Source organism: Seriola dumerili, unplaced genomic scaffold, assembly GCF_002260705.1.
Source record: "Seriola dumerili isolate Sdu_G_001 unplaced genomic scaffold, Sdu_1.0 BDQW01000066.1, whole genome shotgun sequence".
Lineage (NCBI taxonomy): Eukaryota > Metazoa > Chordata > Actinopteri > Carangiformes > Carangidae > Seriola > Seriola dumerili.
Genome location: NW_019174321.1, coordinates 1,247,685 through 1,820,184, shown reverse-complemented (window position 1 = coordinate 1,820,184; position 572,500 = coordinate 1,247,685). Strand labels below are relative to the sequence as shown.

Genomic DNA, 572,500 nt, shown 5'->3' with positions numbered 1-572,500 from the left:
TCCCCTATGAGCAGCACCTGGTGACTGTGGCAAATAATAAAACCTTTAACGGTTAGAAAAATCTACAAATAATATTTTAGCAAGAAAATATATTATTGAAATGAATTTTTTTTGCATTTCTCTCCCTTATCTTTGCACTTTTCACATTTTCCATGTAGCTTTTCAACCTAAATTTGTCAGTTCATAATCCAATTTATTTTTGCAGTTTCCTTTTTCTTTCTAACATTTATTTATGGTCTGATTATCTTGAGTACCACAATAAGATTTTATTCCTGGTTATAATTAGAGTGAATGTATATGAAATGTTGAATATCTCCAGTTGGAGCATAGCTATATGCACATTTGGACTATACAGTATATCTATTTCATTTTTTATGGAACATTTCACAGATTATCTTTCAATTATTATCTTTGGGAATAAACCGCAATTTCTTTCACGGTTCTGTACAAGTAGTTGTTGTCCAAAATAGGTAGTAATAATGATGAATTTGGCCTTCCGAAGCCCAGCAGAGTGGATTCTCAGTGAGATCATTCTGTTTATCTGACATTACACTGACAAATGAATGATAGCGAATATTCAAAACCTACAGAGAAGAGTTCATGATGTAAAACTCAGAGGTTTTGTTGGAAGGTCTGAACCTAAAGGGCTGTTTGAACCGAATGTTGACGGACATGTAATCAATAGTATGTCTTCAGTCTCTGGGTTTCACTGATGTTTGTGTGTTTGGTTTTCTCACTATGTGAACTGGTAGCGGTACTCATACAGTATTTAAAGCATGTATCTGAGTGAACAGAGTGTTTGTGATGCAGGTTTACAGAGAGCTGCTGCTGCTGAGGGGGTTTTACAGGCTGCACTGAGCAATATTACAGCCACTGTTCATTTGTTGTTTCTGTTTACACATTTACCTTGTTTAGGGGATGAGGGAGGGAGCAGATGATGCCGGGGGTGGACGAACTTATTGCTTTCCATTTCTCCTTTGTGAGTGAGAGTGCACATATATTGATAATGTAACTGCATTAAATTATTTATCCTAAACCAACAACTCTGCTTTGTGTGCTATTTTGTCTTGGAGGGGGATGAAATCAAATCAAAGACGGATGTTTATTCATCATTCTGTGCTAGTGTTTTTCTTTCAGATTTTGATATACTTTATTTAGTTCTCTTAATCAAAGTAAATATAGTATTCGGTAGAACATATTTGAAACTCATCGTTCATGCCAATAAAGACTATTTGATAGAGAGACATTGAAGGTTTTCTGAAAGTTGTGTAAGTTTTTACAGATTTAGTTTTTTCCTTGTTTGAGAAAATATTGTTGAAAAGGTGATCCTGTCGAATTGTAAAAACCATCAAAGTGTTGAAGAAAAAAACCTGCAGATGATAACAGCTGTAAACACAAAGAAGCTAACAACAACAATAACAGAACATAAGGAAACTGCTGTGAAGAGAGCTCTTCTTTTCTTTGTTCAAAACAAAAAGACATTTCTTGAGTTCAGAAGAGCCTGTGACTTCAAAAGTAAAGGTAAGCTAACCAGCTAAAACAACAACATCCTGTGAAGGATGGAGGAGCGCTGCTAAAATGTAATAAGGGATAAAATATGACGTTTTTATCCTGTAACTTTTTATGCCTTACTATACTATAACGTTTTACGACTATACTATGACGTTTTTGTGCCTTACTATACAATGACGTTTTTATGCCTTACAATACTATGACGTTTAATGACATTTTTATACATTTCTTGAATATGACGTTTTATGACATTTTTATGCCTTATTATACTATGACATTTTTATTCCTTACTTTACTTTGACGTTTAATTACATTTTTATACCATACGATACTATGACTTTTTTTGCCAGACAATACTATAACGTTTAATGACATTTTTATGCCTTACTATACTATGACGTTTTTTTGCCTTACTATACGATGACATTTTGTTGCCATACAATACAATGATGATTTTATGCCTTACTATACTATGACGTTTAATGACATTTTTATGCCTTACTATACTATGATGTTTTTTTGCCATATACTATGACGTTTAATGACGTTTTGTTTGCCATACTATACTATGACGTTTTTAAGCCTTACTATACTATGACGTTTTTTTGCCATACTATACTATGACATTTGATGACATTTTTTTATCTTATTATACTATAACATTTTTATTCTTATTATACTATGACATTTTTGTGCCTTCCTATAATATGTTTTTTTGCCTTACTATACGATGAGGTTTTTATGCCTTACTATACTATGATGTTTAATGACATTATTATGCCTTACTATACTATGACTTTTTTTTGCCATACATATGACGTTTGATGAAATTTTTTGTCCCTTTTATGCCTTAATATAGTATGATGTATTTTTGATGTTTTATGCCATACTATTATGCCTATTATGCCTTTTATGCCATATATATCATTTTGTCTCATGCCTTGCAATACTATGACGTTTTTATGACCTTTCATGCCTTAATATACTATGATGTTTTTTTGACATTTTATGCCATGCTATACTATGACGTTTTTTGGCATTTTTATGACTTACTTTGCATTGACGTTTTTTGGCATTTTTATGCATAATTATATTGTTTCGTTCCATGCCTTGCCATACTATGACGTTTTTATGACCTTTCATGCCTTAATATACTATGAAGTTTTTTTGACATTTTATGCCATGCTATACTATGACGTTTTTTGGCATTTTTATGACTAACTTCGCATTGATATTTTTTGGCATTTTTCTGCCTTACTATACCATCTCCTTTGATGCCTGACCATACTATGACGTTTTTATGACCTTTCATGCCTTAATATACTATGATGTTTTTTTGACATTTTATGCCATGCTACACTATGACAATTTTTGGCATTTTTATGACTCACTGTCTTTTGACGTTTTTTGGCATTTTTATGCATAATTATATTGTTTCGTCTCATGCCTTGCCATACTATGACGTTTTTATGACCTTTCATGACTTAATATACTATGACGTTTTTTGGACATTTTATGCCATGCTATACTATGACGTTTTTTGGCATTTTTATGACTCACTTTCTTTTGACGTTTTTTGGCATTTTTATGCGTAATTATATTGTTTCGTCTCATGCCTTGCCATACTATGACGTTTTTATGACCTTTCATGACTTAATATACTATGACGTTTTTTGGCATTTTTATGACTTACTTTGCATTGATTTTTTTGGCATTTTTCTGCCTTACTATACTACCTCCTTTGATGCCTAACCATACTATGACGTTTTTATGACCTTTTATGGACGTTTTTATGACCTTTCATGCCTTAATATACTATGATGTTATTTTGACATTTTATGCCATGCTATACTATGACGTTTTTTGGCATTTTTATGACTTACTTTGCATTGATGTTTTTTGGCATTTTTCTGCCTTACTATACTATCTCCTTTGATGCCTGACCATACTATGACATTTTTATGACCTTTTATGCCTTAATATACTATGATGTTTTTGTGACATTTTATGCCATGCAATACTATGACGATTTTTGGCATTTTTATGACTCACTTTCTTTTGACGTTTTTTGGCATTTTTATGCTCAATTATATTGTTTCGTCTCATGCCTTGCCATACTATGACGTTTTTATGACCTTTTATGCCTTAATATACTATGATGTTTTTTTGACATTTTATGCCATGCTATACTATGACGATTTTTGGCATTTTTATGACTCACTTTCTTTTGACGTTTTTTGGCATTTTTATGCGTAATTATATTGTTTCGTCTCATGCCTTGCCATACTATGACGTTTTTATGACCTTTCATGCCTTAATATACTATGATGTTTTTTTGACATTTTATGCCATGCTATACTATGACGTTTTTTGGCATTTTTATGACTTACTTTCTTTTGACGTTTTTTGGCATTTTTATGCATAATTATATTGTTTCGTCCCATGCCTTGCCATACTATGACGTTTTTATGACCTTTTATGCCTTAATATACTATGATGTTTTTTTGACATTTTATGCCATGCTATACTATGACGATTTTTGGCATTTTTATGACTCACTTTCTTTTGACGTTTTTTGGCATTTTTATGCGTAATTATATTGTTTCGTCTCATGCCTTGCCATACTATGACGTTTTTATGACCTTTTATGCCTTAATATACTATGATGTTTTTTTGACATTTTATGCCATGCTATACTATGACGATTTTTGGCATTTTTATGACTCACTTTCTATTGACGTTTTTTGGCATTTTTATGCGTAATTATATTGTTTCGTCTCATGCCTTGCCATACTATGACGTTTTTATGACCTTTCATGCCTTAATATACTATGATGTTTTTTTGACATTTTATGCCATGCTATACTATGACGTTTTTTGGCATTTTTATGACTTACTTTGCATTGATGTTTTTTGGCATTTTTCTGCCTTACTATACTATCTCCTTTGATGCCTGACCATACTATGACGTTTTTATGACCTTTTATGCCTTAATATACTATGATGTTTTTTTGACATTTTATGCCATGCTATACTATGATGTTTTTTGGCATTTTTATGACTTACTTTCTTTTGACGTTTTTTGGCATTTTTATGCATAATTATATTGTTTCGTTCCATGCCTTGCCATACTATGACGTTTTTATGACCTTTTATGCCTTAATATACTATGATGTTTTTTTGACATTTTATGCCATGCTATACTATGACGATTTTTGGCATTTTTATGACTCACTTTCTTTTGACGTTTTTTGGCATTTTTATGCGTAATTATATTGTTTCGTCTCATGCCTTGCCATACTATGACGTTTTTATGACCTTTCATGCCTTAATATACTATGATGTTTTTTTGACATTTTATGCCATGCTATACTATGACGTTTTTTGGCATTTTTATGACTTACTTTGCATTGATGTTTTTTGGCATTTTTCTGCCTTACTATACTATCTCCTTTGATGCCTGACCATACTATGACGTTTTTATGACCTTTTATGCCTTAATATACTATGATGTTTTTTTGACATTTTATGCCATGCTATACTATGAGGTTTTTTGGCATTTTTATGACTCACTTTCTTTTGACGTTTTTTGGCATTTTTATGCATAATTATATTGTTTCGTCTCATGCCTTGCCATACTATGACGTTTTTATGACCTTTCATGCCTTAATATACTATGATGTTATTTTGACATTTTATGCCATGCTATACTATGACGTTTTTTGGCATTTTTATGACTTACTTTGCATTGATGTTTTTTGGCATTTTTCTGCCTTACTATACTATCTCCTTTGATGCCTGACCATACTATGACATTTTTATGACCTTTTATGCCTTAATATACTATGATGTTTTTGTGACATTTTATGCCATGCTATACTATGACGATTTTTGGTATTTTTATGACTCACTTTCTTTTGACGTTTTTTGGCATTTTTATGCTTAATTATATTGTTTCGTCTCATGCCTTGCCATTCTATGACGTTTTTATGACCTTTAATGCCTTAATATACTATGATGTTTTTTTGACATTTTATGCCATGCTATACTATGACGTTTTTTGGCATTTTTCTGCCTTAATATACTACCTCCTTTGATGCCTAGCCATACTATGACGTTTTTATGACCTTTTATGCCTTAATATACTATGACGTTTTTTGGCATTTTTATGATGAAGGAGCTTTTGCTGTTTGCAGAAAAAAACTCTCACCCCCCACGGGGTGAGTGCAGTGTTCAAAATACTAAAAAGACCAGTGAATGTCCACACCAAAGAAGTTAGTTAAATTTGTTTAGTAAATCTTTTCAGCAAGCAATGAACAATTACAGAATTCTGGATCAGATGTGCCTTGTCCTAACCAATAACAAGTGTTGGTCAGTCCACGGTCTGACAAACCTACTTTCCCTGATCCAGTGTATTTATACAAGTACAAACAAAGAAATGTGTACGGGCGTTTTGTCGTCTTCTGATTGGCTCTTCTGGCTTCCTCCTTCCCGTCTGACTCCGACCTTAAGTGTAACCTAAAACTCAGCGCGCTCAAAGGAAGACAGTTAATGTTTACACATAAATTACCACTTATCTCTACCTCTGTCTTCTTCCGGCTGCCCCCTACCCATGCCCATAGAGTGATCTTTATCAGTGGTTGTAAATAGTTTCCCTGAGGCAGATGTTTAAACAACAACTCACCCTTAGCACCTAATTATCCACTAGCATAAATCATTAAACAGTTTTAGCTTTAATATCCTGGAATACTCCAACAATGACTTACTTTACATTGACGTTTTTTGGCATTTTTCTGCCTTACTATACTATCTCCTTTGTTGCCTGACCATACTATGACGTTTTTATGACCCTTTATGCCTTAATATACTATGACGTTTTTTGGCATTTTTACGACTTACTTTGCATTGATGTTTTTTGGCATTCTTATGCTTAATTATATTGTTTCGTCTCATGCCTTGCCATACTATGACGTTTTTATGACCTTTCATGCCTTAATATACTATGATGTTTTTTTGACATTTTATGCCATACTATACTATGACGTTTTTATGACCTTTTATGCCTTAATATACTATGATGTTTTTTTGACATTTTATGCCATACTATACTATGACGTTTTTATGACCTTTTATGCCTTAATATACTATGATGTTTTTTTGACATTTTATGCCATACTATACTATGACGTTTTTATGACCTTTTATGCCTTAATATACTATGATGTTTTTTTGACATTTTATGCCATACTATACTATGACGTTTTTATGACCTTTTATGCCTTAATATACTATGATGTTTTTTTGACATTTTATGCCATACTATACTATGACGTTTTTATGACCTTTTATGCCTTAATATACTATGATGTTTTTTTGACATTTTATGCCATACTATACTATGACGTTTTTATGACCTTTTATGCCTTAATATACTATGATGTTTTTTTGACATTTTATGCCATACTATACTATGACGTTTTTATGACCTTTTATGCCTTAATATACTATGTTTTTTTGCCTTAATATACTATGATGTTGAATGACATTTTTATGTCTTGCTATACTATGACGTTTTTTTTGCCAAACTATACTATGACGTTTAATGACATTTTTTTGCCTTACTATACTATGACACTTTTATGCCTTACTATACGATGACGTTTTTATGCATTACTATACTATGATGCTTAATGACATTTTTCTGCCATACTGTACTATGACGTTTGCTGAAATTTTTTTGCGTTACTATACTATGACGTTTTTTTGCCATACTATACGATGACGATTTCATGCCTTACTATACTATGACGTTTCATGACATTTTTATGACTTACTTTCTTTTGACGTTTTTTGACATTTTTATGCATAATTATATTGTTTCGTCTCATGCCTTGCCATACTATGACGTTTTTATGACCTTTCATGCCTTAAAATAATATGATGTTTTTTTGACATTTTATGCCATTTTATACTATGACGTTTTTTGGCACTTTTATGCTTAATTATATTTTTTCGTCTCATGCCATGCCATACTATGACGTTTTTATGACCTTTTATGCCTTAATATACTATAATGTTTTTTTGACATTTTATGCCATGCTATACTATGACGTTTTTTGGCATTTTTATGCTTAATTATATTGTTTCATCTCATGCCTTGCCATACTATGACATTTTTATGACCTTTCATGCCTTACTATACTATGATGTTTAATGACATTTTTCTGCCATACTATACTATGACGTTTGCTGAAATTTTTTTGCGTTACTATACTATGACGTTTTTTTGCCATACTATACGATGACGATTTTATGCCTTACTATACTATGACGTTTAATGACATTTTTATGACTTACTTTCTTCTGACGTTTTTTGGCATTTTTATGCTTAATTATATTGTTTCGTTCCATGCCTTGCCATACTATGACGTTTTTATGACCTTTTATGCCTTAATATACTATGATGTTTTTTTTTTACATTTTATACCATGCTAGACTATGACGTTTTTTGGCATTTTTCTGCCTTACTATACTATTTCCTTTGATGCCTGACCATACTATGACGTTTTTATAACCTTTTATGCCTTAATACACTATGACGTTTTAATGCCTTACTCTACTATGATGTTGAATTACATTTTTATGCCTTGCTATTCTATGACGTTTTTTTTGCCATACTATACTATGACGTTTAATGACATTTTTAAGCCGTACTATACTATGACGTTCTTTTTGCCATACAATAAAATGACGTTTAATGACATTTTTTTGCCTGACTATACTATGATGTTTTATGACATTTTTATGCCTTACTATACTATGACGTTTTTTTGCCATACTATATTGACGTTTTTCTGCCTTACTATACTATGACGTTTTTTTGCCATACTATACTATGACGTTTTATGATGTTTTATGCCTTACTATACTATGACGTTTAATGACATTTTTATGCCTTACTATACTATGACGTTTTTATGCCTTACTATACTATGACGTTTTATGATGTTTTTATCCCTTACTATAATATGACGTTTAATGACATTTTTATGCCTTACTATACTATGACGTTTTTTTTGCCATAATATGCTATGACATTTTTTTGCCTTACTATATATATTATGACGTTTTTATGCCTTACTATACTATGATGTTTTTATGCCTTACAATACTATGATGCTTAATGACATTTTTATGCCTTACTATACTATGACGTTTTATGACGTTTTTATGCCTTACTATATTATGACGTTCTATGATGTTTTTTTGCCATACTATACTATGACGTTTTTATGCCTTACTATACTATGACATTTTTATGCCTTACTATACTATGACATTTTTATGCCTTACTATACTATGACATTTTTATGCCTTACTATATTATGACGTTCTATGATGTTGTTTTGCCATACTATACTATGACGTTTTTATGACCTTTTATGCCTTAATATACTATGATGTTTTTTTTGTCATAGTATACTATCACTTTTTTTGCCATACAATACTATAACGTTTAATGAAATTTTTATGCCTTACTATACTATGACATTTTTATGCCTCACTATACTATGATGTTTTCATGCCTTACTTTACTATGACGTTAAATGACATTTTATGCCTTTCTACACTATGAAGCTTTAATGAAGTTTTTATGCTCTACTTTACTGTGACGTTTTTTTCCCATCCAATACTATGACGTATTAATGCCATACTTTACTATGACGTTCAATGACATTTTTATGACTTACTACACTATGACGTTTTTATGATGTTTTTATGCTTTATTATACTATGACGTTTTTATGCCTTATTGTACTATGACGTTTTCATGCTTTACTGTACTGTGACATTTTGTCGTTTTAATGCCTCACTATAGTATGACGTTTTAATGCCTTACTGTACTATGACGTTTTTATTCCTTACTATACTGTGACATTTCATGACGTTTTAATGCCTTACTATACTATGATGTTTTTATGCCTTACTATAATATGACATTTGTATGCTTTACTATACTGTGACATTTTATGATGTTTTAATGCCTTACTATACTATGACGTTTTTATGCCTTACTATATAATGATGTTTCATGACGTTTTTATTCCTCACTACACTATGGCGCTTTTATGCTTTAGAATAGTATGAGGTTTTATGACGTTTTTATGCCTTAATTTATTATTGGTTTTTTATGCTTTAGTGTACTATGACATTTTATCACGTTTTAATGCCTTACTGAACTATGACATTTTATGACGTTTTTATGCCTTACCATAGTATGAGTTATTTATGCCTTAGTATCATACGGCAAAAAAAAAAAACATCATTGTATAGTAAGGCATAAAAAGCCATAGCATAAAAAAGATAAATAATTAAATAAATCAAAATAAATCAAAATAAAATAATAGTTATAATATAAATATTTTTCATTCATATTACATAACATAAATAATATCTCAAATATCATAGAGGACCAGGCCCCTCCATGGGATGTATCGTCGCTTGATAATGAGGCTGACGTGAAGAAAAACGCAAGCCTGACGGACAGCACAGAGGCTCTGATCATGGCAGCCAAAGAACAGGTCCTGACCACAAGGTCCATGGAGGCAGAGATCTACCACAGTAGACAGAACCTAGGGTGCAGACCCCTGAGACAGTCCAGCACATAGTGGCGGGTTGTAAGATGCAAGCTGGGACAGCATACTCTGAAAGGCATTACCAAGTAGCTGAGATAGTGTAGAGGACCGTCTGTGCTGTGTATGGATTAGAAATCGTGATGGCAAGCAGCTGCTTGTGACTCAACCAGACGAAGAGCAGAAGAGGATCCCAGCTGATTGTAACATCAGAAAGGAGATCATGGACATGTTGTACACTGTGTGTAGAACTTCAATTGCATTTCATATATTTTAGGACGACAGTAAAAATGAACCTTTAAATAGATGAGCTAATTTTAAATGTCCAACTCAGCAAGTATAAAAGCAGCTGACAAATAAATATGAAATATGTAATTTCCTCATTTGTGTGTCTGTGTGTATGTGAGTATGTGTGAGTGTGTATCACCTGTTGGTCCGTCCAGCAACCTGACACCAGGCTGAGTGGACAGAGTTTATAGATTAAGACAGGAATAACTGGAGAAAGCAGAGAGGGACAGAAAGATGACGAGGAGGAGGAGGAAGAAGAGGAGGAGGAAAAGATGGAGGAGAACAGCACAAGGGCACTGATCACACCGAGTGTATTTATAGAGGAACATGAGCCGTCTTTTTTCCCCTGATCGATGGAGAAGCAGAACAGCACATGACCTGTCCATTAATGGCAGCCTGCTGTGTGTGTGTGTGTGTGTGTGTGTGTGTATGTGTGTGTGTGTGTGTGTGTGTGTGTAAAAGAATAAATGGGTCAATGAGAAAGAAAGAACAAAGACAGAAAATTGCACTTGTCCACAGAAGCTTGAACCTGCAACAAACACATCCAGACCCAGTGTGTTTCACTGTGAATGTTTCAGGAGTAATGTAAAGTGATTTCAAAGAGACACTGCATTTACATTATATCCAAACCACTTTGCCATCAGTATGTGTGGATGAGAGGAACATGGTAGAGAGCTGCAGTACAAGCTGCTGTCTGAGCACCAGGAGCAATTAAGGGCTCAGTGTCTTGCCCAAGGACACTTTGACATGTGGACAGGTGGAGCTGGGGATCGAACCACCAACCCTGTGATTAGTGGACAACCGCAGCAAAACATCAAAGCTTGGCAATAAACCTCATTGTGATTCTGCTCTACCTGCTGAGACACAGTCGTCCCTCTCATCCTATTTTCATTAAGCTTCAGAATCTTTTTTTCCCTCTTCAAACACTGTGTTCCACAGGGATCGGTGCTTTTGTTCTGTGTGTACTCTGTGTGTGTGTTGTGTGTGTGTGTACTCTGTGTGTGCTCCAACTCACTCACATATTTAAAAAATACAACATGAACTATCATCCCTATGCAGATGACACACAAATCTATATCTAAAACAGCAGCGCTCCTTCCTTCCTCTATCTGTGTACCAAAAGACTGACCTGTGGCCACACAAAGACATGAAGCAGTGAAACTGTCAATGTAGTTTAAACTACAGCATGTCAGTAAATGCATGCTACAGTTCGGCTGTTTTTCTTCCTATCTGCAGAGTAAACCTGATGTTAGCAGCAGTTTTGGCTCAGAGTGTCCGAACCGCCGTCTGAAAGCTGAAGCAGGAACAGGCAACACAACGTCATAATCACTACGAGTCAAAACATTCTCAAAAATCAGTGACTTGTATTCGATTAAATGACGATGTCTTTTCTGAAGAAGTCCGACTCCAGTCCTGGGGCCGGTTGCACAAAACACCTTAAGTTCTCTACTTAAGTATGACACTTAGAGTTTAATTGTCCAGCTTATCTGTTGCGTAGCTAACATTTATTTGAATATTTAATATAAAAAATATTGAACACTTCTTAAAAATTTTGTTTGTTTTCAGTCTTACTAACTAGAATTTTATCTTGTTTGAGAAAGAAAACAGGGAGTTGCAAGTTACGTCCCGCTTTATGAAACACTATATTATCTATGAAACATTAAATAAGTCACAGCTGAAGTCTCAAGCTTGTCTGCAACAAAAAACAATAAAGACCTAACAAAGACATAACTGTGATATTAGCTGCACTACATGAGCACAGTGTGTGTATGTGTGTGTACAGTGAATGATGGTTTCTATCATGGTAATCTAACAGGAGTGTGTCTCCACCCAGTGGCCTGAACCTGCTCACACACCATTTTTCCAATGGAACAAATTGCTTACCATAAAAGTTTAAATATTTAAATAAAATTTATTATTATTTTTAAATTAAATTATTATATTATTAAATTACCAAAATAAGGAACTGAACTGTTCTTTTCCACCATAAGGAACCAGTTATGTTATGATTAAAGGCCTCACATTGTATATAATGTGTATATGTATATGTGAGATTTCCATGTATTTTTTAATTATAGATCAGGTCTAGGTTCTATATTAATACTGTGAAAGTATCAAAGCACTCAGTCCACAGAGAAATGCACACAGCCTGTATTCAGAAACTGAGCTTCAAAATGAGCCGTCAGGACTTCTGCAACTTTGTGATGTTACAACGAAGCAGTCACTGCTCTCAGTCAGTGTTTACCTGAAATCTGCTATATTTTTTATCAGTGATCCAATCAGAAGAGAGGCTCAGGGCCTCTCCTATTTATAAGTATTTATCAATGTAATTTTTACAAATTCCACATGTAATTTTAAAGCCTATGGCCTTTGATTGTTTTTAGTTTTGTGATCATCAAATTTTCTTTTCCTCTCTGCTCTGTGGGGAGAAATAAAGATGTATTAAAATGAGATTAAACTGACATGGCAGAGTCAGTAAACCTGTACTTCTTCTTCTCTGTTGTTCTTTTCACTGACAGATTGAACAAATGGTGGAGAGGACAGAGGTACTCATATGCAAACAAGTGATTAAGGTCATGCTTACATCCATGTCTGACTGTGGGAGGTGAAATGAGGCTCATACTCATGCATCCACCTCCACAAAGCTTCAGATGTCTGAGATAGAAGCAATGTGGAAAGGAAAACAATATGTCTGTGCACACACCTTTGGTCGAGAAGCATTTGAGCCCAGCTCCTGTGTCTGACAGACAGCTGCTGCCTCCTACAGGACTAGATCTGCACAACAAGTGGTCTGAACAACAGACCTGAACCCTGCTGGAGTGCACATCATGTAATCCTCAGATTATAAAATCAGATTACACCATGGAGGATTACAGGAAACAAACATAGTTCTAAAATGTGCCACTGATATTGTGACCTGACTTATGGAGAAAATTTAATAGAAACTGACTCACAAATATGGAAATCCCAGATTTACAGAGTTTAGATAATTCGTAATTGTCTGTATCTGCTGATAAGATTCTCATTCACATTTTCACTGCACCACATGTATCTGCTTCACCGATTTACAAAGATTTTACGATAAAAAAAACACGATAAACTTATAAAATATGATGAATTTCTGTACATTAAACTATCCAACAGTATAGTGTGTAGTGGAAATGATCTCCACATTAGAATGCTGTGTAGTGCATTAGTAATAATAATCCAATAATATAACATGATGAAAGTTGCCAATCTGTTCCTTAATGAGGGCTTTGACTTTTTGATAGTTTAAGTAAATTTTGTTATTAACACTTTTGTACTTTTAGTTAAGTGGAGTCACAAAGTCATGTTTTTTTTAGTATGAGTATTTAGTATATTTAGTTGAGTGTTTTTATAAGGTGGTATTATTACTGAAGTAAAAGAATTGAACACTGCTCATTGCAAAATAAAGATGGTTTTTAATTAAAAAAATGAAGAAGCTGAATGAAAACCAGAACCATTTCATCTTATTCAACAAGAATGATGAGTATTGTACTTTTTTTATTATTAAAAAGCTCAATAAACACTAGTATTTACTCCAAATGTTTGATCACTCTTCATACAGTACAAGTGTTATTAAGTCTTATTGACACAGATATCAGGTTGTCATGGTGCTCAGCTGAATCCAGATCAGATTCCAGTCTGCTTGTTTTCATCAGGACAGAAATATTGTTAGGTACACCTGTCGTTCATCCACCTGTGTGGTGATCTGTACTTAAATGTAGTGATGTAATTATTAGTTGTCATGCATCTTGACTTTGTTTACAAGCTGTTGTTTGAACCACTAACTGATATTACTGAATGTCATGTGTTATTTGACTGTGTTATCAGGAGCTGCTTATCTTTTCATGCACTTGTTTTCATTATCGTAGTAGGTTTTTTATTTTTTATTTTTACTGTGTCAGGCCGCAGATTAAAAACTGGTCCAATAACTGATCCCCTCACATCACATGACCAAAAACATATAGTAAGACAACAACGTCTGTCAATACGATCAGTTTATCCCTGAGGATATCAGCTCTGTCACGATAAAATCCTCTGGTGATATGAGAGATGATCTGACCTGAAATGGTTTAATGGTAATGAAACACAGCGATAATATGATGAGAGTGGCTTTTACATCTGAACACACACAGCTGAGGCTCCGCATTTTTATACTCTTCATTATGATCAAGCAGTATGATGAAGTCAGACTGCCGCTAATGAATATTTTCATTAGTATCTCAATTAATCCTTTCGTCTATAATATATCAGAAAACCTCTCAGTGCCCAGAAATAATCGTTTCACTATAATAAAAACTCAACCACATGAAAAAACAAAGAAAAGGCAGCAATTTAGAAGCTGGAATCAGCAAATGTTTGTGTTTGTTTTGCCTGAAAATGACTCAAACTATTAACTTTAATGTGTGGTGGAAATAAGAGGAAGGGCTGAGCAACATTAGAAAAGACCGAGTTAGTACCACATCTGAAGGCAGAAATGTTTATAGCCATTCAGGTGGAGGTAAAAACCAACAATGACAGGGAGGGGGAAGATGTTATAATCATTTAAACATGGAAATCATAGAAACTGAAACATAGATATCGCATTGGCCACTGCTGAGTCAGTGCATCTGCCAATTATAGCACTACACTCTTCTCCCAGTTATGCTGATGACAAACATAATCTCTGACTGGATCATGTTCAGAGAAAACTTTTTTGGAATGAATGAAGCTGCATTTATCAGCAGCAGAGTCACCAGCAGGTGGTTGTGGTGGATGGAGGACATCTGAAGTTCAGGACTGTGACACCAGAGACCAGGTTCACATCCAGAGTCCAGAGTCTCTTTGGTTAAGGTTGGTGGAAGATGGTGGTTTTGGTTAAATTAAAAATGAAAATTAAATTGAACCATAAATGCTGAAGTCACAACAAGTGCAGCGTGTTGTCTTCAAACATTTCACTTATGCAATCAGTATCAAGGTATTTGCAGTTTGTCAGACAGGCTTAATATATTAACAACATTTCCTCATCAAGTTAACAGAGAATGTAATCTGGTTGCAGTGTGTGTGTTTCCTTCAGCCAAATACTATAAACGAAGGAGCTCCTCTTCCTGTTGTCGGATCATCACCTGTACATTCATCATGTACAACATGAGATAAACGTGGTAAATTCTCACATTTGGGAAGCATGAAAAATTGAATCTATCATCAAAGTCGGTGTTCACTGGGAAAAAAACAGAATAATTAAAAAAGAGGCTCCAGCTGATCAACAGCTTGTGTAGAAAGTAAAGGAAACAGAGACTGTGGTTCATAATAAAACGGTTAAATCTGTGTTTAAAATAACAGATTCATCCAGTTTCTCCACTTTGATCCAACACTGTCGGACTTCATCTCCTTTCTTCTCTTTCGGCTGCTGTAGTTCATCTCTACATGTTTCCCTCAGACAGTTGTGTGTATGATGGTTCACACATTAACCCCTCACCGCTCTGAAATGCTCCTCTCCTCCCTCCCTCCACCTCTGATCTCCATCACTTCTCCCCCTATTATCTGTTGTCACAGGCGGAACAGCCTCAGGGCTTTAACACACTGCTTCTTATATATATACTGTATATATATATATATATATATGTTTATTGCATCCCTTTAGAAACTGCAGTTAGAGCAGGCTGTATCAGATCCATCATGTTACAGGCAGCTCTGACTCTGAAACCTCATTACACGCCAGTATTTTCCTGCAGGCTCTGTGCTGTCATGTCCTGTATGTCCAGTTCTATGTTTTCTTCCCCTGACTGAATTGTGTTTCCCAGGTTTAGGGGATATTTCAGCCAGGCTGTTGACAAACAATGTGCTTTTTCACACAGATTGAATGCTATCATTTTTTAACCCCCCCTCCCGGTGCGTCCTTCTGTCTGTCCAGGTCTTTGTTGAAGCATTTCTGCATCGGTGAAAACACAAAGACTGTTCTTCACCTGGAGGGTCTGTGCACAGGTTGACCAACCTCATGCTTCATGTTGCTGTTCGTGTCAACCAGCAACAGTGAACACAGCAGGAGAGCTGCTTTATTCTGTATCCTCCACACAATATCCACAGATTTCTATGAGAAGCTTTGAAACTGGAAACAGACACAGCCTCAATGATTCTAAATGACAGATGAGACATTGAATTTTCTAACATTAACAATGAATCTGTCTCATCCTGGCCAGGACCTGATCAATGAACACCTACATTTGAGTTTTTTGAAATGTCAATAATACAACATAAAGATTTCTGCAGTCTGAAAACAGCTGAAGCCACAGTTTATTGTGCCAAACACTTTTTTTTTAATCCTGTCATAAAGCCAGCCTGACTTTCTGATCAAACAATTTTATATTTGTTCAATAAAATATGTTTTTTACTTTTTTAACTTACCAAGTTTTAAAAAATGACTCAGACATAAAATATTTAGTTTACTGTGAGAAAAATGCAGTAAATCTTTACATATTTTTGAGTCTGGAACCGAGCCGTGAATTTTAACTTGATAAATGACTTAATTTTTGTTTTTAATTTTTAATTTTATCTATGATGAAAACTGTGGATTCATTTTCTTTTGGCTAATCATTTCAGCACTGGAACTCATTATAAAACTTCAGAAAGAGAGTTGGAGCAGTAAACTTGAGTCATTGCTTAAAACAGTCAGGGAGCTTTGGTTCCTGCTTCCATTCGGTTTCTGTTCACACATCAGTCCCATGTCTGCACCGGTGAAACAGCATCAGGCTGCACAATGAGGCTCTGGAGGAGCTTTGACAAGTCTGAGAAAATCACTCAAGTGACATCACCATCACCGTCATTGGCTGAAACTAATGATTGTTTTCATTATTGATTAATCTGCTGATTATTTTAATAGTGAAAAATGCCTTTTTTAATTTCCAACAGACTAAGGTGACATCCTCAACTGCCTAGTCGTTGCAGATTAATTTTCTGTTGATGGACTAATTAATTAATTGACTAATCGTTGCAGCTGAATATCTCAGGCGGGAGACAAAAGTTTTTAACTGAGAACCCAGAGCAGAATCTGGGGTTGTGGAGTTTGAAAGAGACATTGAGGTGACAGGGAGCGTGTCCTCCTTGTTAACTACAACTCCCATGGTGCATTTAGGCACCTAAACTCCTCTAACGTGACACTAATGGCAGGTAGGGTTTATAGTAGAATTTAGATTTTTCTGTGAGAAAAGTGACAGAGAGTCAGCAGCTCTGAAGCCACATATGTTGCCACAACTGCAACAACAAAGAGGTTTGAATTCACCACCACGCTGATTCACACCTCTGACTGGCTTCTTCTCCATGACAACAACAGCTAAGGCTCATGGGTACTGTAACAAAACCTGCTTTCTCAGAAACAAAGCGGAAATAATTCAAACTGGTGTCAGAGCACAAAACCCGCAGAGAGACTGCTGTGTGTCTGTTCAGCTTAAAAGGTAAAAACCACAACCATTAATACAAATCTGTAACCATCTCACTCCTTGTACTTCCTCCCTGGTACCTGGGACGTGATTAGTGGACACGCAATAAGCACGTCCCTGAGTTATACGTACCGAATGTTAACACCGTCATTCGCAGGCTGTAAACTGAAGTGCAGTCTAACGTGGTTTACAATTAGGCTGAAGTAATCAAGAGTGCTTCGCTGAGATCCAATGTAATAAGTTTGTCATTTGTTGGATATTAAACTGTGCAAATGAGAAAATCTCAAATCTCACTGTAGTGTTTAAACTGAATCGATATTTAAATAACTCAGTGAAGGGAAAGTTATGGTGTAAATGAACTGTAGATACGGTGTGAACTTCACAGAACCTATGACATCTGATTGATAATGGACATAAAACATTAACAAAACTAAAAAAAAGTTCCGTCCTCTTCTTGTCCTCCCTCCCGTGCAGCTGCAGTTCTCTGCTCTGACACCAGATGGGGCTGTTGTGCTTCACTGAGACAGAAAAACCTCTTTCCTTTTTTCTGAACGACTCATCACGACGCGTCACTGCTTGGGTGTTAGTGTTGGTGTTTGTGTGCCTCCCTCACCTCTGAGTGTGTCTCAACATGTACATACTTGATTGTTGCGTGTTGCCATGTTTGTGTCTAAAGAGAGAGGGAGGGGGGCGAACAACCCAATCAACACATCTGTCACCCGATGATCTCATCAGGTGGATTCTCATTGTACATATCTGTGCTGTATGCTGCGTATGTGTGTGTGTGTGTGTGTGTGTGTGCTGTCACTAAGTTTGATGTCTTTTCATTTTTGCATTCCTTCCTCCGCTGAGCACCTTAAAATGACATATTGACAGCTCATTTCATTCTGTTTTGAAGAGGACACACACACACACACACACACACTGTGTGACAGGATTAAGTGTGTGTGTGTGTGTGCGTCTGTGTTTGTATGACTTATGTGTGTATGAGAAAGACTGTTTGTGATTCATTTTCAGCTCTGAATCCTGATTACGTTCTCCAAGGCCACTGATGTAATGAGGTGGATAGAAACACACACACACACACACACACACACACACAGAATTGGCTACAGGCGTGACCTTGGTGTGTTAAACTCTGCAGCAAATCAGGGCTCAAAAAGCCAACCAATCATGGAGGTGTGTGTGTATGTGTGTGTGTGTGTGTCTGTAAGAGTCACAACAGTCATGCATGTATGAACATGTACGAACAGTGGAGGGACATAATAGTTGCATTTAGGGATCAGTTGGTTTTGAATTTCCTGTAGTGAATAAAATCACACGCTGTTTTGACTGATACTGTTTTTGATTATTCTAATTTTAATGCTTTCGCCACCTGTTGTTCTCACCCAGATTATGCAGAACAAGCAGAAACACATATCAGGTATCCTGAAGCAGAACATCACCTGCATACTGAAGCACATTCCCTACAAAACTCATTTTTATCTCATGAATTTCTCTTATTAATGGAATTTATTGAATAATTTTAAATCGTTTTATCTTGTAGCTTTGGGATTTCTTTTTGCATTCATTGCTTGTTAAAGCACTTTGAATCTTTATTTTGAAGTGTTCTACAGAAATAGTTACAGTCAACATTTTTTCTTCTACTCTGGAGATTGTCATGTTAATTTCTTTACATTGAGAGGAACAGTGCTGCAGCCTAGACAGAGCTGTCAGCAGTGTGTGTGCTGTATGACACATTTTTCACTGTTTACAGCATCACATCAGTGTCATCACTTTTTGTTGTTGTTCAGTGGGAGAAAGCGGGCGCGGCTGCTTCGCCTCAGCCGCTCTGCCTTCTTCTGTTGAGTGGTGCATTCAGGGGTCCATTTAGTTTTCAACATACAGTGACGCGCTGGGCAGCGTTGAGCTCATTTTTTACCCCCCAGTGCCTCCACCACACGAGGAGAACAGATGCTGTCACTGCTGGATGAGGTGAAAACTAATGTTTGTGCTATTTCTCCTCTAACTGCACCCTGGGCTTCATTAATCTTACTTACACAAACTTTTTTTTTAGGTCTAATCATCTAAACATCTCAGTCACACGCTGGAATTAGGATTCTGTGTTTAACTAACCTGAACTGAGTCACAATTAGCAGAAAATAGAAGTATGTATGAGGAGTTTAGCCTCATGTGTTTAAATCTATCCCCTGGCAGAGTTTACAAAGTGCTTAAAAAAATAAAGCTTTGACAATCAACTAAAACATCGATTTAAACCTGCAGTGGAGCTGAAGATCTCAGAACCTCAGTGATGAGTCACTGTCCTTTTTTATTTCTGCCATCACAACCTGCCGCTGAATAACCTTAAATTACTTGGTAATTTGTGAAACACTGATTAACAAGAGTCTGGAGAAGCTTGTCATTATGTAAGATTCACTTCTGTGGTTTGAATGAAGCAGAGGTCAGAGGATCATCACTTTGGCAGATTTGCAGTGGCTTCATAAAGTATTTAGACTCCTTTACTTTTTTCACAATTAATTGTGTCGTAGATTTTATTATAAATGGATAAATCTGCCATTCATGCCCATCAGGCCACAGTCAATAACCCATAACTTGTAATTGATGGTTTTCTTCCTGCAGGAAGAAAGTGAATCTTTAGTCAGCGACTTAAACAGTATGGTTTCAGGAATGGCTTCTTTCTTCATCTCTGCACTAACATACTTCTTTCTTTATTGTACTCTACTGTTTCTTCACTGCACTCTGCTGTGTCTTTCCTGTAGTCTACTGTGTTTCTTGACCGCAGCAGCTTCTCATGTTTACCTGGCGCTAACCGTCACTTTCACCGCTTAAAATGAAAAACACCTCCCTGTCGCTAATTAATGTTAATTATTTCAGTGACTTGACGACAGAACAAAATGAAACTTGTTCGTTTTGTGAGTCTAAACTTGAGCAAAGATCCTTCGTGAGGGAAGAGGCTCCACTCCATCACACCACTGTAGAATCAGTTTGTTCGAGTGGCTTGTTAACACTTGATTTTTGGAAAAAGCGACAGACCTATTTCACGTTAGTTTGAGTCACATTCTCCAGTTAAATGGTCACATCTTACCGATTATTTAAACTGATCAATTTAATCGTTTTAAATCAGAACCTTCAGTATTAGCATCAAGCAGCTCATAAGGAATAAGCAGTGTCAGATTTAGCATTTACAGATGATATTACAATGTGTCATACATATTTAATCCGTAGCACATTCAGATTTCTTTGTTGTTCAACTTGGGAACAAAAAAATCCACATCAGAGTTTCCTGCTACTTGCCAAAGGGATCTTTAGTGATTATGTGTGTTTTCAAATTTGTATTGAGACAGTCTGGTATTCTGATTTTCTAAAACAGTTAGTCATGTTGTGAACTAATGATCCATGCCAGTCACTTTACGTGGTCTGTGTGGAAAATGAATAGGACTTTGCATCAAATTTAAAGTGTCTCTCCTGTGATTATAAACAGACCGCTCTCCTGTCACACTGAACTCCGACAGGTTTCCCTCTGTTTGTTGTGTCTCTGGTTCTCTGAGTTGGAGTGCTAAGGTCCACGTCAGTCATCGACTGGACGCGCAGACAGACAAAGCCACATCGATTTCCCACATGCTTCTGCTTGTTCTCCGGTTATCAGCACAGCTTCCTAGTGGAACAATCAATAGGTCTCACTAATGATGAGTACAGTGTGGCGGAGGGCTTCAGCTGTGTGTCTCGCACTGAAAGGAACGCCCAGTGACGCCAGTGGAGCCATTTTGGAAAGTGGAAGATTATTGATCAAATGAAATGTGTGTTATTTTTCGAAATTAATCACTTAATCTATAAAATGTTACAAAACTACTCAAAGTGACGCCTTTAAAAGTCTGAGCACATAGACAGAACATACATAAAACAAACGCATAAAACAGAGAAAATTTTAAAATCCCAACAACTGAAAAGCTACAACCAATATTACCAATCAAATCTCTGTCAATAGATCATTTCATTAAATCAATTAATTGTGTCAGCTCTGACACATGCAAATGTTTCTTCAACCCTGTCTCTCAGAAATTGTTTATATAGGCAACTACTAATTTGCAACAGTAAATACGTTTCAGAGGACATGTAGTTAATTAATGTATCTGGCAAGTAGCAAAATGTTGATACTGGACGTATCGGTAAAATGTTCACTGATGATGTATTTCATTTGTTTTCCACCTGATGTTTCACTACAATGTCCCCTCTGAAGAGCTAAAGCTGTGTTAAACTGTTAGGGGTCGGTTTGGACGCTCACTGTAACAGATCACGGTCTGGTTTAACACAAAGAAAGTCTGCAGTGATTTGAACACATTAACATCGAGCCACCATCTTGCCTTTGTTGCCACCAGAACACAATTAGGAAAACAATTTAGTGACATATAAACAGGGTTGGTTTGTGCCTCGGAGACAGTTTCCGTCTGTAACATGCACAGAATAAACCTCAGGGGTAAACCTGTATATGTCAAAGTCTTTATTCATCAACCTTGCAGTTCAGATCAATCAGGTTGATTGACAAACTGACCACCTGGCTACTAGTCAATACAACGGCCCGCTGGGGGCTCTGCTGTTCTCTAAAATGAGATGAAAATTAAGTCTCTGGGCCTTTTGTTCTTCAGAGAAAACGCTGAGATTGGCGTCAGTGATTTAAGGTGGAACAGAGGGCTTCACAATAACAGCCACGGGATCATATCTGAAATCGATCACACCTCTGGAAGGTATGTGGAATCCCATTAAAGAAACCTTTGGGTCTCAATTTGTTTGTGGGTTTTGTATGCCTGTGTGTGTGGATATTTGTGTGTCTGCCTCGGGGGCATGATCTGCATCACAACATATAAACTACCGTATATGACACTGAAGAAAATCTATTATCTGTTTTATGAGATATACTGTTTCTATTTTTATGTTTGGTTATAAAGTGTTCTGCAGAAAATGTGTTTTCTGTTTTTCTTCCGACGCAGCAATAATCCTTCCCTCCCTCCAGAATGAATCCAGGTTGCCGTAGATTCAATGAGTCACACTGTGGGCTACAACTTGTGTAGCCTGTATTGGTTTCCATTTAGTCAAACTGGCCCAGTAAAAGTAGCTGAATCAGCTGTGATCAGCTCCTGTTTGCAGTGTAGTCATGGATGTAAAGACAACTCTCACTGGATTACTGTGATACTGAAGAAAACTTAAAAACATGAAGATTCTGAATGAAGTTCTGCAGTTGGATGGAGCGTCTTTTCTTCTATGATTTTAAAGTGGATTTCTTGACTTTTTTTTTTGTTAGACATCACAGATAATGATAACCTTAGAAAGTGGAACTCACACTGAATCTAAAAATATGTCTCATGTCTGTGTCTTCAGATTTAACCGGGCGACAAGTGTTCGCACAATCCATTAAAGAGCCATAAACAAACAGGAACAGCTGTCTGACCTTAAAACGAATGTTTCTTCCTCACCAGGTTCTGTGCATCACTTCTAATCCACCACTTTTTAAAAAAAAAAAATCCAGGTCTCTGCTGAGAACATTGGAACGGTCAGTTCTGCGGGTTAATGAACATTTTCTACCAAATACGTTTGTGATTGAGACACAGAAACAACTGCATAAAGCTCCAAGTCATTCTGGTGTTGTGTTTCCCCAACCTTACCTTACACCGAATGGTCAAATCCATGCAAATGATATAAGTCTAGTTAACGGTGTTTTTTTCTCGTCCCCTCTCCTTGACATTAATACAACCGTCTTTAAAACTTTAGCACAACTCTCCTCTTCTTCATTATTGCTTCTGTTTCTGTTTTTTTCCCTCCGTCCTTTAATGCATTCAACAGATTTACTGTTAAACTCGTCTCTGAACTCTCCATGTTATAATACTTTACACCTTTAATGCAGCTCTACCTCACTTCTGTCATTATCTCACCTCCTCCTGGAAGTACAGTTCAACACGTCTGGATTACAATTGATGAGCTATTACCTCGTGAAAATCCCAATTTGAATCTCCTCTGAAGAGACTGTCTTACCATCGTAGCACCTTCACAAACATGTTCCAAACTTTATTCTTACACCCACTGAAACGAAGAATATCATTGTAACATCAAAGTGGATTCTGCACCAGTTAAATCATTGGAGATAATGAACTGAACCATCTTCAGAAAGCAGTGAAGTATGAGTCAGACTGTGATACATGGCATTTTCAAATCTCCCATAATTACCCACATCCCTTAAATAAGAAAAATAGTGGAAAAACATATTACTGATTCGGTTTGATCTGAAAACAGTGCAGAGAAAGTTGATTGCAGTGAAGATTGAGTGGACCTCCTGGGAACGCTCAATCACTGCACTTATTTTCTTATTGACATGAATAATGTGTGCGTGCGTGTGCGTGCGTGTGTGCATACAATCTGCTGCAGGAGGAAGTGCGGTTGTATTGTGTTTTAGCTGGAAGTTTGATTTGTCATTACTGCCATCCAAACAATGTCGTCTTCTGGACATGACAACATCGGTAAAACATCACAGATTTAGAGGGACGGATTAATTATTTGTGTATTGAACCGGAGAAGAAACAAAAAGGAGATGTGTGTATCTGCAGCATACTGTAAGTACACTTTGTGTAAAAACAGTCGTGCAAAAAATACTGTGACTTTGTAAACAATCTTTCCAGCCAGCCGTGTCTGACACCAAGTGGCAGTTTTCCATTTAACCCACAGAGCGCAGAGCGGAGGTGGGTAAGATACAGACGGGTGACAAATGAAAGGAAAAACCTGATAAATGAGTGGAGAAACAGGATCACAGTGCCACTATCCACAGGGTCTGAACGGTTTGATGAGTATGAAAATGATGTGAATCCATTGCTTCGCAGTCCCCACATCTAAACCTATTTGAACACCTATGGGAGATATGGGACCGACCACCACCACCATCATCAAAACAACATATGAGGGAATAACTTTTAGAAGAATGGTGTCCCTCTCTCCAGTATGTTGGTTTTTCCCTTAATTTTTTCCATCTGAACAGATTTGCCGCAATTTATAATTCAGAATCTTCATGTTTTTAAGTTTTCTGTCTGGGGAGGTGTCAAACTTTGAAAAGTCTTGATCTAAAGAAGGATAATGTGTTGTTTTGCCAACTATGTTAACAAATTCAAACTTCGACTCAGCCAGTCAAATGATATTCAAATCAGATTTATATTTAGTTAAAAGTATCAATGCACATCTCATACATACATGACACGTTTCCTATGTATTGGCTCGTCAAACAGAAACAAAGTATTACTCAGCCTATACTCACACAGATCCGTGCTGAATAGTAAAAAAAAACTGAACACTGAAACCTTCATATGTCTAGGAGTTTACGTTCACATCAAAAAGCATGAATGGTCATATCATGTGCACGACTTAAACACACATGAGTGACACAGTGCAACACACAGGCAGCAGCTTTAAACGAAACAAACCATCACATCTCTCAGCTCTGCCTCCTCATGCTACACTAAAGTGTCTAACTCTAGTTTTGTTTCACTACAAAGCTGTTTTCACTTTCTGCTGACCGGGCACTGACCCTGACCAACTGGTGACCCATAATGCTCCTCTCCCCCTTCTTCTCCCCCCTCTTTTATCTCCCTCCCAGACACATAAAGGCTGCAGCGCTCTCAGTCTTTTTTACTTCCTCTGCAGAACACACACACAGTGTGTGTTGTGTTGAGTGTTCCTTCATCAGAGTGAGAGGTTAATCACAGCCTGCAGGTGGCTGCTACAGTCAGAGCAAACGCACACATACACACAGGTACACAGGCGCACATAGCTGCAAACATCAACACACACAAACACACACGCAGACAAACAGGATGCAATCATGATCCTGCCATGTCCAAGGCTGAGGTGTGTGATGGATGGTCACAGAGGTGCTGTGAGTTTCAGCAGAAACACTTTGTCTCACTCTCTGTGACAAAATACTGGACACAGATACAGATGATGGACATAAAGGATTGTGAATGTGTAAAACACATTTTTGTAACAAGTTAAAATGAGATTGCATTAGTTTTGCAGGTTATTTTGTAATAAACCAAAGTAAACATCAGCTATTTATGATCAGTTTCAGAAGAAATAAAGCAATGTCCACAGAGCCATGAACCTCCAGCTGTTTGTGTTTCCTGACAGACAGCTGTTAGCTAATGTTAACTACCCAGCAGGTAGAGACACTGAACGAAGCTCAATCTGAACACTGATCAGGTGAGTCAGCTCTCGTAAACACAGATAATCACTGTCAACAAACACAAGTGGAGCGGAAATCCGTGTCAAGAGTCATTCTCAAGAGTCAGCTGACACCTTGAGTCGCTGCAGTCCTCTCACCTGCAGCAGGTTCACATCACAGTTTACAGGACCACCAAGAATGAATAGTTAATGACATCTACCATCCCGTCTGTGTGGCTGACAGACAACTTTTAGTGCACTTACACACAGTGTGGAAACCAAAACTCACAACCAAACTAACCAACCAGTGGAAGTGTCAGAGGATCACCAGAACATCGGACCCACGTTTCATCACAATCCATCCAACAGCTGTAGAAATGTTTCATTCAAAACCACAAATGTGAACCTCATGGTGGCACTAGAGGAAAAAAATCAAAGGATCAGCAAACACAGTCGGATTCATCCTCTAGGGTGGCTTCAATATTCATTACTAATCTGATCCCAATCTAGGCTATATTTGCAGAGACATTTCGGTTTGGACCACACAAATTATATTCATCTGGCGACTCATGTGGGTGAAGGTTTATTTGAAGTCCAAGGTCAGACAGCAGCCTTTAACAGAGCACACGGCAGAATTACAAAGGACTTCTCAAATATCTGGTTCTGAGCTCATTAAACTACACTGATGTTACAATATCTGAGTCTCTGGGAACCCGTCTCCTCCTCCTCAGCTGATACTACCTGTGAGCTTCCTGAAGCTTTCATTGTAGGTCACACTTCTTTACTCCCCTCTCTTTGTTGACCACATTAAACATGACATCAGGAAATTCAGACGACCACTTTGAGAAGTGAAAAAAAGAAAAAAGAAAAAAAGAACAGATGAAAATCAGATGTTCTCTGAATAATAAAGTCCTGTTCAGCGTCTGTCAGCAGAAATCCAGGCGGCTGACGGGATCTTGTGATTCATCTTTAATGCTGACCTTACCTTTGAAGTTGCAGTAAAGGTAATTGCACCATTCTGTTTGATTCAGTTAAGAAACACGTTCCTACTTTTATTTGCTCTAACGCCGACAACTGGAGCTCTCTCTCTCTCTCGCTATTCCTGCCTGAAAAAAAAAATCCTCCATGTTCAACCTGAACACGGCAGCAGCTTTATTTCTAACCCCTGCTTTGTGACCTTGGTGGAAACACACACACACACACACACAATCCTTACACAACATAAATCCCTCTAGTGTATGTTCGGCTTACTGTAACTTCACACATAAATTCTTCACCCAGCACAAACACACAAACACACACACACACACACACACTCAGGTGTAATTATAATGTGAGTAATAGTCTGATGTAAATTAGGTTCTATAATGAGTGAAAGATTCTGTCAAAGAGGGAGCCGGACATACAAGCAGCCCTGCAGTTTGACCCAAAGCAGCTCAGTACCTGCAGAACACCTGACCGAGGTTTCACCACAGCTTAAAGGACCAGCTCACAGATTTTGAACACTGATACTGAAGTTCAGTTTGCAAGAAACTGAATCGAGGGCAACTGGACTTGATTGAACCAACACAAACAGACGCACATTCATTACAACCAGGTTCAGTTTCCCTGGATTCAACTTTTCTTGGATAACCCTAACCTGAAGGACTGAGAAGCTTCACACATATTTTCAATATTGATTCATCTGCTGATTATACTTTCAATGAATCATTTAGCTTAAAATAAACAGCGAACATAACATCCCAGAGTCCAAGGTGGTAACACAATAAATGTTCATTCAACCAGACAATGTTTGACATTCACTTCTGCTTTAAAAATGACTGAAATTTTATAATTGTAGATTATTTTTTCAGGTGACTCATCAAATAATTGATTTCAGCTCTATTCATAAGCAAAGCAAGGATGAAAAACTTCCGACCACAAACCGCCAGACCTGCGCAAGCAACAAGCAACAAGCAACACAAATCACACACAGCTGAACGGGTGACCTGCCAACTAACATGATCAATGTCGAATTAGCCCCCAGCTGGCCCGCTCCCTGCTGATGACGGTCTGTGCAGACAAACTTGGCCACCAGGCACAACACAAACAAGACACATTCATTCGTTACAGTTCACACAACCACTGACACAGTGGCCAGCAGAGAGAGTAAAGGTCTGTCTGACTCACCCAGGGCGTGTGAAGTCCACTGTCCTTCACGTCCTGTAAGGTCCCACCGGACCGGCCGAGGGTGTCAGAATATTACAGACACCTGTGAGACAACAGATCTGATTAACAACACAAACTGAACATTACAGTCAACTTCAAGGCAGAACAGTTATACAGGATTAGACTGTACAGGTGTACCTAATAAAATGCACACTGAGTGTAGAGCTGTGTTGTACAGAAGTGAATAACTGTGCCTTTGTGACATTCAACAGTGGTGACACATGGTAATATTGCATTGTAGTATTTAATTGTGCATGTGCATGTTAGAAATTGAAGCTTGTGTCAAAGTTTGTGTTTAAAGAGTAAAAAGAAGTGAACGGAAAAATAAATAATGAAATGAAAATGTTTCATTGTGGTAGTAACAAAGTGAAACTGTCAAGGATCCTTTGTCTCTAAGCAAAGAGTTGAAACATTAGTCTTATTGAGCACTGAGTCCTGAACATTTAATTGATTGTCAGTCAAACACTTTAGAAGGAGTTGGTTACCTCCTGTGCTTGTTCACAGGGTTATAGGTCTAAATGACTGTGTATTGATTGTTGTGGTGCTGTGCCTGGCAGCGATTCAGCTTCAACACACACTCAGTCGGTGATGTATCTGAGAGTGACAGATGATGGAGTCACAGCTTGAGGGACGCTGCACAAGAACCACTTTATGGTAAATTTCAGCATGTTATGATTGAGTGTGGCTCTTCGCCCACTCTCCTGCTGACACGCCGCTCCTCCACCTCCCTGGCTGCCGCCACAAGGAGCGCCAAGTCCGACTCTCCAGTCCTGGACACCAATTACACCTGCAGCACGGTACATGCACACCTGAAGAGCTATCATCTGGCACAGCTGTGATTGTATATGAGCAGCTCACCATGTGTCTCATGTAAACTATAACTGCTTCTCTGATTCTGAGGATCTTGATTGGCTACCTGTGGACTGGGCCGGAGACGGGCATGTTGAAAAAACAGTGTCATCCTGAGAGGAACATGAACCACATTTGATCTCAATCCATCCAATAGATGTCGAGATGTTTCAGTCTGGACCCAAGAGGGTGACTGAGATCTGTAGAGCCATGCAGCTACTAAGGATTCAAATTGAATGAATGATTTAAATTTGAGATAATGAGTTCAGTTTCAAAAGGACATTTTCTTCTGTCACCTCAAAACAACAGAACTTGGAAGCCTAAATTTCAGAGAGGACGAGCGCTTCACTGTATGTTCTGTCAAAAAATGACATTTAATTTTGCTTCAAAATCAATACAGATTTATTTTCCTTAAAACAGATCTAAGATGTGTCCTTAGTTCTCAGTTCATTTTTAATCTATCTCTACCTGGAAAACAAACGCTCTAATTTATAAGTTAAGGGGTCAGTTCTGGATTACAAAAATGAGTCGGTGTCCACTGAACAGAAACCAAACCAAATTCCCAGAGGGCACAAATTAGGGCGGCTAACTTTTGTTGTAAATTCACATCTTTGTTTGACATGGTTTGAAGATTTAAAATAATTAATAAAAAACGGGGGAGGACAGTTGTGAGCAGAGCCAGGCTGACTGGATAATCAGACAGCGAAGCATCTGAGAAGCCGTGTGTGGAAGTATTCTGGGTTCTGCACTGTAGATGGTAAAATGATCGACCAACACGAGGCTGTCGTGTCTTCGTGACTTCGGAGGACATTACATTGACTTACTCTAACCTTAACTACCTTGCCATAACCTCATCCTTAAGTTAAATCCCCTGTTCAGACTTGACCAACCAGCATGAAAGGAAGATGGCCAAAAGACATCAGACCAAAGACAGTATAGTTAAAAAAAAAAGGGAGTGAAGAAATAAGCTAAAACAAGGGTGAAGCCAAGGGAGTTGAGAGTCAGTTGGATAAAGGGGGAATAGGACGTTTGTGGCCTGGTGTGCTCAACTTCTCTTTCCTTCACCGAGGACTGTTGTGCTGTTGCTGGTCACCGCAACAATTGACCGACTGACCAGCTGCTGCTCTGCACCATCCGGACACCGACCCACCCACCCGTTCCACATTCTATATACTGGACACCGAAAGCAAACTTCAGCACCTAACCTTAAAAATCACGTCTTCACTCTAAAATTTAATGACTTGCATTATGCAGACTTGCTTTGTCGCTATATGAGATGGACAAGTCCCCATAATGTGACTGTGTAAACAGATTTAGGTCCCCAAAACATGAGTAATACCTGGACCATACACACACACACACACACACATCTCTAGAAGAGGGAAAAAGTAAACTTAAACATAAAGCAGAGTCTGAACCTAATCAGACCCAATCATCCACGTAAAGTGGTGTGTGTGTGTGTGTGTGTGTGTGTGTGTGTATGTGCGTTCCAAGTGTGTCTAAGCTTGTGTAAATGTGTGTGTGTGTGTGTATGTGCGTTCCAAGTGTGTCTAAGCTTGTGTAAATGTGTGTGAGTGGGTGTGTGTGTCGTGAGGCAGAGAAAGGTCTGACGGTGCAGATAAGTGATGGTAGATGGTATCTGTTTCTTGGATCACCTCTGAAGCAGCTCATTGATCCACTGCAGGGAAAGAGCAGCAGAGCCAATCCTTTTATTTCTGTTTCTTTACCTTGCTGTCCGTTATCTGACACGAAGGAGACTGCAAACCCATTACAGGCTTCTTCAGACGAAACCCAAACTATTTAGTTCATCGGGTTCACTATTTGGAGTTTGGCCTACACGTCACTGCTGAGTCACACATGCCAACCTGATGCAAAAACAAATTTTATGGGTAACATTTGTATTTTTAGTGAAAGACTTTCTTATTTAACCATGACTGATCAACTTTCAAAAAGTAGAGTAGCAGCTCAGAGTAGCATCGATAGATAAAAACTATGAAATACATCAGTCGGACTCATATCTCCTTACCTTTTTGTAAAGCAAGGACCAGGGGTGGGTGCCAGGGATTACATGGAAAGATTGTATTTTTTCCCCTGTTGACAGTCAAAGTGATCGCCGTAAAGGTTATTTTGGATCCACGCACTTGGAAACTGAAAGAAAAACAAAATTAAAATCAAAAGGAGGCAGCGTCCCGAGGAGATATGCGTTAGGAATAGTGTGCAGCAGTTTCTACTCTTCATGTTTCCGTGTGCTGTTGGTCACCGCGCTTTGCTGTTGTGTGCTGTGGAGGAAACACAGATGATAGTCATAACAAAAGGTAGGTTATGTCATTGCCATCTGGCTGCACAATGTTTCCTGACACAACAGTGTCATACAGAGAGGCGGGTGGTGATGTCTGGTCACAACACACCGTCTCTGCAATCTCCTTCTCTGTGCTCCCCTGCTGTGAACTGCTGTAGACATCTGCTCCGCTGCACAGACCTCCAAACCTGCTGATTCTCACACATATCTTTGTAGATCTGTTCACACACATACCTCTTTATATGTTTTGGCCCACATGCCATACATATTTCAGTCCCTCTGTCAATGTTTAACAAGGTACAGTACATTTACATTTTCATCACCTCCATCTGAATATTTTATAAGCAGATTGTTAACGACCTGGTTATTTCTGTACATATTCTACCTTCGTCTTTGCTTGCATCATAATAACTTCAGTATGTGGAATTTATCAGCAAGTATGAACAGTCAAAACAGTCCAATATCACAGAAGCAAAAAATATGTTTCATATGCTGGACTGTTTAAGTAACTAAATAAAATGAAGATATAAATAACGGAGAGGCTGGATTCAAACAGTGCAGGTTGACGGGGTAGACTGTGATTGGACTATAGAAGCTGGGAATATAATAAATTACTAGTACCTGTAATGTAATGACTGAATTTTAAACTGTCATTTTTGTCCTGTTATATTTTTCCGCAGAAAAAAACTGTGTTTCAACACAGAGATCGTTGCATAAATCCCCCCCCACCCCCCAAAGCAGTCGTCTACTTATTCAACAGGCCAACAGGGTTTTTATATAATGGAAAAGTAACGCACAGCAAGGGTTGCAGTGGAGTCATCTGTCTTAATAAAAGAGAAATACATATGGAGCCTGAGTGCTCTCTTTCATCAGACCCATCTCATGACTTCTGAGTTTGTGCTAATGAAACATTAATCTGTCCCTCGACCACTTCGGCTTTTTAATGGGCAGCTCCTGGAGGACAGACAGAAGGGCAGGGAGGCACTCAGATAATTGCAGTTTTTCACTCTGTTTGTTTGTCGGTATGTGATTACTGAGGTGTGTTTACTTACAGATGTATGCCTTAATACTCTTGTGGTTTTTACCTTGAGGAATGTTTTTACCTCAGGTCAATGTTCACATGGATGTTCTTATTTAATGTGTTTTACTGTGATGTTTGGTTTCTATGACACAATTCCCTTTAATCTGAGGCAAATCTCTCCTGTGGGAGACAATAAACGTTACCTTGGCCCAATATAATAAATATATATATATATATGGTCATTTAGAAACAGTGTCTACCAGAGAGCAATGACAAGATGGTTTTTACACTGCAAAATGTCACGCAGTGTGTAACTGGGTCACATGTATTTAACAAACAACACATCCACGTGATCTGATTCAAGATTCTTCACATATCAATATCAGCCTCAAAAGTCATGCATTAGTCAGGCTATATCATGTTTCATGGATATATCACCCTCCATTTGCCAACACTCTCTCCTCACAGTGCAAAACATTCTTAAAAGGTGAAAAATGCCTCAGCTGCACCTCTGACTCGGGGCAACACTTTCTTCACACTGACTGGTCTCTTAGTGCAGCCTCCCACCATCAGTGGACGGATCATTAGCTCTCTCTATGAAACCGAGCCCTCCCAGGACTCCACTGTCACCTCTCTGACACCTGTGATGAGCCATGCTGGCACTGAAGCAGTTAAAAAAAAAGAAAGAACCGCAGGCCAGTTAAAGGAGATAAATACGCCCGCTGCCCCGTGGACAATAACTGTATTTCTTTTCTCACCGTAAATACCTCTGTAAGAGGAATCAATACGAGGAGGACCTGATAACTATCTGTCTCTTGGTGCTGCCTGATTGGTGCCAACATGGGTGAGTGTATATATGTGTGTGTGTGTGTGTGTGTGTGTGTGTGTGTGTGTGTGTGTGTGTGTGTGTGTGTGTGTGTGCGTGTGTGTGAGTGTGTGCGTGCATTTGTTGGCTGGTGCTTCTCCCTTTGGTGCCTATTATGGAGGATTCTTGTTCAGGAACCGCTGTGAGGCACTGCAGCCCTCATCGACCCAAACATCTATCTGGAGCATGAAAGTGATTTTGTCTCAGCACAACAGAAGATTGTAAGTCTCTCTCTCTCTCTCTCTTCCTCGGTGTATTCCACCTCTCTTTGAAACTCCACCCTCCCTACACACTGCATCTTCTCCTCCTCGTCACTTTCTCTCTGCAGCTTCCTCCGTTCTTTCTTCTCTTAATTACTAACTTTACAAGATTAGATTTTCTGTCTTAATTGGCAAAAGAAAGTTCAATAACAACAAAAACAAAAAAGAACAGAAATCATCATGAGGAAAACTGCACTGCCTTTAGCAAAAGAGGAAGCCTGGAGAACATCTCAGTTCCCCTTATTGTGTCTTTACCTTGTATCTTAGTCTGTCCCAGTGAAGACCAGAGAAGAGAGGAATCGAGGAATCAAGGAATCGAGGAAACACGTCTATAGAGAAATGAGATGTCCTGTCCTCTGACCCGTTGTCTGAAGCAGCGCCAGTTTCTGATGAAGACAGCTCAGCTTGATCAGCTGATTTTACAGCTCTGTGGCAACTTCTGTTGATCTGGAGTTTGTATTTGTATTATGTACTGTCCAAATAATAACAAAGGTTGCACAGTAACCTCTGCAGCACAGCAATGTTTTAGTCTTTCTTACAACAGTAGGACACAATTTTATACTGATAATGATGTTCTGTTCATAAATTCATCATAAAATAGTCCAAGTGATGAGTAGCATGTCTTATAACTTCAAGAAATTACTTCATGGTCCAAATGTTTTATTGAAGGTGGGTGATATGTAAGTAGATCTCACATCCAACTAGTTTCCACCCAACAAACAAAGATTTTCAGCCACATGTGACTGAACACAAAGAAAAAAGTCTTTGTGTCCTTTCCATTTCATTTTTCACCCTTTTTAACCTAAACTATTCATTTTATCGTCAGATATTTCACCCGTTCTTTGTACTTTTAGACGCCTGATTCTGTTAAATTTTAATGTGCTGAATTGTTTTATCTAGATTTCCCAATGTAAAGCATCATTTGCTTCTTCTGAAAATACCTGGATTGACAGGAGATGAATCAACTACTCAGCTCCGGGTCGAACTCCGCCATCAGGATCTTTGGCTATGACAAGCATCCTGAGGTCATGAGCGGCCGGCAGGTACTCGTCCCTCTGCTGATCATACAGCTGAGTCCGATGGTTGCCTGCAGAGAGAGAAACAAATTCACAAAAATTATTCATGTGTTAGAGCTGAAACAAGTAGTCGATAGACGAAATGAACTGACAACTATGGTGGTAATTAATTAATTATCCTTTCGGCTGTCTCAGCTCTTTAGTAACAGTCTCTCTGCAGCTTTGTGAAAAGGTCTCCTCAGGACACTCAGGAGACCTTAGAAACTTTAATGTCATTTAGTTGGATTCATTGATTGCTCCTAATCACCTTATTTCACATCTCCTCGCTCCTCAGGTGAATCTGAAATCGATCTTGTCCACCTTCATGACGGACTTCTAAATTCGCTTAGACCACCCTTCACCTAAGTCTTTATCAGACCGACACACACCTTTAGTAGAAATCTGTCAATGATTTGAGTCTGCAGCTGATCAGACTGATCTGATACATTACCACAGTTTAACACCGGGACAAATGACAGATCAACTTCGCTAACCAAACTTTAACCACAGCATCATCACATCATAACATTTATTTTTCAACAGTGTTTCTAAGATAGAAGCAGATTCATAGAAGTCACAGACAAAATAATGACCTACCAATAAATACCAGAAAACACTTGTATATATTGCACTAGGGGGAAGTAACGAAAAATGAATTCACCGTTTAATTTCGAGGACTATTTCCTCCGTGCAGCTGCAGCACAAATTGGTAATAGTCAACCCTGTGACTTCAAGCGCAGATTTTGTTTTTAACATTTAACTAAAACTGTTGTTCTTCCCTAACTTTAACCTTTTGCCTAAATCTTACAACTTGCAGGAATAACAGAACAGACCAACCGGTCCAGGCAGCGATTATGTTTCAAATATGAACATTGGAAACATGATTTCTAACAGACAGAGCTGCAGTAGGTGGGATGTTAAAATGTAGGAAAAGGAAACTAAACTGACAAGAAGCAGACATGCACACAACTACCACAAGTCGACATGAACACGCCTTTCTATTTCTCCTTTACTTCACCTTCCATCTCTCTTTCACCTCTCCGTAGCTCCCTCTCTTTTCTATCCTGCAGGCTGTCCTTGGCCCGTAGATGAGATTAAGAGTCTTTCCTGAAAACCTCCTGTGTCTCTGTCTGCCTCTCCTCTGATTCTCTCCTCCAAGTCATTGATCCACTGAGACTGTCCCATTACTGTGTCTGGGCAACACACTGAGAGGACAGAGGAGTTGGAAGGACAGAGGGGAGAAGGAAGAGAGTGACAAAGACTGAGAGAGAGAAAAAAGAAACATAAAAGCTAAATAAAGCGCTGGAGACAGAGATGCAGACAGGAGATGGAGGGACAGAATGGATGCTGCAGAGGAGAGAGAGAGTGATGAATTGATGAAGTTGTGAAGGACATGTGGACCTTTAATAAATAAAAAAACATCCTATATTTTAAACCCAGCTTTTAAAATTCAAATCTGCTCAGCAGCCTAAGAAAAATACTTTTGGGTGATCCACAGGTTAATTCTGCCTAAATAACTATTTGCGAGCTGCATGATGCACCTTGACTGTTTGCCAGCGGCAGAGAGTCTTGACAATGCTAATTCCTCAAGAAACTGTCTTAAACAACAACTGAGGAGTGTGCATGAAAAATGGGCCCAAAAAAAAAACGCCTGCTGGCGCCGAATGTTGATGCTCCTCTTCCATTTTCTAGGGAAAAGAAGAAGGAAGTGTTGGCAGGGAGAGGCTCCATATTTGCATTAGAAAATGTTCAGAATAACAAAGTGGAGCACACACAGTTTTGTCAGTAGAATACACTTGTTGCAGAGGTGAGACAGAGGAGGGCTCACCACCTGCTTTTTGTCGCTGTGCTGTTTTATTCTGACAGAGTGGGCAATCTGCCCCAGAGCCTGTCTTTGGTATTTTGACTCAGCAGAAAAGGTCCATGCCTGTATTTATCAAAAAAAAAAAAAATATATATATATATATTTATTATATATGAGACATAAAAAGGAAAAACATTGCATAATGAATGCAACACTTACATACACTCTGTTTATCATGTAGTTAGGGTGGGTGTTCTGACAGATAGATGTCAGAAGATAAGTCATCACATTATGGCTGAATCACAGTACATCACTCTGACATTGTAATTATATTGGGAAGGAATATCTTAATGCCCAATATGGAGAGAATGGATGACTGCAGCATCCGCCATCTCTTTCAATGCACAGCGCAGATCGGCATTGAAATATTGTTTTAAGAAAAAAGTGAACCTATCCTTTGACCTGTAAATTATAAAGCAATCCCACTTTCACCAGTCTGATGTCACATGAGAATAATACATCAGTAGTCTCAGAATCTGAACTGTCAAGTGCACCTGTATTATTCCCTCATTCAGACCACTCCTTGGTCTTTGATCATTGGATTTTAACATGATCAATATGAAAGAGTGACACATTTTCAATAGCTGTGAAAAGCTTAAGATTCTCACTGAAAGAAAAGGTACTTTCTAAACCGACAAAGTCTTTTTTCAGATGCTCTAAGAGTCAGTTTAGTCCTAGTGCAGCAGTGTGGAAAGATTCCTGGAGCAACATGACTCATTCTTCTGTTTCAGACAAAGAGGCTAAAAGACATTTCTTCCAAATAGGAGTCTCTACTAATCCTAAGCACTCACTGCTTGTTTAGCATGCTCAAATAAGACTCAAGGTTGCGTTGAGCAGCGCAGCAGAGGCGTCGACACGGAGCACTCTGGTACAAAAAAAGATGAACCTGTCCCCACTGTCTCAAGTGATGCAATATGACATCTGGTAAGACGCTGTGATGGCCAATCAAATACATAAATGGTAGGTTACTTTGTAATGAGAACGTCATATTCAGCCTACCTCGCACACTAAATTTGGCAACAACAAAACTGTTTTTATGTGCATCTCATTAAACTTCAAACGCAAGGATCTGTCACTGAAACTGACTTTCCTGGTTCAGATTTTTTTCTCTCACCTGTACCTGAAACAACACATCCACACCTGTGGTGTTTTAACACAGGGCTGATTTGGTCTGAACACCCACACTACAAGTCAAGTCAAGTCAAGTCAATTTTTATTTGTATAGCGCCAATTCACAACATAAGTTATCTCAAGGCACTTTCCAAATACAGCAGGTATAGGCCTCCTCTTTATAATATTATTTACAGAGATCCAACAATTCCCAACAAGAGCAAGCGCTAGGCAACAGTGGCGAGGAAAAACCTCGAGCAGAACCGGAGTCAGGGTGGGCGGCCATCTGCCTCGACTACAGTCATGTTTGTGACTTTCTTTGAGGAACTTGCTGCTGGCATCAGCAAGTATTTCATCATAAACCAAAGTATTGGACAAATCGAAACTTTGACCCTAATGATGGTACCAAATAAAAAGTAAACTGGGCATCCATCAATACCGATTGAAGATTTCATGACAATTAATCCAAAACTTGTTGAGATATTTCGGTCTGAACCAACTGTAGGCACGACTGACATTTTCATCCATGAAGCTAAAACTACAACATGCACTTTGCTCACGCTTTATGAAAAACAAAAGTAAAACGACAGATCATGCACAGCTGTTTCTACATGCCAACAGTCTCAATGCATGCAGCAATAACAACTGAAAACTGAAAACACAGCTTCCCTGCACCTCTTAGTGTAGTGCAGTTTATCTTTAAAAGCTCAAGTCTGAATACAAGATAAAGGATTGAGGAGATGGTACTTGACAGTATGTGTCAGACTTTACTAAAAGTCTTTGAGCTCCACTCCTGGCAGCATCTTCAATATGTGCTCAGTGATTAGAATAATTCTGACATGATATACAGCTGTTTTTCTCTCTACTGATGCGCTTTATGAAGTGGGTGCTTATAAGCGCTCTAAACACTCACTATTGACTAAAATCTGAAACAGATTCCCTTACACTTTATATTTTAAATAAAAAGAAAGGACATAAAGAGAGATAGTGTTTCCATGAAAACTCTCCACACTTGGGCCGGTGTGAATTTTCTGTCTTCCTTTTCTCACTAAAAGACAAATAAAACATAGTCTACATGTTGTGGTCATGATGTCCTTCTTTGAGCTGAAATGACAAGAGCGGTTCGTCATCAGCACCAGTTCATCATCAACGCTTCAGGCTGTATTTTCTGAATGTCAGCAGCACAGTTTGGTGTCGCTCTGAAAATGCTAGTTTCACACCTCAGGAGGCGGCGTGGTAAATACCGTGACCCAATCAACCTTGAGCAACATTTGGCTGGTGTGCTGGAGGAGGTGATTTTCATCTCATCTCTGTTTAAATTATCAGCAGACTAATAAAAACCTGTGACTGAAGCTGTCACAGTTCTGGGTATCCAGAGACTCAGCAGGGTTTAGGGATGTTAATGGGCAGTTCGCGGGCAAACAAATCTGAAAGGCTGAGGGGAGGAAAGGCATGAAATAGCAGGAGGGCAGCTGGTACAGGATTCAGACAAAGAGGACTTGAACATTAAATCTAGCAGACTACTACTGAGTAAACCTGGCTGTATTCATAACGGGAGGTTCATGAGGAAATGAGGGGACACGGTTGAGCGGGTCAGGTGATCTGAGAAGTACAACTAGAAGGTAGATAAGGTGTAACAGGGTCTGGAAACTACCTACGACTACTGTGTTTATCAAGTATCTCAGAGCAGGAAATCAAAACTAACTGGCTACAACTTCTCAGAGTAGCGCATTTTTGGCTCTGATATTAGCAGCTCAATAATTTTTATCAACTTTGTTACCCTGTGAAATGACTCCTGTCTGTATATTACTTTATACTGTATATCTGAGCTTCAGAGGAGCTGGAGGTCTGACAAAAACAACCCATGAGAGAAGATATGCTTTGCAAACACTCGATGACAAGCGAATTTGTTAAGATCACTTCAATAAAACTGAAAAAGTCTGATTTACATTATTTTTTAAACAAGGAAAAACGCAGCTGTTGATTCAACAGTGATGATTCTGTCAGAAACAACTATTTCAGCAAAGGGAAATCATGACCATATATTCACCTAGGTATGCTGGTGGAGAGCAAATCTATCTCAGGCTAGAACAACAGGACATCAGACCACTACTGCTGTTAATACACTGTGAGACTTATTGTCCTGTTAGTGACTGAGCTAAGCCAACAAGCTACAACTTTTATAGAACAATAAAAAATATAATCAATAATAAGATATAAACTTACTTTTTTAAAGTCTTAACAGACTCTGAGTGTATTGCCTTTTAACTTGTCAATGACAACTTAGAAATACGTCCCAGCATTTTCTTTGACAGTATTTCAGTGTTCCTGAAGCAGGACAGAAAACTGTACTCACTGTGGAATCGTCAGCAGCTAAAATCACAAAATTAAAAAAAAATTTGCTTTGAAATATAATGTTTATGTGTTTGAATCTGACAAAAAGCTGCACGAGAAAGGTTTTATAAGTCAAACTCCTTTACAGGAATCCAAGAGTCCAACCCAGTGATTTCTCTTTCCTGCTGTTGGTGTTCCAGCCTCATTATACACCGCAAAATTAATTTCTTTAAACTTATGTGCATATGATCCACACTCAATGGTGCTGTTTAAAATGCAGGTGGAGGTGAATTTTCCAATTACTATAGCTGCTAACTGGGATAATTGGAAAACATTGGGTACTAAAAACAAGATTAACACTGATACTGCCACATCAACTCTGCAAAAGACACTAAAAACTGGTCTTGTACCTTCCATAACAATAGTAGTATAACCTGTTTTGTCAGTATCATTAGTGGCTGAAATCTACTGAAAGATTAATGGTAAGTTAAAACAACAATACATTTTCATTTTTAACCAAATACCAGTTCTTGTATGAAGAGCACTATCCTTTACACCTTCATCTTTCATTGATTATCTATTGTGGCGTCTTTTTTTGGGATGATAATATAAATTCACGTCATCCACTGTAAATCAAAACTTACATGGTCAATCCAAAAACATTGCAGAAGACATCACTTTACTCTGTTGGCCCTACCAGGTGCTCCATGACGTGCCGTCGACTTCACACTCTCAGCAACAAGTCACACAGGCCACTTCCCAAAGCAATTCCCAGGCATCTCGTTGGCATGTCCACATCCTGACTGAGGAGCCTGTCCACAACCAGCTGGCTCTCCTGGAGGCCATGAAGGACTCAGTGACTGACATAAAAGACATTAAACAATGAAACAATTATTAGATAATACCTCAATAATAAATGAGTGCATATTTTAAAGTGGTGTGTTTCATTTGCCTCAGAAAAATGTAGATATGCTCCAGATACGGTGTGGTACAGTACGATACTCCAAGACTCGGACGTTCAGTTTTTATAACTGAATATTTTAATTATGACAATAATTAATGAGGATGGAAAGGGTGTCACGTTCATGATTATTTAATACATTTAGCCAATGCCTTCATGAATTAATTGCTTTAAAAATGATTGTCTATTAAAGCATTTCTTAATGAACATGGTTTTAATATGTGAAAAGGTGTGTGTTTACATTTTCTACGAAAGTCGGGCCTTCGTCTTTTGTGCGTACGCTTGGCCTGAGGTGGTCCAGAGTGCGAACAAAATCAGGTAAGAAAATATTGATTAATACCAGAATACCTACCAGATTCCTCACACTTCACAACTCTATAGAGAAATCTGAATTTAACTTGAAGGAAGAGATGCTCTATAATCTGTAGATATCATTTATTCTGAATTCTGAAGATCCATTGTATCTGTACAGGAATACCTGACTACATTCAGCCAATTATTCACAAAAATGAGAAGACGCCAACCAATACCAAGAACAAAATGAGCCAGAGGTGTGAAGGACTGTCCCAAGAGCTGTTTATGTTCATAATACCAATACTCTAATACCATTAGAGTGATTTATATTGTGTTTTTTTTTCTGTCACTGAACTGGAAGAGAACTGAGTGATAATAGTTTGTCTCCAGGTTTTCTCTGCAGATGAGCTATTTTTAAACCACACTTTATCAGATCCTCCCAATGTACCCACATAATCATTGCTTTGTTCTGTCTCGACTCGACTTATATAACTCACTTCATACCATTTTTTTCTTATTGTATTAAATGTAGTTGACTTTGACCTATGTTTGTAGAAAAATGTAAAAAGAAGAAGAAAAAAAAACCCTTTCACTCTGACCTTGCCAACACCATTTATCCATTATGCTACATTAATGTGATTTGCATTGAAGGGAATTTTTTTAACCCTCAATTTATCATGCGACTTGGTTAAATATTGTCATTAAAGCAGACATCCTGTAGGACAGTTGCCAGGGAACAGAGGTTTTCAGAGATGGTTATTAACAACACAGTCTCATCTGGTTTGGCACAGAGATCTCACTGGTGTAGGTGGAAGTTAAAAATGAAGGACATTTGATCAGTAGATGGTGAGGGACTGTACAGCGTCTGTTTCTCCTTTATTTAATGTATCAATACATCTCTGCCTTGGAAAACCCTCCAGGTAAACCAAAATTGTATGTGTTGTTCTCTACACATAATCCCTCCCAAGCAAAAATGACTATGATAGAAAATCGTCAATATTAGTTAATAATGAAAATAAGTTCCAAGTTCCAAATTTATTTCACTTAATCAGATATTTTAAACACGTAGTTTCACCTGGTGATCAGACTGAGATTTCTAGTGTAGAAATAAATGAGAGGGATGTAAGCAAGAAACGTTGCCATGGAATCAGTGAGTTATCTGTGGGCTACATATTGTTTTTAGTCTACGTTTCCATGTAGTCATCCTGTCCCTTTACAAGTAGCTCAGCTGTGATCTGCTCCTGTTCGCAGTGTAGTCATGGATGTACAGACAGCTCTCACTGGATTACTGTGATACAGAAGAAAACTTAAAAACATGATGATTCTGAATGAATGTTTTGTAAGTGCATTTCTGGAGGTTTATTGTGTGATTTTAAAGCACCTGCATGCACCTGTTCCAATTGCCTCACACAGTAGTTTTGCCTCACATCTCTCCCGCCACACCGCCTTGAAACTCTCCTGCACCCCACTGGGGATGAACAGCACAGTTTAAAAACCTCTGGACTGTATTGTTGCTGGATTGTGTACAACAAATTACGCTATCTGCAACAACAGTGTTTGGCTTTACTGCAGTTAATTGGTTTTCTTTTCATGCATTTGCCCACTGCTCCCTCTTCCATTGTCGTTCTTGTTTTTGTTCAGATTGTGAGACACTTTACATTCAGCATTGACAACTTCCCAGTTAACAATTCACTAACAGGGTTTGTTGCTTCATGACAATGAGAAATTTATTTTTCCAGTCTTTAATTGTAGATGTTCAAAGATAGCATCATAATTCGGCTAGCGGCAGGAGCTAACTCAGCAGTATTCAACTGAAAATGGATTTGTTGTCCCTCCTTATCTCCATCAGAGGATGGAGTGACTGATCTGGAGAGCTGCTGTTGGTTTGCTGCTCCTGACTCAGATGTTTTACTCTGAGACTTTTCCAGCGTCTGATGGTCAATTACGCTCTGCCTGCTGGGACTGGTACAACAAATCTATTTAGATCAGTTTCCACGCCGAGAACTGACAGTGAAGGATTATATTGACACAAATATGCTGCAAGGAATTATGTACATGATCATAGTCCTACACACACACACACTTATACACAAAAAGAGAAATATAGTCGACACACTGAAGACACATAGAAATGTTTTACATCTCAAAAGACTTGTTGTGGTTTTCTGGACTTCTTTCATTTGTTTGCTAATGACACATAAAATACTATTCCAAATAATACTATAACACTATATACACATCCACTGAATGAATTCCAACAGGGAATTTATCACATTTACAACACACCAAATTTAATGAAAATTGATTCAGAATGAAGTGAGTTACAGTCGATTATATATGCATGTATGTAAAATGTTGAATTTCTTTTGTTTTTTTGTTTACTGGCGGATTTCTCCAATATGGCGGACGCGCAGACTCAACGTCACACCATTGAACGCGGTATCAACTACAGTATACTAATTTAACACCACACACAATATCCTGACTGGTCCTTGCTCGATGAAATAAAATTCCTGAAATAAAATAACAGTGAACTCTTTTAAAACAAAAATGTAATGCTAATCAACTAGCTCGAGGGGAGCAAACTCACCGGGATACTTAGTTGGAAGGAATCGCCAGACAGAGTTTCTCCCGCTGATAACTTCTCTCAGATAATTTTCTCCCCCCGGTGATACTTCAGCTTCAGTTAGAACCACTTTAACTCTTGGAAATGTTACACACATTATTTAATTTCTCTCCAGACCCGACTGAGTGTGTCATACGCCTGTCTGTCTCAGCTACGTGGGGGGGCTTATTTGACAAGTAGCAGCGCTAGCTAGCAGGCGATGCATTCAAGGAACTTCTGTAAATTGTGTAAACTACAGAATTTAACTCACTTACACTTTGTCCTATCTCTTTAAAAAATAATAATATTATGTCAGTACACGTGTGTGTGTGTGTGTGTGTGTGTGTGTGTGTGTGTGTGTGTGTGTGTGGTGTGTAGTGTGTGTACTCACATGAATATTACTTAGTGTGGGGTTTTAAAATAGCTCATTGGCAGAGGAAATTTGGAGACAAACTGTCGTCCATTTCTTTCCAGGCCTCTCAGTTCTCTTTCACGTAAGTCGCTGGAAAAAAAAAAACACAATTTATTATGAAAATATTAGGACAGTACGTCAAGTATTGACCCCTATAAATTAGGTTTCGACACAACTAAACTGCACTAGCAAATATGCTTTCTAATAACACAATCTCTGGCTGGATCATGTTCAGAGGCAACTGATTTTTTGAATTAATGAAGCTACATTTATTAACAACAGCCGAGGCACCAAGAGAAGGTACAGATGCAATTGATCTTCACAATTAAAAAATGAGTATATCTACAGATTTTAGTGGACCTTAAAGTGGAGTTTCCCTTCAAGTTCAATTCAGATTTCGTCATAGAGTTGTGAAGTGTGAGGAGTTATCTCTGCCGCTCCAGGTTCATACAGTAAAAGTCTCATGCAGTTTTCTCATAGACAATGTCAGTGAATCACAGTTCCTCTGCAATTTCTCGTTCAAAGGCACTTAGGCACTGATCTATGCGATATTAAAAGAATCCAATTTGTGGTTATTCAATTAACACCTGGGAAGTTAATGAGACTGTCTAAATGAGAAAGAAACTATCCCCAGAACTAACAAGGTTTATATATATATATATATATATATATATGTATTCTTTTTTTTTATTACAAAGAGCCCCCAGTGAAATGTCTTTCACAAAAGGGAATGGAGACATAAAAAGAGACAAGACAGATGAACTTGAGCAGACTCATTATTTAGCGCGCTGGCATACACGTCTCCCTGTGGCAAAGCACAAAAAGCCACAGCAGAAGCCAAGAAGACTTGGAGCTGTTGACACACCTGACAGGCCCTTTTGAGTGCTTTGAACCAGCTACACATTTCACTGTTGGATGGTTCACTGATACTCATTCAGTCAGTACTTCAATGAAGGTAAGCCGGGCTCAGACTACAGGTGTTTTAAAATCTGAACAGATTTTGAAATCAGGTTGCATCACACACATAAAGAGAAACTTCACAGACGATCTTCTCTCTAATTTCAAACATAGTCACACTACAAGATATTTAACGTGCCAGAAGGATTCAGCACAATCCAGGACCAATGTACCACCTCATGTGATCTCATGTGATATTATGGGAAAATGGTCGGGGAGATGCAATCAAGGTGAGATTTTGAGGAGGTTTGAGGCTGGATCTGTGAACCCCTCACATTACCAGATAATCTGGGCTGAACATCGCTACAGACCTAAATGCCAGACCAGATTTCTTGATTGTCATAAGGGGTGAATCAGGGTTAAATCAGCCCAAAACTCCTGTAGTCTGAGCCCAGATTTGAGAATTTTCATAAAGTGAAAAATAGTGTATTTAAAGAATAATGCCTGGAGTGAGTGACTCTTCCAAACCTTAGTATTCTGTTGGCTTGTAAAATGAAAGCATAAAATTTACAGAAAATGTTAAAAAATAAAACATGAGTGAAATCTTGCTCTCCATTCACTGCCATTAAACCACTGCACAAGAAGATGAGGTCATTAAAAACAGCTCTAATCAAAGGTCAAACAAAAGGAAACCAGGTGGAAAACATGATGAAAATCTAACATTTCTGTTAGTTTCATGGATTTTATCATCGCTCCACGCAGATCTGATGTTTTCCTCTCTTCATGTTTCATGTACATCAGCATGTATTCACTCAGGCTGTCTCACTTTGGCTTTTATCAACACAACAATGACACTGAACACACCACCAAACACTTTTTACACTGATTTTCCTTCTTTCTTTCTTTTTTTACGCACAAATTGAAAACCAGCATTAAAACAGGTGAGTGGAAACGCATTCACAGATTTCAAACCAGATTATATTAGACCCATTTTTTGCACAGTGTGACATAACTCACACCATTGTTGTGTTGCCTTTTGTTCTGTGAGAGTGATACTGAATCCAGAGACTCATGTGAGCTCATGTGACTACAGTCTGTCAACAACCTGTGGCATATGATGATAGTATTTACTTCTTCCACTGACAGACTGTTGGCGTATTTATCACAAAAATACTGTTTAAATTTCTTGTAGAAAAAGACTAAAATCCATTGTAAGTGCTCTCCATAGTAGCTTGTGAACAGCAGCGCTGTAAACACAGACTGGGGATTAATTTTCCTCCACTGTTACAGAGATCAGGCCCACAGGCAGCTGAACAAAGCTTGTGCACTTGCTGCACTCAAAGATAATTTCAAACTTGTGTTTCTTTTCTCTGTCATTTATTTTTCTGACAGGTACATCAAGCCTTCCTGTATTACTACCAGCGAGACGTATTAATCTCGGGGAACAATGACTGTTTCATTTGAAATGTATGGATTTCAGTGGCCTGTCTGTGCCACAGCTTTTCAAAAAGTGGTGGGGGGAAGATTGGTGGCCAGCTGGGATCAAGGTGGCAATCATTTATTTCTTGACATCCTTTTTTCCCCTCGTTTTTCCTCCAGCTAAGGTGAACTTGTTGTGACAAATGGCTTTCTCCACCATTACGAGCAACAAAGGAAATACAGCTGAGCAGCCTGTTCAATAAGTCATAAAGAAAAGATGGCGTAGTGCTTCGGCAGCAGTGCTGTGATGGACTGCCAACACATCAGGACTCATTTGTGTTTGTAGAACAGCAGAAAACATTACAATATGCCACAGAGGAGAAGATACAGAACTGAAGATGTTTAGCGAGACACTGGAGACTATGTTGTGGGAGCAAAATGAGCGAATGAATTTTAGAGCACAGCAGGAATGTTTAGATCTTTCTGTCTGATTTACAGAGCTGGCTGCTGATGTGGGCAGTGGCAGGCAAAGGCTCGGGGCCTGAAGGGGCCCACACTGTGGGGAAGGAAAGAAGGAACAGTGATACATTCAAACAGTGGAGGCAAAATCAGCCTTTGTGTTGTGAGAAGATAAAGATGACAAACAATTTTCTTGATGGCTGAGGCGCCTCTCCAGTTTTGTCGTTATCATTTTGATAAGCCTATAATACTAATACTCTCACCTGTTGTATAAAGTTGTTTCCTGTTAAATCTGTAGCCACCAGCAGCAGGAATATGTGCTTTGCATCCGCAGGCTTCAGGTTTTGTGATGTGGGCCTACAGTGCATCATTTCATGCATCGTGACTTCATTAATTATCTAAATCTTCCGACTAAAGGGATCAGACAGCAACTTTTCTACACAGTTTCACTCATATTTCAAGTTTATACAGTGAGATTATTGTTAAACCAGTCACCATTACAAGCAAATCTCTAAACCACATCTCCTCTGGATAATTAAAATCTGTCAGCAGAATATTACAAGAGGTTTATTTGTGTGGCAGGTTGATTTTCTCACAGTATTTACAAAAAAAGAATTGTTATACACATACAGCATCCTCATACAACCTTTTAAATTAAATAATTAAAAAACATAACATGCAGTAAAAATATATTTAGATGCAGATTTAATTGGCTTCTGAATCACTTCCACACTGGAGGAGTCGTTCTCTTTTGAAATGTGAATTCAGCATCGTCTGCCCTTGAAAGCAGATTTGGGATCCTGCACAATACATTTGGGATGATGTAAATTCATATTTTATGTTCAGTATAATATGCCAGGTATTGGAGTTTTTAACAGGTAGTAGCACTCGCTTCCATGAATCTTTAAGTTTACAGTGAAGTCTGGGAGCTGTCTCTGACTGTGACAGAATCACTTTCTTTGTATTGAATTTGGTTCTCCGTGGCTGAACTGACAAATTTGGAAGATATCATTGTCAGCTTTTTTTACAGTCTGTGAAGCGCGTTTAAAGCATTTGTTATCAGAACAACTGCAGGCAGCTGGTGGATGTCAGTCTCCGGATGAAAACACTGAAAACTCTGCTTTTCTCTCTGACTCTGAGTCACACTGGACAAAATGTGTCTGTCATTACTTTAACTCTGAAGAGTTTTCTGAATAACCCTCGTGACTCTACAGCTGGAGGTAACATCAGGCCCAGGGCCTCCTGCTCCTGTCAGGTTGTGCTCATCTGTTAGCAAACCCTGCTGTACACCAGCTCGTTAGCTGTTTGTGTGTGTGTGTGTGTGTGTGTGTGTGTGTGGGGAGGATTGTCCCTGACTGGACCCATCTGTTTCTCAGGACCTGACAGCTGGGAGTCCCACATACAGAACACACACACACACACACACACACACACGCACACACATATGCACACACATTACATTACAGTATTACTGTAGCAATATCATTTTTCAGTCTGTGTGGAGAGTTGTGTAACTGTACAGTGCACATTATAATAAATTAGTACATGATTCAGGTAAATACATCATAAAACATACAATAAAAACTATTTGAAAGTGAAATTTAGACTTAGATAAGAAACAAAGAAAATCATAATTTAAGCAATCTTTACGGACTTATGCAAACAGGGTTTAATTATTCAACTGTGGGTGAATGAAAATAGCTGGTTTTAAGTCTAAAAGTTTCAGTGGTGTCTAGCCCCTGTGATTAAGGGGGGTAAAATTATTCCACAGTAGTGGAGCTCAGTATGAAAATGCTCTGCTGCCAATAGACGGCTTGTTAATCTCTGGGATGTGTTGTAACAGTTCAGTTTTGGACCCAAATGCAAACACAGACCAGGAGGCAGAGAGCGGTTAAATGGCAGTTAATTGTAAACGCGAATGGAGGATGGATCTGGCGATGAGGCCGGACTGTGGCTCTGGCCTGGGAGAGTGACTGGGAAAGGAGGAGTAGAACAGGTGGTTGAGCAGGGCGATGGAGTGAAGCAGGCTTGGGGAGGGGGGGGAGGGGGGGGCTGATGGCGGAGCAGGGCAGACAGTGAATCAGCAATCCAAGCGGTGGACAGCAGGCGAGGACAGAGCCGGACAAGGCCGGAGCACAGGTGAGCAGGAGTAATGAAGCCGAGGCACAGGCTCACAGGGTCAGCAGGACTCAGCCGAAAACACAAGGAAAAACTGGCAGCAAACAAAGAAGTTGGCCGTGGCGTCTGTCTGTACCGCACTGAACAATCTGGCAGAGGCTGGATGGACGAGCCGGGGCTTTGTACTGCAAGAGGCTTGTCGAGTTAGAGTGAGGAGAGACACACGCACACACACACACAAAGAGAGAGAGTCAGTCAGACTAGGGACAAACATGAACCACAAGGATGGGGAAACACACGGAAAACACAGGATAAAAGTGGGAAGCAGAGCTGATACCCCGACAGGATGGTTGACCAGCCGGTGACCTGAGTGAGTGCGGGGGATGCAGGAACTGAGAGGTTCTGCCGGAGTGAAGTACACGCACCCAGAAGCAGGCACATTTCTCCAGGAATTTTTCTAGTTACTTTATATTGTTCTTAAATATTAATATAATATGTACATCATGTTGAAGCTCGTGTGTCTTTGTGTTTCTTTTCTATTGACTGCGATAACCCATCGATAATCTGTCAACTATCAGATTACAGTAACGCTCACAGTAAAGCTCTGGAGGGAACTGGTCTTTAACTCAAAGATTAGTGTACATTCAGGCAGTTTGTTTTTTGTTTTAAACTGAAAAACAACAAAAACAATTTTTTTTTATTTTTATTCTTTTTACACCAAAAATGACTAAAACAGTAGTTTTTCTGTTTTTTCTTAGAATAATTAAAAAATGGAAGAAGAGATTGGAAACGATCCAATTCTGGTGATTGCAACTTCCTTTTTTTGTTTTTTTTCTTGTTGAATAAAGAAAGTTAGTCAGGCCACACGGAAGTAAAGGTAAATATTTCAAAATAAAAGCCAAGAAGACAGAATGTCTATTGTATAAAAGTGTAACATTATGCAAGTACAGATACAGTAGATCTTCTTTACTTTGCATTAAGACATCAGAAATATTTTATCTAAAGTGTGTGATGTGTGACCCTCGTGATTTACACTGTACATTTTTGGCACACTGATCATATTCCTGTGACTTGTGGTGGTGCTTTAATTAACAACATGTCTGTCTTGATTATGATGTTGTCTTAAAGGAACAAGTTAATCATTTGAAATTTTAGAAATTAATAAAATTGCAGAGTCATTGTAAATCAGCAGGAGTCGGAATTTGTTTTGTTTAAAAGTCATCCAGTTTTTGAAATATTTAGTTTTATGAGAAGCATTCTTGAACAAAATGACAACAGACCACATGACGCAGGAAGAAGAGCCCAGGTGGATTTGTGTGGAGTCTTTGGTCTGTTTGAAAGTATGAATGGGCTCAAGTCCTTGGCAGCAGAAGAACCAGCACAGAAAAAAATATTAGTTTCATTCATTGGATTTTGAAAGTTTTGATAGGCCTTTTCATCGGAGTGAATTCAAACTCATTTCGATTTTTAGGAAGGTTAGTTTTTTGCACAACACAGCGGCTCTCATGGTCATAACTCAGAGGTGAGGGTTGGCATTTTGTTACTCTCTCATAGCCAAACCATGTTCTGACTGCTCCTGTTTTCATTCTGCTATTGGAGAAAAAAATGCTCTGACATTGTTTGCATTTCTTTAAACCAGTCACAATCATCTTGGGCAGTGCTGAGCCCAGGATGCAGCGACGGTGCCCCTGTCGGAGGGGAATTTGTTTTGTTGTATGTTGCTACCTCGGAGGTTCTTGATTTTGAAAACGGTTACGGGCAAGGGAAGCAGAGAGGAAGGAGAACGCTGCCTGGAATGGGTGCCCAATGGCAGGCTCTATATCCTCAGCCTTCATCCGGTGAGTCGGACTAATAGTTTTGTCAATATCACCAATCAAATTGAGCCAAAACATGTAAGAACCGGCTTTAGGCTTTAAAATCAAAAACGCCTTCATCTGATCGAATTTGTGTTTCACTGAAATGAACAGTGGTGGAGAAAGTGTTCACATCCTTTACTAAAGGAAAAAGAATACTACAAAGTAAAGTTTCAAGTTACAAAGTAAAAGTACGTGAGTATTGGTTTCAAAAGTCACTGTTGAAACCTGGCTGAGGTGGAGTTGAACTACACAGGACTGCATCTAATGATTCTCACTGTTTGCAGAGGATAGTAACACATTCCCTTCACAATAACCCAGAGCCCAGAGTGACATCTTCAGCTGCTTTTGTCCAAACCCCGAAATGATTCTGTTTACTTTAACTAGCTCTAAAGGTTTCTAATGGGCAGTTTAATCTGTAACAGGATGCCAATTTCCTGAGACATTCTTTAGATTTTAATGGTGTATTGTGGCAACTTCTGCTTCAGAGTCTGTCTGCAGGTCTCTGTCCAGGTGAACATCCTCCTTATACCAGCTGACAGTGTCACATCACCTGCAACTCCTTCCCTCCATCTCCATAGCATCATACTTCATGTCAAACCATTCAAACTTTATTTCTGTCTCTAACATGACACTGAATCTCTTCTGCTTTTGTCAGGCCTGAAGACAAACCTGAAGCTCAGCTGTTCCTGTTTTTCCTCTATTATTTTCATGAATGAATTGTGTCCACACAAAGCTTCAGGCAGCCTCATTTGGTGATATCTATTATGCTAATGTGTTTTTGTTTTAAAGACTCCCTCTGATGATCAACTTTTTAACCTTGTTATCATCCATTTGATGTTTTTTTATACAAGACATATCATCAAACTAGTGCAAGCAGCTGTGGTGGGTGGAACCAAAGGCCTAATCCAGTAGTGTGTCACACAGTTAAGTGTCACTTTTTATGTGGGAAAACCATGTTAAACAAAATATTAATCATAGAGTATTTTATTTTTTTGACATAGTTTAAAACTTCAATATTTGAAAACTTTATTTGTACAGTTCGTTTAATTCATAAGATGCAGCTTAAAGTGCTTCTGTAATGGGTGAGGTTTGGACCCAAAAGCAGCACCGACTAGAACCGATGGATTGGTAATGACTTTTATTGTTAGCAGAAGCAGGTAAATAAGCACAGTTCAATTCAAAAGGGGAATGGCAGTCTTTGAGGGGCTTGGGGAAAATCCGAGGGCCCAGAATGAAGCTGTTGATGAGGCAGCCGTACCAGGCAGAGGGTAGGTCGGAACCAGGCAGAGGACCAAAGAACCAGCAGGTAAGTTCACACAAGGAACACTCACGATGGTCGAAACGATGACACTGTCCCAGCCATGATCAATGGGGGAACGAGGAGAAATCACACGCTGCAGCAGTGGAGGTGGAGGACTCAGAGCAGCCCCGAGAACAGGCAGACGAAGACCAGGAAGTGGCAAGGCAGATTCGTGGTCAAAAACAGAAGGGCTGAAGTATTTACCAGGGCAGAGACAAGGCGGGTAGGTCGGGAGCAGGCAGGGTCGGAACCGGGAGATCAGATGAAGGGTAATCGCTGGAAAGTTTTTCATGGGAACAAAGAACAATCTGGCAGTGAGTGTGGAGGAGAGTGGAGCTTTTAACCAGGCTTGATTGCTGAAGAGCTGCAGCTGAGTGAACAGGTGAATGGAGTGACTGACGAGGTGGGTGTGGCTGGCAGATGGGGTGAGCAAGGGAGTGGTGAGTGGAAAACTACTGAAGGCAGGTATGTATGGAGGACAAACCATGACAACTTCACATAGAATTGCAACAAAAATTGAAATAAATAGTGAAAAAATATTTAAATAAATGAATATGTTGCAAAAAACAATAAAATACATTAAAACTTAAAAAAATTCAAATGGAATAGTCAACTTGAAAGGGTGACGTGACTGTTGAATGTCACACATCTCCTCATCCAAGCTGGCATCTACCAGGCTGAAACAGGTTATTTACAAGTCGGTGCATTAAAGCGACCTGATGAATGTTTGTTAAGTTACAGACTCACAGTCTAACAGATCTGTGTTATACCGCTCTCAGTACAAGAAAGTGGATTCTTACAGAACAGAGGCGCAGCTGAACTGAATCAGTCAATACTGTTTTAAAGTGGTATGGATTTTATTTTGTTTAGTTGAGTTAACATTTGCAATACAAGCTTCTTCTCTGTAGAAAACAGCATCAAGCTCAAGCCCATCCTGAAATTCTGGAAGTTATAAATAAATATAATTATACACGTTTCCTCTGTGGAACGAGACATTTTGAAATGTTCTGCGGCTGATGCATGTTGTTTCCTGAAATAAAACCAGCGTTGTGCAGCTGGTAGGACACAGAGCGATGATGTTGCTCCTCTCACAGCTCTGTTGATGTCAGCACTGTAAAGCTTCCTGTTGGTTTCTCTCTTCTGTTAAATTGATGGCTGTGTTTGTGTCCTCGCTGTTCACTCGCAGTAATTCACCTTTTTGGGGTAAGATGTTTATTTTCCTCTTCGTGGAGTGTGCGTGTGTGTGTGTATATGTGTGTGTGTGTGTGTGTGTGTGTGCTCTCTGGTTTCTCTCTGGTTATTTAAGCTGCTGTCATGTGAACAGGGCAGAACATGTTTGTTGTGTGATGGATCGTCTTCTTGGGACTGAACAATTGGAGCTGTACTGCCACGGTCACATGTTGCTCACTGTGCATGTACTCTACAAACACATCTATAACGTGAACCCACCAACAACAACACACTGACAGACACTGGAGCACCACATGAAACATAAATATATTTGGCACCAGTGTAGCGGTTTAAATGACTCCTCTCAGCAGCGCTGTGGTAACATTACTGTTTTCTGAATCAAACATCTTGTCAGTAGTGAAGCTCTTTTATTGATCCTGTGGCGCAGCGGTCGTCCACACAAGCTGCATTTTCCCGTCAGCGGTCCTGAAGCTGAAGCACAGCGGATCTCTCTGCTGCAGTCTGAAATAAAACGAAGGATCAGCACATGATGCCGCCGCCATCTCTGAGACATTATTTGCACAAATGTTTTTCCATGTATATGCGAAGCACGTCAATATGATCTGAACCAATCCTTGGGCTGAAGCCTGGAGGAAATAGATGGCAGAGGGACACACACACACACACACACACACACACACACACACGCACACACATAAAATCAAAACTTTTTTTGTCTTTATGTCCACAGGTTTTATTACATAATAATAAATTATTACATAATAAACATAAACAAGGACACTGTCAGTGTTCCATGAATATATGAACCCTGCTGATGAGATGTTCTGAGTTGTGGTGATGATGTAGTCAAGGATGTTGTGTGGGGATTTGAATCAGCAGCCTTCAGGTCAGAGGCCCATCACTGTAACCTTCAGCCTGCTGCTTTTTAAATTGTTTTTTTTATTTTTTTTATTGTGAACTGTCACAGAAACAAATGAAACACTTTATGAACTGCAGGACCGACTGTCTGCTCACTTCAGAAATGTGAGAAATGTTAGACCTTGGGATTTTCCACAGGAAATGTTAACACATGCTGTCTTCTTTACATCCGCTGGTCCCGTGTGAGCACATTCTACCAGCCTGTCGTCCTGTCAGCTATTTTGCACTTGGACTTATGTTTTTTTTTTTTCTTTACATAATTTTTTCACTGTGTGTGTTAGGACATGAATACAGAATATGCCTGCACTCTGGGCTGTGTGTATTTCTATGCTTGCGCGTGTGTGTGTGTGTATATAGCCTCCGAACTCCACATACTGTAGCAGTCAAACGGAGGCCGATATATCTGCAGTGACAGGCCTTAAACAACAGGCGAGGAAGATAAGTGAGGTCGGCGTGAAATATGATTAAAGCACAGCCTTCCCCTCGCCTTTGATTTAAAGGAGCATGGCATAAACAACTCATCTCTTCCACCCACCCATATACACACACACATACACACACACACACACACACACACATGAACATCACAAAGTCAGCCACTTTAGAGGAAAAGCATGGAAACCAAAAAAAGGGCAAATGAGAAGAGGGAGGAAGAAGACGATGGAGGAAAACCGCCTCTTCAGCAGTCTGAGAGGAAGTTTGAGTTCGGGGGCAGATTCCATCTTCAAGTTTTTGCTGTTGCTTCTAAAACTAGAAGAAAATGTCCTGCTGGAATTAACAACTTGGACAAATGCAGTGTTTGACCATCTCAACAATGTCACCAAAAACTGAGTCAGCTCTGAAATCACTTTCATGTGTCTGTTGACGGAATGAAAATCTAGTAGCTTTGACTGATCTCAGAAATATGAAACACAAAAGGGCCGTGTCGTGTAAGCCGGCAGCCAAACACCCATTCATTAACATATGTGGCAAATAGCAAAATGTAGAGTATCTGATCTTGCAGCACAATATCCACATTGACTCCAGCATCATCAAAGTGTTTTATGGTTCTGTTCAGACTCTCACAGCTCCTGGTTCAGGTTAGAGGAAAGTCCTGGTTTAATACAGAAACAGTTCACAGTGACTTCAGACACAACCTGTTTATTCACATTCAACCACAACCACCATCTTTCACTAACCTCAACCAAAGAGCTTTTGTTGTCTCAACCACAAATCCCGGGGGTAATAATCGCTTTTAACTATATTTCCATCCAGTTACACAATGACAGACTATTTTGATCATGGGTTTGAAACACTTTCTGTAATAAAACATGTAAAAATAAAGATTTTTATGAGGTGGGGGTCTGTGGTGTCATTTGTGTCAGTTTATGGGTCTTTGATGTGAGAAAGTTTGAGACCCACCTGGCCTAGACCACAGACGGGGCTCTGGATGTGAAGCTAGTCTCTGCTGTCACAACTACATGAATAAAAACTGAAAGGTGCAGACGCCACACTCCACACATCTTTACACCTCCATTTGAATGCTGATATATGTACGTGCTACATTGTCCGTGAAATCAAGAGCGAAGAAGAAGAAGAGGTGCAGCTTTACCCACTGATGCATTGGTGAGGATTTCCGACAGAACAGCTGACATTACACACAGCTGTGTCTGTTTATTACGCCCCTACCACTAATTCATGTATCAATGTATCTGTGAAACATCATCACAGTGATACTTCAGTCATCATCGTTAAACAGAAAGATGATTAACAATTAATTTATAGAGCTCATATCGACACAGACAGTTCAGGATAAGATGAAAAAAAATCATTAATCATGGCGAACACAATCAGAGAAATAAAACAAATAACCTAAACATACAATCTTTTATTATTTAAGGTTACATCTCTCACATTATATTTAATCTCCTGGTCACATCCTCCCCTTTCTTTTATAATTGCCAGTTAATGTGTGGGAAAAGGGGTATGAACGGTGCTTGCACCTACTTATTGTCTGCACACACGTGGCCCCTGGAGACGAATCTCACGTCTGCAAAAGACAACGAGAAAATGTACAGACTGTGGCAGAGAAGGGAGATGTTTCTGCTCTGTTTGTTTTTCATGCTGTTTCTTCAGGCAGGTTGGCGTACGATGAAGCAGAGTGTAAAAATGCCCTCAGCAACAAACAGCCAACATCACAAATATTGCAAATCCTTAGCAAAGGTTTTATCAGCAAATATTTATCTCTTTTCCTCCTGAGATGTTTCCCTCACCTCACTTCACCATTCTGTACTCTAAATATTGGCATTTACAGTTAATCAGTCGTTTTTTTTTTCCTTGAGACATGTATTTCCTCCTCTGCTCTCTCTCATTTGCAGTAAATATTTTATAGAGAGATCTCCCTGCTCTCCCTGCTGCCTCACTTCTCAAACCCAGAGTCAGCAGAAACTGGTTCATCTAAAGAACTCAGGTAAGTCTGCTGCCGTAACTGTGTCCTTGTCTCTTCTTTTTTCGCCTGAATCGTTCCTTAATAATCCCTGAATCTCACCTCAGCACAGTTAATAGATGAGCTGAGAGCACACGCTACACAACAGGTCTGAAGCAACAGTTCAGGAGTGAAAGTTTCTGCAAGAACCTTTGCACATATCTACCACAGCTCAGCCGCAGTGTACACTATGTAAGTCTTTTATTTATTTTACCGTATGCAGCAGAGCTCTGTTGAATTTTTTGGGTCTTTGTTATTTAATGAATGACAGAAACTGCTGGTTATTGCTGAGCAATCATTTTTACTGTCCTTCTGTATGTGGATCTCCAAGAGGAACAGAGATGGTCCTCACTTGTAATGGATCCAGAGGACATCTCTCTGAGATCCGCGGGGAGCTCGGAGAAGAGCTGCTGCTCCTTCACGTCAGAAGAGAATCTCAGCTGGTCTGGAGACGCCTCTGGATCCCCCACGAGGAGCTGGGAAACGTTGCTGGGGAGAGAGATGTCTGGACATCTTTACTTGACCTGCTGCCACTGTGACCAGCAGAAAATGGATGGATGGATGAATGGATAGACGGACCCAAAGTAAGCTTCTTCTTTCTGCAACTGTTGGTGTTTTACTGCATTTTCCTTTCAATCGTCCCCTGACTATCCTCCTGTGAAAAACAACAGCATCGTTCTCTCAGATATTGCTGGTTTAGGTTCATTCAGGAAGACACTGACAACCTCTTTTGTCCTTTAGGTACGATGACTGATTGGTCGTGTTGTGGTTGGAGTGAAAGGGATAAAAAACAGTGAAAGAAAAAGAATGATAGAGTTGCAACGAGAGAAATGAAATGACCTTTGAGTTTGTCATCACAGGGTTAAAATGGGCGTCCAATCACCTGCCATGCATGTGTACTCATCCTCTCCCTCTGCACACTTTTTATATTTCTCCTTCCCTTTTTTATTCCTGCTCTTTGTCCCTCACATATTTCCAACCCTCCTCTCTGTGTCTCTTGCTCTCTCTCCCCACCTCCCGTCTATCCTGTGGGGATGTTCCCAGCGAGCCAGTGCAGGGTGAGGATGATTGAGATGGATGCCCCGCTGGTCGGTTGAAGGACGGAGACACAGATAGACCCTGCTGGGATCCCTATGGCAGCAGCTCCGAGCCAATGCTCTGTTAAGCAGTCTTTTGTCAAATCAGCCGCTGATTGATGCTGTTTGACAAAAGCGTGAAAAGGTTTGAAGACAGCGGGCAGGTGTGTTGTCCAGCGCGGGACAAACTGAGAGGCGACAGACAGACAGATGCCACATTAAGATGACTTCATTAAGATATTACAGAATCAATGTTTCACTACATTTTGTCTTGTTATTGCCAATCAATAAATAAACGTTTAACAATCCAGTATCATGGCTGTAGCTCTGTGACTCATCACTCATCATGAGAAGAGGTTGCTTAATGACACACGTTTCATTTTAAGCAGCTGAATGAATGTCCTGTGTTGGGTCCTAAAAATAAAGTTTTTTCCTAGGAAGGAAGCAATATATTCTCATACTACACGCATGTCGTAGGGAAACAAGTCTAATAAGCATACAGGTCGTTTTGTTCAACCCTCTGGTACGACCCATTGGAGTGTCTCCTGAAGTACTGCCTTGGCTGTCATGGTTACAATAATAACAGCCATGGCGTGTTTAGGTTCAGGCACAAAACCTACTTAGGTTTAGGAAAAGATTGTGATTTAGTTGGTGAAAGACTGTGGTTTCAGTTAAATGTTTATAGGTTGAATATGTTGTTCTTGGGGCAGAAGCCCAGAGAGGGCAACTGTCTCTGCACCTTCATACCAGGACTTAGTCTAAGACCTCAGGGTTAGCTTGGATTGTCTTTGAAACATTGCTATGGTTAGACCACAACTGTCTCCGGCTGACAGAAAAACGAATGCATGCTTTTATAACCTCTGAGCTCGACTATCACGATCCTCTCTCGTTCTTGTTCTTCCTACAAAAAGCTATTAGCTGCCTACGACTTGTTCAGATCGCAGCAGCCCGAGTACAGACGAAGACCAGACAGAAAGCACATAGAACACCTGTTTTAAATCACTGCACTGGTTTACTATCAATTTTACAATTGATTTATAGGTGGGTGGGTGGTTGGGGGAAGATGGGAAGGTGGAGTTTTCATTCACTTTTATTATTATTATTATTCTCATATTTTTCTTTTCTCTTCCTTCTTTTTCTTTACTTTTTATGAAGTGAGCATTTCCAATGTATTGGAAATAATAATGATAATAATAGATAATTGATATCAAAACAAACAAACAAAAATCGATATATCATTAAAATAAAAAATAAACAACAAAAATTTCAGCTTTTAGTTAGTTTTAGGTGAACGAAAAATGGGCTGGAATTCAGTTTTCCTGCACAAATGTCAACATATACAGTCTTATGTACAGTATGTGTGTATGTTCGTGTGCATGCTCTTGCGTTTGTTCATTTTTTAAGCTGACACAGTGTTTTCTTGCCCTCCCTCTTCACTGCTCAGTGAGACAGATCCAGTAACACTCATGTTAAACACTCCTTTACATAAATACATATTGGCAGTTTCCACTTTGACCATTTACATGTTTTCACTTCACATCCTCCTCACTGCTCTGAAACTCGGTAAAGTCTGTTTGAGCTGCTGCTCCATTCAAATGTAAAAATAGCTGCTTTAACATTCAACATGCAGCTGAAGGCAACCACACATTATTTAATCAACGGCGAGTCAAAGAGTTGGATGTTCGTTAAAGTAACAGATCACACAAGAGGAAAAGGAAAATCACTTTTATGTGTAGATGAGAGTACAGGTTTACACAGGAGCTTTCATACATGTCATACAGCATGTTGTGGTTGTATTTGTTTGTAGATGCACCATGAGTGAAACTTTAAAGATAAAATTGCACAGATTATGAGGTAAATGTCTCAAAATGAGAACCACTGCAGAGGCGTTTTTTCATAATTAGGAATCTGCTGTAAATCTAGATGTTTGCTCCGTGAATGACAGCTGTCAAAAAGCAACACTGTGCTGTGTTAAACCCACGGTGCTGTGAGACAGTGACACACTGAGCCAGAAAAAAAGTTTCCAGGAAATGTCACTTCTCGTCCTCCATTAAGGCCCTTTAATGTTTCATGTTGATTTTCTTCCTCTCCTGACATTTAATCTGTGGTGACGGCGTGTCGTCATCAGGCAGCTGACTGACTGACCTTGAGGACTGTTGACTGGTGAAAACACTGAGGCTGTCATGGAGAATCATGGAAAAAAACAAACATCACCGTCTGTGATAAAAAGTCAGAAACACAGTGATTTATCAAGTTGCTGCAGGTAATTTCTCTTCTACTTATGCACCACAACCCAACAGTACTTACAGCTTTTATTCTGGCAACAAGTAATAAATGAAACATAGATTAAATGTTTGTTTTTTTCTGTAGCCCACCCACTCAATTCTAATTTTGTGACAGGATTGTCATGGCGTGATCCCTTCATGTCTGATAATCCTTTTGCATGGGAGGTGAATTGGTGAGGGTCTACTAAAACGTGAATTAGGATGTGCGTACCATAACTAACAAATTTGGCATATGACTCTGACTAAGGTGCAGAGGCCTGGTTAGCTTATTGTATTGCTATACTGTTAATGTCAGGTTAAAACTCCCATGCATATACTTAAACTATTGTCCTTTCTTTTACCACATGACTCCCATTTCTACCAAACATAAACAGTGAAACACAAAAAAAATAACCAGCTGCCCACCCCTCTCTCTCTCTCTCTCTCTCTCTCTCTCTCTCTCTCTCTATATATATATATATATATATATATATATATATACATCTGTTTTCCATCCCGGAGTAGGGTCTGCAGCGCTCCCCCAACCAAACTCCAGCAAGTATCCTGCAGAGCTGTAGACGTGCGTGTGGCTACATTCATACTGTAGTTGAGGTCAACGTCAGTCTGGCGTTCCACACATATGCATATAGGAGATAATGCAAGAGAATAGGAGGGCTATGAGTTCAACGCCATTTTGCTCTTTGTATTGTTTCAAAGAAGATTCTTATAAATATGGGTGACAACAAAAACAGTTCTCTTTTGTGATTTTTCATTTAGATTTCTCTCTCTGCACATGAAAGATCTCATTTATTTTCATTGTTTATTGGTTTACAAATAGCTGCGGGAAACTTGATGTGCAAACTTTGCTCAATCTGAGTGACCCATCTTTTCTTAAATCACACTTTTATCTTACATGGCCAATTTCCAGGGAACTCTGGGCTGAGAAACCATATGAAAGATTTATTTTGTCTGGAAAAACATAAAGTGATGAGCCAACCTCTCTGAACCTGAGCCAGGGAAAAGGCAGCAGCAGCTCAGAGGAATCACTGATAGGATCATTCCTGTTCCAGTCCTGAACTCAGAGGGGGTTGCCTTTAGAAATACCTCTGAACTTTTCACATCCAATTTAAATCTGACCTTTGATTCAATCACATACACAAATACATTTGAATCAGCATGCATGGCAGGTATTTTGTTATTCAAACAGGAACTGTGCTGCATCATAACCAAATGATTTTAGTTGCTGTGTTAAATGTTCAGTTTTCAGGCTTACTTACCCACCTAACAAAGCAGTGAGCAGCAGATGCAGACTATTTCACTCCTCAGTGGCTTTTAGTTGCTGCTGTTCATTGTGTGAGTTCTCTCATAATCACTTTTTAATGATATTTGGTGCCATCTCAGCCGCGAGGCCGACCTGAGGTCCTGCCGTTTCCCGCACCTGCATGTTGTCCATATGGGAAAAATGAGGATTACAGAGATGTGGGTCAAATCGTGTTACTGAAGAGCTGAGAACAGTTCACTCTGACGGGGGCAGCTGATCAGAGTCTGGGTCCAGACTGAAGTGAAGAGGAAACACTCTATCTATCTATCTACACTATCATGTCTAAAAACAAGCCGGTGATTGTTTGTAGAAAACCACAAAAAGAGGCCCTCATATTGGCACATTTTACAATGATAACTATAAACCCACTTATGAGGCACAACACAGTTCACTACTGCTGCCCAAACCCCCTCTAAACTGTGGCCTCTGATGATGTGTGCTATAGCTAGCATCTACTGACAGCCAGCATGCGAGGAGTTCAGGGAACATTGGTAAATCGTACATCTTACATTTAAACAGATGGTTTTCAAAGTAAAATATTTCAGTGCTACAGTTTAGTGTTTAAATTTCATAATCATGTATTCAGTTGCTTAAACAATTTAAATCTTTATGGCCATTATTCGTTCCATACACCTGCTGCTGTTGTGTTGATGATGCAGGATGATCGTAATGTGATATATTGTTCATTTATTTTTAATTTTTTTTTTTTGTGTGTGAACATTCTCAAAACCTGTGTGTAATATTCTTTGTCATAAAGTTGGAGTGACATTGTTTTTCTGGCTCAATTTTGAATTGATTTGTTTTATAGTGTCTGTTTACCCGTTGTAGCAAGGGGGGCTTTAAGTGTGAGTGACGTAGCTGGAAGCTGGAAAACTGTTGTGCTGTGGAGACCCGGCGCGGTGGTCTCTTTCCCTTTGGTAAGCTAGCACTAAACTGCTTTAAAATTATTCTGTAGATATTATTTGTGTGTAGCTGAGTTTTACAGTTAGTTTTGCTCGTAAAAAAACTCCTATTTTTCTTAAATCTGTCTGAGATTTGTCCTCTGTGGCATTCTGTCGGACTCGCTGCAGGAGTCAGTGTGTTGACGGTCCCCCTTGCTGCTCTTCTAGGTGCGTAATGGTGTTTGATTGTTATTTGTAATGTTCTTGTGTACTATTATTATTGTGTGTTACTGTAGGATTGCACTGAATGAGTAGCCTCATAATTTAATAAACAAGCTTTTTTATTTAATGTGAACTTTATTTTTATTTTTTTAATGTGATGCCCATATTTATATATAGATTTGAGATTGAGGCGTCAGCTAAAGCCAGTGAATTTTGTTTACGTGAATATTTATTTTGCTAATTTTCATTTTTGCTTTTAATATAACTACTGTGAAGGCATTCATTATTTTTTGTGCACACTTTATTTATTTATATTACATATATGTATGAATTTTAATGTACATACATACATACATACAAAAAAAAAAGAGAACATGTGAGGACAGGGAGGAGCGCTGACTCAGCAGCATCACTGATGAAATCCTGCTCACTCATCTCACCTAATTTAATAAGTTTACTCGACATCAGCATTTCAGTTAAGTGGGCGCTGACAGGAGTGAAGCAGCAGCATGTTAAAGGGTTGGACTGTGTTAAACTGAGAATCATGGTCAGATGTCAAACACACAGTTCGTTATAAAGGGAAACTCAATAACCGAACAGCATCTTGTTTCACCTCATTGTTGTCTTTATTCTGATGGAGTACTGGCTGGCTGTGTGAGGTAGAAGGTGGGTGAAGTATTGGAACAGCTGATTGGTATATTAATCACTTACAGGTTGATAATTTGATTCAGATGAGGAGGTTTTAGGCTCATTAACTGAAAGATTTAATACAAATTGCAGTCTGTTCAGTGTATACAAGAATACATAGAGACCATAGTGACATGTTTTTCTATAAAAATGTTTGAACAAGAATCCCTACCTTGTGGTTGTATGACTTTGCCAACCAGTCAAGTTGCAGGAAATATGATCACAATCTCCCCTTCCTGAGTTACTGCATGAAATAACAACCAGAAGTGTTTTTGCAGAACGTTGTGATGTCACAGTGAAGTTGACCTTTTGGATGTAAAATGTCATCACTACATCATTTTATCCTATTAGACATTTGTGATAAACTGAGCCATAAATGACCAAAGTCGTGTTTTGTGAGGTCACCATGACCTTTGAACTTTGACCACCAAGTTCTAATTAGTTGAGTCCAACTGCCCGATATGAAGAAATTCCCTCAAGGCGTTCCTAATATAGATCACATTCAGAAGGTCAGTGTGACATTCACCTTTGACATTTGACCAGCAAACTCTAATCAATTCATCCTTCAGTCCAAATGGACATTTGTACCAAATTTGAAGGGATTCACTTGAGGAGTTCCCAAGATATTGTGTTCAAGAGAAAGGGATGGACAGGCTGAAAACATAAAGCTGTCGCTGGTGCGTAGGCATAAAAAGTATAGCTCACATTTTATGTTGAGGACTAGACAGTTACACGTTCACAATATCTGATCATCATTTTAAATGGATAGAGTACCATTGTAAACCAGCTCCTAGTGTTAGAGTTAAATCATATGCTGTTTTCAGTATTAATGCTGAGATTCTGTGAGTATTTTTATGATTTATCTGTTTGAGCTAAAAGTGTCTCATTAGCTCAGTTTAACCTCACAATAGTTTCCGATGGCTTGTATAACATGTTGCTGCCACAGACGTCACCCTGGGTTTCAAAAATGATAAAAAAAAAAATTGCCTGTTAAATGAACTTTACAAATAAATAAAAAAAAACAGTAATTGTGTCATGTGCAGAATGTTCAGACCTGCTTTTTCAGAGTTCAGCTGATGGTAACTGAATGGAAAAAAAACATTTCATAAATGTAGTTAAGCTGCTAAAAGAAACACAAACAGAGCTTTGGAGTAATGAGGCAGCAGGAGGACAGGTGCAGCTTCACCCCTTAAATTCACTGACTTTTCCCTTTAATACATAAACAACATTATAAATATAATCATCCTCTTTATCTCTAACTGCTCTGTTCCACTGTCACAGAGATCTTCAGTGGTGAGATCTTCAGTTTATCAACAGTTCTAATGAATGGAAACAGCTTCTCAGTGGAAGTGTGTGTGATGGTGTGTATGTGTGTGTTAGTATCAGGATCAGAGAACGACAAACTTCCTCTGTTCCAGTCCAGATTCACTCTGATCCTCTGGAGCTTCTTCTGCACTGACAGATCAGTGGATAAAGCTTGTGGTGAATATGCTGAGTATTTACCTCCACAAAACCTTATTCTCCAGAATCCAGACTGTATGTCTCTCTTCCTCTGGACGGACTCTGCAAACACACCCAGTGACCAGTTTGTATTGTCTCCAACCTCGACATCCCAGCTGTGAGTCCCTGAGTTAAAACCCTCAGAGCTCAGGACAATGAGGTAATCATCAAACCTCTCTGGATTGTCAGGAAGCTTCTGTCTCTGTACTCGTCTCACACTGGTCAGATCCTCAGACAGGATGAGTTCTGGATGAGCAGTGTTTGGATCCAGAACCACAGGACTGTAGGAGACCATGTCCTTCATCTTGTTCCAGATGTTGAAGGTCAGGTTGCCCAGATGTTTGGCCTGGTCTATCAGAGCTCCTGAGTCCAGCTGTGGATCATCCAGCAGGGGGCGCTGCTGGACTCTTTCCACTGTAACCTTGTAGTTCTTCAGGAATGAGACGTCTTCAGCTCTCAGCTCGTCCTCTGTGGCTCTGACTGTGTGTGACAGAGCTGCTATCTCTCTGCTCAGAGCCTCCATCTTCTCCTTCATCATCTGACTCTTCTGCTCCTCTTCCTCCCTCAGAGCAGTGATCCTGGCCTCCTCTTCCTCCTCTAGAAACTGGTGAAGCTTCTTAAACTGCTCCTTAATCAGCCTCTCTGTGTGTTGGGCCTGGACCTTAATGTGTTCTGCTGATTGATCAAACTCCTCTTTAATTTGTTCACAACCCTTTAACTTCTTCTTTAAGGGCTCCAGAGTTTCCTGAAGTTCCTTCTTGTGTTGTGGAGCAGCTTCATCGATGGGTCTGAATCTGTGGTTGGTGTGTTTTTCTGAATCTCTGCAGACGAGACAAACTGGCTGCTGATGGTCCAGACAGAAGAGTTTGAGTCTCTCAGAGTGCAGACTGCAGAGAGACTCTGAAGATCTCTGATCTCTCTCCTGTTTGAAGGCCTCACACAGGTTTTTTAAAGCCAGGTTTAAAGGTGGGTGTTCTCTTGAGGATCTTCTCTTACAAACTGGACACTCACGTGTTGGTCTCTCTCTCCACCAGCTCTTCAGACAGTCTTTACAGAAGCTGTGGCTACATGACAGAACAACAGGATCTCTAAAGACCTCATGACAGACAGGACAGCAGAAATCCTCCTCTGACCTGGAAGCCATTTAGTCTGTGAGTGAAACTGAAAACACAGCAGACAGAAAGTACAGTCAGTCCTCTACTAACTTCACTGAGATGTACTTTCACTTTGAGTCGTGGTTTTTGTCAAACTCACCTTCAGTGTGGAGTTTCAGCAGGTTGAAGCAGCAGTGTTGTAGTTTCCCACGTCTCTCTCCTGTAGCTGGACTCACTCAGAGGAAGTTGTTGGTTTGGTCTGAAGGTGAATCTGATCGTCTGTTTTTCAGTCTGTGTCTCTTGAGTGAAGAAGAACAAACTGTTTCTTGGTTTGTCTCAGGTGAGTCAGGTGAGGGGTGGAGCTTCGTCAGACTTCCTCTGATAAATATTGTTGCTCCACCAGTTATACAGGGGTGTGTTTCATTTCAAACTAGTGACTCATTGGTTGAAATATAGACTGATAATGTGCAGCAGGCTGCATTACATGTTTATAATCAAACCAGAGGTGTAATGTTGTGTATACACAGGTACACACTGTACACCCCCTCCTGAGCAGGGGGGGTCTGCATATACCTATCTTAACAAAAGCTACAGATGTGTATCAGTGAGCATCTTACAGTCTCTCATGCACAGTATCCATGGTGTTAATACAGACAAGAGACTTTTGTTTGGCAGAGCCCTGCCACAGGAAACACAAGTGCAAGTGTGACTGTTACACTATATATTTATATTATGAATTATTCTTACTGACATATTAATGTGTAAGTAGCATTTTACTGTTGTAGTTGGTGCTGGTTTTCTACAGCAGTGCATCCGAATTTATCAGCTCATCACTTTTGTTTGTAAAATGTTCATCAGTGAAGAAGATAATAAGTAAAGCTGTCACATAAATGTTGACCAGACTGGAAACATTGAAGTAAAGTACAATACGTTTAATTTATTCTTCAGTACAAGACTTCAGTAAATGTACATAGTTACAATATGTTACTTTCAAATTAAAGGTCCCATATTTTACACCTTTCCAGTGTTTTATTTGAAGTGTTGATCCATAAGAAGATATATTTGTGGTTTTAAGAACCAAAAACCATCTCAGTGTAGTTTTACATCTCCTCTCAATGGCTTCTTGCTGGAGCTCTAGTAAAAACAGGTTGCTTAGCCAATCAGAAGAGAGGAGGCTCTGAGCATCTCTTCTGATTGGGCTTGGGGCATGGCTGAGTGTGGTGACTGCTTTGTTGTGACATCACAAAGTTCCAGAAGTCCTGACGGCTGGTTTTAAGGCTCAGTTTCTGAATACAGGCTGTGTGCATTTCTCTGTGGACTGAGGCTTTGATACTTTCACAGTATTAATATAGAACCTAGACCTGCTTTATAATAAAAAAAGACATGGAAATCTCACTTAACACAATATGGGACCTTTAAAGTTGTGTGGTGGTCCACTGGAGCTAGAGTATACCCACCTACCGAGACACCACTGGTTCAAATGTAGCCTGAAAGTAGCTTGAACGTAGGTGAGAGTTTCACATATAACGTAATACAATCATAAGAATATTCTGAACTGATACATAACCTATTACTCCAAATTCTCCCAGATTCCTTGCTTTATTGCTCATTATTGCTCAGTGGGTCAAACTGTACCCAGATATATTAGAATAGGTAACTTGTGCTTAAAGTATATATATTATAAATTATTTTTAAGTTCCCAGACTGTTAACCCTTTATTCCCCGACTTTAGATTTTCTTCCCTTGTATCTATATTTATGTGTTAGTACATACTTTACTAGGATAAAAAAAGTGATGCTGTGCATTTTGAGCCATAATGTAAAACATTAACAAAATTAGCAACAATGTAAATTTGCATAGCATTGATAAAAAGAGAAAAGGCCAAATGAACCAAACATAAAGACCTGAAGCTAAGTAAATCATTTTACATGTTAAAAGGTTGACAGTAGAAATAAAGTGCAAATTGTCAAATTGAATAGCAACAGGAAGAAAACATAGTTTTTTTTTTTGGAAACATTAACAACTAAAACAAAAATAAAGGCATATGACAGTATGAGGGGACTGATACAGTTTAAGCAGTTTAATTCACTGACTTTTCCCTTCAAGAAAAAACTATTACAGATATAATCATCCTCTTTATCTCCTCTGTTCCAACCTGACAAACCGATTGTTTGTCTTTGTATATAGGCTTCTTGATCGATCAGCTATAAGTTAAGGAAATAGGCGATCCATACATTCGCCCGATATCATCCCGTATCGTCCCAGAACCTCTGCGACGAAGAGAAGGGTAGCGTAGAAGCGTAGAAGGGTTGTTCATGTGTCGATGGGTAGTCTGTTCCATTGTCACAGAGACCTTCACTGGTAAGATTTTAAATGGGTGTTTATGCCAAGGTTCAATGTATGGAAACAGCTTTCAGTGAAAGTGAGTGTGGATGTCTGAATGTGTGAGTTAGTATCAGCATCAGAGAACGACAAGTTTCCTCTATTTCAGTCCAGATTCACTCTGATCCTCCGGAGTATCATTTGCTACCGGAGAGCATTGCTTCAAACTATAACATTGCTAAGTATTTCGCTTCATCATAACTTGTTTCCGAGAATCCAGACTGAATGTATCTCTTCTTCTGGTCAGACTTTGCTAACACACCCCGTTTGTATGCACGGGCTCTAACTTGAGTTTCAGTGTTGAATTACCCTCGCCTCCCTTGTGTGTATTTAGTCTCTGTGCTCCCTGTTGCCCTTGTTATTTCATCTGTTGATCTGTTGTACTTGTGTTTGCTTCTGTTTTTTTTGCTCCCATGTTTGACTTTTCCACTTTGTTTTGCCTGTTTAGTTTCCATTGTTTTTGTTGGATTGGTCATAAGTGTCTTTTTTGTTTTAAAATGTGGGACCTTAACACTCCCAAAACTGACAAAATGCAGAATAAATACTTATTTTAAGCCTAAGAACAAGCCATGAAGAGAAAGTCATCAAGACTGATCAGGTGAAAATATCCTTCCATTACCCATACCGCTTAGACCTATGGGGTCACGGGGGACTGGAGCCAATCCCAGCTGACACTGGGTGAGGGCGGGGGACATCTCTTTAGAGGACATGTAAGGATTGTTGTGACGGCCTTTACTCACATTCACAAATTTGCCATGATGCATGCCCAACATGGAAGTTCGGACAGGCCAAGTGCTTAAAAATACCTAAAATATAAATTCTTTAAGCTCCTACATTGTTAACCCATTATTCCCTAACTTTAGATTTACAGGTACAATTAAAAAGATCCTTTGTGAATATGGTCTGTGGTGTTTCTCTGCTGTTTGTCTAGGATATGCGAGAATATACCACAGTCACTCTGGTGAAACAGGGAATAACTTCAACTCTTTATTGAAAGCCAACTCAGGGCATCCACCTATGTGCTTTCCAAAGCCTCTTTACCCTCTGATCATAGTTCACTCATTCAGAGTCAGTGATGTTCAGATGTTCCCAGTCCAAATAGAACTAGTACACTTAGAGAAATCCAGATCAGTTTCAGACCTGCAGACCTTCAGATACAATAATCCTCCTCTCCTACCTCTCTGTGAAGTGTGACAACCTCTTTGTTCTTTATCCTGTGGAAGTGTGTGAATCTATCGCCCCCCTCACGCTGCAGGCTTTCACAGATAACATGACACACTCACCACCCAGCTCTTCATATGTAATTGTAAAGGTTTAACACAAAAGCCAGATGGAGCGATTGAGTGAGTGAAATAGAGATAAGGTGTTTCTGAGAGGGACAAGGAGAGCACCTGACTGTTTCACTGTCTGACAAATGTTTTCATGTGGGAATAAAAAAATCAAGTGTAAGGGTATTATCACAGAGTCGTAATGAAGGTCCCTCTTTCTATGAGCAACACAGAGTCAGTATGAAGACCAGACTTTGCAGTTTCATTCTGACACTGGTGAAGTGTTTCAGTCTGTACTGATATCAAAGTCTCTCAGACTGAATCCGTTTTGAAATTTACGAAGCAACCAGTTTTTACATCTAACTTAAACCAGATGTAAACAGATGAGTTTGGATGGATGCTATTTACAAGTCAGAAACTTGTAATTATGATAACTTTGACATGACGTGAGCACAGCAGCATACTTTATCAGAACTTTGTCAGATGATGGGTGTGGGTATGGAAACGCCCTCTCCCTACACCTTTCCCATTTCTGTTACTTTTCATGTGAACAACTGAGGTCAACACTGTCTTCAGAAAAGGTTGATTATCATGTCTCCTTCCCTCCCTATGATGAGAGACTTTTTGTCTCCTGCTTGGTTCGCCTACCACTTTGCTCCAGACTTGGTATTCCTAGCTACAGACATTCATGGTCCACAGAGGAAGACTTCTACAGACTTTGGCGATCCTCTGACCTTTTCTCTGTAGTGCTACCATTTAGGTTGATTTGTGCTTTAAAGTGAAATACCTCAACAATTGTTGGATGGATTGTGATGAAATGTGGTTCAGACGTTCATGATAATTCAGAAACTTAGAAGGTAAGAAAGTAATGTGTATTAAACAATTTTTAGCTCTTGCTACTTATATTTAGCTTCACTGTCTGTGTAATGCATGTGAGCAGAGATTTGAGGGCGTGAGCCACTGATGGGAGTGAGGCAGGCAGATGAGATGCTAAGCTAACGTCAAGGTTAAGAAATGGTTTGGCCCAATGGTATGTACCAGGGCGCTTTGGAAAATTTGCAATATACATTATTGGACCAGGATCAGTTATAATGGCAGACCATATTACGCGCTACATTAAGATGGAGATGGGGAAAAAGGAGATTTAATCCCTCTTCAGTCTCCCTACAGGTTCAACACATGATGCAATCCCTCTGTACCCTCACAGTCTGTCCTGAGATACAGTTCCTGCTCTTCTCTTTAGCTCTGCCTGTAACCAGTCTACCTGGAGCTCCTACTGACCGAGTCCTCCCAGCTGATTGCGTCCGGCCTGATCTGTGTGTGGATCACAGACTCTCTGACAGACAGGAAACAGCATGTGAGAATGAGCGAGGCTGAGCAGACTCACTGTACGGCACAGAGCTTCCTCCTCTCCTCTGTCCATGGAAATTTAGCTATGATGGTGAAATCTCTTCAACCGTTGTTCAGTCTGAAGCTGGCATTAGTTAGCATCAATCACACTGCTTATCCTCAGCTTGTGGTTTCAGAACCTTTAACTTTAATGCTGTGCTCCCTCCTCTGGGACGGGGGCGTAACATATTAAAACTAAACCTGAAGATTAGTCAATTGTCTGATTAGTTTATTGCCAAAAAGTATTATATTTTGAAAATCAAATAATCATTTTAGTCATTTTTAAGGCAAAATTTTGCAAAAGCTTCTCGTGTGAGGATGTGCAGCTTCTATGTGAGAGTAAACTGATTATCTTTCGCTGCTGTTTGGAAAAGAAAGCTGTCTGAGGACACCACATTGCTATTTGGGAAATTGTGATGGGCCTCTTTCACGATCTTTTACCATTTCATGTCCAAAGCAGTCAGTTGTTTTATTGGAAAAATAATCTGCTGATTGATTAACAATTAAAATAATTGATAGTTGCAACAAATTCATTCATTATTTTTTGCTTCTTTCATCACGCAGCTAAACACCACAGCATGTTTGTTTTACATACAAACTCACTGCCCCTGCACAGCTTCCTCTTATTTGAGGAAACAGTTGACTGTATCTCACTTAAACCTCCCCACAGTGTGTTTCCTGGAGCTCCTCACAGTTACAGTTAACAAGCCGAGAAAAAAACCCCAAAAAACTTAACACTCGATGTCTCTTCTATATCCTCATAGAAAAACGACATGTGGTGTTAGGGTGCAGAGGTTTCTGGAGATCACAGCCGTGGCTGTTTTTGTGGAAGAAAGTTTTTTATTTTCTTTATGTAGTCTAGTTTGTGACGGATCACTTTTATCAATAGATAATAAAAAAAATCTTCTAAATGGCCCTGGCCCCTCTTTCTCTCTGTTGCAGCAACGTGAACCTGTGTGACCTCACAGTAAACTGCACTTTAGATGGAAAAAGGTTTCTGTCTGAGTTCAGGGACTCTGAACCGTGTATATACATTTTCTTTGTAGAATAACTGTGAAAGATCTGAATTAGCAGAATGTGTAGACTGCGGCATTGAGAAAAAAAAAAACAAACACTCTGCACTGACCTTTATTTCAGCGTGTTAAATGAGGAGCTGTTTGTTCTTTCTTCATCCACATCGTTTCATCTTTGCTTTGTTAAGAACTGTTTGATTTTGTGCTTCATGATCTCCATCTCCTCTTCACGTTGGATGTTTTTTTTTTTTGTTGTGTTTTTTTTACTGGGTTTTGTATCATCAGAAACCTTTTGCGATATATAAACAAGTTATATTCACTGGAGGCGACAGTAGTTTCAAAACAAAGCCCATGTGGAATTAAAGATGCAACACTTTCTCAAGCATGAAATTGTATCTGAGGGAGCTGAATTAAAGACTCGCGGCAGAAAACCTTTCAGGCAACAATCAGCCGTGGCTGCTGAATCCCACTGAACAAAGTGGGAGGAATACGTTTAAGTAACTGGTGGTTAACTGGAAAATATTTATACATTTGTAGCAATGAAAGTAGATTTTAGTGTTTAGTGTTACAGCAAATTATGTCACTTTAAACAAATTACCTCCAAACCAGCAGTGCACACACTAGCAGCAGAAAATATACCAAGAGATAATGTAGCCTAATTAAAATAGTAAATGAACCATCCATCATGAATGTACTAGAAACAGATTTAATTTATGTTTCTGTGAATCTGATGTAAAATTATGTGAATCCATTTTTTAACACATGTATATTTGTATATTTAAGAAAATGTGGTCAGATGTTTATAACTATAATTGCTTCATACATAAATGCAAATATGCCAAACCACCGCCTACATGAATATATCTCATGAAGTAAATGTAATCTGAAATGACCCCTTCTTTCTCCCTGTGTTTCACTGTAAGCACCTACCAAGCTGGGAGGATGTGCTGGCCGCCGCCTTGCCAGGACCCTGTTTTATAGTCAGAACATGTGGATGCAGGAGATCAAAGCCTGGACCTGAACACATCAACTCCTGCCCCCCCCCCCCGTTACAGCGGCTCAGTGTGGTGCCTTATCTGGGCCGAGCAGGGAAAAGTGGGTTCCTCCCTGTGAACTGCAGCCTGAGCTGTGCAGGAAAATACAGCAGCATTTATCTGTAGATGTTTGGCAGCTGCATCAGGAACGTTCAGCAGCAGCTCACAGAGGTGGTCCAATACTTATATATATATACTTATACTTATTCTATACAGTGTGCTGTAGATTGGAAATGTAACAACTACCAGAAATGAACAGAGGGAATACACCTGGATGGAGAAGCTTGTAGTCTGAATGTAGGTCAGTTTAATACAAAGATGCACATATATGTTTTCAAAGTCAAGTAATAGTGACAACTCAGCTTCACATTTAGAAAAAAACAGGTTGGTGAGAGAATCTCAGAGCCTCTCCTCTGATTGGCTGACTGTTTTCTGAGGGATCGAATAAAAATATAACAGATTTCAGGTAAACGCTCAGAGAAACCAAATCCTGCAATGTTGGATGGTGGGTCCAGGTGGGCGGGGCTTGGGGCATGGCTGAGAGCGGTGACTGCTTTGTTGTGACATCACAAAGTTCCAGAAGTCCTGACTGCTCGTTTTAAGGCTCAGTTTCTGAATATAGGCTGTGAGTATTTCTCCGTGGACTGACTTTGATACTTTCACAGTATTAATATAGAACCTAGACCTGCTTTATAATCAAAAAAGTCATGGAAATCTCAATATGGGACCTTTAACATGTCATGCTCACCTGACTGAAACACTGCAGGTGAGAGTAGAGGCAAAGAAGACCTGCTGGTAGACCTGGGAGTACATCTTCACCTCCAACTTTATCAACACTGCTCCAGCTGCTGACAGAGAATTTGATGTCTCTGTCATTGTAAAGTCTGTAAATAAGTCATCCAGACTAGCCTGGTTTATAATGTCATTCTCTTGTACTGTAAATCTCCTTTTAAAGGCCAGCAAAAAATCCCTGCCGATCACAAAGCCATGAGCAAAAGTGTTATCAAACTTCTAAGCTGTTCAGGCCATCTGTTTGTAATCGTCAACAGTCATCTGGCTGTCTCACTTCTCCTCACTGATGCACACTTCTTTACCCAGAGAGAGAGAGAGAGAGAGAGAGAGAGAGAGAGAGAGAGAGAGAGAGAAAAAACCTCAGTTTTGTTCTAAAACAGAGGAGTCATCAGTCTCTGCTGAATCCCAGGATGTCATTTTTCAACAGCAGAATTTATCTAACAGACGCTGAGGTGATATGGGAGACTGCAAAGGATGGATGGATGGATGGGAGGGAGGGAGTGCCGTGTTGATTATTGTAACCATGACAACCAAAGTCCCGTACCATAAGGGCACTATTTCTGGAGACACTCCTATAGAGGCTTGAAAAAAAATGACCTGTAGCTATGGTTGTTCAGGTTGGAGGACTCATTTCACCAGGTTTAAAATGATGAGTTAAATTATCATCATTTCCCTCCTCCTGTAAAGTTCCTTCTGTCTGAACAGGGCTTTGGTCAACAAAACCTAAAGACATTTTAGTCAAGTTTTCCTCCATTACAGCAGAGATATATGGTAGTTTTACCAATCAGGAGCTGCAAGTCATTAGACATTATTCTGCATTCAAACAGTAATTTTTGTTTAATTTGTATTTGCTGAAGGAAACTGTAAACCATTTAATCATTGCTCTCTTTTAATCTAATCTCCTCTAATTTCATTTTAGTTTTTGTCAAGAAAAAGGGTTGTCAGTGCATATTTTTCATCCAAGTTTTGACAAACGAAGTGAACAGTGGGAGGAAGGAGGGAAGAGCAGCAGGGAAACAGAGAGGAAACACGTCCTGTTGACAAGTGTCAAGTAGTTTGTGATTGAAGCTCCGGCCATGATGGTGTTACATCTAATGTTAGACATGCCTGGTGGGCTGAGAAGACACACACACACACACACACACACACACAGTCACACACACACAGTCACAAAAGCACAACAGAACACACTTAAGACATCTAGATCTCATGGATAGTACATGGGATAGAATATGGAGAAACATCTGGAGCTGTTTGTCCTCGTTCTTTTAATGACACAGACAAAAACTGCTTTCAGCCTCACTTTACTGAAACTTCAGCTGCTGTTACCACAAGAGGAGACAGACCATGAACGTACAGTCAGTAGAAATATTTCCACACACTGTTAACTGACACTGACACTAGAAGAGGAGGAAAGATTACATTATGTATTTACACTTTTTCAACATCTGCATCTCAAACCTGCACCAGAGATGATTTGAGTGACCAGATATCAGTTGGTCTGGAATGATTCTTGGATGGCTTTACACTGAGTTTGTTGGAGATCAGACGGCACTGTTACACTGAGTCACTTCATGTGTCTTGGGCAGATCAGACAGATCAGGGTCAATGGCAATCCTAGACTCTGCGGGGCCTCAGGCAAAGAAGCCCATCGAAGAACCACAGAGAGAGGCTCACACATCCCCACACACACACACACACACACACACACACACACACACAATAGACACAAACACAAGTGCAGACAGTGTAAAATCTCCTACTGCGAAACTTGGTAGACTTTTATGTTTTTTTAATTCCTTTTTTATAATTTAAGTGCTGAATATACAGTTTTGGACAGAATATATTGCAAGATTCCCCTGAAATTTTATTTGGTCAAGTCAAATTCTACCACAAATACACTATTCAGATATGCACAGTCAATGGGCTCTGAAGCGATATGAAAAGCACCTGAATTTTTACATTAATATTTATGAAGATACAGTATGTGTTATTTTTTTTACCCTATTTTCCACTATTAAAGCTGAGAGAGAGAAACTGAGGTGATGAAGTTAGTGCCCGTCTCAATAGAGCAGAAAGTGGGTAGAAAAAGGTGACAGTAGTGACAGTGGTGCTATGATGGGAGATGTTTCTGATCTACTCTCATTGATATAAACATGGAGGACAAACCACTAAAAATACATGTAATTCAACAGCAGTGATCATAAAGTTGAATGAACAGTTCTCTGAAACAGTTTCATCAAAAACCATCATGAAAGAGGATTTACAGGACAGTTGGATCTGACTGATTTAAAGCCTTTTCCACTGCACGGTACTGGCTCAACTTGACTCGACTCTACTTGGCTTGTGGGTATTACCTGGCACCTGTTACTTTTTTTGGCATCACCTCTGCCGAGGTTCCAAGTGAGCTGAGGTGATACCAAAATGTGACGTGAAAACACTGCAGACTACTGATTGGTTCGAAGTGAATCGCCAATACTGCGTCACCATTGTGCAAGATGGGACATTCTGAACAAACCCGCCATTTTTAAACAGCCAAGCAACTGTACACCGCTCACTGTAGCCCGTTACATTTCTGTAAGTTATTGTACTATACTTATATTGCAAAACTGCAAAAACTGAGTGAGAAGGTGCAGATGTTTCTCTATGTGGTATACCTTTAATATCCTCCATTGTTCATGTGTGCATTTTGTTGAAGATGACGCTATATTGACAATGCTGCATCCGTTGCTATATTGACAATGCTACATTGGGGGGTTTCTATCTGCATTGGAAAAAGAAATACGCAAGATGAGTCGAGTCACTACCATGCAGTGGAAAAACACAAAGTATTAGCTTAGTGTTCCTAATAAACTGAACACTGGATGTGTGTATAATTAGGTACCGTGTTAAACTGACAACACTAGTTGAGAAGACGGTGACACTAAGCACATCTTTAAAACAAACTTAACTTTCATCTCAACAGTAGCAGCAAAAGAAAACTGGGAAAGGACATTTAATGAAAATCCGTCCTTTTCTCTGGCGAGAATTTCTCTCGTCAGCAACCTGTTCTGACACTGTGACCCATTTCTGTGCCGCTTTGTTTTCCATTCAGTGGGAGAACTCGAGTGACAATTATATGAGCTGTTCCCTTGGAGGGTAATGCACCTGACCTTGGACTGCAGGAAACCTTGAGAAAGCTTAATGGCTTATGTCATGTTTCTTTCTTGTTTGTCACATGAATAAACAATGCTCATCTCCTCAGCACCTCATAGATATTCAGGGAGAAACCTGATGGCATTTTAGAATGGCACATGATGAAAGGAGGGTCTGTCTGTCAACAATGCAGCCATCAGTGCTGTTCAGCCAACAATACATGACTGCGACAAAGAGTTGGTCGTTTAAATATTAATGTAAAACAGGTCACAGTCAAATCTTCCTTTCACAAGCTGTCAGTCCATCCATCACCATCACCTTGTGGTCTTGTATCTAAAGCTTGAATTGACAGGGAAGAATAAAAGCCTCGTTTGTAATGAATTATTATAATTTAGGTTCAAGTCAAGTTTATTTGTAGAGCACATTTAGATGCAGCCTAAGCTGACCAAAGTATTGTACAAAAGAGATTAAAACATATAACAGTAAAACAAAAAATAAATAAAAAGCTCAAGAAAACATAATAAATTTACCACATTCAGAAACATAATAAACATACCAATAAAAACAAGAAAAACAACAAGGAGCAAATAGAGAATAATGAACATGACGATGGGTTAAAAGGTTAAAGCTGAGTGTCTTTAGCCTAGATTTAAAAATAGAGATGGAGGGAGCACATCGAATATCTAATGGAAAATGGCTCCGTATTTTTGGAGCAGCAACTTCAAAGGCTCTGTCATCTTTTAGTTTTAGCTGTGACCGTGGGACATACAAGAGAGACAAGCTTTCAGATCTAACAGACCGAGGAGCTGAGTGACGATGAATAAGTTCTGAGGTGTAGGGTGGGGCCTGACCATTAAGAGCCCTGAAAGTAATCACCAAGGTCTTCAACTGAATTCTTAACTGAATAGGGAGCCAGTAAAGAGAGGCTAAGACTGGAGTGATAGACTCACGCTTTTTTTAGTGCAAGTCAGCATCCTTGCAGCTGCATTCTGGACCAACTACAGGCGAGATAATGATGAGCAGGAATTACAATAGTCCAGCTGTGTTGTAATAAAGGCGTGGATTACTTTCTCCATATCATGGAAGGACAGAATTAAGTTTGGAAATGAGTCTTAACTGATAGTATTTTCAACAAGAGAAGTGATGTGTTCATGAAGTACTTTGGTTTTGTTGTTGTTTAACTGAAAGAAAATCTTTGCCATCCAGCCCTTAATGTCATGGAGAAGAGAGTTTGAAGGGAATCCCTTGATTTCAGTGGGAGGAACAGCTGTGAATCATCAGCATAGAAGTGAGGGGAGATGTTATACTTAATACCAAAGATGTTTCCAAGACGGTGCATGCACAGGTTAAATAGGACAGGGGCAGAGGAGGACGAAAACTAACCTAACGCCACTGAGAATGTCATGGTGCAGAGACCTGTCAAAAAGATATCATGGATCTAGTAAAAGTAGGATTGCATATTCCCTAGTGTCAGCAGAGTTACCTTTAACAGATGTGGATGGCTTTGAACTGATTCTGACGAATCTAGGATATTGTTGGTATTCGGAAATGGTTGCAGTTGCGACGGGACAATTTTTTCATATTATTTTTTAAATAAATGGCAACTTGGACTTGGGTCTAAAATTGTTTAAACATTTACGAACAAGGTTGTGATTTTTGAGCAGAGGCTGGAAAACAGCCTGTTTAAAACATGTAGGGACACTGACAGAGGCTAAGGAAGATGATGACTAGATCACTAGGTTCATTTTCAACCCCCATCCAATCCTCAGCTCATCCCTCTCACACTCGACCCCAACAACTACCTCTGGATTATTGTGACAATGAAGGAAACTTAAAAATATGATGAGTCTCACTAAAGTTCTGCTGTAAAAAAGTGGCATTTTTTTCTGTCTATGATTTCTAAGCAGGTTTATGGACATTTATTCACAGAAATAATGGGAAGTGCAAGTCACACTGGGTCTAAAAATGTATATCATGTCTGTGTGTTCAGATTTGAGTCATGACTCATGATTTTTGAAACCAATTACGCCACTAAGTGTTTTAGCTGCCATTGTTGCTTGGTGATAAATAGCCACATTATAATAATAATCTATTTAGAATACATGCACCTGTCACTTTCACCTCTCACACTAAAGTCCAACGTTAACACTGATGCAATCCATTCAGCTCATTTTAATGCAGCTGCACGCAGTTTGTTTGGATCTGGTTTCACTTGGTAACAAACTGCTACAAATACCTAACACAACACAAGAAGCTCATTCAGGCTATTTATCTGCTGTGAATACAACGTTAGCACCGGGGCTAACCAGCTCGGAGTAATGTGTCTGTCACAGCTGGTGCAAACAACATTACAAAACAGGGGAAGGACCGAAATGCAGACAGTAAGCAGAGGAAATGCAGTTCACTGATTTATTGAACAAAGGACTCAAAGGCTTACAAGATGTTGAGGTAGTCTGGAGTCCAAAACCAGCAAAGGCAGCCTGAATTAGGCTAACAACTCCAGAAAACCAGAGGCAAGAATCCCAAGTCCAGACTCCAGGTTAAAGTCAAGAATTCATGCACAAAGATCCAGGACACGAAGCACAGTTTATTACTCAACATAACGTTCTGGCAAACACAAAATACACAAGGAACTAATTGAGTCACATTACTTTGTGTTGAATATATGAAAATAACTGGTTGAAAATGGGAAACTATTGCTTCCATCAGTCCTCTGAGTGTCTTTGGCACTGGCGCTGTTTCCTCTCAAATTCACCTAAAATACTGGACTCCCACTGTCGTAAAAGCAAAGTACATTCTGTGTGTGTATCCTTTATTGAATCAGATCTAGTATACACACTTCAACCAGTGCTGCTCTTTCCTCCGTGCTGCTGCATCATGTAATGTTTCGTGGTCCATCAGCAGTGTTTGCACAAACTGGATTGACAGGCTCGGGGTGACCGCCGTTTTCCCAGTGGGCCGAGCGTTATCAGGCGACGAGTTCTTGCTGAAGTCAGTGGAGTCGCTCTGTGACTTTAACATCGACTGGAACAGAGTTGTTTCTCCCGGAGCGATTGCTGCAAGCTGTCTATCAAATATTGTGGTATGGGCTAAAATAACTACCCTGTGAAGATGTATATCGTCATGGTTACAATAATAAATCCACAGTTCAGGATGTGGAACTTCAGACTCGTATGTGTTTTGTCGGCTCATCCATCCACCTCAGACTTTGTTGCAGTCTCATAATAAACCGTCATGTTCATAAAATACCCACAAGTACTTATATTTATTTATTTGTTCTTGCTAATTTAAGAATACAAGTATCATAAAAGATATAACATATACAAAAACACACTCACACACACATGAATTCAAACAAAGAATAAGAGCCCGTGCAGGAAGGTGAAAGCTTTAACAAAGACCTCCCAAGGTCTCGAGGCAACAGAACAGAATCACATATAACAATAATAATAATGGGTAGAAGGAAGAAAAATGAAGAGAAAAAATATACTGTGCTTAAAAGTAAACAAAGCTAATACATGATGAACAACATGCAAACAGCTTGTCTGTATCTACTTTAGTCCCCCTAACTGATCTAATAATTTAACTATTTTAATTTTGTTAATTAATTCAGTTGATTTAAGATGTTTGATATTTTGGTAAAAGAGACAGATTTCTGGGATTTTCTTTGCAAATCACTCAGAATAGATTCTGTTTCTTATTTGATAACAAAGAAAGTATCTGATCATTTGTAAGAAGAACTGGTTGATTCCCTTCCTCCAGCTCAGTCACACATGAAACAACCCATAATATCAGCCTGTTAAACAGCTGTCCTCCTTCACCCTTCCAACGCAGGCAGTGGTATTATATATGCAAATGTATCCATGATTTTCACTTTGCACTGGTTGGCTGGGAAAGTAGAACTTGCCCTTTTCTTGCCTGAGTAATGCCGTTCTGATTCACTGAAATACCTTTACCCCAAAACTTTTTCCCTTCAAAGAATGTTGGAGCATTTTTTCCTATTTGCCCTTATCAGCGTTAAATATCAGAGCGAAGGTTGGCAGAAAAATTGAGTGAGGATCCTGCATGTTTTTGAAGTGAGTTCTCCCAAAGTTTTTTTTAGGGGCAACAAAGTCAAGAAACAGAGTAGGTGTAAAGGGGAAATCAGGACAAAGAGGAAATGCATTTGTATGCCAGCTTTCACAGCGTCTAGTTTAACGTGGGAGTTGGAGACGCACTCGATCACCCAGCAGAGGGAAGCCTACACTATGTTGTGTGCCAGCCATCATAAATTGTGTACATAACACACATGCTGATACACACATACCAACTGTGAAGATATACATACACAGGTTAATGTTATTTCAGTGGATGACACCAAAATTTAATGGATACAATGTTATTATGTCAATGCACATCATATGACCACTCCTTCTCAGCTGTCTCATCAATTCATTAGCATGGGAATCTTTCTGTTCTCTATATCATGTGAACACAGCATTACTAGGGTGTTGTGGTCTTATGAGATGTATGGACTACAAACATGGAAGCTAAGGCTAATAATACACCAGCCAGCCAAGAAACACATGAAACATACATTTATTACAGTCAGACAGTCCAGAGACAACAGAAAACTGGAGAGGGATGCAACAAAGGTCCTTGACAGGACATAATTTTTAATGTCATAGTTCAACATTTTGGGAAATTTGCTTCTTCTCTTTGTTGCTTAGAGACAGATGTTCAGATTAATCTCACTCTCATGTCTCTACTGTCAATATAAATCTACAGCCAACAGCTGCTTAGCTTATCTTAGCATAAGGAGTATAAAAAGCATAAACTCTCGTAAAATAAAGAACATTATTAAAACTAAAGATTACAAATCAAATTGTGTTTAGCTCAAAGTTGTACATTGCTCTGTAACCTGTTACAAACACAGAAATGTTACGGCAATTGTGTTAGCATGTCAATGGAGATTTCAGTGTCATGTTAGTATCATGCTAATCTCCAGTCAGTTCATGTTAAACATTGAGCTGGTGTGGACATATAATACATATTTACACATGTAGCTTTGCACAGACACTTGAATATTTTTTGAACATGTATGTAAAAGTATTTATTATATTAATGTTGATTTATTTTTGCTACAATTTCAGTGTTTTTTTCCCATTTTCATTCATTCAATAGCCATACCATTTATCCTTTTAGTGTCACAGGGGGGCTGGAGCTCATCCCAGCTCACATTGTTTTGTTTGTTAATAGTGAATAATGCTTGATATAATTTTTGTTATAATTTCTAACAGCTTAATCCAAGCCCAGAGACCCCCAGGGCCTATGTATTGGGGGATTCTGGGTGACTTGGTTTAAAACTATAGTTTGAAATGTCACCACATGTATTGTTCAAAACACTTTGTTGATTCCCCAGCCTCAGGTCGATGAACTCCTTTTCTTGGTAACAGCGTTAGAACAAGAACAGCCACAGTCAGAATGGCCATCTTCTGTGGTCCACTGAGACAAATCCTGTTCAACTCTCAGCATCAATGTGAGTATTTCTGTAGTTCAACAACTCTGAAAAAGTGAGAGGTCTTCTCTAATAAAACCATGAGCTGATGTCACATCAGTTTCAGGAGTCAGACTGTCCCAGTTAAACTTTTATTCATGGCTGTAGATCAGGACCTTCAGTATTTGGAACAAGTGGCTTTTGAAAAATAAGGTGAGCCAGCATCAGTAGGCTGGTTATTTCACTGTGCAAATACATATTTAATCAACATTTGATGTCTTCTACTGCTATGCACATATTTATTTTTGTTATGTACACTGAACATTTTGGGCACAGAATTCCTTTGAGGATGAATTAAGTTTTATCTGATCCCATTCTCAGCTTGTAGCTGGGGGTTGTGAACATTAAGCTGCCACTCAAAACTGTGCCTGTCCGCTCAACCTGCGGATTTCAGATTGAGTTTTAGTCATTCATAGTTTCAGTAACTTTCAGAAGTTGAACAGTAAACATGAACTGTTTCACTTCAAATCAAGACACTTGAAAGGATTCAGGATAAGTAAATGGACTTCAGAATTGATAAACTGCTACACAAGCCTAAAAGAATTAGTAGTTAGAAAGGGGATGTGCAGGTCCCAATAACATTATATGTTTAAAGATTCTTACTATTCTTGTAGTTAAGTCACATAGCCCCTGTGTGTTATGCATACTGTTCATTTAATGTTGAATATTTAATTATTAAAACACAGATTCATTAATGCTATGTCTTTAAAAAAATATGCACTTGTGTCCTTAAAAATAAATCTAAGTGTAGAGTCCTGCAGCATTCAGTTCCTACTTGTGTCGTGTTGAAAGTGATATGGAAATGTTAAAGGTCTGACAGTAAAATTGTAGCCGTGACTTTTACATAAAAGCATTTATTTGTACAGTAAACCAAGATGGTGCTGTAAGATTAATGTAAAGGGGTGCAGGTCTGAAAGGGTCTTGAGAGACCAGCTTCAACAGTGTTAATTGGAGGAACTTGTTGGGTACTGTATCTGTCAAGCTAGAGACAACACGCCACATTAGAAAGGGCACAATGTTCACATTAATTATCAGCATTTACTTATTTTTGTTTGTATATACAGTCTGTCTGCACTTCTCATGTCCCTTGGTGCCACACGAGGACAGAAACCCTGAGGATGTGAACTTTCGTCTGAACACTTGAATCCCTTCCCGACTCTGTCTCTTAGTATGATATGAGTTGTGCCACTTCTCACGCTGCACTAACATCAGCAGAATTCAAAGTATTTACCAATCAGTTAGTAATACTCCCTGTAATACCCCTTGAGCCTGTATGAGGAAAAACATCAGAGTCTCTAAGCCTGTTGGCAGCAGACGGCGAGAAACCTGAAACAACCTCAGCCCAGAGTCCTCACTTATGTAAACATGCACACTTATATTTGTTAAAAAAAAATTGTGCCTCCAAGATCAAATGGATGCACTTTTCTGAGCTCTGAAATAGTTGTTGCATTCAAGTTAAAGTGACATTTCTTCTCACCTTTTGTGTAAGAAAAATTAACTACAGTGATATCACAGCTATTGTGCAGATATTTATCAGTTTTAAAAGAGGATAAAACCATCCATGGGAAAAAAGGGGAACGATTGATTAGCAGACTAAAATAGTTCAAACAGATCAACGTTTCAACATGAGTGTGTCTTCATCAGAATCAAAGTGAACAGAGACATAAAGCAAACACACATATTTAGTCAAACTCAAAGAGGTGTACAGTTGTCATGGGATAAATGGTTAATCAAGATTTTAAATCTATTGGATAATGGATCCAGGGGTTTGAGTTACCAGAGCTGATGTCCAGGTGCCACAGATCATTCACCACATCAAAAACAGAACAACACATACAGGTGAAACTCAAAAAATTTGAATATTGTGCAAAGGTTCGTTTATTCCAGCAATTAGATTTACAAGGTGAAACTAATGTATGACATAGGTTCATAACATGCAACTCAAGATATTTCAAGCCTTCATTGGATATAATTTAGATGATTATGGCTTACAACTTATGAAAACCTCAAATTGAAAATCTCCAAAAATTAGAATATCACATACAATTAATAGAAAGGGGATTTTAAACAGAGAAATATTGGCCCTCTGAAAGGTTTAATCTTGCATATGTACTTAGTACTTGGTTTGGGCCCCTTTTGCATGAATTACTGCCTCAATGTGGTGTGGCATGGATGCTATCAGCCTGTGGTACTGCTCAGGTGTTATGGAAGACCAGGATGCTTTGATAGCGGCCTTCAGCTCTGCTGCATTGTTCGGTCTCATGTCTCTCATCTTTCTCTTGGCAATGCCCCATAAATTCTCTATGGGGTTCAGGTCTGGCGAGTTTGCTGGCCAATCAAGCACCGTTATCTGATGGTTATTTAACCAGGTTTTGGTACTTTTGGCAGTGTGGGCAGGTGCCATATCCTGTTGGAAGATGAAGTCAGCATCTCCATAAAGCTTGTCTGCTGAAGGAACCATGAAGTGTTCTAAAATCTCCTGATAGACAGCTGCGTTGACTCTGGACTCAATAAAGCACAGTGGACCAACACCAGCAGATGACATGGCTCCCCAAACCAACACAGACTAAGGAAACTTCACACTGGACTTCAAGCATCTTGGATTGTGTGCATCTCCATTCTTCCTCCAGACTCTGGGACCTTGGTTTCCAAATGAGATGCAAAATTTGCTCTCATCGGAAAAGAGGACTTTGGACCACTGAGCAATGGACCAGTTCTTTTTGTCTTTAGCCCAGGTAAGACGCTTCTGACGTTGTTTGTTGTTCAGGAGCGGCTTGATAAGAGGAATACGACATTTGAAGCTCATTTGCAGGATCCGTCTGTGTGTGGTGGCTCTTGATGTATTAACTCTAGCCTCGGTCCACTCCCTATTCCAATTCCCCCACACTTTTGAATGGCCTTTTCCTGACAATCCTCTCCAGACTCTGGTCATCCCTGCAGCTTGTGCAACTTTTTCTTCCACACTTTTCCCTTCCAGCTAACTTTCTATTAATGTGCTTTGATACAGCACTTTGAGAACATCCAACTTCTTTTGCAATTACCTTTTGAGGCTTTCCCTCCTTGTGGAGGGTGTCAATGATGGTTTTCTGCACAACTGTCAGGTCAGCAGTCTTCCCCATGATTGTGAATTCTACTGAACCAGACTGAGAGACCATTTAAAGACTCAGGAACCCTTCACAGGTGTTTTGGATTAATTAGCTGATGAGCGTGTGACACTTTGAGCCTATAGTATTGAACCTTTTCCAAATATTCTAATTTTCTGAGATTTGGAATTTGGGGTTTTCAAAAACTGTAAGCCATGATCATCAAGATTATAACAAATAAAGCCTTGATAGTTTATATCACATGTTAGTTTCACATTTGAAGTTGAATTGCTGACTTGAATGAACTTTTGCATGATATTCCAATTTTTTGAGTTTCACCTGTATACTATGTCTTACAGTTGCAAACAAGGCTGCAACTAGTGATTACTTTCATTATTGATTATTCATCAGTAAGTAACATTTTTTTTCCAGTCATCTACTGTGACATTCTGGTATTTGCAAGTCCACCCCAAGCATTTGGACTTGTTTCGCCTCCTGAGTAGAAGGTTTAGAAACTTCTACTCGTCCTCCGAGACCACTTCAGGACAGCTTTTCTTTTGACAGTACTTTTACTGATTGCCTTCTTTATTTAGTAAATTCTGTATCTGTGATGAAGTTGCTTTTATATCCCTCAGGAAACTAAGCCTGATGCATTGATCTTCTGATGGCCTGGTCACTTTTGGTCTGCCTGACCATGTTCTTCATACAACTGATCCAGTTTCTGCAAAGTGTTTCAGAGTTCCATGCACTGACACCTTAGAAACCTTTAGTCAAACATGATCTGACGCTGAGAAAGTGCCTCTTTGCTGAGAATAATAATCTGACTTTCATTTATTTCCCATCTGCATTTGTGCAGAGTAACACAGGTCAACAAGTGTCAACCAATTAACCATGCTAGCATTTGATGGACTGAAAGGGGCGGAGTCAATCTGAAGTCTCAAGTCATGTGAGAATATAACATAGCGTACCTAACATGACCTAAAACGTTAGCTTTGACTAGCAAGCTAACTCTGGTTTCTGTCTTCTTTAGGCTAGCAGTCAGGTTGCTAACAAGAGTAAACATAGAATGGTGGATATATCAAAATATGAGTTTAATTTCTGTCTAAAAATCCCACGAAAACGTGACCATGAATACGATGACTTTTTTTGTGACTTATGACGTTTTATGACATTTTTATGTCTTAATATACTATAATGTTTTTATGATGTTTTTATGCCTCACTATACGGTAACATTTGTTGACATTTTGATGTTGTTTTTAGACCTTACTATACTGTGATGTTTTTGACGTTTGTATGCTTTCTATACTGTGAAATTTATTGCCATTTTTCATGAGGCAAGTTTATTGCCTTACCATACTATACTGTTTTTATGACGTTTTTATGCCTTACTATACTATTACATTTTATGCCTTATTATTCTGCCTTATTATGTTTTTCACTTTTTACGCCTTACTATTCCATGGCGTTTTTATACCTTTATGCCTTAATATACTATGTCGTTTTTATGCCTTAATATACTATGTCATTTTTCATGATGTTTTATGCCTTACTATACTATGTAATTTTCATGCTTTTTATGCCTTAATATACTATGTCTTTTTTTTTTACTTTTTTGCCTTACTATACTGTGACATTTTTATGCCTTAATATAAATTGACTTTTTATGTCTTTCTATACTATGACTTTTTATGCCTTACTATACTATGATGTTTCTATGACTTTTTACGCCATATTATACAATGACGTTTATATGTCCTACTATACTATGACTTTTCATGCCTTACTATAATATGACTTTTTATGCCTTACTATACCGTGATGTTTTTATGACTTTTTATGCCTTACTATACTATGACGTTTTTATGACTTTTTATTCCTTACTATACTATGACATTTTTATGACTTTTTATGCCTTACTATATTATGACTTTTTTATGACTTTTTTATGCCTTACTATACTGTGACTTTTTATGCCTTACTATACTATGACTTTTTATGCCTTACTATAATATGACTTTTTATGCCTTATTATACTATGTCGTTTTCATGACTTTTTATGCCTTACTATGCTATGAAATTTTCATGTCTTACTGTATATTACATTTTTTTGATTTGTATGTCGTTTTTTAGATTTTTTATCCCTTACTATACTATGGCGTTTTCATGCCTTTTATGCAATACATACTATGTTGTTTTTATGTCTTACTATACTATGACTCTTTTTTTTACTTTTTATGCCTCACTATACTATGACGTTTTTATGACTTTTATGCCTTACTATAGAATGTCATTTTTATGCGTAACTATAATATGATATATTTGAAGTTTTTATGCTTAAATATACTATGATGTTTTTTTTTTACATTTTCATGCCTTACTAGCCCCTGACGTATTTTAATATTTTCATGCTTTTCATGTCTTACAATACTGTGACGTTTTTTGACATTTCTGTGCCTTAGTATACTATGACATTTTTCTTTCTTATTATATTATAAAGTTTTCATGCAGTTTTTATGCAGTGTTTTATTATGATGTTTTTTTGACAATTTCATGCCTTGCTATTGTATTATGTTTTTGTGCCTTAGTATACTATGATGTTCTTATGCCTTATTATGCTATGTCATTTTCATGACATTTTTATGCCTTATTATACTTCAGTGAAGTGAGTAGTGAAGACTCTTTGGCGGTTAGACCTTGTTCTGATGTCATCTATCTGGAAGGAGAGGGAAGATGCTGCACATCGTGTAGCAAATCCCCCTGTGGTCTAGATACTGGTTGTGGTCGTAGTGATGAAGTGAGTATTTGGATGAAGAGGAATGGCTTCTGATGAGCTGCACCTAGGCAGTGGACATAAGGCTAGGAGGTGAAAGTAGTGGAGGGGGGTCACAGCAATCTGCCTGAAATGACAGCTGATAGGAAGAGAAAGAACAAATATAAAGTTTGACAGCAAAAACATGACTGAGGTTGTGGCGATATATGAGAAGTTAAACGATTACGCCCACATCAGCTGATTACAGGGAGTGAGAGAGAAAATTGGTTGTGAATGAGATTGAGCCTAAAGATAATCTTCCTGATTGAATTTAAGCTAAACTTCATTATGATGTTTTTTTGACATTTTTATGCCTCACTATATAATTAAGTTTTATGACATTTTTATGCATTACTATACCAGCAATACTATACCATTTGTTTCCCAATTATGTTGTATTGATGAATGTAATCGCTGCCTGGATTATGTTCAGAAGCAATGCTTTTCTGATTGAGTAAAGTTGCATTTATGTAGCGCACGTAAGGAAAATACCAATGCAATGTAAAATACTCCACTACAAGTCCTGCATTAAAATTCCTACTGAAATGAAAGAGTATCAGTATTAAAGGTGCTCCGATCAGGAAAACAAAATACTAATTTATTCATTTTCAGAAATCAGAATCAGCCACTTTTGTCAGTAACTTAGGCCAAAGCTAGGCATTCATGCAGTATGAATTGGGGAGCCCACTGAAGTTGCCAAAAATATTTATTTTCCTTGATGGTGAATTGAAAACTATGCTATGAGAGCAACACAGCTGGATACACACACACACATACACACACACACAGAATTCGATGACTGTGTTTTCCCACTTTGCATCGAGGACTGTAGCAATGATTGACAGGCGGTCAGATTCAATGTCACAGAATATACTCTGGACCAATTCAACCCACATCACTTTCAAAATTTTTGGATGGACTGCATTTGCGGGGCCAGCCCTATGACCAGGTCTGTCGCTGACTGACTGAGTGATCAGGTTACACCATTGGTCAGCTGCGATGCTGCCAACATTGCACCTTTGAATCTTCTGTAGCTGATGCAGCTGTTGAGCTGATCTGTTGTGTGAGCTCCTGAAAGGAGGCGAGCAGGGACATCATATTTCCACTGGCTGCCAATTAACAAGGGAAGGGAACTCATAGTCATCTCCAAAGCACACAGGGCACATTTCTGTTCCAGTGGACTGTAGTGTAAGCAGTGTTTCACCTGCTGGGTACATCTTGCTGTAGCTTTTCGATAAGCTTGCCCAGTTGTTTCTGAAGTCTTTGAAGTCGGGAGTGGGCATGCTGGGAGTGTTTGAAATGACAGAAGATGTGTCTTCCAGAGGCGAGTAGATAAGTGATGCTGCTCTGTGACGAAACTCCCTTGGCCACAGTGAGTTGGATTGTATGTGTGTGTAAAATCTTAACATGAAAATAAACTAGCAACTGTAAAAAGTATAATATTTCCCTCTGAAATGTAGTGGAGTAGAAGTATAAACTAGAATTACATGGATATTCTTGTGTGCGTCTGTAAGTGGTCATATTATACTTTTCTATCCGCATCTCAGACCTCTTCATGCCAGTATTGTTAAACATTAGCAGTGACCAGAGTGGCCTCTCCGGTTAAAAGTGGAGAATAATGACAGTCAGTCTGTGTTGCTCCGTCATCAGCTCTTGAAAGAATCCCACTCTCTCTTTTTTGTGTGCGGTCCCCATCCATCACCGGCAGCCGGTGGGTGCCCGGGCGACATTGTGTTTATGCAACTTAAAGAGCTTTTCTCTGCCCCGCCACAGTGATGTATCGCCCAGGAGCCCAAAACAGATGATGTGTGCAGTGGGAGGATAGGAGAATGGATGAGGGGGCTGCGACTCTTGGCGAGCTGGGTGCACCTCGCTGGGAGAATCTGTCGATATTCATGTTAATAACAGCAGCAGAAAGTGGAGTGTTTGGGATGAAATGGGGTTGGCTGATGCTGTTGTTGTTTTTGTTGAGAGATTTAAAGGCTTTTGCGGGGATTGTGGGCCGTTGGTTTGCTTGATATTGCACAGTGGGAAAATCTGTCAATATTAATGTTGATAACAAAAAAGAGTGGAGTGTGTGGAATGAATGTGTGGCGCTTTAATGTGATGTGGGTTTGGTTTGGGGTTTTCAAGGTTTTTTTGGGATGTTGCGAGACATCGAAAGTGACAGCAGTGACTGCCGAGGCTGAAGGGAGAATTACGTCTGTTACAGGTTCTACACTCAAAGTGGAAAGATTGGTTCTGAAAATCTGAAAATGCTTCTGAACATGTCAGTGATGTGACTTCATGTTTACAGCATGTTTGTTTGAAAAAAAAAAAGTCAGTGTGAATAAGAACTAAAAGACAAAAATGGATGACTTTTTTTTCTTGTCCAGACCAAATGAACCAGTTGTTATCACGACTTGTCAGACATAACGAACAGATAAATATTCTTTCAGCCCTTCAAAGTCAGTGTCCTAATGGTAACAATAAGTCAGATGTTTTCAGGCTTTCAGCCATGTTTCCTCCACTCTCACTGCGTCTCTGACAGATACTAATTGCGTTGTATTGAGACAATATGGCACTAGAGCATCAGCTGAGCAGCAGGTTGTCTGACATTTCATATGCACACAATACACCTGTAAGTCATTAACGTTAATAAGTTCAACACGGAAAATGAATATTTGGCTGTCACATTAGGCTGTACACCTTCCACATGTCTTCAGAAAACAGTATATATTTAGGGATGTGCTGATCAGGTGTCGTGATCCAGATCTGAGTCCTGTAATACTATACTGATACCAAGGCCCATCAACACATTTATCACAGTAATATTACTTAATGATTTCATAATTCATCAGCTTTATGGAACAAACAGGAATAATGACTCATTTTGTTTTACGTCCATCCCTCCTGATATGGTTGTTATGTAAGTTGATTTTCTGAGTTGTGCATGGACAGAGAACTATTATGTCAGTCACAGAGACTTGGCAATGCCATTTGAAGGACACAAGCATGTCTCTCCATCCTCTGTACATCATACGCTCTCTCCCTCCCTGCGGCTGTATCTCCTCCTCTAGGAAGCTTCCGGTCTTTCGGTCTTTGACTTGAACATTTAACTCGAACATTTACAAAGGCAAAATGTCAAATGACTAATCTACTTCTTAAACCACTATTTGAGCCTCTCAGTCTTCCTCCGCTCTTCCTCTCTCTTTCTCTCTCTCTCTTTTACACAATCCTCCTCCCAAAATACAGAGGAGTGAGAAAGAAAGAAGGGGGGGATGGGGAGGGTAACAATTCTTTGGCAGGCGGGTTAATAACTTGCTTTGCTCTGGACGCTTTAAATTGGTTTGCATTGACACCTGCTATCTCTCAGCAGATAGCAGAGAGGACCTCATTAAGTATAAAGACGCTGGTGGTGGGGAGCCAAATAACCCGCTGTAGAGCAATAACTTCCATTCCACATACACGCAGCTTTTATTGTTGCCATGTCAAACTCCTGAGTTTTGTTCCTCGTCCGGTGATGATGTCGCCTTTCAGCTCTGTGTCTCTGTCACTTTTCAGCCACCCTCGATGCCTTCTTAAGATAAACCATTCATTTCCATTCACGCTTTTTAATTGCCTTGCCACGAGGTTGGGCTTATCTCAAATTAGATGTTCAAATATTGAAATATTTGTCATTACCAGGCCACTTTCTTTGTCAGAAAAGGAAGATAATCCAGTACAGCAAAAGAAATGACGGGTATTTGGTGAAAGAGAGAGAAAGTAAAAAAAAAAAAAAGACAAAAAGTAGAAAACTAAAGTACAGAAAACTAAAAATTCTGAATTCATAGTTTAATATGTGTTAATTATATATGTTCTCAGAAATGCCAAGATTTACTGGTAATTGCTTCTGTGTTGTGAAATCTTTATCTTTCTTTCCTAGTTAAACCATTTTTTCAGTGTTTTCTCACCTGGATTTCCTATTTTATTGTGTGATTGACAGTGAGTCTCATTTTCTTCTGTGATGAACAAATTATAATGATTTAACACAGTTTACTTTTGAGGAAATAGCCTGACAACCCTGAAATATTCTGATGTTACTGATTATCAAAATTTGAAATGGCTGTTTACTTTTGACACATTTAAGTTTGCTAAGTTTGTCTCTAAAGCCTGGGAAAAGAAGGCAAGATGGATTATTTAATTAGTATTTACTCTGTAATAGTCTGCACGACACAGTGATAAAGACAGTCATTCATTGGTCTAATTAATGTTGACAGAAGGTGACAAGCTGACATATGAGAAGTGCAGGACTATTACAGGTGAAACAGGATTGCTCATTGTAAAAGGTCCACAAAGTTTATAACAAATTACAAAGAAGTAAAAGTTTTGCAGAGCTCCGTAAAAGATGAGAGCAAAAAACTTTTCATTTGGTTTCTTGTTGGTTTGAACTTTGTGAAGCTGCTCTCTTTTTAGTTCTGGTCATAGGGGTGGATGATCTGACGATGTCATATCGCGGATGATCTTAATTTGTGATATGATCTACTTTTCAGATGAATCATACACATCGTGTCATTATAATGTGCTATATTTAGATATTTAATTTTAAAGGTTCAATCGCTGCTAAACAGACCAGCTCCTAAATAGCTAGCCCGCTAACAGCTGGCGGCGGCAGTCTTTGTTCTGCTCTGCAGCCTCAGCGAACTTGTGCGATAATGGGGAAAGGTGGTTCGTTAAGGCTTTTGTCAAGGCTGGTTTTGTGTGTCCTGGCTTGTCAGCTGACAAGGACAGTTTCCAAGTTACATGAGGAGTGAGGGACTTGGCATGGTACCCCCAGATATGAAAGACAGGTGATTGTAAATCAGGTTTCCTCCAGCTTTGAGTGAGAAAGATAGAGGAGAAAGAGTGTGTGAGGGAGGGAAGTGAAAGTGATGGGGTGAACCAGACCTGCAATTTGCCACCTAAGCAGAAGTGCAAGGTAATGGAGTGAGGAGTCCTCAACATTTTGCCCTCATATCCTCACCTCCTCCTCCTCCATCCATTCCCACTGTATCCCCTCTGCTGTTACTTTCTCCAATCAGTCTGTGACAGTTCCAGCTGTGTAGATGGACAATCAGAGAGTGAATGGGTTTGTCTGTGAAGCCTCCCATTGTTCACTGACTGTAGCATGAGAGAAAAGAGACAGGGAGAATTTTATGGCATGTGCCTCAATAACAGTCTATCTAGTAATTCAGAACATGGATTTTATTACACTGTCTTAGTGTCTTTCTTCTTGTCTGCAGTCTGTGAGAATCTGTCTCTTTTTTCTGACTTTTCTTAGTTTTCAAATTAGGTTGATTTTGGGCCCACTATTATTCAACCTGTGCATGCTTCCTTTTATGCAGATGATACCCAGATTTATTTTGCTTTCTCACCAAGTGACTAGTGTCCCTTAGACTTACTGTATCAATGCTTAGATCAAGTGAGAAGCTGGAAGCAAATAATGTCTTTTAGTTGTATTATAACTCTAACAACCCACATGGACTGCATAGTTAACTCTGAGGTACTTCTGTACTATAATGACTAAAGCTGATTTTTCATGTATACATGCTGTGTTTGAGAGATCTTTCTAGAAAACTGGCAGGGGCAAAGATAGAATTGGCTGAGGCAACAAAAATGACCCTAAACATAGTTGGAAATGAGTTGACACTCTAAACAAATAGGTTTCTTTGCTAGATTGAGCATTTTAAACAATGTAATATGCAATATGCAAATACACTAACAGGCTTGAACAATACTGTAATACATTAACCTGATGCTCTGATTTGTGTTTCCACCCAGCTTTTGCTTACAGCTGTTGTTTTCACAGTACAGGAAATGCATCTGAGATATTTTTTTGCAGAACCTCTAATTAATTAATGCCAAAGTTTACAGCTCTACCCAAATATTTTCTGTGCAGTATTTTTGTTCCAAGTTCAAAAACTTTTTTTTCTATTATTATGTGAGCAGAGAGAGACTGCATTTTCCACTGCAGTGGCTATTGAAGAGCTTTGTCAGCATGTTTTCCTGCTGCTAGGATATCAGAGCCCTAATACGACTACTGGCATCTCATCCTTTCTCCCAGAAACACTAATTGGTTTGGCGGCGACTAATCTAATTGGACACTGAAGGTTAGTTATGTGAATCCACACAGAGCCGGCCCTCCCAAAAACCCCTCTTATCTATTGCTCAGAAAGAGGCTCAGAGACTGAGGAGGAGGAAGAGATGGAGGACAACAATCCTGCTGTATCATTATTTCCAGGGGAGAGAGGGAAAGAGGGTGAGGGGGGTGAGGATGAGTGAGGAATGGGGAGAGTAATTGAACAGCGATGCGGAGAGACGGTCATGAGACAGACAGGAATGTAAAAGTTTGTTTAAGGCAGCTTTCATGAACACATAGTCGTATTAATCCCCCTGGATAAATTCATCCTCTGCATTTGTGTCATTTTTTGTGCTGTGCTCTTTACTCTTCATCTCACTAATTCTTGTTGTTATTCTGTATTAATGCAGGTGATTTTTTTTTTCAACAATGCACAAACTCTGGAAAAAAAAGTTTTTGCAGCTCAGACAAGCTTGTGTGTGTCTCTATAGAGCTGAAAGGTCAGTTTATGCTGCAGTTAAGATGCAGGGTTTGTGTCTTTTTGTAGTTGTTTTTAGTGTCATTCGAGTCATTTTGTTTCTCTTCGTGATTGTTTTGTGTCTCTGTCATTTTGCATCTTTTTGTGAAAACTTTGCATCTCATTGAAGCTTTTGGTCGTGGTTTAGTGTTTCTCTGTGTCACTCAATTTGTTTTGTGTCTCTTTGTAGTTGTTTTGAGTTTCTATGTTGTGTGTCTGTGATGTAGTAGTTTTGCATATCTGCATATTTTCTAGTTGTTTTGTGTATCTTTGTAGTCATTTAGTAGTTTGTAGTCACTTTGTGGTAAATTTTCATCTCCTTGTGTCTGTGTTCTGGCTCTTTGAGGTGATTTGTGTCTCTCCGTCTTTTTGTGTCAGAGTGTCAGAGTGGTCATTTTAGTCTCTTTGTTGTCGTCATTCAGACCATACTGTGGGATCACTTTAGTATTTTGATGTGAAGATTTTATACTTCCAGTATTAACGTTGTGTATTTCAGTTTTGTCATTGATACATTGACCTTTAATTTGCTAATTTATGAGGTTACAGCAAAGCATTTTTTTTTAAAATTTAGTTCAACCCAGAAACTTGAAAGAGTCATGTTTGCTGCAACGGGACATTGACTCTACAGCTGACACTGAACCCTCCTCCCTGTTTCATTTTTTTCCACATAGCAACCTTAGACGAATGCCTCCAAGTCTCTTGAGTGTGATTAATTATCGGGCACACTGCCGAGTGCATCGCTGAAATTTTGGCAAGCCATCAGCAGATCAGGGGGACGAACATCGTGTCAAAGACAAGGTGAAACTATGGGAGTAATTTCAGTTTACACAGGACATCAGTTTACCATTGGCAGAGGTGAAAGTGATGAACTACATTTACACTTGTTACTGTAACATCACTGTCAGACATTTTACTTTTACTCAACTGACGCCATCTTTCTGTGAAAGAAACTCACTGGGATGAGACACTGTACCAATGTTGATCAATGTCATTTGAAGGTTGCAGGTTCTGGTTTCCCACTGAACAGGTTCAGGAGAAGAGTTTATTCTTTTGTGATTATTTATTCTTTTTGTGATGTTTAGCAGTGACTGTTGCAGTATGAGCTGCGGTGGTAAATGACAGATAAATGGCTGACAAGGATCTGAAGCACTGTAGCGATTTGGATCTATAAACAGTGTTTTGTGTATTTGGAGTGTATGAAAAGTGTTACTTTTGGTAAAAGGCAGACTTCTAGCAGATTTAAACATGTCAGCCTGCAGAGAACTGGTCAGATAGGTTATAAAGCTGGGTTTTTGCATCACCCAGCCAGTAGAAGTAAGCAGAGCAACCAGTAAATGCAGTTAACGGTGCAATACAAGGATTTCAAGGCAGACAGAATTTTACTCATGGGTTTGAAAATTAAATATTGTTAAAGTTCAACTGAAATGACATTTATCATCCCCTTTTGAGATGATGAGATCATGTTAGTGTGTTTTTTTAATGTATTGTTAATAGATTTTGATTGACAGCAGCTGGCTGTGCTGTAGCTACATATCATATAGCAGACAGCGTGTGGTTACTGGTAATGAAGGGATAGAACCACAGCTGGATCTGACCAGAGCTAATTGACATCTACAGGTACCGTATGTACGTTTACCTGCTGTTTAATGTGCTGCTAATTAATTCGCTGTGCAGCTAATTAGCTATCTATCCTGCAAACTGACAATATGGGGTCACTTTTCCCTGCTGAGTGTTTGTTTGGTGGTTGGTTCAACAAGCTAAGGTGCAAAACAAGATGCGTTTGTGTTTGTAAGTTTGATGAAGAGGATTTAGACTTTAGCAGAGAAGCTAATTGTTCTGTAGCTGCTGTTGTGTAGCAGCTACTGAGATACAATGCTGATGTCACTGCTTTAAGCAACATTTGATTATAATTGCCAAATTGGGGGGCAGGGGGTGCCATCATGAAACCAATAAATGCCATAAATATTGAACTATAAATTTCTCCCTTTTGGTTCCAGCTTTTTTCTTCTCAAAGGAGAAAACAGGTCAAGAGATTTACAGACATGTGTAGCTAGCAGACTTTAAAGGTACCATATTGTATAAAGTGCGATTTCCATGTCTTTTTTTTATTATAAAGCAGGTCCAGCTTCTATATTAATACTGTGAAAGTATTAAAGTGCTCGGTCCACAGAGAAATGCACACAGCCTGTATAAATGAGCTGTCAGGACTTCTGTAACTATGTGATGTCACAACAAAGTAGTCACTCCTCCCAGTAATGCTGAAAGCCCCGCCCACCTGGACCCACCATCCAGCCTTGGTTTCTCTGAGTGTTTACCTGAAATCTACAAAAAATTTTATCAATCACTCAGAAAACAGTCAACAGCCAATCAGAAGAGAAGCTCAGAACCTCCCTTCTGATTGGCTCACTGAACTGTTGCTAGAGCTCCAGAGAGAAGCCTGAGAGAGGAGATGTAAAACTACAGTACATTGAGATAGTTCTTGGTACTTAAAACCACAAATATATCTTCTTATGGATATCAAAAGATGGGACCTTTAAGTTCCTTTTCTGTCCCTGACCTCTGGAAATAATGATTTTCTTCTTGCTGTGGATGCCTCCGAACCTCCGTGTTTGGCAGATGGCCAGTGCGAGGGAACGGCGAAGGGCAAACAGATACACTCATTTCACGGACCTCCTCTCCCCTCTATGCAGTTATTCCACTCATGAACCAGCAACTTATCTCAATGTAGGAGATAACGATTTTTGTAATAGTACAAGAGGCAGGTGAGTGTGGCGAACACTGCAGTGTTATCTGTGCCGTGCGTTCAGGATCTGTAGATTTTAGTTTTATTGATGATATTCAATGAAATCCTCATGAAAAAAAAAACAAGCTGCTCAGGGATTGAGATAGAGCGGTTCATTTTCTGAAATCACCCATGCACTTCAGATATTCTCTCTCTTATTTTTTTTATTCCCAACAGTTTTTTTTTTCACTGCCCATTTTCTCCACAAAAGGAACCATGTTAAATCTCCATAAGAGCAAAGAAAAGGAAGAAAGAAAATGGAGACAAGACTCTTTTTTTTTTTTTTTTTTTCAGGCAAATCATGATATTCTACAAATCAAGAAGAGCACATTGATTTCATTGTTTCATTGTTCCGATGGACGTCCATGTGAAATAAATATTATAAATAAATATTTCTCAAGGCCATTCATGTGAAAATAGCTTTCTATGAGTAAGACACAATACCAAACTGCTTTTTCCTCAGGGAATATATATAAAAAATAAAATAAAAATAACCAAATGTTTTTTTTTATTTCATGTTGATACATTCTTGGACAACACCACAGAATAGTTGCATGAGTGGCCAAATGTAAATCTCTCCCACAACATTGGCACATAAGCAGCAAGGGCAACATGAATATACCTAGTACAAACAGTAAAAAACATACATGCTTCCTTTGTTTGTTTTTTTTTTTTTAAGTATTTTGTTTTTTTAAATATATATTCATCTTTTTCTCCATTTCCCATAGTTTCCAGGAAAATAAGAAACCAATCAAAGCCATATTCTGCTGTGTGAGAAAGTATCAGAGGAAGTTAATGGTAAAATAAAACAGAAAGTAAATAAAAAACAGTACAATTCAGAGCAGACAGGTGGAGTCAACTGTGTTGTGAGAATTTCATTATTTTAAAAGTTTTTTTTTCAGTTTCAACATCGAACATATCAGGCATGCATTGACAACCTCGACATCAACACCTTTTTTGTTGTATCAGCAAGTCCGTGAAAATCACCAGCACAAATCCAGCGACGACCCCCCCCCGCCCCCCCCCCCACCCGGACTGAAGCAGGTTCTCATTAAGTCAGCTAACAACACAGTTAAGGCTCATCATCATCATCATCATCATCATCATCATCATCATCATCATCATCATCATACACCTATGAAACACTGCAGAAGTCGTCATGTATGTGTGTGTATGTATGTGTGTGTGTGTGTGTGTGTGTGTGTGTGTGTGTGTGTGTGTGTGTGTGTGTGTGTGTGTGTGGAGAAGGTACACTCGTGTTGGATGGGAATGCTTTCATTGTGGGACCACAAACATTTCAAACAGTTCAAACAAAAAGGTCACGATTTTTTTTTTTTTTTTTTTCCAAGCTTTATGTTCACGGCCAGCTGAGGAATCTGGTTTTTCTACCATGTCGGGCGACTGATTTTTGGACTCACAAAACAACAACATCTATCCAACATAAACTCTGATGTTTTGCTCGCTGTCTCATCCCTTTTTGGACGACCATGATAAAAACTCACAGCCTTAACGTTTTTACAAGTGTCTGATAAAACAAGGTGACTTCAGATCTTATTCCCAGTCACAGACTCGAGAGATCCGCTTCATAGGCACCCTGGTCTTATGATCACATTCCTAATGTTGGATAGTTAAAGACCTAGAAAACTTCAGATCTCAAGTATCTCTCTACAGCAGAGGTTTTCAAACTGTGAGAGACGTGAGCGAGTGAGGTGAAAGGGACGGGTGCATGCAGGTGCTCTGAAACAGCAGTTATATGCTATTGGCAGTATCCTATTGTAGTTAGGATACTGATTTGACCGCTCTCCAACAACGCGGTTCAGCAGCAGAAGCTACAGCAGAGGCTGATGTGGCTCATGGAGGAGCTCAGTTGCCACAATTTGAATCACAATGATTGTAACTCAGTCAGATCTGACCACACAGCTGACGGCTGATGTCTCAATTTTGTCTTGTGTCTTTGAAAACCTCTCTACTAAATAAGCACACTGTAATTCAGGGCTGTAATCTAATCTGTTACCAATGATAGTTTGTTTCAGATGTAGAGGTGATTCAGAGGGTGTTTTTTTTATTTTTAAGGATGTCTGGATTTTTGTGCCACATGACATTTAAGTGACAAAAATCAGATTCCAGGTGGCAGCATGAGCAAAGCCCTCGTAATCTCAAAGCGAAGAATATGGCTTTAATAAAGAAACAAAACAAAAAAACAATGTGCATCCAAGAAGCAAGAGCAAAAGAGATAAACCACCGTCATAATCATCTTAAAAATGAAAACCAAAAATAAAACCAACAACTGAAGTATAGGCCAACATATAAGCCATAAAGAACTACACACGGGTCGACAGGAAGGTTGGGAAACTTGCAGTTTGGAAGGACATTTAAGAGACAGGAGGAGGCAGGCTCTGTAGAAAGGGTCATATCAGGGGTCGAGACGGCTGCTTCGCTTGACATCAACGGCAGAGAGACGCGTCATGGAGCCCCGTGAGCTACGCCGACTGTTCACGAAAAAACCCAGAGGTTGCGAGATGTCTGCTGATGCATCCCGTTTGTTCGTTCTCAGTATGATCATCACAAACAAACAAAAAAAAGATTCTGGGTTTTATTTTTTTTTAATTTTCGGACCAATTTCCCCAACAACATCACCCGTCGCTGTCTTTTTTTTTTTTTTTTTCTTCTTTTTTTAAACACTTCTTTACCTTAGTCTCTTTGCTTTCTTGCTACTTTTTCACTGACCGAGTGAATATCTATGTGCCTGAATTCTTTGTTCAAAGGAAACTCCCACAAGGCTTTGCTTCAGAGTCTGAAAGTCTGTGGTGGGCAGTGAAGCACATGAGACCAAAAAAAGAAAAAAAAAAAACTTAAAACATCCTTTTCTTCTTTTTTTTCCCCATTTCTTGTTTTAACCCAGCAGGGCGGGAGACCAGATATCTACTGTTATCACTCTCTTTCCTCTTTTTTTCCCTTTTCCAGTCTGTCATTCTTATGGAGGATTGCCTTTAGATCACAAGGTCGTTGTAGCTCACGTATTTCTTCTTTGCTGCTGGACCTAAAAAGGGAGGAGAAAACGAACAGAAGAGATCAGCTTTGGTTCTTGCGGCTGTTACTTCAGATGACGGGTGATGGTGAAATGACAGTTTAATGACAGGTATATGAAATTATCCATAAGTTTTTAAATAAGGCTTGAATTATGAACTCTCATTGCATTTCTTGAGTTGACTGACAGCAGACTCATTTCAAAGAGAATTGCCCCTTCTTCTTTTTTTTTAAATTGGAGTCGTGTGTTTTGTAGGTGTTGAGAGGTCATAACTCAGAGGCAAACAGAAGAAAACACAATGGAAATACTACGATATATATCAGCTTCTGCAAAAATAAGAACCTCAATCTGGAAAAAAGAATATCCCACACACTGTATACTCCACATACATCTATATGTCTATTATACACACAAATCAATGCCAATGATTGGAAGACACTCCTACGGTGGAGTGTCCCACACCTGCGCACACAAGATGGGTGGAGTATTATCTATTTAAAGTGATTGTTGGATTATTTGACATGGGGTGTGACTACTGCACACACTGTATTACTCCACTGATCAGACAGAGCTAACGCCAGGAACACACGGCCTGCGTGTCTACTGTGTCGCTGCTACTGCCAGATCTGTCGTTCTACATAGAGTTTTCAGGGTACTGGAATCTCGAATTTCTTATTCTTATAAATCAATAACATAATCATTCACCTAAACTGCTTTTAAAGTGGCTACAGCCACAGCAACACATCACTCCACTTCTGTCCCAGTGCTCCCGGGTGTTTCTCTATAAACTGGGAGCTCAGAATCTCCTACAGTTAATACAATGACTATAGATAACTACCTCAGACAACCCCATGTCAAATCACCCGAACTACCACTTTAAGATCGTGGATGTAAGAACTTTTTAATATACTTCCGATGAAGATCTACAGAGACCGAAACGGTGGGTGGTCAGTCATTTGTGATGCTGAGAAGTGCAGGATATTCTTTTTTCAAGACTGAAGTGACACTTTCCAACGCACCTGCATCTCAGACATTTGGATGTGCGCATATTTTAATCAGGAAAATAAGAACCTAAAATTAAAGTCTAGTTCAGAGCTCTTTAGTTAAGGACCTTATTTTCATCAAACAAGCACAACAACCAGCACAAAGCAGAAGTTCTCAGTCTCACAGACTGTGTGGGCGTCTCCACCTGTTCTGGTTCATGTAGGAGCAGCAGCACAGAGAGGAGTTTAAGGGCTGGGAGGAGATGAATACAGGTGATTAGTAAATTCACTGTCAGCCAGTAACATTATCGGTCTCATAGCCCCGAGACAGACGAGCCAATCACAGTAAGCCATGACGTCATGAGGACACAGGTTGTTGCTTTTTCTCCTTCGTCTCCCTCAAACAGCAGAATCATGAGTTAAAACAGACTAGTGTGGGCTATTGTTCAGCTCCATGCTGCTGTTCTCAGGTGATTTGAATGAAGGTATAAACAGTGAACCGGTTGTGTTATGGCGCTACAGTCTGATACTGTATGTGAGGGTTTCTGCTTTAACCACATTAAAAGTTCATATTTGATATTGATTTGCATCCATCAACCAGTTGGAGAGAGTTAAATTAAATATTATTATTGTTGTTATTCTGTTATTGCTGCACATTTGCTCTTGTCACTGAAGTGGCAGCAGATTGATGTTGCACCAGAAACAGTTGTGGTTTTAAACGTCTTTTCTCACCACAGAGGTCAATCCACAAAGTAAGTGTTTGTGTTTTTTAAGCATTTTTGACATCTATCACTCACCTGGCTTGTGAGACAGATACACTTGTATTTATCAAATGTATTAATCCACACTGACACTAAGACTTTTTTTTTTGTATGGTGTGCTAAAGGCAGATTGAGTAAGCGGGGAAATAAAATCAGTGACAATGCGTTTCCCTCCTCTTCACTCATCAGGTAGCCCACTTTAATAACATTTTTGTCCTGTCGGTGCCTGATATCACTTGATAGAGCTGTTCTGAGGACAGAGACGGCTGAATAAAGGTCAGAGTCTGTGTGGACTGGACGGTCTGAACGGTTCAGTAGTGCTTATGTGTGGATTCCCAGTAAGACCCTGCTCCGTCTCATTTGAATGAACCTCTCATGGTCAAGGTTTGTGCTGGTCGTTGCGTGGACGTGAAAATAAGGCCCTCAAATGCATCAAATGAGAAGGTAGAAGAGGTGTCATCTGTGGTGTTCCTTTTAGTTATGACCACCTCCCTATCTCCCCCCTGCAGCTCTGCCTCCCTCCTCCCGTCTCTTGGCGACCACTTGGCCTTCAGTGTTCATCCAATGACAAATGGCTTCAAGCCAAAAGCCCATCATCAATCATGCAAGAAAGATAAAAGAGAAAATGGCAGAGTTCGCATATTAAGGCCTGAACGTGTCACTGAACCTCCCTGACTTTGTCATAATGTGTCTCATTCATACAGTAAGTAGTCAGTTATGGTCTGACAGGGCCGACTGTTCAGTATCAATACAGTTAATACAGCGCTACGTGGTATACTACAAAGGGTTTTTCCTTTTTTTTAGCAACAGGCTGAATTTATTGGTCACAGTTGTGTGACGCACATTTACATATATCCACTGAGATGCAGAGCAGCCTCAGGTCTGGATTTCAGTAGATGTTCAGTGTAACGTCTTTTCTTTTAGGATGAACAGGTGAAGGTGCCACTAAAGTTAATGTTGTGTACGTGCAGTAACAGCTGTTATTCCTAAACGACCATCTGACTTTCCTCCGATATGTGTCAACAGATTTTATTTAATCACTAAAACTGCATCATAATTTATAAATAATATTATATATATAAATTTATAATTTATAAAATCGAATTGTCTCCTTTAGATTCTTTCTTCTTTATATTAGAGAGAATTACATTTAACGCTGTACTAACAACTGACCCTGAAAACTGTATGATATGCAATATTTTTCATGATACTGAATTTTTTTTATATTATAAAAATCTCCAATTGCTTTTTATCATTCATGATGACGATGACCTGAACAGATCCTCACAAACACTGAAACGAGTGATTTACGACACGTACAGTTAAGAGAATTTGATAATCGGACTTGAAACAGTCTAACGTCACAGCAAAGACTAAAAGGAAATTAGATAAGAATATGAAAATGTTCTTAAGGCATCTTCCTCTACATGTGGAATATTTGAATACTACAGATACATGACTGTTGGGACAATTTTTGCCAGATTTATGCTCTAATAATATTTGTCAAATAAACTTAAAAAGACTTACAAAGACAGTATTGAGGTAAAAAAAAAAAGAAGTGCCAAATTAATTCATTGACATCTTCAACTCACTTGTGAATTTCCACATTCATTCTCAAGGCAAGATTTCAAGGGGCGGGTTACATATGTGGAAGTGTTAGAAAGGCTAATCCCCAGAGAAATGAATGTAGTAGAAGTATTTCACTTCTGCAGGCACCCAGGGCAACGCTAAGAAAAGGAAAGTACTGCTTGTAAGGATTCTTTTTGAGAGCAGCCATGGCTATATGAGTTTTAAGAGATATAGAGAAGCCTTTGTTGTATAAGGAATAAGCCTTTGCAGAGAGGCAGAGAGGTCTATAAAAGTCAAATCAGAGAGATTTGGCCTTTGAAGAGCTGCTGAAACCAGAAGAACAGCGAGAGATAGAAGTCTTTGTTGTCTGAGAATCAGCTGTAGCAGCGGAGAGGACGGAGAAGGGGAGAGCGTCATAAGTGCAGAGAAGAGATGAAGCCATCTGAAGTGACTGAGGGCTATTATGGTGTCATGAAAGAGAGAGAGAAACGAGGGGGGGGGGCAGCAGGTGAGGAGGAGGCGAGAGAGCGAGATTGAAAAGAGAGAGGATTTAAAAATCGAGTGAGGGGAAAACCAGTAAACCTGAGGCTGAGTGAGCAGACGGGGGAGAAAGAGAGAAATGGAGTGAGAAATGAGGGGGGAGTCGTGCGAATGGATCGTCCCAGGCCAACAGATGGCTCTGCTGGTCTTCGGGGAGTCCTGACTGAGCTGCAGTCTTCCTGCACAGCTCCACTACTGCTCTGCCTTCTCTACCATGAACTCACCCTGAATAGTAAAACAGGGTGGGGTCCAGAGTCCCTGCACTGTTGATAACACTCCAGGAAGCCTCCCCCCAATGTGTATTAACAAAAGGGATTGATTTATGAGCTGTGACTATCAAGATCGTAGAGGCTGCAGAGACTTTTTCCTGCTGGGGCCTCATTATGTCTGTGTGGGGCTCCAGAATTTAAATATACGAATAAACAAGTAGTTGGCATTTGAATGTCAATTTCAAGTAGCACTCTGAAGCAAGGTTTTCATCTGAAATTAGTGCAAATTTTAACTGAACTTCCAGAAAATCGTCAAATGAACAGAATATCCAAAACTTTTTTTCCACCAATTTTACTCAGGTTTTGTATGCACAAATCGAAAGTGCACATAAAAGCATGAAAAAGAAGTCAGGCATATTCAGAAAGAGACAAGAGTCTACTTTGTAAAATTTGGCAAAATGACTTGAGAAGGGTGAACTGCACTGACTCAGAAACTGCCAACAAAGAGCTAAAACTTTGCTATTTCGGCCAGGATGATGGCTAACGTTGCTGACAGCAGGCTAACCGTTGTATCATAGGGTTGGGCGTTCTCTTTTTAGACGAATTGTACAGATCACATCATTAAAATGTGTTTATTTATATATTTAATTAAAAGAGTTCAGTCACTGTTAACCAGCCCATTGTTAACAGCTAAACAGCTAGCCGCCAAGAACAAGGACTGCAGCTGGCGACTGCAGTTCTTGTTCTGCTCTGCAGCTTTCGCAAGCTTGGCGTAGCAGAACATCTAGCTACCAGTTCTCCACCAGAACAAGATCCACCGTCACAGGCTGCAGTCCAAGACGGTGGAGTCACAGTCCATCTGCAGGACGAGAGACATGTCTGCAGTGCAGGGAAACATGAAGCGGGACGAGCCGGGGCTAGCTAGCAACTGAGCTTTCAAATCAAAACACTTATATTTAGCACCTCATGAATAAATAACAGAGCTGCCAGAACAAATTCTCCATATGAACTAAGCAAAAAGCGTGATTGGTTTTGCGAATGGCGAATGGCAAGAAGTGAGTGAAAGATATACATCTCACATCCTCCAGTCAGGATTTACTTATACATAATAAAGTCACAATAAAACCAGATCGTAAACAGGACGCAGATCATGATTCAGGTCGTGGATTGTGATCAGAGCTTCTGGTTCCTCTTGATGAGGAGCTGAACAACAGTTTATTTAAGTAAAGACGTCACGTGTGACGTGAGCATCGTGCAATCACTCAGGTGAAACCAGTGCTCCGGAGGCTGACTGAGGAGGACTGGGGAGAAATCTAATCTCTTAGATTAGACTAATCTCTGGGTGCAGCCTTGCCGTAGCACAGCTGATCAAAGATCCACAGATGAATATCTCAACAGGTTTGTTCTTTCTCTCTCTGTCTCTTTCTTGTGATATCGCTCACAAGTGTTGAATAAGCGGTTTTCCAGCCTGCCACATGCACAGTTTATGTCCCGATGAGCGCAGGAGCCGTGCAGCAAAAATCTGAGGTCTTGGGGGGTCAAACGTTCTGTTAAAGTGCCACCCACTATAGCATGCACACCGCACCAGAGAAAGACTGTAAATCTGCCACTCAAATAGTCGTATTATGCTCTCCTCTCCCTCCTCATGTAAAAGTTATAAGTCAATTGAAAGATGGCGATAAAGAGCTGTAGAAGTATACTTAACATTCCCTCCACACACTCCCTCCTCTCTCCCACTCGAATGCATTCCCCCTCATCTCTCTCTCTCTCTCTCTCTCTAGACGAGCTCTCTCCCCCTCTCCTCAAACCTCCACAAGAAAATGGATCAAGGTCAGGACAGCAAAGCAGGAGAAGATTAATTTGCTCTTACCTCTGATAAATTATGAAATTAGCCTGTCAGGGGGAGAAAAACATGATTTGGTGAGTTGTCCCTGAGAGCCCCAAAGAGAAACCCACAGCAAGGTGTGGGTAGTAGTTTGATCACATTGCCATGTAATTTGTGAATTAATTCATTAATTTGAGAACTGTGGTGTATGTATATATATATATATATATATACACATATCACAGTTCTGGTGGTTTCCTGTGGAGCAACAACACAAGCAAATGATGTCTCTGCATGCTTGTTATGCTCTTGCTGAAATGCAGGGTCTTTGTCATGGATGTTCAGCACTAAAATGAGTTGAGCATCGCAGAGCAAAATACGAGGTTCATGGAGACAAAGAGTAAATGGAAATTGGATAGAAGTAAATTTCTATCCCATATGTACCATGGGTAAAAATTCCATATGATGCTGTTTTTCAAATTCTAAAAAGCAAAAATGGTTCAAACTCAAATCAACCTGCAGGACATGGACATCACCTTGTCCTTTGCTGAATGAATTTACAAGGTTTTCACAAATCCTCACTGACCATAAACAATACAGAGAAGCGTTACCTGTAGAGTGTGACCATGGGCTCTGCTGACAGCTCACATACTGTTTTTATACAATTTATTTATTGATATTTATTTATCAATTTAGTTATTTTAACTCACTAAATTCTATTTGTACTGAGATTAACATCAATGATGGCTTCCTGCATTAATCCAACTACAGATGACAAGCTCTTCATTTATTTTACCATGGCCACAGAAAATTCTGGATTCTGATTGGTTGTTCAATGTGAGAATTCAAGAAAGTTAAGTGATAAATTAAGTGTAATTTGGCCGATTTGTTAATTAAACAAGTTTCCTAATGGCAGCATTATATTTCTAGCACAACGTGTTTGCTGTTGCAGATGAGCTTAGAAACATTATTTGTACAAGACAGGGTTGTAATAATTTTAAAAGCAACTTATTCAAATACACATCAAAAGCAGCTGTGGTCATGCATGAATAAAATAAACATGGAAAGTAGTTCTTTTTTCTTTTAAAGGACTTGTTTGACTTTTAGTGAAATTCTCTTCTCTTTCTCTCAGAGTCAGATTTTCAGATTGACACCACTCCCACATCTCTAGAGTAATTATGAAGCTACAGCCAGCAGCTGCTTAGTTTAGCTTAGCATAAAGATTGGAAACGGGGGACACATCTAGCCTAGCTCTGTCTACAGGAAACAAAATATTAACAATAACATGTTTTTTAAGGCTGTACAAAAACTGGAGTGTAAATACAACAATTTTCTGCTTTGTAGTTGGTTATGTGAGCGACTTTTTCTTGCCATTGTATTTACTGTACGGACATGATGAATATGAACACCTGACTCTCAGAGAGAAGGAGAGGAAGAGAAACAACATGGTGGTATGTGGACTGTGTTAAAAGAAATATCACCTGGATTCAATGGGTCACCTTCCACCACCAAGACAGAGAAGTGTCACATTTATTATGATGCTTATTAGCAACCGTAACTTGTAATAGTTGCTTGAATCAGCTGCAACATGTTTCTGTGACAAGGTGTTTTCATTGTCTCAGTGGAGGAAACTGGCACAGCATCAAGCCTCATCCTTCAGTCAGTGACATTAAATCCAGTCAGTTCAGGAGGTGAAGTACATGCATGGTTGGATGAGTAAAATAATAACATGCTTTATTACATTTCAATTGATTTTAGGTTTGAGTTTTACACTTCATTTAATACAATTTATGCGTTTGCAGCAGGAACAGTGAGGAGTTAATATACACCGTTTTACACGGAGTACTTACTGTTGGGGTCCACGTTCTCACAAAGCTCCGTCTTGGCCTCTCCGTTGGGCCGGTCGCTGGCCTTGTGGGAGAGTCGGGATGACATGGTGGCAGCTGTGACGACGGCTTTGAAGGAACGTTTCCTCTTCTGCACATTGAGCTCCGGGTGGAAGATGATGACGTAGACTTTGGGCATGTAGAGCATCCCGAGGGCCACAGACGCACTCAGGTTCATGGAGATGGTCAGCGTGGTCGTCTGGATGTACAGCTGGAAGGGAAGGGGATAAATGGGAGTTAGACAAAAAGGCAGAGGGGGAGTTAAGGTGCTTATACAGCTCGTCTTTTAGTTCTGGTCTGGCTCACGTTCACACTGACTTTTTATGAACCAGCCAAGAGGAGTTAACATGAAATCACATGACTGACAGGTAAGGCCACTATCCTCTCTGCATTAAGAGTTTATTTTTAAAGGCCCCATATAGTATAAAAGTAGATATCCATGTGTTTTTTGATTATAGATCAGGTCTAGGTTCTATATTAATACTGTGAAAGTATCAAAGCGCTCAGTCCACAGAGAAACACACACAGCCTGTATTCAGAAACTGATCCTTAAAACAAGTCGTCAGGAGTTCTGTAACTTTGTGATGTCACAACAAAGCAGTCTCCGTTCTCAGCCACACCCCAAGCCTCGCCCACCTGGACCCACCATCTAACCTCACAGGATTTGGTTTCTTTGAGTGTTTTCCCTGATCACTCAGAAAACAGTCAGCCAATCAGAGGTTAGAGGCTCAGAGCCTCCTCTCTTCTGATTGGCTCATCGACCCGTTGTTACTAGAGCTCCAGAGAGAAGCCTGAGAGAGGAGATATGAAACTACACTGAGATGGTTTTTGGTTCTAAATATATCAAAAGGTAAAATAAAACACAGGGAAAGTATAAGATATGGGACCTTCAACGAACTCGGTGCATTTGTTGGCTATGTGTAGCTGAATAAAAGTGCCCGACTGACTGAGGAAACACGACCTATAATAAGCCTGGAAAGAGATTTGTTAGCGAACCAAACTCTTGACATGTTTCATGAGCTGGTGAAGGATGTTTTTTATTATCCAGTGTGTTCTCGACCCTCACCTACAGGAGAGAGCAGCAGCAGACAGCTGGGCCACAGCGTAAATGTTTTATGCACTGTGTATATTGCACTTGCGTCCGGAGCCGCGGCCCTCTGAACCCAATAGAGGGCTAATATCGGGCCGGGATGAATGCATAAAGAGGCCCGGCCGCGCTGTAATGGGCTTCCCAGAGTGGCTTTCACAGAGTTCAGCCCCACTGTCTTTATGTGTTATGGTCCTGCTGTCACAGTCTGATGTATACCATTTACAGAGAGAAGTCACAGGCTGAGTCACAGGGGGCTGAGGGGGGAGGAGGAGAAGAGGAAGGGATGAGAGAGACAGGAAGGAAAGAAAAGAGGATGGTGGGGAAATAGGAAAGCAGCAGGAGGGTATTTACACTGGAGTAAACCAGCCGAAATGATCAGATGTTTTCTCTCCCGATATCTGTACATGTTTTGGTTAATGTGTTAAATTAAGAGGAAACACTAATCTGCTGTCCCTGTTACAAACAACTAACACACAACCCCTCCCGAGAGAAAGCTACACCAGCGGGAGTAAAAAAAAAAAGAAGCTAAATACACAATTATATTTTACAAGTGTGCAACATTTTCCAACAGTGGACCAAAAGGAAAGAGGGAGGTGAACATCTCACACTCTGCTCAGATTTATACGGTCTCAAGTATTTTAATAAAGCACCAGTGTCGCATCTTGTTCTTTAGTTTTCTTTCAATTATTAGTTAATTACTGTTTGGACTTTGTTCAAGGGACGTGTTCTTCATCTTTCTATCAGTCACTACGTTTGCATTTACTCAAGTAACCAGGTGACAGGTGATTGGAGGACTCGTTGGCATGCACTGTAGTAACCTGGTTACTGTAAACGTGCAGTAATCAGATCTTATTTTGGATGGCTTCTTATTTTTAACATTAGTGAAGACGGACTCTTATTTTGGTGTGTGTCTGCGTCGGAGGGTGCTGGTGGTGCAGTGAGAGGACGGACACACCAGATCTAGTTCCTCTTGTTATATTCCAAGTGAATCGTTCTCTCTCTTTCCAGGACCATTACTCATCTGCCCGCCTGCCTGTCTGTCTGTCTGTCTGTCTGTCTGTCTGTCTGTCTGTCTGTCTGTCTGTCTGTCTGCTGACTGGCTCCCCAATCCACGACCACCTGCTTCCTCCAGCCTGCCATGTTATTCTCGCTCATTCATCTACCCATGTCCAGCCGGTCCAGTAACCTCTCCACTTATTCCACCTCCATTCCCTGCTACCCTTCCAATAAAACCTCTTCATTCCTCTACTCCAAACTCTGTGTCTGTGCCATCAGGTCCACACTGCAGTTCATGTCTCTGTTAACAACTCTATCTCCTCCTGTGGACACACATCAGTGGAGGCTGCTGTATAAACAGTTACAATATAGTAAAAGACAGCTGGAATAATATAAAGTAGGTCTGTGTCTTCAGCGTAGTCTGTTATAAACCAGTATGTGATGGCTTATAGTCATGTGTTTTCTGAAGCTGCAGTGCATTGACTTCTCAGGGCCACTGTAATAATTAATATATAAACTAATTAAATGTTTGAATATTGATTATAAAAGCTAAATGGGGGGTAAAGTGTTCTACGAAAAACATGAACTATTCTTGATAACCACAACTTCACTGTAATTGCTAAGTGATTAGGGAAAGCCACGCCCCCTGCCAAATAGGAAGCAACAGATTTCTGGCTGATTAATGAAATAAAAACAAACTAATATCTCAGTCTGAATATCAGGCGGAGTTATTATTTTTGTTCATAATTAAGATGTCTGTGTGATGCACGCACGCACACATGCGCACACACACACACACACACACACACACACACACACACACACACACACACACACACACACACACACACACACACACACACACACACACACAAGCTTGTGACTCCGTCTGATATAAACCAGGGAGATAAGCATGTGATAAGACAGCAGCTCTCTGATAAGATGACATGTCAGATAAGAAGCAGCAGACGTATCCAGAGGTCTGTTACTGAAGATTAATCTGATCACATCTGATCCTTTTTCCGTTTGTGCTGTGAGTCCGCCCCCGGCTGTGTGTCTCTGCATTTGTTTTGTATGTGTGTGCATGTTTTAAGGCACGTCGGTTCAAAGTTTTGAGTGAGGCCATTTTTAAGAAAGCAAGAAAAGAGGAAAAAGTGGAGAATCCTGATGAAGACGGAGACTCTAACCGGGCGGGGAGGAAGAGATCTGACGCAGCACGACTAATGATCAGAGGGGAAACACGGACGTGATCTTAGTGTTTTTTTGTTACTGGACAATAAAGGCGATGTGAGATTGTAGATTAAACTTGGAGCCGGACCACAGGCGAGGTTAAGTGGATAATTTATCTTCTTAAATTGAAAAACAGTTTCCTTTGAGCTACTCAGATCCTACATTTATCAAGAAACACAGAGCAAGGCTACAGGTCTGCAGTTCTTATCTACAGAGGCTGTGAAATATTAAATATCATGTTCTCCTTTGTTAAAGAGACTAAAAACCAACTAAAAACATTCCCAGTGGTGGAAACATTTACTCCAGTGGTACGTTTTACTTCTACTCCACTACATTTCAGGGATTTTGTTTTAATAAAGCAGTAAACAATAAAAAATCAAACAGATAAATCATTAACATTAACATCATCATTAAAACTCTATTGCACTTTTGATACAGAGACACTGATGAATATATTTAATTAACTCACTGATAACAAATTCAGAAAAAGAATTCATACAGATCTGAGAAATGTGAATCTGTTTTGTTGAATGTTTTTTAAATTAGTTTCAAAACGTTAATATATTTCAATGGTAATAATTTGAGCCTGAGGTTTTTAAAGTTACACGTTCTCAGATTGTTAAATGATTCAGTGAACAATCATCAGTAATAATGATCCAATAATCAAACATATTCATAACACATGGGCAGGTTTCCTGCAGAATAAGGACTTTAACGTTACTTTAATGCAGGACTTTTACTTGTAACAAAGTATTTGACATTACTACTTGTAAAGGTTGTGAGCTCTTCCACCTCCACTGAACATTTCACACCTGAAGCACCTGCCCTGTTCTTTCCCTCAGTCTTATCAGTTCAATCCACAAGTTCTGTGGATCTGTGACTAAATGTCCATCGTTTTTTTTTATGAACAGATCACCTCATATCTGTGGATGTCTGGAAAGAGACAACTTGATTTTCAAGTTCCTTTGGGCTGTGAGACAAAGTCCAGCACTAATTAAAGATCTACTTACATTTTCCCATTTTGCAAAAGGGAGATAAGGATATTGCTGACTAAACTGACGCTACTTCTTATCTTATAATAAACTTAAACACTTAGCGGACGTCCACATTAAGGTGGTCAAATTGAACACACTTCCTCCTCTCAGACTAAAACTGGATGGAGCTGAAAATGGAGCTTTTTCCAAAACCCTCTCCAGAGTGTGTAGATGTTGAACTGCAGCTTTTTTCACACATTTTCAAAAAAAAAAAAGCAAAAAAAAAAAAAAAAAGCTCAATGTTCATGTAGTTTAAAAAACAGATCTTTTTAAATTCATTCCTGTATTAAAACACAGACAAACAGAACAATGACCTGATGAAAACAAAGCTCAGCAGTGTTTGATTCAGCGTCACACCTCAGAGGAACGTCCACGAGCCCGCAGACATCTCTGATGTGATTTCAAAGAGGCTGAAGACAGGTTCGTTTGTTAACTGTTGATAAAGGCAGAGTTTGTTCAGACCTCACATCGTCAAAGGCTTTCATATCTTTTCTCATCATCTGTGTTTGTAGAGTTTGTGTGTCAAATGGTCCCAGCGGGGAGCCAGGGCGTGGGTGTAAATAAAGTCCATTAATTAGACTTCCCTGGGATCTCTAAACAGGGGGGGGGGGGCTCATTATGACTTTGCTCTGAAAGATATGAGTCAGTGTTGAAGGAGAAAACGCTGGCACTCAATTGGTCTGCTGCATGCTGGGAAAGTGCGCAAAAGTTGTTGTTTATAATCAGCAATAGTTACACACAGATTTTTCTTTTTAGAGCAAACAAACTTCTGTTCAGTGAAGCAGCTTTGGGCTAAAATAAATCCTTTTCTGTTTTCGTCACATTCATATCGGATGAATCTCCTCGCAGGAGGACAGCGTGTCATTGTATGAAAGCAGCAGAAGCAAAAGAGCACGTGGCCCCATATGGAGGCAAACAGACTATAGTAACAACAATTATGTAACAGCACAGTATCAGTGCTGTGGGGAATGTAACGATGTGTGTGCTCAGCTGGATTTCAGAAACATAAGGACGATATGCGCGAAGAAAAAAGACTCAACACTCATTGAGTGCGGGGGTCTTTTAATTTGGCTTCAAGGAAAACCACTCAATGACAATGGCATGGATGGAGGTAAATAATGTGAGATGGGACAAGATGTGAAGTAGAAAGCAAACAGTGAGGAAAGAATATGCGGCTTAAGAAAAACTAGAAAGAAGGGAGAAATGTAGTGCAGAGGAAATTAAATACATACAAATTACAGTGAGTGACAAGATGTGGAAGCGTCAAAGATGTGGTAGAGACAAGAGTTAACATTGCTGTTGCTTTCCACCTCTGGAGACAGCTCTTGGAGAGTAAAGGAATGAAGTTTGATGCTGAACTCGCAACATTTCTTCTAGACTGGTGAGTAACCTAGCTGTTAATGCTAACGTTAGCTATGTAGCAAAAGCAGAACTTGCTCCTTTAATCATCATGAAAATAACAATTAGTTGCAGCCTTTGAAAATAAGTCCACAGCTACAGCAGTGACAAATTCCTGCATCATTTTTCTACATTTACTACTCTTACTATAACAATACGTTTCTTTCTGATTACATTTGCTTAGGTTACACCATGAAGGCAAGACTGCAGTATCTTTACAGTGTGGTAATTTTACTTAAGTAGCCTAAAGGATCTAAATACGTCTTCCACCACTGAGCATAAGTTAAAAGAAGACCCTCAAATATCTGCTCAGAAGGAGAATACATTTCTGCTCGGGTGGAAACAGAGCCAGATGTGCAACAAGGAGACAGCTGTGGCAGAGCGACAGCCTGATTTCATGTGTGACAGAGAGAAAGAGGAACATCCAGAAGAGAGAGAGAAAGAAATGAGGGCAAAGACAGAACAATGCAGAGGTATGTTTGCTCTCAGGCCTGGTCACATGAACGTTTATGAAATTTAATTCTTTCTGCCATCAGGGGGATTCACAGAGGTCAGATAAACCCACACAGTGTTAGTGTCGACTTCATCAGTCGGGGGGGGGGGTATCTTTCTTGAACAGAATGAATCTGTTAATTATATGAGGAGCTGTATGAATGCAGTGCTGGAAAGCTACGCCAATGTTAACTCTTGTCTCTATCATGTCTGTTCTTCTACTGAAGTTAGCATGCTAACCAGTTAGCCCACTTTCCGACTGCGACTCACTGTAGCCTCCAATCTGCCCTGAAGATTGCACAGCCATGAAACCTGAAGACAACACTTAGAGCTGCTTACTCGGACTGATATATTATCATATCAATATATTAATATTATTAGGATGAGGTGTTGAAGCTATCTGGCAGCTGTGGTTTGAAACATTAGACATCAGGGAATCTTTGGTCAACTCGGGGGTTGATTTTCTACTCTGAGCTGCAGGATAAATACAGGTCCAGGTTTATTTTCTGTTAACACAGACAGAACCTTCCATGTGCAGTTTGCCGATACTGACAGTCATGATGAAAGTCTATATTTTATACTCTTATGTCTCTTATGCAGTTTTGGGGCTGTGAAAGTATGAAAATGCCATGTGTGAACCATGGTATCTACTACACTGTTTTAAAGGATAATGAGGATTATCTCATCTATTTGTTCATCTCATGGGGGGGGGGGGTCCATGCTGCTCTGAATGTACCAGCCTCTCTGTCTGGGTGTCGAGTAAAGCCTTGAGACAGTATTAGACTCCTGGAGCTGCAGTGGAGGCTTTGCATGAATCCGTGCATTGATTTTTTTTTTTTTTTTTTTTTATAGTTGAGTGAATTCTGCTGCAGGTCAGAGCTCCGACTGTCTGTCAACGTGACGAGCTCTGCATGCTTTATGGATGCTTGGATTGAATTTACATAAAGGAACCTGTGTTCACTGACCTAAATACACACAGTCCTGCTCCAACAGCAGATGACTAATGTAATGTTCCCGCGTTGATATGCATGTGCAGGTCACGCGTGGGTCAAGGACCGAGCGCAATATTATTATTCAGATTCAAAAAAACATATTGTGTGTTAAATGGAAATTATGAAGACAGAAATGAACAAAGGCTAAAAGCACTGAATTAAATGGTAAAAATTTGTGGATAAAAACATGAATATAAATGAATACAAATTTAATACATACAGACTTTTGACCCCACTTCCAATTTTCTTTATTGTGTTTTATTATAATTCGTTTATTTCAGTAGTAGAATGTATTTAGGTATATTTACTCAATAGTATTTAAAGAGTATTCACGTTTTTTTTTCAGTTTACATTTCTACTGCACCACGTCTTTTTACTGCACTACATTAACTTCACAGCTTCAGCTACTTTTATTGATATTACATTAAAGCATATTTTGAATGTAAAACTGTCATTTATTATAATAATATGATGATGAATTTCTTTGGATTAAACTACCCAGTGATATATAAATGTGTTAAAATGTCACTTGCACATTCATACATCACTGTTAATAATCCATTAATGAAAGTAGAAAGTTTTAAATGCAGGATTTCTACTTGAATCTATTCCTTACATTCCTGGAGTTTGTGTATATTTCCAAATGCTTTAAACATCAACACTAGAGGGCGACATGATGACTTCCCATCAGCTCCTGCCTGCTCAGGGGCCTTAACTGGGCTCTGAGCTCCGTCCCTGATGGGTAATAAGTGGGATGACGATGCTGTGCCTGGTCTCAGCTGACGTTAAGTGACGCTCCCTGCTGTACCGCAGGGCAGAGTTCCCGTCCCTGAGGTCCACGCAGTGTGTCCCCGTGGGCTCTCAGTGACATATAATGGCTGTGCCTGTTGGGTGCTTATTGCCCCTGTTCGTCACTCTGTGGCTTTAGATGGTCGCCCATCAGTGGCCCCCGGTCGGTTAATGATCAGTTTTTACATTTATTGCAGTCATTTTAGATACTTTACAGTGAATATATGTGTCTAATAGCTCCACTTTAATATTGTTACCCTCTTTTAGTCATCTGGCATTAAATATAAAGACTATATATAAACTCAGGGGCAGGAGACAGTAGCCTATAAACGAGCTCTCTGATCAAGCTGAAAGCTCCACAGTCTCTGACAGTATCTATATGAGAACAAGAGGCAGAAATATAAAACTTGTTTATTATAAACTGTGTGTCAGAGTGAGCAAAGCAACAGAGCCGTTACTCTGTGTCACACTCACTTGTGATGTTTAAAGAGGTTTAAAGAGAGTTCAGAGATAAGACGGCTGCAGGTTTGGGAGCGGTGCGGGTGACACTGACAACAACAACATCAACAAAACACCAAAGAGCGACACTAAGTCGACCACAGAGGCTCCACGACGTGACTTGGAGAAACTTATTTTCTTTGTAATAAACAGTATAGTTTAATAATTTAGTTTAGATTTCGTACTGTAGTTATCTGTGTTTGTGAGTATGAACTCAGCTAAAGATGGCGGAGGGTGCAGTGAGACATTTCGTCTGTGAATCCAGTGACTGATGGTGTTCAAAACATTTAGCACGAAAAGACAAAATGCCATAAAAACAAGTGAAGCAGTGACATGATTCGAGTCTGTTGCTGTTGTCAGTGGAGGATGTCAGATATCACGCCCCACTTGTCTGGAATAATTCACAGAGCAGACTGAAACCTTTTAAGCTGATACCGATAGACCAATTCAAAAAATTTGGTTAGACGTCTCACTGACATGGGGTGTAACTGTTTTACATAATCTCTTTATTAACTACTCTTGTTTTTTGAAAAACTTTTAAAACTCTTTTGTAACTAGTATTACAGAATGTGTATAATTTGTCATCTTATTGTCTACCTGGTTGCGTATTTGAATGCATATTTAAAAATACACTCTGATTGTTGTTGATATAAATACATATCTGCTTGTTTATATGAATACATGTATGAATATATATTTAAATCACTGAAATTTTGTATCTCTGGTGTTAACATTTCTTTCTGTTCTTCATTTGATTTTCTATAAAATCGTAAGGACACGGCCAGGAAAATAAAATAAAATTCACTCCACTGATTAAAAACTTTCTTCAAAGTAACGAGTACTTCACAGTAAATGTAGTGGAGTCAAAAGTACAATATTCATCTTTTACTGTAAGTGCAAGTGTAAAAGTCATTAGTTTCCAAGAAAACAAGTTAAGTACAAATACTCCAAAAATATGGTTAAGTTATTGGCCACCTCTGCATTTAATCATTTCTTTCTGTGGTTTCCCGCTTTGTTACTCATAACACTTGTGTCTCATTCCAACAGACAATCAGGCAAAAATTCAAATTAATACAAAGTTTCTGCCAAAATAATTGATCTTGAAACACACCGTCCACTCATATCAACTCCAGTATTAAACTGTTTATCTGAGTCTCTGCTCTGTGGGTATGAGAAGTGTGAGATACAACCTGTTTATTTACATTCAGCCAAAACCACCATCTTTCAATAATATTAATTGAAGAGGTTTTGTTGCCTAAACCACAGTGGGGACTCTGGATGTGGACCTGGTCTCTGCTGTCTGAGTCTCTGTGCTTTGTGTGGCGCTACGTAAATATAGCATTCATTCATTTATTTATTCAAACAAATGCTGCCTGTGCACATAATCTGGGCAGTGATTACATTTAGCAGCATAATGTAATTGTGAAATCACTTTAGTGAGATAGAAATGTAATTTCTCAGGCGTCCTGCTGACACTCAACCAGAACCGTAACCAGATTTCTACTGGTCACCAGAGGTTGATAAAAGTTGTGCTAATGCCATGTTAGCACCACATGTACAGCAGGATTAAATTAGTGTAAAGTGGTGAACGCTGGGTTTGAATGGGAGCGTTGGTGCGGGAGCAGTGGATTTTTAACACAGCCTGAAAGCAGGAGAGATTTAATAAAAATGGCAAAGGACAGAAAGTTGTGACTGAGGTGGGAAAGAAAGACAGGTGAGAGGAGAGTGATGGCAAGAGAAAGACGAATAAAAGAAAGAGGGAGGTAAAAAGGATGACAGGGCTGAGATAGGGAGAGAAAGGTTGGCAGAGCCGCACGGAAGAGTGGGAGAAAAGGAGGAGGAGAGACGAGCGTGAGAGTGGTGAGAAAAGGTTAAGTGGGATGAGACAGCCGGAGAATAGTGAGTGCAAAGACAGGTATGGTGAGAGAGCTGTAAATGATGAATGAAAGAAAGAATAGGTGAGGAGTGAAAGAAAAGGAGAGAGGAGAGAGAGAGAGAGGTTGGAAAGTTTTAAGAGGCTTCGGACAGCGGCAGAAGATTGATGGTGAAGTTACAGAGTGCGGTTATGGTAAAAAAAAAAAAAAAAAAGATGTTGGGGAGAGTCGAGAGAGACAGATGAGAGGAGTGGAGGAGGTGTTAAAGGTTGGGAGAGAGGGAGAGGGAGAGGGAGAGGGGAGTGATGGTACTGTAGAGGAATGTTGGAGCGAGGTGAGGAGAGGGTTTAACACAAAGAAAAGAAATGGACGGCAAAAGGTGGGCAAAGAGAGAGGACGATAATAGATTGAGAGGAAAGTGGAGGAGAGAAAAAAGGTCCATCAGTTTCTACACGTGAGTAACGTGCGGTCTGAGTGTGACAGGAAGATCAGCTCCTGTCAGCAACACCTCGTCCTCTGTGGGTGACGTCACGACTGTTGCACATCGCTGCGGGGAAATATATCACCTGTATGATAAAGGTTTGACAGGGAGAGTTTGCATTCGAACAGTCACTAACACCGTGTCAGCAAACGCCAAGCTACAAGCTAACAAACAAAATTAAAAAAATTAAAAGACGCTAACAGCGCTAACCACTCTGGAACGTCTGCTAGTCGCTGATTTTGTGTCACCTCATCTGAGGAGTTTCACTGGTCAGCGAAACCTTGTCAGTACAAAGAGCAAGAGTTTGCATTAGCACAGCCGCTAACACTGTGTCAGCCACAGCCAGTTACGGAGTAACAAACAACATAACCATCCTGATTCTCTCTGCTCTTTCACCGATCAACCTGGAGACAGTAGCGGTGGTGGGCGGGGCACAAGGCCTGATTCAGAATTTCTCAATGAGGAAGTAAATGAGCTTTCAGCCACAGTTTTCCATTTTTACTTTCTCAGCTTTTTATGTGGGAAAACCATGTTTAACAAAATATTAATCATTGAATCACAGTATTGTTACATAGTTTAAAACATATCTGGAGAGGAACTTTAAAAGAGATCATGCTTTAGGTTAAAACAAGTGCTCCGTTAAGGTGAGGGGAGCGTTTGTCGTCATGGTTACAATAATAATCAGTGTCGTCCTGCTGATGGGGCAACAGAGTGTGTGGTTTAATTTGGATGACAAAACACACTCAAACTCACATCTACAGTAACTTCAACTTCACGTAACCTGCCACCCAGACAATGGCGTCAACCTCTCTTTACACGGTCATAAATCAACCTCAGAGGACTGTATTCAGCTCCTCCTGTGTCTGAGGTGAATACACACTTTTCATTTGGTGAAAACACACCATTTATAAAATAATAAATAAATTAAACTCTTGCCATTAACTGCACGTGAGTGTTGGGAGCAGCACACAGCTGTTACATCACAGGAACTTTTTGATCTATTGTGGGTGAACAGCCATCACTGTTTGTCTGCACAGAGCCATTTGTGTAATCGACTCCATTGAAAATGCAATAAAGGCTCCGTCGGAGAAGGAGTTCGCTTTCATTAATGGAACAGATTTCAGGCATGTTCAATCGTATCTTCCTGTAATCAGCTGACATGAAAACCACAACAGAGCTTCATCTGGTCACCTTTGACTGGACGCTTCAGTCCGCAGAAAAACCTGGATGTAGCAGCTACACCACCGCCTACAGTTTTCTGAATGGACCTCCTTCAGTCGAGTGTAGACAAACAGGAAAATAAGAGATGTGTATGATTTCCTGCAGAAGATGGTTTGAGTGTTTCAATTGCAGGTTTAGTCTTTAAATCTCCTAGAAAGCCTCGCACTCCCTTCCCCACCCACACCCGTCTCTGCTGGAGCTTCCTTACCACCCACCCACACACACACACACACACACACAGCACATTGTGTTTGTACAGGCAGCACCATGATTGATGGGATGGTCAAATATAGCTGCTGGATGTGCGTGTGTGTGTGTGTGTTTACGTACATACGAAGTGGAAGAAGTTATTTGTGTTGAATTGTACTCTCTAAGATTATTAGATTTTTAATATAAACTCTTATTCTGAAAGGAGAAGCAGTAGATCAACAGTAAAGTCAGATAAAACAGAAAAAGTGAAGAACCTCTCCACCTCTGACATTGGCTCTTGTGTGTGCGTATTTGTATTAGCATTTTAACTAATAACACCAGGCTCGTGTGGATCTGAAACAATCAATTGATGGACTGACAGAAAATCAAACAGCAACTATCCTGATAATTGATTAATTATCAATCTTAATTATATTAATTATGATCTTCAGTTTGTGCTCTTTCACTGTGATCCTAAGTCCTAAGTTTCCTACCTGATCTTATGTATTTAAATATTTTTATTTATTCAAATTTGTTTTTATTGTTTTTAAATGCTATTTTAAGATCATCTTAATGTAGTATTTTGAATGTATTTCTATGCCTCTGTAAAGCACTCTGAATTGCCTTGTGTCTGAATGGTGCTGTATAAATAAACGTGCCTTGCTTTTGCATCGTATTAAACTGAATGTTTGTATGTGATCAGACCAAACGAGCTGTCTTTGCAAATGAAACAATTAATTGTGATTATATTCAGCAGGTTAATCGATGTTGAAAATAATCTTTAGCTGCAGCGCAATGTGTGTATTTTCTAAACTGGAGCTTGCAGAGGCTGTGCGCACGTGTTTGTGTGTGTGTGTGTGTGTGTGTGTGTGCTTGATGGACCGTGTCTGTGTGCCAGATCAAGAGTGCCTGCATTGGTACATGTGTGTGTTTGTGTGTGTATTGTAAACCAAGTTTATACTGCATTAAGTGCCAGAGCAGAAACCTCAGAGGAAACAGAGAATCCCAAATGCACTACAGACCACGCACACACACGCATGCACGCACACACACACACACATGCACGCACGCACGCATGCACGCACACCGTGGCATATAATCAATAGACCGTAGTTAGAGAAAGTCAGGGGGATGATGTTGATGGGCTGCGTTTAACAGGATTACACGGTGTTGGATAGCAGGTCGATCTGACACCAGCGGACCCTGCTTGTGTCGATTCGTGTGTTACAGCAGGAGGTCATCTGATGGGGGCTCAGGGGGACGCCAACACCTTTGTTAGCTCGACATATCTGATGCAACACTCCTGCATTTGCATTTCAAACATTTTGCTCGTCCTTGTTTTGTTTTTTTTGTAAACATAATTTAACACTGAGTGGAATAAAATGAACAAACCTCGGACATAATCTGTTTAAACAGTATGTTGCAAGTGTCTGAACCGTTTGGTAATTTTCATTATTATCATTATTAATGTAAGTTAAATTGTGTAATAAAGAACAATTCACAATACAGCTGTCTACACACTCAGTGTAAGGACTCATGTTTTACTGAGGACTACAAGTCTGAAAATTTTTTAAAAAAGGATCCAGGATACATTAGCTGCTACTAGCATAACACACCACCATCTAGCACCCAACTGTCAGAGGTCCAGGTGCACTGAAGGGAATGTAGGCACCAAGTTTTTGACAGTGAAGAAGAACGTGTGGAAAAAAAAAGAAGATGCATCTCTGGTTCTGCTGCACTGAGTTTGATCTTTTTTTTTTTTTTTTAACTGTCCATCATGAGTCTGACAGTCACAGAAGAGTGACGATAAATCTGTGGAGGGCTCTTTATCATTAGCTCTGATGACAGCAGTCCTTACGAGGAAGCTGAAGGGTTCACACGCTCTCCACTGGAAAAAAAACAGCTGATGTTTGCATTTAGGCTAATATAAGCTAACGTAGGCGAACAACAGCCTCAGCTTTCTCTTTCATTTTAATTTACCATTAATCTCTCTGTGAAAAGCTGTTTTTCCCCATTGAATTTGAACAAACAGATGAAGACTCATCTCTCAGTTCACTCAAGGGGACTGATGGAGTTGTGTTCCCTGACCCGGGGTCATGCACACATCACTGACAAAAACACTGAACCACTCAGTCAGTGAAGAAACACCAATTCGTCGCACAATCAAGACGCATTTAAACGAAGAAGGGAAAACGAAAACTCTCACTGACAAAGACTTAGCTGCGCTGTAATAATTCTGAACTACCCTTCAACGTATTTCATGGGTTGCTTAACTTTTATAATTGAGAACGAAGCAATGAAAAGCCAGTGCTACGTAGATTACAGAAGACAGTGTAGACAGTTTACCCTCCGGGTTTGGTATCGAGGTACACCAGACTGTTCTGGAGTCGGCCTCTCTTTGTGTGCGTCGTGATTGACAGCGTTAGAAGTTGACTTTGGAACGACTGCTGCATACTGACACCTCAGCACAAGAGGGCCACAACTATCACTCCTTCTCTTCACTCTCTCCTCTATCTTCCAACTTTCCTGCGATCTTTCCAAGTCTCTCCATCGCTCTGATTCCCTTCACGTTTTCATCTCCGTTACATCAGAATTAATCTTCATCTCGTGCCAGCCCGTGAGCCACGATCACTGGATCTGCTCTTGAGGAACTTGGCCGCTGCGTCTTCCTCTTCTCCAACCCTCTGATTGCATTTTAAATATTCCTTTTAAACTATAAAATGCATGCACAGCAGGGTGTCCAATATATTGTAAGTACTGCTCTATTTTGTATGCAAAATAGTCAAGTCACTTTTATTTATATAACTCAGTATTAAAGGGTTTTACAACCTGTACAGCATACGCAATAGTTTTAACAGCATAAACCAAGATATTCAACAGTAAAATTACAAATAATAAAAAAAGGAAAATATTAGATATCACTTCCACAGTCTGAGAGCTTCAATGTGACAATGCGGTCTCTCTCTTCTTTTTTTTTAAATTTTGTGACAATATGTGATGATAAGCATCGTTGGTGTGATGATGGGATGCGCTGCTGGTGTTCCCTTAACTGTGATGTCTCTTCCCAGGAGTTTCACATAAACTACTTCACTGAGCAACGGAACAGAAGAAAAATTGAATTTTGTTCTCGGCACAATCGTCCTGCTCGTCTTCATCTTTCCTTTCAGACGCTCGTAAAACAGAGAAGCCGCTCGACACCTCAGACAACAGAGAGACACGACGGCCCGGCACATGTGCAGCAGCAGCAGCAGCAGCAGCAGCAGAGTCCAGACTGTGTCTTCAGAGATGAATAACTCTGTGACTTACGTCAGGCTGCTTGCACAGCTGGGCCCCGACAAAGAGGTCGTGTTCCTTACCTCTGCAATAATATTAAATACAACCTCGGACCACAGGCAGCAGCTGCACCCCATACAGTGAGAGTATGTGTGTGTGTGTGTGTGTGTGTGCACTCTCTTCAGTTTCCAGCGGTGGCCCTGAGAGCTCAAGATGCTGCAGCTTCAGAAAATAAACAAAATACACAACACAAAGAAAAACACAAACAGATATAGAAACGCTGGAAGTCTCTGAATCAGCGGTTTACAGTTGAGTTTCTCTCGTGTGTTCCTGTTGGTCCTCGACACATCAGCCTTATTGTTACTGTTTACTGATCAGCGTCAGAGCTGCGTTCACCAACGTTTTCCTGCTGTTGATGCTTCACATTAAAAACTTTCCACTGAAGAAATCATAGGAAAAGCAAAAGTGCGCGTCACCAAGTCAGCGGAGCTTCATTACGTCTAATCAAACCCAGATATGGACGTATCCTGCTCCGTGGTTAGTGGATCAGTTTCAACTTTGTAGTTCATTATCTGTTTATACAGCCGCCTCCACTCCTGCGTGTCCACAGGAGGAGTTACAGTTATAATGCACGTGTTACAAATGTTGTTGGTCGTTCAGCTACATAGAATAAACAGTATTCTGGCAAATTAATGCAAAGATTGGGATGCACCAATAAAACAAACAAAAAAAAAAAATCATTTTGCACTAAATGTGATTTACAGAGCAGTAAACCTGTAAAGATTTGCAGAAAACGATTTAATTTTAGTTGCACTGTTTTCTTCGAAGCAAATATAAAATTATCTCATTATTTATCATAAAAGTTTCAGGTTTCTATAAAAGAAACTAGTTATTCTACCATTATTATTAAAAGCCCCCCCCCCCGAGCAGAGCAGCAGCACTGCTCACCGTGGAAGACCGGAAGGAGTGGGAGGAGCAGAGAGGAGAGGATAGGGGTAAAAGGAGGCACAACACATGAGAAAAATAAGAAGTGATGACAAGCGAGGAAGGAGGAGGAGAGACAGGTGGAAAACACAAACATTAATGGATGCCATAAAATGCATGCTGCGTGAAGAAGTGATATTAGAATTGCAAATATCCCCCCACCCCACATTCTCGTCCTCCCTCCTCTCCTCCACCCTACACACTCTGCCCTCTGTCCTGTCTCTGAACACAAGAGGATCCACCCGGAAAACACACGGTTAAATCAAGATGGACGGTGGCCGTTTACGCCCTAATGACAAGAACAACTCTCTGCTGTTTGACCTTGGCATTTTGCATAAGGAGATGTACAACTCTCCTGGGAAATGAGCTGTTCTGTGGGTTGAAGAAACCACTTTTCCCCCCACTGATTTATTCATGAAGTGCTAACATGTCACCGTAGATTCAGTCTTTACATCTCTATGCATGAGACAAAAGCATGATGCAGACACTGAAACAGCATTTGGGACATCACGGCATACAAGAAGTCTCCATTAAAAGCCCATCCTAATGAAACTCTGACACTGGTGACCAGATTCTTAAAGGGCAAACCTTCCATGATAAAACGCTTCTCATTTCCGTTTTCATAAATGATGTGTGTAGATGGTCTTTTCACAAAGCTACAGTGGAGTTTGAGAGCAGCCATTTTTCAGCTATACCTAAAATATCAAAAGGAAGCAGACAGACCGCTGTGTCATGGGCAGCCTCGGTATTCAAATATTTCTTTGTTTATCTGCACATACAATATGTTAGGGTGTAGGAAATCAATTGCTACAGAGACACAATGTCCATAGAGGGAGGCAGTCGGGAGGGTGGTGGTGGTGGTGGGGGGAGAGTACTTCATACTGCAACACCAGAGAGTGCTGTTTACTTCCTGTTTCCTACCAACACTCAACATTGGTTTCTTCTAACCATGACCAACATCTTATATAGCGCCACTTAAAGCGCTTAAAACTACATTCCACATCTATCCATTCACGCAGCGCTTCAACAATACACACTCATACACAGATGGAACAGCCATCAGAGGCAATTTGGGGTTCAGTATCTTGCCCACGCACACCGGAGGAGCCAGGGATCGAACCACCGACCTTATGATGTGTGGAAGGCCCCCCACGCGATCTCCTGAGCTGCAGCAGCCCATTAAAAACATGGTTATTGCTGTAACCATGACGATGAAGCTCCTTTCACATTAGCCATGTACTCGTCTTAACTCAAACCACGATCATTCCCTGACCAAACATTAACCACTCGTGCTGCACAATATGTCGCTTCAGCAACATTCACTACTCGTGCTACTCGTTTTCTATGAGTCATCAAGAGAAATCTGTCGGATAGAACATAATCTCCTGACGAGTAAAGCAATGAAGTCTTGATGCTGAACTCACAGCTGTTTATACTAACGTTGGCTATGTAGCAATTCAGTAAAACTTACAAACAGCTCTTTGCACGTTTCATCTTTAGAGATGAGGACTTTCTTCTCCTTGGGAGAAATGATACTTCTGAAAAAATCAATTTTCTTTTTTCCGATAGCGGAACATGAGGAATAAACCAGGGTGATCTTTTGCCTCTATGACCCAAACATTAATGAACCCTTTTCTTAACTATAATATCTTATTTTGATGTACAATATTAAAGTTGTTTATGAAGTTTTATATGAACATTTTTATAAATAAATGTTGCCATTTGATAAAAATACCAATTCAAATTAATGTTGTGAAAACTGTGACTTTTTGTAGAATATGAGCAGAAACTTATATTTATGAATCTCAATATGAATGAACTTGAGTGTACTTGAAAACATGTCAATCGGAGGACTGTGGAAGGAAGATTTAATTCTCATACTCAAACACATCACCTATCCATTGTACATGCTGCAAGTCACCTGGGACCCTGAACTTAAAGCTAATTCTCTGTGCACCAAATCCTGAATGAGTCTGCCATTGCATTCATATCAGAGAATACACACAATATACCTCTGTTACATTTAGATACAGCAAATCCCTTGTCAGGATACAGCAAACAGCTTTTTATCAATATGAGAATGGGACGCTGTTAAGCACACAGAGGCTAATCCCTCTGCATTATTTGATATTACAAAACCTGCACTGTTGCAAAGAGATGTGGTTATATATGTGTTTGTGTGAGTGTGCAAACGTTTCTGTGTTTCACAGAGGAATAAAAAAATTAAAAAAAGTTGACTTTTGTGTAAAAAGAAAAAATAAGGTGCAAAAGTTTGTTTGAGGCTTAGGAAGCTAGAGAAATAAAAAATGTATGAGCCACTTATCGAAGATGAAACGGTCGTATGTGGGCGCACAAGCTCTATATCTTATGATTAAAATTTAACCGATATTGCTGCCTGTGTGTGTGTGTGTGTGTGTGATTCAAATATTCAATAACTCACCTCCTGTTATCGTCACAGCCAGAGCACTTTACCCTTTCAGATCCTCTAACAAAGGAGAGATACGTCAGATGTCTGTACCGGTAAATAAAATGACACATCACCTCTAACCCACCTGAAAATAGAGACCCAGGCTCAGAGGAAGAAACCAGTGACTCACGGTCTCCTCGTGTTTATGAGGGAAAAATATTTGGCAGCTACACTTACATTTGACATTTTAGCCATTTAACTAAAGTAGCTCAGTATCTTAGTCAGAAGGATGACTGGTGAAGTTTTATCATGCTGATCTCTCATTCAAGAAATAAATACTGTCTGTGTGTATTTGTTGTACAGCTGCAGGTGAAATGATGCAAGCCGCAGATAAGAAGGGACACTGTTTGGCTGCAGTGAGACCAGTGGCGATTGCTCTAAGACTGCAAGGGAAGCTCAGCTTCCCCTAAAGTGTCAACAAAATAAGTGGTCAAATATGTGCTGTTGTGTGTACATTTCATTGACTAAATATGCGCTAGAACACGTTCATCTTTTGTTCAGAATCAGCTACTTATCACAGGAAACCGACACGACTTCCTTCTCATTCATCCCCACAGTGCTTTAGTGCTTTACAGTGTAGACACCGAGCGTATACTGACTTCAACGGGGAAGCACAGAGTGGGTTGTTCCACTGCAGCGAAACTAGACGGTCATTGGATAAATGCTGGGCTTCGTCCCGCCCATCGGGGGTCTGGGGGTCTTTGGGGCAGTGGGCTGGCCCGGACGCTCGGCTTCTGCATGATGATTGGATGATCTGTCTGAGGCTGAGTCCCTTTTTGATTGACAGCGAAATGAGTGAATCAGCGATCTTGAAGTATAAGCATCCACCGGAGCATTTTTCAAGTTTTTCATTCCGTTGTTCGGAGTTGATCTGGAGACGTTACTGATCCTCAGCGACTTTGTCTTTGTTAAAAACGACTAGCGTTGTGTTTGGCGACTCTCTTCTGTCACTCTGCGAATTTACATATAAATAAACGGACACATTTTATGATGTAGGCCGAAAATGAGCTTCCCCTCCTTATAAGACCAGCAGCCGCCACTGGGTGAGACAGACGTGGACTGCTGTTGCCTTGCTAGCTAGATGAAGCGCATTTATACACAGCGTTCATCTGAAGCGCTTCACAGTTTGACTTTCATTCACACACCAGTGGCTGTGAGCTACGATGCAAGGTGCTGGCCCAGAGTTCAGCAGCCTGACCCGTCGTGTTGGGTAAAGCTTTGGGTTTGTGTTGAATCACTGTCAAATGTAATTCATTAAGAAAATTCCCTCTTTCTCACTGTGACTCTGCCAATCGGAGACTGTCCTCCTGGAAAAAAAAACGATCCCACGGGTCACCTGTTCTGCAGGTTTTTACCACCGAATCTTACGTTTTGCTTTGTTGTAATTATGACAGGAGCGAAGGAGAAAGTCTGGTCACGTAATGTAATATGCAACAAAGTCCACGTCAGGAGGAAGTTGAGGTGGAAACAGTGTGGAGACTGCAACACTGTTCTGACATCTCTCTGTGGAGACACACCTGTGTGTGGGAGGGAATGATGGTGGGGGAAGAAATTCAGCCGTATGCTGCAACAACCCTTAATGAGCCTTACTGGGTTGGTGGAAACGCCACAGGACAACAGGTATGTCGTGTTTGTTGACATCATGTCATTTCCAGCACAGATCAGCCCAACGTCAAACTGGGCGGAGGTCTAATCAGAATAAATGAAAACGCGTTTGGGTTTGCAGGTGCTCACATTAGACAGCTAAGGGGAAGTTAGGTCTGTAAGGCGGTAACATTTAAAGGAACCATTTGTTGGTTTTGCCATAGCCAACATTAGCATTAACAGTCACTTACGAATCTAGAGTTCAGCATCAAGCTTCATTCCTTTACTCACCAACAGCTGTCTCGATAGCTTTGGAAAGCAACGTCAATCCTGACTCTTGTTTTGCTTCTGTTTTTTTGCCTCTATTTCATTTCTTCTACTGAAGTTAGCATGCTAACCCACTAGCCCCAACCCAGCCGGCCAGTCCCATCATGGACTAACTGCAGCGTCCAGTCTGCCCTGAAGAGGTAGTGCTGCTCAGAGACAGTATTATACCGTATTATATTAACATTTCCTGTTGATACAATGCATGAATCCAAATATCACAGCTCACATTTCAGAACATTGTTAAATGCACCACTAAGTGTATTTGTCTTTGCCAACAACTGTATTCAGTGGAAGTAAAACAAATAAAAAATAAATAAAAGCAATAGTTCGTTCACTCTGATACAAAGATTCACGCACACACACACACACACACACACACACACACACACACACACACGTGTATGAGAGCCAAAGTAAACTTACGACCTGGACCACCATCATCAGGATCTGTTACAATGCGATCAATAGACCTGCAGTGTTACTATCTTTGCAGAGTCACCACCAATAATGTGAATCTAATTAAAGTTCATCTCATGCTTTTATGTTTTGTTTCAGCGCTGCTGTGCTGATACGAAATAAAACTCACGCAGCAGATAGACAACAACTACACACTGTTGTTGCTGTGTTTACCTTCATTCAATATCTGAACCCTGTGCTCCTTAAATCACCTTTATCACGACTCAAGGCTAGTTTTGCATCTATTTTTATAAATGTACATGCTCATGTACGTGTGTGTGTGTGTGTGTGTGTGTGTGTTTGTGTGTGTGTGTACATGAGTACATTCTACCTCCATGTGCTCATTCATTAGTGTCAGTTCTAAGTGTTGCACTTGTGTTGCGTGGGAAGATATTTGTGCCTCCTTTTCCTTCCCCTGTTTGTATTTGTCTTTTGTGTTCTTCAAACTGGCCTCCTGAACATAGCAACAGCCTCCTTCACATCCTCCTCTCCTCATCCTCCCTCCCCCCCTCCCCTGTGCCTTCATTGCATCACTCCCCCTCTTCCTTCCATGTTGTCTGCCTCTTTCTCACTCTTCCTTCGTGGTTGCACTGCTCTCTGCCTCGCCGCCTGCCAGTGTTCATGTTTGCATGTGTAAGTTATGCGCTTCACTGTGCCCATGCATTTGTGTGTGTGTGTGTGTGGGTGGGTATATTCTGCGTGCGTGTGTATGTGTGTGTGTGTCTGTGTGTGTGCAGGGCGAGCAGCTTCTTCCTCTTTCCCCATTTGTATTCTGCTCATCTTTGGACAGGTGGGTAATGACAAGCAGCAAAGGCCAGGATGTCACCTCTCCACTCAGCTGCTGGCTGCCTGCTGACGTCAACACACACACACACACACACACACACTGATGCATGTCTCTTTGTGGGTTCTGTTTTCCTCTATATTTTTTAGATTGTTGGTGAATGTGTCTCCGTGCTGAAGGACAGATTGTGTCTGTATGACGGAGATACACTAAGAATCATATTCTGCACTTCAGTAAAGTCAAAATAGTGTAAATATTGATTGTGCAACACAAAAAAGCTACTACTGATTATTATCCTTTGTCTTCTGTTTGATTGATAATCATGTTCTGGGTTTTGCAACTACAATTCCCACATTTTGGGGGTTTGGCAGGATGTAAAGAGGTAGAATTAATGTTGCCATGGTTTCAGTGAATTAAGCTGTGGGCTGCAACTTGTGTCAAATTATGTGCCCTGTAATTGTTTCCATTCAGTCAAACTGTCTCCATTCGAAGTAGCTGAATCAGCTCCTGATCGCAGTGGCTCACCCGTGGATGTACAGACGACTCTCACTGGATTACTGTGACACTGAAGAAAAGCTAAAAACATGAAGACTCTGAAAGGAAATCTGCAGTTAGAAGGAGCGTCTTATTTCTGTGCGTCCCGAGTGAATTTATGGATGTTTATTGACGACGGTAAAGAAAACATCCTCATGGTGTAAGTCACACTGAGTCTAAAAATGTGTGTTACTGACTCTGAGAATAAGGAGCGTGATTTTAGACACAAACTGCAGCAATCAAGTGGAATGGTAAATGGGCTGCACTTATCTAGCGCTTTTTAGTCTTAACAACCAATGAAAGTGCTTTATACTACAAGTCACATTCACCCACTCACACAACACTTTCTCTATGCACGGTGCCTCTCTAACACACACACACACACACACACACACACACACACACATACAGAGCGATGGTACATCATCAGGAGCAATTTGGTGTTCAGTATCTTGCACTTGGGCTGCAGGAGCCCGGGATCGAACCACCGACAGTCCAATTAGTGGACAGCCTGCTCTGCGTCCTGCTAATCTCCTCCATGGACTGCACTTTTATTGCACTTTTGCAGTGTAATCGACCACTCAGCACTTTACACTACAAGCCACATTCACCCATTCACTCACACTCTCATACAGCCCATGTGTTTTTCTGTACACGCCGATGATGCAATTCGGGGGTTCAGTATCTCGCCCAAGGACACTTCCACATGCAGACTGGAGGGGCTCAGACTGCTGGGTGGTCAGAAACTCACTTCCTGATGTTCGTACACTCGTATCTTTACTTCACCTCACATTTCCGCCTCTGCCTCCCCCTGTGGGAGGCGCCTCACAGATTGAAAGTCTCTCTATTGTGTGGATTTTGATGCAGACACAGTTGTTTTGTTGAAAACAGGTTAATTTCAGCTGGATATCTAAGTATATTTAAGTATCTTTATAATCTTATTTATAATTCTTTATTCTTTGCTGTTACATTTCCATTCTTGAGGGAGCAATTTTAACACAACCTAATTTTCCCCCTGGGGATCAGTAAAGTATTCTGATCGATTGCCTGATCTTATATCGATCAGTTATGTCTATGAGGTGTGGTGGAGGGACAGTAACACAGGGAACCCTGGTCAGAAATGAGACAGAGAAAAACAACACCAGTGATTTCCAGCTTAGAGAGGACATTTGTTTATGTTGAAGACGCAGCGCCCTCCAGCAGCCGGAGGGAGAACGACTCCTGCCTGTCAGGAGCAAACGAGGAAACAGTGTGACGTTGTTCTGGGGGGGGGGGGGCGAGGGAGAGGGAGGAAGTCAGGGTGGTTTTTGTTTTCGTCGGTTGGTGATGTGATAAAAGCAAATAAAGATTGTTTGAACCCCCCCGCCCACCACCACTCACCCTCTCTGTTTTCATCTCTCTCTCTCTCTCTCCCTCTCCACATCAGACCTCCTTAATGATGCAGCCTCTCTGCCTCCACCTTGAATTCGACATCACTCTCAGCCTGCAGCTCCGCGGGGCTGAGGGGAAAAAGCCTTGGGGCCATCTGAATGCCTGTCTGACATTTCCACATATATCTCTCCTCTTTCAATCTCCGTCTCTCCTGTTCTATGTTGTCCTCTCTGCTTCTCTTCCTCTCCCTGTCATCCTCGTCTTCTCCACACCCCCCCCCTCTCTTTTTTCCTCCGACCACAGTTCACACTGTGCTTTCCTTCTCTTCCTCCCCAGTCTCCCAATTTACTCGGCTGCAGATCACTCTGTGCTTTCCTGCTTTATCTCTCACTTCCCCACAGATTTCTTATCTCTCTGCTGCTCTCTCTGTCTTCTGCAAAGTCTTTTATGATCCTTTTCCATTACCGATCCAACTCCTCCTTAACATAAAGTAACTTATCTTATTTATGTGACCTGTTCATAAAGAAACCCAGAATATCACTAATACTGAGCTTTTATTCTCCTCCTTCATGCAGCTGTAGTTTATTGTTTTATGATTATTTCTTCTAACTCTTTTAAAATGTTATGGTAGAAGTGTATTGTATTGAGGGATGTTTCAAACAACTCAGCGTTAATGTAATCTTCCATGTATGTAACTGAACTGTTAAAACATTTTTCTCCTTCTTCAATCATTTAAAACATTTTTCTCCTTCTTTTATTATATATGCCTCAATATTCTCCTTCTTTTTGTTCCTCATGATCCTAATTTATATTTTATCACCTTTCCGTCTTCAGCTGAGTGATTCATGGAGATTTGATGAGATTTGTTTTTTTATCTCGGGGGGTGTCCGTGCTCCCCCTGGTCCACAGCGTGTGTTTTGTAATAATCTGAGATGAGATGAGATTGGACAGTTTTGGTGATGTCATCCTGCATCATCAGAGCTACATGGACCCAGGTGGGGAAATTAAATAGTGGTGACTGACACCGGGTCAGTCTGCACTTCACTGAGCCTGATGTGCTCTCTGGTGGCTAGGCTTTTGCAGATATTCAATAATATAGTTATATCTGTGCTGGACTGTATTGAGATATTAACTCACCCAAGCTGACTGGTGACACAAAGAGCTATACTAATTATCCGCGTTATTAGCCCAGACTGCAAGACGACCTCGCGTCAAACACGGTGAACAAGCAAACAGAAACAGAACAAAGAGGTGTTTTGTCACATAACATTAAGGGAGGATAGTGTCTGCGTCTCTCTCACTTTCTATTGAGGAACCACCAATGCTGTAGTGATGCACTTACATGTCGTCGTGGCTACAAAATTGCCTTGAATACATATATCTACAGCTGTGTACCAATATAGGGGCCGCATCCTTCGGCACTTGTCTACGAGGGTGTGGCCCTTTGTAGCTGTCGCAGACCATGAAGGCCGAACCGAAATGAGACGGTCTGACCTGTGGAGGATTTTTCGCTTTTGCCTCACTGTTGTGTCGCAAAATGTGGCTCATGTTGCCTAGCAACCGTGGAAACACGTTACTATTTTTTTCCTACAAAGACACATTATTTATGTTTTAATGTGTGTCTCCCTGTCTGCATTCTTTACTGCAATATTATTTTCATTACCTGTGCACGATGAATCTTTGGATAGATTGGCCCATGAAGGATCCACCTATTGGATCCTCTGTTGACCAGGAAAACAAAGACGCATTTCTCAGCCATAGCCTTCGAAGTGTGACAGCCTAGTCGCACCGCCCTCTTTAAATGCAGCGTCCGGAGGATACGGCCCCTGAACTGGACAGGGCTTACATCTCTGAAACAGATCAGTAAGACTGCTTTGGCTTTCTTATCAGCTCACAATCAGCTGCTGGGTTTAATAGTAGTTTAGATTAAAACAGAGCTGTGGTTGGTCTGGCTTGTTTTCATACCACAAACTATGTGCGCCACAGTCCACTTGAAGGAAGCCTGAGGGCCTTATTTAAACCTGCATTGTTTAATCCATTGCGTTTCTCTTGATTTTTTTCTTTTCTTTTACAAGAAACTCACCCACTGATTCAGAGCTGAGCAAAAAAACTAAACTACAGGTTTGTAAACACCCTCGGAGCATCTTATTTGGAAAGCTGCCTAGAACACCTTCGCATCCAGAAAAACACCTGTAGATCATCCCACTTACATCAAACGTAAGTTAGTAATAGATGTTAAAGTCTTTCTTGATTAACTGTGTGGTGTTGTTTTGCCATAGGCGGCAGGACTCCCCTCACTGTGCCTGACACTGTTAAGCAGCTCAGAGTCCTGGAGCTTATCAGCTGCCTCTGTGGCCTGAAGCATTTTTGGTGGACAAGTGTATCCCTGTGCACAGGACACAAGTCCATCACAGGGGTTTACCCCAGTCCATCTCTTTAATGCTGAGTGCCGAGCAGAGAGGCTTAGTCTTTCCAATGACTCTGCCAAAGATCAAACCCCAGGGCCCACAGTGTCAGGCCGGACACTCACCTAGGCTGCTGATAACACACATATGTCCTCCTCCTCCTCCTCCTCCTCCTCCTCCGGGATGTAGGGAACAGCAGAACCCTCTTAATCTCTGCCTCTGGCTGTAGCTTTAGAGCTCCATACCAAAAAACTTCAATCACTGGCAACTTAGGTATTAGAAGGATATTTGTACTTAATCAAAATGCAATTTAAATGCACTGTGCTGGTAATGCAGAGGGAGCTCATCACATCAAGAAAAGCTGTAAGTCTGCCCTGATACAGTCCCTTTTTTTTCTTACAGATTTTTGAGTTCACTTTTTCAAAACTCTCCACACAGTCTGCACAGTCAGCGGTCAGAGTGGACTCAACAGACGAGAACTTTTCACTGCTCTGACAAACACCAAACTAAATCACCATCAAACATCTGTGTATTTATATATTTACACGCCGTTTTAAACATATAAAACGGTGGGGGGGGGGGGGGCATAAGGTGGATTGATGATGATAATGCAGAAAGACAGAGCACTGTATGTGCAGTTAACACACTGCAAATTCTTATATAAAAGCAGGTATTAAAGTAATAGCTGGGGCGTGGCCAAATGGAGGGGGGATTACCACAACTCAAGACAACAGGTAAACATATTATATTATATTAAGTCTCACATTAAAGCTTATTAACACCACTCAGTAGACTGCACGTGTACAGACTCATTTTATTCAGCACTAGTTTTCATAAAGTTGTGATAAGATGTAAAGGTCAACCAATTATTGTGAGAACCTTTTCTAACAAGTTTCCTATAACATTCTCTTTCAGCTTCAGATCTTTGGTGAAAAATGAGCTTTTACAACCTGTTATGACCCAAGAACAACAGCGGTAACACTGAGTCTCTGAGGAGCGTGGCCACCTATTCTAACACAATTTAACACCTGGGGAATGGATCTGTTGTCCTTTATTAAAGGTCCCATATTATATATTTTCTCAGTGGTTCATTTGATGTTTTGATATCCATAAGAAGACATATTTGTGGTTTTAAGAACCAAAAAAAACATCTCAATATAGTTTTACATCTCCTCTCTCAGGCTTCTGCCTGGAGCTCTAGTAACAGCACTTGGCTGACTGTTTTCTGAATGATGGAATAAAAACCAGCAGATTTCAGGTAAAACACTCAGAGAAACCAAATCCTGCAAGGTTGGACGGTGGGTCCAGGTGGTTTTGACATCAAAAAGTAACAGAAGTCCTGACGGCTGGTTTTAAGGCTCAGTTTCTGAATACAGGCTGTGTGTGTTTCTCTGTGGACTGAGCGCTTTGATACCTTCACAGTATTAATATAGAACCTAAAAAAAGACAAAAAGCCGACCATATATAACGTGGGACCTTTAAATTTCCACACTGTAACTGCTTCATCAGGACCAAGTAGCTGATGAGAACAAATAACTCCTGAAATATGTCACTCTCTTAATGCAATATTTTACCAGCAACACTGTGGCATTAAATTTCATCTGGATTCTGCACTAGTAAAAATAAAACAAGAACATCTTAACTGTCTGGTTTATATATGTGTTATTGTCCCTTTTTTTTTCAGTTCACTGCAAAATGTGGCTCATTGAGTTTCATATGAAAGCCTTCGTGTCTCAGCACGAATGCGACTGAGATTATTTTCCAGTGGCAGATCAGGCTCGTCTGGAAGCCTTCAGGCTGATAAAGTGGGACACAACAGTGATAGTCACCCATTATGAATGATGCAGTAATGCTCCGCTTACATGGATTTTTGCTATATTGGCGATTTGTAATTGCAGTGTAACAGAAAGTTTCCCTTTTTTAAGACTTTTTTTTGAACTGTCTGTGTTTTTAACGCTGATATTTTCTTTGGAAAAGCTGTGGAACAAACTCCATAAACGAGATTAACACTTTTTCTCCACTGATTTGATGCATTGCTGCCCACTATGTTTTAAACTGCAAACGCATTCATTTAACTTTTCAGGGCTGGATGAAGCCGGTCTGGCCTGAGGGTCCAGTAAAAATGTCAGGGGGGCAAACTGTTAAAGTCAACATAAGGTTTTATCCGTGCACTCTTAAGTGTACTCAAAGTGGCGTTAAGTGTTTTGGTGCTTTGTGTATCTTTGTATGTCTATTTTTGTACATCCAGGCTGCAAATTAATTTCTCTGTAAGGGACAATAAAGATACTTTGTAAGTAAGTTTTTTTTTTTACCTCTTTGTTCCTCTCCAGCCTTGATGAGAAATGTATATATTTCAGCTGACATCCTGTATGTTATTTAAATACAATAACAATGAAACTGAACGTAGTAGACCCTGAATATGTTTTAATTCAATGTGAGTTCATTTTTTATCTTGTCAATGCTGTTTCACGTTCACTCACAACTGACCAAGAGATATGAGAAGATCATTTCAGGAAGTCATTCGGTTCACTTGGATCAATGAAAAACGTTCACGCAATTGCCAACTACTCAAGTTCATTGAACCCAAACATGCAGTTATACCAATGGTATGAATAATGTTCTTTCCGCTGTCTGACATTTCCTCGGTTCTGTCTTTTTCTTTTCTTTCTTACTTTCAGAGACGCAGATGTAGCTATAATTTAGTTGTGGGTTATTGCCTTAACATAAGGTGACAGTTTGTTACAGAAAACACCTTCTGGAGAATAAATTTGCTGTTTTGCAAATTGAAAAACAGCTTTGGTTTTTGTGTCACCTATTCTCAAAACTGCGCTTTCGTTTCTGAGGATGTATCAAAATAAAAAGTAAAAAGGTTTCTGTAACAAAACAATTGGCAAGCATATGACACAGTTTTTTCCATCATCCAAAAAATTCATCCATCCTGCAGTTCACCCACACTGTATCTTTTATCCCTTCATCTCTACTTATTGTTCATCCACCCATTCACCCATTGGTTCTTACCTTTTCTGCAGATTGGGCCGTGCCAAAGAAGATGGGTATAAAAGCCAGCCATACGATGCAGGTGGTGTACATGGTGAACCCGATGGGCTTGGCCTCGTTAAAATTCTCCGGGACCCCACGGGTCTTTATGGCATAAACAGTACACGTCACCATCAGTAAGATACTGTAACCCAACGAGCAGATGATCTGAAGATCCGTGATGTCGCATTTCAACACCCCTCGTGCCAGATCCGGGTTGATGGTCTTCTGCTCGTCATAGTCTATGATGGTGTTGGGCGGATCCACCCCGAACCAGATTAGCACCCCCAACAGCTGCACCGAGATGAGGCTGGAGGTGATTGCTAGCTGTGAGGTGGGACTGATCAGCCTGGGCGCCGTAACCGACTTCTTCCCCTGTTCGAAGATTCGGTAGATGCGGTTGGTTTTGGTGAGGAGGGCGGCATAGCTGATGCACATACCCAGACCCAGGAAAATCCTTCTGAACGAGCACACACCAACATCTGGCTTGGCGATCATGAGGAATGTGATGATATAACACAGAAATATCCCAGTCAGCAGAACGTAGCTCAGCTCCCTGCCCGACGCTCGGACAATCGGCGTGTCGTTGTACCGTATGAAGGTAGCCATGACGAATATTGTCGCGATGATGCCAAGCATTGCCAGGAAAACTGGAATCACCGCCCAGGGTGAGTGCCACTCCAGTTTTATGATGGGTATAGGCTGGCAGGATGTGCGGTTGGCATTGGGTCTCATGTTGTAGGAGCAGAGTTTGCAGGTGAACTCATTGTACTGGTACTGGTAGCCGTCGCAGGGCTCGCAGTGCCAGCAGCAGGGCATGCCTTTCACCACCTTCTTCCTCTCGCCGGTTTTACAGGGAAGGCTGCAGACAGAGCTGGGAATCTCCTGCTCGCCCCGAGGCCACTGCATGTCCTCGATCTGGGGAGAGAGCATGGGAGACAACAGACGGTTATAGTCAATGGCTGAACAGGTAAAATAAAGTTCAGCAAACTATTCACTCCAGTCATTGATTAACAAAAGAAAAACTGCCCAATATAAAACCATAAATCAGAGTCATTAGAATCTGACATATCTGGCACCCATGGTTTTTGACTTTGAAAATGAAACTCATCTTGGGAATATAAAGCTCTTACTTACTTCCCTAAAGTTACCTTGGATTATTAATCATCATTTTCGTTATCTTTAACCTGAGGGAAGGGAGAAAAACATCCGAAACCAAAACGTTTTCTCAGTGTGTGAGTGCATCCCAAGGTGGAACTTCAAACTTCATCACGCTGCGAAATCCATTTTAAACGACTCCAAGGTTATGACGTTTCAGTCTCGGTGTCAGTCTCAGATTTATAGCCCTGATTTGATTGTCTAGTTTGTATTGCCGATGCTAAACAAGGGGTTTGCTTTGGCTCTGGCTTGTTACTAAAGCAAAGGTCTCATTGATTTGACAGCTTGACTGCTGCTAATGAGTAATGAATACTCTATTAGAGGAACATCAATATGGATGAATTCCACCTGGATCATAGCTCTGCTCTGAACAGACATCTTACTTATCTGCAATATATGTATATATTATAGTGAGCAGGAGGACTACTCTACAGGGCTGGGTTGATAGTTTTAAAACCCCTCCCAGCTTTGAAGTCCTTGAGCAAGGCATGAAGTTTAACTGTGAAACTTTAATGAGGAAGCAGCATATGCAAATTTGAGGTACTTGTACTTAGTTTACTCAAGTTTCAATAATGTACTTTGTAATAATGACACTGTTTTTTTCTGACTGAATAGTTCACTCCTGATGAATTTTAAGTAAGGATGGAGTACTGCAGTGATGCTGCTGTCAGGATCATATTTTCTCCTCTGCTAATGAACACACACCCCTGTTGCCTCTCAGCTGACGATGTCACTTCATGTCTAACATACTCCTGCCTCGGTGTCATTGTTGTCGAAAGAAAATCCTGTTGACAAAGTCTTAAACATGAAGCCTTGGTGTGTTGGCTCCATGTTTGTAGTTTAATGTGCTCAATTAGCTTTGAAGCCGGCAGGAGAAGGAGCTTTTCTGACAGAGACAGAGATCCTCTCCAGGCGTAGTGCCATTTCGCCCAGGTACTTCATGGATGTGTTAAAAAGGGTTGATACAGCGCTGCCTTTGTTACTACTGGTACTGCAGCAAAAAAAAAAAAGAAAAAGAAAAAACCCCTGCAACCCAAATATCATTTTCCCTGTAGACCTCCATTATAAGAGGGACATTTGTAAAACTGTTGACAGGACACGTCGAACTGCAAACAAGGTCATGTATTACTCTTTGATTTAGATCTTTTTACTACGTGAAGGTTTTACATTTGCAAAAAAGTGTGTGACGTCATCCCAGTGTAAAGACACCCAAGCTTGGCCAGCAGGAGAAATGTTAAGAGCGTGTGCGGTGGGCCACACAACCCAACTTTCATTCAAGTGAGTGGGTGCCATCTTTGAGTACAGTGTCCAGTTATTTTTGCCTGGGGGAGAGGTTAAAAGGCTAAATTTAGGCTAAACAATCTAGTGCAGTTACCACCACAGATGACATGACGGACTGATTGCCTGTGGTCTTACTCTGCAACATGCAAACTGATACGTATCTGTAGATATCTGTCAGTAGTTACACGGTAAACCTCCTGCCGAGAGGATGGTATATTTCATATTCTGTTTGAAAGTGGACGGATCAGATTAGTCAGAAGTATCCTGAATGTTTAATTTTCATTATGCTGTTATATGAAATGAGCTACACTGTAAAAAAGCCCTGTCGTGAAACTCTGCCTGGACCTGGGAAGGACTGCTGCAGACTGACGGAGGCCAAAAACCCTGTTATGATGTATTGATGTTGATTTTTTTTTTTTTTTTTTTTTTTTTTTTTTGCCAGATAGCTGGTTTGTGTTTGAAGGATTTGAAAAGGACCTGGAGGGATTTCAAATGCTACTATGACCCAGAGCAGATCAATTACACAGTGCTAAGGACATCCTAAAACACATTATCTACAAAGACCAATATGAATCAGTCTTTGGTTCCAGACACCAAAGGCTACGCTTGAGAAAAAAGTAAAAAAAAATGTTACTGAATGTTATCACCACCCACCATCAACCAAGCTCTCCCCGGGCTCCCTGCATGCTACCAAAAAGCCAAGTTGATAACCTGGGATAGTTGTGGATAAAAGGCTGCATCAAGCTAACAGCCTGAGTCAGCCGAAGGCTTGTATTTGGCCACGGTGAGAATTCAGAACCACAACAAAAAGGCAAACTCCAAACAGTCCTCTAATCTTCCTCCCTCCCAAAGGCAGCAGGCCAACTCTGAAGAAAAGGAAAAGAAAAGCATTTCTTCCCTCCCACACATCTCCTGCATATGTCACACTCTTTCTCGTACTTCATTTCTTTGCTATTATGGTTTTCCGATCATATTCATCAGTCTCTGCTTCAACACATCCATCCATCACTCCCACATTTTTGTCCACTTCACGCTTGGGTTTTTATTGCACGCTGAGCACAACAAAGCGACACATGGACCATCAAAATTACATGACCGGCTGACACAAATCCCTGCTGCTCCTCCTCGGTAATAGCTCATAGGCAGGTGAATATGTTACCCCATTTAGCATATGAAATGTATTAAAATCTGACTTGTCATGTAAGAAACAAGCTTTACTATACAGAATTGATGAGTGGCAGAGCTGTGCCTGGTTGTAGAATGACTCACGGCTTCACAAATCCAAAAGGATTTCAGACTGGAGATTCAAATGGGATTCAAAATGCCAGGAGCAACGTCGGGTCAATCATTTAGTAGAAACGCCATCTGTCTTCTTGCCTCCGCTGTGGTCAGGAGGGCTGCCAGCCACCGTGCAGTGTTCAATAATTCACTCAGGTCTTTGAAGAGGTGTCACAGCTGGCAGAGAGATCTGCACAAGAGGTCTTCCTGGTCTTAAATCTCTGACTATGTGCTCCTACAAAAGTCCACATGTTCCTCTTTCCCTCCACCTGAAGATCCGCCTTAGCAAGTGATTAACTCCCAGGGTCCTAAACACAGCCTACTATCTGACGGTTACTGTTGAAGAAATGAAATAAAATGAGGAGAACTCTATGCAGCAGCATGGACTTCATCGAAAAAGGTTAAAGAAGATACATACAAGGAGCACAAAAAAAGCTGCTGTATTTGGTTTGAACAGCTTGCTATATCAGAGGTCGTAATGGGTCCTTTCCATTCTAGTAACCAAGATTTGGTTCAGGGAAAGTCAACTTACTTGCAACAGGAAATGTAGTGACATCCAGATTATGTTTTCTATCAATGTTTTCAGGAAAGGTTACAATTAAGGTCCTGTATATTGATAGTGAACCAAGTGAACGCGTCAGTAAATTTCCACTTGCAGCAACGAAAGCATGATGACACATCCTTATACGATGATGTTGAGATACTCACAGCACTTGATGATTTCGCTTTGTGCACCCACAATCCAACCCATCTGCCATCGACTCCAAAAACATTCTTTCTGAACATCAACCTGGCACTGATCAAACTTCTCACCTCAACATGATTAGGGAAAACCAACTAGCAGCTAATAAGCTTCATTTCTAGGAGACGGGGTTGTGGGTCTGGGCATGATGCTGTTCTGTGGCTTGTGGCCTGAGTGGATTCGCTGTATTAGTGGAGCATGGTGTGTCTGAGTGTAAGTACGTTTAGACACAACATGTTTACTGCATTGTCATTTGAAGCTGCAGATGTGGTATTGCAAGATTTTTGGTTTTAAAACAAATGAGCTGTCAGAGAACATTTTATCGGTACGTTCAGCATCAACATTTTGCAATTTGTCAGATATGTCAATTAGCATTTTCTCATCATGTTGATAACAAAATAAATTGTGAACATGACTGTTCTGTTCCCTTCTAGATTAGGTTTCTTTTTTGAAATTGAATTCATATATGTGTTCAGGTACAATCCAAATGGTCCATTTATAGTAAATTTTCTCTGCCACTGAACATGGTTTCTTGCCAGGAGCAGGTGGTGACGATTGTCGTTTGACAGGAGCTTCGGCCATTGTTGCGTTTACAAGACAATAGGTTATAATACGCTGTCTGAGGAGCTTTACGACATCAGGGCAGAGTGGGGGCTACCGTGAGTTGCTATCGGAAAGTGGGCTAGCTGCTTAGCGTGCTAACTTCAGTAGAAGAAAAGATATGATAGTGACAAGAGTTAACATTAGCGTTGCTGTCCACTGCCTGAGACAGCTCTTGGCGAAAGGAATGAAGCTTGAAGCTGAATTCTCATTGTTTCCTCTGGTAGCAAAAGCAAAAGTTACAAATAGCTCCTTTTAAGAACAGAGGGGAAGTGACATTTACACTGTGAGAGAAACTGGATGTAGGAATAGAGTTTGGTCAAGCAACAACTCCTCCAAACTAACTGACTAAACGCATCATCCACCACAGAAACATTTCCTAATCCAATTTCCCTAATACACCAGTCTCCTGGACTTGTGTCTTCCGGCCACAATAAGCTCCAGGTTCACTTCATGTTAACTGCTTTTGGTCATTTGATTGGCTGAAAATGTATCTGCATCCCTAATCCGCATCACCTATAGCAGGTTATTCCTTAATCTGGTGGCCCCCGTCAGTTTTACAAATCACTAACATCTTAGTTAGGTTTAGATAAAGATCATGGTTTGTTTTCAGATGACTTTCGTCGCCATGGTTACAATAATAATAAGCAGGCGGTTGAGGTTAGCGAATGATGGTGGTCACGGTTAAAAAAAAACGTGTGTTTAATGTTTCCTCATTTGCTCCCACTAAACAAGAGTCATAACTCCTACAGCTGCTGGCGTCACTCACAGCAAATGACTGATGCTGTCATTATTTCTCAGGAGGGCAGTCTCCTGATTATTGTAGGGTTGTTGACAGCATTTAACTTCAGATTGGAAAACAAAAACGATGCAGGGGAGTAACAGATTAAGAAATCAAGACAGTATGAACAAGAAAACTAAAAAAAAAAGAAAGAGCAAGACAACAAGAGCAGATTATTTATTTCTTTCGGCAGTATTCTGTAGAGGATGAGAAGAAAGGGAAGAAGAGGGGGCGAGATTTCTCTATGACCACAACCGCCTCCTCATCTCTCTCACTGTCTTTGTCTATTTCTGTCTGCCTCTCTCTACCTCCGTTCCCTTGGTTTTCTTATCAGTCCAAGGCAGACCTTTGCTCCTCTGCCTGCCTCTGCTCCGCTGTCAGACTCCACCGTCGATAAACCGTCTGCCCACTTTGATGTCATTGTAGGCTGCGGGTCAGGTGAACACTTTAAATGGCCTGACATTAGCTTCGGTCTGAATAAATGCCCTGTAAACCGTCCAAAACCAACACATCGCCTGTGAGGAAACAGAGAGGGAAATCTGTGCTGCCTCTGCAGATACAGGAGGAGGTTCAGCTTCTCTTGTAGCAGCGCTTTCATTGCATTTGTGCGACGTTCAACAATATCGTGTCACACATTTCCCTGCCTCTGTCTTCTCTTTTCATGTACTCGTGCTCCCCCTTTCTCTGAAAGTATTATCCAGGGATCCCACATTTGTTTGCCCATAAAATTCAATAATTAACCAATAATAACAGAAATCTTCCCATAAGGGTCCCTGGGATTAAATTTAATCAAATAGAGGTTATGTTTAGAGCATGTGGGCGGGTGTTTTCCATCCACGGACTGTTAGCTGGGAGCAGTTAATCCATGCGCTCATTAGCTCCCTCCTCCTCCTCCGTCCTTCCCACAGTGTAACAGTGGCCGCCCGACACTTATTCCACTTTAGGGGGCCCCGGTCCCCTAAAGGCGGGAAATTATGGGATTTATGCTCTGTTGCCATGGTTATAATGCAGGATCTATCTCGTTTTTTTTTTTTGGCCTTGGGTCTCAACCGCCCCACACCTCCACTGCCTCACACTCTGCCTTCTTCCTCTCTGTTTTGATCCATATGCTGTCGGTTCATTATGTTGCCACTGCAGTATACTGCTTTTAAAAATATGGCTTCTGCTGGCTGTGACTCTTTGGTTTCTTCTCTTCCTGCCCTTCTACCTTTCCTTTGTCCACACATGCCGTAGCGTTATTTCATTTCTTTTTTTTTTCGATCATAGATATTTCTTCCTCCCTCTGCCCTCTTTCCATCTGTACTCTGTGGTAACATTCTTCACTTTCACCCAGAAGTAACACAACAACAGATGACAAAAAGCCTTTCCACTCTCCAAAACTTCCTCACTGACAAATCTGGGGTCGGACTTTCAATCATTGATAAATCAGCTGATTATTTTCTTGATTAATCAATTAGTATTTTTGTTTCTATCACAAACTATATCACAACTTGTAGGCAGTGACTTCAGATATGACAGAACCCAAACATAATTAGGTTTCAGTTTATTGATGATCAAAACAGTAGCCAATTAAAATTCAGATTTTTCAGGAATCAAATAAATGATTGACTAATTACTGTAGCTGTAGTTAAAGTTTCCCTGTAGCACTGAAGCTGTTTTTCTATGGTGCCAGATTTATCTCATGATCATGCACGTGATCCAGTCCTACCAATGGTCACATGCTATTTCACCGACCTACAGGTGGCAGTAACACACCAAGATGTGATTTAATGCACCAAGAAAGGGAGTGAAGAGGAAGACTGCAAACTAGTGAACATGGACGTAAACAATGCTGGATTTAAATCAGTTTGGCAAATGTTTTGTGATGCGCTCGGCACTTTTGTTAGACCTAGGCATTGGTGAGAAACACTGGATGTAAACAGAAGTTTTGTTTGTTGACAAGAAAACACCGGAGGGCTCTTTAAATCAGCAAACTCCAAAACTTCACAAACATCCACAAAAAAAGTTTCCAAATGTTCCCAAAATGTCTGAAAAAACTCAACCACTTCCTGCTGGAGCGTTGGAGGGCACAGAGAGATTTGAAACGATATGTATGACACAGGGGTTCGACTCAGGAGACTGGTGTTTGATTCTTGTGTGAAACCAGCAGTTAATGTTTGTTTCTTTTATCCATGACTGTTCGACAAGCTTAACCATGTTGTTACTATTGTAACCATGACAACAAAGAGCGTCTGATCTTAAGGGAGTACTTACTTTAACCCAAACTATGATTACTAAAACTAACCAAGCCATGACGTTTCTTATTGTAACCGTGGCGACGAAGGTCCAGCACACCACTGTCGTTGCTCTCCGCGTGTTCATTAGTGTAACTGTTGCTCAGGTTGGGGGACTTGTTGGGATGGTCCTGGTCTCCAACGGTTGAACCCTAATGACTTTGATGAACCTCTGACTTTTCCTCTGGCGCCATCATCAGGTCACATTTTAATTTGTCCAATACTTTGGTTTATCACCAGGTGCCTGCAGAACTAACGACATTCCCATCAGCCTCAGCTGGACTTTGTTTTACTACTACTACTAGCGAATTTCTAGCATGCTAACACACTAAATTGAGATGATGAGCCTTATACCTGCTAAACTTTAGTATGTTAGCATTCTGATGCTAGCATTTAGTTCAGAGCACCACTGTGTCGAAGCACAGCCTCACAGAGCTGCTGCTAGGCTGAAACTCATTTCAGTATTTCAGCTGTTACAAATCACTCATGCCCTCAGAACAGAGCAGAGGAGACAGGTTTTCTATGTATATGTAAATATATAAATCCACCTTCATGTTCAGTGCAGCAGTCATTCACTGTGCGTAATGGCTCCTATCACTTGTGACTAACTGTCTCTGTTAATTATAAAAGCCTTCAAAACTCAAGCATCTCTCAGCTAAGTCAACTGAGATCTCACCACCATGCAGATGCAGACACACACACACACACACACACACACACACACACACACACACACACACACACACACACACACACATAGTCTGGTTTCCTTCCCATTAATGTGTGCCACAGTCATTAACTTGGTGGCTGTGGATCATGATTAAATTGATTAATTGAATGGAAAAGGAAATAAGTCCCCTGGATTCCTGGAAGGCCATGTGCAGCTGAATGTACGCAGTTAGCAGATTAGCCGATTAGCAGATTAGCAGCAAGCCCGAGTGACAGGAACCAATTGAGAAATAGAAGCAAAAAAACAGACTAATCAGACAACCACCACTGCCCGAACAGCATATAACTGCGGCGACTGCATCATCTCTGACTCCAACAACATGTTTTAATACAGTACCACTGCATTCAGATGACAAATGCACGATGCAAAAACCAGTTTTCTTCCAAGCAGATGCCACATTTTGATGAACTGTGAAAGCATTCAGTATGCTCATTAAAGAGTGTTTGGAAGGAACAGTGTGAGACTGTTGGATGACCAGGGAGACATCTGTCCTGGCTGAATTAATGATGGAAGAAAATAAGACAGGAGTTGTACCAGACTCAAATCATTAAAAAATCATCCAAGTACATTGATTATGACTCACTGTAATTTTTAAAAGGGCAGTACCACTCTCATCAAATTGTTCAGTTCAGTGATTCCAGAGGATTTTATTTTATCATTCTGGGTTTGTGTGTGTGTGTGTGTGTGTGTGTGTGCGCACTTTCTTCTAGCCGTCCCTTCTACTTCTACTTCAGCAAGTGTTTTTGTTCAAATGTATAGTTGGATCAAGACTGACTTCTGTCATGGTGAGAATGACAGAATACAAGAAGCCAGAGAACCGTAAAGTCAAGACTGTTTCACAGAATACAATATTTATGGGCCGCCACCATGTAATGCATTTGAACGTGGAGAGAAAATGAGGCTACATATTTGAACTGTAGTGTCCTGGACAAAGTCAAACTTTACAGTGTATAAACTCAGCAGAAGTTTGAAGTTGTTTGCCTCGTGGTCCAGCAGAGGGCGCTCCTGAAAGTCACTAACAGCTTGACCAATTTCTGTCCTGTTGACATGTCAGTAAACTAAGCTAATCAATAAAAATGATAGATGCATCATAATTATATGTAATAGCAAATGGCTCTTGAGTGATTGTCTAGACCAGCGTTTCCAAAGATAATTTCTTTTTAAAACATTTAAAAACATTATTTATATTTTTATTTTAATTTTTTCACTAACATTGTACTGGTTCGCAAATAATTTGTTGTCCCACTTGCACTTGAACAAAGGCTCCCCTCCTCCCAAACCCAGTGTGACCCTTGGACATATGTACAAAAGCTATATTTAGCCACGTTAGCAGCACGGCAATGACAGTTGTAACTGTACAGACATTCATGTTCCCCAGAGGGTGAAGCTAATGACTTTGGTGATCTCCTAAATTTCCCTCTAGCGCCACCAGCAGGTTGAAGTTTTCACTTATCCCATGAAGTATCTCAACATCTACAGGATGGATCGTGATGAAATGTGGTTCAGACGTTCATGTTCCCCGTCAGGATGAACTGTAGTAACTCTGGTGATGTCGATGGTGATGCAGCTAATTTAAATATTCCCGACTCTACTGTTGTACTCCAGCACTAAAAAGGAACTGAAGTTGCTTTTGAAGATTGGATGTACAAAGAGTTTAAAACTTGCTACAACTATTTGTTATGCTTAAACAAGAGATAACAAAACACTCTCTTCTTCACTATGATGAGACTTTCTGTGCAGAGGCAAGGATTAAAACTGATTTAAAACTGAGAGCAAAGTATCTTCAGTTCAGTTAAGCCTTTATCGTAATCCCAGGGGCAACATGTGGGGTGCACTTCACAGTAGCTTTTTTTTATTTTTTTATTTCACCATTATTTTTTAATTCTTGAATGTTGCAGTCTTTTGTGACCTGCTGTGACTCAGGATTATTTAAAAGGAAATAATGAAAACATTGTGTACATTAACTGGGCGGGAGAGCAGTGTTTTCCCACCACAGGTGAGGAATTGACTGCCTTTGTTCTCTCATTCGGGTGTTGAATAAATCTGAATAAAACACACTTCTAACCCTTCTTCAAAGAAAAGTTACAGTGGGGAAAAAAACAAGGAAATTTGAATAATTATATTCCTTTCAGCTGTGTTCCCAAGACACAGCGGAGTAAGACAAACTCCGGTAAGAGCAGCACGCTATTATATATCTGAGACAGTATACATCACTGAAAACAGACAGTGGCAAGAGTAAACAATTCCCGCTCAATTTATCTTTGAAACAAATGGTTCCCTTGGTGTTCATATAGTATGTATGAGGAAACAGAGGGAATCTGCTGCTTTGTCAACCAACTGGGCATAAGCCAACCACCAGAACACAAGTGTAAGAGATATATCAGACTTCATTTTCAGACAATGGGAGTCAATGGTATGTGGAGGGAAACAGCCACAGCGCTGAATATAGTTCCCTGGAGCTGCTTCTTTCAGTGGTTCACTGAACTTAAATGCACGCCAGAGAACTAAACAGTGCTGTTGTTCCTAGAAAACTCCAGCACTGACTTCAACAGGCACTCCTACAGTAAGCTATCTGCTGTTTCTGCGTAACGATGAATTGTGTTTCCAGGCCGTTTTCACAGAGACCTCTGCCCACAGAGAGTCAGCTAAATCTCCTCCTCTTGTTTCTTATTTCAGTTGCCAAACAATGAGGAGGACAGTCATGACCACAGTTGTGTGTGTGTGACCAGATATAAAGTTCATGTTTAAAAATTAGTGATCACTGACAAAGAAAGCGGCTGCCTTACAGTCGACCGTGAGTGTCTAGTAGGATTAGATGTGGCAACGTGTTGTCTGAAGCTACGAGTAGTTCTGATGAAGTGTACTGGCTGGGGCTGAATAATGAGGCCAACGCAGAAGTGCCAAAAATGCAGTTACTCAAATGGCCACTTGAGGCTGGCTTCAAAAGCAAGTCGATCCCCATAGACTCTAATGCTAAAATCTACAACTTTACAGCAGAAATAAACATATTTACAGCCTGGTACAAATTTTCTATACAAATCTCTATAGCTTATTTCCTCCTTCATGACAACTGTGCAAGGGGTGAATTTTTATATAAATCACCCATTTAAATTTTATTAAGGCTTAAAGTTTTGCGTAATTAAGGACATGGTTGCTTTGAGTGACAGGTGGGTGAGCGTATGCTTGCCACAAACTGCCACGTACCATTTTTGGATTAGCCAGGAGTTATAGGCGGAGTCAGGCACTGCCAAGATGGCGACCGCGGCGCAGCCCACTCTGAGCTTCAAAACCACTCTTGAGAAACCTGTGGGTGACATCACAGAGGCTATGTTCGTCTTTATTTACAGTCTATGGGTTTAATGCGGCTGCATTCACCATACAGTGTCAGACAGACTGAACCAGGATGAAATACTTAATTGTGGCTCATTCACCATCAGTCATTCTAAAGCTGCTGCTGATAAAATCACTATTTCATAATCGTGACATCATCTGACGACATCAGCATAAACACAGGCTCATGATAACAGCTGTCCTGTGTGTTCAGCTCATGGATTTATTGTAAGAACTGGATACTTTAACCAGACAGTCACACAGCCCCTGACACTGGCTGTGCAGCTTACATTATCATGCTGTAAAAGCTCAGTTTTCCACACGGAAACACCAAGTTGGAATTTTAAATTTTATACAGTCTGGAGATCTTTTTTGCAAAAGCTCAGTTTTGAGGTGAGAAAAGTTTTTTATGGATGGAGAACATGAGAGAAAAAGAGGTATTTTACAAATTTGAACTGACTTCATGTGAACTATGCTGATACATAAATGAGGGAAGAGGGAGCAACATTGAAACATTTCTGCCTGTTAATCAGTCTGAGGATTTGAACCAGCACCACGCAGCTACCAGACAAGGCTTTGTTAACCCTTGGTGCTCGTGAGCTGCCTCTGCCCGCAAAGGCGCCGCCGCTGTCCGCAGCAAATCTCTCCATCTGACTCATAATACGGCTGGAAGGGGCTGTGAGGGATTGCTCTCACAGAGATCAAGGTCAAATTTCATTACTCCTAATGAGGCCTAGCACCCATCAGAATCTCTCTCCTCCATCTCTCTCCGGCTCTCAGACATGAAAGACAAGCAGCAGCAGATTTCTGAGTCGAGCAGAGAGATTTCTGAGCCATTACAGATAAGACTGCGGGAGAAAAGAGACGCTATCTTCTCCCTCGCTGCTGCTGGGTCAGATTCACCTTTAATTTTCAAGAACATTCCACTGGAGACTTTTTTTTTTTTTTTTTTACCCCTTCTGAGAATTGTTTTTGATATTTTTCACCTCAAAAAAACAGAACATGGCAACAATAAAGAGGGAGAGATTTTCAGGTTTTCTGCAGCAACATTAGCTTGTTGAGATCTTGTGTCTGTAAGGAAAAAAAAAAAGGCCTGAACCCTTTAAAAGAAAATTGTAATATCAAGCAAATGAGATTTTGTGTAATTTCAGGAGTAATATAATGTGTTTCCGCTCGGCACGGAGATGAAATGTGCAGCATTAGCGACTAAATGTACCTCCTCCCTTTCTCAATCAAAGCATGAAAACTGTACCATCACCGCCTGGAAGCTGTCATCTTTTTTTTTTTTTTTTTTTTTTTTAAATGTGTGCTTTGTGTATTTTCACACCTTGGGCTGTGTGTGTATTTGTAAATGCGCGCCTATGTGCATGTATACATATGTATATGTGTGAGAGCTTGTCTATTATCTTGTCTCACCCTGCTGGGCTCCAGCGCTTCTCTTTGACAGATGCTATAATCATCTTGTCAGATCACTGAGCTGTTTCATGTATTTTTGAAGAGTGGAGAATGTGCTTCCATCCCTGGCCGTGCACAGCGACATTATGGAGACACAGGCGACTGGAAGCTCTCACGACAACACAGAGATCAACATGTGCAACGTGTGCTGCCTCGTCCTTTCACTTCATTCTTTAGTCTTTTACTCACTCACATTATAGACGTGTAGCTTCAGAAAGCAACAGTGTGCTGTTGCTGTCTTTGTGCTTCTTTCTCTAAACAGTGCCAGCTCTAAGATCCGAAAATAATATTAATACACACACACACATACATATATATATATATATATTTATATATACAGCTCTCTGTTAGTGTTGAGAATATTATATTCATCTAAAACATCCCAAATTTGCTTTCAGGGGAAGATGATGTTGAACTAGAGATATCAGATATCAGATTGTATGAAGACAATAAATATTAGCCGATACATTGTTAACTCTCAAATATCAACCTCCAAAATCCAGTATACCAAAAACCTCTCACTACTGGTGTGTTGAAATTTTTCATATTTTTAATGATTTGATAAATGATCAGTGAGTCATATCAGGATACATCTCACACGGGAATGTGTCTCGACTGTAGCTACTGTCAGAAAATCAACCTGTGTGTTCCTCAAACACGCACAGAATCTGATACTGACAGTGTCGTGTTCAGTTGCTTTCATTACAATGTATAGACAAAATCAGTCAGGATGTGATTAAATAACGTTTTTGTTTCTGTCTTCTGATTTCTCGTCTCATTTCTTTTGCCGCTTTTTGTCATCTCTCGTTTGTCCAAGTGACATCCAGAGAAATGTTAATTTTTCTATTTGTTAACTGACAGTACAGAGAGACACGTATGATTATAGAAAGACAAGTTTCCATCTGTCTGTGTGACTGTTTATAGTCTGCCTTTGCTTTCCAATCGTAGACACTGCCATTCATTTCTCCAGGTATTCAGTATTACAATCCTTGGTGTCAGTCAGTTGTTTCAGTAAATGTCTAAAATTATATTAGTTTTTCTTTTACAAGTGACAAACATCTGTAGCAGTTGTAGGAAATATGAAGGAAGGAAACAGTGCGACATTGTTATCTCTGACATTCGTTAATAATAATGTCATTAAATCCACTTAGAAATCAGAGAAAAATATACTCCTTATTACTGCAGAACTTCGTCATGGTTTCTACATCCATGGTGCAAACAGGAGCTGATCACAGCTGATTCAGCTACTTCTAACTTTTAATGGGGACAACTGGGCAGAGATAAATGGAAACACATACAGGCTAAAAATAATTGCAGCCCACGGTGTTCAGTCGCTAACTCAGTCCATGGCAACAATATACTTCCTGTTCACGTCTCTTAAAGCATTATGGAAACTGTAGTTCCTAAATTTAACAAATGATTATTCAAACAGAATAATAATCAGAATAATATAACAGTTTCATAAAAATTTGCTTGTCTAATTGTCAATGGGGGATTATTCCACATATACAGATATTTGCCCTGTGTTTAAAACCTGTAGACATACTGACAAAAAAAACCTTTGTGCAATTTCAATTACATAAAATGCTCTTTTTTTCTCATTTTAAAAAAATGCCCTGAAACATGTGTAGTAAACTCAGTGGCAAAGTGGTGGCGTTTCTGAGCCTGTAAATAAAAGAAAGAAGAAAGGAGCAGGTTGTAGCAGCTGTGGTGTCATTACAGTTTATATGTATTTACAGAATAATTTACAGAAAATTCTCCTTTCGCTTTGAATTACGTAGCTTCTCTTTCTTTTCCATTAAGTAATGCACAGTGGAATAGAGGATAATGTGTGCCTGTGTGCAGGCTTTTAGGGTCATAAAAACACATGATTCCACTGTCTTTCCCTCTCTTCGTACACTTTCAGTGACTATTTCATTGCTTTCATTTTCCATTTCCAGCCCTGCTCTCTGCACTTGTTGGGAGACGAGTTCATCGTATGTCTCTCTCTTTTCTATCTTTTTCTCCACTTCTTTCCCACTGTCTGTTTGGTGGCATTTGCTTTCAGTGACCTTCCTTTCTTGAAGTGACACTGATGTGCCATCGTGACAGCAGCCGTCTCCTGTAGCTACATTACAAATAGAGGGCATACAGCGAAGGAAAGGACAAGATCCAGATATGTTTCCCTCTGTGTGTGTCTCGCTTGTCTGATCTCTGTCTGTGTTTTATTTTCTCTTGGACACAGTCTCACACTATACTCTGCACTGCTCTATGATATCTGGGCTTCACAATATTTATTGTGTTTTTGACAGTTTACACTGAAATGAAACCATGTGACAGGTTTAGAGGGGAGATGTCTGTCAAGTTTACATCTAAATTTAGGGCAAATTTTAACTGAGTTATCACAAAGTGGTGAAACACAAAAGACGAGTGAAGTCTTGTTTCCCTCCACTGCTGCTGTGTGAATATACTGTATCTTGACTGACTGATGGAGGTAAACAGCTGGTGGACCTGATTCACTGCAGAAGAAGATGAGGTCATTATAAGGTTTCCAGCCTCATCATCACATGTACGTCAGCGTTTACTCCTGAGGTCTGTTTCACACAACAAACAAGGTTGTGAAACGTCGGTTTAATCTTTAACAATGTGTCATATTTTATTAACTTACATGTGTTTTTTATTTAAATTGTTAATCTAAAAAAATAACCGGTAACTGTAGCTGCCAAATAAATGTAGAGCGGTAGAAGTATAATGTAGCGTAATGTGAAAAACCTGAGCTGAAACTGAAGTACAAATTGACATGTTGAACTTGTAATCAAACACTTGCTTATTTCCACACTCAGCAATTACAGAGCGACATGATGATTCATGTGGAGAGGTGTTGGTGTCCACCTGGTGAATCTAAGTCCAGTATTCCCTCTTTTTTTAGCTCTGTTTTTGGTCTCCACCAGCTCCTGTGGGAAATATGATCAAACATTATCAAAGGCTAATTTAGGAAAATGATAAGAATGCAAATGGAATTTGCTTTGTTACTGTTCAGATGTGTGAGACTTTCTTGTGCTTTTATTTTATAGGCACAATCGCTGAAAGGAGGCGAATCTGTTAGTAACTAACTGTCGCTGCCGTGACGAAGATCTATTTTAGCACCAGGCGCTATGCACTGACAGCGCAGCCCGCAGCAATATTCGGCCAGTTGCCGAACACTGTGTTAAATGCCCCACTATATGTTCACCAGCTGCTCTCTGACTGTGTCTGTCTGCTGTCTGCTGCTGAGCAGGTAGTGGACAGTGGCTTTTTACAGCTGTTTCTCTCTAAACATCTGCCTGCTGAGGCCAAAAACGACACTACGAGTGCAGTGAGAGTGAACCAGAACATGGAAGTTGTGTCTGGACAGACAAACAATGAGCTGACACTCACTGTAAAGCTCCATAAAGCTGCCGCTATAATTCTCTGTAGGGTCAGCACTTCCAGAGACGCGTGTCACACCGTCTCTGTCACATTGTTATTGTACAACCATACATTATAGCCACTAAGTACCATACAGTAAACTGGACCCAGGCAAAACACATGACACACAGGACTACAGTGAACAGGGGGCCAACACTCTCAGAGAGTTATTTGTGACTCATCCACAGAGATGCACACACACAACAACCAGCCATGTGAAAGACTTCCTCCCACCTCGCGGGCCTCTCCGCTTCTCACGACATGTGTATACCCTGAAGGCACAAAGTATCACGTAGCATGCAGAATCAATTTGGCCCTCTGAAAAGACCAACTGCCAGGCTAATATACAAGGCGTTTACTAAAGGGAAAAAAGAAATTACAAGTGATAAATTGAATTAATCTCAATCGGGGCTGGGAATGGGATGAAACGGGGTCTCCTGCCTGGAGAGGATTAGCAGCAGATGTCAAGTGAGAGGAGGGGGAGACGGGAGGAAATGAAGGAGGGAGAAATATTGTCTGTGTCCTGTGGTGTCCTTGCCTTTAATGCTAAAAAATAACATCCTCTCTTAAGTCTTTGGCACCAAGATATGATATTAAGAAAGGCTTGTAAATTGACAGAAATGCATTATGATTGAAGGGTAGGTGAATTTGGTGCAGTCCCAAGCCTGAGTCTGTGGATATTAAACACAGTTTTGCAGGGATTTTGTTGTGTCAGTGGGAGTTTGCAGAGTCATCACCAGAAAGTGCCATTTTCTAAATGAAGCTGGTAATCCCATATCATGGATATGAACAATTTAATCCACCCATAGGAATTCAACAGTGGGATCACATTGTGGTGCCGCTTTGAATTCATAATCCAAACATTTTCCAGTTGTTTTTGTGTGTATGTTTGACCCCACAACTCCAAACTCTAACTTACTGTATGTCCTTCAATACGCGTGTTTGGTGTCTGGGTTCAGGGGGCAGCCAGGTGCAAGATCAGAGTTAGTGTTGAGGTGTTGGGTATTAAATCAGGAAAGCTGTGACTTCAGGTAATTCCAAGTCATTTTTCTTCATTAAATGTGTGTTTTTGAGTAATGTGGTAGATGTTACCTCCGTTTACCTCGGAGGGGGGCCTCAATGAGCTTCTGAAGAGCTGTGTGCAGCCACTGAGGCTAATGCTAAGCTAGCTGCTGCTGGATGATCAGTAAATCCCTCCAATCTGTAACTGCTGCCTGTTTGTTAAACTGCACTGTCCTTGCAGCCCTGTGAGCTTGTTTGGATTTTAGGAGTGCAGAGTAAGTATTTATGCTCATTGTGCGCCTTCTAAATTAGCAGCACAAAGTTTCTGGGGGGCATGAGCTCGTTCACATTCCCCTGCTGCCTGAAACTCGCAGCAAGCAGCTGAAACTTCCAGAAATAATGCAGTTAATGTGCTGACCAAGTAGTAGCTAGGACACAGTACACAGTAATAAAGTATCTCTGAATAAGCAGGTGTGTAAAATTACAAGTTCTCAAGTACAAGTGAAAAATGGGCAAAATAAATGGTGATAATATCATATGATAAAACTATGAAACTGAAGAACATCTTTGGGCTACAGGTACATATGCACTGGGATTTCATTGCATGTATTTTCTGTTCGCAGGTGAGAACTGCACTTTGCAGCCTGTTCATACAAGTGATGATTACAATATACACTCAGTTGGCATTTTATTGGGAAGACCTAGCTGAAACGAATGCAGTCTAACAACATAGTTCTACAGTTGCAATATTGTTCATTGTTAGAGAGAGTGTTCATGGTGGTCTCCTACCATCCACTAATAGTGTAACACTCCAAATATTTTATTTACAAAGATCTAAACTCAACATCACCACCAGAACGAACTGCCACACTGACTCTTCGGCTATACGGGCGGATAAGGGCCGAGCACCCAGCAGCTCATGTCATATCGCTCACAGGTGATTTGGACCCAGACACATCCTGCAGGTTGAGCCTGATAAACGGCTGAAGCATCAAGCGCACAAATCTCTCGTTAAACAAGTCTGTGTCAGTGTCGATGTCAACCTGTCTCTCCACACACCACGACAGCAAGATACTCCATTTGACTGTGAAAGATGAAGTGATGGACCGGCAGGCCAGGGCAAATACACGAGCGACTGTTGCTGAATCAACAGACTTCTAGTACAGGGGAACTGGGGGCTGCCTGGTGCCAGGAACAGTCATCTCCACATTGCTCTGGGTTCCCATGGTGACAACCAGCTTCTCCTCCAAAACCTTGTCCAACAACAGCAGGATCAGATGGAAGAGGATGAAGACACAGAAGACAGATCCTTTTGTCCATGTCCACCCACAGGAGCGCAGTGGAGTGTGTGTGATCTCCAACTGACAAACAGATCTGCCTCCACCTATGCAGGCTTCACTTGACCACCGGAGGCCCGTCTGTCGACATAATTTCAGCTCTGGCACTGTGCAGGGGCGTCCCAGTGATTCATGACTGCAGGTCTTGCTGTCGATGTCGATCAAAAGTGGCCTGTTTAACCACATATGCCACAACAAATTTTAATTTACACAGCCTGATTTCACAAATCATGAATATGCCTCAAGGGGAGCTCGTCTAAAACATCACAGGAGATTTGTTGTTTTAGGTAGAAAAGTTTTACAGATTTAGAAAAATAACACACGTCAGAAACAGAAAGACAGTGGGAGTAAGTGACATTGCTATCAGGGATCCAGCAGCTCATGCTGCTAATAAATAACAGCCTTCGTACAAATAATGCACTCAGCCATCACAGAGAGCCAGATTTACAAGAAAATGGTGCAGATGTGCACAATTCATCAAATTTGTGTCTGCAATCTGCTTGTATTTAGCTCCTGATTTACTAAGACTGCAGCTCATTAGACAGTCGCCTCCTGGACTGAACCTGGGACTCAGTCTGAGAGGGAAGTGGAGGATTTCTCTGACATCATCCTCAGGCAATAAATGTTCATGTAGTGATCTTGAGTCTCAAATATTTACATTGACTGCAGTTCAAATTCACCAAAGAAAAAAAAAACAGTTACTATTACTCATACTGTATTATTATTATGTTTATATAAAATGGAGGTACTACATATGTTCATGGAAAAACAAAAAGGGCATGGAGTGACTTAAACAAACAAATCAAAGATTCACAAAATAGACACAAGCCACCAAAAATGAAGCTTAGCAAAAGTTCAGTCAGGAAGACTATCTCCTCCCGCATGCCTTCGAGGTCACAATCACTGTTCCCTGCTCTCTCTAAGCTCCACCTGCTCATTCTCGTCTTCATCCAATCACAACCTGACACGCTGGCCTTTAGCCAATCATTTGTAAGCCCTTCACTTCCTCAACTGTGGGTGCCTGACCATCACCAATCAAACCCTCCAATCAGAAGTTTCCCTCATGACGACGTCCCATCCTCCAGCTCCACTCCTCATCCCCACCACCAGTGTCCAGGGGAAGTTTCCTCTATTTGGAAGGATCCTAAACGTATGGACCACTTTCCACTGTCATCCACTTCCTGCCGGGGTCGCAAACTTCTATTCCTCGTCTACACAATAAATGTCATTTTACTTCAAATTTCCTTTTATCAGTTTCTCCTGATTGAACTGGAGGAGAAAGAAGGAGAAGGACGGAGCAGCAGGTGCAGCAGTAGAGAGGAGGTGTAGACGGCGTTGATAGGTCTGATGTTTAATACTGAGATAAATTCAGTCAAACACTCTTCCTTATATTTCTTCTCTTCACTACCACCTTACTTCTGGCTTGGGTTGATCCCAGTTGCACTTTGTTTACAGCCTGCTCTTCGGAGGCCGAGAGTTTTCCCCAAAAAACTGGCTGCTGCAAAGAGCTTGACCTCAGTAAATCCAGCAGAATACACAGCAAAACCAGTGTTAACACGTTTTCAACCTGTTCTTTGTGCGATCTACCCTTAAATGTAGGTATATTCAATGAAGAGGGAGATGCACCTTAGTTACACTAACAGCAAAATGGAATATGCCAGCGGTGATTCCAGTCTGCTGAGACTGTTCGATTGGGCAGAGGTTGTCACATCTGCACCTGGTAAACAGCTGCAAAAGCTGCAGTGAATCTGACCCCCAGCATCTTGGCGAGGGCTAAGTTTTTTTTTTGCTCTAAAACCTGAGTGAAACTTCTCCACAATATAGTTTTCATTTCTTTCTATGGCAGCACCTGTAGAGTGAATATCCATTCTGCACGTTCCTGCAGATTTCCAGTGTGTAAATGAGCAGAGATGGAGGAGCTGCAGAAAAGTAATAAGGTCTAAAATACTGCAACACTATGATTATTTGACACCAGGAGCGTTTTTTTCTATGAATCACACAGTCTAAGTGAAAAAAAAACCAACAAGATGTGTGTATACTGCTAAATGTGATTTGTCGCGAGGAGTTTTTCAGTTGCAAAGTTAACAGAGAGGTCCTGCGGTGCCGTGCACGAGTTGTCCCGGTGCAGATTATGGCCACATAAACCCTGACAGAGACCCCATCAGACCGAAACACTTTCTGATTGACCCATTACGCCACGGCGAAGCAGCTGTGCCAGCGGGGAACTAAAGACAGACAAAAGAAGAAGAAGAAGAAAATGGCAGAAATAAAATGCGGCTGACTTCATTTTTCTTTGTTCACAAAAAACATCTACCTGTGGTTTTCTAGGACTATAAGCTTGTCATGTGTGGAATCATTTGAATGGGTTTGTACCTCTCCTCCCTTTATTCACACACCAGACCTGTGATGTACGGGGACAGGTAGGGCAGATCATGTATGTCGGTATGGCACATTAAGGTAACTAATCCATACATAACATGGCAGACACGCCCCCCCCGCGGCCAAGGATTTGTCTTCGTCTCCGGCTCTGTTAACAGCAGCAAGTTCAAACACAGGTGACTAATCTTCTAAATATGCTTATTACTCTCCCGCGCCTTGATCTCTGAATTGCCTAAGTAAATCAGTGTACATGCACCTTGGTTAAATCATATTAGGTCTGACTGTCACGCTTGAACATATACTTTCGGTAATAGCTCCCCTTAGACGTGTGGAGAGTGACACACACCACAAAATACACACAAAGGAATTATGAGGATAGAGGGAAAGAAGCAATAATGGGAGGCCTAATAGCAACAGCTCTGCCACATCTGGCTTACCAGGGGCTATTGAGGTGAATAATTTAGTGTTGTGAAGAAGCAGAGACATGGCCTTGAATGCAGAAGCAGGGGAATGCTGCAGATCAAACCCAGAGCTACAGTGTTGGAAAACATGTCTGATTTCTACCTGCTGAGGACAGAAGAAGGAAAAGGAGGGATCGTCTGAGGGACATGTGGACCACATGTAACAGTATATTTTTTCAGCACTGTGAGAAACTGGAGAGGAAATAAGGAACTGCAAATCAACATTTTAATGCAAAATCTTGAAGCGATATCCCTCCTTACATCTGATCTCAGAACAGCATTCTGTCCCATAAAGGATCTCATATTGCCACTTTACATTCATCTTGCAATTTATTGCCTCCCTGTGGCAGCAGCAGGCTATTGTCTCTGGAAGCTAGCTTGACTTCCAGCTGTCGTATCTATAGTTTCTGTCATTTTTGTGCCAGTGTCCCGTTGACAAAGGCTGGGACTCGTCAAGCAGAGATGGGAGCAGCATTCTTTGGACATTTTCACATTGATGATAATCCAGGGATTACGGATGGATGACTAGCTATAGCTAGCTACAGACAAGTGTGCTTGTCAAGCTGCCTTTGACTCGGCTTCTACCGTTCAAGCGTAGACACGTGTGGAAACTAAACTTGCGCGATAGAAAATGACTTCTCTTTTCTTCCTTAGTGTTAAAAGGCAGCAGTGGCAGGTGAACCAGCGAATCACACTGTGATTTATCATCAGAAATCAGTGTAAGTTCTCGATATAATCACCTTAGCCAACATGTGTGACGACAAGTTAGGGTGTTTGCTTTTATTTCACAGATCTATCTATTCAGTGTACATATTTATAGGCAGGAGACAAACATAAGGGCGAGAGGTTGAATATGGTCATATATACATATCAGCATTAGAAATGGCAGTAGAAAACTCTTTATATTTGATAAACCTAGCTGTATATAAATATTCAACTTGAGCTCAGTGTTTTAGCCTGTTTGTTTACACTTTGGCACATTTGCATCATTGCATCAAGTCCTGCTGCTTTGGCTGCGAGCAGTTTCTTTTCACACAGACGACAATCAGAAGGATCATTTTTAATACTGAAAGAAAGAGTCTGAATCTTGTGAATACGAGCCGAGATCTTTGCCGATCTAATTGCAGAGATAATGGTGAATTCTAAATGAACTTGTGGATCTTCATAATTGATAGACATCAGACATCCGAATTATAAAGAGTGAATTCTGCTGATTGTACCTGTGGAGAGGGGTAAGAAAGGAGGGAGATGAATTAATATTCTCTCTCTCTCTCTCTCTCTCTCTCTCTCTCTATCTATCTATCTGAATTACCGTCTGGGATGGGATGCACTTGTTATTCAATGCTTTTAACTTCAAAAGTCACAATTGGACATTGAACAACAAGTTCCAGCCAGGTTCACCCCTTTTTCATGTCCCTTGGAAACACCTCCGTTGTATTGTGTGAATTTGCAGCGCATGTGTTGTCAAATTGACGAAGATGTTTTCTGAGTTTGCGGCACGTTTGTGTATTTGCATGTGTTTTCTTTAGTTGCAGTGCATTGAGCTCACAGGGCCTCCGTAGTTTACAGCTCATTATCTGTTCATATCTGAATAATGTATTTCTATTCATTCACACTCATTCATTAGATGGACATCTACAATATACATGGTGAAATGTAGAAAATAAGCAGGGTGAACATGTTTGTGACCTGAAGACCTTTTCCACTAGGAACTCAAAAGACACTTGCGGCTTGAAGGTGCAGCAATAATCACCTCTGATTCAACACAGTGTAAACTCTTGCAAGGATCAGACATACACTCATATCCAAACCTGTCAGATCCTGCAGTGCACTGAGCCGGAGTCATGAATGATGCTTGTGAGATTTAATTCTCGGGAGCAACAGTGTTTTAGCAACACTGTGACTTGACCCAACTTTCCAGAAAGCAGCGTCTGTTATAACACTGGTTAATAATTCAACATCACTTTGCTCTTCAGAATAAAGTGTCTGTAGAAAGGAAAAGCGATCTCAGGACACCAGCTTGTGAATAGAATAATGAAACACACACATTAGTGAGTGTACGGAAGATTAAGATAAGTTACTCCACGGATGAGAAAATGACAGGTCTTCGTAATTCAGACTTCACCTTCATGACAGCAGAGATCTGTTGTCTCTTTAACAGTTTGCACTTGTTAATTACCAGTTTGAGTCAGTTGAGCTTCAGCCATAATGAGACGTTTTAACATGTTCACTCATTATACAGTTCACAAGAATTCACTCTGCTTCATTTGCATTTCTGTCAATGCATGAAACAAACGTCACATAAGAGTCTACAGCTGTACTATCAGAGGAACACCAGAGTTATCAGGGTTCATCGTCCGGGGACCGTGAATGTCTGTACAAAGATTTGACCTGCTGGTGGCATCCATCCATCCATCTATCCACTGACTTTCTTCCGCTTATCTGAGGCCATGTCATGGTGGCAGCAAGTCAAGCAAAGTACTCCAGACGTCCTTCTCGCCAGCAAAGTTTTCCAGCTCCTCCTGAGGAATCCTGATGTGTCCCAGGTCAGATGAGATATATAATCTCTCCAGCATGTTCTGGGTCTGCCCCGAGACCTCCTACCAGTTGGACATGCTTGGAAAACCTCCAGTGGAAGTTGACCACAGGATGCATCCTAACCTCAAGTGGCTTCTTTGGATGCAAGGGAGCAGCGGCTCTACTCCAAGATCAACCGGTAATTTTAGGAGAGCTGAGCCGGAAGTCACCACAACAGTCTGGTATGACGCCTGCTTTACTTTTGATTCTGCTGGTGACGCTAGATTTCATCTTCTGGGCAACATGAACCCATGAGACTTTTTGGAAAACAATCCAAAAGTTGTTGAGATACTTCTGTCGGGATGAAAGTGGTGGTCCGTCAGAGACCGACTGACTGCATGGCTAAATACCCTCTCTAAAGTCACAATCTAAATCAGATTTATGCTTTCACTCCCTTTTGTTGTCGAACACATCCCTTTAGTGTGGTCCATTTGGCTCCGCTGCGCCAGGCCGGATCAAACGGCCTAATAAATCTCAGAACCTCTCACACCATCAGATAATCTTCTCTGACTATCAGTCCTGAACCAGCCTCCAATTAGGAATCCCTCGTCAGATTGTGAGGACGGACAAATCTGGTGTATATTGGCTTGAAAATCCTCCAGTGTATCCGAGATACAAATACATTTCCAGGCAGAGTGAATGTAACAACAGTGGCCACTATTTCAATGGGATTTATTAAAACAGCTGGATGCAAATTGTTGAAATCTTATTCATGCTCAGGGAAGATGAGCTGAGAGATTGTTTGTGGTGTTCTAGTTGCATTCAATTGTGAATAAGCCAAGTCCAAAACAATCTCCAGCTCCCCTCCTCATCCTCACCACAAACTCTTCTTCACGGCTCATGTAAATTTAATTTGTACAATCAGTAAGAAACAGGAGTTTTCACCTGGATTCACCCCAGACTCAGTTTGTGTTTTGTGCCCTCACTTCATGTACCATTCATACCAGCCAGCACAGGCAGTGCTGTTGTGCGTCTGACTCACGTTGAGCTGCAGGTTCTCTGTCCACTGTCCGATCACCCTGTAGCCCGGCCCGCTGATGTTGTTCCACTGGTACTGAAACAGATCGTAGCGTCCGGGAGCGTCGCCGTTACGGTTGAACGTCACTGAAGTACCAGCACTTCCTGTGGAGGACAAACAAACAGTCACTCAGTCAGTCAGTCACTTGGTCAATCAATCAGTCAATACATCAATCAAACTACATTTTAATGCTACCCACATTACATTTGTTAAATGGTAACTGGTTTGCATTTGTGTAGCCACACACACACACAGCAGTGAGCTAGCATGCAAGCTGCTGCTCTGATCGTAAGCAGCAGGTTGTGGTTGAAGTTTCCATCCAAATTTAAAGCAAATTTTAACCAAATTTTCCAAAGTAAAATGAGTGAAGTCTTTTTTCCCTCCACTGCTGCTGCATGAATATGAGTTGACTGGTTGATGGAGGTAAACAGCTGGCGAAGCTGATTCTCCAGGCGCTGCCATCAAACCTCCGCAGAAGAAGATGAGGTCATTAAGAAGAGCTCCAGTCAAAGGTCAAACGATGGGAAACATGATGGAAATTTCTGTTTGTTTCATGTGTAAATGTCACTTCACACAGATCAGATGTTTTCATCTCTCCATGCTTCATATACATCAGTGTTTTTTTTTTTGTCTGTTCTTTTTTTGCAATATTCCAACTTTTTTTATTTCAAAATTTCTGGCGTTTACACTCACACACACAAAAAAATGCATAAAATCGTGACTGGAAAGGTCTAAATATTACAATTCCCCCGAAGAAGAAGAGGTCAGTGGTGTGAATCAGAGACTTAGCAAATTCAAAAGAATTGCTCGTGAAGCGCTGTGATTGGATGTTTCTTGCTGAAATGCACTTAGGTAGTTGTAGGTGAATTCTCTCCTTCTTGTATTTTTCACTCTTTATGAGAGGACCAGATATTTTCAACACAGTTGTTCATCTTTTGCACTGATGATTGAGGCACCAGAGAGAGAACCGTCACCTAAAACTGTCTGTGAGAAACACAAATGGGACTTTGGTAAAAACGTTGAATGAAAGTAAAAACGTGACTTTGACACGTTCTCTGAGACAGCATCCTCTCTCTCTCTCGCCGACCTCCCTGAGCTCTCTCCTCTTTTCTTATCCCTCTGTTCCTCTCTTCTGTTCCGTGATGCTGGGAGGCCCCCCTCAAAGACACTAGTGTTTATTTACTTTGGCTCATCTTGCTCTGGCGGGGGCCAGGAGTCCCTTTCATGTCTATATTCAATTTAGAGTGAAATGGAGGGAGACAGAGAGAAAAACAGAAAAGTGGTGAAGGGAGAAGGACTAGAAGAGGGGCTGACAGACGGAGGAGAGGGGACAGATATAGTTGGCCTTCCTCTCCTCAATATGAACTACAAAGAGAAGAGAATACACAGATATCCCCAGGTTAGAAACAACTGTTTTGGCAGAAAACTCGACTGGTTATTGCGGCTTCTTTTTCTTTTTTTTCCTCTCGAAGTTTAAAGCCTCCTCTGTAGCTAAAGACTGCAGCTGCTTTCTTGCAGTTTTTCTTATTTGTAATACTTTGCCATGTTTCCATTTACCACTGAAACACATCACATTCGAGTTGCGCAAAGCTTTTGTCTTCCTCTTACACAAATCTTTATTTATAACATTTTAATGTAACACAGAACCACACAGCCCGTCAGTTTCACTGTATAATGATACATGCTAAGAAGCAGCCATGACTCGATTTGTGTGTGTGTGTGTGTGTGTGTGAGTGTGTGTGTGTGTGTGTTTGTGCATGAGTTATTATTCATCTAAGCAACAGTGTATCAGAGCATGCATGCATGTATTAGCGTGGCTCCGTGCTTGCGTGTTTGGTGGGATGACTGTGTTATCCTCAGCTGAATGAGAAGGCTCTGCATTAATGTCGGCAAACTGCCACTTCACATAACACAGGGCTGCAGTCTCAGTGTGTGGGCACAGAGTTTAGCCCGATCTGATCCTGTTCAGCCAGTTAACTGTCCCAACACGTCAGTTTTCTATTGCACTTTGTCACATTTTGTTTTCTTTTATTTTTTTTCCCACCTCAGCCAAGTGTAAAAACATTTTTTCCTATTTTTCTCTTCAAATTGCCACCCGTTCTCCACAGATTTATTTATTCTCTTTTTTGCAAACTTACAATTTGCATAAAAACAACTGTACGGAAACATGCTGAATGATCCTGCTCAGCCACAGTATATAAGAATCATTTTTTGACACACAAACAACAAACATCAGCGAGAAAAAGCCGCATGAAAGAATGATGTAAATACTCATATTCTCATATCAAAGCCAGCATGTTTGACTTTATTTTGAGACGTGTTAAAAAGACATAAGTAACAAATTCTCCGTAAACGAACCAGTGAATGTCACATGTCTGGCAAGAAGCAGAGGAAGTTAAAACTTAATTACAAATAATTTCCTGTTTACTCTCCAATATATTTATCTGATGATCAATGACGACAAATACAACAATTACAGGATCCACCACGCCCCCTTCTCGTCCCTGAACCTCTTAAAAAACATTTTTTGTACCTGTTTTTGAACTAACTTACTTCTACTTTCTTTGGGTTCATCATCCCCCTCAATCCACAGATTCACCCCAAAATTTGAAATACACATATTAAAAAAGAAAAAGAAAAACAAAAAAAAGGAAGGCACTTGTTCAATGCTTTGTGACTTTTGAGTTTACAAGTGTCTCTTGTGAACACTACCATTGTCGTCTGTGCTACTTGCAGGGCGTCTTTCTGTTTGGTTGTGTTGTGAGTATATTTTGCAGCGCATGTGTTGTCAAACTGATGAAGATGTTTTCTGAATTTGCTTTTGTTTTTGTGTTTTCTTAAGTTGCGGTGCGTTGAGCTCTCAGGGCCACCGTAGCTTAGCAACTTGTCACCTGCAAACTAACAACTGATTTAACAGATAGTTAAAAAAAAAACAAAAAAAACCCCCACAATTCACAAAGGTTGTAGATGCAGCAACCTGATCCCAAACTGCTACTTAATTTTGCTCTTTACTTCTTTCTTTCTGAGCAGTTTCTCTCAAAGCTGAAACAGCTAAACTAAATAGCTTCATCCGGTCCTCTGACGTAAAAGCACAGCTAATATTCAAATCCTCAAATCTCATCCAGGACTGGAAAATTTAAAGCAATTATCTTCCAGGAAGTGGAGCACTTATCTGGATTAACAGGTACAAGCAAACTGGCCCACGTCAGCTCACACGTCTCAATTCCAGACGCCGTCACAGCCCATGGCGCTGCTGAGGAGGAGGAAGATGAAGATGATGGTCTGTACGTAGAGTATGTAAGTGCTTCTCAGAGTGAAGGTATGCGGCACGCTTGGTGGCAACTAAAGTGAAAAGCAATAATGGAACATGAGTGGGTGCTGTACACGCAGGTAATGGTGGCACAGATCTTCAAAACGGGAAGTTAGGGGGAAAAAAAGCAGAAAAATATTGGCTCTCATAAAGCTTTTAAGCCGTTCATTGGTTCTCCTCTGGTCTGGGCTGTCCAGATAATTTCAGTAAACCTTTGAAAAAGTGACTTTGACTTTGGGTTAAAAAAAATAAAAGTGAAGTTCTTATTTTATACTTATTTTATGTCAGAACTGAATCCTAAATATTGAGAGAAACAACGGCAGAGGCTAGGAAAAGTAAGAAAATAAATACAAAAAACTGAATGTGCTTAAAAAAGTCTTTCATAACTTTAGAATTTATGGGTAAAAAGAATCATGAAAATATGACACATATTTCATAAAGAATCTGAGCCTCGTGATAAAAGTTTCTCCTTCCTCATAGCTTTGTGTCTAATACACAAACAGTTGGTTTAGTTTATTATGCTTTCAATAAAGAAAAAAAAAAGAAAACCTGACTGCTTTTAAATCAGCGGTCTTAGTTTCTCCACAACTGGGATCACAAACAGATAGATTCTCGATTTGAAAGATGTTTTCAGCAGCAGAGATTTTAAAGCGCTAAAAGCCGATGACAGTCTATCTGGTCTCTGTTTGGAGTCGAGCGGCTCAATTAGTCATTCCTCCCATCACCAGACAACTGCTTCAGATCAATACTTGGGTTAATAGCTACCAAAGGCAACACAGACCAACCTCTTGATATAAAATGGATTTTGTTTCTCAATCGATATTTGGCTCATGTTTGTTTCAATAGGGAAGCTGGAAAAAACATTGGAAAGAAATATTTTGTCTCTGGAAGTAAAATGGAGAGAGAGTGTGTGTGTGTAACGTGAATCCTTTTTTCTCTCTCTTTTCATGGACATCAATTTTTTAATCAGACTGAAATACATTTTACATCAGAATTATTATATTATTATCTATTTCTTAAGAGAAGAAGCATGAAATATTCAGGATTTAAATGGACCACCACTAACTGCTGAAAGCGCAGAAATGGTGGGGGTTGATTCCTTTCACCTCTCTCTCTCTCTCTCTCTCTCTCTCTCTCTGTCTTTTCTTTATTGGAATTATTAAGACTCTTATATACGATGAGTGAGCAGTTCAACTGCCACATTCATTTTAAATTAGCCCATTGGAGGCTTTGCTAATTACCTGATAAAAAATCTCTCTGGAGGGGCAGATTTCTCATGCAGCCTCTGTCTCGTGCATTAAAACTATGAAACTATGCAAATAATACTATAAATACCACAGGTAAAAATGCAAACACTCATTATGAAAATGGAGTCATGTAATATTTACACAAGTAGCTAAACAGCCGCTCTAGTGAGTGTTAAACACATTGCATGATTCATATTTAAGTCACATTATCACCCAGGTGAAGAGAATGAAATTGTTTCTAATGAGTATATGAGTATACATTTATTTGTTTTATTTATTTACTTTGTGTTTCCTACTCTATAAAGGGACCTTGGGTACCTTGAAAAGCTCTATACAAATCTAAGTTATTATTCTTATTCTTATTCTTCTTCTTCTTATTATTATATACACATACACGTGTGTGCATGTATTCACAGGTGTACACTATTTATTTGTGTTTATGTGTATATTACCAGTCCTTTTTCCTGAATTAGTTCTTGCTATTTGACTTAAAACCTCTGCTCTTTATTTTTTTTAATTATTTTTTATTTATATTTGCTTTTCATAAAGAAATTTCCAATTGCTGTACTTTATAGCAAAGCATTTTTTATACCAAATGATCTATTGTTAACATATGTGTGGCACTCTAATGCATGTTGGGTATTAACAGTACTTAGTTTTACCAAAGGTTCATATTGTACACTTCTGTGTTTCATCTGAAGTGTTGATCCATAAGAAGATATATTTGGGGTTTTAAGAACCAAAAACCATCTCAGTGCAGTTTTACATCTCCTCCCTCAGGCTTCTCTCTGGAGCTCTAGTAACAACAGGTCGTTGAGCCAATCAGAAGAGAGGAGGCTCTGAGCCTCTCATCTGATTGGCTGATGGTTTTCTGAGAGCTCAAATAAGAATATAACAGATTTCAGGTAAAAACACTCAGAGAAACCAAATTCTGTAAGGTGGGTCCAGATGGGCGGGGCTTGGTGAATGGTGACTGCTTTGTTGTGACATCACAAAGTTACAGAGGTCCTGATGGCTCGTTTTAAGGCTCAGTTTCTGAATACAGGCTGTGTGTGTTTCTCTGTGGACTGAGTGTTTTGATGCTTGCACAGTATTAATATAGAACCTAAACCCACTTTATAATCAAAAAAGACATGGAAATCTCTCTTCATACAGAATAGGACCTTCTAGTTTAAGTAACAAGTAGCATAAGCAATTACTTATTAAATTAATTTGAAATTCTGTCATTACATCACACCTAATCCCAATAACTCTCCATTATTTTGACATTTTGGGGTTCAGTTTGTTCTCTGCTAAATGCTCCACTATATGTAAACCATGCTGCTCTCTAACTGTGTTTGTCTGCTGCGGCTGAAAACGACCCAATGAGAGCGGTGACAGTGAACCAGAACAGTGAAGTTGTCACTCCATTAAAGAGAAAATGAGTAATCTGTGTCCTTCATCAGCCAGTAATGGTGACTACCAGGAGTGTCCGTTTAAAACACACACGCACACGCATACACACACACACACACACACACACACACACACACACACACACAGACACACACACACACAGACACACACACACACCTCACCCCTTCAGTCCCCCTCACCTCAAGGCTGCCAGAGTATAGACAATAATATCACGCTGCAGAATACTATTATAATAACATAATAACACTGCATTTCATTTGCATTTTGGCAGCAGAGTGAAATGTCTTCCAAGGCCAACTGCTTCGCTCATAAAGTCGCTTCCATTATTGGACGTTTGAAAAGAGGAGTAGGATGATGAAATTCCTCAGGCAGTTTATGTTCCTAAACAGTGAACTGGATGGAAAGTAAATTTTGAAAAGCCAGAAATCTTAGCACCTGGCACAGTCAGCCCCTGACTTCAATGAGAGCAGTCATTTTGTGCTATGGGGCAATAAAAGTCTTAATTATTGCCCCTTTAAGACCAGGACCGTATATCACCTCACCTTTAACACCTGTTCCCTTTGTCTCAGCTGATTCTCCAGCATAGCAGAACATCCTCATGGGTTAAGACTCAAGTTATAGATCTGGAAGTGGAATTTTTAATTGCCATTTGAATCAGGTCACAAAAGCACCAACCCGGAGATGAAACAGGACAGACCCCTTTTACCAGTCTGCACGGCAGCTAGCAGCTCACTCTCTCTCCCCTGCTGTCTGTGTGTGTGTGTGTGTGTGTGTGTGTGTGTGTGCTCTGTAACTGCATGTCATGACATTCCCTGCAGTTGTGTGTCTGTGTCCCCTCGGGCAAACTCGGCTGGCAGTGTAAAGGGATTTATTAACGGTATTTTAACGGTTTTACCCCTGTTTAAAAAAACCTGCTTACATGCGCTTGTTGTGGTGTAAAAAGTGCATGATTCTATACAGGACTGAAATCATTAGAGAAGAGAACATGTTAGTCCACTCCGGTGACCCTGTATTGACTAGATTAATTGAGAGGCGGGGCTTCTGTGATGGTGATGGCAAAGTGTGCAGTTGCTTGGACAAACAATCACGGAGGAGAAACACATGGAGCTGTGTGACTTCACTAACTGAAGTGACTAACACAAACAGCCTGGAGGGAAGCTAATGCTGATCTTGATACTTTGGGTAAGTTGTTTTCATTCATCTTAACTGTACTAATAGTCAACCGGTACTGTTGTTGATTGGTGTTAAGCTAACGTTTTAACGTCTCTCTCATTAAGCTGTAAGACGTATATGAACAAATTCGTCTCAACTTTCTAACGTTAAGGTTTGATGTTAAGCAATTTACTAGCTGTGAGTTAACATCCCTGTCAGCCAGCGTTGTTGAGGAGGAAAGCAGAAAGCCAAAAACGTCAGACAAACATTTGAAAGAAAGGAGGCCAGAGAAGGAAGAGTGGGGCAATCACAAGAGGTGGAAGTTTCTGGCTATTATGTCATTTTCGGTGTTAAAAAAAAAAAAAAACTCTGCTCTACTTTCTTTTCTTTTCTTTTCTTCTTTTTTTTTTTTTAAAAAGTGTAGACTTCAGAAAAATCCAGCACGGTACACCAGCTGTCTGATCAGGGCCTTAAATAACCTGCACCTTCCTACATCAGTGACTTTTTATTTTATGTTCCAACAAAAACTCTCAGATCTTCCACTGCCTCTCTTTTTCTTTTTTCTTTTTTTTTTTTAAGAAGTTTTTATTGTTCCCACAAGGAATCTGCTGAGGCTGCTTTCTGTTTGTATGGATCATCCTCCCTCAGGATCTTAAAACAACAAACGCTCTCGTTATCAGACTTACCTCTTTAATATGGCTTTTAATTTGGGGTAATTTGATCTCGTTAGATTGTTATCTTTTGTTTGTTTTATGCTTTTTTTACAAAACAAATAATTATTATTACTTTTACAAATTAGATCAGTGCACCACGAGACTCTTATCATATATTTTAAGCTCTGTTGTTATGTACCCCAAAAGTAATTATGCTGTTTTCAGGTACTACAGGCGACATATTTTGCCATCTTTGTTTTGTGCATTTCACAGGGTGAAGAAAATGTATGATGAGTCTTTTGTGTGTGATACCAGTATGTGCATGTATTTTCATTTTTCTACAGTCCACTGCATCATACACTCTACATAAGGCTCACAGCATCTCACATGATTTGAATTAGTTCAGTTCCATACAGGCCCATCGCTTCAAGCATTATTGTGACCTAAATTCAGTTTATACTTTTCTTTTTGTCTGAGGAAACAATAAGCAACTGCACTCACTGGCACCCACAGATGCTGTAATAAAATACATTAATTTAACAGATAAAGGTAAAGTTGACCATTCTGATTTGATGCTTCAGGCCAGTGGTGTCCAAACCTTTCATGCCTGGGGCCACATGGAGAAACTAGAATTAGCCCTTCGTGGTTATAATTTTGAGGATAACTGGACCAAAATGCTTACAGCCACAGACGAAAGCGAGGAGGTGCAAAGAGGAGTTTTAATAAACACAAAAGTCCAAAAGTTTCAGGAAGATGGTAAAAACTGATGCTCAGGTAGGAACACAAAACAATGAAAACTTCAACTAAGGTAATTTGTTCTACTGGCAAAACAGGAACGTGAATGGGAACGAAATACGGTAGAAACACCGGGGGAAACTGAACAGAAGCAAAACAGACGAACAGACAAAGACAGAGGGGAAGACACAGGTGAAAAACATTCAATCACAGAGACAAAGACAAAGACAGGAAGTAAAGTAACACAAACAGGAAATCATAAACACAAAGTACAAACATGAAGTCCATAGGAAGTTGTTTTGGGGAGGAAATAAAAAACATAATCCAAACAAAGTCACTACAGAAGCAGATCATGTTCCAGACTCATATATATATATATATATATATATGTAGTGAAGACACTGAAGGGATTTAATAAGAGTCATAAAGAGCATTTGAAGTCTTTAGTTATGGCCAAAAACGTGTTTTGTGAGGTCACAGTCACCTTGACCTTTGACCTTTGACAACAGGAATTCTAATCAGTTCATCCTTGTGTCCGAGCAGACGTTTGTACCTGAAAACATAATGCCTCTGGCTGTGGCTGTTGCCAGCACTCACATGTGGATGTAGAGCCAAATAAACTGAGCATCATTTTGGCACGGAGCCTCGTCTTTGGAAACGTGCAGCTGCTGCTGGACACTCGAGAGAGAATCATCATATTTCAATAACTGCACGCCCTCCTGTCCCGCGTCCACATCAGCAGAGACAGGCTTCGGGAACAGGTTCGTATCCTGCTCAAAAGCAGCCAAATCTTGAACGTGCTTGTTTGTCCATTCTCTCAGAAATGTTTGAGTTTGGAAACCTGGAGATTTCATCACAAAAAGCTGAAGATTCACACCAAATGATTTCACATGCGCAGACCCGAGCCCATCTCTTCCTGGCGGGCTTTCGTTCAATATGTTCAGGTAGATCAACTGAATACACAAGCTCTGCCAACCACTCAGATTTGCTCTGTTCAATAAGGCTGTGACCTCTTTCAGTCAGTCTCAGATCTCAGCCAGACCTAAGCCAGTCCACATCAGAGTGGTAGATTATGTCCCCGTATTGCATCCAGTTCTCCGGGCCCTGGTTTGGACACAAACACGAGGCCGAAGGACTAAAGCATATAAAGACAGACGTGTTGAGTTTGACTTTTACTGGACTTATTGCTGCTTCAGAGACACCACTTCCTGTGGCGATAGATCCCTCACAGCAGAGTTTGTTTTATGTATTTCTACTTGGGGACACTTTTGAATTTACTCTTGTACATCAGGACTCTCTGTGCATCTTCTTAACTTGATGTTTGTAAAATCCTCCATCTTTTTCTCTTAAAACCAGTTCTGATTTTTAGTGTTACATAATGCAGTAGCAGCACCGTGAGAGTAAACAGTAATATGTGGTTCAAAAACACAGACACGGCCATATAAGGCCTTGTTTTTCCTTCACTCTGCGCTGGGACCCGAAATAGATCCTGAGCCCTGACCTGTACGGTCTGCACTCCAGTCTACATTAAGGTGTTTTAATGTTTTGATGTAATTGCATCACAACGGAGAGGACGGACAAAAACCTTTATGAAACAGCTCTATACAAAGCATGATGAAGAGCAAGATTATGATGGAAAATAAAAAAAAAACTTACAACCAAGATATGGAGGCAATTTTAGGAGGCAGTCTAAACCATTTAATGCACTTTCATAACCAGGAGTGCTTTTTATGTTCATGGTTACATTGTTACTTGGGTTGGTTTCGATTTCTTTCCCCCTGAAGCTGCTTTTGTCTCGGAGATTCTCTCATGTATTTTGGCCTTGGAGCACAAAGCACAGCACACATCGTAACAGTTCATTTTATCACCTGCAGAAGGACGGCACCATCAGTCTACTCACCATTGAAGCTGACGCTGCGGATGTACTTGAGCAGTTTCTTCCCTCCGGCCAGGTCCATCTCCGGGCAGATGCCGGAGTTCTCTGGGCACAGGTCTCTCTGCATGTTGTGGAGGGCGTGAGCCATCGCGTACACCGCATCAATCACGAACTGGACCTTTCCCTCCTGCTCGTACTTGGAATCGATGCCGATCCGCTCCTGACCTGAGAGAGAGAGAGAGGGGGAGGAGACAGTGACTGAGGTGAACCAGGGTTTGGGATTTTCTTCTTTTCAAAAGAAAAAGAAATTATAAAATGTAGCCGAAAATGGAAATATTATAAGCACATGGACCCTACAATTGTTCTTAAGAACAGTGGATGAGTAAATGCAGGCCTACTTAGTTACTTTCCTGTGTATTACTTAGATACTCAATATGTGCAGAGCAATAACAGAAATTAAAACCATTAAAATCTTTCCTCAGATTTCTAACATTAGTATATTCTCCTGCCTTTATGTTAGCACAAAGCCGCTCTGAGTAAAAGTGAAACGTTTAGTAATATTGCTGTTATATGGTGCGTGGGGGTGAGGCGGAGCATGGAGCGAGAGAGAGAGAGAGAGAGAGAGAGAGAGAGAGAGGGCCGAGCAGCCCCGGTGGGGGCGACGACCGGTCCCGGCTCCCATTAAAGCTCTTTTATCTGAGTGCTGTTCTCCCGGTTGGTGGCGAAGCCTCAGGGAGTGAAACCTGAGCCTGTCTCAGCAGAAAAAGACGAGCGTGTCCAAAGTTATGTGCTCCCAAAACAGCAGCAGTTTGCATCCATTTAGAGCACGATAACGGGATTATGGCGACTGCTGGATCAGTCTGCCAATAACATGGGAGGATACTGGCCTTTTTTTTAATTAAATGCTGGATGGCGGCTGGACATGTGGCCCATGCTGATATGATGGAGGTGCCTCTCTGGCTCCAGCTAAGAAACTGAGTGTTGAAAAGGCTGAATAATAAGTATGTTTTGTTTAAATGAAACAGATCAGTAGTTCATGTCAGTTTCACTGCCCAGTGAATATAGAGGTCACACCTCTTTAAGTTTTATTTTTCTACAACAGGAAGTGACGGCTTTTTACACAGCAGATCACTGTAGAGAAGCGTTGCCTGAGAGTCACTATGTCAAACAGGTAATCAGACTTAGAATCGGAGTTTTTTCTTGCTGGAGCGAGTCAGTGAAGAATCATTTATTAGTGGTGTTGGGGAACTTAAATACACAAATAAACAAGGCTAGGTGAATATTTTCAAACCTTCAAAATGATCTGAACTTTACGTAAAACAGACAACACAACAATATTTTTCTAAACTTTTAGTTCAAAATGGGCAATATCATATCATTGTATCGTATAAGAAAATACAAACAAGTTATTTTTGATAATTTTTCTCTTTTTTTAAATTCCTATTTTAAAATTTTTTATCTATAGTGTTCAGGGTCAAATTTGACCTGGAAGTAATTATGGGTTGTTTATGTTGAAAATACGTAGTAAACGTTGCCAAACCATCATGAATGACAAAAACTACAGCAAAACAAAAATGATAGTATAAATCCTCAAATAATCTAATGGTCTAATAACTGTGTAATATTAAAAAGCTTATTGTCTTGAATTCAATTGTAGATTATCTATCTATCTCACTCCGCAGCTGGGACAGTGCGAACACACACACACACACACACACACACACACACACACACACACACACACACACACACACACAGTGTGTGGACACTCTCCTTTGAACTGTCACTTTCTATACTTTTCCGTTGTCATCATTTTTGACCCGTAACAAATGTTTGGGACAAATGGTCGGAGCACTTGATACAGTTCAGGACCCGAGTTCACGGTAGATGAACGTCTGACACAACTGGACATTTCAGTTATGAACCCTCCAGCTCACAACCACTTTGTTCTACAACTTCTGAACTTGTGCACAATCCAAACAGAGCCCGTTATAGTTCAAACCTTCAAAATGATCTAAACTTTGCGTAATCAAAAAGAAAAAAATCAAAACAATGAAGGTGGTGTGATGATGAAGTTAAATACGCTTGATGACAATGAGAAGAAAAGATGCAAATACATTCAGACAATCACAAAGACAGCAGGGCAGATTGTAACTTAGTGAAACCGCAGCACATATCACTGTGATGTATGGTTACTTAGGATTGTTCTCATGGTGTTTCATGAGTCTGGAGGAAAACATTATGCAGCAAAATGCTAAATAACCAAAGCAGTTTAAACGGCAGCAGCTGCAGGGCCGCGGCTTACACAGAGTGTTTGGCTTCTAAAAAAGAAAAGAGACTCCAAAGACTTTGATATTTCACACTTTAAAACAGGACAGTTTTCTTCTGTGGCCTCGCTGTGCTCAGAGATGCTTCAATAAATCTGAATTTCTTCTTCTTTTTTCCTGCATCTGAAAAATACTATTTAAGTTCATTTTTATTTTGTCATTTACAAAGTGAGCGGACATGAAGTCTGACTCAGGTTCATCTGAGCAGTTTAAGAGAAATACGTTTCTTTTGCATAGCTAAATTCTTTTGCTACTCTCAAACAATGATGGCCAAAAGCAAGGTTCATAAACAACAGATATTGAATTGATGTGAGTCTGTGTCTCACATAAAACCACTCAGTCTTTATGAAATGCATTCATCAATAATAGTTTAGCCGTGAATATAACTCCTTAAACTGGCAAAAATGCAGCTTGTTGTACCCAGGAAAACGACACTGGTATTTTCCTGACAGCTCTTGCGTTTGCGCTGTTATTACAGATGTCTACGGTTGCCATTGTTTTAGCAATAGCGATTTAAGGTATTCATGTTCAGTAGCTTCCTCTTTCCATTGTCAGGGACTGACAGGAAATGATGCAGCCTGTGATCCAGTGCTGAGGCACAGACAGGCTGAACACCTTCCACTGGCTGTGTGTGCAGCATGAAATCAGATGGAGGTGGTTTTCATTATTATTAACTCACTCACTTCATTATAATAACAGCCTGGGTTTGTTTGGCTGCAGTGGAACAGATAAATCAGCTGCTGGACGTCTCTAACCCATTGTTTGCTATAGTATTAAATCATGCCTGCTGTTACCACGGTAACCATGGGTGTCACCATATCAATAAAACTCGGATATAAGTAAGCACCTCCGGTTCCCTTGTCCTGAGGTCGATGGGTTTTTGAGTAGATGATGTCTGTGGTTACAAGCTCAAGATATTTTCATGTTTTATTCTGTGACATGAAATACGTCAGTAAATACCCCAATCATCTTTTTTTTATTTTAAGCATTTACGTCATCATGCGAAACATGAAAACCGATCTGCTCACCTGTCCACCTTTACAGCCTCGATGTGTTTATACTTGAGCTCTTACAAAGTGTTACTAAGTAAAGATTGTACAAGACGTAAGAGCTAAATCACGTCACTTTATTTAGAGCTTAACATTAGCTTTTCACTTCTGGTGATTGTATTTAGGCTAAGTGGTGTTCATTAGTGAAAATGATCTTGCTGAACAAAATGTATCATAAACTTTTGTTTGTCTCGGATCTTATTTTCTGCAATAATCCTAAAGCCAGTGGAAAAATCCCATTGGCATTTTGTTTATGGAACCAGGGTGATGCTAACATCCTGGGTTGGCGTACAAAAATACATCATCCCTGCATCACACTCTATTTGGACTGGAATTTTAAAGATTATAACTTTTAACTTTGGTTTCTTTTCCTAAAACTTAATTAAAGTAGTTTTTTTCTTTAACCAGTCGGCAGATAAAAAACAAACAAACAAAAAAACTCTTCAGTCCCTTTTGTATCATTTATGTATGAAAACCTGTTGTACCGCAGTACAAACAGTTTGAATTTCTCCGACTCTTCCCCTGCAGAAACTGTAGGTGCGAGCAGAACTGGCATCTTACCTAATCACTTAAATATGAAACAAATTAAAGAAGAAGAATCATTTAGACATCTCTCAATGTCACAAGTCGACGGTGCATTAAAAGAACATGCTGTAAATTATGCCTTATAAATAGTTTCAGGCCTTCGAAGCCAGGGAATGTGCAGACCCCATCCACATCTCCATGGCAGTGTGCCCCCCACCCATCCCCCCATCCCCCATCCCCAATCCCCCATCCCAACGTTCCCTTTGATCTTCTGAATACCCAACAGGCCTTTCAGGGTTAATTAGCATGCAGTGTTCATGTAACACAGGGACCGAATGCTGAAGACAAAGAAAATGAGCAGCGCAGCAGCATTCGCATGTTTATGTGTCGGACTAAATCATCGCTGGTGTTTGGTGGCAGAGCAAATATACAGCTTGTGTTCATTATGACCATGTGAAAGGCACAGGCAGAGAGCAGCAGAGGCTGCTGGGATTTTTGATTCACCCCATTAACTTTCTTGTACGTCTCTGCCTTCTTTCCAGTTTTAATTTGCTTTCATGCGACAGTATCTCTTCATCGCTCCTGCTCTTTATGCGCCAGTCGCTCTCTCTCTCTCTTTCTCTGTCTCTATCATGCAACCTGTTTTTATTCTGTCCTTGTCTTCCTCCTCTTTCTCTCTCTTTAACCCTCAACACACACCAACGTCACACTGCTGTTTACTTATTTTAGTATTTAACAAATATGTTCTTAAGTGGCCCATTTCAGTCTTTTACAGTGGCTTTAATATATAATATTTAACACACCTGTATGGAATGACAATGTGGAGGGAGTCTGTGGTAGTGATGCACCTACAGAGAATTATCAGCTGTTTCTGCAGCTCCCCTCAGCTTTATGGAGCTTTATAGTGAGTTTCAGCTCATTGTTTATCTGTCCGGACCACAACTTCACAGTTCTGGTTCACTCTCACCGCTCTCATAGCGTCGTTTTGGGCCTCAGCAGACAAGTCAGTAAAAGGTCACCGTCCACTATCTGCTGAGCAGAAGACTGGCGACTGACACAGTTAGAGAGCGGCTGGTGAACATAGTGAAGATTGTGAGTCCTCACGGTTCATGACGACTGCGAAACACTGTGGATACAGTTCATAAAAAAGTGAAGTTTAATGCAGGTTGGTGATAGAAGGTGAAATCCAGTCTCCTGTGTGAAAGTGATGTGAGCCACACCAGCCTCCATAGTTATAGGACGTTATTCAAGCTTTCATTTGCTGCAGTTCACTGTAACTCTTTACATACGCAGCAGATACGTCCCGTCTGTAACCTCCACACTCCGAAACAAGAGCTGCTGGTCTCCTTACTAGCAACAAAGAGGTGGACCACAGCTTTCCTGACCTGGTCTCAAGCAGACTCAGAGGACACTTGGGACAAACTGAGGATGCAACTTTAAGTTCAGTTAATCTTTTAAGCCAAACAAAATATATGAAAAAACTGATGATGACATGAGTTTGTGCAGAAAAGTGTTGTTGTACAAAGTTCACCCTCCCCTGGGATCTCATTAACTGACACTGTCACCTATGCAGTTAACTCAATCTAAATAAACTATGGATATTTCTTGAATAATCACATATCATCTAAATTATGTATGTAACCCCCGCCCCTGCTCCAAACAAGAAAATCCCACTTTAACCTCTGTTCATCTCACAAACACAGAAGGAGCCACATTTTCCTCCTCAGTCCCCTGAGGTTAAACTTGACTCAGGACTGAGGGTCGGGGCTGAATTTCTTCTTCTGTCTTACATTTTCAGCGACACCCAGCGTCCTCCCCTCCCAAAGCATCAAACTGTTTCCTGTCATAGACAACCCACACTCCCTGACATGGCCATGGTGATGATGAAAGGACACACCAGAGATCAGATTCCACACACAAACTGGTATTTCGAAAAGAAGAGAGCGGTGAGCATGTGTCACCTCACACAGACTTCAGACCGGTTTTCTGAAGCCAGCTGCAGGTGATATGATGAGGTGGAGATGAACAGTAAGCTGAGCGACAAATTCAATTCAGTTCAGCACAGTTCAACAACTTTATTTATCCCTGCTGCCACCGCCCAGATCAACAGAAACTATTGTTTTCCAACTACGGTATGTTTGCTGTCTTGCAGTTTGCTTTTACACTGCATTTGTGTTTGGGACATTGCTGCACTTCCTTGTTTGTTACTGCCTCAGTGTAACAGCAGCCGAACAGCACAAATGTGCTGGATACAACTAAATTGCAACAGCAAATACATTTTGTAGGAAAAATAATTGCAAGCGGATTTTGTTTATCTCAAATATGTTGATACTGAACTTATCGGTAAAATCCAAACTGTTGCTCCAACAGTGCAGTCAGGAAACACGAGTCGACTCTGGGCAGAGTACAAGTTATACATATGGTCAGTCAGTGACATTCACCCTTATAGTGCTGGTCCAGCACAAAAGGTAAAAGACGTAACCACCACAGGCACACAAAAGACTATTTACCCAAAATAATAAACATCTATTTATGTCAAAGCGTATCTCTACAACAATTAATCCTCCATTGTCTCACTGCTCATGACTGAACACCAGTGTCTGTTGAAATAGATAATATATGACATTTTACGGTGGTAATGAAATGCCAAGCCAACATTGAAAATGAAAGGGCACGCTATCAGCTAGCGAACATTAGTTAGCTAAACTGTAACTTAAGCAAAAGTTAGATATTAGCTTACATTAGTGTCCATCTGCGGATACGTGACAATCTAATTCAGAAACTCAGAGGTTAATAAAGTAAAGTGTAGTAAACAAGCTAGACAGTTAGCTACTGCTACTTATATTTGGCCACACTGTCTGCGTAATGCATGGGAGCAGAGATTCGAGGGCGCGAGCCACTGATGGAGTGAAGCAGGCAGATGAGACGCTCAGCTAATGTCAAGGTTAAGAAATGGTATGGTCCGCTTTAGGGGTGTCTGAAATCCTAGTACAAGATTCTTCCAAACGTGAATTAGGGAAATATAGTGTAATATTTACAATTAGCAGTAAGTAAAATATATAAATGTTTCAACGCCCCTGAACTGTTGTTTTTACTTCTTTTTTTTTTTTTTGGGGGGGGGGGGGCCAAGCCTTAATTGGGGGGGGCAGACCCGGCCCCCAATCCCCAATCCCCGCCATAATTCCGACTCTGACTCTGTCAACTCAACTGATGCATCAACGCATCGACCTTACACTACTAAACTGCCTCATTTTTCTGCACATAGCTACATGTACAGGTCGTGTGAATAAAGATCACTCGCACTTCACAACAGAAAAAAACTTGCTGTGTTTTAATGTGAAAACTTTCCACACAGACGTTTGTTATTCAGAGCGACTGCCGCTCTGGCAATCAAGCGAGATTTTCCATGCAGGAATCTGAGGTCGGAGAAAGCTCCAATTATACAGGATTAATTCTAGTTTACAGACACTATTTATTCCTGCAGTTGGTGAGGAAGGAAGTTTTTCTTCGACAGTGTATTTTTAGAAGACTTGTTTTCACCACAGCACGATCTGCATACTTTTTTTTTTTTTTTTACGGGAAAAAAAACAAAGATTTTACACTATTACTCAAGCAACCCGAATACAAAACTAAAGACAAAGAAGCAGATTACACACACAGAGCATTCCCACAATGTTTATCTCAGTGTTCCCCAAGTTAGATCAACATCCCTTGTAAACTGTTCAGCACAAAATTCCCATGAGAACAGCTTTCCATCACTCATCATGTAATGTGCCTCGCTGCAACTTTTAGTTGAAAAGCAACAAACTGTAAACAAACCAGTGCTGTTTTCTGAGAGGGATGTTCTCCTTCGTCTGCCTGACTGATGTGCAAGGCGTGTGTCTGTAAGATCATTATTTTGAGACAGATACTTGACCTGCATGCTACGCATATCATCCTCTGTGTCTCTGTTGCAGGAACTCTCCAGGATTTGTTCTAAAATGAAGCATGAACCTGGGAACATACTGTGACACCACAGTGCTCCGTTAATGCCTGTATAACAACAGCAGCATTGTGTGAGAGAGCGGGATCTGTACGGCTGGGTAAAAGAGATATACACGGTGTCACAATGTGTGGATAGACATGTGAAGGATGGTATAAATGGAACCAGGTCAAACATGTGAATACAGAGCAGAAATACACAGACTCTCACAGATCTACAGCAGTTGGAGCAGAAACGTTGTTCAGGTGCAGATGTGACGCAGGCTGAGGCAAATGCAGCGGATTTATCAAACCGATGCAGTGGGCAAGGTACGTCTTTCTCCTTATTGCATCAGCATTTAAGGGAGGATCTCACAACTAACAGGAGGAGACGTGTTAACAGAGGCTGATTATTCATTTTGCTGAATTTACAAAGATCAAGCAGTTTGTGACAGACAGCTTTGCTAGAAGATTCTTGCTTGTGAAAGGTAGGTGAAAACAAAATGTACAGACAGACAGACAGACAGACAGACAGACAGACAGACAGACAGACAGACAGACAGACAGACAGACAGACAGACAGACAGACAGACAGACAGACAGACAGTCAGAACAATGATAACCTGTAAGTCTCTTTCTGCTGTCTCTTCAGTGTTTTCATGGAGGGGAGGGGGGAGGGATGGATTGTCCATGATGGAGAGCAGTTTGTCCAGTGACCTAATGTTCCCCACTGACTCAAATGTCACCAGGTTCTAACCAATGACGGTCCTGGCCTTGTGAATGAGCTCACTGATCCTGCTGGCATCTCTGGCACAGATGATGCTCCCCCAGCAGACCGCAGCACATTAGATGGCACTCACTACCACAGGCTGGTGGAGGATCTCCAGCATTTTGCGTCATACATTGACAGATTTGAGCTTGATCTGTGATGTTACTGTTAATATATGACGATCCCATTCTTAGAAATAAAACAGAGCAATAACAATATAACTGTGCTGTAAAATCCCTACCGGCTGCAACAGCACATTCACTGCACTATTTTTCTGAAACATCAGCTGTAAAAATTCCCTGTCTACCATTAATTTCCTCATCAAAAACTATGATGAACAATGTAATGGCGTCCCATTTTCCTTGACAAAAGCAGGTCTAAACCTAAATTAGAAAGTTACCTTTGAAATCGAGAACTATGACAAATATTTTACATTTTTCATCAGCATCAAATTAATATTTTAATCCTGCAGCATCACAGAGTAACTCCATGGTAACTATGGTAACTGTGCACAACAGAGACAGTGACATCTGTAACCATGGTAACTGTGCACAACAGAGATGGTGACTGTAACAGTGTTAACTGTACATCAGCAATGGTGGCAGCTGTAAATGATACAACTGTACACAACGGAGTTTGGGACAGCTGTAACCATGGTGACTGTACACAGCAGAGATGTGACAGCTGTAACCATGGTGACTGTAGACAGCAGACACCTGTCAGCTGTAACCATGGTGACTGTACACGGCAGAGATGTTGACTGAACATTTCAAGTTAAATCAAAATCAGGTTCTAAACTACAGTAACGCTGCTGTGCTGCAGCTAATACAGGGATCTTTTTGGAAATGGCAGGACGTAGAATGTAATATTTTTATACTTTAGATAAATGAATGCATAGTGGATACAATCCACTTTGTGACATTTAAAAAAAATTCATTTTACCAATTTCTAAAGTTTATATTCAACTGTTGGATCCAAGGGAGATGGTAGAAATATTTTAATTACTTTATATATAAAGAATATAAAACATTATAATAAAAGATTTTCAAGAGAGAGTGAAGGCAGTGTAGTGGACAGAGGAAGTCTGAAAGAAAAAATGTGAAAAAGAAAACCAGTCTGAAAACATAAAGACTTTTATTTTTATCATTTTAGTGAAAAACACTAGATGTCTGCTGCTGTGTGAATTATTCAGTTTATATTGAAGGAGGCTGGGATGGTCAAAGGGGGCTGGAACAGATACGGCAGCGAAACAACCTGCATTTACATTCAATTCCACTTCACTCACAACTTTCACCCTCCATCAGACAGGTTGAATGAAAACGGCCTCACGGGGTCCACGGGAAGAGCAACAAACAAAGCGACAACAAAATAAGAGGCCAAGTGGCGAAGCGGCGTCCGGAGTTTCTGTTCTTTATTTGTCTCTGGTGTCGAGTCTCATAATAAATAATGTGGGAATAAAATGGGAGAAGCAGTTTGAGTGAAACACAGACAGAGTCATGGTATCACTACTACTCCCAGATAGTCTCATTACAGGCAGAGGAGCAGCTGAGCTAGCCAGGCAGCTAAAAGCACAACATCATGAGCCTGTTACCGCCACAAATCACGGCTCCTACAGGGAGCTCCAACTGACACACGCACATTTCAATACTGAATGAACAACAACCAGGACGTCTGGTTTGTTGGTTTTAAGAGGTTTTGATTTTCACTAAGGCGTAAGAACTGTTTTTGAAACTACAACCTGTGGGTAAAGCAACTGCGACCATGATCCAGTCCAAATAACACAAGCAACTCCATATATATTACCACAGTGGGGTCCAACAGTCTGAAGCCACATATGGGAAATTGTAGTTACTTGAAATAATCTCCAGTTCTTGTTACTGTAAAGACGAGTTTCCAGCCCTGGAGCATAAATGTAAATTGAATACTACCTTGTTATTCAATAATGTCATTCCACTCCGAATAACAAAATGTCATGAAGTCTGTGGAGAATACAAATATAATAAGACTCTTATTGGCAACTGAGAAACTTGAAACATAAAAAGGAGAAAACCAACACTACCCAGCTCAGTCTGGGTCTAACACCAGAAACAGATGTTCTCTAACCACTCCAGCTCCGTCTGCTCTCAGCACTAAGTGTTGTCCTCTCACAGCCAGGGCATGTGAAAAAATGATTCCTGACCTGTGAGTGCCTTGTGCCGTGACATTGTTAGATGCTGTTTTAGTTAAACTGTGAGGGAAGCGGACTGTTCTCAGCTCAGCTATCACCGGGCTCCCTGCACTGACAGCACCAATTATTACCCCCGGGGTATCTGCTGCCATGCGGCTGCAGCTCCGAGCAGACGGTGATGGGAGTCTTCCTATCTCTTTTTTAGAAAGCCTCTGGAGGCACTGACTATAGTCTCTAAAACCTTCTCTATTTCCTTGCCTGTGGCAAAGGGACCCGCAGCTTAATGTTATCTCATAAACAGGAGTCCCTCAGTCCCCCTCTCCTCTCTATGACCTACTCATATCTCTCTCTCTAACACACACAAACACACCCTAAACACGACCACCATCGCACCCCATCGGCATAATTTTATCTCGACTCCAGCCTTCAAAGGCATCATGAGCGTAATGTTTTCCTGACAGCAGAGCTGCTGCTTGTCACAGCCCCCAGCTCCTGCCCTCGCTCGCTCGCTCGCTCGCTGCAGGGTGTTAGCGCTCCAGGAATAACCAACAGAAACTTTATGTGTATCCATTGTCTCTGGATCTGATTTTGTTTCCCCCGTTCTCTCCCACTTTTGGGGGCGAGTTCCTGAACATGAGTACCGGCTCTGCTCAGGAGGTCCTACTGAATCCAGTTTTGAGAACTGATTTATCATTGAACCCTCATCAGACTCATGATGCACGGATTCAAAAATAGGCTGAAAATCGAAGCAGCAGAAGCAGAGATATGGTCTATCGTATTCCACAAATTCTTCTTCCTCATCAAAACCTGGCAACTATGTTACCTGCAGTGCAGCTGGACCTCTGACAGTTGGGTGGTAGATTTGGGTGTTATGCTAGTAGCAGCTAATGTATCCTGCTGCATGTAGCCTGCAGCAGAGATATTACTTTTCAGACTTGTAGTCTTCAGACCCGACGCATGCTGACACAGGTGAGATCACCTGAGGACATTTATCAAACTTCACACAGCTCCCTCTGGAGAGGGATGTAGTCTGATTCTGAATATCCGACAAGTGTGTTGTGCTGCATTTGTTGGTCTAACCTGCAGCTTGTTTGCAGTGTTGTAAGTTACTAATTCAATTACATTCCCCAATCAACAATCAACCTTTTCCTGAACGACTGAGCCGGCTCTATTGAGAGCTGGTCAGCTGTGTGGGAGCTGGTCTGGAGTCAGTTTCATGTCCTCTCTGCAGGTGGGACTGTCCTCCCATGAAGAACGACACCATCAGTCATATCAGCACAGAGAAATGCTCACAGCCTGTATTCACAAACTGAGCCTCACAACGAGCCGCCAGGACTTCTAAGCCCTCTAAGCCAAGCCCCAAGCCCCGCCCACCTGGACCCACCATCCAACCTTGCAGGATTTGGTTTCTCTGAGTGTTTACCTTAAATCTGCTATATTTTTATTCCATCACTCAGACAAACAGAGAGACTCTCTTCTGATTGGCTCCAGAGAGAAGCCTGAGAGAGGAGATGTAAGACAACATGGAGATGGTTTTTGAAAAGATTTTTGGAACCATGACAACAAAACCCCCAACCTCAACAAATAATAGTCATCATAATAATAGTCATAATAACCAAAACTACGATCTTTCACTAAACCAAGTCATTTGGTTTTATTAGCAGTTACAAAGACGGATGGGGACGCCACATCAGCAAATACCTCCATATGTTGTTGAAGGTACAAACCACATATTGTTTTACTTTGGTGGGCTCTTCTATTAATTTAATGATGCTGACATTTAAAAGTCAGCACAAACAAAATCTATATTAGTGCCACGTTTTCCATAATTGTCTGAACTCTGTTACCACACACAACATGAACATGAAAATGATGACATCTGTGTTTGTGTTTTTGATGAGGTTCTGATCTGTAAAACAAACAAACAAACAAACAAACACAAAGGTAGAACCTCAAACTAAGACTTCACAGGTTCTTCCAGGCTCGCGTCGTGCGAAGCTCCAGGTTACAGGTTGGTTAGTCCCCGTAAAGGAAACGACTTAAACGGCTCCAGCACCAAAACACCAGAGAGAGAGACTCTCGATTGAGGCTGTGCCTTTTGCTGATCTGGTGCCGAGTGATTTACAACTAATTTCAGGAAATTATCATTTGTATTAGAGGCTAAATTGAAAGCAGCTGTTTCAAGAGTTTTAGTTGTCAGAGAATTACTGTGAAAATGAGCAAATCTAATAAATTAGAGAACGGGATTGAGTGAAAGGAGCGTAAAAGTGCAACAGCTTGACAATCACATCTGACTTTTTTTACTATTGATACCAGAAAGCATGTATTCACTGGATTATAAGCATACAGTACATTCAGTAACCTAAAGCAATAACTAATTCATAGTTTTTACTGGCTTAATTTGAGGATTCATTTCCTGTCTTATCATAAGTGAAACCAGGCATGTAATGAACACAAAAACACAATATCAACTAATGAAGAAGACGTCAGTGGCTAGAGAGTGAAATGATTTGAACCAGATGTCACATTAATTTTTAGTTCTACATCACCCTCTCCACAGTTCTGCTAAATGGGTTAATAACACAAATAGTTGCCCTAGTTGTTGTAGAGAAATTATGTTTGGGGCATTAGTTAAAAAAACAGGTCACCCTGAGGAAAAACGCTGCTGCATGTCATTGCTAGTGGGACCCTCACCCTGCTGTGCATCACCCCCTTTCCCCTTTTATAACGAGCTTTCAGAGCAGAGAGATGAATTAGTTTGAATACTGAAATCAGACATTAACAGTGATCATCTTTAACTTTCATAAACAGAAGCAGTTAGGGGACAATTAATCCAAACGTCAAGGTAAAGTGAAAGTAGAAATACCGTCACAGAATATCTGTTTAGTAAAACTTTAACGTCAGATGTCAGCAAAGGTAATTTTGTGGATGGGTACATCTTCAATACTTCTGCAGAGAGGCTGGAGGGTGTTTTCATATTTGCTATTGTACAAATCTGTTCAACTTTCTATAATTAATAGTATCGTTTATGATTTGTTCATGTTCTCAAAATCATTTTTATTCCAGTGAAAAAAAAGCCGGGGAATCGTTCGGTTAAAGAATTTATTATTAAAACAGTGTGATAGTCTGAGTCGAACTGAGCAGAAGCTGATTGTTTCCTGTTTCCTACAATAGTCAGAGACTTTTAACAAAGATGTGTTTTTTATTGTAACCATGACAATGCTTATATGTGTCCTTCTGGGGGACATGGAGCAGCAATTTATTTTGTCATTTCATTAGGAGGAACCTGTTGTGATGGCAGCTAGAGCTAAAACAGCTCAACACTCTAACTTTTTATTATTACTGTAATAAAACTGTAATTTTTCTCAGTTTATCTCATTTTATGTCCTTGTGCATAAACATGTATCTGCATGAAGTGAGTAAGACCCGTCATTACTAACAAGCACCACTGCACGGGCCTGCGGTCCACCAGGATCATTATGGACAGTGGTTGGATCTATTGGCTTCCTGGATTTCATTGTTGTTTTCTTGTGATTAGAGCAGAAAGTAGCAGATGGAGAAGTCTTTGTGCTCTATCACATATTTTACAAGCCAAACAGTCCTAACGACTTCCTGACTGACAGAAATCACATGCTATTTAATTAAATAATTATAATTCCAGTTCTTAATCCTTGACAGTTGAGATCGTAAACACAATTATAAAATATAAAATATCATCATATTGGAAAATATAATTACTTCTCCATCTTTTCAAATGGATATAAACACCAGCGCAATCAAGCAACATAAAACCACTCAGTGTGACAAACGGTTGATTGTAAAGTAGCCACTGAGTAAACCTCCTGTAAACAAACCAAAAGCCAGTCTAATGCTGCAGCATGTGGCAGCTTTATTACAGCAATAACAGCTGATAGACTGTTCCTTACTGAGATTACGTGCATGATGGAGATGTGTGCAGCCACACACTCGGCATCGTCATGAGGACACATAAAACAGCACCGTTGAGGATGTCAGCTTTCTGTTCTACAGCGCTTATAAAATCATGTGGAGTGTTTTCAAGGTGGGACGGATCCAGCCATTCATCCTGCTCAGGGTCACAGAGGGCTGGAGCGTATCCCAGCATGCACTGGGAGAGAGTAAAGGTTACACACGGTAGACACAGGGCCAGCACACATTCAGATTCACGCCTGAAGTTCAGCCTGAAGTCACAGATTCACCTAAAATGCATGGCTCTATACTGTGGGAGGAAACCAACACTTAGATGGGGAGAATACACAAACTCTACACAAAAGGTCATAAGCAATAATAATAAACCAGGAATCTCTTTCTACAAATATTTGCACCTGTATCTGTTTATTTTGCAAAAAATATCTGCATTTGGATTTAATCAGATATTTGTTTAAACTTCCTGCCTTCAGTTGTTTTCTATGCATAATGTTTCTGCACACAAATATACCAAATGCCATCTGTAATATAACAACTGAAACATGTACCTAAATAATAAACTACAGCATTAAATGTAAATCTAACCAGTCTAAATAAAAGTTGTGTTTTGTTAATAGTCTAGGTGGAAATGAATAATGGAAACAGAGCAGGAAGTTTTAAAACAAGTCAGAACTGCACTGGGACTTAGTGCATTATTTATCTTTAGAAACTGGAGTAAAAACTGAAAGTTGTGTTTATGATGGGAGGAGGCTCAGACGAATTTAAAGTGTCTGATTAAAAGGAAAAAAAAGACATGAAAGGGTCATATTGCATCATTTTAAAAGGATGGGGTGCGTGCAGTGGCAGTAGGTGCAGGTGATAATAAAGTTGGTCTGAAGTGTTGATGAAAGAATCAGGCTCATGAGGAATAAGTAACACCTCTCTAACATCAGCCAAGCTTCCTCCTGCACTGCTCAGCTAATCTGATGAAAAACAAAAATATATATCCTTCCCGAGCATACATGTTGAAATGCAAGAGGACACAAACCAATCCAGACGTTTGTTTTCATCATAAATGTTAGAATAAATACACTATATAACCTCCTGTATTCATTTTGCTTGTAGCTTGCTAATGCTACAATTTACAGATGTTCCCTGAATGCCTCACATGCAAGCAATAGGTAGGTGCTACCTACAGCACACACCATCAGAGGCCCCTGTTAGGGGGGTTTTGGGGAAGCAGCACTGCACTGTATAGTAGTACATATGGAAGGTTTAGGGGGGGGGGTTTATGGTTCTCACAGAAAAATGTACCCATATGAGGGGCCTCAGGGGCCCGTTTGCCCCTGGCGTGGCCCCAAACATTTGCCTGGTTTGTCTCTCTTGATGGTGCGCCTCTGGAGGAAACTGGAGAGAAAATCCAGATACATATGCAAAAATCCCCATGTGATGGCACTTCATTTAAATAATGTGGTAATCTTCAGACATTTTGGGCAGATGCCCCCCCCACCCCCACCCCTCTCTCGGCATGCTGATTGTAACTGTAGGCAGTGAACAGATGATTTCTGTTTATTTGTTTCTGAGGATTCACCGGCCAAACTGGAGCCGAGCGTGTTGATTCATTATCACTTCCACACAGCTATGATACGGGCGGAGATTTGAACCCTCTTGCTGGGAGGCGACAGTGCTCACCACTGACACACTGAGCTTCACAGAGCTCTGGATGTTTTATTCATGCTTTTCACAGAAGACTGAAAAATGCCCAGACATAATGAGCACCAGTCACACACATGAAAGTGTGTTTTTGGCTTACAGCAAAGTAGTTACATGAAACCCAGATAATGACAGCAAATATCTAACAGGTCATTAGTGAAGACGTGACGTCATAACTGATAATCATACATGGAACTACTCCTTTGGCTTGTTTTAGGACACATGCTGTTGCCTGCTTTGAAATCTTCCACGTCTCAAATTGTCTTTTTTTCTCAGAAACATGCAGCCCACAAAATTATAAATGAATTACTGAACAGACCAGGGGCCAAAAGGGACAAGGGCCCCTCTCTAGTGTGAACACTGATGATCATAGACAGAGACCGAGAGATGCACGATTGCTGCAAAGATACACAAAATGATGAGAAAGAGACTCAAAGAAACTACAGACACTAAACAAATGCAAAGAGAAACAAAACAGAAACAAAGATGCAAACGAACTACAAAGAGAAGCAAAAAGAGACATGAAATAATGGTTTGTGATTCTTTCAGTCTGCTGTCTTGCTCGTATGTAGGAGCCATGTGAGGCTTATTACATGTTGCTGCCCAGGGGCATGTTGTCCCATAATCTGCCCACATCTAAAATAACAAACCACCATACCCTACATGTCCATTTAACAAACAAACCCTGACCTCCTCTGTCTGTTTTAACCAGACAGTGAGTTAGCTTGAACTTTTCCCTGTCTGAGTCTTTAGGGGAGCTTCATGGAATACAGTTGCCTGCTGGTGTGTTTTGTCCTCATGCCTGCTGCTGTGAGGGCACAGAGGAAGTCAGTCATCCTGAAGTGGCACAAAGGACGTGTACATTATGTAATTAAAGCTTCAGTTCTGGGGGGGGCACAGATAATCCCAGAGTCTCTGTGGTTCAAACTCTACTGCATGAGGGCGGGGTGGGTGGGTGGGGGGCACAGCAAAGAAAGGAGAACAAACTATAATTAGGCAAATTTACTTAGAAGAGTTTTTGTTTGTAAATCAAATATCAATCAGATAAGTATCATTAATCAGAGCATCAGAGGGTGAAAGGAAACAGACATGCAATGAGACAAATCTGGAAAAATATGTGAGACAAGATAATAAGTTCTTTTCTGGCTTCAATCAATACTCAATTGAACAGGTTCATTAGTGTTCAAGGTCTTTTCACAATATCATATTTGGGCACTAATTGCTATGCATTATTGATTGTCGACCAGACGGACTTATGAGTTTCTGTCTTTAATTGCAAATGCATCTATACTTTCCCAACAACCTCCGCAAGAGAAGACCAAGTGTATGCAAAAAGTCAGTATGCAATGATAGTGTTCATTAGAAGTGGGATATCGGCGTTGGATTCTTTTCTCTCTCTGAGCGTTTCTTCTGTCTGCAGCTCAGCAGCGCTGTGGTGAATTTCAAATCGTGAAGTAGCATTCACGTACACTTTCTACCATCAGTGCGCTCAAAGTGGCCTCTCTCACATTGTATCTTCACATCAGCACCACTGAAGTCTGTTATCATGGACCATTGTACTGAGGCAAGCAGGCAGGCAAGTTGGTGCTTCGGTCAAAACCAAATGGAAACAGATTTACGTCGGCCTTACACCAAACGACAAGCGATTTCACTGTCACAGACAAGTTTCCAGTGTTGGAATAAAATCATCAGAGTTTTGCTAGAGTTGTTCCCGTCATCTTAATCGTTTGGTGTGTGGTAGTCGTCAAACTTTCTTAAGTCAGTCTTTTTTTTTTGTCTTGACGTTCTGATAAAATCAAACATGTAAGTACGTAAGTTTTTAGTCTTGGCTCATGTAAATAGTGACGTTCAATGACGTGACCGCTTCTCCAGCATCAAACAGGAAACACCAAAACTGAGTTGATAGTGAGCATGGAGGCGACTCCGGGGGGGCACAAGAATGTGAGTCATTTGGTGTGAGGCTAGCAAGAAATACATAAGAGAGGCGAGGACGACTGGACAGGAGGAAAATAATTTCAAAATAAAACAGGAAATCCTAAATACAAAGTCCAAACAGTCATTTTAGAGGCAAATCATGACAATCAAAGTGTTAACTGTTAGTGATTAACTACCTTATATAATAATAATACTGTCGAATTTTAAACAGTCTGGACAAAAACAGTTTTTCTTCCTGTAAAAGTCCCCCAGGAGCATGATGGGAAATCTCAAAGCCCAAAGGAATGTATCCGTAGTCTTGGAAATAGTAACCCTGCAAGATCCTTAGTCTTTACAAAATGTTATAGTGTGAGACTAAAACTCTGTGGCTTATGACACATTGTGTTTAGATGTTAGAGGGTGTCGGACTTCACTCCTTTAACAGTCTTTTCAAAGTCCTCTGGTGTGTGTTCAGCATTAGTAAGTACACAACCCTCACAAGCAGAAGGGTTTACTGGACCACTCCACATACTCTATTTACGTATTTGTAGACGTACAAGGTTGCATTAAGGTATTTTCAAGAGTACACATCCACATGCACACACATAAACATTGCAGTAGGTTATTATGGACACACACACACACACAAACTTACCTGTGCACTTTCTGCTGCTCTCGTCTTTCTTGGAGGAGCTCATCAGCTTGCAGTTGAAGTTCTCCTCCCAGTACTCGGCAAACCACACGTTCCTCCTGTTGTTCTCCAGAGTCCGTGATGTGAAGTACGCATCGAACCCTAAAAGGGTCAACAAAACAAAGGAGGTTTGCTCATTAGGCTGTAACAATCACAGAGCAGATCATGCAAGCACTGAAGGTGACAGCAGCACTCATGTGTGAAGAATCACAACAAACAAGATGTGTTCCCTAATGCATGATTGTTTATCTGCTTGTCTATTCTGCTCTTAAATCACTGCTTTTATGCAAATACATTCAAAGTGCTCTCAGACGCAAGTTCACTTCTTCAGGAGTGACTTCAATCTGCCACTGCTGTTAATGAGGCAAATAACATGTAAACATCAGCAGATAATGACAAAGGTGAGTTTGGGGGCCATTTACAGTAGATGTTCAAACTGGAAAGCAACAAAAAAAAACAAAACCCCATCAAAGTCTAAAAATGTATTCTAAAAACAAACCCTCTGTTGAATCAGAACCTCGGGCACTCCTGCCAGTTAACCCAGTTCAAAAACGTTGCCTTGTGCATCACTGCCCAAACATATGCCAAGACAAAAACAAACCCCTTGCATGTAGCAATAAAATTCTTGGCAAGGAAAGAAAACTCCACTGGGATGAATGGAAACTGGATCTTGGATCACCAGAAACAGCTTGATACATATAACCTATGCACAAATCACAAAGGGCTCAGAGATGTGGAAGGTGGTGTGTAGGTTTCTAATCACATTAAGAGATTATCATTAACTGTGAGGATAAACAGACTTCAAAATAGGAAATGGGTAAAAGGCAAAAGGAAAAAAAAAAAAAAACCTACAACACAAATAATACAAGTTATAAAATCATCTAAACAAACCAAGATTAGTATAAAAAACAACATTACACAATACATTAGTGGGGCCAGTTGGTAGCCAAATTAACACGGTCTCTACACTACAGTAATTTACACTGTTGCTCATAAAGTGGGAATAAAATATTTTTTTCCTTTTTCCATGAAATGATTGTGACAATGTGATTTATTTCTTTTCACCTGGGTAATTGGTATACATAATGTTATCATTGCACCTGGTCAAAAGTGATTACTGATGCATTTAAATAGGAATAAACAGAGGATTGTGTCTGAAAACAAATAAATATAAGTATTTAGTAGCAGTATAGGTATAAGTGACCTTAAAGTATTTTTTATTACACCATAAAAATGTATGCTACAAAAAGAGGGTATACTTGCTTTGTCTGATAAAAGTCATTGATAGCCAGAATAATAAAACTGTATGCTATCCTACATAGTGAGGTAAATAATGATACTACAATCAGTTAGACCCATCCATCCATACATCCAGGTCTCTGAGAACCCAAACAGAAGTAAGAAAGGATTTTGTTCAAAGTCATGTTCATTTCTCTAAACTTAGGAAAAGTGAGGAAGTAACAAGACAACAACGTTAAGTGTTTTTATTTGAGGGTACACAGGGTCTTGAGGACCTCATTGAGTTTAAAAGGTTTTTGCGAATATTCCATGCACAGGAAGGCTTTACTATTTGTGACAAAATAAGTTCAGTGTTGTCATCAACCAGAACAAACATCCAGTCATACTGACTGAAGTTTTTAAAAAGCCTACAGAGAAGTAAGTGACAGTATCATCAGCATAGAGGTGAACATTTGCATCAGTTGCATTTTGATTAGACTGTTTTTATGTATATAGAATAATACTTGTTGGACCATTGACTTGGCAGTTGACCAGCTACTACCTCAGAAATGTTGGTAAGTGTAGCCAAGTAGGCTGAAAGGGCTTGAGAGAAACCTCAATCAATCATTTAGGAAATAAACATCAATTAGTTATGTTTATTTAAGAAGGAAGGAAGTATCATATATCAAGATATTTTACATTTATACTTTAGCAAATACATGACATAAAGGCTGATTAAGTCCCAGATTTGGCTCTGGTGATCTCAGAAAGTCTGTACCAGTCTTAAAATGTTAATTTATTCACCATGGAAAACTGACAGTTGGTATTGGACAGTTAAGCATCCAGACTGGTACTTTCCAACAGACATGTCACAATCACAGATTATATGAAAACTATCGGATTTTTTCAACTGGGTTCTGGACTAATCTGAACATGTTCATACAGCCTGATCTGCTGAAATCAAAGGGAGATCTGAATGGAGATGCCTAGCTATAAACTTTGGACCAGTGATGAAAGACTCGAAACCTACTCTCTAATGTACAGTTTCAAACCCAATCCTTATCAAATCACTCAGTAATATAATATCAAGGAAAAAAAAAGAGCAATAGAGTCAGAATTCACTTATTTCTTTGTTGACAGCTTCATCTCCTCCAATCTATCACTCAGATCCTCACAATAGTCAGTTCAGGAAATTGAGTTATTAGGAGAGAAGTCTGCACTTAATCATCTCCCCACTCTCCCTATAAGTATTGTCTTCAGAATGACAGGCACATGAGCCCTTTCTATCTGTCACTGATACCGGTGAGATGTCCTTGACACCCTCTGATGATGTCACTGGCGCATACATTTTAATAATTTCTGACAGGCTGAAATTAGGATCTTGACCTCTAAGTTTCTTTGCATAGACTTGGTTTGTGAAAGAGGTGGTGGAGATGGGGGTTAAAGGGAGACATAAAAGAGCTGGGGAAAAATAGAATCGACGACAAGAGGATAAAACTTGAAAAGAGTCTATTACAGTCAGAGATCTAATTCATAATTCACTCAGTGATGTGATCTCGCTGTGAGATGGGCTGATGGCCTTTTGCTCAGAGTGACTCTGGGAGGGAAGATACTGAGCCGGTGGAGCCTGAAGATGTCGGCCTCTTCCTGCCAGGGGCAGATATTTCATCTGAGGGAGTCTCACTCGGCAGAGCTCTGAGTTTCCTTTGCATAACAAACAGGGTGTGTTACAAAGAGTGGTGCCTCTCTTAGTGTACATCACTGGTTCACAACCTTTTTTTGTCAGATTTACCCCCACAGCCCTGTCAGATGAACTCAAGTAACTCAAGAACTCATTTATCATTTATCATTTGTAATAAACAGTGCTTTATCTTTTGGACAATGGCTTTCTTTTTAATGTGGAGAGTCAGGCCTTTTTGCTCACCCATCACAGTGCTTATCAGTGGGACAAAAATGAACCACTACACTGGATGTCAAGACAACTAACTATAAAACATGATACTTTTTACAATTTTGTTTTTGATGACCATTCATCAGTGACTCTTACATCAGATATAAGACTTTTATTGGTATCATTCTATCCTTGCTACCTGCTCCCACAAAATTCAGAAACCGCAGTCGATTTCACCTGAAGCACACAGAGAGGCAGAGGATGCTTTGCACTTTGCTTATCTTCCTTGTTAAACACTTGGAGGGAAATTATTGTCATGCTAGAGTTGATTTTGTTGATTTGTCCTCTTTTTTCAACACAGTTCAACCCCATATTTTAACCAGCAGGCTTCCTTTTTTGACTTCGGTAACAATCTTCTGTCTGACCAAGTTTGCTCTTCAACTGGCTTCCCACAAGGATGGGTGCTGCCGCCCCTATTATTTATCCTCTATACAAATATGTCATGGCAGGAGTGTTAGATAGGATCATCTTAAAGTATGCATGTGATCTCTAGTTGGCTCCAGAACAATGAGACCAGCTATGGCCTGGTCATCGACGACTTTGTCAAGTAGTGTCTGGAGTCCTACCTTCAATTAAACATGTCCAAGATAAAAAGAAGTGGTCATTGATTTTAGAATACAATGTCATATAGACAGTTGAGTGTGTACAATCTCGGGAAAGTATTGACTCAAAACTGTACTTTGAAGTAAATTGTGAAGCAGCAGTGTTTGTTTTGTTTGAGGAAACCGTCCAATTTCCACACTGACAACACTCTGACGACCTCATTGTGTCCCGCTTTTATTGAATCGATTCTTTCTCTTTCGTGTTGGGGTTTGGAAACCTATCGTTAAAGAACAGAAACTCTCTGAATCAAATTGTTAAATAGTCTAGTAGGCTGATTGGTGAGTCACAGCTTAACCCAGCGTCTTACAGCGTATAGCTGGCTTGATTTTAAATGATGACTCCCACCCTTTGCACAGTGAATTTCAGCTTCTTCCTTCTGGTGTATAGTTCCAAAGTGCAGAACAAAGCGGTGCAAAAAAGGCTTTGTTCCCCCAGCCATCACTCAGATGAACCAGTTGTAGCAACATTTCACAGATGCTACAGAAGCAACATCTTTTTTAATTCTTATTTTTAGTGACTTAGTGATGATTAGAACCATGAGTACTTTTATTTTGTTTGTCTATTGTCTGCGTTGTTTGTAGAATCTACCTATAGGTACAAATGAAGTAATCTAAACCTGAACCTAAACCTGATGCCCCCCTGATCTTTACAGTTTCAGCTGATTTTTTTTGCTACAGTCTCTCTGTCTCTATCTGGAGCCCAATGAACAGGAACGAGTCATGTCATAAGTCCTTTGTGGACTTTTTTGCCCTGGGTCTTCCCTGTTAGGCTACATACAGACTGCTCTACTATACTCATGGAGGTTGTTGAGGCTCTGTGCAGCCTGAATGAATGAATACCTGCTGACACTGCAGGAACATTAAATGTACCATAGCGTGACTTCTATTGCTCCATTGCATGTAACCAAATGCTCAAATTGCTTTTTGTTCGTGCTTGTCAGACCGTGCCCCCTCTGATTTTACCTCTCACCTCTGTAATGTCATGTGATTCTATGTTGTCACGATTTAACTGCCTGTGCTGATTATCTGCTTAACATTGTTCTGCATTATTAACTGCCTGCATTGTAAATGAAAACTTCTTGGCACTGAAAATGATTCTTTGAGCTAAGTTTTTTTTAGGTTCAATTTTAATTTAAGTCGCTGCTAACCAGCCCATTGTTAACGGTTTTACAGCTACCCCACTAACTGCAGCTGATGACAGCAGTCTTTGTTCCCCGCGGTGGCCTTGGCAAGCTTTGCATGGCGCCGCATGTACCAGTTCTCCACCTGAGCAGAACAAGAACCACCATCACCAGCTGCAGTCCAACACAAACTCAAGCCGGTACAAGCTGAGGCTAGCTGGTTAACAGCAACTGAACTGTGATTGGTTGTGACACAAAAAAAAGACAGCATTGTGAGTGAAGAGCGGCGGCGAGCGCACAAACAAATCAACTTCTGGTCAGGACTTTTAGAATAAAATTAGAGCGTAAAGACGATGCAGACATTTGTGAGTTGGGCCTGTAGACTTGGTGTCCAGGCAACCATATGCACAACTAATCATGTGACCATGAGTTCTAGCACTGACCATTAGTCACCGACGAGGCAGCTCAGAGCTCTTTGTAGTAAAAATACAAATACTACAGTTACTACCAGAAAGTATATAGCATCTATAAAGGAAACTAACAACAATTTACAGTTACAATACAGAGGATTAATCAACATTTCTAATCTTTGTTATACTACCATTACTATGAAAAACACAACAACCAATTTGAGCGTAATTCGTTTTTTGCCCAATTCAGTTAAATGGTTTTCTATTTTATTATTTTTTATTATTTTTTTCATTGTGCCCACAGTGCTGTGGTTCTCCACCAGCTTTGCATCTGTTATTCATCAGTCAAAACAAATCTTCTGTGCATCTGCTGCATCACTAATGCAGGATTTTCACCTACTGTATATTCCTTCTGTGAGTGGAGCCACAGTGCAACAGAAAGGCAGTGTGGATGCTAAAACTAGGGCGAAGCCATGACTGACAAGCAGAGTCTGATTTTCAGGCCCCGTCTCTATGGGCTGCAGAGGGACAGCTGTGCTGCTACCATCTATTTAAAGACTTCTTTTTTCTTTGAGATGTCGTGTAATGAATAAAAACAGAAACACTCACTTGTTATTTCTCACATTGATATATTCTGATGCATGCAATAAAAGCGCACAAGTGCTTTATATAAATAATAAATACTATAATACGATATATAATAATACTTTAACAGTTTAAGTAGTCTATATGCATTTACTCTCCGTCAGTTCTGGAAGAAGCTATTCTCTCCTCAAAGCAACATCGAACAAAAGAACACACATTAAATTGTGTCTGAGTGAAGGGCAGATTATTCCTGCGGCATCTCCCCGCAGCTTGAAAGAAAACTAAATTAGAAATGTCCTTGTAATTACTCTTTGGAAAGAAGCATTAGTGCAACAGTATGCAGGGCATACATCTGAAAAAAGTGGGGATTCGACAATAATTGCAGCTGGATGTAACCTCAAGGGCGAACACTGTGTTTGATCTTAATTTATATGAATCCCTGATGGGACTTAGCCTACTTTATGGAGCATATAATGTCAGATCTGAGTTTGTCTTTGGGTCCTGAGGAGAAGCTGCAGTGCCACTGAACGGAATAACAACCACCCCCTCCATTGTTTGATAAACACAAAGAACAGACTGTTATATTAATGTGCAGCACGACTCAGGTTTCCCTGCTCTTGTTTAGTTATTCAGATTTCCCCGTTGTCTGTATCAGAACGGCTTCATATCTGTCAGCACACGAAAACTGACTCATACGTGTGTGTTCCTGCAAGGCGCACAACCCTTATTATGAATAAATAAAAGCAATCTTTTTTTATTCATGTGTCATAGACCTAAAGGTGCCCAGCCCACATGGGCTTACAAGACTCCATATTATATAACCTTCAGAGGCAAGACAGAAAGTAAGAAAGAAAGTTAGTACTGTATACATGTGTCAGACACATTATATCAGATAAAACTTAAACATTCAGTGCTGTCATATGCTGGTGAAAGGCATTTAACAAAGTAATATACAAACTAAATTTGTATTGTAAAGCAAATCTAGAGAGCAAAGTTTACTTGGACGATATGCAAAATTTAGTATCTTGATACGGTCGGCCCATAATATATATACGATATACGATTTTATTGCAAATATTGTATTTTATTTTGTATTTTATGTTTCAGGTATGTCACATACCAAGGTACAACGTACAGTAAGAAAAGCAGTGAAAAGAGGGTTTGACTTGGCAGCAGGGCAGACTGTGAAAAACAACTGCAAAAACGATATTGCTATATCATTTACAAGCTGTATTATTATCATCCTGATTGTCCATACTGTAAATCAACTACGTGCTCTACTCTGTGCACACAACATCTATTGCATGATTTTTTTTGGAAGTATTTCCTTATATGATTTGAGGATCTAAGGACAGAGTGTTATATGATGTACACACTGTAAAGCCCCTTGAGGCAAGTCTGAGATTTGTGATATTGGGCTGTATACGTAGAATTTGACGACTTTTTTCTGTATTAAACCAGACCATGTTCTTCCCTTAATTCCCTTGATATTTTAGCTGAAACAAACACGTTTGCCCGTGAACATTTCACTGATACCTTCAGTATCAACATATTTGTCAAATTAATTAACAACATATCATCATTATTACAGTAATAGAGAACCTGATTGCAGTGACATTGCTGTTGCAGTTTAGATGAGTGAAAACATTCCTTGGAGACAGGGCTGGAAAACAGAAGCGAAGTCCACAAAACATGGGACAAAACAAGCCACAGTACACCGCTGTTAACCTCCTGTTTCCTACCGACAATCAGCGTTGGTTTAACCACCAAGTGTTTGGTGTCAGATTTGTATAAAGTGATGAGGAGACTGTTGCACTCCTGTCAGATCTCCATCATGTTTTCCACATGGTTCATTTGAGCTTCGACTGGAGCTCTTCTTAATGACTTCATCTTCTCCTGCAGTGGTTTAATGGCAGCGAGTGGAGAATCAGCTCCACCAGCTTGTTTACCTCCATCAACCAGTCACACAGCTGCAGTGGAGGGAAACAAGACTTCTCTGATCATTTTCTGTAAATTCACTTAAAAGTTGTGTGGAAATTTGACTGGAGATTTGTAAAAGTTTTTGGAGGGCACTAACAAATGATTTTGTTCTGCAGAAATGACAAACGCTGTATTTTGTCATTATAATTTGGCAGACTCATTGCCTTTCACTGTGCCCAGAATCCTTCACATGCTTTGTTAAGGGCTGAAACACAACATTGTAAAGGGCAGTTGGCCAAAAGCATGACTGAACATTAATTACTTAGGAACACAACACACAGTGTGTATTTGTTTCTATCGGTCTTGCTGGGTGAAAACTAATTTAGTGGCTTGACGATGTAAGCCCACTGCTCTCACCTTTTGAGTCAGCCTGGTGCAGCGTGTTGTTAAAAATAACTGTAACTGCCCTCAGCTGTAACAATTTCCTAATAAGCAACACTGCGCCAATCCATCCATCATTATTCCAGCCATGTGCTTCTCCAGAATGCTGCACCTATGTTTCCCAAACGCTGAAGATAATAGAAAAGCTAATTACTGTAAGTAGATCCACTACAAAAATAAAGCAATGTTTTGATATCAAGGTTTTATCAGGCCTGGCTTGTTCAGCGGGGGTGAGCGGGAGAGTTGAAGGCAGAGACAAAGACACTGCGTCAGGTGAAACGGACAGGTGCATGCAGCAGTTCTGATTTGACCACTCACCAACAATGGTCAACAGTTGGAGCTGGTGTGATTCTGGTACTGGCACTTTACCTCCAAATCACCACAATTTAAATAAATCTGAATTGAAATCACAGGGAAAAAAATAGACTGCAGAACTGCAGAAATATCGCCATATTACCCACCATATGCAATATTTTTCATAATATTGTGGTAACCCTCTGGGTTTGGGATCCTTTATTAATCTGTGTCTTTGTCTGCAGGCAGCTGATTGGTACATCTGGAACACCTGTGGTGCCCAGTGTGATGCACACCACACACTAGCGAGTTTACTGATTTTCACACCTCATAATCTTAAAATTAAATTTTGCATTCTAATTTGGTTTGATAGAACTATTATTTATTAATCCTGACCAAGAAAAAAAAATTCACTGCTTTGCTTGCTATGCATTGTACCTTGGCATGTGACGAATAAAACTTTGAACTGCTGCTTAGTGGCAGCGTCACTGGTACTTGAAACAGTTCATTCAAAATAAAATACAACAATATTTGCAATAATATCGCATTTTGCGATATTTGGGCCGGACTGTATTAAGATATTACATTTTGGAAATTGCACAACCTAATATGAAGTCTATCATCCAGGATCACTGTATTGCTTACAGTACATTTTGCATTGGCAAGTGAAAACTTTGAACTCCTGTTTAGTGGCAGCATCGCTTATACCTGAAACATAGAATAGAATAATATTATTATGTATTATTAGAAAAACAAAAACAACTGAAACATAAAACACGAGAATATAATTATAAAAAAATATATAAATATATTATAATCTCCCTCACCTCCAAACAGCCATGGCTACACTGCAGACAGGAGCTGATCACAGCTGATTCAGCCACTTCTAATGAGGACAATTTAAAACGCAGGGCTCAAATTGTAACCCACAGTGCTACTCACTGAATCGATGACATTAACCCCCCCCCCCCAAAAAAAAAGAAAAGAAAAAAAAGCATCTTGTTGTACGTAGTACGTAGTTATGTAGGAGAAGGTATTTATCACAGCTGTCAGCTCGGTTTAAAAGAGAAGCACAGCAAACGTTGTTGTGAGAGGAAACTTGTGACAGAAATAATGAGGAAATCCACACAGTGGAAAGTGAAGGTTAGCGGCTTCCACTCTCTGGGGTTCGGTCGTGCAGTTCTTGTTCACTGAAAAACATCTGACATTTTCTGGGTCAGGGATTTTACAGACAGCGCGATGTAAAGAGTGTCAGGCTATTGTGACATGTTATCTCAGTGAATTACCACTGCCACACAGTCAGCCACTGCAGAGACCAAAGTCTGAGTTTTTCAGGGTCAGGTGCTGTGGTGTGGGTTTGTGAAGCAGAGTCTGTCACTGTTTGTGACAACAATGTTGTGTTCGATTGGTTTTTTTTGTTTTTTTATCATGTCAACATTAAAGTAGAGTCAGTTTTGGAGTACATTTAGTTTTATTTTAAAGCAGTGTCAGCGTGAGAGCAAATCTCTGTTTAATTCCAGCTGACATAGAAAAACTAAAACTCAATCAGCCGCTGATTTTAACAGGAGACCCTGAGAAAGAGTTAAAAGTATCAACCAAAAAAAAAAGAGACATTTTCTAAAATTGATAATTAATAGCTGCAAGTGAAAGATGTTGTATTAAACGTCCTATTATCAACCAATCCTGAAACAGCTGATAATTGATAACTGACTGACTCAGCTGACAGGCCTATCAGCAGCCAATCAGGAGAGAGGATTTTATCACCAAACTACTTCCTATTTATCTGACACATCTTCACATCACACACGATGAAGACAGAAAGACATCAACTCAGAGGTCATGCAGGTAAAACATGAGACCTGACATGTAGAATAATGATATAATAGCAGGTGTGTTGTAGAAAAACAACAGTTATAATGTTGAGTTTGAGATTTATAGAAAAATATAAACATCTATCCAACACTGACTTATGCTGTGTACAAAAATAAGAATGTATTGAAACACATATTGAGCTACTGTATTATTAGTCTTGCTCTGACTGATGGCCCTGCGTTCCTCTGGTTGCTGTGATGTGACTGCACCAACCTCTGTGCTGCCAAATCTCTGAGACTTACTGGGTCAGATTTTCTTTTCTGAGCTGCTTCTAGTGCCATCAATGTGACGGCAGTGCTGTGTCTTCTTGATTCACTCAGTAAACTTTGTTAGGAAACAATGATATTAGGTACCACCACAAAAATGTGAATAATCATAAAACGATATGAGAAATCTATAAAACCACTAATGAAAACTCTGACAGTTCCTCTGAACTGCTTGTGTTGGTCCCCTCACACTAACCTGACACCGCTTCATTACAGCTCCCACCACAAACTCAATATTTTATACTTATTACATTTGAGTAAGTGGTGTTTATGCTGAGAGAGGAAACAAACCAGTAAGAGTTTATTTACTTCCCCTCCGTACTTGATTCAAATCTTTATGTGAATGATTATCTCTTAAAGATGCCATCCAATGAAAATCAAGTTTTCAACCACGTTAACATGTCCATATGATGAGCCAGTTGCAATCAAAGATGCTAACTACGCTAACCATTCTGATACGTCTGCTAGTCACTGATCAGGGTTTGACTGAGGCTCAAACATGTGGCTGACTCTCTCCAATGTTTCCTCTGCTAACCATCTTGATATGCATTGCTCTTTCCCCTGCTAGGGCCAGGCTAGGGAGTTAGCAGTTAGCTCACCAACAATTGCAGTTCACCAGTCTCCTCTTTCAATCTCCTCACAGGGGGAGAATTTTACCAGTAAAATTGACCATCATAAACATAAACCATGAGACCTTAGTAAAGCCAAAGGAATACATATTAGCACAAGTCTCCCTTAAATGCATATGCAATAAAAAGAGAGATAAAACTTTTGAAAACTCATATAGATTAAATGCAAACTGTGTGATAAGTACAGCATGTGCAAATCTTCAGCAGAAAAAGCTGCAGTAAATCTGACCCTCTGTTTTTACAGTGTTTAACAATCTGCAGCAAGAAGAAGAAGAAAAGAGAGGTCAGTGATAACAGATACATACTATGCCTCAGCAGATAACAAGTGAGGATCACCTCCAGTTATTAAGTCAGACGTGTGTGTCTGCAGACGGCAGTGTTGAGAGGAGCTGTCACTCTGACCCTGTGATTGCAGTAACTAATCAGAGTGTCATTTGGTGCGGTGCGTTTCCTCACAGACGTCAGGTAATTGCTGCACATGCATAATGAAGAAGGCTTTGAAGAGAACCAGGAGGAGTTTCCTCTGGTCTCTCTGCTATTGATCTAATACCCAAGCTGAAATCTCACTCTACCTGCACCTCTCTCTCTCCCTCTCTCTCACACACACACACACACACACACACCCTACACTTCTTGGCGTCACTTTTTAATGAACTGGGTAACCCCTTTAGCATCATTTTTCAATGTGCAGGTTACGCTGCAGCAATATTAAAGCGTTTTATGGTTCTGTTTAGACTCTCACGGCACTTGGTTAAGTGTTTCGGACTATCCTGCATGTTGAAAAATGACCCTGAAGTGGTTCCCAGTGCGTTAAAAAGTAACGCCAAGGCGTCCTGACCGATTATCTGTATGTGACGGGTTGGGAGTGAGACCGCCCTGATACATCTTCCTGTGAAAACCCATCGCCTGCCTTTTAATGACGCCATCAATCTGCCTTTTCCCTCTTTGACTCCTCTTTTGGCTCGTCTCTCTGTCTCTTTCACTCTAACTGCCGCCTTCCCGTCCTGTCCTCTGTCAAGAGGGCTTTTCATCCTCCTAATTGGGACACACACACAACAACACATAATGACTTTAAAGCCCTGCTCCTTGAAAACACATTGATGTCTTGACACCGGACTTATTGTCTTCAAAGTGATATATTTTCAGCATATTAACACCCCCTTCTGTTGACTATTCATGTGAGGGACAGGTGGGATCAGGCCCTGGAGGACACACAGCAAAACAAAAACAAACCAGACAAACACATAAGTTTTCTGAAGCCAACTTTTCTTTTCATGGGGGAAGTGAAGCAATGAAGTCAGTTAGTTAGCTGTGAGCGACAACTCTTTTTTTTTTTTAAGCCTACATTTGTTTACATGTTGTCAAACTGTCCCCATTGGAAGCTAAAAGTGTGAGCTATGATCAGTTCCTGTTTGCAGTGTACCTGCAGTAAAGGCCCAATTCCAATCCAGAAACAGGCCCTCATTATATTCAATGCATAGGAAGCTTGTGAAATCATTAAGTGAATAAATAAAAACTCACTCCCATGCATCTTTGGCAGCATTTCTTTTGACTTTCTTTGTCATTTTAATTTGATTATTAATTGTGATAGTTCTTGAAGTTATCAAGTCGAATAAATAAACACATTTACTGTTTTCTTGGGTACATAGCGGCATATTCATTCAAAAATACATTGTGACCTATAATTTCACATCTATCTATCTATCTATCTATCTAAAAACACGATGAAGTGTTTTTTTCTAGAATTTCTAAGCATATTTATGGACATTTATTTAAAATGAACAGAAAAGATAAATATACTAAAGTGTAATTCACACTGAATTTAAACATGTGTTTCATGTCTGTGTTCAGATTGACTGAGTTATGACTCGGAGAAGGACGAGTGCAGAAAGAGTCCCAGAATACCTTCAGTATTTTAGATGACTTACTGTGACCTTCTAACATATTTAGCTTTCCCTGCCCTGCCTTCTCCTCTCTTTATATTTTACGGTTATACCTAATGAAGTAAAACGACTTCAACAAAGCTTCAGACTTGAAAAGGCAAAGTGGAGACACACACAGACGAAAAGACCTTGTGAGCTGAGGACACTCCTGGGCAGCAGCGAGTGTGAGGTGGGAATCCTGGAATAGGTTATGACGTGTGTGTGCGCCGTTATCGCCGGTGTGTAGCAACCTGCTGCGTTAGCCCTCTCACCTCAGGGCCACAGGGCAGCGTTAAACCGTTTCCATCCCACCGTAACCACGGCACGTTAATGTGTAATGTACGGCGTGTGTGTGTGCATCACGTCAAATCCCTGCCACAACATGTTCACGCCATGCTGTGGCTAGCTTCATGAGCAGCCATCTGGTGCTCAGAGGTCGTGTTTGAAGCCAACCGGTTTCCATTCTGCCTGTCCAACTTTACGCTCTGCAAACCACAACTGATGTGACGGTGTGCTCTAACGGAGGCTGTAGTTTGGGGTTTAATGCAGGGATTTCAACCATAATATCTCTGAGAAAGGGTCTGAGCATGTGTGGAGTGGTTATACAGTTTTCTTATGTGTATGCAAAAAGTGGGCTACAACACAAAGCCATAACCTGGACCCATGTTTTTACAGATAAAAGCATTAATGTCACACGTGACTATTTCTGCCTCCACTGGATGAGAATGGTGCCTGTTGCCATGGTGAATCGTAGTATCAGAGCTTCATTGATTACTTTTTTCATTCATCACCTTAACTCAGAGTGAGCATCCTCAGTGTTGACTGAACTGACCCTGATCAGCTGATCTCCAACCAAAAACTCTAAATTCCTCATCTCAGGTTTAGATGTTCAAATGGATAGACACTAACCTGGATTTATGCAGTAAAATAAATGTGATCTGATCTTTGTCTTAGTCACAAATACATACAAACACAATGTACTTATGCTAATAATAAAGTTTGTTTGTGGACAGATGAATACGTAAACGCTTTGAAATGACTCTGTAACTCTTTCAGCGTTATACAAATCAACAATTCTTGATCGTAAGTCTTATAAGATCTTTTTCTGAGGCCTGGTTCCCATCACAGATGTTTCTTGTGAATATCAAACTCAAAATGTTTAAGTGTTTTTTCTGTCTTTTCTTAAGAGTTTGATTAACTCCTGACTCCAGTTAGCTTTTGTTGAGGCTATCAGCCAAGTGTTTCACATGTTACTGTGTGTGTTATTAGTTAAAATAGGTTGTGTTTGTTCATTATTGTAACTTATGAAGATCTGCTCATATTTTGAGACAGATTTATTAAGAAATGCAGATAATTTTAAAAGGATCAATTTATTTTTTCTTGACACGGTAATTCTTCAAGTGTTTTACAGCAACAGAAAAGTCTGATTTCAGACTCATCACGAGCTCTGGACGTTTGAGTGCATCTCAATAGCTGCAGAGGTTGCAGAGTTTCTGATTGAATCACTGAACATTTTTGTCATTTCACAACACACATTACACAGTGTCTCAGCCACTCAGCTATCAACACTGAAGACTATATTATACCACTTACAGTTTCTAAAACTAATTTATGTGCAGACGTGCTCAGTGTGCTGCTTTTGGACGTGAAGAATTTGAACATCATCATGAATCTGTGGAAATCTTTGCTAAGGGCTCGTTTTGCTCGCCGTGCGGCTCCCACTAGCTGAGGCTGCAATCATCGGTAAGCACCAGCATGCCCCAGCACTCCTGGTCTGAGCATGAGTGTAGATAAGAGGATATGGTGTGTGAGAGTGTGTATGTGTGAGTGGTCATTATTTTGTGTGTCTTTAAATTTTAAAACCTTTTTTTTTCATGAAAGCAAAACATTACACTGAGGGAGCAGTTAGTGCCGGGTAGCTGTGCCAATATGGGGTACTACAGTGTGTTGAGAGTGCAGTGTGTGTGTGCGTGTGTTTGTGTGTGTGTGTGCTAATGCACTGTTGTTTTTAAGGAGGTGATACTGTGTGTGTATGTGTGTTTAGGTGAAGTGATCACAGATACCAGGACCAGGAGACTGTGTGGGTCTGCAGGGACTACATCAACCTTACAAGGGAAACACAAAGTGAACTGGGTAATTAAGTAATGATGACTGTATTCAACAACAATGAAATACTGATAAAGGGGCGTTGTTTCCCAAAAGCATTTTATGGGTAAAATCCCTCCTAACTGAAGACCCCTCAGGTTCCTGTAGGATTACATTTTCATTCCTTTTGTTCATTCTTTATCATGAACGCTCTTTTCTTTTGATGTCTCATGTAAAATGATTTAATATATACAAATTTTAAATACATTTAAAAATAAAACTAAAGCAGCACTAGCACACACACACATTTATTCAATAACTGAGCTATGGGTTTCTGTCATCGTTTCCATTCCCGATTGGATATTATCAGGTTACACATCTTAGTTTTGCTGTTTACTGCTGTGTATGTTGCTTGTCACAATGTTCATACACAGCAGGTTTGATACAGTAGTGATGACAGCATGACATTTACAATAGACAACATTCTTAATAAGGAAACTGTCGCTGCGTCATTCAGTGTGAGGTTGAGTTGAGAAACTTCTGCCTCTAGCAGCAGATCAATCGATGAGAGTTCACTTTCTTCCATCCAGGAACATGAGAGATAAAGCTGCAGACTGTTTACTGCACATTAAGCTTCATTTTCATATTGACTAACTTCACATGTAGAACACCTACCCTTTGTGTTTGCATTATTGATCTACAGCGGCATACAGACAGTTATAGGAAAGTTACAGTACTTTAAAGTGTATTTAGCATCGTACTCGGCCCCACAGATGGTTGTGTGCGCTTGTTCTTAAGTTCTGCTTTGGGAAAAAACGTACAAATGTAAGAGTATTCATAATGATTCCCTCTTAACTGCTACAATCGATCGTTATCAGGAAAAACAATTCTGAAAACAGCTTTTTCTCAAATTAAATGGTTCCTCTGGAAGTAAACTATGTTAAGAGTATTGCACCAAAGTTGTTTTTCAATATGTTTAAATTCCCTCATTTAACCACTTTTCTCTCTTTTCTGTTGCTGGTTGTCTGCACAGCAAAGATAACACACTCCCCTCGAGGGGTCTACTCCAAGTTGTCATTGGAGTGAGAAGAAGAAAAATGCAACAGGAAGGTGATTAATAGAATTACCATAGCTGGTTTAAAACATGGTTTTTACTTGGATGAATTGTTTCTTCAATCTCGTTCATATCTTCATCCTGTACCTTTCTTTTATTAAGAGTACCCAAATTCTCTTCACTTTTTGTCTGAATTCTTAAAATATTCATGAAGTTTACTCCTTAATGAAGCTAAAGTAATTATAGTAGGTGATTTTAATATTCATGTGGATGTTGGCAATGATAGCCTTAGCTCTGCAGCTCTCACTGTTTACACCACACCCTCGACCTTGTTCGAGTTTATGGCATCAAAACTGAACATTTAATGTTCTTCCCACAGAATCATCTTTTATCAAAACACTATTTAGTTACTTCTGAATTCCTTGAAGAATTTCAGAACTACCCACCATTAGACACACACGTCTTCAGTAGGCGACTATCTGATTGTGCTGTAGCAAAATTTAAGGAAGTGATTCAATCAGCATTTAATTCAATGCCACGTCTCAATTTAACAAAGGACTGTGTTAACTTTAGACGCTCCCAATTTGATGATCTTGATGATAGTGGTGCAGGCTCAATGCGGAGGACCCTCAACTCTACTGCCACTCTAAAATAAGGAGATAATAAGACGAAGGAGGATAGCTCCACGGTTTAACTCTAAGACTCACAAATTAAGGCAAATGTTGTGAAAACTTGAAAGGAGATGGTGTTCCACCAAACTGGAAGAATCTCACTTGGTCTGGCACGATAGTGTTAGGAAGGCCCTGTGTAATGCTAGAGAAGATTATTACTCATCATTCATAGAGGAAAATAAAGATAGCTCCAGGTTTCTTTTCAGCACTGTAGCCAGGCTCTATTGATCCATGTATTCCTGTAGATCTCAGTAGTAACGACTTCATAAGCTTTTTTAATGATAAAATTCCCCACATCCTGCCATCAACCAGCAACCAATTTATCCTTGAACACATGTAAAACCTGATATACTGTATATCTGATATATATCTATCTAATATATAACTAACATCAAGGATTTCTTTATCAAAAGCAGCAACCTGTCTTCTAGGCCACATCCCATAGGCTGCTTAAGGTAGTTTTCCTCTTAACTATTCTTTACCAGATATGACCAATCTGTCTTTATCAACAGGCTATGTACCAAAATCCTTTCAAACAGCTGTAATTAAACTTCTTCTTAAAAAGCCTAACCTTCCCTTTCTCCCTAGGATCCTTGAAAAAGCAGTCGCCAATCAGCCGTGTGACTTTCTACAGAACAATAGTTTATTTGAGGAGTTTCAGTCAGGATTTATGGCCCAGAGAAAACACTGGTGAAACTTAAAAATGACCTTCTAATTGCATCAGATGAAGGACTTGTCTCTGTACTTGTCTTGTTAGATCTTAGTTCTGCCATTGATACCATTGACCATCACATCCTATTAAAGAGACTGGAATTGACATGACAGGAACCACACTAAGCTGGTCCTAATTATCAAATTGATTTCAGTTTGTACACATTAACGATGAATCCTAAAGTTAGACACGGAGTTCCACAAGGTTCTGTGCTTGGGTTAGTTCTATTCTCTGTATATATGCTTCATTTAGGCAATATCATTAGGAAACACTCCATGAACGTCCATTGTTATGCAGATGAAATGCAATTATATCAGTGAAGCCAGATGAAACTAGGCAGTTAGCTACACTTCGAGCACGCCTCAAGGAAATTTTCTGTGATTAAATTTTATTGTACTTGATCAGGATACGTTCCACATAAAACAGCCTTTTTCATCTACGTAACATCGCAACAATCAGACACATCCTGACTCAAAAAGATGCAAAAAAACCTAGTCCATGCATTACAATCAAAAAATCACAATGGAATTAAAATCCTCCTCCTCACCTACAAAGCCATTAATGGTCAGACACACCCATATCATAAAAAGCTCATAGAACCATTACCCCACTTTATCACTGCGCTCCCAGTATATAGGTTTACTTGTGTTTCCTAGAGTTTCCAAAAGTAGAATGGCCAGGCAGTGCCTTCAGCTGTCAAACTCCTCTTCTGTGGAACCAGTTCCCAGTTTGGGTCTGGGAGGCAGACACCCTCTCCACATGTAAGAGTAGCCTTCAAACTTCACTTTTTGATAAAGCTTATAGGTAAGGCTGGTTCAGGTTTGCCTGAAACATCCCTTAGTTAAGCTGCTACAGGCCTGGACTGCCGGTGGGACCTCCCATGATGCACCGAGCTCCTCTCTCCACCTCTCCCTCTGTATTCATATCCCATAAATACATGTTACTAACTCGGCTTTTCTCTCTCTGGTCACTCTCTACAGGTGTTACTGCCTCTGGAGCTGTAGAGTCTGGATGTGTGACTGCAGACCACCTGCTGCTCACTGCAATTATTATTATTGTCATCATTATGCACCTCTATGTGAAACTTACATTGTACTCTTTTCCATTTCCTCCTGCTCCCTCCTTACCCCCCTCTCTCTCTCTCTCTCTCTCTCTCTCTCTCAACCCAACTGGTCAAGGCAGATGGCCACCCACCATGAGCCTGACTCTGCTCGAGGTTTCTACCTATTAGAGGGAGTTTTTTCTTGCCACTGTCACCAGATGAAGCTCATGGGGGGATGTTGGTTTCTGTGAATAATATTATAAAGCGATGCCCTGAGATAACTTTGTTGTTGTGATTGAGCGCTGTATAAATAAAGCTGAACTGACATGACATTGAGAAAATAATGTTGTGCTTAAACACTGCCTTAGTTTTAGAAGGGTGAAGTGCATAGGTATTTTTTCTTGCCTCTCCTGCATTTTACCAGATAAACACTGATCCATAAAAGCTGATGTATTTATACCTGATACACACTTGTTCAGCATATGTGAGGTTCGCAGTTCAGTATCAAAGACAAAGTGGTGAGATGAGAGTTGTGGTAAGATCCAAATGTTGCACTGAGGTTTTGTGAAGTGTTTGGGGGGAATCTACAACTGGGTGCATATTTTTGTTCACACAGTATTTGGTGCTGCAGGGTAAGCGATTTATCTCTCAGGGTATGTGCTGCATGTGTTACAGGATACAGAACACTTGTGAAGTGGTGGGGGAATACACACAGAGGTGCAAAAAGTGCAGGTATCACAGCACTTGCCACCACCACAAGCCGTGTAGCTGCTGATGTCACTCCGATCCACAAAGTGTTAGACAAATGTTTTAAAAGGCCGTAGCGGTGTCTTTAAAATTAAAATATACCTCACTCTGAGTCATGTTACCATCTTCTTCCTTCATTTTATTTTTAACGTATATACTGCCTCTGAATATGGGAGCCTTGAGTGAACAGCATGATCTATGACACCTGGGAGACTTCTTTTCTTAGCGGGGTGCTAATGAAAGATCCTGTGGAAACATTTCCACCCACAGGTCCTCCTTGGGAGAAGCCTTTTTCCTTCCGGCTCAGCTGAGACTAGCTAAATATGACGAAGGCAAGCTTCGGGTCGCAGAGTTCATTTGAAGCGAACTGGAAAATATGTGCTTTGCAAACATATATCATACGTGACACACTTGTGCTGCTCGATACGCGTACTGGTGAATGTGGTGTTTGCTCAGGGGCAGTAAAAGGCCCCTGGGTCTACAGACCCTGTGCTCTGTGAGTTTTACAGCAGAGCTAATTTACAAGTTTCAGGACTGTGCCTGAGAGAAAAAATGGAGACATGTAGAATTTTCAGCAGAAAACACCTCTGCATATGTATGCCAGCTTCTCATCACAGGGTGTGTCCACCTCTGTGTTCACATGTGCATGTTAGCACATAAATGCACATATTACTGGGATGTGAGCAGATATGAACAGACTCCAAATGATTCTTATTCATCAGTCATGACTCAGTCCCAAACCCTGCTCCAATCAGCAGAAAACACACTTTAAGTGGTGTCAGGATCCACTTAAATATTAACATCCATAAATTTGTTTAGAAAGAATATTAACAAAAGTGCCTCTTATAATTTATAATCCAGTAAATAATTCAAGTAGTTGCAACCAAAGCAGCAGGATGTTTCTTCTGACTTTAGAATCCCAGACACTTAAACTGACCCTCCTTCCCCGACATGCAGTTAGTTTTTATAAGAAATGCAATAAGGCCTAAATAATTACTCTGGCCTGCTTTTTGTCAACATTTTGTCAGATCATTCATCTGGGTCTCCTCATATTGTTTCTGAAGAAGCATGGCACCATTTAAACCTCCTGTTCTTATTAAATTTTCTTTTCCAACAGTCACTCAGCTTTTATTTACACTCAGGTTAAACTTTCTCTTTCATATTTGGAAGGTGGGGTTCAAAAACAAATCATATTTTATGTATAATTTCTGGTACATGGCTCAAGTATTATGCTCTTTGGTATTTTCTGTCAACAACTCTGAAAATGAGGCAGTCCAGATGGTTTCCAACAAGTTCTGATATATATCCAAACACAGATACTTTTAGTGCATAATCACATACAGTAGCAGACTGGTGGGGTCTTGCTCTGAGTCTTCAAAGATCAGATTGATGACCACGCCACACAAACACACACACACACACACACACACACACACACACACACACACACACACACACACACACACCTGTTAACTTGTGTGCTCAATCCACCAGTCCAATCAGCTGAAATATGAAAACCTATTCCTCCGACTAAGACAAAAGCGTTAGCAGAACTGCCAACCTGGTTGTTCACTCCTGTTGCTCAACAGTCAGCCAAAACTAAAGGTTAGATTTTCTGAGAGATAGAAATTAGGCCATATAGTACCTCACAGCAGCTGATTTGATCATTGGCCCCAGCAATCTTAATCAACCCTATAGATAATTAACTCAGCAGGACTCAACAGTCACCTGAAAACAAAATACACCCTTCGTTCCTCTCTGATGAAACAATCGATCACCTCCTCGAGCAGTCTGTTCGCTTTCTTCAGATGAAGTAATACATTCAGTTCATCTGGTGAGATCGTTCTGAAGCTGCGCTGGTAAAAACAGGAACTGTGGCCAAGTGTTAACGTAGGTCAGCATCATTGATTTGATTCAACAAATCAATGTCTTTGTTGTATCCTCTAAAGGGCAACTCCCGCTGTCCCCAAAAAACACCTCACAGTCGATGAGACACTTCAATATCTCCTGATTCTTCGTCACCTTCTCTTTGTGCATGTTGTTTCTCTTCTCCTCTGCTCAGCTCTAAGTCCACTAGAAGTCTTTAACTGAACCACAGCTCTGGTGTTGCCTTGGTTGAGGTTTTCAGACCCCCAAAACCAAAAGTATTCCATAGACAACTTTCTGAGATGATGAACACAACAGTCTGTTTTTTCTGCACTTTGCCGCCAGCCAGCTGGAGCGGTCATAGTTAGCTTTGGTAAAGCACCTCGCACAGCAGGTGATGCTTGTGTGAGCCCTTTGAGCTTCAGTCTTGGTCTCTCCCTTTCACATATTTCTTTTTTATCTTGAAAACTTCACCAACAAAATGAATGAAATCAGCCACAGTGGCTGTGTTTGGACTGTCAGCTTCTTTGCTACATAGAAGACTCACTAAGGGATAAGTGCAAACAGCAGTTGACATATAACACGGATATTAAATTGCTACATAATTTCATAAATAAATGCAAGACCATCTGCATCACATATGTGGCACACATTAAAATACATGCTATGTTACAAGACGTGCAGGTTTTAATTTGTGTCGACAGAGGAATCTTTATCCTGTTTTTGTCAGTTAGGGTTGTTTTCGTATGTGATCCTGACCGGTGTTTTAACAACAACTGTTGAGACGTCTGAGGAGGATTATACTCGCCAGGCACTCTCGACATAAAATCACATCACACATTACAAGCAAGATTACTTCTTCTTCTGCAGGACAAGGAGCAATGCATGATGATCTGGCTTGATTTTGGCGTGTTTCGCGCTATTTTTGTTGTGCTCCATAAAGTGGAGAAAATTTACAGTTGAAGGTTCGAACAGCACTAAAAAACGGCTGATTCACTATATAGTGGAATACAGATTAAGCGAGTGGATGTTCCAAACAGGGCCAGTGTCAATGTCATTGTTAGCCGCCACTCTCCTCGGTTCCCAACAGACGCAGTCTAGCTAGATAGCATTACGTTCCTCAAAGAAATACCTACGCTTATGACATCAAAGCAGGCCCTGAAGGCCTTAGTGGACCTCCTCAAATTTAGATAGAAGGTTTGGTGTTACACCCTAGTATGTATGTGCATAGTAATGCCACTTCAGAGAAGCTACCTCAAGAATATAATCACCTGCTGTTGGATTATGAGTTCTTGCTTCCATTTGGACAATCTGTGTTTTGAAACCTCACATGGAATAAAATGTTTCCTGGTCAGACACATTTCTTCTCTGCTGGACTGAATTGTCCAAAAGCTACAGAAAACAAGTAGCCAAACAAACAGAAGCCACCGAGGGTCACAGCTAAAACTGGAGCCAAGCTCTGACTCTAATGGTCAAAATTAAAACTAACTGCCAAGGGCTCATGTAACAGCCAAAACTGCTGCCGGGACCAGAGCCAGTAAACAAGAAAAAAAGTCAATTAGCAGCCCTTATTTAGCTGTGCCTTGAGTGGGGAAAACAATTGGAAAAAGTCACTTAATGCCCTTATTTAAGATAAGACTAATCCTTAATTTGAAAAGAAAGTAGAGGCTTGTGAGGTGAAAGTGGTTTCACACGGGGGCTTGAGGAGGAGATGCAGACATGTTGAAGCACACAAAAAAAAAAAGAAAACAAGTGATAAAAGCTTTCTTGGACAGAATTAATAAGCTTCACCCGAGGCTTATCTCAATGAACGTGACGGTTGGGATACACCATCGTCCAAAATAAGGTGTGAAATTCATATTTTCATGGCATTTGAACAAACAATCTACAAGAAATGATGCTAAATACACACAGAGAGTGCCATCATGCTCTTCGGGCTCCTTCGACAAACTTGGGCATGCAGCCTCTCTTGTACCTGAGGTTTCTGATTTTTTCTTTCATCATTTCACCTTGTTTTTTCTTTATATCCCTGACAAGGACCGCTGAAAAGATTATGATTTTACTCACAGTTTTAAAATGAGTAGAAAATGTGTTAATACTCCAATTTAAAAAACCTGAATCTTGGCAATAATAAACTGTACATTATTAATAGTTACACTGTTATCAAATAATACCAATTAATCATCAAGTCATTCAACCCAAACAACCATAAAGGTTTGTTCCAAACCTCTGGTTCCAAGAAGAAACAGTCATGGCTTGGTTTGGTTTCGGCACAAAAACTACTTGGTTAGGTTTAGGAAACGGTAGTGGTTTTGGTTCAAATGAGAACTGCCTCAACATTTGACGCAATCTGTGTTGTCATGGTTACAATAATAACAATGTGCTTAACTTTGTCGAATGGTCGTGAATAAAAGAAACAATGTGAAAGTAGCAAAATAAACTGCTAATTTCAAATGGACTTTCCTTTGCTGCTGTCATAAGTACTATGGACACTAGATGTCGCCTAACAACAAAACGTAACTATGGGTCATAACAACCTGCTGCACAAATGACCTATGGGTATTTTAATAGCTGCCCTGTTCAACTACAAATAGCCATCTGTCATGGACAATTGGTTTGAGTGTCTCTGTGGTCGTTTGGAGTCACTTTGTTGTCATTTTGCGTTCATATTATGCCTCTTTATAGAGGTGTGTGTCTCTGTGGTCATTTCATGTCTCTCTGAAGGCATTTTGTGAGTTATTAAAGAACATATAAATATATAGTATGTTTTATAATGTTTTATATCTACACATCGTGGCATAATGCAGCTGTCACTATTAGGGACCCTCTAAGTCGCATCAGCAAATGGAAGAGCAAAAAGGTCATCGCTTTCTCAAACTACCCAGAGGAGACTGTAGGGGAAGGCGGAGATGTGGGGGGACATTTTCAGCACAGACGGAGATAAAGAAACAGTGAGAAGTGTGGTTGAATGAGTGCACCCAACAAGTGACAAAGAAGGAAATAAGAAAGAAAAAGACAAGCAGAGAGGAAAAGAAGACAAATACTTTGGTGTGAAGCATGCGAAAGGATGATTAGCATGATCAGTGTCAGCGGCCCCGTCTCTTTGCTGTTTGTCAGATCAGTGTTCAGTCTCACACCCCGGCCTAAAGAATACATAGTGACAGGCTGCCGGAGAGCATTCCCACTGAATTAGTTAAGTACTCCAGGAAACAGCCACGCAGACATCCACACACTGCCGGTAATGCAGGGCTACACACAGGCCTGCAAGTGAGACAAATACCCAAGGGCCATATACATTATCTTAACCATGAAGGGCATTTTCCACTGTTATCTATTATCAAGGGCATCACTTTGTGAGGAAAAGTGGTGGGGACATAAGAACACAGATGAAAAAAAAAAAAAAACCTTTTTAAACGGTCTTCAACATACAGACGAGTGATAAAGGAAAAACCAATATAAAGTGTCTTAGTAAGAACAGCTTCAGTGCTCCTTGGCATTGATTCTCCAAGGCCCTGTTCAGACCTGCGTCTTCAGTGATCCGATCCAACTGGTCAGCTCTAAGTACATCAGTTCACACCTGGCTTTCAAATGTGTCTCCACGTGTCTCGAGTGACCACTTGTGATCGGATTTTTACTCCCCCGCTTTATATGGAAATAAATATGCATGCATTGTTGCTTTTAGCCAATCCGTTGTTGTTGTTAATACCAGGTCTGAACAAGGCTCAAGTCTCTGAACTCTACCTGAGGAGTTCACACCATTCTTCCTAAAGATATTTCCCTCATTGGGTGTTTGGATGCTGGAGGTGGAGAGAGTCCAACACGTCGGTCCAACATCTCCCATAGGAGTTCAGCTGGGTCTCGATCGGGTGACTGTAAAGGCCACGACATATGATTCACATGATTTTCATACTCCTCAAACGATCCAGTGACCCCCTCGTGTTCCTGGGGCTGCAGCCACTGTGACCGCTCACTGATCACTCAGAATCACTTTGTATTGATTTTCAGTGCCAATCAATTGTTCATAAGCAAATCACTTATGAACAAGATGTATTTTTACTTAGTTTCAGACCATTTTCAGTGGATCACCACTGTGGACACTTCACACCGGGGTTCAAATTACCCTGTGGTGGAGGGATGGAGGTCTTTATGAATTTCTTAAATCATTCATTGTAGCTTTAGAAATGTTGATGCTTATTTTTCGAGGACTCCAATCAATTTTTTGTTGCTTTTGAGAAAGCTCAGGTCTGTTTTGGGGGTAGTCAAATCGCCCCCAGCTTCCCCTGTAATTTGAACACTGGGTGAGAAGTGGTTTTACATGTAAGAAGAGAAGAGCTGCACTGAGGCAACGTTTGCAGGAGACCGTTATAAATTTTGCAGGAAGACAACAAGTTTGCAGCAGTTTGAACTCTTCAGCTGTGTGAATACAGCTGAACAGTTCAAGTATCTCTCTCTCTGGCTCAAAATAAATACATAAATACATTTAAAAAAAAAAAGCAAAACGTGGAGATGTGGGATTGATGAGTAAAAGGCTGTTGAACTAAATTAGGACAGTTTTTAGTTTCTTGTTCTTTTTGGCTACATCACACTGCAGACACAGATCAGAACTGTTGCAGTAGTGAGTGTGAATCCTACACTGGCTGTCTGGATATAACAACCTCTCCAATGCACTTGCTAATGCCACATTACAGGATTGTTGCAACAGCACCAGGGTACATTCAGCTGAAACAGATAAATAACAGAGATGCAGACTGCAGAGGCAGCAGCGCGTGATAAATAATCTGTAATTATAAAGCATCATTTATAATGTGTAGCCCTGTCACACTGAGGGGATCATTGTTTGGAGGAATATCAAACCGGGAAACAACAGTATCATATAATTTGTCTATCATATTCAATATATATTTTCTCTGTAAAATGGTTTTGTTCCTGCTGCATCTCCTGTGAGGAATTTGTATGAGCTTACTGTATATTATTCTGCAATTTTTTTCTCTTATATCCAAAAATAAACTGCTCAGTTATCAAAGCAAACAGACGGCGAGACACCTGGGTGACTGCACAATGCACAGAGAATATATTTTAAAAAGAGCAGTATAAATATATAAGTAGTAATATATAGGCTCTGTTCTGACTCAAATACACGTTTCTTTGTTCATAAGTGCATCTGAAGTCTACAGCCGTGAAAAGTTTCGTACCTTTCATACATAATATAAAGAATGTGTCTGTTCTCTGTGCCAACTGTGAGCTCCCAGTCATTTCCTGCCTTCTCAGGCAAATGTGTGCAGGAGGACATCCATCTTGGCGGATACTGATCATGTTTTAAACATAGAGGCAGATTAAAATCCACACTCTCCTATCAGCCGTACGCACACACACACGGGTACACTGAACCCACCAGCTCTGAATTCCAAACAAAAGAGGATGGTGAGGGGTGGGGGGGTGGGGGCGACGTGTAGGCAGGCTTCTCTCCTCATTTCCCTCTGCCTAAGAAAATCAGACCCACAGTCGTTTTTTTTTTTCTCTGGACTGCAGCTGCAGAGGGGAAAGTTTGCTTTTGCTTTGGTGCATTTTAGATGAGTTTAGTCTTTGTTCAAACTGACATGAATGTGAAGTGAGGCTTGAAAACAAAAGTCACACGGGGTCACGGGTTGAGACGCTGCCACCCCGAGAGGTCATGATTCTGAAGGAGTCAGAACAAATCATTCCAGCTTCCTAGATGCAGCTACACGGGCGCTTTGTGACCGATCAATCATATTTATACTGTAATGTGGATTAGTTGCACAGTTAAAGAAAAAGATTGATGTTTCTCTGACGGTCAGATCCACACCACTGTCATGTGCGTATGGTAAAGACGAAGCTACAGCCTGCAGCTGTAACATAAATCCAGCTATATATTTATTTGTGACCAACTTGCTATGTTTATGTTTAGTGTTAACTCCTCTTTCTGGCTTTGTACAGTGCATTGGTTTAACGGTTTCTCAGAGGTCTGACATCAAATGCCTGAGTTTTGTAGATTAGAGGGTGTAATTGACTCTGGGAAGTGGATCCATCTCAGCTGGAGGCTGCAGACTCAGCAGGTGTCCTCTGCCGCAGAAGCAAAACTTCCCTCAGCCCATAGCCTCATTTTCAGCTCTCTCTCCACCTCTCTCTTTCTTGCTTTCTTTCTTTCTTTCTTTAACTTTGCTCTATCATATTTTCTCATCTCTCTTTTGTTCATCCCATGTTTTTCATTCTCCATCCCATATGTCCCACCTTTCTCTCGCTCCCTCCCTCTCTTTCGGGTTCGGTTTCAGTAATTAACAGCTACTGTACCAGGGCTGTGTTCAGACAGGCAGCTCAGATTTACATTTACATGACAAACACTGGAGCTGGACATAAATTTTCTGGGGTCTGAGAAGACAATAAAAAGAAATCTGACCTTTTCAGTTTGGATCAAACTCACAGGAGATCTGAAATGAGTTTTTGATTTATGCTGAACCAGACACAGTGCAGTTTTTTTTCTTTTTTAACATGTAGGCCTATGTGATATCACATTGTGATAAAAAACAGGTACGTTTTCATTCTTCTAACCTGCTGAAGCCACCAGACCTCTGCATCATTTTTAGAGGTTGACAGTGTTCATTTCTAAACACATCAAATCAATCTAGTGTCACGAAAGCTGTCATATCAGCATTTAAATGAGCTATTTGTAAGTTTTGCTATTGCTACATAGCCAGTGTTAGCATTAACGGCTGTTTACTTGCCATTACTTGCTGTCTTTCCAAAAGCTCCAGCTGTCATTGCGTTCATGATACAACAGGTTATAATATGCCCTCTGAGCAGATACTTCTTCATGGCAGACTGGATACTACAGTGACTCGGTATCGGAAAGTGACAAGACAGGCCGGCAGGGCCCAATCTAGCTGGAGCTTGCTAACTTAAGTAGCCTAGAGGAAAAGTGATAGAAATAGAATCAGAACAAGGGTTTTGCTTTCCACCACAGGAGACAGCTCTTGGCAAGTAGAGGAATGAAGTTTCTTCTAGACTGGTAAGTAAACAGCTGTTAATGCTTACATTGGCTATGTAGCAATAGCAAAACTTACAAATAGCTCCTTCGTGTTATATACATGTAGCTTACATGTATGTGTTTATGAGTGAGAAGTTTGTTAGTTCTCTTGTATGAAGATACACATGCAGGTGATGGGATACACATTGCTGCCATGGTTTCAACTACTGATCTACAGTAGTTTAGTTATAAACTATATAGTCAATTATATTGCAAATAAATCTATAAATGAAACAGTTATGTTTATAAATATAGTTATATTTAGTTCAGTAGTGGCATGGTAACAAATAAAGGCAGGGAGGAAGAAAACTGCAACCTAGTAATGAAGAAAATTGCCAATATTTAATAAGGAAAGAAACAAATTCAGTTATGGTGAAAAAAAAAGAATGTAAACTTCAACTTTGGTTTGTTTACAAGAAAACTAGACGAGGAGCTCTAAGGGTTTATTACAAGCAGCGCAATAGGGAGGGCCTTCGGGTGGGTTCTGCTTCGCTGCCTCTTAGTGGTTTTGTTGTATATGTTTCATCAGTGTGAATGGATGCATTAAACTGAATTGGCTACACTCAGTCACCATTGTCATGGAGGATATAATCTGCAGATGAATCAATAGTGAAAATCATTGTTAGCTGCCGCCTTAGTTAGGTTGAACCAAGCTCAATGTATTTCTAATATCAGGTTAAAGACCTTCATTATCACTCTTGTGCTGACATGGTGCATATTCATGAACCTAGTTTGTATCTAATCAAATTAGCACACAGCGTGTGGTTCTTGGTAATACTCATGCATAAAAATAACTGTAGACAATGCTCAGAGAGTGGGAGGAATGAGGAGTGCATAAGGGCCCTGCAGCAGGTTAATCTGACCATGACTCTCCCTCCCATCGCTAGAGCACACCCTCTGATGTAATGAGTCTGCTTCCCTCATACCTGAGTAACCCAGACTGCCCGTCACGCCCGGGTATTCTCCTACTAGAAAATCTCCATTTCCATAAATAATTTGTCAGAAAAATAGGGGACAAAAGAGCACATGGAACGAGACAATGTTTATTAGGGCATCAACCAAGGTTACACTCACACCGACTTCCTCTCCTATAGTTTGCATCTACTGACAGAACGTGTGTTTTTGAAGATGCACTGCATGCCACTTAAAATGTTTTCGGGGGAAAGAAAAGGTCAGAAATTGATGCAGCAGCTAAAACACTGGCAATAAGATTACAGAGGCTTTCCTATGTGTGCGGGAGGATTTAGAGTCCAAAAAAGAAAATCAGATTTGGTTGTTTCCCATTAAGCTTCTCACTGCAGTGTTTGTGTCATCAAGAAAAATAAGAAAAGAACAAAGGATTCATGTTTTATTTGAAGTTAAAACTCTTAGAACTGGCAACAACAAACGCAGTTTTAAACCTTTGTCAACGTCTTTTTCATGCTCCAACTTATTGGTAGTTACTGTACAACGCTGTAATACTAATGCATCTCAATGTAACGGCTGTCATCGGCATGAAGAAGGCAGACAGTACTGTCAGCCTCCCTCACCCTGACTTACGTTTCCCCTGATCAGCATTTTGTGCATCTTTATGTTGTCAGAGCTGTCAGAGGGGGAGAGACAGTACTTCCTGAAATTTAGTAATCTGCGTGGTTCAGCATTGTGGGCAAAGATCAATAGGACAAGCAGCTGGTTATCTTAGCTTAGCATAAAGACTGGGTAGCCTCGCTCTGTCCAAAGGAAACTAAATCCACCTACCAGCTCCTCTAAGGCTCATGCATTATTAACATTAGTGTAAAAATTATGTTGCTGTTTTACAAGCGTCCAGAAGAAAAATCCCACCCTACAACTTCATGTTTTTTACACTTCAAGCCAAGGAGTGAACCTAGTTTGTTTCTCTCATTTTCATTGATGCAATTTAGAGTGATGCATTACACACATACACAAAGAGACACTCGAAAAAAACTATCGAACTGTGAATGAAAAGTTTACTTTGGCGCCTCGCATTTGGTTTGTTCAGAATTCACACGTCTGCAGTTTGTGAAGTGAAGCTTGAAAACAAAAAAGTCAGACAGGGTGTCAGCTTTTCGTGCGCTGCCTTTCTGCGACGTTTCAAGAATTCTGGAGGTGGAGGAGTCAAAACAAATCAAAACTGCAGTGGCTCAGTATTCATACTGTAATGTCGATTACTTCAACAGTTAAAGGAACCTTTTGACAATGTGGGAAATACACTTATTCTCTTTAAAGCAAGGAGTTAGATGAAGGTGAATTCCATTCTTTTATTCGGCCATGTCTCATAGATACAAGAGCAGCAAGCAGCTGGTATAGTCCAGCACATCATCCCAGTAAAACAGCAAACTGTCACTTTGGGACTTGGTGGTGGTTTGGCCTGTTTCTGGATGGCTACACTCCCTATGGACAGATTTCATTATGTTTCTGATTTTATGTTCACATCAGGCATTTACAGATGACCATTTTAATCTTTAATCTTACAAATGCTCAACATCTGGCTCCGTATGAGACACAGTTCAACAACAAAGACGCCCCGAACCACCGACCTTCTGATCTGTATCTTGTGGCTGAAATTGTATTTTGAACATGCTGTGACTGGGCCCCTATCCACAAGCTTCTGAAGCTTGCCGGGGTGTCCCATTTTCACCCACTGTTATGTGTATTCTATTCCTGATTTGAATGAATGAATTCATTAATGCATCAGGGGGCGACTGGGCCTCCCTTCTGAGCCAAAGCCACCCAAAGGCAATTCCACAAAACAAAAACTATGATGAAATTAAAATTGAGAACCTTATTTTATTCTTGACTATAACGAGACTAAATGTGAACAAAACGTAACCTTTGAAGACAACCACTGCAACTTCTTTCCCACCCACTCAAGCAGTCAGCCATTTGTAGAAAGATATTGTACTTCAGTTGCTTCAACGTCACCGTAACTGAATCCCCACATAACATACAGCAATGATCCTGGTCAGACATGGGCAGATGATGCTTATTGACTGAATCAGACCGAGCGCCAACATGGAAGAGGACAGATCATACAGGGATAGAGGGACAACTTCTTCTCTTCATGCTTGATTATGGAAGGTCTGATAAAATCTTTGGGACTGACTGTGATATTGAAGCACAGCAGATACAGTAGTGCTGATGCTGGCTCTCTGGCAGGATGATGATCATACATCATCATCAAAAGGGTTTTTATTCAATTTTATCGCAGGAAACTGAGAAATTGAGTGAGTGTTCTCACTGATGATTTTTTTCTGCTCAATCAGAAAAGAGGACGATGTGTAAAGCCGTCACGTCCAGCACAAGCAACCCTAAATAAAAGCTTTATAAAAAGGAACTTACCGCTGATGGTGGCTCTCTTTGGCAGTATGGTGACGGCTCCGACGGCAGCATCCTCCAGCTGGTGGATGGGACTGTTTTTGGCCCCCCAGCTGTCAGAGCCAATCCACATGAAGTGACCAACCTGGTCAGCTCGCTTACTGGCATTCAGGATCCCCCTGCATTCAAACATACGCCATCAATGAGTCACATGCTGTGCGTATGTGTGTTTGTGTCTATGACAACAGTTGTATTCATGGTGCAGAACTGAACATGTAGCTACTTCAGGGCAGATTGGAGGCTGCAGCGAGTCGCTATATTACAAGATGGGCTGGGGCTAGCTGGTTAGCATGCTAACTTCAGTAGAAGAAAACACATGATAGAGACAAGAGTTAACACTGGCGTTGGTTTCCACCGCTGGGGACAGCTGTTGGTGAGTAAAAGAATGAAGTTTGATGCCGAACTTGCAGCGTTTCTTCTAGACTGGTAAATAAACAGCTGTTAATGCTAACAGTGGCTATGTAGCAATAGCAAAAAATGGCATTCAACAGAAGTCGAATTAATGCAAAACCAAGGGGTGCATCAGTTTTGTGTGTCGGCTTCATGAAAACAGGAAATGCAGCCAAAAGAAAAACCAAAAAAAAAAAAAAAACAATAACCCAAAAAACACACACAACATTTAACATTAACCTGAATATCTTACATATGACATTAAACATTAAAGTGGATGGTGTTTAAAGAAAGCGTGTTCGCTTACCTGATGTCCTCATCAGAAGCGAACAGGATGACTGCCCTGGCGTACCGAGTGTCCAGCAGCAGGCGGATGATTTTATCAAAGTCAGAGGGTTTGTGGTCATGAGGGATCTTCAGTGACTGAGCTATACAGATTCCACCTGAGGAGGCACAGACCAAAGGGCAACATTAATATACTGGAACTTGATGTATTCCCTGTTCTGAAGGAAAAAAGGGTTATTTATTGATTTTACTGTCAATGACTGTAATCGTTAAAAAAACATCCTCAAAAAAGGTTTTTCCGAGAGTCTTGTCAAAAAAGTTAAAAGTCGCAGTAAAAGTTACGGCAATTGAAGAACCTAAAAGAGGGGAAAACGCAGCAGGCTTTAATGGAGCGCCAGAAGAAAGAGAGCTCTGCTTCTCTCTCTCTCTCTCTCTCGCTCTCTCTCTCTCTCTCTCTCTCTGCCGCCTGACATTTCATGAAACCACCTACATTTCTGCTCTCAGCCATCTTAAAAGTACGAGGAAAAAGACTGTTAGAGTTCCAGGCTGAGACGTTGCTAGTTTCAATAAATGTCACTCAACTGCACAAAAAGTGTGCAGGTTTTTTTTTTTTTTTTTAAACTTTACTTTGCTCAACATGCACCATTTGCCAGAACTCAGTTGGGTGCAAAGGCGTTGTCCTTTTACTGATTCACATTCTATAGTAGTGAATCCAAACTACATGCATGATGAATATTTCACTATAGATGAACCTGAGTTGTAGGTGGAAGTAAAGTATCCTCCATCACTGCAGTGAACCTCTGTAAAACACTGTGACGTATGGAAAGGATTTCACTTTTGAATTAGACGTCTTTTCTTATTTGATGCTCTTACTTTAGAAAAAAAAAAAAAACAGAGACTGAGGCCCACAATCCTCTGCTTCATGAATTCAATTATACTTTTATAAATCTCCATTAATATCCTCATGTTTCAGTGGCATTATGAGTGGCATGCCAACTAACTGGTCTGTCAACATGGGGCCCGATGGTGAGTCATCAGCCTGCTGATCTCTGAGCCGACGTTTCCTGACCCACAATCCACTTTGACTGAATCATTTTTATTCAACGATGATTACAATTCTAGACATAAGCTTGCCAGTAATGCAGAGCTGGTCTAATGCCTCGAGCACGTCCATGTTCAAAATCTCATGACAATCCATTCAGTAGCTGATGAAGTCAGTCATTTCTATCCACAGAGCCACGGTGCTACTACGACTAGAAACATTTTTGATTTACCATTTTAAAAGGCTGCTATAGCACCCAGGTGAATAAGAGGAAGTCCTGGTCATACACATTTAAATACAATGATTACTTCCCACAGATTTGTAAGAGCAGTTATGCAAATCAATTTTCTGAGCCGTTCACAAACCTTCCGACACCAACTTCAAGAGTTTGGCCTTTAAGAGTGTCTGCTGTCATTACAGTGAGACAAGGGTAAAACCAGCGAGGTCAGAGGTTTTTCAGTCTTCCTTGTATCACAAATTAGATCAGATATTATGCCAGTTACAAAAGGCTCTTCAGGGCAAGCCTGCAGCTTGTGGGAGTGAGTGTGGATAAGCTGAGGTCATCAGGTCACATACTACTCTTGTTTTCAGGAGCTCTTTTGCACCAAAGCTTGATGTTTTTTTGAATGCAATTAAAACCTTTTCTCAGCTCAGGCTGTCACATGCAACATTAATGAAACTGGACCTAAACATAAATAAAACACTTGAATCACAAGGACAATTTGAATTTTGAAGATTGTTAACACCACAGAAGAATTGTGATACAGTGTCGTGTCTTTATGAAAATGCTGGAACAAGCAGATACAGAATATATGATTTTGTCAAACTGTAAAAAAAAAAAAAAAGTTTTATCTAATTATTAAAGAGAGGAAATGGAAGGGGAATAGAGTGCTGAATGTTTTTTAACATTGATGTAGATCTTTTGAATTTAAAGGCTTTACATCCACACGGCCTTGTTCATATCTTTAAATACCATAGGCCCACAAATGAGAAGAGTCAACCCCGACTTTTAAAGGTCCCATATTTTACATTCTTCCAGTGTTTTATTTGAAGTGTTGATCCATTAGAAGATATATTTATAGTTTTAAGAACTAAAAACCATCTCAATGTAGTTTTATATCTCCTCTCCCAGGCTTCTCTCTGGAACTCAAGTAACAACAGGTCGGTGAGCCAATCAGAAGAGAGGCACTGACGCTTTCCTTTGACTGGCCGACTCTTTTCTTAGTAATTGAATAAAACTATAGCAGATTTCAGGTAAACACGCAAAATGGTGCAAGGTTGGATGGTGGTTGCAGGTGGGCAGGGCTTGGGGCGTGGCAGAGAGCGGTGACCGTTTTGCTGTGACATCACAAAGTTACAGAAGTCTTGACGGCTCATCTTAAGGCTCAGTTTTTGAATACAGGCTGTGTGCATTTCTCTGTGGACTGAGCGCTTTGATACTTTCACAGTAAAGAACTTAGACCTGCTTTATAATCAAAAAAGAGATCGAAATCTCAGTTTATACAGCATGGGACCTTTAAATCCCTGGCTCCGCCCAGGCTGTAATATCACAGTCCTTCATCTCAGCGTGGTCCATGTGAATGTGACAAATCAAACTCACAAACATCTGAGAAAATCAACACTGAGATTCTTTCAGAGGAGCAGAAAATGTTTATTTCTCTAACCTTTTCACCTCAGCTCCGCCATCCATGCTCTATCAGTAATGTGGACTGTACTGTACGACCCAGTAGACGGCAATGAGCCTCCAGCTGGGAACTCAATTCCAGTGTTCAGAGGTTAATACAGTCTTCACAGGAAGCCCATGTTTTTATCACACTAAATCACTGAGTTTATCACTAAACTCAGCAATGTGAAACAAACACAACACGACTCAGGGTTTCTTTTTATCTCCTTTTTCTTTCTGCCCTTCTTCAGTTTTTTTTTCTGGCCTATCTGAATGGTCTTTCTTCCTGTACTTCTTTCATATGAGTTCCTTCATTCATTTCCTGCCTTCTCTCCTTCCTTGCTGTTTCTTTATGTTAGTTGCTTCATTCTGTCCTTGTTTTATGTTACGTCTTTATTTCTCTTGCTTCTATTATTTCCAAGGATTGAATCATTTCTGCATTACTTTTTTACCACCACTGATTAAATTTTCTAGTGTTTTACCATCCTCTGATTAATACAGTAATTCAAAGTGTTGCAGTCGCATCTCTGTGTTGCACAGAGAGCATCCCAGTTCAGCCTGACGATACATGAAGCCTTTTCTCTCATCGCTGCAGATAAACTGAGCTGAGGAATGTGAAGCTTCTCTTATATTTTGGAGGACAATAAGAGGAAAGGAAACTTCCTGGCTCAGATGTTTGTTTAGTAAAAGCTGAATTCAAATTCTGGTGCAGTATATGAAGTACAGGAGGTAGTTTTCCTGGCCTGTCAGTAGCGGGTCTTGATGATGGTGTTAATCTGACAGGCTGTCCATACAGGGAGGAGCAGGGATATCCGGATGTCTATCTGATGCCCGAGGAATAAATACACTGATCAATGTGCTTATTTGTTGTGATGATCAAACATAGGCTGTCTGTATTGAGTACAGTCTCACAGCTACCACTGCAAAGTTCGAGTCTGTGTCTGTTGGAGCGGCTCATCATCTCCTGTTGCGCGAAGACCATCATCGAGTTTTTCTCAGAGCCAGGCTCTTTACCTCCTGCTCCTCCTGCTGTGGAGCTTCTTCAGTCTCAGAAACAACAGGTGAGTGGACTTTAAGGACATATGGTTATTATTTTGTACTGCTGCAACATTAAAACACTGTTATTTAAACATTATTATTCGTCACTGAGGTTGGTAATGACATCCGCTTCTTTAAAAATGCATCTACAAATCAAGACAACAGCCATTTCAGTCAGTTTTTTGTCAGCGGATCAATTTGAAGTATTGCAGCGAGTAATGAGACGAGAAGGAGCGGCCACAATGGTCCACTTCCCTCATTGGCATCATTACATCTAATATAATGTAATCTAATTTACATTTATATATGAAAGGGTAAGTAGGAGTTCAGTGTGGTGCTTAAGATAAATGGATGTCGATAAGCACATAATGAGGATGTGGTGATCAAATGTGACCTTCTTGTTAAACAGCGCAATCTGATAAACAATTCACTCACAACAAACGTCACAAATAATTGAACCTTTTTCTGTGAAAGAATGTCTGTAATGTGGGGCCTCCGCCGGCCATGTTTTCTTTTGTGGCGACCTGATGTGCTTTATTTGACATATCAACCATAATTAGTCAGCCAATTAGTGGCCTCCTGATGCCGGCCAGAGAGCAGCGGAAAACAAGAATGAATGAAAAGAAGGAACGTGAATGTCTGAACCAAATTCCTTGACTTTGTTGTCGAGTTATTTCCCTTAACAACGGCCTCATGGTGGCGCTAGAGGAAAAGTCAGAGGATCATCAAAGTGGGTAGGATTCATCCTGAGTGAAACATTCATTTCCGAACAAAATGACATGACGATCCGCCCAATAGTTGTTGAGATATTTGAGTTCAGAACCAAAATGGTGGACAGGTGATTTTACCAACCATCGAGCCACACTGCTAACATACCCATGACTTCTAAATAGAGTAGGGGACACTGGAGACGGTTGCGACACTTTTTGCAATTCTGTCAGAAACTTTTTGGATTAGACCAACCAAACCTTTATGTATTAAACTTACATCTATCTGCTAGTTACACATGTCATTTAAAGATGATTAGATATGACATGTCATTCGCAATATTTATTTGAATGGAAGAATGCAGATGTTGCAAGTGACTACAAACCTGGGGGCATTTGCAATATATTAAAAATACATTCAATTTCACGAAACTTTCTGTTTTGATCTGGCTGCTGAACTTGGGGACAGTGGCAATAACTTGTTACAACTGTTCTCACCCCACCAGCCGTGACAGAACATTGTGTAATAGCGAGATACCTTGACACATGCTAACCATGTCACTTAGAAGTCAACAAAACAATGTTTTGATTCATTCAAAGGAAATATGTAATAATGATGCAATAAATGCAACAGCATATGTTCAATGTGTCTTCTGTCTACCTGGCAGGGGGAGGGTCTAACTGACCCTGTTTCTGATTGGAGGAATAAGACTTGTTGCAACCGTCACCCGGTCTCTTATCTGACAGTTAATTGTCATCCACTATCAAAAAACTACCTGTTCGTTGATGACTGCCACTCACGAGGAGCTTATTGTACATCAGACTTTATTATCTGATACGATACGCCGCACACCACTGTGCAGTACTGAACAGAGCTTATCTGTTAATGCAGGGAAGACACAGAAATTTACAGCCCTCGAGTAGCTCACAGTGAAGTGAGAGACAAACATTAAGTTGATAGACAACCTTCCTTAATTAGGTTCTTCAGCGGCTGGTGATGTATCACTTTATCACGGAGCTTTAGGAGCGATCAGAGTGCTCCCCTGAAAATAAATGTTTGTGACGCCGGATACTTCTCATCATTACCGGCTGATATATTTCCTCTGCGCGCACATTGGGTGGTTCTACACCGAAAGCTGAGGTACATTAGATTCAGAGCTACATGCATCATGGCGTATACATGGAAATCAATCGAGGCAATAGGAAGCTGCTGGCAGCAGCAAAACAAAGGAGGAGCCTTTGGACTGTCACTGCTTTTTTCACCTGAAGGCAAAGACAACAAGTTGTGTGCTTCTTCAAAATATCGTTCATGGCTATCAAACGACATGTTCTTACTTGCAATGGACTATTTTGTATTGTTGTATTGGTACTTTTACTGGGTACTGAGTACTTTCTAGGCCACCCCTGAAGTTCTGCTTAATTTACATCATCTGGCAGATTAATGAGTTCTGAGGTTTCACATTGAAAATTGTAAATCCTGCCTTTTCTGAGCTGAGCTCATTACATGCCATATCAGTTTTCATTGTTAATACTATTGATAATATGCATTATGTGCTTCCAAATCATTCATCTGGCTTCATGAAGGCCAAGGACAAAGAAGCTTGCATATCCATCTCATCTGTTGAAAAGTCCATAACGTACTGCCATGACTGCTCATCTCAAATTCACCTGCAGAACCGCAGTGTGCGAGATCAAATATATGTATGATGAAAGGGTACTCTGTGTTGGCCCCACATTTTATTCAACAAATGAATAAAACATTTGGCATTGGGTATGCAGTGGTCAACACTGCAGTATTCCCCCTGGATCTCATACTTATACTGTATCTATGGATTTACATGTCGCTGCTTCAGGTCTAAATTACCTTCACACCTCCTGACAATATGAACATGTTACACGGTAGATTGAATTTTAAAAGGGGTTACTGAATTTTCAAAAAACAATGACTGTGGTTCTGTGATTGTTAATTATGTCTCTGTGTTATAATATAATACAGGTTTAATAATGGTAAGTTCAGGGATTCCAGTCAGAATATTGTCATTTTGCTCTCCAGAGTCAGGGTTAATGGTCATCGACACAATAAAACAATGCTCTTAGTAATAAAGTACCAGAGAAAAAATACTATCAAATAGTCTACTATTAGTAACACTCCATTAATTCAGTATTCTACTCCTACAACACATGATGGACTGTTTAAAAAAAAAAAAAAAGGATGAAAATCGAAGTAGCAGAACCAGAGATATCATCTGGTTTTATTCCACACATTCTTCTTCCTTGTTGAAACCTGCTGCCTACATTACCCACAATGCACTTGAACCACTGACAGTTGGGTGGGTAGATCAGGGTGTGTTATGCTAGTAGCAGCTTATATATCCTGGAGCCTGGAGTAGAGATAAGGAGGGGGCTAGTGAGTTCACTCTCCAACTTCACACCCCTGAGAAGTTCAAGTTTTTAAAAAAATGTCATCAGAAAAATTAAATAGCAAAAGTCTTGCACCATGAGGGGCATCCTGTTGGAGCAGGGGTGTAAAGCACCGGCCATCAATGGCAGCGTCTCTGGTTCCATTCAAGGAGCTTTGTTGAAGGTCATTCCCCATCTACAAATCCCCTCACGTCCTGTCATCTCTCTGCTGTTGACTCTCGACTGACGCATACAAACAGCCACACACACCAACAAACACAACTCCTCATAGCCAAAAAGGCAAAACAGTCAGCGCCCTCCAAAATGAACTGTGAGTGTTTTGAAACCTGTTGTCTCTTTGGTGAAGATACTGACTGTTAGAAGACGGGATGCAAACCGACGTCTCCGGTGATGAAGCAACACAATTTGTTCACCAAAACATAAAACCTGACCTTAATATAAAGTTCAGTAGGATCATTACACCACGTCCACCTTTGTCTCTGAACATAAACTCTGCCACATTATTGGACTGTCTGTTCATGTCTGTTCAGAGGCAAACAGGGCAAATGCTTGGTGCCCACAATGGGAAAAGGGGTCCCTATAAACAACTATAAACCCCCTTAAACCTCGCATTAAGACACAGATACAGTGCACTGCTGCTGCCCCAGAACCGCCTTAATTGCGGCCCCTGATGATGTGTGCTGTGGCTCACATCTACCTACTGCCTGCATTGTAATGTCCACTGATAATCTGCACGTAAGGTGTTTAGGGGACATCTGTAAATTGCAGCATCTGCCAATAGTCAGCATGTGTTGGAGGCGGGGGGAAGGGGGGGGGGGGGGGGGATTTCTCGATGTGCTTCAATGGGCTTATTTGCCTGGGGACTCCCAGAGTCTCGGATCACCATCGTGTCTGTTATCATCTCATTCATGCTCATGTCAAACGAGTGACATCAAAACGACTCAGGCTTTTTAATCCTTTGCCTTGATTACACTCCTTTTTAACCCAAAATTTAACTTGACTCTATTTTAACTGTTTTACATTATATAATGATTTCTGATGAAGAACTAGTAAAAAATTTTGAAATTCTCCCTTTGGCACCAATATGTCAATTACATGTGCATAACGACGTCTGCGCCACATTAGGCAACTTTCATGTCACCAGACGAGCAAATGATGCACACCTCATGACGACTGCTGCGACAAAGATGTTATAACAGAGGAGCTTTGAACATCGCTGCCTCATGTGCAGGGGGACCAATTCAAGAACAGACTGATTTTTAACAAGACGTTTCTGCTCTGTGTAGTGAATTAATTAAAGAAGCCGCTGGACCGTATAGAAACTGTGTTCACTTCTAAGCAGCTCAGCTGGAATAGTTCCACATGCTGGCTGAGCGAGGCTGAAGTCAGGGAAGCAAACAGGAAGGTTTTCATCTCGCGTTCTTAAATGACATCAGAGAACACAGCACTCAAAACAGGCACACTTTGGCGCCTGCAGTTGATTAGTCTTGTGAGACTGACCGGACCGACTGCAGTTGGTGTTGAAGGAGGCTATTTACTTGTGTTATGTATTATTTTTTTGAGGCTTTAATTTTGCTGCAGAGACAATTTGCATAGATGGTTCTCCTGTCCGAGCAGCTGTAGTGTAAATAAAGGCATGGATTGCTTTTACAGATTTATCTTAGAAGATATATTTGTGGTTTTAAGTTCCAAAAGCCATCTCACTGTAGTTTTACATCTCCTCTCTCAGGCTTCTCTCTGCAGCTCTAGTAACAACAGGTCGGTGAGCCAATCAGAAGAGAGGAGGCTCTGAACCTCTCATATATTATACAACTGGTAGGTGCTGAGTCGTTCTGGCTCAACAGCAGAAGCACAAATAACAGTGAAGGTTTACGATGAAGTGGATCTATATGAAGTGAGATTAAATTATAAGTATAATGATTTAATTTCTACAGTCTGGGTTCAGTTCACCACCTCGCCGTTTGCGTCTCCATCTGTTCGTACGCACGGGTCAGAGTGTCTGTACAAGTTTGGTTTTTTACAGATACCAACTTTTGCGTGGGAAGCACTGTGTGTGCAATGGTTATAAATAAGGCCCCTTGCCTGATGAAACCAGGTTTTCTTCATGTGCGGAGGAAACCAGGCACTGCTCATCACCATCCCAACAGTGAAGCATGGTGGTGGTGGCAGCATCATGCTGTGGGGGTGTTTTTCAGTGGCAGGGACAGGGAGACTGGTCAGGGTCGAGGGGAAAGCTGAACAGAGCAAAGCACAGAGATATCCTTAATGGAAACCTGGTCCAGAGCGCTCGGGACCCCCACACTGGGCCGGAGCTTCACCTTCCAACGGGACAAGGACCCCAATCACAGCCAAGACGACGCAGGAGCGGTTTAGTTACAAGCAGCTAGAGGTAAAGATTCACCTGATGTCACTAAAACTTTTATTTCTCAGCGTCTGAAGCAGATAGAGGCATGGAATAAAAAAAACATTTTTCTTTTATTGTAAATTATTGCCTTTACACTGATGTTCATCAACATTTTTTTTTAAAAAACTTGATAAACGTTATAAAGAATTGAACTGAAAATGTTGCCAAATGTGCTTGTTTTTCCAGCCATTTCCAGATTCAAAGGCAAAGGCAGTGATTTACAGTAAGAGTCAGAATTTTTACTGAATGTCAAGCTTTTCAGAAAACCCTCAGGTTTCAGGAGGTTGTTTTCAGACAAAGCTGAGGTTTTTAGAGGGAGCCTTAGGTCTTAATGGATAAGGACAGCAGGTAAACACGGGGGAGGGTTGCATTTGCGTTAAAGGTTAAATGCATCCTGAGCAGAAAAAGACCTGTAGCCCACTTGGTCCCATGTCGTACCGTACAGAGAGAGACTTATGAGGTTGTGATAAGCTCCTCTGGATCCCGACACTGTGCTCGCTTCCAGCAGTCGTTCTGACCGCTCAGCCTTGACAACTCCCTGGCAGCGCCTCACACTTCGACCTTGCAAGTTTTGACACTCGCAGCCATAACTCCCAACACTCGGTGGTTGGAGCGGGAATGAGGCCATAACTCAGTCTGAGGCGTGGCCTTACTACACACACACACACACACACACACCTACCCGTGCTCGCACAACGATATGGACATACTTTAAGCAAAGAATGATTACCTGGATCAATATTTAGTCATGAGTAATACAGAAAAATCCAAAGGTTGGCTCTGAGCGGAGGTGTCGTTAGTTGGGGGAGGGGGCTGCAGAGTAATTTGTTGGTCCATGTGAACGCTGTCTAGCTGGGATTCTCTGGATTGCAGAGCACAGTAGGAGCAATCAGCTGCTATTTAATGACAGACATGAAAGACTGAGAAGGTCGATTAAGATTCATGACGCTTGCTCGAAACCTTACACGACTTTGAGAGACTTTAATGCACTTGTGCCATGCTCTTGTCATGTGGGAGGGGAAGTAATGATGGAAGAGATTTATGTCTTTGACTTCCATACTTTCTGGGGCTGAGATATAGTTTCCCAGTCATGATTACGACTTAGATTTTTTAGATCTACAAGTGGGAAAAACATAATTATGTTAACGCCAATATGATGTGAATGCAGCATTAAGTGCCTGGTTGCAGTCGGCTTTCTCTAGTGATCTTAAATAAAAACGAAAAACCTGGTTTCCATTATTGTGGTCAGAGATTAGATATTTCCCAGCTACATTTCTGCTGGAAACATCTATTTCTTGAACATTTATTCGTGTAAACACGTTTATAACCTGCTCTCACGGGTGCACCTGTGCAGGACCAAGACTGCACGGAGACCCGGAAATTAACAGCTGGGCGGATGGGTGAATTTGTTGAACTTGCAGGGGTCATGAGACCGACTGAAAGGTGAGAGGGCGGTTAGAACGCCACCATGATGAACAGTTACATTATTAAAAAACTGACATGAAATAAAAGTGTCATTGGGAAAATGGCTTTAATGAAATAATGTTTTATTAATAATATATTTTCATTATATTTTATTTTTTATTATATTATATTACGATAAAACTCTCATTATGAAAATGAAAATGATGAAATAAGTTATTCATACACCAATTTATTTTACAATTACTTTTTTATTTATTTAATACCAACTCTTTGGGACTGACGGACCCAGGGGATTTTTGGCGGGGGGTGGTGTGTGTGTGTGTGTGTGTGTGTGTGTGTGGGGGGGGGGGTGGGGTGGTGGGGGGGTGGGTGTGGGGGGGGGGGGGGGGTTAATACACTCCAACAAATTTGATCAGGCTGTGTTACCTTCAAGTAATTCTTCAACAAAATCTCTATCAATAAATCCTGAAGAAAAAAAAAATGTTTTGAGTCGTCTTTGTCTCTTCTGAGTACATTCAGCATTTTGTATCAGAAATGACACTTTTCTTGCAAAGGTTTGATTTTTGTTTTTTTTTGTTTTTTTGAAATCCAAGATGTCATTTGAAGTGAAGAACCCAAGATGTGTAAAATCCTTTCAAGAAAAAAAAAAAAAGCACATAAAAAGGGATTTTGAGGCAGTAAGTTAGAAGACAGAGTTCACAGACTTCAAAACCAAAGGTGGGACAGAGAGCAGCCATTTAAGTCTTTATAGTGTAAGTCGAGGAGGGAACTCTAAATGCCAACGTGGACTTGGGCGCGTTGGAGTCAGAGACAACTGGGTCTCACAGTTATGGCTGCTCTGGTCCCAAAGGAGCGCGTTTCAAAGGAACGATCCTCTGACCGCAAGTCCTACTTTTTTTTTTTTTTTTAAATCTTCTTTTCTGATCCAAAAGGAAGTTTGACTTTGCGGTGAAAAAAAAAAAAAAAAAACAAGAGAAGACTTCAACCAAATCCTGAGCAGAAAAAGTGAATCTGTCACTCTGTGTTTCAGTCATTCTCTCTCTGTCTCTGAGTCTGTTTTACCAAGCACACACACATACACACACACACACACAAATGCACACTGTAGACAGATACTTATCTATGACGCAGCCTTTCAGTGTGGACTGGGAAAGCTCTTAAAACTTTCCCTCTGATGTACTTTCTGTGTTTCAGGGAACGTAACTGGTAAAGTTTTCTGCTGGAAACATTAAGAAGTCTTTCACAGAGAAGGGGATATCAGTCTGACAGTAGAAGGAGCTCTTACTTTGAAAGGAAAAACGGGGTGGGATACAGTCTGAGAAAGTCTTATGCAAAAGAAAGCAAACTGTACAAATGCAGAAGAACACAGATGAGGTTTGGCGAGCAGAGACTTTGATGTGGTGAATCTGTGACTCGCAGACACAGAAAGGAAGAGGAATAACAAAGAAGTGGTAGAAAGTGAAGGACGCACTTTAACTTTTATGATTTGAATAACTCACATTTTGCTGTTTTTACAGCACCTGTGTGCACCTGTCCCTTTCACCTAACCACACTGCCCAGCCTCCATTTTGAAAACCCCCCTGTTATAGTGAAATACTTTAGCTTTTGAAAGCGAGTTTTCAGAAGCTTTCAGTCCCGACAAAACTCCCCTTTGACTAGATCACTCAGATCAGGATCCGCACTGATTGAATTCAGCTGAGAAAAAATGATTTCAGATGAGATTACTATTACAACACCATAACCCAACAAAACACACGAAGATTTGCTTCGGGGTCGTGTTTAAATTGTATTTGATAGAGATGATTGGATTAAACCGAGACAGAATTCAGTCCAGCATGCGGACATTATCCCCGAAACCATGTAATTTAAGAAGTCTGTAGCGTTTCGCTCTTTAAAAATGTAGAAATATGTAGAAACATCATGCATATTTTACAGGGTTTGATCAAATAAGTTATAAATGGTTTGCTTTGAGAGTGGATGAATCAGAAAGAGAGGGAGAGCTTTCATCATCAGAGCCATTTTACACTCAGGCCATCAGCAGAATATCAAAGCGCTGCATTTGTATTCACACGGAGGGAGAGAATACATAACAGGCTGACTGTGCTTGTTAGTGATACGCCAGCAATGGCAGTGGTCAACTCCAGGTCACACACATTTGCATACTGCACTTCACAGCATTTGGTGACAATTTACCAAATGTCAAAACACTGGGGTTTTTTTCGAGGCCCTAAAAGAAAGTGGTGGCTGTGATAGTTCCCATCATTTCTGTACAATGCGCTGAGCAGAAAAGGGCACTGACTGATCTCAGCTGTAAACACAGATGTTGTGTTGAAGCTGTTTATGTGAGGACCTCGTGCAACATGAAGGTTTCACACAAATATCAGAAGCATCAGTTGCACATGAAAGCGGCGGGAAAAATCCATTCTGCCTTGTTGATTTCTTTTAATCAAATGAATCCCTGTGCAGGACCTTCGCCGATAAAAAGAAGATGAAGATAAGATGCAGAAGACTTCGAGAAAGCGTTTTGAGACTTTAAGACATAAACAGAGAGATTCCTTCAATATTCTACATGTTAGTGTTTCCAATGCAGAAGATATGTGCTTGGCCAAACGTACATGCCTCACCCAAAAGTTTTTTAGTTTAATATATTAGTACCTGTGGTGCATTTTTTTTCTCTCCTTCTCAAAAATAAACAAGAAAGTGACACAGTGAGATATGTTTCATCACAGTGCACAAATAATGATTATATAAAGTCAGTTTTATTTATATAACCCGAGAGCAGAAATCTATACTGCACACACAACGCTGTCTCTTAGAAATCACGTTTGTGTCACTAAATTTGTTTTCCAATTATTTTGTGGTAACAAAAATATTCTCTGGCTGAATTATAACTTAAGAAAGTGAAGCTCAATGTTTATGTACTAAATAAACACCAGAATTCAGTGTCGACATCCTGAGCGCATAATCATTAGCTCTGTGGTCAATAGTATTATTGAACAACGTGTTATTAGTAACTCTTGTTTCATACTGTATTTTATATGTAGTTTAAATAGAGCGTCTTCATTTGTGAACATTGTGAACGACTTCCTGTGTTTTTAAAAAACACAATGTATTAGACCTGATGATGGTGCAACATAAAAAGTCAGAGGATCACAGTTAATTCATCCTGAGGAGAACATTAATGACTGAATTAGGGGCGGGTGATCTGGCCAAAAGATCATATGACATCATCATGTTAGGAAGAATCACAATCCACAATCTGGATCACGATTCTCGCCACAGATTTAGTTGATGCTCACATGACTAGTTGTGCATATGCTAAGCCTGTCACTTCAACTCACAAATCTCAGCATCCTGTTTCCGCTCAGATTTTATTGTGAAAGTCCAGACTGGAAGTTGTGATTTGTATCTTTCTGGCGCTTTGATGCTTCTTTCAGATGTTTCTCTACTTGCTGCTCCTCTTTGTCCACAATGCTGTTTTCTGTTTAGGCCTACCTGTGGAGTATTCGTTTGAACAGCGCTTTTTTATTTATTTATGAGGTAATACATCTCGGTACTTTAATTTGAAAGTTCAATCGGGACCCTAGCACCTCCCACCTCATGTTTCCCATGGATTGACTGTAACTCCATCGTGTTGAACTGCAGCTTGTGACAGTGGTTCTTGTTCTGCTCTGGTGGAAAACTTGCACATGTGCTACTAGGCAAAGCTCGCAGAGGCTGCAGAGCAGAACAAGCTGCTGTTGCCAGCTGCAGTGAGTGCGCTAGCTGTTTAACCGTTGGGCTGATTAGATATTTAATTTCAAAAGTTACTGCTAAATATAGCACCTTTTAATGACGCAATCTGTACAATTAATCTGAAAAGTAGATCACACGACAAAGTAAGATTGTCCATTGAACAGATGTTGAGAAGTGGAGGACTGACATGAGCCACCCTGTTAGCATGCCCAATAGCAAAGCTGTCGTAGAACCATTCTCCCTCTACAACTCTAGAAAAGTTGTCTGCATCGCCACGTTTGTTGGCTTGAAAAAGTTATATCAGCTCCCATCAAAAGTCCCAAAGTCCATTAGCATTTTTCGTGGCTGCCACTGAAATATCACCGGTGCTCCATTGAGCAATCAGCAAGCTTAAATTACTCACCAGAAATCACAGCACTGTGGGTGAGGGTGGTCTGAACGTGCAATTATGCCCATTTACTTGTCAGTAAAAAGTGCCTGTGATTCTCATTTTCTTCTCCAACTGAACCCTCCTTTTCCAAACTGGAATGAATTCATTCTGCCATCTTCAAATCAGTATAAAATGGTAGTCAATGTCAGAGTGCAAGACAAGAGGGACCTGCACAAAGAGAAAGTTTTACTGAAAGTAATTTACCTCGACACATTAGACTGAGCTGCTGTGGTGGCAGGATAGAAGGAGGAGATGTGAAGACAAAACAACAAGCAATAAAGTCAAGGAGAGAATCTGGGTGATTGGAAAATAAATTACAAGCTGGGGCGCCAGTAAATCAAAGATATTGGCTTAAGTGGGTCAGAGTGTCTAAATACAACTGAGGGTGTAACAAAACCTCATGAGACAGACAGAGAGACATAAGACAGAGGCTGGGATGAGCTCAGCAATGCAGAGGAAATGGATGGATCGTAAATGAAGATGGAGGATAGAAAAGAGACTAGAAGTCGGAGAAGAAAGTGAAACAATCTAAAATACAGGGGGTGGGTCCGAAAACATTGCCAGCAAAGTAAAATGTGGAGAACAGCAAAAGCTTCACGTTAAAATGTTTATTTAAAGGTGTGTTTCTATCACCAGCTGGAGTTTGGAGCTGTACTCAACTCTACAGGTGTGTAACATCTGCATCTGATACAGTCAGTTATCACCTCCTAGAAAGGTTACAAATGTGGCAAGATCCTGAAAGATTATTTATCAGTTTAACGGAGCCAAAGTCAATGTAAGTTTTGCTATTGCTACATAGCCAACGTTAGCATTGACAGCTGTTTACTCATAAGTCTTGCCATGAGCATCAGCCATTGTTGCATTTACAAGACAAGAGGATATAATACACCCTCTGAGCAGCTACTTCTTCAGGGCACACCGGGCGCTACAGTGACTCGGTATCGGAAAGTGACGAGACTGGTAAGCATGATACCTTCAGTAGAGTAAAAGAAATAGAAGCAAAACAAAAGGGTTCTTTTATGCTGCTGGAGACAGTTCTTGAAGGAATCAAGTTTGATGCTGAACTTGCTGAAGAAGATTTCTTCTAGACTGGTAATTAAACAGCTGTTAATGCTAACGCTGGCTATGTAGCAATAAAATAAAAAGATAAAAAACAAACAAATATCCTCTTTAAAGCCTAGTTCTAACATACAGTAAGTGTGTTCTATGTCAGCATTTGCACATCACTAAACTAAAGCAGGTTGGACCACAAAACCTCTTCTAAAATCGAGAATAATTTACACCCAGTAACTCCCTGTTTTAACCAAACAACTGACTGCTGCAAGGATTTAAACACTACATGTGGCCGCCTTCTTTGTTTACATGCTTTCTGATTGGATGGTGCCACAGATATGTCTTACTAACTGATTTACGCATTACTTAAGATTTTACTACTACCGAGAACTTAAAGAAGGACTTTACACACAAACTTAGGGATAGATTTTCAAACAGCTGGTGCAACCCAATCCAAAAGCTCATGGTTGGAGTAAGCGCTTTTAAAAAGGTGCAGTAATTAATGTTTCAGCAGTCTGATGAAGACTTATTGAATACATTCACTTCCTCATAAAACATTTGCAAAGCCAATTTTTTTTTTTAAAATTGCTCCATGGTGCATCTCATGATCAAACACTCAATGGGGTACCTTTAAGCTCTGTGTATCTTTTGCTCATTTGACTTTCATTTTAAAATACAAAGATTAAACTAAAAATACAAGTTGTTTTTTCTTTTTCAACCGTTTAAGTGTGACTGGAGGGTTGCACTTCAACCCTCCAGTCACACCAATGGAGGTGGAATGCAGAGGCTTTGTCGCCAGTTACACCGCGGGGCTCCTGAGGGAGGAAGGAGTCAGAGGGCAGGCTCACAGGAGAGCAGTTAAAGCCTTTCCCAACGCCGCACAAAGGAGCAGTCACTGGCTGTGGCTGAAACGAAGAGTTCCCATCTGGGCTCCCAAGTGACCAGAGGCTAAACACGAGATACACACCCAGGTCTGATCAGCCTGCAGTGGGTCTTGTTATAAAAGGCCGAAACACCCAGTCCTACTAATAAATCCATGGTCAAAAAGGGATGAGTGAAATTTTAAAATTTAAGGTTTAATCATGAGTTACTATACTGTGGAGCAAATAGATAATAATAATAACATCATCAGAAAACAGAAACAAAATAGATGTGTTCTTATTCTGAGACGGGTGATTTCAAGTTCTGTCTGCACAGCTAAACCAGAAACTACTGGATACTATAATTATTTTAAGGCAAAGAAACATCTTGAAAAATGGTGCAATATTCTTTGATGGGTTTATCAATGATGATAAGTTTTAATGTTTAGAGTTATTAGACTGCCAAGCTGTCAGACTCAAACACTCTGAGTATGAGGCCCTACTGCTGCGACACAACAAGCATCTGTGAGATTGAACTGTTAAACATTAATGGTAAGGCACCAAAAAAAAAATAAAAATAAAAAAGGAATAAAGAATATAAGGAAGGAATAATAACATTTCCCCTGGGAGTGAAATTTTCCAGGGCTAAGTTGTTGAAATGATTAAAACATGCGTGCTGTATCTCTTTATGCTTTTGTTCCCCTCACTCTGCACACAGTATTTCTCTGCCGCTTCCATCCCTGCTCCACGCTCATTTTTCTTCTCCTCTTTCATCTTTTCTTTTCTTTCCTTTTCATTTCTTCAAATTTATGCTGCAGTGGCATGTGTATACATCCCAACACAGTGAGTCACTGCTAAGAAAAAAGACATTAATCAACTTTGCCGTCATCCAGTGTGTCTCACACTGAGACAGTTTCAATCATGAAGTCAGTAATAAACAGGGAAAACAAGGTGTAATGGTAGAGAAACAGCCTGATATATAATCTTCATTAGGACACTGTACATGAATATATCCAGTATATCCAAACATGCTAGCAGCTCATTGTGACAAAGCTAATGCTGATGACTGCAAACTGTCTCAATGTGCAACTTCGTCCTCTGTACATCTTATTTTTGCTGTATCTCGCTGTCATGTCCTTTCTTTACTTTTACCCTGCAGTGCGCTCAGCTTGCAGTCGTCTAATGACCGGCTACAGGAACTGTCAATCAAAGTGACTTTCCTCTAATTTGAAACAGTAGCTTATGGCAGTCATGATGCATCACAGTGTTCATACACACCTCCGTGAGCATTAATGAAAAGTGACAGGGTGTGGGTGGGTGAAACAGGGGTCAGAATGGCACATGTGTCTGTTATGTGTGCAGCTTTTCTTCACCCAGTACAAACGCCTCTCATCACTGTCTTTCAGTGTCCGGCCCAACAGGCAAAAAAACACCACCAATTAATTAAGCTACTAATTGATTTTTGACCAGTAGGGGTCATTAATCAGCCCATAAAGATGGGATGGCTGTTACCTGACAAATATATGAGCAATATTTCCCAGCCTTTTAAAACAATATATCTGCCCTTAAAGATCCCCATATTGTATAAAGTGAGATTTCCATGTCTAATTTGATTATAAAGCAGGTCTAGGTTCTATATTAATACTGAAAGTATCAAAGCGCTCAGTCCACGGAGAAATGCACACAGCCTGTATTCAGAAACTGAGCCTTAAATTAAGTCAAGACTTCTGTAACTTTGTGATGTCACAAAAAAAGCAGTCACTGCTCTCAGCCATGTCCCAACCCCTGCCGACCTGGACCCACCATCCAACCTTGCAGGATTTAGTTTCTCTGAGTGTTTTTACCTGAAATCTGCTATATTTTTATTCGATCACTCAGAAAACAGTCAGCCAATCAGAAGAAAGGCTCAGAGCCTCCTCTCTTCTGATTGGCTCACTGACCTGTTGCTACTAGAGCTGCAGAGAGAAGCCTGAGAGAGGAGATGTAAAACTGCATCGAGATGGTTTTGGTTCTTAAAACCACAAGTATATCTTCTAATGGATCAACACTTCAAATAAAACACTGGAAAAGTGTAAAATACGGGACGTTTAAATTGCAGTTTATTTAACTTATCAAGCTTGATGCTAACTTTGTCTGCCTGCCCTTTGGAGAGACAGGGAGCCTGTACTCTGGCATTTTGTAGAGGTTTATCGCTCTATATACTTTATAACCGGAATTGAACAACAAAATGTAGCCATGGGTCATGATAACCTGTTGCACAGACGACCTACGTGCACGTTTTTACAGGAGCTCAGTCTCTATGACACTCACTCATTTTATATTTCATCAGGTCTGTTTTAGTTACTGATATGATTTTGCTTTAAAATGGTATTTTTTGTTACAGTCTCTTTCCTCAGTTAAACACTCACATCTCACTTAATAACATGCTTATGGGTTAACATATATGGACATCCAGCAGGGTTCATGTGTATGACGACCACGGTTTGAATTAAGTGGAAAATGTCTCTGTGTTAGTGGACATGTCGCTATGTCTATGTGACTGTGTCCGAGGACGACATTTGTGTGTGTGTGTGTGTGTGTGTGTGTGTCCAATCATCCCTGGTTTGCTGGAAACCTATCAGACAGCTGACGGTCAAGATCAAGACCTCCCCTCATCTCCCGCTGAGAGAGAGCTGGGAGGGAGCGGCTCAATGTGACTTTCATTATCTCCCCTCTCTGTGCCCATCACGCCATTAGTCTCCTCATCCTCTCCTCCCTCCAGCTGTCCGGTGCAATCTCTTTTCTCCCTCTGCCTCTGTCCCTGCTCACCTTTGCAGATTGGAGTTTTGGTTTTTACTGACATTTCCTCGAAGCAGAACTGGAGTTAAAACATCACTGAAAGACGAGGAGACGAGAGAGGAGGTAACCGAAACCAGGAAGCCTCGCTCTCTCACTGCAGACTAAAAAAGAATTTACCGTCTTGTGTCGCTTAAAGAGTAACTGCACTCAGTCCTGCTCACTTTGCAAACCTGTGGTGACAAGATGCTTTTTCCCTGTGCAGCTGTGAATGATGTAGTGTGAAACTACAGAGCTGCTATAGTGAAGGAGCTATTGTTTGTGCCAGTCCCATTTGATTTCTATAAAGGATGTGAGGTGACTCAAAGTTGGAACACCCTCTATGACTTGGAAGGACATCGAGCTCTCCTAATGAACTTATTGTCCACTTATATATTCGACTTAAATGAATGATGACGAACATTTAATGAAATTCTAATCACTGTAATTTAAAAATATGAGTTGACCAGTTGGCAAAAAGTTTATTTTACTGCAGCATTTACGTGAAAATAATTTGACTTTTAGTGTACTGAGCCTAAATTGTTACTTTTAGTCTATTAGCATTCAACTTAATTTAGCTCAAACACATTTGTTTTTCCATGATTATTCAAATTTGTCAGGTTAACAGTGCGGTTAAGTGATAGATGAACTGTGTTAGAAAATATCCGGCTCTTTGATAAAAAGTAAAAGCTACAAAAAGCCAGTGGACATAAAAACTGAAGGAGAGGAGTCAACTGTGACTCCCACGATGCATTTTACTAACAAACAGCTGATCAAAGAGTTAGATTTGATTTAATGACAAGTGGAAGCTAAAAATTACAGTGCTGATGAATGATTTTACATTTTATTGTCTGCAATTTGTTCAGTTAATTGACTTCTAAATGCTGGGTCAGTTTCGGGGGATTTCAGTCATCATGGGGTCACGTTTTGTTTACTGAAAAAAAGCAACATAATGTAGTAAAGAATAACTGCACCAAGTCTAATAACAGCCCTCATTCATGCTTTTGACTGACGACCTCTCCAGTGCAACAGCAGCCGGAGCTCATGGGTATTGTAGTATTGAGAACTCAGTCTCCTAAACTGAAAGAAACAAAGAGCTTAGAACATAAACACATATGATTGATCCATGATCTAAGGGGAGTTTTCATGTTCAGTAACAAGAAAGAAAAATTTGAAATGAGAATAGCGAATGAGGAACAACACATCTGGAGCCAAAGGTTGCTCACACGCTACATTAGGGAACATATCACACCTGACCTGACCGAGCCCAGCTGTGTTGGGTGTGGTCAAAGGTCAACAGACTGTCTCCTTTTCCTCCCTCTAAAGTCCAGCATAGAGTTACTCTTTAAACCTGCTGTATCTATCTTTTTGTCCACTTGTAGCAAACACTGACATATCATCACCTTTTAAGTTAGCAAACAAACCACATCCAGCAGTTACAGGGGAACACGATGATTCATGTGGGGAGGTGTTTGTGTCCACCTGATGAATCTAAGTCCAGTATTCCCTCTCTGTTAGCTCTGTTTTTGGTCTCCACCAGCTCCTGAGGGAAATTCTGACTCTTAAGCTGCTAAATGCTCCGCTACGTTCACCAGCTGCTGTCTGACTGAGTCCGTCTGCTGTTCGCCGCTGAGCAGGGAGAGGACAGTGGGCTTATTACAGCTGTTTCTCTGATATCTGCTTTGTTTGTCCTCATGCACTCACATGAGAATTTACATTTAATGGTTGCACAATGCTTCAATGATCAACAGGGTGTGGAAATGTGTCCCAGCAGCAAAGTGAAGAAGGTGACATGGAAGTAAACAATGCGACTTTGCAAAAATGTTTTATGCGAGAGGAGATGCATTCAGCGCGTTGGTCAGTCCTCACGGACACACACACCGAGCGAGAAACACAGTGCTTGTTTACAAGAAAGCTGCAGAAAGCAGATGAAATTAAAAAAGTGTCCCTCTGACCCTCCCAGATCACAAGAAACACTGCGAACCAAAATGAAATCAAGACACAAGTGACATGTTTCATTCATATTGACTTGACTGGCTGAATACAGCACTGGCTGTTCACTGACTTGTGCCCTTCAATACTTTGTTTCTTCTTTGGGTCTGTGTTTTTGCAGCACAGTAATGAATTCTGGGGCAGAGTCATATATTTACTCTATGACTATGTTACTGCTCTTTGCCGTCTCCCTCCAATAAATTCAGCTTTCTACGAGCTCTACTCTATGAAAATATCACTCTCTCACCTCTGCTGAATTCCTCTGCTCCCTCTTTCCTCTTCTCCTTCCACAGTATTACCACACTTCTCTTCATCTGTTGATTTCCCTCTCATCACCTTCACCTCTACGAACCGTCGTCTTTAACTGTTTTAATCTTCTACTCCTCCGTCTGATCTCATCTCATTGTCCTCCTCCTCCCTATTTGCATCCTTCTCTTACAATCTTGTTTCTCCTCTCTGGTTCTTTTTCCCCTCACTCCATCTTCCTCTCTCTTCGCCCTTCACACTTTCTTTTCTTTTAAATCTCTACATCTCACATGATCACATTTTCTCTGCAGTGTGGTGTTGTAGACAAATTTGTTAATGACATGCTGTACCATGTTATTAACAAATACAGACTAAGAGGTTAAGTTTCACCATGGACGTCTCCTCTGAAATCATGTTACTGTCTGTAAATTAATTAACTATATGTGCAAACTGTACACATGATATGTTTGTTTTTTTTTATGCAATATGCCTTCAAAGATCACAATACTGCGAGCTGCTGGGAAGACAGTAGTTTTCGGTTAGCTCCGGAGACTGTGCTGCTATTTTCAGTTTTATAGTGCGATCAAAGAGATTCAAACCTGGGTCTCTCACATGGGATCTCAAACAACCAGAGATGTTAGCCACGCTGGAAATCCCACGTCTCTCCAAACACAGCCATGAACTGCTGCTGCACTGCTGCTGCCTCCCCATGAGGAATATTTTCAACATGAAAATTCACATTTCGCTTGTTTCTCGGCCGTCAGCAGAAACAAGAAATAACTCCAACACATAACATATATTTCCTAACCATGCTGTTCATACAGCCAACAACAGCAGTAAGTTCATTTACTCACAGAACTTGACCACAGTTCTGAGGTACTAGTACTTTATTTCAATTTTATAATTCAAATCCACTACATTTATGAGGGACTATATACACTATATTTATCTTATAACTACAGTTAGGTACATTCAAAACATGTGATAAACATGTAGAATATGATGCGTTACAGATGAAACTGCCAACAGTGCGTAAAGTATTTAAAAATCAGTTCCACCTGGAGCAGCTGCAGCAATAAAATGCTGGTTACACATTAAAGCATCAGTAATAAAAACCCTACAACATAATCAATAATATTATTACACCCGCAGGGGCCATTTCACTGCATAATGAGCACTCTCACTTTATATACATTAAGTATATATTTAGGTTAAATACTTCTACTACTTTTACTTTAGAAGGATTCTGAATGCAGAACTTTTAATTGTAGTGGAGTATTTTTTACATTGTGTTACTGGTACTTTTACTTAAGTAAAAGATCTGATTACTTCTTCCATCGTGCCTATAGTGACTGGCTGTTGCGTATTTACACATCCAGCAAACACAAAGCCGCATTGGCTTCCAATTGGAGTTATGTTTCTGGCTACATGATGAATAGAAGTTAAATAATTTGTCCTTTTAGCTTTCTGCTAGACTGTAAATGAAGATGGACGTAGCCTCTGTGATGTCACCCACAGGTTTCTGAAGAGCGGTTTTGAAGCTCAGAGTTGGCTGCGCCGCTGTCGCCATCTTGGCAGTACCTGACTCCGCCTAACTCCTTGTGTGTGACTTCCTGATCTCCGTGACTTTACATGATTAAACAAAGGTCATAATAATAATCATAATCTGAAGGAGAAGCTTTTGGCCATGAGGTTGTTACTTGGTCTTAAGTAAAACTACGGTGGTGGAGTCCATATCCAATGAATAACAAACACATTTCTGCTCAAATACTGTCAGCACAGATTTCCCATAAGGCCATGCTCGGGAGAGATCCATGAGGGTGGAGGACTCCATGAGGGCAAAACCTGTCTGAGCTGAGGGAGGTGTTTTTGTCTGCCAGGTCCACCCCCCCCCCTCCACTGCCACACACATACACATTCAGGAAATGTCTGCATTAACGCAGATCTTAGAATAAAAATGATATATATTTATGGATTTTCACATTTGCACGCTACTTTTTAAATGTCCACACTTAAACATCAAAATGAAAAAAAATGGCTGCATCTCTTCTTCCGCCTCCTCTTTTCATTTCACGGTAGTTCTTCATGATTGAGCGTTTGCTGCTTCCCTGAGTTTAATCCACCTGTCAGGCTCTCGTATGAATTGATATTAATGTTTCAGACAACGAGTCCTTGATTTCAGGCAGAGGGAGACAAAAGCTGCTTCTCATATAAACAAGAGACTGCAGATGTTGGCGGCTGAAACGATGACTGTCGCTAACAGATCTGATCAGCTGGATCGAAACTTTACGACACAGCAGGTCTGTGGTTCGGACATGGCACATGAACGTCAATCTACGATTTTCAAAGTTATGTTTTTGTTATTTCTTTATTCTTCCAGTCTCACAAATTCATCTTTCTCTCTTCTCGTTGGCTGAGTTCACATCACAGGTTGGTACATCTATTCTAGGATCTAAACCCACATCATTATGAAAAACAGCAACGAGTGAATCTCAAATGAACAAATTAAAAATCTACCCCCCCCCCCAGCTCCCACCTTTCTTATTCACTTCCTGCACATAATTTCTATTTCCTTTACTTTTTCTTCTGCATCCTTCTCTTCCTCCTCCTTTCTCTTTATTACTTTGTCTCGGTGCTTCTGGTGATGAGTAGGGAGAAATAAACAGCTCAGGGGTCCACGAGCATAGCCACTCCCCCCCCACCCCACACACCCTCCCTCTGGATCCATTCACCCTGGGGAGCTCATCAATTGACACTGAATTTGCTACAATAACTGCCACAGGGACGAATGAGCCCTCGTGCTTTGCAGTCGCGCGCACAACACAACACACACACACACACACACACACACACACACCATTAAAGACCACAACAACACACACACACACACACACACACACACCAGCTGTGAGTTTAAATACATCTAAACACATGTGAAGCAGCACGTACACACACACACACACACACCATGTTGAAACACATTACCACCACACAGATCCATCTTTACAGGAACTGCATGACAGACTAATCAATCCTGAAGCTACTTGTCTTTTTACAGCCTCTGTGTCAGAGAGAGAGAGAGAGAGAGAGAGAGAGAGAGAGAGAGAGAGAGCAGCAGCAGTAAATGACCCAGAGAGGTTTGATGAAGTGAAAGTTTACAGACTCTGGGAGACTGGGGGTTTGTGTGTGTGTGATAAACACACTGTAATGTCCTCAGCCTCTGCATCATCACTGGTGTGTGCTGATGCATTTCGACCATGTGTGTGTGTGTGTGTGTGTGTGTGTGTGTGTGTGTGTGTGTGTGTGTGTGTGGACGTGTGTCAAGTCTCCAGTCATTTGTAAGTCTGTTATGGGAGAAGAACTGAGAAAAAAAAAGGTCAACAGGGTCCAAACCTCATGCTCCGGGGACCCCAGGTCTCAGAGCCAATGGGGAGAGAGGAGGGTCCCGAGGCATGAGGTGCGTCAGTCCCCTGAGGTGAGGTGTGAGGGTGAAACTAGCGTGATATTCTGTCTTGTACAGTGTTAGCTATTACCAGGTTGATGTTCCATGAAGCTCAGGTAACGTTTGCCTGATGGAGAAGCTAACATGTCTGTTAGCCCTGTAAATCATAAATAATCTGCTCTGGAGTCAAACTGAAAACATAAACCTGTCTTGTGTTGTTAGTGTCAGTGGATTATGTGTCTGAACGTGCACATCAAATACAGACATTAAAAACATCAGTATTTTTACCTCGGTCCTGCTCAGGATAAAAAAAGGAATCATCGTCGTTAGCAGCACACTGGCTGACTGGCCTTTAATGTTAATGCATTGAGTCTGTTTTTTCACCATCCGTTAAAATGCTAAAGTTAGTTACAAATCTCTTTTTAAAAGACTGAACATAAAGTTTTATCTGCTTGGTAATACTTGAACATTTCATGTGGCTTTCTCAGATTCTATTTCATTTCTAACACATTTCTTATGCAAACGTTACAGTACTGTTACCCCTTTCATTTTGAGGTTAAATCAACTATAAAAGTGGGACTATTGTTTCTATACTTTTGCTGGCAGAAAAGGAAGTGATGCGCCTCTGGGAATGCTAAACTGCAGAAAATGACAGATCAGACTTAAGTCTGGATGATCGGTGCCTGTCCTCTCGAGTCGTTCTGAATCAGTGGCTCACTTGAGAATCCACTCTGAAACCCCTCTAATGCACTCTCTAAACCACTGGAAAAAAAGAATTATAGTAGTAACAATCAGCTGGGAAGAGAAGAGGAAAACCATATGTACTGTGAGTTCAAACATTTTGATGAGTTTTATAACTCTGATAGCAGCCCCCTCTGCACCCCTGCGTCCATTCAGAAAAACTAAGGCTTGCAAACTCGAATATGGATTCATGATGAATTATTGATAACGCACTCTGAGCCCTTTCTCCTCTTCTGCCGTGACGGATACATTTTAGCAGAAATCGTTAGCTGAATGTTTCTGTTGGATAAAAACACTGCCTCTGTGGATGTGACCTCTGACACAGTGATCAACTGTAACGTCCAATAAAATATAAATTATATTTAATAAAAAAAAAAAGAAAATCAATTAAACCGAAAGAAGAGCATGATTAAATGTAAAGCAGGAGTAATATAAAATCATCTCTCCTTTGAGGTTTAATTGAACCACTGAATTAACCTTTGACATCTTTTTAAAAAAAAAAAAAAAATTCCCCTATCAGTCTTGAGTCAATGAACCGATGGTAAGATTTAAAATAAAAATGAAGACATCACTTCAGTGTCAAGTTCAACAACCTGCAGAGAAAGGACGTGACTGACTGTGTTTCTAACCATCACAAACACATGAAGACAATGGACTGTATATAAAGATGGACGTGCCTGACTCCACCTAACGCCCAGCTAATCCAAAAAAGGGTCAAAGAGGTGGGGGCGCGAGCGGAGCCGAGTCTTTATTAACTGTGGCAAACGTACGCCCCTGTTAGCATCGTTACCGCTGCTGGGTATCATTGCTCGAAGGTTAACTAGTTAACGAGCTAAGCTAACAAGCCAGGTACGGTTTGGATGGTTTCAGAAGTATGTGTGGAAGTGTGTGTGTGTGATTTTCTTCATGTATATATCATCATTTTTTATTTGCTCAAATCAATAAAAGCAAATAATAAATGATGTTTAAATTATTTTCATGCTTTCCATAATAACGTTAGCACAAGCTGCTGCATTATAATGAATGAACCCAATAAACAACTATCATTTCACCGATAGAGACCTGATACTTTTTGCTACATATTATTGTTACAGTATGTTATATAAAAATGTTGGACAAAAAGTTCAAACTATAATTATTAATATGAACCATGAACCTTTGAACGTAATAAAAAAATGTTTTATTTCTATCAATACGACAAAGAACTCTGTCTGTCTGTTACTGCGCCATTCCTGATGGATGATCAGGAGAATTATTAGTAAATAAAAACAGTGTCTTTTACCCAAAAATGCAGAGAAATTGGAAGAAATTTTATAGCCCTGAGATGCGTCTGCAGGTTTTCCTCACAAGCTGCATACAACCCCAATAACCTCCACCGGGAGTGAAGGGGCAGCTTGTGCGTAGCCTGACAGGAAAAATGTGGGACAGTGAGTCAGTCCCTCGCTACAGCTTGTAAAGTATAAATGCTGAGAGTGCGTATTAATGACTGAAGGAGACTCAGAGGAACATTTCAGTTCATTAATTCTGATCCCATCCTGTCTGCATGTTGGCGGTTGGACAGTCAGAGGGCACGGCTCACACGTCTTTTAGGTCTTTTAGTGAACGAATCCAACTGAAACTGCAAGTGAGGGCAATATACACTCTACAATATACCTATATACCTCAGCTAATAATGTGGCTGAATGACTGATAAAATATTGAAAATAGAATGAAAAGAGACACGAAACAAAGCGAGAGCCTATCTGTGCCGCAGCTCATGATCCTCTCAGGTTTCATTTGTTGTGCATTAAGTTATAGATCTGGGCCACGCTCAGACATCCAGTTACTCTCAGGTGAGTATCTGTGACAGGTGCTGAAAGTGGATTTGTGGATCTGCCCGTTCCTCAGAGATCTACTGCCGCCCTCTGAGGCTTCATCCTCTCAAAGTTTTACCTGTTCAGTCTCAGGTCTGTGCGGTGCTGGACCGGTCCCTTCAGGATGTGAAAGAGGAGAGGAGCTGCAGATCTGCATCAGTTCCGTTCCTTTCTCAGGTCTTATGGGAAACACACTGGGGTGCCGAATAAAGAAAATGGGTCAGTGATAAACCAATTGCTGACATCAGAGAAAACAGCTCTGTAGGTGTTTTAGATTAGTCTGTGTTATATTTGATTTCCAGTCACAGATGGGATTCGGATTTCACTTTTAAATTGTGTGATAAACAGTAAGAGTTTCCTTCACTAAACTAAACCAAAACAAAGAATATGACTCAATTTTAAGCCACTAAAACCAACACAATATGTTAATTTAAGACAAAATAGCCCATTTCTTGCCCATGGCAGCAGAATGGCTCCAGGGATGGAGACGTCGATGACTCATAACTTTTCCATCTCTTCAGTCCGGACTGAAAGACGATGAATCCTAATGACTTTTCCTCTAGCACCTTCATCGCGTCAACATGTTAATAAGTCCAATGCTTTGGTGTATGATCAAATACCTGCTGAACTAATGACATTCCCTTCAGCCTCTTTAGTGCTACTCAGTTAATGCTAACACACTAAACTAAGATGGTGAACATGGTAGAAACATAACACCTCCTAAACATCAGCATGTTAGAAAGCTGACGTTAGCATTTAGCTCATGGGGTGCGTACACACCTGCAGACTGACAGCTGATCCAGCTGTGCTGTCATCATCAGAAACTTCGGATGACGGGTTGGGGGGACAGGGCGTCTCTCTCATTTCTCTAAAAACATATTTCCTTGATCCCTCTCTCCTCGTGTCTTGTCTCAGTCACTACATTGTGAGACACATGAGGGAAACGAGGAGACCCACCACCCACTTCACAGTCAAGAGGGGAGAGAGATCTGTCCTGAGAAACTCAAGAATATTTTCCTCTTTTTGATTGTGAGGGTGAAACCAAATTTAATACACAGAAGAGGCTGCGTCTAGTTCTGCTGCAGCACTGTCGGCTGAGAAATGTGCCTGTGTTGCCTTTGTAATGGATTTCTCTGTGAATGAGTGTTGAACAAAAATATTAATTAAGTCTTAAAATAAACAAGACCCCAAAAAAGAACTTGCACGCTGCAGAATGGAAAGCTGTGCTTTCATTCATTTCTTTTCATGCATATTTTAGTAATCCAAACACTGCAGTCTCCAGATGATCTTCATTTATGATGCTAATTTTAGTCCTTCGTCTGCAGGTTGGGCTCACAGCTCGGAGCTGTGTGCATGTTTGCAGCATGAATGAGCGCAGAGGCAGGTCGTGTTAAATGGGCCGCGGTGGAATGATGTGAGCTTGTGATTGGTGAGCTAAATCAGCTTGTGTCACCGTCAACTCCTCGTGGCTGACATGCCCTGCATTAAAAGTGTTGTGCTTTAGCAGCTAACAGCTTGGTGCATGCTCCTCTGCTGCATGGGTTGACCGCAGGGAGGTTAGCATGATATGCTAAAGGCTACGCGGTGATTTGAACGTCTGCAGAGCTGAGGGCTCCAGTGTCATGGGCTGTTTGTGTGGATCTAGCATGATAAGCCAGAAGTTATCTGGTGATTCAGGGATGAGTTGGCTGTGGGCAGCTAGTTTGTGGCTATACAACTGCAGGCCCGTCTGTTTTGGGCCCTTAGTCGACATCATCACCCAGGCAGATTCTGGCACAGATAATGGCGCTCTTGTGTGTATATAAATAGCTATAGGAGGTTAGCTGCTGGCTACACAGGAGCCAAAGAGTCCACAGGTGCAGCATTCGGAAACCAGATGTCAAGTTTGAACCACTGTGACATTTGTGAGCCACAATAACACGCCTACAACCTAACAATGTAGCGTCTCCCCAAAATCCCCTCTCATTTCATCCCTTTCTTTCTTTGCGGCTCTCAAAGTGATGCTGGTGATTTCAGACGACCTGTCCTTCTACCGGAGGACAAAAGAGAAGCCAACAGACGCCACTGTTGGAAGAGGCAGAGCTTGTCATTGATGCAGTTTTATTAATGATCACAACGCCTCAGGTAATTATGACTACAGTGAACAGTGAACACAAGTATAATGACGGTGTTGTTGTCTCAGTGGCTTTGATAGCCTAATAATGAATAATAGAGCATTTGTCAACACATTTCTGCGAGCCTGCACCATCGTACAAACACAAAGAGGAAAAGATTGCTCCAAATATTTTTCAATTCAGGGATTACCAAGGAGATTATTTCTACTGTGACAATTAAAAGGAGGACTCAAAAGATACGTGGATCCTTTACATTGCTCATAATATTTCAAATTAATCTGATCAAAGCACTAATACCCGCAAATCTTTGCAATGATTTCTATGTTTTTCTATGTTTTGTTTTGGGCCAAAAGGAGGGTGAAGTACGATAAAAGACCGAGTCACACCTGAAACACAGTAAAATCAATCCACATGTCTTAGGGCAAATATTGGGTCCAGCCGCTTAGTGATGTAGTGTCTTTACTCGCAGGACTACTACTACTAGTTATCCACTAACACACTAGCTGGTCTACTGCTAATCTGCCACGATATCTTCTCTTCACCCAGAGCAGCTGCAACAAAACTGAATGGTGTCACACAGCTAATAAGCCTCAACAGCTGAATTAAATTTTTGCTGCATTTTTAAACGTGAAGACCTTCAGAGGTTTACAAAATTTCATTTCCTGGCAGAGCGTGTTCTGCAGCATCTGCAACATGGAGGCTCTGAACATCAATTAGCATAGAGAGTGTTATCGGGTACAAATGCACGGTTTGACTAAATCTAAATGCTGCTGCATTTAAAGCTGTTTTTTTTCCACTGGGGGGAGGAGGAGGTCCCTCTAGTAGGAATTATGATCCTTTTATTTATTTTTTTACTTGATAAAGCTGGTGGCTGTTATGAAGGATACTGTTGGTTGGGCTGCAACATTTATGACCGGGTCATCTGATAACTGAATAACTGCTTCACTGATGACAGCAAACAAAATGCCTTGAATGGTTGTCATCTTCCCTCCTCTTTGTCTCTCCTTTACTAACTTTGTTCAACTTTTTTTTTATTGTGTTCAGCACTGAAGGCAGTTTCTCTCACCTGTTTACTGAGTGTTGCAAACGGACAGAGTGATGATAAACGACACTTTGAACCTCCAACCTTTCCTCCAGGTTACCGCAGTAGAGGAGTGGCACAGCGTGGCTAAGACACGCGATGACGTGAATGAAGTGAATGAAGTGAAAATGTTACCCGAACATTTTGCGGCTCAGTAAGTGACGGCTATAAGGACGCAGCTTTACAAATATTCTCGTCAGAAAATAAAGGGAGAGGCTGACATTTACTTTAAGTCTACCATTTGAGAGACGGGATCAATTCAATATTGTGTATTCACTGTGAAAATCACATCCCTCTTTCATTCCTGCGAAAATTGGCCCCTGGCTGCACTTGTATAGCTGAAGGCTTCATATTGTGCTGTGTAGCTGGGATCTTGCCTTTGGCAGACACAGCTTAGGGAAATTATAGCTGTGAAATTATGGGTGTATGTCATACATAAGACTGGGTAGGTTTACAGAAATTGCTCCCGTGTCATTTGGGCTTTGCCATCTCACGGTAACGACCTAGGCGTATTGACACACAGGGACCGGGGTTGACTGAGATGAATTGGAGGACTACGTATACTACACAGAAAAGGCACAGTGTATACATTATAGTGTATACTGCAGTTTATAGACTGGCAGCAATAATGCAAGAGTGTGGTGAAAATCCCTGGAGGGATGTTATGAAAGCAGCATTAGAAGATAAAAGAGGAAATCTCAGGGTCTTGGATTACATTACAGTGGCTAATTTATTTAAAAGTTGTGGTTTAAAACTCTTTGAAGCTTTGGCTTTAATGCTCTTTTTTATTTTCTCTTTTTTTATTTACAGGCTTTTAGCAGAAGAACTACAAGTCTTAATAGATTTGGAATAATCACACTCACAAATGCTACCATGTTTGCATTTGAGTTGTGCTCCACATGTTGTGATTTACATTGTCAGTTTGTGTGGACAGGAGTCAGCCTTTCCAAGTCATGTGGAGACATCTCAAGAGAACTTGGAGGCACCTGAGCTAAGTTTCAAACGTCATAACAAAGCGTCTGAATACTTATGTCGATGTGATATTTTGGGTTTTTCCTTTTTAATTTGTTTGGGGCACGTAAACAGGATCCAGTAAGTGAAACCATGAGCTGCAACTTGTTTTAGCCTATATTTGTTTCTATTTAATCAAAATGTCCAATTAAAAGTAGCTGAATCAGCGGTGATCAGCTCCTGTTTGCAGTGTATCCATGGATGTGCAGACAACTGTCACTGGATGATGCCGAAGAAAACTTAAAAAATGTTCAGAATCTAAATGAAGCTCTGCAGTTCGAAGGGGTGGGTTTGTTTTTTTCTCAGATTTTCCAGCAAACTTTTATTCTTGACAGATGTCAGATAAGATAATATTCATGGGAAGTGTAAACTGCACTGAATCTAAAAGTGTGTGTGTATCACGTCTGTGTTCAGATGTTTACTGAGCTACGACTCAGAGAAGCAGGAGTGTGATTGACATGGCTTCGTTGGTTGGAAGATTTTTACTTGCAGAAATTAATATTGCAAAAAAGGTCCAACCAAACAGAAGTGCCCTACCTTTAATCTCACCTTCAAACGCTCTACTACAATACCCAGAATGCAGAGAGGCCTTTCCTCAGGCCCTCAGACACCTGCTAGGTTTACTGTCGTTTACTATGTTCTTGCTGGAACTGCTCAATATATTAAATCAATTGAATTAATTAATTAGAATTTTAAATTTTGCAAGATGTGTAAAATGTCGAGATTGTAAAAATCAAGTCATTACAATGTGAATAAAAAGGGCCATTTCAGCCAAAACGTACATGATATCAGCTGCACTGAGTCTAAGAGTCTGTGAACTGTGATGGGAATAGCTACACTATCTGTGCAGCAACTTTCACCGCTCTTCAACACAGCAATATGAACATGACTCACTTCATCATTTGGCCCAACTCACAATATAAGAGCTGTTATGGAAGAAATTGACTGACAGAAGAAAAAGTGCTGAAGCCTGTCCAGTGTGACGGCATCGTTCTTCGTCATCTTCGTTATAATTGAATGGAGAAACTGTCAGAGAGACATGTCTCTACACCATCAGCAGCGTGTTTTATACACGCTCATAGAAAACGTAGAGGATGGTGATTAAATAAAAATTCTTTCATCATGGCTCCGAACATTCCCACTATTATTCATCTGCATCATTTAAAGCCTCGACTGAATGTGAAGGGACACGATGACACCCCCCATCTACAGCACAGATACACTGATAAGCATGGACAGATGCAGTCACACACACACACACACACACACACACACCCACACACACACATGAACACACACCTCTCTGGATTTGTAATCAATCCAGTGCTGTTCCTCATCTCTCTTAATGAAAGAGGAGATGCTCAACAGCAGATCCCCTCTCTAATCTTTCTGCTAACAGAAGGCTAATAAAGGGGCCAGAGTCAATTATTGACCAGAGAAATGAACATTTGATGAGCTGCTGATAGTCAAGCAACCAGCATTTCTATTTTCTCTAGGGCACAGCAAGCGAGAGAGGCAGGGAGGGAGAGAAATTGCCATTTTGTGAGAGCACACAACACACAACAGCAGCAGCAGCCCCCCCCACCCCCCCCCCACGACTCCCTCAGCTGCACTATGCTGAAGCAGCACTGAGGCCTTCTCTCTATGTTGGAATGGAGACAGAGCTGTAGTGGTATTCCTCAAGGTTTCCTCACATGTGACCATGTTACATTCAGCTGGTTGAATGTGAACATGCGTGTTTTCCCACTCACGGTGGTGCAGCATTAATCTGTGTGTGTCCACCTCCACTGAAGCAACCAGGCTGCTCAGAGAAGCCGGGTCATTCAGGTGAATCACAAAACATTTTTACATTCACTGTGGTGATGTGATCGCTGTAAATCTGCACGCACACACTTTTTTTTAACAGTGTTTGTGTGACAGTGACAGGTTGTCATTTGTATTTAGAGTCATGCTTTGATGATATTAAATGTTGGGAGTCTTGTAACTTTTTCACACTTAACATGGAAAAGCCCCCCCCCCACACACACACACTTCTGATTGGCTGAGTGTTTTCTGAGTGATCAAATAAAAATTTAGCAGATTTCAGCTAAAACACTCAGAGAAACTAAATCCTGCAAGGTTGGACGGTGGGTCCAGGTGGGCCATGTTGGGGGCATGGCTGAGGGCAGTGACTGTACAGGTGTGACATCACAAAGTTACTGAAGTCCTGACAGGTCGTAGACTGAGCTCTTTGATCCTTTCACAGCATTAATATAGAACCTAGACCTGCTTTATAATCCAAACACTAATGGAAATCTCCCTTTATACAACATGAGACCTTTAAAAATCAAACAGTGTACGGATGCCATTGACCTGGAGAAAGTTATTCATGTCTTTATTTCATACTGTTTGTGTCCTGCATTCTGTATTAAAAAAAAACAAGCACTGAATTCACTGCTTCCAGTCTTTATCCTGGACATGCCAATTAGAAACCTGGTTACATGTACACATAACAAAGACACTGCCGGAGAAATCAGGTGTCTCTAATCCCCCACCCAGATTACACAGACACCAAGCTGCTCATTTACATGACATTTATGAAATCAGCTTACTGGAGAAAGCCAGCTGTAACCCGGTTATTGAGGTGGATTTAAAACGTATGGAATAAGTGGCCATTAAGTAAAAAAAAAAACTGTTTTCCATATCGCCACACAGCGAGTAATGAAAGGGATAAGGAAGAAAGAAGCGGACAGGGAGATTTCGAGTCAGCATAGATAAACACACTGACAAGAGATGGAGGTAAGAGAGAGAGGCAAAAAAAAGAGATAAACATTTGAGACTAACAGAAAGAGAAAAGAGAAAGTAAAAGAAACAATCAGTGGTTGAGTTGGAGTAAAATAAACAGAGAGAGGATGGCGAGGACGCAGAGGATGGAAGGAAAGTCAGAAGAAAGAGGGAGAGTGTTTACCATTGACAAAGAGAGAGAGAGAGAGAGAGAGAGAGGGGGATAGAAAGAGAGGTGGAGAACAGTGCTTCTCATTTGATTGAGTGCAAAGCATATGGCAAAGCAGAGGCCATTACAAGGTCCTCTGCCTCAGGGGGAAGGGGATAATGGGAATCTCACACTCATCACCGAGAGGCTGAAACCCTCCAACCAAAGGCAGCAGATACAAGTGAGAAAGTCACACACATTCATAATGATACACCAGGGCTGCAGCTAATTTCAATTAACTGAATGGTCCATAAAGCATCAGAAAATAGAGACAATACTGAGTCAACCAGAACTGAAAGATATTAAATTTAATGTAACTTAAGCATAATTTTTTTGTTGGCATTTTCATGCTTATAAACGATTTTAATGATTAATTGATCAACAAAAATAGTTGGCAGTTATTTTTCTGTGGCAGCTCTGTAATATCCACATTACTGCATAATCATTTTGGTTTGATCAATATGCGTTTTTAAAGACCAGTTCATTTATTATTAATATTATCATTAATATTTCTAGTTTTAATTTAGAGGTAATAATTAGTTTCAATTTTAAATCTACTATATAATTCAGTATCTTTAATATGAGTCTTTTCAGGACAAAGCATTAAGTGTTCATCAAAATGACATTTTAAATACACGATACATAAATAATGATTTAAAATTAATACTTTGGGTCTGTCTGACATCTTAACATCTGTCTAACCTTGATATGACATCATCCATCATTCAGTATCAAGGCTTTTCATTTACAACTCAAATGTGGCTCTGATGCAAACAAGATCCATACTACCTTCATTCCAGCATCTTTCTTTAAAGGTGCAATTTAACAGCTAATGTTGGGTTTTAACGAATATCCAAATTTGATTTCCAACCAAAATTCAACGCCAGTCCAATATTGGAGGTTGATGTCAAGCCAACGTTGGGTTTTTGACGTCAACTGATTTTCATTTCCAGGTGAAAATGACCATCCGTACAATGTTAAAGTTCAACGTCGTTCTGACATTACACTGACGTCCAGTTTCAGCTGGGACGCTGCCAGTTACTTTTCTGCGTCAGCTCTGTAATATGCACCTTACTGCATGATCACTTCGGTTGGATCAACATATGTGTTAAAAACCAATTGGGATATTTTTGGGTTAAAGTTAGAGGTACCTAATAATTTGTGTCACCTTCAATCTACTATAAAACTCAGTTCATATGAGTCTTTTCACGACAAAGCAATAAGTGTTTATCAGAATGATATTATAAATACATAATACATAATAAAGGGAAAGTGGTCTCAGACTTTTGGACCTGACTGTACATTTCATATGAGTATAATATATATATTTTTTTATTTGAGTATTGCTGTGTGATCTGAAGAGCGTGTAAATCCATCACTGCTCAGGAATAATGAAAAAAAATGCTAAAGTTCAATTTAACCATGAAGCACTGTTGATTTATTTACTCTCTCCGATCTACATTATTACATGCTCGCAGCATGCATTAGTTTATCACGCTGTAAGGTAATCACCTGTTTACATATCCCATAATGACCGGAGGCGCCCGCTGCAATGCAGGTAGTGCACGATATGCAAACCGTAGGAATCATTATTTAGAGGAATTTTACGATGTAAAAGTGGAACGATATGACTCTGAACATGTTCAGAGCAAATCATTAGCAGGCTGATGTTTCTCTAACATGCGAGTTAAAATTTGATTTTCCTGTGATATTGACAGACGGTGCTGTCAGCTGAGTCAAAGGAGATTTAAACTGCAGCAAATCGGGTCAATATAGAGCTCGGGAACATAATCCATTAATAGACTGCACGTATCAGTCTCTCTGCAGTTTGAACCGTGATTAACATGCAACTGTGGCCGAATGTGATTGAACAGCTGCTCGAAAGAACCAGTGAACTCCTGCACGTCAAAAAAAAAAATCACCTATGCAGCTGCTGAAAAGTGAAGTGTTCATTATCACTTGACATCACTGCACCAGTCATGTATTGGTAGCTGCATAAACTCAGGGTCTGTATTTATTTATTGAATTTTTTTTTTTTTTTTTGCAATTAATACGGACTCATACCATTATCTGGATTCACTGGTAATTGCGTTTTACAAAATACACTGTTCATATTGACACAGATCCATTATTATTTACCATGATGAAGTCAGGATTCTAGAAAAGAAAGTAAATAGGTCTGAGAAGGGAGCAACACTTTAACAACTTCTTAAAATATGTTTTATTTGTGCCAGTTTTTGGCTTCCGTACTTGTTTCTGTATTTGATGTTGTACACAAAGTAACTGGCTGCCGCAGTCAGATATAATTTGGCTCACAGCATTTTGTCCTGAAGTTCATTTTGAATAAATTGCTAAATGTTTGTCGACATGCCCACTGGAAAAAAAAAAGAAAAAAAGAATCACTTTGTCACTGTGTTACTTTCCTCCTGCTGCACTGTATATACTTCACTGTGTAAGCTGGCAAACACAAAGTACTTCTGCACAACCTGCACACGCAAATTATATTGTGCTGGTACAGCAGGATTACTCCACAGGTGAACAAACCTTACCTGTAGTCAGAAACACTGACTGTAACTGAGGCTGTGAAACATTTTCCTAAAAAAACAACAATAATCGTTCAATGAGTTCAGTCTGATCAGATGAGCTCAAAAGTCTCCAGAGCAGAAACACATTCTGGATGAAGGAGGCAGCATACACAAGCACAACAGTGTGCTGTGTGTTTGTCAGGGTGATGGATAGACTAATATGTGATGTTATGACTGCATTGTCAGTGTGGAATATGAGCTGATAAATGAGGTTACACTCAACGTCTTCATATCTCTGGGTCTTTTTGGATTCTGTACATTTTAATGCGCACAGAAGAAGAAAACACTTATAATTTTTGACAATAGCGTTTTCTCTACAGCAAAAGAGATTTAGAAATACTGAAGTTTGCCTAATCCACCAAAAAAGTCTAGACTTTTTCAGATTTCATTTTGTTAATTTATAAATTTATGTGCGTTTTCCAAACATGAAACATCTAAATGCTGCTTTATACCCTCTTCAAAGAATAAAAATGTTGCTGAGGAAAAACTGAATCTTTTATTTCCTCTTATCCTGAAGTACCAAGGACGTGACCTCGGCGCCTTCAGTTGTAGCAACAGCCCTGAAACGAACCACCACTAAGATCTGATGCCCCGGCGCTGAATTTTAAATTGTTCACCACAGGTTCTGATTCTGTTTTACAGGGAGATTTGAACTATATTTTGCTAAATAGGAAAGGCTTTTACTATGAAAAGTTCTGTATTAGATTACTTTATCCCAGTTCCAGTCTTTTGACTTCCATTTTAAGCTTCTTGGCTTAACTGAAGGACACGTAGTCTGCTCTTATCTTTCCTCTTTTGGCCTTGAGACAAAATGGATGCAGAGAGATTTGTGGAAGAGCTTTGCCTTCAATTTGGCTCCCAGACCGCCGAGAGGAAATTCTTGAGTGTGTGGCACATATGCAAAACATATACACTCACATTCTCTTCAAAACAAACTCATGTTCATTTACCAAAGCTCTGTTGAAACGCAGTGCAACTTTTTCAAGGACTTCAGCTGGATTTGTGATTGGAATTAAAATGTGAAAGTAATGAGATCCCTCACTTCGTCGCTCAGCGTCTTTGTTTGCTGATGTTCACCAGGAGCTAAAATCAGAACAGTCACGAATCTCGGTGGCTGTGTTGATGAGTCACCGGGTGAGTCATGACTGACGGAGACTGCACCTTCCTCTTAATGACCTGTAACTGGGCTGATGGCTCCGTAGGCTGCCTCTGTGTGCTAGTCATTAACTGAGCCAGTGGCACTTTGGTGGAGCGACTGACATGACAGTTTCATGACCAGGCAGCTGCTACGACGGGTCCTATGGGTTTAAGTGTTTGATGTCTTCAGTGAAAGAGTTATATCTCTGTATTTCATGTGTCCTTCAGACGCTGACGATGACGGTGTGTGTTTCAAATTATATATAGTGTTTTGTAGAAGCATGTCCCTCATGTTATGACGTGAATCCTCACGGAGTCAAGGCCACTATAATCCAATAATGTAATACTGACCAGCAACATCAGTTTGAAAAGGAAGTTCTGTATAACAACATCCTCAATGTGACCAGATACGATAAAAAAACACATAAGTCCACTCAGAGTCTAAACTGAAACCAAAGCCTGAAGTCTAAATAAGTCAATGTCCACCATTGAATATATTAACACGCTGTAAAAACTGCACTAAATACACCTCATGATGACAGATCTATGATCCGAGATGCCTCATAACAAAAACTGTGAATTTGTATTAAAAAAAGAATTTAAACACTTCCATTCATTCATTAGCCATGCCACTGGATTTAAATACTATGTCTTTCATTGTAAATTCTCCAACTTTAGTCATATGAAAGTACAATAGGTACATGCTTTACATTTTGTATTAGATGTTTTACATTTCTTCTACCAAACACAGGATTACAGCTGACATGTGATTCCTTAGACAGTCCAGATGCATTTTTAACAACAGGTGTGAAGAGAAAATAGAGACCATTTGAGAATAGCTCTTACAGGTTTTATTGTGCTAAGCTAACCACACACTAACACTAGTATAACTCCAGTATAAACAACACAACCCGAAGCAAGATTTTTCCTTTTTTCCCTTTCATTCCCCTCTCCTCTTTTCAAAGTCCTTGATCTCGGTATGATATTGAGCTGATGTGTATCAAAAAGCAGCGGACCGCAGACTCTTCAAATTTTAAACAATGACTAGGCTATAGTTCACACGAAGACTCCGCCTTGAAATATTAATGTCGCTTTGGCTCGATCCTGCGGGACGCCATTAAGCTTCCCTTTAGAGTGTTGTTTTGAAATTACTCGACATCAGATGTGGAATTTGCTTATGCAGTGCAACAAAAGAGAGAAGTATGAAAACAGATCAGTCGGTGCCAGTCTGATGGAGAGATATTACTGTTCGCTGAATTGCGTGAAAGAAGGAAAAAAAAACCTGAAGCGATGGGTTTGTTTTACAAAATGGGATAGTTAGGGGAGTTATTTTGATGAACGTCAACCTCGCCATGCTGCGATAGGCCAAGAAAACATTAGTCCAGCCGCCACAACGATGAACTATATCACTGAACATGTATGCCATATGACTGATCTCTCCCTGAATTGGATCAGACTAGCTATCATTTGCAGAGTAACACGGCGTGGTCTGATGAAGTAAAGTGAAACCACCTCTCTTTTCATTCATACTATCCTCCTTCCCACCCCCACTCTGCAGTTCCCACTAATGGTGATAAGTATGTGTCACTCCTGTAAGTATGGAAGCAAAGGAGACTAATAAATGGCTGATGGATGCCATCCGGGACTCCCAGGTAATCAAATAGGCAAATTAGGTGCTGCATTAGTTGATGTGCTGCTTCTAATAGCTCTCCAGCCTAATGAATTTATAAATAAACACACTGAGGGGATGTCTGTTTAAGAAGAAGATGGAGGAGGATGAAGAGACAAACAGCTGCAGAGCCAAGGTATGGAGCCACCATGGAAACAAGACCTAAGGAGGGTTGTTGCTGGGGAACACCGCACAACAACTGTCAGCAGATATAGCCTTAACAGCACAGCACTAATCTCCACACAGCAAACACTTGAACCAGAGGGTTTGCATTAAATTTCAGCCAAGCTAACACAACTTTTAAACTCAACGAACTAAAGAGCTCAATTCTGTTGTTCCTCCACCGTTTCACATACACTGACAGTTTTAAAAAATATGGCCAATTACACATTTTTTGTGTATGTGTGGAGGCTGTGCAACAGTAACCTCGTCTGTATGTAGACGACACAATTATTTATATTTATATATATCGAAATCTCATGTTAATGCTATTCAGTACTCACCTTCAGTATGACACTGTGCAGAATTTATTTCATGCCAACAAAATGATTGTCAAAAAGAATAAATCTTATTGTATGTTTCCTTCACTCCTTCATCATCATGTTCATTCTTTAAAATGACCTGGTGTTATTACTGATGCTGAGCTTTCTTTCAACGCAGTCCACACAGACAAATAAAAAAGCAAACTGAAGTCTGGGCATTGTGTGTAGGTTCAAACACTGGATTATGCTGATAATGCGCACCATAGTACCGCTAGGTCACATCTTTTATCTTTAAGCGTCCCATATTTTACACTTTTTCAGTGTTTTGTTTGAAGTGTTGATCTATAAGAAGATGTATTTATGGTTTTAAGACCTAAAAACCATCTCAATGTTGTCTTACATCTCCTCTCTCAGGCTTCTTTCTGGAGCTTTAGCAACAACAGGTTGGTGAGCCAATCAGAAGAGAGACTCTGAACCTCTCCTCTGATTGGCTGACTGTTTTCTGAGTGATCAAATAAAAATATCATTGATTTCAGGTAAACACTCAGAGAAACCAAATTCTGCAAGGTTGGACAGTGGATCCAGGTGGGCGTGGCTTGGGGCATGGCTGAGAGCAGTGATTGCTTTGTTGTGACATCACAAAGTTACAGAAGTCCTGATGGGTCATTTTAAGGCTCAGTTTCTGAATACAGGCTGTGAGTATTTATCTGTGGACTGAGCGCTTTGATACTTTCACAGTATTAATATAGAAGCTAGACCTGCTTTCTAATCAAAGAACACATGGAAATCTCACTTTATACAATATGGGACCTTTAAACGGTGTTGAAAATGGTTACAGCAGTTTTATTTGGAGATGTCAGTTTCACATACACCATTGTGATATACATGATAAGATATCTTGCTGTCTTTAAAAATGATTTAATATTTTTTTGTGGTTCCTTTGTTTTAATTAATTTGAATACCTTTGATAATTATATTAATAAATAATAAATTCTATTGGATTATTCAGAATTCTTTCTTTTTTCTTATTTAAAATCAATTGTTCTAGCATGTAATGTTAATAATTATTAAGAATGTCATGACAATGAAAGTTATTTCTCTTGTTTACTATTTCTGATATTGCATTTTGTTTTGTTCTTTCTTTGTGTTTTTTTTTTAAATAGGCACCACCTAATAGTCAAAGACTTGTTTTTCTTGTGTAAGATGGAGGTACCAACACTGAACAGTTAACTTTAAAGCCAACAAGAGGCTGGTGTTTAGTACTTAGTACTGGGTGGGGTATCACTTTATCACTTGACAGGCTCTAAAGAGACTTTTAAAGCAGCCCCTCCGCTCACTGTAAACATTCAAATAATGTCTGAGTTGTTTGTGTTCTGCTTCAGAGGCTCTAATACAGAGGGCGTTAACATCAGTGACAGGGGTGTAATCAAACCCAAGAAGTATGATTACTGAGAGACATTCACAGACAGCTGTTTTCTTTTAGGTTACCCGCTAGAATAAGCCATACAAGTGCCAGTACAACATGTCATCCAGCAAACAAATGAGGACTAGCGACCTTTGGAGCTGCAACAGTAGCTGTGACACAGATGCTTCAATTTGTGTCCTAAAATGACACTCCTGAGTTATAACCCAGCCAAATCTCAACACAGAGATACGAAACGCATGCGACTTACACTTACACTCTCAGGATATCATCATCTCTGTTGTTCAGTGTGAATAAACCTCTTACCCGAAATATGAGACAAGAGGAGGCTGCAGGACTTCATTCAGAAACTTCATTTCGTTCTTAAGTTTTCTTCAGTATCACAGTAATCCAGTGGTGTTATTTGTACATCCATGGCTACACTGTGAACAGGAGCTGATCACAGCTGATTCACCTACTTTTAATGGGACAGTTTCACTACGTGGAAACTAATGGGGGCTAATAAATAACAAAATTATTCACTAAAAATAAATAAATAAACTATGAAATTGTGAGAAGTTAAATGTTTTTTAAACAAAGTGCAGAGATTGCATAGCATCTTAGTTATTTTCTGCTTGTTTGAAGTCGACTTTGTAATTACTAACGTTACATGAGGTGCAGTCAACTAATATTCAGATTTGTGATATCGCAGCCTCCAGTGAGACGTGTGATTTCATGAACCAGTTTGACATTTATCCGAGTGTCAGCATTGATCATGTAAGAAACCCAGCTATGAAAATACCTTAATTTTTTCAAAGCAAACAGTTGCTGCAGGTAGTTTTTCGTGACTAGTGTGATTTTTACTAACACTCTTCACTCAAATGCTCCACATGGCAAATAGCTCGGAGACATTATTCCCTCCTGCTATACGCTGCCAATACTGAGTTCAGATGGTATTAAGGAGCCCAGTTACACAGTCAGCATTCTCAACCTCTGAAGAAATGGAAAGCAAATATCTCACAGCATTTTTCTTTACAATCCTGCTGATTCAGAGATAATAAGGGCAGGTTCCTGAGGGTCTTCTGGAGTGTGTCTGCATTCAGGAAGCAGCAAAATAATAACTCCTGATTAGAAAGTACCTCTGAGACTTCAGATTTTCTCCCTCAGATGTGCAGATAAGGTTTAATTTCACGTCCAAACCCCTGAACTGACCCGGCCCTGAAAGTTAGTTTTTGTAATTATTTTGCGCATTAAAGTAAAAGTCTGACTGACAATTTGTTTCCCTCATCTTGGCCTGACTGAGGTGGATGTTTGGGATGTGAGATCCAGTTAAAATTTGTTCCTCTGCTGAAGTAGGCTTCTTTATGTACTCATTCATTTTTAAATAAAGCCGTGGACGAGAATATGGAATACTTACTTACAACCACAGGAAAACTCAACATAGACTTTTAACCTGGCGTGGCCAAGTATCGACTCTGTGTTCAGTATTTTATCAACTGTCAAAGCAGAGCTGTGAAAACATCGAAATGTGTGGAATCTGCTGAGCTTCACACAACACAACTGACTGACACTGAGAAAATGATTCTGTAAAATGACATCTCCGTGTCAACCTGTCTTTACTTCTAGCACTTAGGCTTGACAGCGTAGAGAGGCAAGAATCCTTTTATATAGTTCTTCATTATTGTATAAATGTTTCTTAAATACGATCAAATCTTCATCTAAGTTACAGTAATGAAAGGGTTACAGAGTCATCTCAAAGAGTTTAGACCTTCATCAGTCCACTAGAAGTTCTAGAAGTGGGCGTCCAGCTGAGATGGCTCCAAAGACACAAAGCAGAATGATCAGCAATGTGACAGAAGCTCAGAGTAACAGCTAAAGGCTTAAAGCGATCATATGAGCTGGTTCACATCTCTGTTCATGAGTCACACACTGATCATGTTGCATGGAGCATGATGTTGGAAGCTGCTGCATAACTGCACCTGAAGTTTGCCAAAGAGCAGCTTGACTCTCCACAACACTACTGGGGAAAAAACAAAGTTTTATGGACTGATGAAACTAAGGTTGATTTGCTCTGTCTATGGGGTAAAAAGGCCACTGCATACCAACATGAAAACATTAACCCAAAGGTGAAGCAGGGTGGAGGGAGCATTATGATTTGAGGCTTTGCTGCCTCTGGGCCTGGACAGCTCCACATCCTCTTACAGGATAACGTCAGGGTGTCTGTCCACCTGTCAGGAGAAGCTGGGTGAGGCAGCAGGACAATGACCCTAGACATCAAAGTAAATCTACTACAGAATGATATAAACTAAGGAACCCCCCCACACACACACACACCTCTGGAGTGGCCTAGTCAGAGCGCACAGCTTCACCCAGTAGAGATGCTGTGGAATGACCCGAAGAGTCACTCACACGGGACATCCTGAGGATATGTCCGAGCTGAAGCAGCTCTTTAAAGGAAGAATTTTTTATGCTAATGGAGGTTCGAGCAATTATTAATTCCAAGGGTTCACTTACTTTTCCACCAACACTGTGAATGTCTAATGACTGTGTTCAATAAAGACACAAAAGACTACAACTGTTTGCGTGATATTAGCTCAGGGACACTGTGTTTGTCTGTATTTGTGACTTGGATGAAGACAGTTAAAGCAGAAATTTAAAGACATTCCCAAATGCTTCACTGACTTTTTTTTCTTGACAAATATAAACAGTATGAAATTTGCCACTAGAAGCAGAGCGAGCCTCTTCTGATGTCTCATATACTGTTATACATGTTATCTATTCCAACACATTGGACTTGGAATACATTCCCTCATAAATAAAAAAGCAATTTTTGAGAATATGGATCCTCTTTTCCCGACACTGAATTTATCTTGTCTCTGTTTATACACACGCAGTGTCTCTGTTTATACATATACATGCATTTTGATCAATGAATGGTCATATTTTGGTAAAGATGTTTTCAGTCAGATGTGTCTGTTCCTCTGCATCTTATTAAGCAGAATCCAATTGAAGAACATGTATATTTTAATGATGGAGAGAAAACACATGCAGAGTTTCTTCATATTTCATAATTAAATACAATAATCAGCACCAATGCAAATGAATATGAAGTTCTTAACAGCTCAGTTTTCAAATAACCCAATGAGAGCAAGGTCTATTTAGAAATAAAAGTCCTGTTCACTTTTCCATCAACTGTCTGGATGATTCATGTCCTCTCAGCCTGAGAAGAGCTCCAACTGCCAAAGGATGAACAACTGTGTTAGAAAATAGCTACAAGAAGCCTGTGGCCATTAACGCCGAAGGAGAGGACTACGACTCCCAGGGTGCATTTCAGCGAGAAAAATCTCATCAAAGAGCTTGTCACACGTGCCGCTGTAACAGTTGGTGAAAGCTCAAAACATTCAAAATTTTACAATCTGCAGCTTCAGTTGCGTCACTTTTGGTCTCTGGGTCGGTTTTGGATTTGAATTAAGTAACCATGACTACGTGCTTTGTTCTCGACTACTACAATTTGAAAAAAAAAAAAAACATTAAAAAAAATCTGCTGCTTCTCTGATCCACGTCTCTCACACACACACACACACACACACACACACACACACACGGCTTCTTCTCCACAAGGATGATGGGTATAGAAGTATTTACAGCTGTCTGCCAAACTGATGTCTTTAAGAGTTCAACTAAAAAGTTAGAACCACGCAAACTGGTGGGCAGAACATAAACATGGATTACGGTCATATGATACAGACTGAGCAGCTAACAGAGGTCAGCAGGGTGTCGGCTCACCTTTGACCCCTTGTAAGAAGACCACTCACTCACTGCCTGGTCTTTTTGCTGGCGAACAAACATGGGGATTTAACAGGGTTACATGAAAGTAAAATAGATTTCATGGAGCAGAGGATTGCGGATTTATATATTTCTTAGAAAATAATCTTTATTTTAAGGATATTTGATAACTACAGTCTTTCTGACAGGCGACATGATCTGCTGGACTGAATTCTTAGCAAAAGAAATGCTTTAGAAATTTAATCTGTCTCGTATCACAGTGTTGTACACAGATTTACAATTAAGGCCCCAGCACGCTGCTGGAGGCTTGTTTACTTCATCTATATGTGGCAGCAGTAGACGTGGGCGTCAGTCTTTGACAATCTCTTCACGTCTTCTCGTTTGCTTTCCTGCCACAACACGCTGAAGCTCTTGTAATGAATGAGAAGAGTCGAGAGCCGCATCATCCCGGAGAGGAAAACCCCAGACTCCAAACGCAAATATTTGGCAGCTTACATGTGAAGTTCCTGTTTGTCGGCACAGCGAGCGCAGCGTGAGACAGCATGCGTTGTAACCGCAGTCGTGTTGCAGCCTCGGCTGTAGCGAGGAGCCGCTTGGCTTATCAGACGCTGGAGAACGACTGAGGCAGAAGTTGTGGGAGAAGCCTGAGAAAAACTTCCTGCTAATCAGTCTCCAACCACCTGATTAATCACTCTGGAGGTGTCCTCACTGCATTACCGCCTGCGTGTGTGTGTGTGTGTGTGTGTGTGTGTGTAGGCTCCTATCTTCAACGCCCCGCCGGAAACGAACACTGTCTAATTATATTACCGGCTCTGTGTTCGTGCATGTGCGCGCAAGAGTTGTGGATGTGTGTCTGTCAACTGATAGAAGGAACCTCCCGCAATCAATACATGGTGGATTACTCCTAAATCTGCAGATAACCTAGAAAGACCTGCACGCTTCTCAAACACACACACAGAAACAGAGCTCTTTTATCAAATATTTATCAGCCGAACAGTGGGCTAAGAAGGCGTAGTCGTATTCTTGGGTTGATAGCATCAGAATTGAGAGGATTTAGGAGCAATTACCAAATCTGCACAATGACCAGACTCTGTTAAAAGACACAGTCCTCCTGGATTTATCATTCGTTTCAGAATCTGAAATTCCTCACTGCCTCGTGGTGGCCTGCACCACTGGATGCCGCACAGCGCAGAGCTTGTAACCACACCACATGTCACACTGCCTGAAGGGATGCAGGACAAACAGCTGGATGTTCAATCTACTGTCCCTTCACACCAAGACTTGGTTAATTTACCGTGGTAAGGCTGCGTTTTTTTTATGCATTCAGCTGTAGCGCACCGTCCATCCCGGTATTCGCACTTACTGAACAATCAAGGGGCCGTTTTCACGAAACATCCTGAGGCTAAAAGTAAGGCCTAACTGGATGACATGGGAGAGGAACTCCTAAAAGATGAGGGTCAGATCAGTCATGACTTTAAGACTCTGGGAGTGATTCACAAAGCAGGTCCTCGTTCTGAGAGAAGGGTTTTTGGTCCAGAGGACTCATGAATCACGGAGCTGCTCACAGCTGCTGCAGGGAATGAACCCTGTTATATCAGCACTTTGTTCAGAAAAAAAAAATCCAATGACTTTAAAAGCACATTTTGATGACGGGTGTCTTAATTAGGTTCCAATCAGCTCGCTGACAAATTGAAGCAATCCAGTAACAGCAGAGATAATGATTTGAACGGCTCTCCGCGACTATGACTGTGGAAAAACACACACAGGGTGATGGAGCCATCTGCCAGAATTATACATTAAATCAAGAATTAACTCTTCAGTTTTGTTTGGCAGTTCATTAAGTGCATATTAAATATTCACCAAATGCAATAAATACATAAACAAAGCCGTTTTTCTGCAGCTTTGTGAAACGCCCGAGAAAGCCTGGAGCTGAAACTGCTGCTGGTCATTAGCCGACCATCCGTACTTATCTGCAAGTGCTGATGACTATACTCCATTAACTTGCCTTGTTTTTCTGATGAAATATTACAGACATTTTTAAATTCAATTTTACTTGGTGTGCACAAAAGTGGATCGACAATATGGATTGAATGAATGAATTTTTGTTATCAAACTGACGCCACAAAGTGATTCAGGTCTGGGCCTGATCCTGCAAACACTTTTTTTGGTTATATTCACATTAAACTCCAAGCAGCTACAGTATTTTTGTGTCTTTGTGTGGCTTCACAATCACTTCTTACATGAGAGTCCGGCCACTGGTTTTATCTGCTCATTACCATTAAAAATGAGAACGCAGTTGGGGATTAAGGCTCCAAGATTTTTCCTGAATGTGCATTCAAAGAGAACCTGTTGTAAAGATAAAGAGGCTGAACACTGCTCGGGGTAACACTGAGAAGGACCGCTGTGCAATTCTTTTATAATCAAATCACTGTTCAAAAACCACCACAGATCAGTGATGTGCTGTGCTTTTGTGGAAATATCGGGGCGACTGTTTGTTGTTAGCACAGTTAAGAGATTTCTGGGCGTCCTCTGCGCTCCCTGGCAGCGCCGTGTCCTTTAATAATCCTCTAAAAAAAAAACTCCAGCACATAAATGTCAGGACACATCCCGACTGGTGGGTTGTGAAGAGTCATCAGATTGTTCTAAATGTCACTGAGATTATTCGGAGAGCAATCAACATCACTGTATACTCTAATTAATTCCTTTTTAGCTTCTGTGAGTCACCAGTTTATATCAGATCTGTTTCATGTTTCGCAGGTAGGCAGACGGATTCTTTTACTTTCGCACTGAGAAACGGAGGAAAAGTGGCGGGGCGTGCGTCCGAGTCCTGGAAGCGTTAAGACTGGCACAATCATTTGAGGTCAGAATTAAAACTCATGTTAATAGAGCGGTTTTCATAATCTGACACTGATCGCACCCTACAAAAATAGATGCTGAGAAAACTATGCCAAATGCGCTATCAGCACTTCCTGTTCGCACTGTAGCCGTAATTGTACAGACAATTATCACTGGATTATCTTGATGGTGAAGAAAAAATCTTACAAACATGATGATTCTCGGGCAAGTTTGACGTCCTCTGGAACTTGTCATTCGCATCAAATCAGAAAATTATTGTTTCAGGTCTGTGTGCTCAGAGTTAAAAAGGAGTTTGAGTTTTGATGGCAACTGAAGCGATCAGGCATTAAAGGTTTTAAAGCAGCTTAGCAGCCGTAGCTGCAACAGCTGCTGCTGACTGTGTTGAAAAGTGAGCTAAGAACAGACGCCACCTCTAGTACCATATGTTTAACTTCCAACTCGAGATGTTCCGATCCCATTTTTTCCTGACTATCGATCTCATACCAACGTCTTTATCAGCCAATGCTGACTATCGACCTCATACCAACGCGTTATATAAATATATATTTGAGCAGCTGAATGCTACTGACCCTGTAGGCATGTGATGTGATTGCTGTCATTGTTTTGTGGCATGGCTCAGGTTAAACCTTTTGTAAAACATGAACACATGAATGCCATTGATTCTCTCTCTCTATCTCTCTTTTTATTTTTACTTTTACAGTGATCAACTGCTTATACAGATCAAAGAGCTTGGGACAGAACCATTCTCACACTAATGCTATATGCTATAATAATGCTATAAATAATTTGCTTGTAGTAATCAAGTACTCCGCCTACACTGTTCATTTTGGGTCTTTTCATACTGGACAACATATTGAAAAATAATTTAAATCTGCTGTTGTAGGCTTCTTCTGCAAAATGTTGTCTTGTCTCAGTGTGTGTGTGTGTGTGTGTGTGTGTGTGTGTGTGTGTGTGTGTGTCACTCACTGACACGAGTCACAGTGACTGGCTGAGTAGCATCACGTGACCAGTGCCATAAAGGCAAGAATAGCTGTGCCAGTTAAAACAGAAACATTTAGTCAAAAATTGTAATGATTCTCTATCATTTATAGATCTGGGTCCGGATGCACTTATGGACCTTGACTGTACTCCGCCCATTAGTGACCACAGCCAAAGGCTAACGTTACGCCATTCACCAGAAATCAATTCTCTTTTTTTTCCGCTCTAAACCCGTAGCTGCGCAGTGCAACTCCCCCGTGCAGGCTACTGTTTTAGGGCAATGAAGAAGAATTGATTTCTGGGCATAAAACTATAAAGTTTATCAATACATTATGTGGCATCGGATCGTGCACAGACTCACGTACTCGCTGATTCCTGATCCAGTTTTTATGAGGCAGATACTTGCAACCATGTTTTCAGGGTTTGAATCAGGTCAAGGTCTGGATTGGTTACACATGTTGTCAGCATGTCTAAAAAAATTCATGGTCTCTGTGCGGATGTAATTAATTGTATTACATTATTTTGGAAGAAGGGGTTTACGGTGAAATGTCACCAGGACATAAACCTGTGCCGGTTAACACGATGCAAAACACACTCATCCACCGATCGATCGTCACCACATAAACCATCTGCTGCTTATCTTCGGACCGTGATGCACCACTCTCTTACCTGCTTCTCTGGAGAGCTGCATGAAGGCGTCCACCCCCTTCTCCCCGTAGCTGCCCTCCGAGGCCACGGTGGAGACGTAGTTCCAGCCCATGGCCTTGACGATGTCCACCATCGCCTGAGCCTGGAAACTGTCCGGAGGGACGACCCGAGAGAAGAAGTCGTACCGCCGGTCGTCGCTCAGCTCCGGAGCGGTGGACGCGTAGCTGATCTGAGGGATCTGGAGAGAGGGAGAGGAAGAGGGGGAAGGAGAAGAAACGAGGAGTTAGATCCTGTTGAGGATTTGGAAACGAATGTGTTGCTACGGAGAAGTTTATATGGACTAGTGTAAAAGTCGTAAAGGGAGAAGTTAAATGACCTGATGATGTTTTTTCATTTGATTTTCCTTCACACCATGTACTGGAGCTCTGCAAGTTGGCATTATTGTTGCATAAAATCATTGTGACACGCAACAGAGATTTTATTAAGACACAAACCCTTTATTTTAATTATGTCGATATGATTAAAACCTGTGGAGACAAGAACTTTAATTCAGTGCAGCTGATCAACAGACAGGTCTTTAAAATATGGAGCTGCAGTCGAAATGATTGAATTGGAGATTGAATTTGGCTAAAATAAACAGTGACTTCCTCTCAGAGCCCCTGCTAATCTATGTGAGGTAACTTCAGCCCTGACTTCAGAAGTTAAGTGTAAATGTGGGAGGATTCTCTGTTTGCTGGAGAAAAAGGAGTTTGACACAGTAATAAGTAAAAAGGCGTTTGTGGTAATTACACAAAATCTGTGTGAGGTCAGGGATTATTTGGTCTCTGTCCATCAAGGTTTCCGCTAATGGCCGGTAAAAATGAAAATTCCATCCGTCCCGCAAGGAAAAATCTCGGAGAAAAGTTGCAAATCCCCCACACTAGATATTTCTTCCAATTACCCTCTGATCTGCCGGGAGAAGGGATGCACTCACACACTCACATTATGTATGGGTTAAAAGTTTGATGCATGCTGATGTTATGCAGCTCTGTCTGCAGAGAAGGTTAAACGCTCAACCCAGGGTTTATCATGCGGGGTTCATTATTTTTGGTTTTATGTTTCATGAAAAAAAAAAAAAGAAAATAAGTTACATAAAGAAACTGGATTTTCCACTAAAAAATGGAAAATTCCACTAAAAGCACAAACATTTTTTTGGACCTAAACACATAATCAGCAGCTTCACACACACACACACACACACACGGCGGTGAGATGTCCTATAAGCTGCTGGTCTGGCCACTGGGAGCCATTCAGGGCTCAGTGTCTTGCCCAAGGTCACTTCAACATGTGTCCAGGTGGAGCAGGGGATTGAACCACCAACCCTGTGATGAGTGATCAACCCTGCTCCGCCTCCTGAGACACAGCTGCTCACATTCTAGCATCTTATCTTAACTCTTAATAACACATTCTTTTTACCAAGTTAGCTGCAAATAAAATAAAATCTTCATATCATTTATTATTGTTTCATAAACTATTGGACAGAGACACTTGTAGTAGTGATGAAAGTTCGCAGGAGTGCAGGGTGAGGTTGGTGCAGGCGGCAGAGCTGGATTTGATGTATTCGATGGGCGGTCAGCGACAGATCATGACAAGCTAGCTAACCTGCAGTAGGCGTGGGATTTTATTCAAAATGCAAAAATGTCAAATCAAAATTCTGAAGAAGAGAGGCTGCACGTCGAGGAAGAGGAGTAACAGACAGCATCGGTCAGAAAAGAGCCATCTAAGGAAAAGTCGGACAGCGACGCCGGGACGCTCCTCCACCCTCCAGCTCCTCTAACCCAAAAACCGACCGCTCCGGCCACCACCTTCTGGCTCCTCTAACTCACTATCAACCACTCCAATTAATGCTGCAGGCATGACACGTAGATGCCTCTCTCACTCGAACAAACCTCCATTTCAGCCTAAATTACTCTCTTTCCTGCTCTGGTAAAAAAAAAAAAGGCAGCAGGGAAGTTTGTAGTCATTGTGAAAATAGAGCGGGCCACACTTGTGAGGTTACTGTTGCTATTAGAGAAGCTGACGTGACGTAGATGCATGTTCGGTGCTGCAGAGCTTCAGCGAGAAGACCATGACTCCAGCTTCGACACTGCTTTCATGCAACAGTTGTGCTATATTGTGTTATTGGCGAAAATCACTGCAGCGTTAAATGAAGACGTAATGTTGCAGCTCTTCTCCACCACCTGGCAGAGTGAAAACTGTGATGGTTGTTGATGTACAGATTATTTTTTTGCCGTGGTTCTTGCACATCTTATATATCCCACAGACGCACCTCAATTAATATTTCTGAGCTACGCTAACTGCTGACAGGCGGAAAGAAAAAGTCTGGGAATCAGCTTCGCTGCTGCTGCTGCTCGTGAAGCTCTGTCCTGCGACGTTCGGTAATAATTGAAAGCGACTCCAATGAGTCTGTCAACATTTTTTAATCAGAGAACAATGTTCAGACAGAGTTTAGTAAGAAAATCAATGTCAAATCATTAAAAGTGATCCGTCCGTACCCAGTCAAAGGTCCCTGTAATGTTAAAAGTAAAAAGAGTTCCCTCCCCTTCATGTGATGAATTCAGACACACACACACACACACACACACACACACAGAGCTCTGAGCATACAGTATTTCTGAGTCCGACATAAAATATTTCTATTACTTGTTTTATTTTTATTGTCTTAATTTTATGTTGTTGATTCCCAAAAGCTTGTTTAGTAAAACAGCTGATAAATGGAGCTCTGCCCCCCCCCCCCCGAGTGGCAAGAAAAGTTCAGCGATATTGCACATGTCATTTATAATAAAACTTTTGTGAGAAGACAATCAGGTTGGAAAAAGCTCAGGTTTATAGGATTGGGTGAAAAATGTTCACTGTTTCATTCATCTTATATTTTTCTGCTTCGAATCATCTATGCATGTTAGGACGCCTATTTACCACAATAGAAAGGAAAGTTAAACGACAGAGTGCCAGGTTTTATGTGGTCACAGCGGCCTGTCAGTGTCGGGCTGAATGCAGTGATGCAACCGCAGCGGTGAAGCAAAGCGTCAGAGCCCGAGGTCTTTACCAAGCTGTGGCGCTTCAGTGGCTGTGTCCTTGAAATGTAGCTGAAATGTGTTTAAAGTTTTATAGTTTCTGACTCAAGATGCCACAAAGGCCACCTCATCTGGCCTGTGGGGAACGATGCTGCATCACACGCACGCTCACACGCACGCTCACACACACACACACACACACACTCTGTCGCAAATGCATATAAAGCAAAATGAAAAGCACAAAAGTTATTGAGTGAATATACTGTTGCACACACCAGAACAGAAAAAAAACACACACTCACACACACACACAGTGTGGGGTGGTTTTTGGCTGAATCATGGGTGGAGGCCTACAGCATGAAAACACAATGAAACCTCAGGGAACTAGAAACACCTTCAACCTGTTGTTCCTGCTTCATTACTAGTTACTGGAAGCACCGACACTTCCTGTGGACATCATCCTGCCTCCCAGTGAGAGACAGAGGACATCAGGGTCACAAAGACAGACCGAGAGAATGACTGATCATTTACCCGCCACTGCTACTTTTACAACAAGCGATAGATGCCTTTCTCCAAAGAAGCATGTACTTTATAATCAGGTGTAGCAGGAGGTAGAGGTCTGAGACGGACCTACAGAGAATATTTGTTGACGAGATCCAAAATAATAAAGATAAATGAAGATAATTAGACCCAAAATTACTTCATTTTATCCTATTAGACATTTGTGTTAAATCCTCTAATTTGGGTCTAAATGAGTGAGTTCTGACCAACCTGTGTTTTGAGAGGTCACAGTGACCTTGACCTTTGACCTCTGACCATCATAATCTAATCAGATCATCTGTGAGTCCAAGTGAATTTTTGTGCCAAATCTGAAGAAGTTCCCTCAAGTCACAAAATCTGTAAATATGAACTTTTTTCTTTTTCAATATTTGCAGCTAGGCTAGCAGCACAGTTGGACTTTAACAGCACCGGCTCGAAGCTGTTATCAGAAGGCTCAGACCTGCGCAGCAACCTGTGCCGCATATCTTAGGACCTGATGTTACAACTCTCTTCAAGAGCCCTTAAACCTAGTTGATGTCGCCTCCTGTGGGCTGGATCAGCGGCTGCCAGATGTTATACTCCTCACCCGCGATAAGGCCGCTGAAGGCCAGCGGCTCCTCAAAACGGCCGTATTGGCGGTGACACAGCGAGAGCGCCCGAGCGCCCTTCAGACCTGGCCCTGCTTTCAAAAGCAATGCGGAGAATGGCGCGAGGCCAGCCACGTCCACCTCCTCAGGCTCCGGCGGACACAGCTGCTCGTCATGAGCCGAGGTCGCCAGATCTGCTCAGCGGCAGAGCAGCTCTCCCTCTTTTCAGTGACAAGCACACACACACACACACACACACACACACACACACGCACATACTGTTCCAGTTACACAGATGACCCGTGTCCCTGGATTTGTATTATTCTGGTCACACACACACACACACAAAGGTGGCAATGATGAAAAGGGATGGACACCGAGTACAGGTTGAGTACAGCACTTACAGGAGGTATTACCTTTTGTTCTGTCTCTCAGTCTGAATCTGACAAAAAAATATGTAACACAGGAAGGAAGGAAGGAAGGAAGGAAGGACTGAGTGACAGAGAGAGAAAGGAATCATTAAAGTGGAGGATGAATCCCCATTATCCCCAGTGTCCATTAGTCTGTCCCACTGTGTGACATAAAGGATATGTGCCACCTGCGCACAGTGAAAATCATCTAAATAAGCTGAAGTTGCAGGTGGGAGGTGAGACTAATGACAGGTCTGACAAGAGAGGAAGAGAAAGACAAGGGAAAAAATGCCAGCCGGCAGAGGTGCTGCAAAGTAGGAGGACAGCACTCCAACGTGAGAGAGATGAAGTGACGCTACATCACTTTGTCACACAGGCAATTCACTGCGGTCCAAAGGTAATTCTCGTATTACACCAATATTACTTTTCAATTCGATCTAGTTGACATCCAGCAGCAACAGGTGACTGTTATTAAACCGTTTTTAGACCTCTTGCTACATTTTCAGGCTACGCTGTATGAAGCTGCAACGATGATCTTTTTCCCCATTAATTCATGAACTGTTTGGTCTAAAAAAAATGCCAAAGTCCAGTGTCCAAAAACATAAGATTACTGATTACTGTCTCTCAGAGGACAATCCTCTGACTGTCCACCTGCCCCTCTCTCTCTCTCTGTCTTCACCAGCACAGTTAAAGTGTTTCTTGCCTGAGGAAAGCGAGTTTCCACTGGTCTCTGTGGGACAGCTAAGAGGGGATTCGTTGAGGCTGTGGTGGTCACTGTGGGAGTCTACAGAGGGGGTGGGGGGTTGGGGGGGGGCCTCCTCCTGAGATTTGTGTCAGCAGAAACTGACTCAACTCCAGTGCTGTCATCTCTGAGCCGGAGGGGCTTCAGTGAAAATAGGAAAGAAAAGTGGAATGAGGGATGAGTGGAGGTGAAACTCCTCCTCAGCTTGAAGACGTGAGCAGCTATAGTTGGTGATTTTATTTATCGTGTCACGCACGATCCCAAAATACTGTCAGAAAAAAAACTGAATGTCTAAGAACTACTTCTTCGAGAAGAAGAAGAAGAAGAAGTAACTTCAGACTCAAAAAAAACATCCATCCATCCAGAGGAACTCACATTTAGCCCTTCAACCATCATATAATGAACAATAAAACATGAAACGACTTCATCTTCATTAAAACTACGTGACAGCCTCTTTTCTTCTCTCCTCTCTTCTGCTCCGTATTCATTAGACAGTGTGTCAGTGATTGAGATTTGAGCCAAACTTCAACAGACCGTCCCTCAGACTGTGTGTTTGACTGACAGAGTAGATTATAGGCAGTGGTTTTTTAACTCACTTAATTGCAAAAAAAAAAAAAAAAAAGTATACATACAATTGATGAGACCACAAACGACATCCACAAGATTTAGAAAATAAATAAATATAATAAAAATCATACCAAAAAAAAAAAAAAAGTCATTGCACATTTGATAGAGTCTGTCAGTCAATTAAGTCGTAGTCCTATCATCATTTAAAACCCCCGGGTTTATCCTCTGGTGTCTGAGTGTTTCAACTTCTCGAGCGTTAAATGCACCTCCACATCATCATCCGTCATCCACATCACTTCAGCTCTACATTTTATTGTTATGCATGGAGGAGGAAATGATTTACACTCACACTTTGCAGACACCTGCCAACACTTTGATGAATTGCACTTCATTTTAAACCGGAGATGCAATGCCAAAGACTTTAATTAGTCCGGTAAATTAGGAAGTAAGTCCTTATGAAAGAAGCAGGCACCGAAACCTGCAAACATTCAGCTGGTCAACAGGTGGACAGACTGAACAAGGAAGCCTGTAACTGCTCCTACTGGGCTTTGTTATCCTCAGCTGCTAAATTACAATTGTGGAAAGTTTGATATCGAGTGTTAACAAGAGGTGTCCTTTCTTTCCCACCGTACATGAACGGAAAATGAAACGACCTCTGACGGTGAAGAATATTCCTCTGCAGTGAATCTGCGTGTTCGAGAATAAAAAAAAAAAAGAGAGAGGAAACAAATGAATACGAACACAGGTGAGTGATGTGAGGGATAAATGAAATAAAAATAAATAAATAAATAAAATAAAGTAGCTGTGTGTTTGAACCCTGAAGTTTGGCAGCAAACCAATCCCTCCCCCTCTCTGCCCCCCCTTTGATAGATTAGACTCATAAGTGGCTTGGTCATCCCTCTCTCCCTCTATCATACCTGCTGGCATCCCTCTTTCTTCCCCTGGACATGGAAAGGTCAGCGCCTTGACAGCTTCAATAAAACACAACCTGCACTACAATGTGACAATGGCTAAACCCCGCATTGATCTGAGACACAGAGGTAGAGACGGAGAGAGAGAGAGAGGGAGGAGGAGGAGGGGGAGAGAGAGTCGGAGAGAGGCAAACATGACCTGAGCTGGAAGGTGACAGTGGCTAAAGCTGCATTGATCCAAGACAGGTGGCAATAGATGGGGGGGGGGCAAGTGATAGAGACTGAAAGCACTGAAGGGAGTGACGGTAAAAAGAAGAAACAGGAGGAGGAGGAAGAGTAAGAGTGGAGAATGACAATGCGACAGGGAAAGATCCAAAATTGATTCAAAGGCCCAGAAGCTCGTCTGAACCTGAGCGGAATAAGAAAGGAGTCAAAGTCATTCGGAAAGAAACACAGAGAGTGAGAAAAACAGTCGGTGTGACCACCGTGATACACTGAACAAGGTTATTGACATTTCCGTCTGACATTTGTGCGAGTCTCCGACGGCAGAGGACTTGAAGTTATTGACCTTCTGCTGAACGCCGATGTCTATTAAATGAGTGTGTTTGTCTGGGATGATTTGTGACAGCGGGGTAGCGCCCGTGTCCCGTGGCCTTTTTGCCTTTCACGTACGGGCTGAACTTCCTGTCAGAGGGGTCAGCGCCCACTGTCAGAGGTCAGAGTGTCGGCATGGATACGACACAGGTGGAGGGATGGAGGGGTTTGGACTTTAAAATGTTAGTTACTTGTAGTGCTTACTGTGCTGTGACCATGGAAACGTTTCATTCCTATTGGTTGGCAGGTGTCCATTATAATTTAATAACAAATAAAGAGCTCAAAAATAGAAGAAGAAAAAAAAGAAAAAGCCACAGGCCAAGCTGAAGGATTATCAAAACACTGTAGGAGCTTTTTCTAATTACCACAGCAGCGCTGAACATTAATTAGACAGATTAAACACTGTGTATGAATGCATGGGTGTGTGTGTGTGTGTGTGTGTACATGGTGTTACGTCATTAGTCGCCGGCCCTGGTTTTACTCTCCCTCGTCACTGTACGTCTGTATCTCTGACAGATCTCTCTATTCTCTACTAATTAGCCAGCAGGCCACATCTGGTGCCGTGTTAGACAGTGTGAACAGCCAAACTGAAGCAAATGGAGTTGACAGGGCCAACGCAGCACATATGGTACAGAGCACCGGGGCTGCTGCTGATGCACTGACCGGACACCACTCTGCAGTATGTGTGTGTGTGTGTGTGTGTGTGTGTGTGTGTGTGTAATTTACTGTGGTGTGTGTATGAATGTGTCATCTTACAGACAGAGAGGTTTTTAATCGCTGGGGAAATTTCTGTATATGAATGAATAGGGGGGAGGAGGGGGGGGGGGTAATACATACATTTCAATAGTTCAACACGAAAAAAAAATAGTTACTAGGAATGGAAAATTGACTTCTATCATTTAGTTAGCATAATGTTTTGGGGGATGTAAACACACATCATAAGTTACTATGTGGGCTAACAACTTTAGCTGTATATTTTTAGCCTGTATTTGTTCAAATTTGTCCAATTTCCTACGAATGGATTTTGTGACGTCTGTTAATAATCATTGTCTTGCATCTGTTTGGTTGATAATCACGCTCTAGGTTTTTGGAACGACGATTCCCATAATGTTTTAAGTAAGGTTTGATGAACAGGAAGTTTAATGTTCCCATAGATTCAGTGAGCGACTCTGTGGACTACAGCTTGATCCCTGCTTATTCACCCTGCATTCGTTTTCCACTGTCACATTAAAACTAGCTGAATCAGCTGGGCTCGGCTCCTGTTTCACAGTGTAGCCATGGATGTACGGACAGCTCTCAGTGGAAGACTGTGATACAGAAGAAGTTCTGCAGTCGTGAGGCATCAGCCACTGTAGTCACAGCTGTGTATCTCCACAGCTGGTGTTTTAATGTGTTTGGGAAAAAAAAAACTTTTTTTTTCTTTTACTTTTTATTTTCTAGCCGTCTAATGTTTTTACATGTGTACACGAGCATTACGTCTAATCAGTGCTAACTGACTGAGAGTGTTCATGAATATTAAGTCGTTACTTGCTGCCAGCAACCTTGTCAGCTGCCACCTACGATTAGTCAAGTTTATTTGTATTTCCCATCATTACATACAGTTTCTCAATGAGCCTGACAGTTGGCAGCTGCTGCGTGAACAGAAGGATTCATGAAATAAGACCAAAAAAATAACATTATAATTATTCTGGCCTCGCAGTCATGCTCCAGCATGGCTCCAGTCAGTTCAGAGGATTTAATAAAATGACCACTCGCATCGACAGCAAACACAGCGCGGTAATGACTCAAAATGTGAAATCTGCCAAACCTCAACACTTGATCAAAAATATAATCAGTTATGATGAATTTAAAAAAAAATAATAAATAAAAAAAAATCACAGCCAGCATGTTTTAATGAGCAAGAACATTATGTTGGATATTCTAAAGACAGAAAATATGGCACAGTCTGAACATACAGTTTGGGGGAAATGTTCAAAATGCAGCTGTGTGTGTGTGTGTGTGTGTGTGTGTGTGTGTGTGTGTGTGTGTGTGTGTGTGAAATCAGCTGGTCCCTATTCAGAAGCTTGAGAAGAAAAATAACGGCACATTAAAGACGGAGCGATTTGTAATTTTTTTATAGAGTCTAGAATAAATGCTGCGAGTTCTTTACTCGCCAAGAGCCGTGGCCAGAGGTGGAAATGTTAACGCTTTCCTCTATCACATCTTTTCTTCTACTAAGGTTATCATGCTAACCAGCTAGCCCGTCTCATCACTTTCCGATAGCAACTCAAAGTAGCCTCCAATCTGCCCTGAAGACATAGCGCTGCTCAGAGGGCGTATTATAACTTCTTGTATTATAAAGACAACAATGGTATAAGCTCTTGACAAGCGATAATCACCAGCACCTGCTCCTGGCAAGAAACCAAGGCAGAGAAAACTTACATGTAGCCTCTTCAAGAGAGGAGAAAAGCCTAAAGTCTCCCTTAAAAAAATCATATAATCCATGAGTCTGTTTGTACAGTGTTTTTGAGGCTTGAAGATTTAGACCTGCAGATTTCTGCTTCATTTAAAAACATCCCTGCTATCAATGTTTGTTCATGCAAACCCCCATTTCCAATCCTCATTTCAAGTGTCTTGTATCCAGATAAGATCCAGACCAGATTTAAGACTCTTTTGTTTACACTCAGTCAGGGATCTGTGAGATCACCAACCTGATTACAATCCCACTCTGTTTTCTCAGCTACATGTAGCAGGGTCAGTCCTCCTCCAGTCCAGGAGCAGGTGGCGATGCACCTCAAGCTGTTTGTTAACTAAGAGAAAACACCAGAAGAAGAACTTCTGACCTTTAGCAGTTTGGTTACATCAATAACAGCATTAGCGAACAACTAACCACAAACACATGAAGAGATCATATTCACCAACAACTCTCTCACCTATACACATTGTTCAGTGGTCAGGGATCAGATAAACAGCTTCAAATCACAGCAGCTGCTTTTCTCCCTGTGTCAAATGACAACGGCTGATTTCAATGTAACTTTAGCTGCTATTATCGCAGGTGCAAACACTGAGTGCTTATTTTCACTGGGTGCTTACACTATGTTAGATTACATATGCATCCTGAAGATACGGTTACACCCTTTCAGCATCTCAAGCCTCCTGTAGAAGTGACTGGAACAATCTGATTCCGCTTTGTCTTGAATGTTTCTTGGATGCATTTTTTACTTTAGCTTTGGACAAACCTGCACACAAGTTGACGGGTAAAAACTGGACAAACCACACATCAAGACTGATTTCACCAACTTGCACAGATCTTTTAGTCATTGACAGTCAGGAAGGAGCATACATTTGACGACTAAGTAAATCCACAAGATTACGCCGTACCACTCTTTAGTAACATGGCGTTTTGGAGCTGGACAACCCCCGAAAATCCACCAAGAACGCCTGTTTCTGTGCAGAGACATTTGTGCCCAAAAAGGCCCAAAAAGGAGGAAAAAATTCTCAAGAGTTTAGTGAGATCCTGGATGGAGAGGTGTGTAGGACGGCACAGACTACAAAGGGACCTATAAAGGTGTATATTGAGGGGTTAGTTTCCCACGGTGACACACAGGTGACGTCAACAGTCACTGACGTCAATCGAAAATATCAAATATGATTGAAAAGAAAATCTTCTTGAGAACGCCTGAAGATTAGAGTCTTTACATGTTATTTGATCCTATTCATCAGCACAAGCTCGTCCAGACTAGAACCGACCTGGGTAATTTTCTGGGCAGGTAAAAACTGATTTGGGACGGTTGTTATAATGTGGAATCCTTGTACCGTTAGGACGGTTTTTAACTTCATCTATAATCCAGACATTTAAACTGTAAGAGGGGCACAGAGAAATTTTCTAAAGCAATTCAATAGTAACAAGAACGTAGCTCACTGAATCCATGGCAACATTATACTTCCTGTTTCTTGTAAAAATTTACGTCTGTTGGTGAAAACATTCTTTACGACTTTAACAACTGGATGAGATTGAGGCTCTGATTGGCCTACTCCGACAATAGTGTGTTTGTGTTGTGTGTGTGTGTGTGTGTGTGTGTGTGTGTGTGTGTGTGTGTGTGTGTGTGTGTGTGCATTTGTGTTACCTCCTTCTGTGGTATTAAAAGACATGGGCTCCTGGTTAAGGTTAGGCATGAAATGCCTAAGGTTGGGGGGGGGGGGGGGGGTGGGGGGGGGGGGGGGGTTGGCTATCCACGATGAATGGAAGTGAATGTAATGTCCTAACAAGGCCAGCAAACGTGTGTGTTTGTGTGTGTGTGTGCATGAGAAACGGAAACATTGTGTCCTAATCACACTTAATTACAATGACCCTGCTAGCTCCGAGTACAGCAATCACTGATTTCATTACACCATCTCATTTTCTGTGATATCCTCCTTCTCTCTCTCTCTCTCTCTCTCTCTCTCTTTCTCACTCAGGCATCTCACACACACACACACACACAGCCTCATGTTTTGGCACAAAAACACACTCATAGAAATATACGCACGTGGGCGCATGCATTCATCAACATCCTGTTATTCTCCCAGCCTGCCGACGGATGGGTAAATGAAGCAGAAAGCAACAAGCTACTGCAAAGTTATACACTCTCTGACTCATTGGACTTGTGTGTGTGCTTGTATGTAAATGTTGTGTGTGTGTGTGTGTGTGTGTGTGTGTGTGTGTGTGTGTGTGTGTGTCACTGACTGTATCATTGTGTGTGTGTGTGTACATTGTTCTTATCACTATATTTGTAAAACAGTGTATCAGCGTTCAGCTAGACTGTGATTCACGCAAGAAAAGGAGTGCGACAGACAAACCACCCGCACGCCAACCCCCAACCCCCCACCCCCCATGCTGACTGACTCACTTTCTTTATCCTTTTATCCTCCTCTTTCTCCTCACTTCCTCCTCCTCACCCATTTCCCTTCTACCCACTCCTCTATCTCTTCCACGTCTTCGAATCTTCCTCGTCTGTCTCCGTTTCGTGCCGTTTGCTTAAGTCAGCCTCTTCATCAGCGAGGAACTCGTGAAGCAGATGAAGGTGGAGCAGTGGGTGAGAGCTCGGACATCTCTCTGATTGAACAGGCCAGTGAGGTCTAACTATTGCACATGTGTCACGTATTATAGATGGGTTTCTATCTGCCTACATGTGATGGAGAACATGTACTTGCACGCACCGGTGTATCCGTTTGCAGCTTCACGGTATCATCCTCGTTCGTTTGAATGTGACCGGGCTCAGGCGAAAAATAAGACCGTGTCATTCGCCAAAAAAGTTGAACCTGCATCATGATCAAAAAAAGTATCGCCAACAGCTGCCAGGCTTGGTGGCAGGCATACCGGACCTCGGTTGTCACGGTTACAATAACACAGATGCATAGTGTACCAACAGCAGCGCACTGGACCTTGGTTACAAAAATAAATGGTCATGGCTCGGTTCTACTACTACTACTTGCTTAGGTTTAGGAAAAGCTTGTATAGTTTGAGTTAAAATAAGTACTTCCTTAAGATTAGACAATCTTTGTTGTCATGGCTACGATGATAACAACTTGGTTAAGTTTGTAAACCTTAAACGGAGTTTTGTTGACCCATCCATCCACCCCAACCTCCTCCTCACGCAGACTTTGTCACTCAATATACTACGTCAGACTTTTTCCCTTGCTCTTATCATAATAACTACGGCCACTAGGTGTCACCTAGCAACAAAATGTAACTATGGGTCATAATAAACTACTGCTTGTCCACAAAGAGACAAGACACGACTACAAAGAGAAACATAAGGACTCGATGTTTGTGTGTGAGAGTTCCTGCATGTCTCTGTATGGTTATATATAAATATAGTATATATATGGCCTATACCTCCATCCTTGCATAAAGACCAATAATACCTTGATGCACCCACTTGATTGTTGACTCAAGTGGGTGCAGCAAAAGGTATTAGATAAGTCGCTGTTGACTGATTCATACACATAAGATACAGAAACAGACACGGCGCAGGTAGCCTCACTTGCATTTCTGTACACCATCGCATTAACAACTGACTCCTGCCCTCTAATATTTGACACTATACACACTTACAGACACCCAGACACACACACACACACACACACACACACGTCAGCTCAGTAGCATGCCATTAAATCTGGTCAGGACGCTTTGTGCTTACATAATTCATTAGGAGCACCAAGCCCTTCTCTGTCACTGAGTGGAGTAATCCTATTTAATCTGATGCTGTTAATTCATTTGTCCTACATTGCCCTCGATTCTCACCTCGCTGTCGCCCGAAACTGAGAAGAGCAGGAAAGGGGAGGAGGGGGAGGAGGGGAGGAAGATGTAAGACAGGTGAGGAAGAAGGGAAGGAGAGGAGGGAAGCATAAAAGAGACAACGATGAGGTGAATAGAGGAAGATGAGGACAGGGTTTGAGGATAAAGGAGAGGAGGTCATTAGAAGAGGAATATTGAGGAGGAGAGATGAGGTGAAGGGTCTTAACGCACTCCAATGTTTAAGTAATGACCTCGCTGCCAATTAAATTTTGAATGACCTCACTTAATTGAATGGCACAGTTCCAGTTACAATGAACGTTTTAATTTAGGCCATTCTGGGGAAGCTGGCTGCAGTTATTTTGCTTCCAAATCATTTGAATAGCACTTCAGAGATTCTACATTTTGGCTCAGAGGTGCTCGAGGTTTACTCTGTCTGAATCAGTCTCGTGTCTCAAACCTTTATTCTCCTCACACCTCACAGCTGTTGATATGAACTGACAGAGACACAAGGCGACCACAGAGTGACGCAATGCGACCACAGAGAGATACAGAACGACCAAAGTAGAACTACAAAGAGCGTGGTTGTAGGATTGGTAGCGGGAACCTTTTTCTATGTCTGTGCCCTGGGGCCTGTCATAACACATCCATGCTTCATGATGTACTTTTTGATAAATAGCGTCTTACAATGTATGGTGTCAGGATTGAGCCAAATGAAACCGTTTGGTCACGCCTCAGATCTCCTCTCATAATTCTTCATCTGTAGTGAAAGACTGCGCCTCGTCCGATAGGTTAAATGATTTACTGGACAATCTGTGGAGGGTATGGGAGAGAGGGAGGGGTATGATTACACGCTCTGAGGATTGGTCCAACCGGGGCAGGAGGAGGAGAGGAAAGAGATGACGGATGGGTGGAGACCCTGAGAGCTTGGGGTTAGATGAGACTCTGCCCTCCTCTCTGGATTAGAGAGGAGGGGGAATGGGATCACACCGTCCCTCCAATTCTTCTGTGAATCTGTTGGTGTTGAAGAGTGCCAGTAAACTTCCTGCTTCTCAGGTGTTTTTGACATTTATGTCAAGAATCTTGTTGCGTTCCGCTTTGTTGGACGATTAAATTAAGGAACAAATAACACAGTCATGCAATATTCCTTCTATGGCCATAATTATGTGGACACCAAGCAGCTACCTCTGGGGCTGACAAATGACCCCAACAAGGAAAAATTGCAGTTCCTTAAATGGCCACTTGAGACTGGCTCCAAATGTGAGTCAATCCCCACAGACTCCCATGTTAAAATGTCCAACTTTTAACATGGTACAAACCGGTACATGAAACAGTTAGATATTTTCGTCCTCCATGACAACTCTACAGGGGATGGACTTTTATATAACTCACCCATTTAAATTCTATTAAGGCATAATTGAGGGCGTGTCACTGAGTGACAGGTGGGTGAGTGTATGCTTGTCACAAACCGTCATGCACCGAAATCTCGGCTCCACACGTGCCCCCACCTCTTCGCCCATTTTATGGATTAGCCAGGTGGTAGGTGGAGTCAGGTACTGCCAAGATGGCGACGGCGGGCCAGCCCGCTCTGAGTTTCAAAACCGCTCTGACGTCTACATCCATCTTTATATACAGTCTATGGTGGACACGTGTTAGGTAACATGTTCAGCTGTATGATCAGGTGAGTTATAAAACAGTCTCTTCTCTCTCCATGTCTTTACCTCTGTCAGTCTCTCACTCCGTCAGCATCTCTCCTGCCCTCTGACTCTCTCTCTCTCTCTCCATCCATCTCTCTCTCTCTATCTACTCTACTCCACTCTCTGTGGTCTGCTCAGAACCCATTAAGCAATCATCAACAAAATGGCAGCTCATTCATTCATTTTGTTTTTGATGCCTCTTTCAAACACACACACACACACACACACACACACACACACACATATATATATTGATCCTGTGGTTACATGGTGTGAATACACTGCATTCAATCGCAAAGTGCTGCTAAGAGCAGCAGCATTCTGCTAAAAGCAGCAATGAAACACTTGACTGTTGAGTGGATATGCTCCAGGCTCAGTATCGCTCTCTCGCATAAACACACACAAACACACACTCGTCTCCACAGCATCCAACTCTCTGTGGGCTTTTTAAATGTCGTTCAGCTCGGCGCCAGGCATGTTTCAGAGAGATAGTTGCTTCACACAACACCACTGACAATGAATCTCCCCTCAGTGATTTGCTCTAGTGATGCTGGTTCATCCTCGACACAGCTAGCTTGCTAGCTATCACAGGCCAGACTAAGCTCAGTCCCCTGCCTGCTGTGCATGTTAAAGCGGTGACAGATTACACTCCCAGACCATCGATGGTTCACAGGAAGAGCAGAGACGGCCTGGAACGCTGAGGCGCTTTGTTTGGGACAGCTCAGTGATCGCCACAGCGCTGGGAAGTGGAGAGTGTTAAATTGCTGATATTGGAAATGACAGATAAAAAGGTCTAAATGGGAAATGAGTGGATGAAATGATCTGTGATTGTCGTGGTTTTTGTTGTGAGTGAGTGTGTGTGCATGCATGACTCGACAACAGCACAATGGAGACTTTTCCCAACAGTTTGCTGCAGAGAAGGGTTAAGGAGCTGACTAACATCTGGATCTATGAGGTGCTGTCATTGACAGACGGGGTTTCTCCTTAATGTTTAAGAAAAAGTTCAGAAAGTTAATATTAATCCCACCCATGAGGTACACCTAGTGAGTTGGCAAAGAAACATTTTTCTAATTAAAGCATTCATTTGCCAAAGTAATTACCTCATTAGAGTAAGATGACACATTTAATATATTATGAGGAGAGGGGGTAACAGGCAGCTCAAATGCCCCGTTTTTTTTTTTTCTTTCTTTCTTTCTTTTTATAAATACAGTGACATTAGGAGGGACACACCCATCAACACATCATTCTACATCTTTTCACTCTATTGGCAAAACTACATGTTTATTGGCTAAAAATAGGGATGGAAATGAGGTATAGTCCTGGCCTACATGTGTTCTGGGAGGAGCAACCTGCCCTTGCATGTTAATAAGTAAATATAACGGGATGTGTGTGTGAGCTGTGTTTGAACTGTTATTGCTGAGCAACCTGATCTGAGTAATAAAGAATATTTGGGGGGGGTGCAGTTTTTCATGTTTACTGTTTTATTTTTTCACCTCTGAAATAAAGGAGCCACGTTATTTGTGATCTGACAAGCAACAAACACACCAGTCACACTGGGAGTTACATTACACTGAAGAAAGTGAAAGCTGACAGAACATTTTACATCTTAACCCACATGAAGAAAGTCACTCAAAGTGACTCCTGAACACACGACACAAGGAGCCAAATCCTGCTCTGTAGATCACAGTCTGAGAAACTTTAAGTCCAAACAGTTCACTATGCAACTAATTGTCCTACATAATCTATTAGTATTTATACAGAATAATGTGATACAAGAAAAATATAACTTAAAATTGTATAATATACTGTTTGCTGCAGTGCAAACATAATCAGTATTTCAGTTACAAATAAAGTATAAGGGCGTTACTTCTATTAGAATAACAAACTCCTGGACTAAACTGTTTCACAGTAGAAATGAAAACTATACTGTTGGTGTCCTTATGTAAAAAAAAAAAAAAAAAAAAAAAAAACTGAGAACCACAGGAGAGAATGGACCTTAAGTTCTCAGAATAAAAATAAAGAAAATGTCATCCATGCCAGTGAAGCCAATCAGTAAAAGGTTCTGGTGTCACAGAGGTGGGTCAGTCCAGCCGGAGCAGAGCAACTGCAGCACCTGTCTCAGAAAACTGCAGCCTCATTGCTCCCGTGTGAAATGGTGACATTTTAATGTCATGTGACATGGTGATGTTCTGCAGCGCCGGAAAAAAGTCATGTAACATTTCTAACCAGCCTGCATCACATTCGGTCAGCGCTACGCAGCGCTGCATTAAGTCGAATGAGCCTGTACGTCACCTGTGGGTGTGACCTAGTTCATCGTGTATGTGCTAAAGCCAAACGTGCGTATGTTGATCATGGTAATGATAGCATTGCAAAATCCATGTTGTAGCAGAACTTACAGACGTACACTAAGCATGTACACAGTGTAATAGGTTATGAGCCTACACACAATCTCACACACTCGGAGCACAATTATACTCAGGCACGTACAAGGATACACACACATACACACACACACACACACACACACACACACACACACACACACACACACACACACACACGGAGCTACATGACAGCAGGTAAGTAAATTTGATTATGAGCGTTATCCTGACCATATGCTCTGTATTTGTCCATCAGACTGAGCCATCAGAGCTATTTACAACGGAGCTACTATAAACTCTGATTTATAGACGTCTAGTGAAAAAACATGTATTCTCCTGCGGCTCTCTGAGAGGTTTATCAACTTTATGAGGGCCTAATGAAAACATCATTACTGCAGCAGTCTCACAAACATGGAGCCACTTCCAAGGTTTTAAAGGTCTAATGAAACACATAGACACCGCAGTGACTTTTGCTGAAATGGGTCAAGTAAAGTCTGTGATGTCTGTTTGTACTGGCTGAAATAACAGATTTCCTTTTTGTGTCTTACATTGAGATAAAAAGGTATTGTGAGTTGAATACAAACGTAAAGGTACCATATTGTATAAAGTGATGTCTTTTTGATTATAGATCAGGTCTAGCTTCTATATTAATACTGTGAAAGGATCAAAGCGCTCAGTCCACAGAGAAATGCACACAGCCTGTATTCAGGAACTGAGCCTTAAAACCAGCCGTCAGGACTTCTGGAACATTGTGAGGTCACAACAAAATAGTCACTGCTCTCTGCCATGCCGCAAGCCCCGCCCACCTGGACCCACCATCCAAGCTTGCAGGATTTGTTTTCTCTGAGTGTTTTACCTGATATATGCTATACTTTTATTTAAGAGAGGCTCAGGGCCACGAATATATATCTTCTCAAAACTTCAAATAAAACACAGGAAAAGTGTAAAATATGGGCCCTTTAAAGAAGCTAGGGCAAAATTTGAAGCAAAATTATTTTAATATATTGATCAGCAGTCAATATATTTAAATAATTAAATAAAATTGTGCTTGAGTTGAGTTTGCATTTGAGACCTCCTCTCCTGCAATTGAGTTTGCATGTTCTGCTCATACCTGCATGGGTTTTCTCCTGGTTCTCCGGCTTCCTCCCACTATCCCTTGCCCAGTGTCAGCTGGGACTGGCTATAGCCCCCCTCCGACTGTAAAAGGATATGCAGTAACTAATAAACGAATGATCAACTGTAATAAATTAATTAAATTCAAGTTTGAATTAAAATTTGAAAGCCAGAATACAACTCAAAGTTCTACTGAACAAAATTCAACTGGACATATCAACTATTAGGTGTAAATCTGGGACAAACATAAGTCAATTGAAGTTTGATTAACCTGTTGAATGTTTTAATCACCTTAAAGCTCCTCCTCAGACTCCTCAGTCTCTACCACAATCATCCTCTTCTTTGCATAGTCCATAAAGAGTCTGGTACTACAGCGTCACAGCTTTCTCACATCACAGCTCTTTTTTTGGCAGGTGCTTCGTCCTCCTTTTCTTTCGGTGGGTTTTTGCTTTAATGGTTGGTTTACTCCTTGTAAATATCACCACATCACTTTTAATTAGCCTAACAGTAGCGAGCAGCAGACCGGCAGCAGGAAGTGTTAGTCACCTGGAGTGCTAGTGAGGCGGACAGTCTACTGATTACTCATGAAGCAGACAATCTATAGCATTCGGTGCTTGGTGGGTGTTAATTTCAGACCCAGTATGTAAGTGAGAAACCTTTTGAGCTCCATCAAATACCTGTGTCACAGCCATTTTCCAGGTTAAGAAGTGTAAAAGTAATGCAAAAGGTTGCACACTGTGCAAACCACAAACCAGGAGCGGCTCTTGCCAAGTGAAGCTTTTAACCGCTCACATAATCACACTCTGACCGCTTCTCATACACCCTGCCGGCTTCCCTCCCTGATCGAGCCGCAGTCAATTCTGTTTCACTTCACTCTGCGTTCAATACGTTTAACACCTGCTGCACGCCGCTGTGTCTCAGGGCTCTCAAGGCTTAAGCAGGAGGAAACAGGTAGGTATAATGAGCGTATAAAACAGAGGGAGGGAAGAAGACAGCAAAGATGACAACAGTGCGTGAAATCAGTCAATGTGAATCAAAGAAAAAACACCACAAACACACAGAGCCTCTTTTCTTGTTATATGTTCATTATTGAGGGCGAGGATGCTGTAACTCTTTTGGGTTATTCTAGGTTAGGAAAACCTTTAACTGGTTTTAGACTGGTCGTGCCCCTCTTTTTCTTTAATGCTGTGTTCACCTTTCTTATGTCTGAAGCTTTTTGTTTCAGCGAACACAAAGACAAGAAAACTGACATCTACTCAGACAACATGAAGGAGCGTGGACATTGATTTACCAGGAGAATAGCATCACATTTATATGCAGAGAGATTAATACTATGCAAAAAATAGAAAATACATGGATCAAAGCAGTGAGTTGCATAAATATTTTTGATGAGTTATTGAACATTCCTACTGAAGTCCAGTATTCATGTTGAATGATGTTTTGACCGCTCATACATATTGAGCACAATGACAGATGACACCGTCTCTAACCCTGACTCGATGAACCCTTTAACTGCTTTGAATAGATGGTACTGCTCTGATGCCATGGCCCACGCAGTGGTCCTGCCACCATCACTGTTTATCAGGGTCCACTAATCTTAGAAATAGTTGTGAGTTAGCAGAGCCTCTGGTATCAGAAAGTATTCCATGCATGAATTGTGTCACTTAACCTGTCATATTAAAGAAAAAGAGTGGTTTTAATATTATATTATGTATGAATTTAAGAGTGTAGTCAGTCTACAAAAATTGCTGGCCAGTAGCTGCCTATGGGGCCAAATCAACAAAAATATTTGGCATCAGAACTTTTATATAACTTTGCAGAATCTATTCTGCAAATGGACAAAATAAAATCTTTCATGCAGTTTTATTATCACAGGTTTCCAAAGTTGATTTACTACTACAAACTTTGGAAAGCTAAAAACCTAATGTGAGTCCTGGTGTAACTTTATCAGAACCTCAGACATGGGGAAATTGACATCTACCTTTCAAAGCTAGATCACCAACTGGACAAAGACAGCAACTAACCACAGGCCAGAGAAGCCCCAGGTTTACGCCACACTATTTGGGTCTACATAAATTGATACTCTCCCTTGGAGCCCGGCCTTGTAAAGGGAAATCTAATTTTAAGAGCTGAATTATTTTAGTTGATATTTCCTCATTTGGTTTCTGTGTGTCAAGTGATTAACAAAGAAAACCTTGGGCAAGGTCATATATTCCATCATGGGATTTATTTATTCAGTTTGACTTATTTTCCTTATTAATGAACTGATTGTTCAGTTTATAAAATGTCAGAAATTATTATTTAGAAAAAAACATCTTAATGTGTTCCAGTATCTTGTTTTTTGTGACCAAAACCCAAAGATGTTCAGTTTGCCTTCATAGAAAACAGAGAAAAGGGCAAATATTCACATTTTTGGATTTTGTGGCTTAGAAATGTCTCAAAGGATTAATCAAATATCACAATTAATGCCAGTTAATTTTCTGCTAATGATCTTTTAATCATTTCAGCTCTACAGTAGCCTACTGCTTGACTTCTGGTTACTTGGGGAAATAATGAAACAGTGGGGGTCAATAGGGACCTAACAACATTTTTGTTGCCTTTAGGGCCCCAATGAAAACAATACTAACTAAAACTATTATCTGTTTTATTCTTAAATCAATTACAATGAAAAATGGCCAACTGGCCCCAGTTGGAGTCTACTTGCTGACCCTTGCTACTAACTGCTGTTTGGTTGAATCTCACCCACGACACCAAGAAGACACAACAGAAACACTCTTTACACATGCAACCCTCTGAGCCAAGCTACACTCACTAGGAATCTAGAACATCTCCAGGTAACAACATGCTAGCTAACAACAAACATGTGGAGCTAGTTTGCATGTTGCTTTCTCTGGCTGCTCTAACCACCAAACCAACCGATCTTCTGTAGAAAGCAACAAAGCACATACTTCTGACCTCACTATCACCACCCTCAACACACACACACACATACACACAACCCTCTGAGACAAACAGTTAGCTGGAACCTAGAACATCTCCAGCTAACAACATGCTAGCCAACAACAAGCAGGTAGCAGCAGGTTGAGCTAACTAGCATGTTGCTATCACTGGCAGCACACATCTCAAACCAACAAACAACAAACCAACCAATCCTCTGTAGAAAGCAGCAAAGCACACACCTCTGTCCTCAGTATCACCGGCCAACACCACACAACCCCACCAGCTAACAACCTGTTAGGCTAACTACAATGTTGCCTGCAGCAACCAAACCATCCGGGCAGGCAACAGAACATAAACACTCATGTGTGTAACTTAACCAGCGAACAGTTAGTTTCAGACTTAGGACTTACCTGTCTTTTGTCCTGTCTTTTCTCCAGTCTTTTCTCCTGTCTTTTCTCCTGTCTTTTCTCCTGTCTTTTCTCCAGTCTTTTCTCTTGTCTTTTCTCCAGTCCTCCCACCTTGGCTCTCACCCACATCCTGTAATGAAGCTTGCTGCTGTGTCGGCCATGTTTGTCAGTACCTTCTTTAGGCTCCACCCTCTTACACCCAGGTCAGTTACCATGGAGACAACTGATTTTACCTACTAATAAAACCCTTATAGCTGACCTGTCTTAGCTGTTTCCTCTGATAGACCAGTTTGTACTGGGGATTCCCAAGGTTCTGTAACCACAGCACACTGCTGCTTATGACTACAACACAAGATTTCTTTTAATTTAATCAAGCTTAAATCATACATATGTGTTTTTTATTTGTCCCCATTTTAAAACCTTATTGCCACAGGTAAAAGGATTTTTCAGAAATGAAAACTCATATACAAAAACAAATCAGCTTTTAAATTTTCCAACTTGCAAATCAGCAGCCATGGTGATTTCTGTTCAGGTTTCTTCAAGGTTTAATTTTCAGAGAAAATCACCCACTTAAATACACGAATGAATGACTAGAAAGTCTTTGATTTATCTGCCTTATGAAAATTGAACTATGACTGAAAAGGCATGGAAACATCACTAAATTCCAACTTTATTGGCAACTGTAAAACTTCTTACAAAGAAACAACATGTTGAAAAAAAAATGTCTGGAGGTCAACCTTTTTAATAAAGAGGAAGAAAAAAGAGTGTCTAGGATTTTAGTTAGTTTTGTGCTGTATAGGACTTTTATCTCACCTCAAGTGAGAAATAAAGGTCATCTTCTTGTTATGCCAATTCTGTAAATGAGGAGCAAAAGTCTTTTTATTATGGCACATTCTACTGAGCTATAGAGTGAAGAATAACAGTAATTCCTCTCTTTATGTCATTGTCCTTCTTTATGCTCTCTTTTCCATTGAAGGCCGTGGCAGAGGGCCCACACTGCAGATAGAGACAACAGAGGCAGCCCTGCCAAACTTCGAGTCAGACAGATTAAATATTAAATGGCCAATCATCCACTGATTGTCTGTGTGGACGCAGCACCAGAGGCCCCCGCGAGCAGGAGACAAATATAACCGAGAGACAGACGAGCAGCGGGCGACAGGAGCCACAGATATGAAGGGAGACAGATGCAAATAGAGTTAGACAGAAACTCATCTTGATGCTCGGCTAATGACGACGTCATTCAGAGGCGGGCTTTTTCCCCCGAACAAGCTCACTTTATATTAGTGGCTTGTTGGGACATGAGGCCTGCAGACAGCTCACCACAGACACCTGCTCTTTTACCCGTCACCCAGACCGAAGCCCTGAAACCTTCAGCGCTGGTGAGGAAGAGACAATAACGCACGCATCTGTTCTTTTATACCTGCAGAACATTTGGCCGAGAATTCGGTGAGAAGAGGAACTCAAACTGATTTAACTAAAACACAGAGGTCCCTGACCAGATGTCCAACAAAGTCTAAATGGACACATTCGTCAGGTGGTGTTTAACAAGATTACAAAATACACAAGCTGTAGCAATTAGGAGGCAGCTGGTTATATGGAGAAGTTTTACCGGCCTCTATACTTAGTCGCGATGCAACTAAAACAGACAATGGGCCTCATATAAGAACAATTTAAACCTCTCACTTTTTTTCTGAGGTTTGTCTGTCAGTTATACAACTGAACAAACTCGTAGTAATTCGTCATATTTTCATTTATTTCATGCCACATAATGTTGTGCTGTTGGTTAACACAAAGCACAGGTGAGGCTGATGGGGAACGTCATCAGTTCTGCAGGTATCTCATCATAAACCAAAGATATGGACAAATGAAAATGTTGACCTCATGATGGCGCTAGAGGAAAAACTCAGAGGATCATTAAAGTCATTACAGTTAATCCTGAGGAGAACATGTTTTAGAGTAGACATGGAATGACATTGACATCAACAGAGCCTTGTGGCTAACATGGATAAAACATCTTACTTAAGCAAAGTGGTCCATGGCCTGGATGGGAGGTGGCAGAGACTATTATACAGTATAGGTGATGTTGCACTGTCATGTGTAAATATCTGGGTGAGAGGATTTTCCCAACAGCTAATCTAACAACAACAACAAACCTCAAACTGATGAGCCACGGTCATTCATACAAATTTGTTCTTGCACGTGAACAGTATGGATTGGTGTGTCTTGTTTATTATTGGTTAAACCTCGTTTATGTCCTTTGTACTTGTCACGACTACGACAAAGTTTTCCCTCCAGGGACAATAAAGATGCGGGGTGTGCTGTTTCCAGACTGGTTTACAGTAATATCACTGAGCATGCCATTTGCACAGTAATGACTAAGGAATGATCACACTGACATATTCACAGGCAGGAACACAGTCTGATGCTTGATTGCTGGCAAGGAATGTAACACTAAGAATTGATTATAGTAGGACAAGCCTCAGGAAGAAAACAAAAAAAAAAAATCTAGAAAATTAGTGTTTAATAATTGTCATCTTGCAATAATGACATTTACGATAATACGGGAGCAAATGTCCTTTATTGGTTTATTATCTTTTTATTTCCTAATTATTTTGAATTTCTTTATTAGTAAAAAACTGGAGCTGTAATCATTAGTTGATTAATCACTTAGTCAATCACCAGTTTATTATTGTAGTCTGCCCTTTTGGAGCTCTGTAATTATTATAATTTCTGTGTCTCCACTTTTTTTTATCCCAGTGTCACCTCATCTGTGTCTGCTCAGCACAAGCAAATTAAAATTTGACTTGCTGTAAACTAAATTTGTTTCAATATTTATACTTGTGTGTGTGTGTATATATATGTACGTATGTATGTATTATGTATGTGCATATGTATGTATGTACAGTATGTATGCATTTATTGATGTATATGTGTATAGATGTATGTATGTATCCATGTGTGTAGAATATGTCTGTATGTATGTATTTACAGTATGTCTGTATGTATGTATATGCACCTACACATTCTTTTGCTTTTTTCTTCTTTTGTGTTGAATATTAAATTGTGTGATAACTGAACGTTTTTTTAATTACAAATTTAATATTCCATAGTTTCTGTTTCTAAAATGTGATTCGCATTTTTGTGTTGGTCTTTATGTGCTAATAAGTTTTGAATTGTTCGTTGGACGAGATGTGAAGACATCCCTGTGGGCTCATGGATAATAGTAATGTGCTTTCTTTCACTCCTTTTTGGACATTTTATGAACTGGATCATAATCGGCATTAATTGTTGATGGGGGGAAAAAAATGATAGCTGCAGCCAATTTAATAACACAGGCTAATGGCTGTGAGTTATATCACTTATATTTGCTGATCAATCACAAACTAGGCGGAGTAATATGTGCAGTGAATGTAAAACCTGGTTTCCAGAGTGAGGTGCCATGAATGAAAGCTTATGATAACCCTGACACGCACCCCTTGTTTGCTCCCGACTGAAACTCATTCCCCTACTGTGACAAAGTGGGTAAGAATTACACCACTTGTCCCTACTTTTATCCATCATAACATCATAGTTTACAGATTTACTCATGCTTGTTCACCATTTAACCTTATGTTCAGTAACTTTTCATTTGCAGACACATTCTATCCCGGGTTTGTTTGTAGTTTGTATTATGTTTAGTTACAGTTCATTTTGACAACATTTTTTGGTTAAATTAAAACATCTACAAGTATTAAGTTTAGTTATTTATTGATTAAGTTCTATTTTCATTATTCAAACATTCTGTTACTCACCATACTTACCATGTGCTACAGACAAAGGGAGGAAGCAGCCAATGATGTCCCATATTTATACCCTTAGTGACATCATTGGTGATGTCACCAGGTCAGTTCATGTGGGGAGGGGTGATTGTAATTTAGGTTGTGTTTATTTACTGTGATTTTGAATTATTTATGTATATGGCATGTTTATTAGTAGATAAACTATAGGAAAGGGTTTTCCCCTTATCAGGTGGTTATAGTAGAATAACTGTAGTTAATTCCTGTGTCAATAAAGTAAAATGTATACCTGCAGCGATGGTATGGTCCAGATTAGGTCTGGATGGAAGGGCCTATATAAAGCAGTTGCTTTTGTCGTCGAGGGGGGAATGACACATCAGTGTAGCTGTGTACACATGATGTTTGTTTAAGTTGAGTTACTATGAGTTAACTTTAATCAGTTAGGCCTAGATTAATTATTTTTTTGATTTTTTTGTAAAGTGTGAACATGGACTGCACTGTAAATAAATCACTTTGGTATCCCTGGACAAAATTCTCCGTGTCTGCCTCCTACTAAACGGCCACTCAGGTCGGCCTACATCACACCTACTTTGTCGAGTTGTTCTCAATCCATATGAATTATGAATTGCTTTCCTGCAACAGTCGAGAAAAAGTAATGACACGTTATTGCATTACCACACATCCAAACCCTCTCTGATAGATGAACAAGTCAACCACAAAGACTAATGACATTTCTCTTTTTTATTTTATTTATTTTTTTATAAGCCCATCAGACGTGGCAAGGACGAGCCTGCAGTCTGAACTACATCAACAATGCTGCTGCAACTTACTGTCGCTTGGTTTTTTTTTCCACTAACAGAGGGAATTCCAGCCATTTCTTTGCTAAGCTCATTACTGTAATGGGGAAAAGCAGCACACTGACAGAGGAGGAAAGATGCAAATGCTAAAAGAGGAGCGTTGTGGGGGTGCGTGTGAGTTGGGTTGAAGATGCAAAGAAGTGAAACTCTGATCTCTTTTTTTCTCTCTCTCTCTCATCCCTGTTCTTTCTGCTTCTATCTCGTCTCTCTCTCTCTTTCTGTCTTCCTTGGCTAGCTGCACTGGCGCAACTCTTGTGGAATATGAAGGCTTGGCAGGATCCGTTTTTCAGGATTGGCTCTAAAATGGCACTAATATGCTAATTCCTCTCTGTTAAATGAGGAATGTCCCCAGTGGAAGCTCGGGCATCGGGGAGCGCTACTCCACTCCAAGTGATCTATTTATAAAAGCATAGCAGAGAAGGTGGAGGCATCAATCAACTAGCCCAGGACTGGAGGAGATATGTGGTTAGTATCAATTATGGAGGAGAGTCTCAGATGGGTATGTACAGTAGCTGTGAACGATGCCCTGGGCCTCATTTATCTGAATGCATGGATATGAAACTGTAGCAGCCGTTAAAATGCTTCATCTCACAGGTAAAGATTAACAAACACCCCATCAGTGTTGTGCATTACATATAAGTCTGCCGTTGCATGTCATGTATGATATGTAAAAGTGCTTGTACCTTCCTTGATCAGAGGCCCATTTAAAAACAGGTATTAATAACCTCAACGATTAATGTCATCTATGTTTAATTTGAACACGGATTAAAAACAAACTGTACTATGGGTACAGGCTTTGCTACAACAGAAGGATAGAGTACACTCTATTTTATTGGACTCTATCGCCCGTCCCTTTTTTCACTTGTTCCACTTTGACAGTCTCGGCCCTGATTGGTTCACACCGTCTACCGTACCCACTACAATACAAGTCGGAACACATGTCCGTATTAAGGAGGTTAGGCTTACCTGACACCACCCCAACCTCCACAGAAACTAACACCAGTTAACTGACATATGACGGGCGACAACTTGATCTTGTAGTGAAAAATTCCAAGAGCTCTGATGTTAATGTATCAGTACAATGAAGTTATTAATATTATTTAAATTATTTTCATTACTGGCATGCAATGAATCTTGGAATATTGTTGCCCAGGAAAAGAAGGCCGCATTTCTTGGCCGCAACTGAAAGAGCCTTTGAAATGGGACGGCCTTGTCGCGCCACGTTGACGCAATGGGTCTTCAAATGCAGCCTCGGAGGGACGCGGCCCTTAAAGTGGGACACAGCTATAGTGTAACTAAAACCAGATGAGACGCCACTGTAACTGTGTTTCGGATGAAGAAATATTGCATTAACACACATTTTGAACAATCAGTCTTGTGTGATGATATCATGTAGTTATAAACACACGATGAAACACAAACTCATTCTGACCAGTCGCCATGACTGTCATATCAGTAACACGATCAGCTGATCCCAGAGCAGTGCAGTGGATCTGATCTAATAGCCAGCGGTTGTTTGTCAGTTCCTCAGTTCTTATGTTGAATTTTAAAAAACCCTAACCCTACACAACACAACACAATCTCCCAATTTCTGTGTAGACAAGAGGTTCAAAGACGAAATAACAGCTGGAGCCGAATTCCTCGTCGCTGAAATTAATTTGGTCAATAATCTGTGTTCACACGCATGGGTGAGGATGTGTCAGCGGTTCAATAGCATCATCCTTAGTAAGCTGAGAGATATTGGAAGAGATGTTTTCCTTTGTCCATTTTTTAACGGCCCAATGAGTTTAAGGTGCAAAGGCTCTGGCCAAGTAACGATGGTGTCATTAATCAACAAACCTCAGTCAATTAACCCCCTGCAGATATATTATGGCAGTTTGTGTCTTTCTATTTGGATGTTGAAATACCACAGTACCTGCCTCCTAAACTACCCCCCCACCCCCCCCCACCCCCACACACACACACACACACACACACACACACACAGGCCCCGCACAGGTGACTTCATACTGAACGGAGGCTCCCGTGTGGACTTTGCTGTCAGCGCCAGTTCTGCTGTGTTCTATATTAGCTTTGCCGTTGAGTCCCTCCGGCGATCCAACAAGAACAGAGGGTGACCCGCAGGGTGAGACCACCATCTGTACCTGACTCAGTCTGCTCATAAACCATGCCAGCAGCAGAGCGGGACACACACAGGGTCTGGACAGCACTAACAAGGACACTTGTACCGCAGCTGATAATGAGGGTTTGTTCCTGCATGAAAATATTAGGACCACCTGCTTTCTTCATGCACTGAAGTAGCCGCCGCTGACGTAACTCTACGCATGAAAGGTGATTCCAGCACGACTCATTTTCTGGAGGATAATTTTAGCCAGAATTAAAATGAACTTTTATGAAGGAGAACAGCTCAAATAACAAGGTGACTGGGTCTGGCTCTTACAGGACACCGTATAATCCCTGACAGGACAGACTCCTCCAGACAATCCTGCTTTTCTGTGAGAGGTTCAACCTCAACTGTGAAAAACTGACAGAAAAAAAAAAGGACTCACAGCCAGGACTCAAAACACAAAGTTTTGAGCTTCTGAAAAGTCAGATGCAGAGGCTCACTGCCAGGAGAGGCAAACCAGGCAAATGCTTGGGGCCCCCAAGGAGAAAAGGGGCCCCCTGATGGCTACACATATTGACACATTCTGCAATGACAACTATAAACCTCCATAAGCTCCCATAAAAACACTAAACGCCACGCTGCTGTTGCCCTTCATGACGTGTGCTGTAGCTAGCATCTACCCATTGCTGCATGTGAGACTTTCAGGGAACATCTGAAAATTGTAGCGTCTACTGTTAGTTTGCATGTGAGGCGTTTAGGGGCCATCTGTAAATTGTGGCATCTGTATGTATGTGTGTGTGTGTGTGTGTGTGTGTTTTACTACAGTGGATGTGGTCTTTGTATTGTTGCATTAATATTTTGCTGCTTCCTGTTGCTCTGCATGGTTTGTGCACCGTCTTGTGCGTCCTGATTTTGTTGCTTTTGCCGTCATCTCAGTATCTCATGTTGACAATTAATCGTTTCATTTTTCTTATCTTTTCTATTTTCTGTTTTGGGGATTCTAAACTTCACATTTTTTTTTTTAAATTGCATTTTTTTTTTTACAATATCTTCAATACCCAGTTTTTGTTTGCTTTTACATTTAATTATAGCTTGATTATCCTTAGCATTGAAATATTATAATAGTTAATTTGTCATTGTCCCTTTTCATCTTAAGGCTGCGTAGAATAATCCTCTCTGTGAACATACACTATGTCTGTTCTCTACTCAGGCAAAGAACCTGCTATGTAATTGATAACATACTTATTTCACTGTGTACTGGAAGTATTTCATGACGCAGGTATGAAAGAGAAGTAGAAAGGTAAAAGCTCTCAGTTTACGTGCAGTGAACGTCAAACAACACTGACCAGTTCAAGGCAGTTAAAATTCTCTGGGTTTAGTAACTTCTTTTGTCAGCAGTTTATTGAATACATTGACTGTCACACAAAACCAGCTAATGAACCTTGTATCTACTGAATCGAGCAGCATCTCGAACTGTAGTTTGTGCTTGTAACGTAACTCGCACTACATTTTAATTGGGTTCAGAACAGTGCCACTCTCACTCTTTGATATTTTTTCTGCATCCAGTTATGTAATGTAGTTAGTATAGTTCATTTGACTAATGAAGTCTGCAAGGAGGTGTCTGTGAGGAAGTCGCTGGGAAAAAAAAACAAACTCTTCTCTCTATCGGTCTGGTGACAGATGTGTCGACATGCAACTTCGTGAAACCGCTCGTCATCCTGTCAACTCTAACTTCTGTTTCCAGAGCACAATTAGTGTAAAAACATCATGAGTGTCTGTGATGAACTGCTCCGCCGCTTGTTTTCCTCCTCAGGTTCCTTTCCTACGACACAGGCCGACTTTCCAGCAGCACAGCGGCAGGCTGACAGGTAAGGCAAAGAAATAAAAGCGGTGACATAAAAGAATTACATTACATTACCTTAGACTCTTATTGTGCAAATGTTTGTGCAAAAGAACCCTGCAGTGAAACTCCAGCGACCATTATGTGGACTATACAGGTACGACTAATAGGAACTATATACATAGTAATTTATTAAAGAATAGTTTTTAAGTACTGTATTAAAGTGCACCAAATGTAAGTGTCAAAATGAAAGTGGAGAAAAATGGCCCCTGTGAGTCATACACTGTTACTTATCATATCATTAGATTATTTTTTCTCATGTGTTAATATGGTCAAGGTCAAGGTGGACCATTATTTTGAACTGTTCTGTATTTCAATCTAACAATTCATTCCATGTCTAAGATAATCATGTTTTTAGTGCTGAATCTTGTGAAGTCACCAGTCACTCCAGCTGTCAATAAATGTAATGGAGTAAAAAATACAAATAATTCCCACTGTGATGTCGTGGAGCAGAAGTATAAAGTACTATTCAATGGAAATACTAAAGTAAATTTATACTTAAGTGTGGTGCATGATTAAATGTACTTAGTTGAATTCTATTACTGGTAATAAACATAATAATAGAAATGTAAAGAAGTACCATATTGCATTTAGTAATAATAATAATAATAATGATAAAATACAATGGTAGCAATGTAGTAGTAATGTGATGTTGTCATATAGTGGTGTAAGTAATATAATTCAATGTAAAACGGAACACTTTGAGATATGATAATATGTCTTACACCAGTGCTCCCACAGTACTGGTTATATATTAGTCAGAGATAAGGTGCAGGTGTATTGTTGTGTATTGTTGTCGAGTGCCTGTTACAATGTGCAACATTCAGACAAACAATTCCTCCGCCTCCACATCAACTGAGCTCAATTAGCTGTAACTAACAATTTGAGAATACCTTTGTTGTGGGCGATGCAAAGAAAGCATCCTCCATATTTTCAGTAAGATAGAATTTACCGAAACTTTAGTGAGCGTGGCTTCCTCTGGACCGGCCAATCACCACTGTTTTCCGTTTTTTTGTTTTAGCATTTCACTTCAATTACAACTAATAACTCTGTCTCTGCTAGAGACTACATTTGATACCTGATGTTAATTTGAGAAACTCCAGAGCTTCATGAAGGGGAGCTAGAGCCTTCATCTTCGTTGCAGCCTCACTTTGGGCTTGAGGCAGACATAAGACAGATGTATGTTTAAATAAAACTATAACAAATCTATAATTGTCATCTGGAAGAGCAGGTGCTCCTAAAATTTCATACATTCAGCTTTAATCACTCTTCATACCTCACAATGGGTTTGTAAAGTAAGGCTAGAGGCCAACACGGCACACTGAGGTGACTGTACTAACAAGTGACTGGTGGATGGAGCAAAATAATGTAATCCCTTACTGTCAGGCAGAATTTATTAAGCATTGGGTTGGGCTCCAAAATGGGCCACAGGCTTATTTGTGATGGGCCCTGACTTGACAAGGCTACCTGTATGTTTTAATGAGCCCAGGTCTCTGGGTGGGAATAAATTATCATAATTAGATCCTGAGCTGAAAAAGTTTAAGACTGCTCAGCGCTACAGTATATTAATTTCTCTCCTCCACATTTACTTTACAACCTCGTAGCTGGTTGTGTGAACAAAGGCCTGCCATAGGGAGGGAGGGATGAGTGTACTTTTAAATAAACCTCAAGACTTATAGACACAGAATATTTATTCTAGTCCAGTATGAGATGTCTTCGACTAACGGCCTCTGTTTCTTTCTTAGCTTAGTTCTGTTTTTATCAAACTCAGTGAGGAAAAAGCATGACGGCAGCCACGCGGTGACTTGTCCAGTTCTTTGGTTTATGACCAATCATCAAAGCCCATCGGCTGATACTACAATTTACAGATGCCCCCTGATGACTAACGTGCAGACTTCTGGGAGACACTAGAATTTACAGATGTTCCTTGAATCCTCCTAAACTAAGATGGGGAATATGGTGAGCATTAACAAATGAACCACTGTGTCAAAGCACAGAGCTGCTGCGAGGCTGCCGGCTTTCATTCTGGCTTTTCTTTTTGTAATTTTTACTGCACTGGCGTCTGAGTATGAAAACCAAGACCAGTCCCAGTGTGAGACCATCAACTGTGCGATGTCGTGCTGCTGTCAAGCCTCTCTGATTGTGTGTTGATCCTTTGACATTATCTAATGATGCGTCTTGTTGGAAGAAAGAGAAACAACGTCCCACTGACCCAGTACGCAAATACAACAGCTGCACAGATGCAGTCACACATACACAAATACACACACAAATACTCACAGGCACATACACACATGTGAAAAACACACAGTTGAAGGGAAGAGGCATGAAATAGCTTTGATCCTGCCCCTATATCACCACATCATGCGTGTTTGTGGTGATACTTGTGTGATTAGTGTGTGTGTGTGTGTGTGTGTGTGTGTGTGTGTGTGTGTGTGTGTGTGTGTGTTCTAATTCTACTTCTTCTTGCTATCTTTGTGAGGACCGTTGGTAAAGACAACACAGAGTGAGGACATTGTGGGAAAGTGAACACACAAAGTTAAAGGGCTGTTTGAGGGTTAAGACTAATGAGTCTATATAATGATGGACGACATGAAATCTCCCCCAAAAATGAAGCCAAAACATCCGGCGGATGCCTGCAGTATAGGGTCATAAGCCCCGCCCCCTCCATGTTAGCGGATGGGACTTGGGCAAAACTAAAAAAAGGTAAGTAAAGGTCAAATAAAATTTTCCCAAATATGATGTTTGTCATTTTAGGTAGGTATGTTCAAGTGTTTGTTTTTCTCGGCAGGACCTCGATACCGCAGCTTCACCGGCCAATCACTACTGCACAGACTCTTGCTCCAAATGACATCCATCTTTATAGTGGATTTAAGGTTTCAGGTTAGAATCAGGTTTAGGCATTTAGTTGTGATGGTTTAGTTTAGGGTAAGCAGCGAGGGAATGCATTATGTCAATGGGGTCCCCACTAAGATAGAAGTACCAGTTTGTGTGTGTGTGTCTGTGTGTGTGTGTGTGCATAGTGCTACATTACACAATATGTGCTCTGTGTGTGTGCATAGATGAGTGTGTCTGAATTACTCGGTGCCCAACAAAGAACAGGCCAAGCATGCAACATGCATTTGATCTCAGTGGCCAACAAGCAATAAATTTTATATCAGGCTGGAAATGGAAATCCTGGTGGGCTGCTTCTAAGGGAGCTGATCAGAATACAAACGCCTTCAAAGTGGAGAGAGCGAGATAGGGAGGGGGAGAGAGAGAAAGAGAGAGAGAGAGAGAGAGAGAGAGAGAGATGGCAAGAGACAAAAAGGAGAAAGAAGGAATGATGAATGAACGACAGACCACAGATTAAAGCGACCAAAATGGAAACAGATAGATAGATAGATAGACAGATAGATAGATAGGTAGATAGGTAGATAGATAGATAGATAGGTAGATAGGTAGATAGATAGATGGACCATTTCGTGGCAGAGAGAAAAAGAAACCCTGCATGTAGACGCTGTGTTATAAAGGTGCCGTTTAACTGCTCCTGTGCTGCTTAGAGACCTAGAAGGAATTAATGAGCCCCAGCATGAGACTGTTGGAAAATAAAAATGAGAGAGAGAGAGAGAGAGAGGAAGGAGGTATGTGTGAGAGGGGGTGGGGGGTTTGGGGTGATGGACAGCTGCAGTGAATAAGGCGATGTGAAGAATAATGCCCCTCGGATCAGTTAGCGTACTACTCTGGGCTCAGTCGCATCTTTCCACGTGTCTCACCCTCCTTCCTCCTCCTCCTCCTCCTCCTCCGCCTCCTCTCCTCTACTTCCTCCTCAGATTTTCCTTTGGGAGCACCTCAATGAAAGAGGCAGTGCACATTAGGAATGGTCTGCAGCATGTCGCCCTGGGCTGGATGCTAGCCTTTCCTGCTTCACCTCCTCATCCCGCTCAGGGAATATTCCCACAAATGTTGCTGATGCGGGATCCTCCGCCCCGGCTGTGGCTGGGTGTTGCCTCGAAGGGCTCGTTTGCCACCGTTTCAGGTCTACCTGTCTTTTATTGGACGCCATTCCCTGCTTTAATAGTTGATGCTGCCGATCCACGCGGTGCTCGCTTGGTTGCGGAGATGTCTGCTGTTGGTTTCGGTTGTTTTTTTTTCACTTCATACTCAACCCCGTCTCCTAGAAATGACATTTATATGCCGTGAACTGATTTGTTTTCCTTATTATGTTGACAAATGTAATTGCTTTTGATGATTATGTTGTTCAGGCAACATTTCTACATTTTCTGCATTTATTCACTGCATAGACCTAGTAATCACCTTCCTTCTTTCTCTAACTTTCACCAAGTGCTGTGACCAAACGGTGTTTAATCGTGCTGTAGCTGCTACGGGTGGATGTTGCACTGGTCATATATTTTGGTGGAAAACAGAACTCATTTTTACTGAAGATTTCCTCATTATGTTTATACACTATACTACTGTTTTCACATATGCAGTTGTTACTCCCCAACACCTGGAAATACCTGGAAACACGCGCTGTAGTGGAAAAATGGTGGAGTCCCCCTTTAATATAATGTGTGTATTCTCCACAACATCAATAACATTATATCACTGTTACATCTCATATATTATATCATTTGAAAAGCCATGTTTTGTGTCTGTGAACTTTATTTTTGGGAGCTTGTATGTTCAGGTTTCTGTCTACACACAGAGGGGATGACATGCAGTGAAGGGCCGCTACAGCCAATCATGTGTAGGCTTACACAAAGATCTCCTCTGTGTTCAAGCACACCTTTATTCATTGGAAGCTCCTGGTCTCACACACACATTTCAAGCCGGGGCCACCAGCCTGCCAACTGTCCTTCTCTTTTCTCCCTGCAATATCTAGCTCTGGCTTTTACCATTTCTTTCTTTCCCCCAATCTCTGTCTCTCTTTTTCCCTTTCCTCCACATCTCTATCTCTGTCTCTCTGAACCAGTGAGCATAATCGACAGTGGGGTCTGGAGGATTGGGGCGCAGCAGGAGTCATTAACAGTAGCTGGCAGGCTCATTTCAGTTCAGTTCTGTGTGTGTGTGTGTGTGTGTGTGTCTGTGTGTGTGTGTGTGTGTGTGTGTGTGTGGAGGGGAAGGAGAGAAAATGGCTAACAGCTTCTTGAAATCTCCCCCTTGTCTGGAAGAAGGTGCTGTGTGAGGCTGTTGCATGTAGAAATCCTGATTCTACAGATGGCTGAGTCTTCTGGCCCGACAGTCGGAGCAGGTTTCCCGCTCAGAGAGTCGGGGAATCTGGTCAGAATAGATCACCTGGGAACGCGAGAGGTTTACGGATTCAATCTTAACAGAACGATCGGGGCCGGGCCGGATGCTTTCTCACATTTAATATTTATGACCTGACGTGAAAACGCAGTGGATGCTGAGATGAGCCGGAGCGAGCCGAGTCTGGATGTCCACCTCCACTGCCCCGTCAGGAGCCAGCCGCTGTGTAATATCAAATCGTTGGCTAATTATCTACGGTCATCTACAACAACAGACACTGAAATCTGCGAAAGCAATCCTCAAGTCCGTCCCTAAAATAAGTCATGTTCAGTTACAGTCACATCCACAAGCCTTTTCTGTGTTTAAACACCAAATCCCACATGTAAACTTTGCCATTTATAAAAACAGAATGTATGGTGACAAAGTGCAGACCTCACACAGACTTCAGACCAGCATTCAAATGGTTTTCTACAGCAATGCCTCCTAACCTGGGGTGCAGCCAACTGGTTGCTTTTGTTAGATCAATGTTATCATTTGTATTTACATCAGAGGAATCCTTTTATTTCCCTGTGTTTTTCTAATATTATTAAGCCTGTTGCACGTTACCATACAATGTGTCTCTGCAAATCTTCACATGTAAATGAGCTGCACTTTATGCAAACCACATAGTGCAGCTCATTTACATGTGTAGTCTTAACAAATACCCAATATAGAATAATGAAACACAAGTTCCTGCTGCTGAACTTTTTGAACCATGAGTATTTCTCCAGGAAGAGGAAGTTTCTATATGAGCAAATTCAAATTAAACAAAAAAGATCAGGAGTTCCATCATCCTCAGTGTTTGTTTAATGAAACAGATGTTACACCTTTTCTCAGATGTTCAGTCAGTTTCCAGCTGGTCAGCATTCGTTTCTCTTCTCCCATCAACAGGCGCGCCTTAAGACACATCACATCAGACCACACACACAGCTTTCGGTGGTGCTGCTTTTCTGTCAGCGCGATTCATAAGTGAATCGAGACAAGTGCAATTTGAACGTTCAAGCTGCAAATCCTCGGTAAGTATCTCCTATTGTGCACAAATTTTCAAGTCTGTTTCGATAACAGCACAAACACAAACTGGATCACTGATCACCTTCTTACATTCAGTAACAATAGAGGCATCACTGCCAATGATGTTTACAGGTGCATGTGATGAGTTACTGATACAGGCTCTATAAATAACCGTGTGCAAACGACAGCTACTGTGGCAGACTGTCACTGATGTGACACAATCGATGAAGCTGCTGCTTTTCTCCTGCTTTCACCGACAGGTCGAAGGAAAGACGTAAGTTCTGACATGCAAACTGTTGATCAGGGTCATGTCTACATGTATTTAGGTCTATACTATATCCGCTGCACAGGGGCTCAAAGGGCCCAGCGCCACAGTGCTCAAGATTTACAAAGCAGGAACACAAACAGTCCACGCGGCTTTATGAACCCGATGAAAAGAAATGTGTCTGCATATTTGTGTCTCTGTGAAAATTTACACCATCTGCCCCCGTGAGTGACTCCGGGACAAAGCAGAACACATCCACTTCCTCCGAGCAGACGCTTCTTTTTCAGGATCTGAACCAGTCACAGACTCACGGCAGAACCAAGACCAGCTCTCACATGAGTACACCCCTTTAACATTTTCCATCTCTGAAACACAGAGAAGGATATTGATACATCTCTGGAGGGCACACACACACACACACACCCCAACCAAACATTAAATGCCAAGGCTCAAGAGGGCATCGCCGACTGCCCGCGCTCAGCCCAGGAAAATCAATTCTCACTTTTTGTCATGGCTTTAAGTGGATCATAACTGTCAGTCACCACACGGCTGCATGCACTCGCCATGTGAACCACAAGTAATGCCCCCTTCATGTTTCCCACCACCTGAACCACAACTAATGTTTCCATTTTCCCCCTCACACTCTCCACTGCTCCAGTGCTGTAGTAGAGGTAGTGGTAGAGGAGCAGTGATGGTACTGTAGTACACGGATAGTACTGTAATACACTGATAGTACTGTAATACACTGGTGGTACAACAATATCAGGTAGATCGGGTCAACTGTCATATGAACATATTTATATTTGTATGAACTGGTGACACCTCACTTTGAGAAAAGACTGTAATATTTCTGACTGGAAGTTCTTAGCTTATAGTTGGATTTATAAAAGTTCTGTTTCATATCACCCCACATCATAATGTATCCTACTGTACAGCATGTATTACACCGGCTGCAGTAGCCTCGCATAGACCATTTCAATCTTGCAAGCTTCACGTTCCCTGTGAGATACTGGTCTGGAAAACAGCCACCGATAAATCATCAACAGTCCATCAGCCGGGCCGGTCAGCAAACGGCGGAGTTGTTCTCTCAAAAATTCTTTCCCATTTAAACCCTGTGAACTACTCCACAGCTACGCCAGCTATTTGTCTCTCTTAAAGAGGCGTGTTGGACCAGACAGGACGCTTCAGACAGGACACATATCCTCCACTTAATGTGGAGGTGTTGGCTGTCTGGAGCATCGGGCTCTCTCTGTTCAGGCACAGGACACTTTGACTTGTTATCTTTTTGACAAAGTGAATGAGTGGAGCTCTTCTAGCATCAGTAACTCCTCTCCAGGTGCTCCTGTTAGACGCTCTTAACCCCACACTTCTTGTCTCTTGTTATTCAGCTGTGATTACAGGTGCTCATGTTTAACTTCCTTCACACTCCGCCTCTCTTCCGTGTTAGGACTATTATAGGATTGTTTGTTTAAGTTTGTTTTAAGAGACACTGGTTTATGTGGGGTCATCATTTCTCCTGCTGCAGCCTGGATGGTGCCAGACTTTCTGTTTTTTTTTTATTGCTTCAGGCTGCATGCTTGGCTGCTTTAAGATTAAAACCCTCTCCATTTTTCTCACCCACGATGCACAGTAAAGAATCCCCGGTTAGAAGCTCCCGAGGATCAACTGCAAGGGGCCCGCTGGGGGCAGCAATAATGAGAACTTCAAACTTTGTTTATAGAGCGCTTTTCCAAACCTCTGTGTCTGACAGCAGAACTGAAGGAAACAAAACAACCAAAATAAAAAGGTTAGGCACTTTCTAAGTTTTTCAGTGCTGTAGGCAGGGACCAGGGGGCTAATTCTGCACTCTCGCTTGCAATAGTGCAGTTCAGTAGTAGTACATTTACTACATTGGTTTTACCTGATGTGACCTCAGCATCCCAGTTTGCCTCTCTTGACTGATCTGCTCACTTTTATCAACTCCGTCATCATTTGCTCGAATTTTTCTACTTTAATTTGTATGAGTTTTGATCAGTTGTACATCCCGACACAAGGTGAAGTGGATCCATAGCACAGTGATACAGTGTGTCAGGAGAGCTCAGAGTGTGTTTCTGACTATTTCCCACAAAAGGACAGTAGCTCTAATTGTTTACTGGATGTCAGAGCTAATCTGGCAGGCCTACCTCAGTCCAGCCAAGCCCACACTTCTGACAGCCCACCAGGGCTTTGCTATATGGGTTAGCGGTGTCTATCCTGGCCACACAGCCCACCGAAGCTAAATTATTCATTCACCTTCTGACTGCTGCCTGCCTTTCATTGCTGCAGTCAGTGTGGAGATTATTGGCGGTGAAAGGCTTGGTCACCGCGCACTGTGGCAAACAGCCCCCGCGGTAACAACCGCAGCAGCCAGAGACCAAAAGAAATTAAGTGCGAGGGGAACGGAGAGTAAAGAAATGTCAACAGTGGAATTAACCATCAGCAAGGAGACAGGTAGAGGCAACACCTGCACACGGCCCCTCACTCGTTCATTTATATTCCTCCAGCTTTCCACTGATAAAACTGCAGATGGTCTTCACTTTATAGACTCTAACACGACTCGTGTTTCTTCACAAGCTTGTAACTCCCCCTGCCTTGTAACTTCTGATGAGGTAAAGAGGTGAAACGTGTTTATATGGACTTGCAAACCAACGTAGCAACAGCATGCGAGTCACACAGGGGCAAATGAAAAGAAGACCAGACAGTGACTAGTTCAATTTTCTCTGGATTATGTGACTTGAAAATTCTGTGTCTGAGTGGCAGCAGCTAAACTTTATGAAATGTAGTTTGATCAGTGACTTTAGAGCCAAATTGAAATGTTGCCCTGTATATATGTGTGTGTGTATGTGTGTGTGTGTGTGTGTGTGTGCTTGTTTTACTGTATTTGTGGGGTCCATGGTGCTTCATGGGGAACATAATGCTGGACATCACAAGCTGAAAAGGCTATTTGTGGGTTAAGACTTGGTTTCAACAATTGTCCCCACAGCTAACGTCAGACAATAATATGTGTGTGTGTGTGTGTGTGTGTTTTAATTGTGACCTGCCAAGTGACTACAGATTAAAATCATCTCTAAATTAACTCAATATGCCAAATGTTAACATTTCCATTTGATATCAGTTACAGTACGATGAATAAAACTGATAGCAGCTCATCCGTCCACGATCCTCCTCTGTCAGTCAGTGTGCAGTGGTGTACTGCACAGAGTGGAGGAGTGCCAGCCTAACTAACCTTGAGTTTATGTAACAACAAAATAAAGCACTTTGCTTAAGTCAGTCACACAATGTCACGCAACCATTTTTCCAGTCAGACAAGTAAACAAACTGAGATTTCAGCTCTTAAAACACTTCTCAATGCAGACTCCTCACAGGCCGAGAGTCTGTACATCTCTTTAACAGACACTTAAGTTTGTTGTCCTACAGACCTACATGACCAACTGCACAGTGATATCTGTCAGTCAGATACAGAGGCGCATCATCAGGACAGGGAAACCAGTCTGCTTAGGGCCCCTAAGGGTAAAAGGGGCCCTTGATGGCCCCTCATATTGGCACATTTTGAAATGACAACTAAAAAACCCCCTTAAACCTCTCATTGAGACGCTATACAATGGTCCCTCATGATGTGTGCTGTACCTGGCATCTACCCGTTGCATCTGAGGCAATCAGGGAACATTTGTAAATTGTAGCGACTGCTGATAATCTGCATGTGAGGCGTTTGGGGAACATCTGTAAATTGTAGTGCCTGCCAAAAGTCTTTGATCGGCCTCTTTCCCGGGCGCCCTCAGAGTCTAAGATCGTCACTGGTCAGATAAAAACTATCAACAGTGTCACGACACTTTCCCTGAAACAGAGCTGACTCATTTCACTCTAGTAAAATATTTTCACTGCTGACATGGAGGTAAGTTATTTACATTACCTGCCCCATGAGCCCCAGACTTGTGACCATCAATCTGTTGCCCCAGTTGCATGCTGGGAGGCTTCCCAACACACCCGCCTCATGTAACTGCTATCACATGATCAGCACTGAGCCAGTTACATGAATCCTGGTCATGGTGTCAACATCTCATTTTGTCCTTAATTCAAAAATAAGAGCTCACTGGTTTTTCTAGATAACTCCATTCAGTATGAACAAATCAACCGAATGAGCTGGATGAGAATGAACAGGATTGTGTTTAGCCTGATAACAGCATGCTAGCCCTAATTAGCTAAACCACTTTTAAAGGAAAGGGCCCAGTGTAATGAAAAAAATAAATTCCAGTATCAGGGAGCATGAAGTCCGTTCTCTACTAAATGTATAATAATTATATAAGTATAAGTAATAAAACGCTTACTGGCATCAAAACACAGCTAATCCCCCTTTTATTCAGCAAAACTGTGATTGTGATTGTATTTAACAAGCTATTTGAGGATTTAGAGGAAACATCGTATATCTTGTCTCTCTGTTGAAATGCTTCTGCTTTGTTCATTACAGTGACAATGATTTTTTATAATTCAACCGTGACTAACCTAAAGATTTACTCTATAATTATGTCGTACCTTCCCGTGACGCATTTTCCTGTTTTTGTATTTTGATTTAAATTGTTACTGTTTCAGTCGTAAACACTTGGGAGTCCCTGACACGTGCACAGACCTTAGTTTTTGTCAAAACATTTTCATCAGAAGTGTCGACACTGAAAATTCACCTGTCCACCACCTCGTTACATCCATGGATCTAAGAGTTTATATACGGTTGCTCTCTGTACACTGCAAGCTTCCTGTATATTTACTCAGATGTCTCCCGTCACTTCACACTTCCGACGTTACAGCAGAACATAAAAAGTAAAAGGACACTTAAAGCGAACATGGGTTTGGATGTTGACTAACATAAATGTCAGTCAAATGAATTTATACATTAGTTTCCTTATAGCAGCGTTTTTTAATCAGTTACCCTCCCCTGCTGATTTTGATGCATGACTTATCAGCCTGCCAGATGGCCGTGCAGAATATTTCATCAGTAAATTAATTTCAGCAGCGCAGCAATACATTAATGAGGACTCCTACACATCACATCTGTAGCAGGAGCCACGCAGTGAAAATGTTCAAATTACACTTTTATTTAACTTTGTCTTTTCCACGTTTGGCCAGACGAGAGCTTATAGAACAAGAGGTCAGAGCAGCTGATGATGACGGGCACAGTGTGCATGTGTGTGTGTGTGTGTGTGTGTGTGTGAATGGCTGTTTAATGGAAATTATGAGCACAAGTGTTTAGGTACCATTTTACTTTCCTAGAGCTGAGGTTTTTTCTCATGAATCCTAACGTGTTTTCTCTCAAGCTGACATTACTTTTGGGTTTTCAAATGTACTTTTGTATCTCGGAGCTGCTGTATGGTAAACCATTAATTAGTGTCTAAGGTAACAAAAGTCCTTTAAAAACGCCTAATTATGGGAATATAAGAAAAATAAGAACAAACATTTTGGATTAAATTATTTAAATTATTCTAAGAGCAGTAAATGCTGCACTTTTATATTTGACGTCTGAAAACAAATTAAGGAGAAATGTGTTGTCAAAGTAGTAAGTACGTCAAGGGCAAACAAACAAAAGAACAACCAGATAAAAAATAGATTTGCCAACGTTTTTTCTGAGCGGTGCTTGTGGAAATGACAGTGTGACAATGTGAAAGGTCTCCTGCTCCCCGCGGCTTTAGGGAGCTTTAAATCCAGTTTTCAGCTCATTGTTTATCCGTCCGGACCTCGACTTCACCGTTCGGGTTCACTCTCGCCGCTCTCATAGTGTCGTTTTGGGCCTCAGCAGGTGAACACAGCGGAGCATTTAGCTGCTAAAGAGCCAGATATTTGCCTCAGTAGCTGGTGGAGACCAAAGACAGGTAAAAGAGAGGGAATACTGGAGTTACAGTCACTAGGTGGACACAGACACCACTCCACATCAGTCATCATGTTTCTCTATAACTGCTGGACAGTTTACTGTTTAATCACAAGCTCACATCAATTTAAAAATGATGAGATATTGATTAAATATTAATGTTGTGTCCTCTATTTGTTTTTACTAAAAACTGGTGGATGAACAAATCAGTTAGTGTACTTTCAAAATAAAACAACAAAACCCAAATCCATGAATTTAGTAGCTTCTATTGTGAATAATAAAAAACGAAATAAATATTTCATTGATTTGAATTACCAAAAGCCACGCTCAAAGCTGCATAAATAATACATTTCGGATGAGTACCATGGCACCAGTGGCACTGTTGGGGCTGATCATACTTTGATCTTTACTCCTCTGAATATTGCTTGGTCTTCAAAACTTATTATTGTGGCGCAGAGGAACTTCATTGGCACGTAGGAGGGAGGGGAAGTAACATAACCCCCTTTCCGCCCCCCCCCCCCCCCAAAAAAAAAAAAAAACATAGTAAAAGTTATTCTCAAACAACGAGTTGCTGCTCCTGCTGCCTCCAGTGCAACCTGCTGGGTGCAGGTGCGGGGGGGTTTGTGGAGTTGAGAGTGAGAAGGTCAGAAAATGGCAGGTTAGCGAAACTGAACAATATATAAAATGTATTAATGTTATAAATCATGTCATCATTTTGTATCTTTTCAAATCAAGCCTCTGCATGACACTTTGCCCCTGACAGAAAAACCAAACATAAAACAAGAGACGCCACTGTATTTAAAGGGCCAGTACGTCCCACCAGATCAGTTCATCCCATCAGATGAGCTGGTGTTACCATAGATTTGCTCTCACACAGCCGTGCACAGCGAAGCAATTTATTACAAAAGGTACATCTATTAAACACGAAGTATACCAGAGAGGAGGATGGATGAAATTAACTCCACAGCAGTGTTTCCTTCACACATCCCTGACAGGATCACATTTAATTAAACGTAGCTGGAGAGGCAGTTTTAATAAGCAGTTCATGAAGCAGTTATCTATCTTTGGATAAAAGATTTTCACGACGAATGCTTCGCCTTATAATATCTGAAGGAACACCGGTATAAATTGCTTCTAAAAGCAGAGATAACCCGAACAACTGAGAGTCATGCTTTTAATTTGTAGCTTTAGAGTCTGAGTTTCCTGTTCAGCCAAAACTTAAAGACACTCACTAATACAAAAACAGGTCAGTATCTTCCATTCAACATCTGCTGCGTCAAGTTGTCATCCTGACTGTCAACCCGTTTTGATGACTTGCTCAAAGTTGCTCGTGATGAGCTATAATTATTCTGCAATCGTAGGATGTAATGTTTCGTTTTTAGTTGAGTGCGCATCGTAGCAGGTCGACTGAGGTCCAGTCAACACTCTTAAAGACAAACAGAGAAGCGGCTCAGTGGAAAAGCGAGCGCTGGCCTCATTCTCTTGGTAAATTACCCACACAGCACTGCACTGAGCTAGATATCATTACCTCTTTCTCTCCACTCCTGGAGGACAAATTCTGCTGCCATGCATTTCCTAATCATCAAAACAAGAAGCTTTTCACTGTGAGTCACTGGTAAACAGAGAGAGAGGAGAGTGAGAGAGAGAGAGGTAGAGAGACACCGGAAACAAATGAGAGGAATACAAAAAACCTTATGTTCCCAAAGCTTTTTGTTACGTTTCACAAAAGAGGAGCGGTCTGCTGAAAGAGATGGACGACACAATCAAACCTTTTTAAGTCAGAAGATCCATGCATTCACACACACACACACAGGGAAACACTCTCCATTCAGCCGTATATCAGAAACACATCTTTCAAATACATAGATACATTGTGCGTGTGTGTAAGCATGTACTTATGTGAATGATGGGAGTGAAAATTACCCACAATCATGAGAGAGAAAAGGAGAAGAAACGCAAGATGAGAAATGACTGTCACAGAGACGGGGCCCCTGCGCAGCTCAACATCTGCACACATGATGGGAGGTGCTGAGGCTCGCTCTGAGGACGGACACCGATCATCTCACACTGGGATCAAACCTGTCGTCTCTGCGCCAGCAGCCGAGGGAATGACGAAAGCTGCGCGTATGTCACTCTGGACACGATCCTCAGTCAAATGAATCCATACATGAGCATTATGTTTGTACTATGATATGACAGTGAGTGATACAATGATGATGACATGAGTGATATACAGAGGAGGAAAGAGGGTGAGGAGGATAAAACATAACATCTGGCATTAACAGGCAGCTTGGACTTACATCCAAAAAAGCCTCACCAAACTGTCTGTACTGCTGTGTAGGCTGCTCATAAAAGCAATTCCCCAGTTCTCCCAACTGTTTATCATAAACATATTCGAAATTAACAAATCATTTGTTGAATTCTTCAGTATCTCACTTGATCATTTCATCACACAAGCATTATCCAATTAAATGTTAATGACGACTCTATAATCATGTGTCTGAAAACGCTCCGAAGCTTCCATGTGAACTGCAGATCGTGTTCAAGAGAATGAGGAAAAACAAAAAGTGTTCGGCATGCGATGAGTGTGTGAGTGGGTGCAGTTTCCAGCAGTGAACATCAGCATTTTTTCCTACCTTGTCCTTGTTTAACCTCCTGCGTACGAGGTTTTCGCGGCAGTATAATGTCACGTCACCGTCACCTCTCATACTTAGAGAAACAGTCATAATTTGCATGACCCACGACTGGCTGCCAGAAACAAAGCTAATCTTGATGTAAAAGGAGAAGAAAACATTGTTGATGAGCACTTATTTTGCCAGTCAGAGGTGCAACGTCTGTAGAGGCAAACCAGGCAGATGCTTGGGGCCCCCTCCCACAGAGAGCCCCCCACTGCCCCTCATATTGGCACATTTTGCAATGATAACTATAAACCTCCTTAAACGTCACATAAAGACACTACACACTGCTCTGCTGCTGGAGCATCTGCAAATTGTAGTTTCTACTGTTTGCATGCATGTGAGGCGTTTAGGTGACGTGTTAATTGTAGCGTCTGCCAATACTCCACATATGGTTTCTCCAATGGGCTTCTTTTCCTTGAGTCTACAAACGCCATTGGTGCCAGTGTGATTATCAAAGATTTCTTTCTTCTGGATGTTCACCCCAGTCCATGAGACTGTACGTTAAAACCACATGAGGGAAGATGAGATGTCGCTTGAATCAAGTGAAACTGTCTGACCACCCGATTCAACACGTCATAAGAGGAGAACATCAGTCACAGCTGGAATAACTCCGTTTCAGTGTTTGCAATTATAAATAAAATGAAAAAAAAAAAAAAAAAACGTGATAATTTCTTAATAACTTCTACGACAAACTGTTAAAAATGGTGTGAGATCCGGGCCCCCGTCCAGCAGGGCCAAATCATGGCCAACACGCCTGAGGGTGGGGGGGTGGTCAGAGGCGTGACAGGCCAATTAAAAGGTGAAGAAATATGATGTGTCAGAGGATGTCTAATCCACAGCGGCTCTGACACAAACACCCCGAGCACTAATAACCAGTCAAGACGTCTGTGCTGCTTCCTCACCCTTCGCTTCCCATCCCGTCTCTCTGCATGTTCCTTCGCTCTCTGTCTCTCCCCCTCTTTATCTTTTCTGACCCATCTCTTCTTTCTTTCTTGCTGATTTTAATGCCGTGGCCGGAGGCACGATGTTTTTGGGTTGTCCGTCTGTCCCAGTTTCCCGAAATGCGCTATCCTGAGCCTGAATGTGACATCATAACATTCTTGCAAAAACACTCCTGGCCATTATTCAACGCCTGTGAACAGAGGGAGAGATTTTCCTGCAACTTGATTGGTTGACAGAAGCAAACAACCACAAGTTCCTTCCAGTTATTGATATTTTTAGGTCTTTATTGAAGTTTACTCTCCCTACCTGTCCTCTTCTTCATAGTAATAATCCTCCTCTGCCCTATCAACAACAAGCTTCCACAGCAGGAATGGTTTCTGCTGAATATCACTGGGTGTGTGTGTGTGTGTGTGTGTGTGTGTGTGTGTGTGTTCAAATAGCACAGACACAAAACTGGGTTAACTTTACTTTACTTAGTTCAAAACAGCCTCTTGTTTCACGTGGTTTTCTACCCATGGATACTGGGTAAAGTTAACCTACTGACATACTTCGCTACACTGGGTCAACCCCGTGTTAACCCTGTATTTTCAGTATGTGTCGAACGCCACACACAACTGGGTCAAATATGAATATATAAATACTACGATCTGCATGAAGATCCGTATGAAGACGAACCCAAACATACTGTATGTAATTGCATGTGTATCACCTGCACATGTAGTTTACATCAATATCCAGACTGAGATGAGACGTTTGCTGCTTCTCTGTCCTGCCAGAATGTTGCAGAGAATGGTTGTTATTTTCCAAGATGGCCTCCATCTTACGTTTAATACATACCTTTGCTTGTAATTGAAGTTACTGTGACTTCTATACAAATAAAAAAAAAAAACACTTTTAAAATATTATTTTTCTCCTCCCTGCCCTCACAGCCGTCGTCTCTTCCTCTACCACTCTCTCTCCTCCTCTGCACAACCCCTTCATTTTCTCCTCCTCTTCCTTTCACCGTGTCCCTGTCTCCGGCTGGACAACTATGACAAGAAAAACACACTAATAGCAGGTTAGACTGTTGACACCCCATTACTTAATTGTCATCTGCCTGAAAAAAAAGAAGAAAAGTCATCAGACGTGTCGGGAAACGAGGGCTCTGCTGCAGCTTCCCCACTGTCAACAGAAACACGCCTTTTCAAAATGGGAACTTTGAGTGTGTATGTGTGTGTGTGTGTGTGTGTGTGGTTACAGAGAAGGAAAAGACATTTAGGAAAATCCCTAGCAGGTGCTGTGGAGCTACTCAAAGTAAAAGACAAAAGTAAAATCCCCAGAGTCTCAGATAAAGTAGAATTATCACATGAAACGTGATATTTATTCCTGACACCAAACTTGTTTTCGTTGAAAGACGAGCAAAACAACAGAGACAGTTTCATGTTACGATCAATTCCCTTTGCAAATTACTTTCCTTTTTAGGTTTTGTAAGAACTTCTGAAGAGGTCCGTGCAGATGTAGGGGCGGTGATGTCAAACTCGGGCTGACAGATTGACAGAATCCTTTCAGTTTAAGTCGCGGCGATGAATAAATGAGCTCCTGATACCGAGTGCCAACATGCATTCTGTGCCAAGCTTGTCTACGGCACAATTTTTTGCTATTATGTGTCCCAACACAGTGAGTTGAGGTTCAGGTGAAGGGCCTGACAAAAGCAAAAAAAAAAAAATGTTTATTCATGTAATTTCTCTCAGACAGCGTTTCAAGTTTTGAAGGAGAGGGGGAAGTCTGCTATGAGGAGAGAATATAAAAAGAGAGAGAGAATATTAAAGTATCCTGCTGCATGTGTCCAAAGTGCTTTCGAAAGCCTTTTGACAAACTTCTACTTCTACAGACTCTGATCCTTCATGGTTCCTTGCAGCTGCTCTGGAAACTGGCTGTCAACCATGCAACCCCCGAGAAATCATTCAGTATTAATGTTTTTTATCACTATATTTATACAGTATGCAATGCATATGCAATGAACACAACCGCCATCATCTGCTCATGCCCCAAACGTCTGTCCAAATGTAAATGATGGATTTACCTTCACAGCTACAGTTTTCGTTGAACTGATGATCGACCAGGCGTCTTGATGTCTTGGTTAGATATCTTCATTCATATATAACCATCTACAGTATGTAACAGCACTTTTCAGTGGATAGTTAGGAACAGTTTTGTCCTTTTCCACTTCAAAGAGCAGCATATATATAAAATACTATCTGTTTATTCCAACAACAAGGACATTCAAAGTGCTTCACAAAACACATATAGTAATATGTATTATGAGAAGAAACTCAAGGCAAGATGAAAAAAAAAAAGACGATTTTAAATAGGATTTGAATAAAATAAAACAGAAGATAAAAACAAACTATAGTAGAATATAATATGAAGTCTTCAGGCCTGATTTCAAAGAGCTGAGAATTGGAACAGATCTCAGGTTTTTTTCCGGGAGTTTGTTCAGTTTTAACTCTGGGGACAGAGTGCAGACCTGTCCCAGACAACCTGAGAGATTTGGGGCTTTATTTTATCAGTCCAGAGCGCATCGTCAAATCGAGCAGTCACTTTTCCGCTGCCTCAACACAGCGATGCGGCAACAAGTCTATTTGTTATTTAAGCAACCTGGTAAAATGACAACTGTGTCGGTCCGAAACCAGCAAAGACACTCGCTTTTGCGCTGCTTTGCGCTGAGGGGTAAGATGGGGCCCTTGGACTCTGGGGACAGTATGTGGACCTGTCCCAGACCACCTGAGAGGTCTGGACGGTTCACAGCAGAGCAGCAGATCAGCCAGATGTTTTGGCCTTAAACCATTTCAGGATATTTTTAAGCTCTGAGTGCCAGGGTGATGTGATTCTGATTCACCTACAGACGGCGTTATAGTCTTAGATAGTATAAGATACACAATTACAAGGTTATGCAACTGTATGTAGCCTGAGAGGCTAAATATGTAGCTCTGCATATATTTGGTCCTTGTTTCATGTTGTTGCCTGTAAATGGCCACTCTTCAGCTGATGTGAGACATGTCATCATGTTTGTGTGGGCCTCTCTGCTCTCACAGAGTCTGGAGTTAGAGAGGAACAGCATAGTCAACTGACTGACATGTGAAATTGCCTCTGAACATTTATTCCAGCAATCGCTAACAGCTAACAACGAGGGTGTTGTTCGATTCCACAAATGAAGGCATTTTATGCAAACCATGGGGCCAATTGTTCTCTCTGCATGTGTGAGTGCAATCACATTTACATTTTAGTCGTTCAGTGTGCTTTCACACAGACTTACAAAGAGCACATTCATCAAGCACAGGTGAGGCAAACGCATATCATTACAGTTTGGACAAAATCCTCTTTATGAAAACTAACAGCTGAAATAACAATAAAGTAGCAGATACAATGGCGGAAGTATCATTTCAAGTCATTGTGTTTTGGAGTGAAGAGGGCCCGGTCTCTGCAGCGGCGGGTTCAGTGTGTCTAAGCCATTACAGAAGCATAAATTCAGAGGCAATGAGATGTCAGTATAATTACCTTCTTTATGCTAGGCTGGGTAAGCACCACTCCGCTCGCCACTTCCTGCCACATTAGAGAAAAGAACCATTTGTCTGGAGAGACACGAGGCCCTAATATGTCACACCAACGCTGACCTCTGTTTGTCACCATACTCTAAATCTTTAGAGCCATGAACATGACTGTCAGCCCAGTCAGGGATTTACATGAACGACTGTGCCGCTGCAAAAACTTTTACTTTGATACACAAATGAGAAAAGTTGAAAGCTTTTCGGTAACTTCGCCTCTCTTAGCTCTCTACATAGCTGCTTCTACTGTTAGCTGCAGGGTCTGCCATACCTGCTGCAGATTCAGACTGCACACTAAAACGTTTTAGTTTTACAATGTGTATCTGCGGCTACGTTTACACCCGGCGTCCACACTACTCTGCTTTTGTGAAAACACTGCCGACCACGTTTTAGTTTGAAAAACTCCGGGGGGTTAACGAATTACTAGCGTTACTGACCTCGTTGTCTTTGCTAGCAGCTGTTGTGCAGCTAAATTCTACAATTTTAACGCTACAACTGTCTTCGCTGTTCTGTTTAACTGCAGAGTTGACAATCTACTTCCTGTTCACACCGGTTAGCACATGCCCACGCTACACGAGCGGCCGTGTCATGTCGAGTGTGTTCGGATCAGATGTGGCTTTAAATCGCCTTCACAAACATGAAGGTCGGACAGGGAGCGACGCAGCCTGGAGTCCAGTGTGATATCAGCCTCACTGTTCACGCTCAGAGCCGGATTAACCTACTGCTGAAGCTATAACGCAACATTTGCCACTGCTGCACAACAATTCAACAAATATATAATATATAATGTATAATGCTCAACTTCTGAACCATTTATTTCAGTTCTTAGATATTTAGAAAATGCTCAATAGCAGCTTTATTTACAACATGAGTACAGCAGTATCGGACTCTTCCTCATCTCTCTCAGTCTAGACGGCCACGAAAAGACCAGATCCGAGCTGAATTCTCCGTGTGCTCGTGTAAATTCAGCTGGAGGTAGTTAAGCTATATTTGACTCTGTCTGCGCCGGGGTCTGCTGATTCTCTGACATGATATACTTGTTCTTGGTGCACCTGATTTTCTGGATGATTCCACTGCAGAGAACTAAGTGACAATGATAGAAAACACACACACACACACACACACACACAGATGTGCGCACACACACCACCGTCTCCATGGTGCACAGCCATGTGATGACGGCTGTGATCTATAATTAATTTGCAACTGTAGAAATGTAACACAGAAGATAAATCACTTTAATACTGAGGGGAAAATATATAAATAAAAGAAAAGAGAGAATAAGATAATATTGCGTATAGGAGGAGGGTGCAGATGGGGTAGAGAGAGATGAGGGAGGAGAAGAGCGAACAGGGATGAGCGAGACAGGAAGTGGGGTGTGGAAGCATTGACACACAAAATTGATGGCATAATAAAATCAGTGAGGCTGCATGCCATGAGTGGGTAATTTTGCAAGCATCTCAGTCGACGATGAGTTTAAATACATTCAGATTACTTTTTTTTTTCTCTCTCTCTCTCTCTTTACTCAGAGTTGTTTCCACCCTTTCCTCTGCACTTGTTACCCTCCTCTTCCTCTCCTTCCCTTTCTGACGAGCGAAGAGTTTTATCTCCAAAAGGCAGAAGCTGCCATCGATGTTGAAATAATCCTGCTGGATGCTCGGCCCACTGAGGTTTTTAAGTTCAGCTGCTTGGAGGATGGAGGCTTGAGGAGGCCTGAGGCGAGGATATGAGAGGCCGGCTTTCATCAGACCAACACGCCCCTCTGCTGGAAGTCTGTTGGCGACCAAGTGCAGCGTCAGAGGCTGGGTCGTAACAGGAAGTGCCAAAAACTGCAGTTCCTTGAATGACCACTTGAGTCTGGCTCCAAAAGAGAGTCAGTCCCCATTCACTCCCATGTTACAATGTCCAACTTTACAGCAGAAATAAACATGTTTACAGCCTCTAGAGTTAATTTCTTCCTTCATGACAACTGTGCTGGGGCTGAATTTTTTATATAACTCACCTTTAAATTTTATTAAGGCTTTAAGTTATGCATAATTAAGGACATGGCCGCTTTGAGTGACAGGTGGATGAGCGTACGCTTGCCGCAAACCGGCATTCGATGAAGTCTCGCCTCCACACACGCCCCCACCTTTTTGCCATTTCGCCGAGATGGCGTCGGCGGGGCAGCCCACTCTCCGTTTTTATATAGGTTGCAAGATACATCTATTGCTAACTCCACAGCCCCCAGGTCTGTGTTCGCTCATGCAGTGGTACTCCCCAGCTCCTGGAAACAGAATATGATCAAATCCTGCTTTCAAAGACGCCAATATGATTTTCCCTCTGCCAAAACCGCCCCTCCTCTTCCCGTTGCTCCTCTTGTTCCCCATCTTCCTCCTTCCCTCTCTGCTGAATGAGGCTTAACACACACTCAGCACCATCTAAATTATGCAGATGATAATAGTCATTACCCTGAAAGTAAGCTGCCATCGTGGCTCAGCCGAAACTGTTTGCGAAAGCCGGGATGTGTTTACAGTTTCTGCATGATGGAGGATGGAGTCCCACCTGACAGAGCGTCCGGTGTTTTGTAATGGCTTCCTTTTGATTTACAGCTCGGCGCTCTCTACCTGTTCTCGCTAATTGAAAAGAGAGGTCACTGTGCAGCTCCTCTCAGTGCTTCACTACAGTCCTCACTGTGCTGTGTTTGCAGCTGCAAAAGATACTGGGGGGGAGTCTGCATTGATGTGAGACACAATGTAGAAGAGAACACAACATCAGTGCCTGTTTTTGTTTTTGTCATCATTAGTTACCTCGACTACGCTAAGTATCTTCTTTTTCTTTCCCCTTTTTCTGTCTCATCTTCACTTCTTTCCTCTCTCTTCCCCTTGTTGGTTCCTCCTTTCTTTCTTTCTTTCTTTCTTTCTTTCTTTCTTTCTTTCTTTCTTTCTTTCTTTATCCACTCTGCTTTTCTTTGCCTTCCCCGTGCCTCTCCTCTCCTCTCGTTGTTTGCTTGCTTGTCGTCATTATTAGCGGTATTATTAGTATGCAGGCCCGTGTCCTAAGGCTAGCCGTCTAAAAACAACAGATGCTGAATTCACAAACACACACACACACACACACACACACACACACAGTCACATCAATAACACACCAGGAAATAGAAACAAGTTAAATCGGTGAAGTCCAGCTCTTCACGAGCTGCTCAGATCGACTCTGCAGAAACAGGACGCTCTAAATGGAGCTGTTTCTGATCCAAGCACGTAGCAAACCGATGCTTGCCAATCATTGCCGCGGCTTTCCCTCCGTCTCTCCCTCGCTCTCCGCATCCTGTTTTTTTAATTTTTTTTATTTCTTTTTTATTTTGTTCTCTCGCAGCCTCTCTGACCCAGTTGCATACACTCATCACAGCAGACAGCATTGTAACTTTTAATCAGACAACTCTTCATTTGTACTAACAACATGGCTGAGCCAGGACATGAATAATTGTGGGCTCGTATAATTGGCTTACTGTACTGTATATGTGAGCGGAGTGTGCCTGTTTTTTTTTTTTGCACAGTAATAATAATAATACGATGTATTGCATGTCAAAATAAATTTAAATAACAAGCCTTTTCAGCATACTTTCATGTTTTACTTTAGTATCCTTAATGTTTTTTAATGAAGTTTAATTAGCTTCTCTGCGGGACACAGAACGCTTGTGCCACAAACAACATGTTTTACTCATGTTGTCATTTTTCTATAAATGTTTAGCTGCGTATCATGAAGAGAAATGGACATTTTACTAATTGTTGATGAGATTCTATTAGTTTGTTAATTTGTTATGGAAAAATGACGTTACTTACTCAGCAGTTAATTCATGTACATAGTGAAGATATTACTCTCATGTGTGTCGTTATTGGACTGTACATTAAAAGGGCCGACACTGGGAAGCCATGCCGAGCTGAGCACTGCGCTCTCTTCAACATTTATAGAGACTTACAAAACTGAATATACAAAGTAAACAGTGTAAATTGACTAATGAGCCAATTACACAGATGATATTCCACTTAGGAGACATTCCTCCACGCTGACGCCATTTTGCACTTGTTTGTCTCCATTTTTGATAAAAATGAAAAAGGATCTTATTGGTCTTAATGGATCTAAGACTTAAGGACATTGAAAACAGAAGCTGCTGGAGGAGATTTTAGGAGCCAGACACATAAAAGTATTTCAGGATTGAAACAGGATGTGATTGTTGAGTGCGGTGAAAAACTTTTACTACTTGTTGTTTCCCCTTTTCTATTTATTTGATCTTGAATATTTGACTTCATTAGATTCTCCGCAGCTTTTTAATGAGTCACAACACACAAGACACATAAATGTATTTAAGCCAGAACCACAGAGCTGTACAGACATTTTTAAACCATAAACTTTTAAAAAAACAGAGAAGAAGCTGAAAACAACTTAATCTACAACTAAATCCATTAATCACTGACTAACACATTTACTATACCATGCTGTAGTAATCGCAGTAACTTATAATTAAATAGTTCATATTGCAATCATTCCAGTTTTTCATCATCGCCAAAATATTTCAGGTTTTTTTTTTTTTTTAAATCACCGTCATTTTTTTTTCCATTACAAAAGAAATTGGGACCCACTTTCCAATTCACCCACATCACACACGTCACATGGAGGATTTATTTTAATCTACCAACGCAAATGACCAGAGGAAGAACAGCGTCACTCGCCCACCTCACCCCGACACCCCCCCCCCACACACACACACACACAAATAGTTGACCACACACCACAACACACACATCTTTTTTTTTTCCTCCAACACGCTTAGTGAGGCGTAATCTCCACAGGCAGCTGTTTAAGTCACACTTACATCCTGCGGTTTATACGTTGCACACTTATTAATGGTATCCGTAGTGATTGATCGGGCTCCAAGTGTCACCATGAGAGTCGACATGTTCCCTTCATGTTCACGTTGATGGGTGGGAACTAAAATCAATGAAAAACATGTTATCTGTTTCTGTTTGTGTTTTCTACTTAAATAATCCTCCTGCTGCCTGATGGAAAACTATTTTTATCCAGTAAATTTCTGATATTTTACTCTCATTGTTCTGCCTACTGTCCATTAACCACCTGAGCTACAGACAGACAGGCAGACAGGCTGACAGACAGACAGGCTGACAGGTGTCATGGTCTCAGCCTGGAGGCTCCAGGTTGTTGGTTTTTGGACTTTCTTGGTTTGGTTTTCTGTGTTTTTGGGTTTCTGTTCTGGGTTTTGAGTGTTTCTGGTGTTTAGTTTAGTCTTCCCTGTCTTGTGCACTTCCTGTTTTATTTTGATAGTCATGTCACCCCAGTGTCTGAGTTCTAGTTTTGCTTCCTTTTGTTAATCATCCCTGATGTGTCCCACCTGTATCTGCTTCCCCACCTGTTCTCCATTGTTAATCAGTTCCGTTTCTTTAAAAAGCCCTTGCTCTGTCTCGTCTTTGTGGTATCATTGTTGGTTGTTAGGTTTGGTGTCTGTTTCGTCATCGTCATCGTCTCATGTGTGGATTTTGGTTTTTTTGTTTAAATAAATTCTTGCACATCGGTACCTCCTCTGCATCTGAGTCTCTCACCCTCACCCCTGCCTCATCGGACCCTGACAACAGACAGATAGGCTGACAGACAGACAGACAGACAGACAGACAGGCTGATAGACAGACAGACAGACAGACAGACAGACAGACAGACAGACAGACAGACAGACAGACCGACCATGCTATACTAAAACACCATCATATGCACATCAGAAAATAATAACCAAAGCTTATATCGAACTTGCTGAAGACTACATTTTTCTTACTGACACAATAATAAATATATTTATTTTCTATCCTACTGATTCATGTTTCCGAGTCACATCATGATACATGCACCATATATAGATCCTTCGACGCGTGATGACTAATAATCCATCTCCGGGCGTTGTTATGACAGCGATGGGCGTGTGCCACCGGCATCCCAAGCTGTTGACACACCTCGGAGATGAGTCAAGTCGTCTCGCAGGCTCCATTGAAACGAGCCGACAGCACTCAAGACAAATCAAATGAACTCTTCAAATGTGTGTGCTCTCGAGCAGCCCCCCCCCCCCCTCGCAGTCTTAATAGTTTTCTACCACTGAGCAGAAGTGTTTAACTTTTGGGCTCCACACCTTGCTCAGGGGCATGGCACTTTGATGGGGGGGTTGCTGAGCTCGAAGAAAAGCCTTATTCAATTAGCTTCTCACATAATCCTCCGAATCCTCCTGCCACCTCTGTATCGCATGCCTCAGCTAAAAAACAACCGCCCTCCCTGGTTTTTATCCGCTCATTATCAGAGGCGCTGGATGAAAAAAAAAGTTGTTGCACGATTGGAGGTGTTGTTTAATATGTCACTCCTCGGGGAGGATCTCCAATTCGCTCATCCAAATGAAGAGGGCGGTCGTGACTTGGCCTCTGTTAGTAACAAAGGGCAGCGAACGCTGAAGCTGTGCCAGTGCAGGAGCAGGACACACTGCAGCTGCAACAAGCAAAATCAAAGTAAGATGCAGCAAGGCTGTTTGATCAACACTGACAAGTACAAAACAGCTTAGTCGAAGTGTAGTTCAGTGTAGCTGGCCTGGTTTTAAAATGTAACATAAAGCCTTATTTCAAGACCGTTGCACCAGCATTTGGTGAATTTAAGCAGCGGCACAGTGAGCTACCTGTTATTTTGATTACATTTGCAACCTAACAAGCTAAACATTAGATTTGTGCTGCCTGATGAGTACAGCAAAGACACTCATGGTATGAACACACTTAGCGAATCCACCCCCATCAGTGCCACTCTGCTTGTTTCTGAATGTCCCTCCAGCAATGTCAGCGTCATCAATCATTAAAGTGTCATTACGCGAAAGAGGGTCTGCGGAGCGCCACAGTGAGAGGAGACAGCGGGAACCTGACTGGCAGCTGTCACGTAATGGCCGCTGTAGGAGAATATTCAATCAAAGGTCCACGTGTGAGATAACAAACGGGACCCTCTGACCTCGCAAAGACCAGGGAGCACAGCAGCGAAGGCTGCTGGGAGCCGCTGGAGAACAACGTGGTGAATGTTCTCTGAGGTCTGTGTCATAGGAAGACGAGGACCACGTTTACACTGAGTCACGTCTTGGGCAGATCAGATTTTAAAAGATGTGTGTAGATACAGATTAAAGATTATAATAAGGTATATAATATGTGAGTGAGAGAGCATCGATCTGTGTGGGTGAGGGCTGTTTCTGTAGCTTCCGGACCGACCCTGATTTACACGCAGCTGAGAAAACAAAGAGGAACTGTAAACAGTGGAGCTGCAACGATAAGTCAATGAATCAATAATTAAATGAATGTTTTAGACTAGCCCCCCCACCACCACCACCACCACATCTCCTCCACCCTTACACTCAGCACCGTCAGCAGCGTATCCGCTCACCAAACCAAACTAGGAGTTTTCAAAGTGTGATGGTGTCTGACGCAACTCTGCCCCTTCCCCTACCCCACGCCCAGTGCTCCGTTAGCTGTGGGCTACAACTGTGAGCCCACCGTCTGTATTTGTTCTCATCTTGGCAGATTGTCCCCATGGGAGTGTTCTGAATGAACAGCGATCAGCCTCTGTTCACAGTGTACCAACTGGATGTGCAGACAACTCTCACTGGCTGACTGCGATACTGAAGAAAACTTCAAGACACGATGATTCTGAATGAAGTTCTGCAGTTAGAAGCGTCTAATTTCTAAGCAAATTTATGGACGTTTCTTTGCAACGAGATGATGATATCCTTGAAAAGTGTAAGTCAGACCGAATCTAACTACAATAGATATAATCTTTTTTTTCTTCCTAATTATGTCTGAATCGTCCGACCTGAATAAACAGGCTGTAGGACACAATGTTTGTACCCTAGGACTTTATGTGAAAATATAATAATATTAATAATAATATTAATATTCATTGAACCTTTCTATCCCTTTAAATATTTTTCGCTTCTCCTTTGAATTTATTAAAGTCCAATAAGTAAGAAAGTATTGAAGCGGTAACTCATCCCAATGCCACACAATACAGAAATGATGATAAAGTATTGTTATTACACAAAAAAGGAAATACTCCATGTGTCGCATGCTATATGGGCTCAATTAAACCATAAGGAGATTGAAACTGTGAGAAAAGAAGACTCTTATAAAACTCTTATTTGTGATTAAGTGGTGCATAAAAAAGATACTGTCAACACCGATCACAGATATAGAGCAGTGTAAGTACCCAGCTTCACAGCTGGAGTCTCTCATGAAATTAGAAAAAGCCATAAAGTATGAAAGTAATAAAACAATGTTAAGTATGTTTTTTTTCAGCTATTAAATACACCCCGGAGTCTCCAGGGCCCCAAACACAACATCAGGCTTAGGAGTGTTTTTTTCCTGCTCAGTGGCATTTCTCTGATGATCCTACAGGTGCATTTATTTTACATCCATTATCACATCAAGTCAGACATACTGAGTGATGCTGGTGTGAATATTATTGAGCCAAGATACTGCAGTGGATGATGGCGTGTGTGTGTGTGTGTGTGTGGGTGTGTGTGTGTGTGTGTGTGGGTGTGTGTGTGTGTGTGTGTGTGTGTGAGTGTGTGTTTTCTGATGACAGATAAGTCATTGTCAGCCAAGTGTATGACTAAGCAGGAACCACAAAGACACACACACACACAGAGAGAGAGAGATATTCACCTGTAAACAGAGTGATTACTGACAATTTTAGGGGTTCAAATGATAACACTGCTGGTTCAACAACCAAGATAAGGACCATTCAAAATAAATGCATCCGTGGGCGCTGAGGATATCTGTCCGACACTGACATTGTGATGGTGTGTGTGTGTGTGTGTGTGTGTGTGTGTGTGTCTGTGCATTTTTGTTAGCATTTCTGTCAACCAGAGTTTGTACTCACTGTGAGTGTTTGTGGGTCCAGACGTGAGGGTGCGTGCGTGTGTGTGTGTGTGTGTGCGGGAGTGCGTGGGCGCTGTTCACCCATGTGTGGCTCCTCCCTGAGGCGGGGGGGGTCGACAGGGCTAATGTGCAGTGGCAGACCAGTCAACTGATGAGATTCACTCTGAGTCAACTGAGGAAAACACAGAGAGCAGAGGAACCACAGAGACAATGAGAGAAGACGGCGCTTACTGACTGACTGAAGGACTGATTATCTGACTGACTGACTAAACTAAATGCAATGGTGGAAAGTGCCAGAGTACATTTGCTACGTAAGTAAGTAAAATGGTGAGGCACTGGTGCTTTACTTTCCTTTTTTTTCCATTTTTATGTTCTACATTATCTCATACTGCTGCATTTCAAATGGGAACTATTGCGCTTTTTTTTTTTATGTCAGTCCATCTCAAAATCTGTGTCCACTCACTGAACGCAGCGCAAGACAAAACCAGGGAGCAAAATCGCTTCACAGGGCGCTGTGGGATTCCAGGAGTCGCAGGACTGACAGGTGATGCAGGTGGGGGTTAAAAGCTGAAAATAACGTAACTAAACTCCTCCTAAAAAAGTGATGCAGGAGTAAGACAGGAAGTTCACTCTTCACCTGCAGTAGATAAATGTCTGTCCCCTAGGATCCGTCTTTTGTTTGTACCTTTAATGTCGGAGGCAAAGAAAGGAAAAAAAACTATGTTCTTCTTGGTGCATGAACTGTTGGAGAACAGCAGGAAGCTCACTCACACAATGTCTGCTAGTTAGCAAGCTAGCGCAGGTGAACTAATCTAGCAGAGATGTTTTGTTCAATAACCTTTGTCTGTTTTTGACGCCTTTAACAAATATCCGTTTCCCATAATCCCTAGACTTAAAGTTAAATGTCATGTCAACAAAGTCCATGGACTAATTCAGTGTCTGTACTAAGAGCAGCACAGAGAGGACTGAGCTGAGGAAACTACTTCAGAAGAGAGTTTGTGAGTGGATTAATCCAAGTTATCATGACGTAAGTAGAGTGAACTTTCATGGGAGCTGTAGTTTTTTTTTTTGTTTGAATGAATAACAGTGAATCCTGTAGTTGAGCTGAAAGTAAAGTCCAGGATCACGGATTGTTTGGAGGTTAGTGGAACAGAGGCTGGACAGGAAGTGACATCATGACTTTGGGTTTCTTTCCTTTTTTTTTTAACAACTATTTATTGGAATATTAACAACATTCACACACAAAATGTTTCATTCCTGATGCATAAATAAAAATAAATAATATAGATTGATGTTATTGCCCTGCAGCTGGTGCTCTGTGGAAGAAATCTTTACATGTTGTTGAAGGAAAGTTGTTCACCAACAGCACCTGAGGGCAGATGGGGCGCAGGGTTTTGTTCAATATGCATGGAAGCACTGGTGGACTAGACTGAACGCATGAATGAATTCATTGTTTCCCCTGATTCGGACAAAACTACAAAAATGACTAGTGACGGGATGATTCATATTTTAATCCAAAATGGAGATTTTTGGCCAACTCACCCCTAAACATGAAGCAGTGACTCACTGAAGCGGACAGTAACACGGGAGAGCAACATAGATCCAGTGGATAGAAGAAAATGCCTCTAATGATGAATACCTCCACAAGCTCATCCACAAACAACCGGTCATACATTTAGATCCACTCTGCATCCGCTCGCTCCACTTTGTGGCAGATTTAATCTAAAAAAGATACGGACCTTCTGTTAAATCTCACATCACAGTGTTACCACGCGCTCTTTAACAAGGCCACCTGGTGCTGAGCCAAGGCGCTTAATGAAAACACGAGATAACAAGATAAGTTCAAGTTCAAACTTAATTGTCCCTAAAGGGAAATTCACACAGTAGCAGGACTGTAAACAGTGTGGCGTACACAAAGAGTTAGACAGCAGCACACATGCAAGCTGTGGGCAACATTAGTATTTAATACACTGTGGGCAGAGCTCTATTAAATCCAGTATCCATATTTCATAAGGGTCAAGGAAATCTATTCTGAGAAGTCAAACTAAACTTATTGTGACTACATTTGATTATCCGAAATAGCCAGTGGCATTATTGATGAATGTTGAATTTAAAATGGCAGAATTTATTTTCTTGTCGGCTTCTTTAATCGCTCTGGCACTGAAAAAAAAAAAGCACACGCTACTTCTATGAGTCATAACTAACATGCAGACATGATGCACGCATCTTTAGATTAAGTGCGACTTACACTACCTAAAGATATCATTATCTCTGCAATTAAACACCTGTAAAATCTTTTTAGAAAAACAGATAAAACACATACTCATTACAGCTGCAGAACTTCATTCAGAAACATCAAGTTTTGAGGTTTTCTTCAGTATCACAATAATCAGGTGATGGTTGTCTGTACATCCAGGCCTACACTGCAATCAGGAGCTGATCACAGCTGATTCAGCTTCTTTGAATGGCACAGTTTGACTACATGTAAACAACTACAGGCTAAAAAAAATAGTTTAAATAATTAAAACACAAGAAACATATTATAATTCCTGTTCACATCCACCAAAACATTATGGGAAATGAAGTTCCAAAGCATCCGAAGATCATGGTTATCCCCCCAATAGAAGTAAGACAGAGAATAATCATAGCAGGATAATAGCATGTGTTGTATTATCAATATGTTTTTTTACATGACTAAGTCTCAGGATGTCTCATCGACATGAATCTTTTATTCCTTGATCACTGAAGTTCTTTCGATCCACTTCTTACGTACACATTATTCTGAAAATAACAAACGACACTCCTGACTTATAATGAAGTGACTCTGACAGAACAGACATCATCATATATGCACAGCTGATTGTTCACTAGAACTGCAAGATGGTGCTGATCCTTCTGTTTGGATGTTTGTAACACAAATGTTCTGTCTCCGTTGTGTAATGTGCTCGACCATCTGAGCCCCCCAGCTTCGTGGAATGAAACCATCCAATAATTTTTCCTCTCCATGAGTCTGTGCTGCAGTATCACTAAGGCTAAAAAAAAAAAAATCTAAATGCCAACTGGCAAGGAGACCCTAAGAAGTTCTGGGAGTGGTGTGAAAATGCCTCTGTGACATGAAACAATTGTCTTTTCTTGTGTGAAATTAAGGAAATGTCAGATAATCCCTCGTGGCTTCGGTTCACACCCCTGTTGGCAACAGGAAAAGCCTCATCTTTACACTGTGTCAGACATAATCCACTATGAGCTAGACAGCAGAATATACTGCATACAAACACATCCATTTTTAATGATCAATTAATCATGTAATGTCATTGCAGCTTCTTAAATATTTGCTGGTTACCTACAACAAGATGGTTAAACATGAGAACATGACTGATCAACCCAATCTCCCAGAAATGATGTTTATATGCAACTAACCTCTATCAGTAAACACATTTTGCAGGAAACATCATTGCGACTGGATGAACATGAATATCTGAACCACTTTTCATCACAATCCATCCAATAGTAACTGAGATATTTCACCGAAAACCGCAAATGTGAAACTACTGGTGGCGCTGAAGGAAAAATCATGGGGTAACCTCTGTCTGTGCCAGTCCATTCAGTAGATGCGGAGATATTTCACAGAATAACTGAAAGCCTGGACTGGTCGGTGGCTTCAGAGGAACGTCGGGGGATAACCTAGATCAGCAGGATACATCCTCTGGGGAACATAAATGTCTGTACTAAAATTCATGGCAATAGTTATTGAGGGGTTCCTGGACAAACACTGCTGAGAGTCCGACACAGTGAAGCTGAGGTGACACTGCAAGTATTCATCCAGACTGACTGCAATTCAGTATACCAGGTACCTCTACTTCCTATAGTGTGCTGCGAAGCAAATCAGAAGCTCCGCCCCCCAAATTCATGGACGTCCATTGCCAAGGCAACGACACAATGGAGGAATCCAGAGGAAGTGTTTCTCAATAGCTAATGCAAAACAAACTTTATAATATAAAACGTGCACAAACAAACGTGCACAAACACAGCATCAAAAATGCAACAAGTAAAAGCTAGTGACAGTTATTTAAATTTTTTTACAAATGACAGAAGAAGGATTGTAGCTAAGCTAACAAGGAAGCTAACGTTACCTGGCATTACATTTCAAATGATGCATCCAACCAAATGAATCCAATGTGCTAGCAAGTTTGTGTTTCTTAGGTCTCCATGGCTATAAAACTATTTGCATGTTGTAGCCTACAGACAAACACCATGATACAGAGCAAATAATGAGACAGTTGCTACAGTTGTTGCTGCTAAGCTAACCAGCATGCTAGCGGACCATGATGAAGATATTTACTGAATTTGACAAAAAGTGTATTGGATGAGAATCGCTTACTCCGTGTTGAAGTGAGAGTGATTTTGAGAGATGCTTTCTACAGGAGCACATATGGCAATATCAATATGATTTGTGGATATCAAACGATAAGGAGGAAACTTGAGGTCGAGGTTTTAGCTGTCAAATTTCCATTTCTCATATTTCATGGTTTAGCATTAGCTGGCCTCATGGCTGCAGATGGACACTGGAGCTGCAGAGTGGATTAAACAAGTGACTCTTCAGTGACTTGATTTTCCTCTGTGATCACTCAATTCTAACTAAGTTAAACTTCACACAGTGCTGACGAGCCCCTGCCCCCCCGCGGGGCCTGTCTCATTCCACCCAAATAACCTTTTGTTTCAAAATGAGACATCCACTCCTCCAAAATGTCACACCTGCTCAGAGTGACAATACAAAAGAATTGATTTCTGCTGGTCATTTATTGGATGTCCTTGGTTGAGAGAAGACCTTTTCTAGACTGGGTACTTAATATATTAGAGATTTTGAATTTTGACCTTCAGAAAAAAAACACTGTTCTCTTGTATTGTATGTGAAGGAGATTAAGTTCTGTCCTACACCAAAAAGAAAAGACGTTCATTTTACACAGGCCTGTACAGTTTATAAGACTCCAGTCATCATAAAGAAGACATACCATTAATATTATTAGACAGGATTCATAAAATCTGTACATTTTTAAAGATTGATTGCCAGAGGTACGTTAGAAAATGTACTTTCTTACACATTGTTCATAATTTCAAATGGCTTGTGTATTAACAAAAGGGGCGTAGTGAATATTTAACAGTGTTCTGTAGTAACTAATGGATGAAGGAGATGATAGATGATGTTCTGGTTTTAATTATTTAGGCAACAAGAAAAGAGCCTGCAGAGGTGGAGGGTGGACCTGCCTGTCAAGTGCTGCTATTTTCAAACACACAGTAGGTAATACACTCACGCTTTCCCAGACCGTAACTGTGCTCTTCGGCTTCGCTGTCTGGAGGAAACCGAATCCCCGATGTGCTCCAGCTGCTGCTTCAGAACACGTCCCGTTATCGATGCAAATCTTTGATTAATAAGGTGCTTAGTGGTGAAACCTGTCCCTTCAGTTGATCCACGTCTCTCGTTTGACACATAAAAGCTGACAGACTGCTCTCACATGCTCACTAAATAATATTAAGCATTGTAATATAAGACCTATAACGTCTTGATTTAGATATTATTACTTTTTTTCCGAATCATTTTTCAACTTATACATCTTTTTTTCGTGAAAAATATTAAGACTCCGTTCTTGTTCATTTTCAACTTTATTCTTGAAACATTATGACTTTACTCTCATTCATGTTTAGACCGTATTCTCAAAATATTGTGACTTAATTTCTTAAAACATTAGTATCAGAAATGGCTCTGATACTGCCAAGTGTGCAAGTCATGCACGGATCCAATAACAAGTAATTTATTAATAAACTTTATATGTTAGACTATAAAAGCTTTAATTACGCGGGTTGGCACTGGTGTTAGGACAACTAGTGTATGAATTATTATTTATTCCTTGATACATTTTTAATTAATTAGATAATAAATGAAAAGATTCTTTGGCATTCATGTATTTGTTCATGTTTTACACATAAACACGCCACATAACAATAATAGCAATCATATTACACTCATACAAGGTTAGTACAGCTGTTGAATTATTTTTTTTTTTATACACAAGTTGTTGGAATCAGTACAAGGAAGGACAAAATGGTACTGGAAAATCTCTGTTGATTTGACTGATTTTCCGTCCATGTTCTAATACTCTGTGGTACAAAGTGATCTCATTGCCTGTGTTTAATTAAGATCCCAGAAATCAACTTTGTGAAGTAAAGAGCAGGATTTGTTTTTAGAAGGACTCTTCAGTTTAGTGCTGTAAAGCTTCTCAGCTTTTCTACTTTAAACAACAAGACCGATCAAAGATGGGAATCAAAGATTGGCTTTGAAGGAAGTAAAACAACGTCATTGCTCTGAACATTTTTGTTTGCAGCTGCTGCTCCGCCCCGCTCCATGCACTAAACCGGCTCTCCAATATGAGAGATTGGACAGATGAGCATTTATCTCACACAAACGTTTCAACCGTATCCAGAAACCCTTCAGCCGTGTATCAGGACCAGCCCCGGCCTTTAGTCATTGATAGGATTTAGTCAGGTGTGCTCTGCTGAAGCCTGCATTGACCGTAAAACCCAATTGTGGAGCCGGGAGCTCAGCTGTTACCGTGGGGAACACATTTTCTCTGTTCATAACCACAAGTTTACATCGTGGCTATGACAACTGTATTATATACATTTCAAAGCCACAGCCGGTCTTCATATTGGAAACAAACACAGCAATGTCCCAACAGCTGCAGAAATAAGCACACATATAAAAGGAAAGTAAAGAGAGTGCAATTCTCTTCATAAGCCTGTAGAATGGGTTCTTTTACACCTAACACTCTGGTGTGTTTGCTTGTTGAGAGTGATTTGTTTGGGCTGGTGTGAAAGCTGTCAATCAAACTCTGGTGTGGACCAAACATTCATCCCGAGACCGCCTGGAAAGAGGAGGCTCTCAGTCTTCAGAGTGCTTCCATTGTGGTCTGAAGGCAAATGGACCGACCATAGAATCTGATGACTTCAGTAAGATTTCAAAAGCTAGTGTTTTGTTTTGGTTTTTTCCAACATATTTTTTATGTTTTTTTTGGGTTTTTTTTTTTCGCTTTTCCCCCAGAGCAGCTTTACCATACAAGCTGAGCATTTTTATTTTCTTTTATTTGTATTTATTTATTTTTTTATTGGTGACATAACAAAACAAGGAGCGACATGGGAAGACATGGTGACATTAAAAACTCAAAACATAATGTAACGGCAGTTGACATAATTGGATTTGGTAGGGTATGTTGTGGGTATTGAGTTTGCATGGTGAGATGTTTTAATAAAAGCTGGTAGAATATAATAATAATAATAAGAGGAAGAAAAAGAAGCCAAAGAGGGGGCCCCCCTAAGCCCATGGGGCTGTTACAGTGTGGTATTAGTAACCACTGGTATTACTAAAGACTGTCTGTTTGTGTCTGTGTGTCTCAAGAAAGTCTAGTCCCTCGTCTTCGTCTCTCTCCCTCTCACTTGTCTCATGTTTATACAGTCACTTTCTCTCGCCTCAGTGCTTCCCTTCCCTCCTCATTTCCCTAAGTGCCCTCGTGTGTTTGTGTGTGCGCACAAGTGGAAACGCGCAGTCGGATATACAAGAACACACACTGTCACGCAAACACAAGCATACACATACGCACACACACACACACACACACACACACATAGACGGGCACGGCCTCACATCGCTGGTGTTAAACAGCAGCAAATGAACCTTGAATTTGCATTAACATGCCAGGGAAATTTAGGACATGGTCTGACTCTTCGATGTCCAATTAGGAACACATTGTTCTCTCCCATTCATTTAGCAGACATTAATGCACAGTGCCGTTTTGGCCCGTTGATTAGAGAGTCACACTTATTGTTTGTCAATCAACATGTCGGGGAGTTCACAGCTCAGGTGGGCCTCGCCGAGACTGTGCTCAAATGGAGAGGAAATCAATGTCAAACAAATTGATTACACTTACTTCATTAAATTCTGATTTAATGAGTTTATAATCAAACCATTTTCCTCCAGGTTAATTCAATTTGAGCCAAGTCGAACAGCTGACTGCATACACCCGTGGAAAAAAAAACCTTGAGCCACATTTTTATGCAGCTGGTAATTTGTAGTGGCTTAGGATATTGTTGTGTGTTGTTCAGTCTACACTTTGCCTGAAGATATTATTGGCCATTTAGAAGGTTTAGGGAGAGGCAGAGGCTGCACATGTCTGCTTTGGAAAGCTTTTTCTATCCAGGCTGCAGGCACATCTGAAATCTGGCCCATGTTATTATCTGAAAGTGATCTTGTGGTTTCAGGTATAATTAATCTAATCGCATTGTTGGTTGCTTCGCAGATGATGTGGTTCCGTTGGCCTCATCAGATCTTCAACATGCACTGGGGGCGGTTTGCAGCAGAGTGTGTAAAACAGTTGAGATGAGGGTCAGCACCTCCAAGTATGAGGCGAAGGTTCTCTGCCGGTAAACAGTGGACTGCTCTCTTCGGGTTGGGATGGAGTTCACGAGTGAGGGTAGGATGCAGCGACTGATCGACAGGCGGATCAGTGCGGTGTCAGCAGCGAAGCGGGCGTTGTACCGGACCGTTGTGGTCAAGAGCGAGGTGAGCCAGAGGGCAAAGCTCTCGATTTACCGGTCAATATTCGTTCCGACCCTCACCTGCAGTCATGAGCTTTGGGTAGTGACCGAAAGAATGAGATACAAGTGGCTGAAATGAGTTTCCTCTGCCGGGTGGCTGGGCTCAGCCTTAGATTTAGTGTAAGCAGAGCAGAACTACTGCTCCTCCGCATCGATAGGAGCCAGTTGAGGTGGTTCGGGCATCTGGTTAGGATGCCTCCTGGGCGACTCCCACGGGAGGTTTTCCAGGTAGGTCCAACTGGGAGGAGACCCTGAACACGCTGGAGAGATTATGTATCTCATCTGGCTTGGGAACGCCTCGGGATCCCCCAGGAGGAGCTGGAAAATGTTGCTTGGGAGAAGGACGTCTGGACTACTTTGCTTGACCTGCTGCCTCTGCAACCCAACCTTGAATGAGGGAAAGCCGATGGATGGATGGATGGATGGATGGATGGATGGATAGCATTGTTTGATGGGTAGCCAAATAGACAAACACTGGCCTAGTAAGATGAGAATTAAACAGCAGACTCAGCAGACAAGACACAACTGCATTAGAGTCTGCAACTACAAGGCAATCTGATTCATATAAAGTAAGACTGAGCGAGAAGCATCACATGCGTCTTATGTGCCGTCATCCTAACTCAACCCCAGCATCATTTTTAAGGACATGGCAGCTACTCATAATGAACAGCATCTCAGCTGTTAAACATGAAGAGACAAACAACGATGACAGTTTAAAAGGAAAACATCTGTCGTGTGATGACACTCCAATACTGATTATAGATATATGCAGCGTCAAGGTGTCACAGGATGTGACGGATAGAAAAAACACAAACTGACAATTAAAATATGTTTATTACTCAAAGGATATAACTGTCCTGAGGGAGGAATAAAAACATATAAATGCTGTTGATAAAATCTATAGTGTTATTTGTTTGTGACAGGAAAGTAGAGTCAGTCTGACGTCCTTGTCGGACTCAGGCGTATGAAGATAAATTAAATAAAGTTACAAGAGGGATTTCACGACTGATTTATGATTCAGGTTCTCCAGACGTAATAGTTTTCATTTTATGAATAAATATGAATAACTTTGGAGCCGTCATTCCTGTTTCCACAGGTAGTTTGTCTATTCTACAGTATTATAATCATGTAATATAAATTACAGAGAAATGTCTGACCACTCCTTTTACTGTCACTTCAGATCAGCTCACCAGTTAATACATTCATGCTGAAGGGGAGGTTGCTGTTCAGGAAAAAAAAAAAAAAACTTCCTGTAGTTCCTCTCTGCTCGTCTGATCTGAAGTAATTAGAACACCCTGATGATGGAGGACCTTGATCTATCTCCGGTCACGGGCCGGAGGAAAAGAGGAAACAGAATTACCAGAATGAAAAACACAAAAATTTACTAGAGCTAAAAAAAAAAGGCAGAAGCAGTGTCAGCTGATAAGCTGACAAGGGACACTGAGGTGGACAGGTGAGGACAGGCAGGTCCGAGAAAACAAGCTTGTTTTCTGTTTCAAGTTTTTTTTTTTTTTTCCTCCAAAAGACTTCATACAAACTTTGTTTATATGTTGTTTTGGATGTGTATTCATGGTAGCGTAGGACAGGGAGAAACCTGGAAGGCTGCTTGTGACCAAAAACACTGGTATTATCCTTTAATGTCATTCTCCACCAAGTTAGCAGCACCACAGGGCTCCGCACAGATTACTGACAGCCTGAATCCAAAGCACATTATGGTACGCTTCATTCATTTCAGTTCACACTAAATCCCCGTCCATGAAATGGCCTTTTGCAAAATGGTTTATAAAATATGTAACTAGCAATCATGTCGTATAAAGAGCCCAAAGTCACTTCCTGTCTATGTTTCCAGCAGCTTCTGTAACTCGGTACAATCTCTCCTTCACAATTATACATCTCTCTTTGCTGCAGTTCAATTTCTGGATTTTCAGACAAATTATCTGCACCACAGGATTCACTATTAAAAACTGAGACCGCTGCATTTTAAACAAAGTTAAAACACTACAAAAAACTACAGATCCCATGAAAAGCTACAAGTGTGTTAGAGACAGTGAAGTAACCACAGATGATCAACTGTCCTGCTGTTATTATAAACCATGAACTAACCACAAACACTCAACTTGCCTCCTCTGTTGAGCTGTGACATTTAATCTGCGATGGTCTGTGGGATTGTGGGAAATGGTGTTTGTTAAATAAAATTTGATCTATTTTTTTTAAATCACCATCCTCATATAAACACATGCAGTGAACCACACGACATACTGTTGAGTAAGTTTCTGTTCCAACACTACAGTTGTTTGATTTATTACAAAAGTCAGTGGGATTTTGAACAAGGTTTTCTGACATCTGGAACAGAAGCTGGAGGTTCTCCAGCTCTTCAGCTCTCGATACCAAACAAATAACGAAAAAAGTTGCCAGAGAGGAGAGTCAGTGAGTTCATTTCCATCCACCTTTCTCACATTAATCTATGACACAAACAAATGTCTGATTTCCATCATGTTTCCATCCTTTGATCTTCGACTGGACTTTGACTGTCTTCTTCTTCTGCAGAGGTTTAATGGCAGCGACTGCAGAGTCAGCTCCACCAGCTGTTTATCTCAATAAAACACACATTAACTCATGTTTTGTTGCAGCAGATTTTTCCGGATATATGGTTGAAATTCGTGCCACATGTGGATGGAAAACCTCATTTCTAACTGACACAAGCAAGATTATTATCCTGAGACAGGAAATCTCAATTATGAACTGAACCTCTGGAAGAAATGACCTTTAGACAAAAAGAAGAAAAAAAAAAGAGATGTAAGTAATAATCTTCCCTGAAGTGTGCTGACAGCCTGCTGTGACACGTGGCATTCACTCTGTTGGCTGCATCACTCAGCCCTGTGATTTTCTCTTTCTGAATTAATGCTCAAACAAATTAATGGTTTCGACTTGAGCTTGATGAATGTCAGAGTGAGAATGGAGTCAGTCTGCGGGGACACTGTGTTGCTATTGATTGCAGTCTGAGTGGGAATGTGCGAGTGTGTATGTACGCATATGTTTAAAACAGAGTGCGAAGAGAGAGAGAGAGTGAGAGAGAAAGAGAGAGAGAGAGAGAGATATGCCTCATTCATTACTGTCATTACGCGTCATCAGCTAATACTTGGAGAATTGAGCCGAGTGATCACAAGGCTGTAACGATTTCTGGCAGCTTCCCTCTGCGGAGGGATCCTTGTGACGGCACCAACGAGGAAGACAAAGGCGATGACAGGCTGACAAGCGGTCCCAGCGCCCCGGTTTATGACATTAATGAGCGGAAGAAAAGAGACTACACCAGAGTGAGGTTATATGAAATGTGCATTTGTTTGAGAAAAGAGAGGAGAGAAGGGGGGAGAGCAGACAGAGGTTGATGATTAGTGTTTGTGTGGGAGATAAAAAAAAAAAAAAAAAGAAGAAACACGGAGAGGGAGGAAGAAAAAGACAGAGACAATCAAATGTTGTGTTTTTATCTCTCTGTCTGATTGTGTGTGTGTGTTTGTGTGTGTGTGTGTGTGTGTGTGTGTGTGTGTGTGTGGCAAAGCAAATACAGCACAGAAGTAGAGTTTGAAATGATAGAGCATGTGCGCTGGGACCATGTTGCATGGTGATCGTGCACTAAATAAAACTGATTGATCACATACTCATTCTAAGCATCACCAACATTTTGTTTTGGTTAAACAAATAAAAATTATAAAATCTATATTTTAATTTACAGTTAATATATTAATAGCATTTTATTAAAGAGATGGAGGAGTTGCTAACAACTGGAAAAAATGTGAAATAAATTGTGGATGGTGGTGAAACAGCTCCGGAAACATCTTTGGAAATTAAAAACAAGTAATCAATCTGAAATAAGAAATTGTGGAGTTCAGAATCAGCCATGACGTTTGATGTGCTGTTGAATGTATTGTTTCATTTCCTGTTAGTTATAAGGCAGTTAAATATGTTGTTTTGTTTTTGTTGTACATCAACAGTAAACTATGACAATCAGTGCTGGGACACCGCTGAAGAGCTAGCATGCTATCATTAGCTAATGTCATTGCAATGTTGCCCTGATGGTGGCGCTAAATGAAAAGTCAGAGGATCAGAAGTTGTTACAGTTCGTCCTGAGGTAGAACATGAACGTGTGACAATTCATCCAGTATTTATTGAGATATTTCAGAGGTGAACCGCACAACTGAATGACCAACAGTTGGCCCAACATGGACGTAGCCGGCCCTGTAGCCGTGCTGCTAGCACAGACAAGAAGTGGGCTCACAAACAGCAGGCAACATTTCAGCTCTCAGACTGTCAGTGCTGCTCAGACTGCTTGACTGATTCACTGAAGCTCTTTTGCCCAAGGTACAGACTTGCTCTACTTTTGACTTTATGGTATGTTGACTTCCTTTAAGATGAACCCGACAAAAACCCCATGAACTCTTCTCCACAACAACAGAATCACTGTCGCTTTAGTGACAACCGGTCAACACAGGATCACATTGTCAGAGTTGCTGCAACATCAACTTCAGCCTAAGAAAGGTAGACCTGGTACTACTGGGTCTCCGACAGCTGAGGGGTGAATAATGTTTCTGAGTTTTGTTCCCTGCAGTGCAGCAGCAATTAAGTGGGCATCCACTGAGAACGGTGGGATTCTGCACGTAAGACAAAGAACAAAGCTTAAAAGGGCACCACAGAAACCATTGTTGAAGTCCCAACAGATATGCAGAGTAATCATCTGGGACGGAGCCCTGGCTACATGCTCTAATTAATGGTTTCATTATTTTTATGAGTCAGTACATTAGTGTTTGAAGCTCTTTCTTTTTTTGTTTTATTCTCTCATTAAACAGTGATGTCATTCTGATTTCACCCCTTCTTCTCATCCAGTCTTCATTGTTGTGCATTCACAGGTATTTATGTTTAGCCATGGTAGCAGCATGGCTGTCCACCTCTTTGGTCCAGAGTGAAACATCATGGATGAAGATCGTGGTCCCCAAATGATGCCTGAGTACAGCCTCACAGAGGGGCTTCTGTTGTTTTTCTATTCATTTACATTTAAAAACATGGATGTTGTGTTTGCCTCAACTTCCTGATTCATCGAAGTTCATCAGTGCAGAGGTCAGAGGTCACAGGCAGGCTGCAGCCTGGTAGATGATGTTTGTTGACCGCTCAGAGAGGTTTCCCTATATGCACAGCACAACGCTCTTCTTTCATGCATGGTTAATCTTCAGTCAGGGGAGTTCTTGTTGTGACCCTTGCAGTCGCTACTATGGTTTGCTTTTAGAAAATGCTACATATTCTATGGCTGACTGTTTTCTGAGGGATCAAATAAAAATATAGCAGATTTCAGGTAAAACACTCTGAGAAACCAAATCCTGCAAAGTTGGATGGTGGGTCCAGGGAGGCGGGGCTTGGAGCATGGCTGAGAGCGGTGACTGCTTTGTTGTGACATCACAAAGTTACAGAAGTCCTGACGGCAGGTTTAACGGCTCAGTTTCTGAATACAGGCTGTGTGCATTTCTCTGTGGACTGAGGCTTTGATACTTTCAGTATTAATATAGAAACTAGACCTGCTCTATAATCAAAAAAGACATCACTTTATACAATATGATACCTTTAATATCTCAACGCAGTCCAGTCCAAATATTGTGATACACAATATTATTGCGATATTCAAAATAATTTATTTCATGATGACAGATGATACTGTCACTAAACAGCAGTTCAAAGTTCAAAGTTTTAATTGTCACATGCCAAGGTACAGTGTACAGTAATCTGCAAAAAAAGAATGAAAAATATCACGATATTCGATATTATCAATATTGTCAAATATCGACCCAAGCCTAATGTATGCAGAAGCATTTTACACAGCGCTTATAATGCTCCCATCCAACAGCCAACTCAGTCAAAACAGATTGCTTAAACAACTACATTTCAAATTACCTCGATTTTGATAATACTGGAGGTGGAATAAAAATGGGCATTATTTGCAGTTGAAATGAATCCCTTTTATAAAGCACACATCAATCTTTTTTCTACTTCAGTTTTGCTTTCTCCAGCAAATACTTTGATGAACTCTAATTAATGTCATAATGACTTATTGATGATAAAATTCATCACATTGTGGCACTAATATCTACTGTTTTGCTGCTCAGTCATTACAAGTAATTTTAAGCTGCTTTCGAGCTGCCAGCACGGCTGTCGACTCGTGTTTTATGATGGTTACCAACAGGAGGGAAGCTGCTGAGCAGACGTATCATTTTGCTGTAAGAGAACTACAAAATAAACCTGAATTTAAAGACTATAATAACACCATGTTGACACAGGTTAATTTCAGACTGAAAACCGTTCATTGTCTCCTCAAATGTGATCACGCCAGGCATAACTATATCAATATGCACCCACAATAATTACACGGCTGCTTTGTCTGTCGACTGTAATGCCGGGCTCGGTTGTCATCATTTTTCTTCCTCATCATATCATCTATGTGAGAGCTTGTCTCTCAGCACCTGTTGGCATCAAACACACACACTCCTGTTCATTGCTTTTGTCATAGCTCTCGCTGTTTGTTTTAAATTCTTAAATTTAATGTGAACATGTAACATCTGTATGCAGGCTGCGGTGTGTATGCAGTGTTTGGAAGTGGTGACAACAGTGACAGCTAAGACGAAGTCACAGACAGATTGAGAGTGGGAGGAGGTGGAAGCTCTCCCGCGACTTAAAATAGAAGCAAAGATCAGAGCATTATCGCTCATACGTGTCGCGGAAATCACCTTCATGTTTATGTGGTTTAGAAAAACAGATGTCTTCTCTCTAAGAGGTCGGATGGGATTGTTTTATTGACTGTAAATCATATTGCGTGGTGGTGGTGGTGGTATCATAGACAGAGATATTGGAGTATGCAGATGGTCAAATATTGTTATGTGGGAAGAAAAGACAAATAGTTCTGTCACTTCGGTTGAAAAAGACGTGTTCATTAAATCCATAGCTGATGATGGATCTATTCTGAGTTCTTTGCAGCAAAGGATCCCTGTATTTCTATTTTCCTCAGTGGTGATAAAAAAAAAAAAAACAGGGAGATAAAAACTCAAATAACCAGATGTTCGACACTCAGCTGTTTCACTGCTGAAAAACTTATAAAGGTGAGATTTCAAGCCACTTCCCACCAGCCATGAGCAGCCAGGCCAGATGTGCAGAGCATGCAGTGACAAGCTGCAACTTCTCCTCTGGCAACAGCAGCACGAGAGTCTCTCTGAACTGTCCTTGACTTGCTGACTGAGCTGGCAAAACATCAATCCTGCTTCCTCTCCAAAAAAACGAAAAAAACAAAAAACTTCTTTACCCAGAAGTCTGAGGGAGATCTGACCGGCCCTGCTCCATGTGTCCTGGAGGAAACTTGAAGGAACTAATGCTGTCAAAATCAGAGGCTTGTTCTGTGTATTCTCTTTAATTGTAAAGTGTATTGGGACCACCACTGTCTAGCATTAGCTAAAACACGAGTACATATTCACATCATTGTCCAGCTGATGTGTAGGAATGTCAGAGTTGATGCCGACTTCATCAATACACAGAGCACTTTAATTAACTGACACTAGATCCATCGGTTATGGCATTGAGCGGTCTCCACGGCAACAAACATCATCCGGTTAAGTGGAAGGCTTTGAACACCGAAGCCGAGCACTCGTGACCTGTCTGCACTGTTTTATATCTGTGACTGAGAATCATTGGGAAACATAATGTACCATAAATACCGCAGCGACTTTTTACTGCTGTAAATTGGCAGGAGCCTCGCCGCTGTATTTTGCTCACCGTGCCAAAGAGCGAGCTCATGAAAAGGGTTTCCACAAATCTCCAGCAGGAGTAGCCCAGAGTGGTCATTGCTCAGATTAATGTGGGACTATTTTGTACTGTACATTCAGCCACTGAGGGGACGCTGATTGGCTTTGTCGGGTTGCACCGGTGTCGTCTAAGTTGATCACTACAGTAAATAATCTTTTTAGTGTTCGCATTAGCTGGTCGGTTGATGGCATTTTCACAGCGGGCCCACAACGGTGAGCTGTAAAAGCTTCACAAACTCAACAGTAGACGCTTAATCATCTTTGCCTCACTTTAATTGTAAATATGCAGAAAACAGCTGCAGCGTTAATTCACGCAAACACAGAGTGGGTAGCAGGAGTGCAAGCCCTCCTCTACACAGCAGATCAACAGGCGTCCACTATGATGGACGTAGCCACATTGGAATTGGCACCTGACGTCCCTGCACTTGTCCAAACTCATGAGAGGCTTCATTCCTCCCACAAGACGGTAAATTGGTCAAACGTAACGGCATGACCTGCCTCTCACACATCATCATGGTGCATAAAACACGTTTTATGAGCAGAAAGCAATGTTACATGTAGAACCTGTTAACCTCATATTTTCTGCGGTGGAGCACGCAACATATGGGTTTCACTGTGAAAAATGAAGTGTACTGAATTAGATATTTTAAGTTCCCGTTTGTTATGTACAATTGGATGAACTGACAACTTCTCTCTGATTTCTAAGCAGACTTACAGATGTTTATTTGCATTGGTGTTATCATCTCAGATTTTTTTGATGTTTTGAAAGATGTTTTTAGTACAAAATGTGAGTTTTGGATATCGATATAATAATAATCGATACAATAAGTGATTAAATGTAAGCAGTAATGTAAGATGTGAGGCGCTCTCTGCCCCTTTTATTAAGTAGCTCTCAGAGTAGGAAAGGTTTGGAGACCCCTCGCAGTATGTTTGGCCCCTGACGGCAGATTTCTAATGTGACACTGCAAAAATTTGCAAACACACGAGGACACTTTGATAAAAAAAAACAATACAGAAATGTTGGTTTAGATGGGAGAAGTACGAACTCTGCTGCACACAGTTCAACTCTATTATTTACTGTGTAAATCCAATATGGCTCTGTACTGTCAAGTCCAGAAAAACTACAACCAAACCTGAGGCCATGTCTGCTTGTTTTGAACCTGATCCTCACATCTATCTGAGCTTTTTATCCAAACACAGAGGTGAGGTCTCAGATGAATAACGCCGACACTGACAGGCTTTTCTGCCCCGTTACAGATGAACCTGCGTGACCCTCCGTGCCTCAAGGGGCTGCCGGAGTCTGGCACAGTAGGTTTTCTTTGAATACGCAACGGCGCGTCTCTGAAACTGTGGGTGGTCACCCAAAATTAAAAGCAGGCCTGTAGGCTACCTGGAAGCACGGCTTATGCAGCAGCTCTTAATATATGTTAAAATAAACAGCAGCTGAAACAACATGCAAATTCATTTTGCTGGGGTAATTCCTCACTGGAAAAAAAAATTTAAAAAATCGTTCTGACTTTTTTTTTCCTCTTATCAAAAGTCCCTTATGAGAATAACAGTAGAAAGAGCTTCATTTGTCACTGATCAGTGTTTGAAGCAAGGAGAGCTTTTAACAAAGAATTTCTAGGATCACATTTAAATAGTCTTTAATAAACTCACGGCAGTTCTTCCTGCAGCAGTGTCAGCTAATGAGATAAAAAGACAATATAATGGCTTATCAAAATGCAACAGAAAGGTCCATATATAGGCCCTTTAATGCTGTTCTAGTATCTTTTCATGACAGCTGTACTTTGCACATTAGTGGCTGAAAGGTACTGCTCACTGCTGGTCAGCCTCTCTACAGCAGCAGCTGTCTCATGTCAGCCAGATCACAACTCAAAGACACATTGATTCACGCAAGAGCAGTTTTGTATTCTTCTCCTGAACCTCTTTTGTCTGTGAGGTCTGTTCATAAGTACTACATACACTACTACATCAGGCACAGGTGTGCGCTCATGAGATGTGATCATTATGCGTCATGGCCAAGCCGGTCTCCCAAGTCATCACATGCAGACGCTCGGCCGGGATGCCTTGCTGTCCCTGTTTTAACCCACTGGGTATCCCCTCATCGTCGTCGTTCAACATGCAGCTGCTATGTTGAAAAGTTGAGCCATGAGTCAGGCAGACTGCGGCCCAACCACTCCTCCAACCCGAACAACCATAGAAGTCGTTCTTTTCAATGACCCATCGTTAGTGTGAAGGAAGTTCCTCTTGTCCACCTAAAGAATGACTGACTCAGGGTGAAAGGTCAGTGTGAGGCCCACGGTCTCTGTGCCTCAGCTACTGCACTAACTCTCTCTAAGTGTATAAAGACTATCCTCAGGGGCTCTTGCTTCAGATTTGAGGTGACATCATGATGATTCTTCGATCAAGCACCGATAAACATCCTCAGCATAAAGACATGGACTCAATAATAAACACGCAGACTGTACCACGAGTGGCGTACCTACCTCGGTCGCCATGGTTACTACAGTAACGGTCATGGCTTGGTTAGGTGTAGGAAAAGATTGTGATTTGGGTTAAAATGAGTACTTCCTCAACATTAGACAGTCTTTGTTGTCACGGTTACAATAATAACTGTCGAAAAGTCATGGATAACAGAAACAACGTCAACTGCCGCTTTCACTCTAACATAAAGCCAACATTAAGATGTTTTTGCTCATGAAATGTGGTCACGGAGCAACACATCCTCTAAATCCTCGGCCAGTCGTATGACGTGTGTCGGAGGGAGAAAAGACAGCAGCAAGTATTGAGCTTAAATCTATGTTTAGAGTGGTCTGTCCTGCGGTGACAGTTAATTTGCTCAATTTAAGCCCAAGGATGAAAAACCACTCAGAACTGCTGAATTAAATAAATGTGAACCTGCACTGTCGTAAAAATCAGTATCAACAAGCTGAATCAAGGCTTCTTAATCTAAAATTGCACCAACTAACAAAGGAAACAGAGTCTGAGTAGTGTCTGCACCCACAGGAGCTTTTTTCTGCCGGTAATAGATGGGCGGCTGCGTGCGTCTCAGAGGGCTGACTAAGTCCACCACAGCAATTCTTTTATACTTAGCAAGGACAGCGGGGAGAAAGAGGCTCCCGAGCAGCTGTGACAGGCTGAGAAGCGTCTCAGAGACGCCCCAAAACAAGGGGAGAAGCGGCTGAGAGTGGAAGCGCTCTCTCTCCTGGCTGCTGGATTAATAGAATGTGAGGGGTTGCAGCTTTGTAAGGCGGCCGCGAGAGGATTGAGGGTCGAAATGGGGAGGGAGGGAGGGAGAGAGGGAGGGGCTCCCGAGCAGCTGTGACAGGCTGAGAAGCGTCTCAGAGACGCCCCAAAACAAGGGGAGAAGCGGCTGAGAGTGGAAGCGCTCTCTCTCCTGGCTGCTGGATTAATAGAATGTGAGGGGTTGCAGCTTTGTAAGGCGGCCGCGAGAGGATTGAGGGTCGAAATGGGGAGGGAGGGAGGGAGAGAGGGAGGGAGGGAGGGAGGGAGGGAGAGAGGAAACAAGGAGAGAAAAACCTGAGAGGGAGGTATCTGTTTGCTGCTGCTTCCTCGAGAGTAACCGCCGGGTTGTCTGTCCACTCGACTGTTAGAGCTACGCTGAAAAATCAAATGTTATCCTATCACAGACACACTGTACCAGTGTATATGTTTGTTGATAAGTAACAAGCAACTGCAGCGGAGCTATGAAATGCTGGGTTTGATATAATTTATGAAAAAGGAAGTTGATTACATAATTTGTCCACCAGAGGGAACTGACGAGTGGATTTTTATAGTATAAAGTTTCCCACTCTGTATCTTGGTCACAATTCTTTAATAAAGCAAATACCTGGGGTCAGTATCTAGATTGTTGTTTACTGTTATGAGTTAACGCTCGACCGATTTTTTTAAACCCGTGTCGGTCATCCATAAGTGTTCGTGTCCGCCTGGTTCCCTCCTCTTTTAGCTCTGCTTTTCTTCTTCTTCTCCACCGGCTCCTGAGGGAAATATGTGGCTCTCGAGCTGCTGACTGCTCCACCATGTTCACCAGCTGTCGACATATCGATTATAGCCGCTTTAAGTTTTGTAATAACACTTGTCCATTGTGAACTGACGACCTCCCTGTCTCCTGACAGACGCAGTCACATGCAGAAACATTTCATAACTAACATTACTGCCTAAGGCTGAAACTACAGTAAATTTAATGCTTTTAAAGACTTTCCAACACCTGCAGATTCTCTGTTCCTCTTATTATTCACTTCTACACTTTGACTGCAAAAACTTTGCCAGTTATAATAACAGAGGAGTTGGGCTGTGATATTGGATGATATATGATTCATTCCAGTCCTGCAGCGACTTCATTAACAAAACACTGTGATGTGTGGAATGATCATATTGGATATTGCTTTTAATACATAAGGCAGCCTCATACAGAGAAGTTTTGTAGCTTTTTGGAAGTGAAATCATTCATATTCATTAACGGCAGTTTTTTTCTTTTTTTCAGTAAGGTAAAGGGACAATTCCTCCAGCAAAGTTTGCCAAAATAAAAATCCTTTCAAACTGTCACTTTTTTTTGCATCATGACAAAACTCAAAAGTGAAACTGATTGCTTCCCTTCTGATTGTGGTTTTATCTTCTTGCAGCACCTGCAGCGTGGCTCCACTCCCACCTGGAAGTGTTTGGAAAGCAGCGATGCAAGGTGGTGGGCACCTACAACCAACGCCACGGTGGTTTTAATGAATCAGCGCTCTTGTTGTGGCGCTTCAATGAATATAGGTCAACAAAAAAAAAAAAAAGTGTATCTAAGAGTTATGAGTCTGTGTGGTGCCCCAAAAATATAGAATGCAGTCCCAGAAAGTGGCAAAGCCTTTACTCAAAGTCAGTGGTGTGGTTAGATGCTGCGTGAAATAGAATTAGCAGATTTGTCTGGAAGGAGTGTCCACATCAAGGAGTTTCAGAGTGTCAGATAAATCCAGTTCAAATTGCTTCATCGATTCAATCATTTATAGCTGCTTCTCCCTGCTCAGGCTCGTGGGGCCCTGCAGCATACAGTATCCCAGCATGCACCGCTCAGAAGGCGAAAGAACAACCTGGACAAGTCAAAAGTCTGTCAAATTGTCGAAAAAAAAATGCTGACAGACAGGAGACTGAGCGACAAACCCATTCATGAGGTCGTTTAAAGGTCCCATATTGTATTGTCCATGCCTTTTTTGATTATAGAGCAGGTCTAGCTTCTACATTAATACTGTGAAGGTATCAAAGCCTCAGTCCACAGAGAAACACACACAGCCTGAATTCACAAACTGAGCCTTAAAACAAGCCGTCAGGGCTTCTGTATCTTTGTGATGTCACAACTATGTCACCGCTCTCAGCCATTCCCCAAGCCCCGCCCACTTGGACCCACCATACAGCCTTGCAGGATTTAGTCTCTCATATTAACAATGTGACTGCTGCTTCGACCCACCACTGCAAAGCAAACGACAACGCCGATAAAACATGAAATTACACAGTTCACACCGACCGGAGCAACATTTTTCAATAATCTTAATGTTTAGAGGACACAAACACTTTTCCCTCTCTCCGAGCCACGGCTCACTCTACACTTCTCTTCTCCTCCTCTTTTGAGGATGTGTCTTGATGCACGCAAGAGTCAGCACCGTGGCCAAAGCTTGTTTATTACTTTGCTGCAGTTCAAAAACTTTTTGGAGCGTTGCAGATAGACTGACGTGAGCTGATGACGTTTCTTTGCTCACACATACTCCTTCGTATTTCATTCTTTGCACAGTTTCACACAGCGCCACATGAACTTACACAATCCTTTTTGTAACACAGTTGAAAGGCTCCTTTAGTGAGTGACGCTCCTGACCTGCATATAGACCTGCAGCACTGAGAGGACACCCACGCTAACTCCAGACACCAACCACCTCCAGGGATTCACCCCGCAGGGACCTTTCTCCTGTGAGGTGATTTAAAATGATCATTGTACGTGCAAGACTTTTTAATATGCTAAACTCTCTGGTTTTTCAATGATTATGTTAATTTAACCACCAGTGGGATATTTCTCACAGTATTATTTAAACAATGTTTGACCCAGGTCTAATATTTAGCACTTTAAACAACATCATCGCCGTTTTATTTTCTGAGCCCAGTAAAAAGGGGTTTCCGCTGCAGAGTGAGCAGCCGGGGTGGCTGTCCTGCCTGCAGGAGCACAGCCACGGCGGCTAACAGGATTTGTTTCGGTTTGAATGGAGAATCTTCTTGTCATGCAGTTTAAACACTCCTTCTGACGCCTGCCCCTGCCCCCCCCACCAGGATGAAAAACTGCGGTCGGAAATGCTGGTTATTTTCCCGTCAGTCTTATAAACTGCAACATCAGACTTGGCCGCGGTAAACCGGTATCTGTAACCTCCAGCATGCAACAGCTCACGGCGAGCGAGCACGGCGCGAGTCACTGGCTGGTTCATTCAGGTCTGACCATGGAGGAGCGTCAGTAATTGAAAGTATTGTTTTCCTATAAACTGAAGTGTGGTCAGACAAAAAAATAAAAAAATAAAGAAAACATTCACATTATCTTTGGACTATTAACATCCAGTTGGACACAACTGGCTGGGGGGATTCTGAGTAATAACTTCTCTAATAATAATTGTTAATAATAAATGTTATTTTCTCATTTCGAGGAAAACACAGACTGTAATAAGTACAAAACTGGCAGCTTTTGAAAAATGTGAATCTTAAAGTGCTTAAATTTACAAAAATGAATAAGCCTAAAAAGTGAAGCTTCAGTTTCCCTCTTCCTTCCTTTTGTAAAACTCCATTTCACATCCTAACAGTCTCAAATATTTTTCTTATCAACTATCTCAGCACATTGTAACAACTCCTTTTCTCTTTCTCTCCCTCTTATATCCACTTTACCCACTTATTAATCTGATATTGTTTCTTGCCTGGTCTCTCCCCTGTGTGTTTATCGCCCTCCCTGCATCGTGCTGTGCAGGCTGGAAAAGCTGCCTCGGTTAAAATAGAAACACTTCCACAAAAATTGAGTAGTTCTCAGTCATTTATAGGTTATAGGTCCAAGTCCAGATACGATGACATCTGGGTTAGTTGCGTTAGTTCAGATGTTCCTTGATGTGAAAACGTTGGAGAACTAAAAGACCACACGGAGGGAAAAAGGAAGAAAAGTGGCACAGCTGGGAAACTGTGTGTTTGGTCTGCTGCAGTATGTATTTTAAGGTGCTCTTCCTCAGAGGCACAAAATATGAGAGGAGGCAACAGAAATTATTCAAATACTGTATTTGATTTATCATCGCGGAGTGACCACTGCAGCAGAAAACTCACACCTGAGAGAAGCAGGTGGAAAATCTGCTGCACTGGGCGAGAGACCACAGCAGAGACACAGACAGACGGAGAGAGAGAGAGAGAAATATTATAAAGTAACTTTACCAGAGCTCTCTACACAGCAACACAAGATGAAAGAGCAGAAATACAACAACCTGTCATTTTTCATGATTTCACCTTCCTGTCTCCCTCGGTGACCTCCTGCTTGTCCAACGTGATCCGACTGAAGCAGCTACTGATACTTTTCATCTGTTTATCTCAGGCGAAGGAAAGAAGACGCTTCAGTTACACTCTCCAACACTGACTCTTCATGACTCATTCACTCTGATCTTTTTTTTTTTTTTTTTTTGTTGAGCTGATGATGACATCAACTGATATTTCCTCACATTTACTCCAAAGAGATGAACACACACTTCCAGTTCCAAAAATATCACTTATTTCCATGACTGATTTATCTGCCTGCTCTCACATAATCGATGAGTTTGTTTTGTCAATGAAATGATACTTGAATTATAACATAACAAAAAAGAGGTGGCACAGTGGTACAGTGGTTAGCACTGTCGCCTCTTCTCGCCACAGCAAGAAGGTTCTCGGTTTCGAACCTGCTGCCAGGGTCTTGAAGTTTGAATGTTTTGAATGTTGAATTTTTATTACTCAAATAACAAATCGATTATCAAAATAGACTTCAACTTCAACTTCGACCATTTCAGCAGCACACGGCACTTTGTTTTGCTCTCCAGACACGTGCAACACGTCGCACCAGGCGGCCATCAGATCCTATTTATCTGCGCTTCATGCAAATCAGATGAACTGCAGCATCTGTAGTTTCAGTAAATACCCGCTCTATAAAATTAGCCTAAAATTCTGTGCCCCTTACGGTAATTTGCAACAGGCTTAGTAAATCTCCCCCCACTTTACACCGCTGTTATAAACCACCTGACACATCTGTGATCCCGCCAAATGTTTTCCAACCAACCTCCAGTGTTTTCCCTCAGATCCTAAAGTCTACTAGATTCGCACTTTTAATGTAATCACCACATAATTAAATGTATAATTGTCTCGTAATGTGAGAGAAGCAACAAACCAAGTCGCATCCCTTGTTCTCGGTGAAGATATCCTGATCCTACATGTGTTTTCTCTAATACGAGCGCCGACGGCCCATTATCGACATTAATATCGTCACATATGGTGGAGCTGTAATACACTGTATGTACCTAATGAGCTGTGGCTTACATCCCGCCCATTAACTCCCATCACCACTCCCACAAAACATATCCAATCGTGATTTATCTTTTGAAAGCACCCAAACCCCCACCCACCACTCTAATGATGTGGCACACCCACCCTCTCGATTAAAAACAAGACCCCTACTCATTAAAAGCCGCTGCGACTGTGCAGCCGCGTTATTATTTCTTTCTTTTGTTTTATAGGAGAAGGGATGGGGAGCTGTTCTATTTTCATTATGCTCTCATGCTCACTAAAATTTATGGCTAACACAGGGGGTACGCTCCATTATGTGCCATGACAGGGGGAGTTTAATGACCCTGGAGCTTCTCCTCGGTGTGCACCTGTGCTGAGTCGCCCGGTGTTATGGCCTAATGAAGCACACCCACAGAGAGAGGGAGGGGAAGGAAGGGAAAGACACACAGACGGGGAAAGAGGTAAACAAGACAAAGAAGAAGGGGAAGTAAAAAGACTTGATGAGATGTGAGTCAAACGGCGTGAGGCAGGTAATGATTAGAGGTGTGCTGGCTTCAGGGCTACAACTAACACTTAGTTTCATTATTAGGTAATCCGCTGATTATTTTCTGATTAACTGATTAACTGTTTTCTCTCTCAAAAAAAAAAGCTCATTATAATTTCCCAGGCTTCTTTAAATGGCTCATTTTGTCCAACCACTACTCAAAAACTTAAACTTACTGTTTCCGCTCTAAGCGTTTTTCAGTAGAATACTGACGATAGCTGGTGCTAATGTTTTGTTGCTAAGTAACCAAATCCAACGTCTTGGAAATATCTCAAGCCGATGTCTCGAATTATAAAAGACCAACATTTTAGTCATGAATAAAACAATATCAATTAGCCAATATTTGGTTTTGACGTCAACCAAAGTTTAACGTCTTTCTGACGTCACATCGATGTGCAGTGCCTGCTGGGATATTGATGGTGAGCGCTATAACTGTTTAATTAAAGTTTCATTAATGCCATGCCAAGATTTTTAACCCTGGTATTTTTGGCCACAGAAATCATAAAAAAAAACAACAAAAAAACACTGTATCCCTAAACAATGAGAGGATGGGAAAAAAAAAGAAAGAAAAGGATTTCCCGCTCATCAGGTAAACACTCCCGTTAACTGCTGCAAGACTGTCCGACATGTGCAGTAAAAACCATTTTGTAGGCTCTGACCTGGCAGACCAGAGAGTGAAGCCTTAATGTGTTTGTTGTGTGACTGTGATGCCAACTAGGCCATTTATGAACATCAGGGGTGTAATGAAGTGAAAACAGCTGTGGAACAGATGACTTTTCTATCACAGGGGAAAATAATTACCCCCCCCCCCGCATTTCATTCCACTCAGTGTTGCATTGCAGGGAAGCCGAAACCAGCTTTGGCTTCCTGGCTGTCTGATGACCACACCTCCCTTTTTTCATCATCGTCTGAGCCGTTTACCGCTCAGCTCCACCTGCACAAATCTCCTCTGTACGTTTATGTGCGAGACGAATTCAAATTAGTCTGATACCTGCTGAATTATTTGGCAGGTTGTTAACATTGCCATTAACTGTTCAGACTTCAAACTGATTGAAACTGACAGTTTCTTTCATCCACGACAGTCCCACAACTTTAACTGCGTTTATTTCTGTTACCTTGACAACAAAGGTCCTCGAAACCATAAGGAAGTGCTTCTTTTATCCACCGTCTTTTCCTAAGTTCCCAAGTTTTTCTAAATGTAATCAAACCGCGACCGTTCCACAACCTTTATTATCGTCGCCGTGGCAATGATGAACATCCCATACACCTGCCACTGGTGCCCTGTTAAGGATCGTATCAGAAAGTACAGGGACAAACGACTTATATGGACTTATAATTGGAGGACATGTTGAAAACCCAATGGGCTTCATGGACAAATGAGGCTGTAAGAATTGATTTCATTCATTCTTTTCACTTGTGAAAGAATTTAATATCACAAAAGGCAATCATGCATACTCATGCACACACAATATGGACGGGAAAAAGTCAGCATCGTCTTGCTGCATGCCCTGAAAAATTTGGGACAGAAGAAACACTTTCAGCCCCCAGTGTGAAAGAACCTTTCAGTGCCTGTTATTAAAAACATCCGGAGCTTAGCCGCCATTAAATTCTGAAGCTTCCTGGACATTAAATTCCTTTCAAAATCAGCTTTCCACTGGTGAGAGTTAGGCCGGCCTGAAAGCCAAAGCTCTGCAAAGCTCACAAAAGTTACTAAGCTGAGGCTCGGAAATAAATAAATAACTAAAAAGTATCTTTAACTGTCCATAAAATGACGGGACAGTGTCTGGATTTCATTCAGTTGAAGGTCGTAGTTTTAAAGAGACCAAGTTAAAATGGACCCCACGTCCTCAGTGAAGCAAATACAACTGAATGCCAGGTCTGTGCACGTGTCAGGGCACCGGACGTCGTACTAGATTTTGAAGAATTGAATAAATGTAGGACTTAAAGAGTAAATCAACACCTCATTTGGGTGTATGACGGGTGACGTAGTGTAGCCAGAATGACTTTGTTTTCCCTGCAATAAACACCATAAAATGGGACCAGGATCACTTCACAGTGGAGCAAAGTGACTGTCTATGTAATTTACTCAAAAAGACAGGACTGTTGCAGGTCTTTAACTTAAAGTAATTCCCTCTCATTATGACACATGTTCAGAGTTTGTAAAGAGTTGTGGGGGCATTAGCAGGATGAAGGAGAGAAGGATGATTTGTTCAACAAGAGGCAGAAAATAAAACAGGGAGGGACAGGAGCAGAGTCACACACTCATGCAGACAGAGCCGAGGAGCTACCACTCCTCCCTCTCTCTCACATCTTCACTTTAGCTCTCTCGCTCTCTTCATAAACTGTGTGTATGTGCTTCTGTTCATGTCTCTTGCACCTACGCCTCTCTCTCTCTCTCTCTCTCTCTCTCTCTCTCTCTGTCTTCAGTGTCTGTCTGATCGGATCTAAACTTCATCCTCTAGACTAAAAGCTTACTTTAAGGACGTCTGGATCAGCCAGATCCATTTCATGCCTTAATTCATTTGTATTTAATTAACCAGGTAAAAAGCCTTGATGAGATTAAAAACCCCTTTTTCAAAGGAGGGCAACATAAAAAACATCATTACGACACTAAATACAAGCAACAAATGGAATAAGAATATTTTAGTAAGAGAAAAACTGCAACTAAATGTAATTAATTGTTATTATAATGAGTCAATTAATGAATAAAAACTGACCATAAGTGATGCACTGATTAACAGCATCAAAATACAGCCGATAAATATTCACAAATACATAAAAAAAACACAAGTCACGGAAAGATTCACATTCATTCAAGAGTTAAACAGGAAAGAAATCATGAATCATCACGTAGAGCATCTCTGACGTCACTCAACACACCTTCCCGCCACTACAAACACCAATCACGGGGGTGAACTTGAAACTGAAGTACAGCTTGAGCTCTGCTCCTGGTTCTGATAAAGCACGAGTCAAACAACAACAGTCTTTTCATAATCACTGACAGTAATGATGTTAACCCCCAACAACACCCCGCAGCGTGTCTGACCAGTTTGACTCAGCATCTATGAAGAGGATGAGAATGAAACAACTGGCTCCTGTGTCTGATGGATACCAGGGTATGTACACAGGTTGGTACTTGTTCCCGCAGGGACAGACAGCAAAACAGGAACACACTCTGACCACTGCTGGGATCATTTCAGCAGAAACATGCGGTGTGCAGTTACTGCTATTGTAGTGCACTTCTGCGGGATTCATTACAGTCACCACACCTGCTGTGCCAACTTGACCCAGCCTCACAGCCACGCCACACACGACTGCGAGAGGCTGCTCCACAAAAAACCAGCTCACAGACTCACACTGCAGGCAATGCATTGGAGGGGGGGGGGGTCTGTTGTAGAGGAATCCGTTGCAAATGGGATGTGGGTATCGTGGTCAGTAAGTGTAGTGGAACAAGACCAGCTGCAGCTGAACCTGGCTCCACTCACCCCCCCCCTCCAACCCACCCACCCATCTTATTTTCTCCCTCCCTCACCTATACATCTCCTCTCCCGCATGAGAAATGTGGAGTTACATAAGAAGGTGAAGCTTGTGTCTGACCGTGGTGATGTGTGTCTGTCAGAGGCGCAGAGTGACAGCGAGGAGGAGAGACAGAGACACTCCGCAAACTCTCGGCTCCTTACCTGAAAGAGGCGCAGTATGTTGGCCACCATGATGGACACCGAGCTGGCCGACGCTCCTATGACCCCGACAACTTTCTCGGGCTTCACAAACACCGGCGGCTCCCCGTTGGTGCACCTCACGTCCGACGTGTCCTTCTGGATGAGCGCCTGCACGAAAGTCAGCGACTGCTCCAGCGCGTATGTGTCCCGGGAGCAGGTGTCCAGGATCCGGGCGCCCAGGGTGACGTTGGGCAACAGATCTTCGTCGCCGTTAATCTGATCCAGGGCGTACATCATCGCCTCCAGCCGGTGGATGCCGTTCTCCTTCTTGATGTCCCCGCACGGTATCCCCGGGACCCCCCTGGCGTGAACCGGGAAGAGCCCCCCCAGCGTCACGTCGCCTTCCACCCGGATCGAGTGCGGCGCGTAAATCTCCTGGGAGCCGGCCAGGTCCAGGAAGGCTTGAACCATCCACAACACCCGGAATGTGAAACATGGTTTGAGTTGGGGGAGGTTATTAGAGTGCCTCCCCATGATTTAATCTGTCTCCCTTCCCGCGAACAGTTGAATCAAAGCAGCTCCGCCACAGACTCCGACTGGGAAAATAAAATGTAGAACCACTGCAAGGTGCAAGGCACTTTAGGATAGTTTTACAAATCCAACAACCGAGTTCCTCCCTGTCCTCGATCCAGCGCAGAGAACCACCCGTTTACCCGAGAATAAAGGCAGGTGTCGGGGTATAACACCCGTGTAATCCCGCAAGGTAGAGCCTTTATGCACACACAAACATACAAACCAACCTCAGCGACTGATTCACCAATGCGTTATCCCTCGTTAAGTGTGCGCAGAGCTGCTGCTCCTGCTGCTGCTGCTGCCGCTGCACGCAGCCACGGTCGCTTGTTGCTTGGGCACCCATTCCAGGATTTCAGAGGAAAAGACACAAAGAGAGAAACACAGTCGTCAGTCGCTGCTCATAAAGGGCAGCGATGTAGTAAAAGAAGCACTCCGTTAACTCCTTTATAGGCTATCCCGGTATTCCGTCTTTGGATATGTGAATAACCCAGCCCACGCTCGGCACTGATGTCATACTTTAAAAAAAAATAAAAAATAAATAAATAAATGTGGTCACACCTGCGGATAAATACCAGGCAGGGTTTGGGCTAATAGTTTCCTCAAGCCTGAAAACAAGATGTGGAGGCGAGAAGGAGAAGGCGCTACAGAGGCACAGCACGCACCGGTGAAATAACTGCGCTCCGCTTTAGAGCCGAGCTGTCTGTGACACGCTCCTCATGCCTCTCTCTCTCCCCCCACCCCTCACAGCCCGGGTCCACACAGGCACCTGTCTGGGATCAGATGCTATCTGTAAAAAAAAGAAGAAGAAGAAGAGAGAGACCTCAGTAAAGTGTAGTGGTCTACTGCTCTGCTCAACGCTCCTGCGCTGAAAGTGTCCGAATATCAGGGACCGGAGCGAGATCTCCAGTCTGCTCACAGAGCTCTCTCTCTCTCTCTCTCTCTCTCTCTCTCTCCCTCTCTCATCCACCAGCTCCCCCTCTCTCTCTCGTAGCTAAACACACACGCCCGGACACACACGCAATCACACGCGCACAATCCTCCCACGCACGTTAATTATCAGTCCACGGTGCCCACTGCCAAAACAGTATATGGACAAACAAACACTGAAAAGAAAAACATCATTTTTTTTTCTTTCTGAATTATTGACACCTTCTGTTATTATGAATGACTGCATTCATAAGAATGGAGCGGGCGAGAAGAGAGCAGGTTGTGTTTCTAGAAATGATGGAGTCCTGGAGACCGAGGACCCTCTCCAAATACGCTGAACATTGTTTTATCACCTTCATGTCTCGTGTTTTTTCGTGCTTATAAACCTGATTTTGAACTGAAATCCACTAAATGGCTCGTTACTTACTCTCAGGGCTGCAGGCGCCACCAGCTGGAGTGGTCGCCGTCCAGACCAGCGTGCCCCCGTCCACGTTTTAAAACAGCTGACACTCAGAGGAGACTACACACTGACTCTCACATAACCTGCCTCTTTTCCCGCGGTTCATTTGCCGTGGAAGGATCTCATGCGTAACCTTATGTCGCATAAAATCTGGGATAAGTTAAAACCGAGGTACAGATAATATGAGCAGGCGGTTTAACACAAGTAATAGTTTTGATATTGGCAGCACATCAGCCTCAATCCAGATGTTTTCTCCTGCAGGCTTTGAGAGGCAGCCACAAAATCTATGAAACCCAGCATCGAGTTTCAGTTGCAGTTATGTAACAACAGCAGCTGTTGCAGTGATATTTAGCAGGTGAACACACCTGTGTGCACCGCTGCTCCTGGTCTGGCTGACTGGTCCATGCCCAGGTTAATGACGGTCTGTCTAAGATCCTGTCCTGCTACAAGATTCACACCCACACCCTCTGTCAAATAATTAAGGAAAAACAAAAGAATGAAAATGAATATGGTTTGCACATTTGAAAGTCTCCTAATAAAAGCTGCTCCTCAGGACAAAGATGACAAGAGGCTGACTGTAATGTGGAGGCAGCAAAGCCACAGATGAACCTGATAATGTTAGAGTGACACAGAGATATGAATAATTAAGTTATGTTCTATATCATATCCTGAATGAAACCAGGATAACAGGACAGGGCACGCGTGTAAAGACACTAACTAACAGATGATACCGAGGGTATGACACAGAAAAGAAGTCTTCATCTGGACCGGATGAGTTAAGATCCTTCATCACATGATTTGCAAACTCATCTAAAACACTAGCAGTCTTCTGGGTTTAATGTGATGAAGGCTTTATTGCAAATAAAATTAACAAAAAACAACAACACAGCAACAAAACCCGGTCCGGTCCCAGGAGCACAGAAACTGCCTCAGGTGTGCATTCATTTTTATCTCATCTCTTACCCCTCCTGACTCTGCACCAGTCCACCATTATCTCATCTTTTGGTTAGTACTTGATGCTCCTCAGTTCTATGCTCAGTCGTAACCTGAAGCAACCCACAGAAAATGAACTGTGCCATCTGGCTGCACGCACCATCATGTCTTGGACTTCTTCTAGCAAATGAATGATTATACTTTTAATCAACTGGCAATAAATGGTGAAACAAAGACAAATACAAACAAATAACACAAGAAATGAGACCTAAGGCGCCATAATGGCCCTGATCAATAATTCTCCTAAATCCTCAATAATTTGATTCATATTTGAGTTTTATAACAGAACTGAATTACTTTTTGGTAAACTACAGAAATATACATTTGTTTACACATAACCTATAAAATATGAGATATGTCTTCATTTGGTGTCATAACAATACTTTATAATCATTTCTGTTTCTTGTCAGCTTCATTTAAAGGTCCCATATTTTACACTTTTCCAGTGTTTTATTTGAAGTGTTGATCCATGAGAAGATATATTTGGGGTTTTAAGAACCAAAAACCATCTCAGTGTAGTTTTAAATCTCCTCTCTCAGGCTTCTCTCTGGAGCTCTAGTAACAACAGGTCGGTGAGCCAATCAGAAGAGAAGAGGCTCTGAGCTTCTCTTCTTATTGGCTGACTGTTTTCTGAGTGATTGAATTAAAATATATAGGAGATTTCAGGTAAAGACTTAGAGAAACCAAATCCTGCAAGATTGGATGGTGGGTCTGGGTGGGTTGGGCTTTGGGGCATCGCTGACAGCCATGACCACTTTGTTGTGACATCACAAAGTTACAGTATTAGTATAGAACCTAGACCTGCTTGATAATCAAACAACACATGGACATCTCACCTCATACATTATGGGAGCTTTAATGTGGAGCCCAATTTGGATCAAAGGGAAGAGTTGACAAAGATTTACTGGTGACTGATTTCAGCTTTCATGTGTTCACTTGATATCCAGCTGTTAAGGTGTGTTTCTGTGTACCTGCTCTTTTTTATTTATTTATTTTCAGGAAGCCCATTAACCTCCTGTCCAGACCAACAAACAAAAGGCCCTTCCTCCACCTTCTCTCTCTCTCTCTCTCTCCCTCAGCCAGCACACTTTACACTCTAATATACTTAAACCTGTTTGACCTAACTGTGTTTCATCCTTTATGTTGCTTTCCCCTGAGTCCGGGTTGTAACACCAGTCTTTAATCCAGCCTTTTCAAAGCTGCACAATTACATATGGAGGACTACAAGAAGACAGCATATGCCATTAGTAGCCGCTAAAGTCAGAAAAGTCAAAGGAGAGAATAGAGGATTAAAAAAAAAACAAAAAAACTGAAGGATGTGTCTTTACAGTATTGGAATGCAGCCGTGCTCCTCTGAGGCAGTGCTATTTTACATTCTGTGCATGTAGTTGAAATCACGTCCGGTCAGAGTCTGAATGACCGTTATGATTAAAGAGTCACAGAGAAGATTTGGTGTCCCTGAGAGAGAAAGAACAGCACCTCATTCAAACTCACATGGAACGTGTGAAAAGTGCAGGGATGTGACATCAGTCAATCAGTTAAAGCTGTTAATGTCTTTTTTTTTTTTTTTTTTTTAACAATGGTGCAAAAAAAATTCAGCTGCACCTGCTCAGATTCTCACATTCATCCTCACCGACCATCCTTATGGTCAGTCAGCTGCTGTGAAGCTGCGATTCACCACCTGTCTGTTTGGACAACCTGAGGAGGGCAAAGTATAACTATAGTAATTGTCATCTCATTCCCTGTGTCTTCTATCCCTTGTCCCCTGTTCGTCTTTCTCTCTGCCATATGTGTGTATGTCTGGCTGGGATTGGCTATCCGGTTCCTTCCCCTGCCGATCCACCTGCAACACATCGTCTCATCAACCCCTACCCTACAGGCAGCTGCAGTATTTAAAGCCCCGGCTCATCCCTCCAGTCTTTGCCGGATCGTTCGGTTTATCCAAGATCCTAGTTTCTGCCCTTCGGTGTTTCCCTTGTGTTCCCCTGAACCCTGTTAATCCTTGTGTTTGCCTGAGCCTCAGGTTCATCACTCCAGTCTATAGTGTCTGCCTTCCTCGTCCAGCTTCTTCTTCATCATACCTGCTGTATCCACTCGTCCTGCTCCACTAGACAACTCAGGCTCAGCCATCTCCAGCTAACATCTCCACAAGCTTGGTTTCCTTGTCTGTGTTCTGCCTTTGGATCCTAAATTGAACTGCTGTTAACAGTGATATCCTTTCTCTTGACCAGAATTGCTTCTATTTGGGATGCACAGTTTTGACAGCCTGTCACAGCATGAGTAAGTTATTTGTTCATTTATTTTGATGCCAACTTGCAAAGTTAGCCGCATTTGTCATGACTGCATTACTAAATTACAGTTTTTAGTTTTAATGTAACAGCTGCAACTTAACTGTAAAAGTTCTGGTGAAGAAGATGATAAAGTTTTTCTAGCCTTGTTTGATTTAGTCTTTTGTGCTCTACAAATCTGAAATTCAGTTAAATAAATAATTTACATCCACACAGCCCCGGGCAGGTTGAATTATTTTTCCACAAAAATATTGTTTTGGGCATCTGCTTTATGCACAAGGGCATTGTCATGTTGAAAGAGAAAAGGCCCCCCCTACCCCTGATGTTTGCCCAAGAGCAAATTTTGACAAAATATCATTGTATGATGAAGCTTTCCCTTAATAGAGAAATAAGCCTGATCCAAAGAGTTCCAGACCAAAATTACCTTTTAAACAAAAAGTTTATAACTTTTTTTTAAAGGTGGAGTAAGCGATTCTAATCTAATACACTGTCAAATTCAGTGAATATCTCCTCATGGTCTGCTAGCATGGTTGGACTGGGAAAGGAATCCAGCCCTAGACTTATCCGCACCCTGAACGACAGGCACACAGAGAGGGCCGGTAAAGAGACCGTATGGGCTGGTAATAATTTTATGGATATTTTGTCAGCCCACTGGGATTTCTCCCAGTAGTCCTGTTGCCCAGTCCAACTGAGGTGGAGAGACCTCAGAGAGTTGAAAGGTATGAAGACAGATGCACAGGTTGCTATGTTTCTGCTTGGCAGGTGGCTAACGTTAGCTTTGCTATGTGGTAAGTTAGTGAACAGGTACCAGTGTCACTTTTGTGCATCCAAATTACTTGCTCACAGATATAGTGTGATGTTAGCCACAGGAGAGTTGTGAATACAGCTGTGAAGAAATAAAAGTCACATTCTTTTTTCCCATAGACAATGTCAGATACAATAGATGAACAACTGTGTTAGAAAATATGTGGGTCTTTGATAAAAAGTAAAAAATACAAGACGCCTGTGGACACGAAGACTGAAGGAGAGAACACAACAAAGATGCCCAAGGTGCATTTACTTACAACCAGCCAATCACGGAGCTTAAAACGACAGCCAACAGCGAGCTGAAGCTAAAGATTATAGAGTTGAAAAAAAAGATTTTACAATCTGCAGCTTAAATCAACCCTGACCCTGAACGCTCTCCAACAGGGAGCCCACCTCTGGAGGGTTCGTGCATGTGGAATTTGTTGCCCAGTGAAAACAAAATATATCGTAGAGTCTCACTGTGCAGAGACACACATCACACGCAACAGTGAGCTGAATTGCGGCCACTTATCATGCACATCACTGTGTCTCACCTCCTTCCTGTCACATTTCACTGTGAGCTCTCACACAGCAAGACGGGAAAGTTGTAAATCGACCTCTGAGGAAATGAAAAATTAGCCTCCGTAACATTACAAAAACAAGACAGGCTATTTTTTTCCATTTATGTGTTTTTTCAGTTATGTTTTTAGGAATTTGGTTGACAGTCTCACCCAGAGTGACTCTCCGAGTGTGAGCAATTTCAGCGCTCAAGGACACTTGCTGAGCCAAAACACATTTGATGAATGATACGTATTTGCCGACTCTTTCTGTCACACCTCAGACAAAATGTCTCTCCTTTGATTCCATAGGAAAATGCTTTAAGTGCAGATTTGTTAACACGTTTACTTGGTAATTGAATTGCGGTATTGAATTTCACTCAGAGGCTGCACTCAGCTATCAGAGGTAATATAATGAACCCCTCACTTGAACAGTCACTGCTGCCAAGTGCTCACAGTAACGCAGAGAGGGGAGCTTGGTGAGCTGCTGTGGCGATTACAGGAACAGTGAGAGAAATGACAGGTCACATGTTTGATGCCAACAACCACCGTGTCCATCAAATTTCACACACCCTGTCAGTGACTCGCCTGTCTGCGCACTCACCGCACCCCTCACCTGTTCTGTCTAGATGGTTGGAGTTGTTTGCAGCCGCACTGAAACACAGTGTGAAGGTGATCGTGATGACGCAGAGAGTGATATACAGTGTTGTTCAATCATAGATGATTTACAAGATGACATTAGAGGAGAGTGCAGCAGATTTAGCAGCAGCGTCATGGGTTTCTATTGGCTACATTTAAGGGATCTGGTTTTCAAGGAGCAACTTCTGACCCTCATCTAAGTTTTGAAGGTCACATTTACTCCAAGTAGAAAGGCCAAGTATAAAGTTCACCTCACAGAAATGCAGGTTGCTCTTTTCTAACATTTTGCACTTAGAACCTCTGCAGCTGCAACATGGGAGATGGAATATATTGAATCAATTTTTAGCATCTAGAATGAGCACCCTTTGGATTTTGGGTCCTGACAAAAGTCAAAACTGTGGAGAGACAGATACTTTGTCCCTGTGGGGAAAATTGGTTTGCAGCATAATCACAACTAATCATGTCACATACACACCAACATGACACACTCGTGCACATGCTCATACTCCTGTATTGCACATTGCACCAAAGAAGGCGGGTCAGACAGCTTGATGTCCTGCCCAACTGACAATATCCTCCCCCAGGTGGGTAAAATGAAAAGACAAGTTGGTGCTTCTTGTCACCCACAATGTTGTCTGACATCAGACTGTCTCTGTAAATGCATTTCATGCTTGATAACATGATCCCTAGCAGTTTACTGGCTGCTGATACTGTTTTTTTTTCTTTGATTTTTTTCTGTGCCTCAGTGGCTTTGCCAAACCAGCAGATGATGCAGAAAAATAAAACACTTTGAATAGTTTCAATAGTGAATTTTTCTCATGTTTCTTAAAGAGATCTGAGTACAGAGAAAACACCACGTGCAGAATTTAAAACTTTGGAAGGTCTTTTCTGAAGCCAACTCAAGACAAGAAAAGCAAATGCAGAGAAAACTGACGTGACTTTCTAAAGACATTCAACTACTAAAACTAAAGTAAATATCTCTATTAAACAAGGTCGTACTGATCCCGACTTTTCCTCTAGTGCCATCAGCAGGTCAGTCTTCACTTCACAATCTACTCAGTGGATTCAGCAGATCCATTCATAGCTCCCAGAGGATTAATCCTGCCGACTTTGGTGATGCCCTGAGCTTTCCTCTAGCGCCACCATGAGGTCCACGCATGTGCTTTTTGAGTGAAATATTTAATCAACAGTTGGATGGATTGTGATGAAATGTGGGTCAGATGCTCACGTTCCCCTCACGATGAACTGTAATAACTTTTCATCTGACGCAATCATCAGGTCAACATTTGAACTTGGTGATGGGATACCTGCAGAACTAAGGACGTTACCATCAGCCTCAGATGAACTTCATGTTTATGAGCAAGGCTAAATATTATACCTGCTGTGTTAGCGCTGTCATTGTTGTTGCCATTGTTCATCTTTCAGTTCATTGTTTATATGTCTGGATCGCAACTTGACTGCTCATTGTGTATACAGCTAATCGGTAAATGTTGGCGTGCGAACATGCCAAGCTAAGATGGTGAACATGGTAAACATTATACCTGCTAAACATCAATATGTTAGCATGCCATGTGCCTGTGATGTGTCAGATAGCTGCTAGCATTATTTGAATTGTCTTGTTGATCTTCCTACAACATTCCCTGTAACTTGTGTTTTCTGTATAAATAGCCTACTTAATATTACTAAATACCACCACTAAACTCTGTGGCCCTACAGTATATTTCTGTTTGTATATCACCTTTACGCCCTTAGTCTAAACATAATAAATGACAGTATAATGTCTCTACATACTTTCATCTGTCTTCTAATTTCTCAGTACTTAGTCTTTAACTCCCTGTTGGAGTCATTCTTCCTGATTTTGCCACCCACACAAAATAAAGATAATTACATTTAACTTCGGCTAACTGTGGGGCACCATTCAGCGAGCCCATACTCCTGCATTAAATCACAACTTACTGGCAATTTTTTATCAATGAAAGGTCACAGAGGCTTTAGGGAGTCGGTGGTTTCTCACTGAGTACACTAATTTAATGCATAACTTAAATCTGAATAAAGAGCCCTCAAAATGTAATTAGGTAGCTGTTACTTGATCAGTTGGCTGACATTTCTGAGTGTAAAATGAAAAATAACCATAATTAATCACCAACACACGTCTCAAGGTAGACACAGCGGCTCTTTTGGCAGACCTCGGTTATAATCAGCTGGCAGGAGGGGCGGGTGGAGTGCTGTGTTGGAGCCAAGCCACCAGCTCTAAAGCTGCTGGAGGTCTTATCTTATCTTCCTGGGGCAAATGCTCCCAATAGTTATCAAACCCGCTGTACTATATATCAGCTCTATGTTTATGGCTTGTTTTTGTTCATAAACAGCTCCCAGCCCCGTGGAGTCCCCAAAGAAAGGGGGAGGAAAGGGAAGTAAATCTTACTATAATTACAGCAACTCTAGTGTGTCTGTTTGTGCTTTCGGGCCATATGTTTACACAGATGGGAGTCATGTGAAGTGGTGGAAGAAGCATTCAGATCCTTTACAAGTCAAAGTCCTGCATTCAGAATCCTACTTAAGTAACCATATTCTCAGTTTGAAGTATCAGCAAAGCTTGAGAGGCAGCTGGATTTCTCTCAAGCGAGAATCCATCCATGCGATTCGCTTGTGACCGGACCGCAGTGTTTTGGACCAATCAGCATCCTGCGAGGGAGGAGCTACTGGCAGCTATGGAGACGCAACTCATTTGGTAATCATAAGATTTGCCTTTTATGAGCAGATTTTCCTTAAAAGATGGCAATGATTGTCTACCGACATGCTAACCAGTTCTCAAAGCTCCTCAGACTGATCCCAGATGGTTCTGTGTACATTATTTCATGTAGGTTAGTGCGGTGTTTACTGCTCCAGGTAAGGCTGTTCTCAATGCATTGTAAAATGCTAATGTTGCTAGCAGTTTCAGGACTCAAAGTTTTGTAACAAATCTTCAGGCTTCATGTGCATGTTGATCTTTTACCAAGTGAATATCTTTTTTTGTCGGGTCTAATGTGAGGCGCACACACAGAAGCTGTTTGTCTACGATAATGTGCATGTGTCGTTAGTTTTGCAGGTATATGCACATAAGTCAAAGTAATGGACATGTTGAAATATTGACCTGAAGATGGCGCTAAATGGAAAGTCAGAGGATCATCAGGTTTGTAGGATTCATCCTCTGGGGACCATAGTACGATTTTATACTTATACTTTTTTAAATCTCAGTGGTCTCTTGTTATCACACTTGCTTCTTATATTACAAGTTGCTGAGCTGAGCTAAAGACAATTTTCCACTCTGGTGAACAATAAAGACGTATTTTATTCCATTCTGTCCTCAAACCAACAACCTTGCACTTGACGACCAAACTTGTTTCCTTACAAACTTTCCCGAACCAGCGTTTGGTGTGTTGCGTTTTTATCATGTATCATAATTACTATTCTTACACACAAGGGTCTGTAATTGTCTTTTGTACAACACATCCTGCCCATGGATGTAGACATATTGTGCTACCTGGAGTATTCATGTTCCATTTACTGTCAGGACCCTGACACACCAAGCCGAACTCAAAGAACCAGTGCAGATGGAGGCTGACTGATCAAACACTTTGCCTCGCTTCATGTCCTCAGTTAAAAGTTGCACTTGAACACATCACAAAGAAAACATCTGACTCACTCTGCAATGAGTCTGTGTGAGTGAGACATTTAGGCAGTATTCTGTGTTCATCACACAAAAGTTAAATTTCAAAAAAGCAAACTAGCCTATCATTTTCACACCACTGTCAATATGTTGTGCTGCTCGTCAGACGCTCTGAATACAAACTGAATATGTGCGGTTACCTGCACTGTAAGCTTTTCTCTATTATCTAAGTAATTGACGGCAGGGGTGGGAGAATTTTATCTAAGTAAAAATACAAAAGTATCATCAGCAAATCAAAAGTAAAAGTATCTCATCGTGCAGTAAACTGTCTCCTGTGGCTGATCTCTGATTCTCTCTGGCATTATCAAATCATTGATTCTGAGTCATCGACGCATTTCACTGTTGTAGCTGCTCCAGGTGGAGCTGGTTTTAACTACGTCATATACAATTAGATAGTTCAATCCAGTGGTTCCCAACCTAGGGGTCGGGCCCCTCCAAAGGGCCAAGAGGTAAATCTGAGGGGCAGGCACTGAGCCGATGCCTCATAGAGGGAGCGAGGACCTGCACTGTGCCCTCATACAGCTCACAATAGGCCGCAAGAAGGAGAAGCAAGACAGACACGAGGGCAAACTTGAGTGGGTGAAAGGGAGAGAAATGTAGAGAGACTGACATTGGTAATGACAATGTCACATCACCTCTTGATTTTAAACTGATTTCAGACAGGCTCTGATATTTTTTTTAATGCCTCAGCGCCGTCGACAGCCAGGGCTGGAGGCATTCTGTTTCTTTAGGTTGCCCGTTCATCCCATTCTTGTGAATGCAATATCTCAGTAACTCCCAAAGGGAATCCCTCCAAATCTGACACGAATGTTCACTCGGATTCAAGAGGGTGAACAATTAGAATTTGGTCGTCAAAGGTAAACGTTCCAGGTCACGTGACCTCACGTTCTTGTGAATGTGATATATCAGGAACGCCCCGAGGGAATTTCATTACATTCACTTGGACTCAAAAATGTCATGAAAAACATTGAGTGATGGAAACAGAAAGTCAGGGGACAGCCTGGCACGCCACCGGCAGCAAAATTGACTCACAGCGGCAGGGGCCACATTAAGGGGGTGGAATCAACGACACTACCAACAGGCCACAGAGCCCCCGCTGCTGCTGTTTGCTGCATAACACAAGAACCCCTCTGCAGTGGTGGGGGCTTCTTCAATTGATTATTAAACAATATTGTATATAAGGTGCTCTGCTGCAAATATTTTGCCAAGTACTTTGTGACACATAAATAATATATACAGCTCCATCTCTGTGTTTGCTGTCAGTGTCATCTGTTGCTTCTGCCCTAGCTGGAACCACTCTGTCCTCCTCCTCCTCTTCCTCTCCCACATCTCTCTCTCTTCATTAGCTGCTATCCCTTCCTGACCCTGTCTTGCTGCTTCAGCTGCCACAGCAGCTCTGGTTGAAGTCTGGAAAAATTTCGAACAAATTAAGTGGATAGCTAAATCACACTGGTTGGACTGTTCAGCTTTCACATGTGTGCTCTTTTAAAGTTCCTCTCCAGACATGTTACTACAGTATGTAAAAACTACTCTGCTATGATTAATATTTTGTTTAACATGTAAATGTAGTTAGTCACATTCGACCAGTGAGCGTCAGACCACTGTCTTCTGAACAGAAAACGTGGAGGCAAAAAGTGAAACGTCCATTAAATGGGTGAAATCACTGACTTGTGAGGCTGAACAGTCAGACAGCTCTCAGCTCTCACACACACTGACGCCACCTCTGATTTAACACACTCAGTTGGTTGACACCTGCCGACTGTACCTACTTAAGTTTAACAGCTGTTTGCTGTGTTGGGACAGATCTGGAGTAACTTTAGCTAATGTGACATTATGATTGGTAAAGGTTACATCTGCTATATCAGGGCAGAACCGTTATCCAGCGTACCCGACAACTGAACAATCACACTGTCATACATACATATATTACACAAAAAATATTAAATGAGTGGAGGAAACAGATGTCATCTGTTTATTAAAATGAATGATCAGACAGACTTCCACTGTCTGGTGAGTATCTGCACAAAGGTTAAGCACCTGGTGGAGGAGTGTGGGGACAGTGCACACAAGCCCAAAGACACACTCACAGCCCCCCTGTAGAACCTGCTCTACGCTGGTCCTAGTCCTGTCTGCTCGGCTTGTATATGTTGCCAAGCTAACTGTGAATAATCTGCAAGTGAAAATTGAGAGTGAGTTGATGTGAAAAATCATTTGAGCACACCAGAGTGACTCTGAGTTCAGACACAGAAGTTACAAAAAATAATTTACAGATTCACACTGGATCTTTTTCTCTCTCCTCTTTCTTTCTTATTCTGTCAGATCTCAGTCTTGAAAAGATTCAGGGAGCAGCTTCTCATGTTTAGCCTGCGCTGACCATCACTTTGACTGATTAAATGACAAATGTGACAAACGTGGCCAGCTGTCACATCAGGTCATACTGGGTCATATCAGGATTCTGTGCTAGTTTCTGTAAATTTTAAAAGATTTATTAAATAAAGGAAGAATCACATACTCTGCTCACACACACTCACATCGGTGACTTATAAACAAAAGCTTTGAACCAGGTCCTTTATTTTTTGGATCAAGTAGCTTGTGAAAAATAATGTGACAAATTTAGCAGCCCACATCTGTAATATCAATGTGTCAGAAACATATTTAACCAAGATTTAGGTAAATACACTCCCAGTTAAGAACTGGATCTGTCTCAGCATAAGCAAATACTAAGTATTAAAGGACTTGACTCAGATTGTGGAAAAGCTCAGCTAATTCAAATAGAATAGAAAGTATGACTTGGTAAAAACAAAATCTAGTCTAATATTGAATAAATTCAATGTCACAATAACCAATGAAATACCAGCTGTAACAGGTGGCACAGGATGCATCTCCTACTAACTGGAGTCCCATTAAAGTTAAAGTTGTTTTTACCTGTGGGTCAAAGTATGTGGGTGATGCACTAGATCAGAGGTTTCACACTGTTCCACTGATCTATCAGCTGCGGTAACATATCAAGAGATGCAGCAATTTGTCAACAAAGGCAGTGAAGAAGAAAACTGCTAACGATGAAACGCGGCCATAAAAACAATGCAGGTTTGAAAAAGAAAGAAACACACGCTGTGACTGAGAGGGCCTTGAAACCAAAGAGCAGAGACTTGAAGTAGCAAACACAAGCAAGTACAAGAGGTTATAATGCGTCCTCTGAGCAGCGCCACTGCTTCAAGATGGACTGGACACTACAGGGACTCGGTATCGGAAAATGATGAGACATGCTGGGGCTAACTGGTTAGCGCACTAACTTCAGTAGAAGAAAAGAAGGGATAGAAATAGGAGCAAAACAACAAGCTTTCAGCTGCTGGAGACAGCTTGTACTGAGTAAAGGAATTAGGTTTGACGCTGAACTTGCAACATTTCCTCTAGAAGTAAACAGCTGTTAATGCTAACGTTAGCTACGTAGCAATAGCAAAAATAGCTCTCTTAATCACAACACATTTGGAGCATGATGGGTTGTGTTGATGATGAGGTGCTCATGTTCATCTGAGAGGGTATGGTATCTGACAAAAAAAAAAACATGGGAAATAATATTTTTTTCCAACAATAGCCTGTTGCTAAGGCGTAGCACTGGGGTGCAATGCCCATGCCTACCCATGGTGCATTGCATGCCCCACTTGCCCCGGAGTTAAGCACTGCTCCAAAAATTAATTTTCATGTAAAAACATAAAAAGAGACTAATTAAAAAAGTGTATCCACTGTCATGTGTGAAAAGTCAGTGTGAGAGGGGGCTGCAGCAACCCCACCCTGAAGTCGCTGTAAAGATACATTATTATTATTATGACTGTTGCATTTCACCCCTCTCTCCTGATCCCTTTCACCCACAAGTATCCCTTTGTGTTGATTAACACGAGCGGCGTCAGCTTTCCAGATGCTTTCCTATATTTCGTGCAGCGCCCTGCGGTAATCTGTCTGTAGCCTGTTGATCTGGCGTGGCAGGGAGGTTTCAGATTCAGACAGCCTCTCCAGCATCAACAGAATAAAGTTCAAACCGGGGTTTCATCCAACAGAAACAGCAGCACTCAGAATAAAAAAGGTGTGGTTTAGTCCTGCGTGACTCCTCTGTGCTGTCAGTGAAGACATCTTGATTTCTCTGCTGGTTCTATACTGTCATATCAGGATGTGATTTTCTATGCTGAAAGGGCATTATGAATATCTTTGGCACCAAAATGCGCAAAAGCAAAGCCTACTGTGGTTTTACTGGCTAAACTGCAATTGCAGAATTGCAGAAAAATCGCATTAAAAATAGATTGTGAATCTTGCGTAAGGATCATAATGCAACAGCTGCAGCAGCCTGGCTGGTTGACATAATAATAAACATGTACAGTTGTGGTTAAAGATACAATCCAGGTCTACTGGGAGACCCCTCTCCAGTTATGTATTCTCACATTTTCCTGTACTGATTGTTATTTTATAGTGTTGATGAATATTTCAAGTCAGTGCGGCCTGTCAGTGTTTGAAGCAAAGTAGCATATGAACAACATCCTGAATAATGCAGGCACGCAGTTTGAAAAGCCATGAAACTTGAATGGTCAAAGGCAACGTAGAGGTTTGTATATACACGCTGATGTGTGTGTGTGTGTGTGTGTGTGTAAAGCAATGCTAATGTCGAAGCCCAGAGTAGAGAGGGAAACAATAACAACCTCCCACTATTAAAAACATTACTTATTCATGAGATGACTGCAGAGGGCAGACACAGATAGGATGGCGGCTGTATTGAAAGATGGAGCTGATCAATCACTGCAGCACATGAGGTTCTTGTTGGGGGAGCAAAGATCAGCATAAACATTGTTAGCCTCACCGCCAACCGCTATACATTCAGCAAAGACCCTGACGTAATGCGACAAAGTCTCTCGTGTCAGCTGCGCATGAGGCAAATCGGGGCGCTGATGTTGCCGCTGGAGACTAATTGAGATGGCTTCATGGTGATGGAGAGTGAGAACATCATTATGTCAGAGTGGGAGATCAGTGGCTTTTCAAACCACAACAATCTCTTGTTGGAAAATGTAGATGAGAGCAGATTTTAGGAAACAATCGACCAGAGACAATGAAACAAACAAACATATAATGTGTTTTCTTTTAGTCAAAGAAAATACTAAACAACCAATCAGTCGCCCCTTTATGACCATGACTTCAATTCTAAAACATCAGAATAGAGACTTAATGGCAGAGCAGTTGGATTTCATTAGATTGTGCAGGTGTATCTGAATGGGCATGAATTTGAATTTGTAAAACAGCAACTGCTCCACCTCTAAATGCGACACACGGTAATCATCACGTTTTAATAGCGTGCTAATGCACTCGAGGGAAATTCTGCTAATTTGAAAACAAGCATGATGTATTAAGTTCCTTATGCGAGATCATAAAAAATCATCATGCAACAAAGGGAATCTGTATCAATCACATTTGTGTTCTTCTGATCCAAAACAAGTTAATTCAGCACGTTAATTGACATTTTAAACTACTGGGTTTCAGATTTTTCTCACAGGAGACCAATCATCTCAGAATCATTTGTCCCCAGAGGCCAGAATTCATTTTCTCTGTGACTGCTCATTTATGTCACTGTTCACATAAATCCCAAATCTTTCTTTTTAACAATCTTTCAAACAATCAATCCAAATTCGCAGTACTCAGGGAACACAAGAGGACAATAATGTCAGTGGTGTACGGTAACTGAACCGAGGTACTTTGAGTGTTTCCATTTGCTGCAACTTTATACTTCTACTCTGCTCCATTTCAGAGGGAGAAATATTGTTCTTTTTACTTCACTACATTTTTCTGACACCTGGAATTACTCTTCAGATTCTGATGTGCAGGATAAATACAATCCAGAGATAAAGATTAAATTAGTGGACTACATTCATTTAAAATCTACAATCGCTGGCTAATATGAATTGATATTTGATAAAACAAAGCAAGACCAGCAAATAGTTTAAATACCTGAAATGAATCAGAACTTGAATCAGAACCATGAATCACCTGATGACGCCTTGTGACCCTTTCGGAGGCCCACACCTATGTCCATTAGGGATGCCAACAACTGCAAATAAATTATATCTGTAAAAGACACAGAAAGCAATGTTTTGTAACATCCCTAATGTGTATGTGTACAAAGTCCTAATTTGCATCCATGTTCCTCTGCGAACCTTTATGCATTTGTACTGATCATTTACAGATTTAACACTGATTTCTTACGAGACTCATCATCCAGAGCACATAAAAGAGAGAAAGATTTGGTTCCCAGATGTTTCAACCTGTAGAAGAAAATAGTAGGAAAAGCTATAAACGTAAAAAAAAAAAGGCCACTGAGAACTTTGGAAAGGATTATGTGTCCATCAGTGCCTGAATGTGTGTTTGACAGTGAATATGTGTCATTTTCTCCCATATCTCCATACCTCCGGCTCTTTTCCTCGAGAAGCACTTATCTCTGGGTGTGTGTGCCCTGCTGTCGAGATTATTCAAATTCAGCTCTGTTAGAGGAGGGGAAGAGAGGAATATCAGGTGCCAATTACTGCTGTTCCCTGTCTTTTTGCACATAATTATACACAGATTATTCAACCTCCTGAGTCTGAATGAAAACTCATATCAGCCTCTAAGTCATCTTCCCGTGGGAGAGGGAAACGTTGTTTGTGTGGGTGGTTGGAGCCGTGGTATTATTAAATTTATTTCAGTGAAAAAAATAAAAGAGTTGTATACAGAGAACACACTGAACTAAACAGTGAAGAGGAAAAAGGTGAGGGGAGCAGTGGAGATGATAGGAAACGATTCTGTTATTAGTCTTCACGGTGGGTAGACACCTGCCTTGGTGCAGAAAAAGAAATGATTTTACTGAGCTAACATAATGGAACATAATACGCTGTAATGAGACTAAATGAGTATCTTTTATCCAACATATAGGTTTGAGTTTATGGTACAAATTCAGATCAGTTCAGCCTGAATTAAAGACAAAATACCACTATTCACAGCGTGTAATAATTCACAATTATTAGGAGTGTAACTCTTCTCAAACTGAGATAGAAACAACCACACAAAACGTCCACAATCTTGCGTTGTGAAGAAACTGCGAAAACCGCAAAAGTCAACTGAGCAGTGGACACAAACATACAGCGCTGAATATTCCCACTTGACTGAAACATCGTTGCTTATTACGAAGCGGTACGACCCTACTTCATAAACGTAAAGAAGGACATGAGGAAAAAGGAGAGGAAGTCAAAAGGATACCAGAATTACCACCTTCTGGTTGTATGACTCCGCCAACCAGTCAAGTTGCAGGGAAGTATACAGTATTACAACATTGAATAATGGTCAAAAGTTTTTTTCAGAACATAATGACGTCACAGTGAAGTTGACCTTTGACCTTTTGGATATAAAATGTTATCACTCCACCGTTTCATCCTGTTGGACATTTGTGTTAAAACTGTATCATAATGAGTATATGAATTTGTGAGTTATGGCCAAAAACGTGTTTTGTGAGGTCAAAGTGACCTTGACCTTCGACCTTTGGCGACCAAAATCTAATCAGTTCACCTTGGACATTTGTGCCAAATGTGAAAGGGATTACCTTCACCTTCAATTCAAAGGTGAAGCCGTCAGTGTTTGTTGGTGAGTTTCACTGCATATGTGAAAACAGTAGTATGAAGCCTTTAGTGTCTTTATATGTGGTGATATATGTCCTCAGGTGATGTCACATGGGTCGGGTCTGAAGACAGGAAGTGTAACAAAATGTGGGGGGGGGGCAAAGAAGGCAAAGAAGCCCATCATAGGCAGACACTACAATTCACAGATGTTCCCTGAACGACTCACACGCAGACTGTTGCAGTGTGCCAGTATTAGGAGCCTTCAGTCACCGTGTTGCACCGTGGGTAATGTAGGCACCAGGTTTTGATGAGGAAGAGGAATGTGTGGAATATAAAAAAGCCCACATCTGCGGTTGTCCTGCATCAGTTTGGATCCTTTCTCTTTTTCTTTTTTTTTTTTAAATCTCTCCATCCTGAGCGCAGTGATCTTGCTGGAGTGCAATGATAAAACTGTGGCGCGCTCATTTAGATTTGAATACAAACTGCATCTGAAAAACTACCAAGAGTAACTGATTACTTGCTTCAACATCCAAAAATAATTGGGATAAAAACTGCAGAAGCCTGAAGCCTCGCCAAACAACACCTGACTTCTACTGTTCAAGCTCCTTTTTCACGCCATGTTTCATTCTCCTTTGTTTAACATCCTTTTTTTATCGAACAGTTTTTCTCAGGTCTGTGTGAAATAATGGCTCCATATGTTTGTATTGAGTCCCGACTCCATCAACAATCAAAAGAGTGAGTGGGCACATAATAGCAGTTTTATGTCATGTGTTGAATCCAGCTAAAAGAAAAAAAACAACAAAACAAAGAACACAAGTTGCATCCTGTCTCCCATCTCTGCTGTTTCTCTCCACTGGGTTTGACCCATTAAGAGAAAAGAGCCATAAAAACAATATATCTGAGATGCTTTAATTTTCTGTCCGTTTCTTCCTGCACAATACTATTCAGTAAAAGTAATTTTGTTGTCAGTTTGAGTCTTTCTCCACCTACTGTGTAATTTTGAAAAATATCAACAAAATGTGTGTGAGCAGCGGGAGAGAAGATGAATGGAGCTGAGTGTTTGCTGGGTTACTAAACACCACTCTATACCTCAGAAAATCTTTTAGTGTGGAAGAACTCCAACAAAACGTGTTTACCAGAGTGTGATTGTGATGTAGAGTGAGGCAATTTCAGTCCTTTTTTTTCTTCCCCTCTCTGATATAGCTCTAAAATATTTATAACCAATTCACTTAAAACAGCTGCGCCACAATTAAGCTTTTTCTTTGTGATGAATTTGATAAAAAAAAAAAAAAACAACAACAAAAAAAACAGTTTTGGTAAATACTGGAGAATTGGTGAAAAAGGCTTCATGCGTCATTTAATGTTTATGTCTGTGTTTACATTCCCTTATTATCAATTTCTGACATATACAATATGTTAAAAGTCGTTGTCTAGTCAAATAAAAGGGATTTCTGGAGAAAACAGCACATGTAATTTCCTACCACCGCCCCATCACAAAGACACATTTCTTGCTTCATGTGTCTACAGCTGAAAAAAAAATCATTTGTAGGATATAAATAGTTGATAGAACACACACACACAGTCGTCTTCCAGTAGATTGACGTACACTTACACACATACATACAAAGGTTTTTCTGCTTCATTGGTTGTCTTGTCTTCAAAGGAATGAAGCTGTCAAGTACAGTAGCCAACGCCTCAGGAAAACATGGAGGAGTCCCACCACTGCACATTCAGTCTTAAACCACATAAGATTTAAACCTGGAATACCTGTTATTACGGGTTAAAACACCACACTGACATTTAACCACCTTACAACATCACCTATTTTTAAGTTCATATGATGACCTGTTATCAAAGAGTTTCTTATTTCCATATGGAGCAGTTACATGTGGAGTGGTGTTTGTGTCCACCTGATGAATCTACCTCCAGTGTTCCCTCTCTTTTAGCTCTGTTTTTGGCATCCACCAGCTCCTGTGGGAGACGTCTGGCTCTTTAGCTGCTAAATGCTCCGCTGTGTTCACCAGCTGCTCCCTGACTGTGTCTGTCTGCTGCTGAGCAGGTAGTGGACAGTGGGTTTTTACAGATGTTTCTCCAAAAACAGCTGCCTGCTGCGGCTGAAAACAAAGCTACGAGCGGTGAGCGTGAACCAGAACAGTTAAACTTGCTCTTTTGCAAAAAATTTGTATATTAGACTAAACACGATTTGCGAATGATCTGTGTTTCCATTGAGTTATGTTATGCAAATAAAGCTGCAACATCATTCCAATTAAACGCGACGACAGATTTCCAGCAGCCTGCCTCTCGGTTGGAGCTGACTCCCTGGAGGAAGATACAGCAGGTGCCACAACTTGAAAAAGTGTTTCCATTTCAATATTGCGACATACTGCTTTGTCAAATAGTCTGAAAAACCACTTCAAGCGAGGATATAAGTTCTGTTGCGTCATTTTGAGGGATTTTTTTTTTTTGTTGCAAAATTCAAGTATTTCTATATTTCTCATTTTTAAAGTCTCAATTTCAAATTACACATCATGGACATGCACCTAATGACAACAGCGACAATACTAACATGCTGATGTTTTTGCAGGTATAATATTCACTGTGTTCAGTTGAGGCTGATAGGAATGTCATTAGAGCTGCTGGTACCTGATCATAAACCGAAGTTCTACACAAATTCAAAGATGATTCAGAGATGAAAAGTCAGTGGATCACCAGGGTTGTTACAGCTCATCCTGAATGTCTGAATCTGTCCAACAAGGTATTTCAGTCTGAACCACAGTGGAGGACCAACAATGACAACCAGAGAGCCATGCCACTAAAACGGTGCTGCTGTAAAGGTCCTATGTTTTATACTAATCCGGTGTTTTTATTTAAAGTTTTGATATCCATAAGAAGATATATTTGTGGTTTTAAGACCAAAAAAAACCATCTCAGTGTAGTTTTACATCTCCTCTCTCAGGCTTCTCTCTGCAGCTCTAGTAACAACAGGTCGGTGAGCCAATCAGAAGAGAGGAGGCTCTGAGCCTCTCTTCTGATTGGCTGACTGATTTCCGAGTGATCGAATGAGAATATAGCAGATTTCAGGTACACACTCAGAGATGTGTCTGCTTTGTTGTGACATCACAAATTTACAGAAGTCCTGCTCAGTTTCTGAATACAGGCTGTGTGCATTTCTCTGTGGACTGAGCGCTTTCCTACTTTCATAATATTAATATAAAACCCAGACCTGATCTATAATAAAAAAAGACATAGAAATCTCTCATTATACAATATGGGACCTTTAAGCTATGATGTGTTTCTCAATCTGTCATTGTTATTTCTCCAGTTTTTCTAACACTGTCTCTCATTAACAGCCTCACCCCAGTATTCTCTTTCCACAACATGCATCAGCTGAATCATACAGTGTACTGAGGCGACACTACAGACGTTTTGGAATCGGTCTCCTCGTGCACATTTTGCTCAAAGTACTGAAGGTGATGTCACCTGTTTTCGAGGGGCGGGGGAGGGAGGGTTCAAAACCCCCTATGAGGAATGGTGCAGCACTTTGTGACATCAATAATGTTACCTGAGGCTGAGGCTTTTATGTGTCCAGCAAAGTGAGGCTCATATTTCATACGCAGTTCCAATTTAATTAGAGTGTAATCTCTCCACTCCCAGTTTACAAGAAAAACAGTAACATTGCCATGTACTGTAATGTTATCTTGGCAGACACATATACTGTTACACATGTGGACTGCTACTGAGCTACAGTGCGTATGTTATGTAAACACGTTCCCGCAAGCTGCTTCCATGTTTTATGTATTCATCTGTTTATTTATTTATTTGAAGGAAGCCGCCGCCATGTCGACCCTGATCTTAACATTCCTGCTCTTTGACTGGTGGTATATTCCCTCAGGCAGAGTCTGCAGGATCGTGGACTTGCAGAACGACAGAGGCCTCATACTGAGGATGCTGGGAGCAGACCTTATGTCAACTTTATTAGTTCTCCTACAGTGCAATGCCATTAGTGCAGGTGGGTGGGTGGGGGGCGGGGTGGCAGGGGCAGTGGGGGCGGCCCAGCTGACCAGAGGGGCGCACATTGGAATATATCATTTTATCAGTGACGGTTTCTGTTGAAGTGGTTGTGGATGAATTATTCTGTCATAGTTCAAGCATCACATCTGGTTTTCTACCTAGGGGTCCTGACATGACTGCGTGTGACTTCACCTCAGCAGAATGTAAGCAAGGCCAGAGCATGTTAATGAAGCTGGAAATAACATAAAATGTGATGTAACATCTACACAAGGCTATCACTGAGACCCTCTCAAAACACTTTACATACTTGGTGTGTCCCTGTCAATTATTACATGCTATTTGCATAAATTTAAAGGGGCTAGGTGTAAGTTTTCTCTGCCGCCGAACGTGGTTTCCTGCGAGGAAGCGGGTGGTGGCGATTGTCGCTTCACAAGAGCTTCAGACAATATTGTGTTTACAAGACAAGAGGTTATGATACGCCCTCTGAGCAGCGCTACGTCTTCAGGGCAGATTGGATGCAACAGTGAGTCCCTATAGGGAAGTGATGAGACGGGCCACGGCTAGCTGGTTAGCATGCTAACTTCAGTTGAAGAAGAAGACGTAATAGAGACATGAGTTAACATTGGTGTTGCTTTCCACCAATGGAGACAGCTCTTGGTGAGTAAAGGAATGAAGTTTGATGCTGAACTCACAACGTTTCTTCTCGACTGGTGAGTAAACAACTTCTAATGTTAGCTTTGTAGCAATAGTCAGACTATAAATATGTCCTTTAAAGTGTTTGAAAAATGAAATCTGCTGGTATGTGGTTTGTAATTTGCTCTCACCTTGGAAAAACCAGTTAAGAACTATCAATATTGATTTGTTCACGTCCTCAAATAATTCAGCTTCACGATGCAACAAGAGAAACAGGAGAATTCACATGAGCATCTCCTCAGTATCCTCAGCCTGCAGCACATGGCCATGAAATGATGAACAGCCTTGAAAAGCAAAAAAGGTTTTTATTGTGTTTCCTTTGTCACTGAGCCTGCAGTCTGTGACTGAACTGCTAACAGCTCTGCAGCTGGATGCAATATCATGTTGTTGTTGGCGCTTGTCCTCATCTCTCGTGGGGATTTCAGTCTGCCGTGCAGTAAACTAATGTTTGTTTGTTTTTTCTTTTATCCTGCAAATGATTTCATGCTAGAGTGTCTAAATTTAGCATCATGAAGGCGAATGTCAGTAATGCCAGCTGGTCAAGAGACAGAACAAAGGTGAGACCTCCATCCACTGAGAGCTCATTCCGTCTTTGCACACAACCCAGGTGGACATGACACCACATAATGACAACACGTCATGAAAGCAGTCCAAGATTAAAAGGTTGGTTTATAATTTTTAATACCAAAATGTAGATTTAAGATCATTAGTTGACCTCTCACTCAGTCACGCGTTTCTCTTATGATATTGTGTTATTAGAAATGAATATGCTTTTGTTATACGTTGAAGAAGTCCACTGTTCTCCTCATCCTGTTTACGCTTAAAGAGGTAAAGAGCTGCATGTGGTTTGAGTCGTTCTTTCTTGTGTCTTAGCGCATACATACGCATTTCTGTATTTGTGTCAAGCAGAAACTCCACAACAACGTCCTCCAAAATGAATTAAACATAAAATATATTCAATCCTCCAGAGCAAATCATAATAGATCAGTAAATGTTTATCTGGACAACTGCCCCCACCCCACCTATTTGCCCGTTTTTGGATTAGCCAGGAGTCAGGCGGAGTCAGACACTGCCAAGATGACGGCCCACTCTGAACTTCAAAATCGCTCTTCAGAAACCTGTGGATGACGTCCCAGAGGCCACGTCATCCACATGCTTTCTTCAAACATGACTTTCAGTTTGATGTGGAGTTTTCTCTTGGGATCTTCACTGGAGATTAGACCTCAGAGAAACAGGTGTTTTAATCCCTTGTAGGAAACTCTATTTAAGGTTAGTTGGTTTAAATGTCAAATTTTGACAACCATCCTGAATTTTCCATCTTTAAATAAGAAAAAAATCAATATAATATGAGACAGTGTGTGAAAGGCTCTACACATGGAAAACACACGAAAAGCTCAGACAACACTGAAAATACTCCCCAAAGAAGAAGAAATTAATGATTCCAATGCACCAACTGCAATGACTTCATTCATCACGAATGCTTGATGAATAGAAATATCGATTCCAATCAATAAGCGGCAAATGAAAATATAATATTTCCATTAATATTTGCCCAGTTTGTAATGCGGCAGGAGGGAGTCATTATGAATGACTCTAAATGTCACCTCCATTCTCCCGCTGCTCTTTGAAGCTTAAGATGCAATTTGAAAAATAATCACACAATAACAAGGCCTCACTTTTACCTCCTCGGCAAGTTCCTCTCAGCAGAGCTGTTGATTACAGCGGCTCTCAAAAAGTCAACAAAGAGGGAGTCGGGAGCCGGCTGGCCATTCAGACCCAGACACAGATTCAGAAGAGAGGGGGGGGGGCGGCAGCTTTTGTTGTGTGTGCTGATTGAAAAGACCTCTGTGGGAGAAGAGCTCCAGAGTCTTTTTTTTTTTTTAAATCCTTTTTGTCCATTTACCTTCAGCATCAGCAGGTAGACTGATGAAAATTTTACCTGTTGGTGCTGGTTATTAAAACATTGTTAGTGTCTGTGATACTGTCCTGGCTTTGTGCTGGACTCTATGGTCGATACTGACGTTGTAAAATGACGGTTTTAACTGTCTAATAAAAATCCTAATGGCCAGTGAACAGCATCAGATTGGGTTGTTTGGCAGCTGCCAGACAGAAACTGTATAAAGGCCAGTTCACACAGAAGGTGTTTTTAGCCGCATTTTTGAAGTCTGTCACTCGCCGTCTTATCGTCACCGTCACTCACCAGTTTATCAAATGTATGAATTCATGCACCACCCCGGGGTCTCCAGCATTTTTTTTCTTTTATGCTTCCAGTCTATTTTTTCCCCTCCGGTGCAATTCGCAAAAGTTAATCTCCACAGACAGCCGTTTAAGTCACACATTGTACGCCCGGTTCCACGGCCCGAATCTGGCCCGTATACAGCACGATGGTCAGATGCTACTTCCACATCAGGACCAATTCTGGTACGCACACTGAAAATGAAAACAGCCGCAGTCCTGAGCCTCCAGTCATTACTGTCACGATTTCTAAAGATCATTTAATTTTCAAACATTTAAAAAACATTATTTATTTTATATTATTATATTTATTTTTTAACCTAAATTGGAGCCTGTTGTTTGGGAAATAATTTGACGGTCCACTTGCAATACACGCAAACTGCTGGGCTATCCTGTGTATATAAAATAATTATAGAGATGGTAGCCAACACACCTATTTAATATAATGTTTCTGGATGACATGAAATTGAGGAAGGTTTTTATAAATGCAAAACTGCTTCAGTCTCCAGGTGAATTGAGGTGGAACTAAAGCCTCTTTCCTCTTATATTTGATTTTCCCTCTTTTTTTTTTTTTAAATAAAGTTTTCACAGTCCTTGATGCAGGTTCATCAGCACAGAATATAAATCATCTATAATACAGGACTTTGTGTGGTTACCCACATCTTAGTTATTTAACAGCAGGGGGGAGGTTAGAAGGGGAGAGGGTGAGAGAGGGGGGAGTTGAGGAGAGGGTTTTCTTGAGGATGCTGTTCCTGGACAGGCGGTAACTGTGGACCTGCTCACACAGACTGTTCTTTGGGTACAGGTCTTTGACTCTGCACGCCTCCTTCTTCTTCTCCACCTCTTCCTGTTTGTTTACACGCAGTCCGGACTTCTGCAGCCAGCGCAGCGCCCTCAGAGGGACAAGAGGGTGATGAGCACACTAAAAGATGCAGCGTTGAATGAGTAGAACGATGCAGTCTGAAACTAATGGACAGAAACGAGTTACATACTTTCAGGCTTGAGGAGTGGTCCTGCAGCGGCGGGGCGGCGGTGGGTGGAGTCGGTTGGGTGGGGCTCCTCTTCAGGAGTCTGCTCTCCAACCCAGTTGCTGATCAGAGGTTTTCTTCCTCTCTGCTCCCGACTCCTCACCTCAGAGGTCGGGCTCTTTGAGCTGCGGTGAGCTGCCTCGGCCTCCTCACGCCTCCTCTGCTGCTGCTGCTCCTTCAGATCACTCAGTGTGAACCTGGGTCTCGTGATGCGCTCCTCTGGCATCATCACATTTCTCCTCCTCCTCCTCCTCAACTTGTTCCCTCAGACTGTTCGCTCTCTCAGTTTCTTTCTCCCTTTCTCTCCTGTGTCTCTTCCAGAGCAACTCTTGCTCGTCTCTCCTCCTCCACTCGCCTCAGCTCTCTGTACATTTCTTCTCTGAAATGTCTCCTTCTCTCCTCAGGAGTCATTTTCCTGATGTTCCTCAGAACCTCCATCTCAGCGAGGAGTCGACTCTGGTATACCAACATGTTGCTCTCAGTCACTTGTGCAGATGGACTCGCTCTTCGTCTGTGTGTGTGTGTGTGTGTGTGTGTAAGGCTTTTGGTAGACTGACAGCAGCAGACAGGAGAACTGTAGTATACGGACAATGGTGGAACCCTGAGACGGTTCCATCCATGGTGACCGCCGAAGTTCTGGTGTTGCATCAGATTCTGCTTCTAGAACGATCAGTGTGTGAGTGTTGATTTCCAAAAAAACAAACAAATGCAAACTGCCTCAGCCACTGTAACAGCACCTGTATAAAGTACTCCCATAATGTTGAGGGTGTCATAAATGTCGAAGCTCCAAAAAACACCCCATGGTTTAATAAATCTGGCCCATACTTGGGCCACATGCTTGTTTTCTTCTGGCCCGTGTGTTGATTGATCGGGCTCCCAGTGTCACTGTGAGCTTTCTGGTTTCACTCCCACCCCTCCCCCTCCCACCCTCCTGTAATGGGAAAGGCGGGGGTGTCATTCAGATCAATGAATCCATACATAAAATACATTTGCTGATTTCTTCCTGCTGAGCTGTTTTCATCCAATAAATTTCTGCTCTGGCCTCAACTGCTCTGTGCTGCTGACACACACACACACACACACACACACTTTTAATGTTGATTCCTGGTGTTACATCTCACTGTGTTCGTCCTCTTTCGAGCTGGAAAAACAACAAAAACTGCAAAACAGTCAACATCTGGTGAGGAGTCTGACTGAGTCTCAGCTGGTCAAACCTCTGTTCAGTCTCCTCCTGCTCCCTGTGATCACCCATCACTCAGTTTTCATACAGTTGCTTTCCTGTGTCTGTCGTCCGACGACAGAACTGATGTAACCGCAGCTCGAAAAACAATACTCACAAAAAACTGACAAAATCCAGGTTCATGACATTTAACGTCATAGAAGACATTTGGATAAAAGACAGCGTGGAGTAGTTTTAAACTGAGTAAAGTGCAGCCATAAACCATGTTACCTACAGTGGCCCTGAGAGCTCAGAGCACTGCAACTTTACACGCACGCAAACACAAGCAAATTCAGAAAACATCATCGATTTCTATGCATCAAGTGCGCATGGATGTATACATGTAATACAATACATACGTGCCAGATTGATCACTTCTATGATTTAGTGTCCCCTGGAAACACTTGCGTTGTGTGTTGTGAGTATTTGCAGAGCATGTGCTGTTAAATTGATGCATGTGTTATCAGGGCGGCCATAGTTACCACATTTAACTGACTGGAGATGTGTATGTATGCTCAAGAAAAAAAGAAAAGTGTCAGCAAGACAACTAAACTGCAATCTAAATGTTTCTGCTTGAAGAGCAAACACTTCCTGTGGACGCTGAAAAAAAAAAACTTAGTCTGAGGAAAATATGTGATTATTCTCCTCTGAAATATAACACAGCTGTGTGTCTTTCTAGACTGGAGAGAGTATGAACTAGAGAACTTGCATCATATTATATACATACATACATTCATACTAAGCTGAAAGTCCCAGCAGTTTAACTCCATTAAACCATTTCCACAGCAGAAATCATCACTATTGACTTCCTATATTTGTCAAACGAGTCATAATGAGTAAATTGTTATGACAAACTGGATTATTTATGTGTAAATCAGCTGCTTCCCACCTGCCGGCTGTGTTGACCTTTAATGACGACCTGGCACGATGTGCGAGGGTCCTTTGATTAAAAGGAACAAGAGGAACAGGATTAATTTTCCACCCACTGAGGTGAGAGAGAGCGAGAGAGAGAGAGAGGAGATGAAGGCTGAGATAAAGTTGGAAGGAGTATCGATAGGGACAAGTAAACACAGAGATCAAAGTCGAGGCAGGGACATTGATTCCGCCTGGTTAGAATACAGAAAGGGCATAAAAACATCGATATCCCTCCTGCAGCTCGTGACATGACGGGACGCAGGAGCGTTTAAATGGCATCGCTTCACACTCCGTTTTGTCCTTGTTGATCGCTGACAAATACAGACCGCCATGTACTGCACATCCAGTTGTAAGAACAATAAAAAAATAAATCATTATTATTATTATAATACAATAAATAGATATTGTTTCCATCCATTAGGAGCAGACTCATAGGTGAATAAAAACAACACATTATTCAGTTCTAATTCAGAAAAGCTTAAGGTATGTGCAGCAGTTTCTCACTGTGTAGGTTTGGTCTTTGATCTCAGTAAAAATCATAATTTTCCTCTTTTAATTCTTCTGGTAACAACAACAGTGATACAATTAAGCGAGTCATCTGGATAGAGTCCGGCCTCACTCGTTAGTCAATCAGCCAGGTCGTACTTAGACACAATGGTGCTCTGAGCTAAATGCTAATGTCGGCGCGAAAACAATGATAACATGCTGATGTTAAGCAGGTATAGTATTTATAATTAACCCTTACCCTACCCTAACCTACTATTTGCTAATTAGCACTAAACATAAGGTACAGCTGAGGCTGATGGGAACGCGATTACTTCTGCAGGTTCTGCACTTAAACATCAATTACTCTATGAGCAGCAACCAAAACTGTTTAAACAGATCACTAATAATAAGAAGCTTAAAAGTAGGTTTCAGGGCCTTTAAGGGAAAACAAAATTCATCCTCAGGTGAACATGAATGTCTGAACCGATGTTTTTGTTAATCCATCCAGTAGTTGTTGCGATATTTCACTCAAAAACCACAAATATCAGCCGTGTGGTGCTCCAAGAGATGGTGGACTAACTGACCGACTGACCGACTAAAATAAAGCTTAAGCCTCAGATTAGACTGATTGGTTCATAATCTTTTTGAAATACAGGTGTGTTTTAGCTTTGTCCAGCTGACAGCAAAAGTAAAAGAATTAGATAAGATAAGATAAAATGGTGTTGTTATCATTCAAACAGATCCAAGACAGATTTTGCTATATTTGGGTGACCTATTACAAGTAAAAAGTCAATATTGAAATAGGCTAATTGGCAATTCATGAATTCTACTGGGATTTAAACCAGTTCTTACTGGGTTGTAAATTTGTTATTCAGCAGCTCAGTCACACTTTAAGGTTCCAGTCTCCATGTTCCTCCACAGCTCTTAGATCTGTGTGGAGCAAACTGTGGCATCGTGAGACCCTGACAAGGTGCATCTCTGTGTACGTGAAACGTCTGGACTGTGTATAATCCCTCATAATCCACAGTTTTTAATGACGAAGGGCTGATTTGAGATGTTGAGTCATCTGTACAATACTAAGGAGTTTATGTTACATGTCCATGCGAAATCCCTAAGCCTCTGCAGTAATTAGCAATACATGCTCATCGGGGGGGGGGGGTTAATTCCTCAGATATTCACCGCAGCTAGCTTCCTGCAAATGGTGTTTATTTTTCATGAGATGGGATGAGTACACCTCATCTATTAATCTGCACATTTGAGTGAGGTGCTGTCTTCTGTGGCACATTAAATTTCAGACGTCATGTCCAAATTGAGTGCAGAGTTGAATAAAAAATAAAAAATGCATTTTCTGTAAAGACGGTGACATGTATTTAAATTCTGCTTTGCCTTTTTTTCCACACAATTTCTGTTTCTTAAATGAAGGTGTAATGTAGTCTACCTTACAATCTAATGTGTTTACTTATAGATAACAATGGTTTTGAGGGAATGCATTTTCAGTGCAGCTGGAACGTAAAGGTAAGTAAACTATTATATACAGGTACTTTTGTTTGGAATAACATTATATGAACTTAGCCAACAGTTACCTTAAGCTATGGAAGTAATTAAAAGAGAACATACTGGTTAACAACATTAAATATACATTAACATTAACGAGTATTTCAATGTTTTGTGCCACAGAATAGAGTAGAAAATATTTAGAAGAAGAAATGTACGGATGCAAAGTCATGATGAGAGAATACTGAAGAGTGGAAGACAAATAAAACTTGTGTAACTCATCAGATTGTGTGACCTGATGAGGGCTTTCTGCCACTGCAAATGGTTTTCATCATGCTTTATCATTTTGAAAGCAAATACTCTTACTCAATAATAATAAGATTAGGTCACACATTTAGAAAACTCTCAAAATAACTATGAGAGATTGTTTAAATATGGAGGCACCATTCAGTCATGAGTTCAGCGAGGTCAAGACACCGGCCAAGACAAACAAAACACTTGGGCCAGGATCTGCAGTTCCTGGAATGGCCACTTGAGGCTGACTTCAAAAGTGAATCAATCCCCAGCATCAACCACTGTACCTGGCTTGTTAGCTTAGGTTGTTAACTAGCTAATTAGCCAGAAAATGAATCTTTTTCTTGTTTCTTGGATTAGTCGGGAGTTAGGCAGAATCAGGCACTGCCAAGATTGCATCGGTGGAGCAGCCCACTCTGAGCATCAAAACCGCTCTTCAGAAACCTCTGGGTGACGTCATGGAGGCTATGTCAATTTTTATTCACTGTCTATGATCCTTTAAGCAAGAAGCAGTTGTTTTATATCGTTTATATTTAAGACTGTGTCATAAACTAACCATGTTTTCTTTTATCAATTCATGTAATCTAAATCTATATCTTACTTCACGTAGCCTAAAACATACAGCATATAATATCACAGTTTCCTGGATCTATTATTCACAGAAATATTACTTGTTTTTTTGTTATTTTATTATTTGTTTGATAATGATTTTTATGGTCTTTATACATGATATGAATTGTTTATGTATTTATTTATTCATTTACTTTGCCTTTTTTATGCTTGACTTCCTGCTTGAGACATTTTGCCAGTGGTAGAAGACTCTGTCTCAGTGTACGACTGTTTTAGTCCAGAGTGTTGCTAAAAGGAAAAAAACAAAAAAAGACTGTGAGTGCTCTGCAACACATTTCTCAGATAAATTTATGAAACACTAAACTCACTTGAAAGGAATGCATTGCATGCAAGATTAGAGGAGGATTAAAAAAAAAAATCACTCCAGCATTATCTCTGCAGCCTGTATTGTTGACCTGCAGTTATTTGGGCCATCTCGTGTATCAGATATTGATTCTTTGCAGCTAAACAAATGTCAGCCATTGATTTCCTCTACAGAAATGCTTAATTTTACAGCCATTAAAAGGTGAGTTTTACTGTAATAGCCTGAACCAGAAAAGAAGGTGAGGGAGTAATGTGTCTTAAAATATTGACCGGCTGCAGGGAATGCTTTCCTATCATTCTCATGCTGAGATTCTGTGGGGATATAGAAGCACTCGGAAATCCTCTGAGGCTCAAGTGATCAGGCCGTTATCGAGGGTCCTATATTAAGTCAATGGACTCAGTCTACTGACACAAATCTGAAGACTGGCGTGAAAAGGTCAATGACGGCTCATTCAATCGCACCTGCTATTTTCATTCGTATAGGCGTTGTCCATTATGCCCCATAGAGGTGGAATGGGAGTGTGTGGTCATTATCCTGTTAGCCAGTCACATCACAGCCCCATATAAATGTGTAGTGTAAGGTGTGTGTTTGATGCCAGTCAGAGGGTGTCTACTGTTTGTGTTAAATGGGTTTATTTCTGTTATTCAACAGGATTCTGTAGTTGTTGGTTGTTGCGCACTTGCACAAGTATTTGCTTTGTACTAACTGATGGAATCACTGAATTATTAATTGAAACCGGCATTAACAATAATGATGTCATTCAGTCCAGCACTTTGCTCCACACTGAAATATCTATTAGATGGATTGTAATGAAACTGTGTACAGACATTCATGTTCCCCACTGGATTCAGTGTAATAACCAGAAGTGAACTACATGTAATTAAACTAGTTAACTACATTTTAAAGTAACTTGCTGGTAGTTCAGCTACATTCACATGTGCATATAATTCAAGTAGTTAAATGACTTTTTCTGCCATTTTTGTGGAGTTAACTACTGAAACTAAAAGCAGTGGCATTGCATCGGGTTGCGCGGCAGTGTCAACAAGATAGAGAAAATGCCGGCACTCACAGTTAAATAGTCTGTACTTTTTATGAACACGTTTCAGGAATAAGATATCATCAGTGTAAGAAACAGTAGTAGATCAGACAATTTATATAGACGAGTAAAACTAAACATTCAAGGACAAACTCCTACATCACAACTGATCAAAGTGCTGCACAACAAGCAACAGCAAAAGGAAAGGAATGACTTATTATTTCTATTTTACCACTGCTTCTTCTTTACCTTTGCTACAGTAATTGAACCCCCTTTTGACCGGCCCCGCCCCCTTTCTCTTTCCTCCTGACCACTGCGAAAGCAGCTGAGGCGAGGCATTCATCAGGCAGTCCACACCGCACACATGACCTTTGCGTAGTGCATGTGCAAAAGCCAAGGGTGGGGGCGTTTCTCAGTGATCACACAGCAACATCATCATCAACCTCCCTAATCTCAGCCTGAGGAAGAATCACCATGTCGTGTCTTACTTAGGCAATTTTTTTTCATGTGACTTTTGTGTTTTATCTTTTGTTATAATTTCATATCACATGTGCATCGTCAATTTGACCTTATTCTTCAAAGTAGTTTGAACAACTTTTTCTAAGTAGCTTCAGTGAACTAGATTTCTCCCTGAGGTAGCTTTGTTGTAGTTCAACTTCCTCCTATGTGAAATAATTGGTAGGTTGCAAAGCTCTGCTTTCAAAGCAGCTTGTAACAGAATCACTTATCCAGCAGTAATATGTGTACCAGTGTAAATTATACAGGAGTGATATATAGTATAGTTACACAATGTGTAGAGTAAATGTGTGGAACCTTTGAGACTCACTTTCTGTATCCCTACATTCACTTCCTCCGGGGGTCCCCGCTATAAACACACAACAAAAGGTTCTTTCTCTCTGCCGGCCTTCCTACCTCCTACAGATGAACCACAAATGACACTGGGAGAGGGGGGAAAAAAAAAAACATGACATCATCCTCTGTAGCACATTAAAAGGATGTGGAGAATATGGAATCCACATGGGTATGAGTGTACTGCACAAACACTTCAAATGCATAATTAAAAATATGAAAGGTTTTGTTGCTGTCTTCCATTTCCTCATAATGACACAGAATGCATTAGCTGAACGCTGCTGCTAAACTGTATTCAAGCTTTAACTGCTCATCTGGGAAGGTTTCAGCGAGAGCTGGATCAGCATGCGTACCGCGGACTGTGGTTGAAAGCAAACGAAAGGCAGCGTTGCACCTCTGAAACAGGCTGCAGATGCGCTGCCTTGCTCAAGGGCAGAACACGGAGTGAAATCTTTAAGCTTAAAGCAGTTTTGCTGATGCAGGTAGGGAAGTTGGCACACAGATCCTTGTAGGCAGTGCGGTTTGATTTTATTCCAAAGTGTTAAATGTGCCTTTTGCAGTGCAGCAAACGGTTTAAGCAGACAAAGTCTTCCCTGCACTTGCTCAAGGGCTCCCTGCAGTCATGGCGGAAATTACAGATATGGTATCAAGCAGCCATTTCCTCTTTCCAGTAACCGTGTGTGTATGTGTGTAGAGAGAGAGAGAGAGAGAAAGAGAGAGAGAGAGAGAGAGAGAGAGAGAGAGAGAGAGAGAGAGGGAGGTGGCAGTGAATTTAAAGGTGAGAAAATGTGATTTACCCGCTCAGATGAAGCGTCTCATTTTTACTTCTTGGGCCACGCCAACAACACAGGCCACACATGCGTAAAAATCCACGACCGTGAGCGTCTGTGAAGATACTGTCCTGTGTTTGCAGTGAGGGTTTTGTTAGGCAGGCGGGCGGGCGAGCAGCGCGGCGGAGCTCCATCATCCACCGTGCGGCATTGACACCGAGCCAGATGGTGCCGGTCTCTAAAGCTCTGTGCTGAGCTTCTGCTGCTGCTTACTGACTAATGGGACATCATCACACACCTGAAAACACATCACTTCCTGTCCCCCTCTCTCACTCTCTGCATCTATGTCCATCAAAAAAAAAAGAGCCAGTCATTTGAAAATTATAATTATAATTCTGTGTAATCAGAGACAAATGATACGACAGTTTGTTCACATCTGTTCACATCCACTATTTGACACACATTCTCTTTAAATGCCTTGGCTTTGTTTATGCACCAAGTTTGGGTTAAGGTTCAGGGAGTAGTTCCCGACCTTTTCCATTTCATGGCCCACTTGAAAATCTCCAAAATCTCGGCAGCCCACATCTGACCCCATAACAATATGGCGGCCAAATAAAAGGGGAAACATGTAGGAAGCACGGAGGTGGAGGTCGATTCAAAATCGGTCTCTTGACTGTCCTTTTAATTCTTCCTGTTGCTAACCATCCATCCTTTTTGATCCTCCAGTTTTTGCCATGGATGTAATCTATTAGCGCACAATCAGACCGAGACAGCAAACAAGTATATGATGCGATCCGGCCGGCAGGGACATAAAAGTCCTATCGTATTGGCGTTTTTAACATTTAAGAAAATATTATTTATATTTATTTATTCATAATTACTTTACTTTTGCAAATGATTTGTCGGCCCACCTGCAACACCTTCGCGGCCTACCAGTGGGCCCCACCTCACAGGTTGGGAACCACTGCGTTAAGGTTAAAAGAGAGAATTGTCTTGGATTAAGGAAATTACTGAATCAACCTTGACAGTAACGTGCCTCGCACTTTACACACATACAGGCAGACATGCAGCTGATGAAACCTGAAGTTTTCTTAGAGCCCCCCTGCTGTTCTGTGTCCTGTTGAGGTTATCCGTTTATACATTTAACTGACAGAGGTACGAATGATTACACAGAGGGGCCCTGTACCTCAACCCAGAGTTCAGTGGCACGTGGTAGGAGTCTGACTCTATAGTTGCTCTGTTTAAAAAAAAAGTAACACAAATGATCATATTCCTGCAGACACGAAAAACTGAGTCTCTGAGGGAAATGAAGGCGCTAATGGCTTTTACTACGGACACGTGTGTGCCAATTAATCTGACTGTCTGGGGGCCCCTAAATATTTGCAATATTTGTCACGCATCTAATGTCATGACCCTGTATGGCATGTATTTATGTACAATAACGTGCGCATGATGCTCGTGCACAAACCTCCACTGCAGCTTTACGGCTGTAACAACAGGAGTTCCTTGTGAGTAGATGAGGATAACAGTGTCTTCTGAGAATTTCACTATGAATTGATTAGTTTGGGAACTGACACAGTCATTTGTAGAGTAAACAAGACGAGTGAACTAAAACATCCCTGGGGGGGTGGGGGGGTTCCTGTACTGCTTACCACTGAATTAGAAAGCACTGAATTGAATTTTACTTGTTGTGGCCTATGTGATAAAAAAAATATATATATAAAAAAAATAAAAACCACTTAATCAAAAAAGGATTAGCCTTCAGCAGGACTAATTTTCTAAGAAGGGTGTGTGTATGAATAGAATTAAAAGCAGAAATAAAATCAATAAAGAGCAGTCTGGCATATGCAACAGGACTTTCTAAGAGCTTCCAAACAAGGTGCAGTGAGGTGGAGATGCCGCCATTTGTATTGCAATTTCTTCTATTAGGCAAATTGGTATTGATTGAACGATGGCTCCACCTCTCTGTGTCGCTCCTCTGTTATGATCCTCTCTGGTGATTTCTCAGTGTTGGAAGCTAAAGCCACTGCCCTATTACTTTCTTGGGGACGAGGCTTTTTGGGAACCGGAATTATGATGGATTTTTCCCCAACACTCTTTGCATTGTGTGTGTTTCTATAGACAGAGTTGAAGGCAGGCCGGTGTGAAAGAAAAGCAGACATGCCACATGGCCCCATTGCTTTGTTAGTGTGTATAGTTTTAAAAAAAAAAACCTAATAGTACATGGATTTATTACCATTCTCTCATTGTAGCCATTACAGATTACTTTGTCTAAAACTTTGCAGCAATCCTCAAAGGTTTCAGATTAAAATTGTACATAAAATGTATTAAGTTCAATTGTTCTTGCAGTTTCATTGAGGACTATGAAGAGTTTCCCTTTTGTGGTTCGTATTAAACATCACTTGAATTGAATTCCACAATTTCTTTGTGTCAGATTTGGACAAATCTTGTTCCGTCCCTCAGGCTGTATCTGTGCTGCCCTCAGCTGCTGATTGAGGTTCTTTGATGCAGCTCTCAGACCTGCAGTGTCTCCTGATCCATAGGCCATTTCTTTCTGTTAATACATTCCTTAATTACTCTTGTGATATAGGGTTTATTACGTTGATAACTCTCGACAGTTTTCGGAGGTATGATTGAATCCACATAGAAGGAAATATAAGCGGTAATTGATTCTGTGACCATGTCAATATCTGCATCCTGAAAAATAAATTTCACAGAAATCCTCCACTCGGCTTCTCTGTACTGTCGCTGTACTTATTCTTTTAAGGATGAATTGTAGCAATATTGCAATTAAACATGGCGACGGATTTCCAGCATCTGCTAATTGTTGGGATGATTGCATCCACCACAATAGCCGTTGTAGTATTTAATCAAAGGCGACGAGGGCATCTGGTGCACGTTAATGATGGAAAGGCAGTGGCCACGTATCAGGTATGTTTGGGAGATAATAGTCTGCAATGATTTTTGATATCGTGTGACTACTCATGTCATGTCAGGGGACATCGTCTGAAAAACCACCTCTTGCGAGCATATATATTTTTTTTGCGACATTTGAGCTTTTCCAAATTCACGTTTCCATTACTTGTTTTTTTAGTTCACGATTTCAGATTGCACATTAAGCAGGTTAATATTTTTAAGATAGCTATAGAAGGGATTTAAAAAAATATATTTTTCCTCTGTACTGCAAATTTGATATGTTTAGTGTCAGTTCAAAGGAATAATCCTGATACTTTTTCAGGCAGGAAGGAGTGCAGAAAGGTAAAGATGTCCAGGGAGGGTGCAGCAAGATTCGTAAAGACTTTCACCTCAGGAAAGACATGGTGCATCACAAAATCACGAGAGGCAGGACAGGCCATGAATTTAACAGAGAGATTTGCTGCTACTATTGTCATGAAAACATATGTGGCGCACCACTGCCAAAATGATAAATTATAAAACCAAAATATAAATATCATTTATTGATCACGCAGCTTTTTCATTACTTTGCTTCTATTGATGGAAAGTAATCATCAACACTAGAGTGTCAGATGTTGTGGTCAATTTTAGAAACTGCAGTGATAAGAGTTGAAATTGGTCCATTCAAAAGACTTTTATCATAGGAAACAAAACTGCCTGAACGATGTGCTTTTGTCCTTTTATTTGGTAAATCAGTGCTTCTCTCCTGCTTCAAATCCCTGATAAATATGAAAGCCAAGGTTAGAGGAAATGAAATAAGCCTTTAAAAGGAATCAAACAGAGGAGTTGGCATGTCACGGCTATTCACACAATTCATTTGACTTACTTGGATTAATCCTACATGGGTTGGCTTTAATTGCAGGGCACTCGTTCCAACATTAAAACACAATATTAGAATGACAGAGTGATAATCATCTGGTTAGAATACCACGGCTGCCGCTGCTGATTATAGCTTCTGTTGCAGACGTGGCAGTGTTGGGTACATGGGAGAAGAAAAGCAGCAGCAGAAAGAACAGGGATAGGTCACTGTTTTTCCATTCAGAGTGATTTCCCTGAATGTCTCTGCACCGCACAAAGAAATTACTGTTTGCCTTGCAGGTGTGTGAACAGGAACTGAGGCCCATTACGGACTGCAAGGCTTGTGACTGACGACGAAACAATGTATGACACATCCTAACAGTGTGATAATAATAGTGAGCTATATCACAAATGTAAGAGGCCTGTGAAATGATGACAGAAATTATTACTTATACACACTAATTGTGGACTATATTTATCTTTGATCTTTATTATTCCATTTTCTTCCGTATGTTTTATGCCATGCTAATGAGCAGGTTTAGGAGACGTGTGCTGTCACTTCTGGTGCAGATCTGTAATGGCTGATTTTATAGGATTTTTTTAAATTAATTTTATTTTAATTGTTTGCTATGGGGCTTCTCTGTACTTAGATGCTTTACATATTTAAAAGTGGTAGTAATAGCACCAACATGTGGTAAAAAATAAAAAAAGAAAGAGCCAACAAATATTGCAAAATGTTTTGGATAATATCTCAGCAACTGCGATGCATAGAAGAAAGATGGTGTCGATGGATTCAGTGGATGATGCTGAAGAGATTGATAAGCTACAGGTGTTTGCATCGTGAAAATTTTTCTGGCATTTTGAATGTTTTACCAGACTGAACTAATCTTCTCTTTATAAACAGGTACAAGAACATGAGCGTTGGTAAAACATGACTGGTTACAAGTCAGCTGGCAGCTAAACATCTGATGAATGACGGTGATGGTGAAGCATGAATGAAGCGGCATGATGGCTGCCTGGTGCGTTTCAGATAGTTTTATGAATTTTCTTCCTGTGTTTCACGAGCCTTCAGAAACTGCTACAGGTTGAACTGGAGCGATACAAAGCTGACCCACTCTGGGAGACTGGCTCTAAACAAACTCAACAACATCAAGGTTAAAAACACCCCATAATGCAACACTCTCTGCAGGTCTGCAGGTGCCAATGATCTGATGTTGTGAATATGTAAATGCCTATCAATTATAATATGACCCCCGCTGCTGCAAATGTAATCACCAAGACAAAAAAAAAAAAAAGTCAGACCACTATGTTATGTTAATTCCTTCTGGGTAATTTAATAGATTAAACTATATAAAGCAGATAAAATCAGCTCCACCCACAGCTACAGCTTTCCTGTAAATTTACATGACAATGCTGAAGCAATGATGATCCAATACCATTATAATGTGACACTGATGCTATTTTGATCACAATCAATATTATTACACTCAGTTGGCCGTGTAATAGTTCCATCTAGCCGAAGCCAAATCTAATTCAATCTGAACAACAGTCCTGCAATAAATCCTCCTTCATGAAGCTAAATGTTCAGCTTCTATTGATTTTTATTTTAGAGAGGTGTTGATTGAAGCGTATGATCATTTTGGAGGATGTAGTGCGTTGTGCTTTTGAACCGTGTTGCATTATGTAGAAAAGCTCCCGTCAACTGAATGTAGCAACAAGTCATCCATCCTGAATTAACCATACAGGTCATTTCTTTCAGCCCTTTGATACGACCCGTAGGAGAGCAGTGAACTTAACTCCGTCGGCATGGTTACTATAATAACGGTCATGGGCTCAGTTAGGGTTAAAGAAAAGATCGTTGACATGGGTTAAAATGAGTACTTCCTCAACATTAGACGATCTTTGTTGTCACGGTTACAATAATAACAACATGGTTCACTTTGTCAAACAGTCATGGATAACAGAAACAACATAAACTGCTACTTTCACATGGGAATCAAACTCGGACTTTGTCGCGCTGTATACTACTACGTTACCGTACTTTTCCCTCTGCTCGTGTCATAATTCCTACGGCCACTAGTTGTCGCCTAACAACAAAACTGCACAGATGACCTGCGGGCTATTGATACATTTACTGACCACCATCTGCAGATTCACAGTAAAATGTCTAATAAAAAGTCAAACCATCCACTTAACTGTCTAGTTGCAGGGGAGCAGGAGGCAGGGAAGCCCCCGGTGTTTATGCCACTCTTGTATATGAATGAGGACGAGTGTGTGGGGATATCGGGCCAGATGTCGCCTTTCTTCTCAACGTCACACCTGCAGGTGATTCTCCTCCTCGTGGTTTTGAATGGGAGAGAGGCGGCCTTGATGGAGACAGCAGTCCTGTCAATCAACACGTTACAGTCAGTGATCAGGCGGTAAGTTACAGTGAAACAAAACGACAGCTGTCAGATTCGAGGTGGTACACATGTGACGGGGCGGATACCGGTCTGAGGACTGACCGGGAGAGTCTGGAAGAGGAAATTGAACAAGCTGGTTTCTGCTGACCTTCAGGAAGTCATTTAGCCTTCAGTCAGTCACTGTGGGTTCGGGTGGAGGCCAAAGACAGATTACAATACAGCAGAGGACAGAAGTTTTCACTGTGACTGTGTAAGGCCTAGAACTGAGGAATTACACAAGGAAGCAGCAAATCAGAGGCCCTGTTCAGACTGGAGCAACTTTAATGAGCAACTTAAACCGTTTGTGCTGGAACAATCCCGAGCCACAAGGTGATGTCTCTATTACATCTATGAATATATAAATTGTATAATAAAGGCTGAATTCAGTAGAACTGAATGGACTGAAGAATTCAGTAGTTTCAGCATATTTTACTACTTAACTTCAGTGGCAAGAGTAACAAAAGAAAAACCCACCTAGAAACATAAAAACTCAGTGAGGCGCAGAGTCGTAGCTGAATGTGAGAGGACTCAGAGTGTGACAGGTGCTGGTGACTCATCAGTCAGACTCAGGAGAGTTTCCAAATGTAAATGACTGACGGTGTCGTCACGCCTACATTTCCTTCCAACAGGAAACTCTCTGAAAACTCTCACTTGCATCTAGTCAGACTTGAATCTAAGAGTAAACTGAAGACGGGCCTAACGCCGGGAACACTGCTGCCATCTCTGTCTCTCTTCATAGAGTGTGAAGGTTTCTGGATTGTTGGATTTCTTTTCTTACCAATTAATTTTCTTATTTATTTTTGACAGAAAACGTCACTTAAATGTCACTGTCTCCACATGCAGCTGCTGGTATGATGCGAATATGACATCAGCAGGCAGTGTGTCCGCTCTGACCCGTCACGCACACGCCACACATCCCGTGTGTTCCTGGCCTAACTCTCTCTTACTATCTTTGTGAAACCGGTTCATCTAAGTCTGAAAGTTTATCTCTGTATAAAAAGGGAAATAACTTGAAGTGATGATGATTCCTGTAGCCAGGATCAATAGATACTAAATTAGATGTACTGTCACTTTAACTCAGAAAAGTGGGTTTAGTGTAATCTCCCGCTGTTCCTTCAAACACCTGCTCATATTCCTGATATAAAATGCTTCCTGATGCCCTCCCAGAGGAACAAAGCTGGTGTGAAAGTTACGTTTTCACTGCTTTAATTTCTTGTTCATTTCGATTCGGCGCACTTTAAATCTCCCGTCTCCAGATTAACTCTTCCGCCTTCGAGTTCAGCGACAAGACGAAGAAGAAAAAGTGAGAATATGAAAAAGCGGAGCGGTGACACATTTATTAAGATGATGAATTGCTTTTGGACGGGACATCTTGTTTCTGCCTCGTGCGAGAAAAAGTATGATTTATGATTGCCTCCGAGTTCACTGTCAAAAAAACAATACAGGGGGGGAATTATCAGCATTTGAGAATCTCTGTAATACAAATTAATGATCACATCACACAGTGAGCCCAGTCGGACCTCGCTGAATTACACACCTTAAATGGCCTATTTTGAAGCATTAATCAATTTCTGACAAAGCCATAACTGCTGTGTAGTGGTGAAAGAAAAAAGAAATTATCCCATCCTCCTCCTGTAATCATTCAATAACCGTGAAATCACTGAGGACATGCTTTTATTTTCACCTTAATAATGAACAAGATAAGTTCAGCAACTCTGTGCTTTATTTAACTTATTGCATCAGTTAAAGGTGAAGAGGCGAGACGCTTCGTGCGTCCATCTCTGAGCGCCACTTCAACTGAGGAGGCTTTTTTTTTTACTCATTTCTGGAAATATGAGCGGGGCAGTAGAGGAGGTTAAATGCATGTAAACATTGTTTACCCGGCCATCAAATGCTGAAACAACATTTACACAGTGCTCCCCCTCAGTGTTTACCCACACTTCACACCTGTTAGCGAGCTCAGCTGCACATCCTATGATGAGGAAATAAGACAGAAGACACGGATGCACAGCTCCGTCTCCTAGAAATAATGTTTTCTATACAATTAAAGTGCAACAATAAAAACGTTTTGTAGGAAACATAATCGCTGGCAGGAGGAATTATTAATGGCACCAGGAGGAGGTTGGTGTGGATGGAGGACGGGTTCACATCTAGAGTGGCATTTGTGTATTAGGTTCTGTATTGTGGTTCTGTATGAAACCAGACCAGAATCTTTCCCTCACATTAACCGAGAGCTGCGAGAGTCTGAACAGAACCATTAAAACAGCACATAAATGCTGTAGTCTCTACACATGGATATTGTTTTGCAAGATCCGATATTATAGTGTATATACGGGATCTTACTGTATTTGAAAAGTAAAATGCTGTCCCGTATTTTCGTACGTCATTTCATATATAAACTATGTCTCCGAAGAGCTGCGAATGACGTCACGCCAGGTAAAAACAAAACCAGTTATAGTCTACAAGTGGATTGGAGACGTTCATCAGTGAGCTGCGTTGACAAGTGGTTGCCTTCTACAGGTGAAGATACTGTTACCCTCAGTCACTGCTGTCACTGATGTCTGAATGTGTGTGAGGCAAGGTTTGTTTTTGACACAGAGACTGAAAGTCCAGGTTTAACCCAGATTTTTTAGAGTCCTGATTATGAGATACCCTCTGACAACATATGAATATTATTAGACACATAACTGGAACGAGAGAATGTGACTGGGGCAATAGAATCTGCAGTATGAGCGGTGATACTTTCCTCCAAAATGCAGAATAAACTCACATTTAAACTCCCACCGCCTCTCGGAGGGGAAGGGCTCGTGTGAATGTTCGGTTGGTGGGAAGATGCAGAGGAAAAAAAACAAAAAAAAAAGAAAAACGACTGACATTACACCCGCACTGTTACAAGCAGCTCCCATCGCACCTTGTGGGCTCCGAGTCCGTCGCCATGGCAACCCAGGCGATATACGTGTTGTTATTTGCAGGCTTTGACTTCACAGTCCCACCACTGCCATTATGTATCAATTCTCACCAAGACAGTGAAGCTGGGGGAGGAGGAGGTGCAAAGTGAGAAGAGAGAGAGAGAGAGAGAGAGAAAGGAGAAGTGAGCTGAGACACAGAGAGTGGGAGGTTTTCTTTCTTTTTTTTTTTTTAAATTCTTATCAAATGCTGTATAATGCCTGAAATACTGAATCCACTCATCTTTAGTGTGTGTGTGTGTGTGTGTGTGTGTGTGTGTGTGTGTGTGTGTGTGTGCGTGCAACGCTTATTTGACCCCGTCACCTTTTCCATTAGCATCAAGTGTTAAACTTGACTCAGTGAGGAAGATACGAGACACTAAAGGTGCTAAAAGGCTGAAACAGACTGAAGTGGAAACCTGTTGCTGGTAAAAGACAGACATCAGAGAGTGGATATGCTGCTTAGGTGTCAGACACACATGACATCAAAGCACTGTGCTTTCAGAAGGTGTCCAGACCCCCTTCGTCTTTCTTCTTTTATTATGTTGCTGCCTCATGCTTAAATCATTTCAATTCATTTTCTTCCTCATCAATCTACACTCAGTCTCCATTAATGACAAAGCCAAAACTGAATTTTTCAGACATTTTCACAGATTTGTTGAAGATCTGAAATGAAAAACTGAAATGTCATATTGACATAAGTATCCGGACACTTTTCTCAGTACTTAGTTGAAGCACCTTTGGCAGTGACTACAGCCTTGAGCCTTCTTTAGCATGACACAAGCTTCACACATCTGGATTTTGGGGATTTTCTGTCATTCCCCTCTGCAGTGCCTTTCAGGCTCTGTCAGGTTCAACGGGGACCATCGGAGGACAGGCATTTTCAGGTCTCTCCAGAGATGTTCTGATTGAGTTCAAGTCAGGGCTCTGACTGGGCCACTCAGGGACATTCACAGAATCACTATGCCACCTCTGTTTTCTTGGCTGTGTGCTTGGGGTCATCCAGTCTGAAGTCCTGAGCGCTCTGGACCAGGTTTTCATAAAGGATATCTCTGTACTTTAATCTGTTCCGCTTCCCCTCAGCCCTGACCAGTCTCCCTGTCCCTGCCAGTGAAACACACCCCCACAGCATGATGCTGCCACCCCCATGCTTCACCATTGGGATGGTATTGCGCATGTGATGAGCAGTGCCTGGTTTCCTCCAGACATGAGGCCAAACACTTCAATCTGGCCACATGAGACTGTCCTGTAAACAAACGAGGCCATAGGTCGTCTGTGCAGCAGGTTTTTATGAGCCATGGTTACGTTTTGTTGTTAGGTGTAAAGACGGAGCAAAGGAAAAAGTCTGGTGACGTAGTAAATAGAGCGAAAGAAGTCCACATCAGGAGGAGGGATGTGGTGGATGGATGGGTCAAGGGTCAGGAGGGGCAGTGTTCGATTCCCATGTGAAAGAAACAGTTCGTGTTGTTTCATTCATCCACGACCGTCTGACAAAGTTAACCACCTTGTTATTGTCGTAACCACGACAACAAAGATTGTCTAATGTTGAGGAAGTGCTTATTTGAACCCAAACCACAATATTTTCCTAAACCTCACGCCATCACCATTTATTACAGTAACCATGGTAACCATGACAAGCAAGTTCCAGTACTACTGCCGCTGTAGGGGCGCAATTTCAGGAGACACTCCTATGGGTCGTATCAGAGGTTTGAAAAACGACCTGTTTGGTTGTTAAGGGTAACCATTTCTTACTTTGAGCACGCACACACGGCGATGACGCCGATCAGTGTGCGCTTCTGCGTTAGTCCATGAAGCTGAAAACATGTTGCACAACTATTCTCCTGTAGCCTTATTCACCTGCCTTGCCTTCATCAGGGTGTCTGAGGCTGTTTATGCAACACATATATCAGTCTTGTGACCAATTCCATCACCATAGATACCACACATACAAAACATACACAAATAGAAAAATATCTATGACCATAAATACGGAGTAGAACATCTGTTGTAATCAACCTTCTTTGTCATTTTTTTTTTTTTGTCACCCATCACAGGGTCAGAAGGTTCAATATCCATTTTTCAGTTCAGGTAAATGAATTCTGCATTTTTCAGCTTAATTATTTCACATCCTCCTTAAAATTTATGAGTCGTGCAACGTGCTTTAATTTCAATATTCCTTAAGGGTAAAAACAAGAAGAAGCAGCTAATAAAATCCATTTGTCTATTTCACTTAAAGCTGCATCACTTCCAGCCTCCTTCAACCAGCGAGAATCAGGTGTCATCCCGTGAAGTAACACCAGGTCATGTACAGTATGAGGGGAAGATCAAAAGATCAAAGCCAGCTGCCGTCTCTGTTCAAGGATGACAACCTGTCAGGTCATGTGCTCAGGTCATGTGATGGATCCTGGACCAAGCTCCGCTCACTGAAGAAGAGTGTAGGTTACAGGATCAGGAATTATAATCCCTTATACACACACACACACACACACACACACACACACACACGGGTCCATCATGAAGCTCTATGCTTAGAAATCCTTAAGAAATTATAATCAGCGATGCCATTCATCTTAACAAGCTGTCAAACATCACACATCAGCTGCGGTTGCACATTGTGAATAATATCCAGGTGCGGAAAGGTACTTGTGAATTTTATTACAGGCTATCAAGAAATGCCAAGGTCAAGCCTGTAATTACATGGTCTGAGTCGCGTCATCTCTTGTCGCTCTGCAATCAAAAGCAAGGCTGATTCATTCTCACTCTCCTCAATCAGCGTGGGTCTGTGCCTGACTGATTCTCACTGGAGATAGTGCTCATCAAAAAAAAAAAAAAACCCTTGGCCAAAACTTATATTTAATATAACTTATATTTTAATAAAAGAAATGTCACTGGAGGTCTGGATGGAAGGAAGACAGGTTGTTGACAAGTGTTGTTTAGTACCAGCAAGGTAATTAGAGAACATGATTTCAGTGATTTGAAAACTTTAGACTTTGAACACTATAGTACTATAATAAAAAAAAAAATAAAATAAAACGTGGACAAATCTTTTTGTTTTGAAGAGTATGTGATGCTTAAAATGGAAAACTTGTAGGAGCCTGTGTATAGATTTTAGTCATGTCTCAAAATGAGTCTTTGTAATGAGTTTTCAGGATAGTAATGATCGCACTAAATGCACACCGACTTGAAAAGCTCTTGTAGAGGTGATGTAATTAACCCAGTGATTTGTGATTTCATTTCTGGGACTGACAGTTCAATCTGAGGCTGGGCTCAGCGGCAGACAAAGGTAAAGTGCTTACATTATCTACTGTGCGTGGTGCGGCTTTTAGAGAACAGCGCTCACGTTGTTAACATTTAGCATGTGACAACATCCATGCTGTGTAAAGGTAAGTGCCCACAACACGCAATCGACTGGATGTGGGTTTTAAAGGGAATGTTTTCAGTTAAGTGTTGTCACTGACTGGAGATTTCAAGCAAGCACTTTCTGTTACAGATATTCAGTTCAGGGGAGACTGCTTACAGTTCGCAGATCTGTCAGGATCAACCTCAAACTCAACTGCAATGACTAAGTTCTCCAAACGAAACAAAATAGGTGGTTATTTGCCTTGGCAAATGGCAAATATGAGCATTTTTTGATCTGACGCCCTCATCAGTAAGAAACCACCTCTAGAATAAAATAGAATAGAATAGAAAGCATTTATTGTCATTGTTTCTGTGGAAAATACAAAGAAATTAGGAGTGCTGCTCCTGGTATAAGCAGATAAATAGATATGTATTAAGTGTATCAGTGATTATTGCAAGTGTAGATGTGATACTTAGCTTAGTTCAGGAGTGATGAAAGTTGCATAGGGGCAGTTTTTCATTTTGTATGATTGTGTTGATTAACAGTGCAAATGCCTTTAGGATAGAAACAGTTTATGAGTGCAGTGGCCTGAGTTTTGAATGACCTGTAGCGCCTGCCAGAGGGCAACAGGTCAAACAGGTGGTGGCCAGGGTGTGATGAACAGTCTTAACAGTTTCCTATGAATCCATAAAGGATTATATAAACTGTATGTGATCTGCCAGCACTACGGTGAAGTTTTGACTTGGTTTAGGCACAAAATCTACTTGGTTGTGGTTCAGAACAAGGAACTAACATGCTGATGTTTAGCAAATCGATGTGTTTACCACGTTAGCATGCCAACATTAGCTAATTAGCACTAAACTAAAAGTAGCCTATAGCTGAGGCTGATGGGGAAAGTTGAGTAATGGACAAATTAAAATGGCGACCTGATGATGGCTCTAGATGAAAAGTCAGAGGATTGCCAAAGTTATTCCTCATGAGGAGATGAACGTCTGAACCACATTTCCTTTTTAGTTGTTGAGACATTCAAGTGGCACTAGAGTGAAAGTATATACAGCAGGGCTAAAACTGCAGAGGAAAACAAACCCCTGTCTCCTAGAAATTATGTTTATATGCAACTCATTTGCAACAGCAAATACATTTCGAAGGGGAAACATACCTGCGACTGAATTCAATCCATCCAATAGTAACTGAGATATTTCACTCAAAATCACAAATGTGAAACTCAAGGTGACAGAAGAGGAAAAGTCAGGGGATCACCAGTCAGTAGGATTCATCATCCGGGGAACATGCACCTCTTTCCCAAGGTTCACGAGACCATGTACAGTTGTTGAGATATTTCTGTCTTATCATTATCCATACAGCCATGGGATAAAAAAAAAAAAAAAAAACTGTGATTAAGTTTAGGAAAAAGTCCAGCACTGAGTGAAACTGGCTCATCTGGCTCCTGTGTTGAATCCACATACTTTATTGAGCCAAGAATCCATCCCTTCCTACCTGCAATGTTTTATGGCAGTAAAAGCAATGTTGCAATACTTTTGCCTGCTCTGTAACTGACGGACGAGAGTCCTAGTTCAGGTGGTGGTGAGGGAGCCTTTTCAAGGAAACTTAAAAAATGGGTCATTTTAGACCTTTTTAAAAAAATGTATAGCCAGTTGTACTATAAATTTGAATGTTGTCCCTGTAACATCACCCGTACATTTCTAAAAGGCCTGTGGTTTGTTGGTTTTGTCGGCTCCTGGAGCCAGAAAATCCAGATTGCAGGTTTGATTTATCCGTTTTGACATGGAGCGCACGGCTCCACTTGAATTCCAGGACTTCTTGTGATGCTCCTGCTGTTCAGGAAGAGCGCAGCAGGAGGGAGGTTTCCTCCTGCGGTGTTGTGGGTAGATGGTGGAATATGTGTGTGTGTGTGTGTGTGTGTGTGTATGTGTGTGGATAAACACAGTGTCACGAAAAGAGGCTGCTGGCTCTCCCGGTACCTTACATTCGACCTACTGCTGCGTCTCTCTCTGGCTCTGGTGGGAGAAAACTTGCAGGCGGTTCAGAGCTGTCACAGGACTACATCCTGGTCTCACCACGCAGGTTTCTGTCTCCTAGGAGAAGCCTCCAGGGTGCCACTTGTAGACGCCTGGGCTCTGAGAATCTCATTAAAGTGTGATGTGTGTTTTGATGTTTACCTGGAGGCAGTAAATTACAAAAACACACACAAACATACAATAGATTCATAGCAGTGAACGCACATTTGCTTTGCTTCGGCGTATTACCTCTGGACAGAGAGACTCACGGCATGTACCCGAAAATATCCACATGTTCAGTTGAAGTGCACATCTTGCAGAAGAGAACTACAGTCAGCCATGTTACAGTTGTTAATGGAGTCTGTGATCTTTACTGTGCAAGACACACAACTAGAAGTATGAAGCGAACACACACACACACACACACACACACACAAAATAGGAAGAACCAATCTGACAGTGACAATGATGACAGTTTTATGCCAGAGGGAGAAGTCTCTCCAGAAGGAGACGATGAGACAAACATTACATTAGTGAACTACAGTATGTTCCACTGGGGGGGGGGGCACGACACAACGAGGGGGTTTGCTAGTCTCTGGTGAAGGAACTCTTCAGATCCTTTATTTAAGGCTACCCTGTCGAGTTTTTCACCACTAGTAGCAATTTGGAGCAGTTTTTTTAAAATTTTTTATAAGTAGATATATTTGTCACATGCAGGTGTACACAGGTAATCTGTAACCCTGCTGATCATCAGGCGGTGGCAGAGCATCAGGATACGCAGCAATGTGCCAACAAAGACAGTGAAGCTAGTAAACACGGTCAATGTGTTATGAGGAAAGAAATGCATTCAACGTGTTTGCTAGACTTCAAGGAGAGTAACGCAGAAACTTAAGCTCCAACTCATATCAGAACAATAAAAAACACTTTATTACAAGTAATGGTTCTGTATTATAAGTTAATATTGTTCACAAAATGAACATGAATGTCAAAAGTAACAGTAGGGTAATCATAAAAAGTGTGTAACACTGCTTCATAAGGGATTAATGGATTATTACAGCTGACCCTTCACCGTGTAAGTACCATTTCCCTCTTGTAGCTGCTCAAGGTGAAACTACTTTTCAATATCGATACAGTTAACAACCAAAACTGGATCTTAATCGTAGGCAGCAGGCTACAAGCGACAAAGAACTAATTTAGGACTTAAAGAACTAACGAAGCTTGCAGCGTGATGGGTGAAATGTTGTCTGTTTCCCAGATGGACTCTCCGTCTTTCAGGCAGATCCTTGAGAAAATATCGGTCAGCGACAACAGAAGATCCTTTGATTAAAAATCAATTGCTAGTTTGAAGCCTTAGTTGCGCTTACCATCAAAGCCAAAGAACACCCACCTACCAAGACACCACTGCATACATTTACATGTATACAGGCACTAACGAGTGAATTCCCCAATAACAGCACTAATCAACAATCACTGCTTGAGTCTCGTGCTTATGGTGGAAGTACAGGATGAGGAATTTTCATAGGAAAACACAGACACATACAAATGAGTTTTCATTTTTAATTTTCATGAAATGATCTCTTTGAAGAAGAGAAGGGTAATGTGGCATCCCTAATTATCCCAAACAACCAGGATTGCCTTTGTACCAGCTCCACTGGCACTGCATATTGAACCCTTGGGTGATTCTTTTAGAATAAAGTTTTATAAAGAAAAAGTTAAATTTTTCTATCTCATTATTTCAGGCTTTAATTCTGGCACTTAGTCCAATTGTTTACTTAAAAAGTTTAAATAGTTTTATGCAGGCTTGAAGATCGAATAATAGTTATATATCCTGAGGAGAACATTTAGGTGGCTGTGGAGCTCAGGAGGACAAACTGCCTCAAACTACATTTGCAGCGGTGATGACGACGGACAACTTCTGTTGGATTTAACCTGTTCTTCTCTTTGCCGTCACTTTTCCACTAAATAGGATAAGGTACAAACAGACTAGATTCCCAGCTGTGCTAACAATGCTAACGGGAGCATATACTTACCACAGTTTTTAAACTGGCACACACCAAATCTCAGCTCCACACACGCCCCACCTCTTTGCCATTAATGGATTAGCCAGGAGTTAGGTGGAGTCAGGCACTGCCAAGATGGCGACGGCGGAGTAGCCCGCTCTGAGCTTCAAAACCACTCTTCAGAAACCTATGGGTGATGTCATGGAAGCTAAATCCATCTCTATATACAGCCTCTGGTTTCAAATAGATAAAACGAGATAGTGCCAAATGTATGCAGACATATTTCAGCTTGCATTTCATTTTGCAAAATTGTTTAAAATAAAATGTTCAGAAAACACACTCGCCCTAATACAGTGCATCACCCATTATAACATAAGTCTATGTTTATAGCTCACAGTAATATGATTTACTTTGTAAAAAAATATTTTATTCTACAATACAGTACACATCCATGGCTGGATTACCAACTGCCAAAGGGGCAACTACTTCAGACCCCGATGGGCCCCAAAAATCTCAGGTCTATTCCATATCATTTGGGTCTACATAATTTTATTCATCACACATTTGTTAGACATTTGCTCCACTAAAGTAGAACCTATGTCAGGTTCTCAAACCTCCAACCCTACTTGTAAGAGAATTTCTTTTAGTTTATATTGTGCCCTTGTTCTGTGTTTAATCAAATTTCTTCCATTTTCTTCTGCACCTCAATGAGATCGCTGAAAATCTCACATGTAGGTTCATCCACTGCGTCGCTGCCTTCTCCTCCAACAGCAGCTGCAAAACGTCCCATTCCCAGAGCAGAGAGTGTAATCGTCTCCTCATCATGACATTCGCTGCCTGACAAAACGCTTCTGAAACATCAGTATTTTGCAGAGTCGCTACTTATGGTTTAGTATGTGGGTCTTCATGAGAGCGCACATCTGAGTACCATGTAATGGTGCGTTCATGTGCTGTCATGTCGGTGACACTGCCCTCCACTCTGAAGACAGTGAAATATTCAAAAAATAAAAAATGTACATGAATGCACCACCAGCAAGGAGTCACAGACCACTTCGCCATTTTAACTGTATCAAAACTACAGATGATTAACTCTAATGCAAATCTGTGCACATGTATGTTTCATTACGATGCATTAGCTATGTTGTTGAGTACGTTTCAAGTCTCTGTGAGTTGATTTTGATGTCATGCTGAAATGAACTGAAAACAATGGGCCTCTGGAAGGCAGGAAAACACTTGCATGAATTGGGAAATTGTCAGTAATACAAGTTGTGAGCATGTATCATGTCCATGTGTTGAGAGAGGGAAGTTAAATACATTGTGCATCAAGTCAGCATCAAACTTTTTTTCTTAGACGTAGTTTGCTTCCACAATAAAGCAGTATAGGTGAGTGTGAGTGTGAACAGCTCTGGTTCTCTTATTGATTTCTTCTGAGTGCATCCAGTGAATGTAGTGACAATAAAATGTTATGAAATCCACTAGAGAAGAGGAACAATAAACTGATATCCTGTATAAGGGACGCAGTGTAGCAGCCAGTCTGCACTATGGGTAATAAATCAATGTTACTGACAACTGTCCACACTGCGTCTCTGTAAACCACACAAACCCAGTGAAACCACTGAGATCAGCTGGTGCTTTGACCCGAAGCCAAATACATCTGATGCTGGGCAGACGCTCTGATACAGTCTGCTTACACTGCCATGTTCAGTGAAAACACACACTCACACACGAGTGCATAGAAATGCAACTTCAACAACACCAGCAGATTGCACAAACACCCTAAGGCCAGTTGGTCAAATGAGGGTTGCACACACACCCACACACACACACACACACCCACACACACACACACACACAGAAATACACAAGTGTCCTGCAAAAGGCCAGCCATGCCGATTAGGACTCTCCCCAGGGCGCTATGCATCTTATCTCCACTGCTTGTGTAGCGCCTGTTAGCCAGCTAACAGACATGGGACAGCTCACAGGCATCTGAGGGTGCACTGAGACCAGATAAGCAGTAAATTAGAGCTGAGCAGAGGGACGGTCCATGTGACGCAGCCCGAGGATCAGTCTGCATGATACCAGGCTAACTGCGGGAATGAGACCCATTTTTAATGGAGATCCCAGTCTGAGCATGAACGCAGTGATTTAGGATTTATTACATGGCAGAAACTGCATATAATTATACAGGCTGTGAGTTGTACAGTGTTTGCATGTGTAATGAACAACAGCTCACACGGTAAATTCTGTGTAGTTTTCCACAGCACTACTTCATCAACATTTTTTCTTTGCCGTACTCCTGATCGATGTTAAGCTACTGTCAACAAAACTCAAATATTTTATAATACAGTTTTTTAACCATGAAGGGGAAGCTGCAAGACTTTAGTGTTTAGCAAGTGTTTAGTTGGCAGCTTAACATAAAGTGCTGCAGGGATGATGTATTTTAAAGGCCGACTCCAAAGTTAGCATCACCCTGGTTCCCTCGACAAAAAGCCATTGGAATTTTTACATTGGCTTTTGGATTATTACAGAAAATAAACTCTATGAAAAACAAAAGTTCATGATACTTACACGGTTTGTTCAGCACAAAATCTTTACAAACGAACATTTTATTGATTTTTGAAGCCTAAATACAATTGCCAGAAGTAAAAAGCTAATGTTAGGCTATAAACGAACTACACCGAGGTCACATGACTTCAGTGTCTCCACCATTAAACTTCTACAAAAGCCTTTGCTCTTACAAAGTCAGCAATAGTTAGCAAAGACACAAAACAGAATGAGGCTGTAAAGGTGGACTGGTGAGTAAATCTGTCTTCGTGTTCGGCGTGATGACGTTTAACGTCGCCGACAACTTCTGTAGTCTCATTTAGCCACTTGTTAGCAACCGGTCATTTTTAAGATACGTGAAAGCTTAAAGAAAGAAGATGACCTTATTTTAGCCATCTTACCAAAAACCCATTCAAAAAAAAGGAATAGACTTCAGGATGAGGGAACCAGGAATATTAAAAGTTAACATATTTCCAGGCTTTAGGATTCAATCCTGCAAGATTCTGTTGTTTGGGGAAGAAGGCAGAGTGAGTGTCTGACATGACTCATACGGATGAAATGCACAGTAAACTGAATTAATCATTGAGAGAGGTAAACATGGAGGAAGTGTTGCATTTGTATGAACAGGGGAACAGGAGAAAGTAGAAATAAAAGGCTGTCTCTTAGATGAGAATGAAGGCCTGGTTTTCTTGGCTATGGAGGTAAATGAAGGGCCACTCTTTTAGAATATACAGCGTCTTCTTGCACTAATATATAGTGAACAACACGTCATGTATTTTATTTACATCAGCAACTTTTTTATGTCTGTCTGTCTCCTTCTGCTTCACATGTTTCATCAATGCCTAATAATTCAGCACAATGATGCTCTTCTTGCTAAGTATTGTTATTAGTATTTCTCTTCACATCAGTTCTCCATTTCATTTCTTTGCATGTCTTGTGTCATGAACTTGTGTTGCATGTATAATAATGTCCTGTATCATTTTTTTTCTAACAAATCAGTATTCTCTTCCCTTTTTTTTGTATTATTTCTCTGCATAATTACAAACTATTTTCCTTTTTATGGTGACTTCATCTGTCCAGGGCCAACAGAAGAAAAATGCTTTACAGCCATGTTTATTAATGTGCATTGTCCCTGCTAAATGAACACATACATTATGAGCTTCTTATAGTTTATACCATGGACATAGTAAATAACTGTCTCTGGTTGGTTATTGGTTAGACTGAAACGCCATTTTGCTCATCACAGCAGACTTCGTCAGTGTTTTGTTTATGGGGTACCTGGGTTTACATTTTCTTTCTTGGTGCTTTGACAAGTCAGGTTAAAGTCAGGTCAACAGTTAATCAAGGTTTGCATTCCTCGACCGTCTATGCCCATCAACTATGATTGTTTAAATGTCACTTTAAAACATGCATTTAATGGCGGTGATTCCAAGCAAGAAACAATTAGGAACAAATGAAGAAGAGATTTGGGCTTTTCCAGCAAAACTCCAGAGCTTCAGGGAGTGTTTAATTACTTTCTACAGAGGATAGAAAATATATAAGAGAAATCTCAGCTCAGTTTATCGTTTATGTTCTGTATGTGACTGCAGGGCTGGAAGTTATTTAGTGCTGCATGTGCTGAGAACAACGACAGAATACACTCCATCAGGGCCTAAGCCTGTGGTGAGGATGGGACTGGGAGCAGATGTAAGGAGTCTGAGAGAGGTGGTGTTGAGGAAGATGAGGAAAATAGTGTGACAACAATGAGGTAATCCAGAGCAGGGAGGGGGGAGCACAGGAACGATTGTTTCCTGTGCATCTCTCAGAGCGAGATCTGTTTTCTTTATCATAGTAAAGAAGGAAAAATGATCCTATCAGTAAAAATCTATAAAGCAAGTCAATAAAGCTCATTATGTTCTCTAAAGTACCACTAAAGGGAAGGAGGACTCTTCATGCCTGACCTTCGACCCTGAAATCAAGATTTTAGGTCACACATTTTCTGCTTGTTGAATGAAATGTGTCACATTGTGATCTTTGTGCCGTTGGTTTGAACAAACTGTAGGTAGAAAATGTCACATCTCATTTTACGGCACAATAAGACAATATATTTTTTCTTTCAGTGATATTGTCAGATGACATTCAAACACTGATTGATGAATTATTCATGAAAAATTTTATGAAAGTCTGCTGTACCTGCCACTACATTGTGTGAGGATCCACAACCCACACTATTGTTTCAATGTGACTTTCATGCTAAGCCAATTTCTACACTTGATACAATACAAATATTTGCTGTCATGACAATGAGACTAACAATTCACACCATGAAGCAAAAAAAAAAAAAAAATCACATTGCATTAAAAATCGTAATAAACCAACACATGCAGGTTCATGAAATCCCCGTGGTTTTGTATCAAACAATATGCTGCATGACTTGTAGAGATTTGACTGGACTGTTGACAAAGTTTCACTCATACTGTAGATGTGTGTCAGTCCAGGACCGAAGGTAAAATCAGCTCATTATTCACAGGGAAACAACAAATTGGACTCCACCACAGCTAACAGCAGTGACACCACTGTGCTGCACCGAGTATTAAATCTGAATTATGACTGACGGCTTCCGAGAACCTCCCTAAAACTGTTATCATGTTTATACAGGTCCTGATATCAATCATCATTGATCATAAAGCTCTAATAGAGACCATCACACCAACCGTGATGCCCGTTCAACCCATGAATACTCAGTAGTCATTACTACATTATTACATGAGTACTCTATACTCATGGGTCGGACCACAACCATAGTCGAACTCGGCCTTTGATCTCAACTACACACCTGTAGAGTTTCATGACTGTATCTTGCAGATTGTGATGCTGTCATGGTGACAAAATCTGTCCTCCGACTGACCGCCTGCCCAACCGACCGACCGACCGACCGACCGACCAACCAACCAACTGACCGACCAACTGGAAACTCAAAAGTACTTAACACCGCCTCTGTCGTAGTTCCTGCTACATGAAGTGTCTCCTCGAAGACATTTTGTACGTTCGTACAGCTATATTTTAGGGGACTCATCATTGACATGATGCATTCCCTAGCCCCTTACCCTACCCTCAACCATCACTACTGAATGCCTAACCTCAACCTTTACTTGAACCCTAAACCAAGTCTTAACCCTCAAACAGCCCTTCAACCTTGTGGGGTCCAGCATTCCCCACAAATCACCATGAACCTTATAAGTATAGTGGGCTCCCAGTTTTTGGACACCATTAATATAGTAAAACAAGCATAACCACACACACACACACACAGACCCACACGGTGAAGACAATACCACGGCCAAAAGGTGCTTAAGTGTTTGTGGTGATGACCTTTACATCCTTGATGGCGCACTGTCAGGCATCCAGACACCTACAGGGTGGTACGGCGTGGTGGTGTTGGGTTAGGTGTGAACATTTAATTCGTGACATTTAGCTGACACTCTTCAGCGGGATGACTGCTGTACAATAAGTGAGCTGGTGGGGTTTAGTCTCTGAGTCGAGGACAAGGGGCAATTTATCTTACAGCTGCGGTGATGTTTGAAACTTTAACCTTTCAGCAAACGGTCCAATCTTTTCTAACCAGCGAGACCAGCCATTTAACTGTGGAACCTGAGAGAGGAAATGAAGCCATGTTTGGAATTTGTAAAATAAAAACTTATTTAAGGTAAAAGTGAATCCTCCTTCGATCGTTGTTTAATGTAATAAGTGGACCCATTCATGGCCCAGGAGTTAGACATTAAGGATCACTTTGGATACTATTAACGGCTTGTATGGTATCTTTTTCAGCAACAGTCATTCAATGTATTTACATGCTGTAATTAAGTCCCATATAGTGATTCTAATTGTTAGCTGCGGGGTCCGCCATTCCCACGCCGGATCGAAGATGCTTTCACACCGACTAGGGGGCTGACAGGAAATGATGAAGCCTTTAATTCAGTGTGATATCATCTTCACTGTTTAATGTTCACTCTCTTACAACTGTATTAGAGCTGGATACATTTACTGCTGGAGTGGCTTTTATTATGAGACAGTCAAAGGAAACAATTAGACTCAACCACGTCACTGAGGTTACTGCTGACCACGACTGTTCGTCAAAAATTAACAAGTTTAAGATGCGTTTACAAAGGTATATGTGAAACGTACAAAACCTTGGAAATATTTTTTCATTATATTTATATTTACATTTATTCATCTGGCAGACGCTGTGTCTCAACAGTTCCAGTTCCATGTACAGAGACAGAGCATATAGGTGAGTAAGTATTCATTGCATGCAATAAACTGACCCATTGAAGACCCAGGACCTAGATGTTAAGCACCAGTGCTCCTTAAAGGAATATACTAGGATAACATTTTTTTTTTTTTTTCATGGTCCATAAGAACTTCTCCTGCAACATAACCCACTCTGCTGTTCACTTAAATATGGTTAGTATGTAATATCTTAGGATGCAAAAAATTAAATAAACTACATAAAACTAAAAATATTCATTTTATTTCATATTCAATTGCAAAAGGCATGACAGTACCAGCCCAAAGACCGACTGAACAAGAGAAAGCTGAGCCCATAGCTCGTCTGGGCGCGTTATGAGGTGCCCCCTAGTGGCTGTAGTAATTACAACAGGAGCAAAGGAGGGAGTCAGGTGATGTGTAAAGAGTGACAAAGTTCATGTTGGGAGGACGCTGAGTACAGAGGATACAGGACTCCCACGTAAGAGACTGCTGCTGCCGACTGTTGTCTCCCGAGTGAAACCGATTGTTTATTTTAACCACAATCTTTCCAAAACCTCACCTGCATGTGTATTATTGTAACCAGGACAATGAATGTGCAGTACATCACCTCCTACACACTCTGCATGTTAATTGTTGTAACATATCCTAATCTATGAGTCATATCCAAATTACCTATATTGTCGTTCAGGTTGGACGATTAACTTATACTGATTATTGATTATTGTCTTTTGTAACTGGCCTTAAATATTTCACTCACTTCCATTATTTATTGTCATCAGATCAGTGGCCACTGCCTGCAGCTGTACACATTGGGACTCTGCAGCGGCTCTGTCAAGTTCAGGCAAACCACTAGCCTAACATACATAACGTAATTGCAACACCCCCTGCTCAATCCTGCTTGATTATGTTTATTACATGCCACCCCGACCCGACCACACACACCCCCACCACCCCCAAATCATTTCCTGTCATCCTCCGTCAACTGTCTAAGAAAGGCCAGAAAAACCATCTCTGAAAACTGTCAGCTTTGACACGCACGCCTTTTAATACCAAAATCAATAACACCTTATCTGAGCGATGGCGTTTATGCTGTCAACACAGCACTCCAAGATGGCCATTCTCTGCATGTGTCACTCAAACCCAGTGCCTGTGCATCATCACTGTTGATTTCAAAAGGTAAGGTATGTGACAGCCGGCAGAATGAAATCGACGTTCAAACTGTAGGAAAATAAGCGGATACTGCGTCCAAATCAAACCCCACGTGACATCCAGTTAAATCCAGTGATGACCTTTGTCTTTGGTGTGATAAGCTGCCAGTTAACTTACTTTTACATGATTTAAATGGTGACTACTCCTCTACTATGACAATGCTTTAGAAATGTCTCTGGATTGTAAGTTTTATTGTGGTGAAAAAGTTACATTACCTTTCATTCTCCACCAACGTACAGATGGACTTGCAGTTTATTCGACATCTAAACCAAAACATATTTATTTTCATTTTCTCCATTAATCAAATTAAGTTGTTTTATCTCAGCCTCAAGTCTAAGCAAAGAGGGGCTTTTTGTTTGACAGAAGGTTTCCTAGGGGTCATTGCATGGAGCTCTAAGACACTTTGCTGAAACTGGATCAGTTGTATCCAAAGCACGATCAGGCAAAATAAAAAGTGACCAGACCATCAGAAGATCAATACATCTTGCTAAGTTTCCTGAGGGACAGAACGGCAACTTCATCACAGATACAGAATTTACTAAATAAAGAGGACAATCAGTAAAAGGACCAGTAGCCAAATGCTTGGGGTGGGCTCAGAAATACCAGCATTTCACAGTCGATGACTGGAATGAACTTCCTGTTTACAGATGAATCCAAGCTTGAGATTTCTGGCAGCAACAGAAAGGAGTGAAAATGAAACGGTAGACCCTCAGTGTGTTCAAGTCTGGGGGCATTTTCACTCTTGAGTTGGACACCTGCGACGAATTGACTACACCCTGAGGATGGGTACCATGTGAGACATGCTACACCCTCTGGTTTGCATCTTTGTGGAGGATGAAGACCAGAGGAGACCAGAGAGCCCTGACTGTTACGGAGCCCCACTGAACAGGTATAAACTTAAGTTTTACCAAAGAGATTGTATGAGTTGTATATACAGGATTTTACCTCAGTAGGTTGATGATGGAGAAACATAATTTTTTCACCCCCCAAGGGTCATCAGGTCTTGTGGAGTCCATGCAGCTCGAGCGCATTAAAGCAATTCTGAGATTCAAGTACATTTTTCAAAGATTGAACTGGTCCCTCTTATTTTCATTTGTAATGAAACAATTTGTTATGCCGTCAAAACAAATTCAAAACAAACAATTCAACCATTTCTCATCTGTTTTAAAAATCAAACGAAGAATAACTTCAACTGCAATAACAAAGTTATTTCTCTCCACGCAGTGTACACTGTAGGAATGAAAATTTCATGACTTCATTAGAAAAAGAATTGTGTGTGTGTGTGTGTGTGTGTGTGTGTGTGTGTGTGTGTGTGTGTGTGTGTGTGTGTGTGTGTGTGGGATGGCAACATGTTGAGATAACAGCGCACGCTGCTGCTAAAGAGACTTCCACAGAAAGACGTGGTTAAAGCTAAGAAACAAGAAGAAAAACATGAGGGAAGGAGAAAAGAGTGAGGCAGAAAAAGGAGTTGGAGAGAAGGAAGAAGATAGAGAATGCCCTGTGCTTTACACACTGCTTTTCCAATGACTCCCTTCTTATTCCTCATAAGATGACTCTGTTCCTGCAGCTTGTTACTTTGCTCTTGGCTGCGTGACAGTCCCTTCCTACCCTCAGCGGTGTGTTAGCCGCGATGAGAGGAGGCCGGAGGCGGGAGCTGAGATAGTGAATGAGGGGGAGAAAAAGAAGGCAGGGGGAAAGGATGGAGAGGTGGAAGCACGAATGGTATAATGGAAGAAGGTGCAGGGGCTGAGAGAAAGACAGAGAGAGAGAGAGAGAGAGAGAGAGGAAAGAAGAAAACAGGTTAGAGGAAGTGTAGATTGAGGGGCGGATGGTGAAAGGATGAACAGATTGATGGAAGGTGTGAGCTGTGAGGAGAGCGAAGCAGTATCAAATTTGGAAAGAGATGAATGAAAGGACGGACAGTTGGAAAAGCCGGCGGGAAAGTGAAAGCGTCGGTGAGAGGAAGAACGGTGGCGGAAGAATGAATGGAAGAGAGAGAGAAGCTGTAAAATGTGCGAAAAGAATGCCGAAGGGGAACAGCAAAGTATGAGAAGTCTATGTGTGAACGAGAGGAGAGGAGAGGAGAGGAGAGGAGAGGAGAGGAGAGTCACAGCTTGCTGGGAGTGACGCATGAGAGAATCCTGAGGAGCCTCCAGGCAGACTTCCACCAATGGTGGGTGAATTCCATCATCCTACAGCCCGATGCCATGGCAACGCACGCAGAGACTGGCTGGAAGTCAAGTGGAAAGGCTGCACGTTAGCCCTGGGAGCCTGAATGACGTGGAGTAGATGCTAACTCGCATTTGCCTGCATATGACCCACCGAGCAACTTACATACATGACAGGACGTGCACTGGGGATGGGGGAGGACACGTCACCCTCACTTTCATACTTTTAAGTAGATTTTCTTACAGCAGATATAATGGATATTTTTTTTATAATAATGTGTGAAAGTATAAATGTTAAAAATGTAATTTATGCAGAGGATGTTGAGGTTCCATCCAACTACTGTCATTTTATTTGTAGTAAAATGACCACACAATAAAAACTCGTCTAAGTGTTCCCATGCTTCAGTGTTGTATTGTGTTGTGTTGTGTTGTGTTGTAGCTTTTCGCACAGCTCAGTCCTCCTAGGAAGGACAAACCTGTTGGATTCAGAGTCTGCTTTTAAACTGCAGGCACTAAGTTCATGACCCAGTGCCAGCAAGCATCTGCTCCGCTAAAAAGACCTTGGTCACGACACTGAAGCCCTGACAACCACTGGGTGCAGTGGCTGACCTTGCGCTCTGTTCTGTTTGCTGCTGGTCAAGAAATTCCCCCTATGGGGATCAATTAAGTATCACATTAATATTCCTCTGCCCTACACAAATCTATGCTGCAACAGTATGAGGCCATAACTCTAACTGTATATATGTCCATAAAGAATACTGTTGGGCTGATGCAGTGTGGAGGGGTCAGTAAGCATGACTGAGAGACAGGGTTCAAATTCCAGTACCATACAACATATTACAATTATTGATATACGATTTCCCATTTTCATGCCTGAAAGAATCCTGTAATACGATTTCAGACACCCCTAAAGTGGATTACCATTCCATAACCTTTACGTTAGCTGAATATCTCATCTTCCTGCCTCACTCCCATCAGTGGCTCGTGACCTCAAGTCTCTGGTCTTGTGTGTCGCACAAGCAAATTGAGACACCGTAGGTAAATGTAAGTAGCAGTGGCTAACTATCTAGCTTGTTTAATACTTTACACTTGATTTTCTTACTTTAAAAGTTTCTGAATTAGATTGGATTGAACTAAGAATCAACGCTAATGTTAGCTAGTTTCTAACTTTTGCATCAAGTTACAGTTCAGTTAACTAACGTTAGCTAGTTTCTAGCTAAACAACTAATGTTAGCTAGCTCATAGCGCACCCTTTCATTTCCAGTGTTGGCTTGGCATTTCATTACCAATATAAAATGTCATATATTATTATCAAACACTGGTACTCAGTTTGTGAGACAATGGAGGATTAGTTGTTGTAGAGATATGGTTTGACATCAATATAGAGTTTATAATATAAATTTAATTTACCTTTTTGATATTAGCTTTTATAACAGGCACCCCCCTTTTTCACTCAGGAATTCAGTATTTTTACCTGTTGGGTTATTGAGCAATACTTAAATACATGTGTGCTGAAGGCTCAATAATTGTATAAGCAGTGGTGGTCTAAGTACCGTACTCAAGTATAATTTCGAGCTACTTGCACTCTTCTTTCCATTTTATGCTACTCTATAGCCTACTTCTAGTACATTTCAGATGGAAAAATTGTACTTTCTACTCCACTACATTTATTTTACAGCTTAAGTTGAACAAGCAAGAAACTGCACAACTACATTGTACTGAGTTCCCTTTTGCCCTGGAAAAAAAAGTTAACCATGACCCCCCCCCCCCCCCCCCCCCCCCCCCATCATACAGGGAGAGGAGAGATCCAGCCTGTGCTTCAATCATCACTTGAATTTATCAGGACAAAGAGGGACAATGAAAATAAGCCCCATGTTGTGATTTAGGCTGACAAGTCAAATGAAAAGAAACTTGTAAGAACAAATGAACAGTGAAAGAAATTTGATTGTAAGTGAAAGAGAAGGGAGTGGAAGCTAATCAAAGTTCACAAGTTTCATTATGTTTTATCTGATTAGGTGAGATAGATTACACGTTGACGGCAGCAATTGGCAGATTATGAAACTTTAATTTATTGTGATTGTGTTTCTAAAATTGACACCTAGGATACATGCTATTTTATTAGTACCAACTGTGCTCTCTCTACACCTCAGACAGACACACATGTATGTGCGCACATATGCACAGCCTTTTATGAAATGTTTGCAAGCCATCTTTTGTTAGCTGGGCACAAGGATGTAATTTTCATTTCGGCATTGGAGCACACATCTGCTGGAAACTGCTCAAGACAATGCAGCTATAGTATTGAACAATGACAGTGGTGTGTTCTTAATGGGATACTATTCATGTTGATACTATTCGTGTGGATAATATTCAGACCTAAAGGGTGTATAATGACAATGACAATGACAATGTCACGTTAGCCTATTTCTATTGACTCATGTATTTCAATCAGTTATAAACCATATGACAATCAATAATTCTTCTTATTTTTGGTACAAATGATGCTGGAAATGGTACATACATCATTAACATTTATAATGCCACCTATGGAAATACATAAGGACAAGGTAGCAATATTTTTCAGTAATATATTTTATGTTGAAAGGAAACACATTTAAAGACAGGCATCATTCGAACCCACAAGCCTCAGTACTAAATCTGCTTCCTAAGTAGTCGACGCATCAGTATCGGGTCTCACACTGAACATGATTACAATGGAACTCAGATAAGAACATGCTCATTACAGTCATGATAATAACCAAGAAGGAAGGTAACTGCCCCCCTGCTTTACCCCAGATAACAACCTGTTATCACATGGCCCAACTTCCATCAGCCAAGCACTATCGGCTAGTGACAGCTCTGTGGTTGTCTATCGGTCGGTCGGTCCACCACGGTGTTCCAGACTGAAATGTCTCGACAACCATTGCAGTAAAACTTGGTTCAGACATTCATTCATGTTTCCCTGAGGATGAATCCCACTGGTTCTGGTGATCCTCTGACTTTTCATCTAGGGCCATTGTCAGGTCAATTTTTTTTTTTTTTTTGTTAAATCTATTGCAAATTCATGACTGAAAGTGAATACCAGCAAAATGAATAATGTTCCTCAGGGGTACTAAATGGCATTCAGCCATAATGCTGCCCACTGCTGGAACCAGCTGCCAATGGACATCAAATCAACCCAAAGCATAAGTAAAAGCTAAAAACTGCTCAATTTTCCACCGCCTACATTCAGTCATTTCATGTATTTCTTTTTTTTTTTTTTTTAAACTTATTTTATTCCTGTAAGCAAATTGAATGACTGTTCATGACAATGTGCTATACAAATACATTTGCCTTGCCTTATTCCTAATTGGCTAAGATGGCAGCCATTATACCTAAATAACACAAAACAGCCTCAAAGAACCCTGGCTATAAACTCTTTGCCTTATTTTAGTGTTGTTGGGATCTTTAGGTTTACTTCATCTGGTCATTCTTGTAAACATGGTTAGGGTATCTGCAGTACGCAGGACAATGGCGAACAAGCTATTTGTTGTGAAGACCAATTATTATTAATAACACCATGGGCAGAAACGATTTCTTGCTTGTTTTCTCTATCTTTAATTTTTATTTTTTATTTTTTTGGAGCGTTCAGCTGCTGGCCCTAATTGCAGGACCTGACAATGGCTTTAGTAGTTAACACAGTGTTTTTCTTTAAAATATATGTCTTCTTTTCTTTGCTATTCCCTTAGCTTCTCTCTCACTAAACCTCCCTAACTTCGCCGTCTCTCTGTGGAAACCTCATTGCTTTCATTGGCAAGCTGATGGTTCATGTTCCCTTGGTTTCTCTTTTCAGCAAACGTCCCCCCCTTCCTCCTTAATACCACACCAATAATGAGCTCCACTGCTCTAGCAAGACAATCACTCCCCTTATTCTCTGAGGTAAACAATTCTTTCAGGATTATGGACCAGACTACATGTCACATCCCAGTGGTTCACTTGTAAAGGCTTATTTAAATTATACAAAAAAATAAAAATAAAATCCCTGACACAGTTGGCAAACATGCAGAGGTAATTAGACGCCGCTAAGCAGTTTACTGAAGATGTCGACACAAAGACATTAAATTACAACTCTACTGTGTCAGACAAGAGCGTGGGGGGTGGGGGTGGGGGGGTGGACGATGAGGGGGAAACAGGAAGGGAGTTGTTGACATCAAACACTTACTATGTGTACTAAATCCATACAGCGTGCTAAATCAATTCAGCACATACTACATACTAATTGTAACAGTTTAATCCATCAACTGCTGGATGGATTGTGATGAAATGTGGTTCATGTTCGCCTCAAGATGAACTCTAGAGAAGAGGGTGTGTGTCCAATACCTTGGTTAGTGATCAAATAGATTGCTGCAGGAAACCCAGAAATCAATTAGCATTTTAGCACTACAGGTTCACTCGTCTCGGCGTTGATGGGTTTTTGGTTTAGATGCCTGACATAAGGTCTGTGGTTAACACAAGCTCAAGACATTTCCATGTTTTATTCTATGACATAAATTTCTTTAAGCCGGTTGCTAACAGGGACGTTAAACATCATCACGCCGAATGGGAAAACCAATCTACTCATCAGTCAACCTTTACAGCCTCATGTTTATACTTGCACTCTTGCAAACTATATCTAACTTGACTAACCATGACTCTTGGTTTGGTTAGATGAGGAAAAAGGTGTACAACGTGTTCCTGCAGCTGAAGAGACAGTTCATGCGGAGAAGCTGCTTGTTGTTGTGTCTATGGCTATTCACCACTTGATGAGAAAGTTTAGAGGTTATAGTCAGAGTTTCTTTCAGTGTTGTTTACCTATCTCCAGACCAGACCAATCATCACCTGTCTGTAGCTCTATTTTCCAAGCATCATATTTATTAAGGCTCTCCAGCTCTCTTGGTCTGATTAGCTGCTTTGGTTAATGATTGCTGGCTCACTCTGAGCTCAGGGGGGTAACTGAAGGGTGCACAAAGAATGATCAATTAAGGTAGAAGTTATTTTCTCAAGTCGTAAGTAAGGCTGATAATATGAAGCGTTTGCCAGAGGCCGTGGCCGCACTTACCACTTGTGCTTCTTTTTCTAATTTCAACCCATTTAGTCCACATACGTGATGAAAGACCGCTTCAAGCTGACGAATCAAACTGATTCACACGTCAGAACTCATCAGGAAAAATCAACAACTCTTAAACTAATGGACCCAATAGAAGACATCACAACAGCAGGAGAAAAGAAGCACATGGTAGACATGCTGACTGATTATACAAAGATAAATGAGGACATATTACTATCCAAACTGCAGGCCACAGACAACAGCTGGACCTTTGCACCACATCCTAAATATTGTCATGCAAACAATCTCGAATGTCAGAAATCAGATCAAAGATGTCATATTGTATAAAGGTAGATGTCCATGTCTTTTTTGATTATAGATCAGGTCTAGGTTCTATATTAATACTGTGAAAGTATCAAAGTGCTCAGTCCAAAGAGAAACACACACAGCCTGTATTCAGAAACTGAGCCTTAAAACCAGCCGTCAGGACTTCTGTAACTTTGTGATGTCACAACAAAGCAGTCACCGCTCTCAGCCACGCCCCAAGCCCCGCCCACCTGACCCACCATCCAAACCTCGCAGGATTTGGTTTCTCAGTGTTCACCTGAAATCTGCTATATTTTTATTTGGTCACCCAGAAAACAGAGCTTCTCTTGGCTCACTGACCTGTTGTTACTACAGCTCCATTGAGATGATTTTTAATACCTAAAACCGAAAATATATCTTCTTATGGATATTAAACCTGTATGCCATTGCATGATACATTTATAAGCAAGTACAGACTGTACCAGCAGATGTCAGAGCGCTGGATAGGCATTGCTGGCCTCAATGCAGAAAGAGAACAGTTACAATCTCTGGGCTCCAGAGCTGCCAGTGTTGTAGTGGCTCCTTCCAGGCAGCATCGACACCAAGCCTGTGGAGAGGAGCCATCTTAAGGACAGGCTTGGGAAATGTCTCCCCCATAATCTACACGTGTGTGTGTGTGTGTGTGTGTGTGTGTGTGTGTGTACATTATGAAGATGCCCTTGAGAGCAGATAATACATTTATTCAGTTTCCACAGCTTTAATCCTATCGATGTAGAGGGGATTTAAAAAGCTGACCCCAGATCAACGTTCAAATGTCACCTGAGCTTTTGCACTAACACCCGTAATATCCTGAACCTTGCAGCCTAATCATGTCTTCACTCGAACACCGATCACGTCTCCACGGTGACGCCACGATGCACGGAGACAAACTCTTCACATGCATCTCTCACAGGTTACGGGTTAATTAGCTTTTAAAATCATGAAGTATTCATCCTCTGCTCTTTATCACCTGATTTATGACAAACTTCCCATTCCCCGGTGATTCATGTGTGGAGCTACCTCACCACAACCAGCGTATCATAGTTTAGTAAATGTCACAGCAATACAAATGGAATATACAAATGGGAAATTAAGGCCTGATGATCACATTAGAAGAAAGATCAGGAGGTCATTGAAAACACTGGGCACAAATATCCGCATTAAAAATCTAAGTCTGGCCAGTAATTTCAGATAGGGACGTCTCGATTAAGTTTTTTTTGGCTCTGATCCCGATTCCTTTAATATCGCATATCTGTGGATGAGTCCGAATTGATGCCAAGATGCTCACAGCATAGTAAAAAATAATTATCCACAGAGCAGCTGAAGGTACAGCATGTTGATTAAATATGTGTCTGACACAGAAATAACTATTTTTCCACAACACATTTTTTTATGAGCTACTCGATCGTGATTCAAAACCATGAAGCCAATCAGCATAAATGATTGATCAGGCATGAAACCGGGTCGATGTGACTCTTGAAACTCGATCAGCTGATGGTTTTAATAGAGAAGACGTCTCACTCTGTTGGCGCTGCTGAGCGACAGAAACACTCTGATTGCACGGTGGTGTTACAGAGCAGAGCATCAGTTTCTCAGAAAATCAATTTGGATCTTTGTATCTAAAAAATAAATAAATAAATAAATAAAAATCAGACATATCTATGGTGGTGAGATCCAGGTCTTTGTACAATCTGGTGCACATCTGGCAGATGTGTGTGAGTGCCATTCCAGTTTTAACCTGTGACCATGATGTTAGCAGCGGCTAAAAGCGAGGAGCTGCGACCTGAACGTTTTCTACACTGACTGAAGAGAGAGAGAGAAAGAGAGAGAGAGATAGAGATAGAGAGACAACAGATTGCATAGCACAGAAGCTTAGTGAACTCAGAGTCAGTCACCACTGTGCCCAAATCATGTTTCACATTCACACACTCTAATTTTCACTCCCACATGCAGTGACATGCTGCAACTGTAGAACCAGCTGTATTAAGGCAACAAGCAGAGCTGAGTCGGACCAAAAACAGCAGAGTGAAGAAAGCTCAGCATTTGATCAGATTTATTTTCATTGGCACAATCCATGAAAAATATGTCCAGATCATCTCTGATAGCGACTCTGTGGAAATTCAATCAGTTAATATCTCTCTCCGTCTCTCTTTTGAGCCATACACTCTGAATATTCTGCAATATGATTGTGGCTCAAGCGATTAAACAAACTGTTGGTGTTACCTTCGGTCGTTATCCATGTTAGATTCACCACTGTCTGGTGGTCATGACTGAACGATCACCCTGGAGTTTTCAAATTAAAACAGCGCCAGCAGCGTTTCCAAAAGTTTCCATTTTTTAGGTCTCGAAAACTCCGGAGCAGTGTGGATGCCAGGTGTCAACGTGGCAAAAGTGAAGATTTTTAAAACTAAAATCTAGTAGTGTGGAGTTGAACGTAGCCCGAGGCCTCAGTATTTGCGTTCAGGTCGTCGATACAGCTTTGCTTTGAGTGAACTAACGTTATTTGGACAGGACAAAGGCACATTACACAACACAACAAAGTATTTTTTTTTTTAAGGGAATAGTTTGTGAACGCACTCCCTGGGCGAAGCATTAACCAAATTAACCGACGTGAGCAAGATGAAGTTGGTGAGAGGCTCTGATACTTTTTCGAAACTGCATCTGTGAGGAGCTGCTCTGACAGTGAGAGAGGAGGAGGAGAAGGGGAGTAATGATGTGTGACTGTGGGTCATTTTAAATGACGTGCATCAGATTTAGCTCCAGGGCACAGAAGCCTTTTTTTCATGCAGTGGGTTTGATGGAGTGTTGTTGTTGTTTACCTTCAAGTAGGAATTTTCCATACACATGAACAAGTGCATGCAGACCCGCACAAGTGGAGATATGCTGCTCAGGGCACATGTACAGGTACATGAAGCCAGAAGCTGACATGCATTCATTCAGCTGGAAATGTAACGTGTGTGTAACTCGTAACACACACTCTCACACAAGACATCCAGGAGCAAACATGAACATGCAACTATAGGCTCATACTGTAGATTCACACACATAAGAGAATTTATACACACACACACACACACACACACACACACACACACACACACACACGGGGAGAGAGAGCACGCACTTGTTCTAAGGACAATACTGTAGCATGTTTGCATTTTGATGCAATCAGGTTAATGATGATTAATCCTGTGCTTCAGTCAGTAATTCAAATGCCCACATGATCCTGGGCAGAGTTTTTAACAAAGGCTATATAGCTTTTCCATGAGAGCACAAAGCATTTATATTATCATTATTATTATTGTCTTTATATATACGGGGGAGATCCCCCTGTCAGATTAAATTATAATTAAAATGCATGCACCTACATCTGATATGCGGATTTGTAACTTCAGCATTAAAAACAGGGAGCAAGCTGTTCTCAAAACACGAGATCTGAAAAGCAAACTACACGTCCAACTGAGACACAAGTTTGTCAACAACAACATTTTTTTTTTAATTAAGGTTTTAATCCTTCAGATTTTAATCAGATCAAACTATGTTTTTGATTCTATTCTATGCCCTGGTTTCAAGTTGCAGTCACTCATATGAGGGACTGACAGGAAAGGATCCAGTGTGATGTTTTCTGTTCTGTGCTAGATTAAGTTACTGCTAATGCTGACGCAACGCTTCCTACTTCTGCTGCGCAACATTTAAAAACACTTCAACTGGACGAACATACGGTGGTGGCTTTTATTGTGGAATGAGCAATAGCCATTTTTAGCCTATTTTCATCAGCGGATCATTTTTACTTTCTCAGCAACACTACACCTCCTTTTCCCGCTGTTGTGTGGGAAACCGACGACTTTATTAAAGCAGCCTGAGCTTGTTTGGCCGCTCTACATCAGCCGCTCTAACACTGGATTTGTGACTAAGTAGCTGCTGAACCACTGTTTGGAAAGGAAACATAAAGATTACAATATTTTAGTCTCCCGCTTCACCACTCCTAAAGGGACAAATTTAGCTGAGGCAAACAGAGGTGAGGACACTCTTCAGACGTTCATGTTCCCCTCAGGATGAAGCGTAACCATCATCAGGTTCAACATTTCAAGCTCATGATCAAGTACGTAACTAATGGCGTTCCCCTATAGCCTCAGCTGTGTGTTCACTGCTAATTAGCAAATGTTAGCATCATAACACGCCGAACTGAGATGGTGAACAAGGTAAACGTTACACCTGTTAAACATCAGCATGTTAACATGATGGGATTTAGCTCAAAGCAGCAATGTACAGCCACAATAACCCATTTTCATCATGTTATTTCAGCACTTTATCTTGGAAGATATCATCTTTCAGTCTGCATGCACTGTGGCTAATTAATACTGTATACAGCAGTATCTATGGGAAAATTGTTTTTGTTTTTTTTCTGAATTACAAGAATCTGCACAAAAGTCAAAGTTATTGCATTAATAACATTATAACTACAGCGATCATTAATTGAATCCACTGGCAGCATCTGTACTGGTCCTTTGTGTCTTTCTCTCTAATCTCATTTTTACATTCCTCTGTTCGCTCCTCCCGTTCTTTCACCGATCTGTGTCAGCGTTCATCACTCGTTTTAATCTTCTCTGTCGTGTTCCTATGCAGGTTCCTGTCCTCCCAGCTGAAGACTGCCGTGTCCCTCTGAATTTCTTTTTTTGTCTGTTCTATTCAGCGGCTGCCAAGAACAAACATTTCAAAAGGAAAATTTTTGGTCTCACGAGTTTGGATGGAAACAAAGGATGCAGGGAAAAAACAGGAGTGGAGCTGGTCAGTTGAGTTCAGCAGTTTGAGAGTTTTTGCAACAGGACGAGGGGGAGAAACTTGAGATGTTTAAAGACTTTAAAGTTTCTTTTTTCATCTGAAAATCATAATACAAGTGCAAACGCTGCAGAATAAGACTGAAAAAAAATCTGTCTTGCTACAAAAGAAAAGTGGAAAAAACAAAGATAATTGAGAATCGACTGAAACTAATCGAGGCAGAACATACACTTAATACAACTTATCTGATTTTTGCAAGAAAACAGGTGCTCTGATATTACTGTACAAAAGTTTTCATAATGAAATTATAGTAAAATCACAGTGCCGGAAATGGAAACAGCAACAACAACAAAAAAAAGCCTAACATCTGAAGGAAATACATTTACATTAAATTATTCTGCAGAACTAAACTTAAAACACAAATTAAAAGTTTGATGTTCACTCATCATTCTTCCTCTTTTCCTCATTATTCCCTATTTACCCCGTCCCCGTGCAGTACTTCCTTACTCTCTAGATTGGCTTATAATTTACTGTCTTGTTACTTAATTACACGACTGATTAGCGCTCAGAGGGAAACGCTGTCAGAGAAACACAACTAGTATATCTGACAGTTTGAAGTGAAGGGATGTGTCAGCCACAGTCCTGGAGAGCGGCTGTGTTTCCAATTCCAAAAGTTTCAGCTGTGTTTTTTTGCCAGAAGGCAAACAGCATACACAGCGTACAGTGCCAGAATCTGAATGTCTGCTGTATAGTCAATAACTGGCTGCCATGTGCAGTATTGTAGAGATCCAGTCCTCCTGTCCAAGAATGTTGAGTAAAGTTTTGTGTAGGTGATTTGTTAGCATACCTTGTCACCTCATAAGCCCCTGAAATAAGACCAATAATGTTGTTTTAGATACAAGAAATAGTCTATTTATTCAGCCAATAGTAACAGTTTGCTTTTTTGGTCATATTGGTAATAATGTAAAAAAAAGAATACTTTTAATTGCAGGCCTTGTGAGGACCCTTCCCGAATTTTTTGGCTTTAGTTCAACTGTTTCCCTCAATGCGACGCCCCCCCCCAGCTCTGGGAAGGGGAATGCTGGTCCGTCAGTTGGTCGGTCCAGACTAAAACGTCTCAGTAACTGTTTGATGGATTGCCATGAAATTTTGTTCATTTTGTACAGATCTCCATCGCGCCCAGAGGACGAACCCTAAGGCTGTATTTCGGAACGACTTCAAACATCGCTCTCACTTTCATTTATGGAGCGAGTCTATCGGTGAGAGGTGACCTGGCAAAAACAGTTCAACCAGGCTTTTACTGAACTCTACATTCATCTGACAACGCTGACCAATCTAATGCGTGTACAAACACACATTCCTGGTGGATCACTGTGTAACATGGACTCTATATTTCTACTATTTACCTCATGGGACAAGAAAGAACAGAAAATAGTTGCCGTTGTGATAACTCTCCAGAATTGTAGGACAGCTCTGTTGTTGCCTCTGGTCACAGAGAGACAACAGAGGGGTCTCATCTCATTTCCATTCTGCTGCATTCAGAGCAGGCTAATTAGCTAAGTAACTAAGTAACTAAAGTCCAGCCTCACAGGGCTGTTGACTCTTGGTCTTGTAATTGTAACCTTGTAATTACATGATCAGTGTCTTAAACCCCTGTAGACCAGCATGTTGTCCCTACTGGCAATCAGCTCTGTTCATCTCATGTGATGAGGTGCTTGTGTTGCCAATACAGACTTCTGGTTTGCCATGTTTTATATCATTCTGAGAGGATCTTGTTTTAACACACAGTACAGTGCAGTATCATCATCATGATTAGAATATGCACACTTATCCATGTGTGTATGTCAGTAAATTCCTTGCTGGTAGTTTCTCAGCTTCTCTCTCTCTCTCTCTCTCTCTGCCTCGCTGGATTCTCTTGTAAAGACATATGAAATTAATTTCAGGCCTCAATGAATTGCAATGACTTCTCCAACTGGAACTCTTTGTCTGTGTATTGTAGTTTTGTAGAGTGGAGTCAGGGATATGTATCTAACGAGGTGCCTGCCAGATCACTACCCTTACTCCTCTGGCATGGCACAGCTGAGAGGAAGAGAGAGGAAGAGGTCACTAAAACAGATGATGCAAATGTGGATGAGGAAGACTGAGTTTATATTCACCACTGTCAAAACCTTGCCGTTCATCATCACAGCCAAATGGCTACAAATGTAAATGTGCTAAATGGAAAAGACAGAAAGAAAGAAAAAAAGTAGAAAGGAAGACAGTGGTGCTGATGGTGACATCTCTACATGCAGTCAGCAAACAGGAGGAAAGAAAAGTTTTAACTCTTCAAATGTGCAAGAGAGGAAACTTCAAGAGCGGATGCGACTTAGAACTGAAAGTAACGACCAACTTAAAGTTATGACTATCTCTACTTGGACTTGTACGTGTTGCGCCTGAGTGTAAGTTTTACGTCTAGCGTGGAGCGTGTGTACGTTGGACAGTCAGACTACGTCTTGTACACAGAATCAATAATGGAAGGGCATTAAGGTCCCCTCAACTACAGCATCGGACAGAACCGCGGCTGCAGGTGGTGAGTGCGCGCTCTGGTTTCCCAGCTTCTTTCACCTCGTTTGAAGTGAACTGTGTCGCTTAGCAACAATCTCCGCTTCGCGTGAAATTCACACGAACGCGCATCGTAAGATCAGACGCAGCTACGACGGCGGCCAGTCGCTCTCTGGTGCACTCGGTGTAAGACCGGCTCAAGAGTCAGGACCTACGTGTTTACGCCCAGCCGGTGCGAGCTTCTCCAGGTTCTCACAGAGCAGCAGAAGTATTCATTATTCCACCTGCAGCGTATAATACAGTGGGTAGGTGCGCTTATGCGTAGGAATACGGTGGTATAACGCTTCACAAAGGAAATTGCTTCAGTGAAAAATATTAAATCAAAGTGGCTAAAACACACTTTTGCAGCTGCGACCACATCAGTACATTGGCCAGCTTTTGTGTGACGGCTCTTCTGGCTGCCTCTCCAAACTGGAAGCACACTGATATGAATCTACTGCAGGTAATACACCGACCGTGTATAAATACTTCACACAACCCAACGTCAAAGTACCCAAACTACCCCTTTAAGACTTAAAAATAACATGATACAGCAACACATTCTCTCGGGTTAGGCTATTCTGAAAAGTGACTTAACACCATTGTGGAATATATCGTCTTGTTTGTCCCTCTATTGTTTTTTTTTTTTAAATAAGACATATAAAGGATAAACTGTCTGAACACAAATGTGCAACAACAATTAAATAGCAGAATGTGGACTATCCAGTGGCAGAGCATTTTATTGAGGCACATAACAGCAATGACAGTTAATTTAAAAACTAAGGGTTTTAGAGGTATTAGAGGATGAGGATAAAAGGGTCAGACTCAGGTGTTGTCTCAGCTCATCCCACATCATTTGAATCCTGATGAGGACCTGTGAGAGTCAAAACCAGTTGTTTATTTATTCTTTTTGTGTTGTTGTAATTGTCAATTAAAAGAAAAACCCCTGGAAATAAAATAAATTAAAGCTTCAAAACTGTGCAGATGAAGGGAGGAGGGGGGAGGGGTTAAATGAAAGAGAATAAAAGAAGAAGGACAAGAAGAAATGGAAACGGTTCATCAGAGACATTTTTCCAGTCCTGTGGGGGAGGGCAAGGGGGAAGACAGTCATCTGAGGGAGAGATGAAGGTTGCAAAGAAGGAAGGCAAAGTGATGATATTCAGCATGTCAGGCCCCGGACTTGTAATGGAAGAGACTACTTGGCTCCATTCCTGAGGGACCCGGTCCTACCTGAGAGCAGGCGAGGTCAGCAGCGGGGAGGGGAGTGGGAGGCAGACAGATGGAGAAAAGAGAGAAAAATGAGAAAGAGGCCAAGCAACAGAGAAAGTGATGGAGGATGAGGGAGACTTGAAGAGAGAGGGGTCATGTGGAAAACAATGGTTCACCTGTATTACTTTCCCTGTTCACCGCTGTCAGCTGCAGACCAACGGGGTTTCCCGCCAATCCCATGTCTGATAAAACATTTGATCTTTAGAGTGAAATGAGATGAGAAAAGCGAGAGAGAGAAAGAGTGAAAGTGTTATCATAAAATAGAGCGAAAGAAGAGTGATAGGAATCTCATAAATCCTTGAGACAGAAAGAGCGAACGAGCCGCAGAAAGCATTAGTGAGCTTGTGAACAACAGATCCAGAGAAAGAGTGAGGGCAGTGGAAGTGATAGGGATCTCAGAAATCCTACAGACGGATGGGGGGAAACAGAGCTGGAGAGTGCCCTTCTGCAGATGAGCTGTTTTTTTGAAGGCTGATGCTAAAAGTGATGCTAACAGTAATGCTAGCACTATTTTCCTGAAGCTCCAGGGGCCACTGACCTTTTTTCCACTGACCATATAAGGATTTCCCCTTGCATTTTATTTTTGCCACAGCAGACAAATCCAGAACAACATTTGGATGATCATGTGACGCAACGTCAACGTATGCTAAATAAATTGAGTGTTATCTAATTAAGCCATAAACACTCATCACACACAGAGACTGTTATCTGTAGCACACAGGCATTTGAATAGTTACATCAGACATTATCAGCTAACCAAAAAAAGAAAAAACCTTCTGCTTGATATCAGTCTAAACAGCAGTGAGCTGAATAGACAGCACAGTCAACTGGTCCAGTTCATGAGAATAAGCATCTATTAAAAGGGTTTCTCTGCAGCCGAACGTGATTTCTTGCTGGGAACAGGTAGCGGCAATATCGAACACTCCAATGAGTCGCAATCAGAAAGTGAGGGGACGTGCTGGGGCTAGCTGGTTAGCATGGTAACGTCAGTAGAAGAAAGAGAGTTAACACTGGTGTTGCTTCCCACGACTGGAGACAGCTGTTAGTGAGTAAAGGAATAAAGTTTGATGCCGAATTTGCAACGTTTCTTCTAGACTGGTAAGTAAACAGCTGTTCATGCTAATGCTGGCTATGTAGCAATAGCTAAGTTTACAAATAGCTAATTTAATCATGTTGGCCAAGGTTTATGACTTGGATTGACGTGGTGTTTTGTTTTTTTATGGGAAAAAAATATTCAAAGGGGACCTATCATACTTTTACTCATTTTGTGTCATATGCAGCCTATAGCTATAACGCTACAATGTCAGATGTCCATATTAAACGTGGCTAAAGTTTCAAGTAAGGAGGTAAATGTAAGTAAAAGTAATTCCTGTGAGATTTGTGAGACTCAACATGAATGTACTTTTGTTTTGCATGTCCCCCTCTCTCTCCCTGACTTCCCTGTCTCTCTCTCTCTCTGCAACTATCAAAGGCAAAAAATTCCCAAAGAAATAACTTTTTTTTTTTAAAAAAATGAACACAGAGTTTTGTCTCAGTGATAGAACGAAATAATGAGCAGATTATTATAAGCAACACAGCAACGTTTTCACATAACTGTGTCTAAATCCATGAACCTGGAGTCCATTCAGTGCCTGGCTGTTTTTAGTTAAAATTTTCTGCCTGTTTGAGAGCTGTAGACTTACATCCAGACAGAAATCTGCTGACGTAGTGTTGGGCTGATGTCGGTGCAGAGTTCTGGTTCTGTTTTACGCGTCAACGATAGATTATCTAAACTGGTACAAGACATTGGGGCGAAAAATAAATCACTCTGACGAATCAAAACTTCACATTGTTGGAAATGTTGCTTGAGAGAAATGTAAACTGCACTGTGACCCATTCGTCTTGCTAACCTGTCAATCGAAAACACAGCTTACTCACTAAAAACTTTATATTAATGTTCCAGTTGCTCACTTGTTACAGGCATTTTTCACAGCAGAGTGACTTGTCATGACAACAAAGCACAAGTGTAACTAATAATATTAATGATGGCTTTCTTCAGTTTAGACTGTGACACAACAATAGTCTAAAGCTACTGGCAGTTTCAAGACGGATTACAGTCATGATTATGTTAGTAATACTCATGTGAAACTGACTGATGAAAACACAAGACAATATTTTGCTCCTCGCCTTAGAGGTGCTGTGTCCATTTTATTAGGTACGCCTTGAGGAAGAATATACACAGACTTCAGTGTATTCAGTTTAGACTTGCTGACACCTACGAACAACTCTACAACCCTACTGAGTTGGCCCCTTGATCCTTTCATCAAGGAGAACACGCCTTCTTCCCTCTTACATCACCAACGCTTTATCGTCTTAACAACAACTTACCTATAGATATGTTGATTCAGTCTAAGGGCCCTTCCTGCCTTACCTGTGGATATGCCGATCCAGCCTAAGAGGCCCTCCTACCCCCTTGATAACTTGAATCTAGGTGTTACACTGCTAGACCTCTAGAGAACATTACCTTTTGCTTCGAATTTCCTTTCCTGTCTGACCAAATGTCTGTAACCCCAGGTATATGCAAATACAGTTGTCCATCCCATTGTCTTGAACTGTATAACTGTCCCCCTGCCCTTCACTCTGGGTCAGTCTACTGCCTCAGACCCGCTCTGTGTCAGTTGGCTCACCGTATCCCGGGATACCAATAAACTTGCATCACTACAGCAAACTTGAAACTAAGGACTTGAGTGAATTTTCTTCAACAGCCTCTACATTATATATCAATTCAATAAATCCACCATTAATTCAAATGTTACATTTTTGTGGTGACACTGTCAGAAGAGTTCCTGAGGTCACAATTAAAGCTGGGGTTGTACTGGACTGTTATATTGAGAGTGGTTTCACTTCATTTCACATACACGAGGGGGACTTAATGAAGGTTTAATGCAGTCCGGTACAACATTATCACTCACTATGAGCCCAATGTTAACACAGAGCAGAATCAACACCTCTGCGACACATTGCAGGAACCATTAAAACAGGCTTTACACTAGAAAAGGTGTATTGGATTCCATTAAACTGCACAGATGTACCTGATAAAGTGGCCACTGAGTCCATGCCTAATCTCACAATTAAAAGCCAGATTATGAAAACAATGTGACAGCCTGTTTCCAGTTTCATCCTATCAACTCGACTATTACAACATTGTTTTCCGGTTTAAAGAGTGAAGGACATTTACTTCGTTCATAGAGCTGTTTAATGCCAAAACCAATTTGGTGTTTGTGGGAGACTCTCAGTGATTTGAACACAAGACAGTGTGCAGGCTGGTAGTAGTCTTCCTCTAATTACACAGAATGTAATTAAATTTCCCCGTTTTGTTCAGAGATTATTAATTCCTTCCTTTAATTCAGTTGCGGATAAATGTCCTAATACAGACAATATACTGTCTTCCTTTTGTCACCGAAGGTTTTGTTTAAAAAGTTCCAGACAACATGAAGCTTAACTGATATAAAATGAATGGACAACAACTGTGGGAGGACAATAGCTTTTCTCCATTTTTCATTAAGACGTTGCGATGTGGACTGCGTGAGGGGGTAACAGTGGGGATGTACTTCCTTTAAAAAAGACACATGCAGACACATAGAGACGAAGAATGGTGGAAAATAAAGTGAAAAGAAGACCAAGAAAGGGAAACAAAAAGAGAGACAAAAGGAGAATGAATGACAGAGGCCGGGGCGTGCAGGTCACACTTGAATGCCACAACAAGAAGAGATCACCCTGCTGCTTTTTGTTGGTTGTTTTTTATTGGATAGATGATCCAGTAAATCCTTCCTCTGTTGCAGAAAAAAAATCATTACGACTGGGAGACATCTCTCTGAGACTTCGAACGAGCACACAATGACTGAGAGCTGCATGAAAAGACGCCTCTTTGAGAAGAGTCATTCTTTGAAACCAAAACAAATCCTTTGCTTGGAATTGAACCTGACCATTGTTTTGTGTTTGAAGGCACACAAAACTGAAGTCATATACTGTGAACATTAAACTCAAAATTTTGCTGAAGGCCCCTCGTGATTTTAGACAAGATTACATATCAGATGCAAGATTCATATCCGCTACAAGTGGAAACTGCCCGAACTAGAAATTTGCAAATAAATCCACAAGTTCAAATTCAGTATGGATTGCTTAAAAGTTAAAATTATAATTGCTGATGAAATAATAACCATTAGCTCTATAAATTGCTAATGGAACCATTTTACTGGCTGAAGCAGCTCTTCGGGTATAAACGGTTCTATATAAAATGGATATACTTTGAAAGCATGAAATACAATGGAGCTATCTCAGCCCTGCAGGGATGTAAAACGCCGCAGTAAAAAAAAAATATCAAAGCACTCGTATCAGATTCGTTCCACTTTAGTTTAATGGAGTATGACCCACATAATGATATGTGTTGGGGACTGGACCTTCATACGTACTCTGGATTATGTTGAGCATCTATTTTTTTGTCCTCTCAGGGACACTGAAAACAGGTGGGAGAGAGCCCATTTCACACAGTTAAAAACTCTCCACCATCCGCTGATATTTACCAAAGCCTTAAACATGAACATACTCCCACTGAGGTTTACTACATGTAGCAGGGTGAACATTAACATTTTGGTTTTTACAACGATTATCTTTGTCATAATTTCACATCAGACACCTTTTACAAGAAGGTGCAGGATGGCAACACGATTTTAAGGACAGGACAGGTAAAGTGGGAGGCTGATAAAATGAAATCCAACGATGCCGAGTCAACACAGACACAGCAAAACAAAAGAAAAAGAAAACGGAAACACCCAACAACATGTTGACTGTACATAAAAATGGACGTAGCCTCAGTGATGTCACCCACAGGTTTCTATAGAGCGGTTTTGAAGCTCGGAGTGAGATACTCAGCCTACCTCCCAGCTAATCCGAAAATTGGCAAAGAGCTGTCACTCAAGGTGACAAACCCTCATTTAGGCATATTTTTAAGCCTTAATGAAATTTTGATGGGCCAGTTATAAAAAAATTCACCCCCTGTACAGTTGTCATGACGGAGGCTATAGAGAGCAAAAGTGTTTTTTGTACCAGGCTATTAACATATTATTTCTGCTGTAAAGTTATTTTAGCATAGGAGTCTAGGGGATTGACTCACTTTTGGAGTCAGCCTCAAGTGGCCATTAGAGGAACTGCAGTTCTTAGCACTTGTATTCATGGGTCAGATCACACCCACGTTCGAACTCGACCTTCATTTTGATCTCAAGTTTTGGTCTAAAGTTTTGTGACTGTATCTTGCACAGTCGTGACACTATAGTGGTGATGCATCTTGGGAAACAGGTTAAATAATGTCGTTGTGCAGTGGGCTGAATATTTTCTTTTCATCCAGATGGTTAGAAGAGTGTTTGAGGATTCTGGAAACACCTTCAGAGGCGGTGGGAGGTGTTGTCAAACCACTTTCTGGGCGTTTCAAACACTGCAGTCTATTTATTTTCCAGAGAGGCGGACGCTTGGCTCTGTAACTAGACTGTAAATTCATTAGAGGCACAAGCTGGGGCTAGTTTGAACCAATCAGTCCAGTCTCAGCAGTGATCCCCACTGCAACAGTGTCGATGACTGACTTAGTAAAACCTCTCTCTCCCGCCTTCTCTTACTTCAGATATACCCCAAACTAATACTACATGATTAGCTGCAGGACAAACCCCTAACTCTAACCTAAACGTAACTTAAGGTTTTCATGGTAATACTGAGTCACCACAGTGTCACACACACACACACACACACACACACACACACACACAGTAAACCAAAAGGCATTCAGTCTGCATCGTCCCTGTGCTTTTTGCTGAACATTGGACAGATGGGAGCCTGCAGGATATTGTGATGAGCTTTCTGTTTTATTGCAACACATGTCGGTGACTTGGACTGCAAGTGGTCAGAAAACAGGCGTTGCTCACTCTGCAGAACAGCTGGAATTACACAGCAGCCACAGTGTGGGACTCTATAGATGTATGGGTTTTCAAACCAAGACGAAGACAGACAAAACACATTATTTTTTTTTCCCCCACAGAAGACAAATATGTTCTCCCTGTAGGTGCCGTGCCTGTCTGCTCTGTTCCCTTAACAGTTGGCCATTGTATAAGGGATACAATATCTGACATGATACTGAAGTATGAGCACAAGCAATTACAACTCTGTCTATCCTGCAAGTTTGATTTCTATACAACTAAACTGCAACAGCAAATATGTTTCTGTAAAGTTTGTTGTTGTTGTTTTTTTTGATTGAATGAAGCTACATTTATTAACAGTAACAGAGTCTCACAAAGCACTAAGTACAAAACTGTGACTCCAGAGACCAGGGGCTGTATTATAGGAAGAGGTTAAGACAGGATTTTTCTTGAAATGTACAAGAAAATGGCCACTTTACTCTGAAAATCTCCCGTAGCAAAATAACGAAGCGCATTTGTCAGCTGCACCACAACCGGCGGAGCCTCATGTCGCCAGGTCGGCCTCTTCAAAACTGGTCGTAGCTGCTTGGCACAACTGCAGGCTCATGGGGTGGAATTGGTAGAACGTGAAAGTTAGTACAGATCAACAGTTCTCCTGAAGTTAGGAGAGTTTACTTAGTTTGTGTGATGCACTTTTTCTATCTTCAGTTCAGGTAGGAATTATTCATCTGTAATGGCCTCTTTCCCTAATCAGGTCCTAACCCTAATTACCATGGTTACCAAACAGTTGAGACAGGGTCTGCAAGTTAGGAAGTTTCTGTAATACAGCCCCTGGGACACATCCACAGTCTGCAGATTAGTTGTATAGAAATGTAATTTGTAGGAGACGGGGGTTGATAATCATGTTTTTCAAGTTTTACATAAAATGTTGAACAAAGATTAATAAAGTAGTTTAAAAGTTTAATCATTCTGAGGCACAGAAGTCAAAAACTGATTTGTGAATTTTCTTGTGATTAATGTGTATAATTTTGATACCACACAAAACTACAAATAACACTGGTTCACAGCAGGCAAGTCACCAACATTGTAAAATGTTTTCATACTTTTACTTAGACTATTACTTATTGTTTTCACTATGGCAATAATTTGAGCTTCATTCTACAAGTCTGAGGAAATAACAAGTTCAAGTTTTCTATTTCAAAACGTTTTATTTCTATTTTGCAATTACCCAAGACTGATAGTGAAGCTTTTTCTCTGTTGAAACAGAGATTTTTTCACTCAACCTAAGTCACATGGACAAAACAGTGTCCACTGTGAACCACAGTGAATATGTGACCGCCTTTCAATGTGGTCCAGACTGTTTTTTTTTTTTGTTTTTTTTCCACATGTGAACCCATCCTGCTCTTCCGAACCAGCCTCAGTCTCAGTTTATTGACACTTTGCAAATCATCTGACCGGCTGCTCTGTTTGAGCGCCAAATGGGACTTCCCCCCCAAGGCTCATGTGAGTCAATATATTGATATAAAGCGTGCAGCTTGGGAATGTGGAACTCTTTGAAAAGCAGACTGAAGGCATGATCTGAAGGTCAACTGGTCGAGATGACTCTCAGATCGGACTCATCGCTCAGCGAAGTCAAGTAATTGGGCCCTCCAGTAGGAAAGTGGACGGATTTATGTCGATGCCCCCCCAGAACACTGACTGTGTTATCTGTGTTTACGAGAAAATGTATTCCAAAAAACAAAACTTAAAAGCTTTATGTTATAATGCAGTAATTTTTTTTCCATACACTTATCTTTATTACAATACAGTCCTCTACTTGTGTGTGTTTAGGGTCGGGGTTGGGGGCATAGACACATTAAAAATTGTGGCTAAATTAATTCCATGGCATCCATTGTGCATCAATGGTTGAAGACAATAACAGCCGCCACACAGACAACAAAATGATGTTATCCTCCAGGTGTATGTACTGTACATTGTGTAGGCCTGTGTAAATGCCTTAATAATACCGTCAAAACTGGCCTTCATAAATATTTTATTGATAACAATGTATGAAATGAAATGTGACAATGGTCACTGGTGGAGATGAATAAAAGCACAAAAACTACTCGGTTAGGTTTGGAAAAAGATCGTGGTTTGGGTTAAAGTAAGTATTTTCTCTAGATTAGGCGATTTCTGTTGTCATGGTAACAATAATAACGTGGTAAACTTAACGGTAGATAAAAGAAACTACATAAAGTGTTACTTTCACATGGGAATCAAACATCCTGTAATCCTGAAATTCCTGTGTTTTCTTCGTTATTTGATTTTTTAGTTCATTATAGAGCTTTTCTAAACAATGGTTGCAAGTGCTTCACAACATGGATGCAATAGCAAAATCTAACAAAAAAAAAAAAACAGCGGTACAGAAAAGCAACCACTTTAGTGCAACGAATAAATATTTAAAAAAATGGAGAGTCATTTGCTGCTGCTTGTAAAATTAATTGCCGTCGGCACACTGCAGGTAATCAGATAAAGACATCAAAAACACATACCACCCTACCCTACACATGCAACGTGATAACATTTGATCTGTGATACTGCCAGTTCGTTAATTAAGAGAAGTTGTCCGGTAACAGTATCGACTTAAACACAGGCCTCAGCAGGGAGCAAGGTTCATCGATATTCTGTCTACACAACATGAAATAGATCAACAGCTGCGCAAGGTAATATCTACATTATTAAAACACAAAGTATTGGCAAACAACACATGTAAGACTTGAGCTGTAGCTGTTGATGATTACAAGCAGGAAAAAACAATGAGACGAATTGACAAAACCTGACCTTTGGATGTTGTTGCCGAAACCACAGATCTGAGGTCAGATTGTGTGAAGCACTTGTCAGCATAAAGATTTCTCTGTCCACAAGGGGGAAATCTAGTCCTGCTGCCGTGATGATGGCTATTGGATTATTTTTAAGATGAACTGAAATTTAAATGATCCACATTTTGCGTAAGGAATTATAATATAATCTAAAATGACACATATTGCATGTATTGTGCATAACTTAACATTTTTCAAAAGAGGATTTTACAGCTTTAGGACATATTTAAGGAAATAGAGTCTATAAGCTTCAGGCCTCTGACGACGCACTGTCAATCTCCATGGGGTGCTACTGGGCTCAGGCACATCATAGGCCTGTTTATAAATGCATAAATAAAATTAAACTATACATGTTTACATTTTACAGGTCAATAAATCTAGTTTCCACTTAATCAACTAAATATTAATCATGTAGCACGAAACATTTATATATCAAGACCCAGTCAACGAACAAATCGACTGACTCCCACTGAAAAAGTGTTAGTCACTGAGCAGCTCGCCAAGCTGTAATCTGTGGCTCACATGGCAGCAAATAATTATGTTATTGTGGCCAATACATAGAATAAAATACTCAAAACAGCCCCATGGAGGAAATCATTTGTTTGAACAAAAAAACCTGATAGCTTTCTAATCAAACGAAGCTACTAACCAGATGGAGGGATTGTCAAAACGCTGCCGAGGAGGCAAACAGACAGGTGACCGCAGGTGATCAGAGCTGAAAAAAATGTGATCATAGGAAAATGTCACGGAAAATTGAGTTACCTTTTTTTTTTTTTTCTTTTTTTTTTTAATTCGTCCTACATGGATCAAACCCTTTGTGTTTAATGTGCAACCAAACCTGCTCTGGTTTCCAGCCAGGTTACTGCGTGGCATTTCCAAATCACGCACTAATCTATCTGTCTATCTACACAGACATGGTACATAATCAGACCGTCTCACAGCAGCAGACGGCCCAGTAACGGTGCTCTGTATGCAAATGAAGAGTTTATATATTTATGATCATTGATCATTGTCGTTAAATTTGAACACAACATACAGTATATTCACGTCCTCATCCGTGAGTTGGTCTGTTCTGTTGCTCAGCTCTGTCTCTGTTTCACTGTTTTTTTTTTTATGTCTCTTTTGTGTCTCTGTGTATCATTCCCCATTGTTGTTTAATCTTACTCCCACACATGACAATTCCTGTCAGCCTGCCACATAATGATGCATGTGCACTGCAACAGGTGAACAGCACTCAGATATGATTGTTTTGATGGCTTTAATTGGTCGTAGCAAACATCCATGACACCGACACGACACTTCTGTTTGCACAAGACTGAGTGTCACACCCGACCCTTTTGATTTAGGTTCATTTAGTTGTCAATCAACCTCTGCCACCTGCCCATTATCAGCTGTCATCAAAACAATCTCCAGGTTATAAGTGATGTATAGCCTTAAATTATGCAACATTATTTGGTAACCATAGCAACACGTGTCAGCATATGAGTTAACCTCATACAAAGGAGTTAATACACACGTGGAGCATCCTCCTACTCCAGTTCTCCGATAAAAATTGATACATAACGACCACGCTGTAACTCTGTAGCTGCAGTCTCTGCAGTCTCAACTAATAATGCTTATAAGTAGTTTGTTTGTTCTTTCCAGGAGCTCTTTGTGACTCCAGAGAGGATCAATAAACTGATCAGGTTCAGTAAAGTGCAGGCTGACCTGCTGTCAGTCACCACTGTTTACTTTCCCATCATGGGTCCATGTAGCGCTGATGATGCAGGATGACATCATCAAACCAATCGATAAGTTACCTGTCAGTCCATACGAATTCACGTTTACAGTGAAGACGACACGGACCACAACTAAAAGATGGTGGTCTATATGAACAGAACATGTCCTCCCTCAGCGATCAAGGTGGGAGCAACTAAACTTTTCCCCCTGCTGCTCCACCAGTTTCTGACTTTGCAGATTAAAGAAAAGAGAAAAAAAATAGTGCACTGTTATTCGCACACAAGTGAGTGTCAAGCCTTTAGAGTCTGTTAGAGGACTACAGCTGAAGTCACAGAAGTCCAGTGGGCTTCTGTAACCTTACATCCTCTGATGTAAATGTCACCGAGCAGCTCGAGTCTGTACCGTTGTCCACAGACGTCAGATGTAGCTGCATTTCCCTACACATGCAGTAAATAAGTGAATAAATAAAAGTGTATCAGTGTTTCTGTGCCTTACACAAATTAGAGACCATCTGGCCAGAAGTAAGATCATGTCATGGTCAAATTATGGTGCAGCAGTGTAGACTCAAGTGTGCACAGATGATGTGATCTGAACAGATTCTAGTTTATTTTTGACCTGATCTGTTCTTCAGTGCGGATAAAGCTGAATGTTCCACAGGTGTTGAAGGCTGACACTTGACGAGTTGAAGTGAAGGACTGTCACAAACGTTTTATTTTTTTTATATTTTCATTTATACTTCAAACAGATTTTATTTTCATCTGCAGCTCGTCCTGCTCCCTGCACAACCTGCTTTTTAAAACAACTTCTGAAATATGTCTCAGTGAGCTGCTTGTTTTTTTGACCACAGTATTCTCGTTTTTTTTTTTTTTTTTTAATCATAGACACTCATTTGTGCTTCCTCCTATTAAACACAACCTCCAGTTTTAAAGCATGTGTAATATGACCCATTGCAATTCTAACTTTCTCTACTTTGTTTCCTGATTATTTAATTAAATGAGTAATTTTTTCGCAGCTAAATTTATAAATATACAGGACAACTGTATCTCCAGGAAATTCTTTTCACATACATCTTAATTGTTTTCTTAATTACAGTTTGGTGGCAAAGAGAACTCTGGCTGGTTTAAGTGCCAACAACAGCAACATATTTTTTGAATGAATGAAGCGCTGCATTTACTACGGCAGCAGATTCTCATCTGTGGTTTAGACAACAAAAGCTCTTTGGTTACAATTAGTGAAAGATGGCGGTTTTGGTCGAATTTAAATAAACAAAGTGTAATATACACAATTATACTACATTTTTGTGATGTAACAAACACAGATGGAGCCCCCCCCCCATATGATTACACACAGACAGACAGATGTAGCTGCAGAAACAGAAAATGTTGTTTCCAGCTTTAAAATTTTTAACGTGTCATTTATTTTGCACTGATGCAAATACACACTGCCCCGTGGGAACACACACCACCTGACTGTGTATTCAGACTTTGGCCGGGGTTCCAAATTGGTGTTGTTAGAGAACATGACGACAGTTTTCATTACAGAGCCATAAAACTGCTTTGGGGATGATTCACGGACACAGCATCTCTGCTCAGCCAGGACTCACAAATACATTCAGTCCGACTCCAGAGAGGCAGCTTTGAATAAACCAGACTCTTCTGCATGCTGGCAGCTGTCGAATGTTTGTTGGCCACCTGCCCACACACACACCCACTCACATCAAAACAGATATACACACACACACACACCATCTTTGTGATTTCAATGAGAATTTTAAGAATAAGAAGAACACAAAACAAACTACCATTGTGTTTCTTTGTGACTTGCTTCCTCTGACGCACACACACACACACACACACACACACTTGTTCATATATCCCATGCATTACACACTGATTATAGAAGTGATCCAGTGTACCTGCACTTTGCTATCTCTCCCTCTCAGAAACACTGGTGGGCCCAGCTGGAGGCCGCAGTGATTGATTAACACTTTACTCTCCCTCCGGTTCTGGCCACACTGATATACTCCTTGCAGAAGAGAACAGGTGTCTCATTTGTGGCTTCCCACAATCCTCGCTGCCTCACACACACACACACACACACACACACACACACACACACACACACACACACACACACACACACACACACACACACACACACACAACACCTGTTGATGGCTACTAATCAGTTTCAGAAAAAAAAGAAGAGCATAAATGAGAAAAAATAAGTTGCAACATTTTTACATTTTGTGTGTAATCAAAATCAGACTGAAGGCATTACTCCTTATCAGCATGGGTGGAAGAAGTATTAGATACTGTCACTGATTCATTGATTCTTTTAAAACCTCAGCAAATGCATTGAGGGAGAACCACAGACTGAAGATGGACGTACCCTCCGTTACTTCACCCACAGATTTCTGAGAAGCGGTTTTGACTGTGGGCTGCTCTGCCGTCGCCATCTTGGCACTGCCTGACTCCCGGCTAACCCAAAAATGGGAAAAAAGGTGAGGCCTGTGTGAAGCTGAGACTTGAATGCATTTAACAACTGTGGTAAGCGAACACTCCCGTCATCCTCCTAGCAACTTTAGCACAGCTGGGCATCTAGCTTGAAGGGTAACCCAAGGCTAATTCATTTGCAGGGTAATTAGCTAGTTAATGAGCTAAACTAACAAAGCTGCATATGGTGACCGCAGACACTAATAAGTGATAGTAACACTAACATTAAAACAATACTAGCAGTTAATTCGCCTCAAAATACAGAATCACAGACTTCCTCATGTTCTGTTAATAAATTGCACAACTGAAATTATTTTTGTGATATTTGCATGAAAAATCCTCCAAGAGGCAGCAACACCACAAACACAGCCGAGAGGTATCGTTCAGTGACTCTAATTAGCAGAGGTAACACCTAGCCAACTGTGAGGCACCTACCTGTCACTCAAAGTGGCCACGCCCTCAATTATACATAAATTTAAGCCTTACTAAAAATTTAAACAGCTCAGTTTTATAAAAATGCATGAAGTGGTAGCTATAGAGACCAAAATTGTTTTTTGTACCAGGCAGTAAACATGTTTATTTCTGCTGTAAAAAGTTGGGCATTTTAACATGCGAGTCCATGGGGATTGACTCACTTTTGGGGCCTGCTTCAAATAACCATTCAATGAACTTCAGTTTTTGGCATTTCCAACTGTGGCTTAATTTGTCAGTCCCAGAGGCTCGGGGGGGGGGGGGGGGCGTTCATTTTCAATGGTGCTGAGGTACTGACAAACAATAACTGCAGACACAATTAAAATCAAATGGCAATAGTGTAAAGTAACAATGTTAAAGCTCAAAGTGTAGGAATCGACAATGAGACAAATAAATAAACAAGAGTTATAATCAATTAAATGAGCAATCAGACCCTGGATTTCTCTCAGCAGTATAAATGAATTGTATTGTTAAAGCGTGTTGCAAGTAAGAGAAAGCAGACCCTCCTAACTCTGTTTGACTTTTTGGCACCTGCAGGGTACAAGTCAACTGGATACATACAGGCTGTGCAAGCCAACTGTAAGAAGTAATGATAGGATCTTCAGTGTCCTCTAGTCAACACACACACACACACACAGCAAATTCCATATAATCACACACACAGGACAAAGATAGTCACACATGTCATCACACAAACACACCCACACACATCAGTACTTGTTGGTGGTTCCACGGTATGAGACTGCAGTTCACATTCCCACAGACTAGATACACTCAGATGCACAGAGAGCCAAATATCTCGTCTGATAATCTCACCGATATGCACAGCGATGGTGATTTTGTTGCGTTTGAAATGGCGCTGAGATAACTTGGATCAAATGCAACATGATTATGTTTAAGCATGCACTGAGGTGCTCGAACACCATGAAAAAAAAAAAACATACTACATAAAAGACATGAAAACACCTGATTTTCTGCTTTCTAATCCCCAGCTACTACACATGTACTGTATCACTGCATCAAGACTGGAACACACAAGTCTCACAACTAAGAAAATATTCTTAACTTTAAGTTCTTCACTGACAGTAAGACACGTTTATTGAGTGACTTCAAATGGAAACAATATTTTGCAGCAAAAATGACTGATATAGATGTTACATAAGAGAATCCATAATAGTAGATTGACAAGTGCAGACAACAAAGATACATAAAATCTTATTATTTGTTGTTGGCATCCCTAATAAAATGCAAAAAAAGGAAAGAAAAGCGTAAAAGTAGCTAAATGAAAACACTGTCCTGTTCTGGATCACACTGCTACTGCTACCTCCAGGACCATCAACATATTGTACAATCACTCCAAAACATACAGTATGTCAAACTAGAATGGCCGCGTTGTAGTTGTTTGCCTCTGCAAACCAGGAAATATGGTCACAATCTCGCCCTCCTGAGTTACAGTGTTTAATAAGGGGCAGAAAACACTTTTGCAGAACATTATGATGTCACAGTGAAGTTGACCTTTGACCACTGGATATAAAATGTCATCACTTCATCATGTTATCCTGTTAGGACATTTGTGTAAAAAAAAAAAAAAAAAAAGGCCAAAAACATATTTTGTGAGGCCGCTGTGACATTGACCTTTGACCTCTTACCACCAAATTCTGATGAGTTCATCCTCGAGTCCATGGGAGTATTTGTGCTTAATCTGAAGAAATTCCCTAAAGGCGTTACTGAGATATCGCATTCTGAGAATGGGACGAACGAACAAACCCGAAAACATAATGCCACCATGCTGGAGACAGGCAGTCAAATAAAAGCCATTTTTGTGCCTGCTTGTCCTTCGACTGCTCAGTTTGATTGAATAACAAAAAAAACAGTTCCACAACCATGAATCTCTACCGCACTGCGACCTACCAGAGTGTGAATGACTCCGAGCTGAATCATCGACAGACTGATATCTTCCCTTTTCTCCCACTGCTGCTGCTTTTAATCATCTTTAATACCATCATTCTTCTCAGACACTGACTCATGCAAATCAACACTTGCTCTCCTAAAAGATGCTTCTTACAATATCTTGCTTTTTCCTCCGGGGTAAGTGCAATGAGTGGTGGCAGCTTTAACATTATGACATTAAAAAAAATCAGCGTGAAGTAAGACCTGCGTTCAATAGCTGAGGGTGGAAAAGAGGCTGTTTAAATACATTATTAAATGCACTCGGCTCATTTCAGTTAATTGAAGGGCTCTGGGCTACGTCTTGCTTAGCATGTGGACCGCTTTTGCCAATGTCAGAAAGGACTGATGCAATAGTTTATGATTTATTATTTTCCATTTGCGCAACAGATATTTTCTTACTTAATCTACCATATCTGTTGCCCAAAGTGCACTGCGTAGAAAGAGTGGAGTTCAGTCTACCGCTGACAATATTTGACAAACAGCCTGAGTCACAAGTCTTCTTGCAGTTGCGGGGTAACATTAAATCAAAGATTACATTATGATTGCTGCTTTGAGCAACATTACTGCAAAGGATGTGGAATAATTAGAATTATTAGCCTGTTTTGACACCAGAATCAGCCCTGGTTGGAGACGGGTGAGAGGTCGATGGGTTGGCTGCCGGTGTCAAGACGAGGGCGAGTCCCAATTATCACGCAGTGAGGAGAGGGCAGCTGATGTTACATCTATATGGCCCACCAAAACTCTCACAGCAGATGTTAGCCAGACACTGAACCAGATGTTTTTTATTAAAAATAATAAAACCATGCATTTGTGTTTAGGACTATTATCTGTAAGTGTATCTGGTTGTGAAATGGAAGATGGTCTTATAAAGATAATGAACAATTACATACTTTACCCAACATCAGATATTCTTTTTGAGTGGACAGTGACAGTGTTGGATTATGGGTTGTTTGTTGCTGGGCTAGCAAATCCATTTATACAGCATTGTGTCTTTTGAAGGTAGTCAGCCCCTTGAAGTGTTTTGTCAAAACAAGTCGTCAGCGTCTCTCGATGTCGCCTGCAGAAACGGACCCAATCATCTGTCAGACAGACGAGATTTACAGCTGTCACACACCAGGAGCTCAAAAAGAAAAAGAAAAAAGAAAAAGGCTGAAAAAATTCCATAGAAAATAATTTTGATCACTTTAAAGAGCCTGTCAGGAGAGTTAGCAAGTGTGCGAATGACAGACGAGACACACAAATGTGTCTAACAATTACCATACCTGAAGTAGGCCCATGCACATTGGGTGAGCATTCATCACTATTCATGGTGTGGTGACCTCTTATCAGGCCCTGAGGTGGGTACCAGGCGACACCATACTGTAGCCCCGACCATAACAAACCATTTAATTCCTTCAGCCCTACTCTCACGCAAACAAAGAGCTGATACTCGTCAGCTTGACCCGGCCTTACATCTGCATTGTATCCGTTTCATCTTTGGACAAACCTGCAGACGAGCTGAAAGCTACAACGACCGGATAAACCACACATCCCGACTGTTTCCACCAACTTGCACAGATCTTTGACACACAGGAAGGAGCATAACCTTCACAACTGAGTAAATCCACCAGACAATCACACAGAAGAACACTGACCATCATGTGTTCTTGTACCAAAACAAGCAGATCCTGGAATGAATGAAAGTAAGTTAAGGTAAAGCTGTTTGTTTGTGGGTACGTCTCCCTCAGTGACATACAGGTGATGTCAAGGCTGGACCGGGACAAATGGCTCTGGCATTTTGGTCCAGACCGGCCCACAACAATCGATCAACAAACCATTTATCTTCACACTCCCCTGACTATGTATACCAACCCTGCCACTCCCTAGAAACACTGAGGCCTTGTAATGAGTGAGAGAGAATCAAGGAAGATAAAGAGAGAGGAAACATGATAAATACCTTCAGAAAGAGCCGTTCCAAAATAACTCCACTGTGCTGAATTCACTCTGATGCATCCTAAAATAAGTGATGGCATCCTGTGTGTGTGAGGGAGAGAGAGACAAAGTAGACATAATAAATGATCAGATTACTTTTTTTTTTTTTTTTACCAGACAAAGTAGCGTTGAATAAACCGTAAACTTACCAATTCAAAAGGATGCTGCTGAACTCCTTGGATGAATCCCTCGAATAAAAGGATGGAAACCATAGAGAGCTCCTTAGCTTAGCTATAAAAAAATGACATAATGATAATCAGGTCGAGAATTATTGGACTCCCTGATAAAGAGGTGCAAAACAGCTGCATTGACATTACAATACAATACATTACAGGTAATGGACAAATAACTGCGTGGATGTCTGAATTTCATTTCTATATATTGTCCATCAACAAAAGCACAAAAATGGGGCACAAATTTTAAAGTTGCATATGCTGAAATTAACAGCAACAAGTGGTAGTGGTGTGAATTTTTTTTAAAAACAATGTAACCTACATGTATCCTACAAAAAGGCACTAATAAGCGGGGCTTTCTCTCACTGTTTGCTTGAGTTTGGCACACAACAATGAAAAGACTCAACAGAAACAGCCCCTCTCTTTACCTGCACACACACAGTCAGCAGAGCCCTAGGAAACAACATTCGCCTCTGTTAGTAACGCCACAAGCTAACATGTTAAGCTAAACTGAGCTACCAAACAAACCGAAGAAACACAACACAGACCTCCTGTTGACTGTTTCACATGCCCTCAGCTGTTGAAATGACCAATCAGCTGCTCAACCCACCAAACAAAGCAACCGAGTCTCCTCACAACAACACACTTAGGTGTGTAGCATCACCAGCTAACATCTTCAGGTAAACATTCTGCTCTTACCTTCCTCTCAGCCATGTTGTAGCAGTGGGCGTGGCTGCACTGTCAGCCATGTTGTTTTACAGCCTGTTTTAGGATCCACTCTCTTATGCTTTCAGGTGAAACAAAAAAATCTGTGGTGTGTTGTTATTTTAGCACAGGGAGTCTTCCTAAATGTGCCAATGGTCTGTAACTAAGAGTTTCCTCTACAGGCATTTTTACAAAATGTCTGACAGACACTTTTACTGAAACTGAACTAAGGTAAGAGGGGGGTGGGGCTAACCCTGTTGCTATGGAGGAATGTCGCTGTTGTGTTGCTATTAGTCTGTCCCCAGAGATTGGCTGACAGGTTTGTGTGAGATAATGTGGCATAAAATAACCAATACACAGGAAGCTTATGTTGAATCAGCAAATATATATAGATTTAATATTTTATAAATTGTCAAGTAGCATCAAGTATTTTTATTTATCTATTTATCTAATTGGTGATTATTTCATGTTAATCAACTGCTGATGACAACTGAAAAGTTCTGGGTTAATCAGTGCTGTGAACTGCATTTTGTTCTGTTGTTGCCTACAAACCATCATTTCCAGTGTCACTTCATTGTTTTGATGTGTTAGTGAGTTAGGTTAGGTGCTCATTAACCAAGATGACTCAGGAGGTAGTGACTCAGGAATCCTCTGGGTTCATTTTCACAAAGCAGTCAGCTGCTGCAGGGAAAGTGTTGCATCAGTGTTTTGTAAAAAAAAAAAAAAAAAAAAAAAAAAAAAATACAATAATGAGCTTGTTAAAACATGGTTTTCAGTTAATAAGGATCCAGCTGAATCACAGATAAAGCTAAATTCTCTAATAACAGCAGAGATGATGGTGTTAAAAGGACAAGGGCAAAATGCAGTTGAAAAAAGCTTTCATGGCCTTCGCTGGATAAAGTGATGGTTTAATACATATAGCACTAATTTTACCTTGGGATGAAGCTTTGTTTGGTCAAATAGAAGAAAAATGTCATCATATCAACAGGTACATGGGGTCTGATGCTACCATCCACTGGACAAGTCAGTATTTTGCTTTGGTTAATGTATGACATCTGTGACACAACTTAACAAAATAAAACTTGTCTGTCTGTGTTACTCTCTTGACAAATCCTATGCAAAGTAGTATGTGTGGACACATCTTCAAGATTGGCTGCATCTATGGGAGGCATCCCCATCTTCTGCGCCTGCTTTGCCCCATTGGAGTGGCTATTGTTCCAGCCACCAATCAGCTAGAGGCACTCTGGTACCAAGTGTTCAAAAGCCTGGCTAGCCTGTCACTCGGGGGGGGGGGGGGGGGGGGGGGGGGGGGTGGGGGGGGGGGGGGGGGGACTATGTACTACTCAGTGCCTTTGAAACTTTGTTAAGCTTGTGATAAACTTTGTTGTGAAGAACCAGTTATGCCATAACAGGGACTGGCCCAGACTTAAAAATTGATTTTACCAACATGTAGGAAATTCTCTTTTGGTTGGTGTCATTAGGAACAGGGATGCTGCTTCCTGTGTTGTTTGTTTTTTCAGTACCAGTGCAGATAGAAATGTCATGGAGCCCCTCCGGCTCCATGACATTTCTATTGTTCCATTTATTGTTTTTGGGTTGTCTGTCCGTCCGTCCATCCACGATATCTCAGCATCGCCTTGACAGAACTACTTTAAATCTGGCACGAACATTCACTAGGACTCAGGGATGAACTTATTAGATTTTGGTGGTCAAAGGTCAAGGTCACGGTGACCTCACAAAACACAGTTTTGGCCTTGTGAATGTGATATCTGGAGAACTCTGGAGAAATCTCTTCACATTTGGCACAAATGTCCACGGAGACACAAGGATGAACTGATTTGATTTTGGTGGTCAAATGTCAAAGGTCAAGGTCAGTGTGACCTCACAAAACACTTTTTAGCCATTGCTCAAGCCTTCACACAGCAATTATGACAACATGTTAACAGGGGTTAATATTTTATATGACTCTGGATAAACAGGGATGTAATCTGAAAGTAGTCTGAGTGGCAGAGTAATTCTAGTCCTTTTATTTTTGCTTTAGAAAGTCAGAAAAAATAATGTTAATGAAAAAAATAATGTTTAGCTAGAGTCCTGTTTTTGTTATAGTTACTCTTAATCATCGATTGCATCTTGTATCTATTTTATCTCTTCATTACCAAATAAATTGCTTTAAGGATTACATCTGGTTAATGTTGCTTCCTACTTTCACCCTCAAGATGTTTATTGACAATGGTCCCAGGACCTGATTCTACTTTATGTACCTGCACATGAATTTACCATCAGCTTCACCAAACCTTATTAGGTTCAATCAACCTACACACAAAAATCAATTTTGATTTATTATGTCTGATGAGAGGAAGTCTGGGGAAAAAAATTGAGTTTGAAGTTAAGTTTGCTACCTCATATCTATTCAGGAAGCTCTTGGCATGTTGTTTATTATTTTGTTTTATATCTCTATTTCTTATTCGGCAAGTACAATTCAATCCACTTCTTTTTACTATATCCACTTCATCATTCATATCATTCTGTGGGACAGAATATTTCTTTTCCCTTACACTCTTATCTGGTGAGAGCAAGGCAGAGTTAAAGTAGTGAACAGGCTGCAGTTTCTTTGGATGATAGTGTTTCTGTGATATCTCGTATCTTGGTATTTTTTTTCTATGGTATTATTTTGGAAACAACACTGACAAATGCACAAAAACTGGTCAGCAGAACAGTGAGAGAGCAACCTTCAACCAGAGCAGAGCAGCAGCTTCCCTGCAGCAGTGCGCTGAGTCTGTGACCAAAGCTCTGCGTCTCCCTGACAATCAGGAAATAAAAATCCACTGATTTTCACACATTCAATCCAGCTACATGTGATTCATTATAATTTCCAACCACAGCACTGAGGTGTTGTCACGAAGCTGAGAATTCAAGCTGTAATAGTAAAGCTTGTGTCTCTAAACTTTATTCTGCCGCGGGTCATTGTTGGGCTTTGCATAGTGAGATTCTATACTGAGACACGTCAGGTGCAGCAGCACCTCCACCCCCAGGTGGCAGAGGTATATTTATAATGTTTTTCCTCTGTCGCATTACATCCCACCTCCCCTGCCACCAGCATTGTCTCTTTTTTAGATTGTTGTGAGCCGTGCAAGATGGTTTCCTATAATGTTTCCTATAGTGGCAGCACTCACTCTGTGCTGCCAGTGTACCTAAATATCTTGATAACTAAAGAACATTTTCACGTTTTCATGTTGTCATATTGTTTGGCTGACAAAATGCCATATGGTCCTGTCAAGATGTAATTTACGATATGGTGTGATGTTCTGCTTGTGCAAAACTGTGGCTGTGTAACTGTCATGCTGTGGTGTTCCTGACTGAATCACATATGCATTATATACATTTGGCATATAACAAGAAAAAACATTGTGAGTCTTCCATAAAATCATGATGCAACAGCTTGTTACAAAATATAAATGCACAATTTTTTTAATTATTCACTGGATTCCAACAATCCTGTTGAAAAAATGGAAATAAAATATTTCCATTATTTTCCATTTGTGTTTTTAGGGGTCTGCTCAGGGAAATGATACGCCAGTCCAATAACTTTGCTTTGGGGATGGGACTGGTTTGCATACGTATGTTAGTATGAAGCATGTTACACAAAATAACACTACATTGTCAAGTTCACAAGATGAGTACTTTCTGGTGCTTTTGGACATGACTGTTTCAGATACACCTCTACTGTGGAATAAAATGGTGGAATGTGCTCAACAACAAACAAGGCTGGTTATATAGTACGTGAAAATTTAATTTCCACCAAAAACAGCACTCAATCTCAGGGAAAAAGAAACAGTAATTATTCCAATCCATTATATCAGCTGGACTTCTACTTGATTTTGCAGCTCCCATCTGTGGCCATTTCATGGGCAACAATTTGCTTCCTTCCTAATTAACATTCTGCTGAGGTCCGTCAGGGTTGCACAGGGTCCCTCTAAAGCAGGAAGCAGATGGCTGCTGAGCCTACAATCGTTTCCTACTGCTGTTACTGTGGTGCTGATGTGGAGATCGTCAAAGATACTGGCTCAGAATTGTCGTCACTGATGTCACGTGACAGCTCTATGACAAAGAGTGCAGCTCAGATGTAAAAACTAAAACTATACTGTGCTCAGGATAAGGGACGGGAAATAGGCCTAAAAACTGTTGCTAGTTTCATCCCTGATGACCAGAGTACTGGTATCGTCAAGTGGATCTTTTAAAACTCCAATTATTCCACTGGATAATAGAAATCAAAAACTTTTACTACTATCTATCAGAACACCTCAAGCCCACGCATCATCTCTGCAGCAGGTAATAATGACCCATAGTTATGTTTTGTAGGCGGAAGAAAAGTATATAGACTGGCAAAGTCCTTGTTCGGAGGAGGTTGGGGTGGATGGATGGATCAACAAAAAACAGGCCTGTGTTCAATTACTGTGGGAAAGTAGCAGTTTGTGTTGTGACTGTTCGACAAACTTAACCGCCTTGTTATTATTATAACCATAACAACAAAGATCGTCTAATCTTCAGACCACAAACGCAAACCCAAAATGAGACGCTCTGGCCTCCGACTGATTTTCGCTTCCCCCCCCTTACAGATGTGTCGGAAAAAGCCCAGCTCCTATTGCCTAGCACCCTTGTCAAAACTTGCTGCCATATTATTTTCATTACTGGTGCACAATGAATCTTGGGATAGGTTTGGCCACGAAGGATCCACCTGTTGGAGACTTGGTTGCCCGGGACAACAAGGCCGCATCTGAAGGAGCCTTCGAAATGGGACGGCCTAGTCACACCACTGCGAAGGATGCGGCCCCTGAATTGGACACAGCTATGATCTTCCCCCTAAACCTAACCAAGCCATGACAGTTTATTATTGTAACCACAGCAACCAACTAATTCAGGAGAAACTCCTACGGGTCGTATCAGAGGGTTGGAACAAACGACCTGTATGGTTGTTCAGGATGGAGGACTTACTCACCACACAACTCATCTTATTGTTATTAGTGGCATATGTTATTGGACTCAGAGAACTCCATTCTGTCTTTCACTGCAGATATAATGCTGTTCAGTACAACACATTCGCATATGATTCGAAAAAAAAGTTAGCAGCAGCAGTTAGCATGAGTGCAAATGTGTTCAAACATTTACAGAAGCATAAATCTGAGCCTTCAGACAAGTGAAACACTAATGACTGCAGCATACATCAAATATATCTCCATTAGATCAGTCTACATGGGAATGAAATGAAGCTATCCTGCTTTTTTTTTGGATCTGAATATGAAACAATGTGAAATGTGATTTTTTTTTAAGGTAAATGCGGGAAATACACACTGTAATTCTTAACAGACTGACCAAGACTGATACTGATATTGATATTTGTGAGTTTTAAAACAACAACATCAACACAAAATACAAAAAAAATGGTTCATTAGATTTGATTGTTACTATTTAATTAAACTGTGACCAAGATACCAACCGAGGGAGATAGTGTACAGGATACACATAAACTTGCTCTCTGGTGGGAGAACTATATAATGGCTGAACTGTTTCTGTGTTACCTCAGAGCTGGTTTGACATTTCTGCACTGTGAATACTTATCAGCCAACACATACACTGATACCATTACATTATATTCATCAAGAGCTAGACATCCAAAAGTGGGAGTGTATCCCTTTTGAACAAATGACTAAAAGCCTTTTCAGTGCTACAGTACAAGTAGTAAATGCTACCAAGGGCTTGGATATAGTCTGAACAGGTGCGCTTTTAGTCGGGAGCTTGTTCTACCACCGTGGAACCAGAACAGAGAAGGGATATACAGATACATACACAATAAGCCAATAGCAGCCAGACCAGTTTATCCAGCACTGATGATTAGTCAGTCTGCAGTTGACCAGTGATAGGTGAGGCCTGCATCAATACCTAATGGAAACTAGAGGTTGAGGTTATTTTATAATAATAATAATTATTATTATTTTGCTTATTCAAATAGTTTTGTTCAGTTTAAGTTACAGGATTTGTGGTCACCAAGCAGCAACCTCTGAAAAATAAACCCAACACAGAAGTGCCACTTGAGGCTGGCTCCAAAAGCAAGTCAATCCCCATAGACTCCCATGTTAAAATGCCCAACTATCTCCCTTCATGACAACTGTATGGGGGTGTCACTGTATATTTATACAACTCACTCGTTTAAATTTTATTAAGTCTTAAAGTTCTGCATAATTGAGGGCTTGGCCGCTTTGAGTGACAGGTGGAAGAGCATATGCTAGCTCCAAACTGGCCATGCACCGAAGTCTCGGCTCCATACTCGCCCCATCTCTTTGCCCATTTTCGGATTCACTGATAGTTAGGCAGAGTCAGGCGCTGCCAAGATGGCAGACAGCGGAGCAGCTCACTCTGAGCTTCAAAACCGCACCTCAGAAACCTATTGGGTGACATTACAGAGGCTACATCCATCTTTATATACAGTCTGTGGTGGTCACTCACTATGAAGTTTGTTCACTTTCTTGACTAGCTCAGGAGTGGGTTGTCCACTTAAAGGTTGGTGGTTTGATCCCCGGCTCCTCCAGTCTGTGTGTCGTGGTCCTTGGGCAAGATGCTGAACCCCAAACTGCTCCTGCCATTGTATGTGTATGGGTATGATATATGAATGCGTGTGTGAATGTGCCATTTTATTTAAAACACCTTGAGTGGTCTCTAATAATAGAAAGGTGCTATATAAGTGCAGTCCATTTGCTGCTGGTTCACTACAAATCTCAATAATGAAGTTAATAGCTCAGAAGGCAACCTCTTTATTTCAGCTGCAGCCACAGCACTGATACATTACGAGTGAACGTCACTTCATTGAAAGTTCACAAGACCCTGGAAATAACAGCTCATTAGGATAACCACTTCCCTGTGTCTACAATGGCATTTTTATTCATTTCTTTCAGAAGTCAATTACCACTTTCAATCACTGTACTTTAAGTTGTGACTAAAAGCCTTATGCACCTGAACGCAGGCTGTGCCGCTGATTTCTGGTCTAAGATTTAGCTCTGTTGTCTTTGTCCCACATGTATCACATATCAGTCTAAATATCTTTGTTATTTATTTATTTATTTATTTATTTCCCCTTAAGAACTTCTCTATCACACTGAAACTACTGAAAGTATCACCAGAGCAGCCGGGTACAACCAAAGTCTTAATATTGACCGTATCAATCCTCTTTGCTGCTGACACATGATTGGTTTCTTTGTTGCGGCCTTATCTACGGACTTAGAGGCAGGTTGGGAGGATTTACTGTCTTACTGAGAGGTTTGTGCTATTTCAACAACAGTGAATTTCCTCCACCTCTGTCAATGCCTCAGGAATACCTGCTGAAAAACCGACTGCAGTCATATTCCATCTTCCATCCCCTGTCTGAATATCTGTGTTAAGCGAGAGATGAAGCTGCTACAGAGATCGTCACCAGCAGGGCTATTAGGCAGGTGATTGCTCTCCATTTACATTCAGTACAGAGTGAATTCCTCCTTTGGTTGGTTGTCTGTATTCAAGCCACGACACCAGGGCTTGTTGGCTGTGAACATCAGTCAGTAATTTGGAAACCACACACTTGAATGCACACAGATAATTTGCCATGGAAATAAGCAATCATTTAAACTTGGCGAGAAAGTGCATTCAGTTGTTCCCTTCGGTGAGAACAAATCTGCCAAACAAAGGGAAAGAGAAATCGGAGAATATGTATGAACTATAAACATAAACTGGCATAATAATGTTTTACACGAACGCTGAATCTAATAACTACATTAAATATGAAAAGGGGGTCGCTCATAGTGACAATCAATGACCAACTCCGCAGCTCTACAGAGATTTTGATCCTTTTATGTTTCAGTTTTTACATTTACATTTACTAACACGACAAATTGAAAAAATGTTTTTCAGAGATTTGAGCGATACATTTGCAAAAAAGGTTTCACTTTTTTCATTATGGGTGAATATTGATGGGCAATTGTATCCCTTTAAAATAAAAAAAATGGCACAGTAAAATAAAGGGGTCTGATTACTGTCTGAAGACGCTGATTTTTTTTTCTCTGGAGTCGCTGAAATCCAAACATGAGCCAAACCAGAACGAAAGTGTCACACACTCTGTCTCCATATGTGTTTTTCTTTTGTTGAGACAGATGATGTTTCAGCCCTCAAGCCCTCTTGAAGATCAACAATAGTAAGACACAGTGTTATATAAGGTCACATCATGACACATCTGATGGTGATTAGACAATCACGCCTTCAGCAGATCAAAATTCTTAAAACAGTGACAGAATCCATAAAGAGATTTAAAGTTTACAATACAATTGTATTGTGGTATAGTATATATTTACAAATGTTAAAAATGCATTCATTTTAAATAGGTTTCTGATAGATTTACAGGAAAAATGTTGGCTCTGTATCAACATCATAATCAACTTAATTTACATATCCAATAAAAAGAGGTACATTACAAAAAAAAAACTTCAAATCATAATCTATACTCAATCCCTGAGGTGAGAAAGTTCTCAAACAGTGGATCCAAAAGGTTTCCAATGCAGACAGTGAAACATCCAAGGTACCTCCTCTTTTGGGGGGGGGGGGATAACTTCTTAATTCCAATAAATTTCAAAGAGGAAATAGGATGATTGAATTCAACAAAATGTGCTGCCACGGGATAATTTATGTTTTTGCATCAAATGATACTTCTGTGTTCACCAATATGAGTTTTTCATTGCTCTGCTCGTCTTTCCAATATATGATTTACCTCAAGGACAAGTGATAAGATAAATGACTGGTTCACAGTGAGATGCAATAACTTATTTTATAGGCAGCCCCTTACCTGTGTAAGGATGGCAGGCATAATTGCATTAACTACAACAGAGCTGTGTGTCTTGTCAGCCTGTTTTGGATTTTCAGCCCAATAGTGTCTGAAAAATCAACTTTAACAGCTTTAAGTGTCAAAATGAACTGAACAGTCTTCAGAGGAGCTGGACATGTTTGCCATTGGTATTAATGGATCTACATGGGACAGATAAACTGGATTGGTTATTGTTTTACAAGGTCCAGTTTAATTATCAGGTTTAGCAGCGACATATTCTTCCGTGGGCATGGATCACAGATGACCCACGTTTGGCACTGTGCTTGAACGCATCCCATGACAGGGAACCTCTACAGCCAGGCAGCAGCTCTGCGACGCCTTGCTTGGACGTGGTGGTGCTTTGATCTGAATGCTAACATCAGCATGCTAACATGTCCACAGTGAGAACACTAATATGCTGATGGTCAGCAGGTGTAATTCATACCATGGCCACCGTCTTAGTTTAGCCTGTTAGCATGCTGAAATTTGCTAATTAGCACTAAACCCAAGCAAAAACAGCTAAGGCCGATGAGAATGTCGTTAGCTTCTGAGTGCATGGTGACGCTAGCGGAAAAGTCAGATGATCAACAAAGTCAGTCAGATTCATTCTGTGGGCACTATGAACGGCTGCGCAAAATTACGTGACAGTCAATCAAATACTTGTTGAGATATTTTAATCTGTGGTGGTGGAACACATTGAGTTCCCAGAGCTGCAGCGCTAGTGTGGCTAAAAACTGTACTAGGTTCTTTAAAACCACAACAGCACATGATGAGAAGGCCAGGAACAGATAGCGAGATGAAGTAGGACACATAAAGACTTCCTGATCTTCATGCTAATGTGATCAGCAAAGTCTTGTTTATACATATTTATTGTATATTTAATACAGATGACTCACAAGTGTGTGTGAGCATGAAATTCTGGCTTCTGTGTACTTTTGTGTGCATGCATAAATTTGAATGAGTACGATTGCATGCTTGTGTGCACCCGACACGTGCACAAAGAGCAGCCAACCTCTGCTCTGGCACCTTGCCGGGTTTTCCATCTCAAAGTCGCCTCCATACATACGTGATGACATATGCCTGCATCTGTCCTCTTGTCATTTGTCAGGCAGCGCTGCAGACTCTGATCTCCTTGTACTGTACACTTGGCAGATGTGGATGACATGCACACACACACGCACACACACACGCACACACACACGGATCACTCAGAGGAGTCCGGTGTTCGTGTTGATACATCTGTGTGTAAACAGCAGCATGGGATTACAGACGTGTTTAGAGATATGATGAAACACTTCACAGCTGTATCGACACAATGGGCTTCATGCATTTTAAGATTCTTCTCCTAAATCTCTCCTCCTTGTGCCGAAGGCTGTTTGAGAAATGGTAAGACATTGCTGGATTACATCAAGCATTCATTTGCTTAGTTACTCTTAGTGAAAACATGGGGAGTAAAAACACAGAACAAGGAGTTGCCCGGTCTGACAATGGGGATCAGTGATTGGTCGTTGGAAGCACATTCAGGGCTCATCCAGGTTTCTGCTGACTCCACGTTCCCTGTCTATTAAAGAATGGCCATTGTCATACAGAGAGATCGTCCAACCAGAGCTATTTAGTTTTCCTTGAACTTTAACCTCTTTTTTTCACATCTTCCATGAAACAGTTGCATGAAACAACTTAAAGTAACATGAATAACAGTCTCAGTGAGTTATTATTATTATTACTATCACTATCATTATTATCATTATTATTATTTTTATTTATTTTTTTCTTTGTTTTGTGCTGTTATTTTGGTTGCTTGCTTTTGGAGGGGGCTGATATACTGTCATCATGCACTGGTTTACATATGTTTTGTCACTCCAGATGTGTCTAATTTCATGTTGCATTTTGCATTTCATTTTGTATTTCCTTATTTATACAATAAATTATTGATCACAACCACTCTCTTCGGGAGAGTGAAGTAGACGTCGGCCCATGAAGTTGCTAGATTTGCTGCTGTGTGCTCTCCTAACTGCACAAACATGTCCTAGATTTCTCATTTCAATTTGCTGCATGTCTTCAGTTCATGAGGAGGTTCGCATAATCAACAGCCCTAAAAACTGTTGTGTAAGGTTGCCTTTTCTGCTCTGTCTGTGACAAGTTTCATTCACAAAAATGTCACTTCAGAGTCAGACTTTCACAACGATGAGCCTCGAGTCTGCAGTGAGAAATCAGAAGACGAGATCAGAACAGCTTCAGCCGTGTCGGGTCCTGAGACTATTAGAAAATATTAGCACAGCTGTTGGTGATGTGTCATCAGAGCAGAGCTGTACTTGTGACAGATGCTAATAGATTTTCCTAAAGCAAAGCAGGAGATGAGATGTGGATGGGATGAGGATGAGAGAGAAGGTGATGTCACAGCTGTCGGATGTGAACAAGATAGTTCCCTGGACAGAGACCTGCATAAAGACTCTGATACAACTGTCGGAGTGGAAGTGGAATTTTCCTAATAACTACTCTACTATATAAGTTTCCAAAATATGCTGATGAAATCACATAACATAAGTCATCTTAACAGGGAGTAACCAGGCGCCTGTCCACCTTCTACCAGAGTCAGACTGTATTAGATAGTGTACTTATCAGAACCTGTGGATGACATCACTGTCAACACTTTAAGTCTGCTTCTTTTGTTGGACTTTGTGTTTAGATTTTTGTTTATTTCCAGTTTAATTTTGAAACTACTTACCTTGTGTGTCTCATGTTTGTTTTACTTACCTGTCTTTATCCAGTTTCCCGCCATAGTGATTGCCTGCTCACATCCTCCCACCCCACAATTTTTATCAATCATTAACAACGATAGAGGAAGCAAATAATACAAAAGGATCCATACTGAATTTTACTCAACTTCTTCTTTCCCCTGGTCATCCACGCCCCGCCTGCAGTGGCTCTATGTCAACTGTGTTAAGTTATCAAACAGCTAAAATGATCACAAAGAGACACAAAACAACTAAAAAGAGACACGCAAATGACCACAAATGATGTTTTGTGCCTCTTTCAGTCTGGGGGTCTTGCTCCCATGCGGAAGGGTGGGGGGCCTTTTACATGTTTGCGTCCAGGGGCTAATTGACTGATAATGTGTCCATGGCTGAAGGATATTTAGAGTAACAAATAGCAGCTATTTGTTGATAATATTTCATATTAGAATATTTAAAGTTGCTGGTTTGTTTTCACCCCGCAACCCTCAAAGGATAAGTGGTTAGCTAATGGATGGATGGTTTGTGTTCATTAATTACCCTGAATAAACAGTGTGACTATTTATTATTGCCAAAAACCAGGGCTGCAAATTTGAGTCTGAACAGAACATTAATTTCACATTAAGATAATTTTTATTTTATTTTATATTTATATGGAACACATTTTAACACCAAATTCATTCAGATAAAGGCATTATCATTTGTGTTTCCTTCAGCTACACATTTCAAGTAATGGGACTTTTGTTTATAAGGAATATGTACGTACTGCATGTGTGTGCTATTTGTGCATCACCGCCATTTCATGTGACACTGACAGGAGACAGAAAGAAATAAAAAGGTCCCTGTCCCATCATACCTCTGCATCTCTGTGACTTGCGGTTAAACGGCAATTAATCATCGCCAGCGGTCCGACAGACAGATCTGAAATTTACATAATATAATAGCCGGGCTTTTGTCTCCAAGAAGCAGAGACTCTACTGCCATCCCAAGGTAGCTGTGAGCCTCCCCACAGGGCTGAGCGTGTGTGATAAAACAGAGAGAAAACTTCAAGTTCTAAGTCCAGGAGAAGAATCTGCTCTCCACATCTCAGGAGCTTTGGATCTTTGTCTCTGTAACTATAGCAACATGACATGGCCTTTTGATTTTTGTTGCTGACTGTAAATTCAGAAAACACCCTGTTTTCTCTCAAAACAAGGATGACCTTTCTTTTTGTCTGCTGGGATTTATGTTTGCTTGTATTTGCTATAGCCTCTGTGTATGTGTGCCCTTGTTAGGCTAAGCCTAGTGGTATTGTATTTGGCTTTGCAGTTCCCTGAACCATCTATGAATATTATTGGCTTCAATTTAACACAGACCACCCTGAGCAAGGGAGGTTTTTTCTTTTGATTTTTTTTTTAGCTCCCTGCTCCTGCAGCTCTCACTAGCTTAGGTCTCCACAGATCATCCATTTCATTTCAGGCAAGTGAGCATACTTTTGCTTTTATTCAGGACATAGCCTACTGAAAGCTCAGTAGGTATATGATGATATTTAATTTATGCACCTGAGCTAACAGCTGCACTGATGAAGAGTAAGTGTGGTTTTGATTCACAAGAATCAAGCTTGGGATGTTACAGTTCCACTAATGGTAGCTCCGGTTGACATTTTTCTTAACAACCCTGCTAACCACTAGCTACGATGCTCATTGCTATCTTGATTAGACTAAATATAGGCTATTTTAGCCATGCTGGCAGCACAACTGTATGCATGGCGCAGTAAGTCCACCACTTTCCGGATTGAAATATAAGTTATTTGATAGATTGCTAGACGGTCATGTTCCCCAAGGCTAACTCCCTCCGACTCTGGTGATCCCCATATATTTCCTCTAGCGCCACCAACAGGTCATATCTCAACATCCCGATGACATTCTCATCAGCCTCTGCTTTTCCTTGTGTTCACTTCTAATGAGCAAATATTAGCAGGCTAACATGCAAAGCTCAAACGGTAAATGTGGCAACATCAGCATGTTAGCATGATCATTTTGAGCATGATTGCTTGTCAATGCTTGTCAATGTCAAAATATACCTATACATAACAATACAAAACAATACAACTCATGTGAGACAGATACAGCAAAAGATTGTAAGTGCGCCGTCTCCTTTCTCAACTGTCTCTAACGTTAGCGTGGTGATGTTATGCTCTCCTACGCTGATGACGTTAAGGAAAACTTCTCTACGTCAAATCTCTTATACAGAAACGTACAGTAATCTCCATCCGCTTGTCATATGCCCAGCAGACATTTTCTGCAAAAGTTTAACTGAAAGATGATGATTTTTTTTAAAAAGGAAAGTAAAATATAGACTGTAATTTATTCTCAACCTCATCCAAATCATACAGGAGTCGCTTTCTGTCCACAGGGACTGAATGAAGCGTCCAGTTTCCACAGCAAAAGGCAGGAAGCCAGATCTGAACAAAGCACAAAAAGAGCTCAAAGCTCTGCTCAGGTTTAGAGTGACATGTTGCCCTGAATGGTAATTGTGCTTAATAACACAATATGTTCCTAGTTTGGGTTTACTACAGTCTAGTTTTGTAGCCTATACACAAAGCTGCCATATGTAGTATAGTGTTACCCTTTAATGCATAACTACAAACACAGTTTTAGTTATGCTAAGCCTGTAACTAATTAATGGGAAATATATATGTTTTGGTCTGTGTGTAACCTTGTACACTCAGGGGAACACAGCAACTGAATTCCCGTATCCTCTCAGGGTTGTTCAGTGTGTTCTGCATTGGGAAGTATGTGCTGTGTGCTGAAGGGAAGTCACACTGCGCAACAATTACTGTACACTGACAGAGAACTGTGAAAGAGAAAAAGAATAAATAAAAGAATACTTCCACAGCTAATTTAAAAACTGGAACATTTGCTGCATCCACTGTGCTTTTTCCCCCCAGTGCTTGTGGCTCTTGGCTTGCTCAGCTTCAGGCTTCAACACTGACATATTATCAAGATGATGTTTATGTGTTGACCTGCTGACAGGCCGGATGTTGGTGGAGGATGGTGTCTCAATAGAACGGCGTTCTACCGTATAGCTTCATAAACACATCTAAAAAACTTGCTTTTTGACTGACATGTTGTTTTTGCTGTCATTATGCTGTTGCAATATTGGTATTTTGTCAGGAGCCCAGTATGGTTTCTGAATTTTGATTAAACCAGCCCTAATGAGCTGTGACTGTTAATGAGCCAGCTGCACAAGTCTTCCTTTATTCCAGTAGAATATGGAAATATATTGCAAACATTGACTTTATTTTGTTCCCCAAACTAACGACTACTATTGTTCTTGAATATTTAATTCATTTGAGCTTTTAATACAAATATGGACAACTGCAGTGGTCGAGCAAGTCGTCTGAGACATACAGTGCATAGGCTACATCACGTCTGAGTTTTCAGATGTCATAAAAGCAGTAAAAGTGCCAACTTGTTAGTGTCACAACTACTATCTTTAATTACAGCCGTCACGCTTTGTGAGTCGCAGCTCTGGAACACTTGAGGGAGAAAAGCATGTGAGAAACATCAAATCCCACCATGGCTACAGCTTGTGATGGAAGGGGTGGGGGTTGGGGTGGGGGTGTGGTGGTGGTGGTGGGGGGGGTGTGATTGATACTGCTTTAATCTGTCAGTTTCCACCTCCATCAGAAGCCACAGTCAGTAATCAGGGAACGAAGACTGGCATGGAAGCAGTTATACTTTTGAAATGTGGTATTATTATTAGTCCTGCTATAATAATCAAAAGGACATGCAGTCTGTAATTACTAAAACTATAGGATAAACAATTAGTGGCATGTGTTGTCTCAATCAGTCTGATACTTATTCTGTGCAGCGTATGAGGTAATTCAAGTTACTTTCTGTCTTGTGCATCAGGTCCACACAACACACTGTTTTCCATCTCATTGATTTTCTTATTCCTTAGATAAATGTAGAAGTTGACATTTTGGGAAATGCATGCATTTGTTTTCCCTGCAGAGAATTACACGTTCAGATTGATACCACTCTAGATAATATAGCTGCAAGCAGCAATGTGGAGGCCAAGCAGTCCAGCAGTACTGAGTTGCCATGGAAACATGATGTCATTATGTCAGAGGCATGGTTGTAAGTACTCACAACAAGTTTCAGGTCACTTGATGGAAGATTGGCTGAGATATGACTTGATCTCTTGTTTGGTGCATTTCTCAATCTCGATTGGCTGTTATGGTTGAATGCTTTCACCAAACAAAACTCCATGTCATAACTTTTGTAAGCCTTGGTCTGAAGATTATCTGCACCAATTTTAGTGAAGATTGGACAAGGTTTGTCCAAGAAGCAGCAAAAAAAACACATAAAATCCAATATGGTGGACATTGATGTAATAGGGTTCATCGTAGGAATTCAATGGTGCCTCATTTTTGAAACTCGGGCAAACAATTTAAGAGTTACCTGCATGAACGCACCTCTAACTTTCATCTATTAGTGGCCATAGAGCGCTTGAAGCACAGATATGAAACTTGATGAAAAACCTCACGGGACTGTCGCCGTCAGATGTCAGAATGATGTTAAAGGGGAGGGCCTTCCGAAGCTAGTCAGCAATCCAACCTGCACCTCTGAAAATGTATTCTGACGAGACTGTCCTCCTGTAAAACACAAGCCCATAGGTAGTTTGTGCGGCAGGTTATTATGACCCATAGTTACCTTTTGATGTTAGGCGATATCTAGTGGCCATAGTGATTATGACAGGAGCAAAGGAAGAAGTGTGGTGACTTGGTATACAGAGCGAGAAAGAATTTCACACAGGAGATCAGTGTTTGATTCCCATGTCCAAGTAGCAGTTTGTGTTGTTTATTTCATCCATGGCCATTCGACAAACTTAACCATGGTGTTGTTATTTGTACTATGACAACAAAGATCGTCTAATCTTAAGGAAGTACCTATTTTAACCCAAACCACTACCTTTTCCTAAATCTAACCAAGTAGTTTTTGTGCCTAAATCTAAGCAAGCCATAACCGTTTATCTTTGTAATCATGGTGACAAAGGTCCGGCACGACTCTGTCGATACACTCCCTTTGTTTATTATTGCAACAATGACTATTTCAGGAGACACTCCTATGGGTTGTATCAGAGGGTTGGAATAAATGAACTATATGGTTGTTCAGGTTGGAGGACTTGTGGATACTGGCACCTTAAAGCTCACCCATCTGATCCACCCCACCCCTTGCATTTTAGACTCTTATATGGACTAAACAAACAAGATATAACATGTTACAGATTTTAACCTTAAATGGCAATCTACATGTCTTGTATCATATTTTATTCCCTGGGTATGCAGTTGTTCTGAATCAAATTGTCAGATATAAGCTTGAAGTGTAAAACACAAATGTTATCAATGAGGTGGTAAGATTCCTCTGAATAAAATACATTTTAACAGCCCAATACATCTGATAGCAGAGGTGACATTTCATCATTTGTTGCACTTAATCTGAGCTCCTCTGTACTGACATGGCTGAAACCACTCTGGTGCAGTTTTATGATGAATAATAAAAGCTAGCAAAATGCTAATTCGAGATGAGTGCCTGGGCAGAATTTCCATTTCATGTAGCTCAACCTTTCATGTGTTTTTCACTTTAAAGAACTTCTCTGCTTATCAGTTTAAATGAGGGGAATAAAATGTTTTCAGGGCCTCGTTTGCTAAATTGCTCGCTATTCTAATCCAGTTTCTCACACCCAATTTAACTCACATCCACATAAATATCTCAGTCATAATTTTAATTAGCTTACTCTACCTTGTGAGCTATTAAAAGTCAATGTACTCCTCTTATGTAACACCTCTCAAGTTGGTATCCTGTTATTTGCATGTGAGAATGAATGAGGGAAAGAGCTTGTTTCTTATGCTTCATGCTTTTTATGTTGAGGCTTTGCAGTCTGCTTGCTTTCAGGAACAGGCTGCATCAGGACATCTATCAAAGGCACGGCTCCATGAACCTGTGGCTTTAAACTGTTTGTGTGCGTGTTTGCCTGAATTACATTTTTCCCACCAGTCTTCCTGTAACCCTTGTTTTCTCTATTAAAATATACTTCACTGCACCAGCCTGCCTGAGCGTCTCCACCTTTCCTGTGTTGTTGTTCAGCAATTCTGACAGGTGGAGCTAGTCTGAACTATCTTATATACAGTTTTATAAACAGGGATGCCAGATAAATCTGAAGGGTCATGAGGTGATTAATGGGAAAGGAAAGAAGAAAAAGCAAAGTTCTTGATATGCAAATCTGTTTTGAGGTGGTTTCAAAAGACACCATATGAGAAGTTTAGAGAGAAATATCACTATTTGATGGGGCCGTTAAAGACTTGGTTAATATGTGCAGGGGCCCACACTATATGTTGGCTCTGTGTACTTGCCAGCCTAACCACAATCCACACCTCGCACCTAAACACATTCACAGCTACAGGCAAGTTAGAGTCACCAGGACACCTGGAGAAAAACCCATGCAAACCCAACCCAAGGGGAGAACATGCAAACTCAACCCAGAACCTTCTTGCTGTGAGGCGAGAGTGCTGCCCTGTGAAATTATTTCTCAATGTCAAATCTCAAAGTATTGTGTTGTTGTCCTTTGATAAAACACACATGAGCCACTCATAACCATGAGTATTGTATATCGTTTCATACAATTTCACAAATATTTCATCATTTCACAAATGCCTCTCCCATCTGATCAAATGGTTCTTATATATATATATATATTTTTATATGTACATATGCCACTGTTGTAAAATATTTTGCATGACTCTGTCTGTGTGTTACTTTTACAAGAATCAGCGGGCTACTAACACTAACACAAAGACTCAAATTCCTGCTCTTTATATTCATTACATCCAAATGCATCAACCATAAAAATGATCACCATGTTCTGAGAGGAAAACCGTGGTTGTAGTCTTCCCTTAAGGTTTGCTGCCTCCCTTATTTTGGCAGATTTGTTTCATCATGTGGAACTCTCTCTCACAGGACTACTACTCCAGCTCTATTGAAAAAAATTCAGTACCCTCATTACACTGTCTGGCTCTTTGAAGCAAATGGGATGGGGGGTATTGTGTAAGACCTATTTTAGGAGGCTGGCTCTCAACTCATGTCTATTGTTAAAAATATCTGGCGAGTCTTTTGCTTACTGCTCATGAATTTGGAGCTTGTGTGCTAAAGCACCATAATGGGACACATAATGTTTTCACATCACATGTTGTTCGTGTGTGAGAATGTGCCGTCAACAGGTGCCTTTATGCATCGTCTGATTTTTTGTGGAATAAATGTCACACACCAGTGTGGAGAAATGTCTTTGAAGGTTGGCTGAGGAGGATGTGAGACATGTTTTAAAGCTTATATTCCTGTTTCACACTCACAGTGACATGGCATGGGTTTAGGTCAGTGGTTGCCAACTTTTCCTGTCTGACTAACCCTCGTAGTCCACACAGCCCTCCATCGAACCCCCCCCCCCCCCACCCCACCCCCCCACCCCACCCCCCCCCCCCCGCCCCCCCCACCCCCCCCCCCCCCCCCCCGAACCTGATGTTGTTTATCATCATTAATGATATAGAATTGGATATTGTTACTGCTGTATTTTCATATAATGAATAGTCTTTGATCAGGTTGGTTCAGCCATGTTTACATGCATAGTATTACATTTGGAGGGACAGAAGCTGGAGACTGTTGCCATCAATCAGCTATGTATATATATATATATATATATATATATATATATATATTAACCATATCCACTTATTTAAACGGTTAGGATTAGGTCTTTTTCTTTTATCTATTACTTTAAACTGTTTCATCATCAACATTTTGCGTCAGCACTGAGAGATGCACACTGGTGATTTTTGCACCTATGAAATGCAGAGCATTGCATTGTGGGATTGTTAGCAGACACTCATGAACAGCAGTGTCCCAATTCAGGGGCCTCAGCCTTCGGGGGACGCGGTCTCCAAAGGAAGAACCGAAATGAGGCGCTATTGTCTATGGAGGATTTTCGCTTTGGGTCACCAGCTGTGCCCGCCCACAGCTCCTGTTGCTTCGTAACCTTGACAACATGTAACTTTTTTTTGACAAAAACTTGAGGTTTTTAAGGCCCCTGGTTTTAACAGTTGTACCGTTAGCTGTTGAACTGAGCTGAAATTTAAAAGTGTAATCCTCAGGCTCTGTTTGCTTTCTGTCAGATAAAGCCTTTTAGTCAAAACACATTGGGCTGAACCCAGAGCAAGCTAGCTTGGACGTCCCTGCCTCTGAAAAAACACATCACTCCTAAAAAAATAAGATCATTAAGAAAGTAAACCATGCTTGCAATGCTCCCTTAGGAGTGTCTGACTTCCCATTTGTAGGATTTTTTTTATTTTTTATACCATGTTGAACTTTCTCCCTCCCGTTAAGCAGTCCAGCCCTATTGAAAGAACTTCAATAATGCCAGCTTACCCTGCCTCATTACACTGCCTGGCTCTTTGAAAGTAAATGAGCAGAGGGTTTATTGTGGAGGGTCTATTTTGAGGAAACCAGCTCTCTGCTGCTGCTGATGGGAAATCCAGTGCAGTTTACCTAAAGCCTAACAAAGCCTAGCCATACACAATTTGGATATGTCGAACACAAAATCCTTTTGAGGGGAATGTTTTCTTGATGATTAAAATTTCATTTTACTGCAATGGGTACAATAGAAATACTATAAATAAATATTGAAATCTACCTTTGTGTATTGACCCTAATGTGAACATTTACCATCTTCATTTTTTTTACCAGACCTGCACCTCTATATTTTCAAGGTGAAATGTCTTATTGATTTCTGTAAAATGTCATTACTGGGTATTTGGTTCCTGAAAGGCTTTGTAAGTTGAGTATCCCCTATAATGTTTCCTATTGTGTTTTCTATAGAGTCCCTCAGAGAGTGAGTGTGAGTGTATGCTCGCATATTAATCATTTCCTCTTTGTTCACTACATTTCTGCTGAAAACTGCACAGAGAAAACTATACTACTACTAATATAACATTATTCTAGATTTAAAGTTGCTCTTATCAATATTTTTATATTAACAATGGATGAAATGACAATGAAAGATGGCGCTGACAGAGATGAACCTGCAGGTCTTCTCAGCTGGACACATTTTAGCCTCTTTCAGCTCATTATTTTGGTTTTATGGCCCACAACTTTATTGTTTTGGTTTACTTTTGGTCAAAGTCTTTGAACATCACGGAGCATTTAGCAGCTCAGGCTTTAGTGGAGACCAAAACAAAGATAAAACTCTAACTGTAAGTTGCCGTACCTTCACTGAACTTCAACCATATAGAGATTACATGGATGGATACTGACATGTTAAAATACTTTCCATGTCTTGTCCTTTTGCAGAATCACACAATATATCTTAAAGATGTTTCGCCTCTCATCTGAAGGGCTTCTTCGACTCTAACCAGCTGGCCACCTCCAGGGCCGAAAAATGAAGCCAACTGGAGTGTCAAAAACTGCAGTTCCTCGAATGGCCACTTGAAGCTGGCTCCAAAAGTGTGTCAATCCTCATGACTCCTATGTTACAATGCCCAACTTTACAGCAGAAATCAACATGTTTACAGCCTGGTACAAAAACAGTTTTGGTCTTTATAGTAAATTTCCTCCTTCATGACAATTGTATGTGGGGTGAATTTTTATATAATTCACCAGTTTAAATGTTATTAAGACTTAGAGTTATGCATAATTGAGGGCGTGGCCGCTTTGAGATGAGTGAATGTATATTTGCCACAAACTGGCATCATGCACCGAAGTCTTGGCTCCGCACGCCCCACCCCTTTGCCTAATTTTGCATTAGCTGGGAGTTAGGCGGAGTCAGGCAGTGTCAAGACAGCGACGGCAGAGCAGCCCACTCTGAACTTCAAAGCCACTCTTCAGTAACCTTCAGGTGATGCCACGTCCATCTTTACATACAGTCAATACTTGTAACTGACAGAGTGGGGTGTGCAGGCATTTAACTTCTCGTGGGGTCGTTACCACTTTGACAGTCTCTGGCCCATCCCCGCCATCACATGGTTTGACTCAAAGGTAGCAGGGACAGAAATGGAAACAGTGTGCGCATGTGAGAAATTGCATGGGAGCACATTTAAATCCTGCTCTGTTGTTTGGCATGTGATCGCCTCCTTTCCAGGATAAAAAAAAAAAAAAAACAGCTTTTGAAAGTCAGAGACAAACCAGCTCTCACCCCCCCCCCCCCCCCCCCCCCCGTGTGAGTGACAGGTGAGAATGGAAAACATCTGGAGGTGACATAACAAGTCACATGCTCAAACTCCCTCCGCACGTCGTCTACATGGCACAGTAGGTACTGCACTGATGTGCTCTGTTAGACAAATGCTGCTCCGTTTTAAAACAGTGAGAAATAGAAGAGTGAGACATTTTCAGTTTTTGCATATGTCTCAGGCAGGATGCAACATTTTTAATTGATGAAATTACAGACCTCACACACAAAAACACTGCTGATCTCTTATTACACCTCCATCCCACACACATCCAACCGACAACCAACTATCCGTCGTTTCCAGCAGAGTGTATGAAAATATGTCGCGCGTGTACATCTAACACCACAAAAACACGGGCTGGTGAATAATTTGTCACGGTGTTTGTCTCTCTCCACGTCAGCCTGCTTTGCCTCCATATTGATTGAGGTTCAAGATACCGAAGAAAAACTATTTTCCACACACAAAAACAAAAATCCGTTGAGGTGAGAGCAGAGGACAACAACAAGCTAAATGGGAAAAGAGCAGATAAGAAGCTTATCCTTCCATCATAGATCTTGTGAGGAGGTTACAGGTAAGATTAGGTAAAGATGCTAAACAACCTAAGGCCCTATTGTAATCGCACAAACACAATGATCTCCGGTGCACAGACGGTGGCAATTCTATGTTATTTCATTCATTGCTCTACTATATAATGGTCACATGATGTGAGAGTTGAGGTGATGCAGCGGCGTTCGCACCTTAATGCATTTCAGGCATAAAACATAAAACATAAACAGTATAAAAGAAGTGTAGAAGCATTTAATGTTTAAATGTTTATAACATAAGCAGATTAGGACTTTTTAAACACAGAAAATTATACACAATTATAACTTTATTATTTGTTTGTACAGAATCTGTTAAATAGTTTATTATAACCACCGCACACTGAGATGGCTTCACTGTGACTTTTATTGAGAGTGAACAGTGCGATTCACCTGTGGCTTCTTCAGCGTCACAGGTCTGATAAATACACATACATGTGTCACATGACAGACTATCGCCATGTTCATGTCGTCATTTTTCAAAGTGTTTTAATTACATTTTTTCAGAAGGTTACACATTATCGAAATGGTTAATGTTAACGATGCCGTGATCTTCCACATAAAAACAAAACTCCACTGAGGTGAAAAAGAACAGATTAAAGTCACAGTGAAGCCGTTGCTTGGCTGTGCATGGGGAGTTTTGTTCACTAGTTTATTCACATTTAAAGCGTTGCTCTGTTTGTGTGTGTAAGTATTTACTGTGACTTTACTTCAGAGACAAATGTGGCGGCCTCAGTCTAATGGTGTGTTCAAATTATCACAAACAAGTTAAACTTGGACCTGAGCTGTTGCTGACCTTTGTGGACACAGCCGGTGACCACTGCTTCCACAACTGATCTCATATCAGACCTGACAAAAAAAGATATTCACTTGGTAAAATATCAGCGATTATCAGATTCAGCTTCCAGGTTTGAGCCTCTTAAATATAACGATTTAATATAACAATTTAACTGCTCGCAACATTAGCATTGTGGCTAAGTTGACGGCGGACGGCGGAACATGCAGCACAGGACCCATGTTTTTGATGTTTGATGATGCTGTGATGTTAATACACCAAAAGACCTGGTGTCCAACAAAATATGAGTAACTCTCTTTGAGCTGCCACATTTAAATGAACCTCCCACCTGCCCCTGGCACCAAGTTGCCACACAGACGGTCAAAGAGAATTTCAAGGTCAGGAAAATACTCGTCGCGCCGCAGTGAAAATCTGTCGTTTCAGTAAAGTTTTTGAATCCATCATTTGTATGCCCTCTAATGTAATTCATTCAGTTTAATGCGTTGCAATGTGATTATCTTTGCGTACGAGTTGTCACATTCTTGGAGGAAGCGCTCAGAAAGCGGGAGCACAGACAACGTGGAGGATGTGTGACAGATGAATGGCAGCCGCAGAAGAGTGAAATATGGGAGCTCATCAAACAGCTGCAGTGACAGTTTTATAGCACGACTCCAGCCACAGAGCCTCACATCAATATCTCTCTCTTCTTCAGTCTCTCCTCTGCTCTCTCCGCCTCTTTTTATTTCACCTTTCTCTCTCATTCCCTTCTTTCTTGCTCTTTCTCCTGCTGTTTTCTCTTTTTAAAATCATTTATCCCTCCTTCTCTGTCTCTTCTCTCTTCCTCTTCTCTCCTTCTCCACCACCACTTTTTTTGTGTGTTCTGTCTTTCTCGGCAGCAGCTCAGGTTAAATAAAAGATGAGGGCCTGAGAAGCGATGTGTCCATCATCGATTCGTACCAATTCACTCTCGATCCCACCCTTCCCCTTTTCTTCTCCTTCTCTCGTTCACAATCCACCTCTTGATTGCTGTCTGTCGTTATATGGGCTCATTCCACTTAAAGTAAACAAGTCGCTGAAATTATGTTGAAAGCTGGATCAGCTCTGGCTGATCTGCAACATTAGCATCAGCTTGTTTGTTTATTTCTTTACTTTTTTGCTCTCACCTCTGTTACCTGATGTATATTTGAGCTGCTCCGCCACAAGTGAATAATGTTTACGCAGTTGTTTTTAACGGTCGCTGATGTCAGATCCAGGAGAACATCAGTTCACACTAGAGATGTTGATACCAATGAAATTCCATGTTCCTCGATACCAAATTCGATTTCACAGCAAAAAACAGAAAACAGCAGATGCTTCTGCAAACACACACTGTGCTAATAGTCAATATGTAAGCAGAAGTTTAAATTACAGGGTGAGACCAGTGGTGTGAAATATTCATTTGAAAAGTCAGTATTATACTCAGTATACCGTACACAGTAATGACTGTAGCACACTATGGTTTGAGCACCCAGCTCTCGTTACGTCGCTACATTAGCCTGAACAAGCTAAAGTGACCGTTGTGTGTGGAGTGTTACAACAATAGACGCCACCTGCCACGATTCAACAACAACAGTTAACGTTTCAGTGACTCACTCGCCCTGAATTGTGTGCACAGATCTGCATGTCTGTCACTGAGCTCCTTAGATAAGTTTGAGGTGTTTCCTCCCGTGGCACCATTTGCATACCGGCTTTTGGTTGTCTGTAACTTATCCCTCATGAAATACAAAATATCTCTATACGCCAGTCATGTTTTGTTTTTGTTATTTTCATAAGTCATGATGGATCTGTTGCTGCATCCGTACCCGATGCTGCCATCCCACATGTTGTTGTTTACTGTGCCTGCCTCCTTCTCTTTGAGTGTCATGTCAGCTCGTAGATGCTTGTAGGATTGTTACAGCGCCATGTCAGTCCCTGAAGAATCCAACTCAAGTACCTACAACATCTACCAACAGCACCTTCAGTAACAATGGTAGAAAAACAAGCACGGTCACATTTTCAGAAAATTTTGGCATCGACTCGGTACCAGAACATCGGTTCTCCTGGCATCCCTAGTTCACACCAATCTGTCGCTTAAATCTGGATATTTTCAGTCAACATTGTTGAGGAATGATTCCAGAGGCTGTGAGTATTAGTGACTGACGTCTTTACGGAAGCAGCCTGAGCTGGTTTGGCTGCACTGGAAATAGATACACCTGCCGCTCTAATGCTGGATTTACAACAAAGTAGTTTGCTGTGGTATTAAACTGCACCTCACCGTTACTACGGTAACCATCAGTATCACCAATCAACCAGGACTGAAATCTTAATTGATGATTCTAACTATAAAAACACTGATCAGTTTCAAATCCAGGGCTGTGAGTTTGGAGCAATTACTGTAGGAAAAATGTTGTCTCTGACTTAACTGTCGTAGCTCAAATGGCTTTGGCCAATCAAGATGACTCTGTGATGTGAACAGTGTTAATCTACCCCTTCATTTAATCACTGGCAAGACACAGGAGAAAAACTACCGTCACCTTGGTAACTTTCCAGAATTAAAAAATCCTGCCTCATTGATTTTTAGACTGCTGTGCACACGTGTGTTTGAGTGTGTGTGTGTGTGTGTGTGTGTGTGTGTGTGTGTGTGTGTGTGTGCGCGCTGTGCTCTTAACTGTTTTACAAAGATTTAACCAACATATTCATATCTTATTCATTTTAATTCTCTGTATTATTGCTGACTTCTTGACGGTTTGTGTTGACTGAAAGTTCTTTATTTCTGCCAAACTCCAGACATTATAAAAGTGTCTCCCAGGCTTCATCATTTTGTAAGCAGATTCAGCACATGCTGAAAAACAGATTGATTTTACAGTGGAGGGCCAAACTTTTCCATTAAAATTCCTACTTTAACACTTGACTTTAACACTACTGCTGGTCCCCTGCTGCCAACATAAAAATCTGAGATCTATTACTGTGTGTAAACATCAATATGTCCCAAATTCCCTGATGCATTCAGCGCAGGCAGGACCCTCTGAGCTATTCAAATCATTACCGCCGCCAACAATGAGATTCACCTTAACCCATGTTGCTATGGCTACAGTCGAGTGCAGCGCCAGAGAGTTCTGCCTCTGTTTAGACTTTTATTCCTGTAGTTGGTCTATTCACACACACACACACACACACACACACACTTACAACCACACATAAAGCCACATGCATAAATTTAAACACACATCGGAGCACAAAAGGTCAACATACAGTATGCACACACACACACACAAAAACACACATGCGCTTTATTTTAAAACACGCATCCATGCATAGAGGTTAACATAGAGTATGTGCACACATATACGAGGATATACAGTATCACATGCACACACAAAATCACACACACACAAAGCCACTTACAGACTTGGAAACACACACACACACACACATGCACCAATGCACATAGTAGAGGTCGACACACACACACACACACACGCTCAGGCACTCGGGGCATCTTTACATTGATGTGATGGCAGTGTAACCTGTTGAAATAAATATCACGAGTTACTTTATTCTGTAAAAGTCGTGACAGAAAGGTCGGACCTGTAACACGTTCTGCTGCAAGTCTTAACTGAACGCCGTGAGATTACTGTATCAACAAACCTGCAGCAGCACAAGGTTAAATTCACAGAGAGAAAATAAACGCATTTCCTTGCCTGACGAGTTTGCAGGAGACTGCCAGGAGTGGATCAGGCGTACAAAGATTCTTCCCCACATGTATTGGAGGAAAGTAAAATCTACTGAAGCACGTTGCAGCTTTTCTGTTTCATGTCTGTCACACATGAAACTGCTGCCATTCTTTCATCATAAACAAATCTTAGTTTATGCAAAGATAAATAGACGATAGTGTGATGTATTGTAATTTTAGATCATTATGTTTTAATATTGACTGTCTGCTAATAGTGCAAATAGTGACATTAACATAATGTAGAATCAGCCTTATCCTTGGGATCAGACGAGCGTATCTGTAGTGTGAAATGAAGACTGCAAATATAATAATAATAAAGAAAGTGGTATGGGGCTCAGATCCTCAGACTCATGAACACACACACACACAAATGTTCCCATAGCGCAATCACTCAGGCACACACACTCACACACCCTCCACAGCGGGAGCGCAATAGGTCTCGACACACTTTTAACGCCGTAGTTTGAGGTCATTTGATTTTCCAGCAGGAGTCATTTGGAGATGCAGTTCAATTTAATATTCTGGTGAAATGTAGCTTGATATTCAAGAGTCTTCAGGGTTTGTGAATCAACTCGCTCAAATTTCACCTGGGTGCAGTTTTGATCCACTGAACTCCAGGCAGGAAACTTAAAACCCTGCAAACACTAATGTCTGGCTCTCGGTCTACTCTGAGGCTGTGTCTCTGCTTCCTCCTCTCCTCTCTTTATTTATAATCTAGGAAACCCTCAACTTTCCATTTTGCATCCCTCCAAGTCCAGTGTTTCCTTTCTTTAAGCTCTGTTTTTGGTCTCCACCAGCTCCTGAGGGAAATAACTGGCTCTTTAGCTGCTAAATGCTCCACTGTGTTCACCAGCTGCTCTCTGACTGTGTCTGACTGCTGCTTGCCGCTCAGCAGGTAGTGGACAGTGGCGTTTTACAGCTGTTTCTCTGATAACATCTGCCTGCTGATCAAAACAAGTCTGATATGAGTGCACAGCGATCTCTTTTCACATTACATCTGATCCTTTTTTCTTTTTTTTTTTTCCCATGGTCAAATATCGATTAAAGCAGCTTAAAAGTTTTGAAAGATACTTCAGCAGTGATAATTGTGTGCTGTGGATACATCTATTGGGAGAACACTGTCTTGGTTGCAGGGGATTTTTTCAGTTTCATTACTGAGAAAAAAAAAGGTGGGAAGGCTGACTGTGCCTTTCTCTCATTATCTAAAAATAACTCATCATCTGTCCACCTGAACCTCCTTACTGTATACATATGCTCCCCTCCATCTCTCCACTGTTTGATCCATTGTCTGTCTCTCTAGATTTTAACTCTCTCACTATTTGTCTCCCATTCTCCTCTTCTCGTCCCTCCTGCTATTTGTATTAAAGGAAATAAGCAATAAACACCAGGCTGCTCAGGCAGGGTCTCTAACTGTATTTATTCCCCCGTGAGACTGGATTTCCTATCTCGCCTGTACAACAAATAAAACACTGTTCACCACATGCATGTTTATTTCCACCTCAATCATTAAGGGATACCAATATGCACGCTCACGCTCACAGATGCATTGGTAATTCTGCGTGTATGAAGTGATGCATAAGTGCTGTGAGCGAAAAGAAAAAAACAAAAAGAAAGATTAGGATAAATAAGTCCAACTGATCTGCAGATGCAGGTGTGTAAACTATCAGCTGAAGATTTTATAGCTGAACACACACACACACACACACACACACACACACACACACACACACAGAAATAGAGAGATTCATTTACTGAGTCACGTGCTGACGCATGCAAGAACATAAAGGTGGAAACAGCTATTCGCAGTAAAAAGAGACAGACATATGCAAACATCCCACTTCTTCACCCCCTGCAGCGCACACTGAGGGGAAACATGGGACAACAACTCTGTTTATCACCACCCAGATGTAAAGACTCACACATACACACACACACACACACACACACACACACACACACACACAATCAAATTAGTGTGAGGCCAAGCAGCCAGTCTCGTAGCATTAATATACAAAGACAGGAATGTGGAAAATTAAAGGTGGGAATTACTCCACTGGTCAGAGATTAACCTCAAGCTTCTCAAGCAGCTGCTGTCTTATTGCTTTATTAACTTTTATGTTTATCATGAATACACATGCAGAAACAAACACACACTCTCTCTCTCACACACACACCTGTACCTTTTATGCCTTGCACATGAACCCTGCACACAACTAACAGTGGGAGTGTAACTGAGGTCAGACCTCACCGAAAGACTCCACGCCATCTTTGTTTTAACGGTGTCAGTTTTGGTCGCTGGTTTGCTTGTTATTTGATCCTAAACCAAAATAGAGCTGAAACAAGAAATGAATTAATTGATTAGTGGATCAAAAGAAAATTAATTGGAGACCCTCAATCGTTTTCTGTCATTTTGCAAGCAAAAAAAAAAAAGCCAAGTTTACAGTGGTTCCTGTCGCTCAGATAAGAGAAGTTCATGTACAGTTGTGCACAGATGTGCAATGATTTATAGTTACAGTTGCTAAGCTATGATTGGACGAGCACAGTTTGGGGGAGGGATTTAGAAAAAGGTTCACTTTGTTGGATAAAACACAGACGTGGATTCGTGTACGGTACAAACACACACTGATTCATGCGCCACTCCTCCTCTACAAATTTCAGACTTACTATATTTAACAGAAGCGAGCACACACACACACACACACACACACACACACACACACCGAGACACACACACACTGACTCATCCTTGTCCCTGTCCCTCCCAGCCCTCTTGAAGTGCAGAAATAAAAAATTCAATTAAAATGCCAGGAGTGGCGAGTGCTGTGGAATCACATACATTCATTACTGCCACAATCTGTCAGCAAGGACACGGGCGGGGGGGGGGGGGATCTCTCTTTCTCTCCCTCCCCTTCTGTCTTTTTATCCGTCTGTCTTTCCCACCACCGAGCATCACTCTGCTGATAATAGCTGAAAGAGAGCGGGAGAGAGAGAGGGAAGGCGACAGGGAGAAAGAGATGTAGAGAAAGACAGAGAGAGAGAGAGAGAGAGAGAGAGAGAGAGAGAGGGATAAATTAAGAGGCCAAAGTCGAAACTGTGATAATGGAGCCTTTGATTGTGATGATAATTCAGTTATAATTATAAGAGACAATGTGCTGAGAATTGTGTGTGTGTGTGTACGTGTGTGTGTGAGAGAGAGAGAGAGAGAGAGAGAGAGAGGGAGACGGGAATATAAAGGAGTGAAAAAGAAAAGGGAGTGAGAGTGAGAGCTGGTAAAACAAAGATTTGGAGCAGAGAGGGGTAGAGGTCACAGAGTGCAGAGAGAAAGGCTCGACTGTTCTCCAATAAAAGACACATTCACATTTGTACTTTGAAAATGTTATTGTTCACTGTGATATTGTTCCAGCTGCCCCTGCTGGCCGTGAAGAGATGGGCAACAATAACTTTGCAGTACAGTCTCTTCAGTACCAGTAGGTACACAGCTGTGCAGTGAAGTTCTGCTCCTGTTCATGTTCATGAGGAGAACTAACAAACTTAATGTCGCCACAGACGCCGAGCCACTTTCACTAACGGGCCATAGGCTCACTCCCCATTGTGTTACCTCATACGTTCATTCACAACATAAAGGTCCCACGTTTTACACTTTTCATGTGTTTTATTTGAAGTGTTGATATTCATAAGAAGATACATTTGTGGTTTTAAGAACCAGAAACCACCTCAATGTAGTTTTATATTGGAGCTCTAGTAAGAACAGGTGTGTGTCGGGCTCTGAGTCTGTCTTCTGATTGGCTCACTGTTTTCTGAGTGAGAACCAGGTAACAGTTTGTAGCCTACTACAGTAGCTTGCTAAAACTCAAACCCAAAAATGCAAAAGGTGATGGTCAGTCAGACCTGTTTTATATTCAAAAACGACCTGGAAACTTATGATATGGGACCTTTAGCTTCTTCAAATGCAGTCAGAGTGTTTGAGGCTAAATTAGTTTAGACCCTGATTTTAGGTTATTTCCTATTCAAAAAGGTTAGTAAGTAAGAAAGTTGATGAAACTTTTAATCCAAATGTCTGTCAAAGAAAGTTCTTACTGCCTTTGGCATCGTTATCGTGTGGGCTCCTTCACCAGCTCAGCTGGTCCTCCTGCCTCCTCCCCCGACTTCGTGACTTTGTGACATTACCTTGGTTCAGATGTTTCCGCTGACTCACACGCCTGCTGTCCCCACACTGTTGAGTCCTCATCTTTTCCTGACAGCCTCAGCGTCCTATACCCCACACGAGTTAAAAAAAAAAAATAAAAAAACACTCTGCTATTTTTGCGACACCATACCTTTCGAATTTCATCACTTATTGCAAGTACATTTGAAAACAAAAGGAAAAACCAACAGAAAAAGGCGTCCAGACACTAAATACAGAATGTCCTGAAAGCTTTGGGGTTACCCACATGAGAAATCCTGATACTGGATGTTCCCATAAACCTCCCCTGAGTGTTAACTGACATTGATTGTCGTGCTGTAGGAAAAGACTGCAGACGTGGTTTGTTACTTTTGTTTTGGTGCTTGTTGGTAACGTCAGTGAAGTGTAAGGCAGGAGCGTTTTCATTTCTACCACAGGCCACTTCCTCCAAGATAAAATATTTCACTTGAGGTTGAATGTCATACTCTGAATGATTTATAACGCTGCACCTCGCCCTTTAAGAGTAATAAATCTCCGCTAAATGCATCTCAGATCGTGGAAAACCGCTATAAGTGCTTTCATTGAACTTTACATTCCTTTTGTACTCGGGTCTTCCTTCATCAGCTGCAGGTGACTGCGTCTCCAGCCGTCAGAAATGCACTTCATGAATCTGTCATGAGGGAAAAAAGGAGGAAGATTAAAGAAGATTGCACACTGATTTGCACGTCTCTACACTTCTTTCAAATCTACATACTGCACGCACTTCTATATGGAGCGCTGCTGCTGTGATATATCTGGTGACAAGCTTTTAGAAAACCGTGACATGTCCAAACCTTGTCAACTCAAAGCCCCCCCCCAAGTGCCTTCTAAACCACTTGCCTCATAAGGCCTGATGATCATCGTCGCTGCCACCAGATGGTTTAAGCATCTGAAATTCATACAGTCTAAAAATATGTCCTCCTCACATCACTGTGGTGAATCTCTGAGGTCCCTGCAGCAGCACATAACTTCTGTGTGGTGAGACGGAGAAAGAAGGGAGGTTGTGGGTGGGGAGGGGAGGGGAGGGGAGGGTGGGGGGTGGGAACACGGGAGGTGACAAAGATCAGTAAAGAAATCACTCAGATGGAGAAGAAAGCATCTTACTCTGCACAGACGCGTTCCCGCTGTGTTCTGTCGAGTCGAAGTGAAATCTGTGATTTTGTTTCCAATTTGACTGAAACAAACAAAGATGCAGAAATACAGCGGCTGCACCATGTTAGCAAATGCAATGCTACATATTTCTGACTGGCTGATTAATGCCAAGTAAAAAAAAAAAAAAAAAAAGTACTGTAAACTACTCTATGTGTTTTGTTTTTTTTTACAGAAAGGACAGATTTGATAAGGAAAAACAGCTTTGTGTTTCTTTTGTTCCGTCTGTAATGTCCTTCCTGTTTGTTTCCATCTCATGCGGTGGGGCTGCGAAGGTATTGCAACTGAACCGACAAGTCATTTGCAATCATCCGTGGTGTAAATCTTTTTTTTTAATTATGTTTTTAAATGTTTAAAAAAAAAAAAAAAAAAGCACAAAAACAGATCGTTTTGTTACAGAGGAGAAACTAGACTTGGGCAGTTCCAGTTGAATCTACCTGTTTTTTGTTTTTTTTCTAGCATTCGGCTGTTTAAACATTTCAGTATCTGCATCTAGAAGATGAGCTTCAATCATCTGGGTTAACCCGATTCACAAAAAACACGAAAAACGGTCCACTTTGCCATGGGACCACACTGTATAGGCTTCTTGTTTGCTATCAGTCTGGCTGCGTGCTAAAAGGATCAAAAGAATAGCTGGTTAAAGGAGAGAGAGTCAAGATGGACAGACGGTGAATCGACAAGTGATCTCTCCCCTGACAAATTAAAAAGAAAAATTGAGCTAGCTTCCCCTGCTTTCAGTTCAATCCTGCATTTTCGATCGTTATCATTAAAATTGAGAGTTTCTGTGAGAAGGCATTATTTATCCTTGTTACTGGGTGACCAACGTTTTTGAGATTTTCAAGTGACTTGGAAAAAGGTTGGGAACCAATGATTCATGTTAATTTATACGTGTTAAAATTAAAGTTACAAAAACATTTTATTGAATTATATTTTACACTCACTCAGTTACTGTGTTCATTTATATTCTAAATATGTTCCGACCAAAGGAACAAGTATTCTTCCTGAGGTCTCCACTTTTTCAATTGTCACTGTCATTTTTGTCAGCCCCCCCCCCCACCCCTCTGTCTGCCTTCCCATCTCCTTCCCTTCACCATGTCTGTCTTGCTTGTGCCCAGCACCCTCTGTCTGTTTATGCTGTTACACCCAGAGGTTGATGTAAGTATGCATCATCTCGACCGCCTGTCACTTCCCTGTCTGCCTGTTTGCAGCGCCGGTTTGCATCAGACTTGTCACCAATCAATGAGCCAATTACGGTGGCCTGACCTGAAGGACTGTCTGAGGACTGAGAGGAGGAGGAGGAGGAGAGAGGTGAGGTGGCTCGTGGGTAGCCCCTCATCCTGTGCTGTCATGCTGACAAGGTCAGGTCTCTCAGAAACAGCGGGGCGGGGTGGGTTGGGGGGGGGGGGCATTGAAACATAAACAAACATTTACAGTAAATGTCCTCACAAATTCAAACAGACATTAATGTACATACACGAAAATGGAAATATATATAAATACTGAAATACTGTCAATGGGCCAGCAGCCATTGAAAGTGGCCTTGCTGTCACACAGTGTGAACGTCCTTCAAACCCAATCCCAAGCTTCAGAGAACAGCACAGGAATGAGCTGTTGCCACATTGTCCACAGTAAAAAGCCAAAATTGCACATCATAGGATACAGAAAAAACATTTCGCCATCCACCTAAAAAAAAAAAAGAGTCCATGTTCTGCTGATGATGCGGGATGACATCACAAAAAACTGTCCAATCAGTGAGTCACCTGTCGCTCCATGTGACTTCATGTTTACACTTCCTGGTTCTCAAGCAAATAAACCAAACTACACGTGAACAAACAACTGAGATCAACAGCTGAACATTTACTTCAAGGTTGGATGAAATTATTTAGGTTATTCAATATATGCTGATGGAAATGATTTGAATGTGTAGTGTTCAGTCTGAATAAAGATTTAATTTAGGAAGATTCAGGAAGTGTTTTAATGGTTGGCAGCTCGCTGTGTGGGAGAAACAGATGGAAACATATACCAACAAAAATGAGGTAATGTTTCATACATTCAACAATTAACATTTGAACACAATCAGAATCATCGTGTCATCGTGTCATACCCAAGATATTATTATCATCACAGCACCAAAAGACCATAATGTGAATGTGTTGCAGTGAGAGAGATGTTTGCATTCACCATCCTCTGTAACATACATACACATACATGCACATGAGCCTCACTGTGTGGAGTTTGCATGTCCTTCCTGTGTCTGTGCAGGTTTCTTGCTGGTGGAGAAAGGACGGATGCAAATGAAATCGTCATATGTTTCTTCTTTCCTTTGTTGATCCTCTACGTGATCTATATAATTTATAAAGGCAGAGTTAGCTAATATTCTTAATTAAAAACACTGAATTGTTGTGAGATTTCTTCTCTGCAGAAGTTTCTTCTCTGCAGACATTTTAAAAAGAAAAAAACTTTTAAAGTGTAATTTTCATGGAAATCCTCTTTACCTCAGTGTCTTCTGTAACAAGAATTCAGCTTAAAAATAAAACGTGAAGTCATCAGCTCTTGCGAACATATTTTTCGGGAGTGTACCTCCCAGACAAGAACAGTTTTCTCTAAGGAGAAGTCAGCCTGGTCTCTGTTCCTGACCCATTTGGAAAATGTCTGCAGCTTTTAATGGGGACAAGTGAAGCTCATTTGATCTTGTCTCTTTCTGTAGCCCACCCAGACTCCCAACTGCTTACACTCTGTTCCTCCAACCGCACAGAAATTATAGTCGGCCACATCGGTATGTGCTTAGATTTGCACCTGTAAAGAAAGCTCTTTCATGAGAAGAAGGCCCAGACTAATTCCTGAATTATTAGCGGTAATATTTCATTAAAACACAACAATATCAAACATGTAGTGATGTGTCAGGAAGTTTGGTGTCAGGAAAGATGGGATAAGAGACATAGAGTTTATAATGATGATTTAGCATTTGTTTTGTTACAGAGGAGACACTAGAACTGTTTCTTTTTCTAGCATTTGGGCTGTTGAATCAAATTTGTTGTGGAGCTTCTTTTAGAGGATTTATGGTACTTTGATTCCTTTTGAGTCCACCTGAGGACATTTCAGTGTCTGCGTCTAGAAGATGAGCTTCAGTTCTGCCCGATCACATGATGGATCATCTGGGTTAACCCAATTCACAGTGCTAATGTGTCTGTCCTCCTTTCCACTGACCCACATCGCTGATGTGACGCCAGGAGACGGGGAGAAGGGGAGAGGACAGGGGGAGAGGAAAAAAAATGAAATGAAAGAAAATACTGTTATGGTGACAAGTAGAGCCTAGAATGAAGAAGTTAACTATCGAGGAAAGGCCAAAAGGACCAATGGGAAAGATGAAGCTTGTAAAGAATTTGCACAAAACTCACACAACTACTAGACCTTTACAAGAGAGGAAGACGCAGTGACGCCAGAATATTAGAGAGTGTGAGGGAAAAAAATCAAGACAGGAAAGAGGGAAGAAATATATTTTTTTAAAAAGTATGGCCTGAAAGAAAAGGGGGGGGGTAAGCTGAGAGCTGTTTTTGCAGCAGGGAGTACTGCCCTTTATGGCCAACATTATGCACATTCAGCAAAACATGCTGAGAACATTCACAGAAGTTTAACCCAGAGAGGAGAAATGGGAAGGAGCCAGAGTGAATTGTAGAAAAGGACAGAGACATGGGGAAATAAAAGCCATTGGTTTAGGCGACTGGTCGTATGGAGAAACAGACAAAAACATCGCACACAGCATACATCTGGCTGACAGTATGGACGGGGAAAGGAGAACAGCTGGAGCCTGACTCCCAGAGATCAAAGGCTGCATGTCTGATGGGAACTTTCAATGAAAAGCCTCTGTACTGTCCTGGAAGTTTAACTTCACGTTGAACAGTAATAGTTGGGGAGTTATCCAATGGTAAAAGAGACGTGTGATTCAATTCTTAGCTGCTGCACTTCATTTCAAAACCCACTTTAAATAATCATGCGGCAACAGTCGAGCATCCATTTGGTGCTATTCGATAACAAAGATATAGACTGTCTGCCTGTCACTGTGTCAACCTGCTGCCTTCGCTTTAACAAAGGTTCAGAGAGGTAGAAAACGGTCCGCTGCATGTAAAAGTGCTGCTTTCAAAGTAAAAGTTCTGCTTTCAAAGTAAAAGTAATGAAGTATTATCATCAAAATGTGAATAAAGTAGTAAACTTAGTTCCGCTGCAACACTGGCACTCCTCATACAAACAAGGGATTCAACTGTTTTTGTTTTTTTTTAATAAAACGTTCTGGTATAGAGGTGATGCAGAGAAAATCATAACCCTGCCCCACACCTACTGTGTATAATGCTGTTTGTGCCAGCCACCATAGGAGAACCTAGGAAGACAGCTGTGTATATATACGTGTGTGTGTGTGTGTGTGTGTGTGTGTGTGTGTGTGTGTGTGTGTGTGTGTTTGATGAGCTGGCACACCTCTCCTGAGTAACACATGATCAGCAACTGTTGCTATGCTACCACAGAAAACCAAATCAGAAGACGGTGCTCTGCGGGCTGAAGACTGTGCACTCTATAAGTCGAACATTTTGTGTTGATGTGGAGGAGATTCAACTTATTATGTTGCCATTCACCTGTCCTTACAGTGCAAACTATATCTCTAAATTTAACTTATTCAATTATATTAATTATACTTATTAATCATAAGTTCTGCTACAGAGAGGCTGTATGCTGCAGCTGCCAGTCTAGCTTGCTGTGTGTTGGAAGACCTTTGTCATAATCTAAGATCATAATCTAAACTCCATTCATTCTCAGGATGGTTGGGTGAGGGCTAAACTCTGGCGCGTGTATTAATGTCTCATTCCTAGCCACGCTAGTGTCGTGGCTCTACATAATGTCAGTCTGGTGGTCCGCCACTTTGATGAACCGTGTCTGAAAGAATCAGATGAAAACTGGGCCAAACAACTGCACCAGGACGCATGAAGCTGGGCTCAGACTGCAGAAGTTTATCCCTGATATTGGAGGAGAAACCTGGTCTTGGACCTTGGTCAGTACTGATATTTCAGCCTATCTGGTGATGTGAGGGGTTTAAACTTCTGGAACTGTTTGCAGACACATCAGTGACTCCCCAGTCACTGATGAGTGACTGGGGTTAAAAGGTTAGAAGTTAAAATCTTGATAATTACATATATGATTACATGAGTACTTCCACAGTTGCCAATGAGAGAGAAAAGTCTACTATATGCAGGAACATGTTGACACTTTGTGTTCACAATGGCACCAATAGTTTATTTTCATTACACCAACACAATGCTACACTGCGACAGTCGACATTAGCTGTGACCGCAATTCAGGTCACAGCTAGTCTTTTTTCTTTGGCAAAAAAGTCTTTTTTCCTCGGCAACGAAGACTCCAACCAGCTGTTGCAATACAGTCTCTATTTTGTTTCATTGTTCCCTCCCGCATGATAAATATTCTGTAGTGTGTGATGCAACATTATTTTCAGATCTATAGTGTGTAAGTTTGAGATTAGAGAGAAAAACGTCCGTGAAGTTTCTCCTGATGTGCATGATGCAACCTGATTTAGGATTTTAAAAGGACTGTAGTCTGAGCCCGGCTTTAGAGGAAGTGGCCTTCGTAATTCTGGAGTGTTTCATGTGGGAACCTGATCTGAATCAACTAAAAGATTTGCTGTTTGAGTTCCAGAATACTAGGATGCAGATGAGTGATAGTAAAAGCTAGATGGAGAATAAAATGAGGTCTGACCTGGATTAGTGCACACTGCCTTCTTGGTATTTGGGAAGATAGGAGCTTCTCCAGCTTCTTGCTTTCGTTTAGTTTCCTGTTCTTGCCCCTGACATGTCTAACCAATGAGCCAAGTAAACAGTTTGTGCTTTGGTTTGTTTCAATTCATTTCTGCATAAAAAGAAACAACACCAAGAACAAGAAGCAACAACTTTACCTACTCATCCACTGATTCAGACCACAGCAAACTAACTATAGCTCCGTAAGAGCCCTTAACTTAATTAGTTGTCGATTGATTTCAGTCACGAGCAGGTGGTAAGAATAGACTCCAGCTATAGGAAACTTACTGTACACATGCAGGTTCAGTCTGCACTTGTTCCTTTCAAACACGCCAAACTACAGTAAGAAAATATCACAAAACACTGGCTAATTTCAAATTCCAACATTGCCTCCCAATTGCCTGTGAGCAACAAGATGTTGAAGGATTTCCAGTTATTTTGTTTTGGGAGAAAGTGTGTCACAGAAATGATGAGTTTACAAGCCCTGTTGAGCCCACCAGTGGAATCCAGGCTATTGTTGCATACCAATCCAATCAGTGCGTTTTCAGCCCCATCCATCAAACTCAACACTATCAGTCTAGTCATTAGTGGTGCTACTGAACCATACTGCAGTTTCTGTTAACCCAAATGAGATGTCTGCAGTGCTGCACGGTATATTGTTCCCTACCAGCTTTTTGATCTATGCCTTCATTTCCTGCTGCTGCACGAGTTGCTTTGCCTCAAACGAGGAGATGTGGTGAATTTAGTGGCAGCGCAGTTCTGGCCAAAGAGGCAGAGAGGGAGACAGGCAGGAGGGTTTACATTGATTACAGTTGATTTTGTTCAGTCTCTGCTGTGGCTGCTTTTTGTTTGTCTCTTGCTGATTCTTATTGTATTTCGTACTATTTGTTGTTATCAGCCGTGACATTGTGTAGCTGGTATTGTTCTCACCTTGTCTGTGTGTGTGTGTGTGTGTGTGTGTGTTGGCCATTATCCACATAGCTCATCTTGCATTTATTTTTTCCTTTCTGTTTTTTTTTCATTTATTCATTCATTTGCAACAGGGCTGAATTATGACATAACCTTTCGAGTGCACTCAAATCTTTTTGACTGAAGTAAACAATGATAAAATCATTAAATACTAAAGCACACAACATCAGCAAAAAATAACTGAAAGACTTGACAGGTCAGGGGCCTCTGCTATTTACACAGAGTTCTGTTAAACCGTTGGTACACTTGCATAGTAGAATTTATTGATTTCCTCTCATGTTTGAGAGAGTATGCGACATTTAGCACCACTCTAGTTCATGATGACCAACAATCCCCTGCAGGTGCACAAGTGTAATCGCTTTCAAACCAATTCCTAAATTACAGTCACACAAACCAATTCTGCTGTCAACCACGTAATGATGGATCAACTGGAAGCTTTCGTTCACGAAAACGTGCATTTCTGCTTTATTTGTAAATCAAGGTGACCATTAATGCCTTGTTTTTTGTCCTATTTCTCTGATTGTGCATCACCGAGCACCGGGGGGCTTCATATAAGAGATCCACAGGACCTGTTAATGACATTCAGCTCTAATCAAACTGCATTAATAATAGCTAATTCAATACCACACACACACACACACACACACACACACACACACACACACACACACCGCACTTGAAGAGGAGTAGAACAGTTTATCTGAATGTCATTACTGTGGTGATCTCGGGTTCTTGTAGGGCAGCAAAGGCCATTTTATTATTTCTATAAATCCCACATCCTGCTTGGTAGGGAGATCTACACCAGCTGTGTACCACTCGTGGTCTAAGACTAATTATAAAACAGCAAATGAGGCGTGGAAACAGCAGCAGGAATGTTGTACAACCCCATGTAGAATGAAATAACACCAGTAACCAGGCAGGACTGAGCATAAATCCTTTGCTGGGAGGATTTCCATCTTAACCTCACTGTCTGTGATGTAGTTTACTCCTCGTTATCTTCTCTGGTTTACACTCCTGCTCAGAACAAGTAACTACATAAAGGCCAGTGTGACTTTCAGAGGGATGTGTTGACCATATTTTGTAGTCTGGGGGCATTTCCATGTGTAAATGAGTCTTTAAAGCAGATGGATGCAGAACAGGTGAGATTCTTGGATACAGTAAATATCAGTTTTCTTATTTGTAAGGGCAGTTCCTATGAACTCTTTCTACTACATGAAACAAGTCCCCTCTGTCTTCATGTCTCCGACCATTGACCTCCATTTTTATTCTTGTCTTACCTCAACTATAGCAGATGAATTGTGATTCCTAAAATTTTCAAACAATGATGGCAATATGATGAAAATCACTTAATTGCCACATAGTTTTTTTCCACAGTGTTATCTCTCAGTGTGATTTTTATGCACTTACTGCTCTCCCCTCATCACTCAGCTGAACAATAACCTTCTGCTTCTGAGTGTGTTTCATCAGTACCAGGAATGTGCATTACCTTTTATGCACACAGAGCATAAGTGGATTCCCCAGGGATCTTTGCCATTTACGGTTTATATAATGGATTTCTTTCCTTAATTTTTTTTTCCACAATAACACCTCTGACCAATTTGTGATTTCTTGGGAAAAGCCTGACATGTTTCATTTCATTACACCTCCTCTCTCTCACATCCACCCAGTTTCTCTTACATTTTCTCTCTGCTCTATTCTCATTGGTGCCATTTCAGTCCTCATAAAATCCAAATGTGCTTTTCTCCAATTCCCCCAAATCATAAACCTTTTTTGTCTTTTTCTTCTTCCCATCCAATTCACCTGATTGTGGCGCCTCCTCCTCATAAACCAGACTGAAAGCTGCTCGTCTTTGTGCTATAGTTTTTCCAGCAGCAGCTGCCACCGTTGCATCAGCCATGAAGTGTCACCGCTGACTTTTTCTGTTCAGTCCAAAGTTTCTAACTCAGTGTTCCACATGAGTTACGTGCCCAGATGTTTCTCCTTATGCTGAAACAAACATACAGTACTGTGAAGCTAAACTTAGACACATGCAAAGGTAAAGAAATATCTTCCTCCGATAAACCTCTGATCATAAAGTTTTGAACCTTGTTAACATGTCCAGATGATGATTTATTTTTTTAAATAAATGGCATAAGAGATGACTGAAATAAGCAGTCAACAACATGACTGTGTATTTCCACCTTGGAGTTGTAGTGAACCAATGTCTCATAAAAATGGTTTCAGAAAGCCAGGGATTCATGCATCGTATCACCAAAGAACCAATCCTGTCAACTTGTGGGGACGGGGGACAGGGGACAGGGGACGGGGGATGGTGCAAAATAAAACCAAAACCTTGTCAGTACATTGATTTTTCATTGTTACAACCACTAACACTGTCTAGCCACTGCCAGATGCAAGCTAACTAGCTGCTAGCCCCCCATTTTGGTCATAACAGACTCCTCATCTGAGTCTAGGTCTGACTGAGGCTCAAATTATATCATTATTATTATTATTATTATTATATTATTACGATATGACAAGGTGAAGAAACCAATTAGATGAGAGACAGAATGTAAGTAGTAATACATTATTTGTTGAGACTGTGACACACGTTGAGAGGTCAAGGCCATAAACGACGTCATTCCTCTCTTATACTGACACAGATATCGCAGGTTCATGTTATCAGTGAATGATAATACAGGCAACAATAATAGCCTTTCCTTGCCATTGCCATTTTCTTTGGAGAATCTTCTAAAGAATATATATTTTATTCGAATAAAATAATCACTTCATACATTATACGTATACACACAGTTAATTTTCTCCATAGAGGAATTGCTGGAAATCCGTATTGGGGCAAAGCTGGCTACATTACCATATTCAACTCACAGTAACAAAGCCAAACTACCCTCCCACCACACGATGACACCTGGGCAGCAGTCCAGATAATAGATAACAGCATTCCTGCATCTTTTTGCTTGAGGTGTTTTGGGAGGAGACTTAACATTTAATTGTCAATCCTTTCCTGCCCCCCCCCCCCCAAAAAAAAAAAAGCATATATATATATATATATTTTCCTCATATCTCATCACATTTTAACTGAACCCACCACACGCTTCACTAAACAAATGCAATGGAGGGTGGAGGGAATCATGCATCATGCAAGTTGCACCTGTAGGTAATCCAAATTTTAAATACCCAAGTAAGTGATTTTAAAAATGGAAAGTGCGGAGCAGCTGGATACAGCTCGGGGCTGTGTCAGCCATGACTATAAATCTGCCTCTGCAGCACAGAAGGAATCGTCTGTGTTTGTGTGTGGACAGAATGGTTGTTCTGAGAAACAGGTGCAAGCAAACACTGAAAGCAAATGAACCAACAGCCTGCAACTATAAACAGTGTGTGTATCTGTGTCCCGGGGGGAATCTGAGATTTAGAGAAAAGGCTAATGACATAAAGACATCTCTACCTTGGACTCTTGCTCCTCTCCCTGATCAGTCATTAGATCTTGTTTATTCTTCTTAAAAACTTGTACACTGCTCAAAGCAAGTACAACAGCTTGGATTAAGACCCAGAACCTTTAGGCCAATGTCTGGCTCGCTCACGGCTGCAGGCGACGATTCGCTGCCAATACAAGCCTCTTTCAAATAAAGGCCTGTTTTTACTCATGGACAATTATCTTCAGATTTACACAAAAAAGCATTTTGTTGCTTGTTTTGTCTCATAATTCAGGCCTATACAGCAAAACTCTGTTTTCTTGTAAACAAGCAGCGAGGAAGAGAGAGAGTATATATTTGTCAAGTACATTTTTATACTCAACACCTTGCAATTGTAGTCTACATTTAACCAATCCTCACTACCAGGAGCTCTGTGGGTCTATAAAACACATTATACAACACATTATAAGACCTTTGTAAGCTTAACTGACAACTGGTATTTTCTGATTTTCAGAATATACAGAAGATCCTGTCTCCCTCGAACTTGTCTAAGAAGGAAGATAAACACAATTTCTTAATACCCCTGAGAGAGAAGAGACCGGTCTCTGTATAGATTTCTTTCAAACAAAGCAACCCTGAAATTTAATATTTCTTGCAGCACTTATGGTTCAGCTGCATTTTTCATGAAACAAAAGAACGAAAGTGTGCTGGGGCTGAATTTCTGTTTGGTAAAGACGTACACAGTGGAGTGTTCGCTCTGCAGAGAGCTGTAAATTATTATCTGTCATCATCAGTGAGACAACATCTATTAGTCCCTCTAAATATTTATTTATTCAGGCATTTTTTTTTTCCATCCAAGCTTATCGCTAAAGTGTTTGTGGGCCACTGCTGTTTTTAAGAAAACAGGTTTGTACTTTAATTCTATTTCATTTGTTTATTTATTTAGGGACAATGCACATTAATCAACATTACTGTCAATGTGCCAGTGTTAGCCAGCTGGCTAATTTTCAACCTCAGTCCTCAGGCAAGATGTTTCAAGAAGCATCAATGCGATAAAACTTACAGCGACAACAACAAAGAGAATCACCAAGACATAAAGGCAGGCCATGCAAAGCAACTGGAAGCTGCGGAACATCAGGACAATAATACGGCAACAAAGAACACTATTTTGGTACATCGAGCCATGCAGGCAGCATGAAGCAAACTTTATTAAAGAGGCACTATTTAACAGTTTATTGTGTTACCGTATTTAAGAACAAATGTTTTCAGGAGCTATTTTCATTCTGTCCTTGTGTCTTCTTACAGAAAATTACATCAAGGAGACAGGATTTATGTCAACTATCATCTTAACTTTGCGAAACAGTGCAACACTAACACTCAACAGTCCCGGTGGTGTGAGACAAAAGCCATCAATCATTCCACCTCGGTTTCATTTGTTTATGGTAATGACACCAAGGTATCGGTTAGTTTGACAATGATTAATTGATTATTAAAGACAAAACATATAGCACATCAAGATTCATTTCAGATCAATTAAGTATCAGGGGGAACTTTGCATGAAGTTTATTGGGGGTCAAAGCTGTAAAAGAAAAAATAAAAAAAAAAACAGTCCATGTTACGATTCAACACTAAAATCAGGGGTAGGAGTAGAACACGGAGAGTTTTTATTCATGCGCTGCACAGACGTTTCAAGCAGTTTCTTCAATACTTTTCTTTCTTTTTTTTCTTTCCTCAGCAGTGGCCTTCGTTGTTGCATTTACTGGTGAGTCTTAACAAGTAAAGTACCAAGTACCAAGCAACAATCTGTAAGCTTCCTGTGCCTCACTCAGGAAACAGTAGGCCAATCAGAATAGAGGCTCATTAATAGGCCTTAGACAGACACAAAAGGACCTTTTGTTACTAGAGCTCCAGAGTGAAGCCTGATAGCGCAGATGTAAAACCATATTGAGATATTACAGTTCAGTCTTTTAGCGCATTTACGTCACCATGGTTACAGAAATCTCTAAGAAAAGTCAGAGCATGCCATTCCCTATCAAGCCGCACGCATTGATTTTATATATATATATATTGTCTGGGTTTTTTCAAAGCTGCAGGACTAGTTACGTGCTCAACTTTCGATACGGAAAATGAATAAGAAGATCAGGATCAGATCAAAACCTGTCAACAGCCAAACTATTGACCAATCAAACCACTGCAAAAACGGAGTCATCATTCCTACAGGATCCTGACATGGACAAAAGAATTTGCAATAAAGTGATCAATAATAACCAGCAGTAGATATAAAATATAAATCAGTCGAATAGTTTTGCTGTTTGAGTCATTCCATGTGTCCACTCTTGTGGAGAGAGAGTTTATCACACTAAATAAATAGCCTATATAATAACTATTATAGCTTCATTTTTATTGTTCTTGTGAATGTTCTGTACACGAACTTTGCTGAGTGTCAAAACTCAAGAGTCACACCACTGCGCCTAATAATTTTTCACACTGTCAAATTATAAAGTGATTATGAGTGAAATTTTTGCACAATAAGGCCCTGTGATAATTTCCTTTCTTTTCAGTAAAAGATTTTTTGGAAGGACTACTGTCAGTATTTTAACAAAAACAGTGAGATAAATCAAGTTTAAAATTGTATTTATTCTTACTTTACTCAGGTGGCAGGAAAGGATCAGGCAGAATCAGATGACACCCTTTGTGAACGAGCCGTAAGCTGCAACAGAACACAGATGCATAATATATAATGTTAAAGTATCTTAATGTAATTCAGTTATCAAAATAAATTTTCAGAGGAGTTTCTAGAGCTCCTCCCACTCTAATGATGATGTCATCCACTCTAGCTCTGAACATTCTGTGCAATACACACCCATTATAAAGCCAGAAACGGTCCAAAAATGACACACAACATAAACTGCGATTTTGTGTAAACCGTAATAGTTGTCAAAATACCGATTTAACCCAAAAGAGTCTCAAGTCTTGCGACCCGCTTGATGTTTCAACCATTTTTCTACGTTGAAGTATGACGCAGCAGTTGACCTCCAAAGTTGGTCGTTTTGAAGGCGTCTCCCCATTCATTCTCTATGGGAATTTTTTCACTTTTTATCGCCATTTACGTTACCATGGTTACTTGATTCGCTTAGAAAAGTCATAGAACACCATTCCCATTAGAGCCGCACGCATTGATAAAGTTTATATTGTCTGGGTGTTCTCAAAGCTGCAGGACTATTTACGCCACAAAATTTGGATACAGAAGATGAAGACAAATAAATATGCAGAATAATAATATATGCCTTAAATGCTATTGCATTGCAGGGACATAATAAACAGCATGCTTGCCACACCCATGTGAGGGTCCTGTGTGTGTCTGTATACATTTGTACACTGGGGACGCCTGGTATTGACTTGACTAATGTCTATTTTATAGTCTGCACCATTACAATCATGAAAGGCAATAAGAGTGACAAGAAAACCTAAACACATTTTTATGACGCTCGTACATCTTCATAAAACACTCAGCGACAGCTTATACAGCCATAAAAGAAGAGAGGCAGGAAAGTAAATGACAATCGAGGAGCTTTTAAAGGTTTATTAAATGAAAATGGACTCCCCACTGTGCTGCTGTGTGATAACTTCGATTAAGTAGTGTGTATTTGCAGGCGATCGTTTTATGGCTGCTGTGATTCACCCATTAAGCTTATGGATCTGTGGTATGGAGTGACAGCTTGTGCCTGTTAGTGTAAATCCCATCATGCTTCAGAAAGCCTCACACCCACCCATAAACTCAGTGTGACGCGTTTCATGTGTGCATGTCAGTGTGTGTGTGTGTGTTTTTTTTTTATAATCTCAATACATAGAAGTGGATTTGTGAACAGGTATGACAAGTGTAACATATGTGTGTGTGCGTGTGTGTTTGTGTGTGTGTGTGTGTGTGTGTGTGTGTGTGTGTGTGTGTGTGTGTGTGTGTGTGTGCGTGCGTAGGAGGAAATAATCTGTTTGAACCTCAGTGAGTTAAGTGACATTATGTTGATGTGTTTATATGTGTGGGTGTGGGGGTTTATAGACAATGTAATGAATACATGAAGCTTAGAGATAATGTTGGCAGGTGTACTGATTGTTGGGGAGGGGATATGTCATTTTTTATGAATGTGAGTGTGAGTGAGTGTGTGTGTGTGTGTGTGTGTGTGTGTGTGTGTGTGTGTGTATGTGTGTGTGTGTGCCTATGGGGTGGAGCACTGAAAGTATGCGTATTCAAACATTTGTGGAATCAAGTCATACCGAGTATGTATTTATAGACGCCATCAGTTCCTGTACTTACTGTAAGAAGCCTCATGATGTCCCGCTGTAGTTTGTATTGGAACAGTAGACTGGTCACACCGGGGTGTTTAAAGAGATAAGAAATACATTCAACACGACTGTCAGACCTCAGAAATACACACAAAGCATCCTGGGGAGTAAGACTGAATGTAAACAAAGCTTTTGTTGGTTGACAGGAAAACCCCAGAGAGCAGCTTTAATATGCAGATTGAACTATTTGCTCTCAAAGCTGAAATCTTTAGCTTCAGTTTGCCGTTAGCAGCACACCAAACACAATCTGAAGCTCTGTGATTTGATGTTTCTCGCCAAAATGCACCCTGGGAGTTGTAGTTAACTTCTCCCCCAAAGTTTTTATGCGCACAGGCTTCTCATATTTGTGATTTTTAATAAAAGAAACTAAATAACTTCTGCCTTTTTTTTTGGTTTGTTTGTTTTGTTGGACATATCTTCAAAGTGTTAGCACTATTGTATGACTGTGTGCTCTTACAGTAGCATTCCCTCAATTCAGTATTGTCAGTTGATGTCCACATGCGTGTTGTTCCAGTAGCCCACCTGTCATCAGCATTTCGTGGTCCCCCAACATCTGATGTGAACCTTGTTAATCAGGACGACGTCCGAGGCGGTACGACTTCAGTTATATTTCTCTTGCTCATAATCCGCTTGTGAAGCATTAGGTGTCTAAGCCTGGGGGACTCTACTGGAGGCCGGCCCTGACCGGGATTTGAACCCAAATCTGCTGTTCCAAAGGCGGCAACACTACTACTGGAACACTAGGGGCTGTCACCCCCACACCGGGGTAAGTGGCTCCAGCAGATTCCAGGTACAATATCCGAGGTCTCCGTCCAGAAGAGTGCAGTCCTAGGAAAAGCTAAAATACTGCGCAGAACTCTCAATCTCCCAGTCCCAAGCTTGAGAATGACACACGCCACCCCCACATGGGGATGTGAGGGAGGTGAATTATATCTAATTATTGAAAAAGTTAGCTGCAACTTTAAACCTGAGATGGGACATGTTGACCTTTCGATACCAAAACCCGCCATCTTTTCGTAGCATAAACCCCGACCCCAGTGTCAGAGTCCTGTGTGTTGTATAACCGGTCACCAACCAGTCTCCTTCCTTCGACTCCTCTTCAGTGTAAAATTGTCTCCTGGGGAAAAAAATGACGGTCAGACATAATCTTTTATTGTCATTGCTAACCGAGTACACATTACATTTAGTGAACCAAAATAAATCATTTAACACAGTGTGCGGTTCTGTCTGCTGAATGATGTATTCTCAGTGCAGGTTATATTCCACCAGTTTTTTTTTTTCTGGTCCACTTTTTATCCCCTCTCTTTTGGCAGATAAATTTTACATTTCAGACATTTAGCAGAAGCTTTTATGCCTCTTAACTTCACTTTCAGACATTTAGCTCTAACTGTTATGAAGCGCGGCTGAAAATGAGAACAATCTGCATCGCTTGAATAGCAAAGAGCCGGTAGCAAGCGAGGGAAGGTGTGGGTCAGAGAAGCGTTATATTTCTGTGGCCGGGGGGGGGGGAGACAGACAAGGAAAAGAAATAACAGCGGAAGAGTTTGTGAAACGATTTTGAGGTGTTAACTTGGAGAAGAGGTGAGTCACTTCTTGAAATCGTGAGAGCTGTTAAGAGCCATTCACACCAGGTTTCTCACTGAAGGACAGATTGACCCGACAAAGCTGTTGATGGACACTGCACTCCTTTCTCTGGCTCTCTCTCAGCTCAACAAATAAGTATTTGCAGGGGATGTTTACTTCCCACCTCTGTAGCCATGCCTGGCAGTGTGACTTTATGGATGGCAGTGTTGTCTGTTGATCCACCACTGTGAAATATCTACAACTACTGGATGGACTGGACATTAGCCCTTAGACATTAGCACTTATTGGAGTTGTTTTTTTTTGCATTTGCATTTGCATTATGCTCTGTCTTTTCATGGTTCATTAAAGTGCATCGATCTGGTGCAGGTATCCATCTTGTTTTAGCCAAGTTCTGACCTCTGCACAAATTAGTTTATTTTCTCTAGAAGAATAAAAATGACTAGGTCATTTCCTTCCATCCAGTGAAAAGAGAACTAAATTGTGTTCCTCACAAATTTCAACAAGCACCAAGTCTGCAGAAGAAGTCTGCAGGATTTCAAAGATGTGTTTAAAAATTTAGTGAAACCATACAGTAAAGGTTACAGCATCTTTAATCTGTGTATGATCTTGCCTGTGAGGGTCATCACTGAAAACAGGCAATTAAGCGAATCAATAGCTATATTTAAACTGTCTCACACACGAGATAATGGGTGTGCGTTTTGTGGAGCGCTGCAGCTGAGAAGTGGTGCATTTCATATGGAAATGAAGAACCATGAAAACAGACAGCAGCCTCAGGGAAGTAAAGACGACGTTCCCCGCATGTGTCACGACTAATGTGTCTTCCTAAGCTCTCGCCGCTTCACACAGCCACAGCGGCTACGCTACACTAGTCATATTTGATCTTTTCTCAAAATACATCAGGCACTAGTTTTTTTTTTTTCATGTGTGAATATACTCTACGTTTGAAATTGTCTTGTGTAACTTTTGTTCTCTCCGCTCTCCTCAGTCCTTCTCATTTGCTGTGTTTTCTTCTTGATAGGCGGCCTAGACGGGACTGATGATTTAACTACGGACGTGAAAGTGTGAAGCGAGGTGATCGCTGTTGCACGGACGCTCAGCAAATGAAATCCTGCAGTGGTACTTTGCAGTGTCTCCTGCATGTGTGCGGTAGCTGAGAGGCAGCCAAGCCTTCTCATTAGCAGTAAGAGGATGTCATCAACTTCCACTGTGACAAGAACTAATTCCTGCTGGACTGAGGAGAGAAGATAAGAAAATAAACATACAGAGATAAAGGTAAAGAGAATCAGACAATAACGTGTAGATGTAGCTGAGGCAGAGATTTCACTCGCGGAAGAAGATTACCTGGTTCTTCTGTTCTGGTAGTTTCTTTATAGAGAGCACCAATAGTTACTTTCAAAAAAGATTAATTTGAGAATTTTTGTCTTAATTTATTATCTGGTGAATGCATCTTATGGTCAATGTACCTTTTATTAGCATAATTTCAAATTCTGCCAAAAAGTTTTACATTTATTAAAATTGTCAAACGGCCTAAAAAAAGTAACGTTGCATTGTCGAGTTAGTCTCTTATATCTCTTATATTTCCACCTCTACTACATCACACCCATGGAGGAGCTGAGCTACAGTGAGAATCAGATTCACACTCAGTTGAAACCTCAGTGCGGATGGTGTGCAGTGTGCTGAGACTGTACATATGACACCTAATTCACCATAGCCGAACAGAATGAGCAGGAACAACGGAAAGAGGGACAGGAGAGGTGTGAAAACCTGACAAATAGAAAAAGGGAGGAGAGACACAGTTTAACAGAGAGAGACAGATTGAGAGGGAATGAGAGAGAGAGGGAGGAAGAGGCTCAGCTAGATATCTCTGAGGGGTTTGTGGGCCATTGAAATTCCTCAGCAGTTATTACACGCTCCTGTGGCTGAAGCCCAGAGCCCCCCCCCCCCTTTAAACAGAGCCCTGAGAGACAGACCATCAATCAGGCTCTTCCTCTCTCTCACTTTCTCTGTGTGTCTCACTTTCCCTCACTTTCTCACTCACACCTACTATTTCTGCCTATTTGCTTTTGCTTTCACATACACCCCCCCCCCCCCCCCCCCACCACTCCCCCCTCTTATCCCTACACAGACATAGGCACACTAATACACACACACACTCTTAATCACTAACACACATCCAGAAACTATTCCAGGCCAGGGAATCCTCAGTGATGCTGAAGACAACCGCGAAGGAAGTGGGACGGTTTACATAAGAGGACAAACTGAGGGTGATTCCTCCTCACTGCTTTGGTAAAAGATGACAGATTACACAATTAAGAAATATGTCAGATTTATGGAATTAACTCGACTACATGAAGAAGAGGATATAGACATCCAATTCATTAGCGTGTCCTTGGTATTTTATTTTTGGCTGAATATTAATTCCAAGTATAACATATTTCTAGATGGGCTCTTCCTGTGAGGGCGGGATCAGTTTCACACATAATGATACGAGTGTAATGATAGTGAATCAGATTTTAAATCAAAGTCTTAAAGGGCACATATGTATGATGAGGAAATTAATAGTTTGTGTAATTAAATACAGGATGTACACAATGGTTTTTGGTGTTGAGCTGAGTTTTTTCTTTAAAAAAAAAAAGATCTCGTTGTGCGTGGTTACTATGGTAACAGCAGGTGTGGTTTAATACCACAGCGAGCAGTGATTGAGCAGCTACTTTATCATAAACCCGACAGAAGAGTAAGTGGTGTAGTGTCTGTCTGTGTGTACAGAGCAGACAAACAAACACAACCACGGTCCGCACTAACCGCAGTGATAAATTCATCGCGTTTCCTGTGACTGCTTCACAATAAAAGCCACCACTGTTTCTCCAGTCACATGCAGCAGCAGCAGCAGCAGCAGCAGTAGGGAATGATGCCTGCGGTGTGTGTGTGTGTGTGTGTGTGTGTGGTGGCTGTATCAACGAACTGCTGCAGCTGGCATGCGTGTGTGTGTGTGTGTGTTCACATCGGCTGCGTGTCTGCTGCGTTGCTACTGCCAGCTCTTTCTCTCTTCAGAGTTTACAGGCTACTTGAATGTTGGATTTCATTATAAAGTCATTTCAGATTTTCTTCGAGAGAAAATGTCACAAAAATGCCATTTTCTCCGCATGCAGTGGGTATAATGGTTAAAAAGTATATTCATATTTTCGAATGCATGTGTCACACAGCAGTGTTTCCGCTCTAACCTGTTAAAACACGGGCGTCGAAATGAAAACCACCACGTCCTGCAGCTACCGAGCACATGCAACACAATCAGTGTGTTCCCAGCCTCAGGATATTATGATATCAGCTCACTTCAATTTATTTGTATACACATACATTATCTCAAGGTACTTTACTGGTGAAGGCCAAGACCATACAATTTTATAGAGAGAGACCCAACAGTTCCCACATTGAGCAGCACTTTGGGGAGAAATATAAAACTCCCTTTTAAACAGGAAGAAACTGCCAACAGAACCAGACTCAGGGTTTGGCGGCAATCTGTCTCTACCGGTTGGGTTCAGAGGAGGGAGAGAGAGAGAGTCCAGGAACAGCTGTATACTGTTGATAGTTGATTGTTATAGTCAAAATAATAATACATAACATAATAGTAATAAAAAAAAAAAAAAAAAAAAAAAAAAAAAAAAAAAAAAAAAAAAAAAAAAAAAAAAAAAAAAATGAAGAAAAAAAAAAAAAATAAAAAATTACCCATAGGTGTAATTGTATTATAAATAAATATTTGTTTTGGATAATGCTAGCCACTTCCTGTCAAATGCCATAATGAGCTGGGGGGGGGGGGGGGGGTCCTGTGAAATTGGAGGTCACAGATGAACATTTCATCTTTGTGACTGTAATAATCATAGTACGTGATCCTTAGCCTTTGATTTAGACATGATGAAATCCATTTTAAACCCACTGCACAATTTCAAAAGACTCGGGGCTGTCAATCTGAAAAGACGACGCCTTTAAATTTAAATTCCTTAAAGGTTAACATTCAGGGCTGTGCTTCTTTTTTTCTTTTTTTTTTCAAGGGGAAGAAGATGTCAAGTGAATCACGTTTGAAGTCTGAAGTTGCAGCGAAGAAGACAAAGTGAATTCGGGATGTGATGAAAAACAAATGTGATTGTTTACCTCACTACACACACACACACACACACACACACACACACACACACACACAGGGTGCCCCCCCAATCCACCAGCTCTCTTCTCGTTCACAGATGAAGGCAGAGCTGCTGCAGTCTTTAAATGATAATGATACTGTTCAATCTGCACTACTGTCATGCTCAGTGTGAAGTACACAGACAGTACAGCGGGCCTCATGCAAGTACCAGTGTCCTCGAGTGCCACATTTAAGCAATCGGATAGAACTCATCACATTCACCAATTTTCTCTTAGGTGCGAACACAATTCACTGGTGGTTTCACATGAGCCTTGTACAGATTGTCTGCCTGTCTCCACAGGGGGAACGAGGCTAGTTTGCCCTGAGAATTAAAATGTGTCAGTCTCACTGAATTTAAAATTTAACAGAAAGAACTGAAATCAAAAAAAGGAACTAAAGTAAAGTGCATGCAAAATGAATGTTCTGTTTCAGTCACTACCGCTGCCACTTAAGGAAGATCAACAAGTCTTTTAAAAAAGGGGCTATTTTTTAAGTTTTCTCTGCTAACAAATGGTGATGAGTGCCACTTCACAAGAGCTTCAGCTATTGTTGCGTTTGCAAGACATATTATGATATGACTATTTCTACAGATCAGTAGTTGTCAGGAAACTTCTCTCACTCCAGAAGCTGCATCAGGGTCTTTAAGCAGGCCCGTGTCCAGGTGAACATCCTTTGTATGTTATTCTCTTGTCCATCTCCATCACCTGTCCAATCCCCTCGACTGCCTCCTATCAAGTCACCGGCCAATCGGCTTTTTAAAGCATCAAACATTATGTCAAATCATTCCCTCTTAAGTTCTGTCACAGTACAGTTCTGCTCTGATGTCACACATCATGTCACGGTACTAAGCAAGGCTGGACCCAAATGCAGCCAACACGAGGGAGTCGGTGAAAAATGTTTAATAATCAGAACAAATTACAAAACTGGTGAACCAACCTAACAGGAAACAAAAGCACGACGTAACACTGGAGGCTAAAATAGAAAGCCGAAGCACGAGGTAACACAAGGAGCGTGAACCGGTAACACAGCAGACATGAACAGACGAACTGACACAGACAGAGGGGAGCGCAGAGACCGAGGGGTGATTGAACACAGGTGAAACACATTAGGGCGAGGCGGACAATCAACAAGGAGGGAAACAGGACAAAGACAGGAAGTCAAATCAACAAGAGACACACAAGGAAACTAATTACAAAATAAAACAGGAAATGACCAAACTCAAACATAAATTGTCCATCATGACACATCATTATAACAGCTGAGCGAACAATTTTATTAGTTCAGTCTGTTACATGACTTTGTTCAGTCTGTCCCTGCTGGAGAGCGAACACCAGCTAACAGATATTTTGCTGAGAAAACAAACACACAGTCTGTGAACATTTTGCTGATCAACGTATTTGCAAATATGGAAATGAGCAACATATCCTCATTATTTTAATAGAGAATATAATCTGTTTCCTTCAAAACGTATTTGCTGTTGCAGTATAATTGCATACAAACAGAATTTCGAGGAGACAGGGTCGGACAGTCCATGCATAACTGTATGGTATAGCATTTACTTTTTAAAATATGTAAATAAGACTATGTTTGAGATCCCTGACAACCACTCCTGCTGAACATTGAGGATTATTGTTAATCCTAACCTGGCATCACCAGACAAATTTGCATTAATTAACAAGTCTGGAACCTCGGCTCATTTCCAAAGGGCGTTATCACAGCGTTGTCATGGACCTACTAATCAGAGAAAAGAATTGTGTAGTCAGAGCTGTTGTACTCAAGTCCTGATTCTCAGGACTGGTGACTGAACTTGAGCACTGATGACTCGGACTCGAGCACTGACTGTATGTATTTGACTCAGACTCAGCCTTGAAGACTCAGACTAAGACTCAGACTCCATATAATGGGGACTCAACACAGACTTGACTCAGACTCTTCTCCTGTGACTCGAACACTGGGCCATGCAACTAGACTCGGACTAGAGGTTTAGCGACTCGAGTACAACACTGGATGTACAGCTCATTTAACACCGTCACAATAGCTGATTTAACAGACCTCTTCAAACCCGCCCCATTTTAGATAAATGGCTGTGATTGGCCCGACCAGTGTCTGGGGTTAGTGTTGGATGGAAATCCGTCTAATCTGAATGGGAGGGGGCGCACGAGCGAATAAATATGAGCTCGCTGACTAGTCTGGTTTTTCAGAGTATATTAATCTCAGTGAGAAGAATAATGAGAAGAAGAATATAAACTATTTGAGTCCTGACAAGACAGGCTTGGTATCAGTGAAAGTGACTACAGTGAGTTCACAAAAACAACGTGTAGCTGCTGATAACAAGCATAACATAGACGTCTTCCAAAAACCTCAAGGCAATCCACCCCCCCACCTCCCCATCCCTTAGATAATTAATTCAGCAGAAAAAGTAGCAGTCAATTTGAAATCTTTTGAATATATTCATTTCCCCCTCAGCATTATTTCTTAAGACTAAAGTTTTTGTTGTTGTTTTTGTTTTGCCCATAAAGAGGAAAAGTACCATAAAAACCACAAACCTGATTTCGCTGCTATTTGAAGGTTGTCGTCTTGAGGAAATGAATTTACATATCAAGTCAGGATTCAAAAAGGTTTATGGACCTGTGTGATGCTGAAGGCATGAAGTCGAGCCAGCAACTGTTTGGTTTAAGGTACAGTTTCTTTAGAGTGTCTTTGTGTACATGATACATGATGTTTGTGTGCAGTGCAAGATCTTTGAATGAGAAACATGAGAAACGTATAAATGTGTTTTCAGTGATGAACGACTCAGACCTACATCCTGACTTTTCTGTCCACACTCTCACAACTGCAAAACTCCCAAGTGAAGTTCAAAAATGGGGAATTGAGACTTTAATTGTCTTTGGCATTTGTGACATGACTAGTTTTAAGGCTGAACGGGCCTCCTCTCTTCTAAAAGACACCGTTAAGTCAACTTTAAATGGCACGGTGAGTCTTCAAAGAGCCTTTTCATTTTCCAGCAGACACACTCGTAGAGACAGAGGGGAGAGAAAGACATAGATCCTTCGGCTTCTTCGTTTCCAGCCTGTTGCATCACTGTTTCCCATGTGATTCTTTTTTTTTTTTTTTTTATCTGCGTCTCTACTTGAGAAGTCAGTCAGTAATAGGTGAGCGCCGATGTCCTTTCCAGGGTTTGTTTCGGGCTTTTGTCGAACTCTGACAAGTTACACAATGTCTTTTTTATATTCCTAAGACGTGGTGAAGGCTCGCTGTTGCTTGTTAAGCTGCACTACATGGAAAACATGATTACAAACTGACTGATGTACTAATAACATCATTAAAAGATAAAAGGTAAAAGCAATCTGCAGTATCACTTTAAATGTGTTTTATCAACAGAAATACATGATTTTCAACTACTCTGAACAAAAAATATGAACACAACACTTGTTTTTGCTCCAATTTTTCATGAGTTGAAATTAAAGATCTAAAACTTTCTCACAAAAAAGCGTCTCTCTCTCTCTCTCTCTCTCTCTCTCTCAAGTTTTACTCCATAAATGTGTTTAAATCTGTGTCAGTGAGCGTTTCCACTTTGTCAAGATAATCCATCCACCTGACAGGTGTGGCATATCAAGAGGCTGATTACACAGCAGCATGCTGCCCAGGTGTGTCTTTGGCTGGTCACAATAAAAGGCCATTCTAAAAGATAATAGTTTTATTTTCTACTACTACTACAGTACTTAACTGTGGATTTCACACGACTTGGGCTACAGATGTGCATATGATGTGGATGACAAAAACGAGTCAGTGTCTGGTGTGACCACTGTTTGTGACCCATGCAGTGTGACACATCTCCTTTGCACAGAGTTGATCAGGTAATTGATTGTGGAATTTTGGACTCGCTCCACTTAAACGGCTGTGTGAAGTTGCTGGATATTGGCAGGAACTGAAACACGCTGTCCTACACGCAGATCCAGAGCATCCCAAACATGCATTACTGTGCTGCAACATGAGGCCATGGCGATGGAGGAATGGATACATGTGGTCTGCGGTTGTGAGGCCAGTTGGATGAACGGCCACATTCTCAGAAATAACAATGGAGACCGCTAACGGTAGTGAGATGACCAGTCATTTCACGGACAGCAGCTCTGGTGGACGTTCAACATGCTAACTGCACGCTCCCTCAAAACATGCAACAGACAAGTGACCAGCCCAAAGCACACCTGTGCAATAATCATGCTGTGTAATCAGCATCTTGATATGCCACACCTGTCAGGTGGACGGATGATCGTGACAAAGGAGAAATGCTCACTGACACACTTGTAAAGGACATTAGAGAGGAAGAAGTCTTTTGTGTGTTTTCAAAACGTTTTATATCTTTTATTTCAACAAATGGGAGCAAAAACAAAGTGTTGCATTTATATTTTTGTTCAGAATATATTATCTTTGTAAACTGACAATGAATCCAACCTTCTATTTTAATACCTTTTTTATTGTTGTTTTTAGCTGCAGCAGCATGATTATGGACCATATGTATTATGAGTTTTGAGTTAAATGCTTGTTTTCAAAAATGGATGTGTAATGCATTGAAATTACTTTCTGAAATATTTTACATGTGACTGAGTTGTAAAGGGCGAGCAGTCTAAGTGGTGAGATAAAAGCTTTAATAGTGCTTTATGAGCCATGGTTTTATGAATTAGTGGAAACCACTTAACTTTTTCTCGAGACCTTATTTTGCTCAACATTTTAGGAAACTAAGTGGCTTTTCTTCTGATTGTTGGCCCCTGGTTCCTGTACCCTCTCATTCAAACATAGCACAGGTGTTTCTGTATGTTTACATCAAATTGTTGACTTAATTTTATCACAAATGAAACTTCTAAACTGTTCTTGAGCTGTTTTTTATGTATATATATATATATATATATATCTGGCATTTGTAATTTTCCATTCATTTAGCATTTATCAACATTGTGGTTACCCGATAATGCAAATGAAAATCCACCACTGTTGTTCCTTAATGTGGCAGTGTGAAACTCCACAGCTTGGGGGTTCTTTAATTGGTTAGTTTTTTTTGCAGGCTGTAGAAACATAGACGATGTTTAATCACCCATACATTTCTAAATGGAAATCTCTGGTGCTTACATAACAGAAATGTGGATAATGGTGCATGGTGCCACATGAGGTGGACCAAAGGAAACAGCAACAACAATTTAGTGTCAAAGGCTGAGGCAGCGTCATGTGATTCTTTTAAATCAGCCCCTCCAACGATCCACCCACACAGGTGTTTTCACTAATTAGTTTCACGAGAGAACAGCAAGAAGAGACTTAATTATCAACTCTCTCTCTCTCCTGTTAGCTTCACTGCACCTGTTGTTGAGAAAATTCGACATCTGTTAATTCATCCTGTATATATGAATTAATTTACTGATAATATATTTAGTGTTCATACATTTACGTCCACGCAGTTTATTTACTTATGTTTGCACAATTATTATTTACATATTTACAAGTTTAAATATCTACATATGCATCTCTTTAAACAGTCATAGTAACTTCCAGAATCCATCTGTGTAGTTTTCCTCCTTTTTACCTCAGGCTACGTCCTTTTAGCCTCTGATTGGTTGGGTTAGTGACATGTGACTCAGAGACAGGAAGTATGGAGGAAAAGTAACCGTGCTGCCTCACGAGTTCTTCTGTGTCCATGCGGCTGTTTCTTTTATCAGGACAGATTCAAGCCTCCACATATCGGACCCTCATGTTACACTACAGAGATCCAGCTGAAGACACCTGTCAGAGCTTTGTAGCTTAAATATCCTTTTGAGTGAAAGAGTTTATTTTTGAAACTTCAACATCCACATAAGAAGAAATAACATTACAGAAATCACATGTATTGAAACGGTGACTCCTTGTGGAAGAAACACATGTAGTTCTAGTTCACTGCATTGCAGTCAGTTTTCTTGGAGCCTTGATTTAGAGACCACTAACACCAACACTGCTAGATATTCATGTATATTATAGTACAGTATATTTACATGCTGTATAAATCTTTTTAATCCTGTCCCATGTTTGCATTTGCAAGTTTCTTACCTTTATGCAATCTTGAGCATAAAGCACTTTGAATTGCCTTGTGTTGGAATGGTGTTACTGTATATAAATAAACTTGGCTAGCCTTGTCTATATTCTAAGGGCCCTGCCACACAAACGGTGAAATTTGGCACTGACATCGCCTAATTTCAAAGTATTTACCACAATCAATGGACACGAACGCAGGCACAAAGAAAATCTCCTCTAACTTTTTAATTTGTATGAATCCAAAATCCAAAGTTTTATTCAACCTCGTCTGTAAAAGCATAACTATAACTAAGCCACAAAAGGAATGGTCAAGTGTCCAAGGTACAAATAAATCTCTTGAATAAACTGTAAAGTTATTGTGCAGTTAGCGGCCGAGCTAATGAGCTTTTTGACTGCCAGTTAAAGAGCCAGCTGTCCTGAAGAGAGCCCCCCCCCCACCCACCCACCCACCCACTTAAATAACTCTTTAAATTAAATGATGCCCTGCAAGTAGTTTGTTGCCTATTCTGCGAAGACGCACAGATGAATTTTGCTCAGCCCCTTTCAAACCTAATGAAGTAATAATGAATAAATACAGCAATAAATAGAAATAGAAGGCGTGTCTTGCATACGGCACACGGTGCAATAATCCCCCAAAATATCCGCTTGTATGTGCGGATATTTGTTTGTGTAATTCAACGATCAGGGGAGTTGATTAACTTTGCAAGTCGACTGTGCATATGAGATTGTATGCATATGTGTGTGTACTCATCTCTTCATGTGTTGGCCTACCCGTCTTGATTCTGAACTCACTGCAGACAAAAACATGCAAAGTAACAAAGTGGCTCAGAGTCTAATCTACAAGTCGATATTAGTCTACATTATTTCCATGACGCCTCATTTGCTGCGCCGCTAAAAATTTACATACTGAGAAAGGAATCTGATGTATGAAACGCAAAGCGGCATTTGATGTGTGTAGTCATTAGACGCCAACACTTGAATAAACAAAATTCTGTGGTAAATGTCACCACATTTACATATTAATTAGGCTGAATATATCTACGCTGCGAGCGTCACAGGACCGAGAAACAGCCCAGCAGACTGCCTGAATGAAAGGCTGACAGACTCACATGAAAACAAACAAGGAGGTAGACATCCAGCCAGAGAGACGCATGGGTCCAAGCTGCATTCCTGACTCTCTCTCTCCATTTTCTCCTCTTTGTTGTCTTTTCAGTACCAAGGCTTTTCTGTGCTGGCTCGAGTCATATATATATACTTGTATACCTGTCTCTCTTTCCTTCTTTAAGAATGATTTCCTTGTCTCCCTTCCACTCTGTGTGAACAGTGTCCTTGTCTCCCGCTCTCTCTCTCTGTGTGAATGGTGTCTTTGTCTCTCGCCCTCTGTGTAAATGGTGTCCTTGTCACTTCTGCCTCTGTGTGAATAGTGTCATTGTCTTTCTCTCTCTCTGTGAATCGTGCCCTTGTTGTTGTGTCCCTCTGAATGGCATCTGAATGTGTCCTTATCTCTTCTACCTCTGTTTGAAGGCGTCCTCACCGCCCTCTGCGCTATTTTGTGTGTGTGATATCATCCCAGTCAAAGGGTCAAAGGGCACCAGTGAGCTATCCACTTCTTTTAATGAATCCACAGTGTGAATGGTGTCCTTTTCACCCTCTCCTGTTTGGCTTGGATCAGGATCTTGAGTCCTCTTTGTGTGAATGATGTCCGTGCGTATTGCCTCTTGTGTGGACATCCTCTTTGCCAGGCCTTCGTGGTAGAGAGCTCAGGTCCTATCTATTTTCATAGCATCTGGAAGTTACTTGATGTCCTCCAGGCTTCATGTCCTTAATATGTGTTTGCAATTATTATTCTTATTAAATAATATTCTCTTGTTTTCCATATTGCAATTTTACAATTATTATTTCTAACTATGTGCACAAAACATGTACTGCCTGTTTTGTTTGTTCTGGTAGAGCGATCCCTCCTCCAGTGCTCTTCCCGGGGATCTACTTTTTCTGTTTTTCCTTTTTCAATTGGAGGGTGTGAGGAAAGAGGATGTTGTTGTGGGCTGTGCAGATTGAAAAGCTCTTTGAGGAACATTTGTGATTTGAGAGGTAAAATTGACTTAACCTGACACATAAGACCCAGACTGACTTGCTCATATATAAAGTAGGGCAGTGAGATAAACGGGTATGCAGAAATACAAATAGACACATCCCACTTACGTCAGACAGATGAGTCGTCCTGATCCCTACAAGCTTCTTAATGAACTCAATTTAATCATTCAGCCCACTCACCACCAGTCTTTTTAAATGCCCCATCTATACACACTGCTGCCTAGCAACTGTTTGATTGGCAATTAAGTATTACACCCGCTCACAACAACAGAATGAGGGACATCTCATTAAAACCAGAAAATAGACTAGTCTTATTTGTCCCATTGATGAAACAGCAACACAACCTGATGCCATTTACTGCCACTCCTCGTGTTCGACATGCTACTCCAGGAGCGTGGTGGTTTAGAAGTCCGCTTGATCAGAGGAAATGTAAAACTAGCGTGATATTGTTTTGTTGAGGAGAGCCTCGTATCCTGTTTTTTTTGTGGGGAAAATGAGGACAACTCCAATTTCGGTCCTGAAGACGAGGCATTATGTGAGATCTCATTTTAACAGCTGTGGATGGCCGTCTCTTTCTCTATTTTTCTCCGAGTTTCTCTTTTTATCTCTCATGCACCCCTCTTGCACATAAACACACATTTTGTCAAGTAATAAGAGCTGCAACAGGCCTGTGGACAGATAGTTAGGCTATTATTTTGAGCTTTTTGTGGACACTGTTTCAAGGAGTTACTCTAACTCCAAAACAACACTTGAATTTTCCTCCTTGAAATGTGTTAATCTCACAACAGCAGGCAGTAATAATTCTCTGATGTGGTTATGTCTCCTCAGGTAATTCAGTCTTCAGATACAGTCATTTCAGTAAAGAAAATACCACTGCAGCCCCGGTGACCTGGAAATACCTTGTTGTCTACACAAAGTGCAGTCTATTTAATATATCGGGAACTCAGAGTCACAAACCAGCTTGACATATGTCCCTCTTTTCCACAAGGAAATTAGATTTGGTTGAGTGGAGGGAGCAGAGATAGTGTTTGTTGTGTTCTGCTGGCAAAAACAACAACGACTGATTGAGTTCCCGGCCAATGAGGATGGCAGAAGCAGGAAAGTTTTTCGTGGTCCTGAATTAATGGAGCATGGAGCTAACTCTGCCAGAGTTAGGGCTCCGTCTCCCACCGGGGCCATACATGCTGCAAATGTGTGTACACATGGCACCGAAATGCACTGTGGGCAAACATATCTGCCAAATGACAATTGTTATAACTCTGCCGTCTCTCAGGGCCGGCTGACAAAACACTATTATTTCCCTCCTACTTTCGTCTCAGAATTAAGGTTATTCAGGCCATAAAATCTCCAGCTGGGGTGAACCACTGTACACAGAAAATCATACTGGCCTCCAATGTTTTTTTTTTGTTTGTTGGCCATCTTATTGACAAAGTTGGAAAAAGATCTGATCTCCAGAGGGAGACTGACCCAGAATCTGGAAGCCAGAACCGAAAAACCTCTGTCTCCATGAGTCTTGAACTTTGAGTGAGGCAAAACTAGTAGCCCTGAGAGGCCTGTAAGGGATCATCAACTCACTAATACATGGTTGAGCCAAACTGTGTAGTGCCTTAGAAGTAATTAAAAGGATTCTGAATTTAATCCTAATTTTGACAGGAAGCCTTTGTACCCAAGCCAAATGGGTGATATGTGATATGGGAACATGTGCAGCAGAATTGATAATAGTAGATGCCATGTGCTACAGCTTATTTGCTTAACAAGAAAAACAGACTATTACAATAATCAAGACGTGAGCAGACAAACCGGTAGATGCTTTGCACTAGCTGTTGGAAAGATAAGACGCAGTCTGACTGTTCCTTAAATGAAAATAACAGCACTGACTAACAGACTCAAGATGTCAGTTCAGACTCAGAACTTCAGAAGTTTACGGAAACCACTTGAGTTAAGAGCCTTGAAAGCTGTTTAATGTTGTAATATTTCAAAGGTCTGATTTGGCACAAATGTCAGAACGTAATGTGTAGTGCTATTTACCTGCATGAAAATATGAGACATCCAATCACTAAACTCCTCAAGATAGTTATGTAAAATGTCAAGATTTGAAGGTTCAAGCGGTTTCACAAATACGTACAACTGCAGATCATCAGCACAGCGATAAAGACACAGCTAAACTGACAGATAATGTGCCATAAAGGGATGTGAGGAGAGAACAGAACAGGTCCCAGCACTGAGCCTTGGGGAATTCCACAGAGAAGCACAATCAGTCACTTCGGCATTATGAACACAAAGATGTTGTCCGATGTTGAATTTAAAATCTTAAAAGGTGCATTCCTGTGAATGCTACAGCTATGACATCCTTCGAATCCAGGTCCCTGGCTCAGAAAATAGGAACTAGGTTCATCCTTCCTTTGTGAAACTGGGTCTGTAAAATTATCTAATATGCTACTTATTATGATAACTTATGATAAAGTTCTGTTTTCTCCTTCTGATTAATAATCTAAATAGACAAAAAAAGAGAAATTGCTGAAAATGGAGTCATGATTAAATTAGGGTTTCTTTTATTAATTTGCACACACAGGTGGGAGCATCAGCTGGAGACTTGGTCAGCTTATACTGTACATTACCAAACAGCAGAGTGGAGAGGCTGCAGGTGAAGCTCTATGTGGAGATTTTATGTTTCTGCAGACTCCACTCTGGTATTTGCAGTGGGAATGCAGCTTCTCTAACCAGCTTGACATTTTCTGCCCTCCATTTTATGGTGTTATGTTTGTTCTTCACTGGGTTTTAGTTTTATTTTTATTTTTCTTCCCTGCTGATTTCCAACTTCAGCAGAGAAACTGAACACCGTCATATTACAGTACAGTGGAGTTTAAAATGACTGGTGCCTGTTTATGTTTCAGAAGACAGATTTGTTTCCATTGGTGTACACTTATAAAATATTATAAATGATACAAAATAAAACAACATAGGACAGCAGATGCAACAAGAACTGCTTGTTTCATGACATGAGCATGAAAACATCATGACATTGAATTTTTCAGTTTCTTAAATCTTCTTTGAGAATATTAATTTGGTAGTCACAGTTTGACTAAAACACAGTCTAATTTCTTATTTGAAGTTTTGTGTTTTGTCACGATTTCTTTTTTTTCTGTTGAGTGTTTTTATTGTGCTCTGCTTTCGGGTTATACTGGTTTTATTAGTCCAATGATGGGATGGGCTAACATGACAGCTGAGAGTTCTTAAAGGAACAATTTGACATTTCTTTCTTGGCGAGAGTTAGATGAGAAGATAGATATCATTTTCATATATTTCATGTATCATATATTTCATATATCTTCTGGACTACATCAGCTTTATTTGTGCTGACATATTTGTTCCCGCCCACTGAAGCCATGTCCAGTTCATGTCTTTATCACAGCAGTAAAAGCAGAATCCAGCTCAGAGTCAGCTGCTATTGGTGTCCATGACAGTCCATCCAGTGGCTGTTGAGATATTTCTTTCTGGGTCAAAGTAACATGGTCACCAGTTTGACTTCATGTTCGCAGCAGCTGCAGATTACACAGGTAAATAAAGAAGAACGGCAAGTTGGACAGAAGGCTGGTGTTAGAGAGGGATCTTCTGCTACTTTATCTGTGCAAAATGTGCATAAAAATCTAAATTGTCACAAGTGATCCGATGTCTGAACAACGACTGAGTATTTGTATTCTCTTCAGATTTAGGAATTAACACGTAGGCAGGAGGCATGATCATCTGAGGCCTATTTTAAACATGAATCTTTCACAGTCTACAGTGACTGGAGGCTTCTTGCCACATTAGCATCCACAGCTGACACTGTGACCAATCTGTGAGCTAATTCACTGCCGTGTATATTTCTGGAGAATACTGTTTCATTTATGCTGAGAATTCAGCGTTGCTGCCCAGCTTGACTCCCTCACCCCTCTGTTTCAGGGAATTAGCGTTGTTTACTTGTTGTTTCTGTCCAAAGTATTTGTTTGGCAGAAAGCACGAGCTCTGTTTTCAGCAAGCGAGCATGAAGACCTGGAGGCATCTGCTGCTGTGTGTGTTGCTGTGTGTGGTTCTGACTGCATTTTGTCCATGCAGACATTTTTATCTGGATTAATGTTTTGTGTGTGCCCCATTTACTCTCAGTCACTCCATGCATCTTGGGCAGACAGAGGAGGTTTCAAAAAAGGAGCAGCATGATAAAGCAACTTTCTTTTCATTTAATTCAGTCTCTTAAGAAACTGCATTATGTCCCTGACACTTTGAAAACATGTATAGATTTTTCTCTTTTTTTTAGATCTTTTTTCCTATGATGTGAAGAGATGTTTAAGAAACCAGAATTTATTTCATCCTTCAAGTATCTGTATTTTTATTTTATTTTTTCACATTTCTATTAGACACTTTGACATCTATCTTTTGTCTGTCTCTATAAAATGTTTTCACAAAGAGGGCGGCACTTCAGTGGAAGAAAGAGAGAGAGTGTCGAGTGTGATGAGAGAAGATTGTCCACACATTTATATAAATTGAAAAAGTATAAATTTGGTCTTTTTTGTCGTAACTAAACTGCTAAAGGTTGGGAGTTCTTCTTCCTCTGGTGTTTTTCTTTTCTTTTTTTTTCAGTTACCACCTCCTTCTGGACCGGAGGAGGACTGACCCTGATGAATGAAAAGAGTCTTGCTATCTATCAAATATGGATTTTGTCTGTTTGTGAGACAGTGGAAATGACTAATGTAACTGTGGCCTGTCTGATATGCATATACAATCATTCTTGTCCTGGATGTGGCTCGTCTGCATCGTTTTCCTGCGTATGCATTTATGAGCTCATGATGCACGTTTCTGTGTTTGTGTATCTGAACAGACCTTGTGTTTGTCTGCGGTGGCCACAGGTCATTTAAGCTTGACAGAGGGCGGCGGGGCCGGTAGCTGCAGCCATTAGCCTCATAGAGGCCCACTGAGACTCACAGAGACTGTGGAAGACAAGACCAGATGATTATAGCTCTGTTCCTTTCAGCGGCATCATAATCACTAAGTCACTTTTATTTAAAATCATCAGCTCGGATCAATGAGTTAATTTTGAGAAGAGTGCTGAAGGTTTAAAATCCCATAGCCAGACAAATAAGTCCAACTATTGGAACCGATTTTTTTTTTTTTTTTAACTTTTTACCTGCTTGAATGAACATTCTTATGAATCTTTACTCGGACAGATTTCTCGCCAGCATTGACGTCAGATTGAAACTTGTAATTTCAAGGTTATGATGTTCAGCTGATTCAGTGAGAAGACATGGTGCAGCTTATTTTCCTGTATCTCCTGCAGATGAAAACATAAAGAAGAAAAGAGGTGATAAGAGCTGTAAGATAAAGATGAATCATCTCCATGCAGCTGATGAAGAGATATTGATTTTAATAAAAACCCAAACAGTTATTAATGTCATCCACATTGGGTTGTTCAGACTATATTGTCCTTTTCACATTCATTTTCCCACATGTGTAAAAACTAATAATCATGATAAATGTGTGGTTGGTTCCTTTATCTGAATGCAAGTTTCCCTCTTTTATTTCTAAGGCATTTAGCCTCCCTTGATTTGTGGAAACTATGAACTGGTGAATCTACTGTACACACTTTTTCCTTCTGTTCTCCATACGTAAAATTTGCTTGTATGATGAAACATGTGAGCAATCTTTATTTTTGTCAAGAAAAAAAAAAAGTCATTGTCATGTTAAACACAGAGGCAAACTGAGCTGAGCCGCAGAATAAAGAAGGAAGAATAAGATAAAAAAAAAAAAAAATTCCTCCATTGTGTTATAAATATTTGATTTGGACATTTCCCATGACATAAATAATAACAGCCTCCTCCCTAACGTCTCAACCTGAATGTGATTTAAAGCTTAAAATGTTAATGGGACATTTTTTAAAAATAACCTTTACATAACGGGAAAATGGAAAATTATGAGACGACTTAAGAAAAAAAAAAGATAGTAAATACAATTATACACTGAACTACTAAATGACCAGTTTTTACAGGTTGTGCTGAATATGGGTGTTATATTTTATATCGAGTCTACTGGGTATATTTAACTTATCAATGATCTGTTATAATATCAGAACAAAGTGAAGATGACTGTTGGCTGGAAAAATAGCACGCTCTCTAGAGAGATCATGTTCAATCTGTGCTGCCTACAAAGATCCACAGCTACTGTACTGACATATTGGACCTCTTGTTTTTTCTTCTTTTTTTTTTTTACAGAAAACAAATTATGTAATACATATAAATCTGGGCCATGGAAAAAAAAAAAGTTAAATGAATGAATGAAAAAGTTATTGCACTCAGAGGAGGAAGGGCTTCACTGAGGAGTCACACGGCTGCCATTTGTGGCATTTGTGCTCGTGCACAGGACAAGGTAAAGAAGAAGAGGAGAGAGGAGATGGGTTAAAGTGGGTGGTGGGAGCAAAAGACATCATCATTCATTCGCATGCTAATAGATGGTGACGTTTTGAGGATTACAAGGGGAAGGAGAAGGAGCAGTCTGCCCTTCTGTCACAGCCAGACCAATCCAAATCAAGACACATAGAGATGGCCGGGGCAGGGGCTGATGGGACTGGTAAAAACTTTATAGTCAGACTAAGTGTTTACCAAGAGGTTGCTCTGTTTCTATTTGCCAGGTGGGTAATATTAGTTATTCTATGTTTCACTGAGCCAAAAGGTCAATATTGTTTTGCTTTGTTTGCTAATGTCTGCGATAGCTAACCCCAACTGGTTGGTAAGCAAGCAAGGAACCAGTGTCACAGTTGTGTCTTATAAGGTTAAATTACTTGCCCATGCATATTCGGTTTACTCTCTAGTTTAAGGCCTGTTGTTGGTGTGATGTTAGCTGAGAGACAGCTGTGAGTATCGCTGTGTGCAGCTGATGTGCTGGCTATGGGAAACCCGCCTCTGTGCCGCCTGTTAGCTTTGAAGCAGCAACTATAACCGCGGCTTGCTGTCTCATTACTGGATATTGTAAGATGTTGTTGGAAATGGTTATTTCGGCACATGTGTTTAAAATCTGTTGTATCTGCATCAGTATTGCCCTTTAAATAAAATATAGACCTGATACAAATGAAGTGTCGGGAGTAATATTGTCCATCACCGTGTGGATAAGCCCACACACACACACACACACACACACACACATCATTGTCAAAGTATCTGCTGGACAGCAACATCTGAAAACTGAGAAACCCAACAACAGTTTCAATTATTGATAGTGTGGCTGGTGGAGATGAAATCCCTTAACTAATGAAAAAGTCAGAATAAAAATATATATAAGTGAAAGAGAGACAGACTGAGGTACCTGGACCCCAGGAAAACCTACATGAACCCAAATCCTATGATTTCGTTTTTTTGTTTTTTTTTTAAACAGAACCAAGCACAGTCAGACCTGATCCAAATAGATGCTGAGATAATTACAGTGTATCCACAATGAGTTTGGCCTGATCACACCCTAACAGAGAGAGAGAGAGAGAACACCTGCACCAGCAGCAGCAGCAGCAGCAGCAGCAGCAGCGTGATGACCCATCAGTTAACAAGTAGCTGCAGTGGAAAAGAACAGCAATATAAATATAAAGTTCTGAAGATTCTCAGTCTCTTTTGCCAAGAGTACAATTCAAACAATGTAGATGTAACCTTGTTTCATAAACTTGATACTTCATGACTCTTAGTTTATGGGATTTGATTACAAGTCTGAGTTTGAACTGATGACATGCATCAGATTTCCATCACAGAAAAGATACTGAAGAGGGAAAGTTACTGCCGCAGTATGCATGCATAAATAACAATGACAATAATATTGCTTTTGCTTGCCAAAAAGTTGTTCACAGACATACACATCGTCACGTACGTGTCATTCAATGAATGTAGTGCTTCATTAATTTAAAAAAAAAAAAAGTTTCCAGTTGAAATACATGTGTCTGGACAGACATGGATGTAAACTGTACCTTGACTGGGTGGTGGAGGCATACAACCAATGACGTGGTGATTGATTTCTGCCATGTGATAAAGGTCTGAGCCTTAAAACAGGAGTTCTGTAACTTTGTGATGTCACAACAAAGCAGTCACTACTCTCAGCCATGGCCCCAAGCCCCGCCCACCTGGATCCCCCATCCAACCTTGCAGGATTTGGTTTCTCTGAGTGTTTACCTGAAATCTGCTATATATTTTTTTTCTTCAAATACTCAGAAAAAACAGTCAGCCAATCAGAAGGCTCCGAGCCGCTCTTCTGATTGGCTCACCGACCTGTTGTTCTTAGAGCTTCAGAGAGAAGCCTGAGAGAGTAGATGTAAAGCCACATTGAGAAATATATCTTTTTATGGATTACCAACTTCAAATTAAACGCACCTTGTGAATCTTTCCTTCGTGTCAGCCACAAAAATAAGATTTCAGAATAGACGGCTGTAGACATCCACCCATAGATTTTTTTGACACAGTGTCAAATTAGTTCAAACAAGTCAATATTCCTCAGTAAGTGGAGAATATTTTTCATATTTTTTATCATTTATTTATAATTTACATTTTTGATGGTTAGAGGTGCCTCACAGTCTCACAGTGGCTCAAGTTACACACGACTTTATTGCTAATATTCTCTTAATTAAATGCGTTGATGCAAGTTATGGGCTCATAAATGGACAGCGAACCAGGAGAAGCAATGTTCCCATAACAAATGTAAGTTTGTATAAGGGTCATTTATTCCCATATCATCGGATGCTGCATTCTTGGTTTTAAAAGTGCAGAGCGAGATGCTCAGTGTGAGGAGCTGACACTGTGAGAACCTTGGAGCCTCGACAGTTAGCTGGCGAGAGGTGAATCTTTGATTGGAAGAAGGCTCCCACATTCACCTTGTCCTTTTCATCACCACCATGTTTGCTTGTTGTTGGTTTTTGAGGATTGATTTTCTGACATCGTAGCTTGTTACGTGTGCAAATAGTGCTTGTCAGTTGGCGCTCAAGCTTTGGATTGTCCAGAGCTTCATGCCGGCTCGTCAATGTGCGAGTCTCAACTACATCCACAACTACAGAGGTTGAGATCGGGGCAGACCCTGGGTCTGAGCGTGACGTATTGGCTCAGAACCGCTAATCACGTTAGAAAAAAGTATAACTGCTGCCACTTCAGGTGAGTCAATAAAGTGTTTCTGCAAACACCTCAATCCAAAAGAAACACAAAGCAAAACAAACAGAAGACATGACGAGATAATGAAGTAGAGTCAAAAAGCAAATCAAACAGCTCTGAACAGAAATGCATTCCACATGATTGAAAATGTTGTGGTGACTTAGTGGGAGAAAATATTGTGTGTTTGTGTTCGCTTGACAAGACGTCAAAACAATTAATCACGTGCACTATTAATCACTTCAATCACAGCTGGGCCGTTTTTTTATACCAGCAGCAACCCCGTGATTGAATCATGGATTTGAGTCAGCATTAAGGCTTTTCCTCTGCTACCAGCTCATTTAGACCAGAAGCTATGAATCAGCAATTCACAACACAAGGACTGTTTCTGCATATAAACTGTAGTCTTATTTATCTTTACTCCAATTCTCTCTGGCGCTGGGGCTGGAGCACAAGGTGAATTCTCATCTGTCTGATCTACAAACATCCAGTTTGATTAGTCATGCCTGTTTGCTCAAGGCAGACCGGGGCTGTGAGTCATTAATAACGTCTCTGCTTAACTTCCCACGGACTTCAATTTACAAACTATCGAAAAGCTCTGTTTCACTCTGAACTCAAAGGGAAATCAAGACTGGGTCAATAAACTGAGAATGAATTAATAAAAGACCAAATGTTTTCTCTCTCAACATGTTTAATAATGACACACACACTCAGACTCACCCACACACAATTTTCACCTGTCAGTTTAATTGGAAAAAATCCCAATTGGAGGTGCAACGAGTCCGAAACCGAGACCGAAACCGCAATATGAACACGAACGTTGACGATCTTATGTCGCAATACAAGAAGACGGAACTGAACTGGTTCAGTAATAAGGTCTGAACCAAACCACTAGTTTAGAGAATCATTATACCCCTGTTCAGTCTTCATGGGTCTACTCCTGCCAGGACCAGAGTGAGACCGAGGGGGGGTGCGTAGGGTGGGGCACAACCTTTAAAGTAATGCATGTAGTGAAGACTTTAAAGGAATTTAACACAAGGTATTAAAGGATATCATTTTATCCAATCAGACATTTGTGGTGAAATTGTGTCTGATTTCTTGAGTTACCTGACAACCTGAAAACGTAATGCCCCCCCTGGCCACATGTGTCGCGGGTGTGTGTGTGTGTGTGTGTGTGTGTGTGTGGGGGGGGGGGGGGGGGGCGGGGGGGGGGGGGGGCATAAAGATAAGAGAGAGCAGCTGCTTGGCAGGAGGCGAGCTTCAGTAGCGATCCGGCACCAAATCCTCAGACAATAATTATGCAGAACAATACAGAATGAAAGCAGCTCATGAGCCATCGTTCATTAAAAACACCCTGCACGTGTTCACATCAATCACAGTGCACACATTATCCACAGATAAAGTCAGAATTTGAAATTACAAATGACCTCATTTCATTTTATATATTTTACATAATTGATCACAGAATTAGAAATACTATCTGTTTTCTGGCACCCCCCAGACCTAAAACTGTTTCTACTATACAATGATGAATATATATATAGTAGATTTGCTGTAGACTGGAATGGATTATAGATTTTGCAAAAGTAAGAGGTTTGATTTGGAAACACCTTAATGTTCTTACTCGTATTAGGCTGCCATTGTGGCCATTGCTCTTTCCACGTACACTTATCTTCCCAATAGCTTAATACAACAAATTCAGGCACACTGGCCGAGGGCTGTCAAAAGTCATTTTGAGAAATGCAGGTCATTAGCCAAAGTACACGAACCAGGTGGAGGGGAAGTGAGTGCAGCAACACAACAAAAACACCAGGCCCAATGCAGCGAACGTGGCACATTAGAAATCTAACAATAACTGTTATTCAAGGATGAATTGATGTCCGCAGTCCTGGAACTTGAGGTGTATAAACACATTTTTTGTCGAGAGTGACGTGCAGATTGAAAATGTTGACCACCATTTGACCCATCTGAGTATGCACTCAATCAGATCTCAATTTACCAAAACACAGAGCAGCTAGACGAGCCCATTTTCAGTCGCTCCAGTAAAAGTGTCCCCTCTCACAATTGTTGAGTGTACAAATGGTCGGGTGGGAACAAATCTCCGCCTGTGCTTTTGTTGTTGTCGGCGAACAGCCATCGTATTAGGGGACAATGTGGAAGAACGCTGAAGACCTTGATTTTGTGAAAACAGTAATTACCTGATTGTGACCTGCAGTGTTTCTTACTGAGGCCTGGAGAGGGTAACATAAGAGAAACCTATTGTGCTTTGCCTTCGTGCACCGAATCTGCTGCAACAGAATAAAAAAATAAAAAAGCTGTAGCTTCACATTGACGTGACTCTGCACTTTGCTCTCCTCAGATTCTTGTTCGGTGTTTGTAGCTGTTAGCAGCACAACACAAACAACCCCCGCTCCTGGAAATCACATTTTTATACTTTACGCCTGGATTAGACTCAGAGGGACGATCTGTTCCAGGGAGTGGAGCGCTGCGTTCTTGCACCACAGGTACAAGTTGGGTCGGTGGGTTTACTTAAGTAAAAAATACTAGTTCACCAATGTAAAGAGAGACTCCATTATAAGTAAAAGTCTTGCATTCAAATTCCTAAAACTGCAGAAGTATTCTCAGCAAAAACGACTCATTCTGCAGAGCAATGATCCCTGACAGTAGCGCAGTATATTACTTTTTATATGACAATATATTGTTAATACTGATGCATCAGTTCTTGATGCATAATTTTAGTTGCTGTTCTAGCTTCCTGATGAGGAGATGCTCTATGTATTTTAAACACAGGTAGCTAGTTCAGTGCAGTGCTCACCAGATAAATGTGAGGGATCATTTTGTAAAGATGAAAGTTGGAAATGAGACAAAACAAAAGTTCTGGTTCACAAATGTTATTGTTTTTCTGGAGGTTTTTCTACATTGTAAAATTGCATCGCTTTGGGCCTCGAACAGCTACTTAAATGAAACCATGTGAGAAGTTTAAAGGGGGGAAATTACTCTTTGGTGAAAGTGGTAACAACCCAGAGACATTTGAAAGTCACAAGCCACTGGTTTAATCTTTAACAGTGTGGTGTTGTATTTTATCCAAAAAAGTAACTGGTAACTGCATCTGTCAGATAAGAGTGAGTTACACACACGGGGGGAAGGAACAATGTCAGATAAATTAATGTTGTAAAGATGTAAAAAAGATGTAAAAATATGTTGAGATGATTAATTATAAAAATAATAAAAGAAAAGGGGAAAGTGAAGCTAAACTATTTCATTTTTATTCTTAAGATGCACATATTTCAAAAGCTCTATTTGAGAAATGACTCGCACTTCCTGGGAAAGATTAACAAGTTTAAAATGTCTGTATTGGTTTCAGGAGAGTGTGTAAGCAGGGTGAGATATAAAAAGTCAATTTACATTTCATTTACATTTACTCATTTTATTCAAAGCGACTCACAAGTGAAGAACAACACTAAAGCTTCATTTTAGGAAGAAATACTAACATCTTTAATTTAAGTATCACTGCTGTAAAAAAAAACAAAAAAACAATTCAAGTACAAGAAGCAAAAGTACATGTACTACTTATGCAGCATGGCGCATTTTAAAATAATGTTATTGATGCATTCATCACTTTAATGTTGCATCTGGTAAAAGGAGGGGTAATTTTTAATTACTTTATATACTGCTGGGTGTTCATGTGAAATGTGTATGTGCATACACACATTTACATGGCATTTCTGAAAATGTTTTGATTGTGATTTTAATACGGACTCTTGGGAGATTAGCCTTAAGCTAAAAGAGATCCAAACAAACAACACTGAATAAATCAGAGCTGACTAAACCCACGCAGAAAGAACCACTTACACTCATCTGTTAAGGTTATAATAATGTATAATGTGAAATGTGTGTGACGGTGAATGTGTGGAACGGGGATTGCCCAAATCGGAAACTGGTTCGGCTTTTTCCCACTAAACACACAGCTCAGTTAAATTCAGGTTATTCCACAGTTGTGTTAAAATTGAAGCTGAAATTAAAATCAGTCCTGACCAAAAAAATAAATAAAAAATCCCCTTAGCTCAGTTCTTTTTTTCTTTTTTTTCCAGCTAAACCAATAAATTCAAAAAGCAAACCGTACTCACCAAAGTCCGTCAGGTCAGTTTGGGATCCTGTTCAACTTTCCCAACCTGGTGATGGTGTGTGACGATGAAGTTGGATGGGAGGTGGTGGCAGATAAACAGAGAGAAAAAGGGATGTGAGGGATGGAACAACCTCACAGGTTTCTCATGTTGCATATTTTATTGGGAAGGCTTTTCTCTTCTGCTCTGCTCCAGCCACACACTGAACCGACTGAAAAAAGTACCGGGATGTTTGAACAGTAGTAGTGGGTAGTGGGTGTACTCGGTGGTGGTGGTGGTGGGGTCACCTAAAGGGCACCTGGCAGCCATAAACCTTGACTGCCGCAGCGCAGAGCTCAGGACTTTGAATCCAGATGCCACATAATGTAAAGCACTTCACAGGGAGGTGTGGCCAAGTCTGGAGGATGTTAGGAGTTCAGCCTCAAGAGACTTTGTCAAACTCCACATATAAAGTGATTTATTTTCACTGTGCCACCGAAGCGCACGAGAAACAAAAGGTGGAAAAAGCCACTCGACTCACTTTGAGCCTGCTGCAACATCACATGCAAACAGCTACACGGATATAATCCATCCTCCTCGGCTGCCAGAGAACAAGTCCCTCAGCAGGCTCTTCAGCCACAATCAGCTGAGCAGAACCAGGCTTCTCTCCAGGTGTCTCTGCCCTGGTTAGTGGTTAGGTTACTGACAAAATATTACTTGTATCAGTGCAGATCGACAGTGCAAACAAGACTGAAATATCTCTCATTGTTTTGCCACGAAAAACACAGAAACACTAATGAACGTTCAACCCAATCCCCACCACCACCACCACCACCACTGTACCTGGTCTATCCCATGACATCATTGATGCATAAAAGCAGGAAGTGTTTGGTTGCCACCCCCTTTAACACCTGGAAGCTGAGAATGGGTAAGTGAATGATGTGCCGCTGAAGAAACTTGATTAAAGGTATAATAGGCATTTTAAGTCTTGCAGCCCAGAACACAGCGATACACTGCTGCCACCCTTTTCAAGTGGGTCATAGGTGACGATAGAAAGGGATTACATGTTGTTTTTTTTAAAGTAAAATCATGCTTAGTGTAAGCAACCTTCAAATTAAGGGCCCCATATTGTAGAAAGTAAGATTTCCATGATCCACATATATTTTTATTTGATCACTTGAAAAAGAGGTTCAGGGTCTCTCCTCTGATTGGTTGATCAAGCTGTTGTTGCTAAAGCTCCAGAGAGAAGCCCGAAAGAGGAGATATAAAACTGCACCGAGGAAAACTGTGTGCGCACAGCAACTAGTCTTCATTGCTTCCTCTTCCACAAAAAAAAAATAGTTTAACCTGCATGGAGGTTTATTCACAACATGTATCAGAATTAGATTATCTTTATTTGTTTCCCCAAGTGGCCTTTTTTTGTGTGTGTGTGTGTGTGTGTCTGTGTTTTTGCTGCATTTTCATAGCTGAACAATTAACTTGGTGAGTGCTGTGGTATTATAAATATCGCCACAAGTGTTAAAATGAAACCCAGGTCGCAATAAAACAGAATTACCCTTTTAAAGTTTCACAGATTATGAGAAAATATTTAGTGTGAACCCTGCTGTAAGACATTTTCTTTAATACGCTTCTCCTCTTGCAGTTTGTGTGTAGCTTACACACCACACGGCAAAAGAGTCCCTGGAGGAAGTTCCCAAAGATGTGGTCGTTAGAAATCCAGTGGAGATGTGTGTGTGTGTGTGTGGGATCAAATTGGAGTTAAAAAGATTCTGAGTGTAAAGAAAGTGATGTTCACAAATGATCCTGAAATTTGTAGTTGGGAAGCAGCTTTTGGAAAAATCTGATCCATCTTGGAAATCTACATCACCTCTCCAGGCGACAGAACCACCTGCCCTCCAGTTGGATTGGTTCTGTTTTGTGATTGGACTGTCACTGTCCAGTCAGAGTGTCCAACCCTAACCCCACCACTGAGGTCATGTGTTCACTGGTTTTATTTAGAAATACAAATCATTTTTTACACATGCACATTCATCTACAAAAACACATTTATTTTTCCAGGTTTACGTGGGTTGATTTACAAACTTTGGATTTATTTATGAACATCACTTTTCAAGCTCAAAAATCTTTCTGACCCTAATTTGAATCCATCCAGACATAATTCCCATAATTCCAGTTAAACATCAGCATAATTTTTTTTTTCTGTATTTTCCTTTGTAGTTATACACCCCCGTCTGTATGCCTGGGTGCACGTTGTTGGACTTTGTGTCTCATTTCACCGTCTGCTGTCTCTGGCTGTTACTGTCTCATTAGCATTTTTCTGATTGCTCCGTCTGACTGACCATCTTTTGTTTGTATTGTTTTGTGTCTGAGTGTCTGTCTGGTGCATTGTGCTCTGTCCGCTCTTCGTACTCTGTGATTGTGTGTCTACCAGCCTCTCGTGGTCATCCTCCTCATCTATCAGCCTGCATGTACTGTACATTCAGTCCTGTAACAGCGCCTTAGTGCTGCATTAACACCTCATTACTCGCAGAAGCATGAAAAGTCTGTTTTGTTATCTCGGATCACTGACGTCTAACATACGATGAACACAGCTCGGATTCCTCTTCTCGTCTGAGCATGGAGCTCTCCAAACTCCTCTCTTGTTTGATGCAAATTTAAATGGGGGAAACAAATGAGGCGACATGAAACTAATGTCGATATGAATATTAACTCATACATTACAGTCAACCCGAGCCTGCAGCGGGAGAACGTTTGTTTTCCTCTGTTTGTCTGTTTGCTCAAACCTGCAATCGAGGATCAATCACAGGAGCACAGACACATGGATCAACTCCAAACACACACAACAGTAATTGGTTTTTTCGCAGACAGATCCGACAAGTCTTCAGGTTCATCCTCAAACAGGGACACGAGTATACGGTGAGGGCGCCACGTGCTTCTGGAAATTAACATCCGCAAAAAATTATGACTTTCTTTTAATTGGGTTCAGCGCACCGTGGTAACCAGATACTTCGCCTGGTGTGTTCTTACCGTGTTGTTGTGGCTGGCTGCGGCTCAGGAGGTAGAGCAGGTCGTCCACTCGTCAGAAAGGTGGTGGTTTGATCCCTCAGCTCCTCCAATCTGTGTGTCAAAGACAAGATACCGAACTCTAAACTGCCCTGTGTGAACGGGTGAGTGCAGCGCGTGTTGTAAAGCACTTTGAGTGGTCTAGACATGGAAATCCTGGAGAAGAACAGAGAATAATATTACTTCATTACCAAGGTCAGCATTGAAATAAAATAAAGGAACAAAAGTGAAACAAAATGGTCATCACTGTGAGAACGGTTGCTCCCGCTCAGCCCCCTGTCAACTTCACATCGACATGAATCCCAATTGGTAATTAATTATGAAAGACTGACAGATTTACTACTGTACACATCAAAATACTTGAGTCCCCAAAGATATTACTATCAGATAATCAAGGGCAATGACCCAACTACTCAGCTGAGGAGTCAATATCCCGATGAGCTCTTCTTCAATTAGCGGCCTATAAAAGGGGCAGCTGGGGAGTGTCAGAGTTACAGAGCAGATTTGGAGATCTGGAGCTTTCTGCTGCTGCTGCTGGGGCTCGCCTTACAGAGAAACTGAAGACACATTGATGGGAGACTGTGGGAGGTTCATGGCAATGTGCTCTGAAATGGTAAGAGGGTGCTGATATGGGGTTTTTAAACATAGATCACAGAGCGTGCTTGAAGTGAACATACCATCAAAGCTTGACTGAAATTGCATACTCCATGTCTAATGTGTTACCAAGTAGAATATAGCCGTTATGTTTTACCTATCACGTGATAATGCATCATTAGGTCTAAAGATGAAAACAAAATGTGAAATAAGAACACTCTAGACTTAGTTTTATTTTGTCTTTTAGAGGAGAGGAGCAAGATATGTCCCACCCCCAACATCTATGTATGTTCCTCTTCATCAGATCTATTTAGATCTATGGAAAGACTACTTCCTGTCTGGGCCATCTACTGAGGCACTGATGACCCTTCTCAGGAGGGAGAAGACTGATGACTGGGTGCGATATAAGGAGGTCCTCCCGGTGGTCTACTGGCCTGCACACGCACTGTCTTACACCGTTACCTCCCAGGTCTTTGACATTTCGAAAGACGACCCTTGGTTAACATTGGACATAAGATTCATGATGCTATCCTGTCTCTCCTGGACAAAGTGGTCCACCTCCCAACACTGGCAGAGTGTCCTGAAGTTGGCCGTGGCTTCCGACAGCTTGCCAACAGCCCAGCCTTCAGCCACTGTGTGGGAGGGCAATGATGGATGCCACGCTCCCCAATGCTGCGCATGCACTAGACTACCTGAACAGGAAAACTCCTCCACTCCATCTGGCTTCAGACTATCTATCTGTGACAGCACTGGCAAAATCTCTGGACATATTTGTCAGGTGCCCTGGTTCAAATCCACAACACCCAGGGTGCTGAGGAACGGTCCTGTGTTTGTCAGGGGCTGTTACCCACCAGATGGTTACGTCAAGGTGGGGGATGGGAGGATACCCATGTCTGACTGCACCAGTCAACCTCATAACCCCATACAGGGAACCGGTGAGGGTGAAAAGTGGAGGCACGCTTCAATAGACACATCCGAGCTGACCGCGACCCCTCGATTTGCTCGTGGGCTCACTGCTATTCTCAAAGCTGCGATGTTAAGCCCACAAAAGTCTAGGGGCTGATGGGAAATGGTATTTGTATTGAATAATTCCATCCTGATCTGAGCATATGAAGTGAGCCGTGTGACACACTGGTGTACAAATGTCGGTGGGGTATCGATTGAGATTTTCTTTCTTCTGGAACAATCATATTAAATATTTAAGTCACAGCACTGGTGATGGTACTTCGCCTCTTTTCACGTGAACATGCTCAGAAACCGAAAACCTAAATTCAGCTAAAAGAGTGGATAAACAGCTTGGTGACAGCGATTATTATCAGCTAGGTAACGAGCCACTGAAAAAAAAAAAAAAAACCCACCACACCTGATGTCCCGCGATACAGAAGAGACGGGAAAAGCAAGAGAGAGAGAAAAAACTGGCACTGTTTTAAATCTCATTCTTCATTTTGTCTGTTTCCTGGCGCCAAGGTCCCCAAACAAAACTCTTCAACACATGCTGCTGCCAGAGACACTCCACCGACTGAATGTATGAACGATCCGTCTGTTTGTGTGACACCTTTTAAATCAGATCAGCTGCTTTCCGAGGAAAAAATAAATAAATAAATAAATAAATAAAAGTTATGGCGCTTGTCTACAACACTATAAATTCTTGAATGTGGCCTGCACTTTCAAAAATAAAGACTCACGTGTAAAAATGTGTGTCTTCAAAAATCTAAACAGCTTAAATAAATAAACGGGAGCGATGGCGGCGTGCGCGGCAACTTTTGTTGTTAAGCAGATGTTTCTGGTGATTTGGTTTGAACCCATTATTAATTGAATAAATGCTTTAAAGTTTTATGAGGCAGTGACAGTGTGGAGAAGCTGCTTTGTGATGATAAATATCGTGGGTTCAAACTGATGGGCCACATGGGAGAATCTGACAGACAGAAGCACTTGATTAATGATCTCATCTCTGAGGATTCCCTGTGAGGATGCCCTTGAGCAAGGCACTTTATCAGTGACTGTAGGAGCTGCTCCGTGGCCAAAACGAGGACAGTGCTTTTCATTGGACATCTCCTTGGTGTGTGAACTCTGTGGGTAAACATTTCCCTGTATGTGTCACTGAAAAAATTAGCTGAGTCAGAATAAAAAGGTCCAGTTGTATAAAATATATCTTGGAGCCCCATGGTTCTATAAATTTTTTGGTTCATAGAAATAGACAATAGATGCATTTGTTTCCAATTAAATATGACTGTTGTAAAAACCTTAGAAATTAAAAAATTTTACAGATATAGTCTACATAAAAGACACTGGAGTCCCAGAGAATTGACTGGTTTATTTGTAGGAATATTAATAATATTAGCAATGTAAAATATAAAAATATGAAAGCATCTTTTTCTATTATTATTATTTTTCTTTTCTTTTACTCAACTGTTCCCAATTGGACATTTGATAAAGGAGACCGAATACAGAAATGACCATAAGGTACTGTTATTGCATATAAATTAAATACTGAAATATATGTTTTATATGTTAAATGGGATATTTGGGGACAAATATATTTCATTTTGATCCAAAAAAGTAATTTACAGTCAGATAAATCTGCAGTATACTATTTCAGTGATGTTACTTGTGATTGTGGTAAGACAGACCACAGACAAGTCAAACTCCCTGTTAGATATCATAAGAACGAACTGTTATAAAGATAAGAGTTACATTTACCTGTATTTGTGATTTGGGATGGGTATTGTTGTGTTCTGTTTGTTGGAGCTGTCCATTATAATGTCCATCATAGTTTCTGACAGATCAAGGGGATGCGTTCCGGTTTCCAGTCTCTTTCAACAAACCATATAAAACCTATAAATATTCAGTTTTCTGAGCCGAGGGTCAGAATATTAGAATTTTGCTCAAATAAATAATAATAATAAAGTGTTTCTCAAAGCGATGGCCTGTACTTTGACTTTATTTACAATATTATTTTCTCTCGACTTGTTACATTAACAGACTAATATGACTTACAGCATTAACATTTCTATTATCTTTCTCCTGCATGCATCAACTCCTCCTGTATCCTCCACCTCTTCATGCCCTGTTTAGCACATCCAATTTATTTTACTCAACTTCTTGCCTCAGTAAGCTGATGTTTTACCTGTTAATTCAGTCTTATTTTTTTTCCTCTGCAGCAAATTGTTTCTACATAGAGTTAGTGTTCATATCAGTTATAAGGTCTTAGGGGCGGTCCCACATCACAGCTTGTATTTGTAACCGTATCTATCAATAAATAGATATTTGGACTGGATGGTGAATTCTCATAACCAGCAGCGACAGCGTGTGTTAACTTTACTTTACAGGTGTGTAGTTAAAATCAAAATGAAGGCCAAGCTCAAAGATGGGTTCCATGAATACTGCGTAGTCATGTAATAATGTAGTAATGACAACTGAGTACTCACGGGTCTGAACATCAACACGGTGCTTGGCGTTGCAGCTGGTGTGATTTCATCGCAAGATGGTCCATAGTTTCTATTTACATTCATATTGTTGGGATATTAGTGCTCAAATATAATTGTTGCAAATTCGCCCATTATCAAGCTTTGTGTGTTCATCCATCAGACTCGTTACTGCCTGAGTTAGCCTGAGGCTTGACCTGACTCATTCCACTCACCTACTACTATTTATCCATGGACTAAGTTACCAGCGGATAAAAGTTATTTTGAGTTTGAGTTTGGGTTGATTTTAATGACACAGCACAGTTTTAAAGTTTATGAAGTGAGATTTCCATGTCTTTTTGATTAGAAAGCAGGTCTAGGTTCTATATTAATACTGTGAAAGTATTAATGCGCTCAGTCCATAGAAACTGAGCCTTAAAACAAGCCGTCAGGACTTTTGTAACTTTTCTGATGTCACAACTATACAGTCCCTGGCTCTCAGTCATGCCCCAAGCATGGCCAATTTGGACCCACCATTCAACCTTGCACAATTCGGTTTCTCTGAGTGTTTACCTGAAATCTACTGTGTTTTTACTAGATCACTCAGAAAACAGCGTGAGGCTCACAGCCTCCTCTCTTCTGATTGGCTCACCAACCTGCTGTTACTAGAGCTCCAGCCCGAGAGAAGAGATGTAAAACTACACTGAGATGGTTTTTGGTTCTTAAAAACTACAAATATATCTTCTTATGGATCAACACTAATTATAAAACATCAGAAAAGTGTGAAATATTGAACCTTTATTGTGAGGGGCTGGGAGATTCACTATCAGGTGAGCGTTGTGTGTATCTAGATTTGACCTCAGATGACATAGCTTAATGCTATTCAACACAGTTCACTCTGCAGCCTGTTACCGGGACATTTTCCTGCCTCTCAGCATCTTTACCTTTATTGATGTTTTAACTTTGACAATCTATATTTGAAAATCAAACACCCCAAGTGGGGTTGGAATCTTGTTGTGGTGGAGCCAGATGAACCATAGTAGTCAGCATCTTCATATTTTCGCAGCTTTTATTTTACACTTACAACTTTAAAAAACAATCGAAACCTATTTTCATGATATGGGACCTTTTAAATTGATCAACAACTCAACCGTTCAACCAATCAATCAATCAGTCCAGCTTTTCTCGTTCAGGCGAAACAAACCTTTATAAAGCAATATTAGCTGTGACCGAACTCCGGCTACAAATAAAATTACAAAACATTTTCTGCAAAGCTTGAAACATTTTACTGTACACTTGGAAAATACTAAACTGTAAAAGAAACGTGTGTTTTTCTAACCGAGCGTTTTCTATCGTGTGTATTTTGGTCGACTTGGCTTTGATGTCACTCCGTGGCACAACTGTCTAACACAATAATTACCATGTGAGCAGATTTGCCCGCAGACCTCTTCTCACTCTAACTGATGCACGACATAACTAAACGATACCAAGCAGCTAATAAGACTGTCTTTGAAGTCTGCTGAAGTCTAATTTGTCCCTATCAAGCTGTCGTACGAGCCCGTCGGCTGTCAAAGGGAGTCCTCTGCCCCTTGTTTGACACAAGAAGTCTTGTACTTATCACATGGGGAGGTTGTAATCACAAAGGGTGTCACTTAGATGTGTTTCCTCTCATTAAATGCATCTTTACCCCACCTCCACCCTCTTCTTCTCCGTTCACACTCCCCGTCTTTAGGATTTTATTTTACCCACATATTTCCTTTTTTTGTGCTAGCTGCTTCTCCTCAGACTCCTCGGGCTTTTATTTTCCCTGATGGCAGATGGTGTGACTTTGCTCTGGCAAAAGAGATATCTGTGATGAGCACAGAGTTTTCTCGCCTGTTTGGTATTTCAGTTCCTCGCAGTGAACTGGACTGTGTCTAAGTGGGAGGAAAGGAACAGTAGGGGGTCATTAATGATCTAGCAGCTTGAAGCAGTTTTAGATGTTTTGGATCTCTGCCTGACTGTTTATAGGGGTGCGATGCAAAGACCTTTCTATTTCTGAGTTTTGATCTAATGTTTTGGTAAATGGCTCTATCCCGGCAGCCGAAACAGCCAAAAACACAGCCGAAACCCCTGGTTTCACATAAGCATTCTTCTGTAACATGAAATATTGGAAACATAACGCACGTAAAGTGATTGTGAAAGTCTTTGTCACTGGATGGAGGCGATGGTTTATTGATAGTGGCCTGGCAACACTGGTCAACAACCCCACACTGTCATCACATTTTCTCTACATCCACACACCCTCCCACCCTCCCATAGACACTTGACACGTTCGTTCCTACCTGGTATTGGCTGCTTTAACGTTTTGCTGTGATGCTGATTACTTGTGGTCGAAGAGGCCTCGACCCCAGAGCGAGGTCATCAGGGTTATCTCGACCCGTGCTTGGAGATTAAACCAGAAACCTTGTGTTAAAGACTGGAGGTGTGGTGTTATCAGGCAGTGTGGGCATGAGAGGTGCAGGATCATTTGTGGAAATTGACCCAATACAGACTATAAATCAGAACATCTCAACCTTCGCTGCGCAGGTACCAACTCCATTATCAGCTAACAAGCCAGCAAATAACTATTTCCAAACCACTTAAGGTTAACTTAATATGCACAAACCGTAATTAAATCATTTCTAACACTGTTTGGCCACATTGTGTGATTTACTATAGTGAATTTTCTTTCTTCCGGGTGCTATCTGGGGTGTTGCTATTGGCCTGAGTCTTTTATTTCCAGACGTGGGCCACATAGGTCATGTCCAATGTGGCCTGAGTTTGGCTATCCAGCTGCATGTCTTACTTCAGCTATCCGCTCAGGATGTCGTCACCAGAGTCCGACGATACACCAGATGTGCCGCGCCCCAACCTCAGGTGGGCCAGTAGTACTAGCGAGTGCTAGCTTCGTATACTTACACCATTGTTCATGTGAATTTCCTGCACTCTATCAGAACAAGACTAAGTCAAAACTTACTAGCTGGACTGTGTATGGTCAATGTGCAAAATTGAGGACATAGTTTTAAACTGTGGTGGAACTGCTGTATGTCAATGGAACGTAGCTAAGTCCTGCTGGAAAAGCTGCTAAATATCACTAGATGTAATATACTAATTTGCATATTTATGACATCATTGGGTCATATTTGAATTCTGCCTTTTTCCAGACAGTTTCAGCCCTTTATCCGCGGCCAGTTCAACCACAAAGTAAGAGGGAGTTAGAGTTTTCTGTTATTAGAGGGACAGGAAAGAAGTGATGTGAGGCCCTTTAAAAGAAAGGTAAATATTTTATTTAATTTTGCACTTTTAGTCATAAAAATCTATATAATTTGGAGCCGCAACTCTGCCTGCCTTTGTCGTCTTTGCTACAACTTTTCCACGCTACATTTCAACAGTTTCATATCCCTTCCTCCCCTCTCACCCTTTCACCTTCTCCTTTCCCTCCAACCTCCGTAGTGTCGTTCCCTTTATTCTCCCGAGTCCTCAGTGTCAATCCTTTATCTTCTCTGGTGGTTTCTTTTCTTTCCTCCCCATTTTTTTCTTCTCTGTTTCTACCTCCTTCTCATGCCATCCTCTTGTTTCTCTGTTTTCCTTTCTTCCGCCTCTCGTCATACGTCCTCTGCCTCTGTCTTCCTCCACCTCCTGATGCATATACTCCTCCTCTTCCTCCCCCTGTGTCCCTACTCGTCCTCTCCGTATCGTGCCCATAATCATATCATGTTTATTCAAGCCCTCCCCTCTCTCTCTCCATCCTCTCAAAGCTCTCCACATCTTCTCATCCCGCCACAATCTCCTCTCTGTTCCCCCCGTCTCGTAGCTCTGTGGTTTATGATCTTCTAATATAAAGCCCTCATGTTTGTTCACACCCACACACACATACGCACCCACATAGAAATACACACATTCTCGCAGATGCACTCATAAGACAGTTATTGTTTATACTTGCTTGTCTTAGAGGCACTTTGCAGAGGCAGCACTGCCACAGTGTTTTCAGTGTTTCCCACAGAGAAAAGGAGAGAGGAGGAAAAAAAAACACAACCAGGAAGTTTTAGCTCCGCTCTGAAGCTTATGTTCATCGACTTTTTCAACTGGGAAAGCAGACATATGGGCTCCCTGCAGTAGTCCCGTGGGCTTATTGAATTTGTCTTCAGAGCATTGTCGTCCGATGTTTTACAGCATGTGAATGAGTGTGTTGTTTCTGAAGGTAAGCAGGTGGATATACCGTGCTATAGAGCTTCTGAGACAAGGGAAGAAAGAGGAAGTGTAATGCTAAATAGTTTACAGTTGGCTCTGTACCGTAAAACCTCAGATGCACAAACATGAAAATAAATCTCTAATTCTAAATGATGAAGGTCGCCTCAGGACGCTGTGGCTCAGCAGGTCCATTAATCAGAAGGTCGGTGGTTCAATTCCCGGCTTCTCCAGTCCGCGTTTCGAAGCGTCTTTGGGTACGATACTGAACCAGATTGTGGTGTGTGAATGTGTTTATGGTAGAAAAGGCGCTACATGTGTCGGAAAAAAAAAGTGCTGTATGAATGTGGTTTCCATTGTGATGCGGTCTAAGTGCAGTTCATTTACCACACTGAAAATGAAACGTGTGCCTAGCAAAGCATTATGAACAGAAATAGCCGCCGCATGACACGGGCACAGGTGATGTTAGAGTGATGTAGCAGTTGGTTCAGTTTGTCTGGACTGAGAAAGAGAAAATCTGGCCTGGTTGTTTGGTCCCAGTTTAGTGGATTTATCACACGAGCACAAACAAACCCAATAAGGAAAAGCTCTTGAGATGGTTCATTTACATACTGACATCACATTAATGTTTTAGCCATGCTGGTAGCACAGGGAGGCTGTTGGTCTGTCTACCACTTTGTTCCAGCCTGAAATACTGTATCTTAACAACTACTGGAATAATTGCTATAACATGCTATAAGATATTTAAGGTCCTCGGAGAATGAATTGTCAGAATGACCTAATGCCTGCAAAATTAATGACAATCCCATCAGCCTCAGCTGCACTTTGTGTTTAGTGCTGTGTAGCATTAGCATGTTAGCATCGCCATTCTACCAAAGCGCAGCCTCGGAGCCTCACAGCTGGCCATGATGATCTATAGACAGAATGGATGCGTAGCTGTTCTTTTTATTCTGTGCTTTCCAGTCCACTTGTAGGACACTGACACACTTAGTGCGGAGTCCAACTGTGCACGTGCAGGGCGCGTGGACGTCCAGAGAGAGCCTCGCATTCACCCTGTGAGGAAGTACTCCTTACACGCCTATGAGGCCTTCATGCCAAACTTTGACACCAAGTAATAAATACAGTAGCCTAATATTATTACTTTCTCAAGGAATAATAAGGCATAAATGCCCGACACTGTCTCTGAATGAGTGCTGCTCCAAAGCTACTATCTTGATTCATGCTTGCGGCCTCGCTGAAGGGGAGCTGGGCAACTTTCACATCTTCATCCAGTCCAAGGAAGGTAAAGGGCGATAAAGAGGAACAAAACAGGATGCTAAAGAGGGATAAATCAGCAAGCCATAATAACATTGAATAAAACACTGCAGCTTTATCTTTTATTTGTAAGTGAAAGTTAAATTGAAATTGAATTGACAACAACTCTGTGCTTTCTATAATGTTATACATTTTCATCCGAACGAGGCGAGGAGGAATGATCCTGTGATTCTCCAGGCTGTGTACACTACTCCTGATGGATAGAATAATGTGAGAGAAAATAAAGTCTGAAGAAGACAATAATTAAGCCCTTAAGATTTATCAGCCGGCAGCACTGTTCCATTCATCTCAGACTTCCCCTGCTCTCGTGGTCTATTCCTGTTGGTGCAACAACTTTGATCCCTCTACCTCTCCAGTTTTCATTTTATTGGTTTTCTATCCACTTCTTGTCCTCAGCTTCGATCCTACATTTTCACATACTCTTGTTCTTCAACGGGCTGCATCTCCCAATCCACTATTTTTGGCATCAATGAACAAATGAAACCTGAGAGAGAAGGAGAAGTCTGCAGCAAGTTCAGCCTAATAAATCAGAAAAACACACAGCATACAGAGAATTTTTTTAATCATTAGTTTGTTTGTCTTGCTGTCTTTATTATTTTTTTCATTCTTTTTAAAGCAGATTTAAATGAAATTTTGAGTCTATTGTGTGGCATCATCTAAACTGTTAAACAACCAGTGCTCTGCAGGTTTGAAACCCATATTCCCTACTTGTGATTTGTTTTTTTTAAATGAGTTTTTACGTATTTATTTATTGCCTGTCAACAGAGCCGGCAGCTCACATCCGTGTTCCTCTTCACTCATCGAGATTTTTTTGTTGGTATGTTTGTGTTTTACGACACTTTTTCTTTTTCTTTAAATGTCATTCTCTTTTCTTGGTGCAAACACAGACTAGCGTTCTCATAAAGATAGCCCTAATGTTAACATGCTGATGCTAATGTTTAACATATTCACCATCTTAGCATGCTAATAGTTGCTAATTAGCAAACACAAAATGCAACTGAGGCTGATGGGACTGTCGTTAGGCTATTTTGTCAGAAACCCATGTTCTTGATTAATTCATTAATTTTGACCTGATGATGGCGCTGGATGAAAACTCAGAGGATCAAAGTTATAATTCATCCTGAGGGGAATATGTGAACCACATTACATAGGACCATTTAATAGTTGTCAGTCTGGACCAAACCACTGACAGACACAAGCTCTATTTCAGAGAACAGCAACATCTTCTTTCTGAAGTAGTCTGTTTTATTTTTGCTGTAGATTTTTCTATTTAACTTCATCACATTGATATTGACTGTTTGTTTCCTTACTGAACACAACAGACAGGATGTTCTGTAGGTAGTGAAAGGATTTTAATTATTGTTAATTACCAATCAATCTATCCAAACTACAATTGATTTGTTTGTTCAAGTACATTAGCATATTTGATTAACGATGACGCACAAGTCTAGAGGAGGTTCAAGATAAGGTCAAAGCTTTGCTTCTCAAGGGTGGCTCCTTAATGAACAGCACTTTCCCATCATTATTATGGCAACTTTAATCAATTCAATTTATTTATATTTGTGGAAATTTAATTCATTTTTCATGCAGATTGGATCATCCATTTCCCTATAGACTATGTCTCCTGTCTGTACCTCTGGCCTTGGGAAGGCTGTACACAGACTTGACACATGTTAGGCCAGTGGCTTCTTTTCACCTGCCGATAAGTGATTGATGTATTTCAGACTCTTTTGTTCCTGTTTCACTCTGTCCACCACACCCCTGCCCCAAACTGTGCAGGACCTCTGGAAATAGACTTGAATCTTTTTCTTTATTTCTGTGAACATTGATATAGAAGTAAAAATCATTGCTAGGATGGAAAGTAGTTGTTATAATTGTCTGAAATGGGGTGTAATTTTCTTTGTGCCTGACAGATGCAAAACAATGTTTTATCACAATGCATGTCATGAACTTTTTCTGGAGTGAAAGAAAAGCAGACCGACCACAGTGTTTTTAAAAGTGCATGTTGTATGTAAATTTTTTGACTTCCAAAACGAATGATCAATCTACTGGCTGTCTGCTGCTCACTTGGTAACCATGGTAACATTTATGCACATCAGCAAATGTGTGCTGATATTTTCACTGATGCATCATGCGGTCAAAAACAGTTAAAGCTGCTGTAACGAGAGATGTGCTACTCTGGACTCCAGGAACCCACTAAGATCACCTTGGTAAAAAATGAGTTAAAAACCACTAGTGGTGAACAAACTAGCTGGTGTTCTACAAAGTTAAGTTGATAACATCACAATAAAACAAATTCTACTTCTCTTTGGCTAGCTTAATACTTTTATGGACACAAGTGTATTTTGCAACCTAGCTAGCTAGCTAGTTATAATATCAATGTTACCATGTAGGGAGGTCACAGTGGCTATAACACATTGTGCACACTGGCTATGACAGTTAGTGAACTTTTGCCAGCAGCTCCAAAGTAGCTCTCTTATGTTTCCCCTGGTGAGCTAAAAATATGTTTTAATGTGGCTTTGACACGTCGTCTTGTTGGAAGAAAGCCATTATGTTGTTAACCACCCTTTATTAGCATTAACAGTGAGTCAGCATTTGTTGTTTTGTTAATTTATTTATAAGGCTACAGAGTGAACAGTGTTCTTTTAGGACCTAAAATAAAATGTGTTTGGGAGCCAGCTTTAGTGTGAGTGTTAATCTGGACAATATATAGAAATGAAATTGAGATATGATATTGTATTGTTATGTCAGTGCAGCTGTTTTGCACTTCTTTATCAAGGAATCCAATAATTGTAGAACTTACTGTATCATAATTAGTTATAGCTAATGAGAAAGCTGCTCTTGTAGCTTTATGAGGTGAGACGTAATAATTAAAATGATTATGAAAATATTCATTGTAATGTAGCAGCTGTTTTCTTCAAGGATGACCCTCCCCCACCCCCCCACCCCTTTTCAGTTTTGTAACACCACTTATTGAAAGTATTTATCGTGTTTCCTCTCTCTTAATGTTCTCTCTCTCTTACTCATTACACGGCTTTCGTATTTTCACGGAATGGCGTTTTGCAAACTTATTCAGGGGAGCAGGAAGATGGGTGGTGGGCTGGTTGGGACCCACGGTGCCAGGCCCACTTCTTTGTCACAGTCCAGCCCTGTGCTCAGGCTTAAACCTGCTTTTTCTTGTTTTCATGTGTGTGATCCTCTAACTGCTTGCCTGGATAACTGATCAAACAAAGCTTATTCCTAAGCCTTTTCATTCCATTGCTCCTGTTTGCTGTCCTCTGGCTGAGTAGGGATTGATTTTAGAGTCTTTTGGAATATGTTACGGACAGCTGACATTGTTGCACAAATCGTTTCAGCACCATGCCTGTCAAACTTTTCTTAACACCAGGAAAGTTGACTTTCTTAAAAATGCACCGTTACACCGGACAGAGATGTTGCCTGTCATGGAACAATTTAAAGTTTTTGCAGGTCACAGTCAGCATGTAAAGACTTTTCTCCTTTGTCCTCACTGAACAGTTACTGTGTCAGGATTTGACGTGATAGGCTGGATAGTCCCTCTCCTTCTCTTTTGGCTCAGTCTCGGGGGGATGTTGCAGCCAGGACTCACATCCTGACACATTCACTTCTGTCTTCACCCTTCATCTCCATTTTTTAGGCTTTATTTTGATTTGCCTGAAGCGAATATCTTCCTCACTCACTTCTTGTCTTTCTCACCATCATACTCTTCCATGACTTCCGTTCTTTCTGTCACTCAGCAGAAATCTGATCTCTCATCCTATCACAGATTCTATGAATAAAACTGAGGCTCGAGATGTTTTCATTGACCTCTGCCACTTTAACTGTAGCAAGAAGCACCTGCCCTGTCTGCCCACTGCTATAATCGAAAACAGGTGTTTTCGATTATAGCTGATTACAACTCTTCTCAAGCTGAGAAGAGGTTATTAAATACCAGAATAGAATCATGAAGACATGACTGAATGTTTCCAAGGCATCTTATAATAGTTCTTACTACAAATAGTTCATCCTCTAAGATAGTCAACAAGCCATGGTTTTAAAATGATGTGGTTTGTTTATAGAAAGGGTGATGCTAGATGGAGAAAATAGAAAAACTCACATTACCTGAGTTGCATGAATCCCAATACAAAAAAGGCAGGTCTACTAGTTCAAACAATGCAATCTACAGATGAAAGTAAATTACTTAAAATGATATATCAACAATAAAACAATAATAATAATTGTGATAGACAGGCGGCCTGTCCAGGGTGTACCCCTCGTCCAATGTCAGTTGTGCTTGCCTCCAGCCCTGTGTGACTCTAAAAGGATAAACAGTATGACCAATGCATGAATGAATAATAATAAAATAAATAAATAATAATAATAAACAAATTTTTCGCATTTTTAAGCAATGTATATCCCTCACATTCAAGAAAAAAACGCTTGGGAATGGTTTAATTTAAAGTAAGTTTTTTAAAGTTTTCCGATGGAGAATCTGGACTCAGTTGCGGATGGTTAACAGTCCAGCCATCGCCCCTGCTGGAAACCCCTTTTTATCGCCTGTCAGAGACAGAGCAATAGAGAAACAACCCTGTCAGCTGCTGATCATTCGCCCCGAGTGATTTTGCTGCACAGTCCTCAGCTATCACGCTGATTAATCACAAACCTGCAGGGTTACGTAGTATTGCTTCTGTAACTCCAATGCAGCTGGAGAGATGCAGTGCCCACAGGGCGCTCTCTTTACTTGGCTCAACAATAGCTGTAGCTCACCTTGCTCTATCAGTGATGTGTTATTGGCCTCAGGCTCAGCAGTCCATCTTCCAAAGTTTCATTATACAACAGTTCATGGCAAGATCACCCTCAGTGAGTCTAACACCTCATCATGTTCCTCTCTTTTCTTCATTAGGGATCTGAGCAGTGAAGCAACAGGAGCCCTGCTGCTTTGGTCTAAGTAAAGAAAAACGTTTTCTCTTTTAAGTACAAAGGGAGTGCCCGGTTAGTCCACTGACCATAGTTGTCAAAGCTTTACACCAGTGGTTAGCAACTGGCAGCCAAAACTGATTTTGTTTTTTTTTTAATCTTACAATATTGGACTGACAGTCCCACATTTAGCTATAATGTCCAAATGGAAAATCAGAGAATCTATCCCCACCTGAAGAATACTTATTACACTTTATCCATGTTGAGAGTGAATGACAGTAAGTGCAGTAAGCGCGTGGTGCTAAAACAGATCTCCGTCGTGGCAGCAACAGTTACCCACAGGATGACTTCCTCTATAACAATTTTGCTTATAAAATAAAAGTGTTTTCTTTTCCAAGCAATGCTTTATTTCAAGATGTTATGAGTTCTTATTCTGAAAGGTTATGACAGGAAGTTACAAAGGTTCTGTTGTTGTTTGTTCCAGATGAGTGAATCAGTCAAACATATAATATGTGACTGTTGGCCACAGCCCCACACATGTGAACATGTGCATTCTTATTAATCAATTTCTTTAATTAGTCTTTGATTATGTTCTGGCCGCCATCTAATGGATTAGTTAAAAACTTGCCCGAGGCCAAACTTTTCTTTGCCGAACCCTGCTTTACACTCTGAATCTCAGGATCCATATTCAACACAGCCTCGCAGTGCACCACTAAAGCTCCTGACCTATTTTCTGCTGCCACATGATTGGCTGATTAGCTAATTGGACAAAAGCAGGTGTACAGGTGTTCCTAATTAAACACTTGGTGAGTGTATATTTCAGCACCTACCAAAGTGACCTGGAGCAAGTTAAACCCTTTATCTCCAGGAAAACCACATTGATGCCGAACCTTCCTAAAACAAGTGATTAGGTTTCCCTGCAGGATTAGGAGGTCAGTGCCTCATCCATTAGGCCACTGGGGCTCTGTGGTTATAAGGACCACTTCTGTTTACATGAAAAAAGTTCCTCTACTAAGCAACAGCATGAGAAGCACAATCAGTCTATTTCAGTCCAACCCTCACCTATGGTTCTCTCTGAACAGTGAGAGAGACAGGGTTAGGAGCTCTGACATGCACAGGGAGCTCGGAGTAGAGCCACTGCTCGTTTGTGTTGAAAGGAGCCAGTTGAGGTGATCTGAGCATCTGGTTAGGATACCTCCTGGGCGCCTTCCAGGCACGTGTAACTGTTAGGAGCCCTTGGAGTAGAACCAAAGTAGCTTTGAGCAAGGTATGAAATGGTTTGCACAAACCAGTTTGTCATTAAGCATTTTAGATGTTCATAATGTACTTCAGGCAACCGTGTTATAAAATACTTTTAGCAGAGGATGGTTTCAATTCATGGACCTCTGCATTAAGGGCCCAGCATGCTTCTACTGCACCACACCAGATGGGATTTGAACCAACATTTTCCTGGCTTTAAAGGCCAGTGCCTTATCCATTAGGCCAGTGGGGCTTCATGTGCTGTGAAAGTAACAGTTTTGTCAACATGCAGTGAGTTCCAACACAAAGCAAAGGCACAAACAATGTTCAATTTGATCTCACTTAACAAAACAAGACGCAGAATGAGGATGAATAACTCCAGCTGGATAATGCTGCTGACCCATTCAGAGTGACTATAAATCCTTGTCACTGAAGCAGCAGTGGAAAAGACCACATAGCTGTCACTAAAGCATACTTAGCAGAGAATGGTTTCGATCCATCGACCTCTGGGTTATGGGCCCAGCACGCTTCCGCTGCGCCACTCTGCTGTATGTTACTATAGATGGGACTCAAACCACCGGTGGTGAGGGGAAGCGGTCAAGCTGAAGAAGGAGGCCTTTTGGGCCTGGCTGGCGCCGGGGTCTCCTGAAGCAGCAGACAGGTACAGGCATGTTAAAGCAGTTTCAGCTCCGGTGGTCGTGGTCGTGTTGGGAGAATTCGGGGAGGCCACGGAGAGGAGCTTTCGACTGGCTTCACAAAAGCCCTGGCTTGAATAATTATATAAAAAAATTAATTAAATTCAGGGAGCCCTCAAAAATAATTAGTCAGCATATCAACAAAAAGAGTTTATCAACCACTTCTCTTGTCTGACAGTTAATGAAATGAAAAAGGACAAATGTGCAATGGCCTCCTAGTAATTACGTACCTCCAGTTAGCTGATGGAGGGTTAGGAAAGAAGCCAATCTGGCAGATACAGAGTCTCCTGGCTCATCAGCCAGTCTTATTATTTCAGTCTTAGCTGCAGTCCATTACAGTTAAAGCTGGAGAAATGCACAGCTGAAACACATCAGCCTAGAAATAAATGGATAAACGGAGAGTTTTCTGCTTTAGGTCTAGATATTTCTAGGTTTTATTATCAGTAATGGTTCATTAGAGCAATTAGAGGTAATTAGAGTTGTTGGGGGACACCTTTGCCTAAGATAGTCTACTTTTTTCCCTTGGTTGTGTGGTAAGTGATTTGTGATAAGTTAGAATTAAATTGTCTCCACCCTATTACTGTACTGCACTGCCCTGTGTAAAAGATTAAATGAAGCTTTTCATGTAACCTTGTTTGAGTAAGTAATAAGCATACTGAGATAGTTATTTTGTCTGAAAACTCTCTGAACCGAAAGACCAACAGAATAAGAACTGTTAGAAAACAAATTCTTCTTTGATATAGAAAAAAGGTCAAACTCAGAAGTCTGTGGGCATAAAAACTTCAAAGGGAAAAGCTAACTACAACTCCCAGTGTGCATTTTGGCCGGGAAAAAAAAACAAATCACCGGGCTACAAATTCTGTCAAGATAAGGCTGAAATCCAAAGATCACACCGAGGAAACTGATTTTAACAATCTAGAGCCTTAATCAATGCATTTTTTAGATCCTGGTTCAATTTTGGTTGAATTCAGTAACCATGACAACGTGATGATTTAAATTCACCACCACTGTGATGTAATGTAACCCTTTATGATCGTCGCATGGAGTGTCCATCCGTGCTAAGGAACATTAGATAGTTGTAAAGATCCCGTTCCCCCCCCAAAACCACCATCTCAACATGTGATTCACTTACTACACCATTGAAAAAAATAGATCAAACATACTAAAACATACTTTTTCATAACAGTAGTAGAAGCAAATCTCTACTATTAGGATTATTTCTTTGAGCCGAGATATATTCCACCATGTATCCTGCATAAAAGAGTGAAAGGTCATTTTTACACTTCAGGTTCCTTGCATTTTAATACCCGAGACATAACGTATTAATCAGTGAGGTTAATACAGAGCCAGGCTGGCAGTTTCTTCCTGTATCCAGTCTTTGTGCTAGGCTAAGTTAGCCGGCTGCTAGCTGTAGCTTAATAGTAATTGTGCAGACATGAGAAGGACATCAATCTTCTCCTCTAACCCTCAGCAAAAAAGCAAATAAATGTACTGTATTTCCCCAAATACCAAACTACTCCTGTAAAAGGGATTTTTTTTTTTTTTATATCTAGTATGTGAACATTAATGCATTCTCCTTTTGTGTCTAGCAGGTCGTATCCTTGTCAGGCCTCTAAAACCTTCTTCTTTTTTCATATTATGTTGACTGTCCCACTGGAAATTATAATGATTGATGTGTACATACCATGGCAGAATTGTTGCACATTCCTTTCCTTCAGTAAATCTCAAAAGAGATGTAATAGCTTCCACATAAGACAGAGTTTGGACGGCACGTGCAGCTCTTAAGTTTTATTCCCGACTCGTCTCCACATTGTTTAAATAAGTTTGAGAGAATGTCAGGGGCAGTGCTCCGTGCAAGATTTGCCCGTGAGGTGAGCTTTTCCTGGTGACATTTCACACCGTGTGTGTGTGACAACTTGTCTCTGTCAGCATGTGTTTGTGTAAGGAAGACAAAGACAGACTGAAAGAACAAGCGCGCTGAATTGTCCCCGGTTGTGTGAAAACCGGGACATGTTCACAGCTATCGTCCCACAAGGTCACCGTGATCCCAGGCTCCATCTGTCACTCCGGTCACGCACACTTGTGGACGTACATTTATATAATCCATCATTCTCAACATCAGAGTCTTATTTCCTTCCTTCAAAATCACACACCGCATGATTTCCAGTGGACACACACACACACACACACACACACACACACACACCGACCTTCAGGCAACAGCTGACATCTGACTGCTGATATAGAGGAGAGAAAGGAGAAGCCCTCTGCCACTGACAGCCAGTGAATGTGTTCTGAATGTGCATCTGTTTAATCATGTATTTAATGTGTAAAGAAAAGGTGATGAAAGCAATGAATTTCCTCCAGTCAAAGTTCGAGTTATCACAGTAATCTGTGAAAATATGTAGACAAAAACAACACTATCACATTTTACTGGACTTATATTACTTATATATGGAATAACTACAACACCAATGATTCTACAGTCCAGTGGGGCCCTAGGCAAACAATTAGCAGGGGCCCCTTCAATCAGCGTTCATCGCCATCATGCAATTAATAATCTGACACCAACGAAAAATGTATGAAATCTAAACTTTTTTATTATTATTATTCCAAATGTTCACATTTGTAGAATTTTCAAAATATAAATATGAACAACAATAAAAACCTAAATAAAAATCTAAATAGTTTCAATATTGTCACATTAAAAAAATAATTCAGATTATAAAGCCAGTGCTCATCAACACATGAAGCCCCTTTAAGGAGGTTTCCTATTGAGCAGGGCCTGATCAATCTGATGTTGAAAGACCCGAAACACCTGATTAAAACAGGTTACATCACTGATGAAAGGTGTGCGTTTAAACCTGATGTGGCTCTCTGGACTGACGGTTTTCAGTCGACCAACCATCAGCTGTGAATGTGCATACTTCACAACCAATCAATGATCCCCACTGAGTTTATTCTAAATGGGGCCCCCAGCAGAATAAAGTCATTGACTTTCTGATTAATGGCGATATTTATTGAAATGATCCAATATCGATACTGAAAAAAATCCTGAGATCGATCTTTGTATTTATGCTTTTTCTCAGTTCACATACATATGTTATACGTGCACACTGCTTATTTGTTGTAAATTGTTCAGGTCAGGCTGCATGATGTGTAAAACTCAATTTATAACAACATGCACAAAAAGTTTAAGTTAAAACGTGACGTAGGTGCAGCATCAGCCACTACAGTCCTGTGAAGAGTTACAGTCTATGTGGACCTGCTGCAGTTTTCAGGACTGTGGCGACTCAGGATGGTCCACTGACTCGTGACATCTACCAGGGGGACATATGAAAAAACCACTCTGCAGACTGATCTGAGCTCAGTGTGTCTTCGTTGAAGAGATAAAATCTCTGGCTACGAGATGTGAGGCCGTGGAAGTGGAGCGAACAGCGTGCAGATTCTCCTTTATTCAGACTGTCCCTGCTGGGGAGCGGACACCAGCTAACAGCTGTCTGCAGATGTCAGACTGATGTCCTGTCAACACAAACAGTGCAGATGAATTAGTGAGCCGACTTTCAGTTTCTGTCCTGTCGGTGCTCAAAGTGTTCTTTAAAGTGGATGTTGTTGAAGCATCTGCTACTGTCAGTCCATGTGAAGCTGTATGGGATGGCATACAAAATATGGATGTATCATGTTTTAGCTGTTTTGCATTTTCCAAGGACAATAAATCGTTTTTCCACACTTTTATAGGCAGGATATAAGTTTTTTGTAGTCTATAATAATAATTTTATATTCAAGAACAATGTTGCTCCCTTTTTGTATAAACAAAATGCTTTGATAATTGCTTTATACAACATAAATCTGTGATGAATCATCGAGGGATCAGGAGATAAAGCCCCAATGCTGACATTTACTATGTCGCACCGAAGACCAAGTCCAGTGGTTGTATTTCACAACAAAACCTCATGGTGATGCAAGCGGGAAAGGTCAGATGATCATCAAAGTAAAGAGAATTCTTCCTATGGAAAACATGAATGTTTGGCACCAATTATAGACTGTAAGATGGACTTTGCCTCTGTGATGTCATCTCATCCTAAAATGGGCAAAGAGGTGGGGCGTGTCTGTAGCTTCAGTGAATGCCGGTTTGTACCAGGCAGATGCTCACCCACCAGTTTTTGGCACTTCCGTGTTGGCTTCATTTTTCAGCCTTAGAGGCTGCCCCTTGGTGACAATCCATGTGGCAGATACTCACTGAATAAGTGAATCTCAGACCTGTTGGTGGGGCCAGAGGAAGAAAGATCAGGGGATCACATGTCATGGCAATCCTTCCAATAGATTAATTAAAATATGTATGTAAAATGTATTTGCAATAGCTATAAACTGTCTGTGCTGCACATCAGTTTCATGCTGTGTGTCGTTTAACTGCATCGTCCTTATCAAATGAAACAAAATCCAATTCAATTTGAACTCTCATAGCTTTAATATGAAGTCAGCTGCCTTGGCAAGGCTTTGATGACACAGCTGAGAGCAAATAAATATTTTACAGATCATGTGCATACACACACACACGACACATAAAAGCAGGATGCATGTATGGTATTTTCATTTGTATGTGTGTGTGTGTGTGTGTGTATGTGCAGTTTGTATATAAGGAGAAAGCAGAAGGCACATTTATTTTATACCAGATGGAAAAACAAAACGTAGACAGTGTCAGCTTACTCTGTCTTTTTTTGAGATGTATACATGCATGAGTGTTTGTGTGTAAGTAAAAGACATTTACCATGGCTGTGTATATGCAACAGTATTGTGAAGTTATGCCTTCGAGGTGAGTCCTCATGCATCTGTGTGTGTCTGTGTGTAGATATATGAAAAAGAAAAAAAACTGTGGTTATGGCAGCGGGGGAATGCGTGGGCATGTCACGTACAGCTGTGGCAATATGAGTATTTATATTACAGCTATTAATCACACATACGAGCAGTAAACTTTTTTTTTTTTTTTAAACATCTTTCTCTCCATCTCTGTATTTGTCTTTTTTCTGACAGCACACCAGAGACTTTAAAACACGCCTTCACCATCAACCCTGTTCAATTAATCCTAATTAAAGTTGAGACCAGAATTAGGAAGATAAATGACTAATTAACTTCAATGATTAAATGATGTAGAGGGGGAATCAAAAGCAGCTTAAGTCCTCCTGAGAGACAATCTACAGTCATGCTAGCAGCTAAACACAGTGATGCTTTGAGCTAAATGCTAACATGCTAACTGTGACAATTCTAGTATGCTTATGTTGGGCGGGTGAGGGTGTCATGTTTATCATGTTCACCCTCTCGGTATACGCGTTAGCTTGCCAACATTAGCCAATTAGCACTGAAATCAAAGTCTGATGGGGACGTCATTAGTTCTGCAGGTATCTGATCATAAACCAAAAGTATTGTATACATTTAAATGTTGACTGATGACGACGCTAGATGAAGAGTCAGATGATCACCAGTTATTGGGAGTCCATCCTGAGGGGAACATGAACATTTCATCACAGTTCATCCAGTAGCTGCTGAGATATATTGACCTGATGGTGGCGCAGGAGGAAGTATTGTTGTGGATTTTCTGTTAAAACACTGGACATAGAAATAAAGCACAAACACTGATTAATGAAAAACACTTCTATTGATCAATAAGGGAACAGGACTCACAAAGTTGGCAAACAAAATCATTCCTGGTCCTGGACAACACAGAGTGAGGTTAACCTTTCTATAGAACAAAAAAAGTGAACACAGATTGATCAATTACATATCAGCTCATGATTGCAACCAGTGGTGAACACCCATTATATATACATTCACATGTGTGCTACACGCATATACGTCTTAAGACAAAAGAAACCTAAAGATACCAAAACCACCTCATTACAGGATGAGGAGAACAGTGGGAGTCTTCAATGATTAACAAGAGCAAATTCATTTCCAATAACACAATCAATATCATTAGAGAAACACATGACTGAATGAGTGGTCCACTTATGATTTTGGTATTAAATTAATAAACCAACCATTTAATCTTCTATTACTTTCACTGGATCACCAAAAACAGTACGATTCATCCTCTGGGTAACACGAATGAATGCGTTTACAAAAAAGTCATTTACACAAAGTGATCAAAGCGGTCAACATAATGGACAGATGAGGCAACAGAACATACTGTAAATACAGAGCAAGTCAAAACTAAAAAAAAAAAAAAACTACTTTGACTACTCTTAACTTTGACCATGAACCAGTTTCCTTCTACTCTGCTGACTTTGATGGTTAAAGTGCACCAGATAAATAAGTGTGAGTACAGTGATCCCTCATTAGCGTGACATTTTCAGGTCAGGTTCAGCCCTGTTTTCACATCCACACTGAGGGCTTGCCTCAGGTTCAGGCCCTAATGATAATTATACTATTAAATATCAGCTGTCACTAGTATTACTTCACATACTGAAATACTAATAATTTGTTAGGCAGGATGCTTCAGAATGTCTGAAGGATGTGTTTCTTCATTAGTGATGGGAATCCTGAGCCAAATCCTGAGACAAACGAGGACCAGGCAAACCAGGGGGTGGTGGACCTGAAGCACAAACAGGGGCTGCAGTCAAAAAGTCAAAAAGTCAAAACAAATCCTTTCCAAACCACTTTTCCTTGACCTTGATTGAAAGTGTTATGAGGTCAGGAAAGAGGTAGAGAAAGTTGAGCCATTAAAATAATGAAGTAAAATTAAGGATGGATATTACAATCAGACATTTAGTAAGCCAGGAACTGCTAGACCCCTGACATCATGTCCATGTCAGGGCCGATGGGTGAGTCTCACCTGCTGGTTTGTCGTGAAGCTGGGTAACAAATGTTAGATGAGAACTGTAATATCACCTCTTCTTATGTTGGTGTGTTCGGAAAGAGAGGGAGAGACTGAGTAAAGAGTTATGTAGTACTCTAATGTAAAGTCTTGACACAGTGGAGGGAGTGGTGTCGACTGTTGTTAATTTGCTTGCAGAGCAGTTCTACTCATGCCATCTCTGTGTTTCATAGCTGCGTGTTAGCTTCACTAATCTTCCCACTCAAAATGAATGTAAATCCATCCAAAATGAAAATCCTTTTTTTTTTCTTTCTTTTTTTTTTTTTACAGCTCTAACTAAACTGGGGTGAATTTCAAGTGGAAAGTCTGAAATCCTGCATTATTCTGGATGAGCAAAGGACCATGTCAACATGAGGATAATGTCAAGAAAAGAATCTCCCCTGACGTGTGACTAATACAAAACAGGCCTGTGGAAAGAATGGGAGACTGAGAAAAATGAGTCATTTGAACCTTGTTAAAAGCTGTCGTATTCTCAAAGCACTTAGCAGGTTTACAGTTTGTAGCGGGGCAATATTAGAGGTACTTAACAATGGAACATTGACAGTGTGTTAGAGAGAAATGTAATGGACTATTGTAGGGCACCACAAAGAAAAGTAACAACGAAGCAAAGACTGGATAATCACAATGCTTGTTTCCTATTCTTTATAACACCAGACAGCGACATTTCATCCATGTTCAGACAGACAAAGAGCACTGCGTAAAATAAACCCCCATTAGCATCCATATCATTTTGTGTCTCTTTGAACTCGTCTTGTGTCTCTTTGTAATACAGTTTATTTATACAGCACTTTTGCAGTCATTTTATGTCTCTTTATGGTTGTTTTTTGTCTCTTTGTAGTTGTTTGATTGACATCAATGTTGGGGGCAGGTTTACTGTCTCTGAGAACTGGTCTTTAAGATGTGCTGACCGAACACATCAAAATGTCAACGTGTCTACAGTCGAACGACAACATTGGAAGATGGAGCAAGAAGCTGGCCGTGGGGGAGATGTGATATCATTCAAAAATGGGGATAACAATGCATTTCAAGGTACTGTAACCAAGGTGCTCTAAGCTTAAGCAAGTACTTATTCCAACCCAATCTTTTCCTAAACCTAATCAAGTAGTTCTTGTGCGTATATCTAACCAAACGTAAGCCTCTTCATCTCTTGCCCCAACCAGGGTCGCAAGAAAACTGGGTGTCATGTTTGATGGCCAGCTATCCTTCTCTGACCATATTGCATCCGTCCCCCGGTCGTGCCACTTTATATTGTACAACATCAGAAAGATCTGACTTATCTTTTGCCTCAACTACTGTAATGCTGATCTGGTGGAACTCCCCTGACGCAGTGTGATACCGTTAAGGATGGTCCAGAATGCGGCAGCCCGTCTGGTCTCTGATCAACCTAAAACGTCACATGGCGCTCTGCTAGTCAGCAACCTACACTGGCTACTCATGGCCATCCGAAACAAATTCAAGTCACTAGCTTCAGAGAAACTTCTGGGTCTGCACCCGTCGACTTGATCTCAATCGTAAAGGCTTGTGCTGCTTCACGGCCACTGCGTTCCTCCAAGGAATGTCATCTGGCATCTCCATCCCTGCACACAAAGCAAACTCAGTCCAGTCCGTGTTCTTCTACAGGTCATATCAGAGGGTAGGGGCAAACAACCTCTGTGGTCATTGAAGTTGGACGACTTGTTGGACATGCGGTTTGGATGGAGTACAAATCCGCCTTAACAGTGACTTCAAATATGGGTTCTGGACCAGGGGCTACATAGGCCTGTTTCTCATAGGCCTAAATAATAACGCTCTTAGGCAACTACAGCAAAATCTCTGTGACTGTAGTTATCAAAAGAGGGAGTTGATTTTGGGCGAGGACTGAGGTCTTATGATTCAGGTCTGCTGACTGTTTTTTGGGTCAACATTAAACACGGGGAATTTAAAACGGCATCAATCTGACTTTGTAATGGGGAAATGTTTAGACATGTAAATGGGGAATAGACCTTGATAGAACCAGAAATAAAAGTGCATACATACTGAAAAGAAACAAAACACCCAACCTACACCAACACATAACACTCTTTTAAAAAAGCAACAAAAATAGAAATCACCTCTCCTCATGTAGCGCTGCCTGTGGCTGTGAAACTCCCTCACACACAACTTGGTTTCAGCCCGAGTCTCTCCTGATGCCGCCGCCGCCCCCTGCATGAAATGAGGGGAAGAGTGCACAAATCATCCCAAATTCTGTTTGAAGCATGACGTCAGTGGGAGGATGACATCAGCAAACATCAACTCCGCTGCACAGCAGGAGTGTAGGAATGAAAATATTTGGAAGCCATTAGAAAGAGGAGAGTGAAACGCAGAAACAGGAAGAAAATAAGAGCGAAATGTCGTGTAATGTGTGTGGTAGGGAATGGTTTAAACTGTATGTTTGTGTGCAAAGAATTGTGGAAAGGGGTCTACATGGCCATGGTTTTCAAACTAAAGTATTAACCAAAAAGGAAAAAATAAAGCCTGGGAGGCTGGATTCTATAAAGGCTATAAAAACATCTACTTAGCTGGAATAGAGGGATATAAAGAAAAACAAAAAGACAGGTAATGAAGAAGAAGACAGAGCAGAAGACAAACAATGGGAGACAGCATTTGTTTGATCAGTTGGTGTACTTGATAGTGAGAGTTGATCTAGTGAGAGGTCGGAGCTTGTCTGTGGCATTAAGACGAACAGGCATAAACAAAATGACTGTAATCTGAGGATGTCTTTAAGTGAATTTTATTATGAAAAAAATGCATATCGCAGTGCATGATTGAATAGCTAATATGTTTGCCAAACACTCTCCTGCATTATTCAAAAGGCAAATCCTGAACACCCCACACACACACACACAGTCTCCAGTCTCTGCATATATATTAATCCAAGTTAAAAAAAAACACACACACACAATATTTTACAGTCTGCAGGTAGGTATAAAATGTGTCCAGAGAAATACACAGTCACTGTTATGTCTAGAAATGCACATATAACAGTATTAAAGAATCTAACACATCCTACATAAGAAAAAACACACAAACAGCTTTATTTATACTACATAATGTTTACCCCAGTATGACACACAGAAACAGACACACAGACACACACACACAGACACACACAGACACACACACACACACACACACACACATACACACACACACACCTCGCAAACCTGTCTCCTAGAAATTACATTTATATACAACTAAACTGCAACAGCAGATATGTTTTGTTGGAAACAAGTTCTGCGGCTGGATTATGCACAGGCAACTTGATCTACTGCATTTATTAATGCAGCTGGGTCACCGGGAGGTGGATGGGGTATTTTGATTGGGTGGGTGGGGGGGCGCAAAGCGTACAACTGTCACAACAGACAACCTGAAGCTTATATCACGTAGCACGTTCAACAGACCCAGGATATCTTTTCCTTATCTGGCTTCACTGAGCCTAACATTAACTTTCATAATCACAAAGCTGGTAATCAGTTGTTAATTACAAGCAACATCGTCCGACCCATGAATAAAGTATTTAATATGATGAGAGAATAAATGCTGATACCTGCAGGTAAATTTGGTTATCACAACATCCAGAAGTCATATTCAACAAGGTGAAATGAAGCTTAGTGAAAGTTCAGTCAGGAAGACTATCTCCTCCCGCATGCCTTCGAGGTCACAATCACTGTTCCCTGCTCTCTCTAAGCTCCACCTGCTCATTCTCGTCTTCAACCAATCACAACCTGACGCGCTGGCCTTTAGCCAATCACTCATAAACTGTCAAACTTGAAAAGTGTTCTCTGTCTCTCCCTCTCTCTCTCTCTGCTGTCATTTCAGCACCGTGAACATTTTGTAACCCTCCTCCAACCCCTTCCCCTCCTCACCTGCTGGTGCCTGACCATCACCAATCAAACCCTCTGATCAGAAGTTTCCCCCTCATGAAGATCCTCACATCCTCGTGCTCCACTTCTTATCACCAACACCAGTGTCCGGGCTCCGGGGGAAGTTTCCTCTAATTGGAAAGACCTTAAACCTATGGGCCGCTTTCCATGGTGATCCACTTCCTGCTGGGGTCTGTGCACCAAAGTCCGTTCTTTCTATGTACAATAAATTCCATTTCACTTCATATTTCTCACTCTTCTGCCTCTTATTAGTCTTCCCTGATTGAAATGAAAAGAATATGATCACATGAAAAGAAACAGTAGGAATAATTTCCAATGAGTAAAGTGAGGAAAGGACTTACTTTAAACATGTTCATGAATTATTATATTTCTTACTGAGTGAGTATTTTTGCTCTTTTGTCTGATGATGAACAAACAAAGAAAAAGAAAAGTTAATGTCAGCTTGTTTCTATGTTCATTTATAATCAAGGGAAATATTAAAAGAGTGGGTGGAAAGATTTTCTAAAAAAAATGAATCATAGGGTTTAGTTTTAATTTCCAGTTATCGTCACAGTCTCCTCATGTTATTCTGAGCTGCAGTGATGGAAGAAGACTAAAAGCATCAACACTGTCAGGAATCCTGTCGGGATTAAATAATCTTTGTTTAGTTTAAATGAAGCTATAATAGCTATTATGTAGTTATTCAGTGTGATAAACTCTTCCTCCATTTGTTAGAAGCTCTGTTTGGACCCATGGAAAGACAAACAGAAATGCAAATTAAATTGTTAAGTCTTTGTATGTAGTCTTTCAACTAAAGTGGGGTTGGAAACTTAATTACAAATAACATACACACCACTATTGACTTTATAACACTTATTTAATATATTCAGATGCAAATTTACAATATTAACCAATTATTCACAAATAGTTCTTCAGAACCCCCGGGATGATCTGAAGAACTAAAACTGGCATTTCTCCATTGGTCTATCTTGCCTGTTAAGGTTACTATAATGAGGAGTTCATGATGTCACCTCATGAGGGGGGCTGTGGAGCTGAGGGGGTTGTGGTCTGTTGCTTTTTAGCTTGTATCTTCCAACTCAGTTTGATCTTGTTTTCCATATTCTTCATATATATATATATATATATATGTACACAAACATTATACTATCTTTTATGTCAGAATCCCAACTATACAGTGTATTAATAAGTACAATCAAAACATACCACAAAGGTCAGTGAATCTATACCAGAAGTGACGGTGCAACGCAGCAGATGAAGAAAAATCCACCTTCAAATTGCCAGTAATCAGCTGGATCCTTGGTGCATCTGGGGGGAAAAGAAATAACAGGAGACACTAAGATTCACCGTAAAGTCCTTAAAAAGTATGATTTAATTATTTTTTGTTATCATTACTTTAATAAAGCTTAAACAAATGTTATTTAAATTATCTGTAACGACAAATAATGCTCTGACCTTCTGTGGCTGCATCCTAATGTTCCATCGGACTAAACATCAAATATCTGAAGCTCATTTTCAGAACACTCTGCTTGTGGTAAACAGACACGCTGTGCACCCACCTATGTGGGCGCATATTGACAATGTGCCCTTAAAATAATGGCGAAATATTGTGCCATTTACTTAAGACCTGGTTTTTGTTGGTCAATTTAAACAACTGGCTATTTGAACAATGTGTGCACTGGATGGAAAAATGACAACTGCATCAGTCTGAAACTAGCAAAGACACTTGAGTTGCGCTTTACCCCAGGTGAAAGATAGAGCTCATACAAGTCAGCTGCTTGTAAAAAATTAACCACTAGATGACATGAAACTTCATTCAGCTGAACAGGGAGACCACATAACTCTTCTCTGAAACTTTCCCTGGCTACTTGTTGTTTTCAAAAAATCCTCCTCTTGGTCTACAAAGCACTTGCTAGTCTGGCTTCACAGTACATCTAAGAAATGCTGTTAGTTTACAATCCCAGCAGATCACACGTTGGAAATCTCCATGTGCCTAGAGCATTTTCAAAGTGTATTTAGATGGCTTTTAGCATCTATGCACCTAAAACAGTTTACCTGCTGATCTTAGACTCGCCCCGTCAATGTGTTCTTTTAAAACCAAACTAAAGACCTTCCATTTCTTAAAAGCTGGAGGACGGTGCTTTTAAACCAGAAACACTTCATTTTGTTCCCCACCATCTGGTGATATATTGTCACTCCTGGTTCTTCAGCATTATCATGATCTTACTGCTGTGGGTCCTTGGCTGTGTTAAATACAGTTGGACACACCAAAAAATATTCAGTTATATCTCAGAGCTGTTAACTTTGAATATTTGACATGCTTCTTACTAATAACTTCCATGCTGTTGAGATCAGTAACTGCACACCATACTTCTTGGGGAGGGTTCTCGTACAGTGACTGCCATCTACCCTGCACACATCAATGTTTACATTAACTTCAGATCAAACCAAAGATATTTAACACCAGTGAGTAAATCAATCTCTTTATATCAGGTGTAAATATGTGTGTTTGGAAGAGTGCTACCTGCAAGACTGAAGGAAAGCCTGAAGTTGCATCACAGTGTCTCGCCTGGCAGTTCTTGATCTCAGCAGACTGGAAAGAGACAGAGTAGGTCATGTTTATCAAATTACTTTATTGTACTTATTTCATAACTACTTAAGGAACACCACATTAGAGATGAAGATGTAGCGCAGTAAAACGTTTACATTACCTGTCATTAACAGCTGTGAGTGACTGTTTACATGCTGACGTGTAGTGCCAGTCATCGCCAGTCTGTGGAGTTTCTGTTACCGGAAGAGTTTATTGCTGCTCTATCTGAACACAGTTAATGTTGTTGTTTTCTTCATTACAGTGACTAACTAACTGCTGTACATTTAAACTTACCAGTTCTGCTCTAGCACCCACAACTCTCTGCTGCTTATAGCGAATTTCACTGATTCAACATTTGTTTACATGCTATTTAGAACTGATTGTTACTTTAGCTTAGCAGTTAGCTCTAGCTTCTCTCTTGCTCTCTCTCTCTCTCTCCTCTTTGCTCAGTGTGTTTACAAATTTTCTTGTATATAAGAGTATTGTGTTTTCGTATCTTCATAATATTGGATTGTGATGTTTATTACAACTTCAGCGATGTCTGCTGTCATGCTGTGGACACACAGCTCCGCTCGCTAACCGGAGCTACAAACAAAATATCATGTTAGCTATTACTCACAAATCCCTGAGTTGTCATCTGGAACATATTTGAACAATGAGGAACTGGGTGATGCCCGGAACCATTAGTGGTAGACTGGAGACCACAGTCCAGACCAATCGATAGCTGCGTGGGAGACTTCTGCTCCTCAATGTGTTTCCTGGTCCTCTGTGTCTAAGTGTACAAGTGTGTACAAGACAGTTTTCTCAGTCACTTTAGTCATTCACTTTACTCATTTACCTCTCATCAGTTCGTTTAAGCTTTAAACCAGCTGGCAACATTAACACATCCTAGCAACACACAGTAAAATTAGCTACTTCTACATTGAAAAAAATGCTATTATGTCTAACGCGCTAATCACGGTTAGCTTTTCACTTTAACACACGTTAATGACGCAGTATAAAGATACATACTTAATGACATTTGTTTATCCGCCTATAACATTATTTAATCCGAAATAAACGACATCAACACAAACAACGTCACAAAGATAATGGAGTAAATGTTTTCTTACCTGCTATTTTTGCAGGATATAAATTCACTTAACTTCTCCTAGATGACCAAACAGATTCTGTCCGACCTTTCCTAATATTCCAGTTCTCCATTAACACACTACATCTCAAATTCGCTCAAAATAAGAATTTGGCAGATATAAAATGATCCAGGGGTCGGACATTTGACTTGTCATTGTGTTTTTAGTTCATTAAAGTTAGCTCCAACATGTTGTTCGCTTTTAAATGTCTTGTTCGGCATTCAGTTGTTCTAAAAGACACTCAGAGGAGTCAGCGGTTCAATTTTTTCCGGTAAGTACATTTTCTTTTAAGCCTGTTTTTTGCTAGCCAAAATTAGCATCCCTGTTAATATCACAGTTCAGGTGAAGATGCACCTTGCTAACCAAGGTAGCCAGCTAGTGCTAGCGTTAGCTGATAACGTAGCGATTGCTATGCTAACGGTACCTGGCCCCTCCAGGCTGATAACCTGTGTCAACTTGGGTTAGCCCGTGGAGGTGTTCATTCAAAGCCCAATAAAAAGGTGAATTTAATCGATGTTAGTCTAACGACGTTTGGTTTGTGTTTCTCCACATGTGACCCAGTTTAAGTGATCTGCGTTAGTCTAATGCGCAGCGTTAATGTTAGTTAATACATTGTCCATCAAGGCGTCGTGATAGTTCAAGTTAAGATAACATGACGTATATAAAATGTGCAGACACATATTTGTCATATAGAAGATTGTTCATTTAATACTCAAACCAGTCCTCAACTGAAGCAGATATTCATGCACCTATCCTGACAGCTGATAGATATTTGTGATTAACTGTGATCCACCGCATCTTAACTCAAGTGTTTGTCTTTTGTTGTCATTTGAAAGGTTTCCACACTGAAAACTGAGTGACTGGTGCCAACAGAAGGAGGATCTCATGTACAGAGCAGCCCATTTGTTTCCATTCATCTGGTTTTGCTGAAGGGAGACTGCATGGACATCTTTAGTTGTTAAATGTGCTGTGATGATGATGCTAGGAAACAGAAGAACAGAGAACAGAATTTATAAAAATTAAACTGTGATTAAGTGATGGATCAACTCTAGCACTGCCACCATCTCCAAAGGTGAAAGTATTTACCAACTGACATCAGCATGTTTTTTGATCCTTCATTGTCAGTGTTGTCGGACAACATTTAAATATTTCTAGTATTTATGTTGATGATTAAAGATAACATAGAAATAGTCACACAGTGCTGAATGTGTTACTATTGTGAAAATTCATACCAGATGTGTTCTATAAAAACCATCAACAAAATTAAAGCAAGCGCTTCATAAATAACTTTAGTGGACATTATAAACTACATTAATTTGATCAGATCAGTTTTTCTTGTTATTACAGCCTGTTGCTGCACAAAGCTCAGGCATTTTTAACACTAATTGATGGATTACTTGTCCCTGTAGGAGCAGAGAGGAGGAGCTTCTGACTCCACGGCCGGCTTCTCCTATTGGTGCGGCAATTACCCTGTCAGCCCTCACCACAGCTGTTGCCGTTTGAGCATCAGAGGAAGAGAGTTTAAGAGCCCAGTCCTCACATCATTAGTGGCAGCTGACGTGATAGGCAGCTTGCCTCTGTACCTCCTTTTTGAACATTTGTATGAGATGCTGATAGTGATTGTTGGGGTCTGGGCTAGGTTTAAAATTCTGATTGTGCATCACACCCTTAGAAAAAGACTGTTGGACACATTAGGAACAGGGGTGCTGCTTCTTGTGTTTTTGGGTTTGTTAGAATCACATAGTTAGCCTCTTTTGGCTGATTTTTCTTTTTAGGTCAGAAATTGAGTTTTGCAACAATTCGAAGGTAGAGTCCTCTTTTCATTATATTTTGATTTAAGCAGCACCCATTTTTGCCCTGTTCCCCTACCTTACTTGTCCTCTCGCCTCGTTTCTGTTTTTGTTTTTACTTATTTACCCTCCTGGTTAAAAATTTGATTTACCAATAACGCCTGGTTTTATGTTGCTTCCCTTTTTCCCTAGCTCGTAACCTTAAGACTACCCGCATACGGTGACTGGGAAGGCAACACCATGATATCTTCATATACAGATGCCAGAAACCTACATGGCCACAGTGAACTGAACCTTGACTCTGAACAGTCCACTGTCAGTAAGTGAAATATTCGGTGAGTAAAATTTCCCAGGCTGTTGTATCTTCTTTGCTTGCAGAAATCAACTGCCTGGTACTGGATGTAAGTCCCACAGCGTCGGAGGTTTTACTTTCTCAGCAAAGTGGTTCCACAAAGGGTTTATATCTTGATGCTTCATGTGAACAGTGCAACATCTACTGGCCTGAATGCAAAATGGGCAAATACAAACGTTTGTATATCGAAAAATGGAATGTAAGTATAAGAGAAAGCATGATTGGATTTTATTTTCCAAGCATAGATTTATATACTGTCAAAGCAAATAAAAATGTTTTGTATGCATCAAATGTGTCAGTATCAGTCAAGTTAAGCTCAATGTCTTTCTTTTAACTTAAGTGTCAAACCTGTAAGTTGGTTTGCCATGTGGGAAAAGAACATGTAGCTTTTACTGATGTCATGATCAAGACCTCCATCTGTTTTATTTCAGTTATCTACTGAAATGCGCATGCTCACCAGCCCCCGATCTGTCCTGTGTTGTAATACGACTTTGTGACGCTAGACGCTGTGTGAGTCAGTGGCGCGTCAAGTCTGCTCTCAGTCACACGAAGAAGAAAAACTTCCGGCAGCGCTCGAGGTTACCATCACAGAAACACAGGGATGGCTGAACCCCCTAAAAGGTAATACTCATCTGTATCCCGCAGGACCGCTCCCGACAAGAAACCACGTTCAACGGCAAAGAAAAGAAGCAACACGAGTAAATCTCGATGTGGCTTTCCACCGCTGGAGACAGCTCCTGAGAGTAAAGAGATGCGGTTTGATGCCGCGCTCGCAACTTTCCTGTTAGCCAGGTGAGTAGCGTCCACATTAGCTCTTTAGCTAAAAGCTAAAGGTTTGTCAGTCGTTGCACTGATTACTAAATCAGTGCAACGACTGACAAACCGTACCGACAAACATTTCAGGTGGAGATATTGACGTTGTCGATAGACGTTTTAGCGGTTAGTAGGATTGTGTCTGTTGCTCTCGGCTGTAGTACAGCTATTGACGTCAGTAACTCTAGGCTCATTTTGTAACTGATGACTGTAACTTGAGATTGTATGGACCCAGTAGACCGAGTGAATACACGTCGATCGGCTCACCATGTTGTAACCACTTTACATTTCTGTTAGATTAGCCATGACTGAAAGTGCACTAGGTCTTCACATTTCTCAGGAGATTTCAGCATCCCTCTGTCTTCATCAGGACCTGAGCCAGTACACATGCAATAACGCCTCCACCTGTCTTACCAACGGCAGAGAGTTCAGACAGTGAGGAGGGTCTAGGTGAGTAACATGCTGTCATTCCCTTTTTAAAAGTAAGACTTGTCTATACCACTGATTAAATCTACCATTGTATGCTGATTAAATATACCATTGCCTATATTATGTATTTTACAGTATATCCATATTTGTACAACTCAATTTGTTGGTTATATAGTGTGTGTGTACATTGAATTCTTATCATACCTCTAGTTGTTTACTCTTCATTTCCTTGCATTTACATCTCATAATAGTCATACTGTATTTTTGCATATTCATATCTATCCTCACAATTTATTATACTCACAACAGATCTAACATGTTTGAATATAAAGAACTTGTATGATCTAAAGGAATTGTCCTTTACATGTTTGTCTGTATCAGGACCAGAAGTCCAGTCTAATTATCGCCATTGATGGACCAGCACCTGCCTTTTCTTCTGCATCTGGCCTCATCCATCATCAACCACATTACATCAACACCTTGAGGTATGATCCCTGCACATGACAGATATTGTCTATAGTGTGATATTTTGCACATCCCCTAATCTATACCTGTTGCACATTATGCCCAGCAAGAGTTTTGTCATTCTAAAAACACTTTTGTACATAGTTGTGTAGTATTGTTTTCATTGTGTTATATGTATATTTATATTCTGAGTCTGCCTTTGTGATGATGTCATCGTCCCGTCCTCATGCTGCAGTATCCCCTTGCCTTCATAAATCTGCAAGTGTATGACACTGAGGTTCTAAGTATTTAGATCCTATTTCCACACCTGAATTTAAATTCTACTTGTAACCTCAGTGTCACACACTCACAGGAATTTTGAGCACCATGTTTTACAGTTTTGTGCTTTGCATGTGTACATAGATGTTGACAGAAGCTCTAACTCTTACAGTGTGTTTGTGTTGCCTCACTGTGTGTGTATGTATAAGAATCTCTTCTACAAATTCTTTACATGTATCCTTTGTTCAGATTTATTCATAGTCTTGTTTTTATTACAGTATATGATAAATGAGGTTTAAATGGATGATTGATACATCTTTTATCTACTAAAGTCCTTAGAATGCTTAAACATTTAATAGTCAAAAGAGGAGCTGCTTATGTCCTTATTTTTCCTTTTGTGTTTTTATAGGTATGGCATAATCCACCTCGGGCCAGAACCACACCTTGCCCAGCAAGAAACGGTAAGTCATGCACATTACTCCACCCCATACATATAGGCTTAAATTAGTGTCAAAATGAGTCTGAGCTTGTAAAGTGACCTTAACAGATAATTCCAATGTTTGTAGTTGTAAATCAGCATTTATTAACCTGTGAAATAAACCTGCATGACAAATTCAAGTTTCTGCATGTGTAGAAGAGATTTGTATTTGTTAAAGTCTGAATGTAAACTATGAAGAAATGATCAGTGATGAGGTTAAACAAAAAACATGTAAAAGGAAGAAATGGTTTTGTCAACATCTGTGTCCTGATACAGAGAAGACAACTGTAAAACGCTGCGCCCAAACGTTCCCACACACTGGGAGCGTTGCGTCCTGAGTTTTACAGGTTTCTGCCGTATCTGCATATAGACATCCATAAAAGCATTTCTTCTTTCCCTGTCTTTGTTTAACCTCATCACTGTGCATTTGTTTTGATTTATATTCTTCTTGAACAAATACAGATCTTGTGGCTGAACATAATTTTTAAATCTATTTGTTTTTCTTCTCCCCCTCACATGCACAAACTTGAATTTGTCATGCAGATTCATTTCATAGGTTTAAAAAGATTGAATTAAACTACAAAATGAGTTAAAATGATTGTTAAAAGCAGTTAGTGTTATTGCATTTCCACACAGATCATAGTTAAATGTTTAAGATGAGTTAAAATGATATTCTGTTACATTTAAGTTGTCGTCATATCGAATGCATCAGAAAACAATGTGGATGTGATTATTAATACTTGGCTTGAATATTAAAATACTTGTTTGGAAACTTGCTGTGTCTGATTTTGTTAAGGAAACAACTGTTGTTACTGTAACTATGTGTACCTAGGGTCAAAATGATTTTGAGCTTATAAAGTGATGTTCACAAATAATTCCAATGTTTGTAGTTGTAAATCAACCTTTGTAAACCTGTAAGATAAATCTGCTTGAAAAATTCAAGTTTGCGTATGTGAATGAATTGCGCTTGTGTCAAAGAGATTTGTATTTGTTGAAAGTCTGAAGCAAAACTCCACAAATGATCAGTGAGGTTAAACAAAGACTCTGTAAAAGAAGAAATGGTTTTGTCAACATCTGTGTTGTGATACAGAGCAGAAAACTGTAAAACGCTGTGCCCAAACGTTCCCACACACTGGGAGCGTTGCGTCCTGAGTTTTCCAGTTCTCTGCTCTTGATCTCTGTATACAGATGTCCACAAAAGCTTTTCTTTTCCTGTGTCTTTGTTTAACCTCACCACTGATCTTTTGTTCAGTTTTGATTGACACTGTCTTAACAAATACACATCTCTTTGCCTCAAGCGCAATTGTTTCACATATGCAAACTTGAATTTTTCAAGCAGATTTATCTTACAGGTTTACAAAGGTTGATTTACAACTACAAACATTGGAATTATTTGTAAACATTACTTTCTAAGCTCAAAAGGGGGCTAAGTCGGGGGCTAAGAAGCAGATTTTACAGGTTTACAAAGTTTGATTTCCAACTACAAATATTGGAATTATTTGTAAACATTACTTTCTAAGCTCAAACGGGGGCTAAGTCGGGGGCTAAGTCGG

General features: G+C 40.8%; 2 protein-coding genes across 2 annotated transcripts; both read right to left on the bottom strand.

Moving 5' to 3' along the window:
- Nucleotides 1–63,951: 63,951 nt before the first annotated feature.
- Nucleotides 63,952–65,931, bottom strand: LOC111219427 (E3 ubiquitin-protein ligase TRIM39-like). The gene has a single exon (XM_022742102.1). The coding sequence runs from the start codon at nt 65,917–65,919 to the stop codon at nt 64,531–64,533; it is 1,389 nt and encodes a 462-aa protein (XP_022597823.1). The 5' UTR covers nt 65,920–65,931; the 3' UTR covers nt 63,952–64,530.
- Nucleotides 65,932–100,677: 34,746 nt separating this feature from the next.
- LOC111219395 (metabotropic glutamate receptor 7-like) lies at nt 100,678–365,615 on the bottom strand. Its single transcript, XM_022742056.1, has 10 exons — nt 364,967–365,615; nt 276,357–276,573; nt 225,772–225,907; nt 225,039–225,193; nt 193,214–193,351; nt 174,235–174,435; nt 163,786–163,925; nt 137,976–138,911; nt 108,453–108,699; nt 100,678–100,727 (listed from the first exon to the last, which is right to left on the bottom strand). The coding sequence occupies exons 1-10, from the start codon at nt 365,477–365,479 to the stop codon at nt 100,678–100,680; spliced, it is 2,733 nt and encodes a 910-aa protein (XP_022597777.1). The 5' UTR covers nt 365,480–365,615.
- Between the last annotated feature and the right edge of the window lie 206,885 nt (nt 365,616–572,500).

Excerpts from the sequence above, each read along its gene's own strand:
- LOC111219427 (XM_022742102.1), bottom strand. The coding sequence starts at position 65,919 with ATGGCTTCCAGGTCAGAGGAGGATTTCTGCTGTCCTGTCTGTCATGAG.
- LOC111219395 (XM_022742056.1), bottom strand. The coding sequence starts at position 365,479 with ATGGGGAGGCACTCTAATAACCTCCCCCAACTCAAACCATGTTTCACA. Across the intron at positions 225,194-225,771 it reads GCTTCTGATGAGGACATCAG|GGGGATCCTGAATGCCAGTA; the intron begins GTAAGCGAACAC and ends GTTTGAATGCAG. Across the intron at positions 193,352-225,038 it reads AAAGAGAGCCACCATCAGCG|GGTTCGATGCGTACTTCACA; the intron begins GTAAGTTCCTTT and ends TGACCCTTTTAG.